Genomic DNA, 576,716 nt, shown 5'->3' with positions numbered 1-576,716 from the left:
TTGTCCACTTCTAATACTCGTGCATATTCCTTGCTTGATGTAAGTATCTGAACAATATCTGGCCACAGAGCAGAGCTGCAGTGGAGCATCGTGCAGGCGGTGGGTGGCAGAAGCATTCCTTAGGAGTCTCAGGAGTAGTCCAGCAGCACATCTCACTGCAGAACAGCACGAAGGGCTTCTCACCATGCTCTTACTTCACCAGGTTAGTTAGGTTTTTCTCTTTAAGAACATACATACCATTATGGACTGGCTTGTATGTCCCTGCAATTTAATATGCTGTAGTCCTAACCTCCAGTACCTCAGACTTAACTGTATTTGGAGATAGGGTCTTTCAAGATCTAAGTTAAAATGAGGTGGGCTCTAATCCAACATGACTGGCAATTTTATTTGTTTGTTTTTGAGACAGAGTCTGGCTTTGTCACCCAGGCTGGAGTGCAGTGGTGTGACTTCGGCTCACTGCAACCTCTGCCTCCCAGGCTCAAGCTATCCTCCCACTGCAGCCTCCAGAATAGCTGGGACTACAGGCGTGCGCCACCACATCCAGCTAATTTTTGTATTTTTTGTAGACACGAGGTGTCACCGTGTTGCCCAGGATGGTCTTGGGACTCCTGGGTTCACACTAGCCACCCGCCTTGGCCTCCCAAAGTGCTAGGGATTACAGGTGTGAGCTACCATACCTGGCCGACTGGTGTTCCTATAATAAAAGGAGACTAAGACATAGACACACACAAAGGGAAGATCATGTGAAGACACAGGGAGAAGACAGCCATGCGCAAGCCAAGGCGAGAGGTCTCCGGAGAAACCCACCCCACACCCCACCAATGCCTTGATCTTGGACTTTCGGCCTCCAGCTATGAGAAAACAAATTTCCATTCTTGAAGTCACTCAGCCTGTGATACTGGCAGCCCTAGCAAACTAATGCACAAATACATTTTAAACTCAGATTAATTCTGTGATCATTAATGTATGTTCAGTTTTTTAATAGCCCTAGTCTTATGACCACTGTTAAGTTCACCAAAACAAAGGCCATTGGGGAAAGGGGCCTGTAACTGTTGATTGAAACAGCCATTGAGGAGGCTGTGCACTGTGAAGCACATTGATGAGGCAAAAATTCTGGACAACCATGTGCACATCCAGCTGGGCCCATCACTCCCCAAGGGGTCTGGGGCAATAAGTAGACTTTACTGAGCCTCAGTTTCCTCAACTTCAAGTTGAGACATGTGACTTTGAGGTCTTTTCCAACCATTCTCTGATGGAAGAGGGCGTAACATTTCTGGCTTAGTGACGCTGTGAAGCATACAGGTTTTAGTTTGGGGAAGTCTAAAGCCCCCACCAACCTTTTCCTTTTGAAAAACTTAGATACAAAAGGCTCTTTGGTTCCTTTGCAGGATAGTTCCTTATCGAGCTAGTGGCTCGATAAGAAAAGAACTCAAAGAGATCTGAAAGAGCCTGGAACTGCCAGCTGATGGAGTGGGTGGCAGTTTTACAAGGACTTCAACGAGGGCCTTTGAAACTTTCTGCTATTCAAGTCTGTTTAGAACTTGCTTCTGAAGCCTGATATCTTTCAACTGTGGTGTCTTAATTCTTGCCTCCTGCCCTGGCAGCTGAGCCCAGAGGAGCTTTGCAGGACAGTGGCACTTGTTAGTGAAGCCATAAGACAGGTGGCACTCGGGACAGGAGCCTCTGAACACCCCGGCAGGCCTCGGGGCAGGACAAGGTTGAAGGGCTGCAGAGAGCCAAGGGGGAGGGGTGGACCCTCACAGGGCCCCATTCCTATAAGGGGCCCTCTGATTTTGAGGAGAGAGCCAGGAAAGCAGACGCCATGAAAAGAGAGCTGGGTGTGGTGTGTGGGTGGGGGTGGGGGAGGGAGTGGAATTAGCCTTCTGTGGCTATTCAAGTGGGAACATGTCACTTTGCTCAGTGGCATTTTGTAAACTGTCAAGTGAGGGACGGTGGCCTGGCACCTTCAGAGATGACCTGTGAACACGTGGCCCACAGGAGCACTGGCCCAAGTACAGATAGGAAGGCCAGGAGCTGCTGAAGGTCAATTAAGGCAGAGAACCATAATCTCAGGGTACATGGTGCTCCAGGAGGCCCATGGGGAGGCATCGTGAAGTCTATGAGGCTCTGACCCCACATGCAGTGGGTGGTCATGTTGACTTAGCATGTTAAGAAGCTGATTGGTAGTAAAATACAGTGAAGGTTAAACCAGAGCCTGCTCGACTGTTTGTTAGTGGAAGGACTACTGTGAGACTATGGCAGGAGATGGAGGAGCCTGGAAAAAGGGGTTTAGTATGAAAACTGTTTGGAGTTTATCCATTCCTGCGGAGGCGTGGGGGCGGGAAAGAGAGAGTAGATCCAGGGGCTGGTGCCAGCTCCTAACACAGAAACACTTCCAAGAGGAGGAAAGAGGTTCAAAACAAAACAGATGTTGCCATTTGTTGTTGTGGCAGGCATTTCACGTGGATGATCTCATGCGGTCCTCACAACCACTCCATGATGTGAGTATCACTGCCTCATCTTATAATATTTGAAGAAACTGAGGCTCAGATAAGTTAAAAATGTGACCAAAGTCAACTAGCTAACAAACAAATCTTGCTGGAGTAGCAACCCAGCCCCGCTGGCCCCCTTGGCGGCTCTAGTTACACTCTGCAAGCCATCTGGAGAATTTGTGTCTCTGGATCACCCAGATCCCCTTATTCTAGTTCTGCAGGCAGCGAGCAACTGTTTGAGAGCTTGGAGGGTGAATTTTCTGAGTGGCTAAGCCTCTGGGAGGAGTTCTCTGAGCAATGCCATGAACTGGGGCTCTGGTCTAATGTATCTCCCATTACACCTGATAAATGGTCTTTCTGAGCCATCAGCTGGTTTCATTTCGGAGCAGGTCAGGAGAATTAGTTCCTAAAGACTGTTACTTCTGAGTACTCTGGAGGATTGACTTATGGGGTTATCCAGTCACTCTGGGTACCTTTCTAGCTAAAACAAATGTAATTGAGAAATGAGTCTGCAATCGTATTGAGAGATGTTCACATTGGATACCAAGAAAAGCAAATTACTAAGAGTTGCAAATCATTAACTAGACATCCTAGGACCCTGTAAGCCAATAGTAAAAGCTCTAAAAGAAGGAATTTGTTGGGGACTAGGGAATGGGCAGGAATGCAGGAGGGGGAGCCCGCTGTGTGATTTGTTCTTTCTGAATTGCTACTTCTGTATCTCTGGAACACTATTGTTAATAAGTATAACCTGTGGGATATGAAATATTTTTGAATACTTTCTGCTTTAATCCATTTGTTCATCCACCCACACAAGCAACCATTCAGCCTGCATTGAGGAGTCTGTTAGGAATGCTACTGATGAAGATGAGAGCTGGCGTTTGTCCCATGCTTACTTCATGCTGGGCACTATTTTGAGTGCTTTACTCATTCAGTGCTCACAGCACTACTCAGAGAAAGGTACTATTATCCTCACTCAGAGGAAGGTAATATTATCATCATTTTACTGATAAGGAAACTGAGGCACAAAGAAATTAAGTGATGCACTTATCATTCTCAAGGCAGCAGGAATGGGAGAATGGATGGGAACCTGTGGGCAAGCATCAGACTTGGAGTCTTGAGTGACAGAGCGTCATTAAAGGGCATTTAGTAGGGACCCTAGGTTCTATGAACAAAGCAACCACAGTTCTGCTTTTAAAATTTTTCTGAAGATTATTAAACTGTTATGCCTCCCCTACCTCTGAAAGAGTTTGTGGAAACGATGAGATAGACTAGCTGCAGCTACAACTGGACTTTACTCATTAGAAGTGGGAATGGAAGTTTTTAGGCACCAGAAGAAATTAGCAAATGACGTATCTGCACCATGAATGCCATTATATGCTTTGCTAAAGCAAAGAGGCCTTGCATGGTTTTCATCATCTGACACATGATTAAACTTTGTAAAGTTATATTTTAATGTTTTGAATCCATGCTCTTGAAGAAAATAGTTTTGTATCTAATTCTGTGAGTGTGAAGGTTGCTAAGAGACTATTCATAGAAGTATACAATTTCAGAGCTGGAAGTGACCTGGGAGATTGGGTCCAACATCCTCATTTTACTGAAAAGGACATGGATGTGACTTGTTCAAGGTCAAACAGCATGAATTTGGTGTACATTAGGAATGATTTAAGTATTTTATATAGGGCCAAGAACTAAGTAATAAGAGAGAAGGAACATCATTCTTTTCTAAGGTTGAGATTTGTTATCAACACAAACTCCATCAGTTACTAGCGATAGGAAAACCATCTACAGTGGTTAAGTCAAAAATCAAGACTATATTCCTCATTCATGTAAATGAAAAGTCCAGGACACTGGTTTCAGACATGGGGCTTGAATGATGTAATCAGGACTCAGTCTGCCTCTCATTCTGCTTGCTTCTTTCCATGTTTGCTTCCTTTTCCAGCATGTTCTTCTCACAAGCCACCAAAATGGCCCTAGCAGTTATGAGATGGTTCCCATCTTTATAGGTTTAGCAGACAGAAGACTCTCCCCCTTCCCACCACTACTAGTTCCATTTCATTAGCTTCAATTGACTGGGTTGGGGTCACTTGCTCACTCTTGAAGTGAGCACTGTTAGTGGTGAGATGTGGTATTCTCGTGGGTTAGACCCCAGCCACATGCTCACTTGTGGATCTGTGAGCATGTGGGGTCAGGCCCACTGCAAATCATATACCCCAGGGAAAAATGGGGTGCATAGTAACAACCCCAGGAGAAGTGGATGCCTGGGAGGTAAAACCACAGATGTGCACTTCAAGGTTTCATGAGAGCAAATAGTCCTAAGACTTTTTTGTTTTTCTTTAGCTTTTGCAATGGAAAGAGATGTAGTGTAGACTGAGGCTGTGATGAAGAGTGAAGGACATCTTTTGGGTTGAGGGTAAATAACTTTTCCCTGACTAAGGAGGGGACTAAGCTGTTCTGGGCTGAGTGTATGGTTCCAAATGCAGGGAACTATCTCTCTATTTCAACCTTCCTTTTTTTCCCCTGAGAGCATGCAGCCCGGATAAAGTCTTCGTTTCCATCTTTTCCATGGTTCTCTGGTCAAACAATTCCACATGGGGACATGCCTTTCTTGCTTAAGCACAGGCTCCTTTCTTAATCCTTTGTCTTCTTCCACTATCTCTTTCGACTTTCACCTAGCTATCTTAAGAGAGCCTTTCTCATTCAATTCATCTATGGACATACTTCCTGCCAACACAAGGACGCTTTCTTGCTGCAAATAATAGAAAACTCTCTCTAATTCAACAAAGGAATTCACCATCCCGCAAAGCAGGAAGTGCAAAGGTAGCGCCAACTGGGCAGGGCACATTGAAGTCAGGCTTGGTTTCCCCATGGTCTTCCTGGCTTTGTGCCCATCTGTTGCAACTTTGTCCCCAGGCAGACTTCAGCTGTGCTTGCAAGGTGGTCTTCTGCAGCAACAGGGACAATGTGCCTTTGGGTTTGTATTTGGCAACACAGCAAGGAAACCTCTCTTTCACTCCCAGTTCACCTTCAGTCCAACTGGACGAATTTAGGCCTCATATCCCTCGCTGGACCCTGACAGTTGTCAGAAGGATCCCTGAACCCAGTGTTGGCATGAGATGTGCTTATTGTGATGGCTTCTCTAATCTGGATCCTCGCTGGGGCTAGGGAGAATCCAGGGTCCCTAGGGTCACATGGCCTGATTGGAGGAGGGTAGAAGGATTGGATGGATGCTGGGTAGACATTATATTATGTTTAGTTAGGGTGTATATGTTTCATATGTTCTAACATAAATATGTTTTTCATTAAAAGACAGTATTTCTGACTTTATGGTTTAAACAGAACTTTATGGATTAAACTTATAACGTAAACATCATGTATAAAATTGTTTGTTTGGAGAAAATACATATCTTCATGCCAAACATCTTATTCATAAGTGTATTTATACCAATTTAAACTACATTGAGATGAAGCAGTGATGAAAATAATTAAGACTTTGGGGGAATTCTGGCCACCCAGACCCCTTGCAGAGCTTTGGGCAGCACCCTGTTGACCCATAGCATCCAGGTAAGTGCACATGTGCGCACAAACATACCGAAGCCTTCTCTCTGGGGATGCCCATCTCATCCCTTGTATGGGATTCTTATCTGTTTTTATCTTTTGCCTTTTGTTCCAGAGTCTGGGCATAGACATAGGGTTGGTAGCTCTGTGTATATAGATTATAGCTAGTGGTTGGAACAAAACAACTTGAGGTTTCATCTCTATGTGGCCATCTTTATCCCTTTCTGAAGAATGTCCTGGTTTGGGGACAGAAGAGCTTGGGCAATAAGAAACCTACAGATGATGCCACCCTCATCTTAGCTGGTGCTTTTCACCTTCTTCTAGCTGGTGATTTATGTGGTTCTCTGGAAAATGTATGGAGAAACTCTAACTTTAACTCCTGAACCCAGGAGTTCCCCTCTCCCTAGTCTCTCCACCAGAACAGTTACTAGGGCTGGGCACACAACCCGGGGTGATGTCACGTACACAGAGGATGAGAACAGGAGCTCGTCAGATCCACTTTTGGGTCTGGCCAAATGGGCTTCAGTGTCCTCCTGTATAAAGTGGGGGCACCTCTCCCAGGATTTATTTGGCTGCCATGTGTTTAGGGCCTACTCCATGCCAGGTTCTGGGCTACCAATGTTACCTACATTTCCTCTTCTAATTCTTAAACACTGACTTGCTGCAAGTCAATCAGTTCGTGGCAGGGCTGGGGTCCAAGCCCTGGTCTGTCTGACTCCCATGTCTGTGCTGTTAGCAACTCCTCTCCTCACAGGGCTGCACAAGGGAAGAAGTGGGAAAGAGCGTGGAAAGAACCTGACGCAGTACCTGGCACTCGCTGGGTGATCAACAAATGGTGGTGGTGGCTGCTGCTGCTGCTATGAAAAGCAAAGGTCCTAGATAATCCCCCAAACTGACAGCCGGCTCTGCACAGCCTACAGCTGGCCATGGTCTCCCTGAAGACTTGTTTATTGGCCTTGTGGTTGTCCAAAGAAAGAGTTATCTGTCCTCTCTCAATTTCCCAGGCCTTCAGAAGTTAGGCTCAAGTTACTGAGCATGCACACCTGTTTTTCTGGGCCCAGAGGGGCTGGAGAGCTCAGGTGACCAAGCACACTTCTGACCCGGGCTGGGGTCAGCAGGCTGAGGTACTGGCCAAGAGTCTTCCAGCCAAGGGCAGTAGCCAGGATCCCACAGTTAGAAGCCTTGCAGGGGAAGTGGGTGTTGCTCTGGGCCTTAAAAGTTCGTTATTTTATCCTGATCCCCCACTGTCCACAGCGGACATAAGCGTGACTCATCCTCATGCCAGCTCCATATCAGCTGTGGTAAGAAGCGCTGCTCCCAACCCAGGGAAAGGTCACAGAGATGCAAGTAACTGCAACAACAAACACAGTGAATGCTAGTGGGTGCTTCTTCGGTACCAGAAACGGTGCATAAATGCTTTGTTTATAGTCTCATGTGAGCTTCACAAGCAGTCTACGGAGTAAAGTAGTATCAATGACACCATTTTAGGGATGGAGAAACTGAGGCCCAAAGAGATGGGATAACTTGCCTGACTGCACACAGCATGTACAATATGACTTGCACTAAATACATCTAGCATGGAAGTTTGTTTTCTGCACCATGAGGCAGAAAACTCCCTCCTCCACACAAAGGCTGAAGGGTCTTCCCCCAGAGCAAAATACTGGGAGATTTCACTTCTTTTCAGTAAACTTTAGAACAATGACAATGCTGGGAAAGGTAGTTGACCATGCTGGTGCTCACTTCATCTCCAAGTCTCACAATGGTCCTACAAGCTATAGCTCAGAGAGGTCAAGCAGCCCACTCCAGGTCACACAGCTCTCTGTGCTTTCAGTACACCAACTTTGGTCTCCAGGAAAAATGCATCATGGAGACATTCTTAATACACATCAGAACACACATTTTCTGATACTCAGCAAGGGTGCCTTTATCTTCATCAAATTTCTCAAAGGTTACTACTACCCCCTCTCACAACTTCATGTGATTCGCTGGAAAATGTACGGAGAAACTAACTTTAACTTGACTCAGACTGCAGCAAACACAGAGAGGCGAGCTTCAGCCTGGATGAATGTGCAGCTTATTGCCTAGGTACCTGAAGAGCTGGGAGATAGCACCATTCTTATTGCTGTGGGATTTTCTCCAGTGGCTATCTCTGTTAAGAACAAATCCTGACCCTCATGGTGCCTGCTGGTGCATCCCTGGTAGGCAATGCTCAGATGAGACCTTGGGTGTGTTAGCTCCGGCAGAGGTCAGGAATGGAGGGCTGTGGGAAGTGTGTTACTCAAATGCATGTGGCTGTGACAGAACCCCACTCTGCTCAACTTAAATTTTTAAAAAATGATTTTACTGGCAGGATGTAGGGTAATCTACAGACCCCACAGAGAGTAGAATAATCAGGCCTCAAAAAAGACAAGAATCCAGGTAGCCCCACACCTGTGGCAGGATGGAGGCAGCCTCCTCAGGGCACTGCCCCCAGGATGGGTCAGCCACAGCTGTGGACTGTCCCTGTGTTACTTGGCTCAGGATTCAAATTTACAACCCACAAATAGCTCAAATGAAACAGGCAGACAATACCAAGTGTTGACAAGGTTGTGGAGCAAATGGATTCCTCACACGGGTGGGGAAGTAAAATAGTACAGGTATTGTGGGAAAACATTTGGTAGTTTCTGAAAAATTAAACATAAATTTACCATGTGATAAAGAAATCCCACTTCTGTGTATCTAAGAAAAATGAAAACCTAAACTTAACATAAAATCTTGTATGAGAACGTTCATAGCCGTATTATTCATGATAGCCACAAGGTGAAAGCAATCCAAATGCCCATCACCTGGTGAATGCAGAAAAAAAATGGGGTATATCCATACAATAGATTACTATTTTGCAACAAAAAGGAATGAAGCATGGATCAACATACTATAACATAGATGGAATTTTAAGACATTATGTATATTGTATGATTCCATCTACATGAAATACCCAGAAAAGGCAAATCTGTAGAGACAGAAAGTAGATTAGTGGTTGCCTTGAGCATAGGGAGTACCTGCAAATGGACACAAGGCTACTTTTTGGGGTGAGAGAAATATTCTAAGATCAGATTGTGGTGATGTTGTACAGTGCCATAAATTTACTAAAAATCATTGAATTGCCTATTTAAAACAAGTGAACCTTATGGTATATAAACTACAGCTCAATGAAGCTATTTTTTAAAAGCATTGAATTTGCAGTAGTGAGTCAGAGTAGATTCATGTGTTGCCCCTGCTGTGCTGCCTTATTTGACAGGTGCACCAAGTTGATCATAGGGAACTGAGATAATCTGGGCGCTGTTCCATCAGGAGCAAAAGTGGGAAGAAGAGTTTCTGCACAGATAGGTACCTCAGAGACTCCCCCTCCCACCCCCCCACCAAGCACCAGGATGGCAAGTGGCTGAGACCATCATTTTGGCTTCCTCAAATGTCAGGGTCCCTGGCCACTGGGTGCTCTCCTCTGCAGCTGAAGTCTCAGGCTTCGTGGAAACCTCCCCAGCATCTGGATCCTCATGACAAAGGCCTTCCTCCACCAAGGGTAAGCCCCTGGGGCTGGGATTGGCTTCTGGTATGGAGACCCTGGTGATCTCTTCCAATGATGAGCATTGAGCCATTGATTTCATATAGGTGTGGTTTTGCTCACAAAAACAATAAAAGGTGTTTAGTGATGGTGGGGCACAACATAGCTATCTCCAGCTTGTGTATGAAAGAGCACATGCAATGGTTCCTCTGTAGTCCCCAGCTCTTGAATCTCCTGTTGGCCTCATTTCTCTCTCTCTCTCTCTCTCTTTCATTCTTATAAAGCATCTAACACAGTGCTTTCTCTTTGGCTTATTATGACTTCTTGTGGCCTCTTTTCTATGCCATAGCCAAACTGATGAAGAAGCCTAAACTAGGAGAAAAGAAAAGAAAAGCTATGAGACAGAAAAAAATGTACATAGCTGAATACAGATGTCAGCAGGTAGCAAGATGAGAATTGAAGGACTTCCAGAAGGCAATTGAGTCACATCAATGGTGGAGTCTAAAAAAAAACAGAGCTTCACAAACTGTGGTTTGTAAATAATGTAAAGGACTTTATTCATTATTATTATTATTTGAGACAGGGTCTTGCTCTGTCACCCAAGCTGAAGTACAGTGGCGTGAGCTCAGCTCACTGCAATCTCTGCCTACTGAGTTCAAGCAAGTCTCTCACCTCAGCCTCCCGAATATCTGGGACTACAGGCACCTGCCACCACACTCAAGTAATTTTTGTTATTTTTTGGTAGAGACAGGATTTTGCCATGTTGGTTAGGCTGGTCTTGAACTCCTGACATCAAGTGATCCAACCACCTCAGCCTCCCAAAGTGCTGGGATTACAGGCATGAGCCACTGTGCCAAGCCCCATATTATTTATTAACGAACCTGTACTAATGATTTTATTTAATGCATTAATGGAGAAGCCAGTAAGATGTTACAACTAAGTCAATGGAGAATCCAAAATCACGTATAATTATAGATCAGGAACACTGAAAGAGTGAGCAAGTGGGGGCAAAGCTGGCCCCTTCCACAGCGAGGAAGGGAAATCAATTGCCTAACAGAATTTTTGCATGTCTACAGGCAGAAATTATTTTTCATTGCTATTATTTACTTACAATTTACAAACTGCAAAATAGCTCAATAAAAGGCTAGAATCAGGTAATCAGGAAAGATGTACTCTAGACAATGTATAGTTTTCCCTTGAAGCACTAATCTTTCTATGTAATACTTTGTTCCCCTTGGATAACTAGTATTTATCCTTTACATTAATCTCAAGCTTGGAAAGGCCATATTTAAAAAATTTCTAATGCATCATGGAATACTTTTATAAAACGCAGTAAAAATAAATTGCTAGAAAAATAAAATGATAGAAGATACACAAAATATAAGCCTAACTTTTAAAGTTCAAAAGTTAAAACTTAACTTTTATTAGTTTCAACAGACATGAAGTTACTCTGTCAAGTTGTTAAGGAAGTTTCTAAAAGCTTCCCGTATTTCCGTACCTTTTCCAACAGTAACTTGTGGTGAAGAGTTTGCAGCCTGGTCCTGGTCCACAAACCACTTTCTAAGCTGCGCTGCAACAGAGTGTTTATTCACACACATTGCTGCTGAGGCTCATAGGATTCTGCCTTCTGATGCCGGTTTCCACAAGGTCCAGCCTTCCTCTTGTTCCCATTCTTTAACTGACTGGAGATTTATCTTATAACTCTCCACTCCATAGCCTTCCTAGTCTAGTCTGGGACAATAGATCTCAAACTCTTTGGTCTCAGGATCCCTTTAAACTCTTAAAAACTAATGAGGATGCCAAAGAACTTTTTAAAAATGTAGGTTACAGATATCAACATTTATCATATTAGAAAGGAAGACCAAGGTTTTGTTTTGTTTGTTTGTTTTTTGTTTTAGATAGAGTCTCACTCTGTCGCCTAAGCTGGAGTGCAATGTGCAGTCTTGGCCACTGCAACCTCCACCTCCTGTTTTCAAGCGATTCTTCTGCCTCAGCCTCCCAAGTAGCTGGGATTACAGGCTCCCGCTACCATGCCCGGCTAATTTTTGTATTTTTAGTAGAGAAAGGGTTTCGCCACATTGGTCAGGCTGGTCTCGAACTCCTGACCTCAGGTGATCTGCCTGCCTCGGCCTCCCAAAGCGCTGGGATTACAGATGTGAGCCACTGTGCCCGGCCAAGATATTTTTAAAATTATTTATTGGCTAGGCATGGTGGCTCATGCCTGTAATTCCAGCGCTTTGGGAAGCTGAGGTGGGCAGATAGTTTGAGCCCAGGTGTTCGAGACCAGCCTGGGTAACACGACAAAACCCTGTCTCTACAAAAAATAGCAAAAAATTTTAGCTGGGTGTGGTGGTGTATGCCTGTAGTCCCAGCTACTCAGGAGGTTGAGCTGGGAGGATCTTTTGAACCCAGGAGGCAGAGGTTACAGTGAGCTGAGATCACGCCACTGCTCTTCAGCCGGAGTGACAGAGAGAGAGCCTGTCTCAAAAAAATTATTTCTCAATTCATTAAAAATAGGCATAACAAATCATTACATGCTAATATATTTCATGAAAACAAATCTATTTTCCAAAACAAAAGTAAATAGTAAAGAGAATGGCATTTTTTTTCTCTGTTGCCCAGGCTGGAGTGCAGTGGCATAATCTCGGCTCACTGCAACCTCTGCCTCCCGAGTTCAAGTGATTCTCCTGACTCAGCCTCCTGAGCAGCTGGAATTACAGGCATGTGCCACCACACCCAGCTAATTTTTAGTAGAGGCAGGGCTTCACCATGTTGGTCAGGCTGGTCTCGAACTCCTGACCTCGTGATCTGCTCACCTTGGCCTCCCAAAGTGCTGGGATTATAGGCGTGAGCCACCACGTCTGGCTAGCATTCTCTTGCATTTATTGACTATCCTTTTGGTGTTTTGTGCCTCTATTTCCTTTTTCTAACAGAATAGAAGGCAGCTAGATTCTTATATCTGCTTTTGCATCCAATCTGTTGCAATATCACGCCATATAACCTCTGCAAAACGCCTTTGTTTACTCACGAGAGAAAAGAGAGTAAAATAAGCAAATAATACCTTAGTTTATTAGAAAACTAGTCTAACATCACAGGTCCCCTGAAAGGCTCTTGGGGGCCTTCAGGGGTCCTTGGACAACAACTTGAGAAGCACCTGTTCAAGATATCTAGTCTCAAAAGACCCCCTTCACCCCGACATATGCACATTTAGGGTGACCAGCTGTTTGCCTGGGACAGTCCTGGTTCCAACACTGACAGTCCTGTGTCCCTGGCACACTATGGCTGTTGGTCACCCTAACACTCTTTTGGGCACATACTTTCATTTGGGTTAGCCTGGCATTCCTGCTCTGCTTCTCTCCCTTCTCTTCCGCCTCTTTCTTCCTTCTCTTTCTCACTTGAATCCATTTTCCATACCCTTCAACAATGGGTTGAAGCCAGAGCTGTTATACAGGTGCCTGGTGGAGACTGGCAGTTGCCCGCCCCATATCTTTTCTCCCCCTCTTCTTAATTAACAGAGACCCTATTTTGTTGGGACAGTGTTCAGGAATAAAAAAAGTTTCCAAGCCTCCCTTGTAGATGGGATGGTCATATAACACAGTTCTAGACAATAAGATGTTCAAGAAAACTGTTGGGTGGGGCTCCTAGGAAAGCTCATTTAGAATAGAGTGCATTTATAGCACACACAGTTTGCCCTTTTCACTTTTCCACTGTCCTGCCTAGAACTCACCTATGATGACTGGAGTTCCAGAGTCATCTTACAGACATGCGGACCAGAGTCATACCTGGAGATAGGACAGCAAAGCTGAGGGCCAGAGAGTGACTGGTTCCCTAATGGCTTTGTGGAGCTGCCAAAAAAGTTTCGGGTTAATTATTTCCAGATTTCTTCTGTAAGCAAAAAGAGAAAAATAAAAAAGCCCATTGTGTTTAAGTCACTGCCTTTCAGATTCCTGTTGCCAAACACAATTGATAATCAATGCAAGATGTTTTTTGTTTTCTTCATTGGATAGAAAGATTCTTTATATAAAATGGAGGGAAACAGAAAAATAGGCGCTCATTTATGGCGGATGTTTAGCTGCAATTGGGGCTCAGACGTTCCCAGAAGACAGGATCCTCTGTAGAGAAACTGTACTTCTTGTTTGGGCTGGCTTCGGAGGCTACTGATTTCAGCCCATGGTCACCAAACTCTTAGAAGCCTCATGGCTAAAGAACGTAGAGAACCTGAGCGCAACGGCTTGCAGGGGTAGGGTTGTCCCTTGGCTGCTCTCCATAGGAGTTTTTTGCCTCACTTGCATGGACCGATTTCCAGGGGGCCTGGTGTTGAGTTCAGGGTCCATGCCCTCCTGGCAGTGCATGAGAAGCAGCCCCTATGTGTTACCACTCACTCTTCACGTTCTGGGCTCAGGGATCTGGGTGGAAGGCAATGGCATCCTGCAGGAATGTTGGCAGCCATCCCACGGGCATGTGGGCAATGCTCCTGGCCATGGCCCTGATACTAACCTTCTCCACCAGTTCACTGTCCTCTGGCCCCATTTCAGAAAGGAAAGCCTCCAGCCTCCAGCCTCCAGGCCCCTGAGCATAGCTGTCATTCACTGTGAAGGGCAGGGGGCTCTCAATAGCCCCTCAAGGTTACTGGGGGTAAAGTGGGCTCCACGCTAATGACAACTCTGCAGACAGGCAGGAGTAGGCACTCCCGTGCTCTAGGCTGCAGCTGCACACCTGCTCCCCTGGTCCAGAATAGGCCTGTGAGCACTGTGGAGCCAGGCACCCTCCATCCTAGCCCTCAGTCCAGGCTCCTCATCTGGCTGCAGACGATGCCTACTTTTAGCTGACATCCTGCTCAGTGAAGTCACTGTTGTTCCCCAAACCCTTCCCCAATTTAAGTAAAACAGCAGCCCAGAGTCCCTGAGCAGAACTGATCTACCCTGGTCATCTTCTCTCTTCTTCATTCCAGCATCAACAAGCATTTCCTGAGTGTTTGTCTGTGCCTGGGCCTGTGTTGGGTGTGAGGGACATGCAAGTGTGTCGTTGTCCTTCAGGGCTCCAGGCTAGGACAAGGGACAGGCTCACAAGCCAGATGCCAGGGGCTGCTGCTTCACTGCGCTCTTTCTCACAGAGCATTTTTCAAGGATTCAGCATTGAGTGTGGTCTCATGTTGCTCTTCTTTTGAGCATTCAGCTCCCCCTTCATTTCTTTCACGGAGGCTCCGCTGGGTTCTGACGCCCTGCAACGTAGACAATAAACACGTTTTTCATTCTCAGCATGTATGGCAAATTAGCACTTCGCAAGGTTTGGGTGCCACAGATAGAGAACCAAACATTTGCTCTGTGGGTGTGTGCACATGTGTGGGCACGTGTGTTTGCATGTGTGTGTGTGTGCATGTAAGGGGTTCCAGCACATTGTGGCGTGGAAGAAGGCTGGACAAGACCAGGGTCTTGAGGGAAAGTGATGTGAGTAGTGACTGTGAAGCAGGTTCTTGCAGAGATGAGTTAGTCAAGCTCCTGACCAGATAGCACAGGGATCTGAAATACCAAAAAGTTCCAGGTCAGCCAGCCGGGACCTGCCTGAGCTGTGCGGGGTGGGAGGTGGGAGGGACTGGGCTCTCAGTGCTGCGGGTGTCCTTGCAAAGTCAAAAGCCACTAATGGAAATAACCACTGGGGCATGATTTTTCATGTCCTGATTCCAATCACAGACCTGTCATCCAAGAAGAATATTGAAGGGGAAATCCCATTTCCTTTGAAACCAAATGTTCCCCACAGAAGCCAAAGGCTTGTAGAAACAACTCTGATTGGAAAGACTTGAGCATACATTGCCTGGCTTCTTGAATAAGAGGTGGCAACACTCATCATTTATTGAGAGATGAGTTTACAGAGAGAGGGGGCCTGCCCATACACGGCGATGACCTTTCTTGCTTCCTTGCATCAGACACCCGACTCACAGGAGGACATTGTGGCCCATCTGGTCTCTGTGAGCAGACAGAGATGGATCCTGGCAGTTGATGGCTATGCCACATGTGCTGGCTATGGTGGTGAAGCTAGGCAGAGGCACTGCAGTAGAGTCTTACAGACTCCAGGAGAGAAAGAAGGGGCTCTGGACCGTACCCAGAGAAAGGCGTAATGGCTGGTGCACATGTCTCTCTACTTCTGTAACTCACCCGCACCTAGGAAACTGAGTAGAGGGCAGTGGGCATCATGGCCTGAGCACTGGAGGTAGGGCCAAGCAGCCGAGGTCTCCCTTCTGGTCTGCCTGTGTGGCTTGTGAACGCAGATGGCTGATAGCTACGGTTCAAAGTGCTTATGTGTACTAACAGAGAATCCTCACTACAATCTGGGGACACAGTCCTAGTAGTATCTCCATTTTACACTGGTGAAAACTGAGCCTCAGAGAGGTTAAGTAGAACAACTTGCCTAAGGGCACATAGATAGTAAGTGCCCCTGGGCTTTTCGCCACCCTGGTGTACTCCTCCCTTGCCCACCAGGCATTGCTTTCCACCTTGCCTGCCTAATATGACAAACACCTGGATAGACACAGAGGAGCCTGTCATGTGGTTGAAGTTAGTCTACCTTGCCACCCTTAATATATGAAAATGGCCTGGCAGTGTCTGGTTCCAAGGGGAATATGTGAAAGGCAGACCTGTTGCTGTGGGCAGTGTTTTACTTATTCTCTAAGCATGATTTACCCTTGAATTGCCGTCTTCATCTTCTGTTGCTTGGGCATTCTCTGCCTGGGACAAGCTCTGTACTATGGCAAAAATCATCACGCACACGGTGTCACTAGCAGAGAGTGCTGGGTTAAGGGCAGGTCCTGCGAAATGTCTCAGGGCTGTTGGCTGACAGTGAGTATAACAGGAGTCAACAGTGCCTGTTGGACTTCTGGACAAGACCACACCCTGTGCTGCTCAGACTATATGGGGCATCCTGCGTCTGGTTCTGGGTATCATGTTTTTAAACAATTACTTTTCTTTGTGTGAATTAGAAGTAGTATAGGTTTATTGTGGAATATTCAAGAAATGCAGACAAAACGAGAAAGAATGATCATCCATAATACCACCAACTAAGCATTGGTGGTATTATGGTGGGAACTGTTCACATTTAAGGGTGTTTCCTTCCTGTGTGTCTGTGCCCATGTGTGTGTGTGTGTGTGTGTGTGTGTGTGTGTATGAGTAAGTATGTGCAAGAGGGTATGCATGTGTATAATATTGAGTATTCAAACATGTATATTGCTTTTTTCCTTACTTGTCAAAAATAGAGTGTTTTATGGTTGTACAATATTCCATCATGATGTGGATGTGACATACTTTGTGTCCACTTTCCCATCATTGCATATTCTTCCATAATAAATGCTAGTAATTCAGGAAGGAATTGTCAGAGCAAAATTTGGCTCTTCCTGATGTCTATGTGATCATTTCCTTAGGATAAATTTCAGGAAGTCAGATCATGGAAGTAAAACTATGAACGTTGTTAAGTTCCTTGACATACATTGCTAAAGCACCAGCCCTTCTTCAAGGAGGTTTGACAAAATAGAACCTGTCCAGGGGTAAGTGATTGGTCTGGTCAAGATAACAACTCCCTTGAGGAATTATTGAGAGTGGGAAGAGGGAGGTGGTGTGAACACAGCAGCTGTCTTCAAATGTTTGAAGGGCTCTCCTGTGAGACAGGGAATGGATTTCTTAAGAATGCCACATACGGTAAAACTAGCATCGAGGATAGATGTGTAGAGAGTAGCATCTCAGCCTAATATAAAGAATAATTTTTTTTAAGAGATAATAAGCTTAGTGTTGGGTGGAGACTTTGTCATCACACTGTGGGATAAAACTTGACAGGGTGTTTTGAATGGCAAGACATACACACACTGTCCTCTAAAGCAGCGGCAGACCCTCTGGCATTTGGTTTTGGGCACGTGGCTTTCTGAAAACATGCATGTAGGTGGGCTGTGTACAGGTCCTATAACAGAAACCCATTTTAGAAAGAGGTATGGGGAGATGGAAGTGTTTGGAGGACTACACCTTCCATGGCATTCCTATGAGACACAGTGTTCAAAGGTGCCGGTGTGTTCCCAGCACTCATGCCTTTTGCTTGGCCCTCTTCTCTCCTGATTGTACCTACACATGCACACACACTGCTCACAGGCCTAAGCTAATGGGCCTCAGCTTGTGGGAGGCAGATTTGCTTCTTTCAGTAATGCCTACTGATTCCCACGTTCACGTCAACTGTGTTGAGCTTTTGAGGCCTGTTCTTATCATTAGCACTTAGATTTTTCTTCTAATTTCCCAGTCATTTTTATAAAATGACAAGAGTAACCGACAGTAAACTATTCAACCACTTGGGAAAATCAAGGGGTATGAAGCTGATGGGCTGGGTGTAGAGCTCCAGCTGGCTGGCAGGCGGGGCCTGGAGCAGAATGTGGGTTGTCCCCTGATGCACACGTGTCCCTCCATTAGGACAGGGGTGTCAGATGCACAGCATGAACATGCAGGTTGTGCAGACATGGAAGACTGCCTGCACAGGCTTGCATTCTGCTCAGGGTGTGTGCTGGGATGGTGGGGACATGGGCAGATGCTCCGCCAGCCTGACACCCCACGGCATAGCATGGATGGCACACTTTCCAACTGCTTCACCTTCAGCAGCTCTGATCAGGATTTGTTTTCAAACCAGCAAGTTGTGTATCCGTGCAGAGATTCCCAAAGCAGCTAGGCTGCAGTGGAGATCAGCTCTAGGGCTCGGTAGGATAGCCAAATATAGGTACCTGGACAGCTGACTCTGGAAAGTTCTACAGAGCTGGCAGAGGGACGTGCCAAGCAGCACTTCAGTAGAGCCAGAGACCAATAAATGGGATCTTTCATCAGATAAGCTAGCTTCTCTGGCTTCTGAGTGAAGGGAGGTGGGATGTGAGCAAAGGCGAAGGCTGCCAGTGAGGGCATGGAGGGGCTGCTGTCTCCATCCTCTACCTCCAGGGCCAATTTCCATAGAGATGGGATTGGGAGGCCAGGAGTGACCCGCCAAGAATGCAATCTCTTGCTGGAAGTTTGCAGCTGCTGCCTGTCAGGCAGAGATTATTGAGAGGCGGCTCCAAACTGCTGCTAAAGCCTCATGCTCTGGAGAATAGGGTGCTGGGCTAACTCCAGGGTGGAGTGGGGAGCAGGTACATGACCTCGGGCTGCCCTCGCCCACACCTTGTCTCCAGGTAGTCTGATACTGCTCTCTCCTTTCTCATGCTACATCCATCAATGTCTCTCCCATGAAAAGACTTTTTACGTCTTTATTTTTTGTTGTTGCCAAAGATCATTTGTATTTTAACACAGGGTGAGCACTTCATTCATCCTTCATTTCACACACCACTGGGATATATACAGTATTCCGGGCACTGTATGAGGTTCTGAGCTGGATGGGCACGTCACCAGCTAGCTCCTCTTCGGCACATCCTGAATAGGTCTTTTCCCAAAGTGGATGGTTCTTTGCTCCAATGAGGCTGTACTTCATAGGAGAGGAAATACTCAGGCCTCTCGCTACTTGGAGAGGGTCCAGTGGGCTTGCTTGGGGCTCTAGCCAGTGGGCTTGGGCCAAATTCAGACTCAGGCAGATGAGGTATTTTATCCAAAGGGGCCCCAGAGCAGGAAATGTCTCAGGGGAGTATGGACTGCCCTGGATAACAATATCTGCCCTAATCACATCTGTAGCCCCTGTGCCTGGCACCATTTGGATACATTATGTGCTTAATAAACAGTTGCTAAATGAATGACTAAAGTCCAGTCCTTAGAAAGCTGCAGGGTCAAACCAGGAGTCACCAAGCTGGATGGATTGGTCCTGGGATAAGAGAAGCTGCAAACTCTAGGGACAGGCTGTGGCCTGAAATTTAGGAGGGAATAGGATTGACAGAAAGAAGCCACCGTAGGTGGAAAAGAGAGTGTGTTATCCAAGTCCCAGATGAACACACAAGGGGCTAGCCTTGGGCAAGACAGAAGCTGGAAGCATTTTACTCCTCCTCACAGTACAATTTCTGTCAGGAGAGGTGGGGCTGAAGTACACAGGACAGACTGTCTCTTGGCAAACACTTTGTTCTTAGCTTCTGAAACACCAGCTTTTCCTGGCCTCCCTATACTCTGATGGCTGCTCCCTGTCTGTCTGTCTTGTCGTTCTCATGGGTCTATGTGGGAATGTCTCTGACTTGGTCCCTCCTGTACATATCACAATCTCTCTCTGGGCTATCCAATCTTAGCTCATAATTTCAAGCATTCAAGGATAGATTTCTATCTCCAACCTTGACTGTCATCCTAGGCTGCAGACTCATCATGCTTGACAACTTCATGTGGATCATTAACAGATGTCTTAATCATGACTTGTCCAGAAGAACACTTTTTCCTTCTTTGTCCTTCCTGGTGAACCCTATGCTTTGCCACTAATTGTTCCCAGCCCTGATATTCAGTAAATAGCACCAGAACTGACTGAGTCAAGGCTGGGCCCGTGCTGAGGCCATGAGATGCCAAGAGCACATGTCAAGAGGCCCTCACTTGCAGGTGTCCGCCCTGAGCTTGCATGCCACCAGTGAGTACCTCCTTACATGTTGTGCCCTTGGTGGCTGGCTTGTGCCACCCTAGTGCTCACTCTGCCTATACTGAATTCCTCTAGCCCAATGCCTAGAAACTGTATTTTGATTCTTCTGATTTTTTTCACTGCCAATATTCAGTCCTTCAGGAAGTTCTGTTGACTCTGTCTTCCAAACATTGCGAACACATCCTGTCCTCTCCACTTCCATTCTTGCCATGCTGGCCCTGGCCCTTATCAGCTCTCCCCTGAACCACTTAATGGGTTTCCCAGTGCTACCTGTGTCCTCCTCCAATCTATTTTTCACACAGCAGCCAGAAATTCAATTTTTATTTTTATAAAAGTAATACATGGACATAGTTTAAAAAGACAAATAGTCCTATAAGGCTTATAATGAAAAACAGTAGGTTCCTATTCCATCCCACCTCAGTCACAATTCACACTTCCTAGAGGTGAATGCTTTCAATAATTATACTGTTAGCATTTGATTTTTAGGTTTTTAGTTTTTTTTTTTTTTAACTGAATTCCAACCGTGGAATAGAAGATTTATCTTCCTTATCATCCTCCTCCATCACACAGACATTTCCCAGTAATATCTTTCCAATATAGTCATATCACAGATTAGATCAAACTCCTAGTCCAGGTGCAGTTGCTTGTTTGTGTGGGATGGGGAGGGAGATGGGGGCTCACTGTCTCTTGGGTTGATCTTCATCCCACTCCCCTGTTTTCAGCCCCACTTTACCCTACCTTCAGAGTCTTTCATTCTTACAGTTCCAGGTTTGCAGCAGAAACCAGCTCCTTCTTGGCTCCCTTCCCATCAGAGGTGCGTTGCTCTCCCTTGGCTGGTCTGCCAGTGTGCTTGTCCTTGTCTGCCCGCTTTCCATAGTACATTTCACTCACGCATCTTGTTTGCCATAATCTTCCTCCGTTCTTTTTCTCCCTACGGGTTAGTTCTGCTTTTATATTTTTTTTGCGTGTGTGTCATTTTGTTGGGGTTTGAAGAGGACACGTGTGTTCAATCCACCATGAGTAACTGGAAGTCCAGGTAGGACATTTGCGCTTGGCATACAGTGTCCCAAATGTATGTATATGTGTGTATATATATGTAGACACACACATACACAAACACACACACACACACACACACACACACATATATATTTTAAAAACGTCCTTCTTTCTTTCTTGAATGATTGAGTAAAATACTATGGGCATCAAGGGTACTCAAGAGTGACAAGAATAATAAGAGCCATATATAACAAACCCATGGCCAGTATCATACTGAATGGGCAAAAGCTGCAAGCATTCTCCTTGAAAAATGGCACAAGACAAGGATGCCCTTTCTCACCACTCCTATTCAACATAGTATTGGAAATCCTGGCCGAGGCAGTTAGGCAAGAGAAAGAAATAAAGGGTGTTCAAATAGCAAGAGAGGAAATCAAACTATCTTTGTTTGCAGATGACATAATCCTGTATCTAGAAAACCCCATCGTCTCAGCCCAAAAGCTTCTTAAGCTGATAAGCAACTTCAGCAAATTCTCAGGATAAGAGACAGTGAGACCCCACATCCCTTCCCATCCCACAAAAACAAGCTACTGAATCTGGGCTCGGGGTTTGGTCTAATCTGTGATGTGACTGTATTGGAAAGATGTTATTGGGAAATATCTCTGTGATGGAGGGACAAATCAATGTGCAAAAATTGCTAGCATTCCTATACATCAACAACAGGCAAGCCAAAAGGCAAATCACGAATGAACTTCCATTCACAATTATCACAAAAAGACTAAAATGCTTAAGAACACAGCTAACAGGGGAAGTGAAGGACCTCTTCTGGGAGAACTACAAACCACTGCTCAAAAAAATCAGAGATGACACAAATAAATGGAAAGACATTCCATGCTCATGGATAGGAAGAATCAATATCAGGAAAATAGCCATACTGCTCAAAGCAAGGTAAAGATTAAATGCTATTCCCATTAAACTACTGTTAACATTCTTTACAGGGTTATAAAAAAACTATTTTGAAATTTATGTAGAACAACAACAACAACAAAAAAAAACAGCCTGAATAGCCAAGGTAATCCTAAGCAAAAAGAACAAAGCTGGAGGCATCACGCTACCTGACTTCAAACTATACTACAGGGCTACAGTAATCAAAACAACATGGTACTGGTACAAGAACAGACATGCAGACTAATGGAACAGATTAGAGAACCCAGAAATCAGACCACACACCTACAATCATCTGACCTATGACTATCTTGTAAATTTGTTTAAGAAAATAATTTACAAGAAATCAAAAACATTAAAAAGTGGGCAAAGGACATGAACAGACACTTCTCAAAGGAAAGCATACATGTAGCTAACAAACATTAAATAAAGCTCAACATCACGGCTTATTAGAGAAATGCAAATCAAAACCACAAAAAAACACCGTCTCACACCAGTCAGAATGACCATTATCAAAAAGTCAAAAAACAATAGATGATGGTGAGGTTGTGGGGAAAAATGAATGCTTTTGCAGTGTTGGTGAGAGTGTGAATTAGTTCAACCATTGTGGATGACAGTGTGGCAATTCCTCAAAGACCTAGAGGCAGAACTATCATTTGACCCAGGAATCTCATTAATGGGTATATACCCAATGCAATATAAAACATTCTATTAAGAAGATATATGTGGCCAGGTGCGGTCGCTCATGCCTGTAATCCCAGCACTTTGGGAGGCTGAGGCAGGCCAATTATGAGGTCAGGAGATCAAGATCATCCTGGCTAACACAGTGAAACCCCTAAACTACTAAAAATACAAAAAAAATTAGCCGGGCGTGGTGGTGGGTGCCCGTAGTCCCAGCTACTTGGGAGGCTGAGGCAGGAGAATGGTGTGAACCCGGAAGGTGGAGTTTGCAGTGAGCCGAGATAGTGCCACTGCTCTCCAGCCTGGGTGACAGAGTGAGACTCCGTTTCAAAAAAAAAAAAAAAGGTACATGTATGCATATGTTTATTGCAGCACTATTCACAACAGCAAAGACATGGAATTAACTTAAGTGCCCATCAACGATAGACTGGATAAGGAAAATGTGGTACATATACACCATGGAATATTACACAGCTACAAAAAAGAATGAGATCGTGTCCTTTGCAGGGACATAAATGGAGCTGGAGGCCATTATCCTTAGTAAACTCATGCAGGAACAGAAAACCAAATACCGTATATTCTCATTTATAAGTGGGAGGTGAATGATGAGAATGCGTGGACACATGGCCAGGGGGAACGACACACACTAGGGCCTGTTAAAGGATCAGGGGTGGGAGGAGGGAGAAGATCAGGCAGAATAGCTAATGGATGCTGGGCTTAATACCTGGGTGATGGGATGATCTGTGCAGCAAACCACCATGGCACATGTTTACCTGTATAACAAATCCATACATCCTGCACATGAACCCCTGAACTTAAAAGTTGGAATAAAATTTAAAAATAGAAAAAAAACATATATTTTAAATGTATCCATTTACTTCTACATGTTTCAGTAGAAGTATTTGCCTGCCAAAGCCTTCTAAACCCTACTTGAATGCTGAAGTCTCTCTTAGATAAATTTGGTTAGGCTGCTCTCCTGCTCAAATTGTACTTTCCCATTGGCTTCTGGATTAATCTTACCTTAGCACTCATAGCTCTTTGTGATCTCTATTTGCCTGTTCAGCTTCATCACCTGTTTTTATCCTATGACTGACTCTGGCAATACCATGTTGCCCATACTTTCCCAACCACTGTGTATTACCCCAGGCCTGGAAGATTTTGTCTCCTAAAGTGTTTTAGTCTGAAATGCCTTTCCCTGGTTTCACACCTTACAAACATCTATTAATCCTTTAAATTCCAACTCAAATGCTATGTCCTTTGAAACAGGCTTGGGTATCCCATTTCCTGTGCTTCCCTACTGCCATGTACTTCTGTGTATGCAACTTTATGATTTCTCTTTCCAGTCTGTGAGTTCTCTGAGGAAGAATCAGGCCTCATTCATGTATGCATCACCAGCATCCAGGGTCACACCTAACATCCGGTAGACATTTAGTGGGGGAGGGAAAGAGGGAGAGAGAGAGAGAGAATGAAAGCAGGAAGAGAGAAGGAAGAAGAGAAGGCAGACAGAGTCAGATAAAGAAGGAAAAACAGAAAAAGAGGGAGAGAGAAAATGATGGAAGCCATTCTTAGAAGTTTGTTCCACTTAAATCCAGAGGTCATCATGATTAGGAATTGTTCCAGCCCCAGCCCTGTCCATGGGGAGACATTGCCAGGGCTTGCCCATGCCTGCTATTTGCAGAGGGAGTCTGCTCCCAGACACTGGGCAGCGCACCTCTCTTGTGAGCCTGTGAGCCAATCTGCCATCATGGTCCCTATGTGCTTTATTTGGACTAGCTGGACAAGCTGGGACTTGCTCACGGGCTGGGAACTTCTGCAAATAGTGTGTGAATCCCAGAATGGAAGAGCTATGGCTTGCTGAAGAGGTGGGGCCTGGCAGGGGTTTCTGAGCTCTCCTTGAAGAGAGAAACTAGACCTACAGAAGCAGAGCAGAATCAGCTTGATTCTCTTCTAACAACTTAGGTCTTATAACCAGTTTCCAAGAACCATAGGTCCCAAATGGCACCCCCAGTGCCAAAAAGGCACTACCTTCCCTTTTAAATAAAATACTTTAGGAGGAATATCTGCAGTCCTAGAAAAGCCAGCAAAATTAAACAAAAATAACCCGCCAGAGGCTAGGGGTCCCCAACCCCTTTGGATTCTGTCTTAGTTCATTTTGTGTTGTTATAACAAAATACAAAAGGTTATGTAATTTATAATGAAAAGATGTTTCTTAGCTCATGGTTCTGTGGGCTGGGAAGTTCAAGGGGCATGGCACTGGCATCTGCTCAGCTTCTAGTGAGGGTTTTTGTGCTGTGTCATAACATGGTGGAGAAAGTCAAAGGTGAGGCAGACACATGAGGAGGAGCAAAACCTGAGGGGGGTTCTTAGGGGAGACTCCTGTGGGAACTCATCCATTCCCATGAGAACTAATCCAGTCTTAACAGAGCAAGACTTCACTACCGCCAGAATGGCATCATGCCATTCATAAGGGACCTGCCCCCATGACCCAAACATCTTCCATCAGGCCTCACCTCCCAACACTGTCCCATTAAGAATCCAATTTCAACATAAGTTTTGGTGGGGATGAACCATCTCCAAACCATAGCAGATCCACTGTGAGGTCTATATGTGCAGGGCCTCAAAACAGCCAGGGTTTATGTTTGAGGTTGATTCTCTTTCTTGTCAGCTTGGTGAGTACCTGACCAGACTCCAGTCCTTCTTCTGGGGAGCTGAGTCCTCAGAGCTGGTGGTGGCTGCTCACATATACTTGGGCCTGAATGCCAATGGGGAGCTCAAACTTACCAGATTTGGTTGGCTCTCATTGTCCTGGAGGCTGTTGGTGGGACAAGCTCAGGATATAGATGGAAAGAGGTATGAATTTCTTCTTTTCTTCAATTATGATTTTGATAGTGTTGAAGTCTTCTGATTCAGGACCTTACATAACTTTCTGTGCGTTAAGTGACTTCTTCAGTGAAAAATCCGTAGAATTGGTTATAAACCAGGAACATTGGAACTGGAAAAACCAGAGGCCACCAGCACTAACTCATCATTTTACGGAGACTCAGAGAGGTTTGGTGGTGGTGGAGGGGGACACTAACTTAAAGTCACAAGGTAAGTGGAAGTAGGGCTTAGTGGGTAGAGGGGAGAGGATAGAACTAAGTGGTAGAAATTTTAACATGTTGATTAGAAGTTCCTTAACTTTTCCTAACCCATTTCTTTCCACCATGTCATGAAAAATTTGGTGTGGTAGTGGGAAGCCTTAGGCAAGCTATTGGCTGTTTTCTCAGGAATTGAGGGGGTGGGAATTTTGATCTCTAGGGTTCTTGGCAGATCTATAGGCTTAAAATCAGCTTGTAGTCTCAGATCTTCTATTAAATGGTTTCATTACTTAGGGCAAGTCATTTTACTTATACTGGTCTCAGTTTCCTCCCCTACAAAATGGGTATGTCTGGACTTGAAGCCTCTCCAGCTATGAGATGCTAAGATGAGAAGGAACATCTTGGCAGGGGACTGTTAACTCTAGGACTGAGACTAGGAGGATGTACTTGTATGACCCTGAGAATGACTATCTCTTTAAAGGTTGCTCCTAGGGACCTACCCTACCTCGCCCTATTGCAGTCTCATTAACTCTCCCCTTGATGGTTGACATTCTCAAAGTTCACCTCTAAGTCTCTCTCTGAGTTTCCTAGGGCTGCCTTAACAAATTATGCAAACATGGTGGCTTAAAACAACAGAAATTAATTTTCTCACAGTTCTGTAGGTTAGAAGTCTGAAATCAAGATATTGGCAGGGTTGGTTCCTGCTGGATGCTCTGAAGGAGAATCTGTTCCAAGCCTCCTTCCCAGCTTCTGGTGGCTCCAGCAATCCATGGTGTTTTTTGGCTCGTAGATGCATCCTCCATTCTCTACCTCTCTCTTCACGTGACTTTCCCTTCTGTGTATCTCTGCATGTCAAATCTCTCTCTCTACTTTCTCTTATAAAGACACCAATCTTTGGATTTAAGGCCCACTCTAAATCTAGGATGATCTCATCCTAAGGTCTTTAACTTAGTTTTATCTGCAAAAACCCCATTTCCAAAAAAAATCACAATAACAGGTACTGGGTGTTAGGACTTGAACATATCTTTTTAGGGGACACTATTCAACCACTACAGTCTCAAATTCCATTATTCATTCAAAAAAATTTATTGAATGCTTGCAGTATGCCAGGATCTGCACTAGGTTCTGTCCTAGAGTGGTAAGTCCTACTCAGTCTCTTTCCTATAGAGGATAAAAGGAGACACATACATATGCAGCTACAGAACTGCATGTTAAGTGCAATGGTTGAGAGACACAGAGTTTTTTTTTTTTTTTTTTTTTTTCAGGAGCTCAGATGCAAGACAACCAGCCCAGTGCAGATAAATAAGGAAGGCAGATAAACAAGGAAATCCTACATAGCTGAGTAGGATTTAGGCCACCAGGAGTACAAGGTACTGGAGCCAGAGGGCTACACAATCCTAACTGAATGGATAGCACAAGCAATTAGATGATCAAAAGCAAGAGGAGATAAAGGATCTCTGTGTCTTTCCCCTTGGCTTCGGATGTCTTCCTGTTCCTTGATATTTCACTGGAATCAGCTCTACTCCTAGTTCCACTATTACTGTCTCCTCTTGCTCTTCCCCCGGCAGTGAGAGAGTAGAGTTTGCAACAGCTGTTAGGCACAGACTTGACTTTCAGGTTGTACAATGGTGATGCTGAACAGTGCAGGCTTCTCCTCAGTAGCAGGATAAATGCACTCCTGGTAAAGAAGATATATTTGTGCACTTTGATTCTTTTCTTTTTTTTGGAGAACACAACTAATGATGCTCATTGAGGTGAACTGGAATTGATGGATGACCAGTCCTCCTCTTACTCTGTGTTGAAGCCCTGTTGAAGGCCCCGGAGACACTGCTGGTGAGTTCAAGTCTCCCCAGTGCATGGAAAGGGCTGCCCCCCAAAGAGCTGGAAGAGTTCATCTGGCCACACATATCCTCAAGGGCTCACGGTCTTTCACTGACTGGGATAAGACTTCCTTCCTCCAAGGACCATGCCAAAATGCACATGTGTATGCAAGGGAGGGACAGGTTAACCTAGGGTAGTCACTAATCCTAGGATGGCAAACAAACAGCACTTATAATGCCATTGTGCCTGGAGGGCTCAGGGCAGACATTGTGAATCAATCCTGGCACCCTCGCTTACTGAGCTAAGCTCTGGCCACAGTCCTTCTCAAATGAGCATTCTAAGAAGCCCCTGCCAATCAATCACAGTTGGCAGCAGAAATGAAATCCATTTGCCATCTTTGCAGTAATCTTTTATCAGAGATTAATTTGTTCAATTAGTCAGGGATTTTCAACAACAATAACGCTTTGCCTGGCAGAGACCAGGGTCCCAGGGGAATGGGTTGCAGAGGGGGAGTTTTTCATTATCTTGATGGTTCATTGAGGAAATGAGCAAGAAGTCTGGAAATTTACAGGCTATGATCATAGAATTGGTCATGAAGGGCCCTGTCAGGCCTCTCCAGGCTTGGAGTGGCCACCAAACTTCCCCTGTTCTGCAGTTCTTGAAACGTTTATATAGTTTTTATTCCATCACAGCACAAACCCAGTTCTGGTATTTTTCTCCATATTGTACTTCGTGTTCCCAGACTATGGTGCTTTATGTTCTGTTGCCATCAATTATTAAATACTTGTATCCTTTGAAATTTCAGGGCTTTCTCTGAGATGTAACAAGAGAGGATATGGAGAGAAGCACATGCCTTCCTGCCCGCTTTTGTCGCCAAATGATAAGGTTTAAGAGTGCTGGAACTTGATCACGGAGGGATGACGAAGCAAGATGATTCAGGATGTGGTGGGGACCACCATGCGAATGTGTCTGTGTGTGTTGTGGGGGCCAGCCAATCACAGTCGCCCAGCCCTGTGAGTGTGTGTCTGGAAGACTAGTAGGGGTGGGGGAAGATTATTATTATTATTATTATTATTGTTATTTTTTTGAGACGGAGTCTCGCTCTGTCACCCAGGCTGGAGTGCAGTGGCACGATCTCGGCTCACTGCAAGCTCCGCCTCCCGGGTTCACGCCATTCTCCTGCCTCAGCCTCCCGAGTAGCTGGGACTACAGGCGCCCGCCACCACGCCTGGCAAATTTTTGTATTTTAGTAGAGACGGGGTTTCACCGTGTTCGCCAGGATGGTCTCCATCTCCTGACCTTGTGATCCACCCACCTCGGCCTCCCAAAGTGCTGGGATTACAGGCGTGAGCCACTGCGCCCGGCGGGAAGATTATTTTTATGAGAGATTAAAGAGTTTCCTGGGAAGAGGGAGTCAGGCAGGACTTAGGCTCAGGAGCAAAACCACTTTCTTCATAGGGGTTGTCACTGGGATTTGCCCACAGCTCAATGTCCTGTGAACACATATATGACCCGGGGTACAGATGAAAGGATATTTTTAAATGAAGACCTTAATAGACTTTTGGCGTATGAGCCACCTCATTTTGGCACCAGGTGATAGAGCTTCCCATGAGAGAGGAGGCAGAGGAAGAGGAACATTTCCTCCCTCTAGGCACAGAATGCAGTGTGGCTTCAGTTCTCATGGGCTCCAGATCCTATAGTCCCAGTTTGGCAACGTCAGGATTCCAGAGCATCGGACATTGCTGTGGGGGTGGAGGTAGGAAATGATGAGGTGATTGTACCTGCATGACACTGTGCTTGGAGATAGTCAAGTTGATAGTCCTAGAAAATAAAGAATAGAAGAGGAGAGGAATGACTGCTGCTATATGATCAGTCATAGGACCTGTTCACAAACACATGTGAGACTCATCTGAGGACTCCCAGAAATAATTGGCAGAGGGGAGGGGGCGGTGGTCAGACACAGTTATCAGGGAGTAACAGTTATTTATTCTGATATCTTCTTCCCACATTGGACTTGCCCTCTTTGAGGACATAAACTTCACCTACCATATGTTCTGCATAAACAATTCTTACATGAATAAATGGACACTTGTGCAGTGCAGCACTTGCTCATAAATATTCTCCCAGTGAAACTTTGCATCCCTTCTGGGAATCAGATATGTCCCTCTCCATTTATAGAGACAGTCTGGAATGGTGGAAAGAATCCAGACTTGGGGCCAACAGAGCTGAGTTAGCAGTTATTATGAGTCACTTGACATCTTGATTAAGAAAGGTAAGATATTTAGAGTGCACCTGGCATTAATAGAGTAGGATGGTGATCCGTTAATGGCAGAAAAATGAACAATCTGTGATTATTCATCTAGTTACATTGGGCACAGATTTGAACAGAGTCTTTTCACTCTAAATTCAGTTTTGTCTTCTCCCCTGTCTTCCACCCTTCACTGCATTGGCAAGAAGCAGTGGCAATGCAGAAACTGTTGTGGCCACTGGATGTTCAGAGGTCTGGGGCCAGATGGAGGGGTGGGGACCCACACTTCAGTTCCCAGCTGGCCTGGAACCTCAGCCACAGTCAAGTATTTTTCAAGAGAGTCTGAAGGTCTAAGGCTGCCTCTAAATCCTGGGGCTGGCCTCACCAGCTCTCAGACCCAGCACAACGGGCCTGCTGCTGGAAGTGTCAGAGACCAGGGAAGGTCAAGCTGGAAGTTTGAGGCCAACAAGGAAAATGGCTGACTGGTCTCTCACTGGGGTTTTCAAAAGCTTCAGTAGTGTCATTTGTTAGAATGAAGAGTTCTGCAGCAAGTGAAGGGAGGCTGTGTGCTGTTTTCAAAAGCTTCAGTAGTGTCATTTGTTAGAATGAAGAGTTCTGCAGCAAGTGAAGGGAGGCTGTGTGCTGTTTGCAATGAGAACACGTCCACCCTGACCCAGCACTCCACAGGCTCACTGCAAGAAGCCCAGGCTCCGGTGGAATCTCTTGGAACAAGCGAAAATCATTTCTATTTTCAAAAACGTGTTTTTACAGAAATAACATGAACACAGTTGAACAATTCAAACAGTGTGGTCTGGTTTTGGCTTATGATGAACAACAGTCATCCCCTCCTTCACACCCCAGGCACCATGCCCTGAAGAGCTGCCACTGCTTTTTCAGTTCATCTTTGTATTTCTAAATTACACAATTGTACTTTGGTTTCTTTATCTTCCAGTTTTAGGTTACCAATTGCCTTCTTTTTTTTGAGACGAAGTCTTGCTCTGTCGTCAGGCTGGAGTGCAGTGGCGAGATCTCAGCTCACTGCAACCTCCGCCTCCCGGGTTCAGGTGATTGCCCTGCCTCAGCCTCCCAAGTGCTGGCACTACAGGCACACACCACCATGGGCCAGGCTAATTTTTTGTATTTTACTAGAGACAGAGTTTCACCATGTTGGCCAGGATGGTCTCGATCTCCTGATCTCGTGATCTGCCCACCTCAGCCTCCCAAAGTGCTGGGATTATAGGCGTGAGCCATTGTGCCCGGCCTATCCATTGACTTTTATTTTGAGATTAGGATTTAGCTCAAAATTTTATATATATACATGACCCTCCACTCTTCTCTTCCCCCAATCTTTTTATTTCACCAGATTTGATTAAATAAATATTCAATATTTACATTAGTATGACTATAAATATAATTGACAACTAAGCAGATTACTGTTCTATGGTTACATTACTTTTCTCCAAAAATTATTGCTTATTCTTTTCCAGGAGAGTAGGGAAGTGGGGATTATTGTCTCATTTTTAATTTGCTTTATCTTCATGTCTTTATCACTGCATTTACCAAGTCTCCTTCCTAATGTGACAGGCAATCTATCAGTTTCACAGCTTCCTTGGGGACATCCACCCTGGATTCCTCTATGTTTCTTGGTTTGCCTTCAGGCCTTCTGCATACTTGTGACTGTCATCCTGTGACCTCTCTTCACTGTCGTTCCAAGAGGTCCCCTGTGCCCCATATTTGATTTATTCCACTTTCTTAGGTTATTCCCTTGTTTGATGACTCATGACCTCCTGTGGCTTCCTGAGAAAGGGTATACCACTTTGAGACTCTGAATGTTTGAAAATGTCTTTATTGGTAACTGATAATAATTAATAATTTGACTATTTATGGAGTTCCCATTTAAATATCATATTTCCTTCTTATTTTGAAGGCTTTGCAGCATTGTCTTCTAACTAGCTGTTAGAAATTTCTGTTTAGAGAGGTCTGATGCTACTCACTATTGTTCTTTTCTTTTCTTTTCTTTTCTTTCTTCTTTTCTTTTCTTTTCTTTCCTTTCCTTTCCTTTCTTTTCTTTTCTTTCATTTTGTTTTGTTTTCTTTTTCTTTTCTTTTCTTTTTTTTTTTTTTGAGACAGAGTCTTACGCTGTTGCCCAGGCTGGAGTGCAGTGGTGCGATCTCGGCTCACTGCAACCTCTGCCCCCGGGGTTCAAGCGATTCTTCTGCTTCAGCCTCCCTGGTAGGTAGGATTAGAAGCATGTGCCACCATGCCCAGCTAATTTTTATATTTTTAGTAGAGACGGGGTTTCTCCATGTTAGTCTCAAACTTCTGACCTCAGGTGGTCCACCTTCCTCGGCCTCCCAAAGTGTTGGGATTACAGGTGTGAGCCACCAAGCCCAGCCTGATGACACTCATTCTTGATCATTACGTGTGACTTTTGTTTGTTTCTCTCTGGAAACTTTTGCACCATGTTCTAAAACTTCGTGATCATGTGCTTTGGTGTAGGTTTTTGTTGTCTTTGTTTTTTAAAATCCATCCATTGTGTTGGGCAGTGGATAAGTCCTTTTAATCTGGAAACTCTGATTCTGAGTCCTGGGAAATGTCCTTGTATTTCTTATCTGGTAATTTTTCCCCCTCTTTCCTCTGTCCTATCTTTCTGGAATGCCTGTTGTTGGATTTTAGAACTCCTGAATTAGTAATTTTATTTCTTAGGGGACCCCCTAAGTTTTTGTCTTTTAAAAAAATTCTACCTCCTGGGAAAATCTCTCAACTTTATCTTCTATTCTTTTCATTACATTTTAAAATTTCAATTATTTTAACAAATTTGATAAAACTCTTTTTCTCTCTTCTCTTTTCAAAAACAACATCATATTCTTATTTGTGTATGAAACATTTTCTCTCCTTTAAGTATTTATTTAAAAATATTTTTTCTCTCCCTGGATTCTCTGTTTCCTCCAAGTTCCTTTTCTTTTTTCTTTTAGTTTGTTTGTGGTTATTTGATCTGGTCTTGGCTTTTGCCACTCCGGAGATCCTTGACTTGTGCTTCTCGTTGGCTGTGTGTGGCTTGGTGACTACAGGACTTTGCTGCAGGGAGGTCAGGCAGGTATCTGATATTTTCTGGGGGAAACTCAAATTATACAGTGTTTTCTCTTGGGGCAGCTTTCCAGAGAATACTTTTGCAGTATCTTGCCTGAATACAAACCTGGCTGCCTGGGAACCAAGAGAGGCAAGGAGAGAGCTGGAACTTTCAGTGAGGCCTTATCCCCACTCATTGGTACCCTTGGACTGTTCCAGGCCACAGCATGTCTGATTCCATTTCTCTGGAGTAAAATGTTCCAGTTTTCTGTCTATGCAACATAGGAGCAGGAATTCCATGTTGGTATCACTCAGGACGGGCATCTGTAACAAATAATACTGAACTCTCAAAAACTTAACAAACGTTTGTTTTTCCCTCTTTTGGGCAGTACACTAGGACAGTTTTCTCCTACCCCAAGGTCCTGGCATGGACTCCAGGACACGACTTGGAGCAACCATTCTCCCTCTTTCTTGTTGGCTGAGTCCCAATTTTATTTGTGTCTACACCTCCACCATGGAACCCAGGGGGACATCCAGACTCTGCTAAGCCAATCAAGTCAGTCTCATTTCCCCTTGCCAGCTATTGGTGTAAAGATGGGCATGTCACTCAGTTCCAGCCAATGACACATGGGGGAGGTCTGCTCAGAAAGGATTCCTTGCTCTTAAATAGGAGAAATAACCTCTCTTCTTACTACCTGGACACAATGCCGGGAATCTTGGTTGATGCATTGTGACCATGAGGGGAGCTGGTCTCTGAGGCAGAAAGGTCTAAGCTGAGAATAGCTGAAAGGAAAGAAGGAAGGAGCCTGGATCCTAGATGGCATCATGGAACCTCTTGTGAACCCATTTCACAGCCACTCTACCTGAGGACCTCTGAGCCTTCTTAGGGACTTGAGCTCAGAGGTCCAAGCCAGGTGCAGGCTTGGTCTGGGGCATGAGACTGGTCTTGGGCCACATAGTCAGAGCCAGATAAGGGGCAAGAATGTAAGGTGGTGGTGCCTGCTGGTTAGGAATGCTCTGAAATCTTGGCTTCACCACCTACTCACTAGGTGAACTTGCTAAGCTACTTAATGCATCTAAACCCCCCTTGTAATAACTTCCTCATTTGTAACATGAAAGTAATCATGGTAACTTCCTTCTAAGTTCTTGAGATTATCAAATGAGATAACACCTGTTCAGACCTCAGAACTGTGCCTGGTGCCTAACAAGTGCTCAGACTGTCCGAGGCTGGATCCGCTGGGTACTGAGCCAGAGCAGCCTCAAGTTGTCTGTGTAAGGGATGGTGAGTCCCAGAGTGGGCTGGGGCCAAGTGGACGCCAGCACGCTCTAAGGCAGTGGGGAGAGGGCTTTCAACAATTTGAAATAGCACCAAGCTGTGGAAGTCACGATACTGCATTATGGAGAAAATACATTAGACAAGTGGTTCTCAAACTTGTGCATGCAAATTGGCATTTCTAATGAGTTGTCAGGTAATATCAATACTGCTAGTCTGGGGACCATTCTGTTAGACAAGGTCAAAGAAAACAAGACTCTGAGGGAAAAATCATTTGAGGTTGATGTCTTTTTTAAATATAAGATTTATTTTATTAAAAATTGTTACTATGGAAGATGCAAAAGGACATAAAAGTAGAAGGGAATATACTGAGCCCTCATGCACCCATCACTCAGCTTCAATATGTGCTAATTCATGTTATATCTAGTGTCCACTGGTGCCTTTTGAATGTGCTCCCTCTTTCTCCCCACAGGCAATAGCAGAGGCCCTGGCCCCACCTCAGGCCTGCTCCCAGGGCTCAGAAAGAGGCACATTGCTGGGGTCCAGCTGCATGGATAAATGACTGAGTCAGTCTGATTCTGAAGAAAGCCAAGGCTGGGCATTTCTTGATACTCATCTGTCACACAAACATTATCCACCCCATCATGTGCGGGTAGCAGATGTAACATCTAGCTATCCCTGGTCAGCCGCTCAGCTGGATGTCTAAGACTACAGGTGGTTGTAACCACCACAGTCTTGGGCTCTGAAGATTAGCTCTCCTCCAAATGAGCCAGTCTCCTGGCCAGCCATTCATTCATTCAGCACAGTAAATTGTCCAGTTCTATGTTGAGTGCTGGGGAGACTAAGATGAATATGATCCACCCCAATGGAGAAGACAGGTAGGTAAATGGTGACCATAAGACAACAGGCTAAATGCCCAGGTAAAGCCCATGCATAAAGTGTCATGGGACCACAGAGGAGGTTGTCCCAAACTCAGTTAGGGAGGCAGGCCATCCAGGAAAGACATCCTGACTTGATGCTGGAGTATGGTTTCTGGACTGATGAGGAGAAGCCCTCCACATCTTTGTTGCTGGGCTTCCTTGTCTCTTGCTATTTGTCCCAACTCTTCTGAGCTCATGGTTCCTGTAATTTGCATGCATTCTTCTTGTCCAATTATCAGGATACTACTGTCCATCTCTCCTCCACACAGAGCCCAAATCCAGCTGTGGCCTTCTCTTGTATGAGCCCATGTGGAGTAGGGGTGATTGGATAGCATCATTTGGGGTCAGCCAGAGGTTGGACGTCAGCTAATCCAGGATGAAGCATCACAGCTCTCTATCCTGAATTTCCTCACTTATTACTCTGAGTCACCTAGTGATGAATTGCACACCTTCTCCTGGTTCCTGTATTGACTGGGTGATTCTGGGGTAGCCTGCATTATGCATGATAGACATGGGGGTAGTTCCTGTGCACTTGCACATGTAGGGATGGTGTTGATGCCAGAAGGGCTGTGCAGCCAGGAAAGGTTTTTTTTTTTTTCCCTCTCTCTCTCTGGACTGGGGTGGGAGGCAGATAGGCCTGGGGTCTCACAGTGCATTGCACATCGTGGTTTCAATGCAGTCTTCTAAGATTCTGAGAGCAATGCTGGGCTAGGTCTTCCTTTAAAGAGGGCTTTGGCCCCAAAGAGTTCCTGGTACTGGTATCTTACAGGGAGCCTCATGGGGAGGGGTAGAAGGACGCTCACAATTGATGCAATTCAAATTGCCCCTTTACAAAAATTTCTGTTTACTAGCCCTCTGATCACACCAGAACCCTTTGTTCAAGATCTCTCTTCTCACAACTAGATACAACCCCACAAATTTATCATCATCTTTATATTTAATTAAATTGTCGTCTCCTATTTAATATTTTCAATTAAGCTCCTAAAACCAGATCTTACTTATATATCTAAGTTTTCCCTTGTAGATTCTTTCAAAGACTTTTTTTATTACTATTAATCCCCTATAATAAATAACATCAACTCCAATAATGCTACACCAGATACTTTCCCCGACTCTTGTCTCCCTGCACATTTATTATTGACTCAATTTATGTTCCTTTAAATCAGTTTCAGTCTGGGTGGCAACACTCTCATTTACTGACTGATCAATTTGAATTTGTTTTATAAGATTCCATTAATTATTGTGTCCAATTCTCTTGCAGTGCCTGGAAACAGTGCATCTCTTAGAATTCCCTGTAGCTGCTGTGGCTGTATATTTTCATGGAAATGGTCTTTAGGTTAGGGCTAGTGAGTCCTCAGATACTCATCTTGTCAAATGTTTTCAGTCTTATTCTCAGCAAGAAACAGAGGGCTGAATTGCTCTGTGGTCTGGCTCTTTCTGATAGCATAGTCCTCTAGGTATGACTCCTTCCACAGTGAATCCCCTGGAAGTCTTGCAGGGAAGAGGAAGTAAAATTTGAGAGGGGGTGGTCAATCTCTATATGGTGGATATTTGGGGGCTCATGTGCCCTTCCTGTCATGCATAGTTTGGGTTTTCTAGGGTCTGTCTAGTCTGCCATATATCCAAGCCCGTCCTTGGGTAGAGCACGAATATGTAGACCTGAACCTCCTCTTCTTATTAGCCAGAGGTACAGAGGACACCTGTGTTTTGATACAAAGCCACCAAATCCTTTTTCACAATCCAGACTCCTCTCTTGGCACTGTCTTCAGAGTCATGCACAATAGCCACCACCCCACCCCAGCCTCCTGTGCTTCTGTCATTTGAAAAGACAATAATTTTGTTTTTCTCTGATGGCCAATTACTTTACACTCTTTCAGTTGGTTAGTTACTTACAGGGAGAAAGCTAGGCAGGACACTCAAATCTTCTCTGCAACACTCAAGTACAAAAGGACGGATGCACGTGACAAACTTAGGCTGCTGGTTAGGTGAGCACCACCTTCAAAAGGTGCTGAGCATAAACTTACTGAAGGAAAGCCTGGCTGTCAAATCTGTGCCAGTCGTCATGCCTCCCCTTACGACCATGGATATTTGGAAAAAAGGCGGAGGCTTAAACTAGGTCTGGCTTATTGTCTGGAGCAACACAGGAGCTGGTCCAATGAGATGCTTCTTTCAGGACATGGGAATGAGACAGTGAAAGCATGTCAGTTGATACTGAGTATGGAGATTCAAACATGTGAACAATGGCTGAGGAAGGTGAATTATGGCAGAGCACTGGATGAGGCCGTTTAAACTCATATTGCTAAAGTCCCATGGCCATCCTGACTGTGGAAACTCAGTTAGTTTTCAGCTTCCTTGAGGTTGGCAGTGATTTCTGCATCAGACTCCTCAAACACTGCATAACTGGATAGTGTTACCCTGCTCCATCCATCCACACATGTGCATGTATACACTCACACTCACACACACACACACACACACCACTTTAGTTAGCTTGAGTGATCTTATCTTTTTGCAGAACAAAACACCTTGTCTCAAATAAGTGGTAATTTACTAGAGTAGTGTAGAAGAGTTGATAATGTTGTGTTGGAGCCTCATTCTAATGTCTCCCAGGAGAGTGTGTCTTTAATGAGGGCAAAGACATAGACAGAGGCCAGTAACGTAGTGTGTGTACATTTAGGCCACAAGGCTGATTCAAGGGGGAAAAACAAAATAAAATAAGTCTGTTTCCACTTAGGGCCTGAAAAATTCTATGCAATATTAATTAAGAGGCTTCTTTATGATAAAAAAGTATTTTTGAGGCAGAAGCAATTGCCTGACAGCAAGAATGAAGACAACAGAGACAATAGAGAATCACTGCCCTTAGAAGACAGATGATTTAAGATTTGACTTTCTTTCACCACACCTTGCTGGGCAGAAGTGTTGGTGGTCATTCAGCCTCTGCTTGGATGTCTTTGGTGATAGGAGCCCACTCATCCTTCTCTCCTAAAGGAACCTCTTTAATTTACAGATTGTGGAAATCTAGTTGGCTTTGCTGACAAGTTTCCATTCTGGAATGAACACCCAGGTTACTTTTTCTTTGGAGAATCATCCTCCTCCAGTCTCAGTCTTTGTGGTTTGGTCAGGGCTGATCCCACCTCCCAGCTTTAGTGGAGGGTCTGTTAAATCGAAGCCTGGTAAATCATCATGTTTCACACTATGTTCATATGATTGGTTCAAGAATGGGCATGTAACCCAAGCTGTCCAGTGAAAATCAGTTTTGGGAGTTTTGATGGCACCCTTGGGGAGGAGACATGTTCATTCTCCTGGTTATTATAGTAGGTGCTGCCAGTGGCCCTCTTGCCACCACTGAAGGAGAACATGCCTAATGATGAAGCCAACATGGAGAAAAACAGTATGGAAAGATGAAGTGCTTAAAATCCTTCTCTGGACTTTCATGTTAGGTGAACAAATAAACTTTCCATCTGGCTTAAGACTATTTGGGTTTGATTTCTGAGTCCTGAGTTATCAGGAAGCTTTAAATTATAATTTTATTGCTTTTTTATTTATTGGAGTGACTTCTCTACCACCTAACCGATTCAATTTGTTTTCTGCCCTCTGTGCTAGACAGAAAACATCCACATTCTCTTTTAAAGGATTGTCTTTGTTTAAAAACATTCTTGCTTGCCTGAATTTTTACTTCTTCATTTTAAACTCACCAATCATTAGATTTTGATCTATTTACCGTATGGTAAGATTTCCAGTCTCCTCACCATGCAGGTTACCTTCTTCTAGACAAACCATGGCTTGTCCTTCCGATTCCCCTCTTAATTGTGGCTCCCACATCTGAGCCTTGGATTCTGAAGGGGATTTGATCAGACTGGAGTGCACAAGGTTACACTTTCCTCACTGGGATGGACACTCTACTAATTCAGTTTGAGATTCCAAGATACCATTCATAGTTTCAATGGCTGTGATGTATTGAGGTTACAGTTATATAAAACCCCTGTTTTTCATAACAGTTGTAGAGAAGCCAGGTCTACTCTGTCCTTCTCTTAACCACTAGGTATGAATTCTGTGGCCACAGTAATTTGAATCCAGGCTTTCTTCATTCACTAACTGTGTAATCCTGAGAAAGCTGCTAAACTACCATAGGGCCTCGCTCTTCAAGGTGTGGTAAGAGGACTTGTTTTCATCAAGCAGCTTGTTAGAAACACAAAATCTTTTTTTTTTTTTTTTTTTAAATAGATATAGGGTCTCTCTATGTTGCCCAGGCTGGTCTTGAACTCCTGGGCTCAAGGGATCCTTCTGCCTTGGCATCCCAAAGTGCTAGGATTACAGATGTGAGCCACCACACCCAGCCCAGAAATGCAGAATATTAAGCTCCATCCCAAATCTATGAATTAGAATCTGCATTTTAACACAATCCCCAGGTGATCCATGTGGACATTAAACTATAAGAAGCACTTTCCTAGGATACAGATTATTTCCTCACCCATGTAGAAAGTTTATTTTTTAAAGAGCTTTATTGAGGTATGTCATGTGGCACATAATTCACCCATCTAAGTATACAACGTAATGTTTTTTAGTATGTGCACATGGTTGGGACATCATCACCACAATCTAATTTCAAGGTTTTTTTTTGTCCTCCTTAGTAAAAATTCTGTACCTCGTAGCAGTCAATTCCCATTTCTCTCCTAACCCTATCCCAGACTTAAATAATCATTAATCTACCTTCTGTCTCTGTGTATATACCTGTCTGGACATTTCACAGAAATGGAATCATAAGGTATGGGATCTTTTACGCCTGACTTCTTTTATTTAGTATCATGCTTTCAAGGCTCATCATGTTGTAGTAGGTGTCAATACTTCATTGCCTTCTTACTGGCAAATAATATTTCATTGCATGGACGTATCACATTTTGTCTATCAATTCATCAACGAATGAACATTTGGGTTGTTCCTGCTTTTCAGTTATTACAAATAATGCTCTATGAACATGTATGCATAAGAGTTCTTAAGGATATATGTTTTCATTTGTCTTGGGTATATACCTAGGAGTAGAATCGATGGGTCGTACGGTAACCCTACATTTATCGTTTCGAGGAACAAACAGTTTTCCAAAGTGGCTGCACCATTTTACTTTCCAACCAGCAATGTATGGGGGTTCTAATTTCTTCAACTCTTTACAAACGCAATTGTCTGTGTTTTAATTATATTTTCTTAGTGGGCGTAAAGTGGTATCTCATTGTGGTTTTGATTTGCATTTCTCTGATAACCAATGATGCTGAGCATCTTTTCACATTCCTATTGGTCATTATACATACTATTTGGAGAAATGTCTATTCGAACCTTTTTTCCCCTTAAAAAACAGGTTATTTTTCTTTTTACTATTGAGTTGTAAGGATACATTATTTATTGTAGATACAAGTTCTATATAAAATATATGATTTGCAAATATTTTCTCCTATTATTTGGTTTGTCTTTTCACTTTCTTAATGATGTCCTTTGAAGCACAAATGTTTTAATTTTGACAAAGTCTAATTTATCTATTTTTTCCTTTGCTGCTTGTGCTTTTGGTATCATATGTAAACAATTCAGGGCAAGCCTTAGATAATAAAGATTCACCACGATGTTTTCCTCTGAGAGTTTTATGGTTTAAGTGCTTTTATTTGATCCATTTGATCCATTGATCCATTTTGAGTTAATTTTTGTATGTGGTGTGAGGTAGGGTCCAACTGCATTCTTTTGTATATGGAAATCCAGTTTTTCCAGCACTATTTGTAAAAGAGGCTATTCTTTCCCCATTGATGGACTTGGCACCCTTGTCAAAAATTGATCGACCATAAATATAAGAGTTTATTTCTGGACTCTCAATTTCATTTCATTGATCAATCTGTCTGTCCTTATGCCAGTACCACACAGTATCGATTACTGTACATCGTAGTAACTACTGAAATCAGGAAGTGTGAGTCTTCCAACTTTGTTTTCCTTTTTCAAGATTGTTTTGGCTATTCTGGGTCTCTAAAATTTCCACATGAATTTAGCTCTCATTTATGCAAAAAAGGGAAGTCGGGATTTTGATAGATATTGCACTGAATCTGTAGGTTAATTTGGGGAGTATTACCATCTGAATAATATTAAGTCTTCCAAACTATTAGCATGGTATGTCTTTCCACTTATTTAGCTCTTCCTTAATTTTTTCACCAACACTTTGTAGTTGTCAGCATACAAGTCATACGAGTCTTGCTTTTCTTTTGTTAAATGTATAGCTAAGTATGTATTCTTTTTGGTGCTATTGTAAACAGCCTTTTTTAAAAAAAAATTCCGATTTTGGAGTGTTTATTACTGGTATAAAATACAGTTGATTTTAATATATTGACCTTGTTTTCTGCCACATTGCTGAACTCGTTTATTAGTTCCAGTTGTGTTTTAGTAGATTTCTTAGGATTCCTGTATACAGGATCATGTAATCTACAAGCAGAGTTTTACTTCCTCCTTTCTAATCTTGATGCCTTTTTTTCTTTCTCTTACCTAGTGGGCCTTACTAGAGCCTGCAGTACATGTTAAATAGAAGTGGTGAGAACAGATATCCTTAACTTATTCCTGATCTTTGAGGGAATGTTTTCAGTCTTTCACCATGTGGTATGATGCTAGCTGTGGATTTAAAAAGAAATAAATTTCCTTAATCGGATTGAGGAAGTTCCCTTATGTTTCTAGTTTGTTGAATGTTTTCATTATGAAATAATATTGATTTTTGTCAAATGCCTTTTATGCATTTATTGAAATAATCTGATGCTTTTTGTCCTTTATTTTATTAGTGTGATGTCTTATATTAGTTGATTTTTGGATATTAAAACAACCACCATTCACAGGACAAATCCCACTTGTGCATAGTGTATCATTCTTTTAAAATATTGCTGGATTTGGTTTGTTAGTATTTTGTTGAGGGTTTTGCATCTATAGGAGATCTTGTTCTACAAGTTTCTCTTTTCCTTGTGATATCTTTGTCTGGTTTTGGCATCAAGGTAACATTGGCTTCGTAGAATGAGTTGAAAAGTGTTTCCATCTCTTCTCATTTTTAAGAGTTTGTAAAGAATTTTGTATTAATTCCTTTTGGAATATTTAATAGAATTCACCAGTGAATCCCTCTGGGCTTGAGCTGTTCTTTTTGGGAAGTGTTACTATTATATATTTGATGTCTTTACTTGTTATAGGTCTGTTCAGATTTTCTATATCTTCCCAAGTCAGTCTTGGAGACGTGCATCTTTATAGAAATTTGTTCATTTCACCCAAGTTATCTGATTTGTTGGCATACAGTTGCTTATAGTATTCTCCTATAATCCCCTTTACTTCTGTAAGGTTGGTAGTGATGTCTTCTCTTTCATTCCCTATTTAATAATTTGAATCTTCTCTCTTTTTTTCTTGATCAATCTAGCTAAAGGTTTGTCAATTTGGTTGATCTTGTTAAAGAACCAACTTTGGTTTTGTTGATATTGTTTTTCTAACCTTTATTTTATTCATTTCCATTCTAATTTTTATTTCCTTTGTTCTGCTTGATTAGGATGTAGTTTGTTATTCTTTTTCTAGGATGTCATTTTTATGTAATCTGAGAAAAGAGAGTAACAATATCTGCTTCAAAGCATTGTAATGATTTAAAAAATGTGTGCCTGGCATGTAGCAAGTATTCAGTAAATGTTAGTTCCTTTCTTTATTTATTCACTCTTGTTGTTTTAGGCCCATATATTCAGCCTATTGATACCAATTTGAATTTTGATATTGTTATCAGGGCACTAGTCATGCTGCTCAGCTGTGTATCTCTGCAAATTCAATAAAAAATGATTCCAATGCTTACAATAAGATGTGGATGAAAACAGTAGAGCAGAGCAAAAGCTGATAGCATGCCACTGCAAGCCTTTTCCAGATGGACAACTATCTGTTAGTCAATGTTCTTTGGGCACAGTGAACATTTAGCAATAAGTCCACTCGGCTGTCCACATCTGCCCTTGCCAAATGCCCTGCTAAAGCTGTGTTGTCTGTGGCACTTCCAGTTACCTCATCCTTATGGCTGTTGGCTTCACTCATCTGTCATCTGTTCTTCTTCAGAGGTATGGTAGAATGAATTATTGGCCCCAGTTTTTCACCCCTCCCTGCATCCACACACTTGCAGTAGTCTCCTTATGAGTGGAGTATACTTTTCACCCTTGACTTTGAAATTGGCCATATGTTTTGCTTTGAGCAATGGCATGTGGATGACAGCCATAGTGTGCTAGTTCCAAGCCCTAAGACTTAAGAGATTTCACTTGTTGCTGTTACCGTCTTGTACCCCTGCCATCACCCTGAGAAGAACATACTTATAGTCCTCTGGTACAAAGAAGGATAAGAAATACATGTAAACAAACTAGGTCCATGATTCTGCAGCACAAAACTAGCCTATCTAGTTCACCCATAGATCCCTGAGAGTAAATTATAATTGTTTCAAGCCAAAGAGTTTGGACTAGTGGGCTACACAACTTTATTAGAGCAATAGCTGACCAATATACTAGGAAAGACCCATTTGAAGGCTGTGCATGGTGCATGTGGGATTTCAGTGGGTATGAGAAGGAGTCTCACCTTAAAGTTGAGACTCTGCTCTGAACTAGTGGTAAGAGCTTTGGGGTAGGGAGGTCTTAGGAGGTATCTAACCCTGGCTCAGCAATCTTGGAGAAGCTCTCACCTCTCTCTCTCTGTAATATGAAGGCCTCCCACCAGCACAGTGGTCCTCTGCCATTTTTCTGGGTGTGGGGCATATCTGGTGGACAATAACTGTATGCATTTCCTCCACAAGACACAGATTTGAACAAAACTCTAAAAGACTATTTTGGAGAACCAAGTCACTACAATAATTGACAACCACTACCACAACTGCAGCACAGTGCTCACACAGGGCTATGGCTTAGATTCTAAGTGCTGTGGGTGATGTGAAAATCCAGCATCTCTACAGGTTTTTCCAACTCTTTATTTTCCATTTAAGAAGGCAGTGGGGCGAGATTGCTATTATCCACCAGCAGAGGCTGATTCCATGGGATGCGAGTGAAACTTCAAATTCAGCCCCCTCACTCAGCAGGCCACTGTTAAGACCATGGGAGGGACCTTAGATGTGCCTATGTGATTCTGCATTTCTTGTTGAATTTGCAAAGGTAAGAAGTTTTAAATATAATTTTAAGACCCCACTGTCACTGTCCATTCTCTCTTCTGCTCTGTCAGACTTCTCTTTCTGTCAGGTGGCATTAGAATGGCCAAAGGCTTTTCTGGTATCTGCTAAGGGGGTTTGAGTTGGGATGTATTTAGTTTAGGTTTAGTGGGATATATTTCTGTGGTTTGCATCACTCTCAAGGATAAGTCATTGCTGGCCATGTTGGTATAGAAATGGCTTCCAAAAATATTCTCACTGCCCACTCTGCAAACTCTCTCAGCATCGTGACATGAATGTGCCCATTGGCACCCAGCTCTAGAAGTAGGTGGGTAATGCAGTAAAAACAAGCCTTGAAATGTACAGATCCTGCAGCATTCTGTGGGATTATCTTCTGGCTATTAGGCATATAAAATCGTAAGTGATAGCTTCAGCTCCCATGCATGCCTAGTCAAAACAGAAGTTCATTTATAGAGGAGCGTATTAAATAAGGCAGAACATAAAGTCATATTTGTACTATAAGTCCTTTTTTTCATTTTTGAAGGGAATAATGTAAAATAGAATTGAGTAGGATTCTTATGTTACAGGTACAGGCCTACTGCAGTTTTTCAAAGCACAAATACAACTGCAATAGCTCATACATGAAAAAACTTAATAAAAGTTCTCCTAAATTTGACAACAATCCCGAAATGCACATGATGTTACCAATAATGAGAGGCAAGGTTTTAAAAAAAGCTTTTCTAAACTCTCAATAATTGAAAACAAGTTTCAGCCAGCTGATTTGGAGGAAATAATACATTTCTATCTACTCTCTATATAATATCTAAAATACTGCAAAATCATTTTCATATGGAAACATCAATCAAAGAGTATGCAACCAAAACCTGTAAGAAAAAAAGCATTATAGAGGCATGTCAGGCAATGAAATTTTTAAAAAATTTATAATTTTTCTGAATTTTGCAACTTATGTGAATGTGTCATCATTCTGTGATTTGTAATTGTCGTTGATATTTGTCATCCAATTTGTGATCATCTATAATTTCTTTTGTCTTTCTAAATAAATATTCACTTTGCACATAATTTGGGATACAATTCTGCATTTTTTTCTTTAAAATGTGCTCCCCAAACTGTATAGGTTTCAGAGCCCAGGAAATTTTCTTCTGCCCCTGCCTGACAGAAGTCTCACCCCAAACACATATGAGTGCTATGGCCGTTCAGGAACTCACGTGTCTCTTGAAAAGCCCTGCTCCCCACCGAGGGGGCAGGGCCACCCAACCCCCAACAAGAACTGACATGTGGGAGCACCAGTCCTAAGTTGCCAGGTTTTTACTTTTCCAAAACAAGCTGACGATATGGATTTTTGTGTGCATTCTCCTGAGTTTCAAAAGTTAATACATACATATCGTGTGGGCTCCCTTTTTGCACCCTCTCTTCAGATTACTCTACTTTGCTCTGAGTTACTTGGTAAAAATGAACTGACTTGTAAGCACCAGAACTTTATTGCTGATAATAAGAAAGTTCTGCAGCAGAGACAGGCCTCAGAGTTGTTAGGATCTTGTTGGTTTGGTGCTCCAGTGTCTCCCTCCAGCAGGCTTTCTGCTACCTGGCGTTAGTGCAGACAGGGAAAGACCCTGAACAGTGGTGGTCAAGAGGTGCTCACAGGCCCTGGCAGACCAGGGGGCTCAGAGGAGCAAGGGTAGCAGAGGCTACAGCCACCAGAGCCAGGACGGTGTCCTCTGTGGCCCTGAAGGACAGGAGTCTGTGGAAGGACAGGGGGATTGCAAGAGTTAATGTGATAATGTTTGTTGATTATTTTAAGCTACATGGAGGAAAAATATATTATAAATAGCAAGGGCCATAACGGATTCAAAGGGTAAGTGTATTGATAGCCTTTTTCCTCTTCCTAAGATTTCTGATGTTTCAAAACAAGATTATTTCGGGAGTGCATCTATTTTAATTCAAAAGATTCTTCTTTAAACACGTTCCATGGCGAGAGAATCTGTCTCCTTCTTGTTCTCTCCTGGCTTTTTCCACGGAAAGGCAGAGCTCTGGTTTCACACACCTCGTGCCGGCCTCAAGCCTTTCAAAACGTTTCTGGGCGCCACCGGGCCACCATGCACATTAGTAAAGGCCCGGCTTTGGGTCGGGCTTGACATTTTAATCCCCCAGAATCCTCCTTGTTTACCACTTGACAGTAGGCTTTACTTTGAATGAGGTGCTCTGTAACTTCCAGCTCCTGAAGCTGGACACAGGCACACAGACACAGATACACACACACACACACACACACACACACAGAGCAAGAATGTACCCGGATATAGGAAGACTGGGCTGCCTTCCTCCCTCTCTGTCCCTCCTTGCAGCACAACACATCATCCCAGGAGATGCTAGGGGCTAGTGCAGAGCAGAAGCTTGACCTGAATGCAAGTACTGGTCAATAAAGGGCATTTAGGCTTTTCTGAAGAAGGCTTGGGGTCCTGGTCACGGCTGGTCCTGGACTTTGACAAGCGGGTATTTCTTCACCCACACGTCATAACTTCCCCTGATCCACAGTCCCAGCCTTCAGTGCCAGATGCTGAAGTCAGGCAGGCAGCTCAGATTCCTGCGGCTCCTGTTGCTCTCACTGGGATTAGCACAGGGAACTGCCGGCCGGAGCATGGGGCTAGCATGGCCTTCTCCTCTTCCAGCCTGGCTGCAGTTACGTCTTTGCAAGCACTTATTTTTTAAAAACTACTTTTGCTATCTTGCAGACATGTCTTCCTCATGATCTCTCTCTCCCTCCCTCTCCCCTGTCCCATTTCTCCTCCTTCTTCATGTTGCCCTCCCAAAGTCTTCACATTTGAGGCAGCCTGCTAAGATTCTGATTGCCACTGGAATTTGAAATTGCATAAATGGTTCCAATAGAGGAAATAAAAATATTGCCACCATCTTGGAGTTCTGCTTAGAACACCAAGCCCAGTCTGCAAAGGGGAGGGCAAGGGGTTTCACTGCTTCCAGGATAGCAAAGAAGTCCCCATTTAATAGGGAAAGGAGGAGAATTTTCTCTCTCAATATGAACTGTTATTTAATGAAGATGAATTAAGATTTGATAGTGTTAGTGCAATTGAATTATAAGTTTGATTAAAGTGGGTGATCAGTTAGCAAAAACACTGGCCTGGGAGACTAGTTGTTTATGTGTTTAGCACACACAAATTGATGATTCTCCTCTCCTCCAGATCTGGGTGACTTTGACAAGGCCTTGGTTATTCATTTGTCCTGACAACATGGCTATGATATTTTACCAATAACCATGGAGTACGTGCAAGTGGGCTGAAGAAGGATAAAGGCCACATTTTGTATAAAAAAGAATCAATTAAATGTGGAGGCATGACAGAGGGCAGCATTCTCAAATGTTATAAACAAACTCTTTGTTGAGAAGTCAATCTGTAGACTTCTTAAATAGAAATATTCATACAGTAGCTTAAAAATTCCTTGGATATTTATGGGTAAAATGCTATGATGTCTAGGATTTGCCTAAAATACTCTGGGTGAAACAGAAAGTGTCTATATGTGTGTGTTAGGGAAGAAACAGATAAACAGATAAAACAAGATCGCCCAAGGGTTTAGAATTATTGAAGTTGGGTGAAGGGAATATGGGGGTTCGTTGTACCATTTTTTCTACTTTGGGGTCTGTTGGAAATTTTCTATGCTGTAAATCTTCCACAGAAAGGCAGAGCTCTGGTTTCATACCCTCGTAATGGCCTCAAGCCTTTCAAACCTTTCTGGGCACCACCAGGCCACCATGCAGATCTAAAAAAATCCCCTAGAGACAATTAGGTAACTTGTATAAAATGAGAGAAAAACAGAGAGATTCAAAATTTAAAATGATAAGATATAGAAAAAAACATGACGGCCCAAGTAGATCGATGGACAAAGTATAGGAGCAAACAACTAGCAAAAAAGAAAAAAATTGTGTCTAATAAAATTTCAAAACATGTTTAACCTCACTAAAAAATTAAAGAAATTTAAATGATGGCAGTTGGATGCACTTTCCTTTCCCATGTGATGAGCAAAAGTTAAAGGAGCAAGAGTTCTTAATTTCAGTGAGCATCAGCGCCCAGCCTGCCCTAATCAGCTGCTGAGAGTGCATACTGGGACAACTTTTTGGAAGGCAAATTGGAAATGTGATTTCAACAACTTTAAATTTTTTTCCTAACCATTGAGCCAGTAATTTCACTTCTGGAAATTTCACCTATGGAAACAAGTAAAGATATGCTTAGTAATTTGTGATTTATGTATAGGAATGACTGTGCTAGCATTATTTAGAGGACTAAAAGCAATACGAAATCACCCAAATACTCAACAATCAGAAGCTACCTAGATCATTTTCAGATAATTAATTTGTGCATTTATTCAACAGTCAGTGATCAAGATCTCTCTACATACCAGATACAGGGTACACAAAGATGAATAAGGTATAGCCCCTATCCTCAAGGAGCTGGCAGGGCAGTGGACACGTGGACAGGAAACAGGTGACAAAGGTCATTTATATGATGGAGTATACTGCAGGTGTTAAAAACAGAAGTTGCAAAGGATGCTTTTGCTTTAAGGTAAACACAGAATAAAAAATTATGTATGTTGCCTTATGTAAACATTACATAAAATATAAAGATTGATAAGCAGTATACAAAATATTAACAGATTTATCTTGGAGTGCTGAAATAATAGGTTATTCTTTTTTCCTGAAGTTTTTCTTTAACTTGCAAAATTTTCTCTCATCAAAAGATATAATTTTATAGCTAGAAAAAACTATATAAAAGAGAAGAATGCCACATTTAATGATTGCTGATTATATTCCATGTACAATTCTGGGTACTACACACAGACACACAAACACACAGGCACACACACATGCACACATACAATAAAAACACACTACACAGTCTCACTTATCTTACAACATTACGTGGTAGAGTTTATTTTTAATTTTTAAAAATGTTCAACTTTTAATTTTTGTAACTAATGAGTTTTATATTCACATGGTTCTAAAATCAAAACAATACAAAATGGTATATAGCGAAAAATCTCATTTCTGGACCTGCCCTAAGCCACTATATTTTGCTACCAACAACTCCCATCCTCACACCAGGGGTAATCACTTTTATTAAGTTCTTGTGTACAGTTTATGTAAAACAAGCAATTAAAAATACTTTTATATTCTCCCTTTCTTATACAAAAGGTAGCTTGTTATACATACTGTTTCACATCTTTCTTTTCTCACTAAAATAAAGTCTACCTCTTGTAATCATGAGGATTAAGAAACATGCTCATTTTTAATGTCTGCATAGCATTCCACTGCATGCGAGTGTTGTAATCTGCCTTATCAGTCCCTAGTTCTGCTGCAAAAGAAGTTTGTAGCTCAAGTAGACACAATTTTTGTCCTTTAATCTTTATGGCTCTAAAAGGGTAAGATCTGGTTGAAATACGAAGTTTGCATTTTTCCCCCCATTAGTTTGAATGGTTTCTTGTAAAATAAGGTCTGGTTCAAAGGAATTACTTTTAAAAGTCCCATTTTATAAATGAGGCATAGAAGTTGCAGAGAAACTCAGTGAATTGGTTAATGTTACACAGCAGGTAAATGAGAGCTCTAGACCTCAACACCAAGCCAGTCTTTTTGCAGTCAGAGCTGTACTGAGGGGATAGGGTGGGTTGTGTGACAATGTTGGCAAGGGACCAGGTGGGAGTTCTAGGATGTCAGCTCGATTAGTTTGAAAACCACATGGCAACAGTGCCCTCATTCCCTAGATTAAATGCTGAAAGGGCCCCTGAGAAAGTGCTGGCAAAACAGGGATGATGAGCTGGGTGTCTAAAAGGAGAGTACACATTTCTAACCCTTCTCAGGCACATTCAGCAAGAGAGGTCAGGGGCTTGCAAGGAAGAGCCACCTTGCTTCTCGGCACTCTCCAGTGAAATGAATGGGGTCTTACCCATAGGGTAGGGTCAAATAAAATGCAGGACACCCAGTTATATTTAACTATGTATAACTTGGATAAACAATGTGAAATTTTAAAGTATATTCCATATGATAATTTTATTTGCTAAATCTGGCAACTCTACCATAGAGGCTCAGCTCAGACACTCCTGCCAGCATCCATTCTTGCTTGGCAGCTATTTGCTCATCACAGATAACAATATTTAGGGGAGGCACGTTGGGGATATTCTGCCATGCCCTCAGACCGCTTCCACTGTATGGCTGTTGTTAAGTCCACCTGGTTGTAACAATAACATGATTTCCATATAAGTATTATTTATTTGTTCATCTCTATATTAAACTATCTCCAAATAATTTTTAGAATACAGAAGTAAAATATGTTCATTGTAAGAAAAAAAGATATACATATACATATATGTACACACAAGTATTTATCAAAACATTTAATGTTATTTGGATCTGATAGAAGAAAATACTAAAGTGCAATTGATAGAACAACTAAACTCTAGATAAATGTTTTTCATAACAAATCAGTTTATTAAAAAAAAACTCTGAACTTAAAAAAATGAGAATAGTAAAAGCAAGGTAACTATAAAGCACATGGTTAATTAGATGTCTACACATTTCAAAGAATCAATGATATAGAGACAACATATTTGATCCCAATGCAATAAAATGAGAAATAAACAAACAAAATAATTATAAAACTACATACATTCTGAAATTTAAAAACATACTTCTAAAAGCACATGGTTAAATGTGCTTTATAATATAAATATCACTGGGGAAATTATTCTATACAAATATCTACAATCACAACATACAATTAGCAAGTTTTAGTTACAAGATAGAATTATCACATTAAATTTTAAAACTTATTATACCTCAATTAAATAGGGAAAAATCAATACATATTCTGCCTACAAGAGCTACATTGAAGTCAAAAGACATGAAAAGGTAAAAAATAAAAGAATGGAAAAAGATATTTGCCAGGTAAAATAACCATAACCAAGCTGGTATAGCTATATTAATATTATATTTTTTAAAGATGAAAATAATCAAGATATACTGGTAAAATCTTCAATTTACTAGAAAGAGATAATCATTATAAACATTAATATACCTAATAATGTAGTCTCAAAACATATAAAGCAAAATTTGACAGACCAACAAGGATAAATTGACAAAAACACATCTCCCTGGGAAATTTTTGACATCCCTCTCTCAGTAATTAATAGCTCAAGCCAACATATGTTTTTAAGGATATTTGAATAATATAATAAACTTGATTCAGTGAACATATATGTAGAATTCTATGGCAAGAAACTGGGGCATATACATTCTTATCAAGCACACAAGGATCATGTATAAAAACTAACCAAAAACCAGTTCATTAATTAGATCTCTATACATTTCAAAGAATCAATGATATAGAGACCACATATTTGATCCCAATGCAATAAAATGAGAAATAAACAAACAAAATAATTATAAAACTACATATATTTTGAAATTTAAAACCACACTTCTAAATAACTCATGGGTCAAAAACGAATTCAAAATGGACTTTTAAAATACTTAGAGTAAGGGAGAATTTCCAGGTCTGAAAAATAATGGCAGCTGCCTGAATCTGTTTAGTTTTATACCTCATCTCCAAAATCACTGATTTGAGAAGGCAAGCAAATAAAGCCACCCACAATCCCCTCCTTCACATTACCAGGAGACAGAGACTACCGAAAACTTGAACTATAAGTTAAAAAACAAGCACCACGTTCCAACAGAGCTCTTGCTACTGCTGAACATCTGTAGGGCAAAGTGTAAAAAAGAGAAGACGAGAATCTATGAAAAGGGAAAAAGGGAGAAGAGGGCAAAGACAAAATGCTACAAAACCACTGCCAGAAAAAGTTTGACAAAATAAGTGCAAAATACTGAGCACAGATCTGGAACATAGTAGTTCATAGCATCAGCCAAGGGAAAGCGGCTTAAAAATGATCAAGACTGAAATTGGCAGTTTCAGAGAAGCAGAGCTTATAAAAGGTAATTAGATAATCAGATAAATAGAGATTAATAATGTCTTTTGTAGTTGTGACAATGAGGGAAAAGCTTGTTAGGGAAGAAAAATACTGATCCTGCAGAGATAAAAATTGAACAAGATATACCAAGATATTCCATTCCTCTCATCATCGATAACGAAACTGAACTTCCCTAAACTGACAGAAGAGGGTACGCTTAAATTATGCACCTGTATACATGATACTTTGAGAAAAATAAAAAATGAAAAATAAATCAAACCAATGCTGTGCAAGACTGCTAGCAAATAGAAATTCTCCTCCTGACAAAACCCACCAAGTAGAAGAAACTAATAACAAAATGTTTCCTTTTGAATTAAACACACTTCAAAAGCCATCTGAAGACTCCAAAATGCTGGAATCAGAAATTCAAAAACTAAAACCAGAAATGAATAAAATGTGAGAAGAAAATGTAATGAGTTGATTAAACTCAGGAAAGAAATGGAAGAAAAAGGCAACAGAATTTTATAAATAAAGAATAAATTACTAGGTATGCAAGAAGAAATATACTTGAATGAAAATTTTTTTAAAAACTGAAGGGCAGAAAAAACCCCAAATAATAAAAATGAAATAATGAAAGAAGTAAAATAGTTTTGAAAAAAAGTGATCAAAATGGAAGATGGTCAAAGAAAGTTCAGTCTGCATATAATTGGAGTCCCTGGGAAAAGAAAAACAAAGCGTAGGAGCAAAACAAAAACTTAAAACTGTTTCCAAGAAAGTTTTCCTGACATAAAAGAAAATGAAATAATTGAAACGGCCCATCATATTATTGAGAACTGTGAAGGGCCTTATATTTTATTCTACTTATAAGCTAACAAATTAGCTTGCCACAGTTGTGTGGATATCAGCAGAAAAGGAGAGACTCCTAAGTCAGAGAGAAAATAAAATATATTACTCACAGCAATAGCAGTACACAAGTAATGTCATTTTTATACTTTTTTCCCCAAGCCCCAGTGTTCACAGAGCGATGTAAAGAGGGCCAGAGGACATTAGCACAATGTTATAGGAGAGAGCCCTGCACTTAGGGAACCCCAATTTTTTATAATGGGTAGGAAGCATTTCTTCTCTTTGCTCCATTACATTACACAGTAAGCTTGTCTTCCCTTGGTTTTGGACAAGATACCATCTCTATCTTCTGAGGCTGTTTGCTATACAAACTCCCTTGAAAAGACAGACTGAACAAATAATAATAAGTGCCTTACTCACAACCCGATGGAACCATGAACAATCCATAGAGAATTGTCTGCCAGCACACATACTTGGAAACTTACTCCAGAATTATAAAATCTCAAACCTGAGACATATACTAGTAAAACTACTACTAGACTTTAAAGACACACACACACACACAAATCCTCATGACTTCTAAGCAAAACTATCAAATTATTCAAATACATGCAAAAAATTTAAGCTTCATGTATCCTTAAGAACAGCATACAAAGGGAGGCAGCAACAGAATGACATTATTTGGAAAGAAGATCAATGCAGATATAATCAGTTAAGATGAGGTTATACTGGGGTAGGGTGGGCCCTTAACCCAATATGACAGGTGTCATTATAGAAAAAGGAGAGGCACAGAGACACAGACACAAGGAGTGGGGGAGAATGCCATGTGCCAGTGGAGGCAGAGACTGAAGGATGCAGCTTCAAACCAAGGAACATCAAGGATTGCCAGCAAAACACCAGAAGCTAGAAGGAGGTAAGGAAGGATTCACTCCTACAGATTTTAGAGGGATCCTGGCCCTGCTAAGACCTTGATCTCAGGCTTCTAGCCTGCAGAACAAATTCTGTTGCTTGAGGCCACCCAGATTGCGGTACTTTTCTACAAAGCTCAAGAAACGCATACAGATGGATACTTCCCTAACATAATAAACCATATAAAGCTCAAATCCAAAAGCCAGAATCTTAACTCAATGGGGAAAAACTAGAGGCATTCCTGCTAAAGCAAAGATGCCCACTAACTTCAATATGATGTAACATGGTCCTTGAGGTATTAGCCAATGTGATTAGATATGAGTAGTATTTAAAGGTGTAAGAATTAGAAAATAAGTAAAACTATATTTATACATACTTACTCTAAGACTCAGCAATCACACTCCAGGACATTTATTACAGAAAAATGAAAACGTGTTAACATGAAAACCTACACATGACATGCATTGCAGCTTTGTTTGTAATAGCCAAAACCTGGAAACAGCCAAAATGTCTTTTAGCAGGTGAATGGTTAAACATACTGTGGTATATTTGTACCTCTTATACTACTCAGCAAGAAAAATAAGCAAACAATTGATATACTTGACAACTTAGATGAGCCTCCAGGGCATTATGTTATGTGAAAATACCAATCTTAAAAGGTTGTATGATTGGTTCTTCTTACATAGTAGTCTTCAAATGACAAAATCAAGCATTGTTCTTTGGAAAGACTACCAAAATAGATAAAATTTAGGTAAGAATGATCAAGAAAAAGTCCTATAAAGTTGCCGTAAACACGGAAATAGTGAATACTGAACAGGGAAGACAGAGGGTTAGGTTCCTGTGAGCCTTTGGTCCAACATTCTTGTCAACTAAAACTCCATTTGCAGTATATACATTCATTCATCATTGTCCTTGTTAAACAAGCTGGTCTCATCAACACTGAAAACCTGCTCTGCCAGGTGATCATTTTCCTGTATAACACTTGGCAGGTGTTTTCAAATTTCTTCTATAGGTTCCTGCTCTGCAGAACCTGCCTTATCTGCAACTGTAACATTTTTTACAATGTGTTGTCTTTTGAAATGTGTAATCCAATGGCAAGGGTTTAACATTTTCTTGACATAGGTGACATGACTATATTTTCTTTTCCTTTCAGCCTTACAACAATGCTGTAACTAAGCTTTTTAAAAAAATCCATTGTAGTGACATGAATCCACAAATTTAGCTGCTTTCCATCTTTCCTATAACTTCATTAAGCATTATAGATGTTACTTTAGCACTTTCTGGGGCAGCATCACACACAGATCAAGGAATTTCCTCTTCCTTTTTTTTTTTTGGATGTACTATTTTGTTGATTTAGTAACACTGTACTCACAGCCAACAACCTACAACTCATGCCTGAATGAAGCTTATCTAACACATGTATTTTCTCTGTAAGGCACATAACAGCTCTCTTGCACTTAGAAACACTAGACAGTACTTTAACGCCATGCTTAGTGGCCATTTTAAACAGCAAAATCAGCAACAAAAAACCCCCAAATGGGAAAAATGTGGTACTAAATTGATTACAGAAAAGGTATTTGTTTATAGTATGACGGTTGAGACAAGAAGGTAGGGCATCACCTTGTTCAACTTCAGCTGGGAGTATGTGTGTTGGGTGACTCAAATTTTTCACCACTTTGAACATGTTTATAAATGACCACAAAAGCACTACAAATATTGATTTGGGGATTACAAATGCATTTTAGCAAGTAGTCAAATTGGCAAATACAGAATTTGCAAATAATTACAATCGACTGTAATTGAATCCCCCAACTCATTTAATGAGACTGGTATCACATGAAGACTGTAAAAGAAAGAAAAATTACGAGCCAGTAGCACTCAAGAAAATAGGTTGAAAATTTAAACAAAGTACTAGAAATCTGAACCCAAAGGCAAGTAGGAAAAAATACAGCATGATCAAGTTAGTTTTATCCCAAGGATGCATGACTGACAATGTTGTAAAATTATTTATGAAATTTACTACACTCACAGGTTAAAGGGGTGAAAACATATAATCATCATGCATATACTAAAAATTCTACAAAAATCATACAGAATATGCATATATGTATGTATGTATGTTCAAAACACCTATTGGAAGCATCATGAAATCTGGTGAAACATTAGAAGCAATACATTTAAAATGAGGAATGGGAAAAGGATGCCCCATCACCACTTTTATTTAACATTTTACAAGAGGTTGTGCTTCACACATGAAGACCAGCAAAAGAAAAGGTAATTGTAACAGAAGAAAAGAAAATTACTATTTGAAAGTTACGTAATTATCTACATAAAAACATTATAATTAATATGATGGATGGCTGTTAGACACAAATGTACAAATATTAGATGCACTCCTATTTACCAGCCATGAATAGTCAGAAAATGCAATTTAAAAAATACAAATTTCAGTGGGAACAACAACAAAAATGTAAGATATAAAAGAATAAATCAAAGAACAAATGTTTGTGACCTTTCTGAAGAAATTATTAAATTTTATTCAAACACATTGAAAGGTTCCTAAATAAATGGAATGATACATCACATTCATGGATAGGAAAACTCAATATCATAAATATAAATTATCCTCAAAGTATTCCATAAATCAGATTCTTTATAGGGTTAACTTTGGAATTTGCCAGCTTGATTGTATAATTTACATGGAAGAACATTCATCCCAGATAATGGGATAAGAATGGGCCAAGAATAGTCAAACTGATTTTGAGGAAGGATAAGTGGTGGCAACTCATCCTAGCACATAACAATAATTCTTAAAAAGTTACAGTAATAGAGACAGTTTGCTATTGGTGTGGGGCAGAACAAATAGACCGATGGAGCATGCAGCTCAGAAAGAGTCAGACATGTATGGAAAAGTTGTTTCGTGGTAGAGATGACATTTTTGATCAATGGAAAAAGGAAAGGCTATTCAATTAATAATATGAAGTCAATTGTGATTTATATGGAAATAAAGTGAAATTGAATTCCTACTTGACAACATAACCAAAAACTATTCTAGGTCAATTTAAAACAAAAATTTTAAAAAAACACATTCAATATTTTAGAAGGAGATATAGAGAAATTTTTCATGGCTTTAGGGTTGAGAAGGATTCCTGATGCAAAACACAATAAGCACAAAATCTAATAAGAAAGATTGGTGATTTCAATTCAATTGCAATTAAAAACTTGTGATTGTCAAAAGATCATACAAAGAATTGATAAGCCAGAGAAGATATTTGTAATATACCCAAACAATAAAGGATTCAAATCCAGATTATATAAATAACCTCTACAAACAGAAAAGCAAAACACAATCCAAGAAAAAAAGAAGATATAAATAAGTAATTTACAAAAGAGTAAAGCAAAGCAAGTGGTCAATGCATATACAAAAAGGTGCTCCACCATACCAGAGGGCAGATCATTCAGTTATCACTTGTTGCCTAGTGGCTCAAAGAAACCACTATTTGACTCTTTTTCACTATTCTGTGGGTTAGAAATTTGGAAAGGGCTTAGTGGGGACAGCTTATCTCTGCTCCACACAACGTCTGCTGAATCTACAGGGGCAATGTGGCTTCTTCTCATGCCTGGCACCTTAGATTGGATGGCTAGCAGCAGGAAGACAGCTGGAATGGCTCAATGCAAGTATTTGACTGTGGCTGCTGTTAGAGGCTTGGGCTAGGTTCCTCAGTTCTCCATGTGGTCTTGGAGCCTCTCCTTCCCCACGTCACCTCACCAAGTGGCCTCTCACTGTGGTTTTCCCATGCGGTCTCTCAAGGCTTAGACCCAGCTCTTGCCCTGTGTCATTTCTGCCATATTGTACTGGTTAAGGCAGATCACAGAGATCACCTGGGTTCAAGGAGAGGGGTTTAAATGAGAGCGAGAATGCTGGAAAGTGTGATTCCCTGGAGGCCACCACAGTGACAGTCTACCAAAAACGCAAAATGAAATTGTGATCAGATAAAATTTCACACCACCAGGATGGTAAAAATTAAACAGAATATCAAGAGTTACTGAGTTGCTTCACTTATAATAATAGTCTCCAATCTCGTCCAGGTCGCTGGAAATGCTGTTAATTAATTCCTTTTTATGACTGCATAGTATTCCATCATACACACACACACACACACACACACACACACACACACACCACAGTTTCTTTATCTACTTGATTGATGGGCATTGGGGTTGGTTCCACGATTTTGCAGTTGTGAATTGTGCTGCTATAAACATGCATGTGCAAGTATCTTTTTTGAATGATGACTTCTTACCCAGTAGTGGGATTGCTGGATAAAATGGTAGTCCTACTTTTAGTTCTTTAAGGAATCTCCACAGTGTTTTCCACAGTGGCCGTTCTAGTTTACACTCCTCAGGAATGGAAAACAAAATATCGTACGTTCTCACTGATATGTGGGAGTTAAGCTATGAGGACACAAAGGCGTAAGAATAATACAACAGACTTTGGGGACTTGGGGGGAAGAGTGGGAGGGAACAAGGTATAAAAGACCACAAATACTGCTCAGGTGATGGGTGCACAAAAATCTCACAAATCACCACTAAAGAACTTACTCAGGTGACCAAACATCACCTGTACCCCAATAACTAATGGAAAAAAAGAATAATGAACCTGTAAACTTAGAAGACATATAACCCAATTTAAAATGGGCAAAAGATCTGAATAGCATTTCTCTAAAGAAGATGTATGTGCAAATGGCCAAAAAGCACATGAAAAGATGCTCAACATCATTATCACTAGGGAAATGAAAATCAAAACCATGTGACATACCATTTTATACCCTCTTGGATGGCTATAATAAAAAATAACCCAGATAACAAGTGCTGATGAGGCCAGGGAGAGTTTGGAACCCTTATACACTGTTGGTGGGAATGTAAAATGGTGCAGCCACTTTGGAAAACAGTATGAGACTTTCTCAATAGGTTAAATATAATGTTACCATGTGGGCCAGAGATTCTTCTCCTAGGTATATACCCCAAATAATTTAAAACAGATGCTCACACAAAATTTATAGAAGGATGTTCATAGCAGTATTATTGATAGTGGCCTTAAAATGGAAACAACCCAAAGCCCATCAACTGATGAATGTATAAGTAAAGGTGATATCTATAGAAAAAAGAATTATTGAGGATGTGGAGTCATTGGAAAACTTATGCATCATTGCTGTAGGTATGAATTAGTTCGGTCACTTTGACAAGTTATTTTAAATTGAAGATGTGTGTACCCTATGGCCCATCAAATTCTTCCACTCAGCAATAAAGAAACTCTTATATATATGCCAGGAGATTATAAATGTTCACAGTAGCATATTTGTAATAGCAAACACCTGGAAACAATCTGTATGTCCATCAACAGAAAAATTGATAATGCACTATACATACTATAAAATGATAAAAGTTAACGAGCTAGTTACACACATCGACAAGGATGACTCTCGTAAACATAATGTTGAACAAAGACAGCAATCTGTAGAATATTTATGTACAATATGATACCACGTACACGAACTTTAAAAACATGCAAATCAATGCTTTTTTTTTTTTGCTAAGGGACACACGCCTAGCAAAATTGATTCATGAGAATGACATACACAAAATCCAGGTTGTGGTTATAGGGGTGGAAGCAGACACTCAGGAAGTCACACAAAAATTATACAAAAAGTACACTAAGTAATTCAGTAGCTGGGTTGTCAAGTGTTTTTCTACAACACGTTTCAAGTGTTAGACAATGCCCGTCACCTCCTATGACCTCCTATCACCAGATGAGGACACTGGTGTACTTGCTCTTTTTCTCCTTCCCTTTCCTTCCAGAAGGAAAAATTAGAGGCACCTCCCAGCTGTCTCATGGATACTCCATCCACTGTCCTCCACTAGCCTGCAGATTGCTGTCTCCTGGGCCAAGACATTGAGCATTTGAGGCTCAGATCCCCAAGTTACTCCCTAGGGATCTCTAACACTCCTGCCTTCCAGGTGCCCAGGGTACACAGTCCAGTGACCCCTTGCAGGGACTGATATTTATCTTGCTCTTCTGTCTCCTCTTCAGCCATTACATTTTGGGAAGTGGGGTAGGAGCACATGTTCTTATCTTTTCTTTTCTTTTTTTTTTTTTCTTTTTTGACACAAAGTCTCGCTTTGTCGCCCAGGCTGGAGTGCAGTGGCGCAATCTCAGCTCACTGCAAGCTCCGCTTCCCCGGTTCACACTATTCTCCTGCCTCAGCCTCTCGAGTAGCAGGGACTACAGGAGCCCACCACTATGCCCGGCTAACTTTTTGTATTTTTAGTAGAGATGGGATTTCACCATGTTAGCCAGGATGGTCTTGATCTCCTGACCTGATGATCCGCCCATGTTGGCCTCCCAAAGTTCTGGGATTATAGACGTGAGCCACCGTGCCCCACCTCTTTCTCTTCTTTCCTGTCCTACATCCAACCTTGGATTCTTACCACTCAGTGTGGTCAGCCTGCCAGCAGCCTGAACATTTCCTGGGAGCTCTTGATCCCCAGGTTGTTCCTTGGCACATTAAAGTTGAGAAACACTGATTTAGAACTCAAAGCCAAGATTTTGTCTTCTTTGCTCACAGGTCCCTCCAAGCTGACTCTCCTAAAGGAACGAGGGCTGACCTCAGGGAAGAGGTTCAAATGAGTACACCTCAGAGGAGAGGTAGTTCAGCAGTGGAGGGGTGTACACATAATTTAATATTTTTCAACATCTTCCATCATATTTTGCTCCTTCCATCTTGTTTCTTGGTGCACTTTTGCCAAGGTCCTGTGCTGGTCCTTGTCTGGATGTTTCTCATCAACCCTCTCTATTATTTAAGGAAGAATGGTGGTGGAAGGGGTTGGGGAGTGTAAGCTGAGGGCAGCTGCAAATTTCAATTTATATATTGTAACATTCAAAACCCTCTCAACAGATGAGTGGTGGTTGTGTACTCCTATGTTCCCGCTTAGTTTTCAGAGGGCTATTTCTGCCCTTCTCTGCCCTTCTTCATCCCTTCTGCCCCACAGGGCCAAGACAACCAAGACCCATAGTCCAGCCTGAAGACTTGGTTTCTTTGGTCTGCACCTTGTTTTATCTCCTGTGAAAAATGTAAGCCAGGAGGTTTTACACTCAGTTCTCAAGCCTCTGAAGATCTAACAGCTGATCTGAAGAGCTGAGGCCCCCTCATTCCTTCCTAGCTTCAGTCACAGTTGTTAGGGGTAGAGGGTGAGGCACCATCTCCTTTAGTTGGTGATGTCCTGCCCCGGTCAGTCTCCCTCACACACCTGTGCACAGCTCCCTGCTCCTGCTTCCCCCTATGCCTGGCCAGCCCCTGTGGATGCTTGAGTCCTCGCTCTGATCCAATTAATCAAACAGTGCCATGTCCTTTCAAGGAAATGTCTATCAGGTGTGTGTGGCTCTCAACATTCATACTTGCTCCAGCCTTTTTCATTTTTAGCATAGATTTAAACAATCGTGTCCTGTGAGGTTTATGCCTTTGCTGCATGCTTAGAAAGGCTTAACCAACAAGTGATTTTAAAAAGATATATTTACCTCTTTTTTCCAGTCATGGTTTTGCTTTTCCATTAAACACATCTAAATCCTTATGGGTGTTTGTGTCTGTTTCTGGGATTGTTTGCTCCCTTCTGCAGTGTACACCTTAGACCCTCAGGGGTTCAGCCTCCCCCCAGTCCCTCTGAGGGGGTCTGTGTTTCTTTCCAAGGAAGCTCACACTTGGCTGGAGGAAGACTAGCCAGAGACTCCAAAGGGGAGTGGGAAACAGTGAGCAAGTGGCCTGTGGAGAGATCTGAGAGATGTGTGTGTGTGTGTGTGTGTGTGTGTGTGTGTGCGTGCAGGGGTACAACCACTGCAATGCAGTTTTAACTTGATTCCATTTATTCCTTAATTTAGATAATAGGAGGCCATGCTAGGGAAGTGGCAATTTGGGAAGAAGCATTCCGCTAGGGGCCTAAGCAACTCTGTAGGCTCCACTACTTCTCTCTCTTCAAGACAAAGCATCGGGAAGGAAAGGAAAGGAATGAATTATCAGGCTGGAGTGCAGTGGCATGGTCACAGCTCACTGCATCCTTGAACTCCTGGACTCAAGTGATCCCTCTGCCTCAGTCTCCTGAATAGCTGGTACTACAGGCATGTGCTACCATGCCTGGCTAATTTTTAAAATTATTTTTGTAGAGATGGGGTCTCACCTTCTTGCCCAGGCTGGTCTTGAACTCCTGGGCTCAAGCAATCCTCCCTGCTCTGCCTCGTAAAGTGCTGGGATTAGTGGTGTGAGCCACCGTGCCTGGCCTACTTACATACTCTTTAATGAGTTCTGTGTGTATTTGTCTAATGCACATTATCCTCTGTTACCTGGACAGAAATATCAACACCCTCATCTTTTCTAAAAAACCAACCTTATTGAGGTATGAACACATCCAATAAAATGCATACTTTTTTTTTTTTTTTTGAAGTGGAGTCTCGCTCTGTCGCCCGGACTGGAGTGCAGTGGCCGGATCTCAGCTCACTGCAAGCTCCGCCTCCCGGGTTTACGCCATTCTCCTGCCTCAGCCTCCCGAGTAGCTGGGACTACAGGCGCCCGCCACCTCGCCCGGCTAGTTTTTGTATTTTTAGTAGAGACGGGGTTTCACTGTGTTAGCCAGGATGGTCTCGATCTCCTGACCTCGTGATCCGCCCGTCTCGGCCTCCCAAAGTGCTGGGATTACAGGCTTGAGCCACCGCGCCCGGCCTAAAATGCATACTTTAAAGCATATAATTTGGGCCGGGCGCGGTGGCTCAAGCCTGTAATCCCAGCACTTTGGGAGGCCGAGACGGCGGATCACGAGGTCAGGAGATCGAGACCATCCTGGCTAACACGGTGAAACTCCCTCTTTACTAAAAAAATACAAAAAAACCAGCCGGGAGAGGTGGCAGGCGCCTGTAGTCCCAGCTACTCCGGGGGCTGAGGCAGGAGAATGGCATAAAGCAGTGAGCTGAGATCCGGCCACTGCACTCCAGCCTGGGCGACAGGGCAAGACTCTGTCTCAAAAAAAAAAAAAAAAAAAAAAAGCATATAATTTGATGTGTGGACATATGTATACACCCATGGAATCGTCTCCACAATCAAGATAGTGAACATACCTATCACCCCAAAGAATTTCCTCTTGTCCCTTTGTAATTCTCCCCTTCCCTGCTTCTCTACTTTTCCTCCTCTCACCAGCTAGCACTTCCCTCTGTTGCCTGGAAACTTTCTCCAAGCATTAAACTTGGATGATCATAGGACTGGCCAAAGTTGTTTTCGGCCTCTCAGGGATAACCCTTCTTTGTTACCCAGTGCCCAATGTCCCAAGTACCATTGTTTTGTATATGTTGTCTGGACTTTTGGTTGTTTCAGCTCAGAGAGCAAACCTGGTTTCTGTTATTCCATCCTGAATGGAAAAGGAATTCCAACCTGTTCATCTCGTATGATTCTCTGCAATTTCATGAGTAAATGGTGCATTCTCTCCTTCAATTCATAAAGTCTGAACAATGTGGTGGCTGATCATCCTGAGTATCCATTATGGGAAAGATACTTTTACTCATCCAGTCATCCAATAAACATCTTTGAGAATGTCTGCGTTGCAGAGTTTTCTTTATTATTATTATTATACTTTAAGTTCTAGGGTACATGTGTACGACGTGTAGGTTTGTTACATATGTATACATGTGCTATGTTGGTTTGCTGCACCCATTAGCTAGTCATTTACATTAGGTATTTCTCTTAATACTATCCCTCCCCCAGTCCTCCACCCTATGACAGGCCCCGGTGTGTGATGTTCCCTGCCCTGTGTGCAAGTGTTCTCATTGTTCAGTTCCCACCCATGAGTGAGAATATGTGGTGTTTGGTTTTCTGTCCTTGTGAGTTTGCTCAGAATGATGGTTTCCAGCGTCATCCATGTCCCTGCAAAGGACATGAACTCATCCTTTTGTATGGCTGCATAGTATTCCATAGTGTATATGTGCCATATTTTCTTTTCTTTTCTTTTTTAATTATACTTTAAGTTCTAGGGTACATGTGCACAACATGCAGGTTTGTTACATATGTATACATGTGCCATATTAGTTTGTTGCACCCATTAACTCATCATTTATATTAGGTATTTCTCCTAATGCTATCAATCCCCCATCCCCCCACCCCATGGCAGGCCCCAGTGTGTGATGTTCCCCACCCCATGTCCAAGTGTTCTCATTGTTCAACTTCCACCTGTGAGTGAGAACATGTGGTGTTTGGTTTTCTGTCCTTGCGATAGTTTGCTGAGAATGATGGTTTCCAGCTTCATCCATGTCCCAAAGGACATGAACTCATCCTTTTTTATGGTTGCATAGTATTCCATGGTGTACATGTGCCACATTTTCTTAATCCATTCTATCATTGATGGACATTTGGGTTGGTTCCAAGTCTTTGCTATTGTGACTAGTGCCGCAATAATCATAAGTATGCATGTGTCTTTATAGGACCATGATTTATAATCCTTTGGGTATATACCCAGTAATGGGATCACTGGATCAAATGGCATTTCTAGTTCTAGATCCTTGAGGAATCACCACACTGTTTTCCACAATGGTTGAACTAGTTTACAGCCCACCAACAGTGTAAAAGCGTTCCCATTTCTCCACATCCTCTCCGGCATCTGTTGTTTCCTGACTTTTTAATGATTGCCATTCTAACTGGTGTGAGATGGTATCTCATTGTGGTTTTGATTTGCATTTCTCTGATGACCAGTGATGATGAGCATTTTTTAATGTGTCTGTTGGCTGCATAAATGTCTTCTTTTGAGAAATATCTGTTCATATCTTTTGCCTACTTTTTGATGGGATTGTTTGCTTTTTTCTTGTAAATTTATTTAAGTTCTTTGTAGATTCTGGATATTAGACCTTTGTCAGATGGGTAGATTGCAAAATTTTTCTCCCATTCTGTAGGTTGCCTGTTCACTCTGATGGCAGTTTCTTTTGCCGTGCAGAAGCTCTTTAGTTTAATTAGATCCCATTTGTCTATTTTGGCTTTTGTTGTCATTGCTATTTTTAGTCATGAATTCCTTGCCCATGCCTCTGTCCTGAATGGTATTGCTTAGGTTTTCTTCTAGGGTTTTTATGGTTTTAGGTCTAACATTTCAGTATTTAATCCATCTTAAATTACTTTTTGTATAAGGCATAAAGAAGAGATCCAGTTTCAGCTTTCTACATATGGCTAGCCAGTTTTCCCAGCACCATTTATTAAATAGGGAATCCTTTCCCCATTTCTTGTTTTTGTCAGGTTTGTCAAAGATCAGATGGTTGTAGATGTGTGGTGTTATTTCTGAGGCCTCTGTTCTGTTCCTTTGCTCGATATCTGTTATGGCACCAGTACCATGGTGTTTTGGTTACTCTAGCCTTGTTAGTATTGGGGATATAGTGACGAGCAAGACAGACATTGTCCCTGCCATCAGGGAAACCACTGCCAAGTAGCAGGCAGTGATCACTAAATAGGCAATCTCAATTCGGAAAAGCACATTAGAGGCAATCGCAATGTTCTATGGGAGTGTATGTTCACAGACTGTGGCAGGTGTGTTTAGAGCCCCACTTCACACCCCTTGCCCACCTGATTTTGGTTGCAGCAGTAGTGAAAAGTTCCATGTGAGCTCAGACTCAAGCTGACAGTCCCACCTTTAGTGCACCTTGTACTTTTCTGCTTCTCTGCTTCAGGCCTTCTCTGAAGTTTCAGAAACCCACACACCTGCAAACAAGAGCAACCCTGAAGTACAGTCTGGAAGAAAGAAGGAGAGAGTTAATGGCCATATCAGCCCTTAACCTATGGGAAGTGGGAACTGCGATAAATGGCCTTTCTTTCTTTCTTTCTTTCTTTTTCTTTCTTTCTCTTTCTTTCTTTCTTCTTTCTTTCTTCTTTCTTTTTCTTTTTTCTTTCTTTCTTTCTTTCTTCTTTCTTTCTTCTTTCTTTCTTCTTTCTTCTTCTTTCTTTCTCTTTCTTTCTTTCTTTTCTTCTTTCTTCCTTTCTTTCTTTCCTTCTTTCTTTCCTCCTTCCTTCCTTCTTTCCCTCGCTCCTTCCCTCCCTCCCTCCCTCCCTCCCTCCTTCCTTCCTTCCTTCCTTCCTTCCTTCTTTATCTTTCTTTCCTTCCTTCCTTCTTTCCTTCCTTCTTTCTTTATCTTTCTTTCCTTCCTTCCTTCTTTCTTTCTTTCTTAGATGGAGTCTCTCTCTGTCACCCAGGCTGGAGTGCAGTGGTGTGAATTCGGCTTACTGAAACCTCTGCCTCTTGGGTCGAAGCGATTCTCCTGCCTCAGTCTCCTGAGTAGCTGGGACTACAGGTGCCCACCAGCATGCCCAGCTAATTTTTGTCTTTTTAGTAGAGATGGGGTTTCACCATATTGGCCAGGCTGGTCTCAAACTACTGACCTTGTGATCCTCCTGCCTCAGCCTCCCAAAGTACAGGGATTACAAGCATGGGCCACCACTCTCGGCCCCTACTTTCTATATTTTGGATGATAGTTCAGTGGGGATAGGGTGGGAGTTAGGGGGCATTTTGTGTACTTCTCAGAGGTTCCTGCAAGACAGAGTCCCACTCCTTACAGCAATAGTTATACTGGTGTTTCCTGTTTTCTGTCTTGCCTTCACCAAATCTTCTCTCTCCTACTCCCTAGGATCACTTCCTAAATAAATTTCCTGTACCCAAATCCTTGTCTCAGGCTCTGCTTTCAGGAAGGCTCAAACTAAGACGTATATTTATCTAAATTAGTACAACAATTCTGGGAGGTTTTCTTAAGAGCCCATTTTACACATGATAAAACTGAGTCTTGGAGTGTTTTTTCTTTTTTTTTAAGATCAAAGGGCTAGAAAGTAGTAGAACTATAATTCAATACAGGTCATCAGACTCCAACTTTACTGTTCTTTCTACATATACTGAATGCTGCCCAGAAGACATGCCATCATGAGCATGGGTCCAGGTGAGCTCAGTGAGCTTGCTATGAGACCTCCAGGGGCCCAGTAATTCCACTGTAGTAACAGTAAACCCAACAGTAAAAAGAAGCCCCCATGCCTGTATTCTGTTGTGATGGGATCTTGTGATGACTGATGGGCACTGCTGAAGTCCTGGCTTTGAATCAGGTGCCACATATATGCAGGGTACTAGGGTTCTGAAGTGCAAACATGTGACCCTGTCCTCAAAGAGCTTGAAGTCTAGGGACAGAAAGCAATAGGCTGACAGCTAAGTACAACGGGGATGTGGGCTAGTCAGGGGGTGACGGGCACCCAGAGAGGGAGTGGCCAGTGGGTTCTGTGGGCAGATGACAAGGGCATCCAGGCATGAGGGAAATGGCACAGTGTCTTAAACCAGCCCCTGTTCAGGGAACCACTTGCAGGTGGGAATAGCTGAAGCAAGGTGTGCTGGGAAGGGGCTGGTGGAAAGGGCAGGGAGGAGGACTCAAGACTCAGGACTCAGAGGACAGGCAGGGAGTAGGTCCCAGAGGTCCTGTAGGTTGGCCTAAGGAATCTGGCTGTGGTAGTGGGACTCACTGAAGACTGTTAACTAGGTCACTGTTTTTTCAATTTTAGCAGGTAACAGAACCAGTTGGAAAACTTAAGGAAACACAAATTGTTGGGCCTTCCTCCAAAGTTTCTGAATCCATAGGTCTGAGATATGTCTGGAGAATTTGCATTTCTAACCAGTTCCCTGGTGATGCTTATGCTGGTGGCCCAGGAGCCACACTCTGAGTACCACCAGAGCAGGCAAGGGAACTGCTTGGATTTTGGCTGGGGTGGATTGGGGAGGGACCAGCTGCAACAGGGAGGTGGGTTAGAAGCCTGTTGCTTGCTGCAATGATTCAGCGGAGAGTCAAAAGAGCCTGAACCAGGTGTATGGGGTGGGGAGGAGAACGGAAGGAAAAATGTTTAAGAGGAGAATCAATAAGACTTCAATGGTTTGGGAAAAGGTAATATAAAAATCCGAGTGGATCTTATCACTATCCCAGAGTCTCAAGATGAAGGGTCTGTGTGTGTGCAACCAAATAACTGTACAGAGAGATGCATAGACCTTCCCTACCGCTTTGCAACTTTCCTTTCCCCTCCCTAGTCAGAATAACAACAGGAATTGTTCAAAAAAAAAAAAAAAAAAAGGAAAATGCTGCAAAGAAGGTAAAGTGGGATGACAAAATGAAATCAGAGACCAGCAGAGAATCGATCATCATCTAGAACCCAGAGGCTAGGAGAGTTGGGCAGACAGGGGTGGAGCAGGCAGGACAGACAGACCAGAGCTTCCAGCCCCGGGCCTCACTGGTAGAGCAAGTGCCTGAGTCACTAATGGGTGTGAGCGCCCAGGGTAGAGTCCAGTCTTTTGAAAGTTAGTTAATCCCTTGCTACAAGCCCCTATAGTATGTGAGCTTGGCATTGAAAGGAAGGGGCGCTGGTAAGCAAAGGCTCCCTTGAGCTGAAAAACACCTCATTTCACCTGCCTTTCCTGGGCTGCTTTCCCTGGCTTCTGCAACCTGTGGTGCTTTGGACACTGAATTACCATTAGCATCCCCTGACCAACCTTCCTCATGTGAGCTCTTCAGGGCTTCTTCAGGCAGGGCATTTTTATCTGCGATCAGGCTCGGTGTTGAGTAAGGCTGTCTGGTGTGCTGGGAAGGGCCCCTGGCTATAGTCTCTGGCCTGCTGCTTTGGTCAGAGCCCCTCCCTCCCTGCTAGTGTATGTCCCAGCCCCTATAGGCACATTCTAGAGCAGTGGCCCCATAGAACCCATTCTTCTGCTCCTAAGTCTGGGAGCTTCTAGAGTAGGCTGCTTCTGGAACTCTGAGTGGAAGCAACTGAGCCCAGGGCAGCAGGGTTCCTCCAACTGTCTCTCTCAGAAGCTGTTAGGATAGGATGGAGTTGCCTCCTGCTTTGAGGATGACAGAGTGGCAGGGCTGCTCTGAGCCTCTGTGTTGCTGGGGTCAGGCCTCAGTGCTAGTGTCTGTACACATGCAGGGAAAGCCCTCTTTCCTCGGCACCCAACCCAACACTAGCAGAACTGCAGCCCCCCCATGGAGGCAGGTGGGGGCAGCCAGCTCATCTGTGCATGGGTCTGGGGAACAAAGGGACTTCCTACAAGCCATGTATTGATCCTCTGGCCTTATCTTTCCCACTTAGCCTCCATACCATGAGCCTGTCTTGCCTAGAAGTGCTGGGCATTTCTGGGCTGGCAGAAGAGAGGGGTTTATGTCCAAAATCAACAGATTCTCCAGAGAAAGCTTTGTATGCTTTTTAAAAAATTGAGGTGAAATTTCTATAACATAACACTATTTAAAAGTGAGCAATTCAGCGGCATTTATGGATTCAAAATGGATTTCCTATGGATTCAGAATGGAATTCCTATGGATTCACAATATTGTGCAGCCACCACCTCTGTCTAGTTCCAAAACATTCCTGTTACTCCAAAGGAAACTCTTTTACCCATTAAAAGGTTGCTTCCCATTTCCCCTTCTCCCCAACCCTCAGTAACCACCAATATGATTTCTGTCTGAATAGATTTGCCTATTTCATATAACTAGAATCATACAATATGTGACATTTCATGTAACTAGAATCATGAAATACGGACATTTCACATAACTAGAATCATACAATATGTGACCTTTTCGATCTAGTTTCTTTGACTTAGTATAATTATTTAAAAGTCCATCCATGTTGTAGAATGTATCAGTACTTCATTCCTTTATATGGCTGAATAATATTCCATTGTAGGTACATACCACTTTTCATTTATCCACTCGTCCACTGGCTGACCTTTTGGTTATCGTGAATAGTGCTGCTATGAGTATTTGTGCACAAAGATTTGAGTACCTATTTTCAATTATTTTGAGTAAATATCTATGAGTATATGCCTATAGGCTAATCTGATGCTTAACTTTTTGATGAACCTACATGCTTTTAGTTCAGGGGTTTTCATACCTCAGCTTAACCCCACTAGAGTTCCCAGGGTGCTATAACTGCTTAGGTGGGGGTGAGAGATGGCTCCGAGGTTCTAGCTCAGGCAACTGGAGCCATGGGTGAATGGCAGTGCTGTCACTGTGGGGAGCACTTGTAGATGGTGGGAGACAAGTTCCACTGGGACCTGTAGGATTTGAGGTGCCAGTTGGATTCCCACATGGACGTGGCTGGGGGAAGAGGTAGGTATGTTCATCTACAACCACAGGGAAAGGTCTGGGCTAGAGACTGAAGAGGCTGAGGATATTATATTTATGTGTCTTACTTTACTGAGCCCTCACTATTTTCCCAGGCACTGTTCTAAGCACTTTCCATTATTCAATAATCCCAACAACTCTATAAGGCTCTATGAAAATCCTCATTTTCCAGAAAAGGAAAAAAAAGTCTGATCCCCCTCAGCATTTCTTATAGTCCACAAAGACGGAGCTCATTGGTTTTATTGCTGTTGTGTTTCTGGCTGCATTCCTAGAAGACGGAGCTCCTTGTGGGCAGGGACAGGGCTTTCCTCACTGCTGCTCTGGGCCTGACTCAAGCCAGCAGGCTTGCCCAACATGTGTTGAGGGTGGATGGACTTCCTGAACTAGTGCTTTACAGTGAGCAGAGAAGAGGACCAAGAGGCACATCTGGAGAACCCCAGCACTTAAAGGGCAAGAGTGAAAAAGCGTAATCAATAAAAGAGACCAAGAAAAACTACTCAAAAGGGCAAAAGGGAACCAGAGAGAACCCAAGAGGAGATGTTTTTGGGTGAGTTAACCCATCTCCAGAACACTTTGCATATGGACATTTGGGAGCAATTCCCGGGATGATGGAGGCATTACCAGGTGTGGCCATTACCACAACCAGCCCTGTGCCTGAGGAAAGTGTCCAACACATACCAGCTGCGTGCATGAGACATGACTGACCTCCCTGCCAAGGAGAGGGAAGCCCGAGGAGGGTCGGCTGCACTGGGCATGTTACAGCCTCATTTCTCCCTCTTTGCCCTCTCTCTATTGCACCCTCATTTTGCAGCGGTGGACAGCAGCCAACTCCTCCTGCAGGAAATTACCAACGGGATGTCAGATGATTACATACATAGACAGCACACTCATTTATCCCCCTTGCAAAGAATTAATTACAATCATAAAAAGAAGGCAGAAAAGATGTCAGCTGTGCTCCCCTTCCCTGACACAGAGTGGGCAAAACCAGGACAAGGGAGAGGTACAGGTGCACAGGACCAGCAATCGTAGAAAAAAAGCACCTTATCCGGGAAGAAAATTGCATGAGATCTCATTAATACCATTAAAATTCAGGGCTGACGAGTGAAGGCTCCTGGGTAATTGCCTGTGGCCACACTGGACCCTGAACTGTTTGAAGCTGCTATGTCTCCTCCTCCCCCTGCTTCAGCTTGCTGGTGACCTGCTCTGCCCCACTCTCTGCCTACCCCTTCCAGGCTCTACCGCTGCCCGGGCACGATGTGGGTCTGGTGGCCAGCAGCCTGGCAGAAACACAGCTGCTGAGAAGAAAGGGCCTCTGGGGAGTTCAGGCACGAAGTGGACACGAAGGTCATAGGCGGACGGGGATCTGTGTTTTCATCTTTTTTTCTTCTGTCCTCAAGTGTGGGTGTCTGTGCATGAGCAATTACTTGAGTCCATGATCCTGGAGAATGGTCTTTCTCACTATGTGTCTGTCTGTCCGTCAGTGGGTCTCTGGCTGTCTGCCTCTGTATGGTCTTCCTAAGCTGAGCTCTATATACAGACCATGTCTACTCGTTCTCTTTGCATCTGTCACCACTCTATTTAGAGTTTCTCCTCTATATTTATCCTAGCTCTCTTTCCCTCTTATTGTCTCCCTGTGGTCAGGGCCTGCCTCCATGGGGATTTGTCATTGACTCCTGGGCCTTCCCAGCAAGCAGTATATGGGCTGAAAGTGCCCCAACGCTATCCCTCTGATGGCCCACATGCTGCAGGTCTTGGGACACATAGTGAGCTAAGGATCCTTGTTCTCCATAGACTTCTGGAGTTGCAAAACTGGCATAAAGACAGCAACAGCCACCAGGGCCAGAGCCCATCACCTAGAGCATAAGACAAGCAAGCACCTCCTGGTTTACCAGAGTCTTTCCTCCCCGCCTTAGCCTATCATGCTGGGAAAACACACACAGTCACATTCCAGTGGTCAGGCACTAATCTCAGGCTGAGAGTTTGCAGGTAAGTTTTCCAGCCCATCCTCATAATGCGCCTTGGAGGTAGATAATTCTGATGTATGTGTTTTTTCAAATGAGGAAACAAAAGTTCAGAGAGGTGGGGTAACTTACCTGAGGACACACAGCTAGACAGAACAGAGTTCTCTAGGCTCAGCATCCACACTCCTGACCGTTTTGCAATACTGCCTCAGTGCATTGAAGTGTGGGACACAAACGTGTAAGCCACACTAGTGCACATCTTGTATCTGTGAGGTTTGTGCATGAACAGGGGGGTTCTATGTATGTGTGTTGCTCTTGTGTTTTAAGATCTGGCTCTTCTTCTCAAGAAGTTCCTGTGGACAATGTACAATGTCCCTTTATACATTGTTCAGTCTTTGCCAAAAATATGATGAAATGGCATCCCTGAGCCCAAAGGTGAATGGCCCCTGCTGGGGTGGAGCACATGCCCTCCTGCCTTGGCTTGGCTGCATCACACACACGGTGATGGTGCTACACACCACCGGCAGGCAAGGTGGTGCTATAGCCTCAAGGACTCTCTTCTTTGTCCTCTAATGTCCTGAGGCTGCCTGACTAGGCCAAGCAACCATGGAAGCAGTGGGGCTCATGCTTAGAGACCCTGGGCTGCCCATATTCACCTGCCAGGATCTACTCAGACGGCCAGTGTTTTCTTCCGGGGTTTTGGTAGATGCTGCTGCTCATCTTGTCAACAGAATGGCTGCCCAGTGTGAGGAGGGTCTCCTCTTGCTTCACAACTCCCTTCCTTTATCAGATAGGAACACATGTATTGAGCAGGGGCTGCCTAGGCTTACGGTGATGCCCAAGGCTTCAGGATGCCTCGCCTGATGATTTTCAAACTGTACCTGAGACTCTTGGCTTCTCCAAGAGGTGCCTCAGTGGCTGCTCAAAGCTGGGGTCGGGAGGGTGGGTGTCTGAGGAACACTCAGAGGTTGGGAGTCTGTCTACCCTCCTCTAACTAGGGCAGCTCTAATTTTCTGTGTTCTACAAAGTGAGCTTTCTTGTAAGAGCTCAGTTAGTCCACCACCCAAATGTGTGTCACACTTTGTCTTTTTAAAAAGGGCTCCAGATGCCACGCCCCCATCGGCTCCACTCCTAACCATGACTCTTAGATAGGGACAGGCAAGCATTTAGCTCCTCCCTCCTAGCCCAGTGAGTAAAGGGGAAACAGACCTCCAGAGAGCTAGGAGGGACATTTGGGGGTTGCATGGACAAGTCTAACAGGACTTTCCCTATCTCAGCTGCACCCTGGGCTCCCTCTTCACTGCAGGTATCTTGGCCAAGACATGTGGGTCCCTGGGTAGCTGGGCTTCATGTCTTGGGGTTCTTCACTAAAGGTAGTGGTGCTAAAGCCACAGGAGTCATTAGGTCATTCCGACTTCAGAGGAAGGGTGCTAGACCATGTTACCTTTGAGAGCTGATTTATGGAGGACACAGCAGGTACAAAGAAGGGAGATGGGAGCACTTCAGACTTCACCTATCTGGTAGCTCCTTCCAGAGGCCAGAGGCCTGAATCCTGAGCCCTGAGCCCCTTGGAGGCCCTGCAGCTCCCAGCCAGGAGAAGGGGCAGAGCCCTGCCTTCACCCAGAGCTGACCTCTAGTGGAGAGTCTGTGGATGGTGCCACAGCTCTCAGGTGATCAGCATCTCAGATCCCAGAGAGCATCTCCAGGGGTCTCAGCTGGAGATAAGGGGTGAGTCTACTACATTATATGCACAGGGCACTTTGGCTCTAGGGTGACCGCAAGGCTCCTCCTTGGCTGATTTGGCCTCTGAGCAGGAGAAATCACCCTACTCTGTTCGTTCATCGTGCCAGCTGCTTGAGGCTGCAGCATCTCCACGCCAGAGGGTTTTCTCCAGCCTTGCTCAAGGTGCATCTTCTGGACTGGGGCTCAGTCTCAGCTTCTCTCCCCATCCCTCCTTCAGCCTGGCTCCTTTCTGTGGAGAAGATTCTGAGAGGAACCACAGCTTGGTAAGTCCCCTGCATAGCCCGGATACCTGTTGCTAAGCAATGATCTCTACACAAAGGCGATAGGGAATTGTCTCCAATCTTGACCTGAACTCAGGAAAGCTACAACATAGAAGTTCAGAAGTTCTGTTATAAGATGCCATTTAGACCCAAAATACTGAGTATTTCACTTATAATTAAGTGAAATACTCACCTGGTCCTCTGAGTGATGGCAGAAAGAGCTGTGAGAACTGACTGGTGCTTTGAGTTTTCCAAAAGCAATGCTTAGGTAACCAGTGACTGATGACACAACACAAAATAATACTCATACTTTGCTCCTGAGGGATAGTGTTAGAGGGGTTTCCACCTGGTTTGGAGAAAGGCTCACACAGGTCCATAGCAAGACCTGAGCCCCATCCAGGGGACAGGGGAAGCTTTATTTAGACCCTGCTGGGAAGCTGCAGCCAGAGGGGCTGGAGGCAGGTTGGGTAGAGGAGCTTCTGGCAGTCATTGAGCCCTTTGTGCTGGGAACTTGCCCAGCCTGAGCAGGGCACTCTCCATGTGGCACCCCAGGAACACTTCAGTATATTGGGTCTAAGTGGCATCTTATAACAGAACTTCTGAACTTCTATGTTGTAGCCTTCCTGAGTTCAGGCTAAGATTGGAGACAATTCCCTATGGCCTTTGTGTAGAGATCATTCCCAAAGGGACTCTCCATAGACAGCTGGGAAACTTTCATCTCAGCACTGTACCTTTGGCGAAGTGTTGGGGGAGGCCCTTACATTGTTATGAAGAGTATCCTTTTTTTTTTTGAGACAGGGTCTCACTCTGTTGCCCAGGCAGGAGTGCTGTGATACGATTACAGCTCTATGAAACCTCGACCTCCTGGGCTCAAGTGATTCTCCCACTTCAACCTCCCAAATAACTGGGGGTAGCTAAGACTACGGGTGTGTGCCACCACATCTGGCTAGTTTTTGTATTTTTTGTAGATAATGGGGTTTTGCCATGTTGCCCAGGCTGGTCTCAAACTCCTGGGCTCAAGTGATCTGCCCACCTCGGCCTCCCAAAGTGCTGGGATTACAGGCCTGAGCCATTGCACCCAGCCCCAAAGTATTCTTATTGACAGCCTCGTGAGGGGAGTCTAGTCCTAAGTGTGCAGGGATGGAGGGCTGCTATCTAATACATTTGAGAAACCGGTACAGTGTGGGGTCTGGAAACCAGTCCTGCCCTGACAGGCTGAAGGTCCAGCTGAACCTGAAGAAGAGGAGACTCCAGGGACAGGGGCACCTGTCACATCTGAAGTTCTGTCACACATCTTGTTCTTCCAGCTCCAAAAGGGAGACCAGGGCTAGTAGGAGAAACTGCTATATAGGCCCAGAGTGTGTTCAATGGCAGAGAATCTGTAGCAATCATAGACCCTGCACGTGTCTGGGTCTCTGAGCCAGACGGAAATAGGGACCCAGTGGACCCCAATGTCTGTCCTGCTCTCAGGTTCTGAGCCTCTAAGCACAGACCACCATGTTCCCATGGAGACATCAAGCAAGCAGATGCTTTCCTTTTTCATCTTTTACACAAAGTACCAGCTGCTTACCCGCAGTCAGTGATGATTCTGTGACCAGGAGGACACACAGGACGCAGCAAGTGCCATCCTTAGGGTAAAACTGGATGCTAGGGAGCGCCAGGGTTTGTGGCTGAGCATATCACTTCCCAGGAAAGAATCAGGGTTTTGTTAAGGAATAAAAGGAGAGTGGATGATGGGTAGACAACCAGCAATGTTTGCCAGAGTCCTTAAAGCTCATCTAGCTCAAACTCCCATTTCACAGACAAGCAAAATGAGTTACATAAATAATTTCATAGTCAAACAGTTAGACTCTGGGCTGAAACTCAGAACTGTGGGCTCTCAGGACAAGGTTGTTTTATCAGTACTGCAATTCAATAATATTTATTAAATATGCACAGGATTTGATGACTGGCAGAATATTGGAGATAGGAGTAGAAAAAAAGGAATCAAGAATTACTCCAAAATTTTCCATCCTAAAGACAGAAAAAATGTACAAAGTTAGGAAAGAGATGAGAGGTAACTGAGTTTAAGTTAGATGCTCACATGCATGTATAGGAGATTGTGGGGAGACACACTGGGAGTGAGGAGCTAGGGGCCCTGGGTAGGGGGGTACATGGCACAGAATTGTAACCGACAAGTCTGGTTGGAAGACAAACCTTGGGGGTCCCCACCAAAGGTAGTGGTGCTAAAGCCACAAGAGTCATTAGGTCTTCAGGAGTCAGTGTTAGAGAGGAGCAAAGTTCTGGGCACTTCCATGTGCCCCTCCGTGGAGGGGAATTTGGGGGGAATGGGAAGCAGAGAAGGTGCAGCCAGGTGAGAGGAGGGGCATCAGGATGGCAGAGACGATCTAGTGGAGAATACAGTGACAGCACCTTGGAAACCACAAAGTGTTCACCAGAATCTGCTTGTTACTTCTCCTGAAAATCACCACAATGATGTACCTAAGGTGCCCACCCTGCTTCCGATAGAACTGATCATTATTATGTCTGTTACATGCTTCTATCACATATAACTGTGTATTTGAAGCCTGGCTTGTAAACCGCACAATTGTAAACTGCAAATGTAAATTCTAGGACTGTTAACAACTCTGATTGTAAGTGCCATGAGGTCAGGGACTGGGTCTCTTTTTCTCGGCTCATACAGTACATATGCAGTAAATATTCATTGAATAAATGAACGATTCATTGAATAAAATGAATGATTTCATTCATTGAATATATGAATGAAATAAATAAATGTAGAGATCATTGCAATTACTTTTAGCCTCTGGACTTCTCAATGGCAGAGACTCATGTCTTGATTCATCAGTAGCCAACACAATGCCTGGCACAAAGACAGCCCTTAGGGCGTTGTAGTCGTTTCCTGTGGTTGTTGTCACAAACTCCCAAAGACTGGACGGCTTACAGCAACATTTGCTCTCTCACTGTTCTGGAGACTAGATAGTCTCAACAGCCCAGAAGGTATATAGGGTGGGTGTTCTTCAATTCACACATGAGAAACCTAAGTAAGGCCTAAGGAGTCAAGCCAAGGCCACTTAGCCATTTAACATTTTGCGGGTATTTATTGATCATCTCCTGATCTGGGGCTGCTGAATCTTTGTTCAGGGATGCTTAAACGCCCCTCAGATTGGCCCTGATCTAAGATAGTCACTTCAAGTTCACATCTCAGGACCTTTCTGAGGGTTCACTTCCTATGAGAACTGCCCTTGGCAACTTGCATTGAGATCTGTGGGTGTCCAGAATTCATCTCTGTGGTACACTAAATAATGGCCTTGCCAAAGGTGTCCATAATCCCTGGAACCCGTGCATGTGTTACCTCCCATGGTAAAAGGGACTCTTCAGATGTGTTTAAATTAATGACTGTGAGATGGTGAGATTACTCTGAATTACCTAGGTGGTCTGATGTAATCACAAGGGTCCTTATAAAAGGGAAGTAGGAGGCCAGGCGCGGTGGCTCAAGTGTGTAATCCCAGCACTTTGGGAGGCCGAGACGGGCGGATCACGAGGTCAGGAGATCGAGACCATCCTATTTAACACGGTGAAACCCCGTCTCTACTAAAAAAAATACAAAAAACTAGCCGGGCGAGGTGGCGGGCACCTGTAGTCCCAGCTACTCGGGAGGCTGAGGCAGGAGAATGGCGTGAACCCGGGAGGCGGAGCTTGCAGTGAGCTGAGATCCGGCCACTGCACTCCAGCCTGGGCGACAGAGCGAGACTCTGTCTCAAAACAAACAAACAAACAACAACAAAAAAATAAAATAAAGGGAAGCAGGAAGGTCAGACAGAAAAGATGCTGACTTGTTGGCTTTGAAAGCAGAAGAAGGGACCACAGGCCAGGAATGCAGGTGGCCTGTAGTGGCTGGAGAGAGCAAGGAAACAGATTCGCCCCTAGAGCCTTCAGAAGGAATACAGCTCTGCTTACACCTTGATTTTAGACTTCTGACTCTAGAACTGTTCAGTAACAAATCCGTGTCATTTTAAGCCACTAAGTGTGTGGTAATTTGTTCTGTGGCAATAGGAGACTAACACAGTCTCTGACCCTATGCCTCATTATAAGATTAGAACTTTGAGGCTGGACCTGTGACTTCTTAGGAATCAGGGTCTTCATTTGCCAGTTCATTGGCATTTCTGCATAAACTGGTCCTGTCTTACCTTTATCTCTGGCGTCATCAACCATTGGATTTTCCTGCAAGAGAAACCGTGTTCTTGTCTTTGGCCACCTACAGAAGACTAATCTAGCATCCCAACAATGGGTAACTCATCCAAGTGAGCAGAAAATAGGCAGGCCTTGACTTTGACCTGTAGCACCTGGATTTTGAAACTCAAAACCAGCAAAGCCTGGCTTGTAGAGCTATGGCATGGAAAGAACCTGGCTAAAGTGGTGGCTGCTATGGGAGAAAGGAAAAACCAGGTTTTTCTGCTAAGAGGCAGGGGTCTCTGGCAGTGAGGTGTAAGCATGAGAGACTTCTGGGACTAGCAACTCTTAAAGAGGAAATATGACCACAATTATTGCATGTACTGCTATTGATAGCAATGACGACAATAACTGTAATCATGAAAGAAGGAAAAGAGTAACAAATATTATTTATTGTGTTTGCAATGTGCCTGGAACTCTTCTAAGCATTTTGCACATACTTTTAAATCTTCACAATAGCCTATAAGATGTTTGCTCTTCTTATCCCTGTTTTGCAGGTGAAAAACCAGAGCATAGAGAGGTTAAGTAATTGCCTAAAAAACAGAATTAGAACCTGTGATTAGATTAGTCTGATTCTAAGGAGTGTACTCTCGAATCGAATGTAAAAATATGAATCTGTGTCATCACAGACACCAGAGCACTTTCTTATTTGTGGTTTCACTTTGGTACACAGCGCAGCAGGAAGGGACCCTTATCTCCATTCTTCAGATAAGGAAAATGAGGCCAAGTGATGAGGTCCAGGGAAAAGTCAGCATCATCATCCCTGTTAAATGTCTATGTGGTATATCCACAGACAGCATGGTCCCAAGCTACTGTTATGGGGAAGTAAATGTGGTAGAAGAAAGGGTTACCATTTACTGAGCAATTCCTATGTGTCCCCCAGGGTTGGTGTTAATGCACTATCCCTTGCATAATCCTCACAACAATGTCATGATGTTGAGACCAGAGAGGTTAAGGAACTTGTTTCAGGTCACATAGCTATAATAGTTGGTGGCCACACCAAAGCTAGAAACATTCACATGCTCTTGGCTTGAGAGAAGCTTCATTATAGTTCAATGCAAATAGCTTTCTCACCACTATTGCAGATGTCAGAGAGACTGTGCTGTCCTGGGGCACCTCTGGAGGGGAGGGCACCTCTGCATGTACTAAGGGCTCAGACTTGCTTAGTATCTCCGTGCTCACCGAGCACTTCCCCTGACCTCCCCACTCAATTGTCACACCAGGACTCTTTCAGGTATTCGGGTTTAATCCTCTGTAATGACTAAAACATGTTTCTCAAAAGACATTTGTTAAAAAAAAAAAAAGAAAGAAAGAAAGGCTGAAGAGTCATTTTTGCTGTTAGATGATATATTCTAGGACAAAAGCACTTCAGCTTTGTGTCTGAGGAAGAACCTGGAAGCAATTTCCATTGTCACTGGGGTGATTCCTCTGCACATTCACTGTTCTATTTCATTTAAATGCTCAGATGCCCCTACTCCCTGAGCCTGCAAGCTTCCTTTGGCCAGCTACCAAGCTCTGCCCATTTGTTCTCCCAACATGGTCCCCTAATTAAATCTTCAGGGTTTTTAATTTTCATGCACATGAATATGTAAAATGAAGCAGGCTGGGAGAGAACCTGGTGTGGAACAAGGCCTGTTGCAGCTCAGAGGGCAAGGTCAGGACTGGGACTCCCTCCAGGAGAAAGGCATGCGTGGAGCCCCGGACACCGCCTTGGCATTGTGCAGTCCTTGGTTTGAGCATTCAGGGAGGATGTCTCTGAGCAGATGTCTCCTGGCATCATCTGAAAGCCCAGGGAAGAAAAAATCATTTTATCCAGGACAGTAAGGAGGAAACTTGCTGTTTTCACTGACATGGCCATCAGCAAAGGCACGGCCTCCACTCCCCACCCTGGTCAATGAGAGGTGAGAGTGCACTGGGATAGCGCTAGGACAGCTTTTTCAGCACTCTGTCCACCTGGCCCTGACACGGTACTTCAAATTTGTCTGGAAATTCACAACAGAGTTTGTAAATATGTCTCTCTCTCTCTTTCTCTCCTGAATGTTAATCTCAAGAGAGGAGAGCCCTTCACTTCTTTTCCTCCTCTGTCTCCCAAGTGGAGAGGTTGCTGGGGAGGTTTGTCTGAAGCCCCCAGCCACTAAACCTGAAAGCAAGCAGAACCTTAAGGATATTCTTTCCACATTTTACCCACAACACTGGACTTCATTTACTTTACCTGCTCCTTCTTCTTCCTGCAGGAGCAAAAACTTCCAGCAGTTCTTATCCTGAGATCTAACAGAGTCACCACATTTGGTAGCTTCTTGGGCAGAATGAGAGGTGGGAATCCTTGACATCAGTCCCTCAGCTATATATAGTATCTGATGTGTGAGACCAGAAGACACATCAATGCCAGCGCAGTGAAGGTCTTTGCCAGCATGATGATTAATACGGCCATGAAGATAGGCCTAGACTATAGGTTCAGACTCTAAAATACCAGTCAGCCGAAAGGTAGTCAGCCTGAGGGAGGACAAGTGCATGCCTTCCTAGTGGGCCACCCTGGAATGGACTTCGCTGAGGGTGAATAGTGTATCAAGAGTGGGAATTTCTCCCCTTCACTGTGGAAATGTGCCATTTTCTGGGGCGGTGTATCAGGTAACATTGCACTGTCATCCTCCAGATGCCAAAAGTGCATGTGAGTGGGGCTGGGGGACATTATGGATTGAATTGTATCCCCTAAAATTCGTATGTTGTCCTCACACCTAGTACTTCAGAATGTGACCGCATTTCAGGATAGGTCTTTACAAAGGCATCCAAGTGAAAATGAGTTCACTAGGAGAGCCTTACTCCCATCTGACTGCCGTCCTCATAAGAAGGGGAAATTTGGACACACACAGCTGCCCAGAGGGAAGACCACAAAAGGGTATAGGGAGAAGACGGCCATTTGCAAGTCAAGGAGAGAGGCCTGAAACAGATCCTTTCCTCGAGGGAGAAACCAGCGCCACTGACACCTTGATTTCAGATGTCTAGCCTCCAGAACTGCCAGACAAATTTCTGTTGGTTAAGCCACCCTCTTTGTGGCACTTTGTTACAGCAGTTCTGGCAAATGAATACCAGGGACTCCTTTAGCCAAAAGCCCCCACAGAAACAAAAAATAACAAAACAAATGAACGAACAACCAAACACACCTCTAGCAAAATTTCATGATGTGGTGGATAAGTAGAGATAAAAAGTTTCTTCCAGGGGACCCAGAAAGCTCACCATTCAACTTCTAGGGCCTGCGATGGTAAAACTTCTAACTGTGAATAAGAAGGAAGAGACCGTTTGCCAAACCAAATCAGAGGGTAGGAGTAGTGGCATCATTATTTTTTAAAAGTAATCAGCAAAGCTCATTAAAAATTGTGGCTTGTCTGTGGTTCAGGGCTATGTTATGGAATGCCATATCTGCTTTTCTCTTATGAAATAGGATTCAGGACAGGCCAGCACCATGTGGTCTAAGAGGTAGGAGAAGATCGGTACATCTCACATTTATTAGGTGCCTGTAAGGGATAAATACTTTTTTATCTTGTTTCATTCCCCAGGCAACCCTGCCAAGTACATTTTCATCCTTGATTTAAGATATCATGGAGAATCAGAGGGCTTGAGTAACTCACCCAAGTTCACCCAGTTAGCTGTGTTTTGGAGGAGTATTCCTCCAATGCACATATTCTTTCCAGAACCATAAATTTCCTTCAGATCAAGGATCTTCATTAGATATCTGAGATGCTGACCTTGGTGTCCCCCACCCTGACCTTTGGCCTGATTTAAGATAAGTACTTATTTTAAATAACACTTAGTTCTTAGTGATTCAGTGAATGCTCTTCAGGCTCCATGTGGCAATTCTGCTTTTAGTGGAGCCTCTTCCCCACTCGCTGCTCATTTCCCAGCATACCACCTCAAGGGGCAGAAGGAGGAGTAGCAAGTACTGCGGACTGATGCCTCCCCTTTATACTCCCTGGGTCATAAGGATAGCCTAAACCTAGCTTCGTTTACTGGGTAGAATATATTCTGTTGGCATGAAGAATTTCTAAGAACAAACTGTACAATACATGGGCAATTTAGAAGCATATGGTAGAACTATAGACTGTAGCTTGTCATGGTTTAGAAAACAAGTTTCGTTTTGTATTTCCAGTTTGCCTCAATGCCAAGTAGCTGCATGAATCCTCACGTTCTTGGTCTTTAAAGAAAATGAGTACTTCATGGTGGGATTTCAGGGATCAGATCCCAAGTTCAGGTTGGGCTTGCCCTTTCCAAAGCCTTCTGAGGCATTCTTGTTCTGCTCCCACTGGACTCCAGCCCCAGGATCCTTTAATCCCGGCTTTATAGAGAATATGTGACAATAGACAGTTTCTTGCCTCACAGTGTAGCACTAACTTGTGTTTTTCTTCCAGGTTTATTTATTTATTTATTTTGAATAATTCTGATCCTTGTTGTGGGTTCCAATCCTGTCCTAGCCCCTCCCCTGAAGACCTGAGACACCTGTATTCAGTCGGTCATCAGTTCTGCTGCATTTGCCTCTCACACCCAGATGATGTTTCATTGATCACAGTGGGACAGTACATAGACTTTGGAAAGAGCTTGCTCACTGGACCCTGCCGGTGAATTGACACCTTCCCCATCACAATGCTTCTTATGCTAGTCACCAAATTAACTTTCGGCTCGTCTGGTTTTCCCTATTGTTGCTTTTCAATTTTGTCTTCAAATTATTCACCTGACAGAGTAATTGTCTCTCCTCCAAACTCTCGTCGGCAGTGACACCTTCATCCTTGGAGCTCTGTTTTATAAATATCCATAATTTTGAGAATAAACTCAGCTTAACTACTTTGAAGTTACAGCCCCCAGGAGAGTAAACCATCCCCAAGACCTCTGTTAGCATACTCCGAGCAGTTTTCACGTATCATTGACTTCACCAATACCAGAGAGTCCTATTACCTTCAGAATCCTTTAGCATTTTCACTCCTTTGAGGTCTCATTATATGACAGTACAGTGGTTCTCAAACTTGGAGGAGCATCAGAACCACCTGGAGGGTTTATTAAAACCTGATAGCTAGGCCCCACTCCCAAAGTTTCTGATATTGCAGGTCAGGGTGGGGCCTGATAATTTGCATTTCTAAGAGGTTCCCAGATGATGTCGATGTTGCTGGTTCAAGAATCATACTTTGAGAATGACCATGATGGTGTATGTATAAGGTATTCATATTCTGCCTATTTAGAATGTAGGCTAATGTCCCAATAAGACAAATGATCAAATTCGTGTAGTTCATTCATTCATTTGGTAAATATTTACTCATTACCTGCTGATCACTGACCAGGCCTTGGGGATGAGGTGGTAAACAGATGGACTTGATTGCTGTCCTTACAGAGGAGGAGACAGAGCAGCTACGAGGATACAACAGACCAAGAGGCACCCCGGGGGAAGCACAGGCTGCTCCTGAAGCCCAGGGCAGGGACCCCAACACATCTGTGAGTGAGTGAATAAGGGGGAAGGGAGGAGGCATGCAGGGTCTCCTGGAGGAAGTGCATCTATGCTAGATATTGAGACAGAGTAGAAGAGAACCAGAGGAAGTGAGGGAGAAGGGTATTCCAGGTGAAGGGGACAGCATGTATACAGATCTGGGAGGGCTTTGGTATGGTGTCATATGGAAACTGGAAGGAGTTCAGTACTTAGTGGGGACAGAGTCTGTGTGAGAGAGGAGTGGGGGGCGTAAGGAGAGACTGGAGGCTGGGGTTGGCCATGACAGCTGGTGAGGCTAGGCAGTGGTTTTCCAAGTTGTCCTTTGGCCAGCAGCATCAGCATCACCTGAGAACGAGTTGGAAATGTAACTCTGGGGGTGAGGCCCAATCTGTGTTTTAACAAGTTCCCTAGGTAGGGCCAGGAAAGACATACTGGGGCGTTTGGATTTGATCCTAGAGTGCCCACAGCACAGAATCAGTTCCCAATAAACACAGGGGGCATTGTTTCTTCATTGAAGGCGTTGTATTTACAGGGGTCAGAGATAAAGGCATTAGCTGAACCTGGTTCCTCATGATTTCCAGATATATTTATCAACACAACAGAATAAACTCAATCAACTTGTGTGGGAAGAAGGAGGGTGCTCTGGTAGTGAAAAGTTCTGGACAGCTGAGATGGGGCTTGAACATGCTCATACCGTGAATGTATTTGGGCGCAGGGCCTTGCCATTTACTTTAATGTTAGGATCTACCTCTCCCCACGGCTTTCATCTTCTGATAGCTCTGATGGTAGAGGGTCAATGCTGCAGATGTGTGTAACCCTCCAGGATTCAGCAGTCTCTGTGGCTGTGAGTCAGGTATTGCTCTGCCTTTTTCTGTGCCCAATTCTGGTGCCTGCTTCCTGATTTGGGAACCTTCCTTAGATTCTTAGGACCCTGATTTACCCCTGGCACTACTTCCCTGCATCCTCCAACATGAGCCCCAGCCCATTGCCTGGGACAGCAGCTCATGGCCAGGCCTCCTTGGCCTGCCTGTCCACCTGGATCTTTGGTCAGGGCTACCTTGTAGGGACTTGTACTATTCTTGTACTAGAAAGGTTCCTAACCACCTGCCTGCCCACTTTCTCCTAGTGGAGGACTGACAGAAAGAATTGGGCTATGAACATAGGAACTGGAGAAGCAGAGCCATGGTATAAGGAGAGTGAGGCCAGAACAGTCACAGGGTTTGTGCAGTCCATACTAAGGGCAGACGGAAATCACATGCAAGTGGAGAGTGCTGGTCAGAGGAGAGGGGAGGGCAGATGGAGCAGGCTCCAGGGAAAAGAGGAGCAATGAAGGAGAAACCCGTACTCGTTGTTTCTTTGCTCCTGATAGCCTTTAAGTTTCAGTTTGCCCATGACCTGGCACCCACATTTCACTCCAAGAGCTCTGAACCCCCCTGACTAACCCTATTTTTAACAACTGGCTTGAGAGGTCCCTGTAGCTCCTCAGTGGGACTCTCTCTGTCACTTGTGTGCTTGGGATTGCTTAAATTTGTCCAGAGGCTACAGAGCCACTTGGATACTCACCCCACCCACATAGACCAGGCTTTGCTCTGAAAGGGGATCTGGTCTGCACTCCAGCCCTCCCACTTGGCTTCATCTTGCTACCTGGTACCCTCTGGGCCGAGCTGTGGAGAGAGGCTGGCTGTTGACCTGTGCACATTGGAGTGATTTGGCCTTTCAAACCAATGCATTAAGAAATGGGCCACAAGGTGCCCAGGTCCAAGGCTGTTGACATAGACATGCTCTGTACAGTGTGGCTAGCATTTTAATGCAGGTGGTTACCTTCCTCTTTTCCAAAGAAAGAGGCCTCATTTGGAGGCTGAATTGCCTTCTCCCTTCAACTAAAAGACTATTGCAATTGGTTAATATCATAGACATTTACAATCAGGCTGGAGGGTTTTGGGGAAATGGAAAGTAAGTGTTCTGGCCTTCCAGGCCCCACACTTTAGCCCATATCAAGATTCCAGACTAGCAGGTCTCACTTTATGGGCATGTGACCTGGAAAGTCACATAGGGCTCTGCACTCAGAAACATCTTATGCTCTGCCATTTTAAAATTCTGAATAGCTGTTTTGCAAGGAGGTCTACCTTTTCATTTTGCAATGGGCCTTGTAGGTGAAGTAGCAAGTCCTGCAGATGTCTGGATGGATGGTCCATCTCTGGCCTTTTCCTGACAGACAAATATTTGCTGTCTGGATGGATGGTCCTACTCTGGCCTTTTCCTGACTCCCACACTGATTATTCCAAGGTAACTTCAGATGCACAAATCTGGGTCTGGTTACTCTAAGTTCTTGCCGAAGACTTTGTTGTTTGAAAGCAAACATTTTTGAGTGTCTATGCTGTGCCAGGTGCCATGCTCTGTTCAGGGAGCTCTTCCTTTAAAGGAGGAGATAGTTGCAGAACTGGATTATCAAAATTCAGGAGCAGCTATTCTGACGTAGTTACAGAGCGATAAGAGCCTTCCTGAAGGTAAAGACACTGAGTTGAGTGATAGATGATTATTGATCAGTCAAATAAAACTAGGGGAAAGTATTCTAGGCAGAGAGACAGCCAGAACAAAAAGCTGGGGACGCAGAGTGTCAGCGTGTGCTCCGGGAGCTTCACACATGTGGGGAGGACACAGCATGAGACCAGGAGTGACCGGAGATGAGGCTAGAGGGACCAATGGGGTCCAGATCACAGGGCCTTTTATACACTCAAGGAAAGTGGAATCGGTAGCATCAAATGGGGAGCCACAAAAGGCTCAGAAACAGGCAGGGACATGATCAGATTTGCATACTGGATAGATTCCTCGAGTGGCTGTGTATGGGAACGGACTAAAGGCAGTGTGCCTGAGGGTGTCTGTAACATGTGACTCCATTATTGGGATTATCTTTAGCCAGGCAGGCCTGAATTTTTCAGGAACAAGGACTTCATTTGTCCTGCTGCAGACTTTGCCTACAGATTTGAATTTCCCAAGCTCCATTTTAAAGTTACTGGAGCTCTAATTAAGGCCACGAAAGGCTTTAAACTGTGACCAGAGGCATTTTTTCTTTTCTTCCTCTTCACGATGCCAGAAGCACTGAGAACCATTCTACCTTCTCAGTCAGCATTGGCATACCTTCTCAAGTCTGGGCTGGTCCAGGCATGGGAAACACTGGGATTTCAGATGTCCGAGTACCAACTACTTGTATGGCTGACTCTAAAAAGGAGTATCTTCTCCAAGTGCCTCCTTACTGGAAAGCACGACTAAACAAGTAGGGTGGTGTGGAAGGCGGAAGTCTAAAGATGTCTTTTAACATTCTATCCCCTGGTTATCCAAAGAAACATTAATCTAGACACTGCTGTCAAGGAACTTTGAAGATGCAATTAAGATTGTTAATCATTGGGCTATAAGATAGGGAGACTATCCAGACTTGGCCAGGTGGGCCCAATGTAATCACATGAGCTCCTCCATAGCAGAAGAAGGGTCAAAAGAGCTTCAAGCATGAGAAGGCTTTGATGTGCTGTTGCTGGCTCTAAGGGACCAGAGAGAAGTTTCTAGGAGCTAAGAGGAGCACTCCAGCTAACATCTAGCACGGAAACAGGGAGCTCGGTCCTACAACCTGAAGGAACTGTTCAGGCCAGGGAGCTTGGACTTTGAGACTCACAAAGTAGAATCACTTTGGGTGGCTCTGTAGTGAAGGAAGTGTGATTTTTCTGTGGGCTCCAAATAGGCAGGAGAACACATTCCTAATTGACTGTATGTCTCAAAAGATGCGGGTACCGAGTTGCTCGGTGATTCTGAATATGGTCTGGGACCATCAGGATCAGCATTACCTGGGAGTCTGTAAAACAGCAGATTCTTGGGTCCTACTTCAGACCTACTGAATCAGAAAGTGTGGTGGAGGCAGAATTGTGTTTAAACAAGGCCCCCCAACCCCAGGTAATTCTGGTGGTCACTCCCGTTTGAGGGCCACTGCTGTAACTCTAGCATGGTGAGTCTCAACTTTGGCCATACATTCAGGTTACCTGGGAAGTTCTCAAAATAACAGCTGCCTAAGACTGTATGTGAAACCAATTTACTTACAATTTCTGGGGCAAGGCTTGGATATTTGTAATTTTTAAACAGTTCCACAAGGACTCCAATATCCACTGAGAATTACTGGCCACGTGCCTGGCACATAATTGAAGCTTGATAAATATTTGCTGTCTGGATGGATGGTTAATAATTACTCTGAAACTCCTTAATGTTAGTGATTGTTCTCCCATTGGAGTAACCCCAAGGCCTAACCCTAAGAGGCCCCAGGAAGCTGTATGCATTATGGGAGGGACCAGCCTTTTGGAAGATTACAACCTTAGTCCTGGTTGTTGTCTTACCTCTAAGCCCTATTCTGATCTCTAATCTGGCCTACTTATGCTTACCCTGAAAGGGTAGAAATGACATACAGGTGTATGTCGAGGGCTTATGGTTATTTCTCTTCCCTCTCACATCATGTGCTAGGCCTAAGGGCAAGGAAGGTAAATAGGCTCATTTCTTAGACCTGGGGGATCTCTACCAGGCCAGCTCCTGTATCATACCCAGAGCTTTCTCCCTGTCATTGTGTTGGTGTGCAGCACTGGCACATCAAGTCTACTTTTCTTCTCTTGGGATGCTTCCTCCATTAAGCTAAGCTGCCAGCAAGTGCGTGGTGGGTCTTTGTCTTTGCAGTCCAAATGGCCAGGCTTCTCCAGAGGGTGGATAACAGAGGCCCAGATTACGGGACTGAGATCTGGCTGCCCACTGAAATCTCTTGGGAAGAGGGTAACAATTCCTACTACTGTTTCCCATCCAGACTGTAACTCAGGACATTCAATAGCAGGAATCTCAAATCTATGTTTTTAATAGAACCCCAGGTGATTCTGAGGTAGCCAGTCCATGAGAGTCTGGGGATCACTGAATCCTAACACACTTTTTCCACAGTTACGCTTTTTCTAGGAAAAGAAGTCTTGAGATTGTTAAGCTGTCATTAGCAAAAGGACTGCACAAATAATTTAAGTACAAATTAAAGAAATTTTTAAATAAACACTTTGGAAGGGCAATTCTATTTCTGGTTTTTTTTCCCCACTCGATTCAGTTCTCAGGATTTGGTGGTGTTTCTTAAATGAGTCTCTGATTTCACAATTTATCTTCTTTCTCCTTGTGATTTTGAAACATTAAGCTAGTTTATTGTCAAATATCATTCAAAATGCTTTTACTTTGTTTTACTCCCTAGCCGCAATCATCGCTTACCTGTGTTATCGTTGATGAGGGTGAGACGACTTGATCTCCCTACTCACAGTATCTTTGCCATTCCCCCTCTGAGATTCCACCTTCTTCTTGTCAAGTGGCAAAAGAAAAATATAAATGGTTAAGTAACAGTATCATCAGGCCCACTCCTGAGTTCTCCTCTTGCGTCTGTTTTGACTTAATCACTAGTACATATGCTGACTAGCTTCAAAGTCTTTCAGAGTTACAGCTTGTGTTGATGCTAATTTGGAAAACAATGATAAGATTTATACAACAAATACTTTTCTCCCGATTCCCTTAGCAACCATCTCCAAATTTGACAGGAAATTTCAATCCATGTTGTCAGGAAGGTAACCTTAAGAATACATTTGAACAATGCCAAGGAGGGTACTTGACGTCCTTACTTCCATTCAGGGGCGCTGAGACCTTACCTCACTGGAATAAGGTTCTCAGCGCAGGGCAACTCAGATTCCTGCTTTTTCTGCATCCACTTTGCTAGCTTCCTGAATACAGTGAAGAGAGTCTTTTCTGTCCTTTCTCTAGGCTGAGTGGAGGTAGAAGGACTGAAAGGACTAGCAAAAACTATGAAATGCTACGCAGCCATAAAAAATGATGAGTTCATACCCTTTGCAGGGACATGGATGAAGCCGGAAGCCATCATTCTCAGCAAACTAACACAAGAACAGAAAACCAAACACTACATGTTCTCACTCATAAGTGGGAGTTGAACAATGAGAACACATGAACACAGGGAGGGGAACATCACACACTGGGGCCTGTCAGCGGGTTGGGGGCTAGGAGAGGGATAGCATTAGGAGAAATCCCTAATGCAGATGACAGGTTGATGGGTGCAGCAAACCACCATGGCACGTTTATACCTATGTAACAAACCCAAACCTGCATGTTCTGCACATGTACCCCAGAACTTAAAGTATAATTTTTTTTAAAAAGAGAAAACACCCCTACCAAAAAACAAAATGTAAAATAAAAAACAGAAGTCCATGCCCATCTTCACCCTCAGAAGGTACTAACTAGATCACAATTTTCTAGCTGCTGTCCACTGACCCTTGAGAAATAACCAGATTATTCTTAAGAGATATTCTTAAAGCCATATATGTATTCTGTATCTCCGGCTTGGGGTAAAAATTGCCATGGATGAGGTGTTAGTTACAAACAAGCAGGTAAGATCAAGTTGCAGACATCTTCATGCTGGCAACTAGATTTGCTGCCCAGAGTGGGTGGGGTTAAAGCAGACACAGGCAGGCTGAGCAGCAATATCCCAGCCAGGCCTGTCTGAAACGTCAGTCTTGGCTGCCCCATTGCCCTCTCCCTTGGAGGCACCATGAGCATTATCTTCTTTTCGTGCCAGAAGAGGAGGTGGGTGGGAGAAACCTGACCCTTTAATGCCAGACACCCCGTGCAGCTGACGCAGGGCTGGATTCTCTTGCCAGACTTGGCTGGCCTCCCTCTGTGTTCGAAGCAGCATTAAGAAGATTGATTTCTGTTAGCCAGCCATAATGGGAGACTATAATGGCTGCGAGGGAGACATTTGGCTTGTGGACACCTTGTACAGGTGCCAGTCGCTTTGTGGGTGAGCCAGGCAAGGTTTCTTGCTTTTTGGTTTGATCTTCTCACCTCCTCTCCTCTCTTCTCCTCCATTTTCTTTTCCCTTTCTCCTCCTCATTATCTTCCTGTTGGTCTAGAAAGGCTCCATGTATCTAGGACTCAGACCCCCTTGGCTTTGGACCCAGTGTGTTCTCTCATCAGATATTTCCATTTGTCTCTGCCAACTGCACAGAGGGGAGGAGCCTCTGCCACACCCCAGAGTAGGGGCCTCCCCACACGTTCCCAATGATATTCCAAGATGGCCTTCAGGCTTGCAGGACAGTGCAAGCTTTTCCTTATGGAGTTTGACTGCTCCCAAGAGGAAGCAGAGAGCTTGGCTGCCACAGGAGCTGAAGGGGGGTTCCCGGGAGCTCAACTTGCCTGTGATTCAGTTTATGCCACTTGTAGACCTCTGGGGCAAGGAGCAGGGAATTTGGCTTCTGGTAGGTTGGGAGAGCTATTTGGGCTGGTGTTACCAAGGCACTGTGGTCAGTTAACACCTCCTGGGAGGGGTTCTACAAATTCCAAAGCATGGGAACCCATGACCTCTTCTGTCACAGGCTCCCTGATCTGCCAAGGGTGTCTGCAGCGTTATTTGCTAGTCTCAGCCTCCCATCAGCTGCCCTGTGCTTGTAGAGGCAGCAGGGCAGAGATCACAGGCTGGCCAGGTGGAGAGTAATAGCATCTCCTTCCTGGTTTTCCTCCCTAATCCAAGGCTGCAAGATCCTGCTTCTGTTTGTTGCCACCAGCACTCAAACGTGGGACCAAGGCCTCAGAAAGATGGGAGGCTTACCCTCAGTTATGGGTGGGCACTATGTTGCACTTCTTTCCTGGAGGAGCTGGAGCCAGACTCCTTTGGAGCAGGCAGAGTCTTCTATTATAGCATGGCTGGGAAGGACCTTTGGAGGCCACTCAAGCTATCCACTTAGCACAGGCAAAATGGCACTCATAGAAATGAAGTCTATTCTAAGCATTAAGTTCCAGACACAGCTATTACTAGTGGGAAGGAGGGAGGAAAAATTCAAGTGCACCCTGCTGTGTTACCTCTGACCCAGGTTATCTCTCAGAGCAAACCATTTCCGTGAACATCATTCTTAAATCACAACTCAGAATAAAGAGGTCACAGAAATGAGCCTTGCCATTTCTCCAATCTCATGTCTTACATTTTCAGCAATTTGCTCTTCTAGTAAGCTAGACTTCAGCCCCACAGCCCACCCCCGCAACCTGCTCTGACATTTCTGTTTACATCCCCTGATTAAATGTTGCCTCCTCAGCGATGCCATCCCAAGTGGCTCTGGATGAAGGTGCATCCCTCATTCCTCCAACAGTCATCCTTCCCGTCACCAGGTGTTTTTGTTTCTTCTACATAGCCTTCCTGGAATCATCTGAAATGATCTTACTCATTGAATTTCTGTGCTTGTTTTTATGGGAAAGGTCTGTCTCTCTCACTAGAGTTTAACATTCCTGAGAACAGGCACCTTGGCTGTCTTGCATGTCCCCTTTTTCCCAGTGTCCATCAAGCAACAGGTATTCAGTAGATATATGCTGAATACAATTGAGTAACAGCAATAATAGCCTTGCCTTACTGATGCAGAGGCTTTCCTGGGGGTGGGAAGCGCATCCCTCTGGGGCCAGAGAGAAGGAAAGGGGGTCCCATTGACATGCCCTGGGGCATTATTTTTTAACTGACTCTTTGTCCCCTGTGTGGCTCCCCTCCTCACCTTCCTCTTATTTCCTCCTGTGGGGTCTCTCTGGGTGATGCTGATATCTGCATTCATGTTTCTTCTACTATGCTCAGTCACACAGCCAGGAAACAACACAATGAACACTTTACTCTCCAACTTAGCATACAAACTTAATTCTTAACCCAAGGCAATACAATGGCATACCATGATACTAATGTAACAAAGAGTAAAATTGCCTATTGATCCACAAATACCTTCTAAGGAGAATCTTGCAAAACAAAAGACCTTTTTGTTCCACTGAATGCCTTGATGGACTCTTATCCACATGGGAAGCCTGGAGATGAGGCAGCCAGACAGGGTTCCCCAGGTGGTGCAGCTGGAAGACTTTTAGGAATAGAAACGTACAATGCTGTCTTTGAAGATATGTGTATCTCAGCAAAGTAAATATCTCGATCACCTGAACCCTCAGTGAAGCCAACCTCATATATAAATGCTGTGTGAGAGAGTGTGTGTGTGAACAGAGAGGGGGTTCAAGCCCATTTGCGTCAGTATGGCATCTAATAGAGATGTTTTAGAGGTCCATGCATTGAACTCATTAAGCAGACACAGAAATTTGGGGCTAGAATTGAGAATTCATATACCCCTGCCCATATTACCTTCCCTCTTCAATCCCAGTTATCTGACTTCCAACTGCCAGCTTTGGAGCCCAAGGGCTTTCTCTGAAACCTAGGAGGGCTTCTCTGTCCACCTTGGGCAGGCTGGAGTGCTGTGGGGTTGATGTAGTCTGGCAGCTTTTGACCAATGTCTAGTGAGAACTGATGTATAAATACCCCAGCCCATTGGATAGGATAACTCAGAGATCTGTGTTCTACATTGGCCTCCAGTTTTGCCACAGGATTAATTTCCAGTCACCTCCGGTGGTGACAGTCTTAATAACATACCTTTATTGTCTTCTTCCTTATCTCACTTCCCCACTCACCTACCTATGTTTCCCTCACCTCCGGTCACAGCGAGGTCCCTATAAACAGAGCCTGAGACAAGGGTCTTGTTCACGTGATTTAGTGGAGGAGTGGCCTCAGGGAAGAGGAGAGAGGGCTGTAAGATGGGGCAGGGACAGGAGCTGAACAAGGATGCAGTCCTGGCTAGGGCCTGGCTTCAGCCCAATCCCTTGGGGGAACTTCCAGAGCAAAAATTGTAACAGTTAGTGTCCCCTTCAGATAAGGGGGCCAGCCTTTGGAACCCCTACTTCAGTTGGACATTTTCTGAGGCTTTTCCCTGGAATGAAGTAGCACATAGCCTCCAAGCTGAGGCAGTGCCCATCTGGCCAAAGGCAATTCTCCAGAAAAGAGGTCAACTGTGAAGTGTTGGCGGCCAAAACTCACAGCTGGAGGATGGATATGCCTGCCAGTATAGGGGATCCCAGGGAGCCCCAGAGAGTTCAATATGCCCCCCACTAAACTTGCACCTTAATCTCTGTCTCAGGGTCTGATTCTGGGATAGAGAATGGGAGACAGGTTTATCCAGATATTCAGGAGAAGGGAAACCTCAGATTTCTTGACATTATATTCAAGTTCCTGTTTGTCCATCTGATTCCAGGGGTTATTTTGGACAATTGGGGGAGTTACCCAGACAGTGGCCCTTCTCTCTCCATCATTCATTTGGTGTGGAATGGTGCCTCTTCTTTTCAGCCATCTCATTCTCATTGTCGATCAGCTGTGGATGAAAGAAAAGCAGGGCTTTCTGCTTTCTGCCTGCATGCACCCCTCCTGGTCTCTGCATCAGGTCTACACACTGAACACTAATAGCTGAAATGACAAAAATTGCCAGGTATTACCAATATAGCCAGCTGCTTTCTCAGAAAGCCACCTCCCCACCTGTTAGTCTGTGGGAAGAGATATCTCAGGTGTTGTAGGACTGTGTCTCTGACTTACATTTTCTTCCTGTAGCCTAGCCCCTCTGGGATACCATGTACCACAACCCATCTCTATGGGCCCTTGACATCCACCTAATTTTTGCCAGTCCCTGGCCGCAGACAGCCAGATTCTGTTTCCAGTAGTTCCAGTCAGCAGCTGGTTCTGGGGAAATTCTGCTCAATAGAAATATAATGCAAGCCACATATTTTCTATTAACCACATTAAAAAGGTAAGACAAACAGGTGAAATTCATTTCAATATTAGTTAACTCAGTGTATTAAAAACCACCATTTCAACATGTCAATATGAAAATTATCAACAAGATACTTAATTTTTTTCATATTAAGTCCTTGGGATCTGGTGTGTATTACACTGATAGTACATTTCAATTTGGACTCACTACATATCAAGTGCCTAATAGGCACATGGGGCTAATGGCTGCTGCATTGTGTGTGTGAACAGAGAGGGGTTCTAGTCTCTGGTAGTAACTTGGCTTTGTTGACGTGGCCTACCCAGAGGGTCTAGGCTGGACTAGAAATCACGTGAAGCCAGAGTACCTGCTCTTCTTGGTTTGGGGCAGCTGGCTGAGGCTGAGGTCATGATGAGGCTGAGGTATAGTGATGGGTAGGGGTGCTGGAGGCCTGGAAGTCCTGTCCAATGGGGATTCTCCAGAGTTGGAGGTCCTGGGAGCCAAGCAATTTCTGATGCTGGTGGCAGTCAAGAGGTGGTGAAGATATGACACTTACCTGAGGTGCTAGAGGAACTTTCAGACCAGTGTTTTTAATACTTTTGAAACCATCCCAAGATACTAGCAGGGGTTGGGAGAGACGGACAAACTGTTAGGCTGAGGCTGATGCTTTTTGGGGATCCAGGACTGCCTCATTCATGTGAAGCCAGATTAAAGCAAATGTTGCTGATCTGTGGCTTGTCTATTAAACATTAGGAAAGCCAACCATTTTTAATTCTAATTTTTTAAAAGGAAGATTTCAAAAGGGAAGAAGTGACACACACACATTTAACCGGCATGCTTTCTATTGCATTATTGAGTCCTCAGTGAGGGTGTTAAAAAAGGCACACGTTTGGTATTGACCTCTTTGAAAAGCACTTCTGGATTTTACCATTAATAAGTCCCCTTTGGTTCTCACTCTCCAATTAGTTGTGTGATCACCTAACAGTGTTTTGATCTGGACTGTGTTTCTTGTTTTAATGATTAGCATTTCATACTTTAGACTCTTTGTGAAAAGGAAGATAAATTGCCCTTATTTCTTCTTTTGATCAGCCACATATAGTGCTCCATAAAGAAAATGATCATTTTTTTTTACTCTCAAATGCCTATTACCTGACTTTTGAGCAAAACATATATTCACCTCATTTTTCAGAGGGGCCTTCAGCAATTACTGGACTTATCTAATTGACTCACTTAAAAATATATGGAAATGGTGAGTATTGTGGTTTCTAACTTTCACTTTTGGTAGACTTCAACATTTGAAAGAACAGAATTTTTTTTTTTTTTTTTTTTTTGAGACAGAGTTTCACTCTGTCACCCAGGCTGGAGTGCAGTGGCGCGATCTTGGCTCACTGCAACCTCCGCCTCCTGGGTTCAATCAATTCTCCTGCCTCAGCCTCCCAAGTAGCTGGGGTTACAGGCGCATGCCACCAGGCCCAGCTAATTTTTGAATTTTTTTAGTAGAGATGGGGTTTCAACATGTTGGCCAGGTTGGTCTCGAACTCTTGACTTTGTGATCCACCCACCTCGGTCTCCCAAAGTGCTGGGATTACAGGCGTGAGCCACTGCACACGGCCTTAGGATTTTAAAAATCACAAATTATTTTTCTGGAGGAAATTCAGAATAAATAAAACACACACAAACACACACCAATCACTATAGAAACTATTACAGCCTTCTCTCAGTTGTTCTGCAAGTTGCCTTTTCACAGAATGCTGTATTGAAGATCCACTTATGTTAAGCACAAATAGTTCCATGTCACTCTTTTTTTTTTTTTTTTTGAGATGGAGTTTTCCTCCTGTCATCCAGGCTGGAGTGCAGTGGCGTGATCTCGGCCTACTGCATCCTCTGTCTCCTGGGTTCAAGCAATTTCCCTGCTTCAGCTTCCCAAGTAGCTAATATTACAGGTGCACACACCACACCCGGCTAATTTTGTATTTTTAGTAGAGATAGGGTTCCACCATGTTGGCCAGGCTGGTCTCCAACTCCTGACCTCAGATGATCTGCCCACCTCGCCCTCCCAAAGTGCTGGAATTACAGGTGTGAGCCACCACACCTGGCCCACATCACTCTTTTTGACTGTTTCATGATATTTGGTTAGTATGGCTGAATCATAGTTCAGTCATTGCCTTAGTGACAATGACTAAAGTTTAGTCAGTGGCTTAAGTAGCATCTAGGTTATTCTCAATGGTTTTGCTGTTTTAAGATTTGCTAGACTGAACACCTTTGCACATTGTCTTCTTAGTGGCTCCATGGTTGTTTGTCTAAGTTGGTGCTGAGCAGCGAAATTGTAATTTATAGATGTGCCCAGTTTAAGCTTTTGAAGATACTTCCAAAATGCCCTACAGAGTAAAAATTTATTCTACTACAATTCATACTTTTGCTATCCATATCTTTGTCTACATTCAATATTAGTGAACATTTGCTTTTACCAGCCTGTTGTGTGAAAAATTATATCTATTTTATATTGGTAAGGTAATTTTTCTATGGTAAATATATGCAAAATAATAAATATAGTATACATATATATGAATACACAATTCAAATATTAATAATAAAACAGGCACCCAAGTCCCTACTGCTCAGCTGAATATTGTCTTAGAAGTATCTCATGTGATCCTTTCCAATTGTGCAGCAATAATTCACTCATTTGTGTTCCTGTATAAGAATACACAATGATTCATTTTTCTGTTTTACAATGATGGATATTTGGGTTATTTCTTGTTTTTTCCTATTATGGATTGTGAGCCTATAAGCTTTCTTATGTCTGTCTCCTGGCATACATGTGTAAGAGCATTGCTAAGGTATTCCCAGTCATGAAATTGCTGAGTTCTAGGTGTAGTGGAGACTGACAAAAATGAATTTTGCCCACCCAAAATCATTTTCCCCATCTTACACATGGGTGTTCATCGAGACTGCATTTCCCAGCCTCCCTTTTAGTTGGATATGGCTAAGCAGCTTTCTATTCTGCTACATTAGGATCAGAGCCTTAAGGTGGTGGGTGTACCTCCTCCATGCTTTCTTCTCTTTTCTCACCAGACAAAACCAAAATGCGGTGGTGAGCCAACTTCAGTTTTGCAGAAACTGACTTGGAAAGAACTGATTACCTGAACGACTATGAGAATCAAAGTTGTCTCACTGACCAGGCTGTAAACTTTGGAATGGATAAGTGAGAGAGATAAGGTAAACTTCTTTACCTTTAAGCCATTTATTGTTAGTGTCTTTATTATGTCTAATTAAGACATAAAGAAGCACATGTTAAACTTCACTGAGTGATGCCATACTCCTACCCAAAACCTTTGAAGCAATTTACACTCCTGCCGGCATTTTATGGCAGCTCTTGTTGCTCTATATTCTGCCAACCCTAGCTATTGTTTGACTTTATTATGTTTACCTATTGGGGGTGAGAAGCATTATCTCAGTGTTGTTTTCATTATCAAATGAGGTTGCACACTTTTTCAGATATTGTTAGCTTATTCAGAGTTACTTATATCTGAAATGTCTTTTGTCCTCTTTTTAACACTTTTTAACACTGGGTGCTTTTTTGTAGTCAAAATATATAATATATAAATATATATATATTTCTATAATGTAAAATTTTCATGTTAGCCATTTTAACTGTATAATTCACAATGCTATGCAATCATCACCACTATTTATTTCCAAAGCCCTTTTATCATTCCAAACAGAAATTCTGTACTCTTTAGGCAATAACTCCCGATTCCTCTTCCCCCATCCCCTGGTAACCACTAATCTACTTGCTATCTCTAGATACCTATTCTAGATATTTCATGTAAGTGGAGACATACAGCCTTTGTCCTTTTGTATGTGGTATAAAAATATGGAGTGCTTCACAAATTTGCATGTTACCTTTGCAGAGAAGCCATGTTAATCTGTATCATTCCAATTTTAGTATATATGCTATCAAAGCCAGCACTTGGGTGCTTTTGACACATTTATTTCATATTGATTTGTAGAAATTCTTCATATAGTCTAGATACTAATACTTTTTAAATTAAGTTGCAGATATTTTCTCTCAGTGTGTGGCTTAACTATGTTTATGGTATCTTTTTGCATCAAAGTTTTCATTTTATTAGTCAAGTGTATCTGTATTTTCCTTTGTAGTTTGTGCTTTTTGTGTCCTGTTTATGACATTCTCCTCCTTACAGCCCAGTTCATTTAGCTATTCTCCTATGTTATATTCAAAAAGATTATGAAGTCTTCCTTTTAGTATTGGTCTTCAGTCCACCTGGAATTGATATTTGTGTGAGAAAGGAATCTAATTTTATTTTTCAGATTGTCTCAGCAACGCTTATTGAATAGTTTATCCTTTCTCACCATTTTGTAATGTTTCCTTTGACGTGGGTTTTTCATATATACATTGGTCCTAAATCTCTATATCAATTCCATATTGTTTTAATTATGGTAGCTTCATAATAAGTTTTGATAGCTGATAAGGCAAGGCCTTCCATTCTGTTTGCCTTCAAAATTGTCTTCTTTATTCTTGCCTTTGCCTTTGAACTTTAGGGTCAAATTGTCACATTCTTCAAAAATATTATGGGCATTTTTTTGTATTTGTATTGAATCTATAGGAAAAATTGGGGATAACAGTCATGAGATTTCTCACCCATAAACATAGTATATCTCTCCAGTTATTTGAATGTTGTTTAATAAATTTTTATATGGTTTTTTTATAAGTCCTTTAAAAACTTCCTTAAGATTTGTTCCAAGATACATTAGAGTTTGTATTGCCATTAAAAATGCTGTATTATTCACATGGACACAAAAATGGGAACAACAGACACTGGGGACAGCTTGAGTGAGGAAGGCGGAGGCAGTGGTAGGTTGCAAGGCTACCCATCAGGGTACTATGCTCACTACCAGGGTGATGGATCATTTGTACACCAAGCCTCGTTTACCCATGTAACAAATCTGTACATGTACTTCTGGAACCTAAAGTAAAAGTAGTAGGAGAAAAAATGCTGTATTGTTAAAAAATTACTTATTCTTATTTGTTGCTGATGTTTAAGAAAGCAACAGATTGTTATATATTGACTTTGTAACTAGCAAAGTTGCTCATGATTTATGTTTGGTTTAATGATTTGCCTGTACAGTCTCTTGAGTTTTCTACAAAATTTTGCTGTCTGTGGCCTAATGTAGTTTTCTTTCTTTCTGTCCTCTCCTTATATTTTTCATCTCTCTTTTATGTCTTACAGGGCTAGCTCAGGCCAGCAGTGAAATGTTGACTGGAAACAAGAAGAGTAAGCATCCTTTCTTCCTCCCAACTTTAAAGAGAATGCTTCCGATGTTTTGCCATGAAATGTAATGTTTTCTCTGGGCTTTGGATAGATACCGTGTCTCAAGTCTATTTCTATTATTTTATTAAATATTTTTAAGTTGTGAAAATGTTCTGAGTTTTAATCAAATATTGTGTTTGTGCCTATTGAGATGATCATATATATGTTTTGTCCTTTAATCAGTAAATGAGGCAATAGATTTCTCTAAAATTAGACAACTTTTTCAATCCTGGGACAAGGATTATGCCAGCTTCCTAATATCACTCGGGAAATACATCCTTGAGTGTTTGGGGTAAAACCCATTAACAAAACCGTTTAGAGTTAATGTTGTTTCTTTTTTTGGTGGGTAGATTTTTAATTACCAATTCAAATTCTTTCATGATAATCAGTTTACTCAAATATTCTATTTTTTATTGTGAATCAGGTTTGATATATTGTATTTTCTTCTCAAGAAAAATTGCTATTTCATTCAAATGCCTCACAGTATTTTCTACTGTTTTAAAGTTTCTATCCATATGCCCTCTTTTCCATCCATAACATTATTTATTTTTGTTTTGTCCCATTATACACTCCACCCCACCTCTTGCAAACTGGCACAGTCTTGTCAGAAGCTTTTTTGTATTTTATTAATTTATTTTTTTCAGTGAGTAAGCTTTGAGATGTGGGGGCCTTGTTGATAATTTCTTTGGTTTTCATTCCCGTGTTTACATATTTATCTTATCAATTTTCTTCTATTCTAATATTCTTTCTAATATTCCAAGGTAAGGTATAGATTTCCTGTAGATACCACTTTAGCTGCATGCCACGGTTTTGAATGGTAGTGTTATAATTATCATTAAATTTTAAATATTTTTCTGTATGCATTATGATTCCTTACTTAAAGTTTATTTAAATGCATTTTTCAAAGTTTCTTTGGTTATTGATTTCTGATTAAATTGTGTTGAGGTCAGAGAATATGATCTGTATGACAAATTATTTAGTCTTTATTGAGCCTTGCTGTTTGGCTGATAAGTCGTCAGGTTTTGCAATTGTTCTACATCTACTGGAGAAGAATGCATAATTGCTAGCGGTTGGATAGCGCTCTATAAACCCACTAAATTAAATTAAGTTGTTGCTTTCTTCCATTTACTTACCAATTTTCATCTGCCTGATTTATAAATAACAAAATGAATTATGTTAAAATCACTTTCTAATGATAGATTTGTCCATTTATTCTTTATATAATTTGAGGCTGTGTCTTAGGTACATAGAAACTCAGAATTTATTGTGTTCCTAAAAGAATTATTTCATTTATTATTATGTAATGATCCTTTTTATTATTAATAATGCTTTTATTTTAATATTTATTTTGCTTGGCATTAGTCTAGTTATCCCAGTTTTAAAAAACAATATTTGCCTGTTTTTTTTTTTTCCTATCTGTTTACTTTGAACACATGTGAGTCATTATGTTTTTGGATGTGTTTCTTCCAACAGTATACAACTGGATTTATTCTTAACCGATCTGATGTTTGCTTCTAAATGAGGAGTTTATTTCTGTTTTTATTTATTCTGATTGCCAGTAATTTTGGATTTATTTCCATTATCTCTGTTTGTGCTTTATATATACTATCCTTTTTTATTCCTACTTTCTATTGTACTGATTAATCTTCATTAATCCTCTTTTTATCTTCCGCTTATCTAGCAGTGGCCACTTTTAACAGTTTAAAGCATGGTTGATTTGACAACATCTAAAATTATTCAATATTTCTGCTTGCTTTCAGAATGGTACCAGGGTATTAGAAAACTTTCAGCTTTCCAACTCCCATCTTAAACACAGTTATTCAACATTTTAGTGTTATCTTGTTTTTAGAAACACTAATGATTTACCCGCATGTTTACCATTGGGCAAACAAGTAAACTTTCCTCTAACTTTGCTCTTCTGAATTATTTCCTTCATTCCTGAAATAGTTCCTTTAGTAGATCTCTTAGAGATAGTGTCTTGGTGGTAAATTCCCTCAGTCTTCCTTTAAAGTGTCTTTATAACATTTTTTTTTTTTTTGCTCTTAATCTTGAATACAAATTTATCTGAATATAGAAATTTAGGTATATACAATTTTAGAATTTAAAATTTTATATATAATTTTATTTTCTTTCTATATGTACATCTTGCTGCTGAGAAGTCTAATTGTCATTCATGTGAGTAACTTCTCATTTCTCTCTGATAGCTTTAAAGTTTTTGTTTTCTCTACCTTTGATGTCCTTTAGTTTCATTATGATTTGTCTAGTTAGGAATTTTTTTTTGTTTATTTTGCTCAGAACTTCTTAAATCTGCTTCTTGAATCTGAATAATTCATTTGTCTGTCAGTTCAAAAATTTATCTGCCATTGTTACTTTAAGTATTCCTTATCCTCCCATTCCTTCCATTATTTTCTCCTAAGTATTAAATAAATTAAGCATCACCCATATTTCTCAATGGTTTTTAAGATTTTACATCTCTTTGTTTTTCTGCCTTACATTATAGTTAATTTTGAAAATTAATTCAAAGTTCAGTAGACCACTCTTCAAGCATATTTAATCTCTTGAACCTATTCATTTATTTTTAAATTTCAATGTCTAGTTAAAATTTTTCCTGTTCTATGTGGTTCTCTCTCAAATCTATAGATTCTTTTTATAGTGTCTTCCTTTATTATTTAAAATACTGATATCTAAAAGTCTTTCTTTGATAGTTGTATAATAGGGGTCTAATCTCGTTTTGGGAATTCTGTGGACGTTGTGTGCCTCTTGCATTTTCTTCCCCCTAATGTTCCCAGGGTATTATCTACTTATAACTGCTTTTTTCAGCTGAGTTCTTGGCTTGGGAGATCTGAGATTATTCAAGTAGCATAAATTTGAATTTGAAATCCATATGAGTGAAGGCATATGATAAGAATTCTGAGCGGAGATTATTTTATCTTACCCACTCCACCCAAGCCAAGAGTGGCAAGCATCCTTGTTCTCCTTTAGGACGGTGAGTAAACTTTTCCTTTCCTCCATTCTTTCAGTGAAGGTGTTGCAATTTAAAGCTTCAGATTTATGCAGTTGTCTCAGTTCCAACTTTCTGCCTTGTATTCATTCAAAACTTTGTTTCCAACCTGTGTATCTATTAAAATTCAAGTCATTATGTTTCCCAGATTGGGGATCAATCCCTGCAGCGTAAGCTCCCAGATTCGTCATTCTAGCTTTTTGTACCTCTTTGTTTCTGTGCTCTTGGGGATACTTCTTATGGCTCTGCAATACATTCACAAGAAGCTATTTCACATGTTATTGAATTTTTCTAGATGTTTTTATTAAGAGTTGTGTGGGTTATTTTGTCTATAATATTAGCACAAATGAAAGGGTTTTTTTGTTTGTTTTTGTTTTTTTTTTTACTATTTATTTTCCCTTTGAGGTATGATACATAATGACATTATTTTTTAGCCAAAAATTGCTTATCTTTTAATCAAGAATCAATTCATTCATATTTCTTTTTTCTTTTTCTTCTTCTTCTTCTTTTTATTTATTTATTATTATTATTTTTTAATAGAGTCTTGCTCTGTTGCCCAGGCTGGAATGCAGTGGCATGATCTCAGTTCACTACAACCTCTACCTCCCAGGTTCAAGCAATTCTCCTGCCTCTGTCTCCTGAGTCACTGGGATTACGGACGTGTGCCCCCAGGACTGGCTAATTTTTGTATTTTTAGTAGAGATGGGGTTTCACCATCTTGCTCAGGCTGGTCTCGAACTCCTGACTTCAGGTGATCCGCCCACCTCGGCCTCCCAAAGTGCTGGGGTTACAGGCATGAGCCACTGCACCTGACCCAATTCATTCATATTTCTTATTGGAAATGATTTCTGTAATTTCTTAAAAATTTTTATTGCATAAACAGTAACTTTCCTTCTATTTGTGTTTTTTTCAATTTCTTTTGTTCTTTCTTTTCTTTTTTTAATAGGGGTTGGGGTTGGGTTCTGTCTGGTGGCAGTAGTCATCCCTACAGCCTGGCTTCTAAAAACAATAAATAAATAAAATAATTTTTAAAATAGGAGTTATATTTTGCTTTTATTTTCTCTAGTATTTTCAAAGGTATATATATGCTTCTTCAGAGTATATTTGTAAAAGCCTTTAAGTATTTCAAGCCACTTTTAAACCAAGTTTAGCTATTTTAAATCAGTATTTCTAGGAGTCTCAATTCCTCCTAGGTAAACAAGGAATGTCACATAGCTTTCCTCTTCTTCTCCTTCTCCTCATATTCCTCTTCTCTTTGGTCCTAATTAATGTAATTTAAAGCATTGGATCTAGGCTTTAGTAATTAGATTTTTAACAATATGAGTGTTCTTTACTGAGATTACTTTTTACATTTTATTTTAATTTAAAGGGACACAAAACTAACATGCAAAAATCAGTTGTATATATTCACACCAGTAACAACCTATCCGGAAAAGAAATCAAGAAAATCCCATTTATGATAGTAAAAAAAAAAAAAGAACAAAATACTTAGGAATAAGTTTAACTGAGAATGTGAAAAATCTGTACATTAAAAACTATAAAACATTCATGAGAGAATCTGAAAAAGACAAATAAATGCTAAGATATCTCATGTTCACTGGATGGAAGAATTAATATTGTTAAAATGTCCATACTACCAAAAGTAATATATAGATTCAACACAATTCCTATCAAAATTCCAATGGCATTCATCACATAAACAGAAAACACAATTCTAAAATTCATATAAAACCATGAAAGACCCCGAAGAGCCAAAGCAATCTTAAGAATGGAAAACAAAGTTGGAGACATCACATCTCCTGATTTCAAATGATATTACAAAGCTATAGTAATCAAAAAGGTCTTGGACTGGCATAAGAACAGACACATAGACCAATGGAATACAGAAAGCCTGGAAATAAACTCAAGCATATATGGTCAACTAGTTTTTGACAGAACATCAAGAAGATACAAGGCCCCGGGTGCAGTGGCTCACTCCTGTAATCCCAGCACTTTGGAAGGCCGAGGAGGGGTGGATCACCTGAGGTCAGGAGTTCGAGACCAGCCTGACCAACATGGAGAAACCCCGTCTCTACTACAAATACAAAATTAGCTGGGCCTGGTGGCACATGCCTGTAATCCCAGCTACTAGGGAGGCTGAGGCAGGAGAATTGTTTGAACCTGGGAGGCAGAGGTTGCAGTGAGCCGAGATCATGCCATTGCACTCCAGCCTGGGCAACAAGAGTGAAACTCTGCCTTAAAAAAAAAAAAAAAAAAAAAAAAAAAAGAAGATACAAAGGGAAAAAGGGAGTATTTTCAACAAATGGTATTGGGAAAACTGGATATCCACATGCAAACAAACCAATTTGGACACTTTTTTAATACCACACACAGAAATCAACTCAAAATGGTTTAAGGACCTAAACATAGACCTGAAACTGTGAAACTCCTAGAAGAAAACAGAGAACAAGATCCCTGATATTAGCGTTGGCAGCGATTTTTTGGACATCACACAAAAAGTTTTGGCAACAAAAGTAAAAATAAACAAGTGAGACTACATCAAACTAAAAAGTTTTTGCATAGCAAAAGAAACAATCAATAAAATAGAAAGGCAGCATACAGACCAGGAGAACATATTTATGAACCATATGTCTGATAAGGGGTTAATATCCAAAATATGTAAGGAGCTCACACAATTCAATATTTAAAAAACCTCCAAAAAACAAAAAACAAATAACCCAACTAAAAATGGGCAAATAACCTGAACAGACATTTCTCCAAGGAAGACATAAACATGGCCAGCAGATATATGAAAAGGTATTCAGCTAATCAACAGGAAAACTGAAATAAAAGTCGTGCTATATCACCTCGCACCTGTTAGAATGGCTATTATCAAACAAAATAAGGGGGAAGTGTTCATGAGGGTGTGGAGAAAAGGATACACTGTTGGTTGGAAGGTAAATTGGTGTAGCCATTATGGAAAACAGTATGAAGGTTGCTCAAAAAATTAAAAATAAAACTACCACATGAACCAGAAATCCCTCTTCTTGGTTTATACTCAAAGGAATGTAATCAGAACCTTGTAGAGGTATCTGCACTCCCATGTTCACTGCAGCTTTATTCACAATAGCCAGGATATGGAAACAACCTGTGTCCATCAATGGATGAGTGGATAAAGAAATTGTGATACACACACACACAACACACACTCACAGAAATATTATTCAGCCCTGGCCGTGCGTGGTGGCTCAAGCCTGTAATCCCAGCACTTTGGGAGGCCAAGACGGGTGGATCACGAGGTCAGGAGATCAAGACCATCCTGGCTAACACGGTGAAACCCCGTCTCTCCTAAAAAAAAAATATAAAAACTAGCCGGGCGAGGTGGCGGGCGCCTGTAGTCCCAGCTACTCGGGAGGCTGAGGCAGGAGAATGGTGTGAACCTGGGAGGCGGAGCATGCAGTAAGCTGAGATCTGGCCACTGCACTCCAGCCTGGGCAACAGAGCGATAATCCGTTTCAAAATAAAAAAAGAAATATTAGTCAGCCCTAAAAAAGAAGATCCTGCCATATATGACAACATGACTGAACCTGAAGGACATTGTGCTAAGTGAAATAAAGCAGACACAAAAAGAAAAATACTGCATCATCTCAGTTATATTTTTTTTTGAAACAGAGTGTCACTCTTGTCCCCCAGGCTGGAGTGCAGTGGCACGATCTTGGCTCACTGCAACCTCCGCCTCCTGGCTTCAGGTGATTCTCCTGCCTCAGCCTCCTGAGTTGCTGGGATTACAGGTGCCCACCACAAAGTCCGGCTAATTTTTGTATTTTTAGTAGAGATGGGGTTTCACCGTGTTGGCCAGGCTGGTCTTGAACTCCTGACTTCAGGTGATCCACCGGCCTTGGCCTCCCAAATTGCTGGGATTACAGGTGTGAACCACCACGCCCGGCAGTAGAATCTATTTTTAAAAGTCAAATATGTAGAAACAGAGAGTAGATCAGTGGTTACCAGATAGAGGGGGGAGAAAATAAGAGATATAGGTCAAATGGTACAAAGTTGCAGTTATGCAGGATGAATTAAAAAAAATTAAAAAGCAGTCTGCAAATATTTAGACATCTATTTTAATTGATTTTATTGCTTGACACCAAATTTCATCTCTTTATCAATTGGAATATATTTTTAAGTAATTTTTTTCTAAGGTGTTGCAAATTTTCTGAGACCTGAAAATGTTTGTTGCTTTCAACTTGCTGGATTTATATGTATTTTGTGCTACAAATTTTTCCCTCTTAAAAACTTTATTGCTAAAAACCAAACCAAACCAACAACACCAAGAAAAACCCAAACTCTGTAGCTCTTGCTTCATTTTTTCCCTAGAATTTAGTGTTCTGAAATTAATATTTATTCCACTATAGATATCCTGTTTTTCTGTGTGGCCATGAATGTGTCTGTGTGTGTCCTTGAATAGATGTAAAATTTCTTTTAAAAAATCCATATGGTTCAAAAACGTTATCTAGATGAGACTATCACGTCTTTATTCAGCTAAGAAAAATTTTATGCTTTCATGGCTTTGTCTTTACTTTCACGGCATTTGTACTGGTTTCTTTTTAAAGAACTCTGAACTCTTCTTGGAACTCTTTCGGGGACCCTTTAAGGTCCCTAGCACCTTGCAAGCAACTAGCACAATTTTATATAAGTTGGTTCTCCATTTTCTATGTTGTTTGTTTTGTATTCTCTGTTTCCAGTTTTCTTTTCTGTTTATGTTGTATGCATTTTTGGAAAGCTTCTCCAGTTTATCTTTTATATCTTTTTTTTGTTTTTTTTTTTTGAGACGGAGTCTCGCTCAGCCGCCCAGGCTGGAGTGTAGTGGCGCAATCTCGGCTCACTGCAAGCTCCACCTCCCGGGTTCACGCCATTCTCCTGCCTCAGCCTCCCGAGTAGCTGGGACTACAGGCGCCCGCCACCATGCCCAGCTAATTTTTTGCATTTTTAGTAGAGATGGGGTTTCACCATGTTAGCCAGGATGGTCTCGATCTCCTGACCTCGTGATCCGCCCACCTCAGCCTCCCAAAGTGCTGGGATTACAGGCGTGAGCCACCGCACCCGGCCTTATCTTTTATATCATCCATTTAATGTTCAGCAGCAACAAATGTAGTCTTGACTGACACACCAATGCAGAATTGAATTCTGACACTGCATTTTTGCTTCCTTAAAACACGTCCTATCCCTTTCTCCTCCCCTCTTCCTTTATTCTGTTGTCTTTTCTGTTTAATCTGTTTTCTCATAAGTTTGTTTCTCTATATTCAAATTTATGTCTTCATGTGTGCCAAGAAGTTTTCTGAAAATGTCTCTAGATTCTGCAGAACGTCATTTTCAAAAGGATGCTTCTCATCTGGGTCTTGAAGGTGCTGCTCCTGGTTTTGCAATGTTCTAATAGGTCCCTGAAGTGTCCTGACTTCTCTTCACTCCTCCTTGAGAAGGCAAAGACTCATTAATTCTCAGTGTATTTTGGTAGGTAGGATGAGTGGGTTGGCCTTCGATCCTCTAGCTGTCTACTTGCTTAATCACTGAATCGCCTTTATAAACCTACGGTAATGCTTAATTGCCAGTTGCCAGCAGGCTTCATCTAGTGTATGTCTTCTTTACTGAGGTAGCATCTTTCTCCAACCACCATCCCAATTCTCTGGTGCTCTGACCTGCTGTATCCCAGGAAAAACTCTAGTCAGCAGGCTGTACTGTCACAGTACAGTCATTACTGTGACTGTTTCAGCCTCTAGACTGTTTTTTACCTGAAGAATGCATTGTGTCTTCATCAGCCCATCCATCTATCCAGTTGTGTATTTCATTTTTAAGCTCTTCTAGATGTAGAAGACACTAAGGAAGGGAAGAGGAAGACCAGGGAAACTGTTCTTTGTTTGGCTTGAAACTGAACAACAATGGTGATGATAGATATTTACTCCATTCTCTGGTTACTAGAGATCCTGAGTGTCTGAGTCAAGTATCGACAGAGAGGGAATGACAATATGCCTTCCTAGCTATGTCTTTAAAGCAGTTTCTCTTTTAAAAAAGAGAACTTGGCATATGTCTTACATATGCTTGATAGATTTTTCTCAATCTGGCTTGATGTACCTTTTAAGTATTGTCAGTTTCTTCCACATCCTGGCAATTAGGTTGTCTATCAGTGTTTGTTTACCTTGTTTTATAATTCTTCATATTTGTCTGGATTTGCTGGGGTATTTTCCTGAGAAGCAAGGAGAGGCATGTTGGAGGCCCCTAGTTAGAGACCATTTTGGATGACAAGTCCCATAATACCTTTCATTTTTTTACCCATCTCCATTGGGAGACCATGAGATCTTTAAAGGGAGAGACTGGGTTCCAGCCATCACTGGGTCCCTAGCACTTCACCGACAACTGGCACAGAATTGCTGCTGAATAAATGTTGGAAGAAAGAACAAAAGAGGGAAAGGAAGCTTTTTGTTATTTGCCTATTATCCATATTAAAGTGTTTCAAATAAATCTTAAAGGATCCACCTGCCTCTCAAAAAATAACTACACTTGATCTTAGCCAAAAGGCTGAGAAGCGATCAAAAAATAACTGATGAAAATATGTTTTGCAGCTTAAGAATCTAATTAAAGGTCACCTGGGTCATGGAATGTATAACTGAACCTTTTATTTATGCAGTAAAGCAAAATGTCAAAAGGAAAGGATAGGATGTGGCAACAAAGTCTTCTCATGTACAAGATATGCATGTGATCATACTCAGCATGGATGCTATCTGTGTACCCTTTTCACTAATAAGTAGTGAATGAAAAAAGGTTTTATATATATATATATACACATATATACACACATGCACATATATATACACATACATATGATGTAGGTTATAAGTGAGCAGGAGCATTCTAATAGAACAGCTTTATATTGGGTACAATTATCAGGGAAAATTGTGCAATTGTTTTCACTAGAAATGCTTTCCAAACATTTAGACACAAAACGGTTTAGAGGTAGGGAGTGAACTGGTTGACTGCCCCAAAGCCTTCTAGTCAGATGGGCCTCTGAGTCTTAGCAAAAGAGTTCAGTCACCCTTGGGTGCCTGAGAGCCCTCAGCTGCTGGCCTTAGCAGCAAGCATCTGTCGCTTTGAAGGAGTGATTTAGTGATATCAAATAGCTGAGTGATTAATCAAGAAAATAAGCGAGCATCTGACATCAGACAGAAAAAAAATTGCCAAGGAGATGCTCTAGGGGAAAAGAGGCACCCGGGCTTGGAATCCCAAACCAATGGTGCCTTCAGGGATATTTACGAATCATAACCCATTGCTAGAGAAAGATCAATCTTCTGCAAAGCTAAATTAATATTTAACTTGCTCAAGAAAAGTCAATCCCTTGAGTTATTAGGGAAATTAGCAAGCAGCCCTAAACTGACACTATTCTTGCCTGAGCCATCAGCATGTTCTAGAAGTCATCAATGAGTTAATGTTCCCTACCCCACCCCAATCAAAACCTTTCCTTCAATTCCTCTTACTCTTCCCCTCACTCCTTCTTTTCCTGCTAAAGAACACTTCCTTCAAAACAAACAAACAAACAAACAAAACCTGATATAGATGCCCAGTAAAAAAGATAAAAAAGCCACTGGAGTAGAGGTGAGGTCTGAAGCCCCAATTCCTTGGCCACTTTCATGAGTATCCCCTGAGGAGGCCTCAGGGCAGTTGTAAGCTCCCGGACCAAGAACAGCAGCTTCCAAGCCTCATCACGCAGCAGAGTCAATTGGGGAGGGGAGGATATGAAATCACATTCTTGGGCTGTATGAGTCTGTTCTCACGCTGCTAATAAAGACATACCCGGGACTGGGTAATTTATAAAGGAAAGAGGTTTAATTGACTCACAGTTCCACATGGCTGGGGAGGCCTCACAATCATAATGGAAAGCAAAGGGGAAGTAAGACACGTCTTACATGGCAGCAGGCAAGAGAGAGCGTGTGTGTGTGTGAACTCCCCTTTATCAAACCATCAGATCTCATGAGACTGACTCACTATCACAAAAACAGCATGGGAACTCCCCCTCCCCGTGAATCAGTTACCTTCCACCAGGTCCCTCCCATGACATGTGGGAATTATGGAAGCTACAATTCAAGATGAGATTTGGGTGGGGACACAGCCAAACCATATCACGGGCCTACCTCATCCCTACTGATTTAAAATCTTTACTGAAAGGCCTAGGGATCAGTATTTTTAGAGGGCCTAGTTAGTGATGTTCTTGTAATTATCCTGGCACAAGTTCAAAGTCCCTAGCAGGGTTCTACTTGAAATCCCTGTACTTGGTGGGCTCCAAGCACCCCCCACCCAGGTGTGACATTCTGCAGTTAGTTGGATAATGGTCAGTTCTATCTTCAGCCATGTCTGAGAGAGCCATTCAGTACCCACAGAAATATAACATGAGGGTATCAGGGAGAGGGATAGAAGAAAAGGCTTCCTAGGAGAGGTGGGATTTGGGTAGGAATAGAGGTCAGGAAATTCAATTCAACTCATTTTAGTTGTGCAAGTAAACATCCAGTACAGTGCTTGTGGCAGAAGGTGCTCAGTAAACAGAAGGTCTTCCCAGCATGTCTAACTAGCCACTGTCACTCTCTCGCTGCTTCCTGCTTTGTGATTCTCCAGAGCTCTCCTCAGCACCTGACATACCACTGCCTATTTGCTTATTATTGCCATCCCTCTACCACATGGTAAGACCCCTCAGAGAAGGTCTGTCTACTGTGTTCCCATAGCTAGAACAGGGCCTGCCTGAATACGTGGGTGGGCACATGACTGACCTGGGTGTCGCTGCGGAGATGGCAAGAGAATATCTTAGGCCCAGAGAAAGACTAGCAGAGTCTGGGCTGAGAAGGCAGGTTTCAGGGAGCTTACAGAGTAGTCTGAATGTCATGCTAGGATGGTCAGTCTCTCGTCAGCAGACAGTGAGGAGCCACTAGGTTGCTATGCAGGGAAGAGATAAGATCAAGCTTGGCTTGAGAAGGATGAGTTTGGCAGCAGAGTGGAGGGATTAAGGGGAGGGAGGGAAGCTGGACCATCATTCAGAGACTCTCCAGTTGTCCAGGGGAAGGTAGCATGGGCTCACACTGGGTCAGATGCACAGGCATAGGACAAGGGGATAAGAAGGAGGATGTGGCAGAGTGGGGGCTTTGCTAGACATGCCTGCCAAGTGACTGTGATGTAGTGAAAGGGGGAGGGAAGAGTGTGAAACTCACCCATCCATCCATCCCTCTGTCCATTGGTGAGAGGATGGCTGTGGGTAAAACAGCAAGTGAAGCTGCCAAGGAGTTGCCCATGTACCCCAGGAGGATGAACTCCAAGGATGGAGTTTGGGGGATACCTCTCTTGGGAGCTGAAGAGGTAACAGAGAGAACAGAAAGAAGTGACAAGATGGGTAGGAGGAGAAGCTGGAACATGGAAACTGGGCCAGAGCCCCAGAAGAACTACTGGACACCAGTGTCAGTGGGTGCTGACGGTGCAGGAGGATGACGGCTAACTAGGAGCAGGTTGTTGCCCAGGGTGACATCAGGTGGTTCCAGGGACATCAGGACACAGTGGGTGGTGTGGAGGCACAGAGGGCAGCTAACATGGCATTAAGGTGGATGATGAGGAGGTGGAGGTTGATAACATCTTCCCTTCAGGCACAGAGGTGGGGTGGAAGGGAGGGGAGGGGAGGAGGAAGGCAACCTGAGTCAGAGCCAGGGAAGGAAAAAATTGTCAGGATTGGGGGACTTGAGTCTGGCTGTGGTGGAGAGGAAGCAGTCCCAGCAAAGGAGAGACTAGACACGCAGAGGCGGGGGTGGGGGGGAACTGATTTAGAAAAGCCCAGAAAGGAGAGTCATCCCAAAGAGAACCATCACATCTGCCTGCTGTTAACTCATTAACAGACCAGGAGAAAGGCTTGGTGCCTCCAAGGTGAGAGGCCTAGGAGGAGGAGGGGGGTACCTAACGGGTCATCCCTGACCCTGTAGGGCCAGACTATTATCAGGTTTGTAGGGGGGCAGGGGAGGAAGGAAGGGCACATCTCCAGCATAACATATAACAGCCTCAAGGTGAGTTTCTATTTGGAATCCTTGACCATCTCTAGAAACAGGAAGATAAAGTGTAGCTGCGAGAGCTGAGCCTGGGAGAATTGCTCCTATCTCCAAGGCTGCATCCCCGGTTGCTGCCTAAGTCCTTCCCACCCACACTGAAGGCCTGGCCCGCAGCAACAATACACCTCGCCTTGTGCAGGCCTGGGAGAGCCCTCTTGCCGGCTCTGCTGTTTTATAGCTATGCGACTCCTGGTCTCCCCCCGCTGAGCTGTCCTCTGGGGTCAGGGCCCTCTGTGGAAGTTCACAATGCATTGGTAAGTGAACACTAAAGGCAACCAGAGGTTTCTGCAGAAAAAGTACTGCGAAATGTTGGACAGGAAGCAAGTTCGGTTCCCTGTGGACCCTGGAGCAAGGGCCCACAGGTTATCTGAACAGTATTCATTCTTTCAACGGACATGTATTATGCCTCCCACAGGCTAGACACTGTTCTGTGAACTGGGGATTTTGTAGGGAACAAAATAGGCAAGAATCCGAAAACGCTGACCCCATTTTAATAAGGGGGAGACCCAGCGATAAACAAAATTGATTAGTAAATACCAACCCATGCTAGACAGTTAAGAGCTCTGCAGGACAGGCACTGGTGCGTCCCTGGAGTTGCTATAAACAGGGTAGGCAGAGTGCTCTTGTCACAGAGAAGATGAAAGAAGGCTCATTTGATTATTTAAAGCGCATTCAGTCCTGGGTGGGATGTAAGGGCATGAGGCCTCCACAGCTCTTTCACTGGGCCCCCTAGGTGGGGACAGAGTGAGCTGGGCGGACCGCTGCGGTTCTCCGAGAGCACCACGAGGGGGAGCCCGGACCCCTCGTAGCGTCTTCCGAGCCCTCCCGCACAGCCTCGCAAGCAAAAGTTTTTCTTAAACTAACAATGCCAGTGTAAGGAGGTGCTCGCGCCTGATTGGCCGGGGGAATTTTGCAGGTTTGATTCCTTGATTGGACAGGAGGTGTTAGGGGTGGGGAGAGAGCTGATGGTGGGGGATCCCGCTCCCTCCCGCGTCAGTCTGGTCGGCTCCGTCCTCCCGTAGGCTCCGCTGTAGCTCGCAATGTGACACCAGGACGCACTCGCTCTCGCGCGCTCTCCCAGGCTCGTTCTCCCTCGCCCTCTCTCACACACGCACGCACACACCCACCTCTCCCATAAACACACACACACACATGCACACCCACACCCACGCGCGCCCGCACCGCCCCACGCGCGCACACTCCTGCCCACGCCCACGCAGCGCTCCGGGAAGTCCGGTCCCGGCGAGAGCGCGAAAGGATACCGAAAAGCCACCCGCGGGGAGCGCAGCGGCGCCCCGGGACGCGGCGCTCTCCCGGCGCTGCTTCCTCAGCTCGGGCTCGGCCTGGGGGCCACCGGCCAGCTATGGCCCTGGATTGTCTGCTACTGCTCCTCCTGGCATCCGCAGTGGCCGCAATGGAAGGTAACGTACCCTCCACGGAGCAAGTTGGCTGCTGGTACCTGCCGCCTCAGGACTGCTGTGCTCCGCGGCTCGCGGGGTTTCTCTAACTGCTTTGCAGTGCCGGACCCGAGGGCAAGGAGGTGTGGGAGCCTCGGCCGCTGCCGAGCGCGGGGCTTGGGCGGCACCCACCAGCGCGCCCCCAGCTGGCTCTTAGCGCCCGAAACTGACTCGCTGAGTCTTCCGGTTTCCTCGCCCCGGCACTCCCTGGCAGCCTAGGTCTCCCGCAGCCCCCGCTCGGAGAGCGCGGAGCCCGCTGCATTGCGGTGCAGGCTCCTTAGCTCTGGGCAGAGCCGAAGCTAGGCGTTGAGGAGAAAGGGGTGCCTCTGGCCATCCGGCTCCTGGAGTACTGGCGCCCGTCTGCTCCCAGGCACGGATGCGCTTCTGAGCAGCCGCGCGCCACCTCCCTTTCCCCAGCTCGCGGTCCACGGGCTCGTGGACTCTGCTCGGCGTGCAAGCACTGCCCGCGGGGGCCAGAGAAGCTCTGCCCTGGTACCCCGCAAGTGGCCGCCGAAGGAGAGGGGTCGAGTTCATTGGCCGTACACTTGGGGACCAGTCTGGAGGTCCGGGCGCCTGCGGGACTGCACGTTTCCAGGGTCAGTCGGGGAGAGGTGGACAGCCTTTTCGCCTCTTGAGCCTTGGAACAGGAGTGGGCTGGGGTGAGTGGTCGGTCCTACCTAAAGTCTCCCAGCCTCTCCACCATGCCGAAGGGGAGGCTTGGCGGCCGGGAGTCGTCGGGCAGCCTCACTCTCTGCCAGCTCGGACTTGGCGGTGCCTCCGGCTGGTGGCTGGAAAGCGCGCTCCAAAGACACAGTGCCCGGCGCAGCAGGGAGCCTGGGCGCTCGGTAGCGCTCGCGAATCCCTGTGGGAAATCCCGGCCCAGCTCCCCGCCTCCCGCCCCTTCCCCCGCCCCCATTCTTCGCAGCCTAGCAGCGGCCGCGGCAGTCTCCTGGGAACACAGCTCCGTGGGAGAGCCGAGTTGGAGTTGTCGGGAGAAAACCAACTCTAGGGGTGATGCGCTGCGGCAGTCCGGCTAGCAGCCCCACTTCCCGGTGTCCTACGCCGGGTGGAACTCCTCTGGAGGACTCCAAACCGGGGAGACGCAGCTCCTGGCGCCCGCATAGCGTTCCTATCTGGGAGCTCGCTCCGCTTGTTACCCGTTCCTCGCAAAACTATGACCGGTTGCCCAGTGTAAACTCCCCCAAACACCATGGTTTGGTGCCCTCCGCCATTCCGGAAAGCGCTACCCTTCTGGAAGTGAAGCTGGAGGGGCATTCCGGGCCCTGAGGCGCGGCTAAGATTCCCTACCCTTTTGGCGAAGACCACCGCATCCCACGTTTGTTCTGGTGGCGGCGTGGGGGATGCGGCGATTAATGCCTAGAAAGCTCTCGCTTGCTTTTCCGAAGGTGGCTTTTTGTCTGCCCTCCGTCTCCTGCTGCCCTCAGGGACTGCTGGGCTTTGTAGGAAGGGGAGCAAGGAAGGGTTTGCTTTTGGAACGTGCAGGAGGAGACTGGAGCCGTGTGGAGCGCCGTCAACACACTGGAGCAGGGATGCCTGGGTTTGACTTATTGAGAGACACGTGTGGGAGCAGTTGAAATTGGAAATTCAAGGGGATATATACCCCCAAATCGGGCAGGAAAGCCCGGAGAGCGCATTTGCAAGGGCAATTCCAGACTGTACTTACAGCGTTGGGGCGGCGTCATGCCTATCCGAGGCAGGGTCTGGCCCGCTGCTCTTTGCGCCCCCAGGGGTTCAGTGGCCGGGTCTCTGAGAGGCGATGGGTGCCCACTTTGGGGAGCGTGCTGTCGGCATTGGGTTCCTGTGCATGCAAGCGAAATAGTTTGGAGAGCAAACGTATAGAAACACAGCAGGCATCAGGACGTGGTCAGTTTCCTCCCTGCCCCTCTTCTTGGCTAGCCAGAGATCCCTGTCTGCTTGCTGGAAGCTGCCCGCAGGTGCCATTGTGTCGGATCCCAACCAGGTATGCAGGGCCCTGACGCCCAGGCCTTCCGGAGCCACTTACCCCTGGTGCTGTGGCTTCTCTTACTGCAGCCGGGAAACTTTGCCAGTGGCCTGACAGGAAGGAGCCTGACTCTGTGGGCTGAAAATCTCTCCAGCAAGGGTTAAAAGAAACGCCACATTCAGCAGAATATTAAAGCAGCCCCCTTGTCCCTACTCAGTACGCAGGGATATTAGGAACCATTCACTCCCTCCTCTCCTAGAATGAACACAGGCAGGCTCATTTTCTACTCTCTACACACGGAGCCGTCTTCCCGCCTGCCTGGCTGGGCTGGGGCCAGCGTTATTTGGTTCGTGATGAGTGAGGAATAGTGATTAGAAAGTGGATCAATGAGCTGCCTACGGACAGCAGATCCTTCCGAAACTCGGCTGTGGTCAGGGGGCGCCTCTCCCTGCTGATTTCAGACACTCATGTGTCTGTCTGCTTTCTCCTGGGGGCTGCGGTGGAATTTCAGTGAGGCCTTGGCACCCAGGGCAAATTGCTCTGAGGTCTGGCGGGTCCTCAGCCCAGGCCAGGGCAGGGACAAAGGGACAGTGACAATCATGGGCCAGGTGAGGAGATGTGGCCAGAGGAAGGCAGGACCTTAAGACACCCCCTGCCTGGGTGGAAGGAAGGAGGACAGGGTCTGGTTGTTTCTTGGCCAGAGGGGCAGAGGAGGGGAGGGAAGGGAACGGGGCTCACATCCCATCCTCAGGCAGGAGGGCTGTTGATTTAGGGGGTAGGAAACGCAGACTGAAAGAAAGCTCCTCTTCCCTCCTTTCCCCCCACACTCCCGCATTTCCAGCCAGTTCTGCTTTGTGAGGAGGGAGATGCCACTACAGGGAAAAGGTTCGCTGGGGCTAAGTCTGTCTTCAGAAAGGAGTAAGGCAGGCTGTGCTGGCAAGAATGCTGACATCCTTCTGCCTTCTGGACACAAAGCTAGGCCTCTTTGCTTAGCGTCCTGACAAACAACTGCCTCTTCAAGCCCACTGGTGCCTTTTCCCACCTGCTCTGAGAGCTTGTTGAGAATGGGCTGCTGGTGTCTGTGAAGTTAAGGCAACGGCTTGCATTCTCTGAGCTGCCCCTTGTCTTGTGCCCTTTGGGATAGGATCTGGAAACACAGGCTTCTCTGGAGGCTCTGCTACAGCAGCAGAGGACACCCACCTTCAGAGAGAGGCATCCCTGGACTAAGCACATTGGCCGTCCTGGGAGGTGGCAACCTGGAATTGCTAACTGCTGGAAGCAGTCTCCCAGTCCCACTCCCTGTGTCCAGGGAGTACCCATGCACCTGCAGAAGGCCTCAGAGTGCGGCACACTGACTGATGGGAATACTCCCAGGAGACCTGCTCTTTTGTGTAGCCTAGAGTGAAGTCCTGGCCCTGGCACCCTTGGATGTCCACATGTATTTGGGTAGTAGATTTCTCAAGGTTTGACAAGTAGTGGTTTCCCAGTAGGCATTGTTGATGCATGAGTGCACGACTAAATTACTGTGCCCCTTTGTGGCATGCCCCAGTGTGAAATGCTAGGGCACTGAATTTCACTGCACACATTTTGGACACAGTTACATTTCCATTACCTGTTTGTGGTGGAAAACCCCAAACTAAGCCCACGTGTCTTCAACAGAACACAAGGCTAGGCAGTGATTGGCTGTTTCTGCGTTTTCTGTTAGTATTTGTTTGCTATGTGTGCATCTGTTTTGGGTGTCCATGAACGTGCTTGAGCCTGTAAGCATTAGCAGGCACCAAAGATTTTTAAAAATGTCTGAGAAAGAAAAGTAAATTTGAGAAAATTCCATGTATTAGCTGATTTTATTTTCTGTGTAACGTGGAATGATCACCATTACTCAGTGTTTGTGGAGCTGCCTCCTCAAGCCACGCATGGAATGCTGGCGAGGGAGGACAATGCAGCTCTGGGCAATGGCTTGGGAAAAGTCTTGGCAATGTAAACAACTGCAGAGGCCCAGATTCAGTCCCAGCTCAAACCTTCTGCGTTGGTGGAAGCCAGCAGCTTGTGATGCTCCCGAGCATGGGGAGGGCCTCCAGGTCACACAGTGTCCGGCTCCAGTCCCTTCTGCATGCTGTTGACTTGTGCAACCCAGATCCAGATCTCAGAGCCCTTACTTTGTTTACTTACAAGAATGGGTACTGATGACCAAGATGTGCTTTAAGAAAAGCCCATGAGGCAGAGGCACAGAGGCATGGTGTGGCTCTCATTTAATTTTACCCATTGAGAAGTAATCTTTGATAAAGCAAATAGGACCAAAGAAGAAGGGCGATGCTAAGGGACACAGGACAGCACCATGACCCACTCCTCTGGATCTAGCATGTGTACTTCCTATTTAGTAGAAACTACATGTTCTTTAGTTGCTTGAATAAATTTTGTGATCTTGGGGCAATGAAAGGAATATATGGGTCACGAGGGAGGTCTGGCCATGAGGATAGAGATGGAATCAACATGGGTGGTGACAGCAGGATCATGAAGCCAGAGTACTCCACCTGCCTTTTCATCTCCCAGCTCTGTTGCTTGGAAAAATTACCCAGTTCACCTGGCCACAGTGTCTTTCTGTGTTGAGTGGGTCATGACACCCGCTTATTCTAACCATAGGGGTAGGGACAAGTAATAACCAATATAAGGACATACTCTGTACAAGATTGAAAAGAAAGTAAGATGGTATTAAAATAAAAAAATGTATATTACTAAATTTAAAATAATATATAGTTAATCTTTAAATGTTCTTAGTATCACTAAGGCTTAGATGCATAGTTCTTTTCTAGCATGGGCAAAAGGTAGGGACAATTTTGGAAGCCCAAAGAGGGGAATACCAGCTCAAGTAGTGTTTCCCAGATTTCAGGTAGTGTGTTACCTGGGCAGTTTGCTACAAACTTCCGGGTCCTAACCCTAAAAGCTCAGCAGGTTTGGATGGATCCTAAAAATCAGCATTTTAAGTGGGCTTTCCCGAAGATCCTGATGTATGTGCTTCCTGGAAACACTGCCAAGGGGAATGTTTCTAAACCAGGTTGCTGTCGGAAGTCCTGGTAGGTCTTGCCCAACTCAGCACTTGCTGAATCAGAATGGCCTGGGGATCTGCATTTTACCGAAGGGCCCCAATGATTCACATGCAGACAGCCTGGCACCAGTATATTTGGAAACTGCTAATGAGATCTAATTCACTTAATCCTTACAAAACCTATCAGGTGGGTATTATTATAATCAACTCCTCTCACATTTTTCAGGTGAGAAGACTGAGATATAGAGTAGTTAAGCAATTTGATAAGGTCACACAGCTAGTAAGTGGCCAAGCCTGGATTTGAACCCAGGCAGTCAGGCTCTGTAGTCTATATTTTTAGTCACCTTACTCCACCACTTTTGAAGGCTTTGCATGAAGGAAGACTTATATCAGCTGGAATCCAGGGGTGGGAAGGGTTCTAGTGCTGACTCTGCCATTGGGCACTGGGGACTTCATTGGCTACTGGGGGCTTAGGTTTCCATCGTCATGCAAGAAGAGATGAGCAAAATGTTCAGACAATCTCAACACTTCAGATCAAGCTCCAGTTTCTATATAGCTCCCTCTCTGCACCTTACTCCTACCCCACTATTCCCACCCCTATTGCAGCCCTATACACTCTTAGATACAAGGCTGGAGACTTGTCCTGCAGCACACTTTCTAATAAGGACTGGTATATTTGTCCTCTCTCTGCCCTCACCAGCCCTCCCAAAGAAGAAATGATCATCAGAGAAGTGTCCCCAAAGGAGATAAACCTGGGACCCCATGTGTTCTGGGGGCAGTGGAGGGGGCACACTGAACCCTTACCTATCCTCCATTGACTGTCAAGAGCGTCTTCCTGCACCTGAATTCCAGGAGTCTGCATTCCTTGGAAGAGCTCTTTTTATGTCTCCCTCTTCTGCACTAGCCACTTAAGCAACTTGAATATTTCTGTCAGATTTCAATGTCTCCAAAGATGGTGGAGAAACAGAGCATTGGATGTCTGCCCTTCTGAGGAAATTACTGTAATAATAAAGTAACGCCTTGGGAAAGATTTCATATTTAAAAGCAAAATTTTGCATGAGAAATTCCTCAACTTCTGCAGATTCCTTTTCAAGCGGTATCTGTAGGTGGGGCCCTCGTGTCAGAGTGCTTAACTATGCTTGGGTGGGGGGCATTGAGGGGTGAGATCAGACCATCTGCTCCATCAGAGGTCCCTGATATCTGATGTATTAGAGCCACTTTGCCAGCTTTTGTTGATCATTCCCCTGAGGGTTCGAAAGTTGGTAACACACTTTCCAGGGAGGCCTGGAGGGCAATGGGTTGGTTCTTCTTTGTTGATGGAAAACCACTTTCTATCTGACTTAAAGTACAGGAAGCAAACAAGTGCAGGGTTAGCTCTGTCCCTCCTTGTGCCGCGCTTTTCTTGTTGTTGAATAGACTGGAGGAAGGATCGTTATGGTAGAGAGAGTAGCAGGGACTTGGAGTGGATGCACACCCCAGGGTAGAAGCAGTTGTAGAAGCAGGGGCTGACAATTGTAGATAAAGTCCAATCTGAGGCATGGTGACCCTTTGGCAAATCATAGGCAGGGCATGGATCTTCGTAGCCTGTCAGGGGTTCTGTAGGAGGCAGCTCAGCATCTGATTTTCAGGTATCAGAGATAGGAAAGAGTGAGCTTAGCCAACATCAAGAAGGCTAAGTGCCCTCCATGAGAAAGCCTAGTGCCCTCCATGGGGAAGACTGTACTCTAGGGACCTCCTACCGGCCAGCAGCAGGCCCAGGATTGTGCAGGTGGTGCAGACAAGATTGGGGTCATGGTCCCCACTGGTACCATGTAGCATTATCTGCCAGATGCCTCTCACTGTAACTGACTTGTATGTTTACTTCCAACTTTGTGAATGAGAAGATTTCATTTCGACAGCCTAGCAAATGGTTCATTATGCTCTCAGCCTTCTAGGGCAGGAAAAGCATCTTATTCATCTGCTCACTCACTCTCCAGCAAGCATGGAGTGTTAGCTCTGTGGGAGGATGCCCAAAGCTAAAGATCGGGGGGCCCTTCACTACACTATAATGACCCTGCTGGTGATTCAGGTTTCAGGATGATCTACTTGTGAAAACAGGGAAAAGGTGATAAAGAAGGTCCTGTTTCCCACCCCCCATCACCAGTACAGATGTTTCTCCAGGTCAGGCGAAATCCCAGCACCTGCAGACAGCACCACTAGCAGCTGCTTAAGGAGGGTGCTCATGGAAGGTTCCCCCAGAGTTCTCTGTAGCAGAACTGGGCCAATGTAGAAACACATAGGAGACTTTCTGAGAATTACCAGGACTCATTTCTGCCCACAGATTGCACCTGAGGCCCTGCGCCTCTCATCTCTCCCCTCCCACTTCCTGGCGGCAAGTGACAAAATGACCGATTTGAATTTAACCTCCTCGCTCTGCTTCTCCATTTCCCTGTGAAGGTGATAATGAACAGAGAAATGGGCAGAGGCAGGTGGTCAGAAAGGGAGGGGACAAGTGAGGGGAGCAGGGGCCCAAGGCTGTAGCTTGGCAGTAGCTTCTAAGGTCCCTGGGACTGATTACAGGGGCCGTGTAAGCCTGAGGGAGCCAGCAAGGGGTCAGGCTTGTCTGCACAGTTTTGACATGTCAGAAGCAGGACTGGAGGTCAGTTTCAGGGAAGGGAAGAAACTTTCCAGGAGCCCTACAGGCTGGCAATGCTGGATCCAGGATTAGATTATGCTCCCAACCACTCATTGAGCACTGTCGTGTGCTGGTCCCTTTATATGTATTGGTCCCCATACCCTTTGCATCTAAGCATTCTTTCTCCCATTTTACAGATGAGGTAGCTGAGGCTTTGAGAAGTTAACTGGCTCAAGAGCGAAGTTTCAAACTAAAGTTTGCCGAACTCCCTGGGCCTCTGCCTCCCAGTTCAGTCACCTTTTCCATTTAACTTTGCTTATTTGTGAATTAAATCAGTGAGCATGTGTTAACCAGGAGCTGTCTATCCTTGTCCTGCCAGGTGCCATCAAAGGTACAGACAGTCTTGCTCTGGTGTCAATGCTCGGACCCTGTGGCCAGACTCTCTTCTCACTCTTTGGAGCTGTCCCACCTATTCCACAGCTGGAGGAAAACTTTTACCTTCTCGGTTTGCATTTCCCTGTTGCACATTGCCTTTCCCATGTGCCTCTGCCAGTCAGACCCCCACTGTGGTCATTATTGGCTTTTTTTTTTTTTTTTTACTGCATGTCTGTATTAGTCCATTTTCATGCTGTTGCTGAAGACATACCTGAGACTGGGAAGAAAAAGAGGTTTGATTGGACTTACGGCTCCACATGGCTGGGGAGGCCTCAGAATCATGGTGGGAGGCGAAAAGCATTTCTTATATGGCAGTTGTAAGAGAAAAATGAGCAAGAAGCAAAAGTGGAAACCCCTGATAAACACATCAGATCTCATGAGACTTATTCATTAGCACCAGAATAGCACGGGAAAGACGGGCCCCAATGATGCATTCAATTCCCTTGGCCTAGGTCCCTCCCACAACACATGGGAAATCTGGGAGATACAACGCAAGTTAAGATTTGGGTGGGGACATAGCTAAACCATATCAATGTCTGTCTAGATATTGTCTTTGATAAGCTGTGTTGCTTAGATGGCTGCAGTTGGCATCTGTGCCTGAATCTTGGTGGGTGTGTGTTGGCGGGGGGAATCAGGGCACAGTACAGGCCTTCTGGTACTCCCTTCCATAGGCTCACATTTCAGAGGAAGGACCAGCTGCTGCTGTTTGTCTTTGGGCACTTCTACGACTTCTTCTTTGTGGACTCTGTCCTGCTTACCCTTGACCTGGGGCCATATTGTTTCTCGAGCTCTGACTGCTTTTTTCCATCTGGCCAGGTGCAGACTTATGACATTAGAGGAGGAAACTAGGATTTAGCATCAGCTTTGAGCATGGAAGAACATGTTGGGGGATGTTGAGGAGAGAAATCCCTCAGTATCGTAGTCCCACTGGACAGTGGCCAGTCCCCCTTGGAGCCATGGCAGTGGAAAGGGCTGAGCAGGAGGATGAGGAATAATTGCAGGTGGCTTCATTGATGGTGGCAGCAGAGAGAATGCCTTATCTGTGAAAGGCAGCTGGGCCCGGCAGTTAATTGTTCTGTTGTTTTCCTCTTGGTATTTTTCCAGCACATCAACATAGGACCTTTACCCTTGGCTTTCTCATTGATGCTGACGCTGGAGCCGGGAGGTGAGCTGGGGGTGGGGGATTGGGAAGGGGCCTCATTCCGGGTGGTTTCACGTGAATTCTTGCTCCTGAACTATCTGTGCAGGTTGCACCAGGGCTGTCTGCTCCTGGGGGCCATTGTCACAGGACCAGAAAGTCCATCCGGGGACGCTCTCAGCTCCTTTGACAATGCCTCCAAATGGTCTGGGATGGTGGAATGCAGGCTGTAAACTAGATGGCAAGGAACAAGGTGTCAGTATCAGAAAATCCACCACATTTTGGACAGGTGCTCAGAGACCTGGGGCAGGCACTGGTCAGAACACACTTCGGGTGTTGGACGATAGTGTAGTACTTGGTTTAATCCCGGTCACACCACAGGTGTCAATCCGTTGCTGGCTCCCTGGCACCTTCAGGGCCAATCATCATAAGACCCTACATCACCTGGGTCCTCCTTGCCTCCTGCCCTCCTGCCCAGCAGCACCTCCTTTCCCAGCTCCACACAGGTACACGTGTACACACACATGTCCACAGGTGCACATGCTGCACAGATGCACATGCCCTGGGCATCTCCTTCCCTTCACCCACACAGAGGCCATTCTGACTCATCTGCCCCATGTGCCTCTGAGTCTGCACCTGCTTGCTCTGCTTGTGTTGCAAGTCTTACTGTTCTTTTCTGGCTAACCCTAAATCATTCTTCAGAATTCACCACAGTGATCACTTCTTCCTGGAAGGCTTTCTCTCCTGCCCCATGCTGGATTGGGTTGCCCTCTGCGTGTCCCCACAGCCGCCTCTGCTTCCCTCTATAGGATCGCATTCCACACTGGTCTCCAGTTGTGTGTTTATTTTGCTGGATACCCTACAGCTCAGTGAACCTCTGAAGCATGGGTTCTATCCTGATTGTCATGGCATCCCCAGCACATAGCACCCCCAGCACATGGCACATAGGAGGTGTCAATAAGTGTGACATAATGAATAAATAACAAGAAAGAAAAGATCAACAAACACTTAAAAACCTGAGATCATGTCCTATGTAGTCATTTAAAACATATCTGCAATTTTTTTATACTCTTCCTATCAAAATGTGGAGCCTCATTCCTTTCCCCCTTGAGTATGGGTTGGCCTTAGGCCTCACTGTAATGAATGGAATATGGCAGAAGTGTTTCTGCATAACTTTGGGGTGAAGTCATAGAAGACAACACAGTTTCCACCTAACTCTCTCTGTTTCTCCTGAAATACTTGCCCTTGTCACCCAGCTACCATATTGTCAGGAGACCCAGGTAACATGAAGGGGTCATGTAGAATTTCTAGCGCCAGCTTCAGCTCAAGTCCCAACCCACAGCCAGCATGAGAGGCCAAGTGTGAATGAAAGAGTCTTCAGTTTGTTGCAACCCCATCCTTCCAGGCACCCCTGCTAACTCTGAGTAGGGAGAGACAAGCTTTCCTCACAGAACACTGTCCAAACTGCAGATTCCTGAACAAAATAAATGTAGTAATTGTGGAAAACCACTAAGTTTGGGGTTGGAACAATTAATAACTGAAATATTTTAGGAGAGGTAGGAGAACAATGATTTAGAGAAACCTAGAAAGGGACTTAGGGGAAGGGTGGGAAGGGGGTGGAGATATGATACCTCATTCATTCAACACTTAATAACAAATATTGTTAATCTCCTACTATGTACCAGGCAGTATGCGAAAAACCAGAAATGTTACAGCCCTTGGGAGCATACATGCTATTGGGGGAACCGACAGACATGAAAAAGACAAATAATGTATATATAATTTCAGGAAAGAACTATAAAGGGAGTAAACGAATGATGTGACTGAGAGTGATGGGTGCAGGCTTGGACAACTTAAAACAGGGGAAGGGAGGACCTCTTTGTGAATACTTGAAATGCATTCTTAGCAAGTGGCTTAGGTTTTACTCTGCATGGGAGATAGATTTTGGCTTGATTACAAAATTCTTTTTAGTCAAACTGAACCAAGATGGAATAGGCTGCCTTGAGAGATGATGCATCCCCATCTCTGGGGTGTCCAAGTAAGGCCAGAGCCACTTCCAGACTTGAGAGCTCACATTTTACAGAGGCAAATGGGGAGTGAGGGCAGAGAGACAGAACTGTCAGCACTGCCTAGGAGCCACCAGTGTCACAAGTACTCACTCAGAACACATTTATTGAGCATCTACATGAGAAGCATTGTACTTGGAATGGAAAACACCAAGATAAAGAAGACACAGACTTTCCTTCAGGGAGTTCACTGATGAATAGACTGGTGGGGGAGACAGAGCCACGCAGACTACAGGCTGTAATAGGGCGTATGATAGACTCTGATGGATGTGGTATAGCGGTTACACATCAGCTGCTTGGAGAAACCAAATGAGAGGGTCAGACTTAGAGTGGGAAGGATTTGGGGAAGGAGTGTATGTGTGTGCTTGTGTGAGACAGAGACAGAGAGAGAGAGAGAGAGACAGAGAGAGAGAGAGAAAAAAAGTTTAGGACTTTGGTTATGATTATATCCAGGGCACCAGTGCTGTCTCAAGACTGACTCCCTGTTTTCATTCCTTAGTTCTGTGTCTGTATCTGCCAAGGTCCTGGCAGAAAACAGCACTCCCACAGGGTTGAGAAACTCTCTTACTGAAGAGGGTTTAATGAAGAGACTCTCTGCAGAGGTGTGAACAACATTAAGGGAACCAATAAGGATGGGGATGTACCCAGGGACTGACAATAGTGAGAAGCCAATACTCCCCAATGTTCTCAGGACCTAGCAAGAGCCACAGTATGAGAGAGGAGTGCCCTGACAGGAGTGAGACATAGAGGAAGGCAGCTGCTGCCCAGATCATGCATGGAGGATGAAGGAGGAGGGTTTGTATTCCTTGAACCCTTTCTCCTCCTCTTAAACATCATCTCCTGCCAGCACCTCACATGATGAATTCAACAAGAAGGCAGAGGGCATGAAAGTCTGGTTGATGCAGTTCATAGAGGTCAGAGGCATAGAAAATGGCAAAAAAAAAAAAAAAAAAGAAAGTAGAGAATGGGTCTGCAGGGATGAATGAAAACTCATCAGCACAGTCATTTATGTTGACTTCATCCTCAGACAGGCTTTCCCACGAGATGGTCATGTGGCTGCTGGCAGCATCAAACTCATATTCTCTTGAAACTTCAGCAGAAAGATGAATTCTCACTCCTTGTAGCTCTAGCAAACGCTGAAGAAGTTTTGCCTCCTGGGCTTCCCTTGGGTCCTGAGCCTCTCCATGAACCAAGCTCCATTATCAGGGTGATTGAAATACACTCATTGGCCAGGCTTGGGTCATGTGTCTATGAAATTCTGTAGCTGAGGGGGAAGGGCTAGCTCAGACCCATCAAGCTGCCTGGCCTGAGATGGGGGAGAGCTGGTCATAAAACTGTCAGGGTGCTTGTCCAGGAGAAGCAAGAGTGGGTGCTGGGAGGGCATTCTTGTGATTGATAGGCCACACCTATGAATCTTCCTGGGACAGCTAAATTGTGCAACCAAGTAAGAGAGATGGTAGGTCCAATAAAGGAAAGTATATGAATTCTGGACAGAAGAAGGAGGTATCTGTGGCTGTGATGGTCCTGAAGATGAAAAGGCAGGGAAACAGAAAGTGATGGGAAAGTTAAAAACCCAGGAAGAGAGGTCTGGAGACAGCTGGACAAACAGGTTCTTTCTTGATGGGATGTTCTCTCTCTTCCTGAGCATCATGATCAAATTTAAAGTGATGAATAGGCCGATAGCAGTGGTGTTTGGTTAAAGGTAAAGTGATTTTTAGATTAGGGCATCTCAACTAGAGTGAAAGAGGAGGGTTCCTATTTAGGGGCAAGATGAGAAAAATGATGGGTGAAGAGCCGTAATTTCTCACTGTAATCCCCTGATTCCAATGTAGATACCAGAGCATCTGAATTTAACCACTGCATTTAAATTGGATATCCATTGGAGAGCAAGAATGAAAGAAATGCATACTCATAGGTGCAACGAGCTGGCTCATTTCCCTTCTTTTTCACTATTATCAATTATGGCCTAGTCTCACCTGGAATTTCCATTTTGCATCAGTAGAATATTTGTTCACAGTTTTTGATGTACTTTTTCCTCTAGGTTTTAAGTCTTGTATAAGATGGTAGATCTTCAAAGTCATTTGCAGACTACCTTTTTCATACCTCAGATATCTCTTTCCCATTTGAGAGAGAGAGTGATCTAAAATGTACTTAGAGTTTATCAGAAGAAGGCTCCATTTGCCCTTCCAACTTCCCTGCTCTTGGCTCCAACTTTCTTCTACTCCCAGCTAAGCAGAAAAAGAACAGATTTTTTTTAAAAAACACAGTAGCACAATGCTGCTGAGCTGCATGAAAACCCTTGGCTTTCTTTTCCCAATCAGGAGAAAGTAATTTTCCTTTCACTCACCTGACTAACTTGTTCAGAGCATCTCCTCCCCACCCTTTTCTGATATCTTGCTGCTAAGTATTTGCCAATTCATTTGCATTTCAATGGTTCCTTAGCAACTATCATGCCCTCAGGATTAGGTACAAAGCTACTCTCTGACACAGACTGCCAGGGCTACATCGCCCTCTTTTATGGTGCCTGAGTTACCAAACCAAGCCCTGCCTAGACATGAAGCACATTCACTAACAGCATCACACAAGTTCTGAATTATAATACCATTACTCCCTGCCTTATCTGAGCATGCAGACTTCTGAGCAACCCTCACACTGAAATGCCCCAGATAATCCAATGGTTCCTGAAAGCTGCTCTCTGATATGTTTTCAGAAAGAGTCACAGATCTTAGCATTGGAAGAGAGACCTAATTCAGACAGTCAGCGAATTAGGTCCATTTAATGAATGTGGCAGCTGAGGTTCACTGAGGAGGAATGACTACCACAAGATCAGGCAGGCCATTGGAACATGCCAAAGAGAGATGAGAGCTCAGGGCACTGCTGCTTCCTAGTCCTTGCTCACATACTGCATCCTACTAAGACAGACCCATTTGTGAACTATTGTGAGCTTTCAACATAAAGAAAGTTTTAACATAGGTATGTGACTCTGTTGATCTGAGGTCATAGGAAATAAATCTTCTCACCTAACCAAGCACAAGAGTAACTGACCAAGTGAGTATGCAAATATGTTTATCACCTGGTTTCTCTGGTTTTGGCAGTTAACATTCTTTCCATTCTTGGGCTTGAAGCATGGGTAGCACAGGAAGAGTGTGTGTGTATGTGTGTGTGTGTGTGTGTGTATGTGTGTATTTATGCAGATGATATAGAAAGACAGTGACTCTGGACCATTTAGCAAACTAGAATATTCTGCCCTGAGTAGGTGATGCTGCTTCTTTGACAGCACCAGGCCTCCACCACCAGGGCTCACTGGTATAGAACAGCCTGGCAAATGGAAGATGCTATTCAGGAAAGGACAATGAGAAGAACGCTCATTCTACAGGAGGACTGACCTTTGCAATTCCCACTTCACGTTGTTATTAAATATCTGGGAAAAGACTGAAAGAACAATTATAGTATTGTCATAATGTATCAGCGTACAAAGCAAGTGTTTCCAAGGAGGCTCTGGTTCAGCTGAGCTTGACACAGCCAGGGAATCAGCTACAGCACTTAATTTCTTCTAATTTAGAAATTGTCTTCATTACTTATACCAGTTGAAAACTCCAAATGTTTTGGGTGTAGTTCTCCCATCATGAACTCCAGATAGGAACGGAAAGATAAGATGTTGGGAGCAAAGGGTAGGAGTCCTTGGGTTTCTATGTGTCTCTCTGCCAGACTTGAGTGTGCCGTCCTAGTTGCAACCATCTCTCTATATATTTAGCCTAAGCTTCGCAGGGTACTGGTCCTCGGGGATCCTCCTGAGCATTTGCTGAGTTGAGTTGGGTTAAAGGCTTTCATAGGAGGGAGAGTGAGCAACTGCTTTTCCCCAGAAGGGGAGTCCCATAAAGGACTGCGAGGGCTCATGTGGCCCCTCCCCCTTTCCCACATTCCCAATTGACCTCCTACTTCCCACCTAGACATGCTCACAACACCCTCTGCACAGGTTAGCCTCCCAGGTGCGAATTCCACCCTCAGGTCTGGGGGCTGGGGCTGTGGTGTCCAGGTTCGCACTATCACAAAGTTCTAGCAGTTAAACCAGCATTTCTCAACTTGATTCCTTATTCTCATAGTTGCTGCTACTAAGGAGGTTTTTTTTTTTTTTTTTTTTTTTTGGTCTTGCTCTGTCCCCAGGCTGGAGTGCAATGGTGCGATCTCAGCTCACTACAACCTCCGCCTCCCAGGTTCAAGCAATCCTCCTGCTTCAGCCTCCCGAGTAGCTGGGATTACAGGCGAGCACCACCATGGCTGGCTAATTTTTGTATTTTTGGTGGAGACAGGGTTTCACCATGTTGGCCAGGCCGGTCTTGAACTCCTGAGCTCAGGCAATCCACCTGCCTCTGCCTCCCAAAGTGTTGGGATTACAGGCATGAGCCAATGCGCCTGACCTAAGGAGCCTTTTTAAGACACTTTTTTCCTGACCACCCCACACTCTGTGAATGTTAATAGCACAGATTTTGTGGACATCTGTTGATGTACTGAGGTCCTTTGGTGGGCCACAAACCGTTATAAGATCTAAAACTTTTTAGTCTTCCTCCTTGCCAAGAATCAGTTTTCACCTTGCTGAGAATGCATGATCTAAACACAATAAGCCTGTCAGTGACTTAGTGGGCCCTCAGCCGAGTTAGAGCTCAACTCTGCACCATCTATTTTTTCCCAAATCAGTTTTACCCGGTATGACCCTAAACAGTCAGAAAGGATGTCCACCTTAGCTGGTCCAGGAGGCTCCCTATTGAGAAGGTATTAGCCCTGCTCTTGGATCTCCTAGGGAGATCCAGGAGAACCCGGAGAAGGACTAGAGCACAGGAGTAACTCAGAAGCCTCAGGCAGGAGTGACTTGGCAGTAGGTGTGGAAGCATTTCAGGATTTTAACAAATATGGCTATGCCAGTGCCTGCTCGCTGAATGTCTGCCTTGACTTGAAGGGATGTGAAAATAGTTACTTGAGTTGGGGTCCATTTTTGGAAAAAATAAACTTTCTTGAAGCATAATTTACATATATTACAATTCCATGAGGGTTCACAAATGAGTGCGGTCGTGTAGCCACCCTGCACACCTGATATAGATCGTTCTCATCACTTGTGTCCCTTCCCTGTCATGTGCCTCACTTCACTGCTGATCCTTGGCAACCACTGATAGAATTTCCGGTTCCATTGTTTTGCTTTTCTAAAAGCTCATAGAAAAGGAATCATAGAGCATGTACTCTTTATTTGTTTGGCTTCTTTCACTTAGCATAAGTATTTGAGATTCATCCATTTTGTGGCGTGTTATACTTCCTTTTTATTGCTGAGTAGTATTCCGTTGCATAGATACATCCCAATTGGTTTATCCATTTCACAGTTGGTGGACATTTGCTTATAGTTTTTGGCCTTTATAATTAAAGCTACTGTGAATATTTGAGTATGTGTCTTTATGGGAACACAAAATGAAAAATAGGTGTTCATTTTGTTTGGGGAAATAACTGGATAATATGGTAAGTGTAAGTTTGATTTGTAAGAGACGGCTAGTCTGTCTTCAAAAGTGGCTGAAGTGTCTTGCATTTCCTCCAGCAGTGTATGAGACCCCCAGTTGTTCCACATCCTCACCAGCAGTTGGTGTTGTCAGTCTTAAATTTTAACCACCCTGGTGGGTGTGTCATGGCATCTCATTGTTTATTTTCATTTTCATTTCCCTAATGTGCTTTTCATGGGTTTATTAGCCACTCATATATATTCTCCAATGAAATGGATGTTTAGCTATTTTGTCCATATTTTTTTGTTGGGTTTTCTGTTTTGGGTATGCTTTCAATGTGGATGGTTGTCTGGAGGTGACAGAGTGACCCCACTCGCACTACTTCCAGACAATTTGGGTTGCCCTGTTGTGCTGAGAAGACCATAATTGGTAGCTGTGCTGGGTGGGTCTCATTCCTGGAAGCGGGGTAGGGATGGGTCATGATCATCTCAACATGAATGGTGGTTTATGATCAGGGACGAAGTGTGCCCCAAAATAGGGGCCAGGACCTCAGAAAGTGGGCTTTTGTTAGGGCAGTGTGTGAGCCTCAGCAGGAAGCCATAATTCACATGACCTGAGATTGGGCTACTCTGTGTTTATTTCCCATACATCCCCTCCAGTTCCAATCTCATCTCCATCACACTCCTCAGTAGGAAGGAAAGGCGTGCTCCTGCCTCTCCCTGGCATTGCAGGAGCAGTTGTACCTCCGTGGTAGTGGCAGCAGAAATCAGCTAGAAATTCCCAAGGGTCCTGCTTCTCCAGGAACAGGTATCTTTTGGTTTTGGGCTTTCTTTTAGAGGAGAAAAGTGTAAGTTTTCTGCGCAGGATGTCCTGTGAATGGTGGTCTGAAATCATGCACAGGAAGCACCCCCAAGCCCAGCGCTGGGCTCTCAGGGCTGGGCCCATTTGATAGGACACTGAGTGTCCCAGGCTGTTCATCACCTTTTTCTCAGCTGTTCTGACTCCCGAGGTTTCCAGCTTTTCTGGTTCTTGTTGCATTCAAGCCATAGAGAATGCCTTTGGCTCATTTCTTAGCTTTCAATGACAGGCTCAGGATTGTACAGGCTTTCCAACACTGAGGATGATGTAGGCACTTCAGCTATGTTTGCTGTTATTTGCATGATGACAGTCAGTGATCACAGTAATCATGGGGGAGGTGACAAATGACAAGGATGCAAAGGCTGCAGTGGTGCCATCCAGGCCCATCAGCTGGGCCCTGTGTCACTTCTCACAAGCACCTTTTGTGCTCAAAAGCAACGATGCAGCTGATGCTAACGCTGCATCACTTCTGGCTCTGAGAAAAGCAGGCACCCCCACTGTCTGAGACTCCCTGAGGGCCCCCAGAGTCTACCCCAGGGCCTGGCACAGAGTAGGCACTTGGTAAATGACAGATGGATGGACTGAACTCCTGTCACGCTGCCCAGGATCACTCAGGGAGAGGCCGATGTGCATGCCACCGTGGCAAGAAAACCAGGGACTTGTAGCAAATGAAAGCAATGAAAGCATAGGAAACCTGAATGTCTGGTTGTGGAGATCAGACTGATATATCTGCTGCTGGATGGAGATACTTGAAGATGGTTCAGGCAAGGAATCTGCCATTGAAGAGACTTTTTGCTAGGGTACACTTATGGGTAAGCTGGGCCTTGAACATATAGAAGGGAGAGTAATGAGGATGCATATCACGAGTGAGAAGTAGCAGAAGCAGAAGCATGGAGAAGGGAGAGAAAATGTACCTGGAATAGCAATTACATTCAAGTAAGTGGTTGGTGATATAGCCAGGGGCTCGGTGTTGTAGGAGGTCAGAGGACAACAGAGAGTTTAGAGTGGGTATGGTAACCAGGATGGCTTTCTGGAGGAGGAGGTACCTATTGAAGATATAGTGGATTGGTGCTGATAGAGAAGGCAGGACATAGGAATTCTCTTCTCAACAAGCTTCCCTGCCCTGGGCCAGAATCATCTGAAATGGGGAACCCGCAGAAAAGCCTTCCTCAGTGACTTGTGCTTCTCTGTCTTGGACTTCCTGGCTCCAGAAAGCCCAGGAGGTGTTCCTGTGAGGGAAGGCTCTATGTCGTGTTGTGTCCCAAGTCCCAGGGTCCAGTTGCCATTGCAGACAAAGCTTCATTCAGAGGAAAGCAAGATGCATCTCGTGGTCGTCTGGACCACCTTTTCACAGACGGTCTTCTTCGGTGTCATCACTCAGTGTGTGGCCTTTGGGCCAGGGCTTGGGTTCCCATGGGAGCTTGTTAGAAATGCAGCCCCTCAGGCCTCGCCTCAAAACAACTAAATTCGGCTGTGCCTGGATCGAGAGTCCAAGTCTGTAAATTTCTGCATCAGGGAAGCAGCCTCTTTAAATACATTAGCAAACTTATTTTGAGTATTTTTAAAAAAGAACTATCTTAGATTAAAGAATACTTAAGATTCATGACAAGTCAATGTAACAAATCCTATACTAAGAAATTGCTTTAAAGGATATGATTTGGACAATAGACGAAATTGGAATATAGCCTTCCGAAATTCAGGGAGTGGGTCTCCTTAGATGAAAGTATTATAACAAAATGTTAATATTTCCCAATTTCTAACTGCACTGTGGTCAAATAAGAGAATATTCTTGTTCTTAGGAAACAAATATTGAGGAATTAAGGAGTAAATGGACATGAAGTATGCAATGTGCTCTCAGAGGGCTCAGGGAGGGAAATAAATAAATGTGTGTATATGATATAATAAATGTGGATATAATAAAAAAAGTAATATCATATTATGATATATCCTATTGTACCATAAAATATATGTGGTGGGGAGAGAGAATATGAAAAAGCAAATGTGGCAAAATGTTAAAAATTGGAGAATCAGGGTAAAAGGAATATGGAGGTTTCTGGTTCCATTCATGCAACCTCCTTGTGTGACTGCTATTTCTTTAAAATAAAAAGTTTAAGAGAACAGTGTGCCTTGTTTCAAAGTTTGATGGATGTTGCAAGTTGCCCTCTAAAAAGGCTGAACCAATTTATATTCCCACAATGCTGTGGAGGATTGGTGCAGCTGTTTAATGTAGCTATTTTTATTCAGCTATTTTGATGCCAGGGACTTTCTTTGATGGGGTCATATATCAGTTTTGACCTGGGGACATTTTTTTTTTTACCTATTTATTATGAATATTTCCAAAAGTACAGAAAAGTCAAAAGTATGCTGCAGTGAACACCCATGCCATACCCCCCGCCCCTAGTTTCAACAGTTGTTGTTATTGTGCCATATTTATTTATCAGTAAACATTTGTTTTTGGGGGGGCATGGAAATTGGGACACAGAAAGATTAAGTAACCGCCAAAGGTAAATGCTGGGGCCACACGCCGTGTCCTCAACACGTTGTCCTTCTGCCTCTGACGTGTTTCTGAATGGCTTCCTGAACAGATAGAATGGCTTTTTTTTTTTTTTTTTGACAGAGTCTCGCTCTGTCGCAGGCTGAGCGACAGTGGTATGATCTCGGCTCACAGCAATCTCCACCTCTTGGGTTCAAGCGATTCTCATGCCCCAGCCTCCTGAGTAGCTGGGATTACAGGCACACACCACCACAGCCAGCTCATTTTTTTTGTACTTTTAGTAGGAACAGGGTTTCACCATGTTGCCCAGGCTGGTTTCGAACTCCTGACCTCAAATGCTCCACCCACCTCACCTCCCAAAGTGCTGGGATTACAGGCGTGAGCCACCACGCCTGGCTGGATTTTTTTTTCCTGAAGCAGTTGAGTGTTGGATTCAGACAGGTCTGGATTTGAATTGCACCTCTGACATTGAACAGGCTACATAACCTCCCAGTTCTAGCCTCCGTGTGTCCATCCCGTAAGTGGGGATGGGGGTACTCACCTCACATGATCGTTACGAGATAAATGAGATAAGGTGTTTAAAGCCTGTGGTAGTTATTAGTATTATCATTTCTTCTGTATCTCTCTTTTCATTTAAAACAGATTCCCAGGCCCCCTCCTCTGGGAAAACTGATCCCTAAATCATTCCCCTGCTTGCCAATGCCTTGTCTGGCCCATCTATTGCTGGTGTGTAGTCCTTGGAGGGCCAATGTTCCAAGCAGGGACAATGTTCCAAGCAGCTTGGAAAAGCTGATATTCAGGCATGTGTGCTGGGGCGATGTTCAGTAACCTGACATGACACGTCATGGCCAAGAGTCACAGGAGTCCCAGTGGTTAGGCAGCAGGGCCTCCCAGGGCACTCACCCTGAGAGCGAGCAGGTCTGGACAAATTCCCAGCAGACCCAGCAGAGCAAGGAAAGGGCCTGTGGACCACTGCTGCCATCTCCAGGACTTCCTCCCTTTTCACCGGGATTCCAGTCTGTGGGGAAAGGGAGGAACAGGGACTAGGGTAAGGTGAAGGAGGCAGTCATTTGGAGCAAAGTTTAAGGAGGCACTAAAGATTAATAATATTTGAATGTAATATTTTTTAAAAAAATCAAATTCTGTGAACCATGTACTATGGGCTGCCTATTTTTGTTAATAAAAATAAAGTTTAAAAATAAAGTTTGAAGGCCTCAGTCAGCGCATTCCCCTCTCTGTGGCCCCAGGAACTGGGGGACACTGGACAGTGTACCCACTGACATTTTCTTTCCTCAGTAGAACAATGTAGTATTGCCTGCAATTCTAGTCGGCACAGCTCTTTCACCCTTTAAAGGGCCGGGTGCCATGGCTCTCCCAGCACCTGGTTCCCAGGCTTCTGGCCAGCGTGGCAGAGCTAAGGCCATGTGGAGGGCCGGAAGTGGGTGGCATGCTTTCCTGTCCTGGCAGAGAAGTGCACATGGACCTCTGTAGTTTCTGGCCTCACCATGGCCTTAGAACTGAAGGTATGAATCCATGCAAGAAGCTGCTACTGGGAGTCAGAGAACTGGCTCACATTTACCAGCTATGTGACCTTGGAAAGCTACCTAATCTCTCTGAGGCTCAGTTTCGTTACCTGTCCATTGGGGATGATGTGGTCCAACCCCTTCCCCTTTGAGCTCATCAGTAAGAGGTTGCTGAGTAGGAATTGGAGCCCATGTATGGGAAATGCTTTGTAAACTGGGAAGTGCTCTGGAAACACAAGCTGTTCTTATAATGGTGGTTACCATTGGTTCTGGTGGACAGCTCCTGGCCCAAGCCTGGTGGAATGGTCATCCAGAGAGGGAAATCAGATTCAATACCCCAAACCCCTGCCCAGAGGGGGAAAGTGCAATGACCAGTGGTCAGGGGGAACTGTCCGCCTCATGCAGCCAGGTTCACAGAACCTCTTGAGGTCCTGTGCCTATGTTCCTACCCACTCTTCAAACAGGTGGCTTCTTAATGTTTTTTCCCCACCCCATTCCTGGCTCAGCTTGTGGAGTTCTCCATTCCACTGACTTTCCTAAGAGCCATGTGGAGAGGAAAGATGTGAAGAGGGAAGGCATGTCCAGGTACCAGGATAGGCCCCTTAGGTGACCATCTCACACTTCTAGGTGACTGTAAGGCAATGGTTGGGGAATTCACTTTCTCTACCCCACTTTCATTTGACCCTTCACTCAACAAGAAGAGAAACCTACAGCCAGCTCTTGGATAATGAGGTTGAAAGTCCTTGGAACCTTGTTTAAGAGGCTGACAGGCAGGCAGCCTCCTTGGCTTAGGATGTGCGACCTTATGGTAAGTCCAGGCTGCTGGGGACATAGTGTCTCTTTTTAAAATTGTGTTTGTCCACAAGTGATTGGGGTACTGGTGGCATTTGGTAACATGGGTAAGTTCTTCAGTGGTGATTTGTGAGATTTTGGCACCCATCACCCAAGCAGTACACACTGTACCATATTTATAGTCTTTTATCCCTTGCCCCCTCCCACTCTTCCCTCCAAGTCCCCAAAGTCCATTGTATCGTTCTTATGCCTTTGCATCCTCATAGCTTAGCTAGGATATATATACTGTGATATATATATACTGTGATATATATATATATATATATATATACTGTGATATCTCTCTCTCTCTCTCTCTCTCTCTCTCTCACAGTTTCTTTATCCACTCCTTGATTGATGGACATTTGGGTCGGTTCCACGATTTTGGAATTCTGAATTGTGCTGCTATAAACTTGCGTGTGCAAGTATTTCTTTCAAGTAATGACTTTTCCCTCTGGGTCTCTTGAGAGCCCTCCAAGCATCTGGCCCCTCCCCTTTCAGGACTGTGTTTTGGGGTGAGCAGGGGAGACGAACAGAGGCTGAGGGCAGCCTGGCTGGAAACAGGAGGTGGAGGTAGGAGGTGGGAGCTGATTCAATCTTCAGACTACAATGAGAAGCTTAGTAGCCAGTTTATGAGCAAAGGGGGCCATTTAAGCAGCATAGAAAGGGGTCTAAACATGAGTTATAAAACAAGATAATGCTTTGGCAGGTGGGATTTTTGCTGTATGCAGAGGTGAACTTCTGAGCATAGAGAAATGGATGTTAGGCAGGCGTAAATGTACCTCTGTCTCATCACTTCCACAATCAGTTGGAGCACCTGTTTGATGTGTGTCCTCCCTCTCCCTATGACTTGGGGGATGGCAGGCTCCCATTTGTGCACAGGTGTCTTTCACAGGGCCAGCAGGCAGTATGGGGTCCCTGCTAGTGAATTCCCATTTCCTACGAGGGAGGCAGAAAGGTGCCCACGTGGTGATCTCCCAGACCAGATTCCCATCTCCACTTGACCAGTCTGTAGGTATATGCCTTGGAAGTAGCTCCTGCTCTATAAAGTGGGAATAAATCATATACCATTATAGGGGCTCGGGAATAAGTAATTGAGATAACGTAGATGGATTGCCTGGTACAGACAAGGCTTGGTATGTAGCAGACACTCAATAAATATTTCCTCCCTTCTCTGTGCCTCTTCTTTCCCTTCTCAATGCAGTAGTGTGGGGTTCTGCTCGGAGCAGCTGAGTCCCTACCCTGCACATCCCTGTGCTTCCCCAGGCTGCTCAGACACTGCCCTTGCAGCTTCTTTTTGTGGGAAAGGTAGTTGCCCTTGGATCTTATGTTCCCACAGCCAAAGCTTCTCTCACTTTTGTCTGCCTGGGGAGCCTCTGTTGCCTTCTTTTCTATCCCGGGCTTGCCTACAGATACCTCATCCCATACTTCCTGCTCTGCTGCCTTTCTGGGGTGGGCCCAGCTCAGGGGACACATGGACACCCATCATGCTGATTTCTTATTTAGTCAGTAACAGCTAATTACTGTTACAACTGATTCCAGATTTTTTAGCCCACAAGATAAAAGTTTATTTCTCACTCCTATCATAGTTTGCTGAGGCCCGTGGTGGGGTTCTGCCCCCTTTGCCTCCCTCACCCACCCCTCCCGTCATTCAGGGGCCCGTGCTGGTAGACCCTGTTGATGGATGCTGACAGAGGAAAAGGCACATTTACTCTTACCTTCCTACCTACGTCAGCCTGGGAGAGAAACATCACTCCCTCTTTCTTCCATTCCATTGGCAAAGACTACTGTCATGGTCCCACCTGGACACAAGCTGAGAAATGGAGCCTCCATGTCTGGGAAAAGCAGGTTTAGAGAGCACTTAGCAGTATCCCTGCAGGAAAACCACAGCCTCTCCATAGTCTAGGCATGGAGGCAAATGCTTCTCTGCCCCTAAGGGAGGCCTCTCTACCAGAGGGCTCAGAAAATTCCTTCCTCCCTCCTTTCTTCCCTCCCTTCCTTCTAGTTTACAGAATGCCCCCTTGGACCAGAAACTGGCTGCCTTTATGAAGAGAAGAATCGGGGGGAAGAGATTCTTAAAGGTAACTTTTACCTTTAAGATTAGAGGGCTGGGCCCTCTAATCGCAGGCATGAAACTATTAATGTTATTCCTTGCAGAGACAAGTAACCAGAATAATTAGAGCTCAAGTGATTCTTTCATAGCAAGTTCTCGATGTTTTATTTTATTTTATTTTGTATTTATCTGTGTTAGTCTGGGTTGCCTACGGTGCACACTCCCACCACTTGGCCCTAAGCTGCCTTCTCTTTTCTTGAAACTGTCCATGCTTGCTCCTGCCCCAGAATATTTGCACCTGCTGTTCCCACTGCTGGTCAAAAGAAACAAAAACCAGATAAGCTTTAAATGGGAGAAAGGATTTGTATTAGAGTTTTCCAGAGAAAGAGAACCAATGGGATATTTATTTATTTGTTGAAGATTTATTATAAAGAATTGGCTTACATAATTTTGGAGGCAGGCAAGTCTCAGGATCTGCAGGGTGAACTGGCAAGCTGGAGACCCAGGATAGCTGATGAGTAGTTCCAGTCCATGTCCGAAGGCCTGAGAATCACGAGTGCTAATGGTGTATTCCTGTCTGAATGAAGGCAGGCTAAAGACCCAGGAAGAGCCAGTGTTTCAGTTTGAGTCCAAAGGTGGGAAGAAAGCTGACGTCCCAGCCCAAAGGCATATTCTGGGGAAGGTCAGCTTTTTTGTTCTATTCAGGTCTTCAACTGATTGGACGTGGCCCACCCACATTAAGGGGAAACAATTGGCTTTGCTCAGTCCACTCATTGAAATGTTAATCTCATCCAAAAACACCCTCATGGAAGCACACAGAGTAATGTTTGGCAGTTACTTGAGCGACCATGTTCCAGTCATGTTGACACATAAAATTAACCACCACAGGATTTTTAAAGTTAAGGAAAAAAACATTAAAATTAAGAATCTGTAAAAATAAAAATGATAATAAAATGGTGAAACAAAACAAAACAAAAAAACATATCCAGGCAATTAATTGTTTAAAGGAATTAGCCAGTAAAGTGAAAAAGTTAGGGTAAAGATAAAAGGTGGATGGGGTGGGGAGACAGAATTAGTGGTGAAAAAAGGATAAACCCCTGTGGAACAGGTAAAACCTGAAATCCAGAAACCTAAAATACTCAAAGGCTAGACTGTATAATAAAGAAGAAAAATTCAGAAGAAAACACTCCCAAACCATAGGCGATGAAGGGCAGAAGCCTGGCTCTGATGTTCGAGGAGGTCTCCTATGTCTTTCTCTGCTGATTCTTGGGTGTGAAAAGATCTAATACAAATAGAAACATGTTTGGGAATGGTGACACTGGGAGGCTGGGGGAGCCTGTGCTGTTGTGATGCCTTTGGGATACAGCCCTTCTCAGTCTCCCTTTTTTCCAACCTGGGTTTGGTCCAGCTGGTGAGGGGAAAGAGACTGGGGAGGTCAGAGCTTGAGGCCAGACACCAAGTGGGTTAAGAGCAGAGTGGCCCTTCCCCGACAGTTTCATCCGGGAGAACTTTGGTTAAACGCAAAGTGAAAGACAATGTTGAAATGGAGGAGGAGGAAGGGAGCCCCCCATAAGTCCTTCTGTTGCCTGAGATGAGTATAGGAGGTAGCAGATATCCCTGCTTCATATCTAATGCTGGGGATGTGTTCCAGCTGTAATGGAGTGCCTCAACTGGCAAAGACATCCCCTTCCCTCTGCCTGCCCACTGCCTGGGACCCAGCTTTAGCTCGATGGCTCTTGGCCATGCTGCTACACTGACTGTGCCCTGTGTTGCTGTGTCTGAGCGGTGACTCAGCAGAGTAGCTGCTGTCCAGGCATGGTCAAACTCCACACACCACTCCCCAGCCTAGGCTTCCTGGGCCCCTGGCCTCTCTCAACTCCCGTGCTCAACCACCCTTCACTCAGATTTGGCCATAAGTGAGCAGAGCTGGTATAGGCTGATGTGGTATGCAGGGTGGTGGGGGCACTAACCAACATATGTTTGTTTATTTTTCATTCCCATTGCAAAAAGGACTCACTTCCTGAAGTCAGGAAGTTGCCTAAACATTTTTGAGGAATGCCCACAAGTCTCATTTAACATATTGCTTGAAGTTGTAGAATATAGTTCTGTTCTATTGGTGAGCAAAGACCACTCCAAGCCCTCCCTGGAGAGGCTTGCTCTGTGCACCATCCTGCCCCAAAGTGCTTTCTGTTTGTCTTTTGCCTCATTTTGCAAAAATGACAGATCTAAGTTACATTATAAACCCTTCTATTTTAAAATAGCATTCTTTTGCAGTTAAATTTAAATTTTTTTCTGGTCACCTTGGAAGAGATTTGTGTCTGTCTCAGAAATGCTGGGATTGCTTGTGGGAGTTGGGGTAGCAGATTGTAGCTTTGGCTTGGCATAACCCAGGCAGTTCACACAGGGATCAGGCGTGGGTGACTGGCAAGGCCTGCACCCTTGCCTCAGATCTGGTGAAAAGGGAAGCAGAAGTGATTTTCCTATCTGGAAAATGGAAATGATAATGCTTAGCCTTTGGAGTTGTTGCGAGGTGTACATGACCCCTCAGGACCACAGGACCACAGGACCACCCAGCCTACTCCTTCCCTGCACATTCCAAGCGCCCACACCCTGGATGGGCCTGAGGTCTCTCAGATAATTGCTTTTACTTAAAAGCCATTAAATCACTCAGGAGAAGGTATGAACTTGAGTAATGACTCACCTGCCTCCTTACTGGAGGCAGTCAGTTCAGAGAGAAGCCCTTTCTAGGTAGAACTAGCTTAGCTGACAGATCGCAGGAGCAGTGGACAGTGAAGACAGAAGAACAGGAGAAAGAGGGAGGTGACAATGAGAGAAGCAGAGTCCATGTCATTGTGGTCCTCTCTGTTGCTCTCATCCCCCCTAATGTCTGCCAGGATTCATGCTGAAACAGGTCACATAAACTCTCCAAGTTTAAGGTCTGGGGGTTTTGGGGAAGGAAGACCTGCCTGGTGAGCACCTGCCTTGCCTCAGGCTCCATAACAGGAAACTCTCATGTACCCCTCACAACAGCTCCAAAGGTTAAGCACTAGCATTTCCATTTTACAGATAGGAAAACCAAGGCCTAGCTTGGCGGAGTAACACCAGAGTCTCTTCTAGGTCCAGCCAGGTTTCCTTCTACTCTTCCCATGAGACAATTAGCCATGCGGATCTCAGTAAATATTCAGGAAGCTGGTAAGTTTTCCACTCTCCTTCATACACGTGAAGATCCATGCTGATGTCCTCTCAGGAAATTATCAATACAAAGAAATTTTATTGCCTAAAGTTAGAAGTCTGTGATAGCATCAGTTTCCGTGGCAACAGGCTATGATGTCACAGATGCCTGCAACAGCAGAGTGAGAAGAAAGCAGGGAAATGGGGAGCCAAGGTGGGGAGGCTGTAAGACATGATCTATTAGCACAGATGCGAAAGGCCTTCCATCAGTCCTCCCCCTGCCCAGCATCTGCTGCTGCACAAAGGGAAGCACACTGACATTTGGAACAAATACATGGGTTTTGTGAACCATGAATGCTTCAGCTTGCAAACTCAGAGTAATCAAAAACAAATATGATTTCTCTGAATGTTTACAAAAAGGATAATGTCTTTTGTTTTTTGGTAATCCTAGCTTTTGCAATTGACTAAGTGGTAGTTCCTTGTGTGCCCAGCGTGGTGAGGCTGTTAATTCCCATTGATATGGCATGTCAGGGTGGAGATGACAGTGGGGCGGAACCTGTTGGGGGTCAAGTACTGGGAGGCATGTGGGTCCCTGGAAGGAGAATAGGAGACAGAAGCTCGAAGTTGACTATGCTGGGCACAGTGCCAGTTGGTGCACACTGGGTTTGAAGGGCCTAGGCCTGGGTTCCTAGGGTGTGACGCACAGCAGCACATCACTAACTGATGACAATACTTTTGCTAATTGGAATCCTTCTCATCACATTGCTCCCTGTTGTCAGAAGCAGAGGCCAGTTATAGTTTTCAAAGATGCTGCAGCAGATATCTCCCATCCAACAAGCTCTTTGGCGATGGGAGCTTGCCAACCTAGAGTCTAACTTTCCTCCCCTTAAATATGGATTGGACCTGATGACTTGCCTGACCAGTAAAATGTGGCAGAGGCGACAGTCTGGGACTTTTAAAGCTAGGTCAGAAGCAGCTTCACAGCTTTTACCTGGATCTCTAGGGATTCCAGCTGTTGGAACTCTCACTCTGGGAACCTAGTTGCTATGTTGTAAGATGCATGGAGACACCATGTATGTGTACTTCAATTGACAGCCCAAGGTGAGCTTCCCGCTGACCGCCAGCACCACCTGCCAGCCATGTGAGTGGACCATTTTGGCATCAGGCAGTAGTACAGGCTTTGGATGAATGCAGCCCCTGCCAACATCTGACTGCAACCTCCTGAGCCACCCCAAGTGAGAACTATCCAGCTGGGCCCAGCCAACCTGCAGGACTATAAGAGCTAATAAAACATTACTGTCTCAAGCCAGTAAATTTTGCTGTTGATCTGTTACACTCAATAGATAACGGGAACACAAGCAGTCCCTTGAATTTGCTATGTAAGATCAAACCCAGACAGGTCCAGAGTCAGCAGTCACAGTCCTGGCATGTGACTGAAGACCTCTATAATGAGAAGGGGATGGCCAGTGCAGGCCTACCTCTTGGTGAATCCTGCTCTAAAGAAGGCAGGCTGGAGATGTTACGATCATCTGTCTGTCAGTTTTAGAAGCTTGGCCAACCTTCGGTTTGGCGACATAAATGTCAGTCAGGCCAGAGCTATTGTACCTCTGATGGGATGGTTTTGAACCTAAGTGTGCAGAACTGTTCATTTCATCTGGTTGGTTTTAGCCAAGCATCCCAGCAATTGAGATGGAATGAGTGTCCCTTGCAGGGTTTCATCCAAGCCTGATAAAAATGCCAGAGAGTACAGAAGTAATATCCCACAGGGGATGCTCCTTCTGTTGGACCCTCTTTGGGTACCATTTTTCTGCCAGCTGTGAATTCACCGGTTTGTACTTGCCCTGGCCTGCAGTTCTCCACATGGTCCATTTCATCAAGTACTTTGCTGAAATCTAGGTACACCATGATCTTGTGTCCTAGGGAAATTTTCAAGAAGGAAAGGGAGTAGGTTTGGTGGGGCTTGTTCTTACTCAACCCATGATGCCTCCAGGAGCTCTCTATGCTTTCTCTGCATATTGGTATACTCCAGTCTCCTTCATCCACCATGGTTTGGCTCATGGCATCCTTTCATGATCCTTTTCTTCCTGAAAGAAGGATTAAATTTCCCCCTCCCAGTTTTCTACTATCTTTCTCATCTTTTACCATTCCTTGAAGATCCCTTTCTTTTATCATATCTGCATTGTCTTTCTACATTTTATTTTACTTCAGCTATCATCTATAAAAGGCAACTGAGGGCCGGGCGCGGTGGCTCAAGCCTGTAATCCCAGCACTTTGGGAGGCCGAGGCAGGCGGATCACGAGGTCAGGAGATCGAGACCCTCCTGGCTAACACGGTGAAACCCCATCTCTACTAAAAATACAAAAAACTAGCCGGGCGAGGTGGCGGGCGCCTGTAGTCCCAGCTACTCGGGAGGCTGAGGCGGGAGAATGGCGGGAACCCGGGAGGCAGAGCTTGCAGTGAGCCAAGATCCGGCCACTGCACTCCAACCTGGGCGACACAGTGAGACTCTGTCTCAAAAAAAAAAAAAAGGAAAAAAAAAAAAAGGCAACTGAGGCTGGGTGCGGTGGCTCACATCTGTAATCTCAGCACTTTGGGAGGCTGAGGCAGGTGGATCACAAGGTCAGGAGTTTGAGACCAGCTTGGTCAATATAGTGAAACCACGTCTCTACTAAAAATACAAAAAAAAAAAAAATTCAGCCAAGTGTGGTGGTACATACCTGTAATCCCAGCTACTCGGGAGGCTGAAGCAGGAGAATTTCTTGAATTCGGGAGGTGGAGGTTGCAGTGAGCCGAGATTGCACCACTGCACTCCAGCTTGGATGACAGAGCGAGACTCTGTCTCAAAAAATAAATAAATAAATAAATAAATAAATAATAATACATAAATAAAAAGGCAATCGAAAATGTTTTTTAGATGCTGAGCTAAGAGTCAGTATACAATTAGGAAGTTCTTCCTGTTATCTGCTTGATATCTAGCCTGCACCAGTCCAGATGCATTGCTGTCTCTTCCCGTTTCTCTTTCCAGTCATCATATGGGGGAAGATATGAGCCTCTCCTTAGCAGTTCTGCTTTGCATATAATCAATGGATCTTGCTGTGTCCTTCATTTGCCTTCTCTGGTTGTGAATAAATAACCCTCAGTTCCTTGTACGTTTCTTCACCATTCCTGTTTTTCAGGGCTCTAATCAGTTTTATTTCATTCTCCACTATAAATGATTTTTAAAGCCCCTTGGAAATATAAAGGTTGTCTAAATAATAAATCATCATTTTGGCAAATGATACTGAGACATTTAGAGAGATAAAATTAATCACCCCCTTGTAGCTATATAGCAGCTTTTCCACAGGGAGTACAAAGTAGTTTGTAGAGCTCATAGTTAATTCTTGCCCTGTTCCCGAGGGAAGAGGGTAAGAGTCATCTTTCTCTTTTGTAGGGGGAAAGGCCAGGGCAGTATAGGTGACTTCTTATTCGGCACCCCCTGGTGAGCACAGTACACAGTGTGAAAGATGCTTCAGCTCTCTTTTCTGAACATCTGACACAACATCCATGGGGTATGTTACCGCTTTTCAACCTGGATAGCATAGCACATGCAATGGGTTCCCTGGGTGGCAGGGACCATTGGCCCCATCCTGCCAGTACAGGGCCTGGAGTAATCTTCCCTCCAGTGAGTTCTCTGCTCAGAATGCTGCAGCATCTCCTGCATCGAGTACAAACACCGCAGATTCCAATATTCAAGGAGCTTGCACTTTCACGTGGGTCAACTCCTGAATTATTATGCCCATTTTATAGATGAGGAGACGGAGGTTTGTGGAACCTAAGTGGCTTACTTCACAAACTCACACAATTACTATATTGTAATGCTGGAATCTGGCCAGGCTTCTCTAACGCCTTAGTCTAGTGCTTCTTCTCTATAACCTAAGCTTCTCATTATAATTATTTTGGTTTTGAGTGACAGGAAACAAAATCAACAGATGCGCATGCGCGTGTGCGTGCGCGCGCACACACACACACTTCTTATGGGCTCCTGTGATTGAAAGTACTGTGCAATACTAGTTTCGGGCATGACTACTTTTAAGATGCTATTGGGACTGTTCCTCTGTCTTCAGCCCCACTTCCTCTGGGTTAGCCTAAAGCTCACCCATCGTGGTTATGTTCTGACTACAGCAGAAACAGGGAGACTAATTTCTTGGTAGTTCCTGCACAAGTCCTGAGGGTTATTGTGATTGATCCCAGTTTCAGTGTGTAGCATGTTTGGTTCTCAACCTGTCAACATGTATAGGGGCTAGAATTCACTGATTGGCCTATATTGCTCCTTCCCCTGGGGAGCTGGGGTGGAGGCGGCACTTTAAAGGCAGAGACTGAGAATGGGGAGGGGTGAAATTGCAAATCAAGAATACACAGACAGTTAGGAAAAGTAGGGTGAGTGGGTGTTGGCTGGCAGAAACCGACCTGCAAAGCCTTTCATTCATACCCCCTGCATTGCCTGCCTTTCTGCCTGGCATCCTCATTGTCTTGCTGGGCTCTTCCTCAGATGGGCAATCCTCTCTCCTTAGCAGCATCTCTTTGCTTATGCTTTTCTTCCTGCCCTCATTTTTCACCCTTTCCATCTGAACCGTTCCGTACCCTTTGGCCTATTTCAAACCTTCCTGAACTGAGGTAGCCTTCCGGACCACCTGGTCCGTGGGTGGCTTCCTTCTTTGAGATCCTGTGCTGTAGACTCCTGCCTTCTCTTTTGTGGTGCCCCATTGAGGGAAGTTGGCCCATTGGATAGTTTCCACGAAGTTGGAATAAATGTGCAAAATTCACATGTTAGTGGCATTTGGGGCTTTTCGTGAAGGGTTGGTGAAGATCACTGCAGCAAAGGTTGTAGGTAAAACCAACAATGTGTGAGTAGGAGCCAAAAAAGATCATGGAGTCTTAATAGACCCATGATGAATGTGACTTTGAATATAGTGTAATGAGAAGTTTGGCATAGTTCTCTCAGCTTCCCAAGTGGGATGAGAAAAAAATGGAGCATTTTAGGCTAAGAGATTGTCCTTTTGCTCTTTTCCTGGCTAGTTAGAACTTTCTTGGAGCCTAGTCCCTAGTTGAGCCATTACACTTGAAAAATAAGTGTTAATTCCTAGCATCTGCCTTGATCTATCATTTTATAGATCAGGAATCTGAGATCCCAAGTGGCTGAATTACTGCCCCAGGGTCAGGCAGTGAGTTTGGGGCACAGATAGAAGTGAAGACCCTACCTGATGCTCTGCCTACTGCTGTTTCCATTCTCTGCCGTTGACCAAGAGTGACTGGCAAGGATGGAGGATGGAGAATGGCCCTTTGAGGGACACTTGGGGATTGCAGGGCATCCCCAACCAGAAGGAGGCGGCAGGCCAGGGAAGGGGTCTAATGGTGCTTCCTGGAGATACTCAGTGCAGTCCTGGGCATGTATGGGCACCAAATCAGGGCATAGACACCTGGATTGGTTTGGTGATGCTTCTCAAGTATGAGAAGTTCCTAGTTAAAAAGATGCCACCCCAAGATTTCCTGTATCTGCAGGGTCCCATCCCTGGACATGATAAAGGAGGAGGTCTGAGTGACTGAGACATGAGCTGCAGGAGGCTGGCGGGGTTGGGGCCCTCTGATCACCCAGATCATACCCTGTTTTGGGAAATGCTTACCAATTCCTGGGGCTCCTTCCTCCTCTGAGTAGATGAAGTACTGCTGTATAAATGCACTCTTTCTCAGACATGATTTGAATAAAAGGAAAACTCTCATATGGAGTGTGCTATTTTTAAGAGATACAAGTTAAGGAATAAAATTCTGTGAGACACACAATTATTTAGCTGTCTTTGTTTAGCAACATTCTTTTAATTAACCACCACTAGCATCTATTGAGATGCTGGGCAAGTGTGCTCTGCTCCAAGCTTGTTTTGGAGGGAAAAAATAAATTCATGTTTTCAACCCAAATCATGAGAGTTTCCTCTCCAAGGTAAGACCTTGGGGGTGGGAGTGGTTGAGCAGAGGACTCTCTTTGTCCTGGGGCTGTGAGGACCTATCAGGAGAAGGCAACTTGGTACCTCTCAAAAGCTGTCCTGCTGGTGGGCTTTTAGAATCATGCATCTCTGAAAAGGCATCCCTTCAATAATGCTTTCCTCCCCTGCACACCTTCCCTTCAAACCTTCTTAGAGCTTCTTTCTGTTTATCTTTGCAAAAACTTTTGATTTTGAAATAATTTCAGACCTACAGAAAAGTTTTAAGTATATTACAAATAACTCCAGTATATTCTTTTTTTTTTTTTTTTTGAGACGGAGTCTTGCTCTGTTGCCCGGTCTGGAGTGCAGTGGCCGGATCTCAGCTCACTGCAAGCTCCGCCTCCCGGTTTACGCCATTCTCCTGCCTCAGCCTCCCGAGTAGCTGGGACCACAGGCGCCCGCCACCTCGCCCGGCTAGTTTTTCGTATTTTTAGTAGAGACGGGGTTTCACCGTGTTAGCCAGGATGGTCTCAATCTCCTGACCTCGTGATCCGCCCGTCTCGGCCTCCCAAAGTGCTGGGATTACAGGCTTGAGCCACCGCGCCCGGCCAACTCCAGTATATTCTTTTTAAAGATTGAATTGTGTCCCCCTAAAATGGTATGTTAAAATCTTAATCCCCAGAACTTCAGAATGTGCCCTTATTTGAAAATAGGGTCCGTGCAGAATAAGCAGTTAAATTAAGATGAGGCCATACTGGAATAGGATAGGTCCCTATTCCAGCATGACTGAAGTCCTTATAAAAAGGGGAAATTTGGACACAGACATACACACAGGGAGCGCGCCTTGAGAACATGACAGCAGAGATCAGAGTGATGTGTCTGTGAGCCAAGGAACACCAACGATTGCCAGCAAACCGTCGGAAGCTAGGAGAGAGACCTGGAACAGATTCTGCCTCACAGCCCTCAGAAGGAACCAACCCTGCCAACACCATGATTTCAGATTTCTGCCTCCAGAACTGAGAGATGATAAGTCTCTGTTGTGAAAGTCACCAGTTGGTGGTACTTTGTTACAGCAGCCCCGGGAAGCTAATACAGCCCTTCACCTGCATTTCTCCAGCGTTAGCATTTTACCACATTGCACTCATTCCTCCCCTGCACACATATGTGCCATATATACATGTAATTGTTCTTTTCAGAATCGATTGACAATAAGTCGCAGACATATGCCCATTTACTCCTAATTACTTCAGTGTCTGTTTCCTAAAAGCAATAAAATCTCTTACCTAGCCACAGTACAATAATCAAAGTCAGGGAATTAACACACATGCAGTCCTCTCATCTCTTTTATCTTTAAAAACATTTGAAATTAAGATTTTAATTTTTATTAACATACATGCACATTGTCCTGAGAATGGTGGGGGAGTTTTCCAAGGAACTTTGGGGAATTTTGATCTGAAGATGGGGATCTGGGTTGACAAGCATGGCAGGTGAGGGAAGCGCTTAGAGATAGGCAGCATGGTTGAAGCCACTAGCAAAAAGCATGGGCTTTTCTGGGAAGGGGATGCTTATTATTATTTTTCCTTCTCAAAAAGGAAACGTGTAGGAGAGTGTTCTGGGAGTCCTTGGCAGGCTGATGGGCAAGACCGTGTTCAAGGGTTCCCTTCTGGCCTGACCTCTGCCTGGCCTTGGACCACAGATGCAACCTTGCCCTCCCAGCTGGTGTCTGGTGGGCCACAGGATGCTGAAATGCCTTCTGCCCTGGAGAGTCTGACACCTTTGTCCTCACTAGGAAGGTGCTACAGACCGAGTAAAGAAAGGGTAGAAGCCCTGGATGATGAGTGCCAAGTGGAAACCTCAGCAAGGGCCTCGAGGAAGGGATTTTAAACTCCTCCTACCCTCCATCAGCTTTCTCTCTGTTCTTGAAATGGACAATGACTTCCTACTCTCATGCAAACTCCCAGGAATATGTAGCTTCTAGCATCTTCCATGTAACCAGAGTGCTTCCCCAAACCCTTCCAATAAAGAAATTCCAGAGTAGTCTGTGGTTAGAAGATGGATCAGAAGGGGGCCATTCGTGGGTATAACTGGGACCCAGTGTCCTGCCCCGGTCATATTGCTTCCCACATTTATGAAAACACTTGCAAGTGTGGCCTCTAACCTGCCCTGGAGCAGGGGAGGGCAGCTGGGAGGCCAAGAGTGGGTCCACAGCATTACAGGTTCCCACAAGGGGAGCTATGGCCTGTTGAGCAGGACTCTGATCCCACAGTTCTAGAACAGCTGCCCAATCCCACAGCTGGGCAGACTTAGATACTCTTGGGCCATGGCCTTTCACCCTTTCTCATCCTCACTTTCCCCAGCTTTCCTTCCTCAAGTTCACAAAATTTAGGGACCTTTCTGCCCTGTCTGATTCCAAAAAAGTAGTAGAAGTTTGCTTCTGCCTATCCTACCCCTCTGATGCCTCCTCCTTCCTTTCAAACATCTCCGCAGAAGTTCCCACAAGCTGCCGCCGTGTCCTCAAAGACCCTTTTCTCCCTGTGGTTAGGCTGACTCTCGATCCCTTCACTTTCCTAAACATTGCTTCTCTACCCATGGAAGGACAGCTACTTTCCCTGCCTTCAGGCCATTGTGGCTTGGCCTGGTAGCTTTTTGTCCCCTGTTTTATAACAAACTGTGATTACAGAAGCAATACATGCTTCTGAGAATTTCTGATTTCTCAAAGAGGAGATTCTATATTCTTCCTTGGTTCAACCCTGTTGAGGGAGAACTGAACCTGTTTGGATGTTTCTATGATATGCTTGAGAGAATGTGGGGCTGCTACTCTGAAAAAGAAAAATATCAACGATGCTTTCAGAAATTGTCCAGTTGTGCTAACGTCTTGTGAGAGCAACGTTGTTCAGAATCATGGCAGGGTGGGGTTGCTGGATAAAATACAGGATGCCCACTAAATCTGAATTCCAAGTAAGCAATAGATACTTTTTAGTTTTAGGTATTTTAAGTACAAAATATTGTGTGGGACACACATTGACATATTGCATGCGATATTTGAGGCACACTTATTCTGAGAAAATTATTCACTGTTTATCAGGAATTCACATTTAACTGGGTGTTCTGTTGCTTGTTGGCTTGCTGAATCTGACAACCCAACGTCAACATGCAAGACAGAGCTGGCAAGGCTGTAGAGGGCCTTCAACAGGGGTGCACAAGGGCATTTGTGAAAGTAACCAAAGGCCTCACAGGATGGAGCCAAAGCCAGGCTGGGAGCAAGGCCATGGCAAACAGAACTGAGAAGAAATCTGAGACAGGTCATGAGGTAATGAAACTTCCAAACTTTCAAGTGAGGTGTCTGAGTCCTTGCATCACCCTGAGACCTGTTTATGGTGGTTCCTCTTCTGTCTTCTGGCTTTAGTCACCCCAGTATCACTGCTATGAGTTCCCCCTTACCCACATACAAACTGTACCATTATTATGTAATATTTTTCCTTAATTCACTGAAAACCTTAAATACAGGTATTTTTGGAAGGAAACTTGATTCCATCCTTGTCAGTGGAAAACAATCTCACTTATCACAAATTGAAAGTGACAGTAAACATGTGGACAAATGAATTTGATGTCATTGAACTCTAACTTTCGACTGAGTCTGAAACCGGCTCTCAATTCCTAAAAATGAAATTAGCAAGTGGTAGAGAAGAGCTAATGATATACAAGTCTCCAGCTGAAACTTTCTTCTGTCATAATCAGAGAACCACAAAGAATTGAAAAGGAGACAACTTCCTAACCCTGCAATTCAGCGTATTTAATGTTGTGTTCAGTCACTCATGGTTTATGTGATTCTCACTTTTAGAAGGTACTGGTATTGGGTTAGGTCTTAGCCATGGCCAGTAATGCTGTTTTTAAAAAAGTGCTTTATAAATGAATTTTTTTCTGGTTGGAGAAGAAGAGGCTTGAATATTTGCAGGTGGAAGTCTGAGTTTCAGGAGTGCATGCCCTTGGTGACCTGATCTCAGCCCTGTGTGCTCAACTTCAGGGATAAAGTCCTAGAGACTGTGAGTCAACATCAGGCAAAAGCCATCCTAGGGTCCCATGGGACTCTCAGCGCCCCCCATGAGTGAGGCCTTAGGGACAAATCCACCTAGACTCCTTAGCTTTGGCCTGCTGGGGTGCAAAACTGACCCTGTGACCCTGCCCCCCTGCCACCCTGTCCCCAGGCCCTCTGCTTTGATGGGAAAGACTTCCCAGGATAGAATGTGCTGGATGAACTCATGTTCTTGTCATTAGGACTGTGAGTGGGTGAGCTGTGTCCCCGACAGGCCAGGCAGAACTTGGAACACAATTTTCCCATGGAAACAATGTACTAAAGGGTGGTTAGGTTTTATGGCATGATTGGTTCAGGATAGTAAACTTTCATTGAGCACCTAATATGTTCCAGACACTGTGCTGGGACTACAAAAGGTGTAAAGCATTGTTTCAGGCTAAATGGAGTTCAGTCTCTTGGGAGATATGAGCAGCGAACAAATGAGCAGGTGATGACAATTCGGTGTGATGGGTGCCAGGACTGAAGGAGGTAGAGTATGCTGTGGGGTCCCAGAGTGGGGCCTGGCCAGGCCTGAGGGTGTCTGGAGGAGCTTCCTGTGAGGCTGAGTCTCCAGGCCTGAGGAGGTGAAGAGCAGGGATGAGGGATAAAGGGCGTGCCTGGCAAGTGAACAGCTAACAGAAAGGCAGAGGGTCACCCAGCACGGTGTGTGCCGAGATTCTACTGTCTGCCATGTATTTCTGGAGCACCATTTGCTGTAAGGGGAGTTGGCTGAGTTTAGTCTTTAGGAATAAGTAGAGATAGTTATGGAGGCCCCAGAGCATTATAAGAGGATGGATTCTCAACCTTAGGCAGAGAAGCCACTGAAGGATTTTAGGCAAATTTAGCTTTAAGAAAGCTGCCCTGATACTTGGATGGTGGAGGGGAGGCACCTAAGATGGGGTGTGGTGGAGAAAAAGACTAACTAGACCAACTAGAGAGCAAGGAGGAAGACTAGGCAGGAGATGAGAAGCTCCAGGGACCAGGGGGCTTTTAAAACTCCCTGGAATGCAAGCCCATAGCAAGGACCTTGATCTGTTTTGTTCAGACATATCCCAAATGCCTAGCACAGAGCCTGGTAAATAGTAAGTGATAAATACATTTTTGTTGCAGGAGAGGTCAGACTGAGGGGAGATTTCAGGAGTGCAGCAGTGTGGAGATCAAACGCACATGTGATCTTCCGATCTGGATTCCTAACTCCTCTCTAGTAGACCTCCAGAGTTAAGAAAAAATGTTTCCCCTCACACACAACAAACTCCTGACTCCCGATAGTCTTTTGGAATGTGACTGCTAGCTGTTTGGGCTTGTCTGCAGTGTGACATCACAACTGGGTGTCATCTCCAGGGGCAACCCTTGGGCCTTTTGTGGGACTCCTGTTGGCCAGCCCAAGTTCCTGTTGCTTGGTCCTTAGCAAAGACAGAACAATGCTTTGACATCTTTTTATGTTCAGGACATGACCTCCTCCAGCTACTTCTTGGATGATCCTATGATCCTTTGGCTCATACTCCTCATTGGAGGTTGGCTTGTAATCCGTAAGTTGACATCCAGGTGAAGGTCTCCTGGCCATCAGAAGAGTGTTGGATGTCACCCGGCGGATGAATGTGAGCAGTTATGCCATCAGAATCTGTGATTAATAGACATAATCTCCACCAGAGCATTAATTTTGGGCATAATCAAAACCTGCTGAATTATTTCAGTGTCAGACCTTGACAGAGAAGTCAGCCTGGGATTAGTATTTTGATTTAAAGTTCAATGGGTAGTATTTATCTTTATTTCTGTCACCTACGAGTGATTGACTGTCTGTCCTGGAAAATAAAAACAAATGCTACTTCCTCAGTCAAGTGAACAGGGGGTAATTTAGAGGCGCACTCTCACGGTTGGCTGGACCTGTGGTGTAATGGGTTGGCAGTCTCTCTTTCTTGGCTTCCACAAGGTGTCTGGGAATCAGGTTCTCGATTCTCTCAGAAGCCAGGTAACTGCAGGAGTAGCTGTGTTAACATCCGAGCAGGTGTGTCACTCCTAATCGTAGTGCTTTAGCAGAGCTGTTGCCTGAGGCGAGAAATGCTGGCATGCAGCATTGGAGGTGGTGGAAACTCCAGAGAAACAAGCTCCATCCCAGTGGGACTGGAGTCAGAACACTGGAGACCCCTTTCCTGCCCTAAGCTGGACAGCGTTTAATGGTGGTAGATTATGTATTCCAGCCCACGTGGTTGCTACTTTCAGCCCTGTGGAGGGGTTGGTAGTGAGGAACACAGGCATATGCACACGTGAACATGACATTTGCTGATGCAGATGGTGCATCCAGGCATGGTGCCAGTGCCTTTACTTGCATTGTTTTGAATCTTGACCATAACTCTTCCCCCCCCACCCCCGCCCCGTTATAGATAAGGACCCGGAAGACCAGAGAGGTGAAGTGATTTGCTCAAGGCAAGTAAAAACAACAGGAGCCAAGATTCTAGCCCAGAGCGGTCTGGCTCCAAAGTCTATTCCAGCACCTGATTTATCAGGCCAGGTGGGACATACATTGGAGTTGGCAGTGAGAGGAAAGACCCCTGATCTTTGAGGGTGTCTCTGTGAAGGGAATAGCCTGAGTGGGGAGGAGGAGGTCTGGGAAAGTGAGCAGCAAAAGGGTGTCAAGGTTTCTGGGGCCCCCAGGGCTCTATTCATTCTTGACCCCACATTGTCATTTCCTTCACCCCAGGGCTCCTGTCTCCCTGCCCTGTGGGCTCCTTTGGTCACAGATGGGAGGCTCCAGGCATGGAAGCTCTTTTGGTCCAAACATAGAAATGACTGGCACACTACCAAGAGTCAGCAGCTTATTCATAAATAAGGTTTTAGTGAAAGGCTGTATCACAGTCAGTCGTTTGTGCCTTCTGTGGACACTCCATCTGACGGCAGAAGTGAAGGCAAAGGGTATCTGAAAAGAGGGAGAGGATGGGCCCTCTCTCATGGAGAGCTGTCCACAGGGCATCTGGCTGGACACAGCCATCCAGTCCCATGTGGCCACAGTGGACACACTGAGCATCCCTCCAAGGCACAATTAGATTCCATTATTCTCAGACTGATTTGACAGCAACGGTCAATGCAAGGCATGATTTAAACACCTATTATACTCAGTTTTCTGAGTTAAATCCATTATTAAAATTAAAAAATAATTTTAATAATGGATTTAAACTCCTTGTTTTCCATAAATAAGATGCAGTTTTTGCTTTAAAAGGTGCATTTAAAGAATTGCTTAATTTTCTAGTTTTAATTTTGCACCTGAAAATATAGTAATCTTTTAGGAATTTAATATGTTATCACAAATTGAAGCAGATATTTATAAAATTAAGAGGCCAAACCATCTTCAATGTAACAAGTATACATGACGTGATATATAATTTGGTGAAGGTTTAAAAACTATACTTCATTAAGTAAATAACAGATAACAGAAATAATAGACATTTAAATTATTATATTTGGTTAAAATCACATATCCATATATTATGAACATTTACATTCAACAGAAGCACATTTTAACAAATGCACTGTTAGTATTTTAGTTATAGATGTGATACACAGGCTCTATAAATTAACAACAAATACAAATCAGCTTAAATGTAATCAAGATAGGAAACTTAAGGTCTTTCATTATGCAGCTACTTTGACATTTACTTTCTCCTTCCTGTTAATCCATTGACCGGAAAAGAAATAGGAGCGCCCCTGTTTTTTTAATTCCCTAGTGATTAATCTGGAATAAGTTTGTCTAAAGAAAGGAGATATTGTTTTTCTGTCAATAGAATAGACTACTATTATTGGTTTTCATTTTAATATTCTGGTAAGTTTAGATAAGTGGCTTTAGTTGACTTGGATGATATTTTAAAATTATGCATCAGCAAATATCCATGTCTTAACATGTTCACTCTCAGCTTTGACACATGGAATTGATATTGCAAAAGGATGATAGCTAGTCGTTCATGCGGCTGGATGCCAAGATGTCCCCTACAGTTAAATACTGATCCTCGCCCAGCTCTGGAGAATACAAGCAACCAGTGCATCAGGTGCATATTGGGACCTATTTGTAAAACGTCTCTTTAAAATATTAAAATAATCTAATCTTTTAAGCACTACATAACTAAAAGGTATACCCTCTATTCCATGATTTTATCTTGAAACTTCAGCTTATCTATTTGGTTACAAAAAAAAGTTAATATTTTTAAGTTGAAATTAATTTTAAACATGGATGTCCTAAAATCCAGTTTATTGTCAAAGAATCCTTGACTGTCATCCTGCTGGGTTCACATGGATTCAGAAGTTGTTTCTAGAAACTCTAGGATGACCATCAGACGGTTCCCATTGAGTCCAGGATGCTTTGCAGAATGCCCTTGTCTGTCCTGGGAGATGGCGGGGAGGGGGCAACTACACCTTGTTGGTGCAGGGAAGGGGTAGGGCTGGTGAGACTGGGTGTCCTCTGGGCTGCACCCTAGTAGGGAGAAGAAAGGCATTCTTAGCTGGGGACTTCTTTAGGCCTTGCTTTCTTGCTCGTATCTAGAAAGGCATGGTTTGCCAAAAGAACGAACTCCAGAAGAATGCTCTGCTCTGGCCCCCAGACATTGGAAATTAGCCAATATGAGAGAGCTAGGTGTTTGGGGGGCTATTTCATGGAATTTTTAACAGTTTCTGTGCAAGGAAAATTTAAAAAGAAGGTGAGGAGCATGAGTGGCCTCATTCATGCAGTTTCTTTCAAGATGCACTCTAGATGCTGTCATACCTCCTATCTCTGACCCCAGAGCAGGCACTGGACATTACATAGCCGTAGAGAAAGAGAAGACAGTACCTGGATGGACCTTATGAATAGGCAGGGGGTGAGGGCAGGAGTATGAGGAGTACAGAACAGGAGTGCTGCCTGGTTGGGCTCAGCTCCAGGATTATGTGGGAGGCTGTAGGGAATCATGGGTCTTGGGCCATGCACCTGCCCTGCTCTTGCCCCCAACACACTCATGCCCCATGGATGGTCAGGCTTCTCATTGCATGGGAATGTAACAAGCCTTCTGAGATTCTGGTCTGGGTGCAGTTGTCATCACCACAGAGGATCAGGGAGATGCAACAGAAAAAGGTGTAAGACTCATGTTAGCTGAAGTCATGGGGGCCCTAAGAAATCATTTAATCTGTCATCCTCTTCTACAGGAGTAGAAGGAACACTGAGGCACAGGAAAGTTTGCTGATCTGGTCAAAGTCTCACGATGTATTAGAAGCAGAGCCAAGAGGAAACCCTGGCTTCCTGATTTCCTCTTCTAGCATTTTCTCCCCTCATAGTTTCCCTGGGCTTATTTTGGCTCTTAGGACATCTCCCAAATGTCTTCCCCATGGATTCTCCTAACAGTTTATACTAAAATTTTATCATCCTGTGGGTCAGTGAGTCCTTTCTAGTATCTGTCATCTATTATGCTCAAATTTGAAACCACATCCTCTCATGCTATGCTCAAAATCATGGGAGAATAATTGCTTAGCACCCTCCTCTTAAAAAATCCTTCACTTAATAGAATACTGTAATCAATCACATGTAGCCTTTATTGCTCTTTGAAAATTAATATCTGAAAAATTCATGGGTGTATTTGGATCTATTAATAAGACAAATCATGTCTTATAATTTGGTGATGAGCTCAGAGCAGCCACCGCCACCTGGTGGCAGTGTACCCTAATTACAAGAGAAGTAAATAAAAAGAGACTGCTTTCCAGAATGCAACTTTGGAGCTAGAAAATGGAGGCAAACGTTCTTCCCCTAGGCAGATCCAAATAAAAGCATCAAGAACAAAATAATTAGAAGCAGTCTGTAACATGTTCAAGTAAATTATTTCTTTTGTGCTATATATTTATTCATTAATTCATCAATTAATATTCAGGTAAAAGAACAAATATTTGTACACGACTGCCTACTGTGTGCTAGGCATTGTATCAAGTGTTTTACATATGTTACCTCATTTGATTCTCAGTATACAACCCAAAATATTGTTTCTGTTTTACATATACAGGGAAGTTAACAGGGAAATCCACACGGTCAGCATGTGAAAGCAACTCTTCAGGCCAAGGACCAGACTTGTCGTTCTTCCTTCACTGCCTCCTGATTCTGCAGAGGCCTAAGTGCTCATAGTAACTGTGCTCAGCAGACACATCCCTGCCCCTCACCATGCTTGTTACTGGCTGCTGCTTATTTCCATGTAATTGTTAGATGACTAATCTGAGCTTCACCTGGACTTTTAGAGTCTGTTCCTTTGTTCCTTTGTTCTTGGCAGTTCCAGCTATGTTATCCTTCACTGCTGTGAGATGGGCATGGAAGAAAGCAAATCCTGGGGACGGAAATTTGACAATTCGACAGGAGCTAAGCTGTCTCAGGTTAAAAGGCAGAAGGGCAGGCATGTCCTGAAAACGCCTCTGCCCTTGGGCACGGAGCAGGCCCTGCTGTGCCATGCCTCAGGCACAGGACCTAGAGCGCCCTATTCTGTGCTCCAGACTGAGTCGTGACTTCCTGCCAGGCTGCCTCTGACTAGAATGAGAGAGGGGCAGTGCCCTGGGATATGGTCTGGCATAAGACAGGACAGTGGTGAGTAATGGGGGATGGGTCTCAGACATATGCTGAGTGTTTTCCAGGCCCCCTATTAGGGAGCCCAACTGCATAGATGATGGTACCTTTTTGGGTGCAGAGTGGAAAAGTTTCTAGGTGATTCTGCTGCATGCCCCAGAGGTACCATTTGTTTAATAAACAAGTGAAAGGCTGAATGTGCCTTGTTGAGGATTTGCTCAGGATGGGCTATGACTGAGAGACCTCCTAAAGGAGTCCCTGAGACCCTGAGGCATCCCACAATGAGGTCCTGGGACAGGAGCAGGGAAATTGCATTGAGTTATGGGACCACGTTATTCCACTGCCTCCTGGTAAGAAATCTCTTTTTTCTACACTCCCTTCCACTTGGCACCTCCGTTAGTGCCCAACTTGCATTCCTCCTTGAATCAGCTATTTCTATGCATCCGTCTGTCTCCCCAGGCAGCACACATCACTATGGCACAGGGCCCAGGGCTTACTTCCTTGTTCTCCATAGTGCCTCGTCCAGGGCTTTGCCTCTAATAGACAATGTTAATGTTTGTGGTTGACCTAAAGGAGGTGTTCTAGACCCAGATGCCTACTGGGGGCCCATAGGTTTCATAACCAGGTGAGGTTGCCTGGTGGGGACTCTGTGAATCGGTGAACTCCTGCCCCATCTAGCTATATGGGCATTACCTCATCTTCTGGATTTTCACTGGTTAAAAATCCCCAAGTTTTAAATGTTGACACAAATGCATTTTTTTTTCTTTTACAGCTCTGTATCGGCCAAATAAAATCAATCTGGCTCTCAGATGCATTAGAGACTTCAAATTAAAGCAGTACAAATAGCCTAAGTATGCCCTAATCCTTTAAAAATAGTTTCTCAGTGCCCATACCTAATTATATAGCTCTTGGCAATTGAACTGTCTTTCAAAGAAGTGAGTATGTAAGAACACCCACTTCATAAGAAAGAAAATTTTATGAAGTTGTTTGAGTCAGAACCACAATCCTAATAAAATGTAAAAATGTATTTTATGAAGTTGGTGAGAACATTGCAATCTGGGTGCCGTTTTACAGAGCATAGAACTAGTACACATTGTAAATATGAGGTCTCTGACTGGCCCTCAGCCTCTCTTTTGGTGACAGGTGTGACAACTCCTCCCTTTAAGAGTCTCCTGGGAAGCTTCCAGCACAGGGTGGGATTTAGTGACTCTGGCTGCGATCTCCCTCCAGCTCATTTCTGGATTGGCTCATTACTGTAACAGCAGTCTCCGGCCAGTCACTTAACAATGCAGGTGTTATCAGGAAGGGTGGCTTTTGCACCGCAATGCCTGCGCTATCTTGGGGCTTCTTCTGGGGTATGGGCCCCTTCCCTGGTTTCCCTCCCTCTCAGAGCCCCCTTCTTCAACTACATCTCCCCTCATTCCACCAGGAGAGGCTGGGTGTATCAAGAAGTGGGCACTGAGTGATGCTGCTTGGGGACTGGTGGCTTCTCCCACTTCCAGGGAGTTTTCATGGTTTCCAGGAAAAGCTCTGATGTGGGTGGCAGGCAGTAGCCAGGACATCTCTAGAACATAGGTTAGATGCTCTGCCTGTCCTAGCCAAGTTCAGACCCAGCCAGGAAGCCTTAGAGGAGCAGGGCTTCCTGTACCAGGGCCCTTGTTCAACCTGCTGCTCATGCTGCTAGTGTCACTGCTGCCCCTCAAAGGCTTATGTCCTGTCACTCTGTAGGTGGGACGGGAGGGAGGTATCAAGGTTGCTCACCACTGAACACTGCTGAGCTCAGGTATTTTGCTTTCTAGGGAGGCTTCACAAGGATGGGGGCAGTAGGATGAGAGATTCCTGAAAGGAGGCAGGGGTGACTACATCATAAAAAGATTTCCTCTACTTATTTCACTGATGTATTTGATTTAAAAGCTGACTCTTTGGAGTGAACACCCTCTCACTCAGAAGAGCTGACTGAAACTGTGAGAAGAGTGTAAATGTTGAATCAGGCTCACAATCATTTGAATCCTGCTTTGGCTTACTCTCTGCATGACCTTAAGGAAATGTGTCCTCAGTTCCCCCTCCCACCTGTAAAATGGGTTTAATAAAATATCTCTTTCCTCCTAAATGGGGGAACTTGGGGTGATTGGTATAGTGTCTGGCGTAGTCTGGATTTAAATTCTCTTATGTCTTTATTCATAGGGGTTGTTTGCCACTTAACGATATTCCCCTTTGGTTTTTCTTGGTTGCACTCATTTCCAAAGAGTTTGAGAGCTGGGGAAAGGATAAAAGTAAGGGAACATCATAGACATCCCCACACATTGTCAGAGTGGTGCTGTAGTCTGGTTGCGATCCCCCGAAATTCATATGCTTATGACCTAACCTCAAAGGTGATGGTAGTAATAGCTGGGGCCTTTGGGAGGTAGTTAGGTCAGTCATGACAGTGGCCCCTTCATGAATGGGATTAGTGCCTTATAAAAGAGACCCCAGAGAGCTAACTTGCTCCTTCCACCATATAAGGATAGATGGAGAAGTTGCTGTCTATGAATCAGAAAGTGGGTCCTCACCAGACTCCAAATCTGCTGGTGCCTTGATCTTGGACTTCTCAGCCTCTAGAACTGTGAGATATAAATTTCTGTTGTTTATAAGCTACCTATTCTATAGTATTTTGTTATAGCAGCCCACACAGATAAAGACAGTTGGGTTCCTAGGAGACCTCCCTTACACCAGCCTCACCCAAGTTCACTCTTCTGTGCTAATGCCATCAGAGCCCTGTTCATCCAGTACCTACTCCATCCTGGGCCTGTGCCATTCCAATGCTGGCAGTCAGAAGATCCTTCCTGAGGCACCCATTAGAAAAACTAATTATTCTAATTAAAAACAAAACCCCAAATTCCTCTAGGTTCCATTTAATTGGGTAAAACCCAGTCCTATTTCCTTAGCTTGGCTTTCCATGGGCCTCCTTAATTACCTACAACTGACTTTTCTAACCTTCTCTATCACTAAGGCTCTAAAATAAGACAACTTGCTCTTCTTCAAACATGTCTTTCCCATCTCCACACCTTTGATTGTTCAAAGCTCTTTGCCTGGAGTACTTTTCCCACTGTTTCCATCCTTTAATATCCCACACATCTTTAATGGGGTGGTTCAAGTGGCTTCTCCTCCATGAAGCATGTCCTCACCCCTCCTTTGTGCTATTAATGATGGATTCATTACACTGATATATAAACTCATACAGTGTTATTAGTTTATGTAATTGTATTACTTTTAAGAAAGTTAGAGAAGACATAGACTCTTTATATTAACCCACATATTTACCGTTTCCAATACTTTTCATTTTTTTCCTCTGTTTTCAAATTACCTCCTGGTGTAATTTCTTTTAATCTTGAATAACATTCTTTAGTATTTGTTTGTATTTTATGCAGATTTGCTGGTGACAAATTCTCTGGCTTTGGTTGTCTAGGAATGTTTTTATTTTGTCTTCATTTTTATAGGATAGTTTCACTTCTTGGATATAGAATTCTATGTCCAATTCTAGGACATAGAATTCTTGGTTGATAGTTTGTTTCTTTTAGCACTTTGAATATCATTCCATTACCTTTGGGCCTCCGTTGTTTCAGAAAAGAAGTCATATTGATCACATTGACGTTTCTCTGTATGTTATTTTCTTTTCTTTTGTGGCACTGAAAATGTTGTCTTTGTCCTTAAACAGTCTGACTATGATATATCTAGTTGTGGATCTCCTTGTATTACCCTAGTTGGAGTTTGTTGGGATTTTTGGATGTGTGCAGATTGATGTTTCTCATTAAATTTGAACTGTTTTAAACCATTATTTTTCAAATGTTTTTATTTCCCCCTTTCACTTTCCTATCTGGAAATTTTTTAAATCACATGTATATTGATGTGCTTGATGTTTATCAGTGGATTTCTGAGATTCTGTTGCCTTTGCTTAATCTTCTTCTCTGTTTTTTGGACATGATAATTTCCATTGATCTATCTTCAAATTTGTTGATTTTTTTTAATCTTTCGATCTTGAATTTTCTATTGAGCTCCTCTAGTGAGTTTTTCATTTCAGTTATTGTTCTCTTGAACTCCATAATTTATGTTTAGTTTTTAAAATAATTTCTGTCTTTTAAGAGATGATCTCTATTTTTCTGTTCCTTATTTTTATACTTTCTCCAGTTATTTGAAAATGGTTTTATTTAGGTTTTTGAGCATATTTATAAGAGCTACTTTGAAGTTTTCATCTGCTGTATCTAATATCTGAGGACTCATAGATAGTTTCTATTGATTGCTTTCTTTCTTGAGTATGAATTACGCTTTCTTGTTTCTTTGCATGTGTCATAATTTTCTGTTGAAAATGGGACATTTAAGATAACGTATTGTAGCAACTCTGGGTCTTATTTTTCCCCCTGAATGATGATGTTGTTACTGGTTTCTTTGTTTGCTTGCTGAGTAACTTGCTTGGGCTAATCTGTGAAATATGTCTTCTCTATGGCATGTGACCGCTTTTGTATTGGTTCAGATTTTAGCTTTAATTTTTGTTTTTATTTTTATGTCTTGCTTCTTAGAGGTCTGTGTAGGTTAATGGCCTGCCAATGATTAGACGGAGGTTGTGCTCAAGCACCTTAAGCCTCAAGACTTGCATTCTCTGCTGTTGGATCTGTGTGTAGGTAGGAAAGCACATTCAAAATTCAGGTCATTTTGAAGCCTCCTCTGGCTTTGACTTTCCAGTGGGACCTTTCAACTGTTCTATACGCAGGCATCGCCTTAGGGCTGGCCAGTAGTATGTGGCTATGTTGGCTCCTCTCTGGCCTTCATTGAATATGTGCACATCCTCAGCCAAGTATTTGCTTGCCCCAATCACGCCATGGTCTTACCTGCTGAGCGCGTCACTTGTACTGATGCTGCTGCTGGATGTGACATAACCAACCACTCCAAATCAAGTGAGTCCCCTTTGACCCACAGCTTTGATGATCTTCATGCTGTTTCCTTCCCTAGCAGAACCTTCATATCAACAGAGCTCAGGGGAGGGTGAGGAGGAGGGTGCATTTCTAGGCAAGAATGCCACAGGTGCACACTGTTCTTATTCAAACTCCAGTCTTCGATACATAAATACTTCTCAGATTGTTGGACATCTTCAGTTAATTTCCAGGATACTGAGATGGTTGTTTTTGTCACTTTTGCTCATTTTTTCCTTTTTCAAAGAGGGTTTGCTTGCCTCCTCCCTCTGCTCTAGCCACAAGCCTCTACCAGTTTACATGTGTTTTGATGTGACAGACTTTTCCTGGCTGTGGAGTCCCTGGAGAGCCTGAGTTTCCGCCCCTACTTACCAAAGAGTTCCACCTGTATCCACTGCAGATTTGTCTGTGACTCTTCAGTGCATGGCATGATGCCTGGCACCAGTCAGGTGCCCAACAAATGTTTATTGCCCTCATAATCTGAAATATGACAGACAGAGAGTGTTATGCATTTGGATACAGTATTCTACAGACCTGGCTTTGGGTCAGTAGAATGCTATTGATCCTTAGTTTCTCATTTGTAAAATGTCAAAAATAAAACTTAATTCTTGGAGTAGTTGCGTGAATGAAAGAAGATGTAGAAACCATCTAGAACAATACTTGTCATGGAGTAATTTTTTGTAACTATTAATTTCATTTCTTTCCATAAGATGTGGGATTGATTGATCAGACCACCCAGCCACATTCTGCATCCCACAGAATTCTTGTGTGAGGAGATATCCCAGCAGACCTTAAGCAGTAACAGTCATATACATGCTCACATTGCCTCTCTAGGAGGTAGAATTTTATTTTTCCTGCCATGATCATTTTATCCACTGTTTTGTTCTAAAGCACTCATATGTCACAGTGTTTCTGTGGAGTTGAGGAGTATCTAGCAAGCTCTCATTCCATTTTTCATGGAGGATGCACCCTGCCCTCTCTTAGGGAAGTGGAACTACCCACACAATACCCCTCTGGCCCCTCTGCCTACACACACAGACATGTGCTTTGGAGGTGGAGGTTTTTTTGTGCCCAGATCAAAGAGGTCTCATGATCATTTCTCTTCACACCTGCAGAGGGTCTTCTGATGTGGGCCACACCTTTGGGGAAGTGGGGCTGCCAGCCTGTGCTTGGGAGTTGTATCTCCTCTGATCAGTATGGTGTTTCATCCTTCAGGCACTGCCTCTCCTTGGAGGCCCAGGGGACAGGAGAGCAAGTTTTCCCTGTGTCTGTTTACCAGGCAGTAGGGCTCCTAGCTGTGTGTTAAGCCAGCAGCAATTTTTTCTTTGCAAATACAGACCCATTTGAGAAGTTGAGTGCTCAGTGTTGTGGCCGAACAGAAGCCCATTATGAAGTGGTTCATTGCTTGCACGTTGCGATCTGCCAGGGCAGGGCTCTGAGGCCCCATTTGGAGGAATGTTAGTGCAGCCCAGTGGAGCCCAGGTTGCCCATAATGCTGCCTTTGCGATACCTTCCAAGCCTTGCATTGTTCCCTCCACGCACATCAGCAAGAGTGTTGCATGGGTGCTCCTTTGCTTGCCCTGGGAACTTTATAGCCCATATTTACTATTCATTATTGTTTCCAAAGTACATCTTGTGTGATGCCTGTTCAGTGGTAAAATGGCTTTTCCACCTTCTTCTCCATGGAGTTCTTCAAAATCTGCTCCTGCCTGAGGGTGGGGGAATGGTCCTCTTCATGAAAGTCTTTTCATGAGGGGATGAAGCCTTGCTCACCTTTGCGGGAGGTGTTGGGGAAGGAAAGGCGTGGGGGCAAGGCAGAGCAGGCAGACTGAGTGTTCTGGTGGGACGCTGTGGTGGGATGGACCCTGGTCCATCACTGAGGTTGAAACTGAAACCTCTGGGTATTTACCCGGCGAAGTCACCTGGATAAGGAATGGGCCGGGTGGGTCATGTGATGGGAGTCAAGGCAAAAACAAAAGAATCCATTTATTATCCTGGCAGGAAATTTGTTCCTTTGGATTCTGTAGCTGCAGACATAATGATTTCATTTCCTTCGGTGGCGGGAGATTAATAGCCCTTACCCCTGGGCCTCTGTGGATTGCTGTTTCCTCCATTTCCCTAAGTGTCGTCAACTCTGGTAAGCATTCCTTTCTGAGGGGTCAGAGGGTACACGCCGTTTCACGCTGATTAACAGAATGTGGCCTTCCCTGTGGAAGGCTCTAGGATACCCGGAGGTGACTCAGTTTAAAACATACACATCATGGAAAAGAAAAAATAAAACACAAAGAGAGGCTGTTCATAGAGCCAAGGACTTGGACAGTAGCAGGGCAAGGCTGGGCTCCACCTCCTGCTTCAGATGCAGTCATTCACCCTGAGGCTGGAGCGTGTGCTAGAGCAGGGACCCCCAGGAAGACAGCTGGGACTAGGACAGCCACCAGCCTATTAGTTGTGTGTTTGGATATTTAACCTTTCTAAGCCTCAGTTTTCTCCTCTGTAAAATGTGGAGACTCCACCTACTTTAACAGGCCATGGGGAGGATTAAATGAGATGCTGTATCTAAGTGCTTTTAAACCAAAGTCCTCTGTGGGAGTGACAGCCACACACAACAGACCTTCTGGTGGCTGCAGGGAAGAAGACAATTCCTGATTCCTAATCAGCCTTGTTTGAAGAACACAGTAAGGTAGTGACTGAGTCTGTTGGTCTGTCCTGAGATGAGGACAAGAAGAAGGCAGGGAATGGAAACCAGAAGGCTTTGGCCAGGGTGCACCCTTGGGAGTATCACAGGGTCACCTGAGGGAGCTATTTCCACCTGGCTTCAGTGTTCCATATTTTGTGGAGCAGAAATCGCATGTGGGGAGTCAGATTCCATGTTTGGATAAGGATAAGTGTTGTGTTTTTAAAAATCCAACCTAAACAATTTTCCCGTTGTGGCTCAAGATATTCTGTGCCCTGATACCCTGCCTGGAGACAGTGTTTAGGTTGTGTGGTGCTGTGGTTTCTACCCATTGAGTCTTGCAGATACTTGGTGCTTAGTGGCTGTTTGTTCATTAGGAGCCTTTAATTAATGAACCTTTGCATTCCAGAGAGATGCAAAATTGACTAATTTGGGGGCATTTTTGTATTTTTGGTGTCTCAGTTTCCCATCTATGTCTCATCTCCACCCCAGCCCACGTTCGTAATGGAGACTAATGAGTCTCTTATGCTCTGCATAAAGAGACGTCAGATTGAACGAAATGAAATGAAACTGGATTAAATTGCAGGGTTGTTGAACACAGGAATGTATGACTGGGACCAGGGGTTGTCTGCTCCCTGCGGTCCCTGGGAACAGGAAGAGGTTATCCAGAGAGGTTGGTTCTGGGAAGTCTTCCTGGAGGCAAGGGTATGTCTCCATGAAGCATTGCTAAAAAATAAGTTAAATATGGATAACGGAGCAATTTTAATAAACATTTTACTTTTAATATGTTTATAGTGTTGTTAATTATCTCTCTAAGTGGAGAAAATAGAAATTGTAGCACATTGAACAAAGATTGCTGATTAGGATAATAAAATGAAAATTTTAATCAAGACGATAACTTTAAGCCAAAGGAGGTTTTCTCTGAGGCTGCTGGAGCTTTCATCTTTATTAAACACCCCATTTATCATCACTGCTTCATTCATCGCAAGCATTAGATTAATATTGACAATTTAAAATAGAAATAACTTTTTCTTGCCATTATGGTGCTGGTATGATAATGGTACTAGAGACTTTGTGGGAGCCATTGCAGGCTGTCATGCTTTCTCGCTGCTGTAGTTGGCAGGCAGTCTCTAGCCCAAACCTCAAGGCACCAGCCACTCAGGGAGGGGATCTGGTAGGGGGAGCGTTTTCCTATCATCAAGCTTCTTCATGACATGCAGCCCATTAAGTCTTGTATGCTCTTTATTGAGAAAGCAAAAGGCTTTTGATGGCTTGAGGTTGTCTCCTCAGTGGTAGGACCATGCCCAAAGGTCAGGGGCCTCTATTTTTCATTCCAATATAAGAGCTATATTTTGAGTATCTGCAGGGTAGTGTGGAGATGCCAAAAGGCAGGCAAGACTCAGCCTTGTCCTGTGACGATCTCACCTACGCACAAGTCAGGAGCCTGAGTTTCAGATGAAGAGGAGGGACAGAAGTGCTCCAGAGGTTTAGGGCAGTGGTTCTCAAAGTGTGGTGCTCGGGCCAGCAGCATCAGCACACACACTGGTCATGGAGTTCCACGGCTTTAACCAGTGGTTCTCAGACTTCAGCATCGAATCACGTAGAGGGCTTGTTGAAACAGGTTGTTCCTTCCCTCCCTTGAGTTTCCGATTGAGTAATGTTATGCCCAGACCGTTTATTCCCTGAAGAAGACCACCAGAGTCCAGAGTCAAAGCCAAGTGGCAAGGATCTTTAGTGCAAGTTCGAACTTGGTCCCTCCGTTCTACAACATACAAGAGGGCCCCGAACAATGCGTATGCTCGCTTTTTATAGCCTGATGAAAACAGGATATGTAAGGTTACAAGGGAATTCTTGGTTACAGCATTACAATTGGTTAACGTATTAAGTTATACTTTTAGCAGCTTTCTTATTGGTTCCTGCGCTTTTACAAGTGGAGGCATATGGGGGGATGTGATGTGTCGGGCTCAAGGCTGTGATATAGGGAGGAATGTGTTCTTTCAGTAGCTTTTGAATGGGGCCTAAAGAACAGCATTCTGCACAAGTTTCCAGATGATGTTGATGATGCTGGTCTGGAGGCCACACTTTGAGAACCATTAATTTAGAGTGAGGAGAGACACTAAGAGCAAAGCCAAGAGGAATTCATGGAGAAGAGTCCTTTTGGCTTTTCCAGGGGAAACAGAACCTCATTAAGCAGAGAGGAGGATAAGTGCCTGGAAGGTAGAGGACCAGAGTCAGAAATGGGAAATTTGGAGGTCAACTGGCTCTGGGAAGAGGGTGTTTGGCTTACAAACCTTTGCAGTTGAGATGGAGGTGGACTGGCACGTGGAGCCTGTAGTTGGAGATGGGGATCTCTGTTGCCAACTCTGGAGCGGGTATTGGCACATGAAAATGCAGCAAGCGCCCGAGGACAGAGCTAGGAGATTATGGGTCTGTCACTAGCATGGGTTCTGTTTCTGGATTGGAAACTGTGCCAGCTAGACAGTGGCACCAGCCCTCGCACGGCTGCCTCTTGAGATGCACTCCAGGCTGGGTCACCCCAGAAAGATCTGTGGGTCGGGGCCTATTACCCCATTCTTACTATCTGGGTTAACAGTTTTTCCCTACATATCTGCCTTTGCTGGGCTGGGCTGGGGGGATATGCCTACTTTAACTCTGCTCCAAGAAGCCTCATATTGTGGGGAAAAGGACCACCATCCTGGGAAGAGGACCACCACCTGCCCATGTTATGTCTGCTGGATCTAGCTTTGGGGTCATCAGCAGCGAGTGGCCTTGACCTTTGGGGTTCCTCTTCCAGGAGTTCCTCAACTGCTTCTGAGGGGCTGTGTTCTGGGGCTCCAGGGAAGACAGGGCTGCAGACACTCGGAGCTGCTTCATCTTTGGAACCACTTCGTTCTTCTACCTTCTCCAATCCTCTAGGGCTCCTTAACTGTGCTACATTCCTTTCTTAAAAGGCCTCTTTCTCTTCCTTGATCATAAAATTGCCAAGGAACAATGGCTGTCATTTAAAAGGCAGCTTTAAAGCTCCTTCCCCACCAGTTACTGCCATTGTCATCTCTGTTCCACATCAAAGCAGCAGGAGCTCCCCGGAGAGAGAGGAAAGGTGGCCTCAGTTCTTCTCTGTGCTGTGGGATGAGCTAGTCTGCTGGCGCTTCTCCACACCTGACCTCTGGCAGGGTGAGACCTTCTCTGAGAAAGAGGGGTGTTTCCAATCTTGCCCCCTGGGAATTCTCTCCTGGCCTGAAGGAAATGGGGCTTCAAGGCCCACAGGGTTGGGAACTTGATCTCACTGACTGTTCACTGTGGGGTTGGGGGGGCGGGGATGGGGAAGTGTGGGTCAGGAAGAGGCCTGTGTCCCAGGCATGTGGTGAGAAGGGGCTGTGGGTGAGTCTGAGGGCTAACTTAGGAGTCTTGGTGCGGGCAGTTCATGCCAGCTCCAGAAGGCTTTGGAAACGTGTGCCTGAGCAAGGAGGAGTGGCCGGCATTGCCTGCTCCCATGCTGGCTGTGATTCTTCATTCCCTGTCATTATCTCTCCACTCTCCATTCCCTGGGAGCTCTTGTAGCTACTCTGAGGGCACAAGGGGGGTGCAGACAGTGTCCCCATGGAGCAGGGTCAGCTGGAGCAGATCCTTCTAGCCTGTTGGTGCAGAGCCAGGAGGGCGTTCATCTGCTTCCCCATGGGGGCAGCAGATGCAGCTGGAAGGGAAATTGCATCACAATGGAAGGATGGGCCTTGGCCAGGGCCTGGACCAGGAAAGGCCTTTTTCCCCTCTTCCTGGTTGGACCATTGCCTTCTTTCCTCCTGGGCTGAAGATCTGAGTGTGTTTGAGAGGAAAGGTGCTGCTCCTGTGTCCCTCCAGTGTCTGGCTCCAGCGAAGGGAAAGAGAGGCTGGGGTCCTCAGGGCCAGCAGGCCTTGTCTGGAGGGAGGAATTCAGGCTGCAGAATGGCAGAGCCCAGCAGGGCACACCTGCCTCCTTTATGCAGTGCAAGCTTCTCAGGGACAGGTTTCCCAAAGTGACTAGGTCTCTGGAGAAACTCATTTCCAGGCCTCCTTTGGGGTCTTACTGTCAAATCCTCACAGCCTTTCCTCCCTGATCCCCAGTGCCCTTTGACCTGGATCCCCATCTCCCCTCTCCTCTTTGCACTTCTCCCTCTGGTTTGTCTCCCACTGCCCCTTTGCTCCTCTGGGCTTTCCTTCCTCCCTCCCTCCCTCCCCTGCAACTCCTCTTGCAGCTTCCCTTCTTTCTGTAGCCACCCATATACACTTTGGACTTTGTATGCATTGGGAAGAACACCTGGGCTCTCTTGGCCTCAGCAGTCTTGTTCCTTGGGCTACTGCCAGTTCCTCATGGGGGCAAAACCATGCTTACTTGCCTTGGGTGCCCTGACCCGTGGACACTGTGGCTGTTTTTCACTGCCTGACAAAGGAGAATTTTTTCCTGTCTCTGAGTTTTGTTCACATGTTAAGTCTTATGAAAGAAGGTATAGCTATTAAATCCTCTTTGTTACACATTTAATGAGTTATGTTGGCTGAAAACCATAAAATGGTGCAAAATCATGATAGCCTGGAAAAGCATTGTAATCTTCTTAGCGTATTGTAACTTTGTCCATGCTCAGAGCTCTGCTATTGTCTTTTCCCAGGCCCTGGAGGCCTGGTGTGTTTCCATGGGCCTTGGGATGAACCTGAGATCTTAATGCATCCTTCTTTGCTAAATGTCTGTTTTGAAACTCTGCCCAAGGGTGGATTTTCAGTAGAATCCCAGGGCTACAAGGGTTTAGGTTCTGATTGTGCGCCCCACGCACCTCCTGGCAATCGGCTGTGCACTTCACCCGCCTCGGGGACGTATTTCTACCTGTTTTAAGTGGTCACAACAGGAGAGTTCATGGCCATCTGGTTCCATCCACATGCTCCCACCCCTCACCACTGTCTGTCTCAATGTCCCCTCCTTTTGTTGCCCCACCCCTCTGGCAGTCTGCCTTGACCCTAAATCTATAGCCACAGCATACCCTGCCACTCCCACCCTGGCAAGCAGCTTTTCACAGATGGCTCTGTCAAATCTGGACGGGTTCCGAAGATGTTACTGGATTTCTGTAGCCCTCTTGTGCCAAGACCATATGGGGCTGCAGGAGAGAAGGGCAGAGGGTCAGGTACTTATTCCTCCCTCTGTCCCATATCTCCTTTGGGCACCTCCTTCATGGTATTTTAGTAATTCCTTGGTGGTGAAGTGGTGGGATTTTGAAGAGGATTTTTGTAGGTGCATCCAACTGCATCAGAATACATCAGCCTCATCAGAAGGAGAACTGAAGTCCTTAGAACACACTAAAGGAACATTTGGAGAGGGTGAAGTCACATTCCTCTGACACTTTGGGTGCAGGTGTCCGTGTCTGGGCAGTAAATGTGGTGTGTGTGTGTGTGTGTGTGTGTGTGTGTCTGCATGTGTGTGTGAGAGAAAGATAGATACATACTTATGCACCCTAATTATCTATTGGTATTGTTCAAAGAATGACTAGGCCTGTCTTCAGCACCAGGCCACTGTCATGGGATAACGGACAGGGGACAAGAAAAAGCAGCAAAACAGTGAGGTATAAGTGGAGAAGAGTGCTGGACCAAGTTGGGGTATCTGAACCCTAGGACTGACTGTGCTGCCCACTGCTGTGAGCATGTGGGTGAGTTGCTTTCTTTCTCTGAGCCTCACAATTTCCCTCCATACTGTCAGAGGGCAGGTGGGGTCACTGCCAACTCTGACTTTCTGTGACTGTCACATCTGAAGAAGAGGAAGCAAGTGGAGCCACGGTCGGGAGGGAGAGAAAGAAAGAGAACAGAAATAGACAAAGCTAAGGAGAAGTGGAAGAGAAAGAAGCAGAATAGAAGATGAAAGCAGAAGTGAGAGAAGTGGAAAGAAAAGGGGAGACAAAGGGAAAGGCGAAAGCTTACTTGGGGTACTGTTGTCAGCAAAGGCAGGAGAGGGAAGCACTTGTGAGGTGGCGAGTGCTACTGCCCCAGTGTGACTCACAGGGCCTAGCCCTCCCTGGGTCACCCAGAGAAAGCCAGAGGACGCCGTGGGTGCCCCTGGAGACTCCTCAGGACATGTAGGGGGTGGCGTGAGCAGCCTCTCACAGTGGAGCTGGAAATGGAGAGAAGTGGCAGACATGCTCTGGGGGTAAAATACACAAATTTTAGTGGTGGGTTGGTTGCAGGAAGAAGGAGAGAGAGAGAGAGTTGCCAAAGATGGCATTCAGGTTTCTGACTTTTACAGTCAGTGGATGGTGGTGTCACTTGTTGAAATGGGAAAGATTTGAAGATTACCACTTTGGGTTGACTTTGAAATGGCTATGAGACTTGCAAGTGACTATTGAGAAGGAGATTGGTTATGTGGATCTGGAGCTTGGAGGAGAGGTGTGTGTCTGAATTCAAGATGGAAGGTGGTAGCCACATTATACAGATGATGAACCTGCCTGCAGAAGCACCATAGCCCAGCAATATTCTTGACCCCCTCTTGTATGGATGGAGAAAAGAGAAGGCTTTGGGGAGGAAGAGAAGGCTTTGGTCGTCCCTGCCCAGGGCCAAAGCAGGGGTGGAAAACAGAGACAAGGGTTCCATATAGGAGCAACTTCAAATCTCCTGCAGTGCATTGTCCTCAACCAGGACCGAGAGCCCATCCATCATGGAGTCCTTCCTGGGAGCCCATACTCAAGCCTCCAGATCCTTCACTGCAACCACCCAATACCAAAAGTGAACCTTTTTGGTGTGTGAGCAGGCACATATGTTCTTCTCCTGCCCTGGAGATTCACTCAGGGCTCCCATGCCAAAAAATGGTGTTGTCCTTGCCGCAAGCCCTGAGGTGATGTTGAGCTGGGCTAGGTTGAAGCTCCAGGCATGACGGGTCTGGGATTACTGGGAGTAATTGTGTGATAGGAGGGCACAGGGCCTGGCTCACAGTAGGTGCTCCATGAATATGTGTGGACTGAACAAATGTCTGCCTGAGTCGGTTTGACTGCAGTCTCTCTTGAGTGGAGGAGTAAGATTCCGCTTGATGATTTAGGGGCTGAGCCAAGCCTGAGAGGAGCCGTTTGGGAGGAGGAGATGATCTGTGTCCTGGTCTTGATCCTCTAAAGTCTCCCTCTAGATTAAGTCAGACCCACCATGAACCTGGCTGCATGGTTTCCACTCTCCAAGGATTTGCTTTTATTGCACTGCATTTTAGTGAGATGCCATCAGCCTGCACTGAGGAGCTTTAGAACAGCCTGTGAAACTCGGTGGTGTTTACTGTGAGGGTGTCGCTGACAGCATTCATTGCATCACAGAGTGTCCTCTCTGTGGGGCCCCATGGGAGGCGTTTGCCTCAGGCTTCCATATCGGGGACAGCCAGGCTTCTCTGAGTAATCACTTTGTATGTCCCGTGGACCCCGTGGCCCATGTAACTGATCAGGTTTTCCTCATCCATTGACTGCTATAAAATTGAGCTCCAAATGCATGGCTTGGCCATAGAAATTGAGTTGTTTTAGCCTCATCATGGGCTTCAATTTATGTCTTTACTCTTGGTTTGGCTTTCTCTTTCTCACCTATTTTTCTTTAGAGATATTTTTGTTGCCTTTTTTCGTATTGTAAAACAAATATAGATTCTCTATAAAAAGTTAAGAAAGTATAGAAAAGTATAAAGAAAAAAATGAAGTGAATTATAATCCCCTGCCCACTCCTTGTGACAATCTGTTAAATTTTGTGTTCAGCTTACCTGTCTCTCCTATACATGAGTGCACAACACACATATGTGTGCACATACACATGTACACATGCACATTCACAATGGTCAGAAATTTGATCTTATTATCCATGATGTTTAGCAACTCTTTAAAACTTTAGTAATACATATATATTTTACCTGTTTGCTTATATATCTTTTAGTATTTTACATAATCCTTGCAAGCCACCTTAAATCTTCTAAAATAGAATAGGTTATAAATATAAAATGTAAGATTTAAGACAGAGACTTCCAGGCAGGCTTTGAAACCCAGATGGAGGAAAAGGCTGCAGAAATAATCTGGAGAAGAGTCTGGAGAGGCTCCCCAGAGGCCAGAGACTTTGGACTGGGGTGATGTAGCTGCCCTGCATGGGCTGCCTCTGGTCCTTGAGGGGGTTTCAGACACACTGGAGAGAAGCTCAAAGGTGTCCATTGGGTTGCACAGCCACACTGGAAGAAACTCACCTGCTGGACCTGTAAGCAGAGCCTTGGGGTAACTACATGGTGATAAAGATGCAGAAGCATGCACCCTCTGATGCTCACCACTCATCTGCACGGAGATATCAGAAGTCACCTCAAAGCAACAAGATGGCTCCTGGTGCAGACTGAGCCATAACCTGATTGAGTACTAACTATAATGGGGATAATATCTTAGAAATTCCTTCTGATACATTTTTTTTCAATATTTATAGGCTGTTTTCTTTCCCACAGTCCTTCCAGCAATGATGCCATAGGAGAGGGGAGGAAATATACCCCAGAACAGGGGAAAAGAAAGCTAGGACCTAGAGAAGCTTCTGTTGCACTGCAGTAACTCATGCTATTGAGCACTCATATGGTGCCTGGCACTCAACTGAGTGTCTTGTGTTTTCATCATTTAATCCACTAGGCAACCTTATGGGATGGCAATATTTTACCCATTTTATGGATGATCACATGGAGGAAGAGAGGACTCAGATAACTTATTCAAGGTCATGTGGCTACTAAAGGGTGGAGTCAGGATCCCAAGTCAGGTGTCCTGACTATAGGTAGCACCCTTAATCCGTGAGGCTCCAGGGCCCACAAAGGAAAACAAATAAGGAAGCCCTTCTGGTTCCTAAAAAAAGGTGGAAAGCAGGAGAGGAAGGCAAGGGTGGAACTGAGTGCTGGTGTCCCAGCACCCCACCTTGGGATTGGGAAAGGTGGTGGGGTGTCATGGGCTTTGAGACCTCTTGACAAGTTTATGGGCATGGGAGTGTGGAGAACACCAGCAGACAGGAGCAGGCCTGGAGAGGGACTTCATGGGGAGCAAGGTGGCAGTGTATAGGCACCCCATGGCCCAATGAACTAGGCACCCCAGCCTCCCCTCAGTGTGGGTGGAGGCAGGAGCTGACTGCCACATCTCATGTTCCCCACCATGAGGATAGCTAGGCTTTCCTGCACCCCACTCCTTGAGGTTGTAGAAGAGAGTGCAAATGATCCTGAGTACATCTGCAAAGAGATTCTTTTTCATAGGAAGGAATGGAATTTTTTAAAAACTTTACAGTATATTTCTCTGTGCCATCAATAGAGCTGGAGGCTGATGAACAAGAAATCAAATTGTAGAACTGTTTTATTCCATATGGTAGCCACCAGCCACATGTGGCTGCCAAGCAGCTGAAATGTGGCTAGTCCCAACTGAGAGGTGCTGTCACTGTAAAATGCACCCTTGCTTCTGAAGACTTAATATGAAAAAAACAAGAAATGTCTTGATAATTTTTAGTCTGATTACATCTTTAAGTGGTAACACTTTGGACATAATGGAATAAGTAAACTAAATCATTAAAACTAATTACACCTGTTTTTACTTTTATTGATGTGGTGACTAAAAATTTAAATTATCTATGTGATTTGATTTGCATTGTGTTTCTATTGGACAGCACTGTTTTAGACAAGGAGGAAGGTTGTAAAAAATAGAAAGAAGGAAGGTGAGCTGTTTACACATCTCACTGAACTGTGTGAATTTCTATTGCATAAAATACATCTAAAGAAGGAATGTATCCTTCCAGAGGCAGTGTTTAGGCAGGTTCTTTTGGTTGTGGGAACTGAGACTTTCTCAGGCAACTGGGGTGGGGTGTTGTGGAAAGGGCCTGATGCCCCGAAACCAGGGAAAGCCAAGTGAGCCATCCTTGGAGGGCAGGGAGGTAGAGAGCTCAAGTAGGGCGGGCTCCTGGGCCCCACAGCCAGCATGCACCTGAGTTTCCTTGTGCTCAGCCCCTGTCCGCTTCCCACTGACATCAGCACTCCTCTCCGTATCTTTTCCTCCATCTGAGCTCCTTCTTCTTCTCTGCTTGTCCCAGTTCTGTCTTGTGTCTTCCCTGAGCCTGGGCTTCTCCTGCTAGCTGCCTCGTACTTGCAGGTCTTGGTTCCTACTTTCGATACAGGCAGTCTGGTTAGTGTGATTCACTTTTTCACCAGGACGCGTGTGCGCCACTGACGGGCTGAGGATGTCAGCCCTGGGGTCCGTGCCCACTCCAGTCCACTCAGTAGCTCCACCTGTGCAGATTCCAGCTTGGCATGTGCGTCTGAGCAGGGTAAAGGAAGTTGGGCCTGGTGGGTACTGTGGTTGATTGGGGGTGGGGGTGGTTACTCATGGGAATAGAAATAAAGACTGTGTCTACCCCAGGACCATTCTGGGAGGCAGTGCTCACCCCAAGCACCTGTCCTGAGTGACACCAAGTGCATCCCAAGGGTGCAGATGAAGGCACAGCCCACTGGAACCTGGGCCACTAAATCTTTAAATTTTATCCTGTATTCCCCTCCTCTCTGTTGGATAATGTGAACCTCCATGCAGGTGGTCTACAGGGAGAGGGATGTGCTAGTGAGTCTAAGTAGGTATTCTGGCTACCTGGATAAGTAGTAATTTCATTCAAAAGTGACACATTGGCATCTTGGTTTACACATCAGTCTTTGTGAATGTTATTAGCATGAGTCAACCTCCCTGTTACCACAAGCTGTGGGTCTGACCTGGTTGGGGTTATTTCATGAAGCATGGCACCACCTTAGCAGGCGTTCCTGGAAGCCCTCCAGGACGTCTTAGCTTGTGATACTCTCCACCTAAGATTCAAGAACTCCTTCAGGCTGAGGACTCTCTCTCTTGCTCTCCATGGCAAGCTTTATTGTCCCATCATCATCATCATCATCATCGCTGTTATCTCCAGAATGCTCCTGTAGGTTGGGGTGATATGCACTCCTTGCTTGGGGCCCCAGAAGCCTGTTCTATTACCATTCTAAATGCTCATTTTATCCCCTGTGTGGTAAGACTTGATGCCGATGCTTTGTATGTGTGTCTGTGAGCACTGGCAATGGCACGTGGAAGGGCGTGTGGGGCTGCCATAGCTGAGTAAACAGGGAGAATGTATCTGATGTCCAGGTAATTACTGCTGAACATCTGTTAAATATGGGGTCTCATGGATGGCTGGCATGTTAGGCAGGGAAGTGATGGTGTGTTTGCACTCAACATGGCAAGGGATGATTTAAAATGTTTCCATCAGCAGCCCACAGAGCAGCCCCAATGTAAGTTTGGAGCCTGGAGCTTATGTAACCTGAGTACCAAATCACCTCCAGAAAGGGCCACAGGAAAGCATCTCTGCTCTGGAAAGGCTGCTAGAAATAATAGTACAGAACGACAGACCCCTTGGAACTGGTCGAATCCACTCGTCCTACTGTTGAGGACACTAAGGTGGAGCAGGGAGGGAAATGACCACAGAGTCAATGACAGAGCTGGAACCAAGGCCAGCTGGCCAGACTTTCCAGCCAGGAGAGCCCCACAGTGGGTCCCCAGAACCCAGTCTGTCTTGGCAGAGTGCCGCAGGGGCACTTGCTGAAGATACTGGGCCTCTTCCCACTAGATGAGTGAGAGTCCCTGGGGTGGGGCTTCAGCTGATCCTGCCACACTACCACATATGGGGAAAACTGCTTATATCACAGCCACCCTGCCCTCATGGTGACTGAAGTAAGCTGAGATCGCGAGACCAAGGGAAGCAGGAATTAAGGGAGACTTATTCTCCAGTATAGGGCTTTTTCTTTTTCCTGTCTACTTCTGAGTGGTGGAAAAACACCTTGGACTTCTCCCTGGTTTCTTGAGTCCTTCTCATCAGGATCTCTCAGTTAACTGGTTTAGATTCCGACACAGAGACATGCGGCATGATATTTTCTCTGCTCCTTGTATCTTTAATTGCACCTCCTTCAATCTCATTGTTTGATGGTGACCAACCAGCAGAGAAGAATTCCTTGCAAACATGGTCTCGAGGGAGTTAACCAGGAGGATTAAGGGAAACTCACCTTGGGCAGCAGCCCTCACCCCCACAGCCATCCTACTCGATGTTAACTTGGGAGCAGTAGGAGATTTCTAGCTTGTTCAAGGCCATTCTGGCCAAGGTGTGTAGCAGATCTGGATCCTGATCTGGGTCCAGTGGTCTCAGACTTGGGATCTCTAGAGGATTCGTCCCAGGGTGTTGCTCTATGAAACCTGGAGTCCCCAACCCCCTGGCTGAGACCCAACTGAGCCTTCTGCTGGAACCTGCAGTGGCTAGTCACAGGGCTTCATAGCATCTTCCCTCTCAGTTTCAAGACCCTGGATTCCGTCCTCATGGAGCCTGCCAGCTGCCCCATTAGGACTTTGAATTTCTCCTACCCAAGAGCAATCCTTCATCCAATTAACAAGCAGTTATTTTTGTTTCCCCTTTTTAGGTTAATGATTTTGGTTAGAAAATCTCTAAATTCATTTTTGACTCCTCTTCCATAAATCGTATAAATTTCTATGCACATACAAATTTATACGGCTGCAGTCATAATTTGGTATCTTGCTTTTATTCTCTTCATCATTTTGTTGTTAATCTTCTCTTTGCTTTACATAACCTCTGTAATTTTCTTTTTTTGATGTCTTTGTAATAGCCCATCAAGCGGCTGTATAATATTTTAACTATTCCCCAGTTTTGTGAAACTGGAAATAAATATGTATTTCGCCTTTTTTCATATGGCTTTTTCTTTTGATAAACACTGAAGATTGTATATTTTCTGAACACTTTTTAGCTGTTGAAAGTGCAGAGCTGTGTCATATTCAGCTGTAACAAAAGAGAAGGGATGGACACACACACACACACACACACACACACACTCACACACTCTAGGAAAGGGGCACAGGGATCGGCTGACCCCTCAGCCAGTCTGCTGTTCTGGGAGCATCTCTGCCACACTCAGTGTTAAGGACTCTTGTGTTAAAGATGCGTGGTTTTCGTGTTCTCTGGCACCTAAGTGTAGACCAACTGCTTCTTCTGGTACCCAGCCAAAGAAAGGGCCCATCTGTTCCTAGGCTGGTTGGAGACATGGAAAGACAACACATTGTCTCCAGCACAGTGCCCTCCTTAGGGATTTTCAAGGGCGGTTTTGACTATATGCACCTTCCACCCTAACACTGGTGTAAGAAGCAACTCCACTTTATGCTTTGAAAAAAGATTTCTTGGCCGGGCGCGATGGCTCACGCCTGTAATCCTAGCACTTTGGGAGGCCTTAAGAGGGTGGATCACTAGGTCAGGAGATCGAGACCATCCTGACACGGTGAAACCCCGTCTCTACTAAACATACAAAAATTAGCCAGGCATGGTGGTGGGCGCCCGTAGTCCCAGTTACTCGGGAGGCTGAGGCAGGAGAATGGCATGAACTTGGGAGGCGGAGCTTGCAGTGAGCCGAGATCACACCGCCGCACTCCAGCCTGGGTGACTGAGCAAGACTCCGTCTCAAAAAAAAAAAAAAAACAGATTTCTGTGAGTGACATGAGAGCATCTCATGAGTCATTGCAACCCCCAATACACCCTGGCTCATCCCCAGATTTAATAGGTGAAAGTAGTACTGCAAGGTTCAGTGTTTCATTTGCATATGTTTGCTGCATGTTTTGTTTTACTATGTGTGTTTCTCTAAGAAGCACTTAGTAATTGCCTGGATATGGAAGATGCAGTGAGTGGAAGAGTGCAGGGAAGAACAGGGCCCCAGGAGGAAACCGGTGCATTGGAACGCGAGTTAGAGGGCAGGGCTAGGTCTACAGATGTTGGAATCATAGTGCTAAGGGTGTGAATGTGGTGAGGAATGGGGCAGGGCATAGGCACATATATACAGAATGACATTAGTTTTGGGGGTCAGGAAAGATGAAGAGATGTCAAGTAGAAAGATGATAATGCCATTCAAGAGTTGTCAAGGGCCGGGACATTTAAGCAGAAAGCAGCTGAGGACATTACATCAGATGTGGCCAAGACAACCAGGGGCAGAGAGAGCAACCGCCAGGAGACAACCTTGGCAGACCTGTTTCCTGGCATAGTGGTATGGACTCCACATTTTGGGGGATGAGGAGGGAATGTGAATGGATAGGGAGACAGTGAACCTCCAAGTGTAGACTTGAGACTTTCAGCAACCAGACTGAGAGAATTTGCAGTACCAGCTAGAGGAGGCAGACAGATTTCAGAATAAGGAAAAGTCATGTCAGCTTCCAGAAAAGAAAATTAAGCTGAGGAAAAAGTGTGTGAAAGAGTTAGAGAAGGGATGTGGGGGAGAGTATGAGGGAGTGAGAGGGAATATAAGGAAGTGGGAGGAGAAATCAGACCCCACAGAGGTGGGAAAATGTGTTTAGTGCTGTTAGGTTAAAAGAATAGCTTGTTTGGGGTGGGGGTAGGGAGAGCATCAGGATAAGGAGCTATTGCATGCGGGGCTTAATAAGTAGGTGATGGGTTGATTGGTGCAGCAAACCACCATGGCACACGTTGACCTATGTTGCAAACCTGCACGTCCTTCACATGTATCCTGGAATTTATAATAAAATAAAATTTAAATTAAAAAAAAAGAATAGCTTGTGTGTTATATGATCCTCAAGCTTCTGCCCACAGTCAAGCGTGGGTATTCATTTTGGAGGGGTGAAGAGAAGCCCTGTGAAACACATGAACTTAGTAGCCTCCCATGAAGGCCTTCGGATGGGGCTTTGCTGCTCAGGGATTCCTGAGAACATTGATCTTGGCCTTCCTGTGCCCCTGTACTCAGCTCTCAGATCCCCAGATCTTCCCAAGCCTCACAGGTGAGGGAAGGGGGATGGAGAGGCCCATGGGCAAAGCCCCCTGGGTATCTAGTGCTGGGCTCAGGGCTGGGAGAAGCACCTGGCTTGCTGGGTGGCTCTTTGGAGGCAGGAACATTTGGTGCAGGTTTGGGGCTGGTGGGGGATGATGGAGAGGGACGGGGAGAGAGGAAGAGCAGTTTGAATTGGGTCCAAAGAAGGTAGTGTACTCCATGGGTGCATGGGTGTCCTTAGCCTGTCTTCATGGTGCCCTGAAACAGACTTTCATATGTCTTAACCACAGCTCTTTCCCTGAGGGTACAAACCTGCTTGGTCATGGATTTATTTTTCTGAACAAGCTATGATTCCTTATTTTGTTCAAATCTTGTAAGCTCAAAAAAAAAGAAAGAAAAGAAAAAGAAAAACACCCAATTAGAGTAAAACTTTAATTAAATCGAAACGCTAATTAAAATATATCGTCAATTAAAATAAAGCACTAATTAAAGTGCTGCTAACAAGCAGCAGCCAATACTGCCCAGGGGTGGAAGCTCCAGTCTTGGTCGCCGAGTGGCTCAGAGGATCTGGTTGGACATGTTGCTGTGGCTGTTGGGGTTTGGGGATCAAGAAGCTGAAGGCTGGCCTTGGGCCCTAGAAACAGGACATCCCTTTTGCTGTGTTCTCCAACCCCACAGCACTGTTGACCCTCCTGTTCCTCCTCCTGGAGCCCACAGGGCTGTCCTTGTGGGGCCCAGTATAAGAAAGACTGTATGTCACACACAGGGCTTCTTGTGTGCCACACCTGGCAGTCACCTTGACTCAAAGCCACACAGGCATGTGTAGGTGCTGGTTTTTCTTCCCTTTGGCCCAGTGGAATATGGGGCCAGCCTCAGTGGTATGGCTTTTCTGAAAACAACTCTGTGTGTGTGGCTTTGCTACAGGGCTTCCTGGACAGAAGCTGGGGTGGATCCTGGGTTCCCTTGACCTGGCACTCATGGCCTCATGCGACCTGGGTTTTGCACACTGCCTCTATGTTCTGCCACAGCGGTTTCCTAGCTAACTGGTAAATTACTGGAAGGAATAAAGACGTTTCTTTAAAGCTGTCCTGTCAACAGTGCTCCCCAAGGCCCTGTTAGGTGCATCTTGTCATTGTTCTTGTATATCTGCTGGCCTGAACTGACCTGTTTTGCATCATACTGCAATTGCTTAATGTACGCAGCCAATGAAAGTTTTTGTAGAAGTCAGAGTTTAACTTAAGAAATAGGATTAACTGGCCGGGCGCAGTGGCTTACGCCTGTAATCCCAGCACTTTGGGAGGCCGAGGCGGGCAGATCACAAGGTCAGGAGATCGAGACCATCCTGGCTAACATGGTGAAACCCCTAAAAATACAAAAAAGTTAGCTGGGAGTGGTGGCAGGCGCCTGTAGTCCCAGCTACTTGGGAGGCTGAGGCAGGAGAATGGCGTGAACCCGGGAGGCGGAGCTTGCAGTGAGCCGAGATTGCGCCATTGCACTCTAGCCTGGGTGACAGAGCGAGATTCCATCTCAAAAAAAAAAAAAAAAAAAGAGAGATCAAGACCATCCTGGTCAACATGGTGAAACCCCATCTCTACTAAAAATACAAAAATTAACTGGGCGTGGTGGTGCATGCCTGTAGTCACAGCTACACGGGAGGCTGAGGCAGGAGAACGGCTTGAACCCAGGAGGTGGAGATTGTAATGAGCCAAGATCGCGTCACTGCACTCCTGCCTGCTGACAGAGCGAGGCTCCGTCTCAAAAAAAAAGAAGAAGAAAGAAAAAAAGAAATAGGATTAACTTGCATTTTTCTTGTGTTGTAGGCTGCATACTTTTAAGGATAGCAATTGACCTTTGCTGTTATGTTTTTATAATTAGTCATCAATTCAATCTTTTACAATATTTTCCCCTTCTAAGAAAGAGTTCTATTTCAACAGGAAAAATGTGTGAAAGAGACCCTCTGGTCTGTGCCTAGCACTTCCCACCTGGGGGGTTGCGGGGAGGCTGGGATCATGAGGCTATGACCTGGGCTCCTGCCTACCTGGTACAAACTCACTTCATGAGCAGAAAGTTCTTAGGAGTAAATCAATAGCCTCATGTGCACTTTCTTTTAAACCCAGTCCCCTTAAGTGGCAGCAAGCGCCACCTGGAACAAAAGAAGGAAGAAATTAGGTAAAAGCAGAATCAATATTGGTGCTAGGTTTTTAAAGACTTAACAGTCTTTTAGGATACTTGGTTTGGGGGAATAGTAGCTATTACTTCAGGGCTCTTGGAGCAAGTTTTTAGAAAGAAGCTCAGCATTTTTTCATTTGCTCTTTCACCACGAAGCCTGGAAATAGAAGAGGTGGTATAGCCTGCAAAGCACGGCTCCTTCTTTCTTGCTGGTGTTGCATCGTCGTACCCAGTTTCATATACAAAGTGGAGCTCAGGAAGGCCAGGCCTGCCGTGCTGGCATCCTGTTCTGTCCAGCTTCCTATGCCCCAGACTGCTTTCTAGCCCTGGCTCCTGGGGAGTTAAAGCAGATAATAAAACTGGGAAACTTGGCTACATCCTCTTCACAGCCACACAGTAATTTTCATCAGGTAGGCTGGTGATGATGGGGTTCAGGGACAGAGGGGTGGGAAATCTACAGCATCCCTGCTGGTGTCAGGATGATGGCTGTCTCATTGGAAAAATGCTCTCAGGAAAGTAGCGCATCCTGTCCTCTGTCATCTAAGAACAACAGAGGCGATGGTTCAGCCACAACCCTGCTCCCTAGCATGGGGCCTTTGTATGTTTTATGTGCCTCCACCAGCCTCTCTTCTGAGTCACCACTGCAGTTCATGGCTTTTGTGTGGGGTTCTATTTACCTCCTTTCTTTTCATCCCCTGTTTTATGGGTTCTGAAACATGCTCAGCCATCCTAATGTCAGGAGAAGGTTCCCAAAGGCCAGGGGTCTCATTCCAGGCCATTTGGAAGTGTCTTGACTTCGGAAAGAGGGTGGCCTGTTTTCTTCCCTCAAGAGGCAGCTTGCCTTCTGTCTGTCTGGATACCTGTGCACACACATTCCTGCCTCTGCAAGCCCCCACTGCTCTCCTGCTGTCCTTGGCCTTTTCTAAACCTTGTCTCAGGCCTGACTGACAATTCCCTCTCATTCTGTTTTTGCCCTCTCTTCCTCCCTCCCCTTTTCTCTCTTTCTCTTAATAGTTCTGTTTCTCTACTAAGCCACAGACTCAGAGTAAAAAGACATCAGTGAACCCGAAGGAGGGAAATGAATTATTTTATCTCTCTGAAACATTTTCCTGCTTTTGCTTTTCTCAAACCCTTTTCTACTTGCTTTCCATAAGAACCAAAATATTGCGGCAAGTGGGAGACAATCTCATCATGGCTGTGAAAAAGAGGGAGGCAGTATGTCAGGGGGTAGCACGGTTTGTTTCTTCAGCGCAGCAGGTGTTTTTGCAATACCCATTCCCTGCCATCCTGGGTTGACCGAAGGGGAGGTGAATACAGTCCATGGGTCTGTCCTGGCGTGGCTCACATCCACCTCCTAGTGCATCCTCCAGACCTGGAGTCCCTGAATGGACCTCCAAGAGGTCAGGGAACTGAGATGCTATGTGTGTCAGTGAATGATCCATGAAGAATTTCAACAGTTTTTCTCAGATTCTCAAAAAGGTTCAAGATCTAAGACTGGTTTTCAAAAATTTTTGACTATGACCTATAGTAAAACATAGGTATCTTGATCCTGTCTCACACACGTTTGTATGTGTGTGTGTGCATATGTGTGTGTGTATGTGTGAGAGAGTGTGTGTGTTTTCTGTATAGATATTTATATATCTGAAACAAAATTCCCAAAACAATGCTTACCCTTTCTACATGTAAGTCAGTGTTGCATTTTCTATTTTGTTCTCCTTTGATTCTGTTAGAAGCTATCTTATCTTATTTCATTGAAAAGTACTAATTGCAACCCGTGAAACTGATTTCATGTCTTAGTAATGAACCACAACCTGCACATTGAAATACACTGATGTAAAGAAAAATGTTAGGAATCACTGATTTCGGGACTGTCCTACATCACTAGTGGGAGTGTAAATTAGCACAGTTCTTAATGAGGACCTTTTGGCAATATCTATCAAATTTACAAATACATATACCCGTTGACCCATTTCTAGGAATATATCTTACAGATATACTTGTACAAAATTATGTTCAAGATAATTCTTTGCAGCATTATTTATAATGGCAAAAGATTGGAAACAGCCCAAATGTCTATCATTATAGAACTGGTTAAATAAAACGGAACGTCCACACAATGGAGGAAATCTGCAGCTGTTAAAAAAAAGGAAACTCTCAGTGACCTGACTGGAAAGATTGCCAAGATGAATTAAGTCAAACAAGCAAGATGCAAAACAGAGGGTTTCATACGTTACCTTTTGGATGAAAAAGCAAGTAATTAAGAGTTTTTATTCATATTTGCTTGTATTAGTTTCAGCCATTTGAAATTGCCATTTTTAAAGGTTAAAATGGTTGGATATTGGGAAATTCATATGGTTTAACATAATATATCCATACAGGAAGGGGAATTTAAGAAGCTAACTTATCTGGAGAAAGGTGGGAGGAGACTTCTCATTGGGACTTGTTTAAAATAAGGAATCTCTGAGCAGATGGTTAATGGGAAAGGACTGGGGGTCACCCTAAGCTAAGGCAGAACCAAAGGCAGCCCCATGCCAGAGTGAAGGGTGAGCAGAGGCTGCCTGCCCCTGTCCTGATGTCCCTGTCCTGATGCCTGAGTCCTAGGGAAGGTCAGCCTTGGACAGTGAGCAAGAGGCTGGGAAAGCTGGACCAGCAGCTGAAGTCTGCTTCTGTTTACCTCCTTTGTCATTTCCTCTTTCTAGATGTATGTGGAAGATATGGTGAAAATGATTTAGAAGTTTAACTTTTTCAAAATTTGAAATTTTGAATGCAGTTGTACATGACAAAGAAAGAGTCACTCAAGGAGTACTGACTGCTGTTGCCTGGAACTGGTGTGGCTCTTTACTTCTCAGAGGTGGGCTTAAGAGGGTTCAAGACTCCAGAAAGCTGTCCACGGGCCGTGCCCACTTCTCTCATGCCCAGTACATGCTGCCTGCCGTCTGTTCCTGATGGTCAAGCTCTGTGAGATTCCTAAGGTTCTAGGATCATCTGGGAAGGTGTCTTCAGTCATTGGCCACTGCTGGAGTGGGGGTACAGGGAGAGCTGGGAATAGGGCCTGGTCTGTCCACTCCAAAGCCCTTGCTGATGTTTTTTTCAGGTTTCCATTGCCAAGGAGGAGCTCTGGGCAGCTGGCAGGGTATTTAGCTAGGTTTTTGCAGGACATGTAGCAACATTTACCAAGGCACTTCACCACTTTGATGAAACAAATTTGTTTTCATCAGCATGCAGAAGACAGATCCATCTCTCCAGGGGCAGAGACACATACCCTAGGCTCCCAGAGATTCACATATGGGCCTGGCCCCATTCGTTCCTCACCCTGGGAGCAGAGCTGCTAAAGGGAGCAGATAACCCTCTTGCCCACACATCTCTTCGAAACTCCACAAGGACAGAAAATCAACCTCAGAAGGCCTTTGGTAAGTAGGAATCTGAGCTACATGGGCCAGCCTGTGGCTATTGAACACATTGAGCAGCCCATTGTGTCACTAGATACCTGGGGGCTAATCTCCTCCACTTAGAAAGGGCAATATATGTTTGTATAGATGGGAGGGGGTAGCAGTGCTGGGAGGGCCACAGCCTAATTGCCTCTGAAAAGCTTCTTTTTATACTCTAGGTGTGGGCCAATCCCTCTTGTGGGGCACATTCCTTCTTGAGCCTTAGGAATGCCTTTAATTCAGTTACAGTTGATTTTAGTGGACAGAGATCCTTATTATCCCTTCAAAAACACCATGTGTGGATGTCTTTCTAAGTTATTCTTTTAGGGGAGGTTTTACTGTCTCTCTCATTTTCTGCCTATGTCGTACCTAACACCCCACTGCTCAGGTGATGGAACCAGCATTTGGACTGTGCTCAGTAAAGGGGTTGGTGCTGTCCCAGTGGGTCTCTGTGCAGTTAGTCAGGACATGCTGGGCAGATGGAGTGGAGCGTGTAGGAGCTGGGCAGGGGCCAAGTAGGAGGCTGCTCCAGTGAGCAGCTCAAGGGCCTAGGTGAGAGGAGCAAGCAGGTGACAGGGAGTGAGAGGTGCACTTGGCCTGGGGAAGGAGGAAGCAACAGGCTTCAGCAGTAGACTGCCTATTAGAAGTAAGAAGACAGACATGACTCCACCTTCAACTTAGTGATGGTAAGTGGGACGGGGAGGAATCTTGGAGAAAAAACACCGAATGAGTTCAAGATTGTATTCCCATTTGACTTATGATGTGGATGGAGGTTCCCATTCTCCATCTCCCTCAGTCTCTATTACCCGCCCTTGGCAGTTCACTTCAAGTTTGGAATTGGAGAGTAGATTGGTCCCCCAGGTCATTGAGGGAGACGCTGTGGGAGTTGTGTGCTGTGATTCTCACCTCCTGGGTTTTGGAACCAACAGTTTCTTCAGTCTGTAATGGAAAAGGAACTGGGAGAATTGGGAGAGAATTGGAAGCAGCAGAGGATATACTCTGAGGACAGTAAGTAAAGTCCTCTAAGCATGGAGTTCAGGGAAATTTGAGGAAGGGACTCTGATTCCACCGCAGCCACGGAGAAGACTAGGGTTAGATGAGTCACTGATGGGATGAGTTAAGGTTTAATGAAAAGATACCCAATTGTACTTAAGTGCTTATCTTTCTTTGCCTCTTGTTCTTAAATTATGAATCAGATTTTTAAATGTGGACATGATTAATGCTACTTAAGATCTCTGGTTGGCCGCTCTATCAAAGAGTTATATTTTAGCTTAAAATGCATAACTGAGAGGAGGCTCTTACCATTTTTTATCAGTTAATCACTTGTGCATAAAGCTCAGCTGTTTGGACCCTAAGGCCATAGACAGGGGCACCACTGCCTTGTGGGTGGTAATTTACCCTCATGATCACAGAGTAGTTTGGAGAAAATGAACTACCCGCTAAGTGTTGCTGCTGTAATGTGCAATGAAGGTTACAAGGAATACAGAGGATCTTACGTTTTTCCAAGAAGGAAAATTGATTTGGAGGGTGAGATGGGAGAGAGGAAGTAAGATGCTTATGCCAGGGGAGGGGGTGATCTTAATCTCCAGGCACATCAGGGAGAGGCCATGGAGAAACTGATCTTTGAAGAGGGAAAGGATCTTGGAGGCCTTGAGAAATGGAATAATGAGTGTGAGACTGACTCAGTTCAGTTCAGTAGACATTTATTGAGACCTACTATGTGTCAGGTTCTGGAGATACAGACAGGAAAAAAATATGACATCCAGGCTTCAAGTTGTGCACCACGTAATGGGAAAAAAGGCTGACAAACAGTGGATATGATACACTTGTAGTTTATGCAATAATAGACATTTGCACAAGGCACAATACGGACCTCCTGATGGGAAAATAATGAATCCATGCAGTGGGCCTTGCTGTCGTGCTGTGCCCACTGCCATCCTGTACCATTGCCGCTTGGTGCATTTGAGGCTCTAGGCCCGAAGGGCCTGATAAGCTCTTACCTGAGACAAGAGTAATTGGATTCAAATCTTATCTCTACCTCTTACAAGTTTTGTGGCCTTGGGCAAGCCACTTAACATTTCTGTGCCTCAGTTTCCTCACAGTGATACTTCACAGGGTTATTGAGAGATTCAATGGTGTTGCATAGTGTTAGCTTTGATGATGATGATGACTTTGATGTGGAGGAGGAAGAGGAGTGGAAAGAGAAATAATCTAGGAAGCAAAACTGGAAGGGAGTTTTTAGAGGAGAAAAAGGAAGGTGATAGAAAGTCCAACCCACTTGACTTAAACAAATAGGGAATTTATCAGCAGTATACCAGGAGAATTAAACAGTGCCGTGGATCTGGCTTCTTGTTGTGCCTCTGTTGGTTGCTGTCTCTGGGCTGATGCCATTCTCAATAGACTCTGCGTGACCTCACCATGATGGCTGCTTCCTGGGACTACACCTTCCAGGGGGAATTCAGTGGGAAATAATAGCAAGAGTTTTTGTTCATGCACTCCTAGGAAGAGCCCTTGGATGGACTCTGGGAAGGTTAAGCCTGTGTCCATTGCTGAACCACTTGTTGAGGTCAAGGGGATGTGATGCCTTGGTTGGCTGAGTGATTGGAGGCCATTCAACTTTGGTCATCTGAAACGCACCCTCTGCAATTTCCGTCTCTAGCTTCTTTTAATGGAGCAAGAACTTTAAGACTCTAAAGCAATTTGAGTGCAACTCTACTAGATTTTTAATGACATTTTGTTTCGATCTTTTAGCTTTGTCTTACCTTATACAAAAGTGATAGCAGTTTTTTTTTTTTTTAGCAACTTGCATTTGTTGGGTTTTTCCAAAGCATTCAATTTATTGTCATAGAAGCCACAGCTCTTTCTTTTTACATTCCTACTTTATTGGTTTATTAATATTTAATTAAATTAAGTCTTTATAATGACAAATACAGCTGGCAAACAGGTGTGGGGATAAACACAGCAGACCTTGGGTAAGCATTCTATTTAACTCATGGGGCACACATGCAAGGCTATCCTGAAGCCATTCCAGGGCTGTGAGCACTGGGTCTGTGCATTTTACAAAGCACAAAGAAAGAGCATATAAGCAGGCAAATCATGTAAGGTTATTTAAGAGAGTTATTAGTGCTTCGGTTTGCTTTTGGATGGCTGGCATAGATGGGTCAGTTGCAGTGGATGTTGAGAGAGTGAGCTGGGTCTATGTGGGAGATAAGATGAGCTCAGGCCTTCCTGAGGGGAACCAACAGTCCAGAGGGAGGCATGAGAACTTTGGCCCACATCTAGACCTAATGATCATGGTCTTTGGCCATTTAATCTGAGCAAGGAAGACACCCCAGGCAGAGTTCATAAGGTCAGGGTGGGGTTGTTAGGAAAGCATAGACCCCAGCCTCCCCACTCTGAGTATATTTAATCAGGGCATGAACAAAGGGAGAGGATACCATCCTCTAGCCCTAGATAGCAGAGCAAAGCAGGAAGTAGCCCTAGTTCCCAAAGGGAAGTTTCCCTGGCATCAATTGGGGAATATTCAGAAGCCCACTTAGAAAGGCCAGGACAGCACTGATTCTTTTCCCAGGGACCCAGCCAGACACAACAAATTCTGAATCCTGCTGGACCCTGGACAGAGACCAGCACTGTGAATCCTGGCATTATCTAATGCTGCCCCAGATTGGCAGCACAGCCTGATATCAACTGTGACACGCTGGGACAACCCAGCCTCTGAAAACCCAGCCACAGGCTGAATAGACTCAGAAGTTCTGTCAATACAATGGGAACAAAATACCTACTGCACATAGTGTCGTGAGGGTTAAATGAAGTACGAATCACCACGTTTCCAGTACAGAGTAAGTAGTTAGTATCTGCTCCCTCTTAGCCATGTCTGCCTGTTTTTTTTTTTTTTTTTTTTTTTTGAGACGGAGTCTTGCTCTGTCGCCCAGGCTGGAGTGCAGTGGCCGGATCTCAGCTCACTGCAAGCTCCACCTCCTGGGTTCACGCCATTCTCCTGCCTCAGCCTCCCGAGCAGCTGGGACTACAGGCGCCCGCCACCTCGCCCGGCTAGTTTTTTGTATTTTTTAGTAGAGACGGGGTTTCACCGTGTTAGCCAGGATGGTCTCGATCTCCTGACCTCGTAATCCGCCCGTCTCGGCCTCCCAAAGTGCTGGGATTACAGGCTTGAGCCCCCGCGTCCGGCCTGTTTTTATACTATGTGTGAAAACTGAGGCTCACAGAAGTTGAGCAGCTTGCCTTGTTTATATGGCATAAGAAGTACAGTGGAGTCCCAAAGCTTCCTCTTGTCTTTCCAGCCACTGCTTAGTCCCTTATACCAGGCTGGCTACTGTCTCTCTAATACCTTGGGTGCTCCCCAGGACCCTGGAGTGGGTAGCCTGTGAGCCCTTCACCATGGGTTACTACACACTGAGAAAGGTCTCGGCTTCATAATGTAGTAGAGATTAGAAAAGCATGGGCTAGAGGGAAGCCATAAGAATACCTTGTCACTAACACAATATCAGATAATGACCTTTTAAGACAGCTGCAGCTCAGGGAACCTGAGTGCAGTCGGGTAATGATTACAGCTCAGGACCTAACGAAGAGATCATCACTTATTTATAGGATTGCTGCTTTCTTGCTTTTATTGCATGTGTGCCCCTGTGTCTAGGCAGGGGGGTACCTTTCATAATCCGAGCAATAAATGAGTCAATTTGGCTGATGCTCTAGGCAGGAAGGGCACCTGGGGTGAGGGAGTGAGGTGTTTGGCAGGTGAGGTCCCCAGGCACTGGAGTGAAGGAAAGAACAGCAAACTCTGGAGCTCCCAGCCCCTGGCTCGAAGTGGATTCAGTTCCCAGAGACAAACCAAGTAGATGTGGGGTTGTTGTTCTGCCTCTTCACCATTATAACAATAATGACCATATTCATTATTTGTCATTTACTATCATTATTATTGCCTTTATTTATTGAGTGTATTGCACTTCATATTCCAGGGCTTTCTGGGTGATCTCAGCCAATCTTGGGACTCTAAATACTATCTAGACACTGATGACTCCTAAACTTACTTCCAGCCTAGTCTCTTCACTCACTGCAAACACGTAGCTCCCCTTTGTCCTTAGATCTCTCTGCTGGGATTTCCAAGAGTCTCCTCTGCCATGTTATGTCCAAATGGGTGCTGTTCTTCCCTCAGTCTTTCTAACCCTGTAAATGGCATTAGGTTCTACTGGGTTGTTCTAGCCCCCAAACAAGAGCCATTTTTAATCTCTCCCTCATCCAGAGGCTCTCAGATGGAGCCATGTGGTAGCCAGATAGATTCATGGGAAGCACAGGATGCTGTGTTTTCATGTGGTGACACAGGGGTGGTCAAATTGCCCTTCCCTCTGCCCCTGTTACTTGCATCTGCTCTTGCTCCCCAGTGGAGGTGATCCTTTTTGCTGTACATTTCTTGACTTTCTGGTCCTACCTCTTTGTTTTCCCTCTGGTACATTCTGTTTGTTCTGAGCCTCACCTGATGTCTGAGAATAAGGGACAGCCTCTCACAACAAATTGACAAAGGATGCCTGTGTTCCGGGTAACTGTTTTGCCTCTCCAGGAGGAAGCTGATAATGTGTCTGCTCAGGGGTCTCCAGGATACCTCATAGAGCAGCAGCCTCAGCGTGGTTAACCCGGACTCTCGTAAGCACATTTGAAAGATAATTCCCATTCGAGGGAGAGGCCCTTTGTGAACAGTCTTAATTCTCCCTCCCATTGCCTCTTCTATTTCTTATAATTTGAATCTAGTACAATTAATCAGACTGTAAAGGAGTCCAGGAACATTAAGCAGAATTTGCCATTTTCATGCAAAGCTGAAAGACATGGCTATTTCACATGTAGTGATTAGACATTTTTATGGCCGACCTGTCACATTACACATCACAGATTTCCAATAAATAAAGCAAAGCTAGAATGGGGGCTGCCAGTTGTATGACAATCCAACTAACAATATCGTGGACAGAACAGTGCTTTCTTGACATCCAATTTACTCAATTACATGAGTGATCATGTCACTCTCTGCTTAAACTCCTTCAGTGTCTTTCCATAAATTATAATGAAGGGTGAATACCTTAGTACTTCCCCCTCCCCACATCATGCACTTATCACAGAACACTGTAAGAGAATATTCCTGTATGCCTCCCCCACCAGACTGGGCATCCCACGAGGCAAGGAATACACCTTATTTTTCCTGGTATCCTTTGTCTAGCACAGAGCCTGGCATCCCAAGAAAACCCAGCAGTGGTTTGCCAAGTGAATGAATGACTGAATGATCAATTTGAGATACTGTAGACAGGGACAGGGATGGACTGGGGAATATCTCATGAACCAGGCATGGCTCATGTTTTAGCCACAATTCACACAGTGACATTTCTAGATGTTTGATACATCACCTGAAATTTTCTCTCTCAGCATAAACTCTTAAACTAGAGCCATTAAATTAGAATTGTGCCATTTTAACTCCCCGTGCTGTGACAGAGATTGAGAGATCATGCACAAGAGAGAAAAAGGAGGGAGCTCCGGAGGGAAGAGAGCAAGAGTGAGAGTATATGGGAGCAGGCTTCAGAGTGAGTAGGGGCAGGCAACGATTCCTCTGTGTGCTGATTCCCTTGCGCTCTTTGTGGCCTGAACATCTTGCTGCTCTGAGTGCTATTAAGGATTTGCTGCTGTGAGTGCTATTAAGGATTTGTAATTTAGACTGGCCTTAGAACTGAATTCACCCCACCCTTTCCCCAAGTAAGAGAAAACTCTTCTAGTGTGTATCTGACAAATTTGTATAACCCAGATGGTTTGGGGATTCCTACTGGATTCATCAGCATTCTAATAGCTGACAACGGTAATTGTCTTTTTACCTAGTCTGCGTCTCAGCAGTAATAGTGTATACATTTATTGGGGAAATACGGCTGCGGGGACTTGTTACATGCTGTTCTTAATTTACAAGTTTCTTTGAGCTGTCTGTCATGCACCTAGTTGATGGTTTTCTCCTTAGTTTGATTTAACCCCAAACCTTGCTGCCATTCTAGAGATGCAGGATTTGTACAGTAGTGCCATGAGCCAGAGGGCCCTGATCATGCATCTGTGTTAGCAGGTGGGGTCAGATGGCATGTCCTGTGATAACTTTAAGAAGGGAAGTTGGTGTGGGGTTTAGGGCAATGGAGGGATCTCCAGTGTGGGTTGGAGAACAAAAAATAAATGTGAACAAGATGTGATCTCTCTTCCACTCAACTTCAGGTTCTAGTTTTGGTGGAGTAATCCTATTATGAGGTCATGGGGCAGTAGTTTGTCACTCAGGTTGGCAAGGAGAGACTGAGAAAGGAGAATGGGGAATCCTCCTCTCCACAAAAGTGCTGACATAAGCAGAAATTCAACTGCTTCCTTGGGTTGGTTCTTGGTAGAAACTTAAACATCAGCAGAGTTGGACAGACTGTATTCACCAGGGTGGCTGGGTGGACCTGCAGCCACAGGATGATTGCAGGAGCAAACAGACAGGTCTTTGGATATTCTTTAACGTAATCTCAAAATTTGGGTTTTCCATGGAATACTATGCAGCCATAAAAAGGAATGAGATCATGTCCTTTGTGGGGACATGGATGAAGCTGAAAGCCAACATCCTTAGCAAACTAACACAGGGACAGAAAGCCAAACACTGCATGTTCTCACTTATAAGTGGGAATTGAACATTGAGAACACATGGACACAGCGAGGGTAAAACAAACACCAGGGCCTATTAGGGGGTGGAGGGTGAGGGGAGAGAACTTAGAGGATGGGTCAATAGGTGCAGCAAACCACCATGACACACGTATACCTGTGGAACAAACCTACATGATGTGCACATGTATCCCCCCCTTTTAAAATAGAAGACATAAAGGAAGACAAATTTTGGGTTTTGAAATAAAATATTCACTTGAAATATTGGCAACAGATTCTAAAAACATTATCCACTGCTCTGCCATCCCCCAACCCCCTCAAAGTCTGTGAGCAGCATTGGGATGGTGGGCCCTTTGGCTCCTGGCAGCAGCAGGCTGGCCTGGATGACCAGCAAGACTCCTGCATTGACAGCCTCGTGGGTGGGCAGTGACTCTCCACTTCTTACCAGGAAGCACAGAGATGACTCCTAATGCGGAGGCACGTGCCTCTTTCTTCTTGAGAATTATCAGGAGGAGCATTCCCAATGTGTGGGCCATGTTCATGATTGTAGTTACCCGATGGACTATTTATAGAGTGTGGGCCTCTATCTCTGCAGTCATTGCTAAGCCCTCCCTCTGCCTTCATACCAGGCGGAGCTTGTACTGTCTGCCCCTCTCAAGCTCAGAGTCCCTGATTCCGTTTGAGGGAGACAGTCACTTTGTTAGGTTTCCTCATGGTTGTCTGACTTGGGTAGCCAGTGGGTAAGGCTTTTGCATCACTTCTGGGGTGCTTTCTAGAGCTCAGCTCCTGGCATACTTAGGAACTCATCTCTGAAGAAACTGGCCTCTCATGGTACTTGCTGGCACCCAGACAGAATCTCCAGGGGTGGAGGGCCCTGCCTTGTTGTGCACGGCAAGGAAGCCCAGCAGCTCAGCTCAGACTCCAGGGCATGTGGCTCTGCTGCCTGGAGAGAAGCCAAGTGTTGTTCCTGATCTCTTTCTATTTGAATCAGCCAGAAACAGCTGACCTGCCCACCTGGTGTCTCACCAGGGCTTTGTGTTGGCGGGCAGAGGGGAGCAGAAGGCCAGCTGGGAGGGAGAGACTGAGCAGATCTCTCTACCGGCAATGGAGACAGGGGCATGCGGGCAGTGTGAGAGGTCTCAGCCCCCAGGTCCCCTGCAGAAGGCCGGAGCACTTACGGAACTGCAGGGAGTGAGGAGCGGTTGATGGCCTTTAAAGCCACCAGGGAAACCCGGACAGCATGATACTATAGAACTGTTCTGCCCCAAGCCTCCACATTAATGGTGCCACGGTCACAGGCAAGTTCCTCAGCACTTCTGAACTTTGGTTTCCACATCTCTAAAATGTGGATAATAACTACTTCTCAAGGTGGTGATGAGCTAATGTTTGTGAGCGGGCTGGAAACACCATGGATCGCTGTACCTAAGTGAGATGATTATTATGTTTAGCTATTTTTTATTCCACTTCTCGAGTACTTATTTTCCTTCCAAGTTTTTAGAGCAAAACTTTTAAAGACATCCCAAATGGAACAGGTCAGGGAAGTGGCCACAGGGCCTCTTTTGAGCCTTTGTCATCTCCTCTACCCTCTCAGTAGCCTCCCGGCGTCCCGCCTGACGTCCCCTGAGCCAGCCTCCACTCAGCTGCCAGAGAGAGCTTTCTAAACTGCACACCTGGTCTTGTTGTTGTGCTGCTTTGCAACTTTCCATTCGTAATTCAGCTTTTGCATAGGAAATATGCACTGAGTAGTGTGCTAGGTAAGGAGCTTGGAATGAGAAGATGATGGGGTATAGTCCCATCCTCCAGCATGTGATCTAGGGCTCCTCAGCCCCTGTGGGATGAGAGTCATGACTCCCATGTCCCCTGCCCACTTCCCCAGCCTTATCCATCTCCACCCCTTCCTCACTCACTTTCAGGTTAAACTCATCAGTGATGACTGGATAGTGTGCTGTTCTCCAACCATGCTCAGGCTGATGCTGGCCTCCCCATCTTTACCTGCACATCTTCAAGATGTCCTTTCTTCCTCCTTCGTCCCTCTTCATTTGTCAGTTTCTTGCCCAGCCTGTAGGGCTCAGTCTTTATAGAGTTGCAAGTGATGGAAATTCAACTCAAAACAGCTTAAAGGAAAAGGAAATTTATTACTTCACAAAACTGAAAAAGTACATACTTTCTGACACTGCTGGATCCAAGTGCTCAGGCAACACGAGGACCTGGACTCTCCCCTCCCTTGGCTCTGCTGTCTTCTCAATAAGGCTCATGCTTAGGCAGGCTTCTAAGGTGGTGGCAAAGACAGCCACCCAGATGTTCAGATTTGAAATGCAGACAGTACACGTCTTCACAGTGCCAGCAAAAGGCTGCAGGGAGAGGCTCAGTAGGCTGGTTTGGGTCATGTGGCTAATGGTTATGACTGGGGTGATAGGTTAGGATGGGGCCAAGTGTTTGAGGTAGAATGGGAAGGGTATGAGCCTCACTGAGTCACGTGAACTGAAAGTGGGAGAGAGTATGCTACTAGAGTAGAATCAGGCACTCCTTCTAAAGAAAGGGGCTGTCAATCCAGGGCTGGCAAGCACATTTGGTTCTAGCACACCTTCTTTGACTGCTCCTACCTCCACCTGGAGGTCTGCATGCTTCCCACATGCCTTGCTGCTGTGGGAATGAATTCCCAATGGAATGAATATTTCCTCATGCACATGTGTTGCATTGAACTCTGAATGCTACCACATGACCCAGGTCCTACACCCCATGGGGGCTTGGTATCTGTAAGTCTACTGAATGCATGCCCAGTCTCAGGCTCATGCATAAATACAGCCATGCTGAGCAGAGCCTGGAGTTAGATGGCAGACCTGGGGTCATGGTCCTGGCAATAGGCATAGACACTTGACGGACACACTAGTCCAAATCCTGTGGTCCTAGGATCTAGTAAGATTCACCATTTGGGGTCACTCCTTTGTGGACCAAGAAAGTCATCTCACAGACAGGACAACTGGAGAGCTTTAGCTTCAGATGGGAGTGCAGTGCAACAAGGATAGTGATCCAATAGCACAGTATCATAGGTGCTGGGCCATTCCCTGTGATATTAGGAAGGAAGAGAGTCAACCCTGTTGCCAAGCCCCCTGACCTCCACAGCAGGGTCAGCCCTGAAGCTGTGTCTCATTGTTTTTGAGCACCTGTCCTTCTTTTCCTATGACCCTCAGGCCTCCACATTCAACCAGTCCCCACTTGGTGGTTTGCTGAACATGCCCATGACACCGACTTTCCCAAAGACACTAACTCTAGAAACAGGGTCACCATAGGTCAGGAGACAAGCCACTAGAAAATTGTTACTGACAACAAAGAAACTAGGTTTGTGAATAATTTACTTCTCTTACAAATGGTAAGGGTTCAAAATTGTTCCCTGTAACACCTTCCCCCTCTCACTGCACGTGCTTTCCTGGTTGGGAAAGAAGAGGGTGTTTCCGCTATAGAAAGCTAGGGGCTGTGTGTTACCTGCAGCCTGTCATACCCATGGTTTCAGCCCCATAACCTGGAGGGCCTGGAGATGCTGCTCTAGGCTTGTCAGTGTCACCCCAAGGCAGTGAGTCAGGCAAGATCCGCTCTCTAGACCTTTAGCGAGAGGAGTCCTCCCCCACTGAGCCCCCAGAGCCTCCAGTGCTATCTAGCTGGCTTCCAGGTGAAGTCAGAGTGAATCCCACACAGTCCCTGGGAGCGGTGTCTTAGGGAAGGGTGACTCCTCCTGCTCTGCCTCCTGGCCTGGGCTCCCTCTGCATGGAGATTACCCAGCCTTTCCCCAGAGGGCAGGCACTGAGTGTGTCAGGTCTTCCATCCCCTGTCGAGGTCGGCCTTGGGTGCTGAGGCTGGAACTTCCTGGGAGAACCTTCCGGCCCCGTCTCCATGGAACCTTCTGAGGGGTACTTGTATGTCATGAATTAAGAACAAGTTTTAGGCTCTTCTTTAAGCAATTTCTTAAGAAAATGGCTCAGGTGAAATTAGCTATTGTGAATAATTGATTTTCTTTATTCCAAATTTAAAGTTACTCTACTGTTAATGGAGAATTAGCCAGATGTGGGGCAGGGATAGTTGGTAGCTCATATTATTATTAAAGAACAAAAACAACTGGAAACCCTTTGAATTAGAAACACTACTGACTATTGATAGAGGAGACTGGCTGAAGAGGTCAGCATCGTCATCCCCTGCTAGAGAGAAGACAGCTCGTTTCCAAAGGCTGGATGAGTCCTCAGTGCTAAGGACTGGGCTCCTGGGGATAGAGCTGTCTCTGCTGTGGCTTCCTTGGCTTCCAGGGAGCTGATGGAAAGGGAAGATTTGGCCCCTTTGTGACAACTGTGGTTATAAAGATAGACAATTTTATCAATCAGGAGTTTAGATGCTTAGAACTGGGAGGGACCTTTGGTGCCACACAGCCCAGTGTTTTCTGAACTTCTGCGGTTCACACACCAACCACCTTGATGAATTTTTGCCATATGGGTTTATTATCTGTACCATTATTGATTCACTGTTTTAAAACTTCAGCGTGTTCATTGGTAAAACAATTAGTACGGTACATGGGGAATTGGATATATGCAATGAATAGAGGACAACTTTTGATGAAAAAAATAACACTCACTCTTGCTAAAATCTAAAGCCTGCTTTCTTGTTTTTGGATAATAAGTGTTTGAGAGGTGTTAAAGAAACACCATACCCATGCCAAGACTTTCTCCATTAGGATAATCAGAGGGATGGAAAAGGAAGTTGAAAGGGGCATGCCACTCCATGTGATCTTGTCTGGTGCACCGTAAAATCACTTTATAAGTCGCTAGTGGTGCCTGACTCCCTTCCCGCACCCAGGAAACTCTCCTCCCCTTTTGCAGGAGGTGTGACTAAGGCTCATACATGGAGTAGCATATCCAAGGTGCTCAGAGCTGGCTAGAGGCAGCACAGAATAGAGCCCAGCTCTTAGGATTGTCTAAAGAACTGAAATCATTGAATCACTACTCAGCCTGTAAAACCAAAATCTGATCCAAATCCCAAGCCAAAGCCACTTGCCAAGCACAGATCCCATCAATAAATGAAAAGAATGAAGGCAGGGCACGGTGGCTCATGCTTGTAATCCTAGCATTTTGAGAGGCCGAGGTGAGTGGATCACTTGAGCTCAGGAGTTTGAGATCATCCTGGGCAACATGGTGAGACCCTGTCTCTACTAAAAATACAAAAAAAAAAAAAATAATAATAATAACTGAATGTAGTGGGGCACACTTGTAGTCCCAACTACTCGGGAGGCTGAGGTGGGAGGATCACTTGAGTCTGGGGTGTGGAGGTTGCAGTGAGCCCAGATCGTGCCAGTGCACTCCAGCCTGGGTGACAGAGTGAGATCTTGTCTCCAAATAAATAAATAAATAAATAGAATGGAGATTCAATGGAGGAAATTGGTCCTGGCATTAGAGCAAGGGAATCTAGTTTGCACAAAGTTCTGGTAGAGATAAGCCAGGTCTACAGTGTTGCAGAAATCCTGATGTCATCAACATGAGAAAAACCAAATCCAAAAAAAAAAGTGCGGGTTGGTGAGGTCTATTCTCAACGAAATTTCTACAAAGATAAAGAAGGTCAGAGAAGTAAAATAAATGAGGCCGGGGAAAAAAAATCAACATACCCTAGAGGATGTATCAGACTTAAAGAACAAATAATAAAAGCATTCTTGGAGAACCCTGGGCTCCAGTTGTTTTATTATCGATGCCAAATGCTGGAGTTCAGTGGCCTTCCTTGATGCTGCCCTTCCCTCTTCTTTCTCAGCAACTGTGCCTTTTGCTCAGAGGCTGGGAGAACCCTCTGGGAAGAAGCACTCTGCTCCAGTTTGAACTGGCCCGAGGGCAGCTGGTCAAACATTACTCATGGAGCAAAAGGGAGACAAGAATGGTGCTGTTCTCCAGCTGTTGAACAGCTGACTGGAAAGTGTGAAGATATAATGTGACAGACTTGGGCTGCTTTGCCCTGGGAGTTCTGTGGAAGAGTGTTCCTTTAAGACATTTCATGACACCTTAGGATTATAAAAAAGCTCCTGGGTCAACAAAGGGGCTTTGGTGAGGATACCTTCAGGGCTGGTTTGACGACTCTGCACAGGGTACTTGCTGGGCACTGCCCATAGGAGGTAAAGGCTAGTTCTGCTCTTTCCTCCTTTGTCTATTCCTCTTGTCACTGGCCTGAAATGTTCCTCAGGGAAGGCACTCTGTGATGGCTGCCTGTTGTCATCCTAACAAGGAGTCCCTTCATGGAGACTGCTGTAGCCCCCCAACACAGCCAAGAGATGGCTCCAACCACTCCCAAGGGTGTGGCATTGAGGGCCCATCACCAGAGGCCACAAGGCCAGACAGCTAGGCCCATACCACTGCTCAGCCAAGATTCATATTGTTGGACCACCCTTTCAGCACCCAACCAATGCTTGGGGAGAGCAGTAGATGAGCATCTGGGCCTTAGAGCCAAGCTGTGAGGCTGAGGGACAGCTGCCCTTCCAGGCACACTCAAAACTGATGAGAATCCCAAGTGTGTCTTCACACACAGATTAGGCAGTCAGGAATTGGGTTTCTGGGTCTTCCTTTTAAGAGGGATGGAATATTATCACTTCATCTGTGAGAGGAAGAGATGATGTGAGAATTACATGGCCAAGGGTTCTGGGAGTTGGGATGCAGTTAAAGTGAATAAAATTGTTTCTCACTAGAGCGGCACCATTTCCACGCTTACCTTGGCAGATCAAGGATAGTAGAGGGAACTTGGTCAAAAAAGTCTGAGCACTCTGTTCTAGTGGAGGATTTGGGGTAGCCAAGCCTTTGCTAGTTGTGGGAGGATCTTTTGTTAGCAATGGCCCAGAACCCTTGTATGGATGTCCCTAAAGCAAGAAACAGCATCTCCTGGGAGGCAGAGGCTCCAGAGGCTCTGTGGGAAGTGTAGATGTGTGTTTCATGTGTGAACGAGTGGGCTGGGGTGTAACATGTATGTAGCAGTATGTTGTATGTAGATGTGTGCTTGGCAGGACAGGACATGCAGGTATGTGCAAGCAGGTGGAGGCATGGAATTGTCAGAAAGAAGAACCTGAGAAGCAAAATGTAGACCCCAGGCTGACCTGAGCGAAGGTACCTTAGCTGGTGCTAGATGAGAGAAACCTCCATTCTAAAGCAACCTCACCTGGGGCCCCACCTGCTGTCTCAGACTGATGCAGTTATTGGAAAGACCTACTAGCGGAGACTGATGGCTAAACAGCTGTAGAGCTGGGTCGAAAGGGGTGCTATTCTGAAGGGATCTCTCTTTAAAACAGGCAAGACTTTCAAGAGAAAGAGGCCTGACAAAAGGGTACTAATCAGTCTATGGCCTTCAGCAGATACCCACTTTAGAGTGATAAATAAATGAACAATTGAAAGGGAGGAAGAACCTCTTAGACTGCATCAGTCCCTCAACACAGGCATGGATTTTATTTTTAATCCCCAGAATTCTGACTTTTTAAAAAGAAGTTGACTTGGCAGGCAGTAGAAGAAAATGTGCGAGTGGCTGTCATGACATCTGACCATGGTCTGGTGCAGTTTCCAATCAAAGATGACTGAGCAAATGGAAATAAGGGTTCACAGAGGATTAGCAAAACTTTATTGCAAAAAAAAAAAAAAATTCATGGAATGAAATAATAATGGGAGCTGTCCAACAATATTCTTTGGGATGCATCCAAGACTGTAATCAGAGGCAAGCTAATTCAGTACTAATTTCAGGAAAAAAGATGGGGAAAAAATTGATAATTAGAAAAGAAAATGGAAACGCTAGAGGAATCATATACACATAAATTAGGTCCCAAAATACTGGCACAATTAATCATAGCTGGGGTGAATCAAACCTCTTCCTATCAGGAAGAACTGAATATTTCATAAGGTAGACAAAAGAGGAATGAACTGAGAGGAACATAAGCAGCCATAACTAAAAGAAAAACTTGTCAGAAATTAACAACCAAAATGTGAGAGAGAAATAACATCTTCATTAACCAGTGGGGATGAAAAATGGACTCAGAAAATACAACAAATGCTCATATTCCTCAAAGCCGTATCTCCTTCTATTGAAATTACAGCCATAACTTTCAAAAATCTTTTTATCTTTTCTCTCAGGACCAGAATGATTCATTGTATATAAAAAAGAAAAGAGAACAGAGGAAATAATTAAAGCTATAAAAAATTCCCAATTACGAAGCATCAGCATCCAGATGGCCATAACACAGTTTAACCACGAGGAATCAACTTGTGGGTAGGGGGAGTCTACTCTGAAATGATAGACTTGAAGACCTGAACATGCCTTTCTCTTGCAATTATGCTTTCCTTCTTTCTTCCTTTCCTTCTTTCTTTCTTTTTGAGATGGAGTCTCGCTCTGCCGCCAGGCTGGAGTGCATGGAGTGCAGTGGCGCGATCTTGGCTCACTGCAACCTCCGCCTCTTGGGTGCAAGCGATTCTCCTGCCTCAGCCTCCTGAATAGCTGGGACTACAGGTGCATGCCACCGTATCCGGCTAATTTTTTGTGTTTTTAGTAGAGATGGAGTTTCACCGTGTTAGCCAGGATGGTCTCGATCTCCTGACCTCGTGATCCACCTGCCTTGGCCTCCCAAAGTGCTGGGATTACAGGCATGAGCCACCGTGCCCAGCTCTGCAATTAAGCTTTCTTAGGATTGAATAGGAATATGAAAGGTCCCTTGCTTTGCTCATTCCAACATGTTGGCACTCCACTTTGAAGAAAGCAAAAGAAACCATTGTCTGTTTAGAGAAGCAGAAACTGAAAACATATCCAAACATATCATGAAGAAATGAGGACAGTCTGAGACAGAAGATCCACAGGCAGACACGAGTGGCCATAAGAAAGAGGGAACCCTCATTCAGAGTTTATGCCAAGTCCCTGATTTGAACCCAAGCTGACCAAAAATTAAATGTCCTGCCATGGAGGGTGGTGAGCATTCCCTCCCACACAGAGATGGCACAGTCTCTTGGCAGAAACCTTGAGGAAGATTCGAGAACTGGATTCAAAGGTCCTATTTAATCCTTGTGTTTTATAATTCTGAGAATGCAAGTCTGACCAAATTTAAACCCTCCCAGAAAGTTTAAGTGATTTAAGTTGTGGTTTTTTTGGAGGAAGAGAGGGTTCCTGGGCTAGGTTTTAACAACTGGCCCTCAAAGTATGAGCCCTGAGTTAGCCATCAGAAAATAAAGTACACTGCTTCATTCAGAATGTATTTGGGTAGACAAGGGGATCACTTCTGTTCTGAGATTAGACCATCCTGAGTAACCTGTGGTCATCATGGAGCCTCTGTAGCAGTTCCAGTGAGGCCAGAGACTTAGAGGGCAGATACTGCCCTGCCTTAGAGGCAAGAAGTGGGTGAGTGGTCAGGGTAAACACTCTTAGGTACCTTCTTGGTGCTGGACATTGTACTAAATTCACTTCATGCATCATCTCATGACAACTCTCTGAGTTATGATCCATTTCCCCCAGTTTAGGAGGTGAAGAAATGCAGCCACCATGAATTTAAATGACATAAGCCAGGCCATGCCAAGGTGGCAAGCGGGATGGGATTTGAACCCAGCTCCATCCATGTTAGAGCTGTGTGCACTGCCCTGTGCCACCATTCATTCTGACTTCCATCCCTCAGCCCCTGTGACTCTGGTCAGACTTCCAAGCCAGTGATGTCAAAATGTCCAAGCAACACTCCAGTGTGAGTCACCACTGGCTGAGTCCCATGTGCTAAGGCTGGAGGAAAGCTGAGGTACCACCCTGGAGCATGTTCAGAGAGCAGGGATGGTGTGGAGAGGCCAGGAATTTGAATGCTTCTTGTTGGGTAGGGCACTGCTGGAAGAATTCTGGGTATGAGTGATCACAATTCTATTACTTTATTAAGCCTCAAAGAAGCCTTTTTGTATGCATATGCTTATTGTAAATAAATGAGTACAACTTTCTTTTAACTCTGACAATATCTGCTTGAAGCCAAAGCTGCTCAGATGCCATTCCTGGGGACTGAGAAATTTGTTTGATCAGAAGGTGGTCTCTTCTTGCTAGAGAGCATGGTGGCTTATAATTAGTTGGGATTCAAAGACTGAATGAGCATCAGACACATTTCTGTTAGTTAAGTAAAATATCAAAAATTGGCATAAATAAGCAACAGGAATTTAATAATACTGTTGCCTTTGAAAAGACTTGAATGACTCAGACCACATTTTCTTTGGCTATTCTGAATCCTTGCATTTTAAGAGAACAAGGTATGGGGCACAGTGGAATACTGGTGTCTCAGTTTCCTCTGTTGTGTGGATTGAGCTATGCTGCTGTGTGTGGGCACAAGGGAGGCACCCACCTGATGAACCACAGTTGAACAATCTATCTATTTAAACCTGATCTTAGGACCTACAGTCAGTCAATCAGCAAGCTTTTATTGAGTATGTGTGTACATACAGGCATGCTGGAGTTGACAGTGCCTGAGCGGAAACATGGAGTGGATGTAATGACTCCTTTACTGCAGGTCTTAAAGGGTGATTTTGTTTGGAATTCCCCAAGTAATTGAAGTAAAGTGTTTTGGATTCTAATGGTGCAAAGAATTTCTTCTGCTTTTCAAAAAGGTAGAAGAAAGCATGAGCCATGGTAAGGAGAGACATAGCAGATATTTTTAAAAGGTCCAAATAGAACATCTAGAGATGAGCATCTGAGATGAGAAATGTACTGGATGGGATTGATGGAAGATGAGGCCTTGCAGGAGAGAGGATTAGTGAGTTTGACATCACAACAGAAACAATCCAAAATGAAACACAGAAAGATAAAAGTTGAAGAAGAATGAACAGAGCATCCGTGAACTGTTGACATTAAACAACAATGACAACAAAATAGCATATGTAAAATGTTAGGAAATGCAAACAGTAGACACCACTGCAGAATGAAAAGTGATGAATGGCCTCTCTCCCCAGTCTTCACCCCCATTCTTTCCCCAGTGATTACCATTATTCCCAGTGCCTTGCAATTCCTGGCAGAAAACTGAATATGCCCGTTTCCATGTATTTGAGAGGCAGTCCAACCCAGGTTTGAGGAAAGTTGACCAAGAGGCAACAGTCAGATAGTTTTATCCAGTTCTGTAGCTGTATAATTCCGTAAACCAATTTCCTTCTATAGCATCCAAGGAGTTTTGTGGAACATAATTGTGAGGACAAAGGGTTCCATAGCTGAGAACGTTTGGAAAACTTCTGGGTTAACAGAACCCAGCGGGCTTAATCACTGTTGTCTCGGCAGAGCTCCGGTCTCTGATGGAGGAGAGAGCAAGCAGTATTTCCCAGACTTCTTTGACCAAGGAACCCCTTCAAGGAAGGCTGTGCCCTCTCATGACTACCTTTTGGAGAATGAGTGGCATCTACAGTGTGGTGCGTGTGAACCTGAAGATGGGCAACATGAGAGAGAGAGCACAAGTGCCCAGACCAGTTGAGAGCTGGCTAACAAAGAACCCAGACTGAGCGGTGTTGGAGGTTAAATCCACATACCAAGTGATGCCTCCTGGAGCTGAGCATCGGTTTAAGAGTTAATTAAAAACAAAAAGTCTCCTTGGGAGAAGGTGGTGACTCAGCAGCAGTTGAAGTTAGTTACAGAAAAAGGAAAGGTGAAGTGTAAAGAGGCAGGCTCTGCCCCTTGTGGTAAGTGGAAGCAGGGGGGTGTGGGAGCCCATTTCCACAAGTGTAACAGTAGCAAGAATAGAAGGCATGCTTGTTACCTGTGTGGTTCTGTTCACTTGTCTTATGTTTTCTGAGTCTCAGCACCATCATCTGCCCCAGGGGATTATAACCTGTTACTAATATCTTTTGAACACTTACTCTGGCCAGTCATTCTCTACATGCTTGACAGGAAGTAACTGATTTCTTTTCACAACAAACCCGGAAGTACGCTTTTTGAGAAAACAGAGACACAGAGAGGTTAAGTTATTTAGCCAAGGTCACCCAGCTTATAAATGGCAGTGATGAGAATCAAACTCAGAGATTATTTTCTGCCATGCCCACATGGGATGTTGTAAAGGTAAAAAAACAAAGATCTATCAGATCTATGGCACAGATAAAGTGATCCCTAAAATGTTAGGGCTTTCTTTCCTGTACATAATAATTTTATGGAGCACTTAATAAAGGTATTATTTGAATAAATGTTTTACAGCTCTAATAGCATGTAATATTTCTTGAGCACTCACTATGTGCTGGGAACTGTGCAAACCTTTTGCATGTTATATCTTAAGCTCACAGCAACCCTAGGTTGACACATCAATTATCCTCTATTTTTTAAATAGGTGAGGAAATTCAGGCAGAGGGTGATTTTGAGTTTCATATCCAAAGTCACACAATTAGTGACTGGTGGAGCTGAGGAGGCGTCATGACTTCTGTCAAAGACCGGAAACTGTTACAAAGTGATTAACATTTTGAATCACACATCTTCCCAAAGAGTGAATTCACTGGGGAGGAAATACGGAAATAGGAAAAAAAATTGGAGATATAGAATCATGGAGCAACAGATATGGGACAGTGGTTCTCCATTGCTGGGTAACATATCATCTGCAGATTTAGTGGCTTAAAACAATAACAGTTTATTCCTCATTATTCTGTGGGTTGGCCAGGTTGTTCCTCTTCTGGTTTTACTTGGCCCATTCATGTAGTTGCATTTAGTTTGTAGGGTTGGGAGCTCCAAACTGGCCTCACTCTCAGGTCTGGCAGTTGGCGCTGGCTGTTGGCTGGGGCTTGCGTTCTCCCCATGTGACCATCATCTTCTAGTAGACTCCACTGGACTTCTTCATAGCATGGTGAGCTCAGGGTCCAAGAAGACAAGACTGGAAGCTGTCCGGTCTCGTAAGCTCCCAAATTCACACATCACTTTCACCTATGCTATTGGTCAAAGCAAGTCACAAGGACAGCCTGGCTTCAGGAAGTTGGAGAAATCTCATTTATGGAGGGAAGTATTGGGAAAGTCACATTACTAAGACACATAGACATTGGGAGCCATTATTATAACCATCTACCACGCTAGGTTGAGGACAAAAGGCAGCCAGGAAGAGAATGGCATTTGCATAGAAAGAACAGGAAGTATTTGTTTCCATTTATATCTTTTAATTCTGACTCAAAGGATACCAAAAATCTCATTATAAATCTGAATAATGAAAAAGAGTTGTTTGGGGAGTGATGATAAAGGAAACTCAAGCTTTTGTTGTTTTATCACTGTAGGATGATTCATTTTATAAGTTAAGAAAAAGTTGACGATTAATGAGAGCATATCCATGAAGTATTTAGAGCTTCTTGTAAGGAGAGAACTACATCAATATTAAAGTAATCATCAAACAGCTATCAAAATGCCATTTAAGAGAAGACAGGTACTATTTCCCACCTGGAAGAATTATCTTCTGATTTTCAGGGGCCTTCCAGCCTGGATTTGTGTTGATTCATTTTGCCCACTTCTCTTGACAAGGAGTAGAGTGAGAGCTTTTGCAAGTTTAGCATTTACAGGTGACTTTGTACTAAGGAAGGACTTGAGCCCCTCTTCCCAAGGAGCAAGGGGTCAGTGTGTATGGAAGGTTCTACCTCTGGTGCAGCCCCTTTCCCTGTCCTTGAAAACGGGCGGAGAGGCAAGCTGAGCAGAGGAAATCCCTTCTGAGGGTGAGGAAGGACCCCTGACAAGCAGTAGCTGCCCTCTCATCACAGGGACAGCCAGCCAAAGCACTGGGGGCCTTCCTTGACGTGAGTTGGACTTGGAGAATGCACATTTTACTGGAATTGAAACCCACACAGATCTCAGTTCTACACTTACCTGGAAGGTCTCCTCTGTGCACTCCAAGCCATGAGGGAGGGGGATTCCTGTAGGGCAGCTGAGGACCTGCGGTGAGAGCTGTTTTGTGATCTGATGTGGCCTATATCCCTAGTCCCTTCGAGAGAAAGATACCTTTTTCTGGACTGGGCGTGGTGGCTCAAGCCTGTAATCCCAGCACTTTGGGAGACTGAGGCAGGCAGATCACGAGGTCAGGAGATTGAGACCATCCTGGCCAACATGGTGAAACCCCAACTCTACTAAAAATACAAAAATTAGCTGTGCATGGTGGCACTTGCCTGTAATCCCAGCTACTAGGGAGGCTGAGGCAGGAGAATCGCTTGAACTAGGGAGTTGGAGGTTGCAGTGAGCTGAAATCGTGCCACTGCACTCCAGCCTGGTGACAGAGTGAGACTCTATCTCAAAAAAAAAAGAAAGAAAGAAAGAAAGAAAGATAGCTTTTTCTTCTGAAAATCATAAGGCATATCTTCCTAGAGGGCCAGTGTAATGTGCGTATTCATTAAATATTTGAGTGGCACCATGTGCTGGACACTGTTCTGGGAACGGAGGCTCAGCCATGGGTAAGGTGGACACAATCTCTGCTCTCCTGGAGCTTCAAAGAGTGCTCCAGAAGGGGAGGGGGCCCCTGCAAAAGTTCTGAGCCTGGAGGAATTTGGCAGATTACAGTAGCAGAGGGATGGTAACTTAGCGGGGACTGAGGACTTGGAGGTGGGCTGAAGTAGACCCATTAGCATCCACTTATAAGTGCTGGTAAGAAATTTAGATTTTCTGTTCAGTGTGATGGAGGCTGTTAAAAGAGTTTGAGAGTGAGCAGATACGATTCACATGTTTCAAAGGTCCTTCTAAGCTGTTGGGAAGGGAGGCAAGAGAAGAATCTGGTAGTGAAGACACTTTTGGGTGGAGATAAGGAGGGAAGGAAGAGATGCAGGAGGCTCAGCCTGGTGAGATGGTGGCTTGGGCTAGGGTGATTACAAACCAAGAATGTGTATATGTGTGTGTGTGTGGTGTGTGTGTGTGTGTGTGTTTAGTAGATTGCAAATTCTGCACTCATTTCAACAGCAATGCTTGAATCTTCAAAGAAACTTGACCCTCATGATGGGTCACTTTGGGCTGTGGCTCCAGCCCACGTCCTGCCACCTTATGGTAAGGGAGACAAGGTGGAGACTGAGAAGAACTATCATGCAGAAACTATTGTGTTAGGACAAGTAGATATCCCTCTGGAAAAAGAAATAATGGGGGTGTTTCTAAACTTTATATTTTATTATATTGATCAGTCTCTTTTTATACCACTAACACACTGTTTATACTAGCTATGGCGTGATAATATGTTTTAATATCTGCTAGGACTAGTTGCCTCTTAAGGCTCCTTTTTTTTTTTTAATCTTTTCCTGGTTATTCTTGCTTATTTATTTATTTAGAGACAGAGTCTCCCTCTGTTGCCCAGGTTGGAGTGCAGTGGTGTGATCTCCGCTCACTGCAAGCTCTCCCTCCTGGGTTCACGCCATTCTCCTGCCTCAGCCTCCTGAGTAGCAGGGACTACAGGCACCCACCACCACCCTGGGCTAATTTTTTTGTATTTTTAGTAAAGACGGGGTTTCACTGTGTTACCCAGGATGGTCTCGATCTCCTGACCTCGTAATTTGCCCGCCTCGGTCTCCCAAAGCTTATTTATTTTATATTAAAATGATTTAAAAATGTTTCAGACCGGCAAAAAGGATATGCAACATTTCAAGAAAGGAAAGAGAGATGTGTTGTAAACAGCTACCTACCTACTACCCAGCTTCTGAAATATCCCCAACATACTCTACAAATGCAGGGGAAGGCCCCATCCACCTCTCCACAGTCACTGCCCCTCCTTCCACCAGGGGTACCCACTGACTTTGACGTTTTGTATTTCCATGCATTTCATTCATGTTTAATGCCTGTGCATGTGAACCTAAGCAAAACAGCAATCTAGATGTTTCTAGATTTTATATAAATGGTATTATGCAATATATGTTTTTCTGAATCATGTCCCCTTTGTTCTCCACTAAATATTATGTTTGAGAGATTCATCCATGTTGAGACAAGTTGCTCTAGTCCATTACTGCCAAAGCTCTATGGTATTTTGTTGTATGGAAATACCTCAATTTATTAATTTTCCTCTAGATGGGCATTTCCTGTTGAAAATTGATGTATGCAATTTTTCACACTAACACTCTTGCATGTGTCTCATTTGTACGTTTCTGAGAATTTCTCTTGGCTCTTTTGGGTATATTGCTGGGAATGGAATTGCTTGTTCATGGGATATGTAATTGTTCAGCCCTCCTAGATAGAGCCAGACTGTTCTTTGGAATAAGTGCACTTGTTTATTTTTGTTTGAGCTTTAAAATTAGCTTGACTATTTCCTAATGAATGTATAAATAAATAACACTTTTATTGGGTTAAGTTTATGGATTAATTTAGGAAGAAATAAAGTCTTTGTGATGTTTAGAATTCTTAACCAAAAACGTGGACCTTATCCTTTTTCTTCTTAAGTATATTTTCAAGTATTTTGTCTCTTTTGTTGCTATTATAAGTGGGTTTTTTCTCTTTCAATTTATCTTGTTTGTAATGATAAAACACCATTGCTTTCTGTATATGACTTTAATAGACTGCCTTTTTACTATCTAAAACAGATTGCCAGTTAATTGTCTTGGCTTTGTCACATATATGATCATATTACCTACTAATGTTGACCATGCTTTCCTCTTTTGCAATTTATACATCTAATATCCTAGGCTAATTGTTTGCCTACTGTTCCCACAACAATGCTAAGCAATCATAGTAAATGTGACATTTTAATCTTGTTCTATTTTTTTTTTAAGACAGGGTCTTACTCCGTCACCCAGGCTGGAGTGCAGTGACATGATCTTGGCTTACTGCAACTTGCGCCTGCCTCCTAGGCCCAAGCAATCTTCCCATCTCAGTCTCCAGAGTAGCTGGGACTATAGGCATGTGCCACCATGCCCGGATAATTTTTGCATTTTTTGTAGAGACAGGGTTTCACCATGTTGCCCAGTCTCATCTCCAACTCCAGAGCTCAAAAGATCCACCTGCCTTGGCCTCCCAAAGTGCTGGGATTACAGGCGTGAGCCACTGCTCCTGGCCTATTCCTAATTTTTGTGGGAAAATTTCTGATGTTTTTCATTAAGCATTTGGAGTTTGAAGAAGATATATTTCACCAAAACAGAAAGTATCCATCTATTATTATTTTATTGTGAGTTTTTAAAAAAATCAAGAATGGGTGTTAAATACTATTAGTTGCCTTTTTGATGTTCATTGAGACACTTGGATAGTATTTTGGATCTATAAATATGGTTAATTATATAATAGATTCTCTATTGTCAAACCATCCTTGCCTTATAACAAATTTTACTTTGTCCTTCAGTGTGTTGTTAGATTCTCCACCAATGACTTATTTAGGACTTTTGCATTGATATTCATAAGCAAGATGGATCCAAAGCTCTGTCTGAGGGTTGGGAAACTGTGTATGAAGCATCCTGGTAGGACCTGGGTGTTAGAGCCCTCCTTACAGCCTCAGCATTTACAGTAGGAACCAGTTTTCTTCTCTATAGTTGCATCACACTATGCCATCTTAGATAGAAGGGAGTTTACTCAGATTCCTTGGGAATGACTATAGACTGCAGCCTCCTACTGTAGCTCATATCATTCTCTCTTTAGCTAGGCTTCTGTTCTTATAAGTGAGTTTTGGAGAACTGTGATGTAACTGTCTCAGCAGATTCTCTCCAAACTTTTGCTGCTCCCATAGAAGTACTTTGCAGTTTTAAAGCAGGTTCTTTTTCAGAGTTGAATTTATAAAGGAGCTACTTGGATGTGAGAATGTACTTTTCCACAGAAAGGATGTTCTAAGTGGTAGTTGAGCTACATCCTCAACATGGCCTTGGAGCCTACTTATTGCTTAATGTCTTGCCATGGGTGTGGGCATGACAGTACCAACCACAGCTACCCACTAGTTGTCACAGTTCTTGAGACAGGAACATGGGCTTAGTTCCATGCTGAGACCCCGGAAATCCATCTTTCCTGACTTTGGCCCAGCAAGAGGGCCTTCACCAAAGGGCAGTTGTTTCTGGAGGATTCCCAGGCTGGGATGCATACTTGCAGTAGGGGTACCAATAACAGGTTAACTCTGTATTAAGAAGAGGTTCCCAACTCTATTTGCATGAGAAAAGAGAACTATGAACATTTGCACAGGAGAAAGTAACTGCCCATCAATCACTCCCTAGGTGACCCCTCAGGAGAACAAAAGGCAGTTGGTTTTTAAAGTCAAGTGTTTGTAAGTTAGGGGTTTCCAACAAATGGGATCTCTCTTGGTAGGAGGCTTTTATTTTTCTTTTTCTTCCTGATGGACAAATTAGGCTCCATTTTTATTTCTTTCTGACTCTAGACATCTCTGTAGGTCTCTATTCTCTGGCTTTCCCTAGGCCCTTCCTTTTTATTCTCACTTTTTCCAATTGGCCACTACTCTGCCCTCCCCTCCCTCCCTCCCTCTGTCCTAACTCTTGGTGTGTAATTTGTTTGCAGTCAGGTTGTCTCTTTGATTTACTGGGCCTCTTCTCAGCAGAATTATAATAAATGGATTGCTTTGCTGAGCCCCAGCTAGTTCAACACCATTTGCTCAGACTGGGTCAAGCCCCTTGCAAGCAGAGGATGCATCCTGCACAGAGGCACGTGCTCACACACATGGTATCAGCCCCCTGCATCTTTCTCTAGCCAGATATAATGAAAAATCTCCTCATCCATCTGAGAACCAATTCAGTTACAAGAATCTAAGAAGAGATACCCCCAGTACGGTCCACCTCCCTGTAATGTGGCCCTGGGTGCTGATGGTCCCAGGGGGTGTAGAGATTGTTCTGATTACAGACTTAATTAGTTGCATAATTAGCAAGTGTAAGCCTATAAAACCTTTTTTTGTTGTTGTTTGTTTGCATCTGGAATGCTCATAAAGACTGTAAACCTAAACTATGTTAACTGAAATGAGGATTGAATAAATCTGTTCACAGGCCGCTCTGCCTGGAACACTTCAGTGGTTTCCCTTTGCTCTGAGAATGAAGTGGAAAAAACAAGCAAACTAATCATAAATCCAAACAAAGAACAACCTTAATGTGGCCTGCAAAGTCCAGCCTGCCTGATCTTCCACTCCTCTCTCCAGTGCAAGCACATACTCTCCCTGCCACACCCCCCACACTCACATGCCCACTTCAAGAGCCTTGCACTTGCTTGGAAGTGAGGGATCACAGGGCTGTCTCAAGGGCTCTGGATTTGCCCTTGCCTCTGCCTGACAAGTCCTACCCAGTACCAGCCTCCTCGCCATCATCAGGCTCCTTCTGCTCATCCCTCTAGTCTCAGCCTTGAGGCTGCTGCTTCTAGGAAATATTTTCATCCTTATGTCGAACCAGGGCCCCCATTATCTGTTCCGCACACATGCTGTCGTACTGTGTCACCTAAGGCATTTGGGTAACTCCTTGCAGCATACCTGTCTGTCTGTCCCTCCAGACTATAAACTGTGTGGGGGTTGGGGTCCTACCTATTATGTTCTGAATTTCATCCACAGGCCTAGCAGAGTGCCTCACAGAGCAGGAGCCTGTGGCCAAACTGTGGCCCCAACTGAGCAAATGAAGTCAGGAGTGAATGCTAAGGACAACAGTATCTTTCTTCCCTAAGGTGTTAGGAGCTCTGTTAAATTTGCTTCCTCTGTTTTTCATCCTTATTCCACATCTCTTTTATTCCAGTGTGCATGGCAGTTCTTCCTCCCTGCTTACCAAGCTGAGCCTGTTTGGCTTCTTTCTACCAAAGGAGGGATCCTAAACCGAAAAGAGCACTGCCCCGTCTTCCAGGGATCCCTGTAGCTCAGCACATGTGGAACTCTGCTAATATTCCGGAAACTGAGCTGGTGACTTCATCTTGAGGTGCCTTGGGACACAGAGACACTTCCCTGGATGGGCCCTTTTCACCACTTCAGAGTTCAGCATGGTGTGGCTTGTGGACTTGGACAGGCTGTGAGACTCAGGTCACTCCTCTCTTGGGCCTCAGTTTTCTTATCTAAGGCTCCTTGTAATCCTATGATTTGAACTTTCAGGAGGAAAAATGCAAAGATGAAAGCTTCCTAGCCTAGAAACCTTGTAAGAGGCTGTTTAAACTTTACCTCAGCCTCCAGGACAGGTTGCACCTCATGTGCCCATTTCTTCTCTGAAAGCCTGTGTTCTCTGTATCGTCCTTCTCCCTGTCTAAACACTGTTCATAAAGCCCAGATTGTTGGTTTGATTTTCTTGGGTTCTGATAAGTGAAAGAAGGCTCTAGAAGAACAATGAGGAGGTTCAGTTCAGAGCAAGGACTCTGATATAGCAGACCAGCCAGCCTCAGTACCCAAACTCTCTGCTGTGCGCTTTTCAACACTCACTCCTTAGTTGGGCGTTTCATGAATACACCTGCCATAGAAGGTAGGATTTTCTCTGCGTCGTCCTTGTGGTCACCTCTGATCTGCAGAAACACGTTGAAGAGCCAAGTGCTTTGTTCCGGGAAAACGTCTCCTTCTGTTGGTTTTATTCCCCTAACTGGTGTTTTTCTCTGGTTTCTCTTTTCTCTTCTTTCCTGAGAATGAAGTACTGTGGCTGTTATGCCAGAGCCTGTTCTTTTCTTGTTTGAGTTCAACAAATCTCCAGCGTGTGAAAGGAGTGGCAGCCTCCAGCCTTGGGCTTCTGCATTGAAACAGGCTTTTCACTCTCTCATGCACAACCAAATCTTCTACTTTAATAATCGTTTTCCTCTCTTTTGGAGATTTGCAGTTTAAAAGATGTGATTTAAACAAAATTAATGCAAAATAGGAGTCTACATTAGGAGAACCCCAGCGCCCTCTGCTTTTCTCTGCTTCCTTTCCCCTGCATTGAGGGCCACCTTGCTCTTTCCAGCTCAGCTTGGCCCCAGCAGTTGACACCCACAGAGATCCACACCACCTTGATCTTGTCTTCTCATTCTTTATTTGCTGGCTCACCAGATACTCTGTGAATGTAGCATTTTGCCCAGTCACAGAGAGTCAGGATCCAGATGGACACAGGGGTAGTCTTGGTGTCCTGTGCAGAAGGAGTGTGTAGGAGAGTGAGTGGCTCTCCTTCCAACATCATGCAGAGAGATGATAAGCTGGGAGAGAATCATCTCTGTTACCAATGCATTTTTTCCACAAGGAAAATAAGAAAGCCACAGCTTTGAAGTGGAAATTTTCCAGGCTTGGATGAAGCTGAAAATTAAAATATGGTGCTAAGACCTTTTATGTGCAGATACAGAATCTGAGAACATGCACTTTTCCAGTTCAGAATGCTCAGATATCTTCCCAGCACTCATGTAAGCAAAAGTGAATTCGGTGTTTATAAGCTCTAAGAAGAAAAGCCACCCGAATGTTAAGCAGGGCAGCTTAAGTTTCTATTCAAGTTTATGGGCTGATACCAGAGGAGCAAGCCAGGTTTATCTTCTGCATTTTGAAAAGGATGGACAGGGTGAAGGAGTTTGTACAATTCAAATCCAAATGGAAATGAGCATGGATCCCTTCATAAGGCTGTCCTCTACTTTTCCCTTTAGTTATAGCAAAATGTCCCAATTTCTGCAGCCTTTACCAACCCATCTCTGGAGCTGGCAAACAGGCTTGAAGATGAGGTAGGGGCTGGGGAGAAGCAAGGAACTACAATATTCCCTTTGACTCCTTCTTTAGTTTTCTTCACATATCTGCCAGCAGGGAGGTGTAGCCTTCCTAGGAGCACTGGGGAGGTGAAGAAATAGAAGTATTTTACGGGTACACCAGGACATATATTGTGGCATGTTCAGACCAGGGGCTAAGCTCTAACTAAGATACCACCTAGACCACTGAGACCTCCAGCTGCTCACAGGCCCATAAGCTCCTTCATACCCTCATTGTAGAGGTCATCTCAGACCTGTTGAGCTGTGTTTGACTTGAGTCTTCTGGCTGCTGAGCTTGTTCTTTACCAGTTTTCCTTGGCCTTGGCTGCCCTCTTCCATGACCTGGTGCATTGGATGCGGGTTGCCTCATCAGTACAGGGTGGACAATCTCATAAGCTTATTGAGGATTAACAGAAGCACTGAGACCATGCCTGGCACATGGTGAGCACCCAATAATAGTTGCTCTTGTTGTCATGAATATTACTGTTATTATTCAGACAATGGTTATTCCCACCCCCACACTGATGTGTTGTTGCTGACCATTCTCTTTGCTGAGTGACCTTATGATTTCCTCTGTCAAGGGCCTGCTCCTTCATCGATGGCCCCACTAAGCATGCTGGTCTTCACTGTAGATCCCAATGTCGTTAACCTTCTCCACACCTTGCTCCTACTCTGAAGCCTTGGCTCATCAGGGATAATTCCCTGAGGTGCCAGGCTCAGGGGGAAGCCCCGCTTGGGCAGATTTGCTGGAAACCACCCCAGGTTTGCTGGTGGTGACAGAAACCGCAATCTGTATGCCGACTGCTGCTATTGTCGCCAGGCCCCGCCCGAGAGCCCCTGGCTGTCCAAAGGAGTAGAGGTTGGTGAAGGGCCAGCCTAGTGGCTCTGCCTCCTAATGGGGAGCAAGGGAGCTGGATGGGGGTCCCTCCTGGTGAGTGTCATGCTCCTTGCATAATGTCTGCCTGGACCACAAAGGGCCCTGCAACGAGATGACTGTTTCTGGGAGGGTTTTTCTGAAAAGCAGAGGGCAGAGGTACTCCATGATTCTCTGCCACAATCAGAGTTAAGTCAGGAAACCTGGGGCCCAGCCCAGCCCCCTACATATTTATTCCTGAAGGGCAGTTATCTTCTTGGTCAGCACATCATCCGTATCATTCTGGAAGAGCCCAACCTCATTTTGGCCTGGGGGGCCTTGAGTGGCCACAGCATCTGTAAGGAAGGGATACCCCAATCCCAGCTCCTTTCTAACCCTCTGGACTCAGACCTGAGTCTCCTGGCAATGTCTTTCCTGGGTCGGGGGTGAGGGAGGGTGGGGAGAGGAGCAACTGCTCGTGGGCAAAGAAAGGGCCAGTGAAGCAGCAGCCCTGCAGGGACCCTCAGTGCAGGCCAGCAAAGCAGGGGCGGTTGCATCACACGCGGGCCTCTTAGGGTGCTCCTCATATCATAGGTGTGTTTGATCTTCTGGCACCATCCTTTCTTCTGCCCAGGATATTTTCTCCATGGGTCTTTTCAGGCCCACAGCTCGTCCACAACTCAAGGTGGCATTTCCTCTGGGCAGCCTCCCCTAACCACCCACTTTGAAGTGGCCAGCCCCCGTCATTCCCTTGTAGTCTTGATTGGCACATTGAATGGATGATGGATGAATGGCCACTTCTCCCTTTGGGGCCTTTATTCTTCCTCGCACACTCTTCTTCGTGTTGGCTTGAAAACCCTGGGATTGTCTGTGAAAGAAAGACGGCGCCTGGTTGTGGACATCAGCCTGAGTGGGCTGTGTCTGCACTCCCTCCATGGGGAGAAATATGTTTCTGCTCAGACAGCTGGGGCTCTCAGTGCTGCAACAAAGGGCGGAGGTTAAAGCCCTTCCATGGTAGCTCTTCTTCCTATTGGGAGCCCAAACTGTATGTGGAGTGTAGCATTCCCATGTTTCACCACTAAGTAATCCTTAGGTTCCGTGATGACTTGGGGCCTCTCTGATTAATCCCAGGAAGGTAAATAAATCAGTGTTATCTCTTGTGCCAGCTGAGATCGATTCGGGAGTCTGTGGGGTGGGCTGTGGTCAGAGGGACCGTACCTTGGTGGATGAGTGTGCCTGAGAAGGCAGGGGGGAGTGACTGCACATGGGCCAAGAGCTTTGTGATCCCAGCTGATCAACTTCATGGCCAACCTCCTATAAGTTACACTTTTATATTTATCTCATCACTCCAAATATTGTTCCTATAAATGGATGTCATTAACAGTCCCATTTTCGGATGAAAAAAATCACTTGATCATGATGACACCAAGTTCTGCTCATGGCAGGATGGGGCGGAGAAGCTGAGTGTGTAGGATTTCCAGCCCAGTCTCCACTGACTCCTCTTCCTGCTGACCCCGTCATCTAAAATCCAAGCCCCATCAAATGGCACTGCTTCAGCTTCTGTCTGTAGTTGGTGGCAGGCCAATCCCCATGCTCCTGACTCCCTGGAGACTCCAGAGAAGTGACGGTAGAGTCTGCACACTAACAGGTGATACAGGGCTTCGGCACAATCTGTAGTTTGGAAGCAATTTTGTGTTTTCTAGGCACCCATCTGTGAGAGGAGAGCAATGTCTGTACAGGGTCTGTTTGCTTATGGAGGAAACAACTGCTGCTCAGGAGTGGGAATGTCTGCCCTTTCACGTGTGTCATTTCGTTTTCAAGCAGAGGAGTTCCAGGGATCCTCAGGACATGGCTCTAGCCTTCAGAGGAGCTCAGCCTTCAGGCCTTGGGAAGCACCTTGACATTTTCCTTCCACATTGGAATGAAGTTTGTGCTGCGCTGGGTGTGCTGTGGACCAGCCTGGAGCTCAGGCATAGCCCGGAACTCTGATTCTAGGCAGTCTCCAGAAGACCTCTGCAGCCTCTGCTGTGGAGGGCAGGGAGTGGATGTGGAGGGTACTGTCGGGGAGGCATGGTCTGGAGGATGTCCTGTGTCAGTTCTTGATAGTCTCCCAGTAGATGAGGAAGACACTTCTACTTATCACTTTCTATTTTCTTATTTTCCCAGTGTGCTGGACTGTGGGGTAGAGGAGGAGATATGGAGTCATGGGCTCTTCACACCATTTGACAGTTGACAGGGCACTTCCCAGGAGTAGTTAGGAGCAGAAAAGACACCTTAGACCCCTGATGCATGAAGTTCATCATTCTCATTATCTTTACCATCATCCTCAGCTGCAGGGCCTCAGGGATTGTGGAGTGTTTTTGCTAACTCTTCTAAGTAAAGAGTGACATTAGTCCTGAGATTGGCCTGCGATGTTCCTTTACTCTCCTCATTGCCCCAAGATCCTACACTGGGCAGCTTGTTGACCCCCAAAACACCCAGCTCTTACATGCTTCAGTGCCTTTGCCCTGCTGTTTTTTCTGCCTAGAATACCCTTCCATACTTCTTTGACTAGCACATTCCTACTCATGTGCTAATGAGCTCGAGCTCCCTCATTTCTCCTTCACTTCCCAAAAGGCAGAATAAATATCTTTCTAAATATAGTGTTTATCACATCCTAAAGTTGATATCTTCCTTATTTTCAAACATTCAAAACACACTCTTAGACTTGAAGCTTCCGTTTATTTATTTATTTATTTTTTTGGGTTCATTTTATTTTGAAGAGATAGGGTCTCATTCTGTCACCCAGGCTTGAGTGCAGTGGCATAATCATAGCTGACTGCAGCCTTGAACTCCTAGGCTCAAGCCATCCTCCTGCCCAACCTCCCAAATACCTGGGACTACAGGTACATGCCACCATGCCTGGTGAAGCTTCTCCAGGAAAAGGGCTTTCCAGGTGGGGGCACAGCAAGGGTATAACAGAGAATCATGACTATACCTTGTGAGTTTGCAAGGTAGTAGACAGATGGACCCAGAGATTTGTTCCAGGCTGGGAGTTGTAGGACATGGACTATGGAGGTCATTGTGTCTAAGGTGATGAAACCACTGTAGGAGAATGGACTTTGGCACTAGATAAGACTCCGATTAGAAGCGGGCTCTGGTTGCAGTGTATACTGAGGCTTTGGATTCTTGAGCCTCGGTTTCTCCTTCTATAGAAATGTGACAATAGAGCCTGTCTCATAGGCTGCTGGGAAGTCATCGCAGGTAAAGGCCACAGTTGGTGCTTGGACATGGTGACTGTCATGGAGATCGTCCTGGCTGAGAAGCCACGGCCCTTGGAAGCAGGAATCTTACTTTTACATTTTTAGGTCTCCTAGTGGTCCCAGCATAGTGCCTGTGCTTGCTGGCTGCTGCTTATTATTATTTTTTTGTAGTAGTAGCTGAATAGAGATATCCTAAAAAGGATTTGGAACCTGGAAGAAGTAGAATAAAATGGCAGTCAAGGAATAAGACTGGTGGTATGTGAGTAGGACAGCTTAGGGGGTGGGTGGAGGGGCAGAATCTTGGGCTTGAGAAATCAGGATATTTTAAGTACACATCTAAAACAACATGGACTTCAGGCCTGCAGGATATCATGATGCCTCTTCCTCCCGCCCTCCCGCCTGGGTTAACAGGGCCCAGTGAGGAGGTAGACCTGGCAGAGACATGGGAAAAAACATGTGGGAACATGAGAGCAAGTGTGTGTGGTGTGCATTTGTGTTTGGGCATGGGTGTATGTAGGTGCGAGGAGGACATAGGTGCATGTGTGTGTGTGTGTGTGAGCACAGGTGTATGTAGGTGTGAGGGGGCATGGGTGTGTGCATGGTGTACATTTGTATGTTGGTACAGGTGTGTGTAGTCGTGAGGGGCCCATGGGTGTGTGTTGGGGGGTGTTGTGTGCATACATTGTGTTGGCAGGTTTCAGTGGACCCATAGACACATTTATGTCCTCACATAGCATACAGTTGTGTGGGGAAGAATGATGTTAATGAAACTGTTAGTTGAAAGTGTGGTGATTGGTCTGATGAAAAATTAGGGGACTCTGAGAATTCATACAGTACCTAATTTAATTCACACTTGGGGCTTGGGATGTACAACTATTTTTTTTTAAAAGCTTTTATTTTTTGATCTTATTTATTATAATTTTATTGAACATAGTTTAAATATTTTACATGAATATGTAACATATTTTCTTTCTTTAACATAACCACAATATCATTATCACATCCAAAATAATTAACACTAATTCTTTAGTGCTATCAAATACCCAGTCAGTGTTCAGATTTTCCTGTGTGTCTCATAAAAGTTTTACAGTTGGTTTATTTAAATCAGGATCTAAACAAAATCTACATGTAACACTTGGTTGATTTGTCTCTTAAAAGACTCCTTAGGCTCCTTCACCCTTCTTATTTTTTCATGTAATTTATTTGTTGGATAAACCAGGCTACATGTCCTGTAGCATTTCCCAGAGTCTGGGTTTTGCTGATTGTATCCCCATGGTGTCGGGTAGCATGTTCCTCGGTTCCCTGGACATCCTGCAAACTGAGAGTTACACCTGGAGGCTTGAGCAGGTTTGGGCCCAATTTGGTTTCCCCACAGACTTCTTACCTGCTGGCTTGGCAGCCACTGGTGGCCCATTTGGGAAAGGCATCTCACTGAATGCAACCTCTAAGCTACAGCCAGCAGGGCAAGAGGAGTCATCCAGGGGAAAGGAATGGTGGTGTTCAAGGCAAAGGAAGACATGGTGCAGCTTGGGCATGAGAAAGGATGGGGGTGGAACTGAGGACAATTCTGGGGAGCTGTGTGGGTGGCCAGGGAGAACTGCAGGAGGCAGAGACAGAACAAAGCTGCAGAAATGTGGACTGTTCCCTCATCCTCTGTACCTTCGTCTGTAAAGTGAACGCAATACCTGTAACTACCCCTTAAAGGGGTTGTGGATGTTAAAAGAGTGGATGCAACATATTCAGCACCAGTGTCTGGCCAATAGGAACGGAGCAATACTTGTTATTTGTGGTGCTGATGACAGTGACAGTGTGGAGGAGGGGGGAAAAGGAGCTTGGACTTTTCTCTGAGATCCATGGGCAGCTATTGAAAACTTTTGCATAAGGGACAGATATAATCAAAGTTGCTTTATAGAAGGCTGACCGGTCTGTGAGATGAAGAGTGAATTTGGGAGGTTCAAGAAAAGGGGAGAGACAGTAGTTAGGGGCTGATGCAGGTGCCTAGGAGAGAGGGGGCTGTGGCTGTATGGGGGCAATGTCAGTGGGTATGGAGATAGACGGAATTATTGGGAGGTATTCAGAGAGGAAGTGCAGAGAAGAAGTGATAGACAAAGCGGATGAGAGAGAGGAGCCAGGAGTCCAGGAGGGTGTACAGGTTTTTGGCTTGAGTCACTGGCAGGAGGAAGGTGCCACCCACTGAGATGGGAAGTGGTCTTCAAAACTTCAGGATCTCAGACCAAGCATCAGCCCCAAGACTCTTATATTTATGTATGTAGTGAATGTGTGCATATGCTACTGTGCTAATGTATTTTGTACATTTTAATATATGCAATAAAAGGAAATTATTTAAAAATCAGATAAAGATGAAATAAACAATATTTTAAAAGATCTTGCTATGATTAAAATGGCTTCTTAATCTCATTAGCTGGCACAGCAAGGCAGAATAGACACTCAGGGTAAGGTTCATCATTAACAATAGTGGATGTATAACTGTATTTAATATAGCCTTCTTGATTATTTGATATTTTTGCCAATTTCTTGTCATGTCTGATTAGATTATCCTAGTTTTTAGCTCTTCGTGTGGCTGATGAAGAGCTACTACTGGGAGCAGGGTGAGTGTCAGCAGCCTCAGGCTCTTGGGCTTTATTTATGCTTTATGGTATCAGAGTGGTTCGACCTGAGTATCTTTTGCAGGAATCTCTGAAAGCCACTTATTTCATCTCTGTAAGGGTTAGTTTAGTCTAAACTAGATAATGTGACCTGGAAATGCTCTTCACCAGGCATCTGTAAATTGCAATATTCCACGCTGATAATGAACATAGGGTTAGGGCACCCTGACCACCCTTCCGCAGGTTGCCCTTGCAGGCTTTTCAGGACACATGGTCCTGACTATGGCCCAAGTAGAGGGTACTAGGACCCATTTGTATATTTGGTATTACTAAAACTTATGTTTCTCTCATCTTATTTGATGTATTAAAAATAAATAGAAATAAAAGTGTGGACTCTCCGCTTGGAGCTCTGGGTGGCTTCTTGCCAAGCTGGGGACCACAAAGAGCTTATTTGGAAGTCATGGGAAGGAGTGGGGCTCTGAGAGCCTGCTCAGGGCTCCAGTCTGGGCTCCTGTACTCCAGGCATCCCCTGAAGCTTTAGAGTAGCTCCTACTGGTGCTGGCAAGACAAGGGTGAGTGTGTGGAATGAGAGAGGCTGACTCTTCACATCCAACCTCTCTGGTCTCTTCAGCAGTGTGCCCAGGAGAGAAGCCTCAGCTTGCCTCAAGGCCTGGGATGTGCTGACATGCACAGTGAGCACCGGTGCCTTTAGCAGCATCACTTGTCATTAAAATGAATTTTCATGGGATCGCTGCTGCCCTTTCTGAGAGTCCCCTTCTCAGAAGATCCTTGGGGCTGGAAATTTGGGGTCCTTTCGCTGTCCACTCATGTATACTTCCCTTCCACCCAGCCTGGACTGCGTGCGCCTGGACCAGGTTTTATTTTAGGGATGGGAATGATGGAGCCATGCTAAATGGAGGGACCAAAGGTAAGAAATCTACCAAAGGTAAGAATTAGATAATAGATTAACCAGGCAGAGTTGGAAGGAAAGATTTGTGAAGTTATCAAAAATTGCTTGGTGTTCTATAGCTGGTTATGATTCCATTGCTGCTAATTCTGGGTCCCAGTGAATCCACAGGAGAGGAGTTTCACTGTGACCCCACCGCAGCCAGACGTGCCTATGAAGGAAAAAGTCTGAAGGCATTTTGGGCCCTAATTGGTTGTTTCTGTAATGTTTTTCATTGATTGTGCAGTGGCAGTGCAAGCAGCTGCCCAGGGAGCAGAGCAGGCAAGTACCGGGGGCCTTTTCAGGAGGGTGTGTCCACCTGTCATGGGGCTGTCTGCTGCTGGCCTAAGAGATCTCCAAGCCCTTTTGGATCCCCCAGCCCTGGAAAGGAGGCTGGCTCCAGATGGGACAAGAGGTAGCACTCTTGCCCAATTAGAAGCCTGTAGCTCCCGGGCTTTCCTCCTCTGAGTGATCATTTCTTTCCGAGGCTGGATTCTGCCCTCTGATTATTGCAACACATCGCCTGTTTGGTTTTTCTCGGTTTAACTCCCACACTAATTTTGGGCATGAATGAGTACAGTGAAACCAGTTTAATTTGCTGTTAATTCTCTGTTCAAAATATTCTCTTCTGTTTAAGGGACATAGTCGCTTTCATCTCTGAGGCAGCGTGTGAAAGCAGGCAGCTGCTAGGGTGGTGGAGGGGTGCCTGCGAGTGAGTGTCAGCCTGGGCCAGCACGTCTGTGGTCTGTGGTCTGTGTTGGGGGATGGCAGGTAAGCACCACGGAGGTGGACATTTCTCAGAAGCAACAACCCACAGTTGTTGGAGCTTTACACTTGCTGAGCCAGCGGATGGTTTAATTCTGCATGGGAAAAAGTTCATAGCTGGGAAAAATATCTCCTCACCAAGGGGCTATGACTGAGAGATTCTGGCACACACTGAGTAGCTAGTCTCTTGGAGATCCCAAGTATGGGATGGGGAAGTGAATTCTACAGCTGATCACATATAGTCGGGGAAGACATCTGACTGTCATTTAGGAAACACAAACTTTAAACATTCCTTCAAAGTGTCTAAATATAGTGTTTATACAATTTGCTCAAGCTTAGTTGGTGAAAGATACCTGTTTTTGACAAAATGTTCTTGTTTGGGTCTGCTATGCCTAGCTCTTTTACTTCTCTGCTTTAACCAGGGGCCTTTTGGGGAAGAGGGCTTTGCACCAGGTGGCAGAGTGCCCAGTCACAGGACTGCACTTGGAGAGACAAATGATCTCTACGGGAGCTGAAACTGTAAAACAAAAGTAATGGGGCATGATTCCACAGCATTGGTCACCATGAGTCAGCCCCTGAGGCCATGTGGGAGTGGTGGTGGCTGTGGGTGCGAGTCCTGCTCCACTCCCCAATAGCTGGATCAGGGTTTCTTTAGAATACTCTTGTAAGTTTCAGGTAGAGAAGGTTGGACAGACACTGGGGATCAGCCTTCCTCCACTTTCCTCTTTGGAGCTATCCAAAGTGCTGGCTGAGGGGGACCCAGGAGCCTCTTTCTGAAGCTGACACATTATCTCTGTGAGTTTGCACATGCTGCTGGCCTACCAAACTGATCATGGAGTCTGCCCACTGCAGCCACTCCCTGCCACACCTTCCACACACTTCTCTTGTCACTTTCCACAATGTCAGGCATTTCTCTTGTCATTCCAGGCATTATTGACTGCCCAGCATTGCCAACCAGGGGGCAGGGCAAGCATTCTGCTTTGGGAAGCACATGTGATTTATTCATCAGCCCAGCACACCTGTAGGGACCACCTGCTGGGAAAAGGTGCAATGGTGTGGAAGCCTAAGGAAAAGAGGAAGAGCAAAGGCAGCAGGTGGTGAGGTGGTTTTACAGGGGCCAGTCAGTGTGGCCTGTGGAGTACACCACACTTCTGGCTTCCTCTTTTCCTGTGCTGAGGTCTGGCCGAACCTGGACTGACTCTTGGCTTATGTTTCCTGTTGGTGGTGACCAGGGACCTTGCTGTGGACATTTCCTCCCAACTGCCCTCTAAGCTGTGAAGCCAGACAGAGCCTTGCCGTTTCCCCATGATTCCCAGGCAGTCCTTGGCCTGTTTTGATTGAGCATCTTGCTGTTGGCTTCCCTTCTGAAGCCCCCTTTGCCCATCTGCTAGCTTCACTCCTCTGCCACCTGGTTTTGCAGTATTGCATTTTCTCTTGATTGATCTCCTTTATCATGCCTCTGATTGGTGGTTTCCATAAGATCAGAGGAGACTCTTCTGAGAGCCCAGGGTCCATGCCCCTTCTGAGCACTCCCATGGCGATACGATCCCATTGATGTGCCAAGTCTACAGAACCCCAGCTGACAAACACACTAATTATACACGTTCCTCTGCAAATTCATTAGCGGCAAATGAGGCCTGTGTTCCCCATGTTTATTCTGTTTCCCTTTATACCCTTTTGGAAGAACTCAGATTCCCTTTTGAATTTTGTTGAAACCATTCAGCCCAAGGGGATAGCATCATACATCAGAATTAGGCCAGTTATCTTCTGTAGGTACACTTTATTTACATGACTTAGTAATATAAATTGTATTTAATTTTATTTTTGTTCAGTGAGTATCCTCTGGGTCCCAGCTGGGGATTTTCTGGTATTCTAGAGGTCACACAAACTTTGTGGAAGTTTATAGGTATGCTGATAGCTGTAAGAGTTTTTTCTTTTTATCATACAATAAAATAATGAATGAATTGATCAAACATGAAAAGACAAATTTTAAATATCACTGATCAAATTCTTCTAGCATCTTTGTCCAGGCCACTGCCCTTCACTATCTAGTGGTGGGAAAATTATATATTATGGGCCAAATCCAGCGTGTAGTTTGCTTACATGAGGTAATGGCAATGGCAGAATTGAGTAGTTGCAACAGAGACCTAATGGCTCACAAAGCCTAAAATATGAAGTTTTCCAATCGCCAGAGTAGACCATCATAACACTTATCAGAGCAGCCAGTGGGTCAGTGGTAAACCAAGGCCCACTTGGAGAATGTGCTCCTGGGTTGGACTAGAAGACTTTACCTAGACCTGTGCTACTTTGCAGCCCAGATGCTATCACCCCAGAGGTCTAGGGAATGCAAGTTGAGCCCCTATTCAACTGATGGTGGTGTGTTCAGTTTGTATATTGAGATCTCAAACAGTAGGGCCAATGCCTGTCTCTTAATAGTCTTCTAAGATAAGATAATGCCTGTGAAAATAGTTTATAGACTCTAATGGCTAGACAAGTGCACTTGTCTAGCCATTAGAGTTTATAAACTATAAAAGGTATATATCTGAATCCAACTGTTTAGAAATAATAATAATTAGCATTGACAAGTGATTAGTACGGGCCAAGTACAATGCTAGACACTTCACAAAAAGCATTTCATTTGATCTTCAGATTAACTTGGGAAACAGGTATATTGTACCCATGCTACCGATGAGAAATCTGGGTCTCAGAGAGGTTGTGTGGGTTACCCAGTGCCACACTGCCATTATCCACACAGCTTAGATTGGAACCTTTGTCTTTTGACTTCAACTCCAGTGCTCTCTTAGCTGCGCCATGCCTGGCTAGATAGGGGTCCACTAAAGGAAGTAGATGTGTGTTTTCTTCTGCTGGTAGACAAAGCTTTGCATCATTTTTCTAAAGGAAGGGCAGGTGGGCCCAAAGTGCTTGGTGAAACATAAAGAAAACACAGCTCAGTTGTCTCTGGCCATTACCAGATTTAACACTGAGATTTGAATGTTGTAGAGTGAAGTTCCATGCCATTTTGTTGAGATGTGAATTTGACCCACGGGCATTAAGGTACCAGTCAGGAGGGATGCAAGTGCTTTGCTGTTTGCCAGTTATCATCATTATATTACATACATTAGATTAACTCCCATGAAGTGGGGGGAAAGTGACTAAACCCCCCCACTGGCTGTATTACTCAATTTTAAAATTCAGTAAAGTCTTGGGCAATGCCCACAGTAGATGTCATTGATAGATTGCATTTCGGAAGTGAAGAATAATTGTCTATGCCTGTGTTTGCCCCACATGTACTCCCCTCTCCAGCCTGCTAGAATGTGGCCTCCCCTCTCCAGCCTCCGACATGCTCCTGCTCTTATATCCAGAGTCCTCCTGGTGCAGGGTTAGAGACCAGAAATTTCTAAGCTTCCTCCTTTGAGGTGCTGCACACCACAGCTGGTAGCCAGGCTAGGGTCTCACTTCCATCTTCTCTCACTGATGCGGTCACTGATGGGCTTGTGCTTCATGTCCAGCCCTTGCCTGGGAATAGTTCCTGCCCTTAGAAAGCCCACGCTGCAGTGCAGTAAGCTGTGTATCTCATCTTCCTTTTTGCAAACCCTCTTCTCTCAGACCCCAAACACATGGTGTGGGGCCTTCTGAGTATGCATCTAGAGGCTTCAATGTGTCAGCATGGAGGTGCTAACATTCCCAACAAATGCGAGGATTGGGGCCATGCCAAGCCTCTGTGACTCTGCAGCTCTGTGAGTTCTGAGTGATAGAGGGGCTGGCCCTCTCCATAGGCTGTCTTGGGCCCAGAGCCCAGGGCCCAGGACTCCAGCCATGCTTCCAGAGGCCCTGTGCCCCCGTAGTATCCTACCCTGGCAGGCTGCAGGAAAGGGGATTTGTTCCCTGTGCCTGCCACTCTTTGCTGTGTGGAGGGCAATGGGGCTTTTGTGAGTTCCCAAGTGAACCCACTGGCCCATTGTCTGGCCCAACTCTCCACAGAGCTCCACCAGCATGGTGAGGGCAGGGGCAGGACTGGGAAAGACCTGATACATTCCTGGCCAGAGCTGAAAACACTATTCATCCCAGAAGCACCCTGTTAAGCAGCAACAACAGCACAAAGAGGGAGGAGAGAGGAGAGAGTTGGAAACAAGGAGGGAGAAGGCGTGAGGAGGGAGAAGGAAAGAGAGGTGAGGAGGGGGAGGAGGAGGAAGGTGAGGGCAATGAGGAAGGGCACCTACAGCATGGAATAAGAGTTTCTTGTCAGAGTCCTTCAGGTCCTGCACGTGGATTCTGCAGAGCCACATTTCTCCTGGAGAGCTGGTAGGATGTTTAGTGGAATTCATACGGGAACAGATAGAGAGATGAAGTGAGCCTGATGGTGCTGTGGGGCTCCTCAGATAGTTGTTGTGGTCCTGGAATCCATCAACAGAGGTAGGATGTGCCCACCACTAAGGTGACAGCCCCCTTTTTCCCCGGTCTGATCAGACCCGGTGGAGCATATGGAACTCAGCAGTGGATGATGGCCCATCAGAGAACAGTACACATAAGGTGGTGGGGGCTGGAAGAAAAGCTGATGGACCCAAGAGTGTGGTTGCTAGGAAACAGAATGCCCAGGAGGTCCTGGCCTCTCATAATTTGAAGGGCTGCCATGGAGAAGGGGGCACAGTTGATTCTGTAGGGGGCCTTTGAGGAATACAACAAGGGCCAAGGAAAGGGAATCCCAAGGAGACAGCCTTCTGAAAGTTGGAACCAGCTAACGAGAAAATGTCTACCTGGGAAGGTAGTAAGTGCCTCATCTTTGGAAGTGAGCAAGTGGAGACTGCATGACCACCTGGGGAGGGTGCTATGGCCAAGGCTCAAGCTTGGAGTGGAGGAGTGCACCATGCTTCCGGAGCTTTTCAAACCTTGAGAGCTTCTGAAATGAGAGCCAGGCCCAGACTTAGGGCCCAACTCCCATTGCATTTGGATAGCAGGCAATGCTGTGAATGAGCAGATGAAATCTGGACCCCATCATGTCCAAACTGAAAGACACAGAACAAACCTCCAGATCCTGAAGCTACTGACCCTTTTCTTTTCTCAGTTCAGAAGGAAGAGAACAGCTGGTGTCATTTTTCCTGAAGTCTGCTCTTTTGGCCTCAGGAAAAGGATGGGGAGTCTTGAGGCCACAGCCCCTCAAGAAAACATTCGCCCCCATCTCCACAGGGAGAATTCAAAGCCGAGTAGACAAATGACTCTCTCCTTGAGCTTCCAGCATTACAAGAGGAAGAGATGACTTCCAAATTGCCCAAATGCCCAGTGTTAGGAGACCAGGATCAGCACTTAAATTTCCACTCAAGTACAAGCCTCAGACTTCAGTCCAAAAGGGCCTAGAGTGACCAGCCAACCCTGGGAAGACTGAGCAGAGAGAGGTCCAGCCCGACACAGTGTGGTTAGCTGCCTCCTAGTCTATTCCCTCTGACAAGCTAATATGTAAGGCCTTTATTCTTCAATCTCAGTTTAGCTGCTAAGGGAATGATTCCATAAAATGTCTGCAGTGTAGCTAAGAGTGTCATCCTTAGGCCTGGGACATCTGGGTTGTGATGTGGAAGTTATCTAGTCCCCAAGGTTGCAGGTAGCTTTGTGAGTGTGACAGCTCTGGCCCTGGGAGGTTTGAGGCCCAGGAGTTGCACCTGCCCTCCTTTGTGGCTACAGTGGGTAGACCAAATGCTCACAGCAGAGTAGGAGGGCAGGAGGACTTTAAGGCCTTCATGCCTGTGTGCCCCCCACTGTGGAAAACCAGGACACCTCTAAGACCAGCATAGGAGCTCTACCTGGACCTTCAAATTCCTCCAAAGACATTTATGCACAGAGACATTCACTACAAGAGCTCTGGGAGGCTTGTAAGGAGGACATTTATGGCATTGTGAATATTTGGGATCTCAGGACATGCTGGATGCCAGGAGCCAGTCAATGCTATTGATTGGGAAACACAAATAGAAGTCTTCCCAGAGTACTCTCCAGATATCTTGGTGATAACAGAGGACTAAGGAGCATGAGTGACAGGCAGGGCTGAACATGCATTCCCTAACAAGAAGGGGTGGAACGGCAAAAGGTTCATTCCTGCAAGTGGGAGCATCTGTGGAGTCAGAGGGGTAGCACTGGAGGGGCCTTGGGCATCTTCCCATTGACCCCTGGCAACTGCACAGCTAGAGGAGGTCAGAACTATGATCTCACAGCCAAGAGTGTACCATACTCTCATTAGGCTTCTCTCATGGGTCGGCTCTTGGTGGTCCATTGATTCCAGCACCACCCTCCCCTTGACCTGCTAGGCAGTTGACAGTGGTCATGTGGTACAACAGGACAGGGTGAGAACTGGAACAGAAAAGCTGTTGCAAGCACTTCACAATCAATCCCGTGGAACATGGAGAGATGGATAAAAACTGGAGTGATTGAGACCTGCACTGAATGGTGAGACTGTGCAGAGTTCAGGGATGGGACAGAGTCAGTGGCTTAAGTTATTTGGTGGGGGCGCACCTGGAGGAAAAGGGACCAGGCCTCCACCTTGCATCCTGCAGCCTTTGAACTCCTGGGCCTGAATCATGCAGCAGGAAAGGCTCATTGGCCATCAGTAGATGCAGTGGACAGGGCATATCTGAGTACAGGGTACTCTGCAAGGTGTGGCAGCCCATGAGTGAGAGTGAAGATCCTGGCACTGTTCTCTCAGAGCCTGCAGGGAAATGGAGCAGGAACCACAGAAAAGGCAGCACAGAATGCAAGTCATTAAGAGTTGGGCTAGGGCTGTTTGTGCAAGGTGGGCTATATCTTCCGGGGAGGAGGAGGGCCAAGGCTGGGCAGTTAGGCAAACTTCCCAGAGGGGCCGAGAGGGATGATGGTGTGGTTTTAGAGGGCGGTAGGGATTTGGTGGGGTGGAGTCAGAGTATGATGTGGGCAGCTTCTGTCTGAAGGAAGACTGCTGGGTAGGAGTCTGGGGACTGCAGTAGGCCAGCCTGGCTCTCTGAAGAAGGGTGGCTGAGGTCTTGAGCTGGAGAGATGGCAGTGAAATAGGCCATGAAGACTGTATGTGAGAGGAGTGGTACCCATGGGGCAGCAGCTGCTGAATGACAACACTGAGAATGGTGAATACTTGGAAGAGGATGGCAGCAGCCGGTGTCAGCTGCCCGGTGGGGGTAGCTGCATGGTGATGCAGCCTTTGGAGTCTCAGCAGCACCATTCTGGTCTGGGATGTGTCCAGGAGAACTTGAGAGACTTCTGGGCCAGCCCCCACTCTTTCCTTCCCTGACTGGTTGCCCCTCACTGGCACATCCCCAAGCCTCCCACAGCCATCCCACCCAGGGCTCCTGGCTCTCCAGAGCTGCTGCCAGTGCATGCAGGGGCCCTAAGGGCACAGCTCAGTGCCTGTGCCATCTGAGAATTACTGTGCCACAGATCAATCAGGACTGAGGGCCCAGGAGGGCCTGGCAGGGAGAGGCAGACGGCAGCGTATTCCTTCTGATTAACGAGCCTGGGCCACCATCCATCGCCGGCCTTCATCAGGGCTGCAGAGAGTCATTTTGCATGGGCGTGCAGGCTCTCCTCCCCACTCTTCTCCAGGGTGATTGATGCCCCCTGGGTGCCTGCATCCCCATGAAGTGAGAGGCCTTCTCTCATCGCGCCCACAAAGAGCAGGAGGCAGCAGGTTTATTATGCACGGTTCTTACCCGTGTGCCATTGGCGCAAACTCATTGGTCTGTCAGAATGGCTGGGGCAAACAGATTTAATCTCCCTTAGAATTCATGGTGCTGGAAGACTAGAAAATGCCAGGCTCCTAAATTTTAATAGGTCTTTGACTCTCACTACAAAAATGCAAATAGGTGTAGCACTGAGTAGCAGTGGGCCTCTGGCCAGGCCTGCACCATCAGCATGCTGGGACATTGATTTAAAGGCTGTTTCTGGACCCCGGCATGCCTGTGTGGCTCTCTGTCCTCTCCTGGCCTCTGCCTCTCTCTCTTTGCTGCTGGACTGGGAGAAGGATGTGCTCTGTGTCAGGAAGGAATCTGAGTCAAGAGAAGGTGAGGCTTGGAAAGAAGCCTGCCTACAGGTCTGATTAAATGCCTCCTGAGGCCTGATGGCCTGGGAGTGGGTGGGGCTGCCCAGCACCATGCCTGGGCCAGAGGGCAGCCTCTGAGGCCTGCCCTATATGTGCCCACTGACATGGTCTGGCCAGTTTGGCTCCTGCCTACAGATGTTTGATGCTGGAGAGGTCTTGGGGTCCCTAGCCATGGTGGTAAGACCCAGTTTTCTTCTTGGTTCTCTGGCTGTGGCATATGTTCAGACATAGGAAAGGGCACATGTGGGCATGAAAGGGTGTCTGGCCATCTTTTAGGATTTAGGGGAATCTGACATTTCCTGATATCAGAATGGAAAAAGGAGCTGAGTTAGGAGGAAAATAAGGCAAAAGGACTGTGGCTATTTGGGGCTTTGGTATCCCAAATGAAAGGCTTTTTGGTCTTCCATTTTCCTTGTTCCCATGTTTGTCTCACTGGCTCAGGACTTCGCCTTTGTTGGAGAGCAGCGCCAGTCCTTGCATCCACAGTTGCCCCTGTCCATCAGTGAATCATGTGGAGATGCCTGCTGTGCTAAGGGTGGGGAGGCCAAAGCGAGGGAGGCTCAGGAACACCCTCAGTGGTGGGGAGCACACAGAGGTAATGGAGGCTGCAGGGGCATGGGAGGGGTGAGAGGGGAGCTCAGAGTCCTGGGCGCCAGCCTTTCATGAGAACAGTCTCCTGAGAGCAGGCCCAGCGCTGAGCTTTCATCTAACATCAGGCAAGAATACCATCAAAATCATTCTACTGTAAACCTGCCAGGTCCCACACATCAGGGAGATAAGCAGCATGTTTTCTGGGAGGTTGCTGCTGCCCCTGTTCTGAAGCACCATCCCTGACTTTGGGAAAACTCAAAGGGATAATAGAGCTGCTTTCTCACCTCCTTCCCAAGTGCTGTGGATGTGAGGAAAGACTATGGTCTTAAGTTTTAGATTGCTTCCCGAGAGGAAACACTCTGTGGCAGGGAACCCTAACCCGCAAGCCACCAACCAGTACCAGGGCTGGAGAGCCCACTTCCATCTAGGGGTCGAGGACAGGGTGCGAGGAGGGCAATGCTGGGAGCACTGTGTTTGGAATGTGGCCCTCTTCATCCAGAGCAGAGTCAGTGACTAAAGCCCCTTCAATGCCAGTCTCCTGTGCTCTGCATGTGCGCCAGGCATGGAGAGAAAGGCTCTTCAAAAATGCCCAGTGCAGTTCCATGTCTCAGTGTATATTGGTGATGGTCAATGGTGGTGTAGCTATTTGGGCTCCTTGGTGACCTACATTACATTAGACCCAGTTGGGGCCACACAGGGTGGCCTCTAGCTAGAGAGAAGGCCATCCCAGATGCCCCCATGCAGGGTGTATGTGGGAAGGTGGAGGCTGCACCGAGTGCCCACATCTGTGGTTGTGCAGGAGTTGGCTGTGGAGGATATGGCTGAATGGCTAAGATGGGTTTCTCAGTGAACTGGAGCTGAAGGATGGGTTTGGAGCCAGGCTTCCAGGGCCCAAAGGAACCAAGGTCCACCCTTCAGAGTGAACAGTAGGATTGGAGACTCAGTGGCCAGCCCAGTTTCAAAGGATGTAGCTAAGAGACTTGGGTTTGTGAGAGGTTCTCCCCATATCAGGACCAAACATGGAAACATAACAATGACTGCTCTTTGCAGATCAACTACCACTTGTCAGAGGCTGCAATAGGTGCTTGGTAAATAATATTTTACTGACTTCCCACAAATGCCTTGTGAAGTGGACATTATTATCCTCATTTAGTGGATGGCTGAACATGAGCCTTAGATGTCTGAGTAATTTGCTCAAGGTTGCACAACCAGACAGCAATAAAGCTGAAACTCACACCCAAGTCTGTCAGATCCAAGTCCAGTGTGGTCAGGACTTGGCCACACTGGCATGTAGCTGCCTCCTTGTGTGGGGCACTATAGGACTCTGTGGGGAGGGTGGTTGGAGACTTTGGGGCTACCTTCCATGGGCTACTAATTTAAGCCCTGAGCATCATCAGGGGTCTGGCAGAAACAGATGGCACAGTAGAAAGAGGTGATTGAGGGGAGATTAATGAAGGTCTATTTACAAAGGTTGCACAGAGTTAAAGACAGGCAACAAGAATGACAAAGCACTCAGGGACTAGCAGCAGCAGGGGGCTTTTACCACGCTTAGGTTTGAAGGACGTGGGGAGGGAGCCATCTTCCCAGAACTAGGCAAGAGCTGCAGCTACAGGAGGGGCCACCAGCCTCTCCCTGTCAGCAGGCAGGAGCATCTTACTTCCCATGTCCTATAGTTCCTGCTGGTGAAGGGGCCCAGTGGATGCTTCTCTCTGCCCAGAGCAGGGAAGAGAAGGGTAGAGAGCGGGCCTTGAGGAGCAAATAGAAGCCATCACTCACTGCTAGAATGGATATCTTTAGAGGAAGCGCCTGGCCTTCCTTGTGTCTGTGTCCTTCAAGCTCCCAGCACAGCCCCTAGTATTTGTTGGAGGAAATCCAACAGCCCTATTTCCCAGTGTCCTAACCCTCTTGTAATGGGTTGAATTGTGTCCCTCACAAAAAAGTTATGTTGGAGTCCTGACCCTGAGGACCTCACAATGCAGCCTTATTTGGAAACAGGGTTATTGCAGATGTAAATAGTTAAGACGAAGTCATACTACAGTATGATGGACCCCTCATCCAATATGACTGGCGTCCTTATAAAATAGTCATGCCATGTAAAGGCAGAGACAGGGAGAGCAGCATGCGATGAGGTAGGCAAATTGGAGTTGGCAGCTACAAGCCAAGGAACACCAGAGATCCCAGGCAAACCACCAGAAGCAAGAAGTGGCCAGGAAAGATCCTCCCCGACAATGAGGTTGTGGTGCTGTTACAGCAGTCCTAAGAAACTAATACAGCTTCTGAAGTAAGTTCCATATTTTATTAGTGAAAATCACTCACATAGTACAAGCATACACACTACTAAGCCACTGTAAGACCATGCCAGACCTGGGGATTCCAGAGGCAGAAAGTCCATCGTAGATCCAGAGGTCCCCTCTAGTTTCTTGTCACATTTCTTAGATACCACCCTAAGAACTAACAGCCAGAGGAAACCCTCTGAACCAGAGAGGAGAGCAACCATCAAAAGCCATGTACCAAGTGCCAAGCTGGGCTGGGCAGGTAGGGCAGCCCTTCTGAAGCCGATTCCCAGTCTTACACAGCTCTGTACATTGAGCAGACCTTCCCATGTCCCCATGCTCTGGTCTGCTTCTCTGGAAGTCTACCTTGGAAGAGTCCTGGAGGGAGAGAAATGGCTCTGAGCCTTCCCACTTGTTTGTGGGCTATGCCACGTGTGAACCAGTACCTAATCTAGGGCCTGTCCCAACTCCTTCAGGCACACTTCTATGCTGTGACCCATCTAAACTGCAGCTTCTTTCTAGTTACCATAACTAATTGCACCTTGGAATATAAAAGAAACAGAAGGAGGAGGACATAGTGGGTAGGACTGTGCTGATCTGTACATCCTTTAAAATAGCAAATTTCACAGTTTGTTTTATAATTTAAATGCCTTTTCAGACTCATTCAGTCAGTCAGTCATTCAGTAGATGGGTTGAGTTGGCACCTTCAGTTTCCTCAGGCTTGTTTCTTATCTTTCTCACTGGCCTTTGCCACACATCAACCAGTGGAGACTTATACAATCAGTGCTTCCATTTGCCTAGCATTTTACACTGGCAAGGACAATAAATAAATGTTAGTCAAATGAGTGTTCTTAAGAAAACACAGAACGTCTTTATGGGCATGGCTCTGTTGACTCAGGGCAGGAAGCAAGAGGGAAAGCCTCTTCCTGTGTTGTACATTAGGATTTTGACACTCAGCCTGACTTGATTTGCTCATCAGTTGTAGAGCTGGGGTTTGAACCCAGATCTTCAGGGTTTATTGAACATTTATATTGTATGAGGGCATCTGACCAAGCTCTGTGGGACAGAAGTCACAGCTCTGCTCTCTGAACATACTTCAAATATACTCAGATATATAAAGTGATAATGAAAACTAACCATTCAAACAGTACGAGTTCTGTAGAGGAAGGAAGACCTCCATGGGTAGGGCTAGGTCGGGTCTTTCAGGTGTGTAGGGGGAGTAGGAAGACAGTCCAGGCAGGAGTGACACCATGAGCAGAAATGGGGCAATGGAAGAAGGGCTTCCTTGAGGGAACTGAAGATCAATTTCGAAGAGGTGGGTTTAGATCAGAAAGCTCTTAAAGGCCAGGCATTTGTGGCATATCTTGGCGTTAGTGGAGAGACTTTGAAAATCATAAAGTAGAGGAATGAGATGTGATGAAAGAGTCATTTTCTGAAAATTGGTTAAATTTTTATTTCTGAATTTGTGTCGTGTAAAGCAGCACAGTAATAATTAGGAAGCTCATCTGTAAACCAGCATCCCCCACCCAGCAGCTGTTCCGTCTCCCTACCTACTTTTTTTAGGTAGTTGCTATTTCACTCGGTTGAAACACTGTGTTCTGCGTTGCCTCTGTTGGCTAACACAGTTCTGCTTCCTGCTTTCTGTTTCACTGCTCACATTCTGCTCACTGCTACATTGTCTTCATAACACTCCAGGCGTGTGAATGTGCTATCCTGCACATCTTCCTTCCCCTATGGATGGGCTGGTTCCAGCTTTTCTCATAGTCTAGATAATGATGCAATGATCAGCTTCATGATATAGGGCGTTTTGTTTTCTTCTGAAATTATTTTCTTTGGACAAATTCTTGGGAGTGAAATTATTAGGTGGTCAGAGGGCTGGAGACTCTATAAGCCTTTCTTTAGTGTGGCCATATTACTTTTTAAAAAGTTGAACTATTTACATTGTCAGACAATGAAGTCACCAGCTGCATGAAGAGCAACTCAGATGAGGCCTCCTGAATGAGGCACCGTTACGAGGTGGATGCTGTGGTCCTCATGTGCAGGAATGAAGCCCTGGGGTCAGATAGGGTGCTGAGAATGAAAAGGAATACACAGCTGAAAAAGATGCTGTAAAGGAAGAAAGAACCATTGGAATATGGTGAATGATTGGGTAAAAGACTGAAGTAGAGGAAGGAATCAAAATTAAATGCTGCTGAAGTTTCACAGCTAGGCTCCAGGAAGTTTGGAAGGGTTTGATGTGAAGAAGACGAGAATTACTGGAGGGAGAAGATTTAGATGGGGTAGACACATGGGAGATGAGTTGTGGAAAGTTTACTTGGAACACGTTGTCTTTGAACTTCTGTGGCTGTGCTGGGCCCAGGCAGTGGTCTTGATAGAACACAGACTGGTGCCCTTGACAGTTTACAGTCAACCAAGCCGATCTCAAAATCCAAAGCCAGCAGGCAACGTGAGGCCAGTTCAGACGGATAGGGATGAGATTACAGGGAGACCAGCCTGTACAGGCAGCAGGAGGTCCGGACATGGTGTGAAGTTGGGGTTTAAACACCTTTAGTGCTGGGCCCCTGTTGGAGGGGCTGAGGGTCAAGGGCAGCAGACACCCTGATGAGCCATATGGGCATCATACAGGAGTTCCATGCCAATAGGGCTGGCCTGCCCAACCAGAAGACCATGTGCAGGCCAGGTCCAGAGGGCAACCCAGAGACCCCTAGGGAAGGCAGAGGACCTGGCCACGCACACTATCAGCATCTAATGCAGTCTGGATTTGGGACTGGGGGTTATTATTTAGTATGTCCCACTCTTGCCAGTATGGACTGTCTTAGGTCAGGGGCATGTGTGTGTGTGTGTGTGTGTGTGTGTGTGTGTATGTATGCATGCACCTGTGTGTGTGCTCATACACAAATATATGAAGGGGATGGGGGTGGTCTCTGTTCTTTCAACAGCCAGGGGCTGGGAAAAAGAAAGAGGAAGTTCCGGCTGCCGGCTAGGCTCCACACACTTGTCATTTTATTCCGTGCTCACATTGTTTCTATGAGTGCATCTCCTACCATTCACTGAGGCTGCCATTGCAGATCTATTTGCATGGTTATTGGAATAATTTCTGTTTTCTGTGTGGCTGCAAGCTCCCTGAGGGCTGGGATGTCTGTCTATTCCCTGTTCATCTCTGCTTGCACAGCAGTCCCTTCGCCCCATCTCCATGGGAGTTACTAAAAATTCTTTGTTGAATGCATACCTGAACCCTTTTTCACCACCTTACAGCTCTCTTGCAAGGATCCTCTGTGGAGGTAGATGGAAGGAGTTGGGGCTGCCGTGTGTCCTTTGTGCAGTGGGATCAACTCTCAACTGCTTGCATTTACGTAATAGCAGCTTTGTTTTTAAGCTTTTCCATGGTGTGGCTTTCAGGCTTAAAGAGTTCTGTGGGCTGTGGAGAATAACACAGGGAAATGACTGCATGGTGGCATTAGCCCTGTCCTGCTTGAAAGGTCTGTGGACTTGCCTTATCAAATACACATAAGGCACTGCTCAGAAAAGGCCTGGAAGCTGCTATTCCATCTGTCAGTATATGTTGTATTTTGTTATGATGGAAGGACACTGTAAATATTTCAACTGAATATCTGATTAATGTCTCTCCAAAAAGCATGGCAGAGCTGTAAAAAGAGGGTTTATTTATTTCCTTTTCAACATGATGGGTGTCTAATTTTTCCCAAATGTCAGTATATCCAAAGGTGCCAATCCAGACAGAAACAGAAACTGCCTGCAGGGCCAGGCAGTAGCTGCCTCTTCTTCCTCACAGGAGGCTCAGACCTGGCCCCACCATCTGGACCCCCAGCCGGTGGCCCCACTGGTCGGTGGGAATGTCCTGAGGATTTCCATACTGAAGCTTCTGCAGGGAAGTGTTCCCTGGGAATATGGAATCTCTGTCGGGTTTTTTGTTTGTGTGTTTGTTTGTTTGTTTTTTGTTTGTTCTTCCAACAAACAAAAACACATTTTTTGAGATGGGCTCTTGCTATGTTGCTAAGGTTGGTCTCAAACTCTAGGTTCAAGAGATGTCCCACCTCAGTCTCCCCTGAATAGCTGGGATTACAGGTGTACAACACAGTACCTGGCTCTATGCCAGGTTTCTTATGCATCCCATCCTTCCCAGGTTCCTGCAAGTCAAGCCAACCCTTGCCAGAGATCCCTTCTATCTCCCTTCTTAGCCTCCTTTCTCCTTTTGCTCACTATTTTTCTCACTCTCCCATCTGCTTGGGATGACTCCTACTTCATTTCCTTCAACCGGTCCTTGCCCCTCCCACTGTTGCTTTTAGGAGTCACTCTCCCATCTCTGTCCCAAGAAGCAGGGGGAGACACTCCATTCTTTCCTCCTCACCATTGCCCACCCCTTTCCAGGAAACCTCAGGGATTTCCCGTTGCCTACACACAGGGCGAGACTCCCTGATGCTCGCTGTTGGGATAGGCACACCTGTTCCCCACATACAGAAGAATATTTCTGGTTCTTTTTTCCAGTGTTTTTCTCATAGGCTCAGCCAGAATAGAGTGCCAGTTATGACTTTGCTTCTTGTCCTTTCCTCAACTAAACCATTAATTTCTCTAGGGCACACAGCAATTTATATGCATTGTTATAGCCCCAACATGTGTTATTCCCTTGGTCTTTACAACAATGCAAAGAAGAAAGCAGATGAAATATCATTAGATGTGTAACATAATTAGATTCTTAAAGATACTTTATGTATATCATATAGGATATACCATCTCAGATTCTTGTAGCTAAAGAGACTGAAGCTTGGAGTGATTAAGTTATAGTAATAGCAATACTGCATGCTTCAGTGTTTTATTTCACTCAGCCTCACGTTCTCCCCCCATAATCCTGGCTACTAGTTAGCATTAGACCCATCCTGAAGATGAGGGGTGCAGACGGAGAGAGAAATGGAGAGAGACACAGGGAGGGCGGAGGGACAGGGGAGGTTGTATGACACGAGCAAAGTCATATCTCTTCTAGGTAGTGAAGATGGGACTTGCAATCTGGTCTGCCCACACCAGCATTCTCTCTACACTGCGTGTGCCCTTCCCGGTGATCTGCCCTTGGGCACTGAGTATGTGCTCCCAGAGGGTGGTGGGCATGGGTCCCTGAGTCGTGTCCTCTGCAGGAATCCCCAGATCTGACAGCACCACATGCACTTCCAGCTGGGTTGGTCCCCATGCCACTGTTTGAGAACAGAAGTGATGGTAAATATTTAATTGTGCTTCCACCATAACTTTCTGCCAGAACTCTCAATATGCTTTATAAATGCAAATGAGCGTGCTCTTCCTCTCCAGGGAGATGTAAACCTGCTCAAATCACTTTTATTCAGCCCCCACCAGAGTGTAGTGCCATCATCAGGAGCTCTCTGTGCCAGAAAAGAAACTGCCCTTAATCATATGGAGTGGATGGTTTATGGTTTTGTGGTCTTCTGTCTCCACAATGGGCAGATGTAAAGAAATGGATTTCTCTTGCTGCAAATTCTGTCCCACAGAGTGTGTGGAAAACGTTATTTAGAAGCAGATTTAATTACAGCCCTAGAGCAGGTGATCATGACTAATATGAAGTCCTGGGCTGTATTTATGGGGTTAACAAAACAAATGAGTCCTTGGACAACAAGGAAGTAAAGTTGATTCTTTTATTTGCTTCTGGACTGTTTTCCTCGCCACCATCCTCTGCCGGCTCCCTGCTCCTCCAACATGATCTTGCTATTGGGTTGGGGGATGCATTATTCTGGGAGCTTTTGTGGCTTCTTGGCTTTATGAGTGAGGATTCCACTCCTGCCCAACCCCAGAGCTTCTTCAGAGCCCTTCAAAAGCCCAAGTTGGCCTTGTGGTCCATGTGCTGAGATTTCAGGCTGTTGGTGTCAGGGTGGGAAACTGTGTGACTTGGCAGAAAGCACTGCACCTTTCTGTACCCCTATTCCCAGCTCTGCCACAGGGACTCAGTTGCCCCTGTTTCAGGCCCTCCTGGCAGAGACATTTTAATAATCATGGAGATGAGTTTCTACAGAGCCTCATGGAGTGTCTTCTGAGAAGTGTATTATGTAAATTTGGTGTGTCATGATTATCATTATTAGTGCTGTGAAGTGGAGATGGGAGGAGGGAGGGAGAGCTGCTCCAAGCAGAGACCAGCCTCCCCAGCTGTCAGAAGAACTGGAGACAAAAACAAACTTAAGAAACCTGCTCCAATGCTTATGTTCCTTCAAATATGCATGGGGCACGACTCAATCCGAACACAAACTCACATGGGTAGGAAAATGCAGCTCTCTTTATTTCATTTTATGCCTGTTCATTTCCAGTTTGAGCCCCTGTTTCGCTGGGGTAGCAGAAGTGCTATCTGGGTTACAAGTAGGCCCATCGTGTTAAGCTTTGGAGGAAGGCGCTCCCTGGCTTTGTTGGCTCCTGTCCACATAGGCACCTGCTGAGATATCCTGTACCCCACCTGAACCCTGCTTATATCCCATGCAGGTCACCACTGGATGCTCCCAGGTCCCCCTCATTAGACCCACTCAGGCCCTTCGGCCCCCCTGCTGTCCCTGAGTGCCATGTTAGTCTGGCGGGGCCATTGGCCACTCCCTCACCTCCCTAGGATGCTGAATATCCAAGTCCGTGTGCTGGACAGGCTCTCAGCATTTCTCTTGTGGAGTGGGTAGCTCTTTGGGATTGAGTGAGCAATGAGAGCATAGGAAGACCCTTTCTTCCACACAGCTCCCCATTTATCACTTCTGTTTTAATTCCCTTAGTCCTGCCCCTTGGGGTGGGTTTCTCTGCAAACCTTTGACAGGGTTCTTCTATTTCATAATGGGCCCAAGATTTTGTGACTCTGCATTGACATCTCCTCTCTGATGTGGTAAGCAAGGAGTGGCTGTTCTCATGGTGATGGGAAGGGGAGGCAGTGGGAAGGACAAGAGGAGAAAAAAACTCCAAACGATGCATCATTTATGTTGTGCCCTTCCCTGTTTGTTGAGTAGCTATGCAGCTGGGAGGTGCTGTGTCTGTTCCCTTGATACAGATCCTGGGAACGCAGGTGGTTAGGACACCATCACCTGCCCATATAGCACCATTGTGTTAATTTCTAAAAGTGTCCCTCTGCAACAGTTGGATATCCACATCAAGAAAAAAGTGCATTGATCCTATACCTTCCACCTTATGCAAAAATTAACTTGAATCATAGACCTAGGTAGGAGAAAAAAATATTTGCAACCTTGGGTTAGGCAAGGATTTTTCAGACACAGCACTAAACTGTAAAAGAAAACAAAATGATAAATTGTACTTCATCAAAATTAAAAACTTCTGATTTTTGAAAGACACCGTTACGAAAATGAAAACATAAGCCACAGACTGGGAGAAAATATTTGCAAAGCATGTATCTGAAAAAGGAGTTGTATTCAGAATATATAAAGACCTCTCAAACTCAATAATAAGAAAATCCATTTAAAAAGGAGAAAAAGATTTGAATAGATACTTCAAAGAAGATTTATGGATGACAAATAAGTATGTGACAAGATGTTTAATACCATTCGCCAGCAAGGAAATGAACATTAGGACCATAATGATATAGCACTACACACTGATTAAAATGGCTAAAGTTAAAAACAAATGACCATGCCAAGTGTCAATGAAAATATGGAGGAACTGGAACACCCATAGACTCTCACAATAATAACCCCAAACTGGAAACAACAGGTGAATGAATAAACAAACAGTGGCACATCACACAAGAGAGTATTACTCAACGATAAAAAGAAATTAGCTATTGGTATATACAACAATGTGAATAAGTCTTAAAATAATTATGCTTAGTGAGAGAAGCCAGATTTGTAAAAAATGGCATATACTATATGGTTCCTTATATGAAATGTGAGAAAATGCCATTTAATCTACAGTGACAGAAAGCAGATGAGTCATTGCCTGGGACAGGGACATGGTGGGTTAGGAGTAGGAAGAAGGAAAGGATTACAAAGGGACTAAAGAAACTTTTGGGTATGATGAATATGTTTATTAATTTGTAGTGATGGTTTCACTGGTGTACATATATATCAAAATGTGTCAAATGATACATTTTAAATATGTGCAGTTTATCCCTTATGGCTCCTAGGAGCTCACAGCAGCATCCAGCTGTCTGTCTTTCCTTTCCTGTGGCCAGAGGAAGGAAGGTAACCAGCTGGCTGCTGTGGCCACCCTTGCCACTTCATCACCTGCATGGTAGGCTGCTGGGATGTGAGATGTGTGTTTGTGTTCTATGTGAAACCTTTGCCAAAGCTATGTGAGCCGTTTGGAGTTGATGGGAAATATAGATGCCTGATGGGGAGGCAGAGGAGAATGTGTGGAGAGGAAGGAGGGTAGACAGATGAGGCCAGAGAAGCCTCACAATGGGGAGGAAGAAGGCAGAAAGAGGTGGCCTAGAAAGGCCCAAGGAAGGAATTAAATTTGGCTACTTGGTCAACACGGCCCTGGTAGAATCTCTGGGAAGAAGCTGGGTCTTGGGGGTAAAGTGGTGGGTGCACAGATGACTTCATCTGACACAGTAGCCTTGGGGTCACTGGGGAGAGAGCACTGGACTTAGCGTCAGACCTGTGGTCTGTATCCAACTTTGCCATAAGCTGCATAATCTTAGCAGGCTTCTTTTGCTATCTGAGCCTTGAGCTTCACAGAGGGGCCTGGGCTTGAAAGTGCACAGAGCTCCTTGTACCACTGTCATTTCCTATCACAAACAACTTCATGATCTTGAGGGCCACTGCATAGCAATCCTTCTGACTCATCTTTTTTTTGTTTATTCTTTTTTCTTTTTAATCTACAGAAACGTTAATGGACACCAGAACGGCTACTGCAGAGCTGGGCTGGACGGCCAATCCTGCATCAGGGGTGAGTATCACACCATTCGTCTTTCAGTCCTGTTGTGAGTTCCTGGACCCATACGATATCTAGGAGAGTAGAGACTACCCAGAGCAGTACCTGCGGGGAATGGAATACAGGTGTGAATGGCTGTGTCCACTGCCCATCCATGTAAAGACAGCACTGGGGGTCTCAGACCTGAGCTGCTGCCTTGTGTGGTGATGTAGACCATCTCTTGACACAGTCATTTCTGAAAGCTGATACCTGGACAACTGGGGCCATGGCTGTGTGGGGATGGGGGCAGGGTGGTGACACTGAGGCAGATCAGAGATCTGTGATTCCCAAAGGGCTGCAGCAAAGGCAAAGACATGAGGGAGGAGGTAGAGTTCAGAATGGCCAAGGCTCTCATTCACCTAGACCTTGCCTTGGAGAGACAGTCATGATTTATTTGTCTAGTGTTCATGTACCTGGTCAACTACAAAGATAGATTATCTTTGAGGAGCTCATGGCCTCCTGTAGGAACCAGTGTGTGGCAGTGGAGATCAACAGGCAGGTGTGGGCACAGAGTTGGGAATGAGAAGCCATGAGGTTAGACAAGAAGCCTTTATAGACAAGGTGCAAGCAAGCTGGGTTTTAGAGCATGAGTAGGAGATTGACAGATGTTGTACCGAGAGCCTGGAAAGATGTTCTAAGTAGGAGGAATGCTGGTTGAAAGGGATGATGAGATTATGAAAACACCTAAGAGGGAAGAGTCTGTGTGTATGGAACAGAGCATGGTGTGAATGCTACTGAGATGGGACTGGAGGGTAAGTTGGAACCTGGAATGGTGATGATGGACTGTGACTGCCATGCTGAGCAGGGAACTTGGATTTTATCCCATAGGTAATGACGAGATCCTGAGCAGGAGAAGGAAATGGTCACATTTGTTGACAGAATTGTAGAGAACAGTTAAGAGAAAAGCATTTAAGAGGCTCTTTTCAGCAGTCTTGGATGTGACAAAAGAATCAAGTTAAAATAGGATACCCAGAGCCTAGTTTGAGAAAAGTTAAGGAGGACAAATTGGCAATAGATGGACTATGGCAGGAAGGAGAGAAAGAGAGGGGAGGTGGAGATGATGTTCATGTCCCTGGCTTGGGCATTTGGCTAATTTCAGAGCTTAATCATGAAAGGAGAAGGCAAGAGGAGGTGGGAGTGAGCTCTTCATCCCAGCCAGTGGGTGATGTCTGGCTGGGACAGGGTGGTCCTAGGCCTCCTCATCTGTCCCAGACCTTCTCTCTGCATCCCGTCCCTGTAATCTCTATACCCCATGAAGGATCTCCAGCATAGCACTTCATCACCATGCCCTGGTTCTGCTGCAGGGATGGTTCTAATTGGGACATTCGGGTCCCAGGGCGGGCAGTTATCTCACCTGTGCATTCTCCACTGGGTTCTCACTGTTACCCTATCCCAGCATTTGAAGAACTGCATTGCTCGAGGCATAAGCATCATGCCTTGGAACAGGGAAGCAAGGTCCAGAATGAGCTGGCATTCCCTAAAGCAGGGAGCGGGCACAGGGGCAGAGCCTGACCATACTGAACAAGTCCAAATCATGCCAGAAACACTGTGGGCAGCCAGGAAAACCTTCCCACTTTTACTTGGGACTTTATGTAAAGCTGATGAGGCAGCAGTTCTTCCATATCACCTGGATATTAGGAACTTGCCGTCTTTTACAAATTATGTTATTGTTTGAAGGCTTGTGTGTTTTTACAAGGCCCTGACATGATTTATGGTTAATTTTTCCCTTGGTTTTTGTACACAACACCTGTTTTCTTTATACTTCTGATATCCTTTCCCAAGGAAGATTCTCCTTGAGGGAAACATTCAAAGTCAAGGCATGCTCTTTAGAGACAGCAGCTGCCTGGGCTCTCCCTTTTTGCCCTCCCCACTTGCTACCAGCATGCTCAGCTGCCTTTCCCCAGCACTCATTGTGAGGCAACACACAGCCAGATCGTTCTTCTCCTGGTGCCCCAAGTAGCTTCTGAGTTTGTCTAGTTTACAGCGACCGGGGGAGGGTCAACATGGCCTTTGGTCTGGGTGGAAAAGGAGGACTCAAGGACTATGCTTCCATCCCAGGCCTGCTTGTCTGTTTCCTCTGTGCTCTTCTGGGACAGTAACCTCCAATTCTGTGAACACACCAGTGACTCCCAAGTTAGTATATCTGGCTCAGACTCTAACTGATGTCTAACTGCCACTTCTTTCACTGGATGCTCATGGGCATATCAGTCTCAACGTGGCCCAAGCAGATCTCACCCCCTTTTCCTTTCCCCACCCACACATGTGCATTCTCTATCCAAATCTTAGCACATTTATAAAGGCCAGAAACCAGAAGTGATTCTTGACTTCTCCTTTTATCATCTTCAGATCTCTGCTCGTGTCCATCCTCAGGGACATGCTCTCTGCATCCCAGTCACGTTAGAGTCCCCATCACAGGTCTTCTCAGTGCCAGGGAGCTTTACCAATAGCACAATACACAGTCCCAAAGTTTACATCTCTCCGTGTTAGAATTTGATTCACTTCTAGCCCCCCTTCAGCCATATTATAACCTCCAGGGTGGCCAGGACTCTGTGCATTTGTTCATTGTTGGCAACTTACACCTAGTTCACTACCTGACTCAATGTTTCACTGTTGAAAGTTTCTGACTTGAGCAAGTGGGTGGATGATGGTGCCATCCTTGTCAGAGGACACAGGAGGAGGACACAGGAGGAGGAGTATGCTTGGGTGGGAAGAGGATGAGTCAATCTGGGACCTGTCAAGCTTGAAGCATCTCTGAGGCACCCACGGGAAGGTGTGCCATCAGCATTTGACTTTGGGACAATGGAATCAGAAGGCGGCCCCATGTCAGTGAGATGGGAGCCTGGGGCGTGGCTGCAGTCTCCCAGGGGAGTGCCACAGGGGAAAGAGGTGAGAGCTTTGGATGGATAACCTGCACTGAAGTGCCAAATAGAACCTGACATGGAGACTGGGAAAGAGTGGGCTGGGAGCAGGAGAAAACCAAGAGGAGGTCCAGTTTTAGAAGCCAAGAGAAGAGTGTGTCAGGGAGGAGGGCACAAAAGTGGCAAATGCCTCTGGGTGTTAAACATTTCCACTGGGTTTAGCTGCCAGAATCCCTGAGGTGGTTTCAGAGGGGCCCAGGGCAGGAAGCCAGAAAGCAGAGAGGTGAAGAGTCAGTAGGAGGTGGGGCAGTAGAGACAGCAATTGGTAAGGGGAGGGAGGACAGAGCTTGGTAGATGGAGGGAACAAGGGGCTGTGGGCTCATTTGCCTTTCCCAGGGAAACAGCTCTTTTCCTGTTGAAATAGCAAGACAGAGATAAAGGCGCCTACGGAGAGCTGAGAGTGCTCAGTTTTGACATGACAGAGCCATGAAATAGAAAATTCCTCTCAGCTTCATATCTTCTCTCTGGGTTGGAAGTGAGGTTTAGAGGGTGAGGCATGTGGAGTCCGGGTAGCAGGTGTTGAGAGGGCACAAAAGGAACTGCTACCGAGAGCGGCAGAGAGGCTGGTTTCGGAGGAGTATGGCTAGGAGTAAGAGCTGGATTGTGGCTGACAACTGTGCACGCATGAGGATCCTGATCTACAGGCCTCCTTCAGCTGCCTGACTGCCTGGAAGAGGTGTGGCAGTGGGATCATTCAGAGTTCTGGTTGCACAGGAAAAAATGGCGGGACTGAAGGTGCCAGGGGCTGAGGACGCTGGCACCTTATTTTGTGACATCTACCCCACAGGAAGGAGAGTGAGGCCAGGAGGGACTGGTGTGACCAGCCCAGGGGCCCCAGATGTAGGTCTCAATGAGGCTAAAGAACAGATGTGATGGCATGACAACAGGAAGACCTGGCACCTTGACATCAGATTTAAGACACACAGAGCTCTTCCGGGTGATGAAGAGGCTCTGAGTGGATCACAGTGTGAGCTGCTGGAGCAGAGGAGGATGAACTTCATGGCACTGAGGAGCTCAGGTGTTTGAGAAGCCAGGAGGCTTGGGAGAGCAGGGGTTCACCTTTTTCTGAGACCTAGTGTGGAGAAGATTGGGGAGGGAGATGGACTGTCAGTCCAAACAGGAGAGAAAGTCCTCAGATTGTTTCTCTGCAGTCAGGACACCATGCGTGGATGCTTAAGGCGGAGATGGTGGGTGGCATTGTTCTGGAGGCCTCAAAGGAACTGGGTTTGCCTCATCCAGAGGAGGCACACAATGCTGCCAGGGGCCCAGCTGGCATTGCAATGGGCCCATCCACAGAGCATAGCCTGTGTGGCAGGCTTCCCAGACCCAGAGAGAGGCCAAGGGACTCTTCCTTTTATGGGGCTTAGTGTGTGCCTTTGCTGCTGTACTTGAGAACTACCAGATATAGGAAGGGGTTGGACCACTCACCTACACAAAGCCCACAGATCATTCCCAGTTTTATTGTTGGAAAGCAATATTACAAATTTCTGTCAAAACCAGAAAGTGTTCCCAGATTAAAAATGCTGCTTTATAATCTATTGCAGCACCCTGCCTTTCACTGAAGGCCTTTAGGTTTAATCTAAATCGGGGCTATCTGGTGAACAGAGGAAAAAGGTAACAAACACATTTACAAAGTAACAAATGCCAGGGAGAGGCTGAGCTCCCACTAACAGGCTATCCCAGAGACCGTCACCACAACCCCTGGTGACCCTTTTTGGGCTGGTTTCTAACCCTGCCCTGAAAGATTCCCTAACCTTTACATTTCTGGACCTCTAGGCAGTGGGGAGTTGAGAGAGGTCCCGTGGATAAACAGTCAGCGCCGTGCCCAGCCATGGGTAGTGCTCTGTAAACTGTAGTCTTTCTGGTTGCACCTCCAGTTCCGCTGCAGTTCCTAGATGCTCCCTGGCCTCCCTACTCTGTTCCTTCTCCCCAACACTCTATCTCTCAGGTGTCAGCTTTGTTCTCAGCCCCTCTGGGACACTCCTGGATGCTCCTCCCACCATGGCTGGGGTGGGTGCCCCATATTTTTAAGCCTAGGGGGCTTGGTAGCAACCTCTAACACACTGTCCTTCACTCTGTAAGTTAAATATCTGTTGATGTGTCAGTCTTTTGCACGGATCAGAGAATGAGTCAGCTCCCTCTCTGTGTCCCTGGTGCCCAGCACCAGCCTGGCATAGGACAGGATCAGATTAATGTTTTGTTGACTGACTGAATAAATGAATAACGATCATTCTTGATACTTGTCTGCATCTCCAACCCAGGCCCCTGAACTTAGGAGACACTCAGTTTAGGTGTACTGTAACCCAAATACACTGTAACATGTTTGTTGTAGGCCTCTGAACACCCAATTGGTGGTCAATATCTTTTTAAAGAGCATAATTAGTGATGCACATGGAGCCACTTCTCCTAAGATAAGCATGATAAAGGGGACCAGGACAGGCAGAAGAAAGTCCCCTTTCAGACCCCGGCTGTGATGGATTAGAAAGGCAAACCTAGTCCCTCTGATCAAGAGGCTTATTTAACTTGCTTGTTGGAAATCTCAGTCCAGAGTTCTTTTACTTTTGAAGTGGTTGGCCAGGGCTCACTGGCCATTTGTACTTGGGCCACCGTTGGCCTCTGTGTGTGTAAGTTTCTGTGTTGGTGAGATGTGTGGCTTACGTGTAAACATCTACCTGAGTTCTTAACTTTCAAAAAAGTGCCGTGAGGGCTTCCAGTCTCCACCTCCTTCTGTGCTGTCCTGTGGAACCACCTTCAGGGCCCATGGCGTGCTCTGTTGACTACTGTAACACTGGCAGATCTTCACCATAGGAAGGGGGATGTGATAGAGGAAAAACAGGAAGGAAGTCCAAAGCCAAGCCTTGTGAACCTTCAGGATGAGTGAGCTGGGCTCATGTGCACGCCGTGTGTGTGTGTGTGCATATGTATATCTGTAGAAATGTAAGTATGTGTGTGTACATGTATGTATGTGTGTATATATGTGTGTATAGGTATACATGTGTCTATGTGTCTGCATATATGTATATATGTGTGTCTATATATGTTTGTATATATTATATATGTGCTATGTGTCTGCATGTATACATATACATGTGTATATAGTGTGTATATATGTGTATCTGTATATATGTGTATGAATATATATGAATGTATATATGTATGTGTATATATGTGTGTGTGTGTGTGTGTGTGTGTGTATGTATGAAGTTAAATTAGCTGATCTCACCCTGTGCTTTTGTAAGCAGTTCTAGAGTTCTGGAAACACTTTCAATAATGGGAGGATTATTAGACTGAATGGAGAGCTTCAGAGCAGGCCACTGTGAAGGGAACAACACGTATTTGAATGTCCGAACAACACGTATTTGGTAATTAACTCCTGATATGAAATGCATGCCCAGGAGTACCGGCGTGCAGGCCGAATGCACAGCTGCTGCTTGGTTGTTTATGTGTGCGCTGTCTAGGCCACTTGGTAGTCCCTGGCTGTCTCCTCAGTCCCTGTCAGATCCTCCACCAGCTGCCCACCTCAAGTGACTCAGGAAAGCACACTCTGAAGAGAAACCCACTCTAATAACACCTCATCCATTCCAAGGCCAAGCAAAATCAATTACAATTTATCTGGTCTGATGGGTAAGACCTTTATGGAGAAGCAGTTAAGGCCTCAGGTCCTGGCATCAAATAAACTGGCTATTTTTCTGGATCTGCACTGCCTGCCTGTGTGATCTTGGGCCTGTTATTTAGACTCCTTCGGTCTCAGGTTTCACTTCTGCTCAGTGGGGTAAGGATGATAACTCTGTCATATATGAAACAATATCAGTAAAAAGTTTTCCTTGGTAAACACTTAGGAAATGTTAGCACATCACTAACCCTCTGGAGGGCTGAATTTTCTCTTTCCTTCCTTTAATGATTCAATCATGCTTATTAAGACAGAAAAGCCCGAGCTAGATTAGAAAAATCCAAGAGAAATTTAGCTCTGGGCAAAATGGTTTTGTGAATGGAAGTTCACAACGTTTGAATTTCAGGACATGCCAGAGGCAGGAGGGCAGAAGAAGATAGTGGAGCTGGCCACGATTTCTAGTCAGGCACCACTGAATGGGGACCTGGGAGCTTTGGACCTGAGTGCTGATTACTGGAAGCTATTCTCATTCCATGCTTTAGTATCTATCAGGGCTTTTTGATGGCCAATGACAGAAAAGTAAAACCCTGTCTTGAAGGATAGCTTGGCTCATGAAACTGAATGGTCCAGGGGCTGGTGTGGCTTCAAGTTTGGGTGGTCATCAATCGATCCCTCCTCCCCACCCTCTTGTTTTATCTCTTTTCTCTCTGTCTTCCCATCCTTTTTTCTCCTCTCTCTACTCCCACAGTGTAAGTCCCATACTGGAGTTCTTCTTGGTCATAAGATGTCTGCCTGCAGTAGCTCTAGCCCTTATAGCCTCTTTCATCTGTATGCCCTGGAGAAGAGCAGACATCCCCTCCTGGGTCCCCCAGCCAAAAGCACTGGAATTAGCTCTGAGTGGGCCTGGCTGGCTTGGCTTGAATCCCTCTCATGCTCACTCTGGACCATCCCCTGGGGAGGAAATTAACACTGAGGTCCCGTGTCCATTCCTGTGTTGTGGAGAGCCTACTGGAAGGCCAGGGAGAAAGGCAGGAGAGAGTAATGAGGGAATCAGGATATAGGTAACAGAAAGATGACTAGATGCTAGGTAGGAAAAAAAAATCTATCACTGTATGACAGACCCTAAGTGCCTTATAGCCAGGCACACATTAATCCTCACAATAGCCCCATTTTACAGATAAGGAAACTAAAGCTCAGAGCAGCTTGTAAATTGCCTAAGGTCTCATGGTGAAAAAGTGCCAATGCTGACCTTTACCTTCCTGGAGGCTGGCTCTCCTGCCAACAATTATGCTCCACTGTCTTTCCCAATGAAATGCTACCCACCGTGGTATCTTCAGAGGCTGAGTTCCAGAAGGAACTCCCAGACTGAGCCTCCTTAAATTTAGGCTCAGTCTGCAAAAGGTTTTTTTTTTTTTTTTCTCATAGTAAGAGACATGGGTGGTATTCTTTCTCTGAGCTGTTCCCTAGGAATTAGTACCACTTTCTCAACTGAGAGGCCCAGCCTCCCCTGCTGTTGGGCCTCTGACCTCCCTGTTCCCTCCCTCGATCCCTCCCCTCCTATTCCCTCTTCAGGTAAACCACTGAGATAAGTCAGAGCTCCCCACCCTAGGCCTCCCACCCACTCTTTATCTTTTTCTCTCTCTACCAAAAGGCCTGTAATTAGGAAACATTAGCAGGCTCAAAACAGCTTTCATACCTGAAACATCCTCCATAATTGCACTCAGCAGAGCTCTTCCCTGGCTATTAATGTCACTTCTATGAAGCAATGAGGAACAAAACACCCGAGGCACTTAAAACATTTTTTATATAATATGCATCTTTTAGGAATGGAAGTTTAAAATCACCTGCCTGACAGAGACAGTGATAGACAAAGGCTTGAGGGGCTCGGGTGAGAGCCAGGAAGCAGGTCCTCCTCCAGGAGATGGAAGGCGGCGGCCACGAGATTCAGATGCTGCTCTGGCAAGAGACTCCAGGGCCGTGCATGGGTGGACCTACCTCAGTGGATCCCCAGGGGAGGAGAATTGGGCCAGATGAGCAGCGAGGCCACTGCTCTGCCTGGCTTCATCGCTTGTGGTTGCCCTCATGGGGCTTTCCTATGAGACTGTTTTTGTGGGCATGTGTGTGCATTTAACAGAAAGGTGAATAGGATGCCACAGATGACCCGTGTTGTAGAGTAGAATGTCAGTCATTACACTGATTGCAGAAATATATTGGATATGACTTTGTCTGTGTGCGGTATGGGTGGGGGGAGGGGAGTGGAGGGGGAGAGACAGAGAGAGAGAGAGAAAGAGAGAGAGAGAGAGAAGCTTCTCTAGCTTGCTGTGTTAAACAACTTTGGGAGTTGTGGTGGTTCACCAGAACCTGACTGTCTGGCAGATTTATTTTCTTACTCTTGGAAATGGCTCATAGACTCATTCATCAACAGAGCAGAGACATTTCTGTCCACAGACTCTGGGAGGGAATGCCAGAGGTTACCCAAGCCCACCTTCCCCCTCTTGGAGGAATGATTAACTCTTATTGGTCCAGACAGATGTCTTTCCACTTCTCTAAAACCTTCCCCAAGAGGACAGTTGCCCCACTAGTGCCCCTTGTCCCAATCTTGGAAACCTTTATGCAACTAGCATGTGAGCCTGAGGACTGACCCTTTGATGATAGCGCTTATCAAATTGAAGGACAAGTGACTCTCCAGGGCAGAAGAAGACACAGGGTTCCTGACGCAGGCACTGGGTTGGAACTGAGGAGGATCAGCATTGCCCTGACAGCCTGAACTCACAGCACTCCCATTGGTGACCTTGGTGAAGGAAAGAAACATATTATTGGGAAAGACAAAGCATTAGAAGGAGAGTGAGGATAAGACGAACAGGAGGAAAACAGGTGAAGAAGGGAGGATCAGGGTTGTCAGAAGATGAGCCTGGTTCCAGGAAGGAGGAACTTAGCCTCTGCAGGAACAGGGCAGCCTTGGGATGTTGGCTTTGGCCTTACTTCCAGTTATGGGCAAAAGCGTTAGAATAAATTGGCCAAAATCCCACTATACTTTCAGTAGTATGAAGGATCATGTCCAGGATTTGGGATCTGATGTCCTGGGCTTATTTCCATTTTCTGTTAAGTTCTTCAACCTCTTTAAGCCCATATGCTGCCTTTATAACATGGGTAATATAAGATCTTATCTATAGAGTGATTGGGATTACATTGTGTTTACCTTTGTTTGTAAACTGTAAGGCTCAGTGCAGTTCTACTTACCCTGACTAGTACTAGTGGTAACAACGGACTCTTGTTCGAAAGACCTAACTTGCATGGGATGAGGGTGGGAACTGATGAAGGAGGGCCCCCGGAGACACAAGATCAACATGTTAGGTTGCGATTCTCACATGAACAATGTCAGAGAGCACACCCTGTTATTAATAGCAGTGTTATTATTAATAATGATAACTATTACACTAATCGTCACCATTAATTACATACCAACGGTGTGCCAGGCATCAAGCTTTACTTGTATGACCTCACTTCTCACCAGGACCCTGCAAGGAAGGAAGGTGGCATCTCTCCCATTTCCAAAGTTCTGTTTCCAAACAGCCATTATCCAAAGTTCCAGGACTGGGTGGGGGTGCCGCTGAGACTGACCCTAGGCTTGTCTGACCACAAAGCTCACTTTTGTATCTTTGCCCCTCAAGGAGTGTGAGGAGATGAACTCAGGCTCACAAACTGTTGAGAAACCAGAGAATGGAGCTGTGGTGGGGAGGAGTGGGAAAGAGGAGGGGCAAATGTTCAAAAAGAAAAAGTGTAGCTTTTTAAAGTAGCAAACCAGTGAGTTGTGCACGTGATAAGCACCTGATAAATCATTTTTTAAAGTAAGCTCTATGGGGGGAGGTAGAGGAGGTGGTTTGGGGAAGTGTGGGGTGGGGGAACAAACAGCAGCAAGTCCAAGAGGAACCTGGAGCAGGTGAGCCCTGGCCAGGGATCCTCAAGAGGATGCAAGTGGTCCCTGTGTATGTCCGGGTCCAGGCAGTGATAGAGGAGCCCAAGAGGATTCCCTCCCACCCCCTAGGTCCTGACAAGTGTTCAGGAAGTGAGAATTGCTGGGAAGGGAAGGGAGAGCTGTGAGGGGCTCCAGGGATCTCCTTTTTCCCATCCGTTGTCCTCAGTGCCAGTGGGGCTGAACGCACCCCTCCTCCATTTGAGACGCTGCTCTGCCAATAGAATGGGGCTGGGGTTCCATCGTGGCACATCCTCATCTCCATGCATGCTGTCCCACTTGTTGCTCTTTCTGGTGGAGATAGGCATGTTTAATACATTTCCCAGGGTCGCGAAGGACAGCCTACATGACAAATGTGGGAGTCAAGATTCTGACTTATTTGCTGATCAAGAGCTTTGCCTTTAAACCAATGCGGCAAATGGTAATGGTCCACGTTTGCATTTAGGTGCAAGCAGTTAATTATGTAACAAGGCAGGGGTGACCCAGGTGAGTGATGCCTCAAGTGATGGGCACCTGTGTATGGCTGGCCATATCTTCACAGGGCTGACTGTGCAGGGAAGGCCAGACTGATCTCTGCCATTTGGAGCAGTCCTGGTGCCAGTTGAAAGTAATGGTGGCCCCACTGTGTGCATTGCTGGCCTGAGCATAGCTGTCATGAGAGGCTTAATATGGGAGCTGAATTTTAAAGGACACATTGGAAAAATCAGTGTGTCTATTGGGGTTAACCAGGGGTCGTGTCATTTAAAGAATATTCTTGCACCTGGGAAACCAAGTCCAGGAGGCAAAGGAGTGGAATACTTTTTCTCAATGGAGGCAGAATTTTCTGCAGGCTTCTTAGGGCCAAGCTTCAGCATCTAAAGTCCCAGGAAAAAGCAGTCCCCTTAAGTGGATCACATATGGTGGCCACATTCCCACCCAATTGGGAGAACACGCAGGATGTGGTGCGGGTGTTCTCTCTTGAGGCCAGATATGGCTTTTTTTCACCCAGAGACTGGGAATTTCCTCCATCCTGAGAATGGGAATGAAGCCAAGAGCTCCTGCCAGAGGCCCCGCCCCTTTCTTCTCCCATGGCTGGCTCTCTTGCCTCCAAGACAGCTTTGGCTGGCCACAGCCAGCATGGCTCATGCTCAGTCAAAACTTCCCGAGCTCATGGAATGAGGAGCCCGTTTCCCTAGCCTGTAACCCAGCATGATGGGCCAGCTTGAGGCTGGCCTCTGCTATACGTTCTGAGCAGAAATCCCTCCAAGCTGAAGGAAAATGCCATCAGTCTCTCCCAGAGTTGACTCTCTGCTCCTCTGTCAATGGAGTCCAGACCTGGGCACAGCAGTATTAAGCAGCTGGGGCCTGGGGCCTCCAGCTCCCACCCCTGCCTTGTTCTACAAGGCCGTGTTGGGCAGCAGTGAGAACCACATTCAGTCGACAGCTTAAGATAATCACATGTGTGAGGCACTGCAATAATGGCAGCTGAATACCCTGCCACCGTTGCCATAGTGACCAGCCAAGCACTGGTTCCCTCCTTTTTTTTTTTTTTCTTTCTTGTTTTCTGGACCTCCTTGTTATAGGGCTGGCTGGTGGGGTGGGTGATGAGTTGGGGAAATGGGAAAGGAGGAAAGGGGGAGGAGAGACCCAGGAGGGGCAGCCCATTATACGCTCTTTAAATACCCCAGCTGGAGGTGTTTTAAATCTCAACAGAGACAGAGAGAAACAGTGTCTTAATCCCTAGCTCCCTGTGAATTATTTAAAGGGATCTTGTCAGAAGGATGAATTTGTCACTGTTGCAGTGTCAACAGCAGCAACAGCTGTCATAATGGCTGAGGACCCCACTCCAGGCAGGGCCTGGTACGCAATGCTGCTGCCTGCTGGAGGTTACAGTGGCCCAGGGGCCTATAGATAGGGAGCCCCTGCCCAGACCCAAGCCTGCAGTATTTTCCCTAGCATGCTGGTAGAAACCTGGGTGTGAACTATGCCAGAATGTAAAGGGGTGTGTGCCCTTCAGACCTCGTGCCCTGCTGGCCTTGCCCTCTAGTAGTGTGGTTCTATAGTCACAGGGTCTTTAAGCAGTGGACAGAGCTGACCAGTGCTCACACGGCTTTCCGATGGTATGCATACCCAAGGGAGGGCCACAGCCAACACCTCAGCTGCCTGCACTTGCACTTGCACACACGCACACACACGTGCACACATGTATCAGTGATAGATGCACAGGTGCTGACGGACAGACAGAAGAGTCTTAGATCATACACATCACGGAGGGAGAGAGGACTTCCAAGAAAAAAATAACTGATGTGCACTCAGAGAGAGGCTAAGTGTGTGTCCCCAGAGGGCAGATATTCATGATAACTGGCTCGCAAGGGGCTCTTACTGGGGTTTAATTACTTTGCAAGCTTAAGTCACATTTAATCCTCACAATTGCCTTATGAGATAGGTACTATTAGGTACTATCCCTGTATTGCAGAGGAGGAAGTTGAAGCTCAGAGTAGTTAAAAGACTGGCCCATGGTCACACAGCTGGGTCTGTTGGACTCCAGATCCTGTGGACTTACCCCCAGCTAAGATGGGGATCCCCATGATTCTGGGTTGGGCAAGGTTAGAGCAGTGCTGTTTTTAAACCCCCACCCCTTTTTTGATCATCACAAAAAGCTCCTTCCTAGCAATCTGAATATACTCTGCTTGGGGACATTTCCTCCTCCTTGACCTTGTTGCAATATTGTCTACATTTCTCTACCATCCAAGATTCTGTGGAGCTCTGCTCTTAAATATTGCATTGGGAAACAATATGTGTATGTTTGTGATGTTCCAGTTACGTCCCTCACTCCCATCCCCTTGCTGTGATGCATTTCCAGGAGGGCATCTTTGCTGTGAGTTCACAGTGGAGGGATTTCATTGCTTTGTGCTGCTACAACATGGAAGCCCTTCCAAGGTACTGGGCTTTCAAAAGAGTCCCCAACCCTGAGTTGGTCACCTTTCTCAATGGAATACCACATCAGCCCGTGGTAATGAATGAGGGATGGGGGAGGGGAATTCCTGTCCTCTCAGCCCAGCACGTCTGGGAAGTAAATCAAGCATATTGGAAAGGTAAGCTGGTGCTCGCAGCCCTCAGGGGAGCCTTTGAGTAAATCCCTGCCTTGGTTGGTTGGTGTACTAAATGGTAGATCCCTCTGGGCTTGTAGGAATTTATGCCCCACGGACCGCATTTTACATTTTAATTAGCCCTCTAGCTTGTCTAATATCCAAGCTCTTTCAGGCTTAGTCTACTGTCTACACAGGAGCTTTGTCCTTGGGGTCCAGGCTGATTGGTGGGGAAGGTTTGGTAGTGGTGGCTCCAGCCCAGCCCTGAGCATCTGCTGCCCTGAAGAATCTTTGGCCTCCTGTGGGCTCTGTGAAGTTGTGTGCTGCCCAGGCTCCAGGGAGCTTCTCATTCAGAGGGGCAGACATCTCCCTAGATTGGGCAATGCCAAGGAAGCTCCATTATGGTCCCCCAGGGCATGGTGGCAGCAACTGTTTGCAAAATAGCAGCTTCCCCCAACAGCAGTTTGTACCCCAAAACAGACTGCTGAATGCGACCAGAGCCTGTAAGATGTGTCCAATTTTGTCTCCTTGTGGTCTGAGCTGGTGACTGACAGTGGTCCTGGGATTGCTGGCTTGAGAGAAGAGAGGCTATGATGAAACAGCTCAGAGGAAGCCCTGGAGATTCCCCGAGGGAAAGGGAAGGGGACTGCTAGTTGTTTCTCTGTGACTGTAAGGAGAGGGAGTTTAGCATTTTAGTTCCTGCATTCTGCTGACCAAAGGGTAGGATTATTTATATAGGATCTAGATGATTTCCACACCCTGGTGACTCAGCTGGAGGTGGATCCTGAGGTTAACGTAATGATGATGATGATCATCATAATAATAATGGCAATAATTGGTACTCAGTGAATGGTAGTTATGTGCAGGCACAGCACTAGATGAGCTCCTTCCGCATCCACGATCTTTCAGTCTTCGTATTACCCTGAAAAGTAAATAGTATTTTGCAAGTGAGGAAACTGAAGCTCAGAAAGTTGTCTGTGATCACAGAGCTGTAACTGTCAGAGGTGGGGTCTGCCTGCCCTGGCAACCTCTACAGCTTCTTCTCTTTCAGTGTTTCTCTTGCTGTTTAATCTTCTGTAGCCATGCTGGCATCCTGGCTTTCTCAGCAATGGGCCAGGCACCTTCTTGCCCTGGGGAACTTGTTCTGGTTGTCCTCTGTGCCTGGGATGCTCCTCCCTCATGTACCCTCCAGCCTAGCTCCTGTGTTTCATTCAGATCTCAGCTCAAAAGGAGATCTTCCCTGATTACCCCACTGCCAGCTATTACTCTATTTCCTTTCCTGCTTCTTTGTAGTTGTTAACGCTACCTGACTTTATATTACTCATTTGTTTGTTCATCCTTTGGTTAACTCTATTGGAATATAAGGTCGATGGGGGCAGGGACTTTTTCTCTTATTTACTCCTGTTTCACCAACTCCTAAAATGTTGCTTGGGGCTGCTGTAGTAGATGTTTGACTCTATTAAATAAATGAGATAAATGAGTTGGGTTTGAAACAAATCAAAATAGCTGGGATCTTATTAGGCCAACAGAGGCCAAAAAGCCTATTTCAATTATTTCTATTCCTGTCTTAAATAAAGGTGTCCAGAGGAAGTGCCGCTTTCCAGCCAGGCCGTGTGGAATTGGTTTATTCGTGGAGGTTATAATGATGCAGCATCATGATAGTCATAGGGCATTCTTAGAGGGGTTGGCCTGTGTGGGGTAGGGGACATTGCAGCAGTCCAGGGAGGGGCCAGTTATCAAAAATCTTTCCAGAATTCTATGCTTGGAACTGTCTTCAGAGGCACAGAATGGAATCAGCTCCAGTCCCTCACCTTCATTTTACAGTGGCTCTTCATTTTGACCAGTAATATTATTTCTTAATTTGCTTATCCATCTCATTAATCAGACTTGGTTCCAAATGACCTTTGCCTGTTTCTGAAATTCAGATCCACTCTTGGGGCATAAAGAATGTGTCAGAGTTTCTGAAGGTTGTTCTGGAAGGTAGTGTAGATGGACCAATGGGTAGAGCCCCTGAAAATGATTTTAAAAGGGCAACAGTTTATACAGATACATGAGTTTTGATAGCATGCTTTACATATGCACACAGACACACACACACACGTGCATGTGCACACACACACACACAATCAGACAGACTGCACATAGTCAATATGCACTGTCCAAATGTCAACAGACACTCTAGCAATAGATCTGCAAGCTCTGACTTCCAATAAGCAAGCCTAACAAACCTAGATCTTAGAGAGACCTGAAGGTGTCTTTCTCATACATCAAAGTCATGGTCTGAAAGCCCGAACAAGTACTTTCTAATGGATGTCATTGTTTCCTTTATTATGCTTATCTCAAGGACAGGTGGTCCATTTGTGTCAATAATGGTGCTCTTTCAAAGGCTGTTAATCTGTTGATTGTGCAAGGTTGAATTGTTTCTTCCTTTCACAAAGACAGGTTAGCCTGGTGGCACCTGCAGTAAAGAAAGGAGAGAAGTTAAAGAACAGGCCAGGGCCCTGCTCATTGCCTCAGTCTTCCAGGATAATTTGAGGGCTTGGCACTGGGAATATGGAGCGATACCCAACACAGTCCCAACCTGTAGGATTGGGTTCATGTGGGAGATGGATTTGTATTTTAGAAAACTCATATGAGCAAGGGAATTAAGGAGAATGACTGGGAGAGTTACTTGGAGAGTAAAGAGAATTCAATGATGAAACAGAAGGGGAGGCTGAATAGAAGAGCCATGAAGGAGATAGGAGACGAATTTGGGGGTTAACATCCTATGATGAGGAGCAAAACAAGACAAAATGGAGAGGGCAGAGTCTAGATTGCTTCCTAGGCATGTGGTACTGGGTGATCGAGGTATCATTCTCAGATGGAGGTGAGACTGCATCAGGGCTGCAAAGGTCAAGGTGGTGCATCCCAGGTATTTATCAGGAGGCATCCAGCAGGCAGCAGAATATACAAGTCTGGGGTGCTGGGGAGAGGTCAAGTTGATGATGCACTCAGTGGTGGTTGAAGCTTTGTATGTGGATGAGATCACCTAGGATAAAAAGTGAGATGAAAACGAAGTGGATTTCACTGGTCCCAGATGTTACTGAATAAAATAGTGTTCCATAATTCCAGTGTTGTGAAGCTAAATGCATGGAATTATTTTTCTTGTTGAAATGAACTAATAAATAAGTCAAAATTTAATTTCCTGTCCTCAAGGAGCTCAGAGCCTGGTAGCAGAAACCAAAGTCACACACATGAAGCAATTAAATAATATTTCAAAACAGTATATTATCAAATGCTAAATTGTGTGGAATAAACTCAATCATACTTTATGCATTCAGAAAAATGGTAGATAAATCTAAGCCAGGGAAAGGATTATGGAGGAAATAAGACCATAGCCACCTCGAAGGAAGGAGCTGCAAAGAGAATCCAGCCCTGCCATGTACCCACCGCCTGATTTTGGTCCTGGTGTTGAATGTCTCTGGGCCTCACTTTGCCCATTTGTCAATAAAACATCATGACCAACATGGTCTAGAATGGCTTCCAAGCCACATCTGCCTTTCTTTGGCTTAGTTCAGATGGGATGTGGGTGAGGTAAAAGAAGGGCATCAGGGTCAGTCAGAACGTCAGCGACAACATCGAGGGGCAGAAATGGGCATGGGCTGTGTTGTCCAGCTATGAGAAGATATGGCCCTGCTTTGTGCCCTTGACATTTCTTGCCCTGTCTGTTGTCTCCATGTTCTGTCCAGGCTGTGAGGTAATGCCAGCCCTAGTGCATTGGTCATGGGAATGCAAGAGACAGGCCAGATGGGGGGATATGGATTGTTCTGGAATAAATGGCACATTGTGGTGATGACATGGGTGTGTTGAACTTGGGGAGCACTTTTGGCCTTTTGACTACCCGACTGACCTCCAGGTTGGAAAATCTAGTGGTCCTGGAATGGGGTCCTGAGCCCAAGATTCTGATGCTGTCTTTGGACCCCACCCCAATACTCCTCAGGCCCTCATTATCAGTCATAGGGATGCTTCCTTGGCCACCTAGCCCCTCTAGATGTCACCTTTGCCTCAACTTAGGCATCATTCATAACATGTTTGATTGAATGAATGATTGGCACTTGGGATACAGGGATAAAGGGATAAGAAGGTCATCCAAGGTACAGAGGATAGAATGAGCAGGGGCATGAAGTCACCATTAACAAGCTACGTGTGGATAATGGAGACCGTGCCAGCATTGTTGGGATATTGAGGTGTGGATTGGACCAGATAACAGAGGGGTTTTATTTTAAAGCCATATTAAGGTATTATTTACCTGCAGTAAATTCACTAACTTTAAGTGTATTAAAATTTTAATCAATTCAGTAATTTTTTTGTAAACTTATAGAATTTGTAACCCATCACTACAATCTCATTTTAGAACATTTTTATCACTCCTAAAAATATTCTTTATGCCAGTTTGTAGTCACTCCCCATTTCCCTCTCTGGCCCCAGGCAAATACTAACTTACCTCTGTGTCTGTAGATTTGCCTCTTCTGAACATTTCATGTGTATATAATCACACAGTATGTGGTCTTTTGAGACATACAGTTTTCTTCACTTAGCATAATGTTTTAGAGGTTCATCATGTTGCCGTACATACTAGTACTTCATTCCTTTTAATTTTGGAATAGTATTCCATTGTATGGGCACATCAGATTTTGTTTATGCACTCACCACTTGACAGCAAAGGGTCTTAGGTGACATATTGAAGAGTCCAGCTGAGTCCAGTTCAAGAAAGGAGGACAACAGTCAGATTAGCATGAGGCAAGTATAAACCTTACTCCTCATATAAAGATGTATGAGAAATGTCCTATACCTTATTTTCTTTTAGTCTAATTATTTCGGATTCTTCTGAGTCACCTATACCACTGGTTGGTGAGAAGTTCAAGTTCAATTAACGGTTTCTCTTTCCACTAGGACTATGCTCCGTCAGGTCTTACTCAGCAAATTCTGGGAAGGCTGCTGTATTGTCCAAAGGCTAGTGGTCCACCTGTAGGTTTTCTGGATGTGAATAAAGCTCTGGAGGTGGCGGTGGCTGCAGTTGATAACTCTGTGTGTACCTAATTTCATGTAGATAAAAGTCTATCTGATAAATTATCCTTGAAGTGGAATTGCTGGGTCAAAGGGTGTATGTAGTCATAATTTTTATAAGTAAAACCAAAATTTCCATAGAAGTTGTACAAATTTGCTACTCTTCCATTTGTGTGTCAGAATTCTTATCTTCCATGTCCCCTCCAACACAGTGTGCTATCACATTTTTGTTCTTTGACATCCCCCAAAAAGTATCATAATATGGCTAGTTAATAACTCACACTTTATGAAGAGTGAGATTTAGCATCTTTTCAAATATTTAAGAGCTATATTTGGTCTTTTTTAGTGAACAGTTTGTTGATACCCTTTGCCCAATTTTCTATCTTGTTATTGACATATGGATTCTCTTGATATATTGGGGGATATTAACACTCTATCTGTGGTAAGTGACAAATAATTTTTTTGTCTATCAGGTTTTCTTCCCCCCCCCTTTTAAATTTGCTTATGGCTATTTCTGTCATGCCAGTTTTTAAAGTTGTATAGAAATGAATTTATCAATATGTTTGTTTATGGCTTCTGAGTTTCATATCACAATTAGTATACAAAAATTTTCCGCATGGTTTCTTTTAGTATCTTTGTAGTTTCATTTTTAATGTTTAAATCTTGGATTCACCAGAAATTTATTCTGGAGTAAGGTATAAGTATGGAACAAAAGTTATGTGGTTTTTTTTTTCCCCCAGATGGACACCTAATTATCATTACAATTTTAAAAATGATTTACCTTCTTCATATTGATTTCAGTTTTGGCCCACACTTGAAGTACTGAGAGAAGCTGCTGAACTGATTTCTAAAAGATTTCACCAGTTCATACTTCCATCAATAGGCTTGGTCAGTGCCCTTTTTCCCCCTTTCTTACCAAGACTTGACATTTTATCTTTTTAATTTTTTGCAAATCTGATAAGCAAATCATGGTGTTTTGCTGTTGTTTTAATAGGAGGAGATAATTACAGGAAGGAACACAAGAAGCAATATGTCAAATGCCTAGAAGTGGAGGCTAAGAAGCAGCCATTGAATGGAGATCTTTAGGAAATTGACTTTGGGGCAGGCAGTGCGAATACAATACCAGAACTAGAACCAGCACAGGCTTTGGGTAAAAGAAATTTGGCCCTGAATAGGAGATTGGGCATCTACAGTGTAGTACATGCAAGACTAGTAAAATTCCCCCCTTTTTTAAGGAAAGAGAGAGGGAAGAGGTGAGGAATCATCATTCCTAAGGATCTGGGAAGCCCAAAGCCTGGATGGCGAGGCAGGACTGATGCCTGAGTGTTCAGGGGACACATGGCCCCTTGAGTCTGTGGCTCAGTGAAGGTCTAGGGATTCTCCCCAAAGCATCTTTCCAGTTTTTGCTGGTGTGTTCCAACCTACCATCTCTTGCCTGGATAGCCACAATAACCTCCAGTTGTCCTGCCCATACACTCAGACTGCCCTTTAAACCAGTCTCTATAGTGCATCAGAGAGAGTTTTTAAAAGCTCAGCTCTGATCACCTGTGTTTTTTCTCCCTAACTCATCAGCGAATTCTAGTTACACTCAGGATGAAACTCAGAATTCTCAACTGCATTCATCTTCCTCTCAGTCCTGTTCCTGCCACCCCCAACTTCTTATGGCTGTCTGTCACACACCCTTCATTCCTCAATGGCACCAGGCCACTTTTCCTACCATGAGGCCTTTGTATCTGCCTTTGCTGGGCCCAGAGGCTCTGCTCCTACTTTGCTCCCAGAAGGCGCACACTTCTTCTGGCTAACTTCTATCTACCTGTCCCTCTCAGCTTGGAGGGTGATATTGTTTGGATATTTGTCCCCTCCCGATCTCATATTAAAGCATGATCTCCAATGTTGGAGGTGTCGCCTAGCAGGAGGTGTTTGGATCATGGTAGGGGATCCCTCATGAATGGCTTGATGCCCTCCTTATGGTAATGAGTGAGTCTCACTCTATTAGTTCACACATGAGCTGGTGTTTAAAAGAACCTGGCATCTCTCTTGCTCCCTCTCTCACCATGTGACACGCCTGCTTCTCCTTTACCTTCCTCCATGATTGGAAACTTTCTGAGGTCTCACCAGAAGTAGATCGTGGTGCCATGCTTCTTGTACAGGCTGCAGAACTATAAGCTAGATAAACCTCTTTTCGTTATAAATTACCCAGCCTCAGGTATTCCTTTATAGCAACACAAAATGGACTCATACAGAGGGTCTTTCCTGACAATCTTCTGTATATCCGTTGCACCCCCTTGCATGGCTTCCTGTAATTTTCCTTCACAGCAGTTAACACAAATGTAATTATTTGGTTATTTTAATAACCATTTTCTAATTTCTGTTTCTCTCACTAGATTATAAGCTTCTTATTGTTACATCCCCAGTGGCTAATGGGATGCCTGGCACAAACCTAACATTCAGTAGACATTTTTTTATTGATGAATGAATGAGGTATAAATATAAAGCAATGAGACTGATTCCAAACGTTGTAAACAAATGATGTTTGTCTCTCTCTGTTGGGAATGGCATTCTACCCTCATCCCCATTAACCAACATCTCCTCTTTCTTTGACGCCCCCGGTTCTAATTACCACTTGCTGTGGAAAGTATGTGTACCTCCTGAAACCCACTCTGATCACTTATTTCTTCAACCCCTGCAGAGCTTTCGTTGACAGAAGAAGAATGAAAGAGGCAAAGAAATTAATGGCAAGCTCTATGATGGCTTTTTCCCAACAACAGGGAGTTATCTTCCTTTCTCTCAATTTCCTTCTACTCTTTCCCTTTGAATATGCAGCTGAATTTCCTCTAATTTGCTCCTAACACTCCCTTAGGAGCTGTTGTGGAATCAGTCAGATCTGTAGAATTTTACAACTCAGAATCATCCAGTATGATTTCTCATTTTACAGATGAGAAAACTGAGGCCCAGAGAGGTTAATGTTTGAAACAGTTACTTCTGCTGGGTCGTATAATACCAATCAGTGTCATTTTCTAAGATAAATTTTCTCAATATCCCAGCCCCATGAGAGTAGAAATCGTCATGCTGCTTGTTTTATTTTATTTCTTTTTTTGAGACAGAGTCTTGCTCGGTCACCCAGGCTGGAGTACAGTGGTGCGAGCATGGCTTACTGCAGCCTTGACCTCCTGGGCTCAAGCGATCCTCTCACTTCCGCCTCCTGAAGAGCTGGTTCTACAAGCACAAGCCACCAATCTTGGTTAATTTTTTATTTTTATTTTTGTAGAGATGGGGTCTCTCTGTGTTGCTGGCCTTGAGTCCTGGGCTCAAGCCATTCTCCCACCTCACCCTTCCGAAGTGCTAGAATTATAGGCATAAGCCACTGTACCTGGCCTCATTTTGCTTATTTAAATATCTCCTGGTGGTGACTGTCTCAGTGGTAAGGTGAAGCTCATAGGATGGGCTTCCACCCTACTCCCACAGCAGAGCTCATTAGTTCTGGGTGGGTCAAGAACTCTGGCTGTGACCAGACCCCCACTCTGAATGGGGCCACATGCTTCACATGGACAGAGGGGTCCCATGTGTGTACTGAGACCCAACGGGAATAATGGGTCATGAGACCTGTTGTGTTTCAACAATTGCAGAACAGTAAAAAAAAAAAAAAAAAAAAAAAAAAAGAAAGAAAAGAAAACTCCTTTCCTCAAAAGTCATGTAGGGTCAACTGAGAAAATGTTGTTTTATAACAGCCATGGAAAGAGAGGGAGGTCTAAAAATTTGATCTGGAACATTGTCAGTGACTTCTCCCTGGCTGAAAAAAAATAGGCAAGCAGAACATAACTTTAATAATAAACACATTTGATAGAACAAAACACAGTGTTCAAGAAGACAGAAAAAGTGGTTCTTTTACATCTAGATAATCAGTAAGAAATTAAGCAAAGTCCAGGTGAGGCTCGACAGTGTGAATTTATACTCCATGCAGGCCACAGAGGTGAGATCTCTCTTCCAGGTTGGCCACATGGTGGGACCTGGGCACAGGGAGACCCATATGCTGGGCACAAGGCAGGCTGTGAAGGAGCGATGTGGACTGTGGATGCACCACTCCAGGGATGTCCTGCAGCCCCCTCAGGGCTCACTGACTCCTGGGGGAGGTAGGTGCACCAGGGTCAGTGTGCACAGGTTCTTACCTGTTGTGTGGAGGATGTACTAATATGCTATAATATGCTATCTAATTCAGCCAGGGGATTTTCCAGAGCTGGAGTAACTCAGGTAAAGAAGAACAAAAAGTCATCCTAGGTAGAAAGCACAGCATAAAAACAGGCTTGGAACTGGGAAACAGAGTTGCGAGTTTGGGGATGTTAGTCCCTGGCATTGCAGAAGGTGGAGTGGAGTGCAGGGAGATGCTGGTGGGTTATGAATGGTGTGATTGGAGATCAAGTGAAAGGTGGAGTGCTGGGTAATATTTGGCTTGGAGCTGAGACTATCCAGGGTAGCGAATCATGATGGCCTGTGTGTCCCAGAACTGCTGCAAGGATACTGGCAGGAGCTGATCTGTTGGTGAGGGACTGGCAGGACTTCAAGTTGGTGAGGGAACTGGCACTCTAGGAGTCCTGGGAGAGGCTGGGGGCCAGGAGGACCCTGGATTGACTGCAGTTTAGGTGCCTTGGTGGCAGAGGCCCAGACAGTGGGAGTGACCATGAGTGAGGTCACTTTACAGACCTGGGCATGCAGGGCCAGCTCTCAGTGTGCCCATTTCCCCACCTCTCCACACTATGCCTGTTTTTTGGTTTCTTTCACACAAGTTTAGAGGACAGCCTTGCTTCTATCCACCTGCCTCCACAGGGGCCTTTACTCTTTTCAAGGAGCAATTGCAGTATATTTTCCATGCACACATAATTGGCTTTTAGCTCCGTTAATGAAGAATTCTAGTCTATATATTTAAAGTCCACCAAGGTAAATAATAAGCAATTAGCACAGTATTCAAAGATACTGGTATGATTTGGTTACCTTGATCACCACTGCTAAATAGTCAAGGATCCTAATTCATTTTCACTTTAGAAAGTTTAATTTTTTTTCTCTATTTTTTTTTTAATTCTAGGCAAACAGAATATAAGTTTAAATTTATTCCTGGAAATATTCTCCGTTCTTGAGACCAGGATCTGGAGAGCTACCAGATGTGGGCAGCTTCTTCCTTAACTCCTTTTCTCCAAGCACAAGGAAGAAAGAATGATCCAGCAACTCTTATTTGACTCCTGCCCTAGAGAGCTCAGTTTAGGGAGCCACGCCTTTAAAGACCCCTCCTGACTCCCCTCCAACCCTCACTGCCTGTTATTGAAGTAATCTTCTAGAAGTTCTTAGGTGATTTTATTTGACCATTCAAAGTATTTTCTACTAGCTTCTCTTTTCTCTTGTAATTTCTTTTAGCCATATAAGTAAGGGTGAGTTGCATGATGTCTTTTCATCTGTAAATTGGGGATAATAATACCTAGTTCTGAAAGTTGTTGGGAATAGTGAAAGACATCACTTAACACATGTGTTGTTCTTCTCTTTTATTCCAATCTACAAGGCTGCTATAAATGGGAGCTCACTTTTCTAATGTGAATCATGATTGTCTTTCCCTTAAGAAAGTTTCATTATTCACTAAAGTAACACCCTCCAACATTTTCCTCCATCATAGCCTTGCTTGAAATTTGCACACAATAGAGCTTCATTTACTTCATTAGGGGTTCTTCTTAGCAGCCTTCACTTTTACCAGTTTTATAGTCTAGGTCTTTGTGTTAGTCCACTCTTACATTGCTGTAAAGAAGCACCTCAGCTGAGTAATTTATAAAGAAAAGAGGTTTAACTTGTTCATAGTTCTGCAGGCTGAACATGAAGCATAGTGCCAGCATCTACTTCTGCTGAGGGCCTCAGGAAGATTCCACTCATGGCAGGCCAGGGGAGCCAGCATGTCACATGGTGAGAGATGAAGCAAGAGAGAGAGAAGGGGGAGCTCCCAGATTCTTTTAAACAGCTAGATGTCACTCATCACCAAAGGGATGGTGCTAAACCATGAGAGATCTGCCTCCATGATCAAATCACCTCCCACCAGGCCCCACCTCCAACACTGGGAATCACATTTCAACATGAGATTTGGAGGGGAGAAACATCCAAACCATATCAGTCTTTCAAAGAGATAAATGTTATTGAAAAATAGTTTATGAGAATCTAAGTTTGTTGAGAAACCCTGAGAAGCTTTAAATTCATGTACTTTTCAGAGACATAAAGGAATTTCACCACAATAAAGAAATTAGGTTCAAAGATGGGGATTTCCAAAGTGTGGGTGTCAAGTAATTGGACCTCTAATCCACAGATTGGCTTTCAGAGCAGAGACTGTGGAAGTGAGGAAGAAAATCCCTGCCATCACATGGGCTGAAAGCTGCATGTTGTCCCCATGGATGTAATAAGCCAGTCACAGAATGAGCATTATGAGTTAGGCAAGGGACAGCTTTCTTGAATGAAGTGTGTTATATTTTGAGATGGGCTGCAAAGAAATATGAAGTTTTCTTATAAGATTTTTAAAATCAAGTTGCGCTTAGATGTGTTCATTTCTGAAGTCAACGTGCTGAACTGGTGAGCTCTTAAGGCCCCTTAGCCCCAGGATTCTCCTCTGCTATGCCTAATTTTGTATTCTCACTCTCTATTTTGTGTTTTTGCATGTGTATACCTGTGGCCTGCTATGTACAGTGGGAAGAAGTCAGTGGCTATGATGAAAACCTGAACACCATCCGCACCTACCAGGTGTGCAATGTCTTCGAGCCCAACCAGAACAATTGGCTGCTCACCACCTTCATCAACCGGCGGGGGGCCCATCGCATCTACACAGAGATGCGCTTCACTGTGAGAGACTGCAGCAGCCTCCCTAATGTCCCAGGATCCTGCAAGGAGACCTTCAACTTGTATTACTATGAGACTGACTCTGTCATTGCCACCAAGAAGTCGGCCTTCTGGTCTGAGGCCCCCTACCTCAAAGTAGACACCATTGCTGCAGATGAGAGCTTCTCCCAGGTGGACTTTGGGGGAAGGCTGATGAAGGTAAACACAGAAGTCAGGAGCTTTGGGCCTCTTACTCGGAATGGTTTTTACCTCGCTTTTCAGGATTATGGAGCCTGTATGTCTCTTCTTTCTGTCCGTGTCTTCTTCAAAAAGTGTCCCAGCATTGTGCAAAATTTTGCAGTGTTTCCAGAGACCATGACGGGGGCAGAGAGCACATCTCTGGTGATTGCTCGGGGCACATGCATCCCCAACGCAGAGGAAGTGGACGTGCCCATCAAACTCTACTGCAACGGGGATGGGGAATGGATGGTGCCCATTGGGCGATGCACCTGCAAGCCTGGCTATGAGCCTGAGAACAGCGTGGCATGCAAGGGTAAGCTTTGGAGCCTCTGCTTCCTGCCCACCTATGGCAGGGCCAGATCTGTAAGGTTTCTCCACCAATAATTCTGGGTCATACAGGAACAGAAAAGAGTCTAACGGTTTATTATAAAGCTCTGAGGACTCCCATTCCTAGTGCTAGGCCTGATGATTTTCCAATCATGTCCAACCAGATTGTCCATATTTATTATTCAGGTGAGAGGAAGAGATGGGGAGAATTTCAAACAGTGGAAAATAACTTAATAACCAGTGCATAATATTTAGTGTTGAAGTGTTGAATTTATCTCTCTCTCTTCTCTCTCTCTTTGTCTCTGTCTCACTCTCTTACACACACACACACACACACACACACACCCCTATATCCTGCATCCAGCCCTAAGCTCTGTGGCTGGAGACTTTGGAATTTGGGTTGCCATGGACAATTCACTCAAGGGTAATTGAGAAGTGACTGAATTTGGAAAATATTTTTGTTCATTTCAGTCCAACTCCCACAGCACTCAACTTGGTACTGAATCCATGTAGCTCATTAACTCAAAGCCCTCTGGCTTGGCTGTCTTTCTCTAGGGGCTCATTGCCAGGCCCTGGAAGGAGATGAAACTATTGGAATGGGAGTGGGGCTGTATCATGTATTGTATTAACTTTTGCTTCTAAATGACACAGAGTGATGCGAACTTTGCAGTTTGAGAGTGTCAGGATACTATGTGCTCATATTAGCCATCACTAGCACTAGCCCTAGAAAGCCCATATTCAACATGTGGCAATAAATGTGCTGAACTGGCTGCAGGCTCAGTCTGCTCTGGGAGTGAATAGAAGGATCTGGAGGCCCCACAGCTTATGCATTGTCTAAGTGCATGGAAGCTGAACGTGGGGGGAATCCAGGGTTGAGGAAGAGAAGACTGCTTTCCCTTATTAAATTTTGCTTCAAAGGTCCTGATTCTTTTGCAAGGAAGCCTTCCTATATGGACCTCAGAAATGACCACCTTAACCTTAATGAACCCCCAGGGTTGCCCTTAGTCCTTTGGGGCTTGGAGGCTGCATTAGCAACTTATTCTCTGTTTTGAGCCTCCTGCCCGCTTCCCTCTCTGATGTCACCCCCACCCTGCCTGAGCACCAGACCAGCCTATGCCAGTTTACTTCCCCTCTTACCTTGCTTCCCAGACACCTGCAGGTGAAGTGCCAAGCACAGGCTTGTTAATACTATCAGCTCTGCAATCCTCTGGACTCAGCTAATTGCCTGGGCCAGAACACTCACACAGCCTTTCTGAGGCCTGCTGAGAGCAGGGAGCTGCACCTTTGTGTCTTTATTGGATTTCTTGGTCCTGGTACCCATGATGGATGGTGTGGAAACAGAGGAGAGAGTGTGCCAGATTCCAGATCAAGTGATGAATCAACGTTGACAGTTTTAAAACCATCCCAGCCTGGTCCCACAGTCCTCCTCTTTGTGCCATTGATTGGGATGGGTCACTATCTTTGCCATTTTTCTGGGTCTAAGTGGGGCCCAAGGCACCAGGCTGAGTTATTAAAGGCACAGGTGCAGCAACTATCCGGCATGCTCGCAGCAGCGCATGGTGGGTGATTTCTTTGGTTTTCAGAGGGCTGCCACACCACACTTGTTGGCTGGGGCACTCTCATTTTTCTCATTACATCCTGAGCAGAATGGCAGGAACCAGAGCTAGCATTATTGGTTCTGATTTAATTGGGTCTCTGGGAACAGGCTTTCATTTCTTTGGGCTAATTGGAACTTTTCTTTTTTAGAGGGTTCTGCTGTCCATGTAGTTTGTCAGTTACCTCCTGTGGCTGTCCTGAGAGGGCCTGTGAGGACAAATATGTAAATCCAAATTGTTTCTTTCCATTTCTCCTTCCCAGTCTCAATCCCCATCTGAGTTTTGTTGGACATTTCTAATCTCTAGTTATTGTGAACATGGCTTGACTTTACAAACTACTTATTGCAAACTCATTGGAGGGTAGAGGAAATGGGGAACCCATGGCACCATCACTTGGCCACTTCAGAGGCCCAGGAAACCACATTTCTGAGAGTGGAGAGTGGCATCATGGGTCTTGTGGCCCAGCATCCTGGCCAAGGTCAGTGCCCTGGGAGGGAAGAGAAGGGCCTCTTGCCCTTGTCTCAAGAACTTTCAGTTGAATCCCCTGAAATCTTTGCCCTTAACTCTGCTGGTAACTGGACTCTGATGGCTGGCAAGGGGACCTTCGGTCAAAAATAGTGATCTTGGGAAGACTCTGCACTCTTTGGTGGGGGATGAGAAGTGCATGTGGAGGTACTTGTTACTGGTCTCCATGGTGTGTCTTCAGGGATAGGCTTTCCACTCATTTTTGGTGCTCACAGAGTGCTGCCAGATGGACACAGTGGCCATTCACAATGGTTTTGGTGTAGCCCACTTAGCACAATCATCATGAGGGCAGAAGCAGGGAGAATGGTGGATAACGGAGAATTGCAATTGAGACACAGTGAGCCTTCAACAGCTAGCTCTCTCCCAACACAGCCCTGAGAATTGGTGTCCTCTGAGCCTGGCTGGGCCAAATGCTGATGGTTCTATGATTCATACAGCTGTGCTGATTTGATACATCTTTTCTGCATATGTGAAACTGGGACTTTGTAGGGTGGCAGAAAGAATAATCCCTCTGCTTCTGGTTCCATGCTGTTTTTCCTGGAAGAACAGACTTTCATTATGGCCAGGGAACCGTATTTTCTTGGCTTTCACTTTGCTTCTGTGAAACGGTCTCCTGTCAAAGTCATGGTGACCAGTCGCTTGGCTGTGCAGAGGCACCTGGAGACCAATTAGACAGCACAGCCAGCAAAGAGTGGTCCTGGCCTAGAGCTGTTTCTGTTGTGAAGAGCGTGGGTGGTGAGAAGAGAACAGGTGAGAGGGGAGTAGGGGAAGCCATGGGGAGAACTTGTGCATTAGAATGTGTGGCAAGCGGCTCATGCATTTTCCAGAGGGCTCCTTGGCCTAAGGCCTGTTCCCGACATCCTTTCTGTACACACAGGCTGGTCCCATCAGGCAGAGTCACATCAGCCTTTTGACCTCATCTCACTAGTGACTCTGACCTCATCATGCATTTGTCTTTATAAAATTGTTAATTACTAGGAAAATGGCCCATCTACCCCAATTTCAAGTTGTGCTCATAGTGTAGCGGATTAATGAGAAATCATAGCTTTGTCTTCACTTCTCTCCTCTTTCCTGCTGAGGTTGGTGGCTAAATCTATTCTCTGTGTAGGTCCCATGCAGCCTGGTTCTTCCTGTGCCAGGGAGGCCGAGTTGACTTTCAGCAGACCCTCTCTCTCTCTCTCTGCTGTGTAGCCTAAAATATTGCCTTAGCTGAAGTTGGACTGCAGGGAGGGTAGGGAGGAGACTGGGGCTGTTAGAAGGAACCTGGCAGGGGCAGGCTCCTTATCTATGTACTAGAAGCTTGGGACCTGCAGCATCCCATAAGGATGTCCGTGGAGGTGTCTCAAAAATAGGCAGAGAAGATATGACTGTTATATCTTCTGTGACAGCCCCTGAATGGCCGGATCCTAGCTGGAGCACTGTGCCTGTGTGCCCATGGATCCGTTCTTCCCCTGAGTGCTGCCTGAGGGCTTGGCTTTCCCTCCCGGGACATAGCCCTTGGAGTTTCCAGAAGAAGCTGCTTCATTAGGCTGCCTCTTTTGCCACACTGGGGACTCAGAAAATGACAATGCTATGCATAATTCTCCCTGCCATCCTCTCTTGCCTCTGCCCCTGCCCTAGGTTGACCTTAGCTTGCTATTACAGAGGGCACACGCCAACTTATGGTGCCTAGGCCTTCATTGTCTGGGGCTGTCATGCACAGGAGGTGCAGGTGGATGAAAGAGGAAGGGGGTATGCTTGGGTGGAAGAGACCTAACCTGGAGATAGGGGCTGGTTTTAGTCATGGCTCTGCTGAGAACTTGCTGTGTGGTTTTAGGTAAGTCCCTTTCCATTGACAGTCATATCTTCTCTGCCTATTTCTCAGAGTGTGCGAAAATGGATATGAGAATATTTTCTAAGCCATGCCATGCTACATATTGCTAGGTGTCGCTGTCCTTAAGCTCTGAATCATCCTTATTAAGAAAATAAGATTCTGGGATGAAGATGGCATGGGACTCCCCCGTCCAGAGACACAGGTCAGCAGGAATCCTGAATTCCCAGTCATCACCTTCCTGCACCTGCCCAGGCCCAGCATGACCACCAAGCAGTGACAAGTGAAAACAGCAAAAAGGAATAAGCCACTGTTCCTCAACTGATCAAAGGGCCAGTTAACACATGTTTGAATGGTGTGGCTCATGTGGCCTGCCTTGAGGCAGGTGGTCTAGGCAGGTTGTCTTTGTGAAATGAAGGACCAAGTGGAGAGAGAAGACTCTCTAAGCCCGAGAGAGCCATGGTCTTCAGAACCAGCAATTTTTGACCCCAGGGCAGGCGTGAGAACCCTCAGAAAGGTTTTACAAAGTGACATCCCCGGTTGCCTCCTTCTGAGATGGTGATAAGTCTTATATACAGCCCAAACATGGGAATTTTAAAAAATCCAAGAACCCCAGCTCTAAGCAGCAGGCAGGACCATCTAGTGTCCAGAAGAAAGGGACCCCAGGGTAGGTCACTGAAGATATTCTTGGGTTTCTGGGATTTGTAGATAGGATAAACCTGAGTGCCTGAGGGGATGAAGAAGGAGTCGGGGAGAGAGAACTGCAGGAGCAGGCTGACAGCTGGGTAAACCAAGAGCAAGGCCTACAGACCACCAGGAGGAAGGTATCCAGAGCATCACTACCCCTTGAGTAAAGGCTGGGGGCTGGGGAAAGCCATACAGGGCAGCCCTGAACAACCCAGAGTATCAACACGATGGCACAGCTAATAAAGCCCAAAAAGGGCTCTTGGCAGGGAAAAGAGGGGCAGATGCTGAGGACTGACTGTCTGGGTGTTACAGAAACAAACTTCCCTGCAGCTAGCCAGCGCCAGGTGGGTCCCTAGGTACTGTCTTAAGAATGCCAGGGCTGCCACTACTGGTCCCAGCAGCATGGTCAAACCTGCAGGACTCCTATTTTCTGCTCAGTCTTACAGATTAGGGCTGGGAATGAGGATGCATGACTTCATCTTGGAATCTGTGTGGGTTTTCTAGAGGGCTCTCAGATCGCCTATGACCATTCTGACTCTGGACATTGGTGGGGCCTTTACAACTCTAACAGAAGAACAGAACAGCTCTTGATGTGCCTGTCTTCCCATTTAGCGTCTCTCCGCAAGTTATGGCTGGTGATCCCACCTGCACTGCCTTAGGTTCTCCTCTTGTCAGACACTTGCTTGCCCTCTCCCTGAAGGTCTCCCCTCCTTCCTAGCTGCTGCTTCACTCCTCCCCCTTCTCCAAGTGGGGACTTTTTTCTTTAGTTAAAAAACCTACATGTAAATTCCTTCATGCCTGGAAACCCAAGGGACGTTTTGAACCTTTCAACAGTTTCTGCACCTTTGTCAGCTTGAGCAGCTGAGATGAGCCACTTTATAAGCCTGGGGGAGTTGAGATGAAAAATTTGCAGGATTTGAAAGTGGAAAAAATACATCTAATTTAGCTCTTCTTGGAAAAAGAGGTTTTCAGGGCCTGCTTCCATCTCCCTTAGGGTTGCTGGTCCCAGCTCCAGGCTCCCTCTGCCTCCTAATCCTGAGCTGCTGAAAGAGGAGGTGAAGAACACGAAGGAGTGTGTGTGTGTGTGTGGTGTGTGTGTGTGGTGTGTGTGTGTGGTGTGTGTGAGGCCTCAGTGCTGGAAGCCACATTCGAGGGCACCTCTGCTCTCTCGGTCTCATGAGCGGTTGGCTGGTGAGTGAGGGGGAAACCACAGCCCAGACAACCTCCTCTCAAGCCCCAGGGAGACCGGCTCTGTTCAGGGCCAGGGGAGGCCAGGGTCATTAACACCGTAGCCCTGTAACATGAGCTTCATAATAGGATTTCCCAACAGGCTATTTCATTTAGAAACCTCTCGGGCCTCCTCTGCTCCCCGTGGTGGCCCTACCCAGCGACCCCCAGAGAGGAATCAGATGTAACTGGCTCTCTGTAATCGACTGTGACACTGGCATGAGCAACAGCACAGGGAGATGGAAGGATGCCCCTCTGCAGCCTGGACTCTAGGATCCCGGGTCCTGGAGATGGCAGAGGATGCCAAGCGGGAGTTTCAGTTCCAAACCCCCTTGTACTCTGCAGCATCAGCCTTTCTGCCTTTGAGACACAGGGCTAGAAGCATCCAAATTCCACTGGTGTTGAGCAAATAATCATGAATCTTCCAGGCCAATGTTAGAGCTACTGATTACGATTTGGCAGCGTCCCATGCATGAGAGCTGCCCTAGGTGGATTTTGTTTGAACTTGGTCATCCACGACTTAATATTTATGTATTATCAAAGATGATGACAGAGACATCATATGGTTATTACTGAGGTGGGGTGGGTAGTGGGAACATCGCCACATCAGGAGTCCAAAGGGGCCCTAATGCCACCATTTTCATCACCAGCATCTGCCCATGAAGACCTCTGGGGTCTGAAACTGCTGGAGTGAGTGGTGTGGGGATGCTGAGAGACTGCCTCATTTATCCACAGAGAGGGGTCTGCCAGGGAGCATTTTTGGGCTCCAGTCTAGAGAGCCATGGCTAGTTAATGTTAGCATTGGGATTAGAACTCAGGTCTAGGGAGGACACTGTCTATCTCCACTTCTGAGACTAGATTTTGCTAAAAATAGCCATCCTTTAAAGCACACCATGTATTTTCATGAATATCGAACTTCTCTCAACTGTCTCTCACAAATGACTCTCTCTTGTGTTTTTATACCTTATTTCTTCTGGGAATTCTGGAGGTTCTGCAGTTGTACATTTCTGCACTGTCCCTCCGCACAGGACTCCATGTCCACTATCACCATCTCCTTTTTAATCCCACTAGGGGCAGCTCCATCTCTTCAGAGAGCTCTGACATGTTAAGCTGCTTATGAACCATCCAGATAGTACACAGCCCCTCAGAGGGCGATCTCAGGCTCACCAGGGAAGAAAAGGCTCTGAGGTTTTGTGCTTACAGGAAAGGGCAGAGGGAAGGAAGGGAGCTGCAGACTGAGGGATTGTGTGTCTCTTATTTGTATCAAGGACCCAGCATGGGCCTGTGAGGGCTGTATCCTAGCTCAGTCAGGGCTGTTGTCAGACTTATCCTTTGCTTTCGGTCCCCATCTCTCGCTGTGGTTGGACAGTCCCTTTCTGCAGAATTTAAGCACAAACATCTGCACAATTTTTTCTTTTTTTTTTGCATGGACGGAGACTCACCACTTTTCAGTTTCAAACATGGAGATGAAAAATTATACTGAATCCAAGCCTGCCTGCAGTGTAGTCTTTTGGTTCTGAGCCCTAAGGAGCTCTGGGAGTCTGAATTCTCTTTCCACTGCTTTTGGCCATTGATGAGTTGCGTTGACAGGGCCTTAAGACCTGGGTCTCAGGTCTCCCTCAGTGCAGTAGGGTGAAGAAGACTGGAAAGAGCCACTTCAGGGCTGTTGCAAATGGAGAAGGAATGCACCTCAAACACTGACAAACCACCCAGGAACAAGCCTTATTTTGCCAACAGGGCTTTGACAGGCATGTTGCGAGAAGTGCAACCTTGCCTTTCCCTAGGAGAAGGGTCTCTGGCTATAAATGTTCAGTCTAAACAAAGAGCTTGAGTGTTCTGGCAATGCTATTCAATCCCCATTTTTGTTTCAAGGGCCAGTTAATAATACTGAGCAGGCAAAGTCTGGGGAGATGTGATTTAGTCCAGAAGAGTATGGCTGGGTCTGTTTTGGGTCCCAGAAGCCATCCATAAGACAGATAGTATCTCATCTTCCTATGTACCCACCTAGCCTGCTGCAGGATGAGTCTGTGAAGCTGCAGGTATGTTGGACTCATCCTCTTGTGTATGCATGGCCAGGGAGGCCAGGAAGAAATGAGCTAACTACAATAGGGCCCTGGAGAGGTTGGTGAGAAGGAGGCATTGTTGAGAACCTCAGGAAGCCTCCTGGAATCACTGGGCATACATTTGGGCCGGCAAGGCCAAACCCAGCCCTAATGAGTCTTTTCATTGAGGGCAGGACCTAGTTTATTAGAAAGGCTGCAGAAGGAAACAGGCATTTTGGTTTCTGGCTTTTCCCTGGCCTCTCTCTGGAGTAGCCTACTCACCTTCAGGGTCTCTGCATCAGCACACATTCCTGGTCAGAGCTGTAGTCACTGGGTCTTAGGGTATGGTCCTTGGGGCCCACTCTGATCATCTCCTTGCAGGTCTCAGCAGTTCTGGCCTTCTCCTTCCTCATTCAAATTGGATTCCACTCTTTAGGTCATGCGGGTTAGATAGTCCCATGTCTTTTCTTTCTTCAGCTACTTATTGGGCACCAGCTGGTGCTGGGCCCTATATGCTTATATATGAGATTCAGCAGTTTTTCTTCCAGGAATGTGCTGCATTCTTAGCTCTTAGAAAGTGTTTGCAACGTCCAGAGGATGCTGGGGCTGCAAGTGGTGCTGTTGCCCTGGAGAACCTGATGAAGCATGGCTACATCTGGCTAGATAAAGCCTTGAAGGACAGCGAGTCAAGCACACCCCATGACACTTAACTTTGCTCTTCCACAGTGGTCCTCAGCCTAATTTTAGACACTTCTAGGGATGGAGCACCTGCACTTCCCAAGGAAGCCTGGTTAATTTCTGAACCTTTCTTCCTTAGGGTGGAACTTTTATATAAATCTCCACTCATGCAATTTACCTTTTTTTGTTGTTACTAAAAACATTTTGAGGCCGGGCGCGGTGGCTCAAGCCTGTAATCCCAGCACTTTGGGAGGCCGAGGCGGGTGGATCACAAGGTCAGGAGATCGAGACCATCCTGGCTAACACAGTGAAACCCCGTCTCTACTAAAAAGTACAAAAAACTAGCCGGGCGAGGTGGCGGGCACCTGTAGTCCCAGCTACTCGGGAGGCTGAGGCAGGAGAATGGCGTGAACCCGGGAGGCGGAGCTTGCAGTGAGCTGAGATCCGGCCACTGCACTCCAGCTTGGGCGACAGAGCGAGACTCCGTCTCAAAAAAAAAAAAAAAAAACAAAAAAACAAAACTAAAAACATTTTGAGCAGGTAATATATATGAAAGGTCAGTTTCCCTCCACTCTGGTTGTCACCAGACTCTCTCATTGTCAATTTCTAATATTCTCTTGCAGAGTCGATGGATTTTGCACACTTTTCCCCCTTGTGTAGGGGCACACTACAGGGGACTTTGCACCTAGTTTCCCCATATCTCTTCTCAGTTAACACTGAAGTTTAACAGTAGTTTGGTTGTATTACATATAGATCTGCCTTATTCTTTCCAATGAGTGTTATTATTTCATTACATGAATATATTTTACTTAATTGGTCATTTATATACATTTAGATTGTTTTCTCTCTTTTACTATTTTGAACAATGTTGCAACAGATATCCTTGTGCATTAATCTTTGCACCTATATGTGAGTATATCTGTGAGAAAAATTAATTAATTTATTCAATGAATATTTATTGAGGATTTTCTATATGCCAAGCACTTTCCTAAGCACTAAGAATGCCGTAAATTCTCAGAAGTAAAACTGCTGAATAAGAGTATATAAATTTTTAATTTTGATAGATATTCCCAAACTGTCCTCCCCCAAAAGATATTTTCTACCAATTTTTGTTCACACCAGCAGTGTTTGAGAATTCCTGTTCCCTATACCTTTGCCAAGATAATAAAATATCAATCATTTTTATCTTTGCCGATCTGAGAGGTGAAAAATGGCATCCCATTGTTGTTTCCATTTGCATTTGACTTTGCAAAGTTCCATAAAATGCCATGTTCAAGAACTGAGACTCAAGCATTCCAACAGAATACATTAAGTTGGGTGTGTTTGTGTGCTGCAGGCAGTTTGGGGCATGGTCTGCCCTTCACTCTCTTCTGTCCCATTCCCTTCAACCCTGCATCATCCTCTGTATGTACTCTTTGTCCATCTCTAGTATCAGGACATTTTGACACATGCCTCCCACCGATTTTGGCACTTCCCAAGCTGTGGTAGGTGAAATGTCTGCAGATGGGACAGGAAAAGTGCAGGTGCTTGAGGCTGGAAGACCACCCCATTCTCATAGTCCAGTCTCAGGAAGGCCGACTCTTCCTGGTTTGCTAAGAAACACACCTTGCTTTTCCCATCCATCTTCTCCTGCCCCTGGGCCTGTTTCGGGGCTTCCTGCTCTGCCCCATGCATCTCTCAGCTCTCACCTTTTGGCCCTTCACCCCACATCCTTTCCTTTAACTTTCCCAGCTTACCTCTGGGGCCCCTAGCCTCAGCTCACCATGTGGACACCTCCATGGCCACGCCTTCCTAGATCACCAGCCCTCTGCCCTCCCCTCCTCCCGCCTCCTCTTCATTTCTTCAGCCTTCACCAGACCTGCTGTCCCTTCCCCAGCAGCCCCAAATCAGTCTCATCCCCTTCCCTGACCAGGTGTCAACCCTCTACTGGAGCATACACCTTCCCACTCTGCTACTCTGCTGAAGCCCAGGCGTTGTCTCTGCCAGGGGTGTTGGCTCAGCTCTGTGTATGTCTGCAGCTATGTGTTGCTTGCTGCAGCTATGTGTATGTCTGTTTGGTTTTTGTCCCCCTGCTCTGTGGCAGCTCTTTCTGTCTGGGGCCATGCACTCCCTACCTCTCGTACTTACCTCAGTTTCCCTTTCCCCTCCCTTCCCCTCCTCTCCCTTCTTAGACCTTCTCTTGCTCCTTCCTTCCTTCCTTCCTTCCTTCTTCAGTACTTTTCTTCTAAAATAAATATATTCACGTTAAAAAGTGAGTTAATTTAAAGAAAAATAATAAATAATAATACATTTAAAACTTGCTACATATAAATGTGGCAAAAAGGAGTAAAATAATAGGCAAACGACTGATATTTGAAAAGAATGTTGATGCCCAGTTTACCTGGGCTAGGAGAGCAGCTTATGCACTCTTTAGTATAACCCCACATTCCACTGCCACACCCTAGTGATGGTTATATGATAGTTATAACCTGGATATGGAGCACACTTCTGGATTGGCTTCCATCTTGTGTCGAAATGCTGATACAGTGTGGCTGTCATTTATAAAGCACTGACTGTGTGCTAGATGCTCTGCCATATTTTTTTCTGCATTATCTCTTAAATCCTCACAGAGCTTTATGAGGTACATGTGATTATTAGCCTCACTTTTCCATTGAAGATACTGAGGCACAGAGAAGCTAAGTAATTTTCTCAAGATCATACGACACAGGACTCTGAGGCCCTGCTGGTAACCACTATTCTCTATGCCTCCCAAGCTAGAGAAGAGCCAAGATTCACTTCGGGGTAGATTTCTGATTTTTGATGGGAGTTGCCATCAGTGTTCCGTTTGGACTAAGGTGTAAGCCTTCACTAACATGCACAAAGAAAAGTCATCAGAGTTTGATCTACATTTGGGGACTTCATGGATAGTGTTCGTTTCTCATTGGTAAGGGATGAACCGGGAAGTTCATGGAGTGATCATATTCACTGGTGAGAGTGAACTGAAGTCACTGTCACTGCACCTGTCACCTGCATCATCATGCCCAGCTCACATTCCCATTCCTCTTCTCCCTAAGCTTCTCAGGGGCAGTGGCCATGCCTGATGCATCTCTGAATTCCTACTTGCTCTGTGCCATCTGTTAAATGAAAACAGAACACAACACATTGAAAACAAAATTTGTGGAAGGAGAATGCTAGCTGAGAAGGGAGAGTCTTTGCATTAGGATGTATAAGAAAACATCCCAGCAGCATTGAGTAGAGGGAGCTCCAAAGAAACCGGGGAGGAATCAGGCACAAGACTTGCGCTTGTGGAGGTGATGATGGCAGAACCAGATGGAGGCAGTAACCAGTGATGGCAGAGGCCTTGTCTGTCTGTTGTCCAATATAGTGACACATTGTGCACAAACATACAGAACAAAAACAACAGAATGGTCGCAAGCCCATACGTTATGAAACTCTTTCACTAAAAGTTGGTGATAATGTCTCAGTTTGACAGAGGACATAAGGTCAGTGCAACGTGTGTATTTCAAGTGGAAAATGACAATCTGCTCTTTGCACAAGATGGATAGAGCTTCTCATTGAAATTGTATGGAATATGCAAGAACTCTGCCAAATCATGAACTTGGCAAAAATGTGCCTGTTCTGGGAATTAGGCGATTTCAGGGCTTCCATTTGGTTTCTGGGTCTGTCACACACATGCCCACATGGATCTGAATGTGGAGGCCCTTGTGACTTCAGGCTTTGCTTTGCTTTTTCTCACTGCCTCTGTTTGTCTTTTCCCTCTGCATCTTTGGTCAAATTTGTCTATTCTGTTTTCTCTTCTTTTCCTCCATTTATTCTGTTCTCTTGTCTGTCTTCTCGTTAGACTTGATTCGAAAAGAGGGAAAAGAAACATGCGTTTCTTTGGTAGACTCTTAATGAGTGAATGGCTATTTTCGTTCATTGTTTTTATTTTGTCTCTAGGAGTCTGTCTTGATGTGAATTGCAATTTTAAAAATGAACTCTTTTAATAGTAAAATACAGGAAACCAATGATTATCATTGAATCGATAGCAGATATCACAAGTGATTTTGTCATCAAAATAATTCATAATCACATTTTGACAATAAGATCATTAATTAAAAAGAACAGTAGCTTTAAAAAATTTTAAAGTGTCTTTGTAGGATGCCTTCCTTCTTTCTTCTCATTATTTTTCTGAAGCATTCTTTGCTTTCTTCACCTTCTTCAGCCCCATTCTTGATTACTTTTGGCTTATGAGAATTGTTTCAAGCTCCCTTTTCTTCTAACATAGTTTGAATCTTTCATTCCAGATACTCATTAAGAACCAGTAGCCAAAGCTGTTCATTGTTGAATTTTACATACCCGATGAGAGTGACTGCTTCCACCTTGCAGGAGGACATTGCTCCTTCCCCTGCTCTACCTACCCTGCCTATCTCTGCCTACCTACCCTGCCCACTTCTCTAAGAATTCCCTCTAGGGCCAGGCGAGGTGGCTCATGCCTGTAGTTCCAGCACTTTGGGAGGCCGTGGTAGGAGGACTGCTTCAGCCCCGGAGTTCGAGGCTGAAGTGAGATATGGTAGTGCCACTGCACTCCTGCCTGGGTGACAGAGTGAGACCCTGTCTCTAAAAAAATAAAAGAGAATTTCCTCTACTAAAGACAGTTATTCTGGAGAGAGTTTTATCTGTGGAGGTTGCTTTTCTCAGTCATTTTTTCTCTGACCCCCATCAAGTGGTCAACTACCTTTCTGCCTGCCTCTAGAGAGAGCCTACATTCAAGTTAACCATGTCTAAGCAGTGCAACAGCCCTCCCACCACCACTTCCACCTTGAGCACTTTCTGCAGCCCTGGGGGCTACCGACTGACTACTCAGAGAGCTGATAGCCTCAGTGCACAAGTCACACTGACTTGGACATCCACACAACCACTTCTTTGGGAGGCAGAAGTGCCTGCACCTGTGCATCCCAGAGGTTGGTGGCCTTGACTCTCTGATCTGCTTCCCCAGTGGCCATGCCTCTTCAGGTCTTTTCCCACCTCCTGCCTTCCCTGCCTGTAGCTGTTCACTGGCCCTTCCTTTCGGGCCACAAAGGGCTCTGTAGACAGAAGCTGTGTGCTGTTTGCCAACACCGTGCTGGGTACACAGAGGGGCGAGGGAGAGGCCATCTGCTCACTCCTTTCACACAGACCTTTGCTTTCTCCTTTTCACTCTCCTCCTTCTCTCTGTCTTTGAATGAGAATACAAAAATTTTTTAAAGGCAGTTGCTAATTAGAGCAAGAGAATGAGAGTGAGCCTGGAAGAGAGACACAACAGAGAGGCCAGCCCCCGTGCAAATCAGCCGGCTTTTAAGAGCCAGTGAGGAAAGAGACAAGGAGGGGGCCTTGACAGGGCTTGGGAAGGATATTTTGACAAAATAAGCAACAAAGCTTCTTCAGAATGGCAAAGAGGGCTTTGTCTTAACCTCCTATCATAAAAGGGGAGGAAACAAGAAATGACAGAGAGTTTCTTGTGAACTCCCACTGCCAGCCTCCACCTACCCTGGCTCTTCTTCTCTTTTTCACTCCCTCAATAGCCCAGTAAACAATAGTCTCTATTTAGGGACATTTAAGTGTATCCTTTTATTGATAAGTTTTGTTCTGGCTGATAGAGAGTGAGCAATTGGTGGCTTCTCTTCCCAGGCAGGCCTGGCTTCCCCAGGCGGGGAGCTTGCCCTTGCAGGAACTGCTAAGTCACCAGGAAGTCCCAGCTTGGAAAATATGTCCCAACAAGTCAAAACTTTCTTTCAGGATTTTGCCCGCATCACTCTACCCTATTCTTGGTTCACCTAGTGATTTCTTTTCCCATCTGCATTCTTGCCATTCTGTTTGCCCAGAGCAGCCCTGATATTTGGTGCTGAAGTGCCTTCCCCGTGCAAGGCCAGGGGAATGGCAGTCAGTGTTAGAATAGGGCCCCACTCTGGCCCTGAGTTCTGAAAACCTACTCATGCTCAAGAAGGTTCTGGCCACCACAGCGACCAGGGATGGGGGCACCTGCATGGCAGCTCTGCCATGGCTTAGAATAGAACAGCCTTGTCCTTTATTCAGCCAGCCTCACTCTAAAGGCTGGGAGGTCCCAGAAGGACCAACTTCAGAGAGTTGTGAGGCAGAGGGAGGGACACATGGTGACAAGACTCCTCTAGAGATGCATTTTCTCCAGGCATGAGATGAATGGACTGATGGCCCAGATATATAAAGACTTTTAAGTAAGTGCTATGCACATTGAAAAGCTTAGGTCATTTTCTGATTTCATGTGAGTGTAAAAAAATGAAAATGAGAGTGGTGGAAGCCTCATCACGACACACACTGGTACTAACTAGTCAGGGAGGAAGAAAGGAAAAGGAACTGGAACCTGGGAAGACATGTGCTATGGTTTGAATGTGTCCCCCAAAAGTTCGTGGGTTAGAAACTTGGTCCACAATGCAGCAGTGTTGAGAGGTAGGACCTTTGCAAGGTGATTGGATAATGAGAGCTCAGCACTCATGCATGAATTGATCCATTAATGGATGAATGAGTTATCAAGGGAGTGGGTTAGTTATTACTAGAGTGGATCTTATAATAACTATATTACAATGGTTATATTGTTACCATTTTGGCCATCTCTCATGAGTCTCTCACCATGTGATGCCCTGCACCACTTCAGGGCTTTGCAGAGTCCCCACCAGCAAGAAGGCCCTCACCAGAAGCAGCACCTTGACCGTGGACCTCCCAGCCTTCAGAACTGTAAGAAATAAATTCCTTTTTCTTTATTAATTACCTAGCCTCTGGTTTTTAGTTATAACAACAGACTTTGTCTTTAGTCCTAAGACAAAAGGATGATAATTGATTTATCCTCTTTCATTGGTGACTTTTTAAGGTGATGGATGCCTTAGAAGAATATCCCACTGGAGTCTTGGAAAAAATCTGCTCATTCTGAGATGAGGTCTCAAAGTGGACTTTTCAGGAGTCCACACTCAGTGGACCTCTCTCTAACACACAATGTGTCTCCCTGAACCCTCAGTGCAGTCTATCTTGGCCCTGTCCAAGGACCTCTCTGGAAAACAAGGGCATGAGTCAATGTACCATGCAACTAGCTAGGGGGGAAAAAGCTTTAGAGAAAACAGCCATAGAAGTATAGTTTTTTTTTTTTTTTTTTTTTGAGACGGAGTCTTGCTCTGTCGCCCGGTCTGGAGTGCAGTGGCCGGATCTCAGCTCACTGCAAGCTCCGCCTCCCGGGTTTACGCCATTCTCCTGCCTCAGCCTCCCGAGTAGCTGGGACCACAGGCGCCCGCCACCTCGCCCGGCTAGTTTTTTGTATTTTTAGTAGAGACGGGGTTTCACCGTGTTAGCCAGGATGGTCTCAATCTCCTGACCTCGTGATCCGCCCGTCTCGGCCTCCCAAAGTGCTGGGATTACAGGCTTGAGCCACCGCGCCCGGCCAGAAGTATAGTTTTTAAGAGCTGGCAGCTTGAGTTGTTGAATCCTGGATCTGTGTTTATTAATGGAGTGACTTGTCTGAGCCTCAGTATGTTAAATGATGACATAACAGCACTGAGCTTGTGTTTGCTGTGAAGACTTTATGAGAATCTGCCGTGTAGAGCTGAGCAAAAATCTTGACACCTTGCAAAGGTTTAAAAATGGATGTTGATGTCAACATTTTTATTATTAAACAAGCCAGGAGGTAATTTTCTGTCTATCTTTGGTTGAACCATATATGAACTGTGGGAAGAACGTAGAAAATGTAAAGATATCCAGTAAATATCAAGAAGGCTTAGGCAACATGATCTGGTTCATAGATATATAAAATGTTTTAAAGTAGAGCCCCTGAAGATAGTGGAAGCCATCCATCTAGTCATATATGCTATGGGTTGTCCAGTTTGTTACTGCAAGATTAACTTGTTTTTTTGTTAATGTTTTTTAATTTTTGTGACTCAATTCTATTTTTAAAAGTTGTAATACAGAAAATTTGACTTCTTGACTTCTTTAAGTAGACAGTTTTATGAATTTTGATACATGCATAGATTTGTGTAACCAGTATCACAATTGGGATACCAAGAGCTCCTTTCTGCTACCCCTTTATAGTCACCTCTTTTTCCATCCTCCACCCCCAGGGCAACCAGTGATTTGTTTTTCATCACGATTGTATTGTCTTTTTAAATGAAATGATGCATTATGGCAACCTTTTGAGACTGGCTTCTTTCACTCAGCATGCCTGTGAGACTCATTTAAATTGTATCGTGTAGTAATAGTTTGTTGCTTTTAATTGCTGAGTAGTATTTCGTTGTATGAATGTACCATAATTTGTGTATCCATTCGCTTGTCAGGGAGAGTGTGGATTGTTTCCAATTTTTGATTATAAATAGAGGACATACATTTTCATTTCTCTAGGGCAAATACCCAGGCAAGGACTTATTGGGTCATATGGAAATTGCATGTTTAACTGCTAGATCATTTTTCAGGGTGCCTATACCATTTTCCACTACCATTAGCATCAGTGTGAGAGTTTCAGTTGTTCTGCCTCCTTGGCAGCACTTGGTATTATCAGTATTTTTTAATCTTAGCCATTCTACTATGTGCATCATGGTATCTCATGGTGATATTAATTTGCATTTCTCTGGTAAATCATGCTGTTGATGATCTTTCATGTGCTTGTTTGCCATCTGTTTGTGTTTACCCTCTTTTGTGAAGTGTCTGTTCTAGGTTTTTGCCCAAGTTTCAATTAGGTTGTTTGCGTTGGTGTCTTTCTTTCAAGTTTTGAGAGTTCCTCATATATTTTGGATATAAGTCCTTTTATTGAATATGTGATTTGCAAATATTTTCTTTTAGTCTGTAACTTATCTCTTTATTCTCTTAATAATGTCTTTCACAAAGCAAACATTTTAAAGTTTGATGAAGTCCAGTTAATCCATATGTTCAAGTTTATCTAACCAATTATTTTTAACCTGAGCCAGATCAAATTCAATAATTCTTTGCCTAACCTTGGCACAAAGGTTTTCTTCTCTGCTGTCTTCTAAAGTTTTAGTTTTATGTTTTACATTTAGGTCTATAATCAATTTGAGTTAATTTTTGTTTAAGGTATACAGTTCATTTTATCATTATTTTGCCTATGATGTCCAGTTATTTCAACAAGGAGAGAGCTGTATGAGTGGCTCTTTCACATTTTCCAAGCCTTTACTTGAATATTATGTTCTCAGGAGCCCTCCCCTGACCACTACTCCCAGTGTGAATCACCTTCAGCAGCCTCCCGTCTCCCTCCATGGCTTTGTCTTACTTCATGGCACTTACTATAATGTAAGCTTTACTAATTTATGGTGTGTATTATCTGTCTCTCTTCACTAGTATGTAGGCTTTACGAGGGCAGGGGTATTTCGGTGTTTATGTGTGTGTGTATGTAGGGAAGGGATCTGCTTGTTAACTGATGTATCCTGAGTGATTAGCACGCATTTAAAGAATGAAGAGGCTGGAGTCCCCTAGTCCATACGGCTTCCGAGATCCACAGTATAGGGACAGTTGCTGAAGCTCCAAGGCCAGCAGCAGCTATCAGATGCGAGCTGGACTCTGTCTCACATGTTCGTCAGGCGAAACAGGTTTGTCACAGTTAATGCTCTGAAACTCTTCTCTCACCCACCCGCCTACCATATTGAATGAGGCTAATAAGAACATAAGTGATTAAACCATTTTCCTCCTCAGTCTTAAATTATTTGTTCCTTGAAATATAAGCTTTATCCTTTTCTCACCCTGATACCTCTTGAAAGAAAGGAGGTGCTCTAATGCCCTGGGAAAATAATCTTAAATTGTAATCAGCCCTCAATCCTGGGTGTTAGAAGTGACTCATAGATGAGGTGGTGGGCAGGATGGAGGGGAGAGCTATTTAGGAGGCAAAGTTGGCTAGAATGGAAGCTTTCAACTGGCTAACAGTGCTTCAACTCCAACAGTGAGGCTTAACTTACCAAGTGTGGGGCCCAGGGAATCTGAGATGCAAACAGCACAAAGATACAGAGAGACCAGAAGAAAATAAGCAGATTAAATAAACTGGGAGTGGGCTTAGTGGATTCTTGTTCCTTGCAAATGGAGCTCCTCCTCTTCATTCTGACCCTACCCTGAGTTCCAATTTACATTCCTCACCAGTGGCATCATTTTGCCCTTGGTCTTTCCAGTAGCAGGTAGAGTGGATGCGTGACATGCCGTCTCCCTGGGGGTCTGCTCTGGAATTTGTAGGAGGAGCTTAGGGACAACAGTCTGGATGGAAGGGTGGATGGAGCAAGGGCAGCTGGTCTGCCTCTGCACAGCAAGCACACTGTTCTTAATGTCAATGTTTATTTGTAGTGCAGGGGGCGCTGATGGGAAAAGGATAAGAGGCAGGCCCTGGCTAGTGAGGGCTGGTGTGAAGCATTTGCAGAGGTTGCTGCTCCGTCTCCTTCCTCAATGCAGGGACACTAGTCCCTTTAGATACCATCCCATCTCCCACCCCAGCATGATGCCCTGCAGGTCCAGCAGATCCTGTCAAACAGCCCTATTCTTTGATTATCTCTGAACAGCTAAGGCTCCTGGTCTGTTTGAAATTGGGTCACATACTATGTTTGTTCTCAGAAAAGCAAACTCATGTTGTCTTCTGTTTCCATCTCATTTCCAGCACTGGATTGACCAAGTTGGCTAATATTCTTTTTTGATAAATTTGTTTCAGTTCAATGGGAGGAGCTACCGATTTTTAGTCATCAGACCTATGAGGGTGAGAGGAACTTAACTTGTAATATTTCTTAAATGATGCTTTAATGAAGACTCCCATTAACACTTACAATAATTCACAGAAAAGAAGCCCAAGCAGAGCTGGTTGAAATGTCTTCCTTAAATGAAGGTCTTAATTACAGATCAGAAACAGAAACTGGCGTGTCTGAGAATTGCCTCTCCCCTGTGTGGACCAGTCCTCATGGCCACACCTGCCTCCCAGGGCTCCCCTAAGAGAAGAGGCAGTCTCTCTTTACCTGTCCTTTTCCCTTCCTTCCCCTTCTTTTCCTTCTGCTTCAGAGTATCCTTGCTATGAGTCAGTGCTGCATGTGGGGCTTCTTAACTGTACAAAGAGCATCTGGATCTTGGGGTCTTTCTCTAAGAGTATGTGTGTGTGTGTGTATATATATATATAAATATATATCATATATGTGTATATATAAATATATATCATATATGTGTTTATAAAAAATTTATATATAAATATATAGGTATATTATATATCTTTTATATAACATATATTAAAGAGGTAATATAGGGCCGGGCGCGGTGGCTCAAGCCTGTAATCCCAGCACTTTGGGAGGCCGAGACGGGCGGATCATGAGGTCAGGAGATCGAGACCATCCTGGCTAACACGGTGAAACCCCGTCTCTACTAAAAATACGAAAAACTAGCCGGGCGAGGTGGCGGGCGCCTGTAGTCCCAGCTACTCGGGAGGTTGAGGCAGGAGAATGGCGTAAACCCGGGAGGCGGAGCTTGCAGTGAGCTGAGATCCGGCCACTGCACTCCAGCCTGGGCGACAGAGCAAGACTCCGTCTCAAAAAAAAAAAAAGAGGTAATATATATTTTTTATATATTATGAATATAAAATATATATTAAATGTATATAATATATATTAAAGAGGTAATGTCAAAGCAGGGTTACAAAAATTGCAGTAGTATTTGCATTCAACAAACAAATACTTTTAACACAAAAATCGCAATACTGTGTGTTATACTGCAAGAAGAGACTTGCCAGATGTATAAAATGTATACATGCACATGGCCCAAGAGGCAGGCTGGTTGGATAATGGGACACAGTTTGAAGTTGCGGATGAACTTCTCATTTCAGTCCTGTGAGTGTACTTCACTCAGTGTGAATTTGAGGCCTTTCTTGAATGGGAGCAGGTCAAATGGCCTTCCTGCCTTGTGACAACCCTATTTGGCCCCAGAGCCTGGGTGGGTGGGCAGCTCTGACAGAGGTATGTCCGTTGTGCTCCTGCACACCCCAGGTTGGGCCTCAGCTGCCCATCTCTGGCCTAGGGGGTTTGACCTGGCTTCCCTTCTGGCTCCCTCCACAGCCTGGATAGGTGTTGAGCAATAAGGCATTGGAGTCTGGTTCAGACCATAGATAAATCTGGCACAGTTACTTACCTTTCTTGGGTGTGGGGAATGTGTCCTCCTGCAGGAGCTCCAGCTGTGGCACACCCTGTAGCCTCAGGTCTTCAGCCCTTTCCAAGGGCAGACACACAACAACAGGATTGCTTTCTCTGGCTATATTCACTGGCTCACCCCTTCTCAGGGATGGGGACAGTAGGAACCTGATAGTGAAGGGCAGGGTTGACCAACAAGGTCCAAAGCAAGTTTCTGGCTCAACCTGGAAGAGATGCCCCCTGCTTTTTTATTATGGCAACTAGTGATAGGTCTGGCAGTGGGAGAGGAGCTGAGCGGAAGCGCTCCTTGTCTGTCTTCTAGTCTTTTTTTTCTTGTTGTTGTTGTTGTTGGAGATGGAGTCTCACTCCCGTCGCTCAGGCTGGAGTGCACTGGCGCGATCTCGGCTCACTGCAACCTCCACCTCCTGGGTTCAAGCGATTCTCTCTCCTTAGCCTCCTAAGTAGCAGGAATTACAGGCATGCACCACCATGCCTGGCCAATTTTTGTATTTTTAGCAGAGACGGGGTTTCGCCATGCTGGCCAGGCTAGTCTTGAACTCCTGACCTCAGGTGATCCACCTGCCTTGGCCTCCAAAAGTGCTAGGATTACAGGCGTGAGCCACCGCGTCTAGCCTGTCTTCTAGTCTTAAAAAATAAAGTATCTGAGCAGAATTAAAATGCCCAGGGTTGGTAGGAGTGGGATAGGGTAGGGCTTGTCAAAAAGCCTTGGGAGAAAGCATTTCCGGAATACTCAATCCTAGAGAAAACCTCTGCAGCTGCAGGATTCAAGGCCTGGCCTGGAGAGTATACCTTATTCCTTTAGGGAAATGCTGAAAAGTTTTGTCTGACCTGGAAAAACAAGAGGAGCATGTCTGCAGGAGAGATGACCCAAAGGCCAGCAGGAAGTTGATGATTTGCCTGGAAGGCAAGTCTTCAGAGAGTGCTGTGGAGTGATGTAGAGCTGCATCTGGGCTAGGGGAATATCCCATTCCTCTGCCTTTAGCCTTTATCCAGTCACAGCGGTCTTTAACCACACCCTGGTTCATCTCCTCTCCACAGATACATCTTCCTGAATCCAAGACTGAGTAACAGGTAAGCATTCAAGGATGCACGCATGCGTGCGTGCGCGCGCGCGCGCCCGCGCACACACACACACACACACACACACACACAGACACAGACACAGACACACACAGGCCCCAAACCCAGTTTGTTTAAGAGTGTACACTCTGGAGCCAGACTGCCTGGGTTGGAACTTTGGTGCTGCCACTTACTGGCTGTATGACCTTGGATAAGTTACTTTACCTCTCTGTGCGTTGGTTTCCTCGTTGTAAAATGGGAATGATAGTAATCTACTTCCTAGGGTGGTATGGGAATTGAGTGAATTAATGCTTGTAAAGTGCCTAAAACACTGCTGGCCCTCAGAGAGCATTCAATATGTATTAGCTGTTATTATTTCCCACCTTGCATGCATAGCGTGCTGTGTCCCCACCTCCGCTCCACCTCTTCAAAACGCCAGCAGTTTAAATTGTGAATCTCATCAAACCTTCTTCAAGCCTTGCCTAAACTCTACCTCTTCTGTGAATTGTGAATCTCATCAAACCTTCCTCAAGCCTTGCCTAAACTCTACCTCTTCTGTGAAGAGTTTTTGATTTCCTACTCCAGTGCCAGCTGACATCCTAATGGCCTCTTGTTGGCACCTGCCTCAGCATATTGCCTGTTTCTTTCCTCTTTGCCCTTTTGTTTCCCAAGCCCTTGAGTCAGACTCTGAGCTCCCCGGAGCAGTCCGCAGTCCTATGACTTCATCTCTGATCCCTGGCAGCGTTTCCCTGTTTCCTGCAGGGGCGGGGCTCTCAGCACACCCTTCCTGCTTGAGCTGCTCCTGTGCCTTGCACCTCCGTGCCCTTCTTCCTTCTCCTCTCCCCTCCCTGCCACCACCCATCCTCCCTGTGTCTCTCTTTGTTCCTCCCCCTCTCCATCTCTTCCCTGTTGATTCTCCTTGCTTCTCTGACCTCCCCCACCTCTCTCTTAATGAGAACTTTCACACATCATATTGATTTGAAGTTTTAAAAAGCCGGCATTGATTTTTCTGGGGGACTTTTCATGATCTTATTTTTAAGTGTAGGAAGAAGGCTGTTTCCAAAGCTGTTGACTTTGTTCTATTGAGATAGGGAGTCGATGTTGGAAACTCTTTTCTGGGGAGTCAGAGAGCTCAGGGACCTGAGATGCCATATCTAATGAGCTGGGATCAGGGTTGCCATCCCTTTTGCAGGCCTGGGTTTGGTGGCAGAGAGCCTTGGGCAGGTTGGGGGATGCAGAACTGGGGTGGATTTCTGGGTAAGGCTGAAGAGCATGCACAGAGAGTGAGCAAAGTCAAAACAGAAATGCTAAAGGCTGTTCGGGAGTGAAGGGCAGGCTTCCGGGGAAGAATAGTGGTGGGAATTTGCTGCAGGGGCCACAGCTCCTGATACTCTGCTATTCTGGCATCAGAGACAGCCTCCCAGGCCTGTCTCCCCTAGCCCCTCATGCAGCACATACTGACCCAGCACCCAACACCAATGTACTGCCTGGTCCTGTACTGAAGACTTTGCTTACATGATCTCATTTAATCTTACCAATAACCTCAGGAGGCAGGTCACATTATTTACATCTCACTTTATGGATGGGAAGTCATTATAGGAATAGGTTAAAGCTAGTGAAGAACAGTGTTTTTTTTTTTTTTAAACTATTCATAAAGATAGAATAATAGAAAGATTTAAGAGGGCAGAGTGGGGGTGAGAAAGACAACATTTTGCTTCCAGAAGGGCGTGTGCAGATGCATACATGTGCACACATGTTGGCCACATTAAATCTTCTGGAGATGGGGCCAGACATGTAAAAACAAATGAACAGAATCAAGCCACTAGATGAGGATATTGGATGAAAGGAAAATAAAGACAGAGAAATAAGATGATATGTGGCTGCAGGTCCTGACACCCGTAGCCAGAGGTGGGTGGATTAACAGAATGCAAGATGGAACAGGCACTTGGGGGGAGTCTGCCATGGCCTGGGCCCTGACTGGAGTATTTCAGGCCCTCTATATGGGTTAGTTAGTTGTCACCAGGTCAGATCCACACACACACCTATGCTCTTACCAGGTTCTGCAGCCGTTAACTGGGACTGCCATTCCCCTACGTGAATTAAAAGATCTATGGGAGCAGCTAGAAGAGGAGCAGGCACAGATGTCATCTGAAAGATTCCAGGGCAAGAGCAGAGAGGAGGGGCCAAGGGCAGGATGGGATGGATGCAACAGCTCCTTTGCACTGCAGCCTGGCAGCCCCCTGGCAAATGCAAGAGAACAGCTCCTCACCTGACTCTATAAGGGCAGCACCAGGCAGGGTCAATTCACCAGTAAGTTGAAAGGTGATCAAGCCAAACTGAGATGACAGGAAACCTTTGGCCTGCTTGCTAACTTTCTAATAACATCAAAGATAAATCTAATTTTGTTGCAGGACAGTTTGTCTTGTTTGGTTTGAAACCTTCTTGCTCCCCTTTTTATCTAGCGAGCTTCCCTGGTGTTGCATCTCAGCTTAGGGCTCACTTTCTCCAAACGTCGCCCCATCTCCTCCTCTGTGCATCTATAACATCCATCATGGCCCAAACGTTTCTTCTGCGATGCCACATATACTTCCATAAACAACCTTGTATGCAAAACTGCACTCCAAATAGCAGTGCTTGTGGGGTTAAAGAAGAAAAAAAGGTTAGGGCTTGTCCTTCAACACCTGCAGAACTCTGTATCAAAAGCCCTAAGAAAAACGACCATCCTAATAACAGCAGCTCAGATAAATCTCTTGCACCTAGCCTCCCAGTAGGTGGAGACTTTGTGGCCTTGAACTTTGGGGTTCTGCCTTCTCCTTGGAAATGTAGGTGCTAGAGGGCATTCATTTCTACTTGAAACCCAGTTCATCATTAAAACTCTGACAATTTTTATTTGACAATTTTACCTCAATAAAGCTGAGGAAAAATTCTGAAACTTCTTTGAGGATGTTTTCACACAGGAGGAACGTCTTTGTAGATTCTCCATCTGCATTTTCACCTTCACAGCTTAGCAGAATGGAGGAGTAGAGGTGCTTGAAGCCTCCAAACCAGCCACAACATACACTAGAGAAGGCAGTTGTGTAGACTCGCAGCTTGTGCCTCACACTTCGCAAGGCGCCAACACTGTCACGAGTGGCCTGGGATGTGAAGGAGAATGCCTTGGAAAATCTAGCTCCAGGCCTGTGGCCTTTCAGCAAAAGTGTACTCTAGGAGGGGTGGATGGACCTGCAGAAAATCCATCTTCACCAAGAATGGACTCCTGCATCCTGCATTCCTTTGATTCTCCCTCTAGAGCCCATGCCATGGCAGACTGCTCCCAAATATCTGTTCCTTCATTTACACATCTTCATTTCAAGAAAAATAGAAAGGCTAAGAATGTATCTGGCAGACTTTCCTTCAGTGGCCAGGACATCCTCATTTGTCCCTTTTTCTCCACATCCCCTGCCTCCATTTTTCTTGCCATGCTGACCACATTCAGTCTTCTCCAGGGCCAAGTCTCACCTGGGCCCCCTGACTTGCTCCTGATGAAGCGCCTGCTTTGGTTTTCCATCTGTGTGTAGAAGGTGCTCCTTTGTTTTCTGTGACTCTCTCTCAGCGTCCTCCCCTCTGCCTACTCAGCTTCTTCTCCCGACCCCTCCGTCGTTGGGAGGATGGATTCTTCTATTCCCCTAAAACACCCCTAGAGCCCACAGGCTGCTCCACAGAGGGATAGGAGTAGAGGCTGCTCCACAGAGGGATAGGAGTAGAGGCCTGACCCCAGGAGATGTTGGAAAGCACCTTAAGCCCGGTAACAGAGCTGACACCAGAGCCTCCTGCCACCCCAGCCCTGATTCTACCTGTGAAGGAGAGAATGGAAGGAGGCTTTGCCTGATGCCATACATTCTGTTTTTCTTTCCACAGCGTTCAGGCCTTTTTGGAGGATCCTTAGACAGCAGGATTGACATTGGAGGATCCTGGCATTTCTGCCACACTCACACAGCCTCCTCTGCATCCATCCCCTCTGAGGAAGCAGGTGACTTGCTTGTGGAGCCTCAAAAATTGGAGATCCAAGTTTTCCCTTTCTCCCCTCAGAAGCCCTCCACTCCTGCAAGCCACTGAGTTACCAAGTCCTATCCATTCCACTGTGGAAGAGCTCAACCTTCCCTTTCTCTCTGTTGCCCCTACCCTAAGCCACTATAGTTGGGCCCTCTCTGGTCTTCCTGGATCCTGCCCTGGCCCCTCAGTGCATCTTCCACATGGTTGCTCCAGGGATTTTCCTGAAAAGTAAAGCTGGTCCTGTCCACCTATGGGAGACTCTTCTTTAGACATCTTCATTACTCCCATTAGAAAGTCTGAAAACCCTGCCTTAGCACCAGGGCATTTAGCAATCTGCCCCCATCCCTCCTCTCTAGCTCCATCTCCTGCAGCCCCACTTTAAGTGTCTGGCCACTCAGTGCTAAGGGGTTCCCAGATCTGAGTCTGGTCTTTCATGCTCCAATGTCACCTACACACTCTTTCCTCTTCCTGGATTTCCCTTCTCTTTCCTTTCAGTTAGCACAACTCCAGGTCTGCTGAAACAGTTCAGCCTTACTAAGCCTTCCCTGTCTTCCACTCTCAACAGCATGCAGTAGCTCTTGCTTCAGTGTCTCCAGTGCTTTTTGAGCATCTGACTTCAGTGTCATTGGTTGCATTGGACAGGCAGAGTGCTCTTGCCTGGTCCTCCCACGAGATTGTGAGCTGTGGCAGGACGGCCTCCAGGTTGCTCCTGTGGCTCTGGCCCCTAGCATGGTGGGGCTATTATGAGAAACTCACCACAGGTGTGTGGAATGAATGAGAGACCATTGTGGGACCTACCCAGTAAGGTGAGAGGTGGCAACACTACTGCCATCTGGCTTCAGAGGAGTAAAATAGGACCCGCTTTCTTGGGTTTTCTCCTCCATGATGTAGTCCTCATGGAGGGTAGGGCCAGGGGCCTGGGGTCTGGCATCCCAAAACCAGGCAAACACTTAGGGTTTCAGACCTTACAGTGTGGCTAATAAAAGCTTCCAAGGAGACAAAATCAAGATGTTGGAGGATCTTTCTTTGGGGAAGGAATTACTCTCACCTTATATTTAGAATGGTACAGTGTCTTCTACCTTGTGATTTGACTGACAGAGAAGTGTACTTGAACTATTTTTAACTTGGAATATTAAGAAGAAGAAATCGAGTGATTAGATCTTTGGAAGCTATTGTGTAATTCTTAAACTTTGGTAAAGGAGCATGTTCAAAGGGGGGAAGAAAAGGCCAACCAGATTGGTACGTTTCAGTTCTTTCTGTAACTTTAGATTTTCATTCCAAAGGAATCCGTCGTCTTTAGAAAAGCAGCCAAGGATGTGCCTGTGTATGTGTTTGAAAGTTACTCCATTCACCATAAATAGCTTCAGAGTATGGTCTTCACTTCAAGAAGGCATTTTAGAAAGGGCTTCTTTCACTCTATTGACAGCAACAGTGAGCGTTTGTACAGGGCTAAGCAAGTTGCACATTCCCATTTGCTTTTTAAACAATCTTATAAGGAAGTTACTACAGATGGCCTCCAACTTACAATGGTTCAACTTACGATTTTTCAATTTTATAATGGTGCAAAAGTAATACGTATTTCAGTGGAAACCATATAGACTAAACTATGATGTTAGGTGTATTAAATGCATTTTCAGCTTATAATGGGTTGATCAGGAGCAACCCATTGTAAGCCGAGGAGCATCTGTACTCTGATGATGATTTTCTTTATTTTGTAGTAGGAAAGAAAATGGAAACAAGAGTGCTTGAATGACCAACCTGTGACCATCTAGTCAGTACATGGTTATAGGTGGTATTTGTGTCTAGACCCTCTCTCCCTTAATCGTATTTTTGTTGTTGTTGTTGTTGTTACTTTGAGGCCAAAATGCAAAAGTCATTTGGGTTATCCCACATGGCACTGCTGGAGACCTTAACTGGAAAGATTGTGTTTTTATTACCAACTGCTGCATAGTAAAACACCCCAATGGTAGTTTTTGACAGGGCATGACAGGAATGAATTATCTCTGCTTCATTATATCTAGGGCCTCAGCTGCAAAATTTGAATGGCCGGGAGATGGAATTATCCAGAGACTTATCACATGCATGGTACCTGGACTGAGATGACCAGAAGGCAGAACTCAGCTGAGACTGTTGACTGAAGCTGTCACATATGCCCTCTCCATGTGACTTGGGCTTCCTCATAGCATGGTGGTCTCAGTGCAATTGGATTTCTTATGCAGTGCTTCAGGATTCTAAAGGACACTGTTGTAGTGAAGAAGGAAAAAGCCTTATGGCTTTTATGACTTAGTCTCAGAAGTCACATATGATCACTTCCGCCATACCCCATTGGTTAAAGAAGTCACAAACCTAGCCAGATTCAAAAGGAAGAGACAGATACCACTTCCCAATGGGAAGGGTGTCAAGAATTTGAAGGCTTTTCTTACACTCACAAAAGACTGTTTCTTTTCTGACTAGATTGCTGTATGTACAGTGCTATCTAGAAGACAGGAAACGAGCAAGATAATCTCTAGAGATCTAGAGAGCCTTGCTAGCAATGGGCTCTAGATTTCTCCATCCACATGAGAAGAGACGCTTGACAGATTGTTCCATTTAGTTCTCCTTGGCGTACTAGGTCAGAGAAGAGGTGACTCTTGCCATCCTTTCCTGGGGATAAATATTCAATGCATGTGTGTCTTCATGTAAGATGAGTTACCTGGCACCAGGCTAGGCTAGGGGCTTAAGTATTATAAGGCTTGAGGATTCTCTGTCTGTTGCTCATGAGTCATAACATTGTATCACCTTGGAGGGACAATATTTCATCTGCCACAATCCTTCAGAATAAAGGCACTAAGAACCTCTGTGAGTGAGGAGAAGCCAAAGAAACAGATTCCTGGGAATTCAAGGCACTTTATCTATGAGCTCAACAAGTTCCTCTCCTTCAAGCCTTAATCGGGGAGATAAGCACAGGGCAAGCAGGGTATCAGATCTTACAGGGTCATCTTTGTTGTACCAAACCATTGCTAACACACTGGGGTCTCCTGAAACACAGATTCACCATCTGCTTTATTCTTGGTAGACAAAGGTGGCCCCAAATAACCTTTTATACCACATTTCCCACATGGTACTCCTCTTACCAGCACTGGCCATGCTAGATTTTGTCCTTAGATCATCATGATTCACTGTACCTGTACTGGTCGGGGGGGCTAGGTTGTGTTGCGATAACAAACATTCCCCAACTTTTAATGCCTTAAAACAGCACAAATTTACTTCTCCCTCATCTTGCATGTTCATCAAGGGTAGGCAGATGTCTGTTCCATGTCACTGGTAGTCATTTGGCAGAAGGAAAGGGAGCACTAGAGGGTCTTGGATTGGCATTAAATGTCCTGGTTCAGAAGTGACACATATTACTTCTATTTACAACTCACTGTCCAGAGCTAAACTTATGGTCTAATCCCACCTCAAAATGGCCAGAAAGTACAGTTTTACCATATACCTGGAATACAGCTAGAAAAAAATGGCAAATTGCATTGAGCACCACATGACAGCCACAAGCTGTCATTCTTTTTTTCTTCTCCACATTTTTATTTCTGCATCCATGCCTGCATGCATCTATGCACACACCCACCCACTTATCAAATGTTTAGTGAGTACCCGCCCTGTGCCCAGGTATGGCTTTAGGTGCTAAGCATACGGAGATAGAAATGTTCTTTGGAGAAGTTAATAATTTTGCTGAAGTCGTTCAAAATCTGTCCAATTTTTCCAGGCTATAGCTGGACTCTCCATGAAGACAGACAGTATTAATGGATTCTTCCTTGACAACATGTCCTTGATGCTGGAGCATAATCATTATTAATATTTAGTTATTATTGAGCTCTTACAATAAGCCAGATAATTTTCTAAGTCTAATTTAACCCACACTGCAGCTTTGAGTGGTAGGCTGTATTATGCCATTTACAAATGAGTAAGTTTAACCTCACAGGGGTTAAGTTGCTTGTTCAATATCATAGAGCTACAAGGTGGCAGAATTGAGATTTAAATTTGGACTTTCTGAGTCCAAGTCCTTACTCTTCAATGGCTACATTACACTTACCGTTAATGCTCACACAATTTTTTTCTCTAAATCATAGACCTGGAAACAACAAACAGACAAAGATTATCCTCTGCAGTTGTACTGTGAGGGCTTAGAAGGCAGAAATCATCCAGTGATTTCTGATCATTGGATTCTTTTTTGATGAATGAATAAGGGAGGGAGAGAAGGAGAGAGGGAAAGAAGAAAGGGAGAATAGAGAAAAACAAAGAAGGAAAAAGGAGGAGGAGTGACGGAGGAGGAGAGAGGAGCTTATTCTTTCCACACGGAATGCAAATCTTGCCAGTGAGGTGGTGTGTCCCTGCACGAGAAGGCAGGCAAATGCTCGTATCCTGAAGAAAGGTGTTATGCAAATCGTTGGCATTGCTCTCTTAACCTGATCATCAGTTTTGTCCCTCAGTCTACCAGTTCTGTGCCTCAGCACGTCTCATTACCGCTGAAGAGGTTCTTCAGTCTACCACGTCTGAACCAACTACAATTAAATACACAGATGTATTCCTCCTCACTCGGCTGCTAAAAAGGAAATATTTTTGAAAAATATGACAAGTCAGTATCACAGCTCGAAGAAACTGGAGGAAGGAAGAAAGGGCTACAAAGGAGGCATTAAACAGAGTTTTTAAAGGTCACTCCCTGATTTTTGTGTGTTACTTTCCAAAGAGATATTTTCAGATTAAAAAGAAATAACTGTGAATATAGCAATTATGGCTAGCCTCTGTCCTGTCCAGTTAAATAATGGTTTACATCGGGGATCAACAACAGTCAGCGAGGCCTAAAAGCACTGGCTTTTTCTGCAACCTGACCCTGCATGCCCAGGTTCAATTTGTTTTCCACGATTACTCTGTCCTTATCAAAAGAACAATCTGCAATCCCATGCTGTTCTTATCTGGTGCCGGAGCCTTAGACTGTGTCCTATATATCGATATAAGGCTTGGCGTAACCTGGATTCATGTAATAACGCAGCTGCTAAACGTCTTAATAAAGAGGCCTCCCTTAGTGTCTTTCAGTCTGCAGCCTCACAGGTCGAATTGCTTTGTCTGTGTTCACTCCTTCATTGGGGAGTGTGTTTGTACCCCTGTATATGCATGTGTGTGTATGTCTATGTGTGCATGATCATGCATATGCTAGTGACTACTGTGTTGGCAACTTTCATCCTGGAGATAATGTGTAAGTGCTTAATTGCATTTGCTATTTAGCAATTAACCACTTGCAGGTGCAACTAGTTGTGAGCACAGTTCTGCATGTGTGACTAATTACAGGTGTAAAATAGTCACCTCTTCAGTTCCCTTCTTGGCTCAGTGGGGCTCAATGCTAATTCTGTCTTGCCATCTGGGTTCAGACTCATCCACTGGCCAGAGGATCTCCTCAGGAGAGGGGCCTTGTTGGGGAGGCAGGAGTGCTGTTTTAGAGCAAGAAGGGAAATGGAGGTGAAGGGGAGCAGGACAGAGTGCCTGAGAGACTGCAGGGAGTCAGAAGCTTAGTTCTGAGCGTCTTCCCCACCCTGCTGCCTGTGCAAAGCAGAGGACTAGCCGTGTTTTTGGACCTCCATATCAGGACCTGGCATTTCATTGGTTGGAGCCCCTGTGAGGGGTGTTGGCTTTCTGAAGGATCTGAAGAGGGCATCTGTGTCTCTCCTTAGACCCTTTGCATAGGCAGTGACCCAAAACCTCATAGACAGGTGGTTGATGGAAGTCTGGACAAGTTTTTAGAAAGTGTTTACTCTCTCAGCAGTATTGCCGCCTGCTGTGTGATGCCTGCACCTTTCGTCCCCACAATTCATCTGCGAAGTAGGGATGGCACCCTCCTCCACCTTCCTGGTGGGACTCCAGGGATCTTCAAGGGTTAGGTGAATGTGGACTTGCCTAGTGAAGATCAAATGCTCTGTCCTGCAAGGGACCAGGGTGACTCTTGGGTGGTCATAGGGCGTTTCTCCCTTGAAATATTTTCATGGTAAAACTCACTAAAGGGATAAAGAGGATGAAGAAGCAGGAACTAGAGTAGAACTCCTGACCCTGAGTTTGATTCACTGTGTCTGTGCCTCTCTGCATTGCCAGTGGAAAACAGAGGTCTGAGAACAGCCTTGGATGATCCTCTTCTGGGCAAGGATCATCCTCTTGGTGGCCCCACGGCTGTGGGCTCCACTGCAGCTCAGCTGTCTTCCCCTCCCCCCTGATCCCACCACCTATGTGAACAGTGACTCTGAGAGTAGCCTTCTGAGAGCCCGTCTCCGCAGCTTGAAGTCTGGATGGGATGGGGCTTCGGAGAAGGGAGGAGTGGAAGCAGGCAGGGTCCAAAGGAAGAATAAAAGCCAGGATGTGTCTGGGACAACATTGGAACAAACAGAATATTTAAAACTCTCCAAGAAGCCTTTCTGGAAGGTCTGGGGTAGGAGAATCAGCTACTCTTCTGGGGCTTAGAGAGGGAAGGGCCCTCACCTGGGCCCCGAGGAGGTCAGAGCTCCCAGTCTAGGAACTTGCACTGAGCCAGCCTTGCCACATTAGAGGGATCACAGCAGATCCAGGTGTGTGCCTCCAGTGTGTGTGTGGTCAGGGGAATAATGGGGGGAAAACCTTGAAGAGGCCTAGTGAACTGAGTGCAGGGGCTGGGGGTGAGGGGAGAGCATGCTGTAAGAAGCCAAAGAGGAGGGCGTGAGGATGTGGCCCTAGGCAAAAGGAAAAACAAGGTGGCAGAGGTAGAGTAGTTATGTTACAGTCTGCTTTAAGGCTGGAGTTAGATAGCTTGGTGGCATCAAAAGAGAGCTGTGGCTGAGTGGGAGCAGCTGGACCAGTGTGGACCAGCACCCTGATGTAACATTTTCCGTTGAGTACTTTTTATTACACCATGGAACTTGGCTTCCCAGTTCCTGACTCTTGGTTTCTGACTCTTGACCACTTTCAGTAGACTACCCTACAAGACTTGGTTTGTTCCCTGGGACCTTGGTGTGTTTTGTTTTGTTTTGTTTTGTTTTTTGAGTCAGAGTCTGGCTCTGTTGCCCAGGCTGCAGTCCAGTGGCGTGATCTCAGCTCACTGCAACCTCCACCTCCTGGTTTCAAGCGATTTTCCTGCCTCAGTCTCCCAAGTAGAGGAGCTGGGACTACAGGTGTGTACCACCACGCCTGGCTAATTTTTGTATTTTTAGTAGAGATGGGGTTTCACCATGTTGGGTAGGCTGGTTTGAACTCCTGACCTCAAGTGATCTGCCCACCTCAACCTCCCAAAGCGCTGGGATTACAGGCGGGAGCCACCACGCCCAGCCGGTGGGCTTTAATAGAGTGCAGCAGAACAATTAAATATGATTTTCTTTTGGAATCATTGTGAGCTGGTCCTTTATACTTTATTTCACCAGAGATTCAAAAGCAAAGAGGATGTTTCTGTATCTACTCTACCACTGGCTACGTGTGCCTCAGTGTCCTCATCTCTAAAATGAGATCATAATAGAACCTATTTCCTAGGGCTGTAGTGAGGACTAAATGAGATGAGTAACACACCCAGCATATTCGAGGGACAGAGAAAACTCTCACTAAATATTAGCTACTCAAGTTACTCCTGTTTTGTTCTTTTAGTTCACTGAGGCTCCTTTCTTCCAAAAACATCTGCCTCCACCTAGGTTGATTTGAGAGGGGGTGTCAGTGTTATCTGTTGGCTTTAGATAGCAGAAGCCCATAATTCTGAGATTAGTACAGTTTAAGCCTGAATCACTGGCTTATTCATAACAGCAAATGACTTTGGGGCCTGCTGGGAAACCCCTGGTCAGGAGTCACACATGCAGAATTACAGCTAAGCAGAAAACATGTTTGCCTAAGATAGTGGCTGTCAGACACAGATTTCACTCCCAATAACTTGGGAATGAGACACAAATAAGGAAGTCTGGATTTCGCATGTCGCCTTAGATTATAAATTCAGGCTTAACACAGTAGGTCAGGATGTGATAGCTCAGATGCCAGCTCTTCAGCTTTATTCCACAAGCACAGGGAGTGACTCTTTTCCAGAGGATTAAAGAATGTGAGTGCTGGAAGAATCCCTCATGATTATTCCATGAAACCATCTTTTTCACTTGGGAAATGTGGTGACAGGGTGTTCAGTGAATTTATCAAGGGTGGGCCAAGTAGGGGTGCTTTATCTCTGAGATGGTTCCTTTTAAGTCGTTCCTGTCAAATGCAGTGTGGCATAGACAAGGCTTTCTTAATTGCCATTTCTCACAAATGAGCATGTGCATTGACATATGTCTTGTCTGTGTGCATGGCATGGAACATCCCAGCCAACATGCTTCTGGTTCCAGATGTTAGCTTGAGGGGCCGACTCAGGTTCGGCATCAGCCAAAGCACTTGGAAACACTCAAGTAGTGACATGATCCCACTTACGCATCTGGAGGATGGAGGCCTGGGACATAAAACTCTTATTTTCCAGTCCATATTGGACCTTAGTCTAGCCTATGTTATTCAGACTTTGCAGCCAAAAATGTTCTCTAAAATGTCAGGTTGCTATTATAAACTTTTGATTTAAGAATGTTAACACACACACACACACACACACACACACACACACGCATCCCGAACAAAAACAAGATAACTATTTTCCATCACTGGTGCATCATTCATTAAAGGAAGGTCAGCTTAACACCAACAAAATTTTTTAAAATTATAATCTCAGAATTTAAACATTTAAGGATTCAATATTTATGAAAATTATTGCAAAAATTCAATTTTTGTGAAAATCTCACCACATTGCATTTAGCCCTCTTGTGTTCATACAGTCTTCTCACGTTTGTCAGATCTGAGTGTGAAAACAGCTGGACTAACCTGAATTTATTAATAGAATGAAGGCCATTCCCTTTCTTACCTTACACAACCCATCAATATACTTATGCAGGGGGGACTTTGACTATGAAATACTGGGCACTCACTATTCCTCAAATGTTAGCCTATCATGCCTCAATAATAGTAATAACAGTAACAATGACAATAATAACAATTACTAACATTTATTAAGCATATAATATGTACAGGCATTGTCCTAAGTATATTGCTTGCATTAATTTATCTAATCATCACAGCTGTCATGGACTGAATTATGTCCCCATAAAATTCCTGTGTTGAGGCCCTAATGCCCTATAGGGCCTAATGCCCTAATGTCCTCTGATGGCATTTGGTTATAAAACCTTTAAGGAGATAATTAAGGTTAAATGAGATCATAAAGGTGGGACCTTAAACCAGTGTCTTTATAAAAAGAAGCACCAGAGTGCTGTTTCTGTACATGCACACAGAAAAGACCATGTGAGGCCAGACACAGTGGCTCACGCCTGTAATCCCAGGACTTTGGGAGGCTGAGGCCAGCGGATCACGAGGTCAGGAGATCAAGACCATCCTGGCTAACATGATGAAACCTCGTCTCTACTAAAAAAAAAAAATCAGCTGGGTGTTGTGGCACACGCCTATAGTCCCAGCTACTCTGGAGGCTGAGGCAGGAGAACCGCTTGAACCCAGGAGGCGGAGGTTGCAGTGAGCCAAGATCGCACCACTGTGCTCCAACCTGGGTGACAGTGCGAGACTCTGTCTCAAAAAAAACACAAAAAACCAAAAAACCATGTGAGGACATAGCAAGAAGGTGGCATCTGCAAACCAAGGACGGAGGCTTCACCAGAAAACAGCCCTGCTGATACCTTGATCTTGGACTTCCAGCCTCCAGAACTGTAAGACAATGAATTCTGTTGTTTGAGCTACCCAGACTGATATTTTTTAAATGGCAGCCCAAGCCGACTATACAACAGCCTTATGAGTATGTTCTTTTATCAGCTCCATTATGCTAAAGAGGACCTTGAATCCCAGAGTTGTGACTAGCATGAACAAGGTCAAATAGAAATCAGGGAGCTTGGTCTTGTCCAATTCTCAGTTGGCATCCATTAAGAAGCAGGCTTTATGTTGAGATGGGAGGAAGGCCCAAGTCCTTGATCTCCAGTCTAAGCCAGTAGCTCTGTCCTTCTGAGCCACTGTACAAGACTCTGTTGTGGAATAACTGCCATGCCAGAGGGTCTGTTATTACAGAAAGGAAAGAATAGAAAGTCCTGAACTCAGGGCTGGGCACAAAGGAGGGAGCTCAAGAGATGCAAATGGAATCTGCTGAACAAATTAATGAGCAGTATCATCATTGGCATTCCTTTGTCTTCAACTTTGTGTGTGCAGTCACAGTCCTAAAAAGACTATATTTTTTTTCTCAAAAAAGAGCAGTTAGCCTAATCAAATGAGTAAACATGAGCAGAACTAATGATTGTCGGGTTCTATAAATTGTGTCTTGAAATGCTAACTGCCCTAATAAGAGCATCCACAGTAAATGAATGCACCATTAGGCTGAAAACAGGATCATCAATACCAGAATATGCCCACTCCTCCTCCTTCCCCGTTTATTAGAGTTGGCTGCCCATGACAGATATATGGTACAAGTATTCAGGTAACCCTATCATGCGGTTTTTACTTGTATTACTCACAGTGATTTGTATGTATAGTAGTCCTTCCCCAACCACAGATTCTCTTTTTATGAAATTCTGGTATCCTTGGATTTATTTCTGTATACGTGGAGAATTTCTGTTCTAGGATATTCAGGTTTTTGAGTCACTGCTGTTGGGCATAATTTAGAAATAGAGAAACTGGTGGGTGGTAGGAGAAAAGAGTGAGTAGAAGGCAGAACAGGAGACGTTTCACGATGCAGCCTTGGCGGAAGACCTGGGAGTGCCTTCCCCTGTTCACGTCTGCTCTGGGAAGGGAATTGAGATGTGATGACCTGAGTTCAGAACTCTAGGCCAGGGGCTGAAGAGCTCTGCTGTCTATCATGCCATGTTTTTAAGGGAGCTAAGAATTGGACCCTTACAGAGCTCTTCTGAGTAAGTTACATAAAGATTCCTGCAAGTGTTTCAAACATCCCGATTACTGTGTATCTCTGGCACCCCAGTGGAAGTGGTGAAGCAGGATCACAGGTGGCATAAATCAGAAAGCTCTGAATATTTGATTGGAGGACAAGATAGGGAGGAAAGTGAATTTACTGCACCAAAGGGGGAACGTTGCAAATGCCTTATTGAAATTGTGGAGAGGGAGATTCTGAAAATTTTTGCATTCAAGGCTAGCAAATGGGAATTCACTAAACATGGAAATCATTATTACTATAACTTATACAAGATGTTGTTGATATTCTACTTATGTGTGTGTGATGTTTTTATATCAGAAAAGACTTTGTTTTTATTAAAGTTACACATTTCTGTTGACATTTCAATACACACACACACACACACATATATATGTATATGTATATGAATGACTCAAAATAATCCAGAAACTACTATTGTTAAATTTGGGTCAACATCACTTTAGATCTGTATCTATAAGCTATCTTCACTATAACTAGAAAGATGGAAGGCAAGTCAAAACTAATTTTAGCAAGATGGGATCATGGTAATCTTTAACACATTAATTGTGTTAAATGTAAAGAAAGAAAAATAAATGAATATAAACGGAAGGAATTGCTACATTTGATAAATGCTTCTTCATCACAAAATATACTATTTCCTGAAAGTTTATTTTAAGATTAAGAAATAATTTTATAGAAACAATGAGATGTAAATCACTATTTTAAACGTCACACTTCAATTTTAAATAGTACCAATTAACCCCTTGCTGTGAAAGATGAGGAAGTTGGTATACTTGACTATTTCTAATATTTCTTCACCTTTCCCCACCTCCCAATTTTTACTACTTTTGATTTATCTTTTTATTTTAAGGTTTATAACTTGTTTTTATTTATGTATTTTTTTTATTTTTTATTTTTTTATTTATGTATTTAAAAGAATGTAACAATTCCTGGCTGCTTTATCACAATTTCTCCTTACCGAATTCATTAATTTATCTCTTGGTTGATTGAATTTTGTTATCAAAAAACTGTCCCCTGTAGAAGGACTCTCCCTTCCCTGAGATTCTAGTACATTCAGGAGAACCTAAGCCTATGAATATAGCTATAGAGAAGTCTGAAGCTAACCTGTGTTTTTCTTTTAAGGTGATTTATTTATTTTATTTGCTGGCTGAGTAATTCTTTCTTTATCTTTGAAATTCAACAATTTCACCAGGCTGTGCCTTTGACCCTGCTGATTCTTTCTTCATTTTAAGAAAATTTTTTATCATAAGCTCTCTGAATATTTTTTCTGTTTGTTAGTTTTTGTTTTTGGTTACAGCCTCTAACTTAGGGATGCTAGTAATCCCTCATATACTATTATGAGCCGTTTCTTTGTTCAGAGCTTATTTTCCATGTATTTTCTCTATGTTAATAATGTAGTTTTAAACTCTATCAATTCTTTAGCCATTTCTACTTTATTTACTAGTTTTACAATACACTCATCTCTCAGTATCTGCAGAGGATTGGTACCAGGACTCCTGGGGATATTGAGGATCTAAGTCCCTTAGATAAAATGGTGTAATCTGTGCTCATTCTCCTGTATATTTTAAATCATCTCTCGACTACTTATGGTACCTAGTACACTGTAAATAGCTGTTATACTGTATTATTTTTATTGTTGCATTAAAAAAATGTTTTTGATCTATGGTATGTTGAATCTGCACATGTGGAACCCATGGAAACAGAGGGCCAACTGTATTGTTACTTTGATCCACAATTTGTTTCCTGAACTTGGCAATCTCCCTTTTATATTTTATTCCATTGTATTTGGCTTTTGAGCTTTTGTATTATTGAATTATTTTGGAAGTTAAATCCTTTTGGATAACTTTCTTCTATTTCTTGGGCTATATTTTCTTCCAGATGGAGTTCTTTTTCTGTCTTTTTCATGCTATGCTGCTATATTTCTTTCTTGTTTTTTCTTATACAATTGATAATGAATTTGCATATTTGCCCTGCCATTTCCATTTCTTTTCATTTGTGCTCACACTTAAGAGCAGCTCTGTGCAGACCTCTTGTTAGCTGTAATGTAGGCTGGGCTATTTCTCCTTGACTCTGCCCACTTTGTCTGAGGTTCATTTGTCTTTATACCCATGCCACAGTTTAATTGCCTGGATATTCCTCCCATCCACCTTTCTGTAACTGTAGAGGAGGGCTGGAAAGTTCATTGCATCGGCGTACAGCCTTTGATGCACTATCACTGTCTTCTCTCCCTCTTAGACTTTGTTAAATGCTTGCAACCAGGGCTGGTCTTCCTTGGTTTGAGGTGGTGGTGGGGTAAAGCCTTGGTATTCAAATCGTTTTCCTGCTTCAGAGTAGAGACCTGCAGTTTATGTTTCTATATGGGCGTCAGCCCTGAAAAGAAAAATATTTTTTAAAATACCCTCTCAGCATGCTCCTTTCCAGCCTTCCAGATGAAGGGGTCTAGAGGGATTTCTCAGAACTCTAGCTCACTAGTGCAGCTGGCACTGACCCCATAGACCTCACCCCTTGCCCCAATGCAAACACTCTCCCCTGGCTGAGCACCCCTACTGAGGGCATGCTTTTTGTTCCCTGCCTGCCCCACATTTTCTTTCAACTTGAGGCCTTTCCAATATTGATGCCTCTGCCTGGATTGCACCTCCCTTTCTTCCCTCCTCATTCCCTAAGTCAGTCTCACCTGAACGTCATGTCCCCAGGGAGTCCTGCTGACCCCTCCAACAAGGCAGAGCCCCTGTTATTTGCATGCACAGCTCTCTGCTCCCCGTGGTAAATATTTTGCTGCTTCTCCAGGTTGTGGCGTGTGGTTACACTTTTCCAGGACTTCCCTTTGATGGGTAAATCTAGAAGCAGGACCATTTCCGGAGCTTCTTATTTACATTATCCTTCTCTCCCTGCGACTCCCTCAGCCCCCACTTTTTTTTAAACTGCATTTTAGAAACTTTACTCTCAGGTCATCTGTGAGGAAAAACTGGCTTGCCTTTTTTAGTTTTTTAAAGGTCACACTCTCAATGAGCTTAATGTTGGCACCAAAAAGACAACACGGGGGCCAGAGAAGCCTGTGATTTATGGCACTGGGACACTGGCCCAGCACTCCATGGGGTGATCCAGGGAACAGGCAGGCTGCTCTTGAAGAAGATGATGGCCTGAAGTCTGTTTTCAGGGTCCTGCTCTGTAGGAGTCTCTCATTTCAAACCGTAGGCTGCGGGGCCTTGGCTTTGCCTCTGAGAGAGCCAACCATGCACAGCTCTCTGTGCGCAAAGGGCACATGCCGCAAGCTTCACTCTGGTCCCAGGATGACATTGCCAAGCCTCCGGTCAGTGTGGCAAAGGCAAGTTTGTTTCAGTTCTTGTTTCCTGAGAAAAAGGGGTTTAAGCAAGACAACCATGCCACGAATACTGACTGAGCATCTGCTGCGTGTCAGGCCCTGTCCTGAGCATTTTGAGCACAAGTACAAGGTGATCGGTGCACAGCAGAAGGGTCTTTCCTCGTGCTTTGGCTTCCAAGGTAAATGGCCTCAAAATCCCTGGGGCCCACAGCCTTCAAGTGCCTGCCTAAAGGAAACAGAGCGTGTAGAATCTGAAAGGGGAAGAGAGGGGCAGCCTTGTTGTCTTGTCTCACCCTCTCCACACTGTGAGTTCCCTGAGGTCAGGGCCTGTGTCATTTACCTCTCCACTCCCAGTGAGGCAGGAAATGGAACAAAATCTCACCCACTTCCTTATTGCCGTATTTGCTTCTCTGGATGCTTGAATTCCATCCTTTCTGACCTAACCCACACTGATCCCACTGTCACAGCCCCTGAATACTGGATTTCTGCCCTTCATTTCCCTCCAATGTTTGAGGCTGACTGGTGGACTCCCCACTGCCAGCTCCGCCAGCCCTGGCCCATCCCCACGTGTCACCTGCCTTGTGAACCTTTCTGAAAACTTCTCCTGAGATTGCACTTGCTCCCAACAGGCATCTCAAAGTCCGGAATGATGTCCTGCCTGGTTGGAAGGGGTCCTGTTCCCCAGTAATCCCCCTTAAGAGATTGCTGGTCTGCAGTTCTTGCTCTGTCTCTTTCTAAGCCAAAACAGCACAGGCAGTTGGCTACCCTGCTGCCAAAGCATGGCCTGGGAAGCAATCCAGCCTCATCCTGATGTTGGGTGAGTAAGTCCTGGGGAAACAGATAGATCTCATTCTGGCCTCGGAGGGGACAGCTAAATTGTCAAGCAGCACACTAATGGGGGCTGCTGACTGCACAGGTATCTCTGGGTTATAAATGCCCAGCACCAGAGAGCCTCCTAAGTCACTCAGAGGACAACTTTATGATCCAGAAAGTAAAGAACTGGAACAAGATCAGCTTGTGACAGGGAGCAATTGATCGGGGACTGGAGAGAGCTTGGCCCAGGAATTCAGAACTCCATAAAACTTCCGAGCTCAGCACTTCCTTGGGGGACCTGCACTGGCCCCAGTACAGGGTGCCCAGTAAACTGAGAGCTCTGGAGGGATGCACAGTGTTGGCCTGCAGCACAGATGAGGGCTAGGAAGGAGCTTCTCTGAACTTCCCCAGTTCATTCTGTCACTGCTCTCAGCCCAGTTGATTATGAGCCTCCTTTTTGGAAAAGATTTCAGTGGCTCCCCATCACCCTTAAGAGTCAGACTAGTCTCCTTGGCGCGGCAGTCAGGACTTCGTGAGATCTTAGGTTGATGAGCTTGCCAGCTTCATTTACATCTTACAGGATTTCCACCTCTGTGTTCCAGCCACATTTAAAGTCTTGGGTTTCCCCAGTTGTGATGTAAACTCTCACCTCTGGGCTGTCATATAAGCTGTTGATTCCTTTAGCCTTGAAGGCCATTCTTCCCCACTTTCTATTCATTTGAGTTTCTTTCACTGATGCTTCAGGTTTTAGCCCAGATGCCATCTCTTCCGTAAAGCCCTGCAGGGTTAGGTACCCCTTGCATGTGCACATAATACATTCTGTCATGGCCCTCGTCACACAATGTATTTGCATTTTCTGTTTACTTGTCTATCTCCCCAGCAAGATCTTTGTGGGGTGGGGTGGGAAAGGATGTTTATCATTTTATTTATCATTTTATTCCTAGGGCATCATGCTGCATCTGACACATGGAGAATATTTATTGAACAAATAAGTGAATGAATGAATAAATAAATGATATGATAAATTCATGAAATATCATGACAGTAGGAAAAAAGTTGGACCAGGGTATCCCCTCTCCCTGTCTGCATTGCTTTTGACCCTTGCCTGGCAGGCATCTGACACTCTTAAGATACAGTCATCACCCACTGATGCCACATCCCCATCTTCTGACATCCCATGCCTGGGAATGTTCTTCTTCCTCACAGTACCTCCAGACTCCTCAAGTCAAAGCTTCTTCCACAAAGGACGCTGGAATTTCTTGTCTGGCAAAATACCCATCATGCCTGCCCCACCCTCAAGGCCTCTCAGTGTTCCTTGCATAGCTATGTCTTCATTTATTATTTTTTTAGAACTGAGGTCTCACTATGTTGCCCAGGCTAGCATTGAACTCCTAGGCTCAAGTGATCCTCGTGCCTCAGCCTCCCATGTAGCTGGAACTTCAGGCATATGCCACTGTTCCCAGCCTATCTAGCTATATCTTAGCACTTTGTTGCATTTTCATTGCATGTTTTAATGTTTCATTGTGGTTTTCTAAAGCTTTTTATTTAGATAATTATATATTCTCATGAAGTTGTAAGAAATATTAAGAAAGATACATTCACCCTTCATCCAGTTTATCCTAATGGTAACACCTCATGTAACTATAGTACCAAATCATGATCAGGAAATTAACTTTGATACAATTGGTTGACTTGAGTCAGATATCACCAGTTTTACATACACGTGTGTGTGTGTGTGTGTGAGTGTATTTAGGTCTGTTCAGTTTTATCACATGTAGAGTTGTATGGCTACCGCCATAGTCAAGACACAGAACAGTTTCATCATAAGCTTCCCTGGTGATACCCTTTTATAGCCGTGGCCAGCACCTTTTCTCCTTCTTCTCCCTGATCACTGACAACCAATCTGTTCTTCATCTCTATAATTTTGTCATTTCAAGGTGCTGTATAACTGGAATCATATAGTGTGCAACCTTTAGGGATGGGCTTTTTTTCACTCAACATAATCTCAACCTGGGTGGATGTCACTTCCTTGAGATCTATGCAAGTTGTTGTGAATGTTAATGGTCCATTTCTTTTACTGCTGAGTAGCATTCCATGGTATGGATGTACTACAGATTGCTTAACTATTCATCCATTGAGGGACATTTGGGTTGTTTCCAGTTTTTGGCAATGAAGAATGAAGCTGCTATAACTTTCATGTACATGTTTTTTTATGTGAACGTATATTTTGTTTTCATTTTTCTAGAGATGACCAATAAGCATATGAAAAGAAGTTTAACATCATTAGCCATTAGAAAAGTACAAATTAAGACAAATGCAAATTAAGACCACAATGATATGTCACTACCCCCCAATCAGAATGGCTAAAATAAAAAAAAAAAAAAGATTACAACAAATGCTGGTGAGAATGTGGAAAAACTGGATTACATCCATTGCTAGTGGGAATATAAAATGGTAAACCACTTTAAAAAAGAATATCACTATTTCTTACAAACCTAAACGTGCATATCATGTGACCCAGCAATTGAACTCTTGAGAATTTTAGTTGTATTTTAAAACAAGTTTTTAAAAATGTATACATAATTCATATTCATGGTAGAAGAAGTAGAAATACAAATAAACATAAAGAAAATATCTCCTGTAACACTGCTATGTAGACATAACTACTGCTAATATTTTGGTATAATGTGCATGTATTATTTTGATAAAAAGTTATGCCATAGTGCTTTATGACTTTTTTTTTTTACAATATATTATGTCTCTCCTTCTTGTTAATGGATGCCCATACTATCATGTTAACATTTGCCTTATATTAAATTTAGCAACTTGTTTCACTAAACTTAGACATCTAGGTAATTTCAATTTCCTAATAATAATAAACCTAATAAATTAGGTTCCTTATTTACATATTTTTGGTAACTTAATGAATAATATTCTTTTATTTATTTATTTGAAGACAGGATATCACTCTGCCACCCAGGTGGGAGTGCAGTGGTACAATCCTGACTCACTGCAGCCTCATCCTTCCAGGCTCAGGCAATCCTCTAACTTCAGCCTCCCAAGTAGCTGGGACTACAGGCACACAACACCACACCCAGCCAATTTTTTGAAGAGATGGGTTTTTGACATGTTGCCAAGGCTAGTCTTGACCACTTGGGCTCAAGTGATCTGTCCACTTTAGCTTCGCAAAGTGCTGGGATTTACAGCCGTGTGCCACCATGCTGGGCCATAATGGATAATATTCTTAAGGTAAATCCATCATGTAGAAGTTTTGGATTAAAGTTTTTCTCATTTTTAAGGCTTTTAATAAAAATTATAATATTTTTGGCTGTTTAGAAATGCTTTACTGATGAGCCCTTCATATCCCAGTTGCCCATGAGAGTGACTGCTTTTCCCTAGTATTTCCAACAATGATCATTGTAATTCTTTTGATTATTTGTTAGTCTGATAGCTGAAAAATGTTAAATCTTAGGTATGTTGATTTGGATCTTAAAAACTGATTGCCAGTTAGACTAAAAAACTTATTTGTATTTCTTCTATCTTGAATGCCTGTTCATATTCTTTACCCATTTTTCTATTTAGTTGCATGAATAAACTTTTGTCATGTATATTTCATTTCTTTCGAGTTTCATAATTTGTTTTAGACCTGTAGTTTTTGTTTTTAGCAAAATTTAACATTTTTAATGTACTTTGGTCTATCAGTCTTTTTCCTTATGTGCTTTTCCCTTTGGTTCCTTCTTTGGAAGTTCCTCCTCACTCTAAAGTTGTATAAATGGTCATCTGTGTTTTATCATACTACTTTTATGGCTCAGTTTTTCATTTAAATATTTAATCCAGCAGGGATTCATTTAGAGATTGGGTATAAAGTAGGGATTTAGCTTGTTTCCCAGTAGCTAACTTGTGTCTCAGCCTCATTCCCTGGGAAATTTATCCTTCACCACTGATTGAAAAGGTCTCCTTTGTCATTGTCTGTGTGTCCTCACTTCTCAGGTCTGCTGTCTCACAGAAATGTCTAAAGCCACCTTATTCAGCTTGGGAATAGCCCACTTTCTCTCTGTGACATTATCTTAATTTTCCACGATGTGTCTGGGGTCTCCTTCTGCTGATTTTTCCTGGTGAGCCCATCTGTCTGTAGGCAGAAACCTTTATCTTTAATTCAGTAACATTTTATTACACTATATCTTTCATTTCTCTTCTTTATTTGTGGTGCGTTCTATTTTAGGAATCTTTATTGTCTACCTGTGGTCTTCATTATCTCTGTTTTCCAAATCTTTCACTTTCTGCCCAAATGTTTTAATTTCTTCCACATTGGCTTTCGACATTACTGACTTGATGTTCTGAAGCTTCAGTACTACTCTTTCCTCCCTGCAAAGTGGCTTTGTTCCTGCTATAACGCTTTTAGTTTCCTTACTATTCTTCCATTTTGGATAAACCGTTCTTTTCATCCAAACTTGCTTATTTTCCTCTCTTGTGACTTTCTCTCCCTCTGACTTAGAGGTCATGCCTTCTTGTGTACTCCTGAAAAAGCAAACAGTTTCCTGAATTTTTCTTCTCAATTCTGCAGTATCTCATTTTTAGAGGGGTGCTCTTCCTTTCACACAATAGAATAGTGTTCCCATTCCTGCAGTAGCTGGTATTTTCCCTATTCTATTTTAAGCAAAATGGACTTTGCTGAGACCCAGTGAGGTTTTACAGGCAGGGTTCATAGCTTGTCCTAGTTCTCCATTTCTGTTCTCTTTCTGGGTGATTTAATTATCTTCTCAGTTTGCACCAGCTGTGGAGGAGATCAATGTGTGTAGGTCTTAGTTCAATTTCTCATATCTAAAATGCTTTCTCTTGATGTGTCTCTGCTCTGCTCAGGTGGCACGGCATATCTAAAGCATCTGGTTCTTTAGTTCTTCTGGTCTGATGCAATATGTGAAAAATACAGTTTCCTGCATGCACCACTTCTGGGACATGACTGTCTTTACCCCCTCTCACAGAGTGCTTTTCCTGTAGGACCACTTCTAGGTTCTCAGAAGGCATTACACCATTTCTGGTCCTTGGGTAGCTATGCTATGTATAGATGCTTTCTGGGCAAGTAAAATAATGTAAGTAATGAAGTGAAAACTTTCTTGACTCACAACATAGCCCATTTCCTCATTGGTAGTAGCCCTGGGTCTCTAAGGCAGGGCAGAAGGTGGACTTTATTACCTTTTTCTTCATGCAATCTCTGTTTTAGGCAGTAGAGTTAGGATGAGCAAGTACTAAGCCTGGGGAGCTTTTCTCAAACCATCTCTGATGCAGATACCACCCATTCTGACACTGGGTTATTTGTCAGTATTAAAGAGAGGTTGTTGTGAAGTTTCAACATTTTTCCGACACTATAATAAATTTGCTAAAAATCGTGTGAGTGCTTTGGGGATACCATCCCCATTTTGAGACAGAAGCTTCTTAATATATTATGTTAAATCATTTATTCATTTATCTGTCTTTTCCATCACCATTTGTCTGTGAGACTTTGAAAGAATTATAATTTACCACTACATCAACAGTGCCTAACACAGTGTCTCATTCATAGTATTTGATAGATTTTTAAAACTTATACTGGGATGAGACTGCCAAGGGAGAGAATGTAGAGATGGAGAAAAGGGATCAAGGATAGGCCCTGGGCTATCCTTGAGGGACATGAAGGTGACAGGAGGAAGAAGATAAGCCAGGAAGGAAACAAAGAAGTCACAGTCAGAGAGGCAGGAAGAGAGCAGAGCCGGAAGCACAAGGCTGCACAGGCTGACTAGACTGTGAAGACAGGTCCATGGCATCAGTGTCAGCCAGGTGGCTATGCAAGGTAGTGATTCAGGTAAACCTGATGCCTGGTCAGTCACTGGTGACGGTTACTTTCAGAACCATGATGGAGACAACCCCTTCCCTAGTTAGAAGGCTGAGTGGGTTGAAAAGGTGGAAGCAGTTAGGCACAGATTTAAAAAGAAAAGGGAAGGAAGAAAAGAGAGCTTGAGGGAAAATCAGCATGCCAGAAGGTTTTTTGTATGAGTTACTGTTGTTGGAATGGGGAAGATTTGATCAGCTTCATATCCTAAGGGAAGGACATTGTGACTAGAAAGAGCTATTTGCAAGACAGAGAAGGGATATTTGAAGAAACCATTCTGAGTCTAATCTGAAGAGGATAAAATCAGATATGAGGAGAGAAGGGATGGTCTGAGAGTTCCTTGAGGACAAGGGCTGCTTCTTACCAGAATTGGTGAGGTCCCCTAGTAAGGAAAGTGTAGGTGACATGGATGCAGAAATACTATGAACTGTGGTAAAAATATCTTGGGGTGAGAAGGAAAGACGGTCAGCTGCTCACTCCTCATCTCCTGCATCTTAGTAAAGGAAGAAGGATCATCTTCAGAGGAGAAGAAGGATAGGGCACAGCCCAGGCCTTATGAAGAAGAAAAAAGAAGGATAAGAAGATTGCCTGGCAGCTCCCAGGCTCAGGGTAGGAGCAGAAGAAGCTTGTAGACATGTTATGGGGTAGTACCACCAGAAAGCCTATAAAGTGTCTTGCCTCAGGTGGCCTTGTGTGGTAACATTGACTGGCTTTCTGGGAGGCTAAGGAAAACTTTTAAAAGTGGCCTTGATTAAGCCAGGAAGGAAGATCTCCCTTGGACCAAGGTCTGCTCTTTCTCACTTTTCTTGCAGAGTATTGCTCCATAATTCTGTCTCCAAAGATGTTAAGTACATAGGCTACAGGCACACAATGCACTCTGTGGAGGTGCTGCTTGTCCCTTGTCCTCTGGTCCCCAGGCTGGTACTCACCAGACATGGAAAGCAGTTCTCTCACCCCTATGTATCCTGCCCACCTCCTCACTGGAAATTTACTTCTCCAGGAACTAACTTGAATCTTTCAACTAGACTGGCTTAGCACTGCCAGCTGGATAAGAAAGCTGCCTGTGAAAAACCTAGCTTTGAAATAGAAAGATAGCCTTCTGTTGAAAAATGAGGTCTCTCTTAATTAGAGAAGTAATCAATTAATAAATACAGCATCTTTTGACAGCCTTCTGTGTGTCAGGTACTGACACCATAGAGGTGAGGAGGCATCATCTCTGCCCATGAGAAGGGTACATATAGCTCAATACAGGAAACTGACATAAAGACCTTTAAGGGGAGAAAAAAATCATTCAATGGGGAAACAGTCCATTTAAATGAGAGGGAGAGGGATAGGTTAAGTGACCTCCGAAGCCCTGTCCCAAGCAAGTCATTTTATTATAAAGCAGGACCTGCAAATTGGCTTTTCCTTTTAGTATTCTTCCTCACCTTTTCAAACAAATAATTAATCATGCAAAAATAACGCAACACATTCTAGAACTCAATTCCTAGTACTACTCTCCAGAGTACTTGAACTGTGTCCTGGGGTTGGCATTGTTACAAAAACTCTTGATGAGAATAATGCCTGATATTGTGCAATTGTGTGCAGTTGGCCCGCCTTGCATGGTTCTGTGTATGCACATCAATTACACACATTTGGTATAATTTGTCTTTTTAAAATCACACCTCCTATTTCACCCCAAGAAGATAAATGGATCCTGCCTCAGTCCCAGTTCCATTGATTTTTTGTGGTCCTATGGTGAAGCTATTATCAACACTAATCTCAAAGCCTGCCAGGAGCCAGGAAGGCCTTAGAATACAGAACACCAATTTCTGCAACTTCCACCTTATTTTTCTTTTCATAGGCTTTTGTTCTGACTCCCCTCCTCATCTCATTTTCAAATATGATTTGATTATCATCATGTGAGGTCTGTTCATCTGGCTTGGAGCAGACACCTTTTCTATGTATCTGACCTGGAGGAGGGTGCCAGAGGCCTTTCCTGATTGAGCGCTGACCCTCCTTGGGGCAAGGTGTTCTTGCAACTTTGAAGCCTCACTCCATGGCCTCTCTCTCCAGCAGTGTGAAGCATGAGCAGCCAGGCGGGGGAGCCTGCACCTTTCATCTTGCAGCTCTCCAAATTACTTTTCCAGGGAGGAGAGGAAGAAAAGAAGACATGGGGGATTGGAATCAAGAGGCTATAAGGCATCTGGGAGGCTGTTAACAGTGAGCTCTGTGTTTGAAGATGGGGCGGCAGTGGCGATGTGTCCAGGGCTTGCAGGGATAAATGTCAGCTGGTCCTCTGCCTCCATTTCCCAGGGCTGTTCTGTAGCCTCGTGACTGTCAAACACTCCCACCTGCTGCTGGACCCATGACCACACTCAGGACTTTAAAAGATCATATGCCAATTTAAAGTATTGACAAATTTTGAGAAGGTAAAACATTCAGTTCATTAAAATATTTCCAAAGGTTAAAGGTTAAATAGCAAAGCCTTCCCTCACCTCTAACCCCAGGTCCAGTGGCCTCCCAGAGCACCACTCTTTTGTGGAGGCTTCCAGGGACAGCCTAGGTGTTGGGCATGCACTTAGTTCCTCCCTTTGCTGCTGCTGCTGCTGCTTCCTTCTTGTCTCCTCTGCGTCATCCTTCTCTTCCTCCTTCTTTCCTGATAATGTATCTTATAGATGATTCCATACCAAGGCTCATAAACCTGCCTCATTATAAAGAGTTGCATAGTATTCTCATGTATGGATGTACCATAACTTGTTTAACTGGTCTCCTATTAATAGTTGTTGTGGTTGTTTTCAATCTTTTTGTTGTCAGAAAGAATGCTGCCCAAAAGAACTGAAAGCAGAGACTTGAACATATCATTTATACAGCAGTGTTCATAGCAGCATTATTCACAACAGGCAAAAGGTGGGAACAAACCAAGTGTTCATCAAGAGACGAATCAATAAACAAAATGTGGTATATACATTCAATGGCATACTAGCCAGCCATAAAAATGAATGAAATATTGATGTGTGTTGCAATATGGATGGACCTTGAAAACAACATACAGTACTGACATGTTTTGGGTCTATGTCCCCACCCAAATCTCATCTCAAATTGTAATCATGTGTCGAGGGAGGGAGGTGATTGGCTTATGGGAGCGGTTTCCACCATGCTGTTCTTGTAATAGTGAGTAAGTCCTCACGACATCTGATGGTTTTATAAGCGTCTGGTATTTCTCCTGCTCACTATTCTCTCTCCTGCCACCTTGTGAAGAAGGTCCTTGCTTCCCCTTCACCTTCCACCATGATTGTAAGTGTCCTGAGGCCTCCCCAGCCGTGCGGAACTGTGAGTCAATTAAACCTCTTTCCTTTATAAATTAACCAGTCTTAGGTATTTCTGTACAGCAGTGAAAGAATGGACTAATACAAGTACTGAGTGAAAGAAGCCAGACACAGAAGGACAAATATTGTATGATTCCACTTACATAGGGAAGAAGAGGCAAATTCGTAGAGACAGAAAGTAGAAGATAGGTTACCACGGGCAAATGGGGAGTTATTGTTCAATGAGTACAGAATTTCATGTTGAGGATGATGAAATGTTCTGAATATAGATAGTAGTGGTGGTTATACAATATTGTGAACGGATTTAATGCAACTAAGTTATATTCTTACAAATGGTTAAAATGATAAATATTTAGTTACATGTATTTTACACCATAAAAATGACAATAAAAGATAGAAAGGTTTTGCCAAAGCCTAAGAAAGAGAATGATGCACATATCTGTAATCCTAGCTACTTGGGAGGCTGAGAGAGGAGGATTGCTTAACCCCAAGAGTTCAATTCCAGTCTGGGCAACATAGTGAGACCCTGTTTCTAAAAAGAGAAAGAGAGAAAGAGAGAGACAGAGAGAGAGAGAGAGAGAGAGGAGAATGCTGCAGTGAACATCCTTGTACAATAGAGTGCTCTGTAGGAATCCAAGTATATCTATATGGTACATTCCCAGAAATGGGGTTACAAAGTGGGAAAGTGTATGCATTTTAAATTTTGATATGTGATGTCAAGGTTTTTTTTCAAAATATTGTGCTAGATAATGCTCGAACCCACGAAGTGTGAAGGTCGACCACCAGCTAGTATCAAATATTTTGATCTTTGCCAACCCGACATCTGAAACATGGTACCCTTGTAGATTTAACTTGCATTTCTCTTCTGGGTTTATGCTATGTGAATGGAGGTGAGACTCAATGGATCAGGAGACACTTTGGTTCCAGATCAAAGCAGAAGCAGGTCAGGAGAAGCCTAGAGACAAAGGGAAGGCTGGCTGCCTGGGATATGAAAGAAGGACTTCTGGTTTAATCTACCTCCTTTTCAGTTTCCCACTACCTGCCTCAACTTTATCATGTGATTCGTAGGACCATGGAATAGCACGTTGAAAGAGAACCTGAGGGTCCCAGCTGCCTAATGCAGTAGCAAGTCTCTAAACACTCCCTCACCTCCCTTGCAGAGCCTGGGTACACAGCTAATGACAGGAAGTTCACTTTTTTTCTGATTGTTGGAAAGATTATGCTTCATCAAATGCACCTTCTAGTGGTTTCCAGCCCCTAATCTTAGACTTTCTGAAGAACCAGATATTCTTCTTTTAGTAGTTCTTAGGCCAGTTACTTGCAAAAGTAAAGCCTGAAATAAATAATGGTGAGTGGATTCGTGAATAAATGAACGATATGCAAACTCCAGTCACTGATGTTCTTATTATCTTTGGCTTCCATAACAGTACAGAACTCGTTGGAAAGGGTGTCCTTAATTCAGAGGATAGTGAGTGGGCCCTTTCTGGGATGCAGACTCACCCTAGGTCATTGCAGGAAGTGCATATTCACTTGCACACCTCCATCTCCTTCACATATAGTACTGCAAAGCCAAGACTCCCCGATTTATGATTTACATATGTCCTGTATAAAGAGCACGTTCTCTTGGCTTCAATCCAGAATTTCAATCCCCATGTGATCAATCTGAATCTTAACTCACTCCCCAGCATTTTAGTCATTCTTCCAGCTTTCTGTCACTTCCTGATTTGATATACATCTCGTTAAATACTTTTTCTCTACTTCATGGATTAAGCTGTTGGTCAGGTCAGGACCAAGGGCAGTGCCAGGTGATGCCATCCCATTTCTCAGGGCTGACGGGATACAGTTATTTAACAGAATTATTACAAAGGGGATGGCCAAGGCCCCAGCCAGGCTTCACGTCCATGACAAAATCATGAGGGCAGGCTCAAATGCTCTGCTGAAATCAGGATGACCGGGATTGTGGGAGGAGGCAGGGGACAAAACTAGAAAGCTACCATTGCTGCCTGAGCTCTACCTACCAAGGAAGAACTAGATGGTGAACTAGATGGGGGCACGCAGGGCAAAGCATCAGCTTGGTACATGGAACTGAAAGAAGAGAGGAGGCTGGTTCCACTCAGACACGTAGGTAGAATTAGGGAATAGTCAAAACAAACATATACATAGTGCTTACTATGTATCCTGTGCACACTTACAATGTGAACTCATTTAATTCCCAAGCACTCCTGTAAGGCAAATATCATTATTATCCTGATTTTACAGATGAGGACACTGAAGCACAGAGAAAGGTTAAATAGTTTCCCTGAGTCATGCCACTGGGGTTTGAACCTAAACAGGCTGGCTACAGAGTGTGTTCTTAAGCATTTCACTCTATGGCCTTGAAAAGCTCAACAGAGTCCCGGGGCCATGGGCTGCCTGGAAGAAGAGGAACAGCATAAACCCCCATCCCTCCTTGTCTGACTGGGAGGAATAAGGATCCAGGAGCAGATGTGAGGGTAGTGATTTGCAACTCTGGCTGCATTGAAAGCCACCAGGAAAGGTTTGAGGCCCTCTGATGCCCTGGCCCATCTCCAGAGTTGGATTCAGTTCCCTCTGACTCACCTGACAGCAGCTGAAGACTACAGGCCCCAGAGCCATGAGGAGGACAGGGCCTGGGCTTTAATATTTTTACTAACGTTCCCTGGTGATTCTGATAACCATCTAAATTTAAGAGCCACTGGTCTAGAGTATGGCTCAGAAAGTCATATATTAAAGGGCCTAGGTGTCTTATTGTGCAGCTCAGCTACTATAATTTGGGGGCTTTCCTGTATCTGGATGTGATACATCCCGTGTCTTTGAGATGCAGAAAGCAGAAAAGGACAGAGAAAGAAAGGCAGGCCTTGGTGAGCCCAAGTAGGGGCAGAAAATACCAAGCTTCTCCCACTGCCAAAGCTGCAGGCACTGAGCTTGAGGGTCCCCAGGCCCGGGAGAGACAGAGGGTTTACAACTACCTGAGAAGCTTCCTAACAGAAGGTATTGCTAAGGTTTTCTAACATCCTAATGAAGAAGCAGTGTTTAGTGGTGGGGAGCAGGTCAGGTTTTAGGCAGCTTATCACCCAGTTTGGCTTCTTTTAACCTAATTTTAATTACCTTTTCCTTCAAATTTACAGAGTCTGAGTACTGCTTAGAGCATTATTTAAATCTGTTCTGTTATTTAAAATAAAAACATTTCTGATTACTCTTTTTTTTTTTTTTTTTTTTTTTTTGAGACGGAGTCTCGCTCTGCCACCCAGGCTGGAGTGCAGTGGCCGGATCTCAGCTCACTGCAAGCTCCGCCTCCCGGGTTTACGCCATTCTCCTGCCTCAGCCTCCTGAGTAGCTGGGACTACAGGCGCCCGCTACCTCGCCCGGCTAGTTTTTTTGTATTATTTTAGTAGAGACGAGGTTTCACCGTGTTAGCCAGGATGGTCTCGATCTCCTGACCTCGTGATCCGCCCGTCTCGGCCTCCCAAAGTGCTGGGATTACAGGCTTGAGCCACCGCGCCCGGCCTCTGATTACTCTTTTAAAGAAATTGTTGTGTGAAAATAGTATATGCTATTATTTACTTTTTAAATCAAGTAATATACAAAACAACAAATTTTAAAATGACAAAGAAACAATTACTTTAAATTCCACCATCCAGAGGAAATCATTAACATTTGGTGCACAGCTATCTCTCTGATAGAATGATAGCTAATTAGGTAAACTCAAACACATTTATAAAAATAGAAAATTACTATATATCTTTTTTAAAATTAAAAGCAATATGTTTGATTTGAATTTAATGGATTAAAAAATCAAAATGAAATTGCAAAAATTGCTGAAGTTCAAAAATGTTTTTCTTTATTAGAAGTTATTTCAATTTCTGTAAAGTTTTTGGGCAGAGTGAAGATGAGATTTATTCACATTTTAAAAATTTCACAGTATCTCTTGATTTCCTACTTCCTCTCCTTCCCTCATTCCCCTACTCTGGATTTCTTATGTTACTACTTTTACACTGATGAGATGTGTAGCTGTTACATTCTGTTCTCTGCCATAATGCACAGACTGCCATTGCCTGTTCTTCTACTATGGTTTCTTTATCCTAGAAAAGTGGTTCTTAAGGTTTAAAGAGTCTACTAAGTGCTTGGGTATTTTGTTAGAATAAGAATACTGGTGCAGTGAGTCTGAGGTGGGCCTTGAGGGTTGGTATTTTTTTTTTTTTTACACGGAGTTTCACTCTTGTCACCTAGGCTGCAGTGCAATGGCACGATCTTGGCTCACTGCAACCTCTGACTCCCGGGTTCAAGTGATTCTCCTGCTTCAGCCTCCCAGGTAGCTGGGACTATAGGCATGTGCCACCACGCCCAGGTAATTTTTGTATTTTTAGTAGAGATGGGGTTTCACCATCTTGGCCAGGTGAACTCCTGACCTTGTGATCCACCCACCTTGCCCTCCTAAAGTGCTGGGATTACAGACGTGAACCACTGCGCCCGGCTGAGGGTCTGTATTTCTAATGTCTGCCCCCAATGTCCATGATGTCAGTACTGCGGCTGCAAGAGCCACACTTGGATAGACAAGTTCTAACATTTTTGGTTTATGTTACTTTTTGTTTAACCAGATTCCCCGATTTCATTTTCAGGTCATTCACCACCCACCTCCCACCCTCCATAGCTCATTGGTGCTCTGTTCCCTGCAGTTTTGAGAATGCTTGAATTTTCTTATCTATTCATGTACAAGGGGTTGTGGAGGCAACCCGCCTGATTTATATGCATGGGTCACATAAATTCCTTTGCTCAGGATTCATGGACATTGCTTCAGTGTCTTCTGACGTTGAACATGGTCAGCTGAATGTGGCATTGCTGTGGTCAGTTTAGGGCGGGCCTCATTTTTACTTCTTTTAGGTCATTTGATTTTTTCTACCTGGATATCCAGAGGATTCCTTCTTTATCCTGGAGATTGAGTAATTTCACCAGGATGTGTCTTGATTTTATCTTAGGATGTATTTTAACTTTTTCAAATGGCAGTTCTAAGACTTTAATTCAAGAAGCCTTTCTTCTGTGTGTCTTTGAATAGTTTTCCGTTATATTTGTTGGTGTTCTCCTCTCCAGAGTACAAATGAAGCTCATGTCGTGGGACGCCCAGGAGTGTGCCTTCTGCTGAGGGTGCTGGGGGTCGTGGCTACTGAGGCTGCTGCTCTGCCTCCTTTACACTCTTTTCTGGAAGTTTCCTTCAGCCAGGAGGCTGCGAAGATGGGAGTGGGGGAAACAGAAACAGAAAGAACACCTTCTGGGCTATCCCACAGGTCCCCAAACTTCCGCTACATTATGTGGCTGTCTTATTACTGCAGGGCCTCTTAGGATGCAACATTTGCCTTTAGAGAAACCCACATCTTGGCCAAAGTCTGAGGAGGTGTGAGTCTGCTTGCATTGTTCTTCCAAATTCCACTGCATATTCTACTAGGTGGTTTGTAATGCCACCGTTTCTTTGTTTTCTTGAAGACTGATTTTTCTTCTCTTTTTTCCTATCTCCTGCTTTGAAAGGTGTCAAGAGAACAGGGTATAGAAAAACTGTATCCGGACAGTGCAGTCCAGATTTCTTTTTAGTGAATAAAGCAATACTAACTAACTTGGTTTTCATCTTCTTTCCTTTTAGCTATTCCATGCCAGGGAGAGTCCACCAGAGTCTGCTATATACTTAATGAGGGACCACTTGATCAGGTGGCAGTGATTCAAACCAAAGGTGCCTTGTCTAGAAGGAATCAATCATCTCTGAATAATACAATGTATAAATTCAGGACCACCAAGCAATGACTGGGCAATCAGGACTGTCGCTGCTCCAGGACAGAGTAGCGCTCAGGTGAGCACTACACCAGGGCACTCTTTGCTCCCAAGGCATCAACATAGCAGCTTGGTTTGTGCTTGGTGTGCTTTTGGCTGCCATGTGGCCGTGGGCTGGTGTGTGCTCAGTAAGCACGGCCAGTCCTCAAGGCTGACTTCCTGGAATAGCACATGGCGGCAGTCCGTGAGGCGGCTGCTCACTCATGGCTGGCTTGTACACACACACTTAGAACATACTCCGTCAGTTGCCTTGTTCTGGAATGTTCATGAAGGTGTGTCGCTTATTAAAACAAGAAAAATACCCTTCATTTATACATTTACCTAGAGACATGACAGAGGACATAGAGAGCTTCAGAAAAACTTCATTTTCCCCTACTTTTCTGTCTTGGCCAAGGCCAGATTGTGGTTCAAATTTGTTGGATTTGGTTGTCACATTTCTTCTCTTGTTTCCCCAATTAACATGGCTAACAGAGGGACACATTCCAGGAGGTGCCTGGCTCTCTGTCCCCACTGCCCTGTCTCCTGCAGCTGTAGGAGGTCAGGCCTGTGAGGATCCCAAGCCAACTCCCTCAGAGGGGGAATGAACATCAGCTCAAGCTTCTTAGCTTATTCTCTGCAAAGGCCATTTTATTGGCAAATGGTGAACTCGCAGAAACTCTCACCCCACTGAACTCACTGATCCAGATCCTTGAGTAAAAGCCACATACACCCAGCATTTCTATAATATATTTGCATGTCCATATTTTCTTGAAAACCAGGGACTTTGCTGGAAGTATTTCAAGGTGACCAAAATCTGCCTTTTCCAGTACATTTTCAAGCTGAGACATCATAATAGATGTGGCACCTGATGATTTCAGAATGAAAGCCTTTCAACCTCCAAAATCATCCCCACCTTTACACTACTTCTGAATGGGCCAAAAAGGATGGGGAGTCATTTCTGTTTGTCAGAAGGAAAGCTGACAGCACAGGAATGCAATCACTCACCTACCTTGTCTATACCCCTAATGTGAAAAATGACAACAGTCCCACCCTCTCAGAACCTTAGTAACAGCAATCTAGGGATTGAGTGAGTAGCAGAGATTTGCCCCTGCACCATCATTGTGTCGCCTACCCCTGCAGTGCCAACTCTGCAGTGCCCACACCTCTCATCAGGACAGCTGTAGAATCAGTCCCTGTCTGTCAGGGGGAGCGGGAAATGAGCAGATTGCAAACACTGGGAGGTAGCAGCCTGACCTGCTGTATCACCACCGCATACCGAGGGATCCATATGTCGGAAGACACATCTGGGAGAGCTAGTGTGTAATTTAGACAGACAATCTTAGGGTGAGAGCAGACAGACAGAAAAGGAGGCATCAACCATTGGGTTGAGAATCCTGGGACCAAGTTGCCTTAGGAAAGGTGACCACTTTCAGTGGTTTATAGTCCATGTTGCAACCACTCCTTCCCCCACACCCAGCCTGCCCAGCTGGGAACAACTTAGCTCTGTAAGGGGGCTAATCTTCTTTCCAAATATGTTCCCAAAGAGAATGTCCACAACCTCCCTTGGTAACCAGAGGCTCAAGTTACAACTGCAACAGTATTTCCTCTTGGCTGTGGATTTTAGCACATTGTAAACACTTGAATATACGACTGACTCAATTGCACATCAAGCAAGAGAGCTTATTCCTGCTTAAATTCAGGTACTTTAAAAAGGCCTGATGGAAAAAGTGATTCTGAAGGTTGAAGATGAGATTCTATGCTGTGATGGCCCTATGTCTAATGGCAGTGGTGGAAACACTACCCAGAATCCAAATGTTCATTCCTGCTTGAGTCGGGAGCTATGGGGGATGGGATTCTTGGGGTGGGAAAGGTGGAGGTGGGCTAATGGGATGGGGAGGTCTGCCCTGTGAGAGTGCCAGGAAATCCAAAGGGCCCAGGTGGTCTTCCCTCCTACTTCTGGGGAGCTAGGGTGTGGGCATCTGATCTCAAACCAGCTACCTCGATGCTCCTGACTCAGGCTTTGATTGTTAATGGAGGGACTTGAAGATTCAGGGAGAACTGAGACATCTGCATCTGCATTAAGTGTTTGGAGGGTAGGCAGGGGCAGAAGTGCCATCCAGAATGTCCAGCCAGGTCACTCAGTCCCTGTGGTATGGCCCAGGCTCTGTGGCCCAGCCTGACTTGATTCTGAGAACTGCTTCAAAGTTTTCAAAAGGGAGCCTTCCTTTTCTGTTTCTTTTACTCACAGTTCATTTCTGTTGCTTACAGTCAGAAATCCTAACTGATACAAGAGTGATGCTGAGTTTTGAGTTATCTAGGTATTTATTTAGTAGGGGAAGACTCCTTCCAGCAGGAAGACCATACATATTGAGTAGACTGATAAATGTTTAATGTTAATGCAGCAAATTGGCTATTGAGTGTGTACTGGTGGCTGGCACTGTGCTAAACATTGGGAAAACATGTCCTTGTGGGGCTGCAGACCAGTGGAGGAGACATGCCTGCCCAGCTTCCAGGTCACCCTTCCAAATGGATCACATTTTGAAGCCTGCCTTGCCTGATGAGAGCATGTGTCATTCACGAAGCAGGTTCCCTGCAGGCCTTAGTGGAGTCACACAGAGCAAGGCCCTGGCATTCCACAGTGATGGCCCACCTGGAGCTGACTTTCATGCAGGCATAAATCACCCTCTCTTTATGAGTTGTTACAGTTGTTTCTTCCAGTTTTTGCTTTCTGGTTTTACTTTCCTTTCTTCTTATTTAATAGACCTCAAGAGGGAGAGAATTTCTGGTCACAGCCAATCACAGATTAACCCCCTGTCTTTAGGAGCAAAAGGACCCTGGGCTGCAGGTGTGTGTGGAGGAGGGGGGTGTGTTAGAGACTCCCATGTATGGCACCCCAGCCTCACAGGACCCCACCTCCACCTTTGGTCCTGACTCCCCCTGTGCGTGGCCATTCTAGCAACTGCCCTCTTGCCTTTTGCTCATGGAGTCTGACCATATCCTTCTGTGGGCCAGACTGCCGCTTTCATCTTCCAGTGTCAGTGCTTTGCTCAGTGCTGTCCAGTTGTCCAGTGCCTGTTTTTCTTTTTGTTCTGTTTTGTTTTGTTTTTTTGTTTTATTTAGATGGAGTTTTGCTCTGTTGTCCAGACTGGAGTGAAGTGGCGTGATCTTGGCTCACTACAACCTCCACCTCCTGGGTTCAAGCGATTCTCCTGCCTCAGCCTCCCAAGTAGCTGGGATTACAGTCACATGCCACCACACCCAGCTAATTTTTAGTATTTTTGGTAGAGACAGGGTTTCACCATGTTGGCCAGGCTGGTCTCCAACTCCTGACCTCAGGTGATCCGTCCACCTCTGCCTCTCAAAGTGCTGGGATTACAGGTGTGAGCCACCGTGCCCGGCTTGTTTTGCATTCCTAATGTCACTGGGCATCTAGGTCACTGGGAGCCTCAGACTCCTTGGCTGCTTACCAATGACCAAGTGGCCTTTTGCATGTCCCTGAGAGCAGACAGAGATCTGCCGATTATGAAAAGGTGGCACAGATCCAGAAAGTGCTGATCTTTTAACCTGGGTGAACTTGAAAATGGCCTGGGGAGGTTTTAAATAAAGATGGGAGCGTGTCTGTGACTGGGACTGCTTTAGCTGGATAGTCTGGGAAAGCCTCTCTGAAGTGGTGACACCTGAACTAAGGCCAGAAAAACGAGGAGCCAACTACACATAGAGAAGTGGGAAAGGCATACCAGGCAGAGGACCCAGACAGGACAAAGGCCCCGAGGTGGGAAGATCTTGGCGGTGTCAAGGACCAGATAGGACCATGGGCTGGAAGTAGCACAGTGCCAGGAGGAGAGTGGTTGAGATGAGGCCTGGGAAGTAGCCAGGAGCTACTGGCAGCAGCATAGACGTTGCTGTCAACTTTCCTTCCTGACAAGTGGAGAAAGCTAGCCCTCCTGTTTGGTGCAATCGTAAATGGGTAAAGGTGGGGACGATTGTGGAGACTGAAGGGCCTTCATTCTGAAGTGATCAGCTTCCGCGTCTACTTTGATGTCATAGTTTGAGAGAATACTAAAGCAGCAAGGTTTGGGTCACCTTAAAGTACTTCCAGCAACAACCTCTGTTTTCCAATAAAATGCAGATATGCAGTAATAGCATATGAACTGATAGGGGTATGTGGTTTCACCTAGGATCTGGGTCAGTGGGATTGATGGTTTCAGATTTTCTCCTGATTCACCATTTGCCGATAATATACACTTTGCAGAGAAACAAGCTCGGGCTGAAGTGTATTCCCTCTGTAAGTGGGAAGGAAGCTGTTGGAGAGATTGGAGAAGGGGAACAAGTGTTCCAACCTAAGTGAAACAATAATTCTAATAACTACAACTACCACCACTCTGGACAATGTGTGCACGGAGCTGGTTGCAGTGCAGCCAGTGTGGAAGAGCAGACTTTGAGGGGCTGAGGGCGAGAAATGTCGGTTGCCTCTCCCATGGCCACTCAGTGCATCAGTCATAGGCGGGATCAGGCCTGAAGACCCACCCTGGCCAGGGCCTGGCAGGCCAGGTGAGCCCAGGCTCCTCTACATGGCAGCACCCTCCCTCCTGGGATGCCAGTTCCTTTCTCTTGCCTGGGAAAATTAATAGTTTTTTTTCCTTCTTTCATGATCAAAATAAAAATTTCACTGATGTAGCATTGCTTCCATCCCATCCATGTGTTGTCTTTTCCTTAAAAGGTCCCATCAGGCTCCTTTCTCAGGACTCTGGCGAGGAATGTTTGCCCGCTGCAGAGATTCCCAGAGTTCTCCTGCTTATATGGGCTGTGGCTCGCCCCAGACAGCTCCCTTCCCTCCTCTGCAGGCATCCCTGAAGCTTGAAGGGAAGAAGGAGGCAGAACCGGAGGACTTCTTCCTTAGGCAGGCTGGGGACATATTGTTTAAATTTAGGCCTTACCCTCCCAGAATGAAAATATGTGATGCTTATGTGAATAAGTATTTGTGATTGAATTAAATGTAAGTACAGGGCACTTCTCCTAATTCACAGCTCTGTGTACAAGGGCAGGGTCTGCGTGACCAAGCACTGCCTTCACTGTCAGGCTGGCGCTCCTGCATCTCCCACCCTCCCTGCTCATCTGTCTTGTTTGCCTCTCCCGACTTTGTCAAATGTAACGTGAAAGAAAGGGAAATTAAAAGAAAACAGAAGAGAGATTTTCCAAGAGGGGAAATCGGATTTATCCTAACGTAATTAAATGTGTAGGAAACTGAGAACAAAGGATTGCAAATAGTGTGCGTGTGTGAATGAGAGAGAATAAATCATTATTTCACTGGCAGCCGGAGCCCTCCAATGAATCTTAAACTCAGGTGCCTGTGAGGTGGAGTAGGCAGGGGTATCGGACCATGGTTGTGGCTCTGGTGTCCTGGCACCTGCTTCCCGTAGCTCCCACAACTCTTCTGCTGGGCTTGGGGCTGGGGGACTGGGGTAGGCCCTTCCAGTCATGGTTGGTGGAGCTTCTGTTCCCTCCTTTTCTATGCTGCCTACTACGCTCCCCTCCCTGTGGGACTGGCCATCCCTGTGTTCAGTACTTGGGAGTCTTGACAGGCTCCTGTCACCCAAGCACCTGATGGCACTGGGCTTGTCTTTTTCCTCTGTCTCATTACTTAGAGGCTGAGTATGTTGGGGTCAAGGACTGTGTCTTTTCACTGGGGCATGCCCAAGTGTCCATGCAGAGCCTGGACTGCTGTGGTCACTCAGTCTGTGTTTGTTGAATTAATGATGGGGCTGTTATATATTCAGAGACATTGAGGTTGTCCCACTGTGACCTTTCACTGCTGCTGCTGTTGTGGCTGGGGAGGCAAGCACATGCACCATGCCTGGGCTGTGAGGTGGGGCATGATGAGAGCTCCAGTGAGGGCAGAAGAGGTAGGAGAAGCAGTCAGGTAGGAGATGGTGTTTAACCTGGGCCTCAAAAGGTGGACAGGTCTTTGATGTAAAGGGGAAAAAACATCTTCTTCTCCAGAAGGTCGATGTGAAGCCCCCCAAATGAGGGGTGCTTGTATTTCCAAGCAGGCCCAGCGATCATCCCATCTTCCCCATGTTCTGACTAACTTAGACCCATTGAGTCAGAGGTACTTTGAGATAATGTGCTGACAAGTGGCTAACAAAGCCTTTTGGCTACTAAGATCTGACTTCCTGGTGGCTTCCTAAGTCTACAGAGCCCATCTGATGTTCCTCCCACCTCCAGGAATTTGCTGACGCTGTCACTTCATTCTATAATGGCCTTTCTCCCCAACACTGCCCTCCCTTTCTTCAAAGACCAGCTCAGATGTCACCTTCCTCCCTTTCTCAGCCCACTGCAATCCCACTCCTCCTTAAAGCACCCGCCGATCTCCTCCATGAAATCTTCCCAGATCCCTACAGCTTCCCAGCAATCTTTGTTGTGAACATATTTAGTAGATTCCTTTGAACAAATTTAGCAGATACTTTTGAACAAATTTAGCAGATTCTTGAAACCTCTGCTTACACCAGCGACCACAATCCACCCACCTTTTCCTATGACAGACCCATCTGTGGGCCTCGCAGGACACAAACAGCGTCTCATTCTTCTTGGGGACATGTAGCCTAGCATTGTGGCTGCTGAGTGAATGCTGGCCTCATTTCCTCCGCAGACCAATTTACTAACATGTTTTCAGCGACTACGATGTGACAGGGATTGCACATGGGCTTTGTGTGATGGTCTCATTTACTCCTCAATGCTGAACAGGAATGAGCCTCGCCAGCCGATAGGGACTGAGATAGGAATTCTGAGCTGAGGCTGTGCCTTGGAGAGGCCTGAGGCAGAGAGGACAGGGGACAGAGGGAGCATCAGGGAGGTCTGTGTGTGAGCACCACGTGTTCAGTGGCGTTTCCTACCAGAGACTTAGCCATCACAGCCACCAAAGGGAGCTCTGCGTGCCCTACTCCACAGTACCTGGAGGCCCCACACCCCACACCTCAGACCCCAAGTCTTTAGCACCAGCACAGGAGGTGGCTGCCCCCACAGAAGTAGGCTTGTTGGCTGAGCAAGAGTCTTTCCTACCTCTTCCAAAGGCCTGAAATCCCATCATGAGGCACTCTTATCCCCCAGGGATAAGAATGGAACATGTACATGGAGTCCTTTAGGCTGGTCAGGCAGCGTGGGGCTTTAAAATGGCTTCCACCCCCGGACTCTGGAGGCCAAAGGGGAGTCATGTGTGTGCAAAGCAGACACAAGCCTTTAAAGGAATAGCAATGCAGTTATTAATCTCTTCTGTCCAAAGACTTGCCTATAGATGAATATTTCAGAAAAACGGCATTTTCTTTTCTAATCACAGAAATAAAATGTGCCTATCGTAGAAACATGGAAGATGTGGGAGATACAAAGAAAAAATGAGAATCACTCAGAATGACACCATCTGGATAGTTTCTACCGGCCCTTTGATATATTTTATTTTAGCATTGTGTGTGTATGGGATCACATTGTAAGCATTTTTATATCCTTCATCCTTTGAACATTACATTGTGATCATTTTCCCTATCATTAAATTTATTGGAAAAGATTATTTTTAATGGCTTCATAATATTCAATCTTGTGGCTGATCCATAATTTATTTAACCATCTCCTCCTTTTTGAGCATTTAAGTTATTTCTAATTTGTGAATATTAACAATATCCACAAATAATAATGTGGTGAACAACTTCATTCGTAAATCCATAGGCACTTTGGTGCTTATTTCTTTAGAATAGGTTCCTAGAACTGGAATCAAAGGCTGTGTACTTGGCAATGAGTCTGAATACCTACTGCCAAGCTCCTGGTCTCCAGATGCAGGCTTTGCCTCAACAGCTGAGAGTGCCCTTGTCCCAGCACCTTCATCTGCATTGAGCATTACTGCTTCTCAAACCTCTGCTAACTTGGTACAGCAAATGGTGTTCATTAATTTATCTGTTCATTGATTTTTTTCCCAGTTTTCCAATGGTGTGTCAGTGTTTTACTTATTAAGTGTTCCTTATATGTCAAGTTTATTACTATTTCCCCAAACATGTTACAATATTTCTTCCCATTGGTTATTTGCCATTAATTTTTTTATAATAGCTGTGTTGAGCTATAATTCATATACCATACAGTTCACCCAATTAAAGTGTACAATTCAGTGGTTTTTAGTATATTCATAGAGTTGTGCAACCATCACCACAATCAATTTTAGAACAGTTTCATCTTCCCAAAAGGAAACCCTTGCCCAGGAGCAGCCACTCCCCATTTCACTTCAACTCCTCCTTCCCCAGCCCTAGGCATCCATCAGTCCACTTGCCGTCTCTACGGATTTGCCTATTGTGGACATTTCACATAAATGGAATCATGCGCTATATGGCCTTTTATAATTGGCTTCTTTTGCCTAGCAAAATGTTTTCAAGTTTGTAGCATGTCTCAATACCTCAATTTGCCATTAGACTTTCTTAGGATTTTTAATAACAGCAGTTTTAAATTTTTATGTATTGAATGTTTCAAGCTTTCCCTTCGTGATCTACCCCTCCTCTTCTCAGAGGTTAGGTGTCCTCCAGTTAAATTTACAACTATATTTTCTGCTAATTTTTTTTTAAATTGCTTTGTTAAAACATTAAAATAATTAAATCTCAAGGTAATATATGGATATAGTCCTGTTGTAAGTGACTTTAGTTTTTACATTAATTCTTCAATCTACCTGGAATGTATTTTCATAAATAGTAATAGGGTGAGAGTCTAATTTAATTTTTTTTTCCCAATAGTCAATTGTCCTAGTGCATTTCTACCCCATTTGCTGGTACTTTACTGCTTCCTTCATAATTTATTAAGTTCTTAAATGTACTTGGGTCTATTTCAAGGCCTCTCTGTTACAGTGCCTTGTTTATCTATGACTGTACCAGTGCTGTATTTTCTAATTGTAACAATTGTAAACTAAGCTACAGCCTGGTTACACAAGTCATCTCTTCCATTCTTTTTACAGTCTTAATTCCTTTGCCTATTCATTTTACCAGAAGATCTTAGAATTATTTTATCCCATCTACCTCTCTTCTTTTTAGCCATGCATTTTCCCCACCAGTAAATAGCTGCCAGTAATTTTATTGGTTGTGTTTTTAAAATAATACATTAATTTGGGAATTGATTGTATTCAGTCTCCCATCTGGTAACATATCTTTCATATTGTGAAATCTTATTTATATATTTTATTATGTTTTTAATTTTTTCTATTTCTGTGCCACAATTTAGGGCCTTGCTTTTTTTTTTTTTCTTTTTTCTTAATTGCTATTGTGAGTGGATTTTTAAAACTGGTTATTTCTAGTATTAAAGAAATCTATCTCTGCCCCCCCCACCACCGTCCCCGCTGCCAGTTTACTTTTCTCAACACTCTTTTCTAATTTTAAGATATTTTCCAGTTGTTTCCTTTGCAATTTCTATATCTCTAATCATACTGTATGAAGCAATGATTTTTTTCTTCCTTTTTAATAGTTACATCTCTATTTCTGTTTCATTTCTTATTGCCTTGGCCTGATCTTTGAAAAGTGTAAAGCATCAGTGAAGGGGAATAAGCTTATTTCTCTCTAATTTTAATGGGACTGCCTTTCCTTGTTTCATCAGTAAAAATTGTGTAGGTTTAAAGTAGAATATTAGGAAGAAAATAACACGTATTAACTAGAAAGAATAGTAAAGAAGAATATATGTGTTTGGAAATAAGTGTATTGTTTTCCTTGTTGACCAACTGACATGAAATTTTGATTACTATTAATGAAAACATATGAAACTTATTTTCGATTTTAGGATCAACCTTAGTCATGCTGAATGCTGTGTTTGTTTTTTGTTTGTTTGTTTTAGACAGAGTCTCACTCTGTCGCCCAGGCTGGAGTGCAGTGGCACCATCTTGGCTCACTGCAAGCTCCGCCTCCCAGGTTCACGCCATTCTCCTGCTTCAGCCTCCCAAGTAGCTGGGACTACAGGCGCCCGCCACCATGCCCAGCTAATGTTTTGTATTGCTGGGGTTTCACCGTGTTGGCCAGGATGGTCTCGATCTCCTGACCTTGTGATCCACCCTCCTCATCCTTCCAAAGTGCTGGGATTACAGGCATGAGCTACCGCACCTGGCCTGCTGTGTTTGTTTTACAGTGCTCTTGTTTAATGCTCACATCTGTATTAATATGTAAATTTCTCTCTCTCTTTTTTTAGTTACATTGCCACATTTTGGTATAAGATTTTTACTAACTTCATAAAATGAACTAGACAGAATTTTATATTTTTTAATTCATGAGGCAGTTAATATAGCATGGAATTATGTTTCTTAAAAGTTTGAAGAAACCCGCTTGTAAAACTACTCGGTCTTGGAATCTTTCTCAGATGTAAACTTTGGTAGTTTGGAAAAATTCTCTCCTCATAATTAACCTCTTAAGTTTTTATTTGTTCTTGTGTCACAATTTGATAATTTACATTTTCCAGAAAAAATATTCAATTTGCTGGGATTTTTCAATTCATGAGCACAGAGCTATATAGAAAGATTTTTAAACAGAAGACAACACTGTCTGTTGTGGTATCCCCTTTCTTATTACTTGTATTATTTATTTTCTCTCATTCACATTATTTACAACAATAATATAAAGAACTTTGCATTTAAATGGGTTTTATCACTCACCTCCAGCTTCCTCATTCTCAAATTCTTCATTTAGATTCATTACTCAACAGGGTGGAGTGTGTTTTCAAGTATGATGTTTTTTCTAAAATGATATGTGTTACAATTTTAGAGTTCATGTGTGTCTTGAAGTGTGTTTGTTGCTCCACATTTTAGACAGTGTGCTGGTTAAGTATAAAATGTCTGGCCACAATAATTTTCTGCAAAACTCAATATTGTCCAACATGTTCTGTTCTTGTCCTTGTGAGATGATGGGAAGCTAGTCTTTCATTGGTTATCTGGTTTCTTCTTTTACTTTTTCTCCTGTCTGAATACTTGTTGATTTTTAAAAGTCCTTTTGGATAAATATGAGGGCCGTCAAACATAATGTATTAAGATGTATTAAGTTGTTTCTGTGTGTGTGTTTGTATGTGTGTGTGTTAACAAGAGTAAGAGATTAATACGTTCAGTATGATGAGAAACAGACGTTCTTGCTGCTTTAAAATACATCTTCCATGGAGTACAGCAGTTTTTCTCATCCTCCGCATTACTAAAATTTTGGTCTGAATAATTCTTTGTTGTGGGGAGCTGTCCTGTGCATTGTAGAACATTTAGCAGCATCCTTCGCCTCTGTTCATTAGATGCCAGTAGCACCCCCTCTCCTCAGGTTGTGACAGCCAAAATATCTCCAGAAATTGTTAAATGTTTCCTGGGGTTGGGGGTTGATGTCAGAATTGTCCCCTGTTGAGAATCACTGCAACAGAAGGTGGCCTGACTTGTATTTTTTTATGTTTAGAACTTAGGGACACAAGTTTGCTCTGTTTCAGGCAAAAATCCATTTGTGTGCCTCAGTTTATGTTTTTAAATTTCACTTTCATGGCCTAATAATTGATGGAAATCCCTGAAGGTTCTAGGACTGTGTCAATTTGTAGTGTATGCAGGCTTTAAGTTTTTACTTCTAGTTTTTACTGGTGTTTTAGTGGGAATCTGGGATAAACTGCATCAGGCATTGCTGTCTAGCCACTATTTTATACCATTCTCCTTTTTATGTGAATTTTCTCACCCTGTGCATGTTTGTACTTTAAACTCTTTAAAAAATAATTCCTGTTTCTTAGGGGAATTGTTTTGAATATATATTTTGGTGTTTTAGGTGAATCTATCACCGGTTAAGATTATAATTTGTGATGACCAATGAAGTCGTTTATTTTGGGCCAAACTGAAAAGGGGCCCCGCGGCAACGTTAAATACATGTGATCAGCTCTTCCAGACACCACCAGCTCTTGGTTCAGGCCACACATGGTAATGATGGCTGAGCTGAGCTATCAGCTTGCAGTTTCTACCTAGTCAATTCTGAAACCAGGCAGTGATGAAAATCCCCTCTAAATGCAAAGAAGTGTGAGACTCAGTTGAGGCATGGTGTGAAAACAGTTTGGCTGCATACCCTTTGCCCAACTTCATCTCAAGAGACTCGGGAAAAATATAGAAACACCTCCTTTCCATATTGTTTATTTTCATGTCACAAACTGTTGGGTGGAATGAAAACAGGGCTCTAGTGTTGCTCTAGTTGTAAAAATACGACTTTTACTTCTTCTGTTTTAATCCCAGAGAGGGAAAGTTCCAACTAATCTGCTAAAGCCACCTTCTTTAAAACCTTTCAACTATGTGGTTTAGAAACACGGATGGACGTCGCCAGAATTTAAAAGTATGCTAGTTCCCAGCCAGAGCAGAGCACGTGTCTGGTGGCTCCCTTTTCGTCTGGTCTCCCTCTATCCTACACCAGGAGGTTGTCTAGCACCTTCTTCCTTCCTGTGGTAGTGGGCCCACTTGCGGAAATGGCAGCTTTTCATTTTTTAAATTAATTTCTATTTTTATTAAAGTAGTGGATTAAACAGTTCCATGAGTACCAAACAGAAAAATCAATCTCCTCTCATCTCCCCTACCCCATTCTTTTCCCTAACACTTTTTACCTGTTTCTTAGATATCCTCCCATTTTTTGAATTGTATGCTTAATGTGTTTTATTGATGTCAATTTAGATATTGCCTTTTGACTTCCCTTTATCAATGCTGAGGATTTGGATCTCTTGCCCCTTTCTATATTTTTCCTCTTCTCTTATTTTGCTAATATCTTTCACTATATGTATTATATATCCGTGTGTTAATTTTATACATACGATTTTTGATATCTACATATATATAATATAGAATGTATATTCATTCACTTTGTTAACATATATTTACAACTTTAAAAAAAATCTAGCATGTTTACATTATTATAGCTATACAACCTTCCTTCGTCCCTCCCTCCCTCCTCCCTCCCTCCCTCCCTCCCTCCCTCCTTCCTTCCTTCCTTCCTTCCTCCTTCCTTCCTTCCTTCCTCCCTTCTCTCTTTCTCTCTTTCTCTTCTTCCTTCTCTCTCTCTTTCTCCCTTTCTCTCTTTCTCTGTTTCTTGATGGGGTCTCACTCTGTTGCCCTATCTGGACTACAGTGGCCTGGTCCCAGCTCACTGCAGCCTCTGCCTCCTGGACTCAAATAATCCTCCTGCCTCAGCCTCCAGAGTAGCTGGGACTCCAGGTATGCGCCACCATGCCTGGCTAAATTTTGTATTTGTTGTAGAGACAGGGTTTCTCCATGTTGTCCATGCTGGTCTTGAACTCTTGGGCTCAAGTGATCTGCCTGCCTGGACTTCCCAAAGTGCTGGGATTAGAGGCATGAGCCACTGCATCCAGCTGCTCAACTATTTTTCAATGCTTAGCCAAGTAGAGTTACATTGTTCTTTTCTTTCTCTTGTACCTTTTTCCACAAAGTCAATGAAATTTATATAATAATAACAAATATTATTTTCCAAATGCTCAGATGGTTCAGTTGATCTCCCAGCTCCTTCCTGAAGCCTCTGTTCAAAGTATGCTTGAAAGGTAAATGTTTTGTATCCTCACCTCTCTGAAAAAACGATTATTCTACCCTTATCTTTTGTTGATTGGCTGGGTATGATGTCTAAGTCAAAAATCATTTTTCCTCCAAAATTTGAATACATTGATTTGGCTTCTTCTGCTTGTCGGTGCTTGTTGGGATAGTCAGTGACATTTCGATTTTCCTTATTTTGTTTTGGGGTTTGGTTTGATTTTCTTCACTGGAAGCATTTAAGTTCTTCTCTTTTATTCCTGAAATTCTGAAATTTCATGTTTCTTCTTCTTCTTCCTCTTCTTCTTCTTCTTCTTCTTCTTCTTCTAATACTCATCGCCTGGGTACTGCACAAGTATTTCAGTCTGGAGTTTGATGTCCTTTTATCTGATAAAATTTATTTTAGTACTTTTTGGGTAACTTCTATCCCTTTTACCAGTTATCTTTCTCAAACTCTTGTTAGTAAGATATGAGACTTCCTGGATGGATTCTTTTATTTATTTATTTTTAAATATCTTTTTTCTATCACTGATAGTTTTGTTCTTTTTTTAGGTCATTTCTCCAACTTCATCATACAACTATTGTATTGATTTGTTTTTATATTAGCTTTTATTTTTATTTTCTAAGACATTTATTTTCATGGCATCCTGTTTTTCTTTCATGAGTGCAATAATGTTCCATCTCTCTGACGATATTTATTCTAGTTTTAGACATTTTCTTCAATTATCTGCTTTGCTTCTTTTTCTAATGAATCCTCTGTTTATAGGTTTTGTTATCTCAGACTGCGGGCTTAAAAAATGTATCTGAGCACTCAGGCCATCTCTTCATATTTTAATGTGAGGCACTGAAAGGTGATCAGTGGCTCTATGTGAATGGCGGGGGCTGATTGATGAACAGGTGCCGTTGTTGGGTGGTCAGATGGCAAGATGATCACTTCTCTCAAGTTAGTATCCAGAGATCTTTTCTCAGATGCCGTACAGTTTTTAAGGAGAAATTTCTCTAATCACTGAATTTTATTTATTCATTTGTTTGGGGCATGCTCCATCCCCTGCTTCCCAGAACTGTGCCTTTGAGGAGTTCCAGTGAGGAAGAAGCTCATATAGCCCCTCCAGAGACGTGAAAATTGTGGCCATTTCTCAAAGTCAGTGTCTACTCCTCTCTTCAAAAATGTATACAGACCTCTTGTGTACTGAGTCTTCCTCCCAGTGCTCTTTGTCCAGGGGTTTACACCTTTCCTATTATTTATTGTCATTGCAATGGGATTCCAAAAAGCAGCAAAGAGAAACATGTTTGAGTCAGAGCTTTGAATGCAGATGACATTAGTGATAAAAGTCCGTCTGCCTGAAGAATGACTAGCACCATGAGCAGTGACCACCACAATAGCTGATGGACTTCAGTGAAGGATTCAGCTTGTGTTGGGATAGGGCAGCATGGGGAAATTCCTTTCCTGCCAATGTGACAGTCAGGGTAGATTCTGGAATTGTTTACGGTGGGTTCACCTTAAAGACAGAGAGACGGTCTCAGAGAGCCCAGGCCATGGCCATCCTGAAGAAAGGGTAGCATGCACCTTGTGTGGAAGGTCAGTTCCTCTTGGGGATCCATGCCTTGCCTTTACAGCTAATAGAGTCTCCAGAATCAACCAGTCAACCCACACCTGTAGGAAGCACATAGGCAACTGTTCTCTCTGATATGTGTATTCACTGGTTCTCAATCCGCCTGACTCTAAAGCGGGGAAATGTTTCAGCATCATGGGACCTGTGGCTGTGAAAAACGCAACATACACATGCATTTGGAGAGTCTAGGAAAGTTACCACTATTCATTGAGGACCTACTGTGCACAGGCATAGCATTGGGGATTCCATAGCGGTAAATTCTTCATAATGGATTTTGATGCCCTCCTAGGAAGATGGGAGATAACAAGAGCCATCCTTAAGGATATCCAGGGTAGTATCTTAAAAAATGAGAAACTGCAGTTTCTGAATAAATTGTTTGCAAATAGGTTGAGAGACAGAACCAGGAAATGAAGACTAATAAGTTAGCTCTTTCCTATTGCATGGAGAAGGCACCATCCAAGTCCAATGTACTCCTGCCCTGGCCTCTGAAAGCTGAATAATGTGTCACAGATTCAGAGAATTTTGTTGCTGGAAGGGGCCCCGGAGGTTCTAACAAAATGCCTCCCTTTGTAGATCCTGCTGCAGAGGAGCTATTGTGCTGCACGCTCTCCCTCACACCATTAGTGTCAAACCTTCGTCAATATTTAAACATTCATTATTCAGAATTTCATTTCTCTGCTTCTCTTTTTTTTTAAAACTCTGAGAAGGAAAGAAAAACAAGGTTAGCAACTGTATCCTGTATTTCTTCAGGAAAGAAATGAGCCACTTCAAAGCTGAGCTGATTTACTGGATAAATATATATTTAGGCATTTGGGGACTTTAAATGTATATGATTTACCAGAGAAATAGGGGGCATCCTTCAGAATCCACTATGCAAAGATATACTGACACAATTTCAACTGTATGGTTATGTCTCTGATAAATCAGCCTGCCTCCCTCAGACCTTCATGGTTCACTGGAGATAAAATATGCACCTCCCGTTCAGGGAGGGCAAGGGGCAGGCGGACTTCAAAGTACAGCCAGGTCTGCCTGGGAAGATCTCACAGGGAAAGGTCCTGTGCAGCACCGGAGGCTAGATCTGGGAATCACATGTGAGGGCTGCAGACTCTTGACTGTGCATCTGTAAACAGTTTCTGACTGCTGTGAGAGGCAGGTGCTGTCTACCTGGGGGAGGATTAGAGGCTAAAAGCCATACAGGAAACTGGACAGGTGGATTGTGGCGAATTGATAGCTAAATCTTGCACTTTAGTGTCTAGACAAGATTTGGTCTCAAGTCACAGCCGCAGGGACTCTGGACAAGTCCTGCCATGTGGCTCTGCCTGGGGGGCTCTGCCAAGGCAGCTGTCATGGCTCCCAGAGGCAGGCACTTTCTAAGGTCCCCACCTGGGACTCTATGAATGCTCAAGCAGGTGGGGACCCCAGCCAGTAGCTGACTTGTAAGTGCAGCACTTTATTGCCTAGAAGCCTTTTGAAACCTTTCTGGGTGTAGATCCTACAGGATAGCCTCTGCCTGTAGGACCTGAATAGGATGCACAGCCAGAGGAAGGAGGACAACGGACAAGGAGGCTGTCATCTGGAGCTGAAGAAAGATACAGAGTATGAAAGGCTGAGAAGAAAGCTGAGTGCTCACATGCTACCCAGGCTGGAGAAATCTTCTTGCAGTGCACTCCTTCCTTCTGCCAGCTCATATCCATTTCTATGGCCAGCTTCCTCCGTTGCTACATTCCAAACTCATGCTTCTAACTCAGTGGGATTTTGGAGTCACATGGCCTTAGCCTAGGGTTCTGCTGCCCACACGAAGTGGGTATGGGTTGTGCCAAACAACTCCCCTGCTTCCCTCTCCTGTCCTGTATCCATTGCTCCCTAGGGAGGCTGCACCAAAACCTGCCATCACCCCTGCTTAGGGGTCTTGTTTCCCCTGTCCGCAGGGCTTCCCCTTCAGCCTTTTTCCACTGAAAGAAACTGGCTTCTACCCACAGAGTTGAGATTTTGCTGCCTACTTCCACAGAAGGAGAAGGTAGACTTGCATGGGAGAAAAAAGAACATTCTCTTATTCCAAGCCAGTATTTACAATAATTACATGCAATGGTAAATAGAATTGGGAAAAGTGAATTACCTTTAATTAGGGAGTCTTTTATACTTAAAGTACATCCTAGGGAGCACATCCCTGGGTAATTAGAGGAGGAGGCTGAAATCCAGCATGTTCTGTTTTGGGGCTTGGAATCCCACCAGGACCCTTCTGCTCATCAGCACAGTCCCTCTCGTACTCATTTGCATGGGTATGGCTTCTGTTTCTGGGAAAGGCTGGACAGCTGGAGACCTACTGTCCACTGGCCTTGAGATACTACTCCAGCACCTCCTGCCACTGCACATATCCTTGCATGATGCATTCATCATAGACCATTCCACAACATATGAGCTTGTGGCAGGGTCAGGTGACTGGCCCATGTGGAGGCCTGTCTGTAACATGCTAGCACTGCTATACCACCAAAAAGACAAGTTTGGTCCCTAGGGTGGTTGGCTGATGGGATTTGCCAAAGTATCTGGTCTAGCCAGGTCCCCAGGTTTGAGGAAAAGAGGGGTATAAGTGTATGGAAATCCTCTTTGGAGCGAACGTTCATTTATCTACCTCTCCATTTATTTTTCCTTCCATCCACTCGTCTCTCCATCCTTTCACTATTTCCACATACATCCACTTAGTACTTTCCAGTGGCTGCTAGGCTTTGGTCTAAATACTGAGGACAGAGAGGTAAGAAGCCGCTTCTGACCCCAGGAGCCTATGGTTGGGTGGGAAGACAGAGGAGGCTGTCGGCATAGGTAGCACAGCAAAGCCCGTGAGGTGCTATCTCTGGAGAACTAGAGCCTCAGGCCCATATCATAACTACTGGGGGAGGGCGATGCCACAGAGGACTGAGGCCAGTGCAACCAAGCAGCTGAGGGTTGCTTGAATTGGACAGGGAGAAAATTAATCAGGGAAGTGGTGGAATTGGCGTATACACATTCAAACTGGTCAGGATGGAGGAGGCAGGTCTGCATGGCCTGTGAGGTCAGCTGACCCGTCACTGTTTTCCCATTCTGTGTTGTCTTCACCACATGGGTGCTCTGCAGTGCATAGGCTACTATACCCTGAGACTGAGAGAGATGGGTACCTGCAGGCTTGCACAGTTCAAGTGTTGCTGTCTTCTACAGTAACTTCACCCTTCAGACCTGTGGAGGGTCTTCCTAACTCAGTCACCATGAAAGCATGACTGATGGGTGTTCTGGCCTTCACCTTCTTCTGAACTGTTGTATAAGCGTGGGATAGGTTCCTTAACCTCTGTGATCAGTCGGGTCCTATGTCTGTTTAGGATATTTCTAGAATATCTAGCAGCTAGATCAGCTAGGTCAACAGGCAGCTAGGTCAGGAAACCCAAATGTGGAAGCTGTATCTCAGATCTGTGGATGGTGGCAGTGGACTGATGTGTCTGGGTTCCAGGGCCGCAGAGGTTTACAAAAGTGAGCAGTGGGGCTTGACAAGCAGTCCTGATGTGGCTATTAGGACAGCTTTCTGCTCTCCTGATTGATTGATTCAGGCAGCCGAATACCAGGCCAAGTGGGCAGGACCAGAGCAATGGGATGGTAACTAGACTACAGAGAAGATAGATGGATTGTTGTTCTTTAATCAGGCATTCTGTCAAGTCACAGGGAGCATCCTGACCTGGGATATCGCCACCCTCACCCCAGGCCCAGTAATGAGAGAATTAGCACATGCTGAGGAACTAGAGTAACTGCTCAGGCTTAGAAGCAAAATAGAGGGTTTTCTGTGCAGCAAATCACTTTGAAACTGAATCTCCTTACTCCAGATGCACACTGAAAATGAAAAGTCTGTTTTTTGTTTCAAATCTCCAAGAGACAGGAAGAATACTGGGATCAGACTCTGGCCTCTGGGGAGGATTTGATAGAATGCTCCCTGGTCTTGGCCTTGAAAACTGGAGGAGGTTCAAATCCTCAGGGAGACATCCCTTGAGGACAAATGCTTTGTACAGGAAAGCACTCGTTAGATATGTACTGGAGAAAATGACTGGTTTTGCATAAATTTAGCTTTTAAAGGTCACTAGCATTAGCTCCCAACATAAAAATGTTGGAAGGGATTTAGAAATCACACAGACCAAGTCCATTTGACAGAAGGGGAAACTGGGTTCCAGAGAGTTTAGGTGACTTGCCTATGACCAGGGACACCATTGATTTACCATCTATCTTCCCACCTCCCATCAGTGATGCTTTCTGTATAATGGTAGAAAAGGAGTAAATGGCATTAGGAGATACCTAATGTAAATGACGAGTTAATGGGTGCAGACACCAACATGGCACATGTATACATATGTAACAAACCTGCACGTTGTGCACATGTACCCTAGAACTTAAAGTATAATAATAAAAAAAGTAAATAAATAAATAAATAAAATTAAAAAAAGAAAAGGAGTAAATGAACCAGCTAAAAGTTTGCATTGTATCTTAGATCCACTTTGGATAAAATTCTTATTACTGAACAAGCCAAGAGGTACAAGATTGAAATGGAGGTTTCATGATTTTTGCGTTGAGTGGGTACTAATTAATCTATGTTCTTTGAGTGGTGAATTTTATTAAACCAGGTTCTCTCTGCCTCCTCAGACGTTGATTGGTTAAATGACTTACCAAATAAACCTGCAGGAATTCTGCAGTTAGTGTTAGAATTGGTGTGCCCCATATTAAGCTCTACCCTTTTCTTATCACAGTCATTGTTTACCTACCAGATCTCCCAACCTAAGAGCCACAGGAACATGTGGGCTTATCACAAAGCTCAGATGTGTCCCCTTCCTGCAAGTTTGCTTCTCCCTATCCTCACCAGAGTAAGGTGTGAGGGACAAGTGAGCCATCTGTAGCTCCAGTGAATAGTGTAAGCTCCACTGGGGTAGCCTCCCTAAGTCCTGCTGATATAACATGTGTGAGTTTACTTTTCACCCGTGGTGGGGTAGGAATGACAGAAAATTGTTTGACACATATCCAAGGAGAGATGGTGCCCATTTCTCCTCCCTTTGAATCTGGGCTGGCCTGTGATTATTTTGACCAATGGACTGTGGCAAAAGAGCACTTTACCAGTTCCAAGTCTTGCCTTTAACAGCATGTGCTGCTTCCTCTTTGGTCAGTTCTTGCTCTGAGTAAACATGTATGTCCTGCTCCTCTGCAAGAGGGGAGTACATAGAGAATCCCTGAAACTTCAGGGAGAGAGAGATAGGCCCAGTCTGGCAGCTGACCCTGTCAAGGTGCCAGGTTGCTGACTTGGGCCATTTTGGCTCCTGCAGACCCCCCCCGCCCAGCCACCAACTGAGTACATTGAGGGACCCTAGTCCATGCCACGTGGAACAGAAGAGTTTCCCTACCAATTACCAACCTCTGTCTGAATTCCTGACCTGCAAAATGTTTGTAACAAAAATTTGAGTTTGGAGTCAAGTTTCTTGGGTTTGAATCCAAACTCTGCCACTTACTTGCTGTGTGTTCTCAGGCAAATGCTGTTCATCTCTGAACCTTGGTTCCACCATCCATATCTGGGGTAATACTACCTTCCTTTCAGGAGATTCTAGATGCATACACCATAGTGTGGTATAAAAGGCGTGACACATAGTAAGTGTGCAATAAGCCCAAGCTGATCTTTGGAATTTTCTCAGCCACCCAGAATTCTATCAGGCAGGGGTGTCTTAAGAATAGCTCCCCACATGCAGTGTGACATCCTCAGAGCAGCCCCTGGCTTGTCCTTTTGGGGACCTGCAGCGTTGGGAAGGATGGGCCATGCAGAGACACAGAGCCCTGGGGTTGGGGGGCATTTGGTAAAACAGGCCCAACCCCGACCTGCAGGAGTGCAGGACTGACACTGGATTTGTAGGCGAGACACACCTGCATCCACATGCATGTTTGTGTGCCCTTGCACAGACATGTGTACACATCAAAGGGAAGGAGAACAGGCTGCTGTTGAGGATGTTCAGCTCAATAAACATGGCTGTGAGGGGTCCTGAAGCCAGGAGCTGTGAGAACTCAGGGAATCATGTCACAGCCCTGGCAGGTCACTGCTCTGCCCGGCCTCAAAGATACTGCAAGAGAAAGCTCTTTCTAAACCGTAAAGCATTCTATGTGTGCAAGGCATTATTCTTAATAGCGTGACAAGGAGGAGGAGGAGATAGAGGAAGTGGATGAGGAGAAATCCGCCTGAATCCGCCTGATAACAATTTTACATCTATAATTCCTTCCCCTTCCTAGCACATCGGAATTTTATGGGGGATTAGTGAGCGTCCAGCTGCAGAAGGCCTGGAGCCCCTTAGGAAAGGCTCAGCTAGGACTTTATTTAATGAATCCCCTTAGAGGGGATTTTCTTTTGTGGTGAAAAGTTCCCTGCTGGTAAGGGATATATTCCACCACCTGGGGCCTCTTCCCTGGGCTCCTGTAAATCAGAAGAGCAGGGATGCATCCGCTCTGCAGTGTGTAGTGCTGGGCGTGCTAGCCAACATACTGAGAACTTTCAGCCTGCTATTCTATTTTCTCTCTTCTTGTTTTTGCCTCAGAGAGAATAGCTCCCAGAGCTTTCAATCCCCAGCCCTCCCCCAGACCTCCCCCAGACCATAATGTGGTACTCCCTGGAGTTCATTTGTCTGGCTCAGTAGCAGTGGGATGCTGGGAGGCACAGTGTCTGGGGGGCCTTCTGTGACCCGTGGAAGTGTGAGCTGTGATGCTGGTGTTCATGGCCTTCCTGTAAAGATACCTCCTCACATGGGGTTCCTCAAATGCAGGTATTCCAACTACATTTGTGCAAAGAACCCAAGGTCTCACTCTCTCCTGACAGCCCTGGGCAGGTTCACCCCTATGAAAAGGAAAAGGAAGGTCCAGACTGCTGAGTACTATGGGCCAGAGGTAGAGACTTGAAGCCTGAGATTTGAGACCCCAAATAGGCTAGGGTTGCTAGCTAAAATATAGGATGCCAAGTTAGATTTGAATTTTAGAGAAACAATGAATTTTTTTTAGTATAAGTACATCCCTGTTTTAGTCATTTTGTGCTGCTATAACGGAATACCGCAGACTGTGTAATTTATAATAAACACAAATTTGTTGACTCATGGTTCTGAAGGCTGGGAAGTTTAAGACTGAGGGGCCACATCTGGGGTGGGCCTTCTTGCTGCATCATCCCATGATGGAAAGCAGATGGGCAAAGAGAGGGCACCTGCACACAAGAGAGAGAGAGGGAGAGCGCGCACACAAGAGGGGATTGAACTTGTGCTTTCATTTATTTATTTTTTGAGACAGAGTTTCGCTGTGTTACCCAGGGTGGAGTACAGTGGCATGAACATGGCTCACTGCAGCCCCAACCTCCTGGGCTCAAGCAGTCCCCCTACCTCAGCCTCCCAAGTAGCTGAGACTACAGGCCTGCACCACCATGCCAGCTAACTTGTTTATATCTTTTTGTAGAGACGAAGTTTTGCCATGTTGTCCAGGCTGGGCTCAAACTCCTGGACTCAAATGATCTAACTGCCTGAGCTTCCTAAAGTGCTGGTACTGTGGTATGAGCCACCATACCCGGCCTCATCTTTTTATAGGGAACCTACTTCTGTGATAATATCCTTAATCTGTTCATGAGGGTGGAGCCCTTATAGCCTAATCACCTCTCGTTTGGCCCCACTTCTCAACACTGTTACATTGGGAATTACATTTCCAAAATATGCTTTTCGGGAGACACATGCAAACCTTAACAGTCTCAAATGGAGTTTTCACAAAGAATAGTATTTTAGCATAAGTATGACCCATGAAATATTTAGGACATGCATATATGAGTATATGAAAAAAATTCACTGTTTGTCTGAAATTCCAGCTCAACTGAGTGTCCTGTATTTTTATTTGCTAAATCCCAGCAAGCACCCTGCCGAGGAGGGCTGCCTCTCCTGCAGTGCTGGTGGTCTGGGTCTTGCTTATTGAGCTGAGTTTGTCGAGTTTGCAAGGCAGCCTTCACTGGGCTGATTGTTTCCTCTTGAAAAATTCACTTGCACTGAGGTTGGTGACTCTAGGTAGGTAAGGTGCTGCCTTATTATCTGGTCTGTCCAAACAACAAGCTCATTCTTTAACTGATCACAAGAAAATTCTCATGACTCATCCTCTAAGATCCCTTTCTAAAGCCTGTATTTATTTATTTATTTATTTTTTTTGAGACAGTCTCCATCTGTCACCCAGGCTGGAGTGCAGTGGCATGATCTTGGCTCACTGCAACCTCCACCTCCCATGTTCAAGCAACTCTTGTGCCTCAGTCTCCCGAGTAGCTGAGACTACAGGAATACGCCACCATGCCCGGCTAATTTTTTGTATTTTGGGTAGAGGCAAGTTCGCCATGTTGCTAAGGCTAGTCTTGAACTCCTGAGCTCAAGCAATCCACCTGCCTCGGATTCCCAAAGTGCTGGGATTACAGGTGTGAGCCATTGTGCCTAGCTCTTAAAGTATTTAAACAGCTCCCTATATCAAACTGCAAATGCCAGACTGTTGAATTTAAAGAAGTCCATTCCTAGGATTTTATTTTCTTGTGGATATCTTACACACATATCAAAATAATAATAATAATAATAATAATGTGGGCTATCTGAGCCCCTAAATAGTTTGGTATTTTTCTCTGTAATCTTCTGTTAGAAAGCCGGGTTCAGGCTTAATCAAGGCTGTAATTGGGATCTCCATCATTCCCAAATCTCAATTTCAGAGTGAGAAGCCCTCCATGAGAAATGTCTGTGGGTTCGATGCCTTCCTGGGGTGAAGCCTGGAGTGAAGTCTCTCCGCAGCTTGAGCTCTTCTGTCTTCCTCCCTATACCTTTCTATACCATCTTCTCTGCTTTGATTATCAAGGAGGAGGCCTCACTGACCTCCCTCTCAGGGAATCACCTGTTTCTGTGTCTTGTTTGTGACTCCCTGAGGATTCCCTGCACCTGGTGCTCCCTCCTCTCCTCCATATAAGGTCCTCCTCCATCCTGATACAGACATTCCTAAGATGTGTTCCTTTAGCGGAAGACTCTTGCATCCATAGATATGCAGCTGCCTCTTCCATGGATGACACCTTCACAAATTATTTCCCATGCTAGTGCTTGGGAAGGAAGAAGCAGGACAGAAGCTGACCTGCCTATTCCCTGAATCCTGGAGGTAAGAGGTCAATGAAGGAGAGGCACTGAGGTCAGACCATGTTGGCCTCTCAGTGATCTTCACACAGCCCTGCCATGGAGCCTCCTGAAGCCTCCACTCTTGGCAGGGATCTGAATGTCAGGGCTGGGCTAATGAGAGAACAAATAGGATAGGCACTGATTTGCAGGCAGAGTTTGTATAATCAATGTCCCGAACCGTACATTTATCAGAAAATGGATTCTAATTAAAACTAAATTTGACTCACTTAAATAACTAACTTAAGGGGAATAGAAAGATTTGCCTCTGTTTATTGCAGCTCCCCAGGATGTGAAGGGGCAGACGTTTCTGTATATGTCACAAGCGTAGTGGGAGGATCCTGATGCTTTGCAGGGAGTCTGGTGGCTGCATTGTTACTGTAGCAGATAAAAGGAATGGAAGTCATCAGAAGGCAAGACCATCTCCTGAGGGTTTGCAAGTGTGGCCAAGCCATGCTTTCCTGGCAGAGAGTGGCTCTGCCTACATCTTCCCTGAGGGACCAGTCCCTGTGGGTAAAGGCCAGTATCCAGTCCTCAGCAAGCAGAGCAACTTCAGCTCTTCTTTGCAGCACTCTGGGTGCTGCTGACTAGCGTGCTGCAAAGAAGAGAGATTAAGAACACCAGCTTCATGGTCAGACAGAACCAGTTTATAATCCCAATTCTGCTTACTTATTTTTGACTGTTTAATATGGAGCCCACTGCTTCACCTCTCTAGGTCTTAGTTTCCTGGCCTTAAATGGAGGCAAAATTACACTTGTTTCATAGGGTTATTGGAAAGATTAAACAAGATGCCATAGGCAAAGGTCTCAGCACAATGTCTATTCTTGAGCAAATGCTTAATAAATGACACTGATTGTTCTTAGAAAACATACTAACTAGGTCTGTAATATCCTAACATATTTGGTTGTTTTTAAAGTGATGTCTTTAAAGCTAAAATAAACTGCCTACTCATTTTGACTATATATGAGTACTCTTAGCTGATGCATTATAGTATAGAAATGTTTTTTCTAAATATTTTTCTTCCGTAGTTTCACCTCTTGTATTTTCTTTGTTTGAGGCTTTCAATGTTTTCAGGCATCTCAGAATCAAGGCTGAATATGAACAAGATAGGTTTAGGAGATGCCTGAGAAGTGCCAAGGAATTTAATGCTGCTATAGCATGATGGTCAAAGTGTGCCCACAGACCCCTGGGAGATCCTGTCAGGGTGATCTACAAGGTCAAAACTGTTTTCACAATAACACTTAGAGATGCCATTGCCTGTTTCGGTGCATTGATATTTGTGTGGATGGTGTGAAAGCATTGATGGGTAAAGTTTTGTTCTGTTTGGCTATGAAATTAGTATTGCAATGACACCAAAATGCACGAGTAGTCATTGCTATCCTTCACACCAGTCACTGAAAAAAAAAAAAAAGAAGAGAAAAAAGAAAGAAAAAGAAAGCAAATTTTGCTTAAGAATGTCTTTGTCGTTGATGAACTAGTAAAGTTAGTGTGTGATTAAATCTTTATCCTTGAATCCTTTTGACATTCTGTGTGATAAAATGGTAAGTTCAAATAAAATACTTTTGCCACATACTGTGGTATCATAGTTGTTGCAAGGAAAAGCACCCACGTGATTGAGCTGCAAGCTGAACTAGCCAATTATTTTCATGGAATATTATTTTTCCTGAAATAACAATGAACATACATAAGCTGTGGGTATTCAAACTTGGATATTTGGAGGATATTTTCGTGAAAATAAAGGGAGTGAGTTTATCACTCCAAAGCAGACAACTGAAAGTGTTTGTTGCAAATGAGAAATAAATTTGAGTTTTCAAGTGAAAATTGGAGCTTTGGGAAACTTGACAGCTTCCCACTATCTAACAGCTGATATTAATGAATATGAGTTTTCCATACTTCATGTGTCCACATTCAGAAGAGCTACATAATTAGGTGTACTGATATTTGCCAAATGACCAATGTATGATGTGACCAAATCAAGCCAGAGATAAAAGTTCTATTGGAAGTTCAAAATAGATAAATGTATTTTAATGCAATATTAATGCAAAACTTTCATTGACTAGGTTTAAGATTCCACATTGCAAGTTAACTTACTGAGTTTTGGTGTAGTGGCAAAGAATATTCCCAATTATCTTAAAGAGCTATTACAGTTCATTTCCATTTTTCAACTACATATGTATGTAAAATGGATTTTCTTCATGTAATTTAACCAAAATAACATATTACATCAGGCTCAGTCTGGAAGCAAAAGTGAGACGATAGCTGTCTTCTACTGAACCAGACATGAAGAGATTTGCAATGCTGTAAAACAGTCCCAGTTTTCTCGCTGTGTTTTGAAAAGTTATTTTTCATAAAAATATGTTCTCCAAGTGAATATGTAATGATTTTATTATTGGAGTCTGATAATTTTCAAGAGTGAGAAGAGGCCATGAAACCAAAAAATGTTTGAGAACTGCTGCTCTAGCAAATGCTTTGTTCTTTCTAAACTATAGCTCTTGATACGTTGTACTGTCATTATTGCCTGAGAACTTCTGTTACTAGCTGGTCATGCAAGCTCCTTGAGGATCTCTTCTTTTTGTTTGCATCTATGTCAGCTAGCACAGGGCAGTATATGTTTGGTAAATATTTAATGAATGGGATAATGCATGTTTGATCGTCTTTCCATCTATAAAAATTCCTCTTGGCCTACAGGATTACCTGAAATAATATCAGGTTTTGATGGAGACTCTACCATACAAGAAACCTGGTTCCCATTTATATCTACCCCTTGGTGTCTGTGTATTTGGCCATGTTATACAATTTCAGGTCTAAGATACTAATCCTTCAATTGAGAAATACAAATTCCCCAGTCCCAGGCAAGACTAATTAAGTCAGAAATTCTGGGGGTGGGGCCGATCAATCTGTGGCTTAATAAGCCCTCCAAGTGATTCTGATGTCCCCTAAAGTTTGAGAACTGCTATATGTCTTTTATTCTCCTCTAACATGGGAAATATAACTCTTACTCTGTGAAGTTACTTGCAGATTACATGAGATAATACACATAAAACACTTAGTGACAGTGCCTGAACACTCAATAAATAGTACCTATTCTTATTGTAAAAGACAAGGAAATACAGACTATTTTTTATTTGACTGAACTATTTCCTTGCCCACAGCCACAGCCCCTTGTTCACATTCTGTGGCCCTGAGCTTGATGTAGTGAGTCTGACTGAGTTGGAGAGAAAAGTGGAGGGACCCAGGAAGCTGAGGAGGATAGTGTGTGGCCAAGGCCCCGAGGCTTATGTTTTCTTCTCCCCTCGTTGATGAAAACCTGTTGTCCATTAGCCTGACAGGTTCACTTCTCCTACATAGTGAGGGACAGCACCAACAGTTCAATGAACTCAAAAAAGACCCTGATGGAGGGAGAGAGAGAAAAAGAAGTGACAGCTTAGAGAGAGGTCGAGAGAGGAGAAATGCTGGGCAAATTAGAGCAAGTAACCTTTTCAGATGGCAGCTGGGGAAACAGAAGGTGAGAAACTGTCATTCCAAATTGCAACTTTCACAAAGAGAATGAATCAGTACCTTGGCAGACAGGTGCCTGAGTTTCCCAGTGTCACACTCTCCAGCCTGGCTTATCAGAGGACCCCTTTCCGTGACCCTATTAAAGGTCCATTGGCATCTGCAAGTCTTCTTGTTAATTGGAAAAGCATCGAACTGCACAGCCAGCAAAAGCCCATTGAGGATTCAGGGCCTCTGCAGGACTGACTGACCTATTAACTGCTTCCCTGCCTGTAGCTCTCAGCTTTATGTACTCAGAGGTTCCCGAGGCAGTGTGCTTTCTCTGTAGTGCATTGATTCACTCATTCATCTACTCTGTTTATTCATTCACTCATTCGTTTCTGTTTATTTGTTTCTTCCCTTAACAAACATTTGCTTACACCCTTGTGACAGTTTCTTTTTACTATAGGCCAATGCTTCTAAAACAGAAACAGTTTCCCACCCTTCCCTCCTGGGATATTTGGCCATGTCTGGAGGTGTTTTGATTGTCAAAACTGGAGAGTATATTGACAAATAGTGGGTGGAGATGATGCTGTTACACATCCTAAATGCACAGGACAGCCACCCCCCACAACAAATAGTTATTTGACCCCAAATGTCAACAGTGTCAAGGTTGAGAAACCCTGCCATAGATGAGAGATGGACATTCGTGGGTTACAAAGGGACTGAATAGGCAACGGAGAGAGCAGATACTGACCACATTGGCGAGATGGGCAGTGAAGAGCTAAAGACAGTAGAGTGATGGCTCAAAAAGGAAGCGTAGGGAAACTGAAGGGTGCTGTAAGAGTCAGTGGAGGGCAAGGGTGGAGGTGCTAGGGAAGGAGGAGGGAAAGGAATCCTCAGTTTCTTTTCTGTCTGAATCTCTTTCAAGTCTTAAAAAAAATACTCTTCTTCTCTCTCTCCTTTTTTTTTTTTTTTTTTTTTTTTTTGGAGATAGGGTCTCACTCTATGGCCCAGGCTAGAGTGCAGTGGCACCATCACCACCATCATGGCTCATTGCAGCCTTGACCTCCTGGGCTCAGGTGATTCTCCCACCTCAACCTCCCCAGTAGTGGGACTATGGGTGTGTGCCACCATGCCTGGCTGTTTTTTGTAATTTTAATAGACATGGGGTTTCAGCATGTTGCCCAGGCTGGTCTTGAACTTCTGGCCTCAAGCAGTCTGCCTGCCTAGGCTTCCCAGACTGTGGGGATTACAGGCATGAGCCACTGCACCCTGCCAAAAATACTCCCCTCTTGCCAAGGTCCCATAAATTAGATTTGAAGCAGATGTCATAAAGCATTAGGGAGCAGAGTAGCCAAGTCGTCACCACACCTGCCACTTGTGCATGCACATGCTGGCATCTAGCCATGTCTGGCATGCAGTGGGCACCATGTTCCTGGGCCTACCTCCTCCATACTAGGGCTGAGTGGCCTTTGCTAAAGGGCCACTGTGGCTTATGCTTCTTCCAGCTTTGTGCCTCATCCTATGAGTATCTGTTTCAGGAGATGCTGGAACAACTCAAATGCCCGACCAATAGTCAGTTAATTCCTGCTTGCTTCATCTGTGGGCTTTGTTGCTAAGCACACATTGCTGGTGTGTGTGAGGATCTGTAGAGCTGGGAGTTCTACCCCTGTGGATGCTTCCCTACAGACTCAGAAGTGAGCTATCTATTACCCTGTAGAAGGTGCCTTTGGCCACTACAGTTCACTGGCTTTTTTGGGATCTAAGTGGAGCTGCCTATTCTGCAAACACTGCCTTCTGCTTTCTTTTTCCCCACCACTGGGCTGCATCCATCATTGAGCAGGTGAGCTAGAGAGATGCATAGCCATTGAGATTTTTTGCTGTCTTTAAAAGCACTCCTTGCCTGAATCTTTGAATCAGGTTACATCTTTAAGCCACTTAATGTGTTCTGATAATCTATTGTGTAACAAATGCATTGGGTAAAAACAACGTCAATCATGTCATTATTTCTCACAGTTCTGGGAGTTTGCTGGGCTTAGCTAGGCACTTCTTGCTCACCTTCTTTTGTGCAATTGCAGTCAGATGATGGCTGGGGCTGGGGTCATCACAAAGGCTTCTTCACGCACAGATCCAGTGGTTGATGGTGGCATCAACTGAGAACTCAGCTGGGGCTATCTTTCAGAATACCTACACCTGTCCTCTCCCTGTGACCTGGGCTCCCTCGCAGCATGGTGGCTAGATTTCAAAAGGGAGCATCCCAAGAGACAGGAATTGAATGCCACCAGTTTCTTAAGACCTTGGCCTAGAAATTGGCATACCATAGCTTCCATTGTATTAGGTTGGTTAACCATTTACAGAGACCAGATTTAAGGGAGGAGACATAGACCCCACTTCTGGAAAGGAGGAGTATCAGGTACTTTGGGGACCAGGTTTTAATACCTGTTTATAACATGTGATCAGAGAAGAGTGAATGGATGTGTATTCATCCATCAAAAAGTCCTGAGCACCAAATTTGTGTCAGTTTCTATGTGAGGACACAGGTGACAAAGCCAGGCCTCCTGCCTGTGAGGAATGCACAGCTTGTGGACTAACTTCTGGACCTTTGAAGTCTGTGCTCTGTGTGTTTTTCCTGTTGGAAACATGAGATAGGGCAAAAGCTGGCTGGTCCCTGATGTTGCTCTCCTTTATGCTTCCAGTGGTACCCCAGGACCCTGAGGAGCCCCATCCTGGGCGTGGAGCCTGCCTCCTCTTACCTTTTTGTCTCCATAGCCAAGGCATTTTCTTTGAAGTTTAAGGTCATGTGCAGTTCGTTTTCTGTTGCTGGCATCCAAATTGATATAAATCATCGACTAAAGGCAAGTCAGAGGAAATGAGATAGAGATACATTCAAGACATCATGTATACATGACTAATGTAGACGGCTGATTGAGGGGATTTTCTAGGATTAGATTATGCATGATTTTGCTTTATTTGATGACTTTAGATCCTAACCTTTGAGTTAGATGTGACTCTCTTGAAAATGTAATGACCACCTACAGCCACTGTTATTCTGTAAAAGAAAAGTCACCTTGATCCCCATACCCCAAATGGCAAGGACATAATGATACAGCATAGTTCTTTAAATTAAAATGAACTTATATATTTTAAAAAATATGTTGCATTTGTCATATTTTTACCGTCATATTGCAGACACTGATGAGTGTTATGGGCATTGTCTTCCTGGTGCCCATCCTCTTCATGTGGGAAGGTGAGTGGCTTTTGATTACTAGGGCCTGGTTTCTTCTTCTTGCTGCTTTGGGCATGATATGGTATGGATGTTTTGTCCCCTCCAAATCTCATGTTGAAATGTGACTTCCAGTGTTGGAGGTGGGCCTAATAGGAGGTGTAATTTGGGTAACGGGGCTAGATCCCTTATGAATGGCCTGGTACTGTCCCCATGGTAATAAGTGAGTCCTCACTCTGAGTTCAGGTGAGCTCTGGTTGTTTAAAAGAATGTGGCACCTCTCCCATGCTCTCTTGCTTCCTCTCTCACCATATGACACGCCTCCTCCCCCTTCACCGTCTGCCAGGATTTTGTAAGCTTCCTGAGGCCTCACCAGAAGCAGACTGCGGTACCATGGTTCCTGTACAGCCTACAGAAACGTGAGCCAACTAAACCCCCGGTGTGTGTGTGTGTGTGTGTGCGTGTGTGTGTGTGTGTGTTTGTGAGTTTAAGAACGGAGGTTTAATAGGCAAAAGAAAGAGAAAGGAGAATAGCTCCTTCTGCTGCAGAGACAGAGGGGCACCCAAGTGGGTCTTCCATAAACCTCCTTTTTAAAAATATAAATTACCCAGCATTAGGTATTTCTTTATGGCAACAAAAACAAACCAACACAGGACCTTACCTCATTTCATGAGTATTTGCCTCAGATCCACTGGTAGGAGCTAATAGAATAATTCAAATGTCCAGTCAGCTATCATAGCTAAGAGTCCCTCTCCCTTAGTTTCTGGGGCTCTGTTATCTTCACTTTGAGAATTGCTATAAGGGAAGGAAATAAGAAATCCAACAAGCTAGATTGGCAGGGTCATTTCATTCTAGCCCACCTTTACTCTGGGCCTGGGTACTAACCACCTTCCAAAGTTTATTTATTTTTCTTTGAAAACTTAAAGCAAGACAAAGGCACCAAGGTGATTATTTCCTAATAATAAATCCCCCAAACTCCTTCCTATCACTGTATTAATAACTTAGTTCCTTAAAGGTTTCCTCTCTGAAATTTAGGAATGGCTCAAGCAAGCTGTCATCCTTCTAAATGGTTTCTGATCATAGCTTCAAGATTGATTAGTACCTGCTCTCCTATTTCTCCCCACCTGGAGGCATCTTTGAGAGCAACATGCTGAAAAGATGACAACAGCAGGACCTAAGGAATTCATAAATGGCTTTGACTGCGTGGGTTTTGATGAGGCAATATGGAAAATGATTGCATTAAGTATTGCTATTTATTTACCTGACTTTGTACAGGACAATCAATTTTTTTCACGTTCCATGCCTCCTGTCAGGAAGTTAAACGGCAGAGAAGGCAGACTGGAGGCATTACCTCATTTTTCTAAGAGATGCTGTCACTCCTCAAATCACTTTAGAATGTTTTTAATAAGAGCATCTTTCATTCCCATCCACTGAGGGAGTAGAGATTCTTCCTTCACAAAGAAAGGACACTGAGGAAGGCGAGATATGACCAGGAAAAGATGAGCTAATTTTTTCATGAACTATATGAAAAGCTACTTCTGTAGGTCAATTATTGGCAATTTTATATAGGTAACCCAATAATGTAACACATGACTTTGTCAGTATAATGTTCATCTGTCCTGGGAAAACAAGATTTGGCTCTATTTGAGCATTTGGAGAAAAAATTCCAGATCCTTGTAGAGAAAGCTGGTCAATATTCAGCGCTGGTCAGAGCAGATATCAAACTGGAGTTATATAAAGAGATACAGGTCAAAGGCTGAACTAGACGCATTGAATGAACTTGACGGGACAGTGAATGCATTTCTGGTGTGTGTTGGCTGAATATTTTGGGGAATTCTAGAAAATTGATCAGAATGGTTGATGACTCCTTTAAGATTGTCTCTTGAGTTTGAATAACAAGCTCTGGAAATCAGGCTCCTGGGTTAGAAGAAAATGCTGGTTAGAGAAAGAGAAAAAGGAAACAATGTTTGCTTTTTATTTAAGAGGTGAAGTGTGGAAAAGGGAAGTTGCTTAGTCATGGGGTTTGAATTTGAGTTTAGGCTCTGACAACACTGTGGCCAAGTCATGGTGTCTCCAAGGATCAGCTTTCTTTCTCATAAAGAAACCTTATAAAAATATAAAGTAGGTGTGATGGTTAACGTTATGTTCAACTTGGGAGTCCATGGTATCCAGATATTTGTTCAAACATTATGTTAGATATTTAGATTTTAGATGTTTCTATGAAGGTATTAGATAGGATTAACATTTTAAAAAATGTCTCAACATGTAGAAATGATAAATACTCAAGGTGATGGATACCCCCAAATATCCTGACTTGATCATTACACACACTATGCATCTAACAAAATATCATATGGAGCCCATAAATATGTAACATATTATATATATATTTTCTATAAAAAGGAAGGAGAAGAAAACAGTTTGGCAGTTACTCAACAAGTTAAATATATAGCCACCATAAGAAAAGTTGGGAACTTTATGAGACCTTTTGGGAACTGGTTTAAGGTGAGATTTTTAGTGTGGGGGTTTAATTAGAATGGTAAGGATCATGATGTAACAGTGTAAGACTGGCAACACAGCAAGATGAAGATTTTAAGATGAGGTCTTTGAGGGGAGTCTTAGCATATCAATAGTTGTTTGATGCTCTCTGTATATGCACCTTTTATTTTCCTGGGTGGTTGTTTCCTGAAATAGCAGTCATGTTGATGAAAATATAGTGGTAAGTGAAGAGATGCTATATGAAGATGGTCAAACAGTAAAGTTAAGCTGGGCATGGTGGCTCACGCCTGTAATCCCTGCACTTTGGGGGGCCGAGGTGGCAAGACCACTTGAGGTCTTGAGAATAGCCGAAGTTTGAGAACAGCCCAAGCAACATAGTGAGACCATTCCCTGCAAAAAAGAATTTTTTCAAAAATAGCTGGATGTGGTGGCACGTGCCTATTGTCCTAGCTACTTGGGAGGCTAAGGCGGGAGGATAGTTTGAGCCCATGAGTTCAAGGCTGCAGTAAACTATGATTGCTTCACTGTACTCTAGCTTGGGTGACAGAATGAGACCCTGTCTCTAAATATATATACATGTGCATATGTGTGTATGCATATATGTGTATATATATACACATGCATATAGCATTATTTATATGACAAATTTATGTCATATGATTACCAAAATATTGACATTTAAATTAGATTTTGAAGCAGATTATCCCCCTTATATGAATGGGCCTCATCCAATCAGTTGAAAGCCTCAAATTAAGTTACCAAAAAAACCGTAAAAACAAAGCTTACCTCCTCCAAGTAAGAGGAATTCTGCCAGCAGACTTCCTTTGGACTTGAACTGTAACTCTTCCCTGGGTCTTCAGCCTGCCAACCTATTCTGCAGATTTTGGACTTGCCAGTCCCCACACTTGCATGAGCCAATTCTCTCTCTCTCTATGTGTGTGTGTGTATATATATATATATTCCTTTATCCAACTGTGTTTTTCAGGAGATATATATATATATATATATATATATAAAAGTTCAGAGAACTCTAAGTAGATGCTTAGAAAGGGGCGCTGTACACTGAACATCTCACTTCAGTCCGCCCCTTGTAGACCTCCAATAGCATCACTCAGGGGTGAAGGAGGCAACTGCCCAGAGAATGGAGCACAGCCAACTAATCCCCCCATTACTGTTGTATCAGTAGCCGCGCTTATCTGCAGGGTACCTCAGACTTCTTGCAGCTCCAGCTAGCATGGATTTTGGCTCACAGGATCATCACAGATTTATTATAAAAGATTTATATTGTATACATATTTATTGTTATTTTTTCCTGACACAACACAATTTCCACAAACATTACATATTCATTCTTTATAAACTCAAATTTATTATGGACTTAGCTTTTTTGCCTCCATCCCTTTCTTTTCTGTGTGTTTTCCTGACCTTCCAAGTGCTTCCTCTGAAGGCCTGCATTTGTCCTTACGCTTCCTTCCCTTATACCGCCTATGCTTTCATTCTTGTTCAAATTTTTTAAAATTTAGTATGAAATTAACAGATGCCTACTGCCAAACATTTGAAAAGTGAGACATAATAAAGAAGTAGGCAAAATAGTACCCATAATTCTTTTAATATTTTAGTCTATTTACTTTAACTCGTAGCCTCTTTATCCAGTTTACTATCATTTTGTACTCACCAATTTAAGGATTTTGATGTAAAAAAGTCAAGAACCTTATTTTTAATGTCTGCCCATTTGACAGTCTACCTTTGGGTATAATATCATTTGCTAAACAGTTTCTGTAATGTTGGACATTTGGTTTGTATCTGTTTTTCAAAAAATGATTATGTATAACACTTCAAAGAACATATTGCCCTTAAATCTCAGTCTGCCTTTGGGGTTATGTATTTAGGAAAGATACTTAATCATAACACCGGCTCACGTCTCTCAGGCCCTCCCGGGGGCCAGCCCCTGTCTGTGCTGAGAGCTTTGCCTGTGCTTGCCCAGGTGTTCCTAACAGTTGTCTTACAGAACTCCTACCACGATCCCCATTTTTTCAGACGAGAACATCAAGGTACAGGAAGATAAGGTGGCTGGCCCTTGTCCACAATGGCCGTCAGCTAAAAAGTGTCAGAGCTCTTTGAACCCAGGCAGTCTGCTCCTGACACACGTCAGCACTCACTAGGTTGAGGGCCTGGGCATCTTCCAAGGCTTCCCATACAGATCACCAAGTTGCTTTCTAAAAGGTAGTCCTGGTAAGTCCCTGTCCTGAGCGAACCTGTCTTGTCATCCTTGTTCACGCCCAGGGTTGTTGTGGGAGGATGAACAGAGTCACACGTGTCAAGTTGCAGCACAAGCCTGGCACTTGGTAGGTGCTCACAAAAGACAGCTACTGTCATTTCTAGGGTGAAGACTGTCACCACAGAGGTCTGAGGATGGGCTTATCTTCCTGGCCTTTAGGAAGACTCTCTGCTACTCTCTGTATCTGTACACCTTCCTGTCCTGTGACCAAAGGACAGGGAAGCAGGAAACACAGCAGTGTTTACCTGGGCTTTCTTCCACTTGGGGGCTTCCCTCACACCACCGTCTGTTCTGGCCTGGAACTCTTCCCTGACTTCCTCCATCTTAGCAGTGATGGCCCACCTATCAGACCACTTACTCACAGGAGAAGAAAAACTGTCCATTTCTGAGTCCAGGCTGTCAGTTTCCAAGTTATTGTGCTACCAGTAAGCCTGCACACCAGTGTGGAACATCAGGCTTCTCTTAGCAGATCCTTCTGCACTTCTGCCTGCAAAGCCCCCATAGGGTTGGTGGCTACCAGTGTGCATGAAGAAGGTAGGGCTCCCTTCTGTGGAGCTGGTGCTCTGGGAACCTGCTCACCTTCTGTGGCCTCCTCTGCCTGCCAGGCTGCATCATCTCTCCATGTGCTTGACACACCCTTCCCTCACTCAGGCAGAGCAGCTGTGCCGGGCTCTCATGGGATACCCCCTTCTCAGCAGGTGTTTGAACTCTCTAGAGCCTCTGGAAGGGCCTGTCACAGGCAAAGCTGATGTGATGTTCTCTGTTTTACCCTTGAAGCAACAGATTCCCCAGAAGGGCCAGCACTGGCATGAAGACTCACTCAGGTGGTGCTGACTGTGCCCTAGGGCACTTCTAAGCAAAGGCAGGCCCACAACCAGGCAAATGTTAGATAGCAACATCAAATCCAGAACTCGGAGAAAGAAGTTAAATTCATCTCTCTATTCTACTGCAGTCTCATTAGATTTCCAATAGATTTCGTGCTTCCAAATGTATTTGCCACACAAAGATGCTTGGGGTTTCTTAGAGCCCTCGCAGATGAGGGAGGAGTGGCTCTGTGGTAAGAGGCTGGGCTCTGGGAGCAGGGATACTTGTAAGCAGAGCCTGAGGAGTAGGGGAGGCATCCAGGAGGTGAGCCCCCAAGGACTGCCATGCTGGGAGAAGATTCCTACCCAAGCGCCTGTTACTCAGGGCACCTGCTCCTCCCCGACTCAGCTCAGCACCCACCCATGTAGAATGAAAGGACATCTGTTATGCAGAGTGGCAGTATGGGGAGTCCCCTCTGGACCTGCTCAGTGAACCCCCCCCCCAATAAATTTGTTGCTGGATTCAGACCTCAAGCACATCACAGCCACATTCTTCCTGCTGCCTCTGCTCCCAGAATCTGGTGAGGAAGGGGCTGGAGAAGGAGGAAGGTTTCATGGTTGCAAAGATGAGCTCCACATGCCATGTTCAGCCCAGGATATCTTCAGAGAGTGTCTTTCCCAGCAGGAGTCTCCAGATTATGAAGGCTTATAGGAGAAAGAGAAGAAGTCACAGGCCAGATGAAAGGGATGGAGAGGAGACTCCATGGGAGGGGACCTGTGATTCCTTAGTGTCCACCACTGAGGTCAGCTGGTTCATTCCGTATTCTGCTCTCTGGACAGCAGCACTTGCTTCTCTTCTCTTCTTTTTCCTTTCCCACTTTCTTTCCTCTCATTATTCTCTTCTCCTTTGAGGAGGTTCTGGCATACCCTGGCAATAAGTTTGGGTTATCAAGTCCCCTGAGTCCCCAGCTCCACTCCTTAAACCAGTGGCATCCCCAGTAGAAGGGCCAGGGTCTCTGCTGGGTCCTTCCCATCTGTGATGCTCACTGATGTCCACTTGTCCTGCCTTCTTCCTTCTCTACAGAGTCAGGCAGTCTAGGTTCTGGCTCCCTTGACCCACTCTTCAGAGGGGTCCTGTCCCTTTTATCTCCAGGGCTTTGGCTACTCTCACTTTTTTGTAGGTTCTCTGAGTATGGTGGCCATATTTTCCAATCTCAATGTCAGATTCCTTGACCTATGTGCACATATGTCATATGTATGTATATGCATATAAGGTACATATACTGCCTACATATGTGTACATATATCTGTATGATACATGAAAGCATGTCCTATGTTGCATTTACTGATAGTCTCAGAAAACCTAGCCTGAAGGACTGAGCCTCCACCTACTCAGGCCGTTGTGGGAGCCTTTGTCTTTTAGGTTGGCTTCATTTTAGCTCCCTTATTTTAAAGCGAGTTTATTTTTCTCTCTCAACTGGAAAATCACATTTGATCAGCTGTAGACAGCAATCAGATACTGAAACATTGGGATTTTGCCCAGGAGGCAGCCCCTGTAAAGCTGGTGTGGGTTCTCTGAGGCAAGATGGGACTGACAGGGAGACACAAACAGACTCAGGGGGCTGCAAGTCGGGGACAGATACAGATGGGGAGACAGAAGAATGAAACTGGAAAAAAGGCAGACTGTGCTGAGCACTGGAGCCACGAGCTTCTGCGTTTGGGCTGGTGCATTCTGTCTGCCTCACCGTCTCCCTCATTCCTCTGCTCTAATCACACTTGATGAACATGGCAGAAGGTGAATGAAGTGCCCTCATCGTAGTGCTAATATTTGACCCCTGTGCTATGGGATGTGCTGTGAATGGGAATGGTGGCCCACGTGGCAGCAGGTGTTGAGCTGTGCCCACCTCTCCTCTCCAGTCCCTTCCCTGCTGTGAATGGGCCCCCGTGCATCCTGGAGAGGAGGAGGGCCAGGCCACAATATGGGCTGTGTATCTAGCTTGTCTTTACCACCATTCCAGATTTCAAGGTTACTGCTCTCCTGCTGCTGTATAAAAGTTCTCCACAGTGTCGTTGGGTTTCTGTCTACATAAACCTCTTGAGTACACACATCAGTCCACAATCCTGAGGGTGCTCCCATTCAACCTTTTCATCCTATCTTCATGGGTAAGTTCAAAGCCTTTAAAAACACTTCACTTGCTGACATCCCCAGCATTGGAAGCTTTACCTGTTCCTTCAACATTGACTGTTCCCCGCAGTACAGCTGAGGCCCAGTCAGAGCATCCTCTGCTCCACAGAGCTCTTGTGCCTTCGGCTACCTGGGGATTCTGCAGGGAAGGGATTCATGTTCATACAGATGAGGGGCTTGTACGTGGGTTTCTTCCCTGCAGGGCTCCTCCAACATTTTCATATTACAGTGTGCTTTTTAAGTCTCCAATGGAGGGTTTACTGTGAACCTTTTCCTAACCTTCATTTGCCATAGGAAGATTTTATTCTCAGAACACTCAATGACACCTCACAGAATACAATTTGGGGGAGGGGTTTGGGATAAAGCAACTGGTTTTTAAACTGTACTTGTCACTCAAGTTTGTGAAAATCAAATGTGACAGATATTATCAAATAAATCATATCAGCAAATATTTCTCATGTGTCGTCTAGGTACAGCATATCAAGTTGATCCCCCATGTGCAGCAGATTCTTCTGTGCAGATTCTATTCTGTGGTAAAACTGGGGAACTTATGTTTCTCTTCTCCACAAGTTTACTTCTGAAGCAGAAAAAATTTTATTACAGAAGGAGCCCTCTCTGGGTGAAACACAATTATTTACTGCTTCACAGCTACTAAGCTGGCATTTGGAATTCAGGTGTCACTGAGAGTGCCTGAGTACCATGTTGTCTGGAATATTATGACATGGGTCACTTTTCTCCTGGGGGGTTGGTCTCTGGCGGCTCACCCCCTTACAGGAAGGTCTTTTGTCATTACTTGAGGAGTGAACTCCCACCTGCTTGAAACAACTCAAGAAGGGGTGAGAGAAAGAAGGGAGGGAGAGGGAGAGGGAAAGGCAGGAGAATGATTAAATGGAGAGTGGAATGTGAGGCACAAGCATTGCCTGGCACCCAGTGGGAGCTTTGGGAAGCAATTGTTGCTGAGTCTCCCACCTTGACTCTTGGAGTTTGTTGACCATGACGGTGCAGGGTTTTTACCTATTTTAGGTGTGGTGAATATTTGCTTAATAATGGGATTTGATGCAGGTGGTGATTATTTGGACACAACAAAGTATATATTTCACTCCAAATAGCATCCCAGGGTCTTAAACTCCTGGGGAAGCTGAACAGGCCTTGAGACACCCAGAGGTTGGAGATATGGGCTCTGACTCCAGTTCTGCCACCACTAACGCGTGACCTTTGCCCCGTTTCCGTGGTCTGTTTGGGCCTCAGCGTGCTGATGTAAGAGATGAGAATCCATCTGGGTCACTGGTACTCAGATGCAGTGGCTGCAGGAGCCCAGCAAGCACTGTAGATTAGCAAAGGGACCCAGAGGCAAGGCCAGGGAAGGAATGAGTGCACCAGTGTGTTCATCTTCTGTTTCTGAAAGAACAGACAATATTGAAATATATTTAACATACTGTAAAATTCACTCTTTAAGATGGTTTTTAGTATATCCACAAAGCTGTGCAATCATTACCACGATCTTATTAAAAACCATTTCATCAGCCCCAAAAGAAAGCCATACTTATTAACAATCACACAACATTTCCAACTCCCCTCAGCCCCTGGTGACCATTAATCCACTTTCTGTCCCTATGGATTTGTCTACTCTGGACATTTTATGTAAATGGAATCACACAGTATGTGATCTTTTGTGATCGGCCTTGTTCACTTAGCATAATGTGTTTAAGATTGTCTATGTTGTAGCATGTGTCAGTACTTTATTCCTTTCTGTGACTGAATAATATTTGATTGTATGGATAAACCACATTTCGTTTATGCATTTATCAGTAGATGGACTTTTGGGTTATTTCCATTTTTTTAGCTATTACAAATAATGCTACTATAATTATTTGTGTATAACTTTTTGTATGGATATATGTTTTTAATTTTGTTTGGTATATACCTAGGATTGGAATTTCTGGGTCACATGCAAACTCAATGTTTGAGTCTGTGAAGCATTATCAAACAGTGTTTTTTATGGTAGTATTCTTTTTAAAACTTTTTTATTTTTAATTTTCGTGGGTACATAGTAGGTGTATTATTTACGGGATACATGAGATGTTTGATACAGGCATGCAGTGCATAATAAACATACCATGGAGAATGGGTTATCCATTCCCTCAAGCATTTCATTTATCCTTTGCGTTATAAACAATCCAATTATACTGTTTTAGTTATTTTTAAATATACAATTAAGTTGTTATTGACTATAGTCACCCTGTCTTGCTATCAAACAGTCGGTCTTATTCATTCTTTCTATTTTTCTTTTTTGTACCCATTCACCATCCCTACCTCCTCTAAACACCCTCACTACCCTTCCCAGCCTCTGGTAACCATCCTTCTACTCTCTATGTCCATGAGTTCAATTGTTTTGATTTTTAGATCCCCAAATAAATGAGAATATGTGATGTTTGTCTTTCTGTTCCTGGCTTATTTCACTTACCATAATGATCTCCAGTTCCATCCATGCTGTTGCAAATGATTGGATCTCATTTAAAAAAATTTTCCATAGGTTATTGGAGTACAGGTGGTGTTTGGTTACATGAGAAAGTTCTTCAGTGGTGATTTGTGAGATTTTGGTGCACCCATCACCTGAGCAGTATACACTGCACACTATTTGTAGCCTTTTATCTCTTGCCCCCTCCCACCTTTCCCCCCAAGTCCCCAAAGTCCATTGTATCATTCTTATGCTTTTGCATCCTCATAGCTTAGCTCCCTCTTATGGATGAGCACCCCCCACCCAAGTCCCCAAAGTCCATTGTATCATTCTTATGCTTTTGCATCCTCGTGGCTTAGCTCCCACTTATGAGTGAGTGAGAACATACAATGTTTGGTTTTCTATTCCTGAGTTACTTCACATAGAATAATAATCTCCGATCTTACCTAGGTCACTGCAAATGCAGTTAATTCATTCCTTTTTTATGGCTGAGTAGTATTCCTTCGTATATATTTACTACAGTTTCTTTATCCACTTGTTGATTGTTGGGCATTTGGGCTGGTTCCATATCTTTGCAATTGTTAATTGTGCTGCTATAAACATGCATGTACAAGTATCTTTTTCATATAATGACTTCCTTTCCTCTGGGTAGATATCCTGTAGTGGGATTGCTGGATCAAATGGTAGTTCTACTTTTAGTTCTTTAAGAGATCTCCACACTATTTTTCATAGTGGCTGTACTAGTTTACATTCCCACCAGCAGTGTAGAAATGTTCCCCGATCACTGCATCCATGCCAACATTTACTGTTTTTATTGAAATATATTTTTTGATAATGGTCATTCTTGCAGGAGTAAAGTGGTGTTGCATCGTGGTTTGGATTTGCATTTCCCTGATCATTAGTGATGTTGAGCATTTTTTCACATGTTTATTGGCCATTTGTATATCTTCTTTTGAGAATTGTCTATTCATGTCCTTAGCCTACTTTATGATGGGATTATTATTTTTTTTCTTGCTGATTTATTTGAGTTTGTTGTAGATTCTGGATGTTAGTCCTTTGTCGGATGTATAGATTGTGAAGACTTTTTCCCACTCTGTGGATTGTCTGTTTACTCTGTTGACTGTTTCTTTTGCTGTGCAAAGCTCTTCAGTTTAATTAAGTCCCAGCTATTTATCTTTGTTTTCATTGCATTTGCTTTTGAGTTCTTGGTCGTGAAATTCTTGCCTAAGCCAATGTCTAGAAGGGGTTTTCCAATGTTATCTTCCAGGATTTTTATAATTTCAGGTCTTGGATTTAAGTCCTTAATCCATCTTGAGTTGATTTTTGTATAAAGTGACAGATGAGGATCCAACTTCATTCTCCACGTAACATGTGGTTAGCCAAATATCCCAGGATGATTTGTTGAAAAGGGTGTCCTTTCCTCACTTTATGTTTTTGTTTGCTTTGTTGAAGATCAGTTGGCTCTAAGTATTTCGGTTTATTTCTGGGTTCTCTTTTGTGTTCCATTGATCTATGTGCCAATTTTTATAACCAGGCTGTTTTGGTGACTGTAACCTTATAGTATAGTTTGAAATCAGGTAGTGTGATGCCTCCAGATTTGTTCTTTTTGCTTAGTCTTGCTTTGGCTATGTGGGCTCTTTTTTGGATCCATATGAATTTTAGAATTTTTTTTTTCTGATTCTATGAAGAATGGTGGTGGTATTTTGATGGGGATCGTGTTGAATTTGTAGATTGCCTTTGGCAGTATGGTCATTTTGACAATATTGATTCTTCCCATCCATGAGCATGGGATGTGTTTCCATTTGATTGTGTCATCTGTGGTTTCTTTCAGCAATGTTCTGTTGTTTTCCTTGTAGAGGTCTTTCACCTCCTTGGTTTTGTATATTCCTAAGTACTTTATTTTATTTTTTGCAGCTATTGTAAAAGGGGTTGAATTCTTGATTTGATTCTCTGCTTGGTTGCTGTTGGTGTAGGGAAGAGCTACTGATTTGTGTACATTAATCTTGTGTCCAGAAGCTTTGCTGAATTCTTTTATCAGTTCTAGAAGCTTTCTAGAGAAGTCTTCAGGGTTTTTGAGGTAAATAATCATATCATCAGTGAACAGTGACAGTTTCACTTTTTCTTTACCAATTTGGATGCTGTTTATTTCTTTCTCTTGTCTGATTGCTCTGGCTAGAACTTCCAGTAATGTGCTGAAGAGGAGTGGCAAGAGTGGGCATCCTTGTCTTGTTCCAATTCTCAGAGGAAATTCTTCCAATTTTTCCCCATTCACTGTTAGGTTGGCTGTGGGTTTGTCATAGACGGCTTTTATTACGTTGAGGTGTGTTCCTTGTATGCTGATTTTGCTGAGCGTTTTAATCATAAAGAGATGCTTGATTTTGTTGAATGCATTTTCTGCATCTGTTGAGATGATTATGTGTTTTTTGTTTTTAATTCTGTTTATGTGGTATATCACATTACAGACTTGCATATGTTAAACTATCCCTGTGTCCCTGGTGTGAAACCCACTTAATCACGGTTGATTATCTTTTTGATATGTTGTTGGATTCAGTTAGCTAGTATTTTGTTAAGAATTTTAGAATGTATGTTTATCAGGGATATTAGCCTGTAGTTTTCTTATTTGGTTATGTCCTTTCCTGGCTTTGGTATTAGGGTGATGCTGGTTTCATAGAACGATTAGGGAGGGTTCTACCTTTTTCTATCTTGTGGAATAGTGTCAAATGTATTGGTACCAATCCTTGTTTCAATGGCTTGTAGAATTCTGCTGTGAATCTGTCTGGTCCTGGGCTTTTTTGTGTTGGTAATTTTTAAATTACCATTTCAATATCACTGCTTCTTATTGGCCTGTTTAGTGTATCTAATTCTTCCTGATTTAAGCTAGGAGGGTTGTGTTTTTCCAGGGCTTTATCCATTTCTTCTAGGTTTTCAAATATATGTGCATAAAGGTGTTCATAGTAGCCTTGAATGATCCTTTGTATTTCTCTGATGTCAGTTGTTACGTGTCTTGTTTCATTTCTTATTGAGATTATTTGGATTTTCCCTTTCCTTGTCATGGTTAATCTTGCTAATGGTCTATCAATTTTATTTATCTTTTAAAAAAAACACTTTTTGTTTCATTTATCTTTTGTACTATTTTTTTAACTGTTCTTTCAATTTCATTTAATTCTGCTCTGTTCTTGGTTATTTCCTTTCTTCTGCTGGCTTTGGGTTTAGTTTGTTCTTATTTCTCTAGTTCTTTGAGGTGTAACCTTAGAATGTCAGTTTGTGTTCTTTTAGTCTTTTTGATGTAGGTATGTAGGGCTATGAACTTTCCTCTTAGCACTGCCTTTGCTGTATCCCAGAGGTTTTGATAGGTTACATCACTATTGTCCTTCAGTTTGAAGAATTTTTAAATTTCCATCTTGATTTTGTTTTTGACCCAGTGCTCATTCAGGACAGGTTATTTAATTTCCATGTATTTGTGTGGTTTTGAAGGTTCCTTTTGGAGTTGATTTCATTGTATTCCACTGTGGTCTGAGAGAGTGCCTGATATAATTTCAATTTTTTTTTAATGCATTGAGGCTCGTTTTGTGTCCTGTTATATGGTCTATTTTGGAGAAAGTTTCATGCACAGGTGAATAGAATGTGTATTCTGCAGTTGTTGGATGGAATCTTCTGTATATATTTATTAAGTCCATTTGTTCCAAGTGGATAGTTTAAATCTGTTGTTTCTTTGTTGATTTTCTGTCTTGGTGACCTGTTTAGTGCTGTCAGTGGAGTATTGAAGTCCCACACTATTATTGTGTTACTCTCTGTCTCATTTCTTAGGTCTGTTAGTAATTGTTTTATAAATTTGGGAGCTCTAGTGTTAGGTGCATATATGTTTAGGATTGTGATATTTTCCTGTTGGACAAGGCCTTTTACCATTATATAATATCTCTCTTCATCTTTTTAAAGTTTATTTTGTCTGATATTAGAGTAGCTTACCCTGCTTGCTTTTGGTGTCAATTTGCATGAAATGCCTTTTTCCACCATTTAAGTTTTAGTTATGTGAGTCCTTCTGTGTTAGGTGAGTCTCTTGAAGGCAGCAGATAGTTGGTTGATGAGTTCTTATCCATTCTGCAGTTTTGTATCTTTTAAGTGGAGCATTTAGACCATTTATATTCAATGTTAGTATTGAGATGTGAGGTACCATTCCATTTATCATGCTATTTGTTGCCTGTGTACCTTGTTGTTTTTGCTTTTTAAATTGTACTTTTGTTTTATAGGTTCTGTGAGATTTATGTTTAAAGAGGTTCTGTTTTGATGTGTTTCCAGCATTTGTTTCAAGATTTAGAGCTCCTTTTAGCAGTGCTTACAGTGGTGGCTTGGTAGTGGCAAATTCTCTCAGCATTTGTTTGTCTGAAAAAGACTGTATATTTCCTTCATGTATGATGCTTAGTTTCACTGGATACAAAATTCTTGGGTGATAATTGTTTTGCTTGAGGAGGCTAAAGATAGGGTCCAAGTCCCTTCTAATTTGTAGGGTTTCTGCTGAGAAATCTGCTGTTAATCGGACAGGTTTTCCTTTATAGCTTACCTGGTGCTTTTGTCTCACAGCTCTTAAGATTCTTTCCTTTGTCTTAACTTTAGATAACCTGATGGCAATGTGCCTAGGCAATGATCTTTTTGCAATGAATTCCCCAGGTGTTTTTTGAGCTTCTTGTAGTTGGATGTCTAGGTCTCTAGCAAGGCTGGGCAAGCTTGCCTCAGTTATTTCCCCAAATATGTTTTCCAAACATTTAGATTTCTCTTCTTCCTCAGGAACACCAATTATTCTCAGGTTTTGTCATTTAACAAAATCCCAAACTTCTTGGAGGATTTGTTCATGTTTTCTTATTCTTTTTTCTTTGTCTTTGTTGGGTTGGATTAATTCAAAGACCTTGTCTTCAAGCTCTGAATTTCTTTCTTCTCCTCATTCAGTTCTATTGCTGAGACTTTCCAGAGCATTATGCATTTCTGTAAGTGTGTCCAGTGTTTCCTGAAGTTTTGATTGTTTTTTCTTTATGCTATGTATTTCCTCGAATATTTCTCCCTTCACTTCTTGTATCATTTTTTGGATTTTATTGCACTGGGCCTTGCCTTTCTCTGGTGCCTCTTGGATTAGCATAATAAGTAACCTCCTGAATTCTTTTTCAGGTAAATCAGGGATTTCTTCTTGGTTTGGATCCATTGTTGGTGAGATAGAGTGATTTTTTTTGGAGGTGTTAAAGGATCTTGTTTTGTCATATTACCAGAGTTGATTTTCTGTTTCCTTCTCATTGAGTAGGCTCTGTCAGAGGGAAAGGGCTGAAGGCTGCTATTCAGATTCTTTTGTCTCACAGTATGTTCCCTTGATGTAGTACTCACCCCCTTTTCCTATGGCTGTGACTTCCTGAGAGCCAGGCTGCAGTGATTGTTACCTCTCTTCTGGGTCTAGCCACCCAGCAAATCTACCAGGCTCTGGGGTGGTACTGGGGGTTGTCTGCGCAGAGTCCTGTGATGTGAACTGTCTATGAATCTCTCAGCTGTGGATACCAGCACATTCTGGTGGAGGTGGCAGAGGGGTGAAATAGACTCTGTGAGGGTTCTTAGCTTTGGTGGCTTAAATGTTCCGTTTTTGTGCTGGTTGGCCTACTGCCAGCAGGTGGTGCTTTCAAGAGAGCATCAGCTGTGGTAGTATGGAGAGGCACCAGTGTGAGGAATGGGGGGCCTAGAACTCCCAAGAGTACATGCTCTTTGTCTTCAGCTACCAGAGTGGGTAGGGAAGGGCCATCAGGTGAGGGTAGGGCTAGGCATGTCTGAGCTCAGACCCTCCTTGGGCATGTCTTGCTGTGGCTGCTGTGGGGGATGGGGGTGAGGTTTTCAGGTTAATGGAGTTGTGTACTTCGGAGGATTATGGCTGCCTCTGCTGAGTCTTGCAGGCTGTCAGGGAAGTGGAGGAAAGCTGGCAGTCTCACCTAGCTCCTAGCTCCCACGCAATCTGAAGGGCCTGTCTCACTCCCACCATCCCCACTCTAACAGCATGGAGTCTGTTTCCAAGCAGTGAGCAAGGAGGGCTAAGAACTTGTCACAGGTTACCTGCTTCCCAGCTGGGAAAGAAAAGGGCTTTAGTTCTTCCCCTGCCTGTGGAGTCTGCATGCCAGATTCGTGCCCTCCCCTGAGTTCTGGCCAGAAGGCTTCTCAAGTTCATATTGTTACAAAGTTCATATTGTTACATACAAGTTCATATTGTTACATAGTTCAGCTGGAGACTACCTTCTCCCTATGGCGTTTTCCCAGTGTCTCTGGCTGCCCTCCTGAAGGATCCCTGTGGTACCAGGCAGGAATTGCCTGCTTGGGGAACCCAGTGAACTCCCAGAGCCTTTCTCGCAGCTTCCTCTGCCCCTGTATTTCGCTCAGCTCTCTAAATTGACTCTGCTCCAGGTAAGGTCTGAATCTTCTCCCATAAACTAGACCTTCGATTTCCCCAGTCGGGGGGGCGGTGTGTTCAGGGTCAGAGGATCTCCCTTTCCCACTTCCGCAGTTTGGACACTCACAGTATTTGGGGTGTCTCCCAGGTCTTGCAGGAGCAGGTCACTTCCTTCAGAGGGTCTGTGGGATTCCTGGTTTATTCCTGCAGTCATTCTGGAGCTAAAATTCATGATGTGAGCCTCCGTCCTCTGCTCTGTCTGTCCAAGACAGAGCTGCAATCTAGCCCTGCCTCCCATCTGCCATGATGATCGGGAACCAATCCAAACTGTTTTTCAAAGTGGCTATTCCATTTTACATTCCCACCAGCAATGTATGAAGATTTAATTCTCTACATCCTCACCAATACTTGTTAATATCTGTCTTTTTTATGATAGCCTTCCTAGTAGGTATGAAGTGATATTGTGGTTTCAATTTGCATTTCCATAGTTATTAATGATGTTGAGCATCTTTTCATGTGTTTATTGGGGCTGTTGGGCTTATCTATTCTATTTCTTTACCCATTTTTAAATTGGTTTGTCTTTTTATTGTTGCTGTGAGTGTTCTTTATGTATTCTGGATACTATTGTCTTGTCAGATATATGATTTACAAATATTTTCTACCATTTTGTGAGTTGTATTTTTACTTTATTGATAGCAATTTTTGAGGCACAAAAGTTTTTAATTTTGATGAAACCCAGTTTACCTCTTATTCCTTTGTATTGCTTGTGCTTTGGTGTCATATCTAAGAAGCCCTTTACCGGATCCAAGGTCACAAACATTTATGCTTATGATTTAAAATTTCTTTTTTATAGTTTTAGCTTTTTTCATTTAGCTCTTTTATCCATTTTGAGTTAATTTTTGTATTGCAGTTTGTTAAGCAATCAATTCAATTAAAAACAAAACAAAACCTCTGAGTTGGGCCAAGTCAAATAGGCATATGGGTCACCAGTTTTGCAAGTTCTGAGCAGGGGATTTTGTAGTTCTCTCTGCTGCTCTTCTGTCAGACTCACAGTCTTTTTTGACTTAGTGGGGAGTAACCCAGACCCCAAGGAAGACAGTTTGGAACAAGACTTACTTGTAGCAGTAGGCACTGATGGGAGCTGTCCTAGGACAGGGAAATGTGCTGGCTACCCTGATGAGAAAGGCCATATGAACATGAATGTGCTCACAAGCCGGCTCCACAGCTGGGTGTGAGGCCTTACCAGGTGGGATTGAGACGGATCCCAGGTTCTGTGGGCTTCAGGCCTGGCATGCTCACCTATACATGTCTTTCCAGAGCCCAAGTGCTGGCATGGTTTCTGGAGATCTGGATCCTCTTGCTAGTTTACTATAACCAGCTATGTGATCCCAGGCCACTCACTGACCCACTTTGAGCTTTCCGTACTTGCTCTGAAGCTCGACACCAATAACCTTGTGTTCAAATTTTGATGATAACTTGAGTCCCACCAATACATGACTTTTTTTTTAAAGCTAGAATGATTTGATTATGGCAGCATCAAGTAGTGTTTCCCCAGATGTTTGCCATCTGGGGAAATGAGAGAAAAAGTACTTGTTTGGTCAAATGACTGATACTCACTAAATCAAATACAAACAGATGTCTTTACTGCAAGACTTTTCAGAGCCTTTCTCAGAGCACATAGCCTGACTCTATAGAAGGGGGATGTGCTATGCAGCTTCCACAGTGTTTAACTGTGGAAGAGTTATTGTAAAATGGAATTCTTTCCAGTTCAAACAGTGCAAATGAAACCACCATCATGGAATGGAGCTGGACTTGCATCTGTGTGTGATGTTGTGTGGGTCACAAGCCACGTTATCCAACCTGACACACAGAGTTATGCCTCCCACAACTTCACACTCTAAAAAAAGTCCATGAAGCTGGCCTAGGTTATGGAAAGGGACTCTGGTCCTGTAAGGCTTTCCAATCTTCACTCCAGTTTGGTCTGACATTCAGGGCTGCCTGTATTCCTCTTTTGGGCAACAATGAAACTCTATGAAACCCTAGAGATTACTTGACCTGCTTTAGACCATTGGGCTTGATCACGTCACAGGTAGAAAGCCAGGGTGTCTCTGGGCTTATGCACCAGCATTACTTGCAGTACTGACAACTATAAACTGGCCAGAACTGTGAAACTGAGCCCTGGTGTTTGGGAATGAGTCCCAGGTTCAAGGAAGTAAGAAAGGGACTTGCAAGGCCACTGTGCAAAATGACCTTTCTCTTTTCGTCAGTCCAGGGCATTTGCTTATTATTATGAGGAGTTTGGGATGGGGTAGGTAATAATAATAATGAAGGAAAAAAATAATACACAGTAACAATTTAATTTATACTTCATTAATAATTTTATGATATATCCTTTTTGCATTCTGTTTAACTCCTTGGTTTTAGACATTTTAAGACAAATGTTTCCGTTGTTTTGCATTCCTAAAGTAAGTGTTGAGAGTTGTGTGATGGATGGTGGGGTCAGAATGAGTATTGGGCATAGGAGAGAAAGCTCTGTAACTGCGACAAGTAGATGCAAAGGGAGATCAGATCATAGGCTCTTATTCTGCACATAGTAAAAAATGATGTGCATGGTCAAGTGTTCATTATACTATAGTGTCACTCTGGCCAGGGAGGGTCAGATGGGTGGTCTCTCCGGTCTATGCTCCTCCTCCTCAACCTGGAAGCTTTCATGGAATGAGCAATGTATCCTCAAATACTGTCCCCTTCAAGGACTAAGGAGATCCATCCAGCCAGTCTTCCTTTGCTGATCCGATTTGACTCTGCTATGGCACAAGGCTTTTAAGCCAACAATGTAGAAGGCTTTGCTGGTAGAACCACTAAGGAGACCCAGATTCCACACACTGATTCCCTTTGTGTTGGGATGCAAAGGTGAAACCATACAATCTCTACTCCTGGGAATATCAGGGGTGACTGGATCCAGGTAATTTTAGGTTTAGGCTGAGAGCGGTAAGATCTCAGAAAAAGACAGGTACAGATTTGGGAGCTCAAATGAGGCAAAGATCATTTCCAGCTAATCTGAGAGGTAGAAAGTCTTTGTAAGACTAAAACAAATGTAGGAGTTGAATATGCTGCACTGGGGAAAGGATTTAGGTGGCTTCTTCTGAGAGCTCCAGAAGGCAAGCTGCAGTTATGTGATGAGATGAAGTGCTGGACCAGAATGTGTGGAGTCTCACATTATGGACCCTGAGGATAGAAAATTTAAAGCAGTTTGACACTCTTTCTGCTCCAGCACCATTTCCTTTGAAGTTCTGGGAGACCTCCCCTTAGTACTTTATTTTGATGATGAGTGAAAAAACTCATGGCTCTAAATGCCATCTGTACGCTAATGACTCCAAAATTTACATCTCATCCCAGACCTGAGCTCCAGACATACACTCACCTGCTGATTTGACATCTCCCCCTGGATGGCTAATAGGCATTTCAAACTGAATGCATCCCACACTGAACTCTTGATTTCCTTTTTCACTTTGGTTGCTCCCTACTTTTCACCATCTCAATAAATAACACTACCACAGATCCAGTTGCTGAATGAAGAAAAGTTAGGCCATTCTTGATTCCTCTGCTCAACATCTTTCCCAGCCCTGCCCTCAGTCCCCCAGCACATTATGTCAGCTCTATCTCCAGAATAAGTTCCAGCTGCTGTGTCTGTTCTTGCCTTCTACAAACCACTCCACACAACAGGCAGATGAATGGCTTAAAAAAACACAAGTAGGGCCAGATGTGATGGCTAACACTAATCCCAGCTCTTTGGGAGACTGAGTCAGGTGGGTCACCTGAGGCCTGAGGTCAGGAGCTCAAGACCAGCCTGGCCAATATGGTGAAACCCCATCTCTACTAAAAATACAAAAAAATTAGCTGGGTGTGGTGGCATGCACACCTGTAATCCCAGCTATTCAGGAGGCTGAGACAGGAGAAATGCTTGAACCTAGGAGGGGGAGGCTGCAGTGAGCCAAGATCATGCCACTGCACTCCAGCCTGGGTGACAGAGTGAGACTCCATTTCAAAAACAAACAAACAAACACTCAAGTAGATCAGCCACTTTCCTCTTTAAACACCCCCGGTGACTTATTTCACTTATAATGAAATCAAATTTTTTACCAGCCCTGTGGAAACTGACTCCATTCTGCTCTCCAACTGCGGCTCCCTCCACTCTGCCTGGTCTCCGAGCTGCAGCCACACAAGATTTCCTGCTGATCCCCACCACCAGCCTCACTCCTGCCTGGGGGCCTTGGCACATGTCACTGCCTCTGCCTCAGAAGCTATTTCCCGATTCTTTGTGTGGCTGGCTCTGACCTTGCAGTCTAACATGCCCTCTCTTCCCCATCTTTGTTACCACATTTTATCCTGTTTTACTTTCTATAAAGTGAATCCATATATGAAACCTTCTTGTGCAGTTGTTTATTTATTGTCTCATCTTTCTTCTTTTCTCACTGGAATGGAAGCTCCACAAGAGTGTTGCTCTTTTTTCTTCTTGATCTGTTTTGCTTGATTTGAGTTGGTCCCTACATTCTCCAGTTGATCGGAGGGGGTGTTTATTCTAAGTCTCATCATGAGTTCATAGATTTAAACATACTTCATGCATTTCAACCAATAGATATTTGTTTAATGAATGGGACATTGAGTGAATGCAAGTTAAGAACTTTCTATAGGCTCTCAGGTTTTTTTTTTTCTTTTCAGACTTTATAGTCCCAGATTTTATATGAAAAATCATTGTATGATTTTTTTTAAGGTTAATTCTACTATTTGAGTATTTTCTTAGTACTCTGGGGATTTATTAAATAAACAACATAGGCCCTGCTTTTATGGATACTTTTATCCATCTGCTACTGAACACAAGAGTTTTAATTAGATCTTGAATTATTTTATTATCAAAACCTGCTGTTGCATCCTCTGCACCTGTCACCTAATAGGAGTTCACAAAAGTATTTTTAACATATTTATAATGGAAAATTTTAAGCACATGCAAAAGTAGAGAGAGTAGTATAACAAACTCACTTTTACCCATCATTCAGCTTCAACAATTGTCAAACCAAGACCAATCTGACTTTAATTCCTTATGTTGAAGCAAATTCAAGACATCATGTCATTTTATCAGCAAATATTTCAGAGCATATCTCTAAGATATAAGAATTATTTAGAGTAAATAACCATAATACCATTATCACATCTGAACAAATTTATAATAATCTCTGAATATCATCAAATATGCAGAGAGTGTTCAAAATTTCCTAAATGTTCTCTCTCTTTCTCTCTCTCTCTTTTTAAGTTTATTTGAATCAGGCTAAGAAGTTCCTTAAATTGCAATGGGTTTATTATCTCTTTTTAGTCTCTTTTGATCTATAGTTTTCTCCCTTTCTTTTTTCTTTCTGGAAATCTGTTTGTATAAGAAACCAGGTTGTTTGTCCTGTGGAGTGTTCCATAGTCTTGAGTTTACTCGTTGCATTCCAGTGGTGGTGTTTAGCATGTTCCTCCATCCTCTCCAATTTCTGTAAATGGGAAGTAAAAAGTTTGATAAGATTCAGGCTTATGTATTTGGAAAGAATACTTCAACTTCCTATTCATCCATGGAGGCACATCATGTCTGATTTTCTCTCTGTGATGTTAGGGATGTTGATTCTCATTGTCCAGATCCAGTCTTTCATTAGGGTTTGCAAAATGTTACTATTCCAATTCTTCACTCTTTCTGCATATACTGAAATATTTTATAAGAAGAAAATTGCCCTTATTTAAGTATAATTTGTATAAGAAAGGCATATAAATGCTTGATTCTCTCTCTTGATCAGTTTTCAAAATAATGAGTTGGTCTCTACATTGTCCAGTTGATCAGTGGAGTGTTTAAATATCATCATGAGCTCACAGATTTAAACATACTTGATGCATTTCAATAAATGGATATTTGTTAAATGAATGAGAAATTGAATAAAAGCAAGTTTAGAATTGTCTCTATGCTTTCAGGTTTTTTTTTTTTCTCCACTCCTGACGTTGTAGTCCCAGATTTTGTAAGTAAAACTGTTGTATGATTTTGTTCTAGGGTTAATTCTACTGCTTGAGTATGTCCTTAGTACCCTAGTATTTTTGCTGAATGAACAACATAAGCCTTACTTTTATGGATACCTTTATCCCTCTGCTGCTAATCACACCATTTTTAATTAGATGTTAAATATTTTCTTGAAACCTGCTGAAGTGTTTCCCACCTGGGAAGGTGTTGGTCACTGATCAATTGCACTTACCTAGTCTTGGCCCCAGCTCCTATACTGTGACTTTGGGCCATCCCCTCCCCTCTGGGCCTCATTTTCCCCATATGAACATGTAAGGATGGCACTATGTCATTATGAAGGCTCTTTCCTATCCTTACATTTTGGGGAGCTCTCCTTCCTGCATACTGCATGTGACCTCTAAGTAAAGGCCATGTAAGCAGCATCAGAGGGGTAAGCAAGGTTTCAGGATGGTAGGGTGGGAATGAGGAGTGAGACCCACAGGCCAGGGTGAGAGCCTACCATGCATAATCCAACAAGCAGCTCAAAGGGACCCGTCACTGTAATACACCTACCATTGCCTGTGTGGTTTTCTTTAATAACTTCCTGGAGTTTGGTGGGAGCAGGAGGTGCCAACTAGGTTAGGAAAGATTTCTGGGATTCTTTGGTAGTCTCCAAAGGAGGAAAGACTAGGTGCTGGATACAAGAAACAGTTCCAAAGTATGAGCCTTTAAGCATGTTGATTGGATGTCTGAACTATCCCCCACCAGCCCTGGGCTTCCTGTTCAGTCATCTCTACCACCTGTCACTGTTGCCCTTTTTGGAGGCTGAGACAACCTTGCCAACTGCCCTGGCCATCTGAGAATTCAGACATCTGGAGTACCAGAGTCTGCTGACTCTCCCTTTTGTCAACTGCAGGGTTAGATTGCCTGGTAATCGGTAGCTAGAATCCATGAGCCATTTGATGAGCAGACCTGCTGCTGAGCTGTTGTCTGCTTTTCACCCCCCAGTTACAGGGCCCCCATTTCCCTGTCCATTTCATCATGCAACCCAAGCACCCAGGTAGAAGGCCTGTTGACCTGATGTTCCCATAGACCTGCTGAGGTATCTTAAGATGATGAAATGTCTCTTTCTTCTGCCTCCCACACTAGCTACCAACAGCTAGGAGCTGATGGACGTTGTGCTCCTTCAGGAATAAGGGCTTGGCTGATGATAGGGTGTGGTGGCTTATATGACATCATCCACAGCTCTTCTCAGTCCCTAGGTGGTAGAAAGAGAGAAGCAGCAGGCAGGAGGCTACTATCCTGCCTCCAGTCCATCACACAGTTCTTCTTAACCACTGCCATTGCTAATTCTTACTGAATGTGGACAGTGGGCAGGTCACTCTATGAAGGAGGAGAGATGCTCTTTACCTGCAAGGGGCTTGCATGATGGAGAGCACCTGTAGATAATGTTAGCCCTTTCTTCCATTTGATGCGTTTGGGGATGGATGAGTAGATGGTCAGTCACATCAGTGGTTGGAAACCATCCCAAGAGATGGCCTCCTGGTGTTTATTTGGAAGTGCTGAAACAATTGGATATCCATAAGCAGGAAAAACAAGATTACCTCACACCATATACAAATATTAACTCCAAGTGGATCACAGACCTGAAAGAAAAAACAAAAACTGTAAAACTTCTAGGAAAATGTTTTGACCTTAGGGCAAAGATTTCTTAGATATGACTCCAAAAGCACAATCCATAGGTGAAACATTGATAAATTGGATTTGGGAAAAATATTTGTACATCATATATCTGATAAGGGACTTATATTCTATATATATGTATATAGAACCCTTAAATGCTTTAGTAAAAAGTCAAACAACTCAATTTAAAAATGAGCAAAAATATGCATGAGGATTTCAGCAAAGAAGATACACAAATGATTTTTATACACATGAAAATATGCCCAACATCATTAGTCAGTAGGGAAATGCAAATTAAAAACACAATGATATACTACTTTACACTCACTAGAATGGATATAATTTTAAATTCAAAAATGGAAGTCTTATACAATACTACTGGAAATGTAAAATTGTACAGCTGCTTTGGAAAACAGTTTGACAGTTTCTTAAGTTAATTATAAGTTTACCATATGACCCAGCAATTCCACTCCTAAGTTTTTTACTCAAGAGAATGAAAACATATGTCCATGAAATGACTTGCATGCAGATATTCACAGCAGCATTATTCATAATAGCCAAAAGGTGGAAACCATCCAAATGTTTATCAGCTGGTGAATAGATAAACAAAATGTGGTATATCCATACAATGGAATATTGTTCATCAATAAAAAGGAATGAAATACTGACACACATTACAATATGGATGAATGCCAAAACATTGTGCTAAGTTATTGAGGCCAGATTTTAAAAATGTTGAATGAGTCCTAGAAATGTCCAGAAATGACAAATCTACAGAAACAGAAAGTAGATCCGTGGTTGCCTAGAATTAGGGGTAGGAGGAGTTATGGCACCTGAGAGACATTTACGGGGTGGTAGACATGCTCTAAAATTCGATTGTGGTGAGAACTCTATGAATTTACCAAGAATCATTGAACTTTATAAATTTACTCAAATTCATTGAATAATTTACAATGAATTTTATGATATGTTAATTATACCTCCATAAAACTGCTTAAGATAAACAAGAAAGAAAGACAGGTAGACTCCAGAATGCGTTTTGCCAAAGGAACCACCTAGGACAGGGAGAGAAGGGGAGAGTGGGCTTAGGACCCCGTGGGACAAGTCTCAGTCTCCAGGGAAGGCTGCAGGTCACTGGTGTGAGGATGTGCCATTCCCCTCTGCAGGAGTGGCAGTCTTGGGCAGCATCAGCTTACAATACCCTGCTCCCAGGCTTGTTCTCTCTTTCTCACCCACATATCTGGAACCATTCCTGCTCTCTGAACCCCTCAGCCACCATGCCTTTGACTTGCTGTCACAGACTTGCCCCTCTCCCTGCTCTGATGTCACCATCCCTCTTGCCCACTCCATTGTTCTGAAGCCTAGGTCCTCTGATGAGCATGCCCTGCTTTCTAGTGTACATCACTGGGCCATGGATGGCTAGGCTTAGAGTTGTTGGGAGATGGTCTCAAACCTAGGTAGGAGGAAGACATGGTAGAGGAGCTTACTGGACAGAGAAGGGTGGGGTAGCAGGAGTTGAAGGAACAGAGTGTGGGACATGGGTGGAGGGGAAACATAAAGACCCTGAGATGCATACATGGTGCATCCTGGCACTACAGGAGGAACTAGAGCAGACCCATGAAGGCCCATTCCGGGGCCACAACCCAGTGACTGGAAGTAGGAAGCTCAGAAGCTGCAAAGGAGTTTGTGGTTGACTTTGCTGGATTTTGAGAAACAAGACACACTTTGCTCCTCTCACATCCCCCATACCAGAAGGCTGATCTTTGCCATTGGTTTAGTTTACTTCCATGTATAAAGCAGCCCTAATTTTGGAGCCCTTTTTATGTGGAAGACTCTATAGAAAGCATGTGATAGCACTGCTTTGTTTAATCTTCACAAAATAGTTTGAAGTAGATGCTCTTATTACCATTCCATTTTGCAGATGATGGAACTACGGCCCAGAGAGTAAAATAAGTCATTCAAAGTATGAGAATCGATCATAGTTATCTCAGTTCCTGCATTCCCCCAGGTTCCTGCTCAAGGATAGATTTGGTGGGGTAAGAGGCCAGACTCCTAAAGGCCAGTGTGAGAAGACTTCAGACCTTCAGACAAGTGTATCCACTGTACCTGGCAGGGGAAGAGTACGGAAAGGAGTAAGAGAAGAAGCTGACGTCTCCTCCCTCAGAAGAGAGGGATGAGTCTTCCCAAGGAGGTGTTCTGAGACCCCAAGGGGCCTGAGGCTGCCTGTCTCCTGGAGGGATAGGAACCATGCTGGGCAGGGCACCCCACGCCCAAACCTCAACCCCAGATGGCAAGAAAGACCACCTGCACACCCAGCTACATTAGTAATGTGCAGATAGGTAGAAGCCTGGACCAGCAGGTCTGTCCACCCTCTTGCGCCCTCTGCCCTGAACACTGCAAAACTACCACCTTCTCTGGCCACAGCCAGATGGGTGGGATCTTTTGAAAGAATGGTCTGTAAGACCTGTGTGCTGATGGACAAATGGACAGAGAAAGGCATTGCCAGCACAATCCATGAAAGAGAGAGGAAGAGGGAGTTTGGGAGCTGGCACAGGCTGTGCCCAGAGAAACCTAGTCATGCATCTTTCTTAGGAATCATAGCAAAGAGGGGCCTGGGCCTAAAACATTCCAGTGACAAAGGAATCTTAAAATTCCACAGAAATTTTAACATCTCTCATATGCCTTGATATTCAGCCTGCACTTTCTGAGCACGCATTATGTGCCTAGCTTCCTGGACAGAGAACTTTGCATAGAACTTGGCAGGCTCACGCCCTTTGCTGAGCCCTCTTTCCTTTTCTCTGGTTTCTATAACTGCAGTAACCTCATTGGGAGGTCACTGGCAGAAGAGTTCTTGTGAGCAGACAGCACAATGCTCCAATATCTAGCACCCAGCATCACAGTGTTAAGCCCAGATAATTCTGGGTTAGGAATGTATCAGAAATCATGGACGTAAGTAAAAACAAGCAAAAAAAAAAAAAAAAAAAAAACCCAAACCAAAGGAACACTAAACAGTTACCCATGATTGCGTCTTCTCAGAGCAGTAATGCCTCTCTTGGGCTTAGACAGTAATAACCCAGAAGGCTAGAATGAGTTGATAATGGAGTGTTGAGCCTACAGAGTGATGGTAATGTACTTCTGGGCCCATGCCTACATCCAAATGGATACCCATGCCTGCATTCAGTTGGTGCCACATGAGGAGACTTCTGCCTTCATTCAAACAAAATATATGCCCCTTTATCCAATTGAGACCCATACCCTTCCTCAACAAGGGGCTTATGCCTCAATTTAAATGGAGCCCATGCCTCCATCCAACTGGTTCATGTGGAGACTTCTGCCTGCTGTTGCTGCCACAGATCCCCTGACCCCATTAGTGCAAACACTCTGAAAGGCTCTGCTCTAAATCCTGGTTTGGGAGTAGGCCTCCATCAGCACCTCACCTCCTAGAGCCCAGCCATCGTCACATAGATGGTGATAGTGGAGCGCTGGGCAAGAGACCATGGCAGTGGAGTCCTGCAGTCCTGAGCTCCCTCGTGGCAGCTCTCCTTCTCTTTCCCTTCAGCTTGATTGTTATTCCAAAGGCCTCGTTATGGAAATTACAAAATAATGGTTCTGCATTTTGTTAATGTGTGGTTGTATGTACGCTAATTATCATTCCTGGGTACCCTCTCTCAGAGGCACTGCAGAGGAATCCAGAGACATGGCTCTCTCTTCATTGTAGCTTTGCTGTTCTCCCCTTCCCTGCCTCCCTTTACCCCAACTGGAGTGTTGAGTAGACATGGCCATCCCAAGCCAATTTCCTGTGTCTGGCGGGGTACCTGGAATTTAGGGGTGCCCCTGGCTGGATGAACTTAGGACAGTGTATCTGTGTAGCAAGTGCACTGTTTTAACAGAGATCCTGTTTGTTTGAGGTGGCTTTAGTAGATAATGAGGGATGGGCAAATGTTCCACTGCACTTCATGGGATTGTCATTGTGTGGCAACACTGCCTCCATGGCCTGTGCACTTCTCCCTAGTTGTTATTTGTAGGATTGAGAAAGAGAGAAAGGGGAGAGAGGAGTCTCCTGGGGAAGTGAGGTATTCCTGCAAAGCCTGGTCCAGGTGTGATGTTCTCTGCAGGACAAAACCATGGGCTCAGAGGGAAGCTTCACAGAGGAGGTAGAGTGCCCAAGGGCAAGATTTCAGAAGGGAAAAAGTGGGCCCAGAGAGAAGGGGGAGGGGTGCAGGAGGAGAAATTCTGCCCAAAACCAAAACTCCTATGGCTAAGGACAAAGTTAATCAGATTCTTTTGAAAGGAAATTGTTTCTGGGGTAAGTGAAGCCTTCTTAATGATAAAGGGTGAATCACTCCAGTCTAATTACCCCTGGGGACACTTGGGGGTGGGGCACAGGTAGCACCATCAGAGATCCAAGATTGAATAGTCTGAGGAGAGAGTGGTCCTGGGGGAAGGGAGGGGCAGCAGGTGTGAAAAGGGTTCAGAGACTGGGGTGGTGTCAGTGGGACAATTGGGCATCTTTAGGATTTCAGTGCTGGTGAGAATGGCTGGGAGTCACAGTCAGAAGCTTCAAACCACACCTTCCCTGTACTTTGATCAGGCTTGAGTGAGCTACTTACCCTCTCTGTAGCTTGGTTCCTGCATCTGTGAAATGGTATAATGATAACACCTACTTCATAGTCTAGTGGGAGAATCCTACATGACAATATAGCTAAGCCCTTAGCACAGTGTCCACCCAGAGCAAGTCCTTGCCCATGATGGTTATTCACTGTCATTATTGTGCATTGCTATTGTGTTGTTTTGAGAGTTGAGTGATATAATTCTTGTACAGCATCTAGCACAGTGCTTGGAACTTAACTGCTGAATATTCACCATTGACTGTTGCTTTTACATCCAGCCTCTTCCAATTCAGGCAGGCATCCTCCATTGCAAATCTCCATCCTATCTCCAGCTAGAGACTTCAGGAGAATCAGGTGAAGGAGGGGAGGGGAGGAGGAAGAAGGAGGAGGTTAGCTCAGGGTTCTACCTTACCTTCTCCTCTATCATCACCAGAGCATGTGGAGTCTGAGGAATTTCATAGTCTTAGTGCTTTTGAATATGTTCCTCACAAGTTCTCAGAATGTGCAGCTTAAGTGGGGAGAATTGTTTTAACCTATTTTAGAACAAAAAGCTGTGTATTAACCATGTGTATGGCAGGTGAAGGGAGATTATGTAAATATTCCGGGGTTTTCGAGTAGAATCAGATTTGCTAAAGGGGCTTACAAAACTCTCACAAGGATGGAGAGACAATGGGTAGCATAGGCCACTGAGCACTTTTAGGTTGGCCACTAATTATTAGGGAGCCAGTAGCCAGAAGACTCTGGCAGGGATGGTCACTACTTCTAGCGCTGAGGCAGGTAGGGCATAGAAAACACCTGGAGGTTACTGCAAAACGTCATGTCTGCCAAAATGCGTGGGCTGCTCTCCGCCACTGCCCAAGGAGCTTCTGCTCTCTTCACCTCCTGTGTCTGGTAGGAGGGCTTCTCATTGGTGGACTCTAACCCAGGCCCCTAGAGGCTGGTGTTCTGGGAAATATGGCTTACATGTTTCCAGCCCCTCTGAGCCTGAGAGGAGCACAATGGGGGCTGATTTGCCAGCAGACAATCCACTGATGTGAATGTGACCTCTTCAATACCTAAATGGTAATGATCATGGATACAGAGGCAGGGCCAATACCAGGACAGCAAGAGGGCACAGAATGCTCACCAATTTGCTGTAGGCAGAAAACACAGAGCTGCAAAGCTTCTGTGGAGAAAGAGGAGAAGAAGAGGAGGAGGGCTGTGTGTGCTTCCCTGTCAGGCAGATGGAACAGCAGCAGGAGTGGGGAGATCCAAGCAGAAGGCCCAGGCTGAGAGGCATGAAATGCAGGCTCTTCCCAGCATGGGTGATTGGCAAGAGAGGCAGGACTCAGAGGCTTACAGAAAATGTGCCTTGTCCCCAAAGGACCCTAAAACTGGGTCAGGACTGATAGAAGAGACTGGGGAAGCCATGTTCCATGGGAGAACTGCAGGGGCACTGTGGACAGACATGAGAGCCAAAGAACCATTGCAGATATACAGTCTTATAATTAACTCAATTCAACAAGTACTTGAAACAGCCACGTGGTCTGAGCAGGACCTTGGACCCAGAAGTGTGCAAAGATAAGCTGGTTACAGGCTGTGCTCTCAGAAGAGTTTCTCAAGAGACCAAATGATGATGATGATGATGAACTAACTCTTCTGAGTGCTTGCCATGCAAATCACTGTACATGCATTATCACATTCCTAATTTACAGATGGGGATCCTGAGGCTTAGAGAAGTTAGTGACTTGCCTGTGGTCACCACATAGCTTTTGAAAGGATCTATTCCTGGGATCCCAGACTCCACGTCCCGTAGGGACAGTGCTAAGGAGATTCTGGAAGGAGACATTCATGCCAACTGGAAATGAGGGATACTTTCATGGATAGGGTGGAATGTGAGCTAAGCCATAGAGAATAGGACACATTTCAGGTTTAGAGATGGGAGAGAAGGACATCCAAGATAGTGGGATTCATGTGAGCAAAATATTGGAGGAGCATAAGTCACATAGTAGGGAAAAGTACAAAAGAGCTCTTAAAAGTCTCACCCGTCTATCCCCAAGTTTCTGCTTATTTAATACAAGTCCACGAGTACTCTCTAGGTACTGGCAGGCTGATTCATAGGGTACTGGGGGAGCAGGGAGCAGCTTGGCAGGGGAGGCAAGCAGGTGAGCAGACAGTCATACCCAGCGTGGGACCTTCTGCAGTTGAGGCATGTGGAAGTCAAGAGCTGGCACAAAGCAGGAAGTGCTTCTGCGCAAGGGGCCTGAGCAATTCTGCGTGTGGATAGGAGCTCCTCAGGCAGCCAGGCAGAGGAAGCCAGAAAGCCATGTGCAGCTGTGTTCACCAGGGGCCAGTCTTCCATTTTCCTGGAATTCTAGATGGTATTTGGGAGGCTGGGACAGGGAGAGGCTGGAAAAGTGAGCAGGGCCAGATGATCCCATCGAAGCAGCTGTAGAAAAGTCATGTCAGGGCACTGGGCTCCATTGTGAAGGCTGGGGAGCCCTCAGGGTTTTAGACAGGAAAGAGCATTGTCAGATCTGGGTTATGGGATCTCTGGCAGGTGTACAGAGAAGAAAGCAGCAAGGGGGAAATTAGGGAGCTACTGACAAGAGGAAGGCCAGGCCAAGGCAGGGATAGAAAGAGGGAGATTTAACAATAGCTCAGAATGTCAACATGACAGGACCTGGTGACAGTTGGATGTGGGAAGGGAGGGAACATTAGGGAAGCAACAGGCTTTGAGACATTTGCCTTGGGCTGTCCACAGGAAAAGTCCAATAGACAGATTGAAAATACAGAAGAGAGAATGAAGCCATTAGGCCAAGGCTCAGATCCCAGAAGAAATGGCATGAAATGAGACTGAGGGTGAGAGTAAGAGGGCTGGATGGTGGGGGGATTAATTTCTGTCACCAGGAACACCTTCTCCCAAGCTGAGGAGGTGCAGGTGGGAGGAGGTGGTGATACTCCCACCTGCTGTTCTCCTATTTTTCTAACTGGAACTTTTAGTTATGTGCATAGTATGTAGAAGTTAGTGCGACACATGTTAATTAAGGCCTGCATATTAAAAATAATAGAGGCCAAACGAGTCCATTGTATGCTTTGTCCCTCTCACTCCATCCCCAAGCTGCCCAGAAAACACAGAACTAGTTCTTGAGCCCCTGGTCTACATGAGGCTCCAGTCCCACCTTGGGGCGCCCTCCCTTCCCTTGGGCAGGTGATGATGACAGTTCAGTAGGTGTGTTTGTGGTGGCAGGATGGTGAAATCGCTACCAAGACAGTGGGTAGAATCTTTGTTGGAGATGGCTCTCCCTCTGCCTGCCTTTTCAAGAATAGATTTTTTTTTTCTTTTCTTTAGCTCAGGGATATGCCAAGAAAAATGAAATAAAAGTAAAGGAAAGAAAGACCAAAGTATGTTTAATTGGAATAGCTTTTTGCCATGTGAAAAAGCGACAGTTTATTGCAAAATATTTATCTTCATTATGGGTGGTATCGTTATTGATGGAGATGCCCTGCAGACTAATGGGAAAATCTCTCCAGGAGGCCCAAATCCTGATGAGCTGAGTCTCCACCTTGCTTCTGACATGCTGGGTGAGCACATCCTTTAATTTCTGGGTGCCTCAGCTCACCCACCCATACAGCCTAGAAAAGACAGTGCCCATGGTTAGATTAGCCTCATGGAGCTGGAAGAAGTCTTGGAGATCGGGGCATGAGCAGCTCCTTGTGGCAAGGATTGCACTTTGCTGGCTGTTGTGTCATATAGGACCCTTGCTTAACGAAGGTGTGTGCTGACTGGCTGTGTGGTGAATGAATGACAGAGAGCAAGCCTGTGTTAAAGGAATGGCAGGTCTATGCATCTAATCTAACCATTTCACAGAGAAGACAATTGCAGTCCAGAGAGGGTGAGTGACACTCGTTTGCTGCAGAGCTGACTGAGGTTCAGCTCCCTCATTCCCAGGGGCCTCTCCATAGTTCTACCCAGCAGCTCCATGGTCCTTCTATTGTGAGACGTTGTAGAACACGAATGAGAATGTACACTTGCAGTTATTTTTGCTATTCATAATATAAGAAGCTTACAAAAGTCAAAGTATCACTTATCATGATGGATGTTTGATAGGCCCAGATAAACAGACATAGGAGCTGTAATAAACACTAAAATCAAGCCTTGTGTGTGTTCATTGATAAACAGCAAAGGTGAGGGAATGACTCTTATTTACCCTCCTTATCCCCATTTCATGGATGAGTTCACTGTGGCTCAGAGAGGCTACAACAGAACTTGCCCACAATCTCACAGGTAACAAGGGTTTAGGAACTGGTTCTGGAACCCGGGTATTCAGGGTGAATTTCATTGACCCATTACTGTCTTCTGCAACATTCTGAGCCACCAACTTTAGTAATAATGACCCCTTATCTGTGCAGCCACAAGCAGACCTGGCCTAGGGCTCACCTGTGTTCTCCAATGACTGAGTTAGTTGATTAACACAAAGAGGCAACGAGAGCAACCCTGACTTTGAGGAATTCCTAAGGGGAAGCTAAGTGTGTCTTCCCAAGTTCATTACCTGGTCTCAGAACTTTATAGCCACACCTTATAAACTGGTGTGGTGAGACATTTGGCTGATCTCTTGGAAGAGACATCAAGAGTGATTTAGAACTCCTGCATGCAGGTTTCCGGTCGGTGTCAACACATGGAAAGCTTCTGGGGGGCTGAAGCCTTTATGAGTGGTTGTTTCCTTCTCCCAACTGGAATCACTCACCTTGGAGCCCAGGTTTACTACTGCGAGATTGTAAAGATGCCAAGGAATGGAGACAGTTTTTTATTGTGCCTGCCTCAAATGGAATCTACCTGTCTGGACAAAGATAGCTTCCCAAATGTTTGATGCGGGTGTCTCGTCTTGTCCTGAGGACCCCAGTCCTCTCAGCATTGCCCAGTGCTCCTCAGCACACATACATAGCTCACAGCAGTGAGGCAGCTGGGCCTGCCCTCCCTGCCTCTGTCTTCCCCAGGTGACTAGCATCCCCTGCCACATATCCGTCTCAGCATATTATTAACACCTCCTTCTATCTCAGATCGCTTCCTTTCCCCCAGGGAGTGCTGTGGGTTTGAAATGATGGTCTTTAATCATTTCTTAAGTGACCAGCCCTGAAATCATTTCTTAGTGCCATACACACAAATTAAATCATAAATCCGCAGTGGGCTCTGCAAAGAACTGAAGTGCAGCCCCTGATTAAGAGCTGAGGGGAGGCCTCCCCAGGAGAAAGGCGTCAATGTGTGCCTAGAGGAAAGGCCAGGGCCCTGGAGAGAAGAAAGAAGCTTCCTACTAACTCCCTTTGCACAGAAGGCCTCTTTGCATTTCTGTTGTTATACTCTGCACAAAAGAGATATGAGAGAATGCAGACAGATATGTGGGGAGTGGTAGGAGAACATCTATGTTAGGGTTAGGAAGTCCAGGCAGCCCCTTCCAGGACTGAGCTGCCTACACTCAGCCGTCCAGAATCCGCCAGGCCCAACAGGATCCTTAATGACCTCTGACGGTGAGAGAGAGAAGGACCAGAAGAGTGAGGAACTGGCAGGTATGCCTCGAGAGAGAAACTCAGTAGTGGGGGTGGGAGAGGGTGTTCCTGAAACATATCCATGCTCCCTACTTATTTCAAGACTCAGCTCGACATCATGCCCCACTTCAAGACTTCCCAATTTATTTGGAACACTCAGTGTCTCTCCCCACAAAGACAAAGTCTTCTGCTTGATTAGGTTGGTGATGGGTATATGGCAATGACACTAGCAAGCTGCTAAACATCCTTGACTCTTTCTACCACCATGCCTTTGTGCATGACATTTTCTTGCCCTGGAGTGCCTATCTTCATTTTACCTACTTAGTAAACTCCTATGAATGCTTCAAGGCTCATATCAGTGTCATCTCCGCCAGGAGCCTCACTCTCCCAACTAATATAGAGAGGAGACTTCTCTCCCCACCCGTTGGTATGCTTCTCTTTTCACATTCACATGCTGTTTTATAATTATTGTTAACATTTGGTTCTTCCACTGAGTTTTCTGTTCCTTGAGAATGGGGACTCTAGCTTACTCTTCTCTGTAAAGTCAGAGTGGCCAGCTCAGGGCTTGAATCCAAGGAGTGATGTTGCTGAAACTGTGTAGTCCAGTGGTTGGAGCCTCACAGTGAAAGAGCTCTTCACTATTTTTTGCCTCCGGCATGCTTTGCTTATGTAAGTCACTTGACATTTGAGTTGAGAATCTGAGTTTCTTCTGCAAAACGAGAAAAATAAAACCAGTACCTTTACTATTGCAATAGCCTGCAAAGAAGATAAATCTGAGAGTGGGTTGTTGGGGGAATGTGTCAAAACCCTTTAGCTCCTGAAAAATTCCATTAGAAAGTCAAGGTGTTGGTATTGCAATTATTATTTGATTCCCAAATGGTGAGAGTGCTTCCAGAAATGTGCTTTGCTTGATGAACCAATACATTTTTAGCCCCCAGTGATGAATTTGGGAATCGAATACCTGTCATCTTGAAATAATTGACACATCTTGGTGAGGCACTTAGATTCCTCTGATGAAAGTCTGGTTTCTTACTGAGAATGAGGAGGAAGCCGTGTTACATGGGACCAATATTGTTTTATGGACCTTTATCTTGGTTATTAACAAATGAGCATTACATGTGGAGATGGTAAAGGGGGAATTCAATAATGAAGTTTCATAGGATTATAATGATTATTAGCCTAATGATGATGAAATCCAGGCTTCGATGCATGTGGTTTCCTTGGCATTCTCTGTTCTGTGCCCTTTATGCTGATGGGCAGCAGTCTGGCTGCATCTGTCCCTAACATCCCATCCTGAAGTTATATGGGAAGTGGGCATAAATGTAGTTGGCTCTTCTAGCAAATCTGGATTGGGATATCCATGCACAATAATAATTATAGGTGCCCATATGTTATGCAAATAGCAAAAAACTTATATTCTAGGGAGCCGACATCCACTAGAGGTAGGAACAGTTCACATCAGTGAATGCTCACTGCCCACCCTGCTGCTGAGCTGCTCAAGGGTCCTCTGGAAAAAGCAGCCCATCTCACCAGCATTTACACTCTATTCATTTCTCTGTGTGCACCAGAAGCCACTGTAAGGATGAATTTGTCTTTCAGAGCAGGCCTCTGTAGAATACCCAGCAGCCACATCCACGCATCACGTTTTCACATCTGGTCAGGAATTCAGGCAGGCAGGAACTCAGAGGGACTCAGAGCCAGCATATGACATAGACCATACTTATTTTTTTTTCTCTTCCTTTAGAGGCAGGAAAAGTAGGACAAGATGCCCTAAGTGAGCAGAAAAGATATTCATCTTGTCCCTTTCCTAAGCCTCTCATGTGAACTCATGTTGACTTGAACATGTGACTTTTTGAGCCTGAGTGCATATGCCCATGAATACAGAATGTCCCCACCCCCATAGATAACTTACCATAGTAAATAGCTGGAAAGGGCATCAGCTGTGAAGCCAGACAGACCTGGCAGTGAATTATACCTCCATGACAGACTAGCTGGGAAATATTGGGCAAATTGTTTTATCTCTCAGCCTCAGTATCACTGTCAGTGAAATGGAAATGCTACTATCTTTCTCATATAGTTTCATCGAAAAGAAATGTTAAGATTACATTTGTCAAAAAAAAAAAAAAAAGAAAGATAATTGTGGTTTTAAAAATACAGATTTTTTTCTCATGTAAAATAAATCCAGGTTGGATGGCACTCCATGATGTGATGTTGGAAACTCAGGTGCATTCTACTTTGTTGCTTTGCAATTCTGAGCACACAGTTTTCACCTCATAGTTGAAGATGGCTGCTTGAGTTCCAACCATCATGTCTACTTTTCAGCCAGCAAAAATGAGGAAGGGTGGAAGAAGAGCTAACTTTCTCTCAGAAGTCACATAGGGTACTACTTCTCCTTGTATCCCTAGATCTTAGTGATTCAAGCCAATAGGCACACATTATCAAAGCTTGATGGGAATGTCCCATATAATGGGGGAAAATGTTGACTCTGAAAAATAGAAAACATTAGCAAGGTGATGACACATTGTCTATACTGAACATATTAGCATTTTACAATAGAAAATATTAACTGCTATTAACACTTTGAATTGAGCAGCTATTTCATGCCAGATATTGTACCAAACATTTATATTTTCTATCTCATTCAATCATCAAAACAGCTCTATGAGACAGGGAATAATTTTTACACATGAGGACACTGAGGCTCAAAAATGTTATAGAACTTGCTTCCCGTGACTCTAAGTAGTAGAGTCTGTAACTGAAGCTGGTACTCCTTTCTCCAGGAAGTTATGTTGGCATAGTTGATGTTTAACATAAATAGTTATACACAGTAGTTTTTATTTATTCCAGGTACATTTACTTGGTATAAAAATATTCCAATGAGCTATCAAGTCTCTGGAGTCAGCAGTCTGCATTCAATTCCTAGCTGTACCACCAGCTGTGGGATTTTGAACAAGCTACTGGACTTATTTGAGCCTCAGTTTTTTAATGTGCAAAATGGGAATAATTGTAGCACTTGTCTGCTTGGGGCTGTTGTGAGGATAACATGGGATTATTCTGAGTAACATACCTGGCCTGTGACGAATGCTTAAATTCTTGTTGTTGTTATTATTAATGAAACAATTGTAATTAATACCAACACAACTTTATAACCAATTTTAACATGTGGTGGGTAGCGTGGCACACAGACCTTGCCTTGGAAGGGTGAAGTGAGACACATCAGGTGCTGAGGGTAGGAGGGCAATTAAGAGGCCTTTGCTGGCCTGACCCCAAAGGTTGAAAGGTGAGATTGGGCACAGGAGAGCCGGCCCCTTCCTGGGCGGGAGAGGGAGCAATGTCGTGTTCACCTGTCCAGCTAGACTCCTGTCATTCCTCCAGCTCGGGGCTCATGTCCTGCTGTTTGCTTTGGGGGAGTCCTTTCTCAAGTTGCTCAGCAGTGCCTGCTGCTCCCTTACTCCATTCCTCCCTCTGGGCCTTCCCTGAGATCCTCACCTGCTGCTCCCTCCCTAGGTTCTTCCTGAAGTGCTGAGCCCAGTTGAATGGCTTCCCTAAGTGTGCATTGAAATCTAAGTGCTAAGTGTATCCTTAACACCTCTAATCTCTGCTGCAAGCTTCTGCTCTAATTGTGTTTCACTGACAAACCTGAAGGCAGTTGGTGATACTAATGTTCATCCAGGAAACTGCAAATAAGGAGGACACAGGGCACTCTGGAAATTACCTCTCAGCACCTAGGAATAAATGGTCACAGGAAAGAATGTGACTATCCAACCATTTGCTGTCTCTGTCGCAGTGGGAGACCTCACCCAGCTGATCTGATTCGCAACACCCACTGGTCCATTCACATGATCTCCAGGGATCCAGCGCCTACGGCTGGCTCTGCCCGGGTACTCAAAAGGAGGGTGTCCTCCCTATTCCAGAACTTGCAAGCCCCACTTCTCTTTTCAAAGGCTGCTTCAGAGTTGATGAGGTCCTAAGCAAAAGTTGCAGGTCAGACAAAATGAATACTGCCAAATCTCTCTGCCTTCAGCCTTTTGGATAAATCTCATGCATATATTCTGCCTTGTCATAGTAACTCTTACTTGGAGAATCTTTTGGGATGACTATAACCTTATTTCAATATTGATTATTACTCATGGTTATTTCACTTTTTTTTTTTTTTTTTTGAGACAGAGTCTTGCTCTGTCGCCGGGGCTGGAGCGCAGTGGCCGGATCCCAGCTCACTGCAAGCTCCGCCTCCCGGGTTCACGCCATTCTCCTGCCTCAGCCTCCCGAGTAGCTGGGACTACAGACGCCCGCCACCTCACCCGGCTAGTTTTTTGTATTTTTTAGTAGAGACGGGGTTTCACAGTGTTCGCCAGGATGGTCTCGATCTCCTGACCTCGTGATCCGCCCGTCTCGGCCTCCCAAAGTGCTGGGATTACAGGCTTGAGCCACCGCGCCCGGCCGGTTATTTCACTTTTTAAGAATTGACTCCAGACTTGCAAAGTGCTACATCCACTATCGCTGCAATTTAGGAGCTGAGATCTGGCTGAACAACCACCCCTGGCAACATTGTGGCAGAGCCAGTTAGACCTGACTGATTCCTTTGTGACCTTGGACAGGCCACTTTCCTCTAAATAATCTGCTTAGGGAGGTCCATGCCCAATCTGCAGTGCCACACTGTTTGGGCACACAGGCAAGGGCAGGGCAGTGTAGGGGGAAGGGTTTCTGACCTTATCTGTCAAGACAGCTCTGATAATTTAGCCTGAGAATTTCAGCCTCAAAGCTTTTGCTCTGCCATTAAAAGAAGTAAAAATTATTTCTTTTGCTTACTTGTCCCGCTTGAATGCCGTGTAATATCATTATAGATTTACGTGTTTATGACTTTGTGACCTGGGGAGAAGCTGGAAATTCCACTTCTCTCCATTTCTACTCCTGGGTTTCTGTAAAGGTCACAGCAAAATTATTTTATCAAGTACACCACAGAAGGGGAAAATCTTAATCTTATATTATACATATGCAGCACTTGACCTTCTCTTGAGATGCAGCACCTCTTAGCTACATTTGCTTAAACAGAATGCAGCTCTTCCCTGATGCACACAGAGAGAATAATTAGATGCCCTTGCATCCCAGTTGGAGAGGAGGCTGTGCAGTGGGACCAACTTCAAAGCTGAGAAGGAGAAAGAGTTGAGGCAGTTGGGGTGGGGGCGGGGGTGAGCTCCACAGAACTGCAGCAGGCTCATGCTTATGATGGGGCCATCTGGGCAGGTGGAGCAGACACTGGCACCGTGACTTGTTCTGGTTCTCCTGCACCTCTGGCCAAGTCATTGCCTTCTCTGGGCCTCATTTTTGCCATCATAAGTCTGTGATGTGGCAATTCAATCACAGGTAGTTTCTGCCTGGAACATTGTGTTAAAGGCTCAGCACTCTGCTGTGGGTTGAGTGGGAATGAGTGCCGAGATTGATTAGCAATGTCTGCCACGGCAGGCATGGAGAAGTGGTGACAGTATCTGTGCTGGGTATCGGCAGCCCCTATTCTAAAAGGTATTTCTAAGGTCTTTTCCAGCCCTGTCTGTCTGTGATTTGTGGGCTCACCAAACTCTGGGGTGAGGAAGCCGGGAAAGGAAGGAACAATAGCAACCTTCCCTAAGAGAAGAGTTGTATTTGCCTGGTCAGAGTTTGGAGAGTAAATGAGATTTGTGTGATACATCTAAACACAGTTGATTGTGTGTGTGTGTTTCCTATTCGCTCTGTGAAAAGCAGAGAGAGCTAGTGAAAGCAGTGTCTGTCCTGGGTATGACCACTCAGCAGACCTGGCTGACCTGTGTGTGCCCTGGTGGCGAGCCTGTGCCTCTGGGGCTCTGGAAAAAGTGAGAAACTCTGTGTGGCTTCTTGTCATTGTCCAGCCTTTAGATAGAAACAGTGAGAAATCATCTTCATTTATCTTAAGAACTTGGTTATAAATTTTTTTTAAGGGAATTCATTAAGGTCCATGTCAGGGAAAGTGCTTAAAAAATAAGGTTTTTCTCAAAAGGAAAACACTTCAGTTTGAAAACATGGGAAGCAGCCTGACTGCCAGCATATGTCCTGCTCATCCCCTGCCTGGAGCTACCAGATTGATGGTGTTTTTAGAACACTGGCAGCCAGGCACTGATGAGGGTGGAGATTGGGCCTCAGGAGGGGACAGTTGGGGGTTCCCCTGTCCTCGCTGATGCAGCAGAGACCTAGGCCTAGCACCCAAGAAGGGTAAATGACCTGGGGCTCTCAGAGTGACCACAGTGATTGGACCCTCCCTTCTGTTGGGTCCCAGGGGCCCCTTGAAGCATCTCCCTGGTGGTTGGGAGTGAGGTGTCAAGGAGATACCTACCTCCCTTTAAAGAGTCCATCCCGGCTGCTGGCAGGGTGCTTCTGCTCTCTTCTAAACACAGGTTCCTCTCCCCTGCCCTCCAGCATGGGCTTACCACTTCTTTTACCTCCCTGCTTTGCCCTTTGACAACTGACACTGTTTCCCTGTCTCCTGCTTAGCTGTGACATCAGATCTTCTCAAGGAGGGCACGGTCCTGCCTCTGGAGTCCAACATCCATCCTTCCTTCCTTCCTCCCTTCCTCCCTGCCTCCCTCCCTCCCTCCTCCCTCTCTCCCTCCTTCTCTCTCTCTCTCTCTCTCTCTCTCTCTCCTCTCTCTCTCTCTCTCTCTCTCTCTCTCTCTCTGTCACTCTTTCTTTCTTGAGACAGAGTGTCTGTCGCCCTGTCTGGAGTATAGTGGTGCAATCTCGGCTCACTGCAACCTCCACTTCCCGGGTTCAAGCGATTCTCCTGCCTCAGCCTCCTGAGTAGCTGGGACTGCAGACATACGCCACTACTCCTGGCTAATTTTTTCTATTTTTAGTGGAAACGAGGTTTTGCCATGTTGACCAGGCTGATCTCGAACTCCTGGGCTCAAGTGATCCACCCGCCTTAGCCTCCCAAAGTGCTGGGATTACAGGCAGGAGCCACTACGCCTAGCCTGGAGTCCAACATCTTAAGAATTCCATCCCCATTTAGCTGCTTGCTGCCTCTGCATTGGGGGCTCCTCCAGACCCCCTTACCCTTCTGATTCCTGCATATCTGGAATTCCTCAGTCCTTGACAATGGCCCTCTTCTTACCCAATATAAAGGCAGTGACTATCTGATATCTATCTCAGGGCACACAGAAAGTGCTCCCCAGATGTGTGTTGAGTGAACGAGAGAATGCCTATAAAAGGAAAACAGCTCATCCTTCAAGAGATTTTTAGGGGATGCTAACGTGAGTGAAGAGGTGGAGCTGGGGACACAGAGACATGGTGGCTCACAGAAAGGCTAGGCTTGAGTGGGGGCCTTCTGTGCCAACTCCCAGGCCACTCCCCACACTCCACCGCCCTCTCTGCCTTGTCCTGCTGCCAGTGGGGCCTCACTTCTTGCCTTCTTCCCTCACCACTCACACTACTCCTGCCTAGCACTGCCCTCTGATCTTCCACTGTTTGAAAAAATCTTTTTTAGCTAGGTGTGGTGGCCCACACCTGTAATCCCAGCACTTTCAGAGACCAAGATGGGCAGATCACTTGAGGTCAGGAGTTCAAGACCAGCATGGCCAACATGATGAAACCCTGTCTCTGCTAAAAAATACAGAAATAATTAGCCAGGTATGGTGGCACGTGCCTGTAGTCCCAGGTATTCAGGAGGCTGTGGTGGGAGAATCTCTTGAACCCTCAAGGCAGAGGTTGCAGCAAGCTAAGATCACACTACTACACTCCAACCTGGGTAATAGAGTGAGACCCTATCTCAAAGAAAGAAATCTTTTGCAATTCAAAAAACTAATATAAGTTCACTGTATAAAAATTGGAAAATATAGATCATAAAAGATGTTTTAAATGTGTATAATCTCATCTTTATAAAAGAGTGACATATTTGAGAACAATATTTGTTCCCACTATTTGCCAATGTTTTTAGATGTCACTAACCACAGGTTTTCACCATCTTCCTTGATTGAGTATGATTTTCCATTTATGGATGCACTATAATTTATTGATCTGACACCTTATTTTAGGGCTTTTAAGCTGTTATTAGTTTTTTCGTGCTATAAACAATATTGTCATGAATACCCTCACAGTTAAATCTTTGAGCTACGTGTGATTATTTCATTAATATAAATTCCATAGAGAGAGGAGCTTGAGCACCATTAGGCCATTTGCCTCTCTGGGTCCCGCTTCTCCACCAAGCCCTGGGAAAGAGGGCAGGCCAGCACACAGCAACATCAGCCTCGCCGGTGTCTGGCTGTTGTGACCCTGCTCTGTCCTACTCCCCTCCATGCCGATCATTTCAAGGTTGTAAGAGCCTGGGAGAGTGAAGGACCAGGCCCTGCCCCTTCCCGGTCTCTGCCCAGTGGTCCCTTACTTCCCAGTTAGCTGCATTATTGCCTCGTTCCCCAGAGTTCCCCCATGTCCAGGGTGTAGGCTTTAGAATGTCAGGTGTCTGTGGGGGCAGATCAAGATATTCATGCTGTTTCTCCTGGGGCTGGGCTGTGGACAGGAGGGGCCTGTCAGCTGCCTCCTCCACAACTCCTCCTGTGTCCTTCCCTTTTCCTTCTATTCTGAGGCAGGCAGGGCCAAGGAATAAGTTCAGCTGAGTCTCTGCTTCTTGGGTGACCTGAGAAAGGCAAATGCCTTCTCTGGCCTCAGTTTCCCTCTGTGTAAGGAAATGCAGTTGTTCCCAGCTAAATATTCTCCTTCCTGCTTTCCCTGTTCCCTGCTGTCTCTGTCTTCCTTGATACTGCAGCATCGTACCCCTTCCTGTCCCTTCTGTTGGCCTAAAGCTAAGGAACCAGCCCATGGGGCGCTCAGCAGCTACTGGCTGTCCAGTTGGCCTGCTGTGGAGGAGATGCAGGTAATGCTGCAGCTTCAGGGGCAGGAATCTCTGGTCAGAGGTCTGTTCCCTGTACTATTCCAAAGTCCAGAAGGCTCTTCTGGCCACTCTGCAGATTCCTGAGTCTAAAGATTGGTTTCTCTCCCACATAGACACACACATTGTTTCTCTGACTTTGTCTGCAGGCCAGTGGTCAAGGGACAGACTTGGGGCACAGATGCAGCAGCTGCAGGAAGAGCCAAATCAGTCCTAGTCTCTGAGTGAGACTCTCACCTTCTCTGCTCTGGACCTTTCATACTGCCACCCCCCAATATTCCCCCCAAAGTAATAGGGACAGTGAGCCCACTGCTAAAGTATTGGATTTCTAAAAGAGGACTCCAGGAAGAGGAAAATGCCTAGCCCTAGAGGATGAAATGTAGAGGGCAGGCTTTCTGGGGTCAGCAGGATAGCAGGGACACAAGCAGACAACAGGTTGCAGTCTTTGACTCCTCACACCCAGCCCAGTGCCTGGCATCTAGTGGGGACTCAGTGCCTATCTGTTGAATGAATGAGCAATCCCCAATCAATTGCCAGAGCTTCTCTTCTAGATAGCTCTTGAATCCATCTACTTCTCTCTGTTCCCACTACCCTAGTCCATTATCACTTTTTATGGGCTACTGAATCTTCCTGTAAGTGTCCCCACTCCTCCAGTCCATTCATTTTCCAGCAGCCAGTGTGATCCTTTAGAAACAAAATCTGATTCTGTTTCTTCCCAATTTCAAGCCCATCAAGTGGTTCCATGGACCTCAGGATAAAGTCATGGGCTGAGTGGGTGACAAGAGCTCAGGCTGCCCCTCCAAGCGCTCAGCAACCTCACTTGCCTGCGGATCCCACCCACCCCACACAGGCTCTCTGCCTGAGCCTGAGCACTCAGGGCCCCTGCAGGCACTGTACTCACGTCCTTGATGGAGTCATTTTCATTCTCCAGGGCCTTTTCACAGGCTGCTCTCTCCACCTGGAAGCTTGTCTATCTCCTCTCACTAACCCACCTTACCTCTGCCTGTCATAGGAGGCTTATATCTCCTTTATGCCTTAACTTAGATGTCACTTTCCCAAGACCCTCCCAGACAGGGTTAGGTCACTACTGTGGCCCTTCTATGCCACATTAATCCCATCCATTGGAATTTCCAGCTTAAAGTCTGTCTTCCTCCACCACGATGTCAATTCCACATGGGAAATATCTTTGCATTTTTCCTCCATTGATATATCAGAGTGCCTAGCACACCTCCAAGTATGTTCTAGGTGGTTAATAAATACTTTCAAATGAATTGTTGATGAAAACATTCAGCCTGGCTTCTTGTGGAAAACATCTTGAGGATATTTGTTGAGGAGATACTATATTCCAGGAATTTTACATGTGTTACACTGATCTTCACAATAGCTATGGGAGGGAAGTCACTTTAGCACCCCTTTTTACAAATGGGTGGGCTGAGGGTCAAAGTTTAAATAACTTGCTTGAGATCACACAACCAGCACATGGAAGTTTTTCAGACCCCATGTTTGCATTCTTCCAGAAGACCTAGAGCAGTGGTCCTCAAACTAGAGCTATATCAGAATCACCTGGTGGGCTTGATAAAATTTGGATTACTGAGTCACACCTCCAGATTTTCTGGTTCAGTAGGCCTGGAGGAGGATCTGAGATTCTGCACTTCTATCCGTTCCCAGGTGACACTGATGCTGCTTGTCTTCGTTCAAGTTGCTGTAACAAATACTGGGTGGCTTAAACAACAAACATTTATTTCTCACAGTTCTGAATATTAGGAAGTCCAAGATCAAGGTGCCAGAAGATCCAAGGTCTGGTGAGGGCCCACTTCCTGGTTTGCAGATGACCATCTGTTCATTATATCCTTACACGGCAGAAAGAAAGCAAGCTCTCTCGTATTTCTTCTTATTAGGCCATTAATCCCATTTATGAGGGTTCCACCCTCATGACTTAATTACTCCACAGAGCCCTCACCTTCAAATAGTATCACATTCGGGGCTGGGCACTATGACTTATGCCTGTAGTGCCAGCACTTTGGGAGGCCGAGAGGGGCAGAGATCAAGACCATCCTGGCTAACGTGGTAAAACCCTGTCTCTACTAAAAATACAAAAGTTAGCCAGGCATGGTGGCACATGCCTGTAGTCCCAGCTACATTGGAGGCTGAGGCAGGAGAATCACTTGAACCCTGGAGGCGGAGGTTGCAGTGAGCCGAGGTCACGCCACTGCACTCCAGCCTGAGTGACAGAGCGAGACTCTGTCTAAAAAAAAAAAAGAAAAAAAATTACATTCAGAATTAGTCTTCAACGTATGATTTGGTGTTTTGTTTTTTTTTTTGTTTTTTTGTTTTTTCCTTTTGAGGGGCAACTTTTAGTCCATAGCACTGCTGATTTGGAGACCAATTTGAGAATCTGGCCTAGATCACTACAAAACACCTGGGCTTGCTTTATGGCAATTCTCACACCCTAATCACTGACCTTGGACCAGGATTGTAGGATCCAGGCCTGGACTCTCTTCTGAGAGAAACTGATGCCCAGCACAGCCTCCTACAACCGAACAGGACCCTGGCTCTGAAGGCCCTGGCTACACTCTGGGAACAGGCTGCCATCAGGACCCGAGTGTCTGTCCCTCTCGCTTGAGACACTGCTCTTCTGTTTGTCACCCTTCAGTCCTGACCAGTGATCGCCCCGTTTTATCAAGGCAAAGCACCCCCACCCTGGCCCACCTCTTTAACAACTTCCATGTGGATGCATTCTAGGCTTGCTACTTCTACTGCTGTCTGAACAACTTAATAGCACAGTAAGTTACAATCTCTTCTGTGTGTGGTGCCTGCAGTATTCATCAATTTCAGCAAGTGTCACCATGAGTGATACAAGTGTATGGCACAACTAAGTGTCCCCTCTGCACAGGCCATTACAGCTGGCAACAGGCCCAGGGAGGCAAGAACTGGAGACTCATTTGGCTCCAAGTGCCCAGGTTGATGTAGAAGTAAATGTGCTCCAGCCCTCCTCCCACCATGGCCCCCATAAATGCTTTGTATTTTTGGCACCTTCTACAACTACTCTCAAAGTTTCCCCAGGTAAGCTAGGGATCCTGCTCTCTCTGAGTCTTGTTGCAACCTTTTCCCTTTGCCTCATACTCCCATCCTCCCTCTGTGCCAACTTTTACCCATACTTTGAGGCCCTGTGCACAAACCACCTCCTCTAGACAGCCTTCCAATGGCAACCCACTCTCCCCTTCCTCTAAAAACCTCTGGCACACAGCCTCTCCACCTCTGCTGTAGAAATTTTATTGATAAACACTTCACCCTGACCTGCTGTGCTCAGCTCAGCTCCTTGGCTGTGCAATATTCCATTATATGAATGATATGAATGTTGCATCATTTATTTAGCCAATACCTTATTATCAGACATTTAAGTTCCTCACTCCCTCTTCTTCTCTTTTTTCTTTCTTCCCTATTATAAATAACACTGTGATGAACATCAGCAAACATAGATCTTTTCCTACACCTGCTTGCTTATTTTTCTAGAATAAGTTTTTAGAAATAAGTTTGTTGAATCAAAGCTTTCAACATTTTGAAGCTCTTAATACACATCAAATAACCCTCCCAGGAAACGATAAGAATCCACACTTTGGCTGGGCACATTGACTTACTCCAGTAATCCCAGCACTTTGGGAAGCCGAGGCAGATGGATCATTTGAGGTCAGGTGCTCAGGACCAGCCTAGCCAACACGGTAAATCCCATCTGTACTAAAAACACAAAACTTAGGTGGTAGTGGTACATGCCTGTAATCCCAGCTACTCAGGAGGCTGAGGCAGGAGAATCGCTTGACCCTGGGAGGTGGAGGTTGCAGTGAGCCGAGATCGCGCCACTGCACTCCAATCTGGGCAACAGAGTGAGACCCTGTCTCAAAAAAAAAAAAAAAAAAAAAAGAATCCACACTTTGTGTGGGACTGCTCATTATCTTACATTCTCTAATATTAATACCGTATTTGTTGTTATTATTATTATTATCATCACAGCTTTTATCTTTTGGGTCTTATCACAGCAGTCCTTCAGCAAACACTCATTCGACTAGCCATAGAATGTGTATGCCTATGTGTAAAGTTTGTGCTAAGTGCTGGGGAAAGGGAAATACAAAGATGATGGAAACACCTAGTGTCAGCCTTCAGAGAACTTTCAAACTAGTACATTCGGTGGATCGGTGGATGGATGGATGGATGGATGGATGGATGGAAGGAAGAATGGATGAATGGATGGATGCTTTATTTGCCGTCGGTTTTCTCAACACATTGCCATGAATATAAGGGGAAATGGGAGCTCCCATAAGGCTTTGAGTCCCAGTGGAATGTCCTGGGGCTATTCAGGAAAACCCATTCTGGGAAAGCAAAGATTGCTTTTGAGAATAGACAGAGGAATCCCAGTGCAGAGACCTCATGCCACCTCCTTCTAGGGAGTTTCACCAGGCCTGAAATTTCAGAATTGGGAACCTATTCGGTCAGCCACCAGTAATGTGAAGGCGGTGGAGACATTTGGCCACAGAAGTGACTTTAAATAGTGGCCCAATGTGGGGCCACAAGACCTATGGAAGGAGCTATGTAGAGCTGTTTGCATGACCCACAGGAATTTCTTGCCCACCAGCATCACACCTATCGCACAATTCTTAGCAGCTGCTGAGAGAGGCTCTTCTGCCTCTCTTACAGAATGAGAGCAAAGCGTAAGAAAAAGGAAGGGGAGGTTGTAGGAGCAATGAACTGTGGACTGTGAACCTCCTTCTTCCTGGCCAGAAGCACATGCGTTGCCTCTCTCCCAGTTGCCCGATGAGGCAGACTGACTTCCCTGAGCCAGCTGCTGAGCTGCACCTGCCTTGAGAAAAAGGCACCCGGTTCTTAAACAGGGGATGAATATTCATTGGCATGAACCTTTGCAAACTCATTTGGGGAAAAAAAATAGATCAGAAGAAGTAATCAGATTATTAAAAAGAAAGAGCAAGGACAGAAGGTGGCGGTGGAGGAAAGAATCACATTTAAAATGCAAGGAGAGATTTCCTCCCTGCGGTGTAGCTTTGACCCCCTCGACCATGCACTGAGAATAGTTAAGCTCTCCCACATTTATGCTGCATAAAAATGTCGTTTTTGAGGCCTCATTTGAGAGGGGGAGGGGCAGAGGTAATACGCACCCTCCACATCTGAAAATTATAAAACAATATTTTGAGGTCTTCATTTTATCTTCCTTTGATATCAAGAAAAATTGTGAGAGCTAAAGAGGCTCTGGTGAGTGCTGAGTGACAGGTTAAAGGGCTCCAATAAAGATTAGATGGTCCACTATCTCCTGAGGAAATTGCATAAAAGTGGTTATTCCCTCTTGCTTCTATTAATTTCCTCTTCCTGGCTGCTTGGAAATGCTTCATAACCTGATGCTGCAGATGGAGACGAGAAGCGCTTTCCATTATCTCAATCACTGCACTGTTTATGAGACACTTAATCTGTTTCTTTATAAAGTAATAGTACTGTAGGTGATGGACTCAGTGTCACTGGAAGTCTGCGTGCGGGGACAGGAGGAGAGGGGTATCTCGAGAGTATTGTAAGCAGAAGGTCATCTGTTACATCGCTGAGGTGCTGAGAAGTTGGGTGGACATTTCAAGGTGACCTTCTGGATACCAGCCAGAGGTGACGTGCACCCATCCCTTGGCACTTGAACAGGGAGGCACATGTGTGTTTTGTCTGTTGAGTGGAAAATATACACATTTAGGCATGGGGTACTCAGATCTTGTCTCCTCCCCTTTTCTGAAGTTGGGGGTGAGGAAAGAGATGGGTGGTGAGGTCAGGGGGAGAAGTGCCACCCAAAAGCCTTGGCTATGCAAGTTTCTAGGCCTTCTGTCTGAACTGAGATCACTTACAATGGAGGAAAGCAAACCCCCTTCTCTTAAGGAAACGAGGCAATTGTAGGCTGCACTGGTGTTAGAAATGTCCAGTCCTCCAAGTTCTGTTGTCCCATTGTATTAATACGAATACACAGCAAGGTGCAGGCGGCTCTTCTCTTTCTACCCACCTCCTGGAAACGTAATGGAACTCTCCCCCATGAAGTTCGAAGCTGACCACTTTCTGACCTAATTTCCTTTCACACTTCTCCTGTTCCTCCACCTCTTTTCTTCTCCCTTTGTCTTTTCCTCTCCTTCTGAATTTCATCTCCTAACCATCAACAATAAACTGTTTAATCACCATTGCCAACTACCAAGGAATGGCACTTTTTTTTTCTTTATGAGACAGAGTCTCACTCTGTCACCCAGGCTGGAGTGCAGTGGCGCAATCTCGGCTCACTGCAACCTCTGCCTCCTGGGTTCAAGCGATTCTCCTGCCTCAGCATCCTGAGTAGCTGGGATTACAGACATATGCCACAATGCCCAGCTAATTTTTTTTTCTTTTTTGTATTTTTAGTAGAGACAGGGTTTCGCCATGTTGGTCAGGCTGGTCTCAAACTTCTGATCCCAGGTAATCCACCCACCTCGGCCTCCCAAAGTATTGGGATTACAAGTGTGAGCCACCACACCTGGCCTGAAGTGACACTTTTAACCATTGTTTAAAGCACGAATTCTATGAGAAAGTATACCACAAGTGTGGTTACAAGTTACAATCTAAAAGGTTAATAAATGAACTCAGGAATACTGCTTCTCTTATGAAGTTTCTTATGACTCTCATCTTATAAGGAGACTCTGCAAAAGGTGTACATCCAGCCACCTGGTCCCCTGTGTGACACAAGCATAGCGCAGATCCTGCTGTATCAGAAGCAGCATTCCATCATCCACCTCCCTCACCAGGAAGGGAGCTTCCTAATGTCGGCTACCCCATCTGTGCCCTGTTCTATTCCTATAGCCTGGTGTCTGGCTAGAAGTCAATACATTTTTGTTGAACGAGGGACTCCCAACTGGAGCAATAGTGCTGACCATAATTCTGTAAAGGAACTCCTGCGTTTTGAAATGATATGAAAGCAGAGAACTCTGTTATTTACCTCAAATTGCCTGAAAGTGCTGAGATGTGTTTGGTTAGGCTACTGCCGTATTTAATTATTATTGTTTGAAATCGTAGAGTCTTTATGCAGGTGAGCAGTCTCCGGGCTGCCAGAGTCTCCGCCAGTCTGCACTGTGTGACTCCTGGCTGCTTTATATTCTTAAGTGACTGACCTGGCTCCAAAGGCCATTTGCTTTTGCTTCTCTTGACCTGAATATTCTCCATCAGAATCCACCCAGAAGCTCTATTTATCACCCCAAGTTAAAGCTGCTTTTTCTCAAGGGACAGCATCATTTTCTTATTTATATTTCTATGTTAAATTTCTAGTGAAACAACAATATTGTTAACTTTTGTTTCTGATTAATGGCACCCGATACAAGGTAAGTTAAAAAGGCTTTGTGGATTAGCCTGGCACTTTAACAACCTTGTTTAAAGTATGAATTCTGTGAGAATGTATAGCACAACAATCTAAAAGTTTAATAAATTACTGGGCATATACTCAAAAGATTATAAATCATTGTATGATAAAGACACATGCACACGTATATTTATTGTAGCACTGTTTACAATAGCAAAGACTTGGAACCAACCCAAATGCCCATCAATGATAGACTGGATAAAGAAAAAGTGGCATACATACACCATGGAATACTATGCAGCCATAAAAAAGAATGAGTTCATGCCCTTTGCAGGGACATGGATGAAGCTGGAAACCATCATTCTCAGCAAAGTAACACAGGAACAGGAAACCAAACACCGCATGTTCTCACTCATAAGTAGGAGTTGAACAATGAGAACCCATAGACACAGGGAGGGGAAGATCACACACTGGGGCCTGTTGGGGGGCAGGGGGCAAGGGGAAGGAGAGCATTAGGATAAATAGTTAATGCATGTGGGGCTTAAAACCTAGATGATGGGTTGATAGGTGCAGCAAGCCACAGTGGCACATGTATCGCTATGTAATAAGCCTGCATATTCTGCACATGTATCCCACAACTTAAAGTTAAAGAAAAAAAACACTTTAATAAATGAATTTAGGAATACTGCTTCTTTTATAAATTAAGGCATGCCTAGACAGATTTTATGAAAGTACTAAGTTATAAAGTCTGAGTATTAAGGAAATTCATACATTTTGTAATTATATGTAAAATATATTTTGTAGATATGATTCACCCATTATACATAACAGAAATCATGTATGTAGAAACACATTCTTCCACTGGGTTCCAGGATTTATTTTCCCACTTTGGGACTTGAAATTTGTATTCTGACCCTGAATTCCAAACATCCCTGCAAAGAAATCTTGTTTTTGTTTGTTTGTTTGTTTGTTTTGGTTTTTTGGGGGGGAGTGGGTAAGTTGGGATGGAGAGGAGTTAGCATTATTCAGCACACATTGATGCTAGCGACATTTCATATTTGAGTTTATTATTAATGTATTATGATTTGTGGGAGTTATTGTGAGAAATTTACAGTTCTTTTTCATAGACCTTTTATACAGATGAGCAAATTGAGGCTCTGAGGGATGATATAACTTGCCAGTGGTCACCAAGCTAGGAGCTGGCAGAGCCAAGAATTGAGCTCAGGACTGTCTGACCATTGCCAAATGCTTGTTTCTCTGGGGAGGATGGAGTCAGACCCCATCCTGGAAACTCTCTCCTCAACCACTCCCCAAGCTTCTCTCCCTAATGTCCAGCTTGGACCTCCTCCCTTCAACTTGCTTCTCTCGTGTACACTTTGGAATTCAGAGACTCAGTCACCCAGAGCTACCGTCCTCCATTAGAAACCTCAGAAGAGGCACTTTGCACATCCCCCTGCCACTTGTGGATATCAGGACAATTGTTTATGCTCTTAACTTATTAAATGTAAAGTGAGGAGGCATTTATGTGCTAGAAACACCTTGTTCTTCTTGGACTGGTACATTAAGAAAATTACGGCATGGCAGGGGCCAAATATGAATGCTTGAGTCGTCACCACTACGCCTCCCCCACTCTCCAGAGACAGAGCTCCTGCCAAGTCCAGGCAGCACAGGCCTGGGATTTGTTTGTATTCACTGGCTGCAGAACCAAACAGGGCCAGGAAGGCTGGGGATTTATTAGGAAAAGACCCAAGCGTTTCTCACAGGAGATGAGGAGAGATATGGAAAGAAGAAAAGGAAAGAGGGAGAAAAACAGAAGGAGGGACCGTACTGAGTGGGCTGGGAAAGATGGATTAGTAAGCCAAAGTCTCGCATACTTTTGCCGTTCAGAGCTTCTTCCTTTCATGTTTTATTTGTTAGATCTTTAATAAAGACTCAGACATACCTTTTTTCTTTCTACAGAGAAGTTTCTTCTGAATGTGCTGAGATGAGTCAGGAAGTGGTCCCTTTTTACGTGGGTCACAACAGGCATTGTTTCCCCAAAACTGGGAAACAACATTCGCTCCAGTGTCTTCCCCGATCCCAAGGGATGCTCTGCAAAGTAAGGCTTCTTGGTGAAACATAGCATTTTTAAAAGTTCTGAGAAATTCTCAACGAAGAATAAGATGAACTTTTAAAATTAGCATTTGAAAATATCTGGCCACAGTACCCTTTTGTCATAGGTGTTAACAGTCCAAAGAATGTGGATCCCATGGAACACGTTTGGGTTGTGCCATTCCAGAACACTGTGTTTCAGAGATTCCTTCCTGTCCAAAATGGGACCCCACCCAGCACACAATTGGAGAAACTGAAACCTTTTCCTCGCCTTAAATGAGCAATGGAGTGAGATAACTTTCACAGCATAGAAAACAATTCTTTCTTCTAGTCTTAGCAGAAAAGCAGTGGATATTTTTCAAAGAGCTTATGTGTACGTCGTCACTATCATTTCTCCCACTGTGTGATCCTTGGTAACTTTTGTAACCTCTCCGTGTCCCAGTTTCCTCATTAGCAAAATGGAGATAATAATGTCTACCTCATAGAGTAATGCATGTAAAGCACTTAACAAGACAAGTTAACAGATGGTGGCTACTGCTGTTATTAAAGAATATTCTGTACTTTACAGGAGGGAACAATACATTCGAGAAGATTAACTTTCTATAAGTAGAAACCATTATAATGGCTCTTCCATTATACAATGATCACATTGTATTAGATTTATATGACTTCATTGGATCAAGAGCTCCTTGAAGGCAAGCTCTATTCTTGAATTCCCTATGTCATGTTTTCAGCAGGAACACAGTAAATGTTTGTTGAATGAAGTAATGAGGTGTGTAAGAAAGCCAAACAAGTTGACCAGTCAGTAAGTTTTACCCAGTCTCAAAGGAGGATGAGCCAGAGTAGGTTTCATGGGGACAGGAAGAGTAGGGGCTGAGATAATAAGGGAGGGCTTTGGGGAACTAGGGTAGGCAGGATCAATCTTGTGAGGGATCAGCAAGGAAGAGACCAGATACCTGGGCTCAAAAGTCTCTACAGATAAGACAAAGTTGAGACCCAAGGGACAGCTTGGAGCCAGACTTTTCAGGGAATGACTCATTATAAGCTGATCCCACAGGAAATTATGAGGATGTGCTGCGCATGTGAGGGCCCCTCCAGTGGAGATCAGGTTCCCAACCTTCCCCACTGCCATGTGCGTGATAGATGACACCAAATGCATGACATGTTCCCTGGTGTGCTGTTTGCAAAGTCATCCTTTCCTTGCCCCGCCCCTGAAAGCATATCAAAATGCAATTAAAGGAGAATGGTGTTGTTAAGGCAGTAACCTTGAAATCACTCTAATTTAGTTTTGAAGAATCACTTATGAATTTCAGCCCTTTACCATCATTCATAACAAGAGCTTGTTAATACATCTCATAGTGTTCCTCATGTGTGCTGCAACATGGCATTGAAAAACTGTAGGTCCAACATGTCATTGAAAAACCTCGGACCCCTTTCTATCTGAGGCCATAAGATGAGATGTCTTTAGTGAGTGGCTCAGGGAAAGGCCATGGATGTTAACCACGTAGACAGAGGAGGAAGTAACCATTTATAGAGCACTTATGTCCCAGGAACTGAGCTACACATTAGATTTGTTTTCTCAATTAAATCTCTTGACACACCTGGAAGGGAAGAATTATTATGCATTTTGTTCAAGTGAGAGAGGTCATTGGTAACAGGAATGTATATTTCACAAGGGGTTTTTGAAGAATTGGAAGTGTTAAATATGGGTTTCCCGTTCTCTTTAAAGAGGAAGACACTCCTTTTCCGGTTGTAGGGAAGAGTTTCTGGCTGCCACACTTCCATTAATTATCACATGGTCTCTTTGTGTTCTAGCCTGCCCTGCAGGGACATTCAAGGCCAGCCAGGAAGCTGAGGGCTGCTCCCACTGCCCCTCCAACAGCCGCTCCCCTGCAGAGGCGTCTCCCATCTGCACCTGTCGGACTGGTTATTACCGAGCGGACTTTGACCCTCCAGAAGTGGCATGCACTAGTAAGTGTCTAGTAACGGCTTTGGGCTGGAGAGTTTGGTTCCCTGATGGTGCAAGTGGTGGGTCTGGGGCAGGGAAGAGAAGACATCATCCTTTGATCCCAGGGCAAAGTAGAATTGCTGGCCGTGGTGCTGAAACATATATCTCCTGTGCTTGGAGTTCAGGGGCCTTGTCCCTACGTATCACTGGGTGAAGATTACGTTTTTTTCCTTCCCCCTTCCTCCCATATAACAGGGCCTTCCTCTCACCCTGGAAAGGTAATTTCTGTTCATCAGATGCTAGACTGGAGAGTTCTTTGGATGCACAATCATGATCTATTATCACCTCCCCCAAGAAGTCCCTCCTGGTGCCTATAGCTGAGAATCTCCTACCTCTTTGCTGGGTTTCCTATATATATGCAACCAGACTCCTCTCAGAGTGCTCATCATTTTATTAATTGTTCAGTTATTCTGTACTTATCTCAGTTACCAAATGAAGACTATTGTGTATCAGGACCATATATTCATCTTGTGTGCCTTCCAATGCCCAGTCTGATGTAGTGCTTGTGCTCCTGTCAAATGACAAGACCAGTGGCCTGACCACAGAGTGCATCTCCAAGGCAGAAATTCTATGGACTGGAGAAAATGCATTGGCTACATCACTGTCCCATTATATAATACAGAGGGAAGAGCAGTCTCCCTGCCAAAAACAGAGAAAGGCAGCTACACTCTCTGGATAGGGATATGAGAAGGGGTGCATTTCTCCCAATATTCTCCCCCATAATTGTGGGAGGAGGCAATCACTACTGTCCCCACACAGTACTTTGGATAATTTGCTCCTACTTCTCTGAGCATTTTAGCCCTGAAGTGGGGATGACCTCTCTTTACAGTATTCCCATTGTATTTGGGAGTCAGTGCTCCAGGTTAGCCTCTAATATGTTAGAATTTTCTTCTGCATTGGATAATGCTGCCTGCCTCCCTGTGAGCAGGGACCTTTCCTTACACCTCCTTGGACCAAATCCCTTCCATCCATCCCCAGCACAGAAGAATGTTTCATATATACTTTCTGTTTGATGAACAGAAAAAGTGACTGGACTCCGAGTGGAAGAACTTCTTAATTCTAGCCTTGTAGTATATGTAACCTTTACTGAGTAAAGAGGGCGAATAAAAGTATCTTCTAGATCAAGTTCCTGAGTTCAATCAATGTGTATAGATTTGAACTGATTTTCTACAGACCTCTCTCTCTGGTGAGTTAATATTAACAAAAATTATTGTATCTGCTGACCAGAGGTCTTGTTTTTCTGTTGTGCTGTCTCCTCCACTGACTTCTGAGGTTGCTCTGGGGGTCTTCCATGAGCCCAAAAAGCATTGTTTAATGTACTTCTTTAGAAACCACTTAAGGATGCTGAATTACTGCTCCCTGGATGTTCAGACCAAAGACTAGTCTCCATGATTGCCAAAGTATATGCCCAGGGTCTCACACTATTCCTCCTGAAAACACTCCTTTCCATTCTTTCTCATTAACCCCTCTCACTGGCCGGCCTCCTTCTACAGATCAACCATGCAAATAGAAGGCTCAGCCTCCAAGCTTCCCACTTCAGCAGACACACCCTGTAAATTCATTCAGTCCCTGAGTACAGTAACCTAGAGGAAAGGTAAACCAATGACTAAATGCTCAGAATGGTGATGTGCTGCTGCCCTCCTTGCTATAGCATCTCTCTCTTCTCTCTCTCAAGGCCTGTCTTCCAGCCATCTGATCTGATGTACTTGAACCAGCAGGACTAATGCCTGGTTAATACTTGGAGGAGGGGGCAGGAAGCAGAAATTTCCCAAAACCTCCAGTATGTACTTTCTAGATCCTCACTCCACTGGACCTACTCATATCCTGAGTCTACCCTCCTTAAAATCAGACCTGAACCAGGCATGGTGGCATGCACCAGTAGTCTCTGCTACTTGGGAGGCTGAAGAAGGATGATCACTTTAGCTTAGGAGTTCAATTCCAGTGTGGGTGACATAACAAGAATCCCATCTCTAAAATTAATGATAATAATTTAATAATAATAGTTAATAATAAATCATACCATAGAGGTGTCTTCCTCCTGTCTCTGGTCCAGTTAGCTCTGGGGTTACATATACCCCCTATAGTCCCACCACAGTGTCCCCATCTTACCCAGAATGGAGGTGATTATTAGACATGCCTATATGTGTGACTACAGCTACCACACCCTTTGCATGCCTCTACTCTCCAGATATAGCAGGCTTTAGTGTGCTTGGGTCAGACCAGAAATCGCTGAATCAAAGCCACATGTGGCTGTGGTGGCCAGGCCTGAGAGAAGCTCATAGATGCACTGTCCAGCTCTCTGCCTTGGTATGCAGGGACATAGATGCACTGTCCAGCTCTCTGCCTTGGTATGCAGGGACAAGCACTCACTGAAGGGACCCATAGGGCAGGGCTGAGGTGCAATGCCATGCTAGGCAAAACACGTATAAATAAATCTATTAGTTTATTGAAACTCATTAGATATTTGATTTATTGTGTGCCAGGAAAGTACTGTATGAAAAAGTCAATTTGTTGGCTTTTATCATCTCATTAGGGTTTCCTTTTAAGGCATTCTAATTGGAGGTGCCATCTGTTCTCTTATAAAGGCATTGTACATCACCACAGTAAATCATTTTTCAGATACAAGGAACATATCTGGAGTTGTTGAGGCAAGGCACAGCCCTGTACTGTGGCCTTGGGGCTCCTGCTGGTTCAGTGAGTTGAGCAGGGCAGGAGTGCAAGGGCCCAGCCCAGCCTGACATACACTGGTTGGGGTGGAGAAGGCACAGGTACTGGTTCACTTTGCACATTCACTCTTCCGTCCATTCCGTCGAGAGACAAACACAACCTGACTGGGCACTGTGGGTACCCAGGTAAAGAAGGAGAGCTTTGTCTTTCTGAAATGTACAGGGCAGTGGACATCTACAGTGTTCAGGTCCTGTGGGCATGAGGGAGGGAGGAAGTGTCAGGAGAGATCAAGAGCCCAGGTCTGGAAGTCTGGAGGGGCCCCAGGTTTAGTGTGCAGCTGTTGACTTTAAATGGGTTATATCAGTAATCACATGCATTCACTGGCAGTATTGGAAAGTTTATAAAGAGTTTTAGAATTTTAAAATGTGTCATTTGACAAGGCCATAAAACCTATAGTGCACTAAGAATTAATATTTTTAATGAATCCTGTTGATCCCTTTGGGCTGGCACACATATAGTCATTGTAGTTTTGTAGTGCTACAAGTGTTAACTTATTTCATGTAAACATTTGGAATGCATGGTACCTTTTGCAGCCCTGTTTAGGCATTTGCTTGTTTTCTTTTTAATCTACTGGGAGACCCAGGGACACCTCGCCTCTTGACCTCTGAGATGCCTCTGTGTGTCCAGCCTTGTCCTTGAATTTTGCCGGTGGACTGCGCAAAGATGCAGGTGCACCTCAAGACAGTGTCAAAGGGGCTGGTGTGGGCTCCAGATGACGTCAGAGAAGGGTGGCTTAGAGAGCTCTGTGTTTTGAGTCTGCAGTCACATCACTGCTGCTGGTCTCTGGATGACTAGCTCCCTTCTTCCTTCTTCTCTCTCCTCCCTTCACCTCTACCCAGTCCTGCAATTCTAGATCTTCCCAGTACTTGCTCATATCCAAGAGGATGCCTCTTCCCTCAAACCTAGGCCATGTATGGAATGAGGTGGGAGCTTGGGGGATAGCTAGAGGCAGGTGATAAGTGACTCCACCACTCCCTGCTCATGAAACTCCCTGAATAAAGACAGACTACCTGAACGGTGGAGATCACCTTCAGTGAGGAGTTACTGAAGGGCTACTGACAGTAAGGGAAGGGGTCATATGAAAAGACAATGGGAGGGGACAAGGGGATGGTGCAGCCCCACCAGCACGGAGGGGTTGCTAAGGTTATGGACTGAGGACCCAGCTCTGAGCTTTGGGCTTGCTGTGCTTCCGCTGAAAAAACTGCTGCCTTCCTCCCTGTACTGCTTACTGAGGCACTGCCCAGAGGCCCTCAGTTTCCCTGGTGAGTTCTGGCATCCTCAAACTGCCTCAGTCTTGAGTGGGTTCTGGGAAAGCTCATAGAATCTTTGATTTCATGTAGTGGGTAGAAGATGGGCTTTGGCACTTCAGAGACAAAAGTTTGAATCTTGATTCTGTCTCTTGACTTCTCTGTGACTTTGGTCTAAATTCTTAGCTTTCTTACATTCTGTCATTTTATTCTCACAACTTCATAATAATGTATGCTTTTCTGAGTTATTATGAGGATTCAGCCAAATAGTATTGTAGAGTCCTTGGCACAGTGCCTGGTTCATAGTAAACTCTCAACCGATGTTAGAACTTGCTTTGGTTACATCCCTGGAAAGTGTGAAGATTGCAGCAGATATTGAAGCTTCCAGCATGAGAGGATGTTGGATATCTGAAAATAAAAGTGATGTTGTAGGGGGAGCCTAGGCTTGACGCCATCACTGAGCATCACAGCAGAATCCATGGTATGGTCCCAAACCATACAGTCATCTTGGCCTGAAGATCCTGCTGAAAACAAATGAGAAGGTGACTGCCCTACCCTGCGACCTGGTGTGCAGTGGGAGAAGGAAGGAGGCACAGGAAGAGCTTTTGAGAATCTGCCGAGCTTGCTCCTCGCGGATGAGAGGTGCCAAGAAGCTAGGCAAGAGCGATGGCTCACAATACTGGCTTTCCGTTCCCAGGCAGCAGAGGCCTAGCAGCTCCTCACACTGAGACACACTTCCCTTCCACAGGAGGACCAGATGGCAAGGGAGACATGGTGGGGTCAGCTGGGCAGAGGGACAGCCAGGAACGCACTCAGAGGTGCACAGCAATGTGAAACCCAGCACCACGATGCAGGGCTTGGCTTCTGTTTTAAATAATTTCTAGTTTACCGGGGGACGAAATGGAAAGGAGGAATTTATGAAGCAGGTTAAAATAGATAATTATGCCTTATAAAATTGCTGTCTGTGAAAAACTATACAGAAGGACTGATGTGAAAATAATTACCTTGTTACATTGCTGACCACAAAAACCCCTTTTCTGTCACTCACATGGAATAAATTTTGATGGATCACAGAGGCAAGCTAGTGCTTGCATTGTTTCTTTTATTTCTTCTTCAAACGCAATGGACTTCTCTCTGCAGTTTTGATCATTTGAAATGGAACGAAAAAGGGACTTCAGAGGTCATTGTGTCCCCTGAGCCCACCTACCAACCCCTTAGATGAGGGACACAGTGCCTGCCAGTCTTTCAGGGTTCCCCTGGAGGCCATCCCTGGCCTCCCTCCTGACTGACACTGAGAGACAGGGAAGACTAGTGGCAAGGGCAGGAATTTTGAGTTTGTCTCCTGACGGTAAGACCTGGGGCAAGTTACTTAGCCTTTTGGAACACAAGCTTCCTCCTGGATAAAATTGGGTATGCTGGAACTCAAATTAGGAGGTTGTGAGAATTAAAAGCCAGAAAGCAAGTGAAGCTCTGGTGAAAACTCAGCTCAAGTGAACTCAAGAAAACTCAGCAAGTGAAGCTCAAGATGAAAACTCAGGTTTGTCTGACTCCAGTGCCATGACCTCAGTGGCAGCTAAAATTTGGGAGCTCTGAGAATGATGTTGCAAACCATTGTGGCAATGATGGTGATTGGCTGTTATTCTCACTCGTGAATCTGCCTTGCATAGAGAAGGATAAGAATCTGCTCTTCCCTCTCCCATTCCTGCATAGTCTGGTTTCTCTCCTTTAAGTTCGTGTTTCATTTTTTAAGGTGCTGGCAGTTGTTTCCCTCTTTTATCCCAGGCATGACAGGGCAGTGGTGGGGTGGGGGTGGGGGGTGGCGGGTGGCGTCCCTGTGGCATAAGGATCATGTCCCTTGGACAGACTGCTCAGGAGTGGGACATTCCCAGGGCCTAGACCCTGATCTTTGCAGGGAAGCAGGGTGGATGGAGAAGAGTGCATAGGGCTTAGAGGGTAGAAATGGCCTTGGGATGACAGGCACAGAAGGATGTCCTCTGCAAGTGGCCTCTGCAGCCAGGTTTGGTGGCCATAGAGCATTGTGGGTCTGTAAGGACATCAGCTTATAAACCCTCTGGTCTTGGGCACAGGATCTGCTGCTTCGTACTCAGTAAGATCCCCACTGATGGTTTCCTTTAGGTCAGTGGTTTTAAAATGCAGTCCCTGGACAAGCAGCCTCTGTGTCACCTAGGAACTTACTAAAAATAAAAATTCTCAGCCCCACCCCAGAGCCACTGAATGAGAAGCTGTGGAGGTGGAGCCCAGTGATCAGAGTTTTAACAAGCCTTGCGAGTAACTCTGAAGGCTGTGAAAGTTTGGGAACATTGCTTGAGAGTTGGGTCATGTTCCTCTGTCCTTTGCTTTATGACTTCTGGGGAGAAAGGCCATTGAGTGAATTCTCACGGACTGGAACCACAGGGCCTTCCCCTCCTCGTCAATGTCCTGTGTGCCAGACTGGAAGACTGCAGGGAGTGGGGCTGTGAATATGTATGTGAGAGAGAGGAAGGATGGGGTGTGTTGTGAGTGTGAATGTGTGAGTGCATCTGTGTTTATTTGAGTGGTTCAAAGGAGGATCTCACTACTTCTCAGAATAATCCCCACCTGTTCTGGCTCAGTTTCTATTTCATTTTCACTCTTTTTTTTTTTTTTTTGAGATAGAGTCTCACTCTCTGACCCAGGCTGGAGTGCAGTGGCGTGATCTCAGCTTGCTGCAACCTCCATCTCCCAGATTCAAGTGATTCTCCTTCCTCAGCCTCCTGGGTAGCTGGGATTACAGGTGCTCGCCACCACACCCGGCTAATTTTTGTATTTTTAGTAGAGATGGGGTTTCACCATGTTGGTCAGGCTGGTCTCGAACTGATCTCATGATCCACCCACCTCAGCCTCCCTAAGTGCTGGGATTACAGGCGTGAGCCGCTGCGCCTGGCCCATTTTCACTCTTGAGTGGTCAGAGCAATGTGAAGACCTGCAAAGGACATTTTTAGCTGGGGCTGGGAGCAGTAATGGGGGAGAGAAGCGAGTGGAAGCCAGGAAGCACAACGTGGCTAGAGTGAGCTCAGGGAGGGCTGAAGGAGAAACTGAAACAGAAGGAAAGTGACTGATGGACACCATTTGCCCGAATTCAGAGGGAGGATCCAGAGGGTAGCCAGTGTAAATGGGTGATGGGCCCCAGCTCACCTGGGAGGAAATCAGTCCAAGAGGAAACCTCTGAGGCTGCTGCTGCAGGGAGGAGCTCTTCAGGCCAATAGGGCAATAAGCACTCCACATGAGACAGGAATCTAGTGTCGTAAATTGGGGACTGCTTGCTTGTCTGCATGTCTACACAATGAGGGTGGTTTTAAATACTTTTCAAAAGTCGACCTTTTTACAAGTCTTTACTTGGGTTAATCTAGGGCTTGCAAAATAGTAAAAGAAGGCTGCTTTGCTCCAGCTGAGCTCTACCCATCGCTGACCAGGGCTTTAGTGTAAGTTACCCTGTGTGTTCTATTCGGTAGGTAAAGAGACTGTTTGATATTACCCTGATGTGTAATCCATGTTGCCCATAAAAAATACATTTGTGTTTTTGAAGGGAAGGTAGTTTGTGTTCTCCTTGAGGTGAACTTCAGACAAAGGTCAAAGATCAATAAGAGCCAGAGGACAAGCCTAGATTTGGGTCCCTGCCCCATGCTGGACAGTAGATGGTTTATACACCTGGATGCAAAAGGAGGGAGTGTGACTGCAAGCTGGAAGCTATTTATAACTGTCACTGCCACATCAGGAAGGGTCAGCGTTGCCTGTGTAAATGTGCTTTCACACTTCTGTAATCTACAATTTCTTTTCATAGTTGTTTGACCCAAGTGAGTATAACCTTTTTGAGGAATTGTGTAGCTCTAAGTTTTAAGCTAAAAACCAGGCACACTAGCTAACACGTCTGTTTCAGAATTTCGTAAGAGCATTTGGAGTCACAGATTGTTGACACTCTGAGCACTGCCACCCCAAATCCTCCCAATGTTAGCCTTCTCCCTCCAGTAACCCAGAGAGGCAGAGGTGGTCATGCCACTTTTATTTTTCTGAGCATTTGTGATGACAGCTCATGTCTTGTGCAGGACAGCATCACTCCATTGCCAACAGCAGTAACCCATTGCTGGGAGAGAGGCATTCTGGACTTCAGATTGGGCACTCCTTCTTTACTCCTGTCCATTGGTCAGTCCTTGAGGACCAATGCTCAGCAGGCCAGTGATTTTAATGCTTAAGAACAATGTTCTCATCTTTTTAAAATTATCTCCTTGAGGCTAAACACTTGTTGCTTTAACTGTTGCCCAAATTTCCTGACCCACGCCCCTGCCCCTCTGCCATATGTCCAGGCTCCTGGCTGGCCTTTTCTGAATCTCTCACATTTATCAATAAAGCTCTCAAAATATGGCAGCCAGAATGAGACTTGTGATCCTCACTCCAGAGCAAGGTTCAGTAGAAAAGTCATGGATTTTCCTTGTGATTGGGATATTGCAACCTTGTGTTCACTTTGGTTGCAGTCGCTGAAACTCTGAGCTCCCACCAGATGTGGCAGCCACTAAACAGCCAGTGCTTTTGTTTGTCTCCTCAGGAAATGCTGTCCGTTTAGGTCTCCCCTATTTGCATTTATCAGTGTGATTTCAGACATTCTGCCTTGTGGATTTAGGCACAGTGCACTTTCACATACAGAGCATTTTAAATACTGATTTTTATCATCTTTCAGATAATCAGTGTTAGCATAATTGCTAAGTGAGCTCTGGAGCCTGTGCCCACCAGGTTCAAGTCCTGCTCTACTACTGAACAGCAACATGGGGCAAGTGACAAAGCTTTTCTGTCTCTATTTCCTAATCCATAAAATGGGGACAATATTAGAACCTCCCTCACTGCACTGTTATGGGAATTAAATGCAGTATACCATTTAGGCTGGGCACAGTGGCTCATGCCTTTAATCCCAGCACTTTGGGAGGCCGAAGCAGGCAAATCATGAGGTCAGGAGTTCGAGACCAGCCTGGCCAATATGGTGAAACCCTGTCTTTACTAAAAAGAAAATAGAAAAATTAGGCAGGCATAGTGACACATGCCTGTAGCCCCAGCTACTCGGAGGCTGAGGCAGAAGAATCGCTTGAACCCGGGAGGCAGAGGTTGCAGTGAGCTGAGATCACACCACTGCATTCCAACCTGGGAGACAGAGCAAGATTCTGTCTCAATAAATAAATAAATAAATAAAACAATATTTGGCATACAGGAAGAATTCAATAAAAGTAAGCGATTTTATTTTATTACTATTATCAGAGTTGTCTACCCTACTTTGATGTAATTTTCAAAGCAGCTAAAATTCAAGCACTGGCACTATTGTTTAGTTAACGTTTCTTCCTTCAATATACAAGTATTTGTTTACTTTTAGAAGTTACTCTTGTGGAAATCTGGGTTTACTGTATACTCTATACTATTTTTCTTTGCAGGCTAATGCATTTTTAGAGAAAGAAAGAATATTGACTGGCCTGACTTACCCGTAGAGAACACACAATTTCTTGTCGGTCGTTCCTTGAGGATTACAAAGCACCAATTTACTTGTGAAGTTCCAGAAGGAAGGGATTAAGATGAAGTGCATCCGTCTAATCTACTCCCTTCTCTATTTTAAAAATCAGAACAAAGCTGTCCTCTCCATGACTTTAGGGTTCCCTCTTGCCGTGAATGCTCCTTTGTGGTTTCAGGCAATTGTCTTGATGTCAAATGTATAGGTTCTGGTCCAAGGCAGAACTGGCCTGGAATGGATGCTGGGACTTAATGGTTGCCACAGCTCAGCTTCTTCAATATTCTCTGCTCCAATTGTTCACCTCTAAGGTGAAGACAGTCAGGAGTGAGCAGCTCTGCATCCTCTGTCCTCTACCAGCCTCTCACCTCCTTCCCAGATGGGAGGAGGCCTTGCTTTGCACACCCTGAGCATTCTCAGCTATTCAGAGCTATTCTGGTACCAGAATCATGCCTGTTCACTGGACTGGAAGCTCTTTGACATGCTGATTTGATTTTTTTTTTTTTTTTAATTTGCTTCATGACCTTACCGAGCAGGTGTGTCCAATGCAGTCAAGTGGTAAGAGTCCTACTGTGGAATCAGGTAAACCAGGGTTGACTCTCAGCTCCACTCCTTCCTTATAGTGTGGCCTTGGATAGGTTACCCAACTTACCTGAATCTCTATTTTATGTCCCCCAAAATGAGGATATTGTTTATTATTGTGTCCATTGTGAATGGTATGTAAAATGCCTAACTCAGTGTTAGACACATGCACAGCGCTCAATAAATTGTTGTCCTTGTTTGGGTTTTTATGAATAATGTTTAAGAAGTGGGTTTTGAGTCTCTAAGATGTGCAATTAAAAATAAGAAAACATGGCCAGGCGCAGTGGCTCACACCTGTAATCCCAGCACTTTGGGAGGCCGAGGCGGGTGGATCACGAGGTCAAGAGATTGAGACCATCCTGGCCAACATGCTGAAACCTCATCTCTACTAAAAATAGAAAAATTAGCTGGACGTGGTAGCATGCACCTGTAGACCCAGCTACTCAGGAGGCTGAGGCAGGATAATCACTGGAACCCAGCAGGTGGAGGTTGCATTGAGCTGAGATTGTGCCACTGCACTCCAGCCTGGGCAAAAGAGCAAGACTCTGTCTCAAAAAGAAAAAAAGAAAACATTAAAAGTATAGGTGCAAAGGCTTTTAGATCAAATTCTCCTGGAGAGTCATCCTAGGTTGGCTAAATTCTGACTCCATCACTCCCCTGTCTCTACCCCATCACAGTGTGATTACAAATCTGTGTGCAACCCGTGCTACCATCTTGATCCCTTGCTTCTCACAGGTGGTCCCCAGATGGCCTTTTGGTCCCCTTTGTCTCCCATCTCCCATCCATGATAATGGCACCAGATCCCGATTTCATATGGCCAGAGACCAAGCCCAAATTTCACAGTGGGATCTGAGCTGTGACTCACTCCTAGACCTCTTGCCAATGTCCTTTTGATGGTCACTTTTCAGAGTCACCACTGCCGGTCAGTCCTGGAACCTGTGTTGATCCACTGCACCCCCTGTTGCTGACCATTCACTTTGTCCCAAAGTCAGGTGCAGAATCTACCCTGAATCCCATTACACTGGGTGGGCCCCTGGCTGTACCTTTCATCAGTATGCTTCTCAAAGTCTGTCCCTACATCTGAGCTTGCAGGCTTCTCCCCTCTCCAAGGACCAGTATATTTCCTGACATTTCTTGGAGACCACCTATACTCTCCTTCATTCTCCAAGTCTCCAGCTGCCATGTTGGAAATCTGGTACCAGCCAACCTTTCCCAAACCAGGACTGTGACTTTCCAGATTCCCTGGTTTGGTAATACATGTGGATGTCGCGTGGACGCTAAAGCCAGAAACCCCCACACATCACTGACAGCTTCACTTAGGTGTGACAAAGATGAGGGATCCCAATGTCTTTGACTGTCATCAGATATTTAGAGGGAAGCCACTTTCCACTTGGCATAAAGGTAGATTCTGAATGATATCCACAAAGAGCAGAGGCTGCCTGGTTAGTGATCTCTCCATAACTGGAAGTATACAAAAAGGTTCTGGTGATACCTGCCAAGAGGGTTTCTGAATAATATATGAAGTTAGGCAAAGTAGACAGGAATGGGTCTTATAGTCAGTATGAGCAAGTCCATGCTTTCTGGATTGTGTGTGCCATAGGATGTGAAAGCCAGCATTTTGTAGTGATTTATTTTGAAACTGTGTGTTTGCTTTTTCTGAGAAGCTTTCCCCACAATTGGCTGGAAAATGCCAAGTCTGAGCCAGACACCTGAGAACTGCTATGATATGGGATTGGCTATGGGCTTAAAATCTGGACTTTCCAATGTATAAATAATCACTGATGATTTTGAAGACATAGAGCAGGCTGCAGTCTGAAGTCAACCTACAGAAGGCTTATGATTCCCTCCACCCTGTGCCAGAGACTACCTCCACCCCATTAAATGAAAAGTGTTCTGGCTCTGAAGCCACATCAAGAAGAGTGGCTTGTCTTCAAGAGGCTGAAGGATAGATAACTAGAGGCTAGTTGAACACTAAGGTCAATCTGTCCCCCCTCCCCATTCTGGAGACTAGTAGGTTATGGCAATGGTACTAATTGGAATGGTTTGCTGGCCCCTCCTTGGCTGTGGCTTAGACTTGCAGGAGATGCCCAAGGTGGCCTTTTAAGCAGCTCTTCTGAGTCACCTCAGAGGTTTACTTTTCCAGGCTTACCTTGGAAATGGCAATGAAGGGTGCTCTGTTGTGCAGTTGGAGTGAACCTACGTGACAGCTATGTAGTGAGATGAAGCCAGGTGCAGGCTGGCTCTTCTGGGGCAGAGGTGCCCAGAGGTGAGGGCTGGGGTGGGGTGGGGGGCAATGGTCAGTGAGAACCCATAGTCACTGCCATGCCCTGCCAGTACTCCGTGAGCAATAATGGAAAGCTACTCAGTTCTCACAAAGAGATTGTCATCTGCTGGCCAGCAAAGAGGAATTGAGCACCAGGTGAGAATTGGCTCTCCCTGTAAGTGAAAGGCAGGCTTTGTGCCCACGCCCAGGGGCAGGGTCTGCATGAGGCTCTATGAGGTTAGCCATGTCCACACCCACACCTGTCTGCACAGGTCAGACTGTGAAGCACCAAGGATTTGGAGACAGAGACCATACGCCATTACCGTGCTATGTGCCATGGTGCTCCACTATGCAGTGATAGCTGATTGGAATAAGAACACACGTGCATACCCCTAATACTAATAACTGGCATTTATTAAAGTGTTGCTGCAGTTTAGGCCCTGTGCTAAGCCTCTGACATGGTTTTTCTCAATTAACTTCAGAGATTATAAAACAAGTACTACAACTAGTTCCAATTTATAGATGAAGGAATTGAGGCCCAGAAGGGCTAAATGACTTGCCCAAGTTTCCACCTTAGTGAGCAGCAAAACCCATATTTCCTTCCAGGCCTGACAAGGTTCAGGTCTCCAGCTCTTCACCCTCAGTGCTAGTCTACTTCCCTCAGGAAGGAGGAGGACTATTGCCTCTGATATGACCTGGCACCAGATTCATGGTAGAATCCCAGGTAAGATGGGGAAGGATCACATTTTGTTGATTAGAACTAGTTATGTGTGCTCCATGCAAGTGGCTGGGAAAGGTGTCTTCTGTGAGACTTGAGAAGAGAACAGAATTGGACAGGGAGGCCTGAGAAACCCCTACCGAGTATGCAGTTCCCCATGGGTGGGTGTTTGGGCCCATTCAGTGTTTCATTAATATAAACAATAATACTGCCACAAAAAATGCATATCCCTATATTTATGGAGGAAATTCACCTAGAAATAGAATTGCTGGGCTACGGGGTGCATGCACTTAGAACCAATCAATATTACAAAGTGCTTTTCCAGAGGCCTTGGCCAGTGTACACTCCTCACAGCAGTGTGCGTCAGGCATCTCCATACACTGGCCTGATAATGTTATCAAGACTTTTATTTTTTGCCAAGTTGGCTGACCTCCTGGCCATTTTGATTAGTATTTCTCTGGTTATAAATGAGTGTGTATTTTTTATATGTTCATTGACCAATTTATTTTGTCTTCTGGGAATTGTCTGTTTATAACCCTTGCCATTTTCTGTATTTAAAAATTGATTTCTAGATGACAATTAATTATATGTGACATCCTGCCCTCCAGCCCTCTACTTATTTTTAACTCTATGGATACTTGTTTTGTCATATTGAGGTTTTAAATTTTTGAACTCAAATCTGACCATCTTTTTCTTTCTGGTTTGGAGATTGGTGTCTTGAGCTTTTGACTACATTTTATGTATGTCTTTCCCACTCTAAGGCATGAAAACACTCTATATTATACTTTCTTTCTTTTTCTTTTTCTCTTTTTTTTTTTTTTTTTTTCAACTTCTGCCTCCCGGGTTCAAGCAACTCTCCCACCTCAGCCTCCTGAGTAGCTGGACTAGAAGTATGCACCGCCAGGCCTGGCTAATTTTTGTATTTTTAGTAGAGGCGGGGTTTTGCCATGTTGGCCAGACCAGTCTCAAACCCGTGGACTCAAGTGATCCCCCTGTCTCGGCCTCCCAAAGTGCTGGAATTATGTGCATGAGCCACCAAGATTGGCCTTGGTGCTTTCTTTTAATTCTCTGTATGGTGTTTATGTTTAATTCCTTCTTCCATCTGGAACTTTATTTTGCATAGGATGTGATATCAGTATTCTTTTTTATCTTATTAAAAATAACATCCCAAGAACTCCACCTGAATTGTCCACATTTTGGTGAGATGTTTCTTTTGTTATATACTAACTGTTTGTGTATGTTTGTCTTTATTCTTTCTCATTGGTGGTTCTGTCTGTTCTGGCACCATTTCTAAACTGTTCTAAAGATGGCAGCTTTCTGATATGTCTCAATGACTGGTGAACTAAGTCTCTGTTTATTATTCCTTCTCAAAAATGGCTATCCCATTCTTAAACATTTTTTTCTTCAAGATGAATCTTACAACCAGCTTAACAAATTTCATTAAACAATCCTGTTTAATCAGGGGTGGAATTGCTTTGGATGTATAGATTACTTTGGGGATGATTCTCTTCTTTATGATATTCTTTATTCCATTCAGGCATGAGGTATTCAAGTCTTCTTTCACGTTCTTCAGTAAAGTTTTGTAGTCATCTTCATAGAGGTCTTGTGAGATTTAATCCTAGGTATTTTATGGTTTTGTGGCTATTATGAATGAATACTTTTTTATTATATTTTCAAGCAGGTTATGATTATTAATAGATTACACGATAATGGTGGGAGTAGTGAGCTTTCTTCCGCTGGGCATCTTCTGCTAGTGGGCATGTAACAGAGGCTGGCCAACAGGAAGGGACTGTAGAGGGTGTTCGTCACCAAAGACACACTGACCACCAAGGTTTCATTGCATGCCATGAATTACTGTGTCTATGAAATGTCAGAGTCAGGACTTTCTCTTGGGGGACCTATAACACCCTGGAAAGTATACTTACCTTTTTCCATTTCTTTTTTGTTCTCTTGACCTTGAATTGTTGTCTCAGGAACCAGGGCCTTTTCTGGATACCTGGAGAGAGGCAGCACGTGTCTCTTTTACAGCTACATAAGCCAGTGCCTGGAAGAGTCTTCTGTGTATTCCCAAGGAAAATGGAATGAGTAATCCATGAATATTTAACCCATAGTCACTTCCCAGCTATTATCTTGATGCCAGTCTGATCTACAGTCTCTAGAAAAACATGGAAAGTTATGACAACTAGAAAAATATTCTGTCATCTAGGAAGGGGGCCCTTAATCATTTTTGATGGACTATGGAGATGCAGGACTCCTCCATGGGCATCCCCATCTCTCAGGAATGGTGGGGAGATAGGACTTCTGACCATAGAGTAGCCCAGAGGTTCCATCCTACCTGCATGAAGCAGGGACTCCCCCAGTATGGTCCAGATGGTTGTCTTCTTGTAAAAGAAACACCTTAGAAGTCCCATACCCTTCCCTCATCAGTGCCTAGTATCCAAAAGTTCAGTAGGGTGTGTGTTGTGTGGAACTAGCCAGGTTCTGCACTCCTGAGAGTAGCTTGCGAGGAGCTGACATCCTTCACCTGCAAGGCTTTCGTTGTATGTGACCTCCATGCCCAATGGACTTTGGCCCAGTGGCTACCAACCAGATCTCCAGATGCATAGCAAATTCCTATCCAGATCTGAATCTCCACACTTACATCTGCATGGAGAGAATTACTGAGCTCCGGGCTGCATCAAGATATGCTAAATCAAACCAGTAGTTTTGGGTGGTTCAGGGCCTGAGTGCATCAATTAGAAATAATGTCCAGAACAAGGAACTCTGTACAAGTTCTGTCCAGTAAGACCTAGTCCTCTATTGTGCCAAAGACTGAAGTGTGTCTCAATGTCTTTTCACTTCAAGAAGACTCTAAGCGGCTTGCTTGGACTGTTGCCTCCAGTGACAGCAAATGCCTTGGAGCCTGTCCTGGCAGTACATGGCCTAGTGTAGTGATCTTTCAGCAGGAAGTGCTCTGGGGATTCTTCCTCTGAGACTGACTAGGTCAGAGATGCTGTGAGCAGGACTTGGCACAAGGACCCTACCTGAAGGCCTGGGAGAACCTATACAGGAGGTCTGCTTGGGGGTCTCAGGGGCCCTAGGCAGAGAGATGTTTTTCCTGCTTCACAGGGCCTTCAGGTCAAGTGTTCTGCACAAAGTCTTTTTTTTTTTTTATTGTACAGGTGTGCACTTGGTCCCTGTTTCCCTTCTAGAAAGTGAAGAGATGGAAAGGCACTCCTGGATAACTATACCAGGCAGTCTCTTATGCATATAAAGTACACTAAGGATCACGGAATGCTTTAACCTGTTATGCCTTTTGATTCTCCCATAAAGAGGGCAGTGTTTCCTCCAAGTTCCCATAGCACAATGCCTGGCCATCTCCAGGCTCAAGGGGATAGCTCTCCACTAGCTTTGTCAGTCAGTGGTTTGTGTAGCTGTTGCATAGGTGCCAGTCTCCTTTACAGACCTTCAGCTTCTCAGGGTAGACATCAGTGAACTTTTCATAACCCCACATACACAGCACAGCACACAGGAGGGTCTCAGTAAACACAGATGGATTGATCTGTCAAGGATCAGTGAATGATTAGGCTGAGAGAAGATAAGTGACTGCTTAACGTCACACTATGGCAAGGCTAAGACTCAGCCCCGGTTTTTTTCTTTGAGTCCAATGCATCTTTCCTCACTGTAGAAAGCTTTTGAAGCTGCATTTCAGGGGTATGAAAGGGATCTTGAAGGCCATGTTTTTATGACGTGACCTATAGTTCTTGATTTGGAGCATTTCCAGGGGATTTTCAGGGGTGGGAGCATATTGTAGCTTTCCTCTCTTTGGCCTCACCTTGGGCCACAGCTAGAAGATTCAACCTTCTATCCCTCTCCCACATGGACAGTAACCTGAGACTGGTCACAAATACCTCCCTACTGAGGTGCACTGCCTCCCAGGATCCAGGGTCCTCAGCCATCCTCTAAGGGCTTCTGCAGCCCCAAGGAAACTTAGACTCTCAGGCTTGAGCTCAGGCTAGGTAGAGGGGCTGTCTCTTTTCCCAGAATGTATAACCTACTTTCTTTCTCCCAGACAATTGGCTCCATTGAAGCAGGAGAAACAAGAAGTACTTTCTACAAACATTGGTTTTGGTGAAATGTGTAACACTAGGCTCTTTGATGCTCCTGAAATCCCTCTCAGCAGGGTCCCTCCTTGTTTTGACTAATCATTTCTTCTTATTACTAACTGTTATGATTAGGAGAATTGCCTGAGTACAGGCCCAGTGTTTCCAAGACCCTAATGAGCAACACGTGCAGACTCGCTTAGCATAGTCCTGGAATCATGGTTGTTCTGTTTCCTCAGGGAAGCTGATGAGATGCCTCAGGGGCAGGAGCGTCTTCCTGCCCCCATGAAATCTTCCCCCAGCCCCCAGAAAATGCTTTGCATCGCAGCTGTGCTGTACACCATTAGGTGCCTCTACCCCAGGTGGAAGAGTTGTTAAGGATGAGATTTGGAACCTGCCAGCCCTGCACTCAAATCTTGGTTCCACCAGTGCATGAGTTGGGCAAGTTTCTTTATACTCTGAGCTAGAGTTTTCTCATAAATAAACTGTAGACAGTAGTTGCTACTTCAAAGAGTGTTGGAAAGGTAAGATTACATTAAGTAATCCACAAAATACCTAAGACAGTACTTTGCATACGGTATTTATCAATAAAAGAAAATTCACATTTCCATGTTGACCTCTACTGCTCTTTCAGATGCACGTAGTATCCAGAAGTTCAATTTATCTTTCTTGGTTCCAAAGACAATTCAAGGTCAAGTAGAAATCTGCTCCAGGGAAAGGACCCAAAACTGGTTATTTAGGCAGTGATATGAAGAAGTTTCATCAAGTCAGAGCCATGTCCACAGGAAGGCAATGGGACAGGGAGCCCTTTTGGTCACCTAGAAGGCAAGCACCATGCCCAGCACCAGTGCTGGGCATGCACACCTGTGTGACACATATGCCTCCGCTAGTGACTGTGTGACCAGAGACAAGACATTCTGCCACTCTGGGCCTTTGTTTTCTTATTTTTAAGATGGGGATAATAATGCCTCATAGAGTTTTGGAGAGAAAATAGTGATATAGTATCTGTAAAAAGACTGTTTGTGCTGTTCAGAGATGTTACAAAGTATTCAGAATCTGCCTCTTCTCATCTCCTCCACTGATGTCACTCTGGCCCAAGCCACCATCACCTCTCCCCTAGATGACTGCTGTGGCCTCCTGATTGGTCTGCCTTCTTCCACCTTTATCCTCTTCTAGCCTGTCCTCCCCAAGGCAGCATAAGTCTAAGCATGCCATTTCTTGCTCAGAGTGCTCTTTACAGTAAAACCTCATTTACAGTAAAATTCCTGGCAGGCTGAAACCAGGACTTATGAGTTTGCCTCCCCCACTACCTTTCTAATCTTTGTTATGACCCCTCTCCTTCTTGATTATTATATGTCCACCATGCTGCTTCCTTGATCTTCCTCAAAGAAGGAACCAAGTGTATTCCCACCTCAGGGCCTTTGCACATGCCAGTACTCTGGGCTGGGGAACACTCCCTCTAGATATTTGCATTGCTTCTGTCTCATCACACTCAGGTCTCTGTCCAGATGGCCTATGCTCTGAGAGAGCTCCCCACACCACCCTGGCATGCTGTCTCCCCTCCTCCTTCTCTATGTATCATCAGAGCCCTGTTACTGCTGATACTATTTATTTATCTACTTATTGAAATGTTATCTGACTCCTTCACTAGACAATACACTCCATGAGGGCAGTGCCTGTGTCATTGTCTTCACATTCATCATTACCATATAACAATGAGTTAAAAATTACAGCTGCCAATAGAGAAGCCATCCTGACAGGCACTGTTCTAACCCTTCACTTACACTGCTCATTTGGTAGTCCATTACAACACTCCCATGGGTTGCTGTGATCATCATGCAGATTTTACCAGTGAGTACGCTGAGGTTTAGGCAGGTTATGCCAAAATCCAGAATTCAACTTAGTTCTGTCTGTGTCTGAAGATCTGTGACCTCCCATCCTTAGTAATTTGCTGCTGGGGTTTATTTAAAACTGATTTCAAAGGTGGTATAAAATTTTCTCTGATAAGGTTGTGCTCACATGGCTGTTAGAAAAAGTAAACCAACATGATTTTCCTGAACTTTAATGCCCTCTCCTCCTTGACCCAGAGAGCTATCCTGTACTTTGAGGAGAGGAGCCTCAAAGGATGCCTGAGCTTGCGGTGGGACAGGCGTCAACCAACCTTCTAGCCAGCCCCTGCTGCCTTGGACCCTCAGCACAATTCTCTCTCTTGAAGGGACACCTCAGAATTTCAGACACCACTTATTGCATATTGAGCAAAACAGTGTCCCATATGTCTGGTATTCATTGTCAGCAGACTGCAGACAATTCTTGGGTCTATTTTTTTCTAAAGATCCTGAGCCCTTCCAAGCTTCCGGTATCGAGAGGGGGATGTCTTTGGCATCCTTTAAATGACTTACTAGTCTGTCAATTTTGGTGCCGCTACTTTCCACAGGCCCCTGGTAACTTATTCCTGGTTTCCCATGTTGCCTCAATAACCTCCTTCCCCTATGGTAAAACAGGGCAATCCTTGTTCCAACTGGCCTCTGTTATCGGGGTCTTATTATGATGCCTGACATAGAATCTTTAGAAGCACCCCCACTGTTGGCGAGAGAACTCAGTGAAAAGGACAGGGAACACATAGGCTTATGCCACTCTCCAAGGTCCTGAACCAACATGCTGCACCACATCACAGCCCTTTCCTCTAGGACGCTGGTCATTCTTGTTTTATGTGCTCCTGTTGAGGGAATGATGGAAAAGGAATTACTATCATACTTAGGATGGGCAAGAGAAGGAGAGTAAGAGAGCTGAACTTAGGCTAGAGAGCATCATAGCCACAAATGGCACTTAAAAAGAATAAAGGTTTGGTGTTGTTTCCTTTTGTTTTGGCATTGTTTTCAAATAACCATTTATCAAGAAGAAAAGACCACTGCACATGAAGTTGAATTCATGTTTATTTGATAATGGTACTACATCGCTGACAGTTGAAACTTTCCCTCTTTTGGCTTATGTTATCCTCCAACCCATCCTGCTTTTAGCCCTGTGTGCCATACTTTGGGCTAGGTATAATAACCAGCCTGACTTGGTTCCCTGCATATTTTGCTCCCATAGAAGACCTCTTCAAACTTCTACAGCCCCCATTTCCCTGTCTGCTTCTGCTTCTTGAATTCTACTTCCCCATAAAATCTCAAAGATCCTTTTACCTTCTCCAGGAAGCCCCCCAGTCACTCAGACATGGTTCATTTAAGTAGCTGTGTCACAATAACCAACAGAGAAAGAAACACTCTGGTAGAATCCTTATTTTGAAAAGTGAATTCTGGACCATGCTACTTTCCCAGCCACTCACACTACACTCTCTCCCACCATCCATACACCTGATATCATTTTCTGGTCACCCTCTCTACCACCTCTTCACCTTCATTTCATATTGAAGAGTGCTAAAGTCGATATTGAAGTACATATTCAATATTGAAGTTCATATTGAAGTACTTTTTCCAAACTACAGTCTTGAATCTTCTCAGCCATGGAGAACATTACATTTGTTGCTCTCCTAACTGATAATACCTAGGAGTCTTGAGTATCAAGTGTCCTTCCTGGCTCATTCCCAGACCCCATTGCAATTCTTTCACCTAAAGGGAGAATGAAAAGAGGGCACAGTTTACTGTGAGAGTAAAGGAAAAGTTTATTTTCCCATAGGTCAGGGGAGGACAATGAATACCAGATACCAAGTCAAAGTCAGGCTACCGCTAGGGAGGCCAGGAAGCAGAGACACAGGTGTGGACAGAAGTCACAAGCCCAATACCTAATAAGAACAGGACCTATTCTGGAAACACAGCCCCATGCTCAAGGTTAAGGTTCTACCCCTTGGTAGAAGTGCTTGCTGGGGCTAGGTGACCTGGAAGGTGCAGATTGGGGCAGGCAGACTCCAAGGTGTTTCTGTGGACAGGTGCCAGAGATCATCTCTGAATCTATTGACTTGCACTGGTCATGTCTTTTCCCAAACATCTGTAACCCTTTGCATCTGTATCACTTTGATCCTTTACTGTGTATGTTCACAGTTTCCAGTACTCCTTAGGTATGGACTCTTACATCAGGTTTCCCCAACATAGATTCCACGACCTCATGGCTTTCACAGTCTTTAGCATAATTTTGAATGAGGGGTCTCTGCTCAAGAAAGGGTGGCTGAATTAGGTCAGTCTTAATTACATGAGCAGGTGAAGGTTCCAGATATTCCAATAATGACAATACAAATGCTACTACTAATAATAGCCTGAGATGTTACTCAGTTTCTCTGTGGACCAGCTACAGCTAAACTCTTTAGGCACGTCGTCTCATTAAATTCTCTGACTTACCATTTTTCAGATAAGGAAACTGAGACTTAGAAGTTCACTTTCTCAAGGTCAACCAACTAGAGAATATATTTTAACTTGGTCACCATGAACACTTAGGAGGTTCATCAGTTGGTTTCAGGGGACTAAGAACCCACTCGGAGTCTGAAAACTCATGTGTTCCAACACATGTTCACTTTTCTGGGGGGAAAGCTTTGTTTTATCAGATTCTCTAAGTGGTCATGCACAGAGTAGGGAGGGCCCCACCTCTGGCCTGATGCAGAGGAGCATGATCCCAGCCTGAATGTGAGGTTTTCCAGGGGAGCGTTTCTCCCAGGTTATAGTTCCAACCTTGTGGACAACCACCATGGTTGCAACCTTCACCAGCACCCAATGGGGATGGATCCCAGGACACAGACCCTGGCTTCAGCAATGCACAATGAGCTATACCCTGCCTGCTTGGCACCTTGTACCAGCCTGAAATTTACTACTAAATTCCTGATAAAAGAATTGGCTTTGGGGGCTTACCTGTCTTCAGCAGATTTTCCCTTTGATTACTCAGGAGTGCTCTTATTTCCAGTTTAATGCCTTCAAATAAACTCACCTACTCTCTCCCACACACCCTGTCTCACCATTCTTTAAAAAATTATCTGGCCCAAATCACATTAAGAAGGAGGAGATTGTATCTTAATATGGCAACACTTAGGCTGGCCCTATGGGTCTAGAAGGATCCTGTTTAACCCTTTCTGATCCCAGTGACAACCATGCTCCATGCAGGCTGAGCCAACCTCTCAGGCACATCCTGGAGGACATTGGAGACCCATCTTCATAACTCATGACCCACCACACTCCCTCCTCACCCAAACAGAAAATCACAGGTCAACAATTCTCCCACCCTTTAAAAGGACTGAATTTCCCTAACCCTTTAAACAGAATGCATTCATCAGAAGTAACCCTGGCAACAGATCAGAGAGGCTTCAAAAAGCTTGTCTGTATGTAATTAAGAAAAACGAGGGAGAGCAGGGAGCTCAGACAGGGAGACCACGGTGCTGAGCCCTGCCACTGCATTCACCGAGGGCTTTTGCTGAAGGAGATGGCAGATTTTCTTTCGCTGTTCTGGCTTCCCTCTCTGCTTCCCTTTGTAATGTTTTTGTTTAGTGGTCTCAATTGGCCTCCTTCCTAGAGATGTTGCTGGGGACCCAGATTCTGGATGAATACTCCCTGCAAGAGTAGGGCTCCAAGCCAAGGAGGCAGTGCCTGGATGGGTAGGGAAGTGGCTTAGCACCTTCCTCCAGGGAGATTTATGCAAGGGCCAAATCTACCCTGGTCAGACTTTCATTTAGGCATGAGGGAGACTGAGCGGTCTACCTGCAGGAATATGCCCATCTCATCAGGATGCTACAGCACAGACATCTGGGGCCATCATCATTTTAACCACCCAGACATGAGACCCTGGTTTGCCAGCCCTGGAGCGGGCCTCATGGGAATAAGAGACAGAGCCTAGCATTGTTAGGAGGCCATCTGAGCCCTGGTGCTTTTTCTTCATAACACTTATTCTTATTTAAAATAATTTCATTTATTTCTCTGTTTCCTTCTAGTCTATTAGTTTTCTCTCACTGGAATATAAGCTCCATGAGAGAAGAAGCTTGCCCGTCTTGGTTTTTCTGCCTCTCAAGTGCTGAAAAGAATGCCGGGAGTATTTGTTAAGGGAGTAAATGAGTGAATGAGTAAATAATGAATGGTCATTTTTTTGTGACCCAGATTCTGGTCACCTCCAGAAATATGCAATGGCACTTGCTTTGTGGGAGGAACAAGACACACCCCTGCCCTCAAGGAGGCAGGGGAATGATACACTGCAGGCATGTCTGGCTCTCCTAACCCTCTGAGTCCATTCTCCAGGGAAGGCCCTTAATGTCTGTTTCTGCTCCTTGGAAGGAAAGGATTCAGATTTATGTACTCCTGCACTCAACAACCAGGACCCTCACAAGCCCCTATTCATGCCCCACAGATGCATTTGCTCTGAAAAGCACACGTGAATGGGAAGGGGGCAGTGGCTGCTTTATATAAAGACTTTTCCTGATCAACATGAAAAATCCCTTCCCCTGGAAAGGGATTTGGGGTTTGGGGGGAAACTCACTGCATTTCCTCCTGTTCCTCCTGAGCAGCTGGGAGCAGGGTGGGTCTTCCCAGCTCTCAGGGAGGCCACTAGATCAGAGACTGGGCAGAACTCTCCATCCAGCTCTTCATTTGCCACCTTTGCCCTACCAAAGCCTCTGCCTCTCAGAGTAACAAGCAGTGGGTCATCACTGATTACTGCTGCTGCTTCAAGGCCGCTTCAAGGCCTCTCCAAGGCCCCTCTATCCACCTACAGCAGGCATCCTGTCTTATGCTGGAGAGGGGCATATGTGGGGAACCTTTTTCTATGCACACTGAGCAAAGGTAGAAAACCAGGTTGGAGGGCAAAGTGCTGTCTGGGGATAGGAATCACAGAAACAGACCAGACAGCAGCCCCTGCCTACCAGAAGGCTACAGTGGGGTGAGGATGACAAAGAAAAGGAGACTATCACAATGCAGTGATGGAGTCTCACTTAGGCACCTGGAAATGAGCTATGGAAGCCCAGATGGGGAGAGCATGACTGCTGGACCTCAGGGAAGGGTCCTAGTGGAATGGGTGCTAGACCTTGAAGAGTGAGCAGGAGTTCATCAAGTTGATACAGAGGGAAAAGAACTTGAGACAGAGGGAAGAACATTGTGTAGAGGCTCAGAGGTAAGAAGAGAGTTTAGTGTGCACAGGAAATTTCGGGAACATTTCTACTAGCCAGAATACGAGGGGTGAAGGTCAACTGCCAGGGATGAGATCAAGAACAGCAAGATCCCACAGGGACTTGAATGGCATGGAAAGGAGGGCAACCATTTTGGATAATCAGGAAGCGGGGGGGCGGATTGTGCAGAACGCTATGACTCCATGTGCAATTTAGAACTCACACTCTGGCAGAAGAGACTGTATCAGAGAGATGCAGAAGCAATGTTGGAGAATGAATTAGGAGGCTTTTGCAGTAGGGTAGGAAAAATGATGAGGCCAAGAATTCTGAGGCCATGGGGATAGAGAGAAAGGGACATATCTAAGGAAAAGTAGAGGAAAATGGACAGATAGAGCTAATAGTCCCTATGTTAGGGGATACAGAAGATGTGGCTCCCAGAGCCTGACTGGTGACTACACAGGTGTTAAGGAAGGTAAGGATTGAATTGTGTTCCCTGAATTTGTCACATAGAAAGCCAAAGGAAAAGCAGTCATAGCAGAGAAGTGGGGAAGTAACCAGGCTTCAGTTGGCTGAGCAGGGAGAGAAGAAAAACAGTAAGTGTAGGATCTTGTTTGGAAAAGCTTGGCTCAGCCAAGAGTAAAGAAGAGAGGGTGTGCAATTTAGAGAGATGCCAGGTGATGATGTTTTGGTTTGAAAATGGCAAACACTTGTATGAGTTTACATTGAGAAGCTGGAGTCAGTGGGGAGAGTGTAGCCAAAGCTCAAAGGAAAGAGGAGATAATTGAAGGAGGAAAGTCTCAATGGGTGAGAGGGATGGATGGTCACTCTCTTGGTCAGTGCCTGCCTCCCCCTTCACCCGAGGCTGCCTTCTGAGTGATTGCCTAGGATGTCCCAAGGATGCAGTGAGATAAAAAGATTCACCCCACACCTAGTATAAAGCAAGCACTCAGTGAATGTCTTTATTTTGAGATGAGAAACAGGGGCCCGTGGGTGACTGTAGGCTCTCTGCTATAAAAGTGAGACTAACAAGAGTGGCGTTGACTGCTGAGAGCTTGTGGTCTGTGTCCCATCAGTCAGAAGCAAACAGACATGTCTAAGACAGGCAGTGACCAGTGTGGATGGTAATGAATTGTGCACTGTGGGGTAAGGTTGGCCCAGCCCCGTAAGAGCCTACGTGGGACAGTATCGACTACCTTCCCAGCACTAGCTATGTGATTATTTGAAAAGAGATGGATGTTTATTCCTGGGCAGATGGGTGGGGAATTGTTGAATGCTGTTTGCAAGACTTCAGTAAAAATGCTTCATGAATTCTGCCCTGTCACAAGCGTGCATGAATGCTGTGCTTTAGTTCAGGCCTAATGGGCTTTATATGGTACAGTACTGATTTTCTTTCATGTTTTAATAGAACCTGATTTAATATTTGCTTTCTGCTCTAGCTGCTTGCTGTTGACTGATTCAACACAGAATCCTTCCCTGGTGCCCCCCGACCTTGTTGTTATTCCCTCATTTTGTGTGTTGGCATTTGATTCCTGTCTCCAGCATGAACCACTTTACACATGTCTTCGTTCAGCTGGTGACAGTCACGTGCATGAATTCTGAATGCATTACTATCCGAAGCCGCTGCTCCAGCAGACCTGCCATTCGAAAGGGGGGCTTCCGGGCAGGATTCATTTTTGTCGGTTAGACACTGAGGAGATGCAAGGCTCAGGCTTGGGAACCTGAGGGTATGATCTGTTCTGGTTTTGGGCAACAGATTCTCCAACTTAATCTCAAAAATGCCCAGCATTGTGACCATTAATTCAGCAATATTTTGCTCTTCTATGAAGCACCAGGATTTCCACAGTTTTGCAACAAGGCATTTCAGTTTTCGCCAGATTGTGAAAAGTGGCCATAAACAGAGCTTTCCAGAGGAAGGAGGCTGCCCTCTGTGAGTCCCAGCGACCCTATCTGGTTTGTAAGAGAAGGTCTGTTCAGAGCAGGGCTATAGTTGAGAACGTGAGCTTTGGAATCAGGCAGGTATGGTCTTTCACACCGGCTTCAGTTCTTACAGACCTATGCAATCTACAGCCAGCCTCCTTTCTAAGTTTTACTTCCCCTTTCTATTAAATTGAGATAATTATTGTATCTTCCTGGTAGGGGTCTTGGGGGGGAATACATGAGGTAATGTACATAAAGCAGCTAGCAGAACGTCTAAACACACTGTTATGTTTTCTTATGTCATGGGGCCCAAAGTGACTACATGAACCTCTCCCACCCAATTCTGCTTCTTGTCTCATGTGTCAAAGTTGGTGCAATGTAAATATGCATCTATTCAGGTGCTCTGGAAGCCTGTCCTACAGAGATGCATCCCTGCTAATATGTTAGGGCTTTTGGAGGGGCCACTCATATCCCTTTACCCTTGAGTTCTACACCAATTAAGATTAGACAAAGAATCCAGTAAATGTTCAATATATATACATTTTATTAATCCTAAACCTGGTTAGAGGATGCGGCTCGATCCTGAGAACAAAAGGCCTTAAACCCAGGTCCTGGAACCTTCTTTCCCTTGGCACATGTGATTGAAAGAAGAAAAGCCTGGCCAGGCGCGGTGGCTCACGCCTGTAATCCCAGCACTTTGGGAGGCCGAGGCGGGCGGATCACGAGGTCAGGAGATCGAGACCATCCTGGCTAACACCGTGAAACCCCGTCTCTTCTAAAAGATACACAAAACTAGCCAGGCGTGGTGGTGGGCACCTGTAGTCCCAGCTACTCAGGGAGGCTGAGGCAGGAGATTGGCATGAACCCAGGGGGCGGAGCTTGCAGTGAGCCGAGATCACGCCACTGCACTCCAGCCTGGGGCACAGAGCAAGACTCCGTCTCAAAAAAAAAAAAAGAAAAGAAAGAAGAAAAGCCTCAGTGAAGATGATTGAAATGGGGGCTAGGGACAAGGTGTCATCTGTGTTCACTTATTCTTCTTTCAAAATGAATAGGAGCATAGACATTTGGGGTTGAGGAAGGAGTGGGAGGCGAGCTCACTGATGAGGATGGGAATGCACCAGAGGCAGACAAGAGAGATGCTGGACAAGGAAGCTTATGTCTGGCCTCACTGGACCCTTCTTTGTCTCCCTGCAGGCGTCCCATCAGGTCCCCGCAATGTTATCTCCATCGTCAATGAGACATCCATCATTCTGGAGTGGCACCCTCCAAGGGAGACAGGTGGGCGGGATGATGTGACCTACAATATCATCTGCAAAAAGTGCCGGGCAGACCGCCGGAGCTGCTCCCGCTGCGACGACAATGTGGAGTTTGTGCCCAGGCAGCTGGGCCTGACTGAGTGCCGCGTCTCCATCAGCAGCCTGTGGGCCCACACCCCCTACACCTTTGACATCCAGGCCATCAATGGAGTCTCCAGCAAGAGTCCCTTTCCCCCACAGCATGTCTCTGTCAACATCACCACAAACCAAGCCGGTAAGTCTGGAGGCTTCTGTGCTCCTGTGTGGACGTGTGGCTGGCTCTTTGTCTCTAGGCAGAGACACAGCTGCAGACACACCCATCCTGCCAGTGTGCTGTCAAGCCTCTGTCCAGGAGTGAACGAGTCAGGTGATGGGCATTTGTGATCACATGGAGAAGGGCAGGTGTAGTGTTGCGCTTCTGAGAATGAGCTGCAGACTAGGGGATTTTCTTGTGCCCAACACAAAAGCAAAGAGGTGTATCCAAGCCAGAATAGGACCTAGTGCTCTTCATCCAGCCTGAGCTCAACAAATCCTGTTGGAAAGATGGATGAAGAGATGGACAGACAGGTGTGTGAGTGGACAAACAGAGGATTGTGTAAATGGATGGACAGATGGACAGAGGGGTGGGTAGGTGGATGGATGGACAGACAGATGGTGAGTGAGTGGAGGCACTGAAAGACTTTGAGAACAGGGCCACCAATGATGCTTTATGGAAACCCAATGACAGAAATTTTCCAGAAATCATATGATAAAATCAATATTGCCTTCATTTTCCAATTAAACTTATGTAGTTCAAAAGTGTATTCTCCTTTATAGCTTGCTCTGATGAATGCTATGCTTCTATTGAGACCTCAGATAGATGGCAATAGATTGCTTCCGATAACCAGCGCATCCTCTGGCGCAGCTCAGAACACATTTTCTTTTTCTTTATTTCTGAATCTTGCACTCTTCTGATCTTTTCTCTTCATTACTTTTCACAGCTCTTGCAAGAATCTGTTTATTTTTATATCAATTTAACCAGTCCATTCATGCACTTATTTATTCATTCATCATTAAGAGATAGTCATTTAGCATATACTGTGTGCCACGCTGTGGATTAGACACAGTGAAGGATGCAGTGATACTTGGACACTATTGTTCCTCTCGTGAAACTCATTAACTGACGAATTTAGAGGATATAGATACAAAGCACAAAGCTGCAAGGTAAAATGCTATACGCATGCAGTAAATACCAAGGGAGTTAGAGAAAAATGAGCAATCTCTCTCCCAGGGTTACTGTGCAAGGCTGCAGAGGGGAAGTGAACATCACGTGTACAGGCAACGAGGGTCATAGGCAGTGGACCGTGATGTTATTTGGAATTATAGATTTTTTTCTCAATTAACAAATTCTAAAAGGACAGCTTGTTAGTAGAATAGCAGGAGCCAAGCATCTATCTCAGCTCTCTCTTCCTCTGTGTATCTCCCCCTCCCTGACCTTCTCTTTTCTACTCTATCCTTTTCTACTCACCTCCCCACCCTCAGACTCATTCTGCTTCTTTTAAAACCAGGCATCTTAGGCATCTTTGATGGCAGATGAATCTTGAGTTTAAGCTGTCAGAACTGAGAAGAAAAAAGGTGCCGTAGGAGAGCATGTCTATCCAGATGGCTGCGTTGTTGCTGTGTGTGTGTGTGTGTGTTCATGTGGTATGTTTGTATGTATGTGTATGGTCACGTGTTTACATGCATACGCATGTAGTGAGAAAATAAGAGTGGAAGTGTAGAAGCCTCCAGCTGGTGACCATAGTGTTGGTGCTGTAGAGACAAAGGTTGTGGCATTTTGTCTTACCCAAAGAAAGGAGAATGGTAATTTCTGCATTATGTTAAGCATGTAACATGGGCAGCCTTTGTTAGCAGTATTTCCCTTGAAGAGTTTAGGCAGAAAACTGGCTGAAATATTTTAGTGTCCCAGCTTCTGGGAATGACAATCCTGCCAGGCTGTCATGTTACACTGGGCTTGGCTGTCTTTTCTCTCTCTCTAAGCATGTGCGAACAAACCTGCCACTTATATCGGTTTGCTTTTATTTCTGCCCTCCCTTCTCTTACCCTGCTATTCCCGAACCTGCCCATCTGCTTGTCTTGCCATCTGCACCTTCCTAGACTGCAGTGGAGCTGGGGGACCAAGGCTCTTGCAAGGGGCCCTGAATTACCAACATGTAAAATATTCATTTATATCCTCACCCTTTTGCTCCTCCATGAGCACACTTCTCATGTGCTTTGTTCTCCCTCTGGCAGGCCCTTTAATCTTAATCATCCCTGATTTTGTAGTCCTAGCCTCCATTATCACCTTCCAATCTATGATTCCCATGTGGTCACTCTGGAATTCTGGTGTCAGAGAGTTTACACTCACTGGGAGAAGGATCCAATTGCTTCTTGGGAGCACATGGTTATTGTAAAACAAATATCAAGTTGACCAGTAGTTCCTAATCTATGGGCTGTGGACTGAGGAACAGGCTGCCATTGCACTGATTTGATGAATCTATGTGTAAATACAAATTATTTTCAACCAACAGATAGTATTTTTTTAAAGATAAGAACCATCAAATAAACATTCAAACCTGAACTTCTGTGAGAACAGTTTAGAACCATGGACAGAAGCTATGTATTTTACCAGAGGTGGAAGAGAGACTAAAAAGTAGTTATCATAAAAACTCTAATGACTCAGATCCATGAAAGGCTGAGGTGGGTGGACCCATGTGTTACCAATAGGTCCTGACATGTCTAACCTTCCCAGAATACCCCTGAGCTGGTCCACTCTGGGTCAGATCTAGCTCAGTCTTCCTCCCCTGGCTTCATTGTATGGTATGACCCCTCTTTGTGCCTGTGGCCACCTGTCCTACTGTTTGGGTCATTAGTAGATAGACGGAAGGCAAAGAATTTGACCAAGAGGAGTCCTGGGATGAATCATTAAGTCAGCCTGTGTTTATTGATTGCGTACTCTATGTCTGGAACTGCCCAAACTGTGAAGTGGCTTTGGACTACTGAGTGGGTCCTGATTGAGAAATAGATGAGTAATAATGATTATAGTTGACACCTCCTGTTTGTGTTTCTTTTGAGTTCACAAAGAATTTTGGAATTATGTGGACTCATTTAATCCTCGTAATTACACAATGACTTGGGGATTATTGTTCCTATTTTTCTGATAAGAAAGCAGAGACTTAAAGGGATTTGGAGAGTCTAGGATTAGAAAGAGATCAACAGGATGTCCCTTGTCTGTGTCTGCCTTATGGTGTTCTGTCCTAAAAGTGGACAGTACCTCTAGGCCCCCCATTTCATAGTCTCCAACAATAGGCTTTTCTTGATTCCAAGAGATGAGATCTAAGAAGAGACTAGAGATTTTTGCTATCATTTGTTTTTGGTCATTGGGCACATGGTAGATACGGTTTTTCACTCAGAGACAAGCTTGTCTGTTGAGTTCTGAGATTCAGAGAGCCTTCATCTTCTCCCATCATGACCGCAATTGTGTCTGTAGTCATAACTATTCAAGGACCAGGTATCCCTTGGAAAGTTTCAGGACTGGATCCTTACCCAGTCCAAAGGCAGTGACAGAGAACTGACATCTTTGAGCACCTCCAATGTGCCAAGCCCTACCACATGTTTTTTTGTTTTTGTTTTTGTTCTTTTTATAGAGAAGGTGGGTCAGATGAAGAAATTTAGGTCAGAGCAGTTTTGAATTTGCTCAGCATCTCACAGCCAACAAATGATTCTGAGAAACATCATTGCACCTCCCTAGGCTGCAGATATATCTGAGAAACATCATTTCTTGGCTGTGAGATGGTTTGTGGCCATTTTATCCTCAGACTGATGAAAAATCACATTGTAGTGGACTGTGTAAGTCATAAGCTCTCTCTAAGCTGTTGCCACATTGCTAGGCCACTTTAGCTGTCAAAAAAATGTCCATCATCTTTGGTCAGGATTGGTCATGAATTATGCAAGCTCAAATTTACGTGAGGTCTTCAGGGATACATCCTTGCACTGAATACAGCTGCCATGAGTTTAAAATAGACCAGATCAGGTGCAACTCTCTCTGTTCCAGTGGCCAAGTGATCTGCAGAGAGATTGTTATCACCACTAACTCCTGCAGTCACTCTCTGGCATCTGGCCCCAGATTCAGACTGATGGCCGGATCATCTGACTGTCAGAGAGAATTAAGTGAATGACAAACTTTACTTCTCTCTTCTGCCAAATAGACTTGGAGTGTCAAAGTTGGAAAAGAAGACCTCAGAGGAAATCTTGGGGGTATAAAAGATGAATCCGACCAGCACATGAACTTGGGACCATCTAAGCCAAAGAGAACAAACTCAAAGACCCCCTAAGGCCAGGCAGGTAATGGAGAGGAGCAAAGCGGGGCCAAGTACAAGGCAATAGGGAGTGGTGGGGACTGCAGGGAACTAAAGAGCAGAGAGGCAGCCATTGTTCAGCTCCAGCAAGAGTTGCCATGCCCAGCACTGCCTGATTTTATAAGCTGAAGATCCAGATTTAAAATGCTGACAACTGATTAGAAAATTTTAAAGCACTTGAGAGCCAAACAAATCCAATTCTGGATTTAGCCTGTTGGCAATGGTTTGTAACCTCTGATTCAGAGGGTGAATCTGATTAACCCAAGTCTTACTGCCAAGCATGCTCTGTTTTCCATTCTCATTCCACCATGGGGCAGTCATCTTCCTCACCTGTGGGCTCATGGTGGCAGAGTACAGTGGGGTATTCCTGGGGTTTCTTTCCCTCTCTGCTCCTCACATGAATCATGCAAGTTCATTTAACTGGCAAGATCCCACATTTCTCGCCTATAAAATATGAGTCATGATACCTGCTTCCTAGTACTATAGTGACAAGCAAATGAGACAGCAGATAGAAAATCACTCTGTAAACTATGCTATGGACTGAGAGATTAGCATCATTTCTGGGAATATGTCTTGAGCTAGAGAGCAATTGGCTGTACTTTTTCTCCCTAGACTGTTTCCTTCCAAGGCTTCACAGTTTCTTTGTTTGGGACTGATGTTATCTGTATCAGATACATAACAGATATTGGTTTCTCTATTCTGTGCTGGGAGGAATAGGCACCAGAAACGAGAGTGGCAAAGTCTGTATCCCAATGAGCTAATGACTAGGGAGGAACTGGAGCCCAGAACCTGGGTACCTGCCACTGGATGATTCTGATGTTCAGAGGAGCCTGTCTATCTTTTCTCATTGTGTATTTGAAGAAGCAACAATTTCCCCCTTACTTGCATGATCCTATCAGCACAATTTATATTTGACATTTATATTATATGCAGTTCATGTATGGCCTGCATGCCACTTCCATGTGGAATACTATTCATCATGCCCACAACACAGACACAACCCATTACTTACTTTCTTTTAAAAATGCTGCACTATTTCTCTTAATAGTTACAAGCCCATATAGTTTGTCCATTTTTAAGACACTTTTGAAGTTCTTAGACAGTTAAAGTCACTCGAATACACTAATTTTCTTACAAAAGAATTACCTGGTCCATCAACTCCTCTGAATACATCACCTAATTTGCATTATTCCTTGGTTAAATATAGTATTTGCATGCATAAAGAGTAATCTTTGAATATGAAAAGGAATTTTATGATATTGCAATGTATTGAGCTCTTTGGAGGAAAGATATTATGTAAATCTCAAAATTAAATATTAAAACAATATTACACTGCTGCCTGTAAAAATGTAGAGTGTTAAGATCCATATGCTGAAGCCAGTTCATTTTTAAGGGCTGTGCTCATTGGAAATTAGCAGGCAAAATTTGCTCCGATGCAGAGAAAAGATTGAGTGAGAATTTTAAAGACTAGAAGGACTTGAAAGAAAACTTTCATTGAAGTTAATAAAGAAAAGTTAAAAAAAAAACTTAAGCAAATAAAATTTTCACTGTTCTTAATTCAATTTCATAGTTCATTTCATTGCTTTCTTCTCATTGTTAATTCTAGAAAAGGTTGTTTTTATTGTTTCTTAAGCTCTGGCATTGAGAAGGAACTTCCAAGTGGCCTCAGAAGGGCCCTGGCCATTTGCAAACAATGATGTGTTCTCCATTGAGCTCAGAGGGTCAGCAGATGGCACTGCCCATGACCAATGTCTTGGCTTCTATCCTTGGCAACCTTGGGGTCCTCCACCAGATGGTGAGCTGTGTGGAAAATCACACTTTCTCACCTACCACCAGTTTCCTGAGGGAACGGCCGCACAATGCCAGGCACAGAGAGCCTTGATTAATATTTGCCAGATGGCTTCAGTCCCCACAGATGAGCATTAGTATGTAAGTGTTTGGCTGGGGAGTGGTGATGAGAATGTGTCCTGGTGACCCACAGGTAACATCGTAAGATAGCCTCCCAGATGAGTCAGGTAATCTGGAGTCTTCCTCTGCTGTGGCTCCTTGCAGGAAGACTTAGGGAATGTTGCTTAGGATGATGCTACAAGCCCTGATCCACTCAGAGGAACACAGAGAGACTCAACCACTCTCAAAGGGATTGGTTTGTTTGGGCACTTTAACTTTGGAAATGTATTCATTCACTTAACACATTCTTTATGACTGCTTACCAAGTACTGCTTGCAAGTACTGGCTCAAGGGTACTGCTTCTTAGGGGCTCTCATTCATTCGCCTACTTGTCACATATTTTCAAGGCCTTTCTGCATGCCATATACTGCTGTAAACACTGGGCACACAGCAGCACACGTAACAGACAAAAATCTGTGCCTTTGTGGAGCTTGCATTCTAGTCGACAGCACTCACTGAGACTGGGATCAGAGGCCCAGAAAAGTCACAAAGTAAGAAAGTAAGCAGGTGACTGAGTTGGGAAGTGACTTGATGGGGTGCAGGACCCTCAGCTGGGCTCTTGGTACCACCCTCTTCTGGTGCCCACTCTTACATTCCAAAAGTTAGGATGGAACCACATGTTGTTGCCAGAGGGCATTTCAGTTGGTGGTGGATGTAGCTATACAGTGACAATGTGTTGGATGGGATATTTTATTGTTCAACAGACCAATTTGAATGAACTCCTTGTGGATGGATATCACACGCTGGGCCACACAGTGGTTGGGTATGAGAATTCTTCTTTCCAGGTCATGAGCAGTGACTTGTGATGCTGCTAACAGCTCCAGAACTGCCTTCACTCTGCTAGGATTACCAGAGTGCCCACAGGACTCAGGGACCTGTTTGCTTGTTTACTCCATCTTGGGCCAGGCACTCCAAGTACATAGCTTTGGGTGTAAAAATGGCTACTGACAATGAGACTGGAGGAAATTTCTTAGCCTGTAAGGATCTTATATCCACATGAGATTGTTATAACCCTTATTGGAGAGGGGACACCAGTTGGATTATGAGATAGTTGTGGTTCACTTTGTGAACTATCTCATAAAGAGGTATCTCATAAAGAGGCAAAGAGGATGGGAGGGAAGAGGATCCAGGTGATCCATCCACTCCATGCTCCTGTGGCAAGTCAACTCCATGAGCTAACTGGCATCTCCAGGAGAGAAAGCCCTGTATCCATCCTGTTGACTATTGTGTCCAGATAGGTGTCTAGTTGGGTGCCTGAAATATAGAAAGCAATCAATAAATGTTCATTGAATGAACTAATAACTTGTTAAATAAATACATGAATGAGTGCTTCAGTCTTCCTTAAAGTAATCTCAGGCATCAGCAAATGATGCAGCTTTAGCTGTCTCTGTGATCTTTCCTTTATCAGGCATCTTTGGGTGGGGAGCTGTGATTGCAGTTTCCCCCTATATTCTCCTAGATGTTGGTAAGACCTGAGGCTTCCTGTGTGCACTGCATCCCCAAACCATAACCATGGCTCTGTGGGAGCTGCTTTTCTACGACCTGGCCTGTCCTACCTCCTCCACTGGCAGGGTCCCAGCTGCTTGAGCAAATGCAGGGAGGGTGGTTAGGATGGCATCCCAGCACTGTTGTCTGTCGCCCTGCATGCCAGTCCCGCGCCTATCATTTTCACAGTACCATCCATGTTAAACAGGCAGGAGCACCAGGGGTTTCTGAATGCAGCAATTAACAAAACAGTAATCAAGCTAAGTGTTTAATTTCAGAAAATTAACATCTTCTCTGAGCGGATGTGAAAGATGGAGGAAAAAGGCACATTGAATGTTCTGGGTAAATAAAGGCAACGCTGGACCACAATTATTTTTCAGTGCAAGGGAGACTCTTTGCCAATCCCTCAGGCCTCGGGATCAGTTTCCTTCTGACAGCCAAACTGCAGGAAAACCTTAGCTGTAGAATTGAGCCCTAGGATTTTAAAGTGTGTGCATTTCTTTCCTTTTTTTTTTTTTTTTTTCCTTTTTTGACAGTAGAGCAAATGCTTTCACCATTCAGAAGAGCTTCGGGGAACAAGAGCCCAGTCATGCCCCCTAGGAGTGCATCTGCCCTGTACAAACTCCCAATGGGATGTATGTTGCCCTTCTCTGAATTGTACTTGTTAAAGGGACAGTATGGTGATTTCTTGGATGTGCATTAGTTGTTTATGTGCTTAGGCTCTATTTCTCCTGGCAGACTGAGGGCTCCCAAGGGAAAAGGCCGTGTCTTTCTCCTCCCAGTAAACCCTGCCCCTCAGCAATGTGTCCTCTGCTATAAGGTGTCCTGGCTGACCTTATACCATGTCACACTCTGGTGCTGCCCCCTAAACCAGTGGGCTGGTTTTTGTTTGCAGGAAGAGGCTTGCATGTAGGGAGGGAAGCTTGCTAGGAGGTGGGTGTGCAGGGGACTGGGTCCCTAGAAGAACAGTGAGGTACTGCTACCATCTGTTTCCTCATCTGATGGCCTGGATGGGAGTGAGTGCCTGGGATAGAGGACTGGAAGAGCAAGGAAAGTGGCTTTGCATGAGGGATGCTATGAAGTTTGAGGCACAGAGAGGCAGACTTGAGACTGTGTGATGAGGTACCATCAGTAACCATGGAGGCAGGGCTCTCAGAGGGGCACTCAGCCTAGCACTGCCCAAGGAAGCACTGAAAACCACGTTCCCACAGGACCACAGGTCCTTTGGGGAGGGGGGTGCCTGGCCATCTGGCTTAATAAGCAGTATTCCTTGAGGGGTCTCGCAGGCAGCTGACATGGAGAACAAAGAAAGCAAAGCAGGAGAATGAGAGTATAGTTTGCGAGTGCAGAGAAGACATCCCCAGTGTCTCCCAGAAGTATTCAGGGACTGCATCAACAGAAGACAGGTTTTGGTTCTGCACATGCATAATTTGTGGAGAGTTTGAGTACTGAAATCAGGATATTACTTATACAGTTGGATATTCAGGCTTCTATTTTCTCTGGAAGGTGGGAAATAAGATTGGTTGCTGAGAGTGAAGGGGAAAGCATTGGGGTTGAAGGTTTGAGGAGAATGGAAAAGGCTTGGCAGTGCTATTGAAGAGAATGGGAAATGGAACTATTCAGGTAAATTCAATATTTCTGGAAAGTACTGAGAGCTCATTTGAAGTTGGTGATCACATGTTTAGAAAGCCACCTCTTTTTCCTTTTATGTGGCTTTCTCAGCAGTATATGGCTCCTGGACAGCAGGCCCTACCGGAAACAGATCACAAATATATCTCTGGTTGAGTTTTGACAGTCATATGCTCTGAAAAGATAAAGGCAACGTATGCCTAAGGGTTTGGGGAGTATTGTGAATTATGTTATTGCAAAGATAGAGCCTAAGATGGATAATAATGGATATGAATAAAGGAGAAGGCTGATGCATTGGGTGGAAGTAAATGCCAAGAGGCCAGATGAGGCCAAAAAGAGTTGCAGTGGGCTCATCTGAGGTGGTGAGGAAGCAGAATATTTAGACTTGTGATTTTGAAAATTGAGTGACTTTAGGCAAAGCAGAATCTAAGTGTGCCATGGGAATTGGCAGGCATGGAAGAGTTGCAGAGGCCAGGGAACTGAGATTATATTGTTTAAGTGAACATTAAGTCACATACAGGAGGGCAAGGCTCAGGGTAGAGAGAAAGACAAAGACAGAAGCTCATGCCTCCAGTGAATGGGGGTGTGATGGTGGGAGGGAGTATATGGTGGTCCTAAGACCTGGAGAGTGGTGGTCTAGCCAAATGGCATTTTTGCGAAGGGTGCAGGAGATGGCGATTGATGGTGTGAAACAGACAGTCGGGAGCAAGGATGACATACCCCACTTCCTGACCCTGAGGTGTGCTGGATTCAAAATCATAAACTGTCATGAGTTGAGAGGGCTGCAAGGCAAAGGTGTCCTCGAGGGACAGCTGCTCTTCCTTAATGCAGACATGGAGTGAAGGCTCTGAGGGAAGGTGGTGGGTACAAGGGAGTTTTCTGATTTGTAAATGGAGGGCCCAGGGTGGGGGTGTGCTCAGTAGTCAAAGGGAAAGTCAGAATCAAGGAGAAGAGACCCAGAACTCCATGGGGTTGGTGATGTCCAGAAAGGGGCTAAAGAGTGGGCATGGCAGGATGGAAGCCAGCCTGTGGAGCCTGGTGGGCTGCTCTGAGGAGGAGGGGCTCTGAACCTTCAAGCCAGAAGACTCAGACCTCCAGGTCTGGAGGAGGATGGTCACAGTGACTGCAGGTACAGCTCCCCTGCCCAGTGTTGGTGGCAGTGATGTCAGCCTTATGGTGGTAGTGGTGGGTCCTCCAGCTGCATTAGGGATTCGGCTGAATGTGTGAGGGTGAGAGCCAGATGTAACAGGGGCACACAACCTGTGATGGGGTATCTCCTGTGGCCTCTCCACTGCTAGTGTTTTGAGTGGACTGCCGTTCATGACCAATCATTAAACAGACCCAAGCTGCCAGGGCTCTGCTCTTGCCCCACACTTGGGAAAGGCTGGCAGACCTGAGGGGAGGCAGAGCCCTGTGACATGCCCCAGCTGACATGTGAGTACCAATGGTTGTGTCCTCAGCAGCCATCACAGTGCTTAGATGCCTGCCTGAAGAGTATCCTGCTCCACACACACCTCCACAGCCTCCCACAGTTGCAGGGTCACAGAGTGCAGGTTTGCTATAGTTTTCACATAAATAGCACCTTCTAAGGCACCTTTTGATTCCCCCACCGGGGGGAGGAGCTGTGGGAAAATACTAGGTTGCAGTGACCCAGGAGGCAGAGGCGCCACCAGGAACACATTGCAGCCTGCCTCCTCCTCCAGGCACAGGGCTCTGCACACTTCCACCATGGGTGGGGACCCCTGATCTCCCTGAGGGCACAAGGGGTCTCAGAAGGCAGTGCCCATCCATTAGTGATGCTGATGTAACTCAATGTCCCCCACCCCTATGCCTGGCCTCCTCAAAGCTCTGGAAATGCAGAGTGCATGAGTTGTGAGGAGGGAGCCCTACCCTGGTCTCAGGGAAAGGAGGCCCAGCTGTTTCTGGCTCTGCACTAACCTTCTGCGGACTTGGGGACGTCATTTTCCCCTCTCTCATCTTCATTACTGTAATCTATAAATTGTAAGAGCTGACCAAAACTGAATGGTCTCAGATGCCCCGTCAAAGTTTAACATTCTGATTTCTAGGTTTCTAGACAAACGATTCTTAAACTTGAGCATGTGTCAGACTCCTGTGAAAGACTTGTTAAAACACAGATTGCTGGGCCCACACCCAGAGTTTCTGATTCACTGAGTCTAGGATGTTGCTCTGGAGTCTGCCTATCTTACCAGTTCCCAGATGAGGCTGATTTTGAGAGCATCTGACTCTGGAACTTACAGAGAATTTGAGAACTTACAGAGTCAGATGTATGATCCCAATAAAGAACGCCACCCCACCCCCAAACACATACACATCAAAAGTAATATCATAAATGAGGGCCGCTGCTATAAACCCACATTCCCAGATCAGCCACCAACCCTTAACCGCCACCTGTCACCCCCCCATTCCCCTTTGACATGGAACCGAAAAACCCTTAGTGAATGGACCAGTGAAGGAGGAGCCTGTGGCTCCCTGCCTTGGGGTGTGAGACTGAAGGCCGGGCCTGAAGCCCTCATTTATTATCCCATTCACATCTCAAATTCAGCCAGAATTCTGTAACAGCACGGAGCAGGGTACACACCTAAGGAAGTCCTCTTTCCCCAGGTGACTCCCAGGGTAGGGAGGAAGATAGGAAGCGGATGTCAGAGACATCTCAAGGCAAAGCCCAGAGTAAAAGCAAACAAGAAACCAATGTCCACAATAGAGGAAAACAATGAGAAGAATAATTAATTCTGCTTTTGTATTTATACCCAGTCTCCAAGTTAATTGCTTATTTGTTTAATCTACTTTGACCAGAAGTGTTACTGCACCAAAAATATTTGATGAGTCAGGTCTTCTAATGTAAAATTCAAGCATATTTGTGCAATGAAATGAGTTTTCATCTACAGTGGGAGAACCAGTTATCTAAGCAGGACCTTTTCAGCAAAGTTACCTCCTAGAATAGAAATGTCAGAGGAAACATAGTTCATCTGTGTTGCAAATTGTTCTTCTTTGGTCGTGAGTACTAGAGGGCCGGAAGTCTTTAGTTGACATTTAAATATAAACTTTGGTTTTTGGATATGGGATGTGTTTCGTATATTAAAAAAAAAAAAAAGATGGCCAGCCAGCCCAATCCTTCATTCCCAACCCCATCACTCATAGCTTCTAGGATCTCACAGAAGTCCCTCGAGGGGACTTCTGGAGACTGCTCAGCATTGTTTGGGTCTCTCTATAAACCTTACAGAGTCTGGGTTGGGGCGCTAGAAAATGGACTGGCTTCAAGGCCCTAGCAGCTCTGATTCCCCCAGAGCAGCTCTGAATTGTTCTGTTTCACACTTTATGCTTCAGGGAGAACTTTGTTTGGAGAAAGGATTTCATAGCTTTAAAAGATAGAAAACGGCCAATGTTAGGGTAACATTACAGTTAAACAATCCCAGTGAGATGGGGATGGACCCAACCTGCTAGGTTTCTTCATCTACACCACAGAGAACCTCTGTCTCTAATCCCTTGTGACTACCATATTCTATGATCTTTGTGAGGTGCAGGCTGCCAAATCACAACCCTGGCTCCGTTTTCCACCTCATGCTCCTTCAAAGGCCAATATTCATGTTTGTTACAACGAAGGGATTTTCTGACTCCTTTTACCTCAGAGGTCTTTAGAGAAAAGCCCGCAATCATTGCAATAAGAGTAAATTTTTGTTGAACATTTAGTATGTGCTAGCACACTGTGAAGAGGCTAAAACCATGGCCCTTCCCTAAAGACTTTACTGCAGTGATGGAGAGCAGAGGTGAGCACCTCGGAAGGTAGATCACAGTGCACTGTGTCCCAATGTGGAGATCACACCCCAAGGGGCTTTGGGTTGGGAGGCAGGAAAGGGCACTCTGGTGGGTGTGACCAGGCAAGGATAAGCAGTGTGGGGCAGTGTGTGGCTCCCTCTGTGCCTTCAAAGGCTGGCAGGGTCATGAAAAGAGGTGCCCACAGGGAATGGCCTTCTTGGAAGAGACTCCAAAAGATGAGCTCTTTTTGGATATGGTGAATAGAGCAGTTAGATAAGAGTGACAAGTTCCTGAGAGGGAACAGTGGGAAAGAGTCTGGAATGGTGAGTGGCTGTCACATTGCTAAATGTTTAAGAGGGAATTCGGGCTCTTTCCAATGGGGATCCATTGGAGGTTTTGAGCATTGGAGTAACAAAGGAAAAACTGAGTTTAGAAAGATTAATATGGCTACAGAGTAGTTTGAAGTGAATGAGTTAGAGGTGGACAAGAGAGTTACGACAGTAAGTACATGAGGCACAATGAGATACAGGTGACGAGACCTGTGGAGAGGCAGTGGCAGGGCCATGGGAGCATCGGGGGCTCCTGGGCCTGAGCCGTACCATTAGATGGGTAGGCTATGCTTATCCACTCTCCAGAGTCACCAGGTCTCCTTCTCCCTAGGGACAAGACACCCTATCACTTACTTTCTAGGTTGCTTCAGGTTATCTCAAAATGTTCAGGGGAAACCAGCTCTCTTCTGGAGCATTTATTACTCCAGCCTCTGGGGAACCCAGCTCTTTGCTAGTTTTCCCTTTCTCCAAGCCCATTTGTATCTATCCACCCATCTATCCAAGCCCATTTGTAACATCCACCATGGCTTAGTCGACATGTATATATCCCCTCAAAGATATTTATCAGATAAATACCTGAGGCTGTCACTGGATCCCACTTTTTACATTTACCTTAGGGAATGATGCCCAGTGATTGATTTGCCTATGTGAACAGCAGTGGAGCCAGAAGGAGAGTTTGGAGTGGTTGCCAAGTCCCCAGCCTGGCAGATGGGATCTGGTTGAAAGGAGCAAGAGACCACACAGAGAACATCTTCAGAACATTTGGGAAATTAATAACATAAGAATCAATATTCCTGTTTCACAGTTGAAGAACTTGAGGCCCAAAGAAGACAAGGCCTTGGGTTAACCTTCTTCCAAGATCACGTAATAAGCAAATGCCAGAGCCAGGATAGGCACACACGTCTCTCTGCAACACCTGGAGGGCCCTGACAATAGCCCTTCTTTATTTCTGCTAATTCCTGCTGCTCTGGGCTGGGCCCTAAGCTCCCTACTATTCCTTACCTTACCCGTTTTCTTCACAGCTATGGTCTGTGCTATAGATCACAGGTAGTTAGTCCAAGGATGATTTGGCTGGGAAATGCTGTTCTAGAGAGAATAGAAGAGGTTAGTGTTACCATATGATCCAGCAGTTCCAATCCTAGGTTGATTCCCCAGAGAAATACATATGTCCACACAGAAACTTGTGTATGAATGTTTATAGAAGGATGATTCTTCAACCCAAATATTCTTTGACTGAGGAGCATTTCTCCCAGACAAAGCATTGCCCAATGAGGGTAAAAGTGGTTACCAAGCCTTAGGTGCACACTGTGCAGGTTGGGGCAGCAGCATCACTCTGGGGGTCACTGGGAGGACACCCCCAAAATGCACACACTGTATGGAAGAGCCAAGGAAAACTACTCTACCCTGCCTACCCATGATTTATTGTGCAGGGGAGGCAGATGGCCTCCTCTTTGTATGGGTCTCCTTGGGAATTTTAGATGTGAAAGTACCTGTCACTGGATACAGCATTTGCCTCCTAGAAGAGTTGCTAGAGCATTTGCCCGAGCTAAGGCAGAGGCAGCTCAGCTGTGACCTGCACCTTCCTAGAGCTGGTGAGAGATGGCCTCAAGCAAGGTTGTCCCTGTCACAATTTCCACCCACACTCACAACACTGTTTTCCCTTTTAATTAAGATTTGCTGAATTCTGAAATCTGAGTTTCATAATTTTATAACCTCTTTAAACATTTTACTCCAATCGATCAACTGAAGTCTGAGTGTATGTGCATTAATTTTAACACAGTGAACTGTTATATCATTTGTTAGGTCCCAAAACTGATTATGGTTAAAACTGTTGACAGAATTGTTTCGGCACAAAAATCAACTAAAAGGTTGTGAAGTATTTTTAATAAGCATTGTAATGTATTAAAACTTAGTAATTGTCCTAGAAAAAAGCATCAAGTAAATCTCGTATTTTTGGAATCTGAGACACTTAATTGTTGGAGGAGGATGCTCCTATCAAATAAGGAAAGCAAAATGAATAAGAAGAAACCTTTGAACATAACTGAATCAGTAACTGAATTAAAGTGTCAAGGAATGTCATAAACATAAAATGCATGACCCAGGTGAACCTGTGATGTGACAGTAAAACTCCTGCACATCAGAACTCTAGGGTCCAGAGTCTGGGTTATTAACTTTTGAGACAGAGTCATGCCACCGTCTCAGACCCAGCCTGAGTCTCCTGGGACTCCACAGTTCCCTTTGGGGCCCTTCGTACAAATGGAGGGCTGTCTGGTGGTCTGCCAGGCCCCATCTTCGATACTACTGGCAATGGCCAGTGGTCAGTGGCCAGTCTGGGCCCACATTTGTTCCACATCATCTGTGAGCTCTTTCACACCTTGCAGCGAGGGCCATCCTGTCCCTGCAATTTATTCACATCTCCTCTGTCAGTTCCGGCAAGAACAGTCTGTGCTCTTCCTCTGCTGTGTGTGATACACTATCTTGGATCTGTCTGCTTTAAAAGCAATTTGGGAGTAAGTTTTACCCAGAGTCTTTGGTAGCAAAAACAGAGACAAAGGATTCACTCACTCAGCCTGCCTTTGCTTTTTGCTCCATTCTGGAGCCCCTTGACCAGTGATGTTTTAAGTCTTTCTGCTTCTGACACATTTACAAGGCCTTTTATTATTGGCTATAACTCTCTTCTTCAACACTCTGGTTCTGATTCTGTTTGAACTCTAGTTGATTTTACCTTGTAGTCTGACGACACTCTTCTTTGCTCTTTGCTCTCCTCTTTGGGTCCCTGTTCTCTTTTGGATCAGCCTCTTCCTTTGCTAAGAAAGGGTGCAGGGCACCTTTTATTCCATTTGGATTTATTGGGCACCACCTCTTTACACCTAACACATCTTTCTTGGACCTTCATCAACTTCTTTCCAAGTAGCCCTAAACTAATTCTTTCTCCTTACCTTTTCTGAAGAAGGGTCCATATTTGTTTCTTTGCTAAATTTGAATAATCTTGTGAACTCTTTATTTTCATTTCTTTCTCTCAGTAGAATGTTTAATTTATTCAAAAGCTTTGTGTGTGTTTGCCAAAAAGAGACGCTTTCAGGTGTTCAATCAAACTATCCCTTCATCTGAGGAGTATGGAGAAAAGACAGCTAGCCAAGACTTACTGTGAAAACCATTGTATTTGGGGGCAAAAGGGGATGCTTCTTTGAATTAATCTCATCCTCTTCAATCTTTAGCTTTAGTTTTGCTAGAAGAAGTTGGTGTTTGAGTGAATACCAGAGTTCATTCTTATTATTTTCTGTTTTGTCTGAAACTTTCATAGCACATAAAGCAACAGATCAAGAGGCGGCATTTGCCCTTGGAGAGGGAAAAACCAAATTTATCGCTGCAGGTGATTTTTGATGGCAGAGCACAGAACGTAAGCTGCCCCTGATTTTCAGGCAGGATAAGAAATGCATTTTTGCTTTCTCCCATGTGCTAAATCCCATCACAATAAAATGTAAACAATTTAGAATGACCTGTGCGAAAACACACAGTCTTCCACAGGGCCTGTAACCCTTAAGTCATTGCCATGCATGTGAGAAATGCAGGCAGGGATGGCCAGCACCCTTCGGCAGCTCCTCCCAGACCCATGTGCCGCTGACTGCTGGGGGGTCCGTACCGTGTGTAGTGACAGGAGCATTTCTCTCCATGGATTTCACAGTCCATTGCCTCTGGATCAGTCTGTCCTGTGCTTGCCTCTTTACCATCTGACCCCAGCTAGACTCCAAGGACCCAAAGTGCAGGACTGTGACTTTCTTACTTGTTCTTCTGTCCCCAGTGCTTAGAACAGGACTGGCACAGTGGTTGGCAAATATCTTGCGTTTTTAATGATGGCTTTCCAGACAGTAGAGACAAGGAGAAGAACCAAGCCCAGCAAAATCCTCAGGCTGTTAGCATTGATCTTTCCATTTTTAAATACGTGATATTTCAGCTCTCAAGACAGAGGGACTCTGAAATCCTCTATGAAACTGATGTGATTCACAACATGTAGACTGTGCCTCCACAGAGGTCTGCAAGGGCAGCCTGAGAGTCATGGCGTGCAGTGGAAGGAAAGAGCTCTCAGGAGCTATTTGTTCACCCTGTCTTTGTGGACCCATTGGGATCCTCAAATGATCTGGACTGATTCCAGAAAACTGCCTCGCCTTCCCTGAACTGTCTTTATCCTCCCCCATGACTCTGTCCTTTGATTGCAAGGTGTTGGGAAAGATCATCACAGGCCATTCACATATTTAACCATCAAGCCTTGTTGATAAGTCCAGGGCTCAGTTCTTAGTTTCATTTTACCTGACTTAGCAGCAGCATTTAATGTATTCTCTCCTCCTGGGAGCACCTTATTTCCACTTGGTTTCTAGGCGATCACACTCTCCTGTTTTTTCTTCTGCTTCATTGGTCTTTCCTTCTCAGGCCTCTTTAGTGTTTTCTCCTCATCTTCTGAATCTTGAATTTTTTCTATCTATTGATTCTCTTGGTGATCTCTGTAAGTTCCACTGATTTCAATATCTGTGAAAGATTGGTGACTCCCAATTGGTCTCCAGCATGGACCTTATGCACCTATCTGGTACTCAGCCTCTGCTCTGGGACACCTTGGACATCTCAAATCTAATAGGTCTGAAGTGGAGCAGCTGGTCTCTCCTCTCAAACTGCTTCTAGAAATGTCTCCCTGATCTCAGTTGATGGTAGCCCCATTCCTCCAGATGTTTAGGCCAAAACCGTTGTAGTCACTTGACTCTTCTCTTTCTTCCACATCCCAAATTCCTGGAAATATTCTAAATAGATTCAGAATCTGCCCACTGCACTGCTCAGGCCAGGTCTCAGCAGCCATTGTTTCCCAGGTATATTACTACAGCAGTGCTGTGATCGGCTTCCCGCTTTTACATGGCCCCTGCATTCTATTTGGAACACAGCAGAGAGTGATGATGGTATCCTATAAGTCAGATTACATCACTGTGCCTTGTTGACAGTCCTCCTGTGGCTCCCCAGCTTGCTCAGGGTAGAAGCCAAACTCCTTCTAGTGTCCCTCAGGGTCCTGCCCCCACGGACTCCTCTCTTCTGGGTCCCACTGACTCCCTGATGCCCCTAGATCAGCCCCTTTGTCCTGGCTGCTCCAGATATCCTCTCGGCTCCCTCCCTCCCCTCCTTCAACCCTGTGCTCCTGTATCTGCTTCTCAGGCGGCCTTCCCTGACCACACACCTCCCACCTCTGGCATCCTGTGTCCCTTTCCCCGCTCCATTTTTTTCATTGTACTTAATATATTTTAACATAGCTTATGATTCATTTATTAGCTCTAGTCTCTGCTGAATCCCCCCACTAGAAAGTAAGCTCTATAAGGGCAAGAAATTTTATTTGTTCACTGTGGTGCCTCTAGAACCTAAAAAGTGACTGGTACATGGCAGATGCTCAATAAATATGTTTAATTAATTAATTAACCTGGGTTATAGATATTACTAAGTTGGAGGCAAGAGAAAATACACTTGATGGCTCAATCACGGTAAGAAATTATTTCCACTTACTAACCAAATAGGTCAAATTTAATACCATAAAGGTTGAGATACATGTACATTCTCATAGTCAAAGCGAAAAGCCAACTCTACAGACAAAAGATGAGGAGCATACCATGGAGAAACCTAAAGGTTATATATAACTACCATTTCCGGACTGAACGACAGGGACATGTTTTTCATCCAAAGGCTAATGGTCATATTAATAGATATATAATACGCAGGTCAGGGTAGATATTAGTTTTATTCTAATCTTTGCTGCTCAAAGAGTGGAAAGAGAATTGGGTTCACCTCCAAGCCTCATGCCTAAAGAGAATTTAGGGAACTTGGTCTCATCTGGAAAAGAGCCATCTTGGGTGGCATGTAATGGTCATGGGAAAAATATTTGACTATTTTTTTTTTCAGCAGGAATAACTCAAGGAAGATCTAACTAGTTTCCTTAGATATTTGACAAGACATTTTGTGGGAGGGGGAACATCCTTTCTTATTTCAGTTGGCAGAATGGAAACCAGTGGGAAGAAGATAACTTTCAGATAAAGATAGGAAGATATGTAAATTGGTAAGACTTACCCAAGTATAGAATAGCAGCTCCTGGATGCAAGAAGTCTCCCCTCTCTGGGGGCACAGCAGGAGCTTGGCAGCAAATTCCTGACAAGGAAGTTGTAGGGGGAATCAAAACTACATTAATTCAGACCCTCCATGAAGCAGACACAAAGATGGGATTAGATGTATGAAAGATTTACTGGAGAAATGAGATGGGAGCTGGAGGAGGCTGGGAGAGCCATCAGATCATAAGAAAGGTCTGATCTCTGTAAAGGAGAGAGGGAAGGAAGGAGGATTGGGTAGGGTAGGAAGTGCTATCGCCTGCTGTGTGTGCTCCCAGTTATTGGCTGGGAGCAGCTTGTGGGAATCAGGGCCTCTGTGTGAATATGGTGATGGACTGCAGAGTGCAGGAACTGGGGCCGTTAGTTAATTACTCTTCAAGGATTAGGAAGTCTGAGAGGTGCATTTCACAGACACCACAAGGTCTCTAATGGGAACCGGGCATACCTGCCTTCAAGGTCCCAGAGGACACTCTGACTCTGAGCGCTTATCACACTTACCACTCTTTATGGCTTTCCTGGACTAGAAGCATCTTCGGAACAAGTGCTCTGCATCCTCTCCCCCAGGGGCTGCACGTAGTAGGGACTCACTGAGGGTCCAATGCATAGTGGAGAAAGCAGCAGCCCCCTTGTGACCCCGTAGCTGTGCTGTGTAATTTCAGGTCTTTGAGGGAAATCTGTTAACTTGAATTGAGGATAGTAAATGTCATTCAGCTGTGGTCCCCAGAGAAACCTTTGTAAAGTGGAGTTCGAGTGAGGAAAAAACCTTCATCACTGCAGAAGTGCCAGGACGAAATGGAGCAGCCCCTGAGCAGAGCACAGATTGAAGCCTCATCCATTAGCTGCCTCTTCCCGTAGAAAGACAGCCCTCATTTATTATTTCCAGACTGTTTTCATTTTACTTACACCACATGAAAAAATGTTGAATTGGGAAATAAGTAATATTATTTCCAAACAGATTTCTGAATCAACTTTTCAGATTTGGAATTATCTTGTTTCCAAAGGTTTGATTTGTTTATCATTTCTTCATTTATACTTGTGAATTCCTTATTAGAAATGCCCTCATTTGGAAAACTGACTATACCTCTGTTGTTGGTCTGTGTTCATGTCTTTTTGAGAGATACCTCCTCTCTTCCTTTTAAAGTATAATAAAATCTAACTTGAAGTATCAGGAAGAGATGTTTGCTAGAATGTTCCTTTCTGTTGTACAGTAATTCTGTACCAACTGGTTCTACTCTCTCATTATCATCTCTTGCCCCAGGTTCTCATCTCTGCAATAGCTTAGCCCACAACTGCAAGACTGAGGTTCCTTCAGCACCTTCTTCTCACAAACATTACAGTGTTCCTCCTTTCCTTCTGTCTTTTCCTTTGATTCCTTCAACTGTCTCTTGTTTTGGTCAAGCTTTGCTGCCTCTGAAAATCCTATGTCCATTCCATTTCCCGTGCACACATACTTTCCTCTCCTAAATGCTACCTTCTCTCTCCTCTGTTATCCAAACTCCATTGATTCTGCAAAACCCACAAGAAGTTCTGCAGATCCAGTTCAGCTGATGATAAAGAAGGGGCAGAGTTCAAACTGAATGCCATTTTTCTCCCTCCTTACCTCTGGAAGATGGCCCTTCCCCTATAATTGAGTGTCTGTTCAGCTACCCTGTTTCTTCCTCTCTCCACAGCCCCCTCCACCGTTCCCATCATGCACCAAGTCAGTGCCACTATGAGGAGCATCACCTTGTCATGGCCACAGCCGGAGCAGCCCAATGGCATCATCCTGGACTATGAGATCCGGTACTATGAGAAGGTGAGCCAGCTCTGCCTACAAGCTTGCAACACCCAGGGCTAGCCACTGTTCCATGGATGGTTGCTAGCTGAAGGCACAAAGGAGATAGGCTGCTGAGGGAGGGAGGATTCTGGTGACAGAGGCCAGAAGGTCCCTGGGAGAGTTCTCCAGGTCTGCCCTGGCAAAAGTCTTGTTCAAAGCCCAGGCACTTTCTGTGCCAACTAAGGAGAGAAACTTCCAGTCCACCATCCTGCAATCTGGATAGTTCACTGGCTGGGAAGGACCAGTCCCATTCTTCCAGTCACGTCTTTGATATACTAATGCAGATGCCACAAAACTGCCAGGGGTCCCCAAACCTTCAGAGGAGTGTGTGGTTTAGTAGATCAGTGTTTTCCAAAGTGTTTGTGTACCTCCAAAATAAGCTTATTTATAAATTATATGCACGTACTACTGCACTAATATATTTGTGGAAGATAAAAAACATGTAAAATGTTTTTTTAAAAGCCTATTCAACAGAATGAGATAAAAATTAACAGAAATAGAAATTTATATATTATTTTCTTTGACTACCCTTTAGCAGCTGCTCCTGGGGATGACAGTGGGGTATGTGCTGCCAAGAAAAGGAAAATGGTGCCTGGTGGAACTGGTCCCTGGCCTCCCTCTTAACCAGGGCAAACTGCAGCCTTTGCAAAAATCTTAGGAAAGTATAGTGCCTTCTGATTTAACCCAACACGTTATTTGTAAAAACATACTATTCATTCACTTATTTGTTCAATAAGTATTGTCAACTATTTGACAGGTACTATTCTAGGATATATTAGTGATCAGGCAGACAAAGATTCCTGCGCTTGAGGAACTTACTTTCTAACAGAGGGAAACAGACAATAAACAGTGAACATAACAAATAAGAAAATCATATAGTGTGTTAGAAAATGAGCAGCATAGAGGAAAAAATTTTTTTAAAAAGTAGCAGGGTAAATGGGATCAGGAGGGTCCAGCTTGGGGAAGCGCAGGTTGAAGAATTAAATACAGGGGTAGAGATAGGCCTCTTGGAGAAGGTAAGATCTGAGTAAATGTGAAGAAAGTACGACTGTTGTGAAGGAGTTATCTGGAAGAGGAAAGGGCAACAGCCTATGCAAAGGTCCTGAGGCAGGATCATGACTGGTGATTCAACGAGCAGGAAGGAAACCAGCATGGCTGGAGTGATGCAAGCAAATGGGGAAGTATGATGAGAGAGGTTACCAGAGGAGGTCATCATGTTGGGCCTTAAAGACTAGGTCGGGTGCAGTGGCTCACATCTGCAATCCCAGTACTTTGGGAGGCTGAGGCAGGCAGATCACTTAAGCTCAGGAGTTCAAGACCAGCCTGACCTACATAGTAAAACCCCATCTCTACTAAAAATACAAAAAATTAGCCAGGAGTGGTGGCAGGCACCTGTAATCCCAGCTACTTGGGAGGCTGAGGCTGGAGAATGACTTGAACCCAGGAGGTGGAGGTTGCAGTGAGCCTAGATCACACCACTGCACTCCAGCGTGGGTGACAGAGCAAGACTCTGTCAAAAAACAAACAAACAAAACAAAACAAACAAACAAACAAAAACACTGGAGCTTTTCCACTGAGTGAGATATGGAGCTTCAGCAGGTTGAGGAGCGGAGGAGGGACAAGATCTGACTTATATTATGGACAGATCATTTAAGCTGTTCCACTAAGAGCAGGGCCTGGTAGATCTACCATTATTAGCAAGGATGATGGTGGCTTGAATCAGGGTAAAAGCAGAGGGCTGTTGAAATGTAGTTGATTTCCAGATATGTCAGCTAAAGGGAAAGTTTTAGCCTGAACCACTAGAACAATGTAGCCGGCACTGACTGAGTAGGGGATCACTGTGGGTAGAGCATATTTGATGTGAGGACAGGAGTACAAGTTCAGCTCAGTGTCTAAAATGCTTATAAAATGGCCAGAGATGTGGGGTAGGCAGCAAGAGGTGCACATCTGGAGTTCAAGGAGGGGACTGGGTGAAGATGTCCGTCTGGGAGTTGTCAATATCTAGATAAGAAAGTCCTGAGCCTGGGTGAGGTCTTGCAGTGGGTCAGTGGAAATAAGCAGAGGATCAGAAACAGAGACCTACAGCCCTGCAACAGGGAGGCCGTGCTGAATAGTGGGACATGACTGCACTGGAAGCAGAAATTTCCAGTGCCCTGTGCAGCTAACCAGCCGTGGAGCTGTGGTCCAATTACTTAACCACTCTAGGTCACATTTTTCACATTTATAGAATGGTAGCAGTTTACCTCCCTGAAAGCGGAGGTCTAGATGGATCACCAATCTAGTCTGTAAGGAGGTATGCCCTTCAGCCATTAGAGCCGAACTTGCAAGCAAGGTGGAGGATTAAGCGGCATTCTATTCTACTTAGAGAATATTGGGTTTTATAAAGAGTTGATTCAGATACTTCAGTGAATTGGAAATAATTTAAACCAGCTGAATTCATAAGCATCTGTTATATCTAATCCGTTTTGGATTTAGGGCTCTTACTTGCTAGATATTTTTTGTCAGTTAATGAAGTAAATGTTGACTTTTTAACATGTTTTGGAACAATGTGTTTGGACTAACTGACCACATGGTCTCATTTTGTCATCAGAGTTGACCTAACAAGGGTCCACCCAGTCCCCCTTCCCACACACATAAGCTTGTAGCTCTATTGAAATAACACCTCATCTCAGAAAAATAATAATATTCTCCCCAGTGTGCACCTATTGTGTGCCAGGGATTTTATAAATATTATCTACTTTCTTCTTCACACGCCAATGTGGTAAATGTTAGTATCATTGCTATGGGTAAAGAAGTTTTTAAAAGGAAAACAAGTTAATAAAACAAAAGCCTTGTCCAGAGTCCCACAGCTGGGAAATGAGCCTGGGTCCTTTGCCCTGCAGCAGTTGGTGGTGCTGGGAAGAGGGGAGAATATATTAGAGACCACATACTCCTTCTCCTCATCTGCCGTGCCCAGAGCAGTCACTTCAGTAGGCAACCAGGGTAGGGGTCAAAGGCTTAATGACAGGCTGAGCACTGAAGCCACGAGGCTCATGCCTGTGTGCCTTGGCTCCTTCCTCCCAAACCAGCCCAAGCTCCTCCACTGCCTTTCCCCTTACAGCTTTCCCTTGAAAACTGTAATTAACCTCAACTTCTTATGCTATAAAAGCAGCTTATTCTCCCATTCAGGCTACCTCCCTGCTCCTTAGTAATTTGTACTAATTATTAACAGACACACATACGCAGCCGCCCAGTGCCTGCAGCAGCTTCCACACCTCAGTGAAGCATATTATTGTCCCCACTCCAGAGGAGAGAATGCTTTCCTTGGGAACACAGGTTATTTGCCCAAATGTTGGTTACCGTTCGGTATATTACTGTGGAATGCTCCTTCACTTATGGAGTGCTTGGCTACAAAGTCCGTTACATTGCTTTGACTATTCCTAGGGTGACCAAAGAGAAAGATGTTAGCCCATGAGGGCCTTTTGAAACAATGATGATAATTCATCGTATGTTGAGTATCTATTATGTGCCAGATATACACAGATTTATTAGCTCTGAACCTTAAAGGAAAAAAAAAGTGTATACTTGAAAACACATATAGCCAATTTATAGATGATGGAGCTATGTCATAGAAACATTAAATGACTTACCCGTAACAACACAGGTCATAGCTAGGGAGTCACAGAAACAGAACTTTACACATTTTTATTATACTTCAGTGGTGGAAACTTCTGAGCTTGATAGGAGCATGGATGCAAGCACCCCTGATGCTGAGGATCTCAAAATTAATGTGGCTCCCAAAATAAGAGATTGTATCTTAATAATAAATCCAAATACTTGCAAACAGAATGATCTGCCTATCTACTCCGTGTGGCCTTGGAATCCTGGTCTTTAGAAGATGTAAACACAGATAGAATTCAGTGCAGTGGGTGTCTTGGATTTGGTCCAAAGAAGCAAACCCCATTATTTCTTCATCTTGTGCCATCTCCTCTCCCCACAAGGAAGCCCCAACCCCTTCATCTAAACCAGGAGTCGGCAAGCTTTTCCTATAAAGAACCAGAAAGTAATTAATTTAGGCTTCTGGGCCATATGGTTTTTGCCCCAACTGCTATAGTAGACTCTGCCTTTGTAGCAGGAAAGTAGCCATAGGCAATATGCAAATCGATGGGTGTGGCTGGGTGCCAGTGGAACTTTATCTGAACAGGTAGCTGGTCCATGAGGGCAGTTTTGTAACCCCTGAAAACCTTCCATGGGTCTTCTGCTCCACATAACCTTTGGTTCGCACTTAGGACCCCTTTCAGTTTCACTCTATGAGTAGAATTGATGAGGCTTTTGCTTCCTCCACCAGCTCATTAATAGAGAGCTCAGATGCCATCGAGCTGATGACACTCCCGGAGCCTTTCCCATGTTCATCTCCTTCCCCATTTTAATACATTTCCATTCATCATTCTCTCTTGTTTACTGTGGTGTAGCACGTTTCACTCCTGGTGTCAGCGCTTGTAGGCAAACCATGGGAGGAGCATCTACATCTGCTCTCAGCTGTCTTAATGATTAAGCGTTTATGGTTACTCACTCTTCATAATAACTGTATAGGTTAGCACTGGCTGGTTTAGGCCTTGGGAATTCCTACCTTTCAAATTTTAGGATCATTTTCTCATAGAGATTCTTTCAGACCTTGGCAATATCTTGTGCTCAATCAATTGGTTCAAATAACTGGACCGAAGTGTACTGTTTATTTATTCATTTAGCATTGAGTTGTTGAGCACCCAGGTGGTACGAGCACTGCGCTGCATGTTGGGGTGGGGAAGGAGAAATGAGGGAAACATGGTCTCTGCCCTCAGTAGCTGCATTATCCATCCTGCATCCTCCGTCTCCCACATACTTATAATCAGTCATAAGCAACCAATAGAAAAAAAAAAGTAACTTGTTCATGGCTGTTACTGATTTGCCTGAAATTGATTAATGATTTTGTGGGGAACAAGAGCTAATATTCATTTTAATCACTGAACTTCTTCAAGAATGTTTGGACTATTAAGTGATTATGGAGTAATGTTTGGTCCTCACAATCCAAATACCAATGATGTATTAAAATAGTTTTTCAGTAACAGCTATCCAGTCACTGCTTCACATTTATCAACCAGCTCCTGATTTCAGCAGATTCTAGTAAAACCAGAGAAGTCAGGCAGCTGCTTGGATTTTGTAGCAATGGAATTTTATTCTTATTTGCAAGGTGACTTGGTGATTTTCATAGTTTCAGACCTCAGATCTGCACTGTGTCAAAATAGAAATGATCAAAGTTCTGGATGACATCCCTTCTATAGTGGACAGCCTTTCTTCTGAATCCCTGATCGGTGGTGGGGAGGATCCCCTTGTGTTTAAATAGATCAAATAGTGGGTGGGCAGCTCCACTGCAGGCAGTCTCTCCCAGGGCCCAGTAGACATCCCCTTCATTAGAGTGAGAATGGGCCTCTTTGCAACTTTCAGCTGTGTGTTTGAGCTGACCTGGGACCTGTGGTCCTTCACAATTGCTTCTGAATCATTTATGGGCATTTCTATGCCACCCACACTTCAGATATGCCAATTACTTGCAGTCTCCTGAACTCCTCTAGGCCTTGCTTCTGCATGTTTAATTCTGTTCTCACTCTCCACATTCATCCATGTGGCTAATTTATTTCATCTTTTGTGACTCAACTCTCTGAGGAAAGGTCACCCTTTCCCTGAGTCACTCTGCATCTCCTCTGAAGTCTGGGCTGGATAGTCCCCTGCTGTGCCCCCACAATCCCCTGAACTGCTCTCTGCCAACTCACTCAGTCAACACTGCTGTCGTCTTCTGTTTATTTGTCAGTCCTCCCACAGATGTTACATCCCCAGGGGAAAGGGACCATGCCTTTGTACCTGCAGCCCATGTATAGCACCCAGACATAGTAGTGTGTCATAAACGTAATTGGCTGGCCAAATGAAGGAATGAGTGAGTAAATACACATCAGGTCATCTTTGTTTTTGCAAAATAGGCTTTTATATATTTTAAACAATGGGAATTTCTTATCACTGTGCTGTATTCTTTACATATATTTATGTAAGATATATTCCTTATATATTTTAAACAGTGGGAATTTCTTATCACTGTACTGTATCCTAGCTCAACTCTCTTTCTTCTGTCATTTTACTGAGAATGCAATTTACAATTTGTAAAGCATGCTTCTTGAACCACTGTGCCGAGAACTCATCTCAGTACCCCAGATCTGCACAGGAAACACAGGGACTTGGATCACTCCCTCCTAGTGATCCAAGCTCTTCATTTTCACTAGATCCCCATTTTTCTCTAGGATTCACGGTGCAGACAAAGACAGGCCCAGGCTTCAAGCTTCTGTTCATGCATACTTGCAGATAACCCAGAATCTTTGCAAACAAAAGATATGCTCATGTGAAAATGATTAGAGGCCAGGCTGGTATATAAGAAGGTGCTGGGGTGAGGTGTGATTTGGAATGACAGTGGTGTAGAGTCCACAGCCCAGACTGGTGAGAGAAACCTTCCAAGAGAGGAGGCCTTGGGAAACATAGGCTTAAGCAATCTGGATAGAGTAGAGGAGCCCTGGAGAGAGACATTTTAGACAAAGAAAACAGCCTAAGCAAATGCCTGCTGGCCAAGATGTGGTCCCCGGATTTAGGGGAATGTGAGCGATTGGAATTGACTTCAGCATGAAGGACCTGTGAATTTATATTTAAGAGTTTTGCCTTTGCATGATGATAGTTTTTAAGAAAAGAAGTGTGGCATTGGGTGGGGTAGATGGGGAACATCAGGAAAGACAAGAGGCTGCAAAAGTCCAGGCACAAATCACGTGTTTAATAAGGTAAGCAGCAAGGAGAAAAAGCCACCTTTAAGGGCACTCATGATGGGCGAAAGAGTCATGCTTCTGGAAAACAGAAGCAACTCTCTGCACATCAGAGGACCCAAGTGTGCAGATGACAGGGACTATAGTGGTCAGCACAGAAAGTGCTGGAGAGAGTGACTGACAGAAGAATGGGGCTGATCCTGAGTAGGTGGGGGGATGAGGACACAAGGGGCCGCTCTCCAGGAAGAAGGTACATGCCCGCTCTGAATGCTGGCAGGAAGTAGCTGGGGGATGCACACCCAAACACAGGGCAAGGTAAGAGCAGAAGTAGATGTGGAGGGCAGTACAGAGTGGCCTCTACCTCTTCAGCAGAGTGGACACAAAGCCTTTTGCCTGAGCACTTGAAGGAACTGAAGGGAAGTGATGTAGAACAGCCACTTTGGGGAGTGTCTAGGGAGATCCTGAGTCAGGGGAGAAAACAGGACAACTCAGCAGAAGCAAGACAAAGAGAGGCAGCAGGGGGCAGATGGATGTTGCCTAGTTTGCTTCTGCTGAGGTCAGAGACTTGAGGGGATTTTGCAAAGCTGGATGTGCTATGTTATTTCACCTCTGAACCGTGGGGGAGGAGGACTAGAGAATGACTTAAAGCTTCCTTGCCAGTCCCTGAGCACTCAGCCATTTCCCTGGGCCTCTTTCTTCAGAATGTGGCCACCTCATAGTCCAGACCTGACCCTGAATCCCTGCATTCCCTTGGCCCAGATCAGACTTCTTGTCCCCATCCAGAGGAATGGCCTGGAGCTGATGACAACTTCTAGCAGATCTACAGGACCAAGAACTAATGGGGCCTGAGTACTCCAGGGTGGAGTGGGCTAGGGGTGTAGCCTTCAGGAATGGGATGGTGACCCTTTCCCTTGCTTTCTTTTAGGAACACAATGAGTTCAACTCCTCCATGGCCAGGAGTCAGACCAACACAGCAAGGATTGATGGGCTGCGGCCTGGCATGGTATATGTGGTACAGGTGCGCGCCCGCACTGTTGCTGGCTACGGCAAATTCAGCGGCAAGATGTGCTTCCAGACTCTGACGGATGGTAAGGGTTGGGGAGGGCAGTGACAAAATCACAGGGCAGGCAGTGTGGGAGAAAAAGTAGCCCCAAAGATGCTGCACTAGCCAAAATGCCAATCTCCAACTGGATTCCAGTGGAATTCCCTTCAAATGGTTTGCCTCCCAGTAGGGCCATGTAGATTTTCCTGAAGTCTGGCTCATTTCTCTCCCAACATCTGATTGGATTTGCGTTTGAAGGGTCTCTTGCCATGTGTGAGCTTGCATTTCAGCAATGAGACTCATTCCTGTCTCATGGAGCCAGTGTGCCCTCTTGCCTCTGTATCCAGGTCCAGATGTCTCTGCTGTTTCACCCTCACGCCCACTTCACTCCTCTGTGCTTATGGTCTGAAAGCTGAGCTAATGGCCCAGTTTCCTGAGCCGAGGTCTTTAGGGAGGAAATGGAGAGACAAAATGTGGGATGTGGCAGTCTCATGCCCCTGGGATCTCAGAAATTTGAAGCAACTTCGCATGTGGCCCCCAGTACGTCCTGCTCTGATGTCTCCAGAGAGAACAGCCAAGGTATCCTCAAGGCCAGAAAGTCTATCACCATAAACATACTTCTACCTTTGGGTTTTATTAGTTCCCTATTATCACTCTCTGCCCCAGTCCTCTGAGTTCACCCCCATCAATAGTTCTGAAAAATCTGATTTCCCAGTAGCCTCAGCATTGTGCTCAAGTGTATCTATCTGACTGTGCCCACCACTCTCTCTCTTAGCTAGCCATTTACCATAGTTTATGTACCCATTTGTGTATCTGCCTACCTACCTATATATCTATATTTATTATTCACTTATGAGCTGTTTCCTGATAGTTTTCCAAATGTCAGTCTATTTCTGACTCCCCAAATTGAAAGCTTTCCATTTTTCCTTCATTAATGAAATTATCCATAAAACAGTCTGTCCTTATATAGCATTTTATTTTAGGCCAATGCTCTTAGTCTGGGTGTTTGATAGGGCTTGAGATTTTATCTTGATGCACATTGTATTTTTTAACAATTTTGAAATTAATTGGAAACGTTTAAAATCAGGTGGTTTCTTATACAAATCAGGATGTTGATGTTCTTGTGAAAAAATTGTAAGAAAAGCAAATGCTCATGGGCACTCTGGAGTGAGGACCTTGCCTTAAAGCTGAGAGGCAGCTGTCTCCTTATGTTACCCACCACTTCCCAATATTTCTAACCTGGATGCTTTGATGTGAACCATTGCCACCTATTTTAAGTTTATTTGAGGTGAACTTTCTCTCATATTTTGAGGATGGTGAGATGGGGTAGAGAGGTAAGCCAGTTAATTCAGGTTAATGAGGCTACTGGTATGAAAAGAACACAGACTGTCTTCTTTTTCCTTAAGGAGTCTGTCCCCCACTTTGCACCTCACTTACTGTCTAGATTTATAGGCACTCTGGCATCAGGAGGTACACAGAATTAAAAGCCCAAAACTCAAAATGCTCTGAGTGCTGGTCTCTTGGCAATTCTACTAGACAAATCAAGAAGTAACAAATTTCTCCCAAGAAGGCTATTTCTTTTACATTTGGCAGTTAAGTGTTGCAAACCCAAGAGGGGCTGGAGGTAAGAGTGTTCTGGTAAGTGGCCAAATTTGGGAGTATTTATCTTAACGATTGAGGTTCACACATGGATACTGATTATGTTCACTGGGAAAGCAGGCCTGTCTGCAGAGCGAAGGTAGTCAAAAGGTTGATTGATGATAGGGTCATTGGGGCAGGGAGGATCTGTGGAATCCTGCCCAGAGTCAATGGCCACACTTTGGACTGGTGACCTCCACACAGGGCAGATCCACTATGGCCCTGGGCTGCTCTTGGCTACACTGTTCTGATCTTTGACGTAGCTGCCTAATTTTTAAAAAATCATTCAAGTTTCATATTACATTATGAAGTTTTTAATTTATAAAGACGTTGTTAAGGATGCTTCATTGTGGTTCCCTGTGTATTTTTCTATTGCCAAATTTATATTTTAAATACACATATTACAGAAAGCAAATACACATGTTACAGAAAGCTCTCAGCTGAGGGCAACTGAAAATTTACCTTCAGTCTTTAAAATTGACTTCCATCTTTAAAATTCTAGAGAGTGGGACGCTTCAAGAACCAATATCCTTGTTCTTAGAAATCTTTTTCCACCGGCCGGGCACGGTGGCTCAAGCCTGTAATCCCAGCACTTGGGGAGGCCGAGACGGGCGGATCACAAGGTCAGGAGATCGAGACCATCCTGGCGAACAAGGTGTAAACCCCGTCTCTACTAAAAAAATACAAAAAATCAGCCGGGCGAGGTGGCGGGCACTTGTAGTCCCAGCTACTCGGGAGGCTGAGGCAGGAGAATGGCGTAAACCTGGGAGGTGGAGCTTGCAGTGAGCTGAAATCCGACCACTGCACTCCAGCCTGGGCGGCAGAGCGAGACTCCGTCTCAAAATAAATAAATAAATAAATAAATAAATAAATAAAAAGAAATCTTTTTCCACCAACATGGTTGAAGGATAGTTCTCAAACATTAGGGAACATCAGAATCACCTGGACTATTTGTTAAATATGCAGATACCCTCTTCTTCACCCAGAGGTTCTTATTCAGTAGATCTGAGGAGGGATCTGGAAATAGGCATGTTTAACAGTCAGGCTCAGGTAATTCTGATAGCTCATGGGGAACCTCACTTTAAGAAGTATTGTCGGCTGGGCATGGTGGCTCACACCTGTAATCCCAGCACTTTGGGAGGCTGAGGCAGGTGGATCACTTAAGGTCACGAGTTCAATACCAGCCTGGCCAACATGGTGAAACCCCACCTCTACTAAAAATACAAAAAGTAGCCAGGTATGGTGGCGTGTGCCTGTAATTCCAGCTACTCGGGAGGCTGAGGCACAAAAATTGCTTAAACTAGGGAGGTGGAGGTTACAGTAAGCCAAGTTTGTGCCACTGCGCTCCAGCCTGGACGACAGAGCAAGACTGCCTAAAAAAAAAAAAAAAGAAGAAGTATTGTCATTAGGGTTGCTAGATAAAATATAAGATGAACAGTTAAATTTGAATTTCAGACACACAAAAATAGTGTTTTAGTGTAAGTATCTCCCAAGCAATATTTCAGGCATACTTATACTAAAACCTTATTCGTTGTTTATCAGAAATTCAAATGTGATTGGCAGTCCTACATTCGTATTTGCTATAGCTGGCAACTCTAATTGTAATAGAACATAAATAGCTTGACTTCCATATGCCTAGATCCTGAACATTAGATAATAGTTCTTTCAAACACCAGTGAAAGCATAACCAGGACAATACTAATACTAGCCAGCTGGGCGAAATGATTTGTATAGATTAAAGAAAAGAGATGTAGTATTTAGGACACCCATGATAGAGCAGACAGGGTGAAATGTGCTTCATATGAGTTGGTTTTTTTCAACAGTCTAAGGATCAGAAAGACTAAATCATGTGTCCAATATCACAAAGCTTACACATAGTAATACCAGGATTTAGATGAGCTCTGTCTGCCTCTATGACCCATAGGCTTCCCATTCCACTGCATAATTCAGCATGGTTCTAACGTTTGGCAGAAGTCTTAATCATTTTCTTCTTGAGTGGGAACTCAGAGTGCTGGGCCATTCATTTCTCAGGCATTTCTTCATCCTCCACAGTGCTTGGGGGTAGTGCTGGCTGACTGCAGATACTCTTTAAATATCTGCTCAATGAATCTGTTGACTCTGCGCCATTTCATAACTTCATGCTTTAGAAGATATTTCAGCAGTGGTTTTCATTTAGATAAGTCCCCTTCATTGGAATGTCCTTAACATGGCTGACAGTTCTTTGAGAGACCTTCCAATTGAGGGAATATAGATTGGGAGTCATCTCTGCTCCAGGAATGTCATCAGCTGTAGTTCCCAGATTCTGTCACGGCTGTTTTGTTTTCATTGTCCTTTGCTTATGGTTGTTTTTGTTTATTTATAACTTAAAAATTGCTGTTTGTTTTGGTTAGACTTACAGCTCTGACACATAGACACTGTCTTCTACATATATGTAGGTTTAGATCATGTCTTTGGTATCGTGCACTGAGTATCAGCTGTATGCAAAGGGCACATGGGAAGGAATCTAATGCCTCTTTCTCACCTAGATGATTACAAGTCAGAGCTGAGGGAGCAACTGCCCCTGATTGCTGGCTCGGCAGCAGCCGGGGTCGTGTTCGTTGTGTCCTTGGTGGCCATCTCTATCGTCTGTAGCAGGTAGGTCCTCCACTCTCACTTGTTCTCCTTGGACCCAGAGAGCCCCTCTCCATATGCCCTTTCCCAGGCTGTGTGGATCAGATAGGGTGTGACCATTCACGACCACAATCATCACTCAATCTCAATCCAAGAGCAGCCTAGAATGCTTTAGATATTTATTTAGCTGGGAAAAAAATTGTATGAGAGCTGGGCAAGGCTATGAGTAAACAGCGTCCATCCTCAAGCCTCATTTTAACGAAGACTTTTAGCCCCCCTTACACACAATGGCTTTTCAGAGTGACAGTTACAAAATTGCATTTGACCCTCTGGAGCATCAAGCCTGTGCACAGCCCATCCTCCAGTTAGAGAACTCAGGCTCTCAGCAGCCAGCAAGAGGGAGGCAGACTGGCAGGAGAGAAGATGAAGAGGAAAGGGAAACTCTGAGTTCTGCAGAAGAGCTGGCCCTGAAAGCCTTGTGATTTTTTAATACTGCTGCTACTGCCTTCAGTGGTTAGCCCAGATTCTGCCATGCAAACCCCTGTAGTTGGCTCCCTCCCAAGCAGTTCTGCAATGTAGCTTAAGTGCTGATGAACGTCCTCTTTGCCTCTGCCCTTATCAGCTCTGCCCTCTAAATGGGGTCCCACAGCCCCGCTGGGCTTCTGTAAGACCTCGACTGGAAAGCAGACCCATCTGCCCACAGGGGTGAGGTGTGCTCAACCAGAGCTCTAACTGCAGCAGGAGGGCTGAAATGAGAGTTGCCCAGTCCCCAATCCTGGGAGATGCCCCGGGTGAGCCCCCATCTGGACTGGGGCCTAGATGGAGGTACCTGGAACAGAGTGGTGGGTGTGTCCTGTGGCTGAGTGAGCACCTCTTTGTATCCGCAGGAAACGGGCTTATAGCAAAGAGGCTGTGTACAGCGATAAGCTCCAGCATTACAGCACAGGCCGAGGTAAGTAGAAAGCAGACACCCAGTGTCTAACCCCCACAGGCCTCTGAGCTAATGCTCAGAGTGCTCTTTATAGCCAGACTGGCTGGTCCTGGTGGCAAGTTCCCTCTCAGCCACCCGTGCCTTGGCCACCTTTCTGCAGGTTTCCAGGGGCAACAGGCTGCCCTCCCATCTGCCGTCTACCTGTCGTGGGTACTCGCTGGATGCCTGGTGGGTAGATTGTTGTCTGTGATGATAAGCCCATATAGGACACAGAATGCAGGGAAAAGATTGGGTTTAGCGAGTCAATGAATCCTCAAATCAGACTCAGTGGGAAAAGATGGAGGGCTCTCTATTAACATCTTCTGCCTTATCTTATCCAATTGAGTGGCTGGGGAATGTGTTAACCAAATTCACAGATAAGCCATAGAACATGAATGTAGGGAATTAAAAAGATAGCAGAGCCCAAGAGGCCAAAGTGCTGGGATATCTCCCAAGTGTTTTCCTTTAAGCAGTATCTTTAAAAGTTTTTCTCACTCATTGTCCTCCTCCCCTCTCTTTTATAAACCTATATTTATAATATCTTTATAACTAAAATTTCTTTTCACCAATGTGCAACATAAAGTTCTCTATCAGACTCATTTTCTCATCTGTATAATGACGGCATTGCAGGACCTGAGAAAGGTCTCACTAGGTCAGTTGAGCCACCTTTCTGCCTCCAGAAAACAGAATTCTCAGATCCTTACAGCAGACACATTCTGTTTCTAAATAACTCCTTTTGAATTCGACAGATGCCCTCAGAAATCTGTCCCAGCGCTGTGTGCTATGCTCTGTCGAGGCTTCTTCTGTGAGCCTCATCTCCCCTCAACCCCCTTGTTGCAATGTAAGGCCAGTGCTTCCTGTTCTGTCAGCAATAAGCATGGAAAACAGACCTCCCAGGTACCTACATGCCAAACCTGCCTCCACAGCGGGGTTCTTCTGGGGGCGAACATGGACTCCCAGGCCAAAGTTCTCATGGACCAGACTGCCTCTTCTCCAAGGTTACCCAAGGTGGGAAAGTGATGCCAGGATGTTCACAGAAGCAGCTGCACCATGAAGGAGCTTGTGTTCTAATGCGGCCAGTGCTGACTCAGGCTGTACAAAGGGCACTTCGTGGATGTGGCTTTCAATCTAAGATCAAGACCCTGCCAAGGGTTTGCAGAGGCCCAAGCCCCTGGCAGCTGGGCTGCTGCCCAGGGCACTTATTGCTGGAGGGAGCTGTGGGTTCCTCACTGGCTTGAGCACCACTGCTTTCCCACGATATCCCAGGGCAGCCCCCACCATCAGCAGCCCAAATGGGGGGCCCCTCTAGGCCACAGGCATTTGTTCCTGCTATATTCAGAGTCCCGCTTATTCCTCTTTCTTTCTCTCCCTGGGCCACCCTGGGCCTCCATTGTCACTGATTTCAGAGGGATCAACCCTACTGTGTTCTCTTTCTTTTCCTATGACCTGACTGTGTGCCTTGCTGCGTAATCTACAGGATGCTTCTATTTATATTGGCCTGTACATTAGCCCTTCCAGGCAGGGCCTTACCTTCCTCAGCTGGGTAACAGGGACTTTGCTTGTACCTGTGATTCTCAAATGATGGTGTACCCACCAGGGTGCCTCAGTATTTCCTCAAGGGCGACCTTCATCTCCCTGCTTCCCTGCCTCTGCCTCAGGATCCTGACATTGCTTCCCTGACTCTTGCTCAGGGCTGACTCCTTTTCATCATGAGCCACTGTAAGGTCCATTTCAGATCTGGTATCCTGTGAATGCTGTGGATGAAACATTTAGAGGTGGTCATGTCAGCCTGAAAGCGGAGCCAGGACCACAAAGATACAACATTAGGTTCAAAAGGAAGACTCTCACTTCAAAGTCTAGAGATAGCCAAAGATGCCTTAGGATGCCTTAGGTGAGAGCTCCCTTTCCAAAAGCGTGCAAGCCAAATCTTGGCTTCACCCCTTGGGTGGGGTACAGAGGGTCTCCAAACATTGAGCGGGGTGGAACTTTTTGCCCTTTCAGCTGCTGCAACCTGAGATCTGCCTGTTCTCCTGCTCTCGAGGTGTAGCTATGCCAGGCCATCACATGGTACCCATATGCACAAAAGCGTGCTTCCAAAATGCTCACAGCCACCTTTTGGGGGACTCTGTCACCTCTCAGACCAACAGAGGAAGATTTTACTGGTTCCTGAGATCCATAGAAAAACCAGTCCTCAGTCTGCAGTAATTGTGGCCTTGCTGGAACAAGAGAGGACAGCTGAAGGAACATTGTTGGCCAGCTGCATAGTCGCCATTCCTGGGACTCAGGATGGATGCAGGGTTTTTTGTGGGTCTGGGTTCACTCCCTTGGCTTCCTTAGAAGTCTGTCCTCTTTTTAATTTGGTTTGCCTTTTATAAATCTTGTCCTTTCCCTCTATTCATAACTATTCTCTTTTGATCCAACCCTGGGCACCTGGCTCCTCTTTGCACCCAAGTTCTCTGAACTCAGTCTCTTGCGTTGAATTGCATTTGTGCATTTACTCCTGTGAATATCCGTCTTCCTGACTAAAGCTATTACTGTTGGAGAATCATGGTCAAAGGAGTGCAGAGCTGGCGGATGGCTCAGCACTCATATAACAGAAGGGGAAATGGAAGGCTCTGATGGAGGGAGGGCCTGGCCAAAGAGGGGGTAGGGGTAGAAGTAATGGGTTAGGGAACTACCAGCATTGGGAGTTTTATTCTGGTAGCTCTCTTAAACTCATTGAACCTTCACAACCACTCTAAGAGAAATGAACTAATCTAGGAAGGTTAAGTGACTTATCTAGGGCACATGACTAAGTAGCAGAGGCAGACTGCACACCCTCTAAGCCTGGCTGCAGAGCCCATGCTCTTTCCACAGCCTGATTATGAGGAGCAGCTCCGGGACTAATCCCAGCTGTCCAAGTTGGTGTTTGGTGGCTCCCCACTCTGAATCCCACTGCAGGAGGCAGAAAGATTGATAATGTCTGATCAGAATGTGTGCACATAATTATACCTGGACTATCCACAGGCATGAACTTCTGGGGGATGCAGACAGCAATTTGGAGCTCTGAGATCTTCCCGACTGGGGAGTAACAGAAAACCAGCAGCTCCCCAGCTTGTTCATTAATGTCTGAGCAAGCCCCTACCTCTCTTGCCTGCAGGCAGAGCACAGGACACTACAGAGAGGCTGGCAGCCCCTCCCCTCCCAGACCTTCCTTTCAAACTGATGCAAAGGCTGAAGAAGAAATGACAGAAATGTTTGCAAACAGAATACCTTCTCTAGCTAGTTGAGACATGGCAGATCTGGTAAACCTGAGAACATAATGTGGCTTCTAGGGCACTGGTTTATGTTCCTCCTCAGAGCCGGGAGCCCAGGGAACAGGAATGTAAAGAGAATTCGGAATTGAGTGGAAAGAGAATAGCTGGAAAGCAGGCTGGAAGAGAAGATGTGCTGGGTGTGGTGCTGGATGCTCTTCCTCTGAGCCTATCGTGCACGTTTAAGGGTGGGAGGGTAGGGATGTGGTTTTCCGAGTCCTGGAAGAGGCAGAGAGTTTGTTTCATGGTTTTAGTGGGCCAGTTCTCAGTAGGTGCTGGCTGACTAACAATTGACTGGGTGGGATGATTTAGGCAGTCCACGTGGCCACCTGGATGATCTAGGTGGGCAAGTATAAGTTTGGGAATCTATCTTGAAAAAAGTTCCAGTTGATTCTACATTTGGGAAATGTAGAATCTAAAAGATATTTACAAGGATTAGATTACTACATACTTTGTAGAGGTTGACACCTCCTTGATTTCTGAGTTGGGTGGAATGTGTGGGGGTAGGGAGAGTGGAAGATGAGAGCTTGTTTTTTTTTTTTATTATACTTTAAGTTCTAGGGTACATGTGCATGACGTTTATATCATGTATAACTCCCCAATGCAATCCCTCCCTCCTCCCCTCTCCCCATGATAGGCCCCAGTGTGTGATGTTCCCCTTCCCGAGTCCAAGTGATCTCATTGTTCAGTTCCCACCTATGAGTGAGAACATGCGGTGTTTGGTTTTCTCTTCTTGTGATAGTTTGCTAAGAATGATGGTTTCCAGCTGCATCCATGTCCCTACAAAGGACACAAACTCATCCTTTTTGATGGCTGCATAGTATTCCATGGTGTATATGTGCCACATTTTCTTAATCCAGTCTGTCACAGATGGACATTTGGGTTGATTCCAAGTCTTTGCTATTGTGAATAGTGCCGCAATAAACATACGTGTGCATGTGTCTTTGTAGTAGAGTAATTTATAATCCTTTGGGTATATACCCAGTAGTGGGATGGCTGGGTCATATGGTACATCTAGTTCTAGATCCTTGAGGAATCGCCATACTGTTTTCCATAATGGTTGAACTAGTTTACAATCCCACCAACAGTGTAAAAGTGTTCCTATTTCTCCACATCCTCTCCAACACCTGTTGTTTCCTGACTTCTTAATGATTGCCATTCTAACTGGTGTGAGATGGTATCTCATTGTGGTTTTGATTTGCATTTCTCTGATGGCCAGTGATGATGAGCATTTTTTCATGTGTCTGTTGGCTGTATGAATGTCTTCTTTTGAGAAATGTCTGTTCATATCCTTTCCCCACTTTTTGATGGGGTTGTTTGCTTTTTTCTTGTATATTTGTTTGAGTTCTTGGTAGATTCTGGATATTAGCCCTTTGTCAGATGAGTAGGTTGCAAAAATTTTTTCCCATTCTGTAGGTTGCCTGTTCACTCTGATGGTAGTTTCTTTGGCTGTGCAAAAGCTCTTTAGTTTAATTAGATCCCATGTGTCAATTTTTGCTTTTGCTGCCGTTGCTTTTGGTGTTTTAGACATGAAGTCCTTGCCCATGCCTATGTCCTGAATGGTACTACCTAGATTTTCTTCTAGGGTTTTTATGGTATTAGGTCTAACATTTAAGTCTCTAATCCATCTTGAATTAATTTTCGTATAAGGGGTAAGGGAAGGATCCAGTTTCAGCTTTCTACTTATGGCTAGCCAATTTTCCCAGCACCATTTATTAAATAGGGAATCCTTTCCCCATTTCTTGTTTGTCTCAGGTTTGTCAAAGATCAGATGGCTGTAGATGTGTGGTATTATTTCTGAGGACTCTGTTCTGTTCCATTGGTCTATATCTCTGTTGTGGTACCAGTACCATGCTGTTTTGGTTACTGTAGCCTTGTAGTATAGTTTGAAGTCAGGTAGCGTGACGCCTCCAGCTTTGTCCTTTTGACTTAGGATTGTCTTGGCAATGCGGGCTCTTTTTTGGTTCCATATGAACTTTAAAGCCGTTTTTTCCAATTCTGTGAAGAAAGTCATTGGTAGCTTGATGGGGATGGCATTGAATCTATAAATCACCTTGGGCAGTATGGCCATTTTCACGATATTGATTCTTCCTATCCATGAGCATGGTATGTTCTTCCATTTGTTTGTGTCCTCTTTGATTTCACTGAGCAGTGGTTTGTAGTTCTCCTTGAAGAGGTCCTTTACATCCCTTGTAAGCTGGATTCCTAGGTATTTGATTCTCTTTGAAGCAATTGTGAATGGAAGTTGATTCCTGATTTGGCTCTCTGCTTGTCTGTTACTGGTGTATAAGAATGCTTGTGATTTTTGCACATTGATTTTGTATCCTGAGACTTTGCTGAAGTTGCTTATCAGCTTAAGCAGATTTTGGGCTGAGACGATGGGGTTTTCTAAATATACAATCATGTCATCTGCAAACAGGGACAATTTGACTTCTTCTTTTCCTAACTGGATACCCTTGATTTCTTTCTCTTGCCTGATTGCCCTAGCCAGAACTTCCAACACTATGTTGAATAGGAGTGGTGAGAGAGGGCATCCCTGTCTTGTGCCAGTTTTCAAAGGGAATTTTTCCAGTTTTTGCCCATTCAGTATGATATTAGCTGTGGGTTTGTCATAAATAGCTCTTATTATTTTGAGGTACGTTCCATCAATACCAAATTTATTGAGCGTTTTTAGCATAAAGGGCTGTTGAATTTTGTCAAAAGCCTTTTCTGCATCTATTGAGATAATCATGTGGTTCTTGTCTTTGGTTCTGTTTATATGCTGGATTACGTTTATTGATTTGCGAATGTTGAACCAGCCTTGCATCCCAGGGATGAAGCCCACTTGATCATGGTGGATAAGCTTTTTGATGTGCTGCTGAATCCGGTTTGCCAGTATTTTATTGAGGATTTTTGCATCGATGTTCATCAGGGATATTGGTCTAAAATTCTCTCTTTTTGTTGTGTCTCTGCCAGGCTTTGGTATCAGGATGATGTTGGCCTCATAAAAAGAGTTAGGGAGGATTCCCTCTTTTTCTATTGATTGAAATAGTTTCAGAAGGAATGGTACCAGCTCCACCTTGTACCTCTGGTAGAATTCAGCTGTGAATCCATCTGGTCCTGGACTTTTTTTGGTGGGTAGGCTATTAATTGTTGCCTCAATTTCAGAGCCTGCTATTGGTCTATTCAGGGATTCAACTTCTTCCTGGTTTAGTCTTGGGAGAGTGTAAGTGTCCAGGAAATTATCCATTTCTTCTAGATTTTCTAGTTGATTTGCGTAGAGGTGTTTATAGTATTCTCTGATGGTAGTTTGTATTTCTGTGGGGTCGGTGGTGATATCCCCTTTATCATTTTTTATTGCGTCTATTTGATTCCTCTCTCTTTTCTTCTTTATTAGTCTAGCTAGCAGTCTGTCAATTTTGTTGATCTTTTCAAAAAACCAACTCCTGGATTCATTGATTTTTTGGAGGGTTTTTTGTGTCTCTATCTCCTTCAGTTCTGCTCTGATCTTAGTTATTTCTTGCCTTCTGCTAGCTTTTGAATGTGTTTGCTCTTGCCTCTCTAGTTCTTTTAATTGTGATGTTAGAGTGTCAATTTTAGATCTCTCCTGCTTTCTCTTGTGGGCATTTAGTGCTATAAATTTCCCTCTACACACTGCTTTAAATGCCAAAATGTAAAGACCATCGAGGCTAGGAAGAAACTGCATCAACTAACGAGCAAAATAACCAGTTAATATCATAATGACAGGATCAAGTTCACACATAACAATATTAACCTTAAATGTCAATGGACTAAATGCTCCAATTAAAAGACACAGACTGGCAAACTGGATCAAGAGTCAAGACCCATCAGTCTGCTGTATTCAGGAGACCCATCTCACATGCAGAGACATACATAGGCTCAAAATAAAGGGATGGAGGAAGATCTACCAAGCAAATGGAGAACAAAAAAAAGCAGGGGTTGCAATCCTAGTCTCTGATAAAACAGACTTTAAACCATCAAAGATCAAAAGAGACAAAGAAGGCCATTACATCATGGTAAAGGGATCAATTCAACAGGAAGAGCTAACTCTCCTAAATATATATGCACCCAATACAGGAGCACCCAGATTCATAAAGCAAGTCCTTAGAGACCTACAAAGAGACTTAGACTCCCATACAATAATAATGGGAGACTTCAACACTCCACTGTCAACATTAGACAGATCAACGAGACAGAAAGTTAACAAGGATATCCAGGAATTGAACTCATCTCTGCACCAAGCGGACCTAATAGACATCTATAGAACTCTCCACCCCAAATCAACAGAATATACATTCTTCTCAGCACCACATCGCACTTATTCCAAAATTGACCACATAATTGGAAGTAAAGCACTCCTCAGCAAATGTACAAGAACAGAAATTATAACAAACTGTCTCTCAGACCACAGTGCAATCAAACTAGAACTCAGGACTAAGAAACTCAATCCAAACCGCTCAACTACATGGAAACTGAACAACCTGCTCCTGAATGACTACTGGGTACATAACGAAATGAAAGCAGAAATAAAGATGTTCTTTGAAACCAATGAGAACAAAGATACAACATACCAGAATCTCTGGGACACATTTAAAGATGAGAGCTTGTTAAGGGGTTTAGGGTCAAGAACTTTCAGAAAGCGGCCCTGACAGACTCACATCTGTTTGCAGGAAACTGCAAATAACATGACAGCACTACTGTTGGTGAACTTTGGGAAAAGCACAAACAAATGGGGTATGTGCCCAAAGACTTTAGATTGACAAACACCCTAGTTTTCACATAGGGTAAGAGGGCAGAGCACAGAGATTACAGAACAGGAGTCTGAACTTGATCCCTGCCAAACATTTGGAGAGACGATTAAGCAGATGGGTTCTGGGCATTTAAACTTGAATTCAGTGATCACTGGGAACCCCCAAAGGTTCATGAAGAAAAAAGTATAAGGGCCTCATCTAATTTACCAAGGTTATACCTTTAGTAAATTCAAGAGGAATTGCAGATGGAGTGAATTTTTATTTTGGCAAAAATATTTTATGGTCTCCTAAGGGAAAGCATTTTTAAGTGGATACCGAGCTTGTCTTCCTACCAAAAGAAAGTAGGTTAGTGACTCTGTCAGCCAGGAAGGAAGTCCCTTGTGTTATTTTGGTCCTTGTCCTATTCAATCTCTTGTTTGTTTGATTGTTTTTTAAATTCATGACTCAGGTGCAAGCATAGGGAAGCTTATCAAGTGTGTAGGTAACAGTTGGAGAGCATAACTAACACCAGAGAAGATGAATCAAAATTCAGAACTATCCAACAGCTTTGAATGCTAATTTGAAATCTGTAAGACAAAATGTTAGCAGGATAAATCTGGAATCTAGTGTTTAGGTTAAAACAAAAATAAAGCAGTGCACATAGGAGACCTAACTTGCTGTTTATTTGTGTGGAAAAGATGATTTAGTTGACCACATTCTTAATATCAGTGATATATAGCTGATAAAAATCCAAGCAATGTTATTGATGCAGTAGAATACTAATAACCACCAGTATTGCACACTTACTGTGTTAACCACTTTACGTATATTAACTAGTTTCATCCTCCTAACAGCCCCAGGAGGTTCATTTTGCATATGAAGAAACAAAGCCTCAGAGAGAACAAGTTACCTGTTGAGAGTCTTGGAATTCATGATTTGCAAAACAAGGTTTAAAATTCAGATCTGTCTGACTCTGTGGTCTCGATTAGGGTTCAGATCACAAAAGGTGATATATAAACAGTATCTTCTGTGTGGGAAGATACTGTGGTAAGAACCTATCTAGAGTGATGTTAGTTCTGGGATCCTATTTCAAGAAGGACATTGTCTGCAAAGTGCCTGTCCAGAAGAGAGCAACTTGCTTGTGGAGCAGTGGCAAGTTCGGATCTGCTATCAAAGAGACTTGGAAATGCCATTGTTCAGTGCTGCAGACACCCAGGCAGGGACATGGAAGTCATCATCCAGTGTAATGGCATGGCAAAAGAAAAATGTTGTTGGCTTCATGAGATTAAATAGCACCGTCAAGTGAAATATCAAAGTAGGCCAGATTTATTCATTGTAAGTGCACTGCTTCCTCACTAGAGCTGTCCAGCAAAGAGACAGTCTGCCTTGCAGGGAGGTGTGAGTTCTCTGTTCCTATTCAAGCAGAGACTAGAGAGCTGTCAGTAAAGGATGCTAGAGAGAAGATTTCTGCTTTAGACAGGATGTGGGATGAAATTACACCCAGAAACGTCTAGTTCCAAGATTCCACACCCAGTTTCTGGATTCTAGGTGGTGCCTGGTATTTCAGAATTGCAAGGGACACAGCATCCAGCCCAGAAGAAATCACCTTGGGAACCAAAGTGCAGGTCAGGTGTGTCCCTGGAGGAAGGAGACAGACTGGCAATTTTCGCTCCCTCTTCTGGAGGGTAACCAGAGCACTGGTCAGAGAAGAGTAAATGAAGACTTATTGGGAGAGGAGGAAAGGCTCCTTGGTACTAAAGGTGGCTGAGTTTACAGTGGGGGCTTATTAAATGGCAAATAAATTTTATGAGCTTGATTCACCCATGTGTCTGCTGTTGGCTCTAAGCCAGAGACTCAAGAAACCAGGTTAACTCTTTTGGTCCTGAGATCATCAGCTTTTGCCCTCAGCTTCCCAACAACTCCTCAGTGACCCAGAATCAGTGGGCCTTGCTGGGAAGTACCTGCCTGTCCCGGTCATTGATACCCACAAAGCAGAGAGATGTTAAGCTTTTTTTCTGAAATACTTTCCTCAAGAGGAAGCAGCTGTGGTCTACTTTTCTTCTTTGGGAGATAGATGTTCAGCAATAACTGGTTTTTGGAGCAAATCCCAAAAATGTGGTAAAACCCCCAAACACAACGTGTCAGGAAGGTCCTCCTCCCACCCACTGCTTTTCCAGCCTGCCTTGTCTGCCCTGAGGGTCCTCTCCTGGATTCTTCCTCAAGCACTGGCTGGGCACCCATGATCCCTGCTCTCATGGAAAAAGATGACCACCCATTGTCCTGGTCTTAACCCTCAGAGGTCAGTGGGGCAAACTATTTCTAGTGTTCTTCAGCCTTCACTAGTAGGTTTACTCCAAGAAACTGCCCAGTCTCCAGCCTTTCAGCTACAACCCATGTGCCTCCCAAACCCACAACTCCAGTTCCACTCTTCTGACTCTGTTTTCAGTCCGAGTTTTCTGACTAGCTTCTAAGCACCTGCATATTTCATTTGTATATCCAAAGTCTAAAACCATATGTGCCAGCACCTCTTACAATAGGATTTCTTTCCAAAAGTCCTTCACCTGGTTAATAGTGCCATGTGATTCTAGAAGTCTTGGCATTGACTTGGATTCATCTTATCCCTCCCTAATTCCCCACGTCTGACTGCTCATCAACTGCAGCCACTTCTTCCTTTGAAATTTGTCTTGTCTTTTCTGCTGTTCTTATTGCAGCACTCCAGTTGAAAACTCTGTTATCTTACACCTGAATTAGCATTAAATAACAACCTCATAGCTATTTTTCCAACCTCTAGCCCCTTGCCCACACTACCTGCAAATGCTGCAGCTTGCCAGCAAAATGAGCCCCCCAATGCCCCACTTTCAGTACATCCATCCCTTGCTGATGGAACCATTGTCAGCTCTGTGTGTCCCATGACATCAATCCTAATGCCTCTATTTGTAACCAAGGCCTTCCCATGCTTCTGACTATCACTGATTCCCTCTACATTCAAGCTGGTGTCACTCTCCCCACTCACGCACTGCCAGGGCTCCATTAGCTGTGGCTCACGATACTCCAGGCTTCTCCTTTTCCAGTGCAATGCGATGTGCACTTGTTCTTTCAGGCTCAAGCTGAGTTCTGGTGTTTTCAGGATTCTGACCCTGAAGACTGGCACCCATAGCCTCTGCCTTTTCTGGTCTCTGCAGCACTTGCAACCCATTTCCAGATGTGGGCTCCTGATCCAAGACTATTCAGCACTGTTCTCCAGTTATTTCATATCTTGATTGCCTAAAGAACCTTGTGAACTTTGTTTTGCTGATGCTTCCACAGTTCTTAGCACAGTGCTGGTTTGGAGTCCTAATTACTGTTGAGGAAAAGGATGATCAACATACGGAGGCAGAAGATTGGATGAAGTCCCTGTATGTAAAGATCTCCAAACACGTAAAACCCCTTGTGCTTAAATATCTGAACCAAATTTAGGGGAGTCACAAAAATGACATCGTCTGCCTTGAATCCAGAATAAAGAACAAAAAGCCACACTTTCTCATGGGCCTGTTCAAACCTGCTGGGACACAAAAATATTAATGACTAAACACAGCCTAATGCACTACCTCTGAAACCATACTGTGGAATTCTAGGCATCCTCCACCAGCTTGGAAGTGCCAGGTTTTTCCTGGCACCTCTGGAGCCATGTGGGTATTCGTGGTCTCCACTAAGATGTCCACGGTATTGATTTTTTACTTCCTGAATGCACAGGAGGCCTGGATAGAAGGATTCACTCCTCTCCCTCCAGCTTTCAATCCCCAAATATCACCTACTGTTTAAAATGGCCCTTTCCAGCCCTCTTCTGCTCTTCCCTGAGACCCTGGCACTTGTAAAAGGTGTCCCCCACTTTTCAGATACACTCTACATGTCTGCGACATCCCCAGAGACATGTCCCAGCCTTTTCACTTTTGAGAGCATCCTGATCTACTGATGTGGGTCTTTGACAATGGTCAGAAGTTTCTTCTGCTTCAAGAACTACTCCATTCCATGCAACAAGGTTCTGGACAGTGGCTAAATCATTTCTCCCCAAACCTAATATATTTAAAGGCTTGGTTCATGTTTAAGATTTGGTAATTCTCCTGAGACTATGGTCCTTTAAGGCTGTAGTTTATCTTAACTATAGCATAAGTGAATTTTTAGGTCAAAGAACTCAGATGTCTGCAAATTAGATCTTTAATCGAAATTAATAAATTAAAAGAACACAAAATTAAAGATTTTTCTCTCTTTTGAGGTACTAATAATCAGTAGGTTAATCCATACATAACATTTTTGTGCCACAGGTATGTAACCTATGATGAAAATAATTGGAAACTATAACATATAAATACGTTAACAATATTTATATTAGCAATAATGATAATATAAAGCATAGTACAGATTACTATAAAATGCTTTACATTATAGGGATATGTTACATCTGATATTATTATTACTGCCACTAATAATATTTCCCCAACACTCACAAATCTGAGAACGTTTTCTGAGCCCTGTCTCTAAATGTTTGGCTGTGCCCGACTCTGTAGCTGACTTGAATTCCTTGTTCACTGTCTGATGATTCATTGCACTAAACACCATTTTCCTGATAATTAAAAACTGCTCACTGGCAAGTGGGAGCAGGAACAGGCTGATGTAGGATTTATGCAGAAACACAAAATGAGCCAAAAGACAAATGACCTGTTCTGCCTAGCTAAAGACTTTTTTTTCCCTCATCATCTTCTAAGATTTGGAAAGGCTAACTGTACTGCAAGAGAGAGGTCTAGGAAGATGTGTCATTCTGAGATGAGGTGGATGCAGGGGGAGCACTTACATGCTGGGTTGAGAGTGCTCAACGAAGTCACTCTCCCGATATAGAACACAGACTACTGCCCCCCACAGAGGAGTAACACCAAAGCCACTTTCTCAGCCCACCCTGTCAGACCTTAGGGGAAAGTCATTGAGTTTGAACCATTTGTTAGACCAATGATTCACTTTTTCAGTTTCCCTTCTTCAATGTGACAATGCTTTCCTCAATTTCAGAGAAAATGAGTACTGAGTCTAATTGTTGCATAGATGCAGCCATTAAGATGTTCTAAACTGACATTGCATCACTACTCCAGGCAGTCTCCTTGACTTCTGATGAAAGACCTCAGTGACACCAAAGCCCATGGCCCCAGAACAGCAGCTGTGACATCACATATGTGTGTGCACACACACGCACACACATATTTCTTAATTCTACAAGCTAGCAAAGCAGCACACCTCTCTTCGTCAGTAAAGTGCACCCATCTTCACAGTGCAGACTTTGTTCCATTTGTGTGCACTTATTTGCACCTTACTGGCCCAAAAGAATCCTGGCATCATTAAGAGATGAGCCCTTTCCCTTCTGGGAATAGCTCCTTCCTTGAACTGATTGGGGCCAATATCTGTAAAACTCATTAACTCAGAATCCTTTCCCATTCATCCTTATGTATGTCTTTACTTGCAAACCATTCATTACCGCATATTCTAGATTGTTTAATTAGTTTCCATGGAAGAGTTCCTGTAGGACAGCTTAGCATACATCGTTCAAAAGCCTTTGATCTAAAATAACAAGGTAGTTATTTTTAAAGTAACTAATATAACCCTAAGCGGCTTACAACCCCCACTGCCCACCCTCCGCTTGCTTCCTCTTCCTACCTCCCCAAACACTTCCTAGAACAATTTACTGATGATATAACAAGTCTATCAGTCAGTGAGTCATCACTGTACATCAGGCACTGTGCTAGGTATGTCATCAGCAATATGTTCTTTAATCTCACAGTCACCTTGGAGGAAACCATGCTAAGAGATGTGTGCCGACTTGTCACATTACACAGGGCTAGTAAAAGGTTTGGGGGTCCTGACCTTACCTTTGGGTCCTAACATCTGGGCTCTTTACCTCCTCTCACCACAGCACACAATCTGGGAGAAGTCACAGCTTGTTGACACTGACCTGCTGTCCCTTTTGCATTCTGAGTGCATCTGTTGCTGCCAGTCGCACATCAGCTGGCTTCCACCTGCCGCATCAGTGTTGCTTTGCCTGACTGCTTTCCCTGGCCCTGGAGCCTCCCCCGCCCACCCGTACAACAGGCCAAGCAGCCCCTGACCAATTGTGTGGAAATATCACAGCTCCCTCGACCCCAAGGTGGGCCAACTCTGAAACATGTGCTAACCTAGACATTGTTTAGATGTGAATCTCAGGGGAATTAGGCCTGCTCAATGACCCACATGGTCAGTGGCTTGAGAACCCACCTCTTACAGGCTGCCTTCCTTTCTCTATCTTACTTCCTTTCTCATCTCAGGTACTTCTTGGGATCACCACCCAGATAAGCCACTTACTTTCAAAAATCTTGCCTCTAGGGCTGCTTCTGGGGGAACCCAAGGTTCCCCCAGAACCTTGGGTTGGGGTGGCCTGGAGATGCTGACCGGGGTTCTCTATATGCTTCCAATCTGGTTTGTCTGTTCTTACTCTTCACTTGTTCTTTATAACAAATGAAAAAGGCCTGGCACCCCCATCTCTGTTTTTCTTTGTCCACTTTTATTAAAGCAGAAGTCTCTTCCTACGTACACACATCCCTCATATCCCATCCTAGGGACTAGAATATTCTACATAAAGGTGAGGATCTCTCAATTTGCTTTGTTCACATTTCAGTCTATATATTCCCAAGTCAGTGTCCTCCCAAAGCTTTCAAGGAGCCTTCTGGAATGATGTGAACAGCCCTAAAACAAGTGACTGGGAATAACTCATCTTTCAGAAAAAAACTGTTCCTCTGGACAGGACACCCGGCCCTCCTTATCTTAAAAAATAATCCCCTCAGGCCAGGCACGGTGGCTCACGCCTGTAATCCTAGCACTTTAGGAGGCCGAGGCAGGTGGATCACGAGGTCAGGAGTTCAAGACCAGCCTGGTCAAGATAGTGAAACCCCCATCTCTAGTAGAAATACAAAACTTAGCCAGGTGTGGTGGTGCACGCCTGTAATCCCAGCTATTCAAGAGGCTGAGGCAGAAGAATCACTTGAACCCGGGAGGCGGAGGTTGCAGTGAGCCGAGATCACACCACTGCACTCCAGCCTGGGCAACAGAGCAAGACTCCGTCTCAAAAAATAAAAATAAAAATAAAAATTCCCCTCAATGATTTGCTGTATCTTACGTCTTCATTTGGATTACACTCTAGTATTTCCATTTCTTGCCTGAATTGGTGACCAAGCAACACCAGTTTAGGGGAGCTATAGAGCCATCAGAAGATTTTTGGATGGAAAATGTCAAAACTAGAGCTGGGGGTCACCAAGGAACAAGCTTCAGTGGTGAGGGGTGGGGGACATGAAGAGGAGGGAGGTGCTAAAATGGAGCTCGTGAAACCTGAGGCCTAACCTCAGCCTTGCGCCCCAGTCCCGGCACCCTGCAGGGTGGCTTTTTTAGGCCTGCTTGCCCCTGCTGACCTGACTGTTTCTTGAATGAGACAGCAGTACCTGGCAGGGAAAGCCCCTACTCTTCCCAAGGCTGTGATACCGGACCATGTCATTTGACCTTCGAAGCCTCAGCCTTTCCACCACCCACCACCATGTAAACAATTCCTGTACTTTGCCTAAGGACATATCAAACGTGTTGAAAAATTACATTGTGAATGAATGCATTTGTTTCTTGGGTTCCATTTCCTTTTTTTGTTCCCACTCCTCTACTTTTTGAATGTTTTTTTTCTGCAGTGACAATTCTCTACTTTGTCCCCATGCACACCTATTTATCTTGCCACTGTATATATCAGTGACAAGGTCTATATTCCTTTATGTATTTCTCATTCACCATTTTATTTGTTTTTCATACTTCAGTGTGTCCAAAGGCATGAAGATTCAATCACAATTTTTCTTTCATACCACCTCATTTTTTCTATGTAGACTTTGCTCTTTTCTCTATTAGTGTTTTCTAAGTTTTTCTCTTCACATTTTCTCTTCTGGTATACCGTCTTGGCACTTCCATCTCCAGGTTTTTCTAACAGCAATTTCTTTCTTTGTAAAAGAAATCCATCCTCATCCCTCTTATAGCCCTGCACCACAGCTGTCAGTTATAACCTTAACAGTGGCCTCCACTCAGGAAAGTTGTCAAGTTGATAAATATTGATATCTACCCTACCATTTTACCACCACTTTTCTGCTAACGCATTTGGTTGGCATCAATCAGCTTCCTTGCCTTCTGTAAGTGCCCGGTGTGGGAACTGGTCCTGATCTGTCACTTATAAGTAATCTGCTCCACATTTCATCAAAAGCTCAAAAAAAAGAAGAAAATATGGAGGAGAAGTAGAGGACAGAGAATCAGTCTAGAATGACCCAGAAGGAAGGGAGATGGGGAGGCCCAGCAAGAGGAGGAGAGGCAGAGAAAGGTTGCAGCCTGGTGTGTAAGAGAGCTCCTCCCAGGAATGCCCTTAGTGTTGGGGACATCAGCAGTGCTGAATGACAGCTGTGTCCTCTTTGGGATGTTAACCCTGCTTATCTCCTCCAACAAGGCTCCCCAGGGATGAAGATCTACATTGACCCCTTCACTTATGAGGATCCCAACGAAGCTGTCCGGGAGTTCGCCAAGGAGATTGATGTATCTTTTGTGAAAATTGAAGAGGTCATCGGAGCAGGTATGGCTCTTCCCTGTCTTATTTCTGTTCTCCTGGTGTCCAAACATCTTCTTTCTACCACCTAGATGGTCTCTTTCAGTATGAAAGACCCCATTAGGAGGAGAGCTTCTATCTTCTTTCTTCTCAGAAGATGAGTCTGAACTATCTACGTGTGTATCTAGGACAGAGAGAAAACATCACTTGGGATCTTTGGGGACCTTGACCATGGTGGCCAGGCTTGTCTGTTGTTGCAGAAAAGTCAGCTGCAGTTTTATAGATTCAGAAATAACTTTCTGGAAATGGACCACCAAATGCAGATAAGGAGAGAGACAGAAGGTACTTAGTTGAAAAGGCTTTGAAAGAAATCTACATTTTTAGTATTCCACTTACTAACAATGATATCTCAATGGCTTAAAGTCAAGATATCTTGACATACTGTAAGTTCTCCATTTCCTATGTACATGAATTTGAAGACAGACCATGATAAGTAGAAGAGAGACCACTGTTTCCAGAGAAAGTCAACCTATAGCCTTCTTTTTTTTTTTTTTTTTTTTACAAAAAGTCTACGGTATAGCTGGTAACAACACAAGACAAATTTCACTCTCAAGAAATGTGTGTGCCCTCATCCACTTTCCTGCACTGGAATAGAAACTCAGCCCAGCGTGAAACTCACTGCCTGAGATGCTCTCAGGAAATCATACCTAAGACTGACCTAGAATTTTCATCTTCCTTTAGTGGGCTAGTAGTTGAGTCAATTTGGTAACGGACCTAGCCTTATTAATGTAAATCAGATAAAACATCTCAAAATATCATTAAAAGAAATCTCATTCCTGTGTCTTATAAACCTTCTTAAAAGATGTGTTAAATTTGTTTATTTTCTTCTATAACATTCTTCGTCTTTTCTTCCTCTTCAATTCTTGTTAGCCATGGCCCAAGCTCTCTTCACTAATATGCTGTCATCTTTTTTAGGTTCTTGGATCTAGAAGTGCTTTATTCATATCATTATTGGGAAAGCCATGGAATTGCCTCTCTCAATAATATTTTAACTCAATAAAATATGTTTAGTCAAAGTCTTACAGCTACTTCATATATTATCTTTAGGGGGAATGTCACCATCCTTCTGTTCACTGCTCTCTTAATGCACTCAGGGGTCAAAAAGCCATCTGTGAAATTGGAAGTCACATTTGAGATTCTGCCCCATTAGGCCGCCATCTTCCTGCTCTGGTTTCCCTCTTGAATAACTTCGTCCTCACACTTCTTTCAGCATATGTGTGGTGGGTGCTGGGAAATGACACACCACCTACTCCTGCTAACCCTTCAGGAGTTTCAGTTGGGTCACCAGACTCAGATCCACATGAGTTTATACATATTTCCCATTGACTTTTACATTAAGAATGTTACTGAGCCACGACTTTCACTTCTGTGCAAATAATTTTCTTTTCCCATTTAGATGCTGACATATTTAAGGATCATGCCTTGGAAGGCTGAGTACCAGATAAATTGGATAACTCTTAAGGGCTCAGATTTCTCCAGTAAACATCAAAGAGTGTTGGGGGGAGCGGGCTTTCAGTCCTGCACTCTGTTTGCTTGCGTTATTAATTGTTGTTATGGCTTGTGGTAATGGTGTTAGTGACTTTAATGTTGTTATTTATGTCATGTGCTTAGAGCGATGTGTTCTGGACTGTATTTCATCCCAGAGAGCACACATCAGCCCCACCCCCGCCTGCCTTTGTCAGAGGAGGAGTAAAGAGCCTTCTTACTTTATGACCCTACTGGATAGTTACAATTTGGGGTGAGCTCACCAGTTGCTGGATGCCCGTAAAAGGATAATTGATAGTTCTGCCCCATCCTTCACCTCCATTTGTGTGTAGCATTTGCCAGTACTGCCATGTTTGTGCATTCTGCTCAGAGAAGGGTCAGTCCTCTCCATGACTCACGTAGTATTGGGGAGAAATTATGCATTTAGTAGTTTCTATGATGCCCAGTAGCATGGCATAAAGACCTCTTCCCAGTTACTGCTGACCACTCTCTAGGAGAGACCCATCTCCTTGTAATTCAGAATATCCCAGAGTGAATCCCTGTGGATATTAACTTCTGTGCATAAATTTATGCAATTTTAACAGAATACACTCCTCCTGCAGGGAACCCATTTTTTTCCAGGTCCTTTTCTCCTCTGTCATCATTCTCATTTCCCTCATACCCTGCCCTACTGAGGCTGACTCTTCAGTGCTAAAAGAGCTGGCGTGGAGGTCAAATTGTTTCAAAAGTAAGGAATATGTTAAGGTAAAATTTATGCCATGTAACTGGCAATGTTTCTCTCAGTCACTTGAAATATTTGAAGCAGGGCGAAACTTGGGTTGCAAAATGGCAACAAAACATGAAAAGAAGAACCAGAAGTTCTTTATTCTTCCTTTATTTTTTTCTCTCCCTCCCTCCTTCCTCTCTCCCTCCTCTTCTTCCCTCAGGCTTTTACTGAATACTTCTTATTTGCTGGATGTGGAGTTCCAGAGGCGAATAAACAGACTCAGAGGTCTGACAGATTTAGTGGGAAAAAATCAGGCCAGTAACGGTTAATTATTCCACACCATCCACACAGGCATGTATTATGCAAAGTGTGGGGCCAGCACAGAGCAGCATCCAGCTTGCTGTTCTAGGAGGGGCTGGGCATGTCAGGAAGGCTCTGCAAAGAATGACCTCTGGCCTGAGTCTTCAAGGATAAACACTAGTCGAAAAAGTAAGTTTTCATGAGGCATGTGAGAGAATGAGATAGTGACAGAGAGGAAAACTAAATGATTTAAGAAGGAAAATGAATATGACCTCCCAGCAGTGGACATGCTGTGCTGGACAGCCTGCAGTAGCTTGCAAGAGCCAATTATGCACATCTGTTTCTAGCTCCATGTTCAGAGACATCATTTTGGTAGCTTGACATCACCGTAGTAGAAGTATTTACACCGTGGGAACGGGCAAATGCTACAGATCCTGAGCCTGCCCTCTATTTGTTCCTTCCTTCCTTCCTTCCTTCCTTCCTTCCTTCCTTCCTTCCTTCCTTCCTTCCTTCTTTCTCTTTCTCTCTCTCTTTCTTTCTCTTTCTCTCTCTCTCTCCCTTTCTTTCTCTTTTTTTTTTTTTGAGACAGAGTCTCACTCTGTCGCCCAGGCTGGAGTGCAGTGGCGTGATCTCCACTCCCTGCAAGCCCCGCCGCCTCCCAGGTTCACACCATTCTCTTGCCTTAGCCTCCTGAGAAGCTGGGACTACAGGCACCCGCCACCATGCCCGGCTAATTTTTTTTCGTATTTTTAGTAGAGATGGGGTTTCACCATGTTTACCAGGAGGATGGTCTTGATCTCCTGACCTCGTGATCCACCCACCTCGACCTCCCAAAGTGCTGGGATTACAGGCATGAGTCTCCACGCCCAGCCCTTTCTTTCTTCTTGACATCAATCATAGTGGGAGTATTTACACTATGGGAATTGGCAAATGCTACAAATCATGAGCTCCTTCCTTCCTTCCTTCCTTCCTTCCTTCCTTCCTTCCTCCCTCCCTCCCTCCCTCCTTTCCTTCCTTCCTTCCTTCTTTTCTTTCTTTCTTTCTCTCTTTCTTTTTTTCTTTCTTTCTTTCTTTCTCTTCTCTCTCTCTCTCCCTTTCTTTCTCTTTTTTTTTTTTTTGAGACAGAGTCTCACTCTGTCGCCCAGGCTGGAGTGCAGTGGCGTGATCTCCACTCCCTGCAAGCCCCGCCGCCTCCCAGGTTCACACCATTCTCTGCCTTAGCCTCCTGAGAAGCTGGGACTACAGGCACCCGCCACCATGCCCGCTAATTTTTTTTCGTATTTTTAGTAGAGATGGGGTTTCACCATGTTTACCAGGAGGATGGTCTTGATCTCCTGACCTCGTGATCCACCCACCTCGACCTCCCAAAGTGCTGGGATTACAGGCATGAGTCTCCACGCCCAGCCCTTTCTTTCTTCTTGACATCAATCATAGTGGGAGTATTTACACTATGGGATTGGCAAATGCTACAAATCATGAGCTCCTTCCTTCCTTCCTTCCTTCTTCCTTCCTTCCTTCCTTCCTCCCTCCCTCCCTCCTTCCTCCTCCCTCCCTCCTCCTCCCTCCTTCCTTCCTTCTTCCTTCTTTTCTTTCTTTCTCTCTTTCTTTTTCTTTCTTTCTTTCTTTCTTTTCTTTCTTTCTCTCTCTCTGTCTTCCTTTCTTTCTTCTTGACATCATAGTGGGAGTGTTTACACTATGGGAATTGGCAAATGCTACAAATTATGAGCCCCTTCCTTCCTTCCTTCCTTCCTTCCTTCCTTCCTTCCTTCCTCCCTCCCTCCCTCCCTCCTCCCTCCCTCCCTATCTCCCTCCCTCCCTCCCTTCCTTTCCTCCCTCCCTCCCTCCCTCCCTTCTTCCTTCCTTCCTGGAGAGCTGGTAGTTGAACACTTATAAGTACAACCCCCACCCTCCAGACTGTATAAAGTTATTTCAAAGAGGTTGCAGAAGAACCACCCTGCACCTGCTAAATATAGAGCCAGAGGAGAAGGCTATGTTTGTTGCAGGAGGGATTAAGTTTAGAGTTCAGAAAGAACTTTATTCAGTAAACATTGTTTCTGTGTATGTGACTCGGCAGGGGACGGGGGATGCTGGAAAAATACACTCAATGCCTAACAAGTCCTGCCATGCAGGGGTTAGTGTCTAAAGCACAGACATTCAGTGCCACTCAGTGAGAGGAAGGCAGTGATTGAGAGCTCAGAGGAGGGCCCCGAGAATGTGTAGCCCTGGAGATGGGAGAGAAGGCTTGATGGCAGGAGAGGACTCAGGGAAGAGGGAACAAAGTGGCCCCTGAGGCTGTGAAGGCTTTGGATGGACTGACATTGTATGTCACATCCTGAGAACAAGGGGAAGGAAAGTTGCTGGGGAGGGATTTCCTGTGGTTAAGTATTGAACACTAAATCTGGAGAATCAGGCCAAGATCTAGAGATCCAGAGGCTGCTATATGAATTTTATCCCATAGAAAATAGGTTTCATAGCAGGGTGGGTGAAAGGACCAATGTTCTAGTGAGCCAAATCCTATAAATGCTCTGCTTGGATTGGACTAGAAGAGGGCGATGGGAAAGAATGGGTACAACCTTGGAGGTTGTGGGGTTTTGTTTAGATGGTACGGAGAGGCTTTGAGATGGTTGATACTAGGATCGAGGCTACATTTAAGTGACTAAACTTATCCAAACTGGGGTATACCCAAATGAATGTGATGAATGGAGTGACCAGTGGGCTTGGTGCTTGGAGTTGATGGGGAGTGGTAGCATGGAGGCTGTGATCAGAAATGAGGGGCCTCAGGTTAAGGGAGAGGAAGGCTGCCTGGCACCCAGGGTGTGGGGAGTGGCAGTTGTGCATGTGAGTGAAGACACATGGAGGATAATTAAGAAACTGTGAGGCTGAAGAGTTGCGTCAACTGCCAAAGTTTCTCCTAAAGTTGTTGCAAATGTTGATCAAAGAAATAAAAATATAATAATTGCGAGCCAGGTGTGATGCCACACAAGAACACAATAATAAATCATTAATTATTAAGTAATCATTTGTTTAATGTCCATCTTTCCTCACAAGGTTCAAAGTTCCGTGGGAGCAAAGGAATGTATGTGTTTTGTTGGTCTGTTACCTGCCTAGTGCATGGCACTTAAGTGCTCAATTAAATATTTGTTATATATGGCAAATGAAAATAGGTTCTTGGTGGGAGAACATGGCAGTGTTAAAAATCTGGAGAACTAGATAGTGTTTAGGAGAATGAAGAGAGACTGGAGAGGTGGCATGAGATCATGAATCATCTGATGCTCTGAAAGTGGCCCAGTGGAGTGAAGGAAAGCTGACCCTTCCTCTTCTCACTGCAGATAATGAGAGTAATTGAAGTATCTTTACAGAGGGCAGCAGGTTACCTTGGTATGTTCAGAGAATATCAGCTTATTGTTATCATGAGTCTGACTATCAGGTGTCATCTCATAGGTCAACTCCAATGTATTGGTTAATTCTGGTCAGTTTGATCAGTAGACTTGCCCAGAACATGAGTCAGGGCCCTACAGCTTGAATGGCACTCCTGGGTTGTGGAGTGTGAAACCTGTATAACCGTATGCAACAGCCTAAGCATGACTACGTAGGTAAAGGTGTCACCAGAAGTTGTTGCCAGAGGAAGACATGCCATTTGTATTTTCATTAATAAATACGTTCTCCTCTGACTCTAGCAGCTATTGATTCAACATTTCCAGGAATGGATGATTGTCTGGAAGAAGGAAGCCTGCAGTGAAAGGGCTGTGTGAGAATAGTTGGGATGAGGGAATGTGTGATATGTATGGATGGGGATGGAGTCATCTGTGAGGCCAACAAAGGCCTGGGTTTCCTTGGGGATGATTTGGCAGAAAGGTCACTAGCAAGTTTGACAGACCTGGGGTCATTCAGAGTGCAGATAGGCAGCATGAGGGTAGCTCCACATTGAATAGGAGTTACGGCAAGAAGCATTTCTAGGAGAGGAAATCATAGACATGTCTTCAGGAACATAGTCAAAGTAGCTAGCATCTCTTGAACACTCACTGTGTGTCTGACAATACTCTACATCCTTCACAAGCATTATCTCATTTAACTCTCTTATTGCTCTGTGAGTTAGAGCATATGTATGTGTACACATGTATATTTTCTTGTAACTAGTAAGGAAATCAACATTCAGAGGATAGCTTGCTGAAGGTTGTGCTGCCAGTTAAGTTTATGGTAGAGCTAGAATTTAAACCCAGCTAGAGCTGATCTAGATCTGGAGAATGTAACCCTCACATGAATATAACCCTTGGGCTGTTGCATATAGTTACAGAGTGGCTAACTGCCACTCGTTGCTGTGGAAAAGAGCGGCTCAGTATACAGAAGCATTGCTTCTGATGGCAGTTTGGAATACCCATTGCTTCTGTCTAGCAGTTTGGAATACTCAAGACCCTTTGCTGGGAATTGTGATACTGTCCTAGAATTCATTATTACTCTATTGTGATGCTACAAAGACTGTCCTACATGCCCTAGAGAAAGCATGATCCTCATAGAATACCCTGGTCCTGTCTTCTGGTTCTCTTCCTCTAAGTTTGATCAATGATCAGCGTTAGAAAGTACAACAAGGACTGAGATATTTAGCATCTTTAATTATAAGTGCTTGTTTATGAAAATAAGCTAATTACATATAAAATATAGATATATGTATGTGTGTGAAGATATATACACACATATGTGATATATAGGTATGCAGTTGTCTAACAACTATAAAAACTTACAAGAAAAGAGACAACCATTTTCCCTCACTCCCTGGATATTAGGTATTGTGAATACCATGGCTGTCAAGCAGGTTCCATCTCATGTGCCAACTCAGTGGTCTGGTGATGAGTATCTGAGGAACTCTGGTGAAAGGCTGATGATGGTTGTGATCAACTAATAATGTCTGTCCTCTGTGCAGGGTCAGGAAGTCGTGGAGTGTGTGCCATGGTTCTGCTCTCCCTGGTTTAGCCATACCTCATTTATCTTGCACAGGCTAGTGTGTTAAAACTTGCTTGAAATCACGCTTTAAAACCTAGTTTAAATGTATTCTTTAAAAATTCCATTTCTGGTGTAAGCTTGAATTAGTAACTAGTAGCTCCGCTTTCCTTTTTTTTCCCCCAAGGCAGTTTTTGACTTCAGAATGCTGCTTTTTTAAAAAAAGTGCAATTCTGTGTAGATTTGAGCTGTGCACAACCAGCAGCTACTGCTTGAAATATCTGCTGGTAGGTGAATGTTTTGTTTTCAAAAATTGAGAGTTCTTTTCTTCTGATTTTACATATAATAGTTGAGGCATTTAATGCTGCTGAACCACTTTTTCTCTCTTCCTCATTTTGTCAAGGAAGGTAGGAAAGAAGAATTGGCAAGGAGCTGAAACTTGTAGGGAATAATTTCAGCAGCTGTCTGGGAGGAAACGCATAGGAATTGGTTAAATTACCCTCAGCTGACAGCCTTGAGGGCCAGGTTCTCAAACAGATGAAGCAGGCATTAGAATCACCTGGAGGCTGCTAAAACCCGGGTCACAGGCCCCACCTACTGAGCTTCTGATGCTGTGGGTCTAGGTGGGTTTTGGAAAAGTGCATTTTCTAACAAGTTCCTAGGTGATACTGATGCTACTGGTCAAGAACCACAGTTTGAGAACCACTGCTGAGCACATCGGCCACTAGACTGGCCTACAGCTGGATCTGGGTCCTAACCAAATAGATGTTTGGCTATAGGAGAGGACCCAATGTCAGCCACAAAGATATGTGCCAATCAAAGTCCAGTTGGACCAAAATTAGGCTGGCCGCATTTACTGTCAGTAAAGAATCTGTGTGAAAAGAATCAGCCACAACCACTCCCCAGCACAATCGTTTCCTTTAAGTGTCTGTCTTAAATATAATGTTAATTCTTGAATTGCTAGAAATATTTTCTAGGTATTATGAATTTTTATTAAAAACGAAAACGTTATGGCCATGATTTGGAGCTCATGTAAAAGGAAGCTCTTTAGAGTTCAGATGATGGTGAATCGAAGTAGCACAGACATCAAGTCCTGGCCCTAATTGCAGGAAAATTATCAAAAAGCAAAAATAGTTTCTTGTAGATACTATATTAAACTGAAGTCAAAGATCACAGGCAACAGCAATTTCTTAGATTATAAGTGACACACGGTCTTGATTTCCTGTTTGTTAGTAATAATAGTAATACGCCCGTTGACTCCCACCTTTCTATAAGGCTGTAGGCTGTGGTGTGCTCAAGGGCCAGAAGCGCAGACTTTAGTATCCTAGGCTTATCTGAAGACACCCTCCGTGCTCAGGCACCTGGCAGGGAAACTTCACCATGTCCCCTGGCAGAAAGCTCTGATGTGTCTTAGATCAGTCACCATAAGTCGCAAAAGGCTGCCGAAACCTACTTTTCCTCTCTTTTCTCTTCCAGTGAGATCCCCCACTCTGCACTCTCCCTCCCGACTACCTACTTCTGTTATGTCTTTTTAAAACAGGCCTGGCCTGGTGGCTCATGCCTGTAATCCCAGCACTTTGGGAGGCTGAGGCAGGCAGATCACCCGAGGTCCGGAGTTCGAGACCAGCCTGGTCAACATGGAGAAACCCTGTCTCTACTAAAAATACAAAAATTAGGAGTGGTGGCACAAGCCTGTAATCCCAGCTACTTGGGAGGCTGAGGCAGGAGAATCACTTGAACCCGGGAAGTGGAGGTGGCAGTGAGCCGAGATCACATCACTGTACTCCAGCCTCAGCAACAGAGCGAGACTGTCTAAAAAATAAATAAATAAATAAAGGCCAGGCATGATGGTTCACACCTGTAATCCCAGGATTTTGGGGGACTGAGATGGGCAGATCACAAGGTCAGGACTTCAAGACCAGCCTGGCCAACATAGTGAACCTCCGTCTCTACTAAAAATATAAAAATTAGTCGGGTGTGGTGGTGGGAGGCTGAGGCAGGAGAATTGCTTGAACCCAGAAGGCTGAGATTGCAGTGAGTCGAGATTATGCCACTGCAATCCAGCCTGGGTGACACAGCAAGTCTCTGTCTCAAAAAATAAATAAATAAATAAATAACCACCCACAAGTGTTTCAAACGGTTTGTAGTTTACAAAGCACTTTCTCCTAGACTTCTCCCAACACCCTGTTAGTAAAGAAAGACAGTTGGTCACTTCTTTTTATTGTATAGCAATGAGAAAGCTAAGTTCTGGAGAAATGCAGGGCCCGCCAACATCCAATGTCTCACGTGCGGTTTGGGTGTAGACATGGAGCTTCTTCCTCCACTCACTACCAATTTGCCTCCCAGCTGCACTCAGGGGGCTACTTAATTACAGGGGAGAACATAATCCCCTAGTGAGGATTAGATATTAAGTGACATCCTTTGCAGTTGGTGCTTTGAAAACCTCCTGGCTTGGAGAATATGAAGACATTTCTTTGCCAGACAGAAAAGGAGTTCTTTTTACAGAATTTCCATTCTTTAAGTCACTGTAGAGCAGATTTCTGAGAGCAGTGACACCATGACCACGAAGGTAACCAATCACAAAGTCCACCATGCCCTACCCAAAGAAGGCATGTTTGTATTTTATAATTTTTTAAAACTGTATGAGTTTTTAGACTTGAAGACCAGTCACAAAGATTAAAAATTAAATAACATTTCCCAATTAGGAAAGTAGTTTGATTCATACTGTCTTATACATCTTCATTGATTTCTTCCTTCCTTCTTTTCTTCTTTCTCTCCTGTCACATTTATTAAGTCCACACTATGTGCCAGGCCCTGTGCAGTATGAGGCAGCGTGTATGTGTGCTTTGCTTTCAAAAGTATTCAGAAGTACAGAGATAAATTTCAGGAATGCCATGGCTTTTGGCAGTTCACTAATTCATTTGAAAAGTGCTTGGATGGTTTAAGCCTATGGTTTTCAGCCTGAGCGGCATGTCAGTATCACTGGGCAGCCGGGCCTGGCTTCATGGACCTGTGACTGGTGCATTTGCACAGGGCCCGATGTTCAGAAGGACCTGCACTTGGTTTGTTGCTCTGTGGTCACATTTTTGAACAAGGAGTCCTGCACTTTTACTTTGCACCATGCTCTGCAAATTATGTAACCAATCCTTTGGGCAGCTTTTAAATATGTCAATGTGCAGGATGTACCCAGACCAATTCGTCAGAATCTCTGAGGTAAGGCCCAGGCCTCTGGACTCTGTAAGTCTCTTCAGGTGATTCCAGTGGGCAGCCAGCTTTGAGAACCACTGAGGTAGAACAGAACTTCTCAACTGGAGTCCTTTTGTGTGTTGGGGACATCAGATTCACTTGGAGCACTTTTCCAAACTCCACACGCTGATATGTAGAAACTGATAAATACACTGACTTCCAAATATTCTGATGCCACCCAGCTCCCAGGCAGGAGGCTTACATGAAGGACATCTGCCTATGAAACAGTATCACTTCTTTTGCTCTCACCTGGATATTGAGTTGTTGTGATAGTCACTATATATGACTTGTTTGGACCTGCACATTTGGGGCATGATGGTCCCTGAGCTATAACTTCGTATCTATGTAGCTTTATTCCCCATGGCCCTGCTAACTGAAACATAGCTATCTAGAGGCAGTATGGCAGGAAGAGATGGGTATGGACAACAACCCTGGCTGTGACTCCCACCTGTGTGATTGGGACATGTTTTCCTTGTGCCTCAGTTTCCTTGTTATTTAAATGGCCATAGTAATACCTACCTCCCAGGAGTGTTGTGAAGATTGAGTAAGTCATACAAAGTGCCTAGCATAGTTCCTGGCACATAGTAGGTGGTTAATAAAGACATGTTTGTGTACTGTCTCCTCCACAAAGAAATATTAACACACCTTTACCCTCAACTATCAACTCTGGCTTTTTTCTAAAAGAAAATAGAGCCCATTATTATGGCAACAAGGAAGAAATACTAATATTCTTCCATTAGTATACTTATCAAGTATGTAATTTGTGTTCATTTAGCTCATAGTTATATATATATATATAGCATACATATATGCTATATATATGCTACGTATCTACATGCATACATATATATACTACATATATACATACATATATCTAGACACATATATACATACATCCACATATATATACACACACATGTATGTGACAGGTCTGTATTGTCTAGTACTTTTCTTTAAATTTTACTCATTTTAATTACTAAATAAGTTAAGCTATTGTAGTGTTTGTCTATAGAAGATGATGCTGCAGTAAATGTATTTTTAACATACAAATTCAAATACTGGTGCTTCTACTTCTGGATAAAGCAGAGATAAGAATCTTCAGCAGTTCGTAACTCAAGAGTGAGCAAGGTAAAAGCCAAACATATAATAATAAATATGATACAACAACTTTTACTGGCATGTCTGCTATGTGCCAAGCACCACAGTGGAGTAGATGTGCAAGCTACAAACATGAATGAGACTTGGTCTGACCTCCAGCAGTTCGCCGAAAGAGCATATGATTCAATGTGAAAACCAGTGTTGCAGCCAGGTGCAGTGGTGCATACCTGTAGTCCCACCTACTCAGGAGGCTGAGGCAAGATGATTACTTAGCCCAGTAGCTCAAATACAGCATGAGCGACATAGTGAGACCCTGTCTCAAAAAAAAAAAAAAAGGAGAGGAAGGAAAGAAGGAAGGAAAGGAGGGAGGGAGGGAGGAGGGAGGGAGAGAGAGAAAGGGAGGAAGGATGGGAGGAACAAAAAAGAACAGCCCCCCAAAACAAATAGTGTTATAAATGATATGTATCTGAGTGTTAGGTCCCTGTTGAAATCTTCCTAATGGTGCTTAACCAGCCTCTACTCCAGCCCCAGTTTCTATCAAGTTCTGTTGACTCTGGAGCAGTTTTGCATAATAGTCCTTTCATACAGCTTCCTTCCAATCTTTTTTTGCAGCAAGAAAACAAAAGGAACTCCCAAATGAATCACAGGAGCAATGTTAACTTGCCTTTCTAATATGACGAGTAATTTATCTGATTGCTCAGTTTGCTCCATCATTTTCTTCCAGAATTGGAAAGTGAGAGAGAAAGTTTTCCCAGCAGAAAGCCATGTTTCTTCTGCTGCACTTACAGGTAGACACTTAACTGCTTCACATGAAAGAATTGGAAGTTAACAAGCCAAGTTAAATCATAAAATAACTTTTGAAAGCATGTTAAACAGTTAAACAGGATTCAACAGATTTTTTTTTTTAGGCAGCTATGAAGTAGTGTCACCATAATTGTTTTTACTGTTGGTGACTTTACTGTGAAAATGTGTCAACGTTGTGGCATGCATGGAGGTGTGCAGCTCATGCCTGTTTGGAGAAATAACTTGCTATTCATCTGCCAAAAGTGCAGTTAGCTGACAGCCTCCAGCTGCAGCCCCTTCAGGGTCAGCCCTGGCTTTCCTGCAGAGGCCCAGCTCTTCCCAGCAGCCCCCAGCCAGTGACTGGGCATGGCAGGGATGTGAGGGCCTAGCTGCTTCTGCAATGGGAACTCTGCTCTGGCTCTCCCTTTTGGGTTAGCTGGGATTTCATCAGGTCTGCGTGGTGGTCTTGGGCTGTCTGCCCAGTCCTGCTTCCTCTCACTTTTGTCTTTCACAAGTGAACCTCTTCCCTTCCTAACTCCTCAGTGTCTGTTTTCTGGGGCACCCAGTAAACACAAATGCTCTCCCAGCAGTGTAGGAACATAAACAGTATACATCTCATTCAGAGGGCCAAGGTATCTGAACATGCCCCCTATCCCTTGAATGTTCTTGCACCAGGATCTGCTCAAAATGAATCATGATCCTGCCAAAGTGAAACTGACTATTTCATTTCCATTATTCAGCTGGGACACAATGGAAAAATTAAGTGTGGGGAGAAACAAACTCATATATATTCTGAAATTCCACTTTAGTTACCCAAACTATTTCTAAGTATCAAGGTAAGGCATGTACTTTAGTAATCCTTTTGTGTTTGCCATGAACTGGTTACAGCCAAAACAATATAGTTACAGTGAGAGAAAACTGTTTCAATTCCTGCCACTTTAATCACAATTCCACTTGGAGCACCATTGTTCTCCATTAGATGCCTTCCCTCTTGGTTCCACAGACTGAGAAGGAAGAGGATATGAATGATATTTTTGCTGTTGCAGGGGAGTTTGGAGAAGTGTACAAGGGGCGTTTGAAACTGCCAGGCAAGAGGGAAATCTACGTAGCCATCAAGACCCTGAAGGCAGGGTACTCGGAGAAGCAGCGTCGGGACTTTCTGAGTGAGGCAAGCATCATGGGCCAGTTCGACCATCCCAACATCATTCGCCTGGAGGGTGTGGTCACCAAGAGTCGGCCTGTCATGATCATCACAGAGTTCATGGAGAATGGTGCATTGGATTCTTTCCTCAGGGTAAGAGCAACTCAGGGGTTTGATGATGCACTTGGATGCAGGTGAATGGTGGCTGGGGAGAGGGGTTCCATGAGTACAACCTACCATTCAAGAATAACCTGATCCGGTGTGAATGGGCATTGGAGATGTTAGCAGAGATTTGTTGCTGAAAGAAGAGAACAAAACAGTGCTTGTGGGATCCTCAGGAGGAGGATGGCATGGAGTAGGGCATTGACAAATGCTTGTTGGATGAATAAAATGAATAGAGAGGGGCAAAGAATGGCCATTGGCATCTGCATGAATCACAGAGATTGAAGAGACTTTTGGCTGCTGCATAGCCCTGTGTGATTCATGCAGACATCCGCGGCCATCTCTGCCTTTCACCAGCACAGCCACCCTCCCAGACTGCTCTCTGCATTTACAGGTTCAGAAGTAAAATGGGTTGCCATTTTCTGATGCCTGGGCCACCTGCCCTCTGAGGAGGCACTTCTGGGTAGGGAAGGGGAACCCTGTGTCACAAGCATCCATGGGTATTTCTGTGGTTGGTGAAGATTCCCAACCAACTTGCAGCAGAAGTGGGGAGTTGCTGAAGGCCTTTGGCTGGGAGACCTGTAAAAGATCATTGTCAGAATATGCCCAAAGTAGAGCCAGGCCCACAATGAAACCGTTTTCATTTCCGTAGGCCATCACTGAGCACCTAGAAGAAAGGTGAGTGAGAATGGCCATGATGCTGATGTCTGGGGAGTGGAAGCTGATAACTTCAGCCAGGAAGCAGAAACTGAGAGCAGAGGGTCCAGTGGGCAGCATCAAAGAATGGGCAGAGCCTTCTGAGCAAGAACTTCAGGATGATACCCAGTAGCTGGCTACATTACCACAGCAACCAAACAATAGCTGTGGCTGCAGATTAAAGGGTCAGTCATGGACACATTGGTGGGATCACTGCTCTGGCCAGGCCCTATTCTGGATGCTGTGCCTATAGAGATAAAGGAAACCTTGCTTTAATGCTGCATAATAAATCACCCCCAAGACCTCAGTGGCTTAGCACAACAACAATTTATTTTGCTCATGAATCTGCAATTTGGGCAAGATTTGGGAGGGACACCTCTGATCCATGTGGAGTCAGTTGCAGTAGCTCAAGGGCTGAGGCTTAGAATTGTCCGAAGCCTCCTTCATTCATATATTAGGCGGTCAATGTTGAGTGTCAGCTACCACCTTTCTAGGTGGCCTGCTTGGACTGCCTTAGAGCAAGCTGGGTCTCAAGAAAAAGCATCCCAAGAGAAGAATGGGCAATCTGTGTTACTTTTGTGACCCAGGCTAGGAAGCCACATAGTGTCATTTCCAACATAGTGACAGGCCCAGATACAAAGGGAGAAAACAGGCCCCACATTTTGATGAAGGGACATCAACTCAATGTCTTCTTACACATGATAGCTGGGAGCTTTTGTTATGTTCATCTTAGAGAGTACAGCCTGCCACCAATGTAGTCCCTACTCCTGCTAGTGCCCAATGCTTCTAGCAATCATTTGCCTATCTTATACTTTTTTACGCCATGAGTTAAGTACAGATGTAGTAAGTGAAGAAGTTCTTAAATCTCCCTGCAGAATCCAGGGGAGGCTTCAAAGATGGGGCAGAATTTGTCTGAGATTAGAGAAGATGAATTTGTCAGACAAGCGAGAGGCAGGTAGGCTGATGGAACAGCAAAAATAGTGTACGTGAAGGCCAGAGTAAGTGTGGACCTGTTTGGTAATTTATCAACCCCTACATGGTAGCTCCAGCACTCAGAAACAGAGCTTAGGGGCTGTAGTGTGGAAGGGTAGCTGGGGCACTTTTCTAGAAGCACACTACTGAAGCTACCTTTGTACAATAGGAACATACTTTTTGCCCAGTCTGGGTCACTAGGCAGTAGTGGCATTTGTTTTTCTGGGGGTGCAGGGGTGAGGAACAACTGATGCAGATTATTGGGCCCGTGTACCTTCCCTAGGACAACCTCCTTGAGGGTATGGGGTCATGCTTTGTATTTGGAAACTCCAATACCTAACACAGTGCACACCTGGTAAATGCTAGTTGACTGAAAAATTATTTCTCAAACAAAAATGCTAGGGAGTGGCATGAGAGCTCCAGTCATCCTGTGTGTACATTATCTCTCACTGTCCTTGCTGCCACACCTCTCATGTCAGTGCAAGGCAGTGTCTATGCTTTCCTGGGGACATTCATTTATGATCAGAGATCTCATGAAGACAGTTGAATAAGCAAAGTTGAATAAACTTGAATAAAAGGCAATGTGAGAAGGAAAAGCATTTTCTGGAACCACTGTCAAGACCCTTTTGGGAGTCATTTATTTCCTACCAGTCAACTGATTGGACTTCAGAGAGAGCCCCTGCTTGATTCGGGGACTGTGATCACACTCCCTCACAGGAGTATGCAGGAGAACAGGGAGATTCGTTCTCAGGAGCCGGCAGAAAATCAAAACCCTACACTGCTATTCTTCCTAGGATCTGTTTTCATTTGGGGCCCAGGTCACGGAGGCATGTTGGACACCAGCATTTCTCATGATGATGAGCTGAGCTTGCAGGGGAAGAAAACCTGGGGGCAAGAGAGGAGCACGGGAAAACAGAGGAGCAGGCATGGTAAGAAAGGAGTGGTGGGAGCAGGCAGTGCCAGGAGGAGAGAGGGAAATGAAGCGTTTCTGACTCCTCACACTGCATGGAGGCAGGTAATCTATAAATCTAATTTCAGCCTTACTACCGAACCCTGGAGCATAGCAACATTAATTGACGTATCTGCTGCTTGATAAAATCGAAAAATAGGTCATCAGTTCAGTTCTACAGGGTCCATCTTCTGGGAAGTAGGATAATTTTAGGATCACTACTCAGAGAAGAAAGGAAAAGGATTAGTCCTCAATTTCTGCAACTGTTTCCTCCCCTCCAACTTCTCCTTTCCTCCTGGTCATAGCGTCTTTGGAGAGTAGCTACAGTTCTAGCCCTGAATCAGCATGTGAGAGATACCATTATGCTTCAACCACACATTCAGCAGATGGTTCATTATTACTAATTTTCTAAAAATTATTGTGTCATGGATTATATAGCATACAGATCCATGAGTAAATTTTTCATTCTTGACACTCAAATTCAAGGGCTTCAACCTGGTGGCTCTTCCCTAATATTAGGAACAATTTCTGAAGCTGTGGCCAGTATCCCATGGTTTAGTTAACATGGTTCTTGACATGCTTCATAAGGCCTTCTTGCCTAAAGCTTGGCTTTGCGGTTGCTGCTGGTTCTTCCACAGATAATCATAACTGGAAGACTCTTGAAAGTCACTGAGTAATGTCGAATGGGGACATTTCTCATCAGAGAAGCTCATTCGTGGGCTGCAGCTAGAAGATAGCAACCCAGAAATCACGAAGAGAACACCAGATTGGAAGTCCTGAGACCAAGGTTCTGCTTTGGCTTCTGCTGTGAGTCACCCTGTGACCTGGAGCAAACCTGTTAACTCAATTTCCCAATTTATAAACTAAAGGCATTGAGCTAGGTGAGCTCAAAAGGTCCCTTTCAGTTAGAAAAAAATCTATGATTCATTTTCTTTGAACAAATCAAATAAGGATTTCATTTCCTGAAGTGGATTCATCAATGAAAGTTGAAATACCTAAATCCTTCCTGTCTAATATAAGGACCAGCAAGTGGCTTTGGTGCATTTGCAGAAAAGCAATTTCAGCAGAAAGCACTGCATGAAGGGAGGAAGGTTTAAATCACCTCACCTAGACCTGTATTTCTTTTCTGTGCTATGCTTTTACTATGTGCTCAGCATGGAGCCAGATTCTTTCCCAAAGTCACCAAGAAATCAGTTAGTTTGTGTGTGTGTGTGTGTGTGTGTGTGGTGTGTGTGTGTGTGTCTTGTTCATCTTTGAATGCTACTGTTCATATCTCTGGAAGTTCTTTTTGGAGAGTTATACCGATCTACTGAGCATGTAACAGTTAAACATGCCAAAAAAATCTTAATATGTTTTTATCTTTAAATTTCACCAAGGTTACAAATTCAACAGACATGACCCTACCTATCTTGATATGTGGTTCTCTTGAAGATTCTAAAGAAAATATGTTGCCCATTGCAGAGTCAGCACATTCCAATGGCAAAAGCACGGGACAGGAGTTAGAAGACCCAGATAAGACTAGCATCACTAATCCATCATGGTTCTTCTCCCTGCAAAGCTGATGCACAGCCTTTTTCTCCACACAGCATTTGAGGCCACCATTACCAGTTGATCAGAGATGGGCTGTCAGTGGAGAAGTGATTTACCATTCTGAACTTTGATTACTGGTATAACTCAAAACCACACTGTGATTTAAGGCTGATCACATACATTTTCTGGACCTCCTTTATGTTGTCTGTGAAAACAATATAATATTGCCTGCCTTGCCTACTGCACAGGACCAATTTTAAGGATCAAAACATATCAAAACATGTAAAGTATTATTTGCCATTCATAAGTCAAGTGACGGATGCTACTCACATTTGTGACTAATTGATCTGAAGTTTAGGCCTGCATCATTAGGTCCCAACCATCTACTACAATTACAGATGCGTATCTGTTACCTACTGAGCTCAGCATGTGCTGAGTACTGGGCTCCCCAAGAACAATGATCCCAGGATGTTTCCCCCACACACCCAGGAAGCCATAAGAACCAGAGTTCTGGTCCCAGGTGTCCTCAGTCTCTCTCAGCATGCACATCTGAGGTACAGGGGAACTGAATTGTGAGCCATTACTAAGGCTCTGCTGATATTAGCAGGGATCACTGCTACCATCTTAGGGCCCACAAGGCACTGAGCTAGGGCCTTTCATATGTGTTATCTCTTCTAGTCTCACCAGAACCCTATGAAGAATGGACACCATGTTCTTATGCTATAGGTGCAGAAATAACTGCTCTGCAGGTTAAATAACTTGCCCAAGCCCACACAACCACTAAGCTGCAGAGCCTGGATCCAAATCAGGTCTGCTGGTTCCAAAGCCTGGACCTTTAATCATTTCTTGGTCTTTTTTGACCCAAGAAACTGTAAGGATGACTAATCTAAATTTTAAAACAAATCATGTAATAAATAAGCTCTAAGAAGACTTAAATGACAAAGCAAAAACGTAAACACATTGCTGTATGCACTTTCAACATTACTCTTCTCAAAGTTGCTTAAGCCACCCCAGTGCTCTCCCCAAATGCCATCTTTTTTAGGGAGACATTCCATATGTGTAGACACTGTTGCCTACACTTACAGAGAGGAAATAATAGACTGAATTGAAAAAATACAAGCCATGTGACTTGTGGCTGAGATACACCTCTGTAATATACAGAGATTGCATGACAGCTTTCTGAAGAGGCAAATCCACAGAGACCTGCTTGGAGAAAACACTTGGTGCTAGCAACAGCCTGGCTAACTTCTTGAGAAGGTGTTGATTGAAGTGTATTAGTGAGAAGGAAGATCCGCATCACTCACTGCACATCCAGCTCTCACAGATGGGCAGTGTGCTGAAAACTAGTCAGAATTTCCAAAAAGTAGCTCTATACTTTCTTTTGGAGTTGCTTAGAAGAATCTGTTGTGGAGAAAGCATACATCCCTTCTCCTGGGCAGGTTGGGAGGTGGTTAAGGTTAGAGTTAGAAATAGCCTGGAACTTGGAGTATGTCAAACACAGTGTGTTTGGGGGCCCTTCTACTGGCAGACATCTCCAGGTGGGGAGAAAGTCTATTCCTTCAATTGATCAAGGAGCATAACCCCCAGAACATGGATCCAGGCTTGCAATCTCGCATGAGGAACAGTTTCCAACAATTCATGCGATCATTTTTAGACTTTTTGGTTGTTGTTGTTGTTGCTCATAAGTAGAGTATTTTTATAATAGGTCTTTTATTTTTCCTTGCTTATTTTTGTATAGAAATGCTTTTGCAGTAGCATATGCATGTGAGTGCACTGTGTAACATCTTGCATACAGTAGATGCTCAATGATGGGAGCTCTTCTCATTGTCTATGCTTTCTGGATTTCACATAAGGACTCTGGGACACAGGTCATGGTTGCCTTGCCGAGTACCTGTGTTTAGCAGTAAACACAGTAGACCCCAGGTGTCCTGCTTCCACCTCTCCTCCAGTCAGAGCATTCTAATGACTAGGCTGTGCTCTACTTATAGAACACAATTCTCAGCCCTTTGGGGAGCATTTGGGGCTGGACTAGATGGGAAAATATGTTCTTGGCAGTATAGCCTAGGGTCTACTGATTTAACTGGTGTGTGCAAAGTCAAGACCCAGGAGCTTTGGGAGATAGGAGGAAGACACTGTTTTATTCACTGAAGAGTCTGTTGTCTAACAGAGGGAGGGCATCCACCCAAGAAACTCTGAGCCCACTATGATGGGAGAGAGGGCAGCACTGAAGGTTGCCATGAAGAAGAGCAACAACAGCTCCCATTCACTAGGAGAGTTCCCTGTGCCAGACGCTGTGCATGAAGTTCTCCTGACCCACAGTCCCTATGAGGAAGGTGTGGTTATACCAGTCTAAAGGCAGAAAGCCGTGGGATTACCCAGAGAAGGTGCTTTACACGCTTGATTTTGGAAAGAGGAAAAGATGTGTTCATCATTCATTCAACTTATGTGTATTAAGATTTTCTATCTACCTTAAAGTTTACAGCGCTGATAATACTATGGTGACCAAAGAAGACAGAGTTCTTGTCCTCAAAGAGTATAAAATCAAGCAGCAGAGACAGACAGACAGACAGATACACGTACACGATTAAAACTTGTGATATGTGCTAAGAAGAAGACTAAGAGCATACACTAAACATTGTCATCAGAAAGTGCTAATCATATTTGAGGGAAGTGGGTAGTTAAAGGGTTCCCTCTCTAAGAAAGTGGTATTTAAGCGGAGAACTGAAGGGCGAGTAGATGTCGATTGTTGGAGGGAAAACAGAGGAAATAGTACATGTTAAGGGCCCTAAGTCAGAAAGAGTTTGTCTTGGAAAAGAAGAAAGGGTGCCAGTCACTGTGGCTTTAGTACATTAGTGATGGATATGGTGGCCTAAGGTAAGGCAGTAGCTGATCCCAGGCGGTCTCGTGGACCATGCTAAGGAGTTTGGAGATTTTCCTTAATGCAATGGGAAGCTATTAGATATTTTTAAGCCAGGGACTGACATGGCCTGATTTATGTCTTAAAAAGATGGCTCTGGCTGGAGAGAATGAATTGGGGGGCGGGCAAGGAGGCTGTTATAGGTGATGGATGGCAGCGACTTGGTTGGACTGGCGGCAGTGGAGATGGAAAGAAGTAGATGGGTTTGAGATGTAATTTGGAGACAAAATTGACAGGGCTTGGCAAGGAGAAGAGAACAAAGCATTCGTGGAGAGGGATGGGGGATGGGAGTGGGGGAGACAGGAGGATGCAGTATGTGGCTTGGCCTGGAGCAGATGGAAGCTGACAAGCAGCAGGGCCACAGCATCTCTCCCTTTGCTTAACCACTGAAGCCTGTCTTGATCCCAATGCCCTCTATGTCTTATTACAGCAAAATGATGGGCAGTTCACCGTGATCCAGCTTGTGGGTATGCTCAGGGGCATTGCTGCTGGCATGAAGTACCTGGCCGAAATGAATTATGTGCACCGGGACCTGGCTGCTAGGAATATTCTGGTCAACAGTAACCTGGTGTGCAAGGTGTCCGACTTTGGCCTCTCCCGCTACCTCCAGGATGACACCTCAGATCCCACCTACACCAGCTCCTTGGTGAGTCCTTCTTGGCATTTTCAAGTAGAAGCATGGCATGAGTGAAAGGGGACTCTACATGGCTGGGAACTGTGGCAGAGCACACTGGGAGGGAATGGGATCTGAACTGAGCTCTCCACTGAGAGACCAAGATGCCAGGAGGACTATCCAGCAGGGAGAAGCCATAGTAGCTAGTTGTTCAAGCAAGAAAGCAAGCATTTGGGCTTGGACTGTGAGGAAGGGACAGTGTCTATTATGAAGCTATAGTATTCCTTGGGAAGAGGAAATTTTGGAACAGATGATTTGAGGGAATCCAGGCAGGTAGACAGTGGCACCAGAGGCATCTGTCAGCAGAGAGCAGACCCCAGGCATGCATGAGGCCTTTGATCTGCAGCTGGGTTGGGCGCTGTGTCACCAGGTAGACTCTTGATCCCCTTCTCTTTTCTCTCTGTATTGCTTCCAAATAGCTCTAAGTACCGTCTGCACGATGAGTACTCTTAAACTTGTATTTCCTGCTCAGCCTCCCCCTCTACATTCTGAGCAGCACTAATCATCTATATCCAACTGCTTAGTTCACACAATTTCATTTAGAACTTTAACAAGCCCAAAATAGAGCTCGGGATTTACTCTCCAATATCCTCTCCCTAGTCCCTCCATCTCAGTAGTTGGTACCACTTAACTAAAGGATGAAACCTAGGAATGATCTTTGATTTCTTTCTGTGTCCATGTATTTTCAATCCCTCAGCGACCCCCATAGGGTACCAAAAAATCTATCCCTCTGTCTCCATCTCTGCTTCCCCCAATCTATTCCAAAGCACTATTCCCTTTCACCTGGATTGTTACAGTGGCTTCCTAACTGGTGTCCCTGGTTTCCTTTTGTCTCCTTACATCCATTTCAACAGCACCCAAAGTGACTGATCTACCTATTTACCTGTCTACCTGTCCATCCTCTTTAAATCTGCAAAAGTAATGCATGATTATTACAAAAATCAAAACAATACAGAGAAGTAAAAGGAAATGCCAATTAGAATGGCAATCATTAAAAAGTCATGAAACAACAGATGCTAGTGAGGCTGTGGAGAAATAGGAATGCTTTTACACTGTTAGTGGGAGTGTAAATTAGTTCAACCATTGCGGAAGACAGTGTTGTGATTCCTCACGGATCTAGAACCAGAAATACCATTTGACCCAGCAATCCTTTACTGGGTATATATCCAAAGGATTATAAATCATTCTACTATAAAGACACGTGCACACATATGTTTTTTGCAGCACTGTTTACAGTAGCAAAGACTTAGAACCAACCCAAATGCTCATCAATGATAGACTAGATAAAGACTGTATATGTGGCACATATACACCATGGAATACTGTGGAGCCATAAAAAAGAACAAGTTCTTGTCCTTTGCAGGGACATGGATGAAGCTGGAAACCATCATTCTTAACAAACTAACACAGCAACAGAAAACCAATGACTACACGTTCTCACTCATAAGTGGGAGTTGAACAAAGAGAACACATGGACACGGGGAGAGGAACATCACACACCAGGGCTTGTCAGCGGGTGAGGGGCAAGGGGAGGGAGAGCATTAGGACAAATTCCTAATGCATTCAGGGGTTAAAACCTAGATGATGGGTTGATAGGTACAACAAACCATACGTATACGTAAACCAGGTATACGTATATCCATGGCACACGTATACCTATGTTACAAACCTGCATGTTCTGCACATGTATTCCAAAACTTAAAGTAAAATTAAAAAAATAAATAAATAAATAAAAAACTAAAATTCCTCTGAGGCAGGGATTGGTAAAGTTTTTCTCAAAAGGGCTGTCTAATAAATATTTTAGGCTTTGCTGGCTAAGAGGCAAAATGAAGGATATCATGTAGATAATTATATAACCATTTAGAATGTAACTAACCCCTTAAGAAGTTATAAATATCATTCTTAGCTCATGGACTATCAAAAAAGGGATAGCCAGGTTTAGCTTTCAGACCACAGTTTATCTACACCTGCCCTGACGCATGAATTTCAACAATTAGGTGTGCCTTCTTTGGCATTTTTCTCTTCGGTCAAAAATTTGAACATTTTTATTCTACAAAATTTGGATCATATTATGCCTATTCCTCTGTGATCTGGGGTGTCTTTTGGGCATCACTGCTGCCAAGATTACTTTTCTGAAAGTTAGCAAACATTCACACTGCACAGGGAATGTATGGTGCTGGGCTTCAGCATCCTCACCAGACCTGGAGGTGATCAACCCTCACAAAGGGTTGCTGCTCCAACAATGAAAAATGATGCCTCATTTTTAAATTTCACGTATGTCTACATTTTTTAAATTTTAAATTTTAATTTTTTGATTTTTAATTTTTGTAGGTACAGAGCAGGTGTATATATATATAAGGTTTATGAAATGTTTTGATATGGGCATGCAATGCATAATACTTACATCATGGAAAACGTGGTATTCATTCTCTCAAGCATATATCCTTTGTGTTACATACAATCCCTTTTAGTTATCTTAATTAATTTTTTATTTTTTTTATTTTTGGAGATGGAGTTTCACTCTTGTCATCCAGGCTGGAGTGCAATGGCATAATCTCAGCTCACTGCAACCTCTGCCTCCAGAGTTCAAGAGATTCTCCTGCCTCAGCCTCCCAAGTAGGTGGAATTACAGGCACCCACCACCATGCCCAGCTAATGTTTTTGTATTTTTAGTAGAGATGGGTTTTTGCCATGTTGGCCAGGCTGGTCTCGAACTCTTGACCTCAGCTGATCTGGCACCTTGGCCTCCCAAAGTGCTGGGATTACAGGCGTGAGTCACCGCACCTGGCCTATTTATTCATTTTTTGAGACAGTCTTTAGTCTGTCATACAGGCTGGAGTGCAGTGGCGTGATCTCGGCTCATTGCAGCCTCTGCCTCCTGAGTTCAAGTGATTCTCCTGCCTCAGCCTCCCAAGTAGCTGGGACTACAGGTGTGCGCCACCATGCACTGCTAATTTTTTTTTTTTTTTTTTTTTTGTATTTTTAGTAGAGAAGGGATTTTGCCATGTTGGCCAGGCTGGTCTCGAAATCCTGGCCTCAAGTGATTCGCTCGCCTCGGCCTCCCAAAGTGCTGGGATTATAGGCATGAGCCGCCATGCCCAGCCTCTGTCAGTTTAAAATGTACAATTGAGTTATTATTGACTATCAAATACTAGGTTTTATTCACTTTTTCTGTTTTTTGTTTTGTTTTGTTTTTTGGTTTTTTTGGTATTTAACCATACCCCCTACACTACCCGCCTCCCTAACCACCCTTCCCAACCTCTGGTAACCATCCTTCTACTCTCTATCTCCATGAGTTCAATTGTTTTAATTTTTAGATCCCACAAATAAGTGAGACTATATGATGTTTATCTTTCTGTTCCTGGCTTATTTCACTTAACATAATGACCTTCAGTTGCATCCGTGTTGTTGCAAATGACAGGATCTCATCCATTTTTGTAGCTGAATAGTACTCTATTGTGTATAAGTAGCATCATTTTGTTTTAACTTACATTTTCAACTGACTGCTAGTGCTGTTGATATATTTTCACATGGTGCAGGGATTTGTGTTTTCTCTTCTATTGTTTGTACATGTCCTTATCTATTTTTCTACTGGGTTGTTTGTTGATTTCTTAGAAACTTATAGAAAGTCTCTTTATATTACAGACGTTACTCCTTTGCCTGCCCTGTGTGATATAATTTATCTTTTCCCCCATCTGTTATTCCTTTATATTGTTTATGATATCCTCTGGCTTATAAAGTGGTTAACATTCATGTAATAGCTACGTCTTCTTGGGTTACCTGGTTTATTTTAAAAGTTATGTTCACTCCAAGGCTATAAAATATTTCCTAGTTTCCTGGGCTATTTTACTGGGAAGAGTGTTTGTTTTATATTTGAATATTTAGTACTTGTGAAATGTATTTATTTTTCCCACCATTTTATTTTGAAAAATTTCAAGCACACAGAGAACTTGATAGAATTTGGCAGAGAACAGTCATATACCTACCACCTAGATTCTAGAATTAATATCTTGGTACATTTGCTTTATCATGTAACTATTTGTCTATCCATCCCTCTGCCCATCCATCACACCATCTATTGTTTTGTTGTATTTCCAAGTGACTTGCATACATCATTACATATCACCCCTAGCCACTTTAGCATACATGTCTCTCACATGTATTTGTTTAAGGTTCTTTTTTAAGGTAAAATGTGCGTAGAGTGAAACTCACAAGTCTCAAGTGTACATTTATAGAGGTTTTAAAAATGCATACGACTGTGTAACCCAAACTCTCATCAAGATATAGAACATTGCCATCAAACCAGGAAGCCCCCCAACCTCATCCCTCCCCATTGCATCCTCACCCACATCCATACCCAGAGGCAACCACTGTTCTAATTTTTTTGACCATCAGTTGGTTTTATAACTTCATGTAAGTGGAGTCATACAGCATATGCTTTTTTGCATCTGGTTGCTTTCACTTAGCATTATGTTTAAGAGAACCATTCATGTTGTGTGTGAAGCAGGAGTTTGTTCTTTTTATTGCTGAGTAATATTCCATGTTTTTTTTGTCCATTCTCTCGTTGACGGACACCAGAAATATTCTGGAATTCATTTCTGACTATGTATTGGGAGGTATATTCTCACACTGTTTTGTTCAGGTGAACAATTATGCCAACACTACTTATTAAATATATTATTCATTTTTATTGAGTCACATGTCATCCTTGACATATTAAGTTCATTATATGAACTATGTTTTGATTCTCAGTTCTACTTTTTTAATCTATTTATTCTTATGCTCAACTATGTTGTCATGATTGTAATAATGCTAGCAAAAGTTTTCATGTCTATATTCTGATTATAATAATATTATTAAAAATCTTACTGTAGGCTGGGCATGGTGGCTCACGCCTGTAATCCCAGCACTTTGGGAGGCCGAGGTGGGTGGATCACCTGAGGTCAGGAGTTTGAGACCAGTCTGATCAACATGGTGAAACACCGACCCTACTAAATACAAAAAATTAGCTGAGTATGGTGACTCATGCCTGTAATCCCAGCTACTTGGGAGGCTGAGGCAGGAGAATTGCTTAAACCTGGGAGGCAGAGGTTGCAGTGAGCCAAGATTGCACCATTGCACTCCAGCCTGGGCAACAAGAGGGAAACCCCGTCTCAAAAAAAATAAAAAGTCTTACTGTATGGGTAAAGCAAGTTATCCTTCATTATCCTTATCCATTATCCATTAAAATAGATTTTAAAAGTTTCCTTGACTGTTCTCAAATATCTTTTCTTTCAAGTGCAACTTAAAATCTTCCTGTCCAGTTTCAAAACATGCACAAATACATGTACACTCACATGTGGATTTTAACTGAAATTCTACTCTCTCTTTGGGAAGATTAACATTTCAATGATCCTGAATCACCTAAATAATGATGTGAGCCAAATATACCATTTACATATACATGACATTAAAAGTTTCTTCAGTAAAAGATTTCCCACATTATTTTTCTGTACACATTATTTAGATGACTTGCTGTGATTTTTTAAGTGTCTTTCTAGATGATAGAGCTTATTATACTTCTAGGCCTGAGAGTTTTCAGGATTCTACACAGTCATATGGCCACCTATCTCACTATATTTTAATATCATTTCTCCACACTTTGTCTTTTGTTCAAAATAGAAAAAATTATGTTTGATTATTAAGCAAATATTTTTTCTAAAAATACCAACAATTTATTCACGTGACAAATATTTATTGAGTATCTACTATGTGTCAACATTAGGCCACAAGCTGAGGGGACATAATTATGATCAAAAGGAGACATTGTTACTGCTCTCAGTTAAGTGAGGACTGGGAACGTTAATCAAACACATGCCCAAATTAGTGCATAATTACCAACTGAAATAAGGGCCACTATGTTTTGTGAGAGCATGAATAAAACAATAGATAACAGAGTGGCCTAACTGTGTCTAGGAGGGCTTCCAGAGGAAGAGATGGTGCTACAGCAGAGATTTAAAGAATAGTCACTGTTTTAGTCAGCCTGGGCTCCCATGGCAAACTACCACACACTGGATGGCTTAAATAGCAGTCATTTATTTCTTATCATCTGTAGGCTTGGAAGTCCAAGATCAAGATGCTAAGTAGCATGGTTGAATTCTTATTGAGGGCCCTATTCCTGGTTATGTCCTCAGATGGCCTTTTGTGGTGTGCACAGAGAGAGATCTTGCCTCTTCCTCTTTTATAAGGACATCAGTCCCATCTTGGGGGCTCCACCCTCATGACATAAACTAACTGCAATCACCTCCCAGAGGCTCCACCTTCAAATATCATCCAATTGGGGATTAGGACTTAAACATATGAATTTGGGGGACACATAAACATTCAGTCTGTAGCATTCTGCCCCAACTAAATGTGGCAAGTTGGACTACAGAGGCAGAGAGGTAGCATATACAAATGCCCTGTGGCAAGGGGAAGATGGAGTAGAATTGAGAAGGGACCCCTGTTTAGGGCATTTGGAGAATTAGGGAGGAAGTATCCAAGGAGGCCTGTGGCATCAGTCATGTAGGATCTTCCCCAAACCCTTGTGATAGGAGTTGCAGCCTTAGAGCGATGGTAAACCTTTCTTGAGTTGTGTTTGTGTGCGTGTGTGTGTGCTGTGCACACAGAGAGATGCACACATGTGGTTCGAAAGTGATGGTTTTGAATTTTGGAAAAATAACCTGGCTTTTCTTTAGCCTTTTCCTTCCAATCTCTTTCCTTGCCTTCTTTAGAAATAACTTTCTTGGGTTTCTTCCTGTTTTCTTTCACCAAAAAGCCATTAAGCAGACTCAACCAGGGTAGATGTTCTAAACAAGGGAGGCAAGCCCTAGCAGATATCAGGACCCACGTGTGAACAGGCTACTGGTTCAGAAAGATTGAGAGATAAGCTATATACAGGGAGATTTAAAAATAAATTGGAAATAATGGAAACTGTAGGAACAGAGGTATAAATATGGAAAGCATAAAAGGTAGAATGAATTGTATACTGTGGAATCAAAATTGGAGGTATTAGTGTGAACTGGTGGTTTTAAATATATAGAAATGGAGAAATAAATATAGGGTGAGGGTGGCTTTGAAGCAGTAACATCTACATAGCAAGGAGTACAGCTGGCACTCAGATCTTAGATTCCATATACTCCCCTAAAACCAGCCAGGACTCATTAGAGACATGGCCCCTTCCAAGGCCTGGACAGGGAAAATGTGAGATGAGACCAACACGTCTTTTTTTTTGTGCCAGAAAATGGGAAAGTACTCAAAGAATAATGGGCACATAAAAAAAACAACATCCAGCTTGAAGGGCCTCCAAATGTCCAAATCTGGATATTTTGAGCCTCACAACATGTAATAATAGTAACAAGTTATAATCTACTGAATAAGATGGGGACTATTGAGTCCATGCTAATATGCATATAAATGAACAAATAAATAGAAACAAGAGAAAGCTCTTCCCTGTAGAGGAAAGAATGATGATATTAGAAATTCACTATTTGGCAACCACCAGATTAATAGCTAATTCAGGTAAGAAACATCAATGGATGCTAAAACTTGAGATGAACATCAGGAGAGAAACAGGATTTTACGTATCTTCAAAGTATCTCCCCCCAAAATATTTATTTATTACAAAGATGGAGGAAGTAGCTTTACAGAGAAGTTTGGCAAATGCCATCTGAATCAAGTGATTAAAGTTAACACCAGCAGTAACAGGACAGGTAGATATTCTGTACAGCTTAGAGGATGCAATGAAAAGAACATAACACTTGCAATACTCTGTTCAAAATTTATAAGTTGGATCTCATCATGAGAAAACATCAGACTACCTGAAATTGAGGTACATTCTATTAAATGTGTGGCCTATGTGCTTCAAAAAATGTGAAAGTCATGAAAGTCAAGAAGACTGAGAAACTGCTCCAGATTGAGAGGCATGACACTGGGTATGCCATGTGATCCTTAACAGGACATCTCTGGGACAATTGTAGGGTGCCTGAGTGAAGAGTGTACAGGCATTAATTGTAGTATTCTTGCAACTTTTGTAGATATTTGAAGTTGTCTGAAATAAAATACATGTATTTTTAAATTTACCTTGACTGCAGCGTGGAGGATGGGTGGGAGAGGCACTAGTAGAGACAGGAAGATGCATCAGGAGGCTATAGGGCGATGGAGCTGGGATGCAGCAAATGAAGCCCAGAAGGTCCAATGGGGTGATGCAGAAGGACTTGACAGCAGATGGCACTTACAGGTGAGAGTGGCAGATGGCAGAGGATGACTCCAAGTATCCAGCCTGCGCCTCTGGATGGGTGACAGCTCCATTCTCTGAGAGTGAGGATGCTGGAGAGAAATTGGTTGAAGGAATAGAAGAGTTGGGAATAGATTGTGGGTTTGGTTCAGAATAGTTATTCTCAAATTCTCAATTTTCAAATTCTCAAATGTCGTTGAGTATCAGATTTACCTGGAGAGTTAACACAGAGCACAGAGGCACAGACTCATTGAAGTAGAATAGAGTCTGGACTTTTTCATAGTTACTAAAATTTTCCATATGATTTTGATACTTACAGAATTCTGAGAGACACTTGTTTAAACCATTTTGACTTTTATGTGTCTGTGGGATAGCTCAGTAGAGCTGCTGAATAGGCAGCTGAATATGTGCGTTTGGTGCATAGAGGAGAAGTCCAAATGAAGATGCACATTTAGGAGTCATCGTTGTCATACAAACAGAAACAAAACAGTGGGTGCCAATGTACTTCATTTGGGAAAGGATAGAATGGGAAAAGAGCCTGGTTCTGGACATGAAGGAGCCCAGTTTGCCAATACAGATGTACATAAGGTAGGAACAGCAGCTGTCCAATTGTCCCTTTCCTCCTGACAGTCAATTAAGAAATAAGAATTTGCCGTAAACCCAACCTCCTCACTTTTGGATGAGGAATCCATGGCCCAGAGTGGTCAAATGAGTTACTGAAGCCACACAGCGTGCTATTGCAGCGGCAGCTTTGGCCTTTCAGTACCGTTCTCCACACGCTGAGTCCAATGCTCAGGACACTGTGAGTCCTTCTCTGGCCCCACAGTGTGCCAGACTCCCTGCTCAACTTTGGTCCTTTGTGATGTTCTAGAAAGCCTGTTTCTCTGGCTTTACTTTTCCCTCTTTTCCTCCCAAAGGCCCAGCAAAGGATTCTCTGTAGAGTCCAAGTCAGCTGTCGTCTTTGCCACGGGCTCTATTGGCCCTTGGGTGAGACGCAGAGACAAGGTGGTATTGCATCCCTCCCCACCCCATGTACAGGCAGAGATGGATAGGCACTTAACTTTTACTTATTCTTGATTTTCAGCTTTACTTCTTTGCATTTACTTTTTTCGTAGTTACTCTAGAATTAACATAATATATATATATGCATATATAATATATACATCTTAATTTTTCCTAGTCTACTTAGGGTTCATATTCCCACTTTACAAAAAATATAGAGACCACACATAATCATATCATATAGATCCATTTACCCATCCCTCCCACTACCCTTTATGTTATCATTGTTATATATGTTCCATCTACATACATTTATAGTCCTAAAGACAGTGTTACAATTTTTGCTTTAAACAGCCATGTGTATTTTAAAGAAATCAAGAGGAAAATGTTTTTTGTTGACTCAAAATAGTTATCATTTTTTTGTTCCTCCTTTATTCCTGAAGATCCAAGTTTCCCTCTGGCATCATTCCTTCAGTCTGAAGAAATACCTTTAATGTTTTTTGTAGTGCAGGTGTCTGGCAATGCATTCTCTTAGTTTTTCTTTATCAGAGAAATGTCTATATTTTGCATTTATTACTGAAATATATTTTTGCTGAATATACAATTCTGGTTTATAGTTTGGTTTTTCTTTCATCACTTTAACATTGTTGTTTCATTGTCTTGTGGTTACCATGGCTTCTGATGAGAAATCCCACAATTACTTGAATCATTGTTCTCTTACAAACATATGTATATACACATACATATATATTCGTATATATACTGTGTCATATTTCTCTGGCTGCTTTCAAGATTTTCTCATTATCTTTAGTTTTTAGCTTGACTATGATATGCCTGAGCATACTTTTTTCCCCAAATTTATCCTGTTTGAGGTTCTCTATGCTTTATAAGATCTGTAAATTTCTGTCTTTCAGTATATTTGCAAAGTTCTCAGCCATATTCTTCAAATATTATTTTTGTTCTTTTTTTTTTCTCCTTCTGGTAGGGCTGCAGTTATCTAAGAGGGAGAACTTTTGAAAATGTTCCTGAGGTTCTGTTCATTATTTTCCCTGATTTTTCCTTTCTCTTCTTCAGATCTATCTTCAAACTCATTGATTTTACCATTTGCCATCTTTGTTTTGTTTATGAGCCCTTCTGGCGACTTTTTTCTAATAATTGTATTTTTTAGAGTTATATTTTCTAATTAATCCTTTTTAATAGTTTCAGAATCTCAGCTGAGATATTTTATCCTTTTATCGTTCATAAGCATATTTTTCTTTACCTCATTGACCATAGCTACAATAGCAACTTTAAAATATTTGATAATGTTAACATCTGGGTGGTCCTGGGATTAGCATCTTATTTGCTTTTTTCCCATTAAAATGGGAAACGTTTCCCTGGCTCTTTACACATCTAGAAGTTTGGGATTATAAACATGAATGTTATGATGTGGTGATTGGATTCTGCTACACTGAACCAGAGTGTTGGTATTTTTGGTCTAGCAGGAAATTAACTTGGTTAGACTCACCCTGCAAACTCTGTCATGTTTGCAGTGGGCAACAGCTCAGCCCCCAGTTTTTATGGTTTTCAGTCTGTCTTATACATGTGTGTTTCAGGGGTCAGCTAGAAAATTTGGAAGACTTTATACACAGAATTTGGTATTACCTTTCCCTTGTTACCTTGTTTCTAGGGATTCTCCCTCAACTCTCCAGCAGCCCTGATTGTGCTGAACTCCTTCCCTTGGTCCCTCCAGTCAGAAAGATGGTGGGGTTTTCTATTGCAGTTTGAGCCACTGAGCAGACTATGGCTGCCCTTAGGGAAAAGCTACAGAAGATAAAACCCTGTGCTGTTCAGTTTCCAGAAACTTCAGCTCATTTTTCCTTTGTTTCCTTTTCCTTCTCTTATGTTTTTCTTCTCTTGTTTGCTAGAGAGTCCATTTGTTAGAAACATACTTGACACCAAAAGTGGAACATTCAGCTTATCCCCCTAATCAGCAGTTCTTTAAGACAGTACTTAAGACCTCTCTACTCCACCTGAATTCCCCTATTTTATGCAGTTCTTTCAAGATCTTTTTAACATCACCATCGTCTAATACATCTGGTTTTACTTTATAAGTGAAGACCTCGTTAATAGCTATTAAAGTTTTCTAGTTTCTCCTACCAGGTCCTCAACCTTCATCTCTCACTCTGATTTAATTCTCCACTCTACTTTCCCCCAGGTGTTCCTTCTCTGTTTTAGATTGCTATTTCTAGCCCCAGGAGCATTTCCTTCCCAAAAAGCTCCTGAAATAATGAACAGATAGAATTTGCTCCTTTGTGCTTTCTTATGATTGGAATAAATCCACTAAACTAAGGAATAGTTCTGAACTGCTACTGATATTCCTGCTCTTTAAGAGAAACAGATAAATGAGCTGGGCTGGACTCTGAACACTTGCATGGTTTACACAGCTTTGTTTTTGGCAGATATATTTCTGAATGCCATTATGTGTGTTCAAATAAACATTCCTATGCTTCTGTTATGGACCAGTTCTTGATGTTTGACCTCACAGGTCACCTTCTCATTATTACTGGTTCTGTCTAATGTTACCAAGAGAAAAGAGAGCATACACATGCGAGGAAAGGTGTCACATCTTTGATTAACTGATTGTATTTGGAGCTCAGGTACACACTCACAAACTTGATCTTTACCTTTTATCAGCTGACATTGGTGGGCAGAGCCCCAACAGGATCCCATAAATCTCTGGATAACAGTTTTATGCTGGTTAAATCAAAAGCTCTATTTCAGCATGGCTTTCTTTCTCTTCTGATCAGTAGGAAGAGGCCCATCCAGTCCCTTTTTGAGCATAATTTTCCCTTCTTAGTATTCAGTCAAGTTCCTTCTGCTAAAGTAGTGTCAACTTTCCCATCCTTCAGAGCCCCCAGGCTGTCTCTCTAAGAAGCCTCCAGCCTTGCTCAATCCTTCTGCACAGCCTTGCTCTCTGCAGGCCTCCCTGTTTTATCATGAATTGCATTAATGCGCCTCTGATCTTCCTCAGCCCCTTCCCCTTTGACTCCTCTTGCAGCTTCTTCCTCTTGTCTCAAGCTCCCGGTTCCTCCCACACTCTGTGTTTCTGCCACTTCTGAGATTCACTTTCTTCCAAGCCCACCAGTTCCTCCTCCTCCTTACTTTCTCTCTTCTCATGTCAGCTGATGTCCTCTGCCTTGCTGCTGTTTCCTTCTGGGAACTGCAAACAGAGCCATTCCTTGGCCATCTGCCCCCTCCTCTCAGGCCATTTGCCAGCTGTGCTCTTGTCCTTCCTGGATCATTTTCCCTTTGTCAGCTCTTCCTCACATTGCCCTGGCTATCGCTGCCCCTCTGTCCCATATTAACTGCTTGGATCCACTTGGGGACAGCTCAGCTGTTCCACTTCCTCTAGAATCTGCCCCATCTGCATCAGACTCATTTCCTATACTGCTCTAGGGCACCAGGCATGAAGGGTCCAGCCTCCCCTCATGGGGCAAGAGACAGCCTTCCTACAAGGGTAATCTCCGTGAGCACCTGGTGCCACGGTCCATCCTGAACCTGCTGGTGGAAGCCAGGCCTGCCGCTCATGTACGCTCCAGAGGTCTTTGTTCTGTGATGAATTTCAGTCATCCCAGGACACGGTGTAGGCAGCACCCTCATCTCACCACCACCAACCCCACACACACCCATTATCCATTATCCCCATGAATTATTGTCTCAGCTGCAGCCTCTGTCCTCACTGTGCTTCTGGGAGAGAGCGTGCATTTCAGCCACAATCGCTTCCATGCTGAAATCTGTAGGGCCTTTCCTTTCACAAAATTTGGCCTTCATTCATGATATTGTACTGCCCAATTGATCCCTGTGTTCAGCAATGTCACCTGAGAAGGGGGCAAAAAGACCCTTTCTAGCACTTTCCCAGTGTGGTGTGGTGAAATAGTTCTTTGGCATGGTATGAGGAATGCAGGGTTTGGATCACACTATGCTTTCTGAACTTGGGCCTAGGTCTCCTCATCCATAAAATGGGGTTTGTATGATTTTGTTAGATTTGTAAAAACCCATCTGGTAAACTGGTAACCATGCTAGGACAAGTCCCGTCCTGGTCACAGCTTATGTAAGTGTTGTGGATGCTACCGTAAGCGCTTCCCCATCTCTCAGAATCCCTATTCCATGGCAAGAGATGTCAAATGTACAGTTTTCTTTTCTTTCTTTCTTTTTTAGACAGAGTTTTGCTCTTGTTGCCCAGGCTGGAGTGCAATGGTGCAATCTTGGCTCACCACAGCCTCCACCTCCTGGGTTCAAATGATTCTCCTGCCTCAGCCTCCCGAGTAGCTGGGATTACACGCATGCACCACCATGCCCGGCTAATTTTGTATTTTTAGTAGAGACAGGGTTTCTCCATGTTGGTCAGGCTGGTCTTGAACTCCTGACCTCAGGTAATCCTCCAGCCTTGGCCTCCCAAAGTGCTGGGATTACAGGCATGAGCCACCATGCCCGGCCCAGATGTACATTTTAAAGCCAGCTAGTGAAAAGGATCCTATAACTTTCTCAATTTCCAGTCACTCTATAACAGAAAACAATAAGGCAGACAGCCACCAGAAACCCAGAAAAGCTGATATTAACAAAGGAAAATTGAGGACCTCGCGGCAGGATCACCATGGGAAAATTCTGAGGAAACCCTGTCAAGACATAACAGGGGAAAAGAAACTAGTGTCCATTGAAACCTGTGGTTCTCATGCTTCCCTGGGGACCAGAGTTTCCTGGAGGGCTTGTAAAGACACAGACTGCTGGACCCTGCCCAAGAGTTTCTGATTCATGGATCTGAAGGGGCCTAGGAATCAGCATGTCACATGAGTTCCCACGTGATGCTGATGCTGCTAGTCCTGGCGCACACTTGAAAAATCTGCATTGAAACTGTTTCAGGGAGCATAAATTGTATTTCACAAACTTGCATTGTCAGAAGTGTCAATTACCGTATTTCTCAAAAAGCCAAGTAAATCTGACGCCAAATCCCCATCCTGTCAGGCTGGAAAAGAAAGTGTATTTTCAGTCATCTTAGAACTTCTCCTTCTCCAAGCCCAGGGAAGCACGAAGGCCCCAGGCCACACTTGGGCTCCAGAATCTTTTCACGGGGTGGCAACACCTGTGCTGTGACCCAGTTTCCCAGATGCCCCCATCACGTTTGTCTGAGACCGAGGAGACAGCGAGGGCACAGTGCCAGTAGGTGCCACCAGCACAAAGCTCCACACTGGCATCTGCCTATAGGTCCTGGAACCCTCATTCTGATCCTGCCATGTCTGCCCCCATAATAACCCATTTCCCAGAGTCTGAACCTGTCCCCCTCATCCGTCAACTCTTTTATGGAAAAGAAAAGGCAAAAACCTGTCAAATCAGCCCTGGAGATCCTGAGGATTGGTATGAAGGAGTTGGAGACAGGCGGATAAAAATTACCCTCAGTCTTGAGCCAGGCACAGTGGCTCATGCCTGTAATACCAGCACTTTGGGAGGCCAAGGTGGGCAGATCTCTTGAGGTCAGGAGTTTGAGACCAGCCTGGCCAACATGGTGAAACCTCATCTCTACTAAAAATACAAAAAATAGCCAGGCGTACTGTGACTCACCTGTAATCCCAGCTACTTGGGAGGCTGAGACATGATAATTGCTTGAACCCAGGAGACAGAAGTTGCAGTGAGCCGAGATCGTGCCACTGCACTCCAACCTGGGCCACAGAGTAACACTCTGTCTCAGGGAAAGAAAAAAAAAATTACCCTCAGTCTTGAAATTTTTCTACACCATTACAGCAAAAATATGCAAATTACACCTTAGTCATTTCCATTGTTATCCACCTATCAGTGAACCAGATGCCCAGTGAACTGGGGTGAATCTGAACAAACAGGACTTTCTTGCATTGCTTTGGTTGCAAAGCCCCATCTTTTCTAAGTAAATCAATGTTTAAGGAATGAAGGCAGATCGGTGTGCCTGATGGGGGTCACCTGTGTCTGGAATGAAACGGTCTTTTCTCTGCAGGGAATTTGCTAAGATGTCTTTCAAAGAGGGGATCCATAAGAGAAAAGGTCAAGAGGATGCCAAAACCTTAGCCTTAGGGGCTATTCCCTTCCTCCTGCCAGGCCCTAGACCTGACCTGCACAGGAGAAGTGGGTGCCACAAACAGCCTGACACCTTCTTGGCTTTGACACAGCCAAGATGAGTAGCAGACCTGCCACCACTGTCCCTGGTAGCAGTAGGGCACTGAGGGCAGTGCTGAGGGTAGCCATCACCCTGTCCACACTGCCTAGACATTGCCGCTCCACCAGAGACCAGCAGTGCTATGCACAGTCCTCATGGGTAGAAAATGGTTAGGGTTAGGGGAACTCTGTGATGAGGACAAAGACTTTGTGAACTTCCCCTAAAGCCTGCAATGAATAACTCCCATCAGTCCATCAGTAGCACACACAGAGAGAGAGAGAGAGAGAGATGTGCACAGTGTAGTTATGCATACATTGTTACACAGAGCATAGTTAGAGATACACAGTGAAATTCAGAGGGATGCACACACAGAACTACACACAACTGCCCAGAGCTACCCAGAAACGTACGAGTACAGACACAAACATTCCGAGTAGGCACCGGGTAAAGCTGTGCTTTTTTCTCTCATTACCACTGAGCAGTGACTTTGACTGCAACAGTACTCTGCTTCAGATTTTTTAAATAATGCGCTTAATACATTATAAAAGGTGCAAAGAAAGCAGCAAATTATCTCAGATAATCCTTTCTGCAAGATTTTCAGGAAAAAGCCCCTTCTGTCTGCACTTTGCTGCACCACTGTAAGAAGCTGCTTCTCAGTCGGGTCGATCCCTCTGCCTGATAGATTTTGGCTGAGGCTATGACCTTCATCTGTCAGAAAGGGCGAGGTTTACTGGCTTTCTGTCTAGTGACCCCAGGTCCAGCTTTACTTCTCCCCACACTTCCTAGCAGTTTTTACATTTAAATCCTACTTTTCTTTTCTTTCTGATTCATGACCTGCCTCATGAGGCAGTTTTCAAATTATGATTTCTTACTCATCTTTCAATCATTGAGCTTGGGTAGCAGGGCTCTCTCTTGGGTGGGTAGGAAAGTGGAGAGGAATGAAGACAAGCAAAGAAAAGACAGACCCTTTAATTGAAGCCAGGATAAAACTGAGTCCTTGTCCCCTGGAAATTCTGCTCTAACATTAATTAAGCTGAGAGTAAAATAATTCAAATGCCACTCTACCCCTTACTCCACCACTCAAATAATTCTTCTTCAGGCAGATTTGGCTCCTCTTTGCTCTGATATCTCTCCCTGGGTCACTCTGTCACCAATGCTCAGTTAGGGAGATCAGGCCCGGACTGAAATTCCCTTTTGAAAAAGACTCAGCATAATTATTCTTAGTAAGGCCTGTATATTATTAGCATGGGTGGGATCGGTACAGAATTTCAGAGCCTGAGCCAGCCTGTACCCCAGGGACTGGAACAAGGAGTGGGTCAGGTTTCTCAGAAAACACATCTCTCCATTCTGTGCCCCACAGGGGTGTGATATGCAAAGCCCTCTTCCTCATATGCCTGTCATCATGTGGGAGGGGCCAGCCACCTGGGTGCAGCCCATGCAGTGCCTCTACTGGCTCTTCTCCTAGCCAATACATATTTTTAAAGCAGCTAATATGTGCATAACACTGCAGTTAACAAAACAGGTAGTTCTTGAGCTCCTCAAGTTTCCTTCCTAGCAGAAAAGACAGACATTAAACAACTAATTATGCAAGTAATTATATAATTGCAATTGTTAGGTGCTATGGTGGAGACACATATATCAAGCGTGTATCACAAGACTCTGAAGAAGGAACACTTGTGTTGAAGCCCAAGGACGAAAAGGGGTTGATTAGGGGAAGAGCATGACCAGTGTCTCCCTCATGGGAATGATCCCAGAGCTGGACACAGAGTCTGCTTGCTCAGCAAGGACCAAGTGTGGAGGAAAGGAGGGAGTTGGAGGAGCCTAAGCTCAAACACAGGTAGGGGAGGAGTTGCTCTCCCGTAGAAAAGGCCCAAGAGACAATGAAAGAAATGGAGGTAGACGTAAGCCTCATCAGAACAGAGGAGGATAGGAAGTACTTGATGTGCTTACTGGCTGGTGAACAGGAGGCCGACTTGACCAATGTTGGGAAGAGAGTGTGAAAGGTGTGTTAGCTCTGGAGGGGCCCTAGGATCAGTTGAATTGTATCCTTCCCAAAAGGATACATTGGAGTCCTTACGTCTGACTCCTGTGAATGTGACCTTATTAGGAAATAGGGTTTTTGCAGATGTAATCAAGTTAAGAATGAGGTCATACTGCCTTAGGATTAAGTCTAAATCCAGTCACTGGAGTCATCAAAGAAGGGGGAAATTAGACAGAGACACACAAGGAGAAGATGGCCATGCGATGGCAGAGGCAGAGGTTGGGTGATGCCTAGGAATGTCAAGGTTTGCTGGCTAACACCAGAAACTAGAAGGAGCAAGTCAGGATTCTCCCCTGGAGGTTTCAGAGAGAGACTGGCCCTGCGAACGCCTTGATTTCAGACTTGCAGTGTGAGATTTTAGAAAAATGTAAAAAACGAACAAACAAACAATCTTTATAACTCTTGGTTGTTGCGTTCACTGAGTTGGCAATGTAACTTTGCAGAAGCATTGCCTTCAAAGAGCTGTGACCACAAGATGTTAAATAACACGAATTGCTCAGGTTTCAAAAGCCCTGACCAGCCTTGATACTGTAGGAGTCTGCAAATCTCTGTCCAGTTCTGTAAGAGTCCTGTGTATTGTTACAGTAATTGGTAAGGAAGGTGGGGATCTTGTCCTATGGACCCAGACTAATAGGGTTCCAGAATGTTGCAGGGGTTGACTTATGGGCCCTACACAGAGCAGAATTCCCTCACAAAGAAGGCCTCTGGATCTAGCAGATCTGTGTAAGGTAAAATGTTTATCCAGGTAAGGGAAACTTGGCCCTTCAATTCAGCTCTCCAAGAGCACACAGGCAAGAGTTTTATTTCTAAAGACCCTGGTAGCTCAAAACCAGCACTATCAGGGCCAATCACGTTACACTTCCTATGGGAAAGCTGAATTCGACAATCTGAAGGTAGTCAAGAAAGTCTTATCCAGTATAGGCTAGGGATGTCTAGGAAAAAGAGTGAGTCCAAGTCAAAGCAAGGGGGAAAGAGAGCAGCTGAATGAGGAAGGGAAAGGCCAGGAGGATGGCCAATCAAAGGGTGCTCTGCGGATGCTCACCCCGCAGGCATTCTAGCTGCAGGGGGAATATGCAGGAATGATTTCAGAAATGAAGATTTTATTTTAATCCTCCCACAAAAGCATTCAAGTAAGCTCTTTCTCTGTGAGAAAGCTAGAGATTAAGAAACAGGAAAGGAAGGTTCTCAGCGAAAAGATCCATGTCGACTTCTAATATTGCTCACTTAGAGAATACATGCCATCTGGGCGTTTGATGAAAAGAAAAAAGGGCATAGAGAAAAAGCTCAAAGCCATGGATTCCACTTGTGAGTGCAAGGTGCTCGCCTTTCCTCATGGCCAGCTTTTTCCTTTGTTGGAAGCATTTTTTTTTTTTTTTTTTTTTACTGGTCAGCAATGACTTTTTCAAAGTGACCTATCAAGTCTTCATTCCTTTATTCCCTGTGGCCAAGGCGCCAAGCAGTGGGCAAAGAGGAGAGAAGAAGAGAGAACCCAGGTGACAAGCGCAAGGCTGGCATTCTATTCATTAATTGTCTGAGCGTTATCTATAAAATGCGAAGTCACAGCCCACTTGGGCCTGAAGCTGATCCCAGCATACTCACAACTTGCTACTCCAAGTCAGAGAGGACAAGAATACCTGCCTTGTCTTCGTAGATTTTCTTACTGTCTCTTAGAGGTGCATGTTTTGGGCACAAATCCAGGGCTTTCTGGCCCATGACTTAGTCAGTAGTGGTCATGGGTCTCTCACTTTAGCCCTGTCGTTTTGAAAACCTTTTCCTTTGAAATGGAATTTGACCCATTCTAGGGATTATGGAAGACAACAGAAAACCAAGGAGCTAAGCAATTAAGTTTATGTGCTTCTAAATTGACATCCCCAACAAAATGATATGAAATGGCTTTGTAGCTGGATATTCTACCCTGAGAAATTAGAAGGGCAAAAGTTTGGCCAAGAAGGGGATGGGGAGTGTGTGGAAAATCTTTTAGTATCACTTTAAGATAGCACGTGTTCTTCCTCATTTTCTTCCAGTTGCATAGGCTATGGTTCTATTATCCAAAAATAATGATTATTTATATTACTATTCTATATTGGTTCTCTGTACTAGATAATTATTTTAGTAAGTAAATTAGGCACCATCACTTAGACCTCATTATTCATTTTTTGTTGTTGTTTATTTGTTTTGGCTTTTGGTATCCATTACTGTACTAGCAATCATTATCTTCAATAATAATAAACACAGTGAACTCATTCTTTCCTTGTCCTGTTTTTCAGTGTTTTTATCACCTTTCCAATCATTTAGGATAACAAGTCCCAGTAGCTCTAATGACAGACAATCTAATGCACAGGACTTAACAGGAGATAATTCTGAATGGTGGTGCCCTCAGCAGTTATAAAGATGAGGCTGAATTTTGATCCAGAAAACATGATTTTAGTTCTGGGTCCCAGTTGTTAACTTGGAGTGAGTTACTTTACCTTTCTGAGGCTTCATTCCATTATCTGTCAAAGGGGATACTATATTATGCCTCATCTATATCACATGACTATTGTAATGATGAAAGGAGAAATATTGTTTTGAAATTCTTTTAGTAAACCCCTAATGTCCTAAAACTGTAACAAAATAAAAAATATTACAAAAGCTGATGAATTAGAATCACTAGTAAATGATTCTAGATCTTAGTAAAATACTTTGATTTAGGGGGAAATTATTTCAAGAATACATGACATTCTAAATACAATTATTAATAGCAATGAGCAGAACTCTTTCGTTTCAGCTAATAATGCAAGTGGTGGGATCCTAATATAAAATTTCACCAATGTGATGCAAAGAGCACAAGCTTGGAAAGCCAAAAATTTCAGACCAAAATTTAAACCCTGGCTCTGCTCCTAACATATTATTGTAGTAACCCAAGTGAGGTATCTACTTTATGAGCCTCAGTTCTCTACTATGTAAATGGGGATAAGAACTTACAAATGGGGATAAGAATTATGAAGATTGGATCATAATAAATATGTACAGTGCCCAATAGAACAGTTGATGCCTAGTGGATGCTTGAAAAATGTCCATTTGCTCTCATCTCCTCTGAGATGCCTCATAATATGGGAATGGGGATCCAGCCTGTTCTGTTCCATACCTGTTTCTCCAATGCAAATGCAATATGTGATTGGTAAATGGGAGAGTGATGCCAGTATCATGTGGAAGTCCCGCAGTTCTCATATGATCTTTTCCTAGGATATTTATATCTTGAAGCAAATAGGGGTATGCTTTCTTCCAATTAAAGAGAAAGCTTTAGCACAATGAGAATACCTTAAGAAACAAGTTGAACACTGACAGAGGGCCTTTCTTTCATGCAAATAGTGGCCGGCTTTGTGGTTTCCAGAGCCGCTGTATTTTTCACTCTGTTTTCTGATGAAATAGGGAGTAAACATGAGGAAACAGAACACATTTTCCTTTATGTTAAATTTTAATTTTATGACAAAAGAGTCTACACATTGGATTGGATTTTTAATTTGGATGAAACTGATCTCTGTGAGATGTGAATGCCCTCCAGGACCTACATCTTCAAGAGGAAGCACAAAAATCCAGAGCTTAAGCTTGCAAAAGATCAATGAACCAATACACTGGGTACAAATGCAAGTTATAATTTACCTGTGCTGCTATTTTTATTAAGATTGCTTTGTTTTTGTTAGATGTTGAATGGTCTCCTCCAAATGCATTTTCATCCCATAGACTCTGTTATTTTATTGTTCAATTTTGCAGAGTATGAGGTTTTACTAAAATATGTATATGAAATTATAGCAGAAATGCCTGTATTAGGAAATTAGAGTACAGTCAATCACATTCAGAAATCATGTACTACACTTAGACATAAGAAATAGTTGAAACATCAGTAAGCCTAATCATGTGAGACCATTTGACATCAAAATTAAGCCAATTACATTAGAACATATACTTGAATCAAAGGAAAGGAAAAATGTAGGCTCACCCATTGTATATGAGTCTGTCCACATGTGAGATGTGGCCAGTCTTCTTCTCTCCACATCCCAGAGTTTTATAGGAATGGGCCAGGGCACTGCTGGGTATTGGGGAAACCTTGCAGAGCTTCAGACCACCACCTTGCTTCAACCACAGCAGCTCCTCTCTTACCTACTTTAGATATTATGCTTTTACCAAGGTTTTATTTCAAACAAGTTTTGCCAACATGAGTTCAGTATTTGAAAAGTATAGGCCATCATACCTGATGATAATGGGTTGTTTATGTGGTCAACATTTCTGTCCCCAATCATACTTTTTTAGGCTTAGAAGAGAGTTTACAAACCATCATGGTGGCTCAAGCCTGTAATCCCAGCACTTTGGGAGGCTGAGATGGGCAGATCACGAGGTCAGGAGATCGAGACCATCCTGGCCAACATGGTGAAACCCCGTCTCTACTAAAAAACACAAAAAACTAGCCAGGCGAAGTGGCAGGCGCCTGTAGTCCCAGCTTACTCAGGAGGCTGAGGCAGGAGAATGGCGTAAACCCGGGAGGCGGAGCTTGCAGTGAGCTGAGATCCGGCCACTGCACTCCAGCCTGGGGGACAGAGCGAGACTCCGTCTCAAAAAAAAAAAAAAAAAAAGAAATGTCATTGTTTGGTCACATAACTCCCTTAGATACCTGATCAATTAACAAGAGGATTTTTTAAAACTTTTTATTTGAATAAAAATTCAAAAAATTGTTTGATGAATAAGTCTACACCATGGATCAAAATATTAACATTGTTAAAACCAATCCCTACTAAAATAGATGCTCTCTGGAACCTTCAGTCTAGGATCAAGTATTGCATTTAGTTGTCATCTCTCTTTAATCTCCTTTAATCTAAAATAGTTATGTGCCATATAATGATGTTTTGGTGACTAACCACATATACAATGCAGATCCCGTATTATATTACCGTATTTTTACTATACCTTTTCTGTGTTTAGATACGTTCAGATACACAAATACTTATTATTGTGTCACAACTGCCAACAGTATTCCATGTAGTACCATGCTATACAGGTTTGTAGCCTAGGTCTGTAGTGAGCTATCCATTTAGGTTAGAGTACACACACTCTGAGATATTTGCACAACAATGAAATCATCTAACACATTTCTCAGAATGTATCTCCATTGTTAAGCAATGCATGACTGTATTTCCACTGATTTTCTTTGCCTGTTATGACATTGATTTAAGAATACAAGTCATCTTTTTCATTAATAAGCATTCCTCATTTGGGGTATTTTCTGATGTTTCTCATAATTAGATTCAGATTCTACATTCTTGGCTATAATCCTACATAAATGATATTGTGTCCTTCCTAGGCTATTATATCTTGAAACACTTGATGTCCATCTGTTCCTCATTGGTATTATTACTTTTGATCACCTGGTCAAGGTTTTGTCCAATTTCTCCAATGTATATTTATGTACAGTATTTATTACATATTTTTCTCCTGTAACTAATTAGCAATCTATAGGAAAATAATGTTAGGCCATGCAAATATCCTGCTCTTCATAAAAATTCACCTCACTGCTCCCCAATTTCAGCATCCATTGATGAGTCTTATCTGAGTCATCCATTGATAAGTCTTTATTATCACAACGGCAAAATAATGTTTTTCTTTTTTTTTTTTTTTTTTTTTTTTTTTTTTGAGGCGGAGTCTCGCTCTGTCTCCACTGGAGTGCAGTGGCCGGATCTCAGCTCACTGCAAGCTCCGCCTCCCGGGTTTACGCCATTCTCCTGCCTCAGCCTCCCGAGTAGCTGGGACTACAGGCGCCCGCCACTCGCCCAGCTAGTTTTGTATTTTTAGTAGAGACGGGGTTTCACCGTGTTAGCCAGGATGGTCTCGATCTCCTGACCTCGTGATCCACCCATCTCGGCCTCCCAAAGTGCTGGGATACAGGCTTGAGCCACCGCGCCCGGCCAAAATAATGTTTTTCAGCTCCAGCCACCATATACCAGTCAGCACTTGTCAATGAAAAGAAGATATTTTGGATGGTAGTTCCATAACCCAATCAAATGTTCCTTTGTTCTGCTTAGAAACCCAACCTAATGACATTTTGAACATTACCTTCTCTTTGATTTTTACCTGAGAAGTTTTGGAATGACCTTTGGCTAAGAACATTAAGATTCTCATGAGTTTCCAGGTTGCTGCTCTCTGTTCTAGGCTAAGGCCTTTCAGGTCTAGATTATTCCATCACTCTCTACTCTGCCTGCACCTTTGATTAAATCTGTCTGGGATTTACTTGAAGGGAGAGGAGAGCACATTAAGGGGGAAAGCAGACAAGCTCCTCTCTGCTCCACTGATGTGCTGGCTGTTTAACTTCTGTTTCTGTCTTCATGCCTACTCTGCTGCAGAGCTAGGATGCCCTGCCCCCACCCCCACTTGTCCTCATTTCACCCACCCTTTGCCACAGGCAGTAAAATACAGCCCTGAGGGGCCCAGAAAGATGCAAGTCTTATAATCCTTGGGAGATACTGAACTATTCCAGTAGGATGCAAACCTCCAGGGTCAACAAGGCCCGATGGGAAGGCTTTTGCTAGCCACTGACAGATGTCACAGAGTTTAGGCCCTTCCCTGGGCTTCTTCTGACTTGAGGTTAAGGATTCTCTTTTGAACCATCTGAAGTCCTGTGATTCCATGAAAATGAGTAAGTTCTCTAACCTTGGGAGATGCTGGCATTAGAGAAAATGGAAATTGTTTGGGGGGCTTGCAGTTCTTTAGCCTCACATAAGATGAATTTGGAACCCTCTGAAAAGAGGAGTTTGGAGGCTTCAGCTGAAGGTACTGCTATGATTCTCAAGATTCCATAAAATTCTGGAACTGAAGCCCCACAGTTCTTGGCAGAGCTTTCAGGCTGTGGCAAGTTTAGGAAGGCCACAACTCTGGTGAGTGGGGATGATGATAGAGGCCACTAAGAGCCGCAGGGAAATGGTCCAGTCCCAGGTTGGAGGAGGAGAAACTGAGGTGCCTCTTCCTCCCACTCTGATGACCCCAGCTGCCCTTGGGACAGCCATACTGTAAACCATCCCAGAGCTCCCATAGGCCCAAGCAGGGCAGGCAGGGAGGAAAAGACCAGGGTTCTAGACCCACCAGGCTGAGTGAAAGTTAGGTCTGGGAATGTGGGAGCACCTCCAAGGGTTGGTTTTCTAAGGAATGGGAAAATGGAAAGTAAATCTTAAAGTAGATCAAACAATAAAGAGATTAGTCAGCGGGAAAAGAACAGGTAAGATTCAAGCAGCATTTGCTAAAGTCTAAATCTAGCTGGGGAGCCCCAGCATACCCCCAAATGAGGTTTCTGTAGTGCAGGCCTAGGCAGGCCAACGGGATCCGAGGCCTCAAGAATGAGGATTGGGAACAGCTGTGGACAGCTTGGCCCATGGTCCAGCCTGTTCTGTGGCCTGCATGCTGCTCTCACAACCTGTGCCCCATCTCATGGCAGTTTCCTCCCACATCCTGCTCAGTAGCTCTTCAAAGCCTTCGCCACACTCCTCATGTCCCTGCCCTACCACGGCACTCTTCTGTCCCAGCAGCTGGCCTGGCTTCCTCTTTTATCTCAAAGTACCTCTGAGCTTTCATGTGCTGCTCAGTAACAGTTTGTGGAATGAATTAAGAAATTAACAAGTGAGTGACAGAGGTGCCCCTGGAGATCTGAGATACCAAGGAGAACGGTCAGTGTAGAACGGGGCAGGAGCCCGGGTACCCAGGGAGCAATATGGCGGCCCCCAGGCAGCTGGGTTCTTCACAGCAGGAAGAAGAGACCTTTCCGTTTCTGCTCTTCCAACCCTGAATTCGACCCTTTCCCTGTGGCTCTGCACGGCTGTGATAACCAGCCCCATTCACCAGACTTTTGGCCTTCAACACCTTCTACTTTCTTCCCCTACACCTGGGGGAGGAATAATTCCAGAACATGCAGGAGACAAGGGCTTATTGGTCCAACTTGGAAGGTTGTTGGCCTATCTGAAGAAAGAAACCCCTAGAATGCCATATTTTAAAAATGTTATTATGGCTTTATTTAAAAAACAGTGCATCATTTTCTTAACACAGTCATTAAAAATAATGAAATCATGTCCTTTGCTGCAACAAAGATGGAGCTGGAGGACATAGTCCTAAGTGAATTAATGTAGGAAAAGAAAACCAAATACCACATGTTCTCACTTCTAAGTGGGAGCAAAACATTGAGCACGCATGGGCACAAAGGTGAGAATAATAGACACTGCAGACTACTAGAGGGTGGGGGATCAGGGGGGCGTGGGTTGAAAAATCCACTGTTGTGTACTATGCTCACTATTGGGTCCAATATACCCATGTAGTAATCTTACACATGTACCTCTAAAATAAAATCTAAAATAAAATCTGAAATTTAAAAACAAATGCAATGCTTCAAAACATCAAAAAATAAAAATGTGTTTAAAGTAAAAAGTGAATCTTACACATGTACCCCTAAAATAAAACCATCTAAAATAAAATCTGCAATTTAAAAATAAAATGCTTCATAACATTAAAAAATAAAATTGTGTTTAAAGTAAAAAAGTGAAACTGACTTCCCCTTCCCAATTCCCAGAAATTACTATCATTCATAGTTTGGTGTGCTTTCTTCTCCTCTTTACTGTGTATGTGTATGCAGATGTGTATTTTTTGTATGTACATTTTTAGTCTCAAAAAAATGGTCTCATACCATACATAATGATCTACTCATAGGCTGCTTGCTTTGTTACTTAGTGATCTATCCTGAATATTACCTTTCCTCCTCAGCACCTCACTTCATGCCTTTGGAGACAAGATCTTTTTAAATGGTCATCTAGGTGGCATCTGATGTTGTGTTATTTCAAACAACATTTCAGTGAAAATTCTTATATAGACATATCTGTGCACTCATATGGATATTTCTATAAAATAAATTTCGAGAAGATAAATTTCTAGATCAAAGATTTTGCACATTATTTTTTTAAAAATAATGTCAAACTTAAAGAAAGTTCCCAGAATAAGAATAATACAGACAACACCCATATAACATTTGCCCAGATTCTTTACCTACTGTTATCATTTGATCCCATTTCTTTATTATGTGCTCTCTTCCTTTCTCTCTTTCTCTCTCTGTAAAATATTTTTTCTGAACTCTTGGAAGATACGTTACATACATCATCACTCTTTATTCTTAGACTCTTCCGTGTGTCTTTCCGTATTTCCTAAGAATAGGGAGGGATATTCTCTTACATAACTATAGTACAGTTATCAACTTAGTAATTTAACATGGATAAAATACTTTTATCTAGTTTACTATCTATATTCTAATTTTGTTAATTGACCCAAAAAGTATCTTTTATAGCCCTCTTTTTGCTCTAGTACAGGATTCAGTCTAGCTTCTGATACTGCATTTTGTTATCATATTCATTTAATATCTTTTAATCGGGAAAATTTTCACAATACTTTTTTAATTTTTAAAGGATACCTTTCAAATATTGTGTAATAGAATCTTCCTCATTTTGAGTTTGTCTGATGTCCCTTCATGCTTAGATTCAGGTTAGTTATGTGTTGCATAAGCGACAGTGTGCCCTTCTTAAGGTACTGCTTTTGGAGGCACGTGCTGTTCATCTGTCCTTCGTGGTGATGTGAAGAACTTGTATATTTTAAATTTTGGTAGCTGTTGATTCCCCAAAGCCCTTTTGCCAATTATAGTCTTGCCATAGCTTACGAGATTTGCCCATTTTCACATCCTCTTCCTCACACAGAGCATCATCAGTCTTAGTCCCAGTGTCACTGTGCTTATTCATGCTTTATTTAAAAAACAAAGCATGAGTTTTTTTCCATTTTACTCTGAGGCACTTGAATATTCTTTTTTTTTTTTTTTTTTTTTTTTTTTTGAGGCGGAGTCTCGCTCTGTCGCCCGGACTGGAGTGCAGTGGCCGGATCTCAGCTCACTGCAAGCTCCGCCTCCTGGGTTTACGCCATTCTTCTGCCTCAGCCTCCTGAGTAGCTGGGACTACAGGCGCCCGCCACCTCGCCCGGCTCGTTTTTGTATTTTTAGTAGAGATGGGGTTTCACCGTGTTAGCCAGGATGGTCTCGATCTCCTGACCTCGTGATCCGCCCATCTCAGCCTCCCAAAGTGCTGGGATTACAGGCTTGAGCCACCGCGCCCGGCTGGCACTTGAATATTCTTAATATTCTTATCTCTTAACCAATGTTTCTCAACCATCAAAGAGGTAGTAAACTGACATGCTCTTTTATATGCCAGAGCTCACTGCGAGTCGGGCAGTCTGAGGGGGTAACAGCGTGGGCAGGGTGCGTCCCTTGGCTGACAGTTAGGGACTCCATGCTCTGGGAAAGTAAAACACAAGACAATCCTTTTGTTTTTCCTTTGGGAGATTTTTATCTGCCCTCCATATGCAAGGACACACTTCTCCATGTATCTTCCTCCCTTCTTTCCTGTCATCCAATATGAGGAAAAGGCAGCATGGGATCTGGAATGGAAGGTTTCAAGAACACCCCCCCCACACACTTTTTATCAGGTGTGGACCCCTGGCCACACTCCTCTCCTGTCCAGTTCCCAGTGCCTGTAAAACGAGACTCAGAAATACCTGCTTTACATTCCCAATGTAGAAGATACACAGGAAGGAGCTGGCCCCCCAGTACAGCCTTTGGAGCAGACTCTGCCCCTCCTTGGCCATCCCTCACCACCACCAGAGGAGGACAGACGGCCCAGAGAGCAGGGCTCATGCAGGGAGGCAGGTGGAGCGGTTCTGTCAGCACCGGCACACTCTGCCAGCGTTAGCTAACAGCTCCTCATACGCCCCTCTGAGATAATTAAGTATTATTATCCCTATTGGCAGGTGGAGACGGTAAGACAGAGTGGTTAAGTGACTTAGTTGTAACTGCTGGGATTGTTTGAGGGCGAAACCATGCCAAGAAGGAAGTGCAGTTCAGGAGGCCAAAAGAGCTTAAGCTATTTAATGTGACTGATTATTTTTAAATAGCTGTTGGAGGGCGGGGGCAGGAAGAGAGACTAGAAGCATGGCCAGTGGGCACTGGTAAGGTATCAAACATTGCAATGAAAAGAAGGAATATATCTAGTGTATCTCTTAAAATGGGTTGCCATAGACAGTCTGTCAGCTGCTTACCCCACATGAAGAGGAGAAAAAATAATTGAAGGCCATGATAAGGACAATAGAAAACACCCGCACAGTCTTCCCACAGAGCTGTACAGAGGTCTCCAAGATGGCTAAGCAGGGGCCAGTCTCTATCTGAGAGCCCCAACCTACTCCAGAGACAGAGCATCCACCAGAACCAGCAGCCCCACCTCTAGCCACTGGGTATCAGGAGGATTTGCCAGCTGTATTGCCATAGTAAGTGCAGCCTCACCTCAGAGCAGCAGGAAGCCCATGTAGCTTCCAGGCACCGGGCAGGGACAGAATGGGAGAAGATTTTGGGTGACCAAGGGTTGTTGGGGAGACACATGGGAAAGGTGGAATGGCATCATGGCCTACTGATGGATGGAAGCCATGGAGACATGGGAAAAGGCCTGGGGGTCACTGGTGTGGCAGACTGGCTGACAAAAAGAAGCTGTGGTCTCCTAGGATGATCCTGGGGCTGAGGGTGGGCAGCAGTGAGGCATGGATGTAGAGAGGCTCTAGGAGAAAGTACAGTTCCTGCCATTGTCAGAGAAGCAATGGATGAAACCCTGGACGTGGCCTGGAAACAGAAGGGGAGATAGCAGGGTGGCCTCCGAGCCTCCTCCTCAACCCTTCCTGCCCTCTGTTCCATGGTCATCCACGCCAACCTGTCACCCAGAGGGTCTGGAGGCTCATTGTCCCCTCCCCACCTGCCTTGGAGGAGGGCATTTTTGTTTCAGCAGCAGGGCAAGTGCAGCCCTGCTTACTACATTCCTGATGGGATGCTGGCTCTCTCTGTACATTATCAATAGCCCACCATCTGGGAGAGCAAAGTGTACAGAGAAGCTAAAGCCCTTTGGGGTTAATCCAATTGCTCTTGCTCCAGAGCAGTCACTTCAGGAACACTGATAGCAGGACTCAAGCTTCAGGGACTGCACGATGAGAGAACGCACCTGCACTGTTATTTTTTTATTCTTATTAGCAAGATGTAAATTAGGGTAATTTAATTTAAATTTTTTAAATAATTTTGGCTTTTACTTTAGATATATGAGGTACATGTGTAGGATTGTTACATGGGTGTATTAAACCCAAGTAGTGAGCATAGAACCCAATCAGTAGTTTTTCAACCCATTCCTCCTTCCCTCCCTCTCATCTCTAGTAGTCTGCATTGTCTATTGTTTCTGTGTTTATGTCTATGTGTGCTCCGTGTTTAGCTCCCATTTATAAGTGAGAACATGTAGTATTTGGTTTTCTGCTCCTGCACTAATTCATTTAGGATTCTGGCCTCCAGCTCCATTCATGTTACTGCAAAGGACATGATTTCATTCTTTTTTTATGGCTGCGTAGTATTCCATGGTGTATAGGTACCACATTTTCTTTATTCAGTCCACCATTGATGAGCACCTACATTGATTCCATGTCTTTGCCATTGTGAATAGCGAGGCAATGAACATAGAAGCTGCCCCACTAAAGACCTGACTACCGCTGCGGGATTCCCTGGAGAGTGTCCGCCTCAGGGCAGACAGGATGTTGTTTCTTTGCCCTTTATTGTCCCTGGCCTGACTCGGAGAGGGGCCTGCTTGTCAAATGAATGAAGGCAGCTAGTTAATTATTCAGCCCTTGTCTTTCCATCCTTTCTTTTAATCATACCATACTCAAGAAGCACTGTGTAATAAAAAGAAATACTAATGCCTATATCCTGGCCATCAGAGGCTGTTTTGGGTGTGGATAGTAAAAGACAGCTGTTTGCCCAGTCAGTATAGTACGGAAAAATGACGTCTGTTTGGTTGAAGATTTTTTTTCCAGTTGGGAAATGTCACCAAGTGGCCTTTCTGTTCTTCACACATGAAATACACACTATCATCCGCATATTTTTAGTTAATTTATGTCCAAATAAGCCTTTCTCTTGCTGCTGGAAAATTATGTTTGGGCTGCAATTACCTTTCACCGCATTGCACAGAAGGGTTTCAGCGCTCACAAAGCTCAGGGGAGAGGCAGCAAGGACCCCACCTGATTGTAAATCTTTCCATTTGTAGTTATTCAAATCACATATTTTATTACTAGTACAAAATACATTGTGTCATTCATTTTGGAGGAGCAGCTAATGCTTCAAGAAAAGCTTTGAAAAACATTCTATTTAGAAATAATTTTGTAGGCAGCTAATGCTGTGTGTCTTTTTGGGTTGTCTTTTCTCCCAGCCCTTTTCTCTGTTATGTGTGCCATTTGCATGACAAATGAGACCATCCTCTCCAAAAGCTCACCTGTTCCTGCAGCCTACTTCTCACCTCAAGTTTTCATTCTCTGAATATTGCATCATAATCCTTAGCACAGTCATAAATTACAGTGTCACCATCAAGATTGTGGCTTCTGGAAAGAAATAAGCAGCAGGGCCAGATGAACTCTTTCAGAATATGAGAGACTGTTTTCATGCAAATTCCTGGCATCCTGGGGAATTGGGAACAGCCTCTTTATTATATAGACTCAGTTGCAATTCAGCAGCCAGAAGCCATTTCCACTAGCTGTTAGAGGCTGGTGACACTCAGAGCAAGATAACCTTTTAGGCAGAAACTTCTTTTCCTTCTTAGCTGATATGAGTCTTATCTGGAAAAATATCACTTTACTCATTAGATTGAGGAAAATGGGTCAGTGTACTTTCAGAGTGCTTTTAAGTTGAGACATTTATTCTAAAATACCTTTCTAATTTGACACAGAAACAATTGCAGCTCACTTTAGAGCAGGGCAGTAGACAGTGACTGTGGAACAGGAGCTGGGGTGTGCCACATGGATGCCCCCTGAGGGCAGGCCCATCTGTGTGTGAACTTGTCTACAGTGGATTGCACAGACCCTCACTCGCAAGCAGGTGCTGTACCCAGGCTGGTCGACCACACAGTCAGGAGGGTCACTGCTCCAAGGCAGAGTGTCCAGCCTGCCAACTCCAGCGTAACTCTTGACATACAATGTAAACTTTATCTCAATTTGCCCTCCATTTCCTTTGGGCCACAGATACACTTGACAGAAACATTAACGAGGCCAATTTGTTGCTTTTTTTCCCCTTTTTCATCATTTTAAGATCTTTTGAGGCTTAGTACAATGTTGAAAAATATTTGCTGTGTTAGTCTGTTCTCATGCTGCTAATAAAGACATACTCAAAACTGAGTAATTTATAAAGAAAGAGGTTTAATTGACTCACAGTTCAGCATGGCTGGGGAGGCTTCAGGAAACTTACAATCATGGTGGAAGGGGAAGCAAACCTGTCTTTCTTCACATGGTGGCAGCAAGAAGTGCCAAGCAAAAGGGGGGAAAACTCCTTATAAAATAATCAGATCTTGTGAGAACTCACTCACTATCACAGTACAGCAGAAGGGTAACCACCTCCATGATTAAATTACCTCCCACTGGGTCTCTACTACAACACATCGGGATCATGGGAACTACAATTCAAGATGAGATTTGGGTGGGGATATAGCCAAATCATACCATTCCACTTCTGCCTCCTCCCAAATCTCGTGTCCTCACATTTCAAAACATAATCATGCCCTTCTGGCAGTCCCCTCAAATCTTAACTCATTCCAGCATTAACCCAAAAATCCAAGTCCAAAGTCTCATCTGTGACAAGGCAGGTGTCTTCCACCTATGAGCCTGTAAAATCAAAAGCAAGTTAGTTACTTCCTAGTTACAATGGGGGTACAGGCATTGGGTAAATACACCCATTCCAAAGGGAAGAAATAGGCCAAGGGGCTACAGGCCCCATGCAAGTCCAAAATCCAATGGGCAGTTATTAAATCTTAAAGTTGCAAAATGATATCCTTTGATTCCATGTCTCACATCCAGGTCATGCTGATACAAGAGGTGGGCCCCCACAACCTTGGGCAAGTCTGCCTCTGTAGCTTTGCATGGTACAGCTCCCCTCCTGGCTACTTCCACAGGCTAGCCTTGAGTGTCTGCAGCTCTTCAAGGTGTACAGTGCAAGCTGTTGGTGGATCTACCATTCTAGGGTCTGGAGGACGATGGCCCTCTTCTCACAGCTCCACCAGGCAGTGCCCCCATGGGGACTGTGTCAGGACTCCAACCTCACATTTCCTTTCTACACTGCACTAGCAGAGGTTCTCCATCAGGGCTCTACCCCCGCAGCAAATATCTGCCTGGACATACAGGCATTTCCATACATCCTCTGAAATCTAGGTGGAGGTCCCCAAACCTCAATTCTTGTCTTCCACATACCTGCAGGACCACCATCTTGTGAAAGCTGCCAAGGCTTGGGATTTGCACCCTCTGAAGCAATGGCCTGAGCTGTACCTTGGCCCCTTTTGGCCATGGCTGGAGCAGCTGGGATACAGTTCTGCAGTTCCAAGGCTCCACACAGTAGGAGGAATTGGAATCTGGCTCAGGAAACCATTTTTCCCTCCTAGGCCTCCAGGTCTATGATGGGAGGGACTGTGGTGAAGGTCTCTGACTTGCCCTGGAGACTCTACTCCTTATTAGTTATGCAAATTTCTGCAGCCACTTAAATTTCTCCCCAGAACATGGGTTTTTCTTTCCTATTTCATCACCAGCTGCAAATTTTCCAAACTTTTATGTTCTCTTCCTCTTGAATACTTTGCCGCTTAGAAATTTCTTCGGCCAGATTCCCCAAATAATCTCTCTCAAGTTCAAAGTTCCACAGACCTCTAGGGCAGGGGCAAAAAGCTGCCAGTCTCTTTGCTAAGCATAGCAAAAGTCACCTTCACTCCAGTTCCCAACAAATTCCTCATCTCTATCTGAGACCACCTTAGCCTGGACTTCATTCTCCATGTCACTATCAGCATTTTGGTCAAAGCCATTCAGCAAGTCTCTAAGAGGTTCCAAGCTTTCCCACATTTTTGCATTTGATCTTAGCAAAAAGGCCGAGAAGCGATGCTTTCCCACATTTTTGTATTTTCTCCTGAGTCCTCTAAACTGTTCCAACTTCTGCCTGTTACCCAGTTCCAAAGTCACTTTCACATTTTCAGAAGCATCTCATTCTACTGGTACCAATTTACTGTATTAGTCTGTTCTCACACTGCTAATAAAGACATACCCAAAACAGGGTAATTTATAAAGGAAAGAGGTTTAATTGACTCACAGTTCAGCATGGCTGGGGAGGCTTCAGGAAACTTACAATCATGGTGGAAGGGGAAGCAAACCTGTCTTTCTTCACATGGTGGCAGCAAGAAGTGCCAAGCAAAAGGGGGGAAAACTCCTTATAAAATAATCAGATCTTGTGAGAACTCACTCACTATCACAGTACAGCAGAAGGGTAACCACCTCCATGATTAAATTACCTCCCACTGGGTCTCTACTACAACACATCGGGATCATGGGAACTACAATTCAAGATGAGATTTGGGTGGGGATATAGCCAAATCATACCATTCCACTTCTGCCTCCTCCCAAATCTCGTGTCCTCACATTTCAAAACATAATCATGCCCTTCTGGCAGTCCCCTCAAATCTTAACTCATTCCAGCATTAACCCAAAAATCCAAGTCCAAAGTCTCATCTGTGACAAGGCAGGTGTCTTCCACCTATGAGCCTGTAAAATCAAAAGCAAGTTAGTTACTTCCTAGTTACAATGGGGGTACAGGCATTGGGTAAATACACCCATTCCAAAGGGAAGAAATAGGCCAAGGGGCTACAGGCCCCATGCAAGTCCAAAATCCAATGGGCAGTTATTAAATCTTAAAGTTGCAAAATGATATCCTTTGATTCCATGTCTCACATCCAGGTCATGCTGATACAAGAGGTGGGCCCCCACAACCTTGGGCAAGTCTGCCTCTGTAGCTTTGCATGGTACAGCTCCCCTCCTGGCTACTTCCACAGGCTAGCCTTGAGTGTCTGCAGCTCTTCAAGGTGTACAGTGCAAGCTGTTGGTGGATCTACCATTCTAGGGTCTGGAGGACGATGGCCCTCTTCTCACAGCTCCACCAGGCAGTGCCCCCATGGGGACTGTGTCAGGACTCCAACCTCACATTTCCTTTCTACACTGCACTAGCAGAGGTTCTCCATCAGGGCTCTACCCCCGCAGCAAATATCTGCCTGGACATACAGGCATTTCCATACATCCTCTGAAATCTAGGTGGAGGTCCCCAAACCTCAATTCTTGTCTTCCACATACCTGCAGGACCACCATCTTGTGAAAGCTGCCAAGGCTTGGGATTTGCACCCTCTGAAGCAATGGCCTGAGCTGTACCTTGGCCCCTTTTGGCCATGGCTGGAGCAGCTGGGATACAGTTCTGCAGTTCCAAGGCTCCACACAGTAGGAGGAATTGGAATCTGGCTCAGGAAACCATTTTTCCCTCCTAGGCCTCCAGGTCTATGATGGGAGGGACTGTGGTGAAGGTCTCTGACTTGCCCTGGAGACTCTACTCCTTATTAGTTATGCAAATTTCTGCAGCCACTTAAATTTCTCCCCAGAACATGGGTTTTTCTTTCCTATTTCATCACCAGGCTGCAAATTTTCCAAACTTTTATGTTCTCTTCCTCTTGAATACTTTGCCGCTTAGAAATTTCTTCGGCCAGATTCCCCAATAATCTCTCTCAAGTTCAAAGTTCCACAGACCTCTAGGGCAGGGGCAAAAAGCTGCCAGTCTCTTTGCTAAGCATAGCAAAAGTCACCTTCACTCCAGTTCCCAACAAATTCCTCATCTCTATCTGAGACCACCTTAGCCTGGACTTCATTCTCCATGTCACTATCAGCATTTTGGTCAAAGCCATTCAGCAAGTCTCTAAGAGGTTCCAAGCTTTCCCACATTTTTGCATTTGATCTTAGCAAAAAGGCCGAGAAGCGATGCTTTCCCACATTTTTGTATTTTCTCCTGAGTCCTCTAAACTGTTCCAACTTCTGCCTGTTACCCAGTTCCAAAGTCACTTTCACATTTTCAGAAGCATCTCATTCTACTGGTACCAATTTACTGTATTAGTCTGTTCTCACACTGCTAATAAAGACATACCCAAAACAGGGTAATTTATAAAGGAAAGAGGTTTAATTGACTCACAGTTCAGCATGGCTGGGGAGGCTTCAGGAAACTTACAGTCATGGTGGAAGGGGAAGCAAACTTGTCCTTCTTCACATGGTGGCAGAAAGGAGAAGTGCTGAGCAAAAGGGGGAAAAGCCCCTTATAGAACCATCAGATCTTGTGAGAACTCACTCACTATCACAAGAACAGCATGAGGGTAACCACCCTCATGATTAAATTACCTCCCACTGGGTCCTTCCTACAAGTAGGGATTAGGGGAACTACAATTCAAGATGAGATTAGGGTAGGAACACAGCCAAACCATATCACTTGCCATGCAAACAGCTGCCCACTTCCTCACCCAAGGCAGACATTGCTCATCAACACCAATACCCCTCTTCTCTCCATACCTGGAAGGCCTAGCCCCTGATTCTCAAGCTTGGTTGCCCATTGGAGTCACCTGGGGAAAGTTTTATTTTTTGGTAGTGCGTTGAGTCTCTAATTTTGAGTCTCTGGGAGTGGTGCCTGAGCATTGATGATTTGAACATGCTTCAGCTGATTCTTACGTGTAGTCATTCGTCACAACCTCTTGTTGACCCCAGTCATGAAGCCTCAGAATCCTTCTTAAACCAGGCACTAACAATTATCAAAGTTCGTATTCAAGACAATTGCTAAAGCAATCCATGACTTATGTCTGATTGATCTATGCCAGCAGTTCTCAAAGTGTGGGAACCACACTGGGAATTTGTTAGGAATGCAAATTCTCAGGCCCTACCCCAGAACGAGTAAATTTAAAAGTCTGGGTTAGAACCAGTTTTATGAGCCCCTCCGGTAGGTTCTGATACACATTCAGATTTGAGAACCACTGCTCCAGTAACTGTGACTAATGGCCTGACAGTCTAATCACCTGAAGCATCACCAAAAACCTACCAATTCTTGAGCACTACTCAGAGAAATTTGAATAAATTAGGATACTCATGGCTTTAAAAACAAGCAAACAAACAAACTTTCCCCAGGTGATTCCTATAGGTAACCAAGCTTGAGAACCACTGGACTAGGCCTTCTAAGTTCTCAAAGAAAAGGTGTATTGGCCTTGCTTTCAGCCAGTGTTATGCATTTACCTAGGCCTGGAGTGGCCACCTAAGTCTGGGGACACTGATGGTAGAGTGAGGATAGAATTCTCCCTCAGGCATGGTGACAAAGGGCAGTGCTTCAAGGTATGAACTGTGGCCGAGGTCTGACCAACAGCACTGATGAAATGTTAGAGGGGCCCTGTGGTTAATCGAGGGGCTTTGATATAAAGTGTTGGAGGTACCCTCACTCCCAAGCCCTCTGATAGTAGCCCATGATGGTTCTGCCACCTAGGAACTTAACAATGGCATTGTTAAACTAGTATCTGATAAAATTGTACATACTCAGTGTATTAGTTTCCCATGGCTTCTATAACAAATTATCACAAACTGAACAGCTTTAAACAGAAATTTATTCTATCACAGTTCTGGAGGTTGGAAGTCTGAGATCAAGGTGTTGGCAGGCTCATTCTCCCTTTGAAGGCTCTAGGCAGGATCTATTCTATGCCTCTCTCCTAGTTGCCATCAATTCTTGATGTAACTTGGCTTGTAGATGCATCACCTCAATCTCTGCCTCCATCTTCACATGGTATTCTCCCTGGTGTGTTGTTGCATTTTCATTCGGCTTTCTTATAAGGATGCCAGCATGAAATTTAGGGCTCATCCTAATCCAGTATGATGTCATCTTAACTTGATTATATTTGCAAAGACCCTGTTTCCAAATAAGATCACATTCACAGGTATCACAGGTTAGGACTTCAACATGTCTTTTGCGGGGATATAACTCAATACACAACATTCAATAATTTATTGTTTAATGATAATTAGAATATATTGTGTGGTTTGAATATCTATCATATTGGATTTTCACAACAACCTCAATGTATTTTATATATTAGAAACCTTTTGGAATAGCGGGCATTATGAAATTCAGAGCCATTTCATGATACACTCAGCCATGAACCTATCACTTCCAAATGTCGAGGGGATTTTCTCATGCTGCACAACTGAAATATTTGGTGAACAAGTCCATGAACACGATACTCAGTATTCATGAGTGGCTGGATTTCTGCCATAATCCCATTGAGACTTCGTCTCACACAGGACGGTGGAGAAAAGTGCTGTAGCAATGACCGGACACATAGAAGTACTACCCTCTGGGATTCTCAACAATAAGTAATTAGCAAAAGGAATCAGTTATATGCCTGGACCTTGGCCTGGAAAACTTTATACTTGGGTGGGCTCTAAAACCAAAGCTATGTGTTGTACTTATGTGACCTCACTCTGGCAAGACAGTGTGCTGGCTGGATGGTATTAGGTACATCCATTGCCCATTGAGAGTAGGGCTGAGGCTCATCATTACCATGTCCACAGCAGGGTACTGAGGATAGAATGGGTGCTACATAGATGCTTGCTGCATGCTGTCTGAAGCTGAGGGACTAAAGTGCCTCCACACCAAGAGCTTCTACCTGTTGGCATCACACCTGCTAGCAGGTGTGGATGTGGGTCAGCAGATGACCCTGAGGATAGCTGGGTTAAGATTAATTCACTGTCAGATATCTTCTCTTAGTTCACCACATTCTACACACACACACACACACACACACACACACACATACAATCTTAAGTTTATCTTATATCTGAGTTAAGACATAATTATTCTGAAGCAGTGGTTTTCAAACATTTGAAGAATTCTTGGCAACACAACCATTCAATACAAAACTCTCTGTGGAAGGTGTGTATGAAGTCTTGAAGGGAACTCAGACCCTGATGATAGTGAGCTGCCTCTTCCTGTTCTTCTCTTCTCCCTCCCCCATGCTCCAACAGCGACCCCTGTGGCAGCCCTAGGGAAACCCGGTCCCTGCAGAAAGCAGATCCATGCCCTTAGCATCCCCCGGGGAAGCAAGCCATCTGGTACCTTGTAGAAACCCCTGCCAGGGACAGTGCTCTCCCCAAGCCCAGTGTCAGCACTTCTGTGTCTGTATGAATGCAGATTCCTTTCCAGTGAACTCCATGCATTCTTCACTGCCCTGAGAATTTTTCCCTGATGTTCCTCACCACCCAGTGGCGCAAGCACTCCTCTATGCCCCTTCCTCATGGCTGCACTGGGGAGCTGGGGGCTCTTAGGGCACTTTACATTCACATGGCTGTGTTGGTCTTGGTGTCTGGGCCAAGCTCCTCATGCAGCAGTGGCAGGACCACCTGGCTGGCAGAACCCTGCCTGCTGCAGCGTGGTTCCACTTCCTTTTCTTCTGCTTCCCTCCATAGGGCTGGTCACCATCCTCTAAATTAATAGATTTCCTTTCATGTAATTGAAGACAAGTTAATAATCATCACCTGATAATATTAATTATGTCAATAATTGATACTGATTATATCAATAATCATCACTCTGATTACTTCTGAGCACCAGAAGGCAACATTGACTGATGTTTGAAAAGAACAAGATTTAAAAGTCCTAGGAAACAAAGATTTGTTTTAAAGATTTAAAACTCCTAGGAAACAAAGTGCCCACTCTTGTGCCCCCCTGACTTTGCATTTCCTGTTGTTCTGCCTCCCAGGTCAGTGTCCCCCTTCTCTTCAGCTGAGCAGGAGAGCCTGCCATGACCATCTGTCACCTGCCTGTTCAGGGGCTCTTCTCGAAGGCTCAGCCACCTGCTGGGATGGAGGGGGGCGGCGGTGACAGGCCAAGCTCAGTGTTCAGTGAGGCCCAACAGTGCAAGGTGGCAGGAGGGCTGAAGGCTCCTTGCCGTGGGCCAGCACTTCCACTTTCCAGACAAGAGGGAGCGGCCTCACAGCTATCACTGACAGCCCCTGGGGTTTGCTCCAGACTTGGCAGAGGAGGACAGTCTCAGACTCCCAAATCTTTGAAATTCAGAAGAGCCACACTGTCATCTCCCCTCCTCTCTCTGACACAAAAACACACAAAAGATAAGCAAGCCCTAACTCTCTTTTACTCAGAGACCTACATTGCCAAGTTTTCTCTGTCTCCCACTCTCGCACACAGATTGATACATTCTCACACAGAATCTGGTTCTCTGTCTCTCTCTGGCTCTCTCTCTCTCTGTCTCACCCACACATACACACACACACAGTATACTAATTAAACTCCAACTCTCTCCTACCTCACTTGACCCAGGTATTTTGAGAGAACCAAAGCCCCTGTTTTCTGGGGGAACCCAGGCCATCTCGAGGTGTGACAACAGCACCTCCCCTAATGGCAACATACAACCTGGGGTCTCTGCACTATCCGACATTGACCTCCAGGTGTTAGCTGCTGCTTCACTGGATGAGTTCTCCTCCTCTCTTCCCAGCTGTGGGGGACCGTGTAGATAAAACCAGTAAATTCATTCATGTTCTGGGGGATGCTGAGAACAGAGAGTCCTGCTGCAGCCACAGCCTGAGCATGCCCTCCAGGCATTTGTCGTGTAGCTGGCATTTGAGCTGAGGACATCTCCCCCACCACAAAAGCCTGCCACCATCCTCAGGGGAAATCAGGACTGTCTTCTTTGCAGAAAGTGGGATGTGTGCCTGGGGAGGTCCAGCCTGGTTGCCTTTATTCCTCCCAGGCTCCAGAGAGGAAACCAGATAAAAATACACTTTGCTGTTTGCTCCTTTTTTTTTTCTCCCTAGCTTGGGTTAACCATTTTTACATTTTTACAGTATTTTTGCTAACGTCAACCATGTATCTTTGGTGACTTGAGCAGATTGTAAGAATGGGCAGTATAAAAATATCCTCTTTCAGTGGAGGCATGAGGTAAATGAGGAGGGGAGCGAGGGAGCTGCCATCCCCGCTCTGTGCTGTCACTACTGCAGCCAGCGGCTTCATGTTCCGTGTATTATGAGTGAGACAATGCCTAAGCATAGAAAAAAGCATGATGGGGTGAAATCCTGGCATTTGGCATGAAGAACTGAAAAGGGGGGCCATATTTGCTATAGGGAGTGATGAGCTTTGGAGGACAGCCTTGGCGGGCACCCTGTTTAACAGCTGTAATTGGCACTGATACGGGACAGCACAGGCCATGCCAGCTGTCTCCTCCATGCTCACCTCCTATTACTTCTCCTTTAGGAACTCCGTGCTTCAGCCATTGTGGATTGCTTGCATGTCCCAGCCTCTCTCTTATCCCTGGCCGTTGCACAAGCTGCTCTCTGCCTGGACTTCCCTCCTGCAGTCACTTCGCCTGGTTAACTTCTACTTGTTCTCTAGGGCTGCGCATAGTGAAAATAATAGTTAGCACTGGGCTGTGTAGGTGCTGATGAGAAACTGAGGCACAGAGAGGTAGGTTATTTGCCCCCGTCGCACAGGTAGAAAGAGGCAGTACTGGTATCCAAACCCAGCCAAAGGCTCCAGGAGTTCTTAACCACCGTCAGAAACTGCTTCTCTAACAGCTCCTGCCTGCCTTCCCTGACCCTTCCCTGTGTTGCGGAGTCTCCTCTGGTTTGCAGAATACCTTGTACCTACTCTCATCTTCACCTTCCCTCGCTTTTCAATGTTTTTAACAGTATATTTTAAGCTTCTGTTTTCTTGTCTGCCTCCCCACTGTCCTGTTCAGTTTGAGGGCAGGGACACTGGCTCATTTCTGGGACACCAGCTTCTCAGCAGGACCTGGCACAAAATGGTACTTTTTGCCTATTTCTTGATGGGATGAATGAATGAATGGATAGATCTGAATCCCTTAAGTAAACAAAACTGGCCAAGGTCTGGCAGACAAGCTGAGGGCCAAGCAGAGAGCCAATTTAGAAAGCTCCATTGTGGGATTGGAGGCAAGAAGGAGAAACAAGCCTAAGGGCGCCCCTATAGAAAAGGGCATCTCCAGCCTCTGGAATCTTGACCTCCGCTGAAGGGCTGGCAGGACAGTCAGCATGTAGAAAGACCACAGCACTGGGACCATTCAACCCTTGTGAAACCCGGGGCTATCTGCAGGCTACAGAGTTAGGAAAACCTGCCCCCCAGAGGTGGAATGCAATGAAAATGGGGCAGAGGGCAGCATAGCATGACCTTGTAGTGGCAGGGCTCTTTAGGAGGCATGCTTCATCACTCTTCTTTCCTTTTGTATCATTGCGATTCCTTCTGACCCAAATGTGTTAGCTTTCACATTGCCAGGGAACAAAGGAAACCATAACTTGTATCTCATGCAGCCAATCTCAGGTAGTTCCAGTAAGTTTATGACAGTTACACTCTCTCCTCCCACCCACCTCCCCTGCAGCAACATTGGAATCACTATATAGGGAACCGGGGCACATGTGGTGTGTCCACATAAGGCTAGAGGCCAGCACAGGCATGCTGGTCACCTTGAGCTTCTCTAACTAGGCACAGCAACATAGCTTGTGCATGAGGCAAGAATAGCCTGTCTGTCATAATTCACAAGATATGGGAGTGAGGGTTTGAAAGGGTGTGCATGCCAAGTTTTTTATTGCCTGCCTTCAACCAGAAACCTGATGGTTGGGCTGACCACTCTTTCTCCTTTCAGGGAGGGAAGATCCCCGTGAGATGGACAGCTCCAGAGGCCATCGCCTACCGCAAGTTCACTTCAGCCAGCGACGTTTGGAGCTATGGGATTGTCATGTGGGAAGTCATGTCATTTGGAGAGAGACCCTACTGGGATATGTCCAACCAAGATGTGAGTGTCAGCAGCACTTTGTCACTACAAACCCCCATTGAAGGGATCCCAAAGGCAGTAGCATACCAGTTCTTCCTGTTTTCAGCTCATGGCCTCATAACCTGAACCTGCAGTGTTCAGGGCAGGGGATACACGGACACCCTTAGCATGGATGTTGGAACTAATCAAAGAGCCCAGCATGGAGGTGTGAAAGTCCCTATGACCACAAAGCCTGTAGAGGTGCCAAGGCCACAGACCCCAACCCAAGAGACAAAGGGCTGTTTAATTCCAAATGGCTGAGGACCATGAATAGATCAGCCCCAAATTAAGCAGTAAAGTCTACCCTGCTTCTAAGCGTTCAGATTCTGTGTTTTCCTTCCCCATGCACGACAGAGGGGAAGGAGGCACTGGACTGAGGGCCAGGGCCTGGGTTCCCATCCTGCTCTGCCTCTGATGGCTGTGCTCCATTGAGCCAGTTGCAGTTTCTTTGTGGAACTTGTACCTCCTAGCTTTAAAGAGAGGAATTGTAAAGGGCCCTTCTTCCCCGAGAATTCACTCTTCTATGATCCCATATCACCTATCAGTGAAGGAAGAGGTGGAAAGCTTTCCAAAGCTGGTCAGCTTCAGATGGACCACAGGAGAGGGTCTCTGTCTGCGGGGAGGTCAGCACTCCCCCAGGATGCCCTCAAGGGAAAAAGGTGAAAAAGGAAGAGAAGGGTCATCTAACATGCTTTAAATAGAGGCTTTTTGGAATGTTCCACATGAGAACCTTTGCTCCATACTTACTAAAAGGTGAGGAAGCCTTTTTAGGATGATTTGCTTTGATAAGTCTCCAATGAAAAGTCCTGCCTGAATTTCAACACTGCCTCTCACCCTGAGCTGATCTCCAGGGACCAGGCCTCTTTTGTGCTTTGAATACATACCCTCCCCTTGGAGCTGAGAGGATTACAATTTGCAAAGCTGCATATCTATGTTCTCTGCTTGCCCTTCCCATCACTTTGGGAGAGGGGGCAGTTTTTATCCTTCCCAACTTACAGCTAAAAGAGAAAGAACAGTCCCCAGTTCAGATCTAAGTCCACTGGCAGCCAGCCACACTATAACCCCCTCTGTGCCAGGGTGAACACTGAGGAACTTGTAAGCTGTGGAGTCAGCAAGCCTGCTATCCTGCCACAGGTTTAGTGCCATGGCAGCTGCTCAGAAGATTGAGAAAGGCGGCAATTTCCCAGAGAGACTGTGGAAAGAGGAGCTGGGGTACTTCTATGACAGTACTCCCTGTTGCCATGGGCAGAGTGGCTCCAGCCTGGAGTGGGTGAAATGACTGCATCCTTAACCAGGTCCTGAAGTCAACCATGGCTACGTCCTCTATTGTGATTAGCAACACCTTGCCTATGCTCCTGGAGCATGTCAAATCAGTAAGTGGTGGAGTCAGTACAAAGCCTGCTTTCATGAAATCAGCTGCACCCTGGTTCTGTCTATACCAGCTGCTAAATGAGTATAACACGTTAGCTAAAAAAAGCAGACCCAGCAGGGCGCAGTGGCTCGCGTTTGTAGTCCCAGCACCTTGGGAGGTGGAGGCGGGTGGATTGCTTGAGGCCAGGAGTTTAAGACCAGCCTGGTCAATATGGTAAAATTTTGTCTCTGCTAAAAATACAAAATTAGCCAGGCGTGGTGGCGCATGCCTGTAACCCCAGCTACTCGGGAGGCTGAGGCACAAAAATTGCTTGAGCCTCAGAGGCGGAGATTGCAGTGAGCCAGGATCTCGCCACTGCATTCCAGCCTGGGTGACGGAGCGGGACCCTGTCTCAAAAAAAGAAAAAAAAGAAAAGAAAAGAAAAATCAGACCCATCTTATCCTGCCCAAGACCTTAATCTGCTAAAGAACAATTCAGCACATATAGAATGAATTACAAAACTGTCTGACAAGCAAGATTTCACATTCAAGATATTTTCTGTCAATGCTGAAAACAAATAAAATTTCTGATATTAGACTTCCAGAATTCCCAGATTATTCATTTAACACACAGTCAGTGTATGCTAGTTGTGACTAAGCACTGTGCTTGCTGGTTCTATTCTTGAGGGTTTTATAGTCCAGTGGCATAAACATGGGGCTTTGAGAACATTTGAGTGGAGGAGGTAAGGGAAGACTTACTGGATATTTGACATTTGAGATGGGTCTCAGAGGGAATAAGGACATCTGTAGAGTAGCAGTTTATTCTAATTTTGCTGTGCTTCTTCAAAATAAAGCCCCTAAGCATCATCTCAAGTACAATTTTCTCCCCGTGGGAGGCAAGAGGTGACTTCATGCCCATTCAGAAAGCTTCTTACAACCTGGCCTGGGAGAGAGCCAGGAGGGGCTCCCAGCTGCTGGACTGAAGCCTCACTCATCAGAAACCACCAAGGTGGTGGCGGTAAAGGATTTTACAGATGACAATTGAAAGGTTTTAAGGAAGAGAATTGCAGAGGCAAGTCGGAGTGCTGGTAATTAGGCTTCCAGAGCCCAGGAAGGTCTTTGAACATGTACAGAGAGTTTGTCAGCCAGAGAGAGCAACTTGGAAGTTCTGCTGCTTGGATCTGATTGACAGAGATAATGAGAGTGGCAGTGTCTGTGGAGAGGAACTGCAGTCTTATTGTAACATCAGAGCTTGACTTAACCCACTCTACCCTGGTTTCTTCACTACTCTGAGCTCCTCCACTTCCCTCTCTCCAGTGCAGGGTCGAGTAGGCACTACCCATAGCCTGACTCACTAATGGGAAATACATGTCTGGGGGCAGCTGGGAGCAGGCCCTGAAAATGCAAGGACAAGAGGAGGGGCTCTGCCCATTTCCCAGAGGAGTTCTAGTCACTCCATCCAGTCCCAGAGAGCACCTGGGGTCAAACTACCTGCACCTGATCCCTACCGAACCCGCGTACCTACCATTTCTCAGTACAGGTGAATAAAGGCAACCCCCTCACCACACCTCCTCCCTGCCCCTTTAATTAGATCCCAGGACATTTGCTTACACTGGCCTTTGCAACGGCCAAAAGAGTTGTTGCTGAACTTTCAAAGTGAGACAGCAGAGAGCTCTGGGTAACAGTTGCCTGGACTGGTCTCCTTACCCCCACAGCTTTACTTTTACTTCTCTCTGGAAATGCCATCTGATTTCATTCTAATCTTCAATCTTCTCAATAGCCACTTATCTCATCCTCTTATGGACCAATGAAAGGAGCCCAGAACTCACTTCCGTTTTCAACTCTGCTCAGTAGGACACCCTATGCCTCCAACCTTAGGCCATCTCTTTCCATACAATTCAAACCTGGTCACTGGCGTTTACAGCCATCATCAGATAGCCAGAATGAAGGTGTTTCTCTACTCCTCCCTGTTCCCCATACCTGCTAGTGAGGCAAGTGTGACAGAGAATGATCTCAAAGTCCTATTAGAAGACCAAAGTTATTTTCTGATATAATGATGTTGTAATTTGACTATAAATTTTATGTGCTCAGAAATTTAGAAAACACACAAATCCTAAAGAAGATTATATAAATCTCCAAAGGCATAGTACTTCAATCAAAGACTTGAGTGGATAAATGCTACTCATATACCAATGAAAGACCTCAGTATTTTTTCCTTTGGGCTGAAGGGTAAAAGCACACTTTTTTCCCTATGCACAAGAAGCATTAATGCTCCCAGATTATCAGCTCAAATAATAAATACAAAATTATTTACAAGAAGTAACAAATGGAGTAAAGTCCCATTTTCTAAACACAAACATGGTGGAGGGTTCCCATGGCTACGCTCTACCCTGCCAAGTGAGAAAAGTCCTTGGTGCTTTTAAACACTATCTTCCTGGACCTCCAAAATGAGCAGTAGTAGCTCCCTTCTTTGCCGGGAAGACATCTACTATAATAGACACAGCCGTAATGACACCTTCTGTGTGATGAGGATTCATCCTACTACTCATCTGTGCTGTGCTCAACACGCATCACTTCGGTGTCATTTAATCTTTGTAACAATCTCATCTGTGAAGTTTCAGGAAGTCAAGTGACTCTCCCAAGGTTCTATAGCTAATAAGAAATGGAACTTGGATTTGAAACCAGACTTCCAAGGTCTATGCACTATGTAGTACTATCACCAACACAGCCAAATGGACCTGTGCTCCTAGCTGACCTGCCCAGAAAGGAAAAATCAGTGGCTTTTTGATATCCTCTGAAAAAGAAAGTAAACATACCAAACACAGAGCAAATACAAAACACAAATACCAGAACAGTCTTAAAAAAATAAAAAGCGGCTCATGCCTGTAATCCCAGCACTTTGGGAGGCCGAAGCGGGCGTATCATGGGGTCAAGAGTTCGAGACCATCCTGGCCAACATGGTGAAACCCCATCTCTACTAAAAATACAAAAGTTAGCAGGGCATGGTGGCGTGTGCCTGTAGTCCCAGCTGCTCGGGAGGCTGAAGCAGGAGAATTGTTTGAACCCAGGAGGTGGAGATTGCAGTGAGCCGAGATTGTGCCACTGCACTCCAGCATGGGCGAGAGAGTGAGACACCATCTCAAAAAAAAAAAAAAAAAAGCCAGTGGGATGCCATAATACCATGCTGTGGAGGCAACAAGGGAAACAGAATTGAATTCCATTCAGTCTAGAGCTTACAGGGAGAAGACTCAGCATGTGTATGGGTCCCCATTCTCTTGATCCCTTGCCAGAAGAGTTTGGATCAGCTGGTCACACCACAGAGCTGTGCTCTCACAGAAAGGCCCCGACTCCAGTGCTCTTTCTTGTTCCAGGACAGGTGAGGAAAATTAGTATCTGGGGCTCTAGCATCTAACGATCTGAGCAGAGATGGCATTAGTTTAGGGGACCACCAGGAACATTAACTGGCCTGCACTGGAAGACTTTGAGGACCCCTAGCACCATGAGAGGTTGAATTTGGACTCTAGCTCCTCCTGCTGGCCCAACCTAACTTGCCCTTATGCAACCCAGAAGGAGCTCCAGGGGCCATTCAATGGGTAAGCCCACTTGGAGATTCTGTGACTGGGACCCTCAATCTAGTTATTTGGAAGGAACTGGAAAAGGGTGCGGGGTTTGTGAGCCAGGCTGATGGGAATGATGTCCAGCTGCTCATTCTCATAGATTACTTAGTTTAGCTCCATGCCCTTGTTGCATACCGAGAAGACATCAGACACCTCCAGGGGCTGTTCTCCAGGCTGAGATTACTCTGACAGCCCAACAGAGGCCTAGGAAATGCAGCTTTTGAAGTATTCAAAACTTAAAATCAAGCACCACTGTGATTTATTCCCAGCCCCATCTTTTGCTAGATGCGTGCCCCTGGGCAAGTTACTTCACTGTTTATGCCTCCATTTTCTCATGGGGAAATGGGGTTAAAATGGTTGTCCTCAGAGGATAGCAGGGGAATTTGATTGACTACAGTTTAGAGGAGAAAAAAGATTGTCAGTGCAACACAGTGTTCAAAAGAGACTATTCCCAGTCACTGGATTTTTAAATATAGTGATAAAATTGATATGGTTTGTATGCTTGATTTTCACCCTATTGAATAGAAGAACTAATACACCTTGATTATCTCCAGTGACTTGGTTATCATTTTATCTCATGTCCCATCTCATGTCCTACATACTGTGCATAGAAATTGTAAAAACTAAACTAACTGAAAATACTCACTTTTTGACCAATTTATAAAGTATATAAAAAAGAAAGAATAATCAGTTGAAATGAATCTGATTATTTATAAGTAGAGGCAAAAACACCAAAAACCCCCTGAACTCCAAATTATTTTCTTTGTTGTTTAAAATGCTTTAACTATTTATTTTAATATAAAATCAATGCAGGATTATTATAGAAAATAAAAAATTCAAACAAGCAAAGAGAAGAACATAAAAAATATTCAGGTTTCTGCCTATCCAGAGGCAACTGCTATTAACACCATGCTGTATATCCTTCTAAGGTCTTTTCTATGCATGTGTGTAATAGTTGGTTTTTGTTTTGTTTTTTACAAAAGCAAGATTATACTATACCTGAAGTTATGCAGCCAGCTCTTTTGCCTATTACAATATGAGCACATTTCCATTTCAATAAGTAGATTTTTGTAGTATCACTTTAAGGCCTACCTTGTATTTTAGGCCTTCTGTTGCATTATGGGTGTACCATAATAAATTCATATGTTTAGCACTTGGGTCACTTACAATTTTTTTTAATGTAAAAAGCACAGAGTAGGCATAATTGATTTAAATGCATTTGAAGTTAAGATGTACTGGATGAAAAAACACAAAGATCTGAAAAACAGACAAAGTACTTAATGTTTCTAAAATCCTTACAAAATTACTCTCTGGAGTTTGTGAAAATTACCAAAATCTGATTGACGGTATTCATTTGGGACCACCTTGTTATTTTGACTGTTGTCATTGATTTGAACCAATTTGTTTAACCAAGTCCATTCATGTTGCTGCCTCATGAGGATTATGACAAATAATGCAGAGGACGCATCTAGAGGGTCTCTAGCATGGAGTAAGTGCTCCACCAATGCTAATCCCTTTCCTCCCTTTCTCTTCCCTTCCAAATGAAAGAATGAGTCCACCACAAGTTTTGAGGACATCCTTTATAAATAGTGGGTTTGCTGGGTTTCCCATGTCATTGTTTCATCACCCCTGGTGCCACCAGCTTCCAGTAAGGCAGAATTGGGCCCTATGTCTTCTTAAAGGGTGGAGATGCTCAAGCTGTTCACTGGCTCATTCTTCAACAAACATTTACAGAGGACCATGTGTGTCAGGCCCTGCACCAGGAACTGGGGACATAAAGAAGTACTATGATGTGGCCCCTGCTTTCTAGGAGCCCAAAGTCTAGGGGGATAAACCAAGTGCACAGAAAATCCATTATAGCAGAAGGTGTGTGAGCACAGAGCAAGGGCATCTGAGCCAGCCTAGATATAAAGGGGATGATTTGTGAGTGACTGGTTAGTGGCAGTCACGCAGTCACACCTGTTCCTTGTATGTCACTGCAGGTCATCAATGCCATCGAGCAGGACTACCGGCTGCCCCCACCCATGGACTGTCCAGCTGCTCTACACCAGCTCATGCTGGACTGTTGGCAGAAGGACCGGAACAGCCGGCCCCGCTTTGCAGAGATTGTCAACACCCTAGACAAGATGATCCGGAACCCGGCAAGTCTCAAGACTGTGGCAACCATCACCGCTGTGTGAGTCTAGTGAAATGGTGATCCCTAAACATGGGTGGTTTCATGGTCAGGGGCATAGCCAGCAGCCTCTAACCGTGATCATGTTCAAATGTTTTAAACAGTATCTAGTTACAGTGTGGGCCTTATGTTGAGGAGAGCACACATGCATGAAGAAACACAGGTAGGAGAACATTGCAATGCTCGTGATAGAGAAAATAGTGTCTTAAATCAGGATAATGGTTGTGGAAAAAAGTAAATGAGTTTTGTCAATTTGGGAGACAACATCTTTATGACTTGGTGAAGGATTGGACATGGATGTTGAGGGTGAGGGAGATGTCAAGATAGCACCCGGATTTCTGGTTTGGATACCTGGGTGTCTGCGTTGAAATGTGCCAGAGAAGGTCAGCAGTGGGTCTCATTGCTCCATTTTTTTTTCGAATAGCTAAGGATGAAACTAGGGAAAAAAAATGTTACCAATATATCTGGGGAGGTTGTGGTAAAATATGCATATTTTTAAAAGGATCATGTCTTTGAATGGTGAGGTTCCTAAATTTTGGTTTACAAAGGAGTTGGGAGCCTTCTGTTCCCTTCAGACTGAACGCTATGTCAATCTGCCTGTCTGGGTTAACTGACCTGTGACAGTACCCAGAGGCAGAGACACTGGCCACCTGGATATAGAAGTCATGCTGATTTGGGATTCCATGAGGAAGAAAGGTTCAGCCCAGGGCTCCACTATAATCCTCATTCCATCAGGAATGCTGCCTTCCATGAAGTCAGTTGTCAGGCCAGACTGGGGCACTGTCCATGCATGTCTGCAGTGTGTGGTCATCTGCCCCTCTCTGTCTCACCAGGCCTTCCCAGCCCCTGCTCGACCGCTCCATCCCAGACTTCACGGCCTTTACCACCGTGGATGACTGGCTCAGCGCCATCAAAATGGTCCAGTACAGGGACAGCTTCCTCACTGCTGGCTTCACCTCCCTCCAACTGGTCACCCAGATGACTTCAGAGTAAGTGATGAGAATCTCTCTGTCCAGGCCACACCTAGGGGTCAGTGCTCCTTCCCTGCTATTGCAGATGCTGTGAGTCCTATTTCTGGCCTCATCCCTGGAGCTCCGTCTCTGTATAGACCAGGCCTGGACAGGGAGCACCTTGGAAAGATGTAGGGGGATGTGAGGGTAGGGTAGGGAGGTGGAAATCCACTCTGGGCCCCAAATGAGAGTTCTTCAAAGTTATAGCCATATGTCATTTGCCTAATCACCCAGAGTCTCTTCCCCATTTAAGTTTTTAAACTCGACTCATCAAAGAGAGCATCCAGATGGAAAGAACACAGACAGCCAGTACTTTAAATAACATAGCAGGAAAAGCATTGCACTGATTCAGCAACAGTCTGAGATGTGTGGGGGGCTTGTCCTTATACTTAGATAGCAGTTGTCAATAAGCATGCATTTCCATCCCCCACAATTATTTACCAGTCTGTGGCTCCCACAGGAGTTTAGAGGAATACACAAAATAAAATTATTCAAATAAGATGAGAGCCAGAAAGAGTTTTAAAGATCCATGTGGTCCAGCATTTCCCCTAAGAATGTTCAGAGAAGCACCAGTTGTGGGAAATGTTAATAGGTTCTCCTTGGAAAAAAGGTCCCGCAGTCAAATAAATTTGGGAAATATTGTACACTTTATCACCCTCTTGGAGATTCACTGCTCATATTAGCATTATAAAGGCCATGAGAAAACCTGAAATAAAGGAACCCACTTAAAATTATTAAATACCATAGAACCATATTTTCAAGGGGCAGGGTTTTATAGAACTGTAGTCTGGGAAATATTTATCTAGTTCCACCACTTCCATTCTGCAGATTCTGAACTTACGTGACATTAGTGCTCACAAGCGGCAAAGTTGGGACACAAGCCTGCTTTTCTGACTGCCAGTTCAATGTTCTGCTACCTGTCCACCCCAGGGCCTCAGTGGTTCCCAGGCTTTGCTGCACACTGGAATCACCTGAGGACCTTTAAAAAATATTGATGCCTGGTTCTCACTCCCATACCTTCTGATTAGTTGTGGTGAGATCTGAGCATCAGAAGTTTTTAAAGCTCCTCAGGTGATTCTAATGTGCAGCAAAGATTGGGAACCACTGGATTAAGGTTGGCAAGAGTCAAATTTCACCTTCTGTACTCACAGAAGCTCACATAATCCTACCTAGGAAATTAACTCTACCCTTCAAACACACACACACACGCACGCACACACACACACAGGGGGACTTCATGGGCTCCGTGGGCTACAACATGTACCGATAGCACATATTGTGGAATCTGGCAGCCTGTAATACACATTTCCTATGGTAGAAGATTCATTCATCCATCAGTCTGCAAACACGTATTGATCACCTATTATACAATGGGCACAATGCAAGGTGCTGGGATTTCCTCCTTGCAACTGGGGCAAACTGGTTGCTGAGACCCAGAAAAGAGTGGTGGTGATCCACCTCGTAGCTGAGCCCCCAGGGACAGCTTCCTGACATTCCGACAGCTTTTCTGTCAGTGTTCCTGGAGTCCAGCTCCACCTCTCTGAGGTCTTTTTTTTTTTTTTTTTTTTTTCCAGAAATGGTGGAGCCACCACTTTCTCCAGGGAGATGGTTTGAATGTGTGTCTAGCTTTGGATCCACTGAACATCAGAATACATTTCTAAAAAACTAGATTCATTTCCTGGTGATGCCAAAAAAAGATGGTTCCTGCCATTAAGAATGACTGTCAAATAGACAGCAAAAATTAATAAATAGAAAAGAAGCACTTCCCAGTGGAAAACCAGCTTCCTCATCTTTTAGAGTGAAAATTGATGCCCCTAGATAATCAGAGGGACTGAGTTCAGAGATAGAATCAGGTGTTTATGAAGACTGGCTACTCCATTTTCCCACTGTGATTTGCCTGCGTATGGGGGCCGTTGTCACATAATCCCCCAGGATCTAAAAGAATTCTCTCAGTCTGAGAATAATCACATGAAAAAGATAAGGGGAAGACCAAAAGGAAAGTGAAACTGTAAATTAAGGGATTTCGTTCAAAAAATGTCCACACACTATTAGAGCAATTTGATTTGTTTATTGAGAGGTAAAAGAAGGAAAAGGAAAATAAGCAACTTAATAAAATAGATTGTGGGACAATCTGTGAATTCAAAATTCAAGCATGCCTCCCTAAAGTATTTGCCAAAAAGACACGAACACTTTGAGCATCTCAACCAGCAGTATCCCTTGGGAGACTGACTACTAACCAAAAGGGGCATGGGGTGGGACAGCCAAGGCATTGTGGACAGAGATCCAGCCAAGGGTTCACCAGGGTCTGATGTGCAGTGTACAAAACAATCAGCTGTGCTGGATTCGGGGGGCTTTAGAGGAAATACAGTCAGGACCTTAGAAGAGTTCTGCCAGCATCCCTGCAGGGGTGCTGAGAACCAACTTGTCTTGTATTTGAACACCAGCTCCACCACTGCTTACCTACTATGTGACCTTGAGCACATTACTTAACTTCTCTTGCTGAGACCCAGAAAAGAGTGGTGGTGATCCACCTCGTAGCTGAGCCCCCAGGGACAGCTTCCTGACATTCCGACAGCTTTTCTGTCAGTGTTCCTGGAGTCCAGCTCCACCTCTCTGAGGTCTTTTTTTTTTTTTTTTTCCAGAAATGGTGGAGCCACCACTTTCTCCAGGGTGGTTTGAGCTCTGCTTGCCTTGTTTATAAATAATTTATAAATTATTATAAATAATAATGCCCATCTCATTAGTCTGTGATGGGAGGTTAATGGAATGGCACATGCAAAGCACTTGATCCATTATCTACCCATAGCATGCACACAAAAAATGGTTACTGTTAAAGTTTTATCATCATTGAGTTTGCAGTGGTTTCTCTAGTTTTATGAAATGCTTTCACATAGGTTTAAATGAGATAGCATATGGCACGTGGGATGCATTCAAGCAGTGTTATGTATTGTTATTAACTAAGAAAGAATGCATGGGTCTAGCACAGGTCAACTATAAGCCATGAACTTGTTCTTATTAATCCAATTCAGTGCTCTATCCTGGACATATTCCTTGGATTCCTGATTGGGCAGACATTTTAGTTATTTTGAGACCACTCTTCTTAAAAATACATACATTAAAATTCAAACGGAGGCAGAAAATGGAAACTCAGGGGGAACATCAGAAGACCAGGTGAGCCCCATATCCTCTCGGTCTCAGCGGATGATCACTAATTTAGGCAGAAAACTCCACAGAATAACTTAAACCCCATATAGTGTGCACTTGGAGTGTTAAAAAATAGCAGAGGAAAATTCCAGTCCATCTGAGGGTCAGGAGACAATGAAGGGGCTGCCTTAGAGCCCGTACATAAGGAACGCACCCCTGGAACAAGGCGCAGCACTCCCAGGATTGTCTAAGCTGAGGGGGTATTAGAGAAGAGGGAGAAAGTGAAAGTGAGCAGGAAAATCTCTAATTGCAAGTTTGCCAAAAACTTGGGTAAACTTAAGCTAGTTGGATTTTTGTAGCATGGCTACTTCCCAGGAGCATGGCTTTAGTGATGCGTTTTGATTTGCGAACAGCTGACCTAACACTAAAGTGACTTCTTTTCTGGCTCTTTCCTCCTAGAGACCTCCTGAGAATAGGGGTCACCTTAGCAGGCCATCAGAAGAAGATCCTGAACAGCATTCATTCTATGAGGGTCCAGATGAGTCAGTCACCAACAGCAATGGCATGAGAACTCTTGTTTCTTGGGGAAAGAGAGGAGGGAAAAGGACCAAGGTCAAGGGGGACCAGAGGTTGACCACTGTGGAATATACTGGAGAGACTGGCTTCTCAGCTGAGGAATGCATTTCCATCAGTGAAGAATCAACCGGACCTGTTGCTAATAGGCAGCCTTCATTTCTCAGTGACAGAAGCATGTTTGAGATGCCGTGGGAAACCAAATATATAATAATAAAAATATAAAAAGGTGATGTTCAACAGAAGTGAAGGCAAAACAATATGCATCAGGAGAACAAGAGTAAACCCAGCTCCCATCCTCAGTGGGCTGGAGTTGCCCATCCACAGGAAGAAAGGGAAGGAGGTAGAGGGAAGAAACAGAAGCAGTGTTCCATTTTCTTCCTCACCAATGACATTCTTTTCTTTTCTCCTTTTGTACTCCTCCCTGAGAGTCCCCTCCCTTCTCCCACACTCGTTTCCCTTTGCTCATGACTCCTGTAGGGAAGTTTCTTCGAACAAAACCCAGCTCCTGAGTCTCCAGATGTTGTTCTGTCAGTTGCCAAAGGACTTTGCTGACCACTGCATGGGGATCCAACCAATTCAATTAATGTCTTCATATTGAAGAAGAGATGTACCTTCAATTGAAAACCTCGTTTTTCTTTTGTTTGCATTTTCTGCAAAAAGGAAAAAGAAACCACAAATTGGAGAAAAAAAAAAAAGAAAAACCTGTTTCCGTGTGCCAAAGCACACATATGTATGTCTGCGTTATAAAATAACTGTGCTTGTTCATAACAGATGCAAACAAGAAAGAACTGGGAAGTCTTTGTCCCTAGGAAATCCAAAGGGGCTGGAATGTGGTGTTGGTTTGGCTTTCTGGTTGGCCCAATCGGCCTATTGGCTCAATGGGAAGAGAGGAGAGGGAGAAAAATAAAATGAAAGGAAAAAAATAAAAAGCTTGCAAATTCAGACAGGAAACAGGTGAGTGGTTTGAATTGGATGCAGTGTGAGCCATCCTGGAATGATACTGACTGATTAATTATTCCTGATAACATCTGAAGAAAAGGAGAAGGAAAGTGTTTCTGGAGAATGTTCTTTCACATCACTGGAATCTGCAATTCAAGAAGTGACAAGGGAGAATTCTTGCTTTACCTATGGACTGGCTTAAGCTGTGTGGCATCCGAGGAATGTTTCAAATGTGTCTGTGTTTCTCTTTACATTCCTTATTGTACCTCATCGTTCAATTCACTTTTGTAAATTCCACCTAACATTTAATTATTTTTAATTTCTCCTTTTACCTTAATCTCCTTGCTAATTTTATCTGTCTAATTAAAATGAGCAGAAGCATGTCTGGGTTTACGTAAAATGGTGTCAGAGTGTGTATACCTGGACCCCAGTGAGTTGTCCCCAAATTTCAAGAGAATCCTTAAAAACTGTCTTTCTTCTTTCTAATGTGGGAGGGAAGGAACACATCCCTGACTCCATGAATGCCAAGAAGCAGAATATATTAAACTCACTGGCACAGATGTGACCCAAAAGAAAAACTGAATAAAAGAGCCTTAAGAAGTCGCTGGCAAATAAACACAAACAATCGCCATGAATACACTATCAACCCTGATTTTAGTTTACACATTGCATTTGAGAAGTCCACATCCAGGCCAATTTTGTAAATGTAGACTGCTTGCTTGTGGTTTATCTATGAACATGCAGTTGGGAGTGGAGAGATATGAGGCAGTGAAAGGTGTTATGGTTGCCAAGTAGCTCATTTAATACATATTTACATTGATAATAGCCTTTTCCCCTAGTCATTGTTAACTTTGATATGGGGTGGTTCTTGCCTTCTAAAATCACTGGCCAAGATCCCCTAAACAATTAACCCCCTCAGAGCGGCCCACTGGCCTGGGGGTACAGCATTAATTGAGGGGAGCTCATCTTAAATCACCATCCATGTGCTGAACCCCTGGAGAATGGAAGTGGATGGACAGAACTCCTCTCAGCAAGTTTGCCTGAGGCTGCAAAGGACCCCAAACCAACCACACAAGTAGAAGAGAAAATTTCCCTTTATTAATTGCTTACCAATTCCATGCACAATTTACTAATTACCCCAAAGACCCCAATCCATGAGTATCATATAAGTCTAAGCAATTTGACTAATCTACTCTCAATTTTCCACAGGAATGAATTTTAATCTGTCACTAAATTCCTCTGGCAGAATCTTTAACCCCGAATTCTCACTGCCGCCTCCACCAATGCCAGCTCATCTTCTGGTTGTGGACAAAGCAGGGTCAAGGTGAAAGTCCTGTTAAACCCTTTGGCTTGGTTTCACCATAGATCCCAGAATGCAGAGAGCGAGAACCCAAAGTGCACAAGAGGAAAGCATGAGGGGTCAGCAGAGCCAAGGCCAGGGTGTCTCGAGACACAGTTTTCAGTGAGGTGGGGACGACCAAGATCTGGACACCCCCAACCGCCACAGATACCCTGCACAAGGCCCCACCCCTACACCCCAGATGAACTACAGGAGCACATGAAGCCTGAATGGAAGGAGATGTGTCACTAGTGAGTGAGACACGTTACCTCTGCAGCACGGGCCCAGCCATGAATCTTTCTGAGCCTCCGTTTCCTCATTTGTGTAATAGGAAAATATCACCTACTTTCAATGAAGAGTATCTAACATTCATGAGCAGGTTCTCTATGCCAGGCACTTATCTAAGTGCCTTACATGCATGAAATCTCTTCCTCACCATAATCTTGTGAAGTAGTAGCAGGTAATTTATTGTTCCCAATTTTGGATGAGGAAACTGAGAGACAAAAGCCCTTCACAGATCACACAATGGTGGAGTCAGGATTTTGACTCAGGCAACCTGACTCCTTGCTCTTAACCACTCACCCCAGTGGGTCTCACACTTGAGTGTGCACTGGTATCACCTAGAAGTATTGTTAAAACAAAGGTCATAGGCCCCACCTTTGGGCTCCTGATTCAGCAGACCTAGAGTGGAACTAGAGAACATGCACTTCTCACAAGTTTCCAGGTGCTGCTGATGCTGCTGGTCCAGGGACCATGCTTTGAGAACCACTGTATTACCCCAGCCTACCTTCCTGAGAATTAGTGATAATAGACATAAAGCTCCTGCTTCAGGAAATCATAGTGATCAAGGTTCTTGAGATACCCAGAAAGAAGGGAATGAACCCTCACACTTTTGGCATGAAGTGATGGGAGAGGCTGGTTCCATCTAATGTCTCCTCCGCTGGCACATTTAGCTTCAGGGAACTTTACTCACACCTTCAAAGAAGCTCCGTGGGGAGAATGCTGGCAGTGAGACCCCAATGCTCTAAATTTCAGCTACATATGCTGCCTCATCATCTCAGAGAAGACTAAATCCAATTTGGACCCTTACTTACACTTACTTACTTACTTACACTTTGCACAGTGGTCAGTGGCCCATGGCCCTGAGAGCCAGGCTAAAGAGATGGAACCTGCAGCCATGCTGTGCAGCCCAGGGCATGGCTCACAGAAAGGGGACTGCTCAGCCAGCACACCTGCAGCCACTGGGAGTCAGGTGGGCAGAGGTCACACGGGGGCAGGTGGGAGATGTTTAATTAATGTTCCCAGGTCAAGGGTAATGGAAATGGAGGTGATTTGTGGAGAATTCTTGGAGATTATGCCCCACCTTTCCACACCCTCTTCCTGTCCCTTCCAGCACTCAAAGACATGAATGACTGTAGAGAGGTAGATAAATCGACAGATTATATGTTTATTGTATCACTTGGGTGTCCAAACACATTCATACACTACTGAAATTATGTGCTTCTTTCCACCTTCCACCTCTCCATATGTCTCCTTCCCACCACGTTACTTGTGGAGCCAGGCCACTGGATTCTTGCCAAGGCCACCTGGGATAATGGAAATTAAATGAGAATACAAAGTTTTTCTTAACCGTGCACTTATGAAGAGAGCAGAGAAACCAGTGAGGGCTGAGGAATAGGACTTTAGGAATATCGGAGGGCAGGAAGACTGAGACATACAGCAGGAAGAAGAGAATTTACAAAGTATCAGTTAAAATGAAAGGTTCTAACAGTTCCCTGGCGTCCTAAGAAGGCCTTTTGGCCTTTTGGGGGAGCCTGGGAATCCATCATCTTTTCAGAAATATTAGTGATTCTGGCACCAACTGGCTGAGGGCATGGTGAGGTCCCTGTCAGTGAAGCAAGGGGGAAGACACAGCCATGATGGGGATCAGCCACAAAGAGGCACCATCCAGAGCACTCCAAGGACACACAGTGCTAAAAGAGGACTTACAATTCCTATCAGCGTGAGTTCTGCATTGGCTGAGACTTGCAGTCCATGTAGAAGTCATAGAGCCATTTCTGAAGTAGTGAGAGGTTTTGTATTGTCCAAGATATCATTGGGACATCGGGCAGGGGCATAGTAGAGGGGAATCCCCGAGGTCACAGAAAGGTGGCCAAAAGAGGAAGGGTATGTCTGGATCACACTGGAAGGTCATTCCAGTTGACTGAGGTCCAATGGCAACTATGTTCACCACCAGGGAGTCTCCTGAGACCAGCCATTTCCAAATGAGAACAGTTATACAGTGGTCTGAGAACAAATTCTCAGTCCCTTTCAGAGAGTGCAAGCCCTGGTAGGGGGTGGGAGGATGTGTTCTGCAGACCTGATTAAGGGTGGATGGGATGGATGGGCCTCCATCACTCACCAGGGAAAAAGGAGAGCCCTCCCTCCTGCATCCCGCCTGGGCTGGCCTTGTTATCACAGGTCCTTGAGGGGTTCTCATGCCACTGTGAGTCATGACTTAGCACATAGTATCCTAGCAGAACCTTGTAATTCTCCAAATGAAAGTGGCCACAGGGCACATCCTACTCACCTATGTACCCAGCACTCAACACACTGTCTGACACATGGAAGATGCGCAATAAATGTGTGGTGACTGAAATAAGTTTGAATTGAGAAAGTTTAACATGTCATTATTTCACCTACAAAAGTCCATGACCTTAAAGAGCACGCTTTAAAATAAATTAATCCCTGGGTATTTGGTTGGAATCTTTCTCAATTACTCTAACTGCTATCAATCGTAGCCTATTCTAATTTTAGTTTTGTGAAGTTTAAAACGCTCCTTTTAAACCCTGTTTGAATCTTTAAAATAATGTCACAGTTTTCCCCAGAGCCCATGCCTGGGGTGAAGCAGCCTCCCACTGAGTGTCAGTCATTGTGCAAAGGCCTTGAGAGGCAGGAATAAATTTGATGTTGTCCCTGGTACAATGGCAGCAAGTTCAAAGGGCATTGCAGAGCAGAGCTGAAGGATGGCCCAACCCTCTGAGAGCAGAACCAGGGCTGTGTCCTGCTGGAGGATGTCTGGCTGAGCAGAGAGGATGGGCAGCACTTCTCTGGCCAGTGAAACTTCATTGGTGTTTTGTACAACTACCTCTACACACCTTGACTCTAAGGCTTTCTTCCAAGAGTTGCTTGTCCTTTCTAAAGCCACTATTACTTTAAGAATTCCTGTGGCCTCCCTTTCACCAGAAGAAAAAACATGTTGAAATAAGAAAACAAAACAAAATTATGGGCAAATGAGCTACTTCTAAGCAACCGAGAAATACTCTTAAATGAGAGAAGTTCTCTTTACCCCAAGAAAACTTTGGTTTTTCTCTTCTGGTCTTATTTAAATTCATAAATGCATGTACATGAGCAACTGCTATACTCTGAAAATGGCTTTCTGACAGAATACAATGACAAGTAAATTTCAACTACAATTTTTATAGCAGAACTCAATGTTGTAAATAACTCCAGTGGGAAAATGAAGAGGGCTATGGGAGCATAGAGGCGGGCACTCCCATTGGCCCAGGCAGTTAAAGAAGGCAACCCCAAAGTGGTCTGCTAAACTGGAACCTGAGGAATGGAAGGTATTACCAAGTTGAGGGAGTGGTGTTAGTGGTGGAACTCAAACTGTAGATAGAAGGAACAGCAAGGGCCGAGGTTCAAAAGCCAGAGAGTACATAGCGTGTTTGTGGGCTCACAAACTGCTGGAGAGGCTGGAGAATCCAGTGCTCCCTCTGAGCAGCTGGACGGGTAGCAGGGGATAGAACATGATAAGGAATCCAGGTATTACTCTGAGTGCAAGCTGTGGAAAGTAGGTTGAAGCAAGGGAGTTATATTTTATACAAATCACTCTAACCACAAAATAGAAAAGGGAATGGCAAAAGTCGATTCAGGGAGACTAGTTGAAAGGCTGGTGTAATAATCTCAGCAGATGTTGGCAGCCTGGGTGAAGGCGTACAAGTGGCAGTGGGGATGGAGAAAGGTGGATTGATTCAAGAAATAAAAAGGAGGCCGGGCGCGGTGGCTCAAGCCTGTAATCCCAGCACTTTGGGAGGCCGAGACGGGCGGATCACGAGGTCAGGAGATCGAGACCATCCTGGCTAACACGGTGAAACCCCGTCTCTACTAAAAATACAAAAAAAAAACTAGCCGGGCGAGGTGGAGGGCGCCTGTAGTCCCAGCTACTCCGGAGGCTGAGGCAGGAGAATGGCGTAAAACCCGGGAGGCGGAGCTTGCAGTGAGCTGAGATCCGGCCACTGCACTCCAGCCCGGGCGAAAGAGCAAGACTCCGTCTCAAAAAAAAAAAAAAAAAAGAAATAAAAAGGAGGTGAGAGCAGCAGAAGGAAAGGGGGATTGGCTTTCAGGGATGAGGGAGAGAAGAGTTGAGGATGACACTCCAAGTTTCTGATTTGGGAAAATGGGTAGATTTTGATACCATTCACTGACATAGAGAATACAAAAGGAGGAAGAAACTGTGGGAGAGGGGGACAATACGAATTCGAGTTGCCTGTGAACCATTGGCTTTAGGGCTGCATCATTCAGCAAAGAAATTTGGTTTGATGATATAGATTTGGGAGCCATCCTTTGTCTAGATGGCAATTAAAGCCACAGGGGTAGAGGAGTTTACTGCATGCGAACGTGAGTGGAGAGAAAAGTGAGCCCACATGGGACCCTGAGAAACAACCATATTTAACCAATGTCCAGGCAAAGGAAGGCTCACAGAGGAGTCTGGACAGAGTCAGTACAGAAAAAGAAAAATCAGGAATGTGCAGTGTCCATGAAGCCAGTGGGAAATATCTCAGAGAGGGAATGGTGGTCCCAATTCCCAGTGTTGCCAAAAAGGGTTACTATTAGGTAAGGATTAAAAACTGCCCATGAGTTTAGCCACAGGAAGGCCTGGGTGACCATGGTAAGAGTAGGTTCAACAGAGAGGTATTGGTAGAAGATGCTAGTTGAGTCGAGGAAAGAGAGAACATCACAATCTTTCAAAAAGAGTGACTTTGAAGAGGAGAAGAAAAGGATGTAGCTGGAGGTGCTTTTTGGTGGTTGTTATTTTGTTATTTTTTAGTGGGAAAGACTTGAACATGTTTTAAAGCTAATGAAAAAGATTCCACAGAGAGAGAAAAAGAGAAAGAGGTTAATTGAGAAGGTCAGACCCCCAAGAAGGCAGGGAGTTCAGGTAGAGGGATGGTATCACTTAAAGTGAAGCAATTCCAATTCAGTTTGGAGGATGAACAAAGGAAGCATGACATGAGTTCCTAGCAGAACTCAATCTCACCTTCCAATTTCTTCACAGTCTAATCATTTAGTTCCCACAGCCTCTCATGATGAAGAGCCATGATTGAACTCACCTGCCTTGCCATGGCAATGTGAGAATAATCAGGCAAACACACCCATTTCTAGTGAAATGGGAGAGTGGGCAATGAGAGAATCTAATGAGGAAGATGAAAACATCACAGGCTCTTCTTCTGCTCAGAAGCCCTCAGTGGCTACCCAATACCAGTTTCTGGTCATGCCCACCTCTCCAGGAAATGAAGGCTGCAGAAAGTGCCCCATGTCTAAACAGTATGGCTAGAATGAACTGCTTCCAGTTCTGGGCAGCTAGTTCTCCTTTTGCTAGATTGCTGTAGCTCTGTGTTGACTCTTGGAGAGCTCCTTCACCCCCATGCTGGAGCAATTGCCTTCCTCCTCCAGCATACACTAGGAAAGGTCTGGATCCAGGAGGCTGAGCACACAAGCACCTAACCCTAAATGCCAGTGGAGTATGGCATGCCAACTGGACTTCTGTGTGATCATAGACACCTCAGGGATCTCTGACCATAGTCAGGACGTTTCCAGAGAAGAAAATACTGATTAGGACTCCTGTACCAAGTTTGGGTATAAGGTGACACTTAAACTTTACATTTATAAATGTAGACATTTCCAGCTGTCACCCTTATACCCAAACTTGGTACAAGAGCCCTAATCAGCATTTTCTTCCCTGAAAGTAAAGGGAGTCTTCTCTTCTTAGTTGAGTCTTACATTCTTCTTAGAATGTGAAGGGAATCTTTCTACCAGCTAATTAGAGGAGGTGCTCCTGGGTTGGGGGCTGAAATTATGGCCACTTGAGAAGTTCTCAAAATTAATAATCATTAATTAAATAATATAAATGGTAATAGCAATTGCCTTTTTTTTTTTGAGTGCTTACTACAAGCCAGGCAAACTAATTACTTATACAGCTGTTATTATACCCATTTTGAAAGTAAATTAACTAATGAGGTTCAGAGAAGTTCAAGTAGCTTGTTCTAGATCACACTGAAAAGCAAGGATTGGAACTGAGCCTATTTGCCTGAAGTGTGTTCTCTGAGTTACCAAGCTATACCCCGACCTGAGCCAGACGCCCTCTGGAAATTCCTACTGGCCACCTCAGTCCTTCCACATAGTGCAGGCAACTTATCTACACTCTGAGGCTTTAAGTCTATAAAATGGGAATAATATTCAACACACAACGTTTTGCAAGGGTGAAATGAGGGGCCACACATAAATCACATGGTCTTGGTCCTGGTTGTTAGGAGTACTCAGTAAATGGTGGCTGGTATCAGTTTATTATTCTTCTAGTTATTTGGAAACATGATGTAAAAATAGAAAATGAATGGGTCCCTGAGGTTTGTTGTAAAAAGTCATCTTGCCTTCTGATAAAGGTCAATCCTTAACCTCCGTGGATGTGGGAGTTTTGTGAACTTCATGGTTACGTGTATCTGTCATCGTAATCATTTCTCCCCTTCGCACTGCATGTTTGCAGGGATTGGGGCTGAGCTTTGCCTTGCTCCTGGGTGGATTCCCAGGCTGCTTGCCATATTGGACCAATGGCTAGATTCTGGAACTTCAATATGTTGTATAGGCACATTGCTTGCTCATTCACACAGGCCCATGGCTTTTCCTCCCTGCTACTAAGTCAAATATCCTCTTCTGATTAAAGTCCAATTTCTGGGCCTATCAGTCCATATGAAGAGATTTCTTCAGTTAAATAACTGTTCAGAGATTTTCTTGTGACCGAAATGTCACCTTGGGGTCAATCTGTTAGGTTTCCAAAAGTGTGCTGAGTGCACCATCAGTGTGGGTGAGAGGGTTTCAGGACACACGTATCCACATCCTTTACACATTTATGTTGATGTGCACTGGAGAAAAATATAGGTAGCACAAAAACATATACATTATTTCACACTAATTATAATGTTCCTTTAAAAATAAGTTTATGAAAGTAAAACTGGATATTGGTTTCAGGGAAATAATGGTAACTAAAAGATAGTATAATTAATGTGTGGATATGGTAAAATATTATAGAGGGAACTGAAAAATTGAAATGTGGAAACCTATGAATCCTTATCCCCTGTGTCCCTATTTCCCACCACCACCCCTCTGGCACCCATCAAGGCTGTCACGGTCCCTGGTGACCACTGCTCAACCCCTGCCCTGTCCCACCTCCTCTCACCTGGCTGCTTCCTGGCTGTGCTTCAAGCCTCAGCTCTACTTGAAGGATCCCAGATTCCTCCCACTTGGGTTAGCTGCTTCTCCTCTTTGCCCACTACATTCTCTGTGCTTCTCACCATCACAGTGTTCAGCCCTGTGTATTGGCACGGTCTGTTCATGCATCTTTATCCCTGGGAGCTCCGTCAAGCAAAGGAGTGTGTCTTATTTGTGGCCGAATCTACAGGCCTGGGGCACTGTCTTCATACAATAAATCTACTGAATAAATGAACTAATAACTGAGTCCAGGCACCTTTGCCATCAGTCACTTCTAACTGAGGAAAGCAAAAGACCAAGCATGCTCATTGATTACATTGATTCTTCTTGAAGTTACTTCACCTCAGGCTCAAGGTTAGGCCACGTATATTTCAACTCTCTAGGACTCCGTGGATATAACCCTGATCACATGATTTCATTTGTGCTCTCTCTAAATGAAAATACAGCAGCTGGGCAGGGCACCTGGTGGTGGGTCTCCCTGTAGAATAGAGCAGATGGCACCAAGCCTTTCATCTATTTTGCTCAGGAAGGGGAGAGCTCCTCTGCCTATTGGTGACCTCTAGCCTTACTCACAGTCTGGTATTTTCC

The 576,716-nt window shown here is 44.5% G+C and overlaps 2 protein-coding genes and 1 non-coding gene across 3 annotated transcripts; 1 reads left to right on the top strand and 2 right to left on the bottom strand.

Moving 5' to 3' along the window:
- Window positions 1-98,449: 98,449 nt before the first annotated feature.
- Window positions 98,450-98,551, bottom strand: LOC117084639. Its single transcript, XR_004437559.1, has one exon. It is a non-coding gene; the product is annotated as a U6 spliceosomal RNA (small nuclear RNA).
- Window positions 98,552-113,489: 14,938 nt separating this feature from the next.
- On the bottom strand, window positions 113,490-115,316 carry LOC117084153. Its single transcript, XM_033212585.1, has one exon. It carries the CDS (start codon window positions 114,998-115,000, stop codon window positions 114,620-114,622), a length of 381 nt encoding a protein of 126 aa, XP_033068476.1. The 5' UTR covers window positions 115,001-115,316; the 3' UTR covers window positions 113,490-114,619.
- On the top strand, window positions 113,937-567,646 carry EPHB1 (EPH receptor B1). The gene is made up of 16 exons (XM_033212584.1): window positions 113,937-114,430; window positions 244,087-244,151; window positions 269,496-270,177; window positions 411,734-411,889; window positions 439,247-439,582; window positions 460,686-460,810; window positions 468,569-468,731; window positions 472,849-472,957; window positions 473,821-473,885; window positions 490,442-490,564; window positions 504,197-504,444; window positions 511,948-512,163; window positions 554,289-554,438; window positions 561,406-561,599; window positions 562,430-562,585; window positions 566,210-567,646. The coding sequence occupies exons 1-16, from the start codon at window positions 114,373-114,375 to the stop codon at window positions 566,316-566,318; spliced, it is 2,955 nt and encodes a 984-aa protein (XP_033068475.1). The 5' UTR covers window positions 113,937-114,372; the 3' UTR covers window positions 566,319-567,646.
- The last annotated feature ends 9,070 nt before the right edge of the window (window positions 567,647-576,716 follow it).

The sequence above is a fragment of the Trachypithecus francoisi genome, unplaced genomic scaffold (assembly GCF_009764315.1).
Source record: "Trachypithecus francoisi isolate TF-2019V2 unplaced genomic scaffold, Tfra_2.0 Lachesis_group0, whole genome shotgun sequence".
Classification (NCBI taxonomy): domain Eukaryota; kingdom Metazoa; phylum Chordata; class Mammalia; order Primates; family Cercopithecidae; genus Trachypithecus; species Trachypithecus francoisi.
This window is presented reverse-complemented; position numbering and strand designations above follow the sequence as displayed.

What these genes read in the sequence shown, in the direction of transcription:
- EPHB1 (XM_033212584.1), top strand. Translation starts at nt 114,373, where the DNA reads ATGGCCCTGGATTGTCTGCTACTGCTCCTCCTGGCATCCGCAGTGGCC. An exon ending in GAACAGCGTGGCATGCAAGG is followed by an intron (nt 270,178 to 411,733) that starts GTAAGCTTTGGA and finishes TTTGTGTTCTAG; the next exon opens with CCTGCCCTGCAGGGACATTC. An exon ending in CATCACCACAAACCAAGCCG is followed by an intron (nt 439,583 to 460,685) that starts GTAAGTCTGGAG and finishes CTCTCTCCACAG; the next exon opens with CCCCCTCCACCGTTCCCATC.
- LOC117084153 (XM_033212585.1), bottom strand. Translation starts at nt 115,000, where the DNA reads ATGAACTCGACCCCTCTCCTTCGGCGGCCACTTGCGGGGTACCAGGGC.